At 28.7% G+C, this 500,622-nt stretch overlaps 7 protein-coding genes across 12 annotated transcripts; 4 read left to right on the top strand and 3 right to left on the bottom strand.

Moving 5' to 3' along the window:
* Positions 1-27,524: 27,524 nt before the first annotated feature.
* Positions 27,525-63,506, bottom strand: LOC126740391 (uncharacterized). Of its 4 annotated transcripts, none has more exons than XM_050446381.1 (10): positions 63,138-63,506; positions 58,137-58,199; positions 57,952-58,080; positions 57,703-57,888; positions 57,478-57,649; positions 57,333-57,365; positions 45,122-45,289; positions 41,024-41,297; positions 34,821-35,120; positions 27,525-28,192 (listed from the first exon to the last, which is right to left on the bottom strand). In XM_050446381.1, the coding sequence occupies exons 1-10, from the start codon at positions 63,306-63,308 to the stop codon at positions 28,141-28,143; spliced, it is 1,548 nt and encodes a 515-aa protein (XP_050302338.1). In that variant the 5' UTR covers positions 63,309-63,506; the 3' UTR covers positions 27,525-28,140. The 4 variants fall into 4 exon arrangements, with proteins under 4 accessions (XP_050302338.1, XP_050302339.1, XP_050302340.1 ...); XM_050446382.1 differs by having other exon boundaries at positions 41,024-41,279; positions 63,138-63,505; XM_050446383.1 differs by lacking the exon at positions 57,333-57,365 and having other exon boundaries at positions 63,138-63,505.
* Positions 63,507-65,386: 1,880 nt separating this feature from the next.
* Positions 65,387-70,736, top strand: LOC126740505 (uncharacterized). The gene is made up of 4 exons (XM_050446568.1): positions 65,387-65,663; positions 65,714-65,898; positions 65,955-66,065; positions 70,534-70,736. Exons 1-4 carry the CDS (start codon positions 65,547-65,549, stop codon positions 70,673-70,675), a joined length of 555 nt encoding a protein of 184 aa, XP_050302525.1. The 5' UTR covers positions 65,387-65,546; the 3' UTR covers positions 70,676-70,736.
* Positions 70,737-79,770: 9,034 nt separating this feature from the next.
* Positions 79,771-454,833, bottom strand: LOC126740436 (TWiK family of potassium channels protein 7). Of its 3 annotated transcripts, none has more exons than XM_050446457.1 (12): positions 454,536-454,833; positions 378,411-378,465; positions 151,699-151,995; positions 151,403-151,639; positions 151,128-151,338; positions 146,924-147,075; positions 88,620-88,685; positions 88,358-88,563; positions 88,047-88,297; positions 87,800-87,994; positions 84,291-84,475; positions 79,771-80,472 (listed from the first exon to the last, which is right to left on the bottom strand). In XM_050446457.1, the coding sequence occupies exons 3-11, from the start codon at positions 151,727-151,729 to the stop codon at positions 84,382-84,384; spliced, it is 1,443 nt and encodes a 480-aa protein (XP_050302414.1). In that variant the 5' UTR covers positions 151,730-151,995; positions 378,411-378,465; positions 454,536-454,833; the 3' UTR covers positions 79,771-80,472; positions 84,291-84,381. The 3 variants fall into 3 exon arrangements, with proteins under 3 accessions (XP_050302414.1, XP_050302416.1, XP_050302415.1); XM_050446459.1 differs by having other exon boundaries at positions 88,388-88,563; XM_050446458.1 differs by lacking the exons at positions 378,411-378,465; positions 454,536-454,833 and adding an exon at positions 191,798-192,004.
* Positions 339,944-375,438, top strand: LOC126740165 (uncharacterized). Its single transcript, XM_050446093.1, has 15 exons — positions 339,944-340,070; positions 344,489-344,635; positions 344,852-345,070; positions 349,048-349,312; positions 349,368-349,938; positions 349,993-350,219; positions 350,273-350,478; positions 352,504-352,688; positions 366,805-367,039; positions 367,135-367,353; positions 372,423-372,687; positions 372,745-373,315; positions 373,372-373,598; positions 373,657-373,862; positions 375,225-375,438. Exons 1-15 carry the CDS (start codon positions 340,019-340,021, stop codon positions 375,410-375,412), a joined length of 3,783 nt encoding a protein of 1,260 aa, XP_050302050.1. The 5' UTR covers positions 339,944-340,018; the 3' UTR covers positions 375,413-375,438.
* Positions 454,834-476,208: 21,375 nt separating the features above from the next.
* Positions 476,209-476,823, bottom strand: LOC126740406 (uncharacterized). The gene has a single exon (XM_050446420.1). The coding sequence runs from the start codon at positions 476,758-476,760 to the stop codon at positions 476,266-476,268; it is 495 nt and encodes a 164-aa protein (XP_050302377.1). The 5' UTR covers positions 476,761-476,823; the 3' UTR covers positions 476,209-476,265.
* Positions 476,824-480,475: 3,652 nt separating this feature from the next.
* LOC126740413 (uncharacterized) lies at positions 480,476-481,074 on the top strand. Its single transcript, XM_050446426.1, has one exon. The coding sequence runs from the start codon at positions 480,528-480,530 to the stop codon at positions 481,023-481,025; it is 498 nt and encodes a 165-aa protein (XP_050302383.1). The 5' UTR covers positions 480,476-480,527; the 3' UTR covers positions 481,026-481,074.
* An 11,880-nt stretch (positions 481,075-492,954) lies between these two features.
* On the top strand, positions 492,955-494,355 carry LOC126740308 (uncharacterized). The gene is made up of 2 exons (XM_050446271.1): positions 492,955-493,443; positions 493,881-494,355. Exons 1-2 carry the CDS (start codon positions 493,025-493,027, stop codon positions 494,002-494,004), a joined length of 543 nt encoding a protein of 180 aa, XP_050302228.1. The 5' UTR covers positions 492,955-493,024; the 3' UTR covers positions 494,005-494,355.
* The last annotated feature ends 6,267 nt before the right edge of the window (positions 494,356-500,622 follow it).

Raw genomic sequence — 500,622 nt, 5'->3', positions numbered from 1 at the left:
ATAAAACTAGAAAAATACATACCAAATTTATCACACCACCCACTGTCACGGTCAGCTGCTAACTGAAAGCATAAAATGTCAAAGCAAGTAGTGGCAACCTAAATTTTGTATTTACCGATAGGTACTTAAAAGGATCGTCAGAATTTAAAAGCATTTTTTACATGTAAAGAGGTTTTATGGGCTTTTATAAACATGGGACTTTAAAGTACCGTCAGCTGGTAAATCTTATAAACAATTTGAAGGTCATGGGAGACTAAGGGTTAAATGCCTGGAAGAATTTAGACATTACTTTAAATACTTGAAAAACATAAATTATTAAGTCGTAGTCATATTTCACTTTCTTCCAGATAGCTGAAGGCATTTTTAATTTTCCAGGTACTTAAATTAATTTTTATATTTGTCTAGGCAGTTGACATCCAGGCCTGAACCTCATAATTAACTATTTTGAATGCCTGGAAGAAATCAAAAATTAATTTAAATGTCTGAGAATTATAAATTGTCTTCAGAAGACGTAGTAATTTTTCATTTGCTAACCCCAAACAGTTAAAAGCCCTTTTTTATCCTCCAGGCATTTAAACTAATAATTACATTATTCCAGGCAGTTGATATCCATGCCTGGAAATCGTAATAAATTGCTTAAAATACCTGGAATAACTTAAAAATTATTTTGTGTGCCTGTGTAATTAACCTCATAATTAACTATTTTGAACGCCTGGAAGAAGTCAAAAATTAATTTAAATGCCTAATAAACAGAAATTACCTTCAGAAGACGTAGTAATTTTTGATATGTTCCCGAACATTTAAAAGGACTTTGATATCTTCCAGGCATTTAAATTAATAATTATATTATTCCAGGCGGTTAACATCCATGCCTGAAAATCGCAATAAATTGCCTAAAATACCTGGAATAACTTTAAAATTATTTTAAGTGTCAGAATATTCCAGGCAGTTTTTGAATTCTTCTAGGCATATAACTTAATTGTTATATTCGTCCAGGCATTTGTTATCCATGGAAATCGTAGAAACTGCCTTAAATGCCTGAAAGAATTTAGACATACTTTAAATACTTGAAAAATATAAATTATCGTTATTAAGTCGTAGTCATATTTCACTTTCTGCCAGATAGCTGAAGGCATTTTTAATTTTCCACGCTGATATTAATGCTTGAACCTCATAATTAACTATTTTGAATGCCTGGAAGAAATCAAAAATTAATTTAAATGCCTGATAAACATTAATCATCTTCAGAAGAAGTAGTCATTTTTCATTTGTTCCCAAACAGTTAAAAGCACTTTTTCTTCCTTTCGAGGTCATTTTCCACAACCAGAGGCTTTTTCCAGGCATTTAAACTAATAATTATATTATTTCAGGCAGTTGATATTCATGCCTGAAAATCGCAATAAATTGCCTAAAATACCTGGAATAACTTAAAAATTACTTTAATTGTCTGAAAAATGTAAATTGTCGACAAAGTCATTTGAAGACAGTTTTTCAACTTTCTAGGCATATAAATTAATTGTTTAATAGGGTGCCATTGATTAGAAAAGGGTTCTAATCAATTGAGGCCCTATAGACTGTAAAATTTATAGGTTGCGATGGTTCATGTACCTTTGGACGGTTTTACACCACAGCCTGCTGACTTAGCACGAAAAATATAAAAGTAATTGAATTAAATTAAAAATCTAGTACCGAGTGTTTTTCACCTCGATTCCCCGCGTCAATCTTTTCGGTACTTGCGTGTGACGTATTATTTGGGTATGTACCAAGTTTGCAGTAAAAGTAAAGAATAGCAAGTAAGGAAATATATAGGGAGAGTCGAGGAAATAAGGCAAATCTCAACATTCATTATGTAAAACAAAAAAAATATTAACAGCAAGAAGCGATACTTTGAATGCACTTAAGAATATAACTTATAGAACTAAACTAAATCAAACTAAATATTAAACTAATCAATAAAGTGAAATTGAGGTGACGACAAGAACAGAACATTAATTGTTATATTCGTCCAGGCACTAGAGACCCATGGAAATCGTAGAAATTGCTTTAAATGCCTGGAATAATTTAGACATTACTTTAAATACTTGAAAAACATAAATTATTAAGTCGTAGTTATATTTCACTTTCTTCCAGATAGCTGAAGGAATTTTTAATTTTCCAGGCACTTAAACTAATTTTTATATTCGTCTAGGCAGTTGATATTAATGCCTGAACCTCATAATTAACCATTTTTAATGCCTGGAAGAAGTCAAAAATTAATTTAAATGCCTGATAAACATTAATCATATTCAGAAGACGTAGTCATTTATCATTTGTTCCCAAATTGTTAAAAGCACTTTTTTATCTTTCAGGAATTTAAACTAATAATTATATTATTCCAGGCAGTTGACATCCATGCCTGGAAATCGTAAAAAATTGCTTAAAATACCTGGAATAATTTAAATTAATTTAAGTGTCAGAATATTCCAGGTAGTTTTTTAAAATTCTAGGCATATAAATTAATTGTTATATTCGTCCAGGCACTTGACACCCATGGAAATCGTAAAAAATGGTTTAAATGCCTGTAAGAATTTATATATTACTTTAAATATTTCAAAAACATAAATGATCGTTATTAAGTCGTAGTCGCATTTCACTTTCTTCCAGATAGTTGATCAAGGCATTTTTAATTCTCCAGGCACTTAAACTAATTTTTATATTATTCCAGGCAGTTGACATCCATGACTGGAAAACGTAAGAAATTTCTTAAAATACCTGGATTAACTTAAAAATTACTTTAAATGTCTGAAAAATGTAAATTATTATCAAAATCATTTGAAGACAGTTTTTCAACTTTCTAGGCATATAAATTAATTGTTATATTCGTCCAGGCATTCGACACTCATGGAAATCGTAGAAAATGCCTTAAATGCCTGGAAGAATTTAGACATTACTTTAAATACTTGAAAAACATAAATGTTGCACAGATTTAATATTTAGATCGAAATTCATTAACACATTTTGTCATTCAGGAACAATAGTGGAGAACTGCCTGAAAAGTATGGGAGATGTCGATACTCAATAAAGTATTAACAATATCAAAAGGTGTTAATTTTCACCTTTGTAGTTCCCAAAAATTCTCAATTACCCCAAAAAATAAAATGAGAACTAAAAATAAATAAAAAGTGATGGATTTTTTTTTTTAATTCTCTAACACCACTATATGAACGAGAAAAATTGAAAAAAATATTACAGAACAATGAAAATAGAAAAGAGTTCAACTAAATACTAATAAAGTCATAAAAACGATACTTGGTGAACCACAATAATTATTTGATAAACTTGTTCGATGAAAAATATCGATTTAAACCCCCGCAAAAAAACCACCACCCCCCTCACCCTTGTTTTTAAAAACGCACAAACCAAAAAAAATAAATAAATAAAATCGTTAATTTTTTGGCCGCATTTTATGATATTGTAAAAAAGTTTTATATTAAGGCTCTGTACATAGACTAGTAGCTCATAAAATACACTTTTAAACCATAGGTTAATAATAATATACCGGGTGGACACCCGGTGTTGTTTTTTTTTTTTAATGATACTTTTCGCATATACAGACCGTCGACGGATTCTCGATGATTTTTTTCGTTTATAAAATTTCAAATAGGAGAAATCGCACCACACCCGCTATAGGTCGTTTAGGGTCGGAAATTGATAATTTTAGGGCCAAAACGTACGTACGTTTTTTACCGGTCAATTACAATAAGTAACATCATATTTTTTGTTATTAAATTAATTGTTGAAACGTTCTCGTTTGTTATTATGGTGGATTTTTTTGGCCCTAAAAAACGGTGATTATACGGCCAATTTGCGAATATTTACATAGATGGTAAAAACAAATTGTATCGCATTGTTATAACAAAAATGTTAAGAGATTTTTATTATATTGATTTTTTATAGCAGATTTATTTTTTTGATATATTATATTATTGTGGATTATTGGGCCTGGGCATACGGTCAAACTGTTCTCTCTATTAAATGTTTTATATACAATTCTTACCGTTGTAAATCATGGTGTTAGTGTACCGAATTATATTGATTGGGCAAATATTTTGACAGTTCCCTGATTGCTGCCATTTTTTAAAATCTTGTCATTGAAATGACACTTATTATTTTCCATCAATGGACGAAATTAAGTGCCAAAAAAAAAAACAAAAGCACCACGCATTATTCATTTATTAGCATCGAGAAAAATAAAGTTTGGTTAAGCGTCAAATAATAATTTCCGTCCAATTGCCGATTTATTGCTGCAAAGTCGTAAATTTTTGCTTTTAATGGAGAGTGGCGCACTTAGTTTCGTTCGTGGAAAATCAATGATTCTCTCCCTTTTTTTTGCCACTTTTCCATTTAAAAATAATTGTTTAGAGCGTATGCCCCCAAGGCTCCATAGTAGCCGAAATTATTTTTTAAAAGCGTATATTATATATTTTTGAGTGTGCCACCCCCCCACGGCGCCGCCCAGAAAATACGAGGGGGAGCGAGGGGGTGGTCCGAGCTATTTATTACTAATAATAGATTTATGAGAAAAATTAACCGAGGCGAAACTAAGCATTGTTAAAACATGTGAAAGTGATTTTTCTAGTTGTTGGAAAAGTATATTATATTAAATGAAAAAAAAATAGGTAATCGAGATGGAACACACTAAAGTTTAGTAGAGAATTATTATTACCTGTACCGGTATGGCGTATTTATAAATTTGTAATTAATTATTTAGATGGTTTCCGGGGTTTTTATTTTGGATTGGTAAGGAATGATTTTTTTGACACACAAGGGTTAAAACTCGTTTGACTTTCGGAGGTCGTAGAGGCAAAATTATTTGATATAAAAAAAGTGGTTTTTACTGAACTACAAAGTTTTTTTTTATACTAGAAATAGATGTGAAGGTTCGTTATTTCAATGGAAGCACCTTTGCATATTTTAATTCTACGTAAAATTCCATGAAATTTGATGGGTCACATGCCCTACTTTGGTGCAACAATTCTCAAGATATAAAGGGTTGAAGGACGTTCCTTTTTTATCTTTCAAAGGCCGTAGAGGCAAAACTATTTGATGTAGAGTGAAATGGTTTTCACTTTATCGGTCTAACTTTGAAATATCTTTTTACTGATATAAATTTTAAATAATTTCAAAAAAGGTTTTTTTTCAAATTTAATGACGCCATAGAAAATTACAGATTTCTAAGTGGATTTCGAAATCAATACCATTGATTTTGAATTTCACGATCAATAGAATTGATTGTTGTGAGTATATATTGATTGCGTTATCAACTTTTATCAAGAATTATTTAAACCGTGTCAATTATTCAATACTTTAATATTTTTAATTATTATATTTATTAATTCATTTATTTTAAATCAACGAGCTATGAATGATTTTGATGATGATTTTCGCAAAATCAATTCTAGATTTTTATAAGGATTTCAATTAAAATTATGCTGATGATAATGATCATTTATTTCATTCTTAAGCCTAATTCGTTTATTGAAATCGTGACTATTGTTACCTCAATTTTCATAAATTTTATGTCAATGGTGCAATTAATTGATTTATTATAAAAAATCCCTATATCAGTTTGTTAATCAATTCAATGCTTTTAAGGCATTCAAATCAATAAAAAATTATCTTGTTAATCTCACTTAATTTTATAGAATTTTAAATCTGAATTATGCCCAAATCGTTTTTTGAAATCACTATTCATTACTTTAATATTTTTAACTATTACAAGGAACTATGAATCATTTTGATGATGAATTTCGAAAAATCAATTCTAGGTTTTAATAAGGATTTGAATCAACATTATGCTGATAATAATGATGATGATGATCATTAAAATTTAATTCGTTTACTGAAATCGTGACTATTATTACCTCAATTTTTTATCAAACTTAATGATGCCTTAGAAAATTAATTTCAATAAAATTACAGATTTGTAAGTAATTCTCGAAATCAATACCATTGATTTTTGATTTCACGATCAATAGAATTGATTGTTGTGAGTATATATTGATTGCGTTATCAACTTTTATCAAGAATTATTTAAACCGTGTCAATTATTCAGTACTTTAATATTTTTAATTATTATATTTATTAATTCATTTATTTTAAATCAACGAGCTATGAATGATTTTGATGATGATTTTCGCAAAATCAATTCTAGATTTTTATAAGGATTTCCATCAAAATTATGCTAATGAAAATGATGATCATGATCATTTATGTCATTCTCAAGCTTAATTCGTTTATTGAAATCGTGACTATTATTACCTCAATTTTTTATCAAACTTAATGATGCCTTAGAAAATTAATTTCAATAAAATTACAGATTTGTAAGTAATTCTCGAAATCAATACCATTGATTTTTGATTTCACGATCAATAGAATTGATTGTTGTGAGTATATATTGATTGCGTTATCAACTTTTATCAAGAATTATTTAAACCGTGTCAATTATTCAGTACTTTAATATTTTTAATTATTATATTTATTAATTCATTTATTTTAAATCAACGAGCTATGAATGATTTTGATGATGATTTTCGCAAAATCAATTCTAGATTTTTATAAGGATTTCCATCAAAATTATGCTAATGAAAATGATGATCATGATCATTTATGTCATTCTCAAGCTTAATTCGTTTATTGAAATCGTGACTATTGTTACCTAAATTTTCATCAATTTTATGTCAATGGTGCAATTAATTGATTTATTATAAATAATCCTTATATCGATTATTTAATCAATTCCATGCTTTTAAGACATTCAAATCAATAAAAAATTATCTTGTTAATCTCACTTAATTTTGTAGAAGTTCAAATATGAATTATGCTCAAATCGTTTTTTGAAATCACCAAATATAAATTCATAAGGGTATATTGAAATCACTACAGTGATTTTATTGATTTTACGTCAATGACTCATTAAAATTATTATCATCAATTTCAAGTTTAAATTCCTTATAACTATGAATTGAAATCAAGATAATTGACTAATAGGTTTTACGATTTGGAGTCACTATGGACATTCTCTAATTTGTAGAATCCTAACTATTTGATGTATTTAATTTACTTTGCTAAATCATTACAATAATTTTATTGATTCATAAGATTCATGTCCCTTAACTAAAATTACAGACTTGTAAGTAATCTTCTAGATCAATATATGATTTGAATTTTATTGATTTCAGATCATCAAGACTAGATAGAATCACTATGATGATTCATTAATCAACTTCAGGTTTATATAAGCATTTCTTAATTATTTTATTTACTATGGAATATTATTTGGAGTCACTATGATGATCACAATCACAAGTGATTTTAATGAATATTTACTCACAACTATTTAATTGATTTAATCAATTTAATGGCCACAAGGGCTCCTTTTAATCATTAAAATAATTTTATTGATTCACTCACATTCACGGACCTTCGAAGGAAAAATTTAATCAAAATCAAAGACTTGCAAATAGTTTTCGAAATCATTCACATCAATGACTCACTGGAATTACTATGATGGTTTTTTTTTAAAATCAATTTCAGGTTTATCTAAGGATTTCTCAATTATTTTATTAACTATGAAGTCATGCCTGGAATCATGCAAATTGATTCATTTACTCTGTCATGAGGAGCCTCTATGTTGATCGTCACAATTATGTATTGATTACTACTCTATTGAGTGATTATGATAAATGCAGAATAATTGAGATTAATTTGTAACACTAGCACCAGAAATTTCTACGTCAAATTTCATGAAATTGGTGGAGTCTCTCTGGAGGAATGGTTATCGAGTTAAAACCTGACGAAAATAGCTCCTTTTGTTAATTTTAACGGCTATAGTGTGCGAATAATCATATTTACGACTATAGAGGGATTTTTTAGCTTATTCCAAGTAGTTTTCCATTTTATTCCAGGCACTCGAAGACATTCTTGACCTATTTTAGGCAAGTGAAGTATTCCAGTTCTTCCAGGCATTTGAAGACATTGTTTTATTATTCCAGGCGTTTGAAAAAGCAGATTTTTTACATATTTCAAGTAGTTGAGTATGTCCTTCTGACTGACAAAAATTTCTTTAAAGAGTCACCATTGATTCTCAATTGAACCTTCTGGATCCCCTTCAGTATGTGAAGTTGGGCTGTGTGAATAAGTCTTCAAAGATCAATCTTTCACTTAATTGCTGAATATTCTAAAGTGTGACTTCAACTGGGACCTTATCATAAGGTTCTAAAAACTCGAATTCTAAAATTTCCTTTCTTTGCCCAATTCTTGGATATCATTCATGTTACAAATAAGGTGCGTTAACTGTAGAACTTGGTGTTCACCAAACTACTGAAATATTTACTATTAAACAATTGCGAGCCAAGTCGTGGTTTCCACATTGAGTCGTATCAATCAACAACCTCTCTATTTTGATAAAAATAAAATATTTACACTTACAGCATCTCATACAGCATCCTCCTTATTCTGTATCGTCTACTGGGTTCTTGAGCTTTATTAGCTTATCCTATATACACTGAATTCGTTAATATTTACTGTTGCTTCTCGAATCTTTATCTTGTTGCCCCTGTTTGAAACTGACAAGAGGTTTTCTCTATCATGTTCACTTCTTGAGGTGTAATCCTTGGAAGTTATCATCTCATTGTACCTTTGCTTTCCTAGGAGATATATTTGAGGACAAATGAGGATTGCCTTTGGGCAATAGCTTTTTGCGACTTGTCTAAGGCGTTTGACTGTGTCAGTGTCGTAAGTTTATGGTCTTAAGACAGTGACTCAGATTTTGTTAAAAATGAGGCCCAGTACATTTTGTTTTAACTCACTGATATTGAATCCTAATTCAAATGGGGTGTCTCCTTTAAAGTAACGAAGTTCACATCTACTGTGCAACATACCTATAAACAAAAATCAAGCGGTTTATTAAATATACAATTTTTTTTTGAATGTGACAGGAGACCGTTCAGTCCTCCGTCCGGCCTAATCAATAAACAGTGTTGCCATCTGTAATTTGTATTGTTGTATTCGTTTTTCCGCTGTATATATTCGATGAAATTGTACAAGGTGTGTCAAAAAAACCATTTTTACGTTTACACGAAATAAAAAGGAAGAAAACAAATATTTTTTTTACTTTTACATATAATACGACTGCCAAATAAGTTTTTCTTTTCTTTTTTAAATACTGGAAAAGATGATTTAAAAAAAAAATATAGCGGCCATTTTTAGCGTATCTAAGCAAAATCAACGATGTACTACTACTACTAATACTTATAATAATAATAATAAATAAATAATAATAAAATAAATAATAATAGTTTTAAAAATGTACGGGGTGTTTCAGCTATTGAAGGGCCCCGTATATAGCACAATTTTCATATCAGTCGAATAAAAAAATGAAGAAAAAAAATACAGAATTCATTTCGGTTTTAATGAAGAACTGTAGTCTTTTGTTGTTTTTTTTTTGGCAAATTACGTATGATGATATTAATTAATAATTTTCGACCAGGGTAATATTTTTTATGTAGGTATGTATTGGGTCTTTTTTTTGTTATACAGGGTGATACGTTGCAATTTTATTGGGTGTATTTAAAAAGTGCCAACTAGCAGGCATAATTGATATTTTATATGGAACACACTCTATATCGTTAAATTTTTAGATTCTACTTGAAATTTCATGGGCATGACAAAGTTTGGAAAAATTGTTTATGAGATACAGGCAATTCACAGTTGTCTCTTTCTAGTATTAGAGATTATAGAGAGAAGCAGTTTTTTTATTTTAATAAGTCACTATATTTGTACCAAGGTAAGTTTTCCGTTTTAATAAAAAGAAGAATTTTAAAATAGCTTCAAAAATCTAGCAAAGAATAAAGATAAAAACTACCTTAAATATATAAAACAGAATATATAGCTTCAGATACCTGGACTAAGTTACATAATTATAATATAGATTATATACATACATTTACATAATTATTGAGATACATCGAAAATTACTGCAATGAAAAATAATGAAAATTGCTTCAAATGTCCGACGTCAATTCACTGAAGTAAAATTCAAAAATACTCTAGATATTCGAAATATTAATTGGAAGAAATTAAGTGGGACTCAACTATTTGGAATAAATGTAACTTGGTATGCTTGGCAAAAGTATTTGAAATATCTGGATGAAATCAACCATGATTTTAACGTGGCTTCTAGTGCCTGGAATAATATAAGAAAATTACCTAAAATATCTGAAACAAGGCTTCAAATGCCTGGAATTGAAAATTGTTTTAAATATTTTGAATGCATAAAAATTCTTCAACAAAAATTCAGTGAAATGGCTTCGAAGGCTTGCACTAAATTTAAAATGCATAATGGAAAATAGCTTCAAATGCCTGAAACAAATAAATTAATAAATAAATGAAAAAAAAAAACGTTACTTGACTAAAATAAAATTCAAAATAATAACTTCACATATCCGGAATATAAATTAAAATTGACTTCAAATATTTGGAATAATTGTAAATCGGCTTAATAAATGCCTGAATAGCCTCAAGTATTTTGAATGTAGCTTTAAATGCTTAAAATAAAATAAAAAAATACCTGCAAGAATTATTTTAACTGTGTCCCAGAAATAGCTTCAAATGCCTGGAATAAAAAAATTATTAAATAAATAAAAGTATTAAAAAAAGATATTACTTTAAATACCTACAAAAAAAGGATATTTCAGGAGTTCAACTGATTATATCTAAAATTGCTTCAATAATTTGGCTTCAAATACCTGGAATTAAAATTCACTTTAAATATTTAAAATGCATTAAAATGACTTGAATTCATTGAAATAAAATACAAAAATTATTCGGATAGCGGAAATTTTAATTGAAGGAATTTAAATGGGCTTCAAATACTTTGAAGATATATTTTAAGTGTATTTAAGAAATAGCTTCAAATAATTGAAATAATTATAAATTGGCTTTAAATAGCTGGAATATATAGATTCATATTTGAACAGTACCGTTGCTTTAAATATAATAATTAATAAATGGAATAAACGGCTTCAAATACCTGCAATTAATTTATTGAGCTAGAATAAATGGAAAATAGCTTCAAATGCCTGAGACAAATAAATTAATAAATAAATAAAAAAAGACGTTAATTGACTGAAATAAAACTCAAAATAATAACTCCAGATACCCGGAATATAAATTCAAGTCATTTAAATTGACTTAAAAAATTTGGAATAATTGTAAATTGGCTTTAAATGCCTGAATAGCTTTAAATGCTTAAAATAAAATAAAATTATTTATTTTTGATTTATTTCAACCGTGCCTAAGAAATGGCTTCAAATAACTAAAATAGGTTTCAAATGATTTTAAATAACTGGAGAACGTAGAAAATAGCTTCAAATACCTGGAATAAAAAATTTAATAAATAAACAAAAGTGTATAAGTGATTTGAATGACTTCGATTTTAAAAGACTTTAAATAACCACAATAAAAGAATAATCCAGGAATTTAAATAGATATATCTAAAAATGCTTCAATAATTTGGCTTTAAATACCTGGAAATAAAAATAACTGACTTTAAATATTTGAAATGAATGAAAAATAACTTCAACAAAAGTTCAATAAAATGACCTTAATTCATTGAAATAAAATACAAAAATTATTCAGATAGCGGAAATTTTAATTGAAGGAATTTAAATCGACTTCAAATAACTGAAATAATTATAAATTGGGTTCAAATAGCTGGAATATATAGATTCATTTTTGAACTGTACCGTTGCTTTAAATATAATTAATAAATGGCTTCAAATACCTGCAATAAACTCTTAAAATTAATTTATTGAGCCGGAATAAATGGAAAATAGCTTCAAGTTGTTGGAACAAATAAATTAATAAATAAATAAAAAAAAAGACGTTACTTGACTGAAATAAAATTCAAAATAATAACTCCACATACCCGGAATATAAATTGAAGTCATTGAAATTGACTTAAAATATTTGGAATAATTGTAAATCAGCTTGAAATGCCTGACTAGCCTCAAGTATTTTGAATGTAGCTTTAAATGCTTAAAATAAAATAAAATAATTTATTTTTGGTTTATTTCAACTGTGTCTAAGAAATGGCTTCAAATAACTAAAATGGGTTTCAAATGATTTTAAATAACTAGAGAACGTAGAAAGTAGCTTCAAATGCCTGGAATGAAAAATTTAATAAATAAACAAATGTGTATAATGACTTCGATTTTAAAAGACTTTAAATACCCAAAATAAAAGGATAATCCAGGAATTCAACTCGATACATCTAAAATTGCTTCCATAACTTGACTTTAAATACCTGGAAATAAAAATGACTTTAAATATTTGAAATGCATGAAAAATAACTTCAACAAAAATTTATTAAAATGACCTCAATTTATTGAAATAAAACTCGAAACTTATTCAGATACCTGAAATTTAAATGGACTTTCAATATTTGGAAGATATATTTTAAGTCTATCTAAGGAATGACTTCAAATAACTTAATTAAATATGAGTTGGCTTTAACTAGATAATATAAAAATTAACTCTGAATGCATGAAATAAATAATTAAAAGAGGACTTCAATTGCCTGAAATCAAATAAAAAAATAAACCAGTTACGTCTGAGTTTACTGAAGAAATTTAAAGAGGCTTCAAATACCAGGAATAATTGAATGAAAAATATTAATTAACTGAAATAAAATTCAGGAATTTTTTAGATTTTCCGATTATTAATCGGATGAATTTTAATGGTCTTCAAATATTTGGAATAAGTGTAAATTGGCTTCAAATGTCTAGCAACCTGACCTCAAATAGTTTTAATTTAGCTTTAACTGTATGAAAGAAATAGCTTCAAATAACTGAGATTGAGAGAGCATGGTTTTCAATAAATGAAAAATAGCTTCAAATGCTCGGAATAAAAAAATTAATAAATAAGCAAAAGAGTACATAAGTTGCCTGAATTTAAATTTAAAAAATACTCCAGAAATTTTTAACATGAAAGAATTACTGTAGATAGTGTGGTAAGTGCAGGTATTTAAAATTGCTTCAACCGTTTGCAGTAAATTTAATTTGACTTTAAATGTCTGTCAAAAGAACTTCAAATATCTGGAAGAAACAAACCATGACTTTAACTGTATTAAACGTGGCTTTAAATACTCAAATGCCTGGAATTGAACATTGCTTTAAATATTTAAAATACACGAAAAATAGCTTCAAGAAAAATCCATTAAAATGGCCTTTAAAGAAGGTTTTTTGAACAAATTTTTTTAAATCATTCCTAAACATTTTTGCATATAACTTCCAAGTTATTTAAGGTATTCTCGTAATTCTTTTAATATTAAATATAAAACACTTTACAGATGAATTATATGTAAAAAAAATAATTCTAGATGGAAAATTGGCTTCACTAGAGCAATTTTGGTTTTATGGTAATTTTTTCTAGAATGAAGTAAAAAAATTATCTGGAATACGTGAAACAAGGCTTCAAATGCCTGTAATTAAAAATGAATTTAAATATATCAGACTTGATACAATTAGAATTAATGAAACATGTATTCAAATAAATTTAATCAATGCTTCGAATGCCTGGAATAAATAAATAATTTTTTGACTGAAATAAAATTCAAAAATAGTCCAGTTACGTCGAATTTAATGGAGAAATTTAAATGGGCTTCAAATACGCTTCAACAAAAAATTAATAAAATGGCTTTAGACACCATTGTTCAAATGAAAAAAGCATTAGAGGACAAAGTTGTAGACCTTAAAGAGCTCCAAGTATCAGGTATGAACCATTATTTAAACTGTATTAAACATGGCTTCTAGTGCCTAGAATGAAGTAAAACAATTATCTGAAATACATGAAAAGGCTTCAAATGCCTGTAATTAAAAACGAATTTAAATATATCAGACTTGATACAATTAGAATTAATGAAACATGTCTTTAAATAAATTTAATCAATGCTTCAAATGCCTGGAATAAATACATAATTTTTGACTGAAATAAAATTAAAAAATAGTCCAGCTACGTCGAATTTAATGGAGAAATTTAAATGGGCTTCAAATACGCTTCAACAAAAAAATTAATAAAATGGCTTTAGACATCATCAAGAAACGTTAATCGTATAAAACAAAAATTCAGAAATTCACCAGATTTTCCGACTATTAATCGGAGGAATATAAATGGTCTTCGAATATTTGAAATAAGTGCAAATTGGTCTGGCAAAGTAACCTCAAATATTTGATAATTCACTTAAATAAAATAGCTTTAACTGTATCCAAGAAATGGCTTCAAATAACTGATATTGATAAAACATAACTCTCAATAAATTTAATCCATGGAATATATGGCTTCAAATATCTGAAATAAATTTAAAATTACTTTAAATAACCTGAATACCAGACAGCTTCAAAAGCCTGAAGTAGACAAAAACAAATAAAGCAAAAGAGTAAGTAAATTGCCTGAGTTCAAATTTAAAAAATACTCCAGAAATTTTTAGCATGAAAGAATTACTGTAAATATCTAACTGGAGGAAGTGCAGGTATTTAAAATTACTTCAACCATTTGCAGTAAATTTAATTTGACTTTAAATATCTGTCAAAAGAACTTTAAATATCTGGAAGAAACGAACTATGACTTTAACCGTATTGAACGTGGCTTTTAGTGCTTGAAATGAAGTCAAAAAATTACCTAAAATATATGAAACATGGCTTCAAATGCCTGGAATTGAAAATTGCTTTTAATATTTGGAATACACGAAAAATAGCTTCAATAAAAATTCATCAAAATGGCCTGCAAAAAAAGTTTTTGGAACAAATTTTTTTTTATCATTCCTGAACATTTTCGCATATAATTTCCAAGTTATTTAAGATATTCTCATAATTCTTTTAGTATTAAATATAAAACACTTTACAGATGAATTATGTGTAAAAAAAATAATTCTAGGTAGAAAATTGGCTTTACTAGAGCAATTTTGGTTTCATGGTAATTTTTTCCATTAACTTTTGAGGATCAGTTTAAAACTGTTCTTGTATATGAAAAAAACCTTAGAGGCTAAACTTGTTGATTACTTTATGCTCGACAAGAATTGTTCTACACATTTCTTATGTAGAACGAAACATTTACTAGATATTTGTGTTTCAAGAAAAAATTGCTCTTTATGAGCCTACTTAACAAAAATCCTCCATTTTCTCGCTTATTATTGGTTAAATGAAAAAACCTTAAAGGATAAATTTGTAGATCGTTCCATGCTCTATAGGAACGAATCCAATCACTTTTTATGTAGGATCACCTATTTGCAAAATATTTGGGTGTCAAGAGAAATTGACCCTCATGGGTCTACTTAAGACAAATCATCAAATAGCTCACTCACCATTGTTTAAATAAACAAGTCTTTAGAGAATTAAGTTGTAGACCTTAAATAGCTTCAAGTATCAGGAAGATATAAACCAATATTTAAACTGTATTAAACATGGCTTCTAGTGCCTAGAATGAAGTAAAAAAATTATCTGAAATACGTGAAACAAGGCTTCAAATGCCTGTAATTAAAAATGAATTTAAATATATCAGACTTGCTATAATTGGAATTAATGAAACATGTCTTTAAATAAATTTAATTAATGCTTCTAATGCCTGGAATAAAAAATTTAATAAATAAACAAAATTAGATAAGTGATTTGAATGACTTCAATTTTTAAAGTCATTACTTTAAATACCCACAAAAAAGGATAATCCAGGAATTCAACTGATAATACCTAAAATAGCTTCAATATTTTGGCTTTAAATACTTTTTTAAATTTTCCAAGCTTATCGAACATTTTTTTATTATATCAAGTATTTAAACTGAGGCTTTCTTTTATTCCAGGATTGTGGAGTCGTTTTTCATGTCTTTTAGGTCTTTGAAATAATTTTTTTATTTAATTTCCATGTTTTTAGACTAAAGTTTCCAGATTTAACATGCAATTCTTTATTTATTCCAGGCATTTAAAAGACATTTTTATTTTATTCCAGGTTTTTAGACTGAGTTTTTCTATTGTCCAGATGCTTGCAGTGTTCCGAATATAATCGAGAAATTTTTAAAATCGATTTTATTTTTTTATGAGCTCATTTCTTATCCGCTTTTAAAATAATTTGCTTATTCTAGGAATTTTAAATAAAATATCGTTTTATTCCAGGACTTTGGACATTTTTTCTACGGTTTTTGTGTTTTTTTTTAATTTTTAAAATTTCTGGAATATTTTTTTAATTTTTCAAGTTTATTAAACATTTTTTTATTATATCAAGTATTTTAACTAAGGCTTTCTTCCATTCCAGGATTTTGGCGACATTTTTCACGTTTTAATTTTTTTTTGATTTGAGAAATTTCCATGTTCTTAGACTAAACTTTCCAGACTTAAGATGTGATATTAAAAATGACTTTAAATATTTGAAATGCATAAAAAATAACTTCACCAAAAATTCATTAAAATGACCTCAATTCATTGAAATGAAATTCAAAAATTATTCAGATAGTGAAAATTTTAATTGAAGGAATTTAAATTGGCTTCAAATATTTGCAAGATATATTTTAAGTGTATCTAAGGAATGGCTTCAAATAACTTAATTAAATATGAAAATTAGCTCTGAATGTATGAAATAAATAATTAAAAGAGAACTTCAATTGCCTGAAATCAAATTAAAAAATAATCCAGTTACGTCTGAATTTACTGAAGAAATTTAAAGGGGCTTCAAATATCAGGAATAATTGAATAAAAAAGATACTGATTAACTGAAATGAAATTCAGAAATTCTCCAGATTTTTCTATTATTAAACGAAGGAATATAAATGGTCTTCGAATATTTGAAATAAAAGTAAATTGGCTTCAAATGTCTGGTAACATAACCTAAAATATTTAAAATTTTGCTTTAACTCTATAAAAGAAATAGCTTCAAATAACTGACATTGAGAGAGCATGGTTCTGAAAAAATTTAATCAATGAAAAACAGCTTCAAATGCTCGGAATAAATTTCATTTAATAAATGAGCAAAAGAATACGTAAGTTGCCTGAATTTAAATTTAAAAAATACTCCAGAAATTTTTAACATGAAAGAATTACTGTAAATATTGAACTGGAGAAATTTAAAATGGCTTCAACCGTTTGTAGTAAATTTAATTTGATTTTAAATGTCTGTCAAAAGAACTTCAAATATCTGGAAGAAACGAACCATGACTTCAACCATATTGAGCGTGGCTTTTAGTGCTTGAAATGAAGTAAAAAAATTACCTAAAATATCTGAAAGATGGCTTTAAATGCCTGGAATTGAAAATTGCTTTCAATATTTGGAATACATGAAAAATAGCTTCAATAAAAATCCATTAAAATGGCCTGCAAAAAAGTTTTTGGAACAAATTTTTTTTAATCATTTCTAAACATTTTTGCATATAACTTCCAAGTTATTTAAGGTATTCTCGTAATTCTTTTAATATTAAATATAAAACACTTTACAGATGAATTATGTGTAAAAAAAATAATTCTAGATGGAAAATTGGCTTTACTAGAACAATTTTGGTTTCATGGTAATTTTTTCCAATAAGTTTTGAGGATCAGTTTAAAACTGTTCTTGTATATGAAGAAAAACCTTATAGGGTAAGCTTGTAGATTATTTCATGCTCTACAAGAGTTGTTCTACTCATTTTTTAAGTAGAGCCAAACATTTGGAAGATATTTGGGTGTCAAGAAGAAATTGCTCTTTATGAGTCTACTGAACACAAATCCTCCAATTTCTCGCTTATTATTGGTTAAATGAAAAAAAACTTAAAGAATCAATTTGTAGATCGTTTCATGCTCTATAGGAATGAATCCAATCACTTTTTATGTAGGATCACCTATTTGCAAGATATTTGGGTATCAAGAGAAATTGACCCTCATGGGCCTACTTAAGACAAATCATCAAATAGCTCACTCACCATTGTTTAAATAAACAAATCTTTAGAGGATTAAGTTGTAGACCTTAAAGAGCTCCAAGTATCAGGGAGATATGAACCAATATTTAAACTGTATTAAACATGGCTTCTAGTGCCTAGAATGAAGTGAAACAATTATCTGAAATACATGAAAAGGCTTCAGATGCCTGTAATTAAAAATGAATTTAAATATATCAGACTTGATATAATTGGAATTAATGAAACATGTCTTTAAATAAATTTAATTAATGCTTCTAATGCCTGGAATAAAAAATTTAATAAATAAACAAAATTAGATAAGTGATTTGAATGACTTCAATTTTTAAAGTCATTACTTTAAATACCCACAAAAAAAGGATAATCCAGGAATTCAACTGATAATACCTAAAATAGCTTCAATATTTTGGCTTTAAATACTTTTTTTAATTTTCCAAGTTTATCGAACATTTTTTTTTTATATCAAGTATTTAAACTGAGGCTTCCTTTTATTCCAGGATTGTGGAGTCGTTTTTCACGTCGTTTAGGCCTTTGAAATAATTTTTTTATTTAATTTTAGGTTTTTAGAGTAAATTATTGGCGTTTTAATTTTTTTTTATTTGAGGAATTTCCATGTTTTTAGACTAAGCTTTCCAGATTTAACATGTAATTCTTTATTTATTCCAGGCATTTAAAAGACATTTTTATTTTATTCCAAGGTTTTAGACTAAGTTTTTCTATTGTCCAGATGCTTGCAGTGTTCCGAATATAATCGAAAAATTTTTAAAATCAATTTTATTTTTTTATGAGCTCATTTCTTATCCGATTTTAAAATAATTTGCTTATTCTAGGAATTTTGAATAAAATATCGTTTTATTCCAGGACTTTGAGGACATTTTTTCTACGGTTTTATGTTTTTGTATTTTTTTTTAATTTTTTTAATTTCTGGATTTTTTAAAAAATTTTCCAAGTTTATCGAACAATGTTTTATTATATCAAGTATTTGAAATAAGGCTTCCTTTTATTCCAGGATTTTGGAGCCATTTTTCACGTCTTTTAGGCCTTTGAAATAATTTTTTTATTTAATTTTAGGTTTTTAGAGTAAATTATTGGCGTTTGAATTTTTTTTTATTTGAGAAATTTCCATGTTCTTAGACTAAACTTTCCAGACTTAAGATGTGATATTAAAAATGACTTTAAATATTTGAAATGCATGAAAAATAACTTCACCAAAAATTCATTAAAATGACCTCAATTCATTGAAATGAAATTCAAAAATTATTCAGATAGTGAAAATTTTAATTGAAGGAATTTAAATTGGCTTCAAATATTTGCAAGATATATTTTAAGTGTATTTAAGGAATGGCTTCAAATAACTTAATTAAACATGAAAATTAGCTCTGAATGTATGAAATAAATAATTAAAAGAGAACTTCAATTGCCTGAAATCAAATTAAAAAATAATCCAGTTACGTCTGAATTTACTGAAGAAATTTAAAGGGGCTTCAAATATCAGGAATAATTGAATAAAAAAGATACTGATTAACTGAAATGAAATTCAGAAATTCTCCAGATTTTTCGATTATTAAACGAAGGAATATAAATGGTCTTCGAATATTTGAAATAAGTGTAAATTGGCTTCAAATGTCTGGTAACATAACCTAGTAAATTTAATTTGACTTTAAATGTCTGTCAAAAGAACTTCAAATATCTGGAAGAAACGAACCATGACTTAAACTGTATTGAACATGACCTTCAGTGCTTGAAATGAAGTAAAAAAATTACCTAAAATATCTGAAACATGGCCTCAAATGCCTGGAATTGAAAATTCCTTTAAATATTTGGAATACATGAAAAATTGCTTCAATAAAAATTCATCAAAATGGCCTGCAAAAAAAGTTTTTAGAACAAATTTTTTTTATCATTCCTAAACATTTTCGCACATAACTTCCAAGTTATTTAAGATATTCTCGTAATTCTTTAAGGATGAATCATGTATAAAAAAAATATTTCTTGATCAAAAATTGGCCTTACTAGAGCAATTTCCAATTAAGTAGTAATTAATTTTTAATTAATTATTAATTATTTTCAAGAAATATCAAGAAGATATGAACCATTATTTAAACTATATTAAAAATGGCTTCTAGTGCCTAGAATGAAGTGAAACAATTATCTGAAATACATGAAAAGGCTTCAAATGCCTGTAATTAAAAATTATTTTAAATATATCAGACTTGATATAATTGGAATTAATGAAACATGTTTTTAAATAAATTTAATCAATGTTCGAATGCCTGGAATAAATAAATAATTTTTTGACTGAAATAAAATTAAAAAATAGTCCAGAAACCTGAAATATGTCTTTCAAATGTCCATCAGAACGTATGTAGAATCTAAAAGTGTAGAAATGTACAATAAATAATTTTAAGAGTATTCTTAATAAACCCATTTAATGATGATCACCTTGTATAAAAAAATTGTAATTTGCCAAAAAAAAAAAACAACAAAAATCCTCCTGTAATTCACGACCCCACCACCACCACCACAACCCACGCAATAGTTTTTCTCCCTTATTTTTTCTCTATTCTTTTGTTTTCGAAAAAAACAAAAACCTATAGGATGAAGTTGATAAACTCGTAGAAATTTAGAATAATGACAATATTGTGTTTAAAAAGAGGTAAAAAAAAATCATTATTAGGCCATAATTTTTAGGGTTTTTTGTAGAGCGAGTTCGTTCCGTTTGATGATGAAATGTGTCATTTCGAAGCAAAACGTCGACTTAATGTTCTCGCCTAAACGAGAGGAAAATGAAAAAGCCACCACCCGCACGTTTGGGGTTTTTATAGTTCAGAATCAAAATAAAATAAAAAATTTTGAAAAAAAAAATTGGGCCGTAGACATATATATATATATAAACGAACAACACGTTGTACATTCGTCCGAAAATGATGCAAGAACGTCATTTTTTGTGTTTAATAATATTTTTTGTTTTGTTAAAAGTTTACAGGTTAGGAAAAAAAGTGTTTTAATTAGAAAAATGTATTAACGATAGAAGGACCAATAAACGCGCTAAAAACTATAATAATTGTTTTAACGCGTTTTTGGGCTATTACAAGGGTCTACCTAAATACACCCGAACACCCTTGAAATTGAGACACCTAATAAGGCAGAAAACTTTTATAATTTTGTACCTAGAGTAGACACGTAGATGGGTAGTTAGAGTAGATTTTACATGTTGCGAGAAGTTTTCTCACTAGTTGTCTATAAGAGAGGCCGCTTACTAAAAAAAAAAGCGCTTATTTATGTTTTAAACCATTATAACAACCGGGGGTGTATTTAGGTAAACCGATTAAAATGAAACCAATTGACATGTGAATAAGAAAAATGACTAAAAAAATCTTATGTTACCATTTAAAAACGTGAGCCATGTAGAGTAAAGTACCGTTATAAACTTATAATGTAAAAATACATATTATATACATATTAAGTCATTTAATTGTTGTTTTTTGTACATTTTTGTTACACAGCGTTGTAAAATTTTAGTAAATATAATAAATATTATGTAGTTTATGATTCGTGTTTTTTTTCTACTTCTTTATGCTTTAAAAACAAATATGTACATCGCAATACAGTATATAGGTGACTCCGTCTCTATTTTCTCTAATAATGTGGCATTTTTGACTTCAGATGATTAAATATAATCATTCTACGTTGAGGTATATTTACGTATGTATGTATTGTATTTAGGAGGGACAAACGGCATATTTTTTCGTATTTAAAAAAAAAATTCAAGGTACACTAAAAAAAATGTATAAGAATAAATGCTATAGTTGAAGGAATTTTCCTTATAAAAAAAAGTACAAATAGGGACGGTAATAAATTATTAAAGCAATTTTCATAAAATTATAATTGAAATGTCCTTAAAATTGTGATTTAAAGTGTTGCAATTGTTGCAATGTATCAAGAAAAGTTTGATGCCACATCTTATGAGAAGAAAGTTTAGTATTTGTAATATATTATATTTCTCATTTATCATTATTATTCCGGCTCATTATTATTGGAGAGCCACGAGACAAATTCACTCTCATCATAGTCATCACTGTCTAGAAAAAATATTTTAATGCATATAAAACTTACAAATTGCGTGAAATTCGACTATTTATTTATAAACTGGCGAAAAAAATCAAACTGATAATAGGTTCCTACCTGCTATAAAACTTCCTAGATTCATTAACAGAATCACAATTCACGGATTTGTCTATTTGCTATAAAAAAATCTCTGGACTGTCATGTTTCTGAATGCTAATTGCACAAACCTACAGCTTGAGTTAATGTAAACACAAAGATTTAATTGAAATAAAATATATTAATATATACTATGTTAAACAAAAGCACCTTGTATTATTAGTTCATTCCTTATTATTAGAGCCACTAATTTGATTCGTAGGAACTCTTTTTCCTTGCCAGATCATTTTCCAGATTTTAGATTCGTGCCATTGATCAATTTCTCTTCAGTTGAATTAATGGTCTTGATAAAAAAAATATTATAATTTTTATTTACTTACTTCGAGTTTTTGAATTAGAACTTTCAGTAATACTTTTAGTCTCTGTCTTTCACAATTCCATTAATACCACTAACATAACTGAGGGTGCTGCTATATTGCTCAAGGTCTAAAATTGGAGATTCCTATATAAACATCTTTTTTTACTGATCCCTAACAGAGTGTTTGGCCCATTGGTCCCAACATCAACCATTATAAACTCATAACTTGCATTAACAATAGCCATTAACACGATACTGTGTGTACCCTTGTAATTAAAATATCTGGAACCGGAATTCGCTGGCTTAAAAATGACGACGTGCTTGCAGTCAATTGCGCCGAGGCAATTCCAGAGCTGCCATTTTGATCCAAAGTCATCTGCTATTTTTATCACATTCTTCTTTAGTAGATGGCATCTAAAAAAAATATTAAAACCTTGAACAGCTAAAACGTATTTTGATTTCTTTTTTTTTTCAGGATATTCAGGTGGACGCTGAAAAGATTTCAAACGATGCTTTAAGAAATACTACAATTGACATCACTAACAAACCGAAAAATTTAAAAACAACAAAATATTGAGAAAACAAAGAGCTGCTGTCTCTTGCGTGCGAGTATTTAACAAAAGAAGAGGATCCGATTGCAAAGATCTGGCCAAAAAAATTGGAAAAACTAGATCCGCAACCACGGCTTTTGGTAGAAAAGGCGATTAGTGATGTACTTTTTGAGGCAGAACTCGGTACCCTACGCAGAAACTCTGACAAATTGACCATTGACATTTATTGAAACTCTGTGCAAATAAATGTCAATGGAACTAATGGAAAAAATATAAAATAAAATAAGTTTACACCATCGCGTATCGTTATTGACTAAAATATTTTATAAACAATATTGACTAATACATTTTAGTCAATAACGTTACACGATGGTGAAAACTTATTTTATTTTATATTTTTTTATTTATGTTAGTGTGAGTCAGTGTGTGGTTTTTGTATTTCGATAGGTCTGATGATGCCCTAATTAGGCGAAACGCGTAACCTTTAATAGACGCTGATTTATGAGACTTGGACTTTGAGTTTACTTTTTTCCCTCCTTTGGTCATATACTTAAGTCTCTTTGAGAGTAATGGATGATTATTTTGAATTCCTGTAAAAAGCCATTACCAACGGCCGCTCAGACTTTCGCTTATGACTATGGTTCAGGACCATCTTCTTCTTTAAGCACGACTTTCAGCTACAACGGATATACCACAACGCCTACGCTTTCTCCAACAACGGTTTCATTCCCATTAAATTCCCCGCCCATAGAATCTACACCTACAAATCCACCACAAATAAAAATAAGAAAGGTACAGTCCGAATGCAATAATTATGTAAATGAGCAAGAACATGTAGTTGGCCAACTGCAAAAACAATGTTCGCAGGAAACTATTAATAAATATTTTTCCACGTTTATGGATTAATCTTAATATTCAGTGCATCCCAAAAGTTATGTCTAAATTCATTTAAAATTCAGGGGTGTGTTCGAAAAGAAAAACGCTCGGATCCGTCGATTTTTATTTCAAGATGCGTATTTTTGTACGTGAAGTTTGTATATACAGGGTCGCTCAAAAATAAAATACGACCATCAACTTAATTTTTTCAAATGAAAACACCTTTTTTTATTTCATTTTTAAATTTCGCGTGGAATTCTACGTATGATTCATGCATCATGTCCTAGACCTAAAGTCAACAGAGCAAAATTCCATTCATTCGTGTTTTTTTATTGTTGGCAGATATTGTCAAGTGTGAAGTGTACGAGCAAAGTTGCGGTTTTCACAAGTTAACGGAACGAGAAAAAATAGAAATTCTGTGCATGGTTGGGTTTGGTGATAGAACACGTACTCAAAGAGAAGCTGCTCAATTATTCAATAAAATCCATCCCGATCGTCTTCCGATATGTCAAAAGATGGTGAGTAGAATAGAGGCTAAATTTAGAGAATTCGGTCATGTTAGAGATCTACCGAAATCTGGTCGTCCTGCTCGAGATGAAAATGAACAACTTGACGTTTCGTTTCTTTTGGAAGAAAATCCATGCACTCCTCTGTCGCAGATTGAGGCAAATTTACACATGGCGAAATCTATAGTTCACCGAATAGTTAAAAAGCACAAATATCATCCCTACAAAGTTATTACTGTGCAAGAGTTATTTGATGACGATTTCGATAGGCGAAATGAGTTTTGGGAACGCTTACAAAACATGTGCAATCTAAATAATAATTTAGTAAGTAATATTATTTTTTCCAATGATCCCGAAACGTTCTGTTTAAATGGTAGTGTGAACAGACAAAATTGTCGATATTGGGCAGCAGAAAATCCACATTGGAGGTAAACCCCAGTACCCTCAAAAACTAAATGTGTGGTGTGGAATAGTACGCAGAAGAGTAATATGTCCCTTTTTCTTTGAACAGACTTTAACGGGACAAGTGTATCTCGATTTTCTCCAATTTGAATTAGTTCCAGCATTACTAGCTTTATTTCCAAATCCATTGGACCAAGACTATCCTGACGAAGAACTCATTTTCCAGCAAGATGGCGCTCCTCCGCACTATGCTGCCACTGTGCGTACATTTTTATTTTTGAGCAACCTTGTATATACAAACTTCACGTAAAAAAATGCGCAACTTGAAATAAAAATCGACGGGTCCGAGCGTTTTTTTTTCGACCACACCCCTGAATTTTAAATGAATTTAGACATAACTTTTGGGATGCACTGTATAATGAGTTTATTAATCTTAATAATACATTTTATATGTTTTGCTCGGTGAGCAAAACATATCATTTCTTGTAGATTTTTTTGCCGCTGAATCCAAATTAGGCCTTAACAGTGCGCCAACATCTTAGGATTTGGAGACATATTAATCTTAAAGTGCCAAAAACATGGTTTTCGAGTATATTTGAGGTTATGTTATGATAACAGCAAACTTATATGCTTAATGATGCGCTAAATAGTAGTCAGGGAAAGATTTTGCTGTTCTCATAACATAACCTCAAATATCTCAAAAACCGTATTTTTAGCACTTTAAGGTTAGAATATATCAAAATCCTGACGTGCTGGCGCAATTCTGAGGTTGGATTTTTATTCAGCGACAAAACATCTACACGAAATGAGCTGTTTCATACAGAGTTTCAATTAAAAAAATATATGTAACTTCAACAAAAAAATAGTCTCACTTACTTTTATATATCCTTTAAGCGCCTCAGATATTGCATTGCAAGTCTCCATGACAATTTCACTTATAGTAGTGGGAGAAATTACAGCAGAATATTTTAAATGCTCGAATGATCTTCCATTTGCCAAAAAACGCAAAGTTACTGCTAATCTTTCATTTGCTGATATAGGATTCCTCATGTTTGCTCGTTGTTTCATAATATAAGGCTTAACCAAGTCCAAAAGTTCCTTGTAGACTACACTTGTCATTCGGAAATAATTTTTGTAATCCTCGGCGTCTGTGTCTTTAATAAAATTTAATAAATTCGGATGGGTATATTTTTCGTTTTATTTTTAAAAATTAATTTTTCGGTTTTTGTTAAGGTGGCCTTATGGATTCTGTTTAATATTTTTCGTTTGAATCCTTTAAATTTTATTCTTATAACCTACATTTTTTCATTGTATATCAGCGTTAATATTAAAAATTAGTTTCTTCTTATACAAATGCTAGAGGAAACAATAAGTATTTGTTATTGAATATAAAAATATTACAATTATATTTTTTTTGCATAATTATGCATGATTATAATGATTTTTGTCCATATTATCCAATCTAATAACGCTGTTTTTACACTAAATATTTATATATAAAAATATATACGTTATTAAATTAAATATTGAATATATATATTTCCTACTAAACATTATTTTTCAACAACACAACCCCTACCCCCCCACCCACCCCAAAAATTTGGCCAGTAAGAAATTCTTTTGAAAAATCAACATTTTTCGTCCAGAATATTCAATCTAATAGCACTAGTTTTTGTATTAAATATTTATTACAAAAATAGTGCTATTAAATTAAAATTAAATAAAAAACAAACTGTTTTATAAGATTAGATTAATTATGAAACCAGCTGATCTTCATGCGTATTATATTGGAAAACAATGATTTTTAAAAACAATTTCTTACTGGTAAGTTGTGTGGGGTGGGTGGGGGGCTAAGGATCGGCTTAATGAAAAATCTTTTTTCTTGCAGAAAATATTTGCCTGAGAAAAAAGTGCTTTTTAAAAAAATTAAAGATGATAAATAAATCTATAGTTTTTGTATCTATACTTTTCTCAAATAACCTTAAGGTTTTCGAGTAAAACTTAATAAAACCCTATTTTATTTCTTGAAAGCAAGGCAATGGAGTAGCTGTGCCATTTTTTATCGCAAATAAATGAAAATTAAATTTTTTCAAGATAAGTCATTAAGTTTTGAAAAAAAACCTATTATTTTTTTTTGCTCTAGGTAACATTTCATTATCTAGGTTCAAAATTACAATTGAAATGAAAACTATTAGTAAAATATTTATACTAAAATATTTCCTAAAACACAATCGGGATGGTATTTCTAACAACTGATATTCTCAAAACCATTGATTTTTACGTCAAAATAGGTTGGAACTTTTGTACTTGTACCACTAGTTTAGCCGCAGTTAAATCGTTTTTAGGACATATTGTAGACAAGTCCTAAATAAATAAGCTTTGCACATCAATGCACTTAGATCTGTCTTCAAATAGTTAAACTTGACAACGTCTAGTTAGATTTATTATGCCCTTTTTGAGTCGCATTCTTCCATGTGCGACTCAATTTGACCGTATTTTTAAACTATAAAAAAGATCTCTTCTTTAATCGCTGAACCTATGTCTTAGGATTCCCTGTCAAGAATTCTTTAAAAAATGTAAAATTTTATTCTTCTTCCTTTGTTCATATTTGAATCCTTAATGCTTAACATGTACCAGAAATTCCCGAAAAGCCTCTCTGATTTTCAACAATAAATTAATAAATAATAAAACGCAGTTAATTCTTATTATTCCTTTTATTAATAATAACAATAGGTGTGCCCCGCATATTTGAACAGCGCGGCAATTTTAAAACAACACTCTTGAGGCCAAAAATCCCATTTTGAGCATAAGTATAATAATTAAAATTCTTAAGTACAATATTAAATTCGATAAAATAGTAGTATGATAAAGTAGCAAATTTATTGTGCTTATAAGGCACCTAATAATTTAAAGGCACCAACTACAATATTAGGACCATAAAAAAAACTTAACCTTAAGTAACCGTGTTCTCTATAAGGGCTTAGACAATTTTAGTATATATATATATACAGTAATAATTAATTGAGTCTTAAAAAATAAGTTTAAAAGTGCAATCTGGCGTTTTTAAATTGTATAGAGGAAATAAGTTAATTATTTACAAATAATAAGATTGTCAAGGCTTGTAGAAAAGCCTTATGGTAAAAAAAAAATGTTCGGAGCACCAAAATCCCACTTCTGAGATCTGTTTGTATCAATTTATGGCTTATATCAAAGCATTTTCGTTACGTGCTTTTCTCAAACGATATTTTGGCGTAATTAAGTATTATTCCCAGTTAAAAAAAAAAAATAATAAATAAAAAAAAACTTGTGTTACTACTACGTTTGGTTCTGATGGTACTGCGGTCGGCCTGCCAGTTCTAACAAATATCTGAAAACAAAAAAAAATAATTTAGTACCAAAAAAACAAGTAATGAGTAGTTAATGGGTCAAGATCTCTAATTTTTAGAATCAAGGATATCCTGAAGATGCAACATGATGGTGTCCTTGGCTCTTAATCTTTGTTTATAACCTCAATGATTTAATAATGGCAATAAACGTTTTATTATTAGAATACCACCAAAAATAATACAAAATATTTGGTAAATAAGTGTAAACAGGAAAGTGGTATTAATGCTTATGGTGACAAAGTCTAACTTGAGTAACTATTTGGTATTTTGCATTTAACCATCACAGAGCACCACTTTTTCCAGACCTCCTTAGAAAGAAGAAAAATAGCAAGAAGAAGAAGGAGAAAAAAAGAAACATTTGACTCAACTGCCTGGAAGAAATCAATAATTTCTTCTAGGCTTTTGAGGTCATTGAAGAAGAAGAAGAATAGAAGAAACGTTTAACTGAATTGAATGTAAGCAATCAATTATTTCTTCCAAATATTCGACGTCTTTAAAAAGAAGAAGAGAAGAAACGTTTGACTCAACTTCCTGTAAGCAATTAACAATTTCTTCCTCGCCTCCTTAGAAAGAAGAAAAATAGTAAGAAGAAGAAGAAGGAGAAAAAAAGGAAACATTTGACTCAACTGCCTGGAAGAAATCAATAATTCCTTCTAGGCTTTTGACGTCTTTGAAGAAGAAGAATAGAAAAAACGTTTAACTGAATTAATTGTAAGCAATCAATTATTTCTTCCGGACCTCCTTAGAAAGAAAAAAAAATAGTAAGAAGAAGAAGAAGGAGAAAAAAAGGAAACATTTGACTCAACTGCCTGGAAGAAATCAATAATTTCTTATAGGCATTTGACGTCTTTGAAAAAGAAGAAGAAGAAACTGGATTGAATGTAAGCAATCAATTAGTTCTTCCAGGTATTTGACGTTGTTAAAAAATAATTTGCTATTCAGGGGAATAATTTATTAATATTTCAACATAGAGCAGTGCAAGCCCAATAAAAAAGAGAATTTATAGAATAATCTCTTTATTATTTAGTTTCAGAGTTTCTTTGTTTTCCTCCAATAACTCCTCTTTACTGGCACGTATTTCTTATTTGATCTCTTCCTTATTTTGTTGTGATGCTTTTGAATCGTTTGAAAGTTCCACAATTCCAGATTCGTTATATTTTTATTCATATTACATCGAACACCTACGCCTGGTATATAGATGTACCGCAGTATTTGCGTGTAAATTGAAAGGCTTTGGAAATTTCTTAGTGATGTGAGACCTTTGGCCACGTATAAGGACTTTTTCAGTACAATTTTAATATAAAATGACAAATTATAAAAAATATTATTAGAATTCTGTACTATTTTAAAAGTTTGTACTAGGAACGCAATTCCTCCAATTATCGTCATACAATTTGCATTTAAATTGAAATAGGCTATTTTGACTTCATAAGAAAAAAGGGAGAATTGATAAAATACAATCTTAAATGCCTGTACTATAAAAATTGGTTTATTGAAATTTCTGAACCTCAAATGGTACATTCGACTCAAAATTATGTCATAAACGCCTGGACTACATGTCTTGACCGTTCAGATAATTTGGCAACTCCCAATATTACTATATTTTCAATTATCTGCTCTTAAATAATTTACCATATAATTGATTTTATGCGTTAATACACAATTAGTTGACTTCCACAGTATTTAATAATTATTATGAATCATTTTGACCAGATAAAGTTATTCTTAAACAACATAATCATAAATTTATCACGTTTTCTTAAATATTGTGACCTTCTGAATTATAGTTTTTACATCTTATTACATTGGAGATATTTTTCTAAATTGCAAACTTCTAATTAAAAATCACTAGGATAAAGAAAGTAATAGTTGATCAACCTCACTCAAATTTAAGGAATATGTCTATACCTTTAATTTTTTTATGCAAAAACCGTGCGTCTAGTAAAAAAACACATGAGGTTAAATTTAGTAGGAATTTGAAAATAATTTTTTTAAACAAGAAAGGCCATTTGTTTTTACAAAAGCCGAAAGTACTCGTATATATATATACGCCACTACTGGATATAAACATTTTTAAGGTGTATTGATAAATGGCTGTGAACTTTTACTAAAGTATATTCATTGAGCAGCGGCCACTGAGATAAACAAATGCACGCACGATGCCAACGCGTGATCAACGGGACATCCTCAGGTGGCCAGGGCCGTACTCCGCAGGGAGGCATATTTGAATTTAAATTAAAATATTAATTTAATTGAAAATGAAAACCGTAAATCAAATTTAATTATTTTAGTACTTGGTAATTAGCTAAATTTTTTATATGATTTTGAAATTAATGTATATTTTTTTTTTAATTCAGAATTAAGTAATAATTTTTTTTTAATTAAGATTTTTTTTCAAAGGGTAACTATAATAGTTTCGGTCATCCTTTAAATTTATTAGAAAAACCATCTATCCTACATGTTTGAGAAAGTGACTAAACAGGGTCTACACAAACATTAAAATCATATTTCAGGTGATTTTAATGTTTGTATAGACCCTGTTTAGTCACTTTCTCATGCATCTTAATATGCTCTTTTTATCTATTTTTAGTAATTTTAACCTTTGACCTTGCCAGAAGCACTTTGGCTTTTTATGTATTGTAATGAAAACCCTCTTTGTATATCCCTGATGATGGACATCTTATATGTCCGAAACATGTAAGATAGATGGTTTTTCTAATAAATTTAGTGGAGGATGACCGAAACTATTTTAGTTACCCTTTGACATATTAACTCCACTACAAGTACGGACTACTTCTTCAACTTCAAGATTTTTTGTTTTTCGAGGAATTTGCTGGCCTTAAAGCCTTGAAAAACGATTGCAAGGCCAGCATTCAGCCACATCTTAAGAATTAAGTTAAGAGAATATTTTTGTGATATGAAAAATATGTTATAATTTTTTTAATTACCTAGGCAGTTTTTAATGACTAAAAACAAATTTCAGGAGACTGGTTGACTAAGAGTAATGAAGTTATAGCATATACTAAAAAAGGTGGCACTTATGAAGTATTGAGTAAAATCATAAAATAATAGTTTTAATCATAAATAAAGGTGAATTTTATATATGAATTTTTGCATAATTACATATTTTTTTACAATAGGTATTTATGCAATAAATATGTAAAGAAAGACTTTTTTTACAATCGCAAATGATAATTGACGCATAAACCGTCGAATGCGACAATCACATGAGTAAGCTAACGATCACATAAGCAAGGTAAAGCACTTTGTGGCAAAGCACAAGTGGCAACTATGCACCGTAAAGTTTTACTGTAATATAACTTGAGTACTATTTTATGTTGCCCATTTTCACATGAAAAACTAGTCCATGTCACTTTCGCTAGATAAGAAACTGCTATCTCCCAATGGTATTACCAGTCTCTCAACTGCTTCATCCATAATGTTATCTAATTGCCACATATTTTGTTCGACTTTTTTTATGTGTTCGATACATTTTTTTCAATTTTCGGAAGTAGCATCTGAACATCTGCAAACTTTTATGTCGTATTTTTTTCTGCAACATATCCCTTAATATTGGCCCAGATAAGTTCTATTGGGTTTAATTCACAGTGGTATGGCGGAAGTCGAAGAACTGTCTTGTGATGCGTCTTGGCCATTTCATCAACAATACTCTTATTACTGTTGACGAGTTTTAAAAGTTGGGCTTTTATCATATTGTCATTATATTCAATGTTTTTTTGTTGAAGCCAATCCTGAATATCAGCTTTTTTTGAAGCTGTCATTGGCACTTTTTCCATCTTTCGTGAATGGTAAGAGGCATTATTTATTTAACACAATAACTACACTGTCTTCAAGCTTGGAAAGTATTCCCTCAAACCATTTTTCAAAGGAAGGACCATCCATTTTCTCATGATAGTCGCCACTTTTTTTTGACTGAAATGCCCATGCCCAAAGGAACAAACCCGTCCTTACTACCAATATGACAGATGATTAGCATTTGTCCCTTTCCTAAAAAAAATTATTTACCAGTCTGAGTATCTATGTATAAAAAATATGCTAAGTATAACAAATGTGTCATTAAAGAACAACAAAAAAATGAAACAAAAAAGTATTGAAATATTTTCATAAATTAAATTGAAATTAATTTAACCTATTTTGTAACTAAAAATATTAAATTGACACTTGAAGTGATGCGACAGATATATTATTATTGAAGTAAATCTAAAAAGTCTTCTTTAAATATACAGGGTGTCATAACAAAAACGCAACGTCGGCTTTTTGGAACCCTTTTTTTAAAATAAGTGCTCGGAGAAGTTGTTTTTTTTTTATCTGCGGAAAAACATTCTTTTTCAGTTCCACCCAGTGTTCCAGAAGACCAAGGTTTCGTTTTGTTTGTAGTACTCTGTACAAATTTAAATTTACGCATACTCAAATAGCGAAGAGTAAATAACCCTATTCGAAAAGAAATCTAAATCTAACGTGGCGTTTTAATTAATGTCTTTTAATAAAAAAATATTTATCACAATTACATTATTTTACCTGAGGGATGTTTTAACCCTGTAGATAGTCCTTTGAGAACTGCTTGACGCGAGGAAGTAATGGATTTATCCATCCAAACTTTCTTTCTTTCTTGCCGGAATGTTTTAATTTTAGTTAAGTATTCCCTACTCCAACACTTCAATATTTTTATTTTTATTTTTACTTTCAATATTTTGTAAAAAAGTATTTTTTTTACACACTTTTCCTATTGTTGGAAGTTCATTCATGAAAAAAAAACTCAAGAACTTTTCTACGAATAATGTTCTTTTCGATATATCGAGCAACATATCAAACGTGGTCGTTCGGTTTGCGAACACCACCAGTTTTCTTATATTCGGCCACTATCCGCCGAACACTTCTACTTCCAACTCCTGTCCGACTTGCGACATTATTGGCAATATCACCTAAAGCCATTGTAGGATGTTCCAATATTTCCATTTTGTATGTGTTCAAAATTAATTCTTTTATTGCTTTATCAAAATGTCCTTTTTTCACTCTTCAACAACCAACGACATCAAACATAATAAAACAACAACGATCACAAAATAACAAATTAACTAAAAACGCCTTCAATAACAATCAATAAACACCCGTTGCTATATCAAAATAAACTGGGAAATGCAACCCGACTCTGTAAAAAAGCGACATCAAAAGGCCCGGATGTCACATGGGCCATCTGACCAATAGCAAGTGGAGCACGTATTTTGACGACGCTGATCACGCGAACGGGCTTGTTTGGGTGCTTGGCCGCTGCTCGATGAATGTAGTATAGTAACAATTTTTTTAAAAAATATCTATCTATCTACAGAAATATTAATATTATCGAAGAAAACTTTTTTTTAGTCATTTAGGACTTATTTAAAAGGAGACATGCTGACAGTAATGACAGCATAAGTGTCAAATGCTCTCATTTAAAGGACAGGGCGTTAATGCCTGCCGAATGTCGATGAGTCGACACTTTTTTGATAAAACTTTCAAGAAAAATCATTTATTTTTATTATCAATAACGGGAATTCACGTTAATGGCATTAAATGTGCATCTTGTATCAGCATTTCGAAAGAAAATTAATACAAAATTCATAGAAATACAAAGTTGGCACGGTTACGGACATGGCACTTTCACCAAAGTGTCAAGAAAAATAGGAAGCTTTGTTTATTACTCGGGCTTCTAATTTAATAGTGCTGAAGTATTTAGGTTTATTCTCACTGAAAATCTTAACATCCTTAAAACTGTTTACAAACTTGTTAAGATTTTCTTGTTCTGATCAATTTGAAACTGTCTGTGCGAACATCAAAATAATACGGGTTGAGTAGAGTCCAACTTAAAAGAAGAAGAATAACCTCACTTTTATATGCCAGTGGGAAATGGGAAAATAAATAACATAAACAAATTTACAATACAACCTTAAAACAGGTGTAATTATTAACAGACTTTAAAATTCTGTAATTGTTTGCCACTTTAGGGCTTACTCTAAAATGGTCGAGAAATCCTATTCTATTAAATTGGGCCACAGTTTCATCTAAATAGTTTTCATTTTTGGGCCTTATTCTAAGCCTGAAGCAAGAGAGCCTAAGACACTCATTGACTTAATGTGTATTTTTAGACTATTCCAACGATTTAAATTAAAATTTCAAAACGTATATCAGGAATTATACAAAATGACAAAACACAAACAATAATTTAGAGGTTATAATCATATTCAGAAGATCTGTGTTAATTGCTTGGGTATACCAATTTTCTGACACTTTTCTTAAAGTAAATCGAAAAACAAGTCTGATTATCAGATGACGATTAGAAATTTGTGCAAGAACATTAAACTTTTGATTTGAAACCGATCAAAGGTTTCTGTCTAAATCCATTTTACTCTATTGAGTTCGAACTGATATACAACATTATCCGATAATAAGAAGAAAACATTTGAAAAAGTGAGACGTGTTTATGAAAAAAGTTATTATCAGGTTTAGGGCTAAGGACCGACAGAATCATAGAGATATTAGAAGAAATTATCGTAATATCCGAATGATGAGCCTCTTGAGGGCTCCAATAAAATAAATAAAAAATTTCCGTACCTATCAGGATGGTCGAGCCAATCGGCCGCGCTCAACTTCAAAGTTCTCTGCTTCTCCGCCTCCTTCACCTCCCACTTTTTCACCTCCAACTGTCTCTCGCGTTGCACCTGATCCCCGCAGCCCCACACCTCGATCGTCTCGATGTAATACGGAATTTTCTTCCATTCCATTTTCTCGAAACCGCCGTCGACGGTGATAATGGGATCCCTGGGATCCGAACCCGCCCTAAGTCCTTGCGGATAACCCCTGATCATCGTGTTTAAGTAGAGCAGTTTCGAGCCTTTTTCTAACAGTTGGAATCTGTATATGAACTTTTTTGTATTAAATCGTTTAAAATTGACGTAATAGATAAACATTATGCTAGATTACAATAAGTTTTTATATTATTCTCATATATATTTTTTAGAGACATAATGTAGCGGGGTTCGTTACGCACTTAACGTAAGTCCACCTTCTAACTTTTGACGTCGCAGGGTCGCTATTTCTTGGTACAGTTATAGGAGAAAAGTTGACAAAAATGCCTCGGGCGCCACTCTAAGTAATTAAAGGAAGAGTCCCCTCTAGCCTCTCTCTCCTACCTGCCTAACTGTCTACTTTTTATGAAATCTTATTGCTATTAATCTTTATTAATAAAAATGCAATAACAGATTTGATTGCTTAAAATAAACGAATAAATGTTTCTTTAAAATCTAACATTCTATGATTTAGCACAGGCAGTTATTTGGAAAAATGTATCTGGGAAAACTTAATAGAAATAGAGTTTTCCGTCATGAAAACGGTACGGATTTATAGGCTATGATCTTATATGGTAAACAAATTTAGTTTCAGCTTTCAAACCAGGTATTTCTAGGTGAAAACGGGGGGACAAATCTAGGTCACATGAATACAGGAAAACCAAACCATGATTTATATTATATATTGCAAAACAAGGCATGTCCCTTCATTTAACAGGGCTTTGCAAGGTAGGTAAACCTTAAACCTTGCATAAAAGGATATGTAAATATTGCAACAGCATAAATGGGAAATTCATGAAAATAACTGGAAAACCTGAAGCATAGTGATGAGAAACCTCTGAGTTTTAGGCCTTTGTAGTTCTTTACTGTTCTAAGAACGACCAGAGCTAAAAACAATAAAGGTCAGGGACTACAACATAGTCAATGGAGAACTAGGTATAACCTTAGAACATTGAATGCCTAGAATAAGCATAGCTGCAAACCATAAGCGAGGTTGTTTGAGTTCACCATCTCTCAGACAATGATGTCAAATCGACTTTCCAATTTTTCATACAATATATATTTTTCTTAATACACTGAATATTTTTTTAATGTGTTGTATTTTGTAACAAGTTAAAAATAAACTCTTTAAAAGTTTCCTACAAACAACCTACTTATAGTCCGGGCCGCGAATTTACAATTCCTTTACCATTACAGTCACGAAGGTGACTGAATTCGAGTAGTTTTTGTTTGCAGAATATTAGTTACATTTTCTAATCTATTACGGTGCAGAAGTTGACCATACTAGAATAGAATTTGTAAGTTTATTTTGTGCGCCATTGTCTTTACAAAGTCTAACCCGTCTAAATTAAAAAAAAAAATCTGCTGTTAAACGGTTTATATCAGTCAGTCAGTTAGTCACTCCGTTGGTTGTATTCGTTGTCATGCCACGTCGGCGTCGTGTCGTTAAGTTAGGTTATGACAGTGTAGTTACCTTAATGTAACATATTTGTAGTGCTTCAAAATGATTAAAACAATATTGAGTGGTATTGTGGATAGTGAAATTCACTATCTTGAATTAGAAGAGAAAAATCAAGATCAATTTTTGACTAAATTCCAGCGCAGGTTAACAAAAGGGACAAATTATCAGGAAAAATGTGATAACTTCATTAAAGACTTTTCTCGTAACACAAACACTAATTGGATAGTAAGCAAAGTGTTTAATAACTGTGTTCGTTATGAATTTTGCAAACTATATGAGTGCCATCTAGCCAAAAAGAATAAACGTGTAATTAAGGAAAAAGGAAGTACAAGAAATTATGGGTGCTCGGCAAGAATAAATATGTAATTTCTAAAAACGACCGAAGTTATTTTAAGAAGATCTACATTCTACATCTACAACATTCTCATCGAATTCAGGGTGCTCAAGCATTTAGTTTATTGCGATGTGATGAAGATACAAAAGCAACTTTTCGTGCTTATTTTGAGTCTGGACTGACAGCTTCTGCAGCTAAAACTTATCATGAATTATCTTTATCTGAAAATTGTGATGGTGATATTCATGTGCTTCTAGCGAATGCACAAGTTAACCCAACTGACAAACAAGCAACCTACTTTAATCAACAATAGAGGTCTGAAAAATTCGGAGGAAGGGGTGATGAAAGTGTTACTGAAAGAATTAAGAATAAAGTTGAAGAGTTACAAAAACAGGATATCCAGTTATGTGTTAACGAGAATCCATTTCTTGTTGTTCTGATAATGCCAGTTATGAAAAGAGCTTTTAAAGCGGGCCATGCAGATGAGATGGTCTTCATTGACACACATGGTTCTTGCGATCAAAGTAGCACCTCTGTAACTTTTATTTTTGCAGCAACAAAAATAGGAGCATTGCCAATATTATAGCTGTTATTCTTCATAAAAATAAATTAGAAAATGATTATTTACATGGTCTAAAAATTGCAAAGCAATACTTAGAAGCCACATGTGATAAACTATTTGAGCCACAAATTATTATGACCGACGATGACTCCGCAGAACGAAATGCATTGAAAATAATATTTCCAAAGGCTCGTTTCAGTTATTAAATAACCAAACTCTAAACAAGTACAATAATGCCAAAGCTCATTTAGAACTCATTTGGGGCCGTCGAGAAGAATGGTGTTTACCGTTTCGTAGTGACGTTTCGCATAGGGGCAATAATACAAATAATTATTGTGAAGCTTCCATCAGCATTTTCAAGGACATTATATTGCAAAGATTTAAAGTATTTAACATGTGTGCACTTATTGATTTTATCACAGGAATTTTTGAGAACTATCACAAAAATAGACTTCTAAAATTTGAGGACGACATTTAACTCTAGCTTATAATAAGTTTTTTCGACGCTTAAAAGATATCGAAGAAGTAACACAGAGCAATAATTTAACTTACCGTGTTACATCGAAAAGTAACTCTTACGAAGTGAATATTGAAACTGAGTGTTGTGATTGTTATTTTGGCCAAGGAGGACAATATTGCAAGCATTTATGTGCGATAGAAGAAAAATATGGACTTTCTTTAAAAAAATCGTTGTTGTTGACTAAAATTGTTCGGCAAGATTTTGCTAAAATTGCCTTAGGAGTATTCATTCAATTTTTACGATGATATTGATGATGTAAACTATGATAACTGCCATCCCGAAGAAAGTAATGAAACGTGTTACCCAGAAACGTGTTACATCATTCTGAAACTAACATTTCGTTTGATTTGCCAATTACCGAAACACTCAATCAAGAATGCAACGAAACTATTGATAGAATGCAAGCCGAATTTATAAGACTTTCGGATATATTAAAAAAAGATCAATGTCCTTCGAATATCACAGTGCTAAAAAAATTTGTGACAATATTGGAGAAAATGCAGACTTCGTCACAAATAGTATCTATGTTTTCTCACACAACTTGATTTTCCAGGAACCGAAAAATTCGAGTACAACCTACAGCTATAGCTCGAAGAAAGGAAAGGGGACTAAAAGGTCAGAATCGCATACAGTCTGGAAGACCAGGCACTCTGGAAAAAAAGAAGAAGAAGAAGAAACCTCACAACATTAGTCTAAGCATAGAAAAGAACGAGTCTAGTGCAAAAAACACTAACTTAACTCTATTCAATAATTTAGTAAGTAATATTAGTAAATACTCATGTTACAGAAATTTTTTAGTTCTTAGGTTCTTAATAACATTAGTTCTTATGTCTTTAAGTGTGAGACAATTTTCTTGAATTACCCCATTTGATAAGCATTTCTATAATGATTTGAAATATAAATATTATACTTTAATCAAAAGTTTTTTTAACTGTACATTATTATAAGTTATGTATTTGCCTAAATGTTGAAAATTTTAAGGAGAATCCAAAAATCAAATAAAATTTAAATTTCTATTTACCGAAAACGTCAAACAAAAAAGTTAAACGGGGGGGTACATTTATAACCGGACGCAAACATTGTGTACATAAAAGTCCAATAAATTAATTTATGTGCGTACTTGATTAGTTTTACATACATGACTGAAACAGTGTAGACATTTACTCAATATGTAATCAAAAATTTCGCTTACAAATCATACACCAATACAATTAATTTCTGTACCCGTAGTGGAATAGAATATGTAACTAATATTCTGCAAACAAAAACTACCCGAATTCAGTCACCCTGGTGACTAATGGTAAAGGAATTGTAAATTCGCGTCCGGGCCCGCTGTTATTTAATCGATATAATGCCCGTATCTCCTGAAATTCCCAAGGAATTTTAATAATTTTGTGTCCAGATATTAATAATTAATAAGTAAAAAATATTGAATTGTTAGATGCTAACAAATAGAAAAGGCTATAAGGAAAAGTTTAATAAATATCCTTTAGCAGTTTTAGCCGTTTATAACATCTCAAAACTCAAGAATTTTTAATAAAAGATCTTTCGTTTGTAAAGGTTTGCAACCATCTCAAATCTGTTGACTACTAACGTTTAAAATATGATTTAAAAGTATTTATAGTCTGTATATATTACCTGACCCCATTTTTGCATGTTACAAAGCGTTAAAAGATAGGTACCTATACAAAAGGATTAAAAGTATTTATTTAGTATTTAATCTCTTTCAAAATAAAGGCATTTAATCCGTGAAAATTAAATTCATAAATATTATAAGTACCTGCGCCTATGAACTACCACGAAATGTAGCCAAACAGAACGGAATTCCCCAGTTTATTGCTCTATACACTTCTGAAATAGAGTATAGATATTTATCATATATTATAGAAAAAAATTTATTCAAATCCGTTGGAAGTTAACTTTTTAATTAATTTTCACATAAAAACCTTAGTTTGTCGAGGTTTATAACCACTATAAACCGATTTCGTTATCCATTGTTAATAATTAGATAAGAGAAAAATTATACTAGATAAATAATTACTAAAACTCTAAATAAATACTAAATAACGGTGGGCGCGGACTATAAACATGTTGCTGGATATTGACCGGACACTACCTTCGTTTTTGCACACATTATTTTTGCGGCATTTTAGGTTCGTATAAGCAAAAAAATTGATAGGTTATAGTGATATACTTAATTACATATTTGCATTAATATTTTTCTAAAAGAAGTGAAGCGAAAAACCCTAATTTTGGTATCGAATACTCAATAGATACTTCACAAATAGACACGGTGGTCTTTTGAAATATTATAACCTAGAAGGATCACACCATTGACATCTAATTCGCCTGTGAAAGAAAAGGTTTGAATTTTTTTTTTCCCCAATATGTGACCCACTTCGGTATTATTTTTCAGCAAAAAAGGAGTTTTTAGTTTTAATAGTAATTAAATATAAATAATAATAATTTTAATACTAGTACTGTACGAATGGCGCACCGCAAAAGAAAACAACGAGCGCAGTTGCCAAATTCCTTTATCGCGAGAATATTTCTGGGCGAAATTTACAGCGTTGCCTTTCTGTGTGGAAATTTAGCGATTTAAAGAATCCAAATTTAAAATATTAATTATGATTAGTCATAAGTGCAAATAATATTGGTTATTAAACGAATTTCACTCGTTCTTTGGCTTTATAATAAAGAATGTAATTCAGTTTCTGCTAATTATTATATCACTTTATTCTTTTTTGTTAAAATTGACTAAGCACTGGCAACATGGAATACTAAGCATGTTTATCAACAAAATATCCCCTATCTAGTGTATTAAATGTTCGAAGGGTATAACCTATAAGAAATCGAACTTTGCTCTTTATGTATGTCTGCCATTACCCTCATGACTCACTCAGGTAAAGCTTAAAACGCACCTTTTTATTATGAAAATTGTAAATTTAAGAGGTTGAAAGTCAACCGAGCAAAACTATCTATAAGTTTTCCTATAAACTACTGCCTGGGCTAACCCTTATATTACTATAAAATAAAGAGAAAAATCTTCCAACTGTACAATAATTCCTTACTGCCTTTCTACTGAGACTTACTTGGGTAGTAACTGAAAAACGGCCGCCCCCTCGCCGCCCCAATAATGATGCGACTCCTTCCACTCGCAGGGCGAACACACGCAAAACTTCTGGTTGTTTTCCACGCGGAATATCACGATGGTCGGTCCTTTGTAGCCGAGGACGTGGTGCAAAAACCGGTTGGCACCGAGCCCCTGCTCGTCCGAATCGTACAACAGGGTCCAGTGGGACGGGATCGAACACGCGATTTTCGATAGGAACGTCATGCTCGCCAGTCCTATAGAAAACTTTCTATCTGCATTTTGAGAAAATTTGATCAGATAAGCAAAAGCCGACGTAAAGAACAACATTGTGCACACACACATGCATTTGATTGAATGGCGATTATCACAGCCTTCTTAACTTTACAAGCCATGAAGTAAGAAATAATTGCAACGTCGCGTATGGTGCTTTTCTTTTTGAGGTTATGTTAGATGTTGTTTAGTTTCCAAATAAAAATAAAGCTGATGCTTCATAATTATTTATAAAGGTTTAAAATTGTTACTTTTAATTAAAATATCAATCAAGGTAAGTGGTCGGGCTAGTAATTGTCAAATGTTTGTATAAGTACATAATTATTGTTTATTGTTCGATAAAATAATGTCCAAATTTTGTTTTAGATGCCTAGAACTTGCTGCATCTCCCGATGTAAATCTAAATATAGAAGCACACTAAAAAACGAAAAAGTAGCAACGACATTCTCATTTCCCAAAGATAGGGCTATCCGAAAATTATGGATACAAGCAATACATAGGGAAAACTTTATATTAACCAAAAACACAGTAGTCTGTGAAAAGCATTTTGACCAAAATGAAATTCAGAGGTTTGAAAGCTATAAAGATAAAGAGGGCATAGTTCAAGAATTTAAGTTAAAAAGACCAAGATTAAAGGAGAATGCTGTTCCACATTTATTTAAGACGCTGCCTAAATACTTCAGTAAGCTTGCTGCCATCCCACGAAAAAATCCTGATGAAAGAAGAGCCAATTTAATTAATAATCAAAACATGGAAGTGGAAGAGTTCCTGCAGAGTGATCTTATTTTAAATTTTGATGATTTTGTAAGATGTATTGACTCAAAACTTGTGCTTAAAAGTGGAGCCTTAAGATATTGCCAAATAAGGTTTATTTCTATTTATTAAACATTGACACTCAGTGCTATATTCCTGAAGAAAATATTCAAATTACCTGTAGTATAAGTATTGATCAAGGTTTAGTGGTAAGTGTTTTTGTTAAAAACTCTGAAATATCCTATCACGATTTAAATTGGATTTTACCAGGAAGTGGTAAACTGTCTAGGTGGTCTCAAATTGAAAATTTGTTAGCTCGTTACGGTTATACCTTGAACATGTTAACAAACAATAAGTATTTTATAGAAAAGGCTCACAAAAATATCCAGTGTCTATTAAAACAACTGGATGAAAATTGTATTTATAAAACTACATTAGAATTAATTTCAAACCAGCTTTTATTGATTGATACCAAAAGAAAAAGATATAATATGTCTACTATGCTGTTTTCTCTTCTAGTTTTTTGTCAGTCTTCCTCGACATATGAAAAACTTCATGAATTTCTCATTTTGCCTTCAGCACGACATCTTCAGCAAGTAACAGCCGATCTAAATGTAACTCCAGAAAATGACATTAAAAAAAACCTTTATCTTACACATATTTTTTCCAATCTAAATGAACGAGAAAAAATTGTTTGCATTCTTATTGATGAAATATATCTCAAAAGTGGTTTCACATACAAATCAAAGAGAATAATTGGTTATGCTGAAAATAATGCTAGTCAGGTTGCTAAAACAATTCAGACATTTATGATTTCCTCTCCTTTTGCTAACATGAAAGAAGTTGTGCGATTAATTCCTGTGAGTAATATGACAGGTGAACAACTACTTGAAAGTACACTTGAAGTTGTTAGGCATGTCCAAAAAATGTTTTTTAAACAGTAAATCAAAAAATGTTTGAAAAAAATCTTTATTGACAACCCCCAAATTGAAAATGAAAAAATATTTTTTTCATATGATTTTGTTCATATTTTTAAGAACATTTATTATAATTGGTTGAATCAACATTTATCTATCCAGATTTTGAGAACCATGAAATAAAAAAAAATGCTTCCTTTCAGGAAATTAGAGTGTTTTATAATTCAGAGTTGAGCCAGGTAACTAAAAAAGCCTATCGGTTAAGTGACAAAACATTGTATCCAAATAACATAGAAAGGCAAAATGTTTTATTGGCAGAAAATATATTTCATGATTCTACCATTGCTGCCTTGAAAACAGATGTATCATGTATTGAGACTGCAGGTTTCCTTCAAATAATAAAAAATTGGTGGAACATTGTAAATGTAAAGAATAGCAATAAAGGGGTCATAAAACGAAATGATTTTTGCACTCCCATTTTTTCTCAAAATGATTTTAAAGTTATTTTTTTAGAAAAATTTATTCTTTGGCTTGAAGCATGGCATAATGATAAAAGTAACGTAAGTCTTACTAATGACACATATAATGCCCTAAAGCAAAGTACATAAAATCTTATTATGTTGTCAAATATTCTTTTAGTAAATTTGAATTAAAGTATATATTGCCTGGAAAATTTCAAACTGACAATCTGGAAAAAAGATTTGGTAGGTACTGAAATTTATCTGGTTGTAATTATAATGTATCCTATTGTCAAATTTTAGAATCAGAAAAGAAAGTAAGACTTCAAAATTTGTTTAAAACCTGCGATGAAAATAATTGTAATTTAAATAATCTAAAATGTGATCTAAAAGAAATGAGTGATGATGACAATAATTTTCAAATATTAGATGAAATTAATGACTTCATGTGGATTTTAAAAACCGATTACTTAAAAATGTATTCAACTTTTGATGATTCAGTGAGAGAATACATTTGTGGATATGTAGCCCGATCAGTGTTAAAAAATATCAAGTGTGTTGATTGTCAAAATTTGGTTGTATTAGAAATAGGTAAACAAACTGAAGACATTTATTTTACTTCTTTACAAAGAGGTGGTCTCTGTGTTGCGACTGACGAAACTAAATTTATTTACTTTCACATTTGTGCTTTGTTTGAATACATTAAGAATAACAGAAATCTAGAGGTTCAGTTTTTGAAAGCAAAAAACCATCAAAAAATACTATCAAACTTAGCTTTAGCCTCATTAGAATATGACAATTTTAAAGTAGACCTTATGCAAATATGTAAATGTGGGACAGCTAGTAGAAAGATATATCTATTTTCATCTTTAATAATCAGTAATATTTTGTTGAATAACTATACTAAGCTAAAAAATAATGAATGTCATAAAGCGAAATTTGATACAAGTAAAAAAAGAAAAATTACTACTTTACGTTAACAAAAGTAATTTTAGGAATACCTACCTATTAATATTGTATTTATATTGATTGGATAAGGGTAAATAAACCTTTTTTTATAAGTTTTTTCCTCTACAGACACCCATAGTTCTGACAAAATGAAAATTTATATAAATTTGTTAAAGTTTGTATGAGCTAATTTGTTATGTTTAATAAATCCTGGTTGTATGTTATCTCATTCTATAATACGGAAAATAAATAAAAAGTATTATTATTTATAATTTTTGGTTTATTTTAATCCTAAAAACATAAATATAACTATTATAATTATTAGAAGAAATTAAATTAGTCATCCACAGAATTAGCACCACTTAATTGACACATTACAGTGTTGCCTTTTTAACTTCACGGCTTGTAAAGTTAAGAAGGCTGTGCGATTATTGATCAGATTATATGGGAATCAATTTTATAGTTTTAACATTTTTCGGTTATCAGTTATAGAACTGTGAATAGAAATGATTTCAATTACACTTGGCGGCTTACATGGTGCGTTCATCAAAACATCAAGATCAAGGATTAAGTACTCTTGTGTAAATACAGGTCAATTTTTTCTGACTAAAAATAAGGATGTTGCTAATTATAAGAAATAGATGAAAAACGACCTTTAATCTACTAAATCTAATCAAATAATCGCCATCCTGTACATTAAAAAATAACCTGATAAGTGCATAAATATACAAGAGGAAAAAAACAGTTTACCTGTACCGCTACTGCTTGGAGAATTCGCTTTTTGGGGTCTAGAGTATAAAGCGGGTAAAGCTCCCGCTAGCAGCCACGACATGCTCATCGTCAACAAATGCGGATTGTGGTTCTTGGTTTGGCCAAACGGGCCTTGTTGCTCCAGTACTGGGGTGGTCAATTCCAAACCTAAATGTTAAGATTGTTTTCAAAAATAAATTATGTTAGTTTATGTGATTTGATCGTGTCAGTAATAGGATGGTTAGTTGTGTTTGATGACTTTGAGACATTTTTACAACATACAGGTTTCGAAACAAATTAGAAGAAAAATGTGATAGTTAGGAAATTATTCGATTATTGCACAGAAGATAGGATTTGCTTGTAAGGGTACTGTCAAAGTTTACAGAATAGAATACAAGTTGGGTCACTCCGGTCGGCCGTCAAAATCCACCCCGCAGTTCCCCGTTTGCCCGGTGCACCAGCTCTGGTGCACATTTATTTATCGATGTATACCGAGCGCGTCAAGCTCATTTCAGTTTTACTCACGTTTCGGTGTATAGGGTGGAGTTAAAAGAAATTGTTGTGGATTTTATTGATTGTGTGGAGAATAAAATGTCTAATCGAAATATTTGTTCATTGGTGGTTGTGAAAGTCGAATGATAGATCAGATATCGTTTTTTAGGTGCCCTAAAGATAAAGGAAGGTATGTACCAAATATAGATTCTATTAAATAAGTTTTAATTATCTTTATATTACTTTAACTCAACCTTCTATTTAATCCTTTACAAGGGATTAATATTAGTAAATGAATACTGTAAATATAATAATTATTTATTTAACCACCCAACTAACATTTAAAATAACTCGTATAAAAAAAATAATAAAAAATATAATATATTATGCAGTCTTTAAATGAAACAAAAATTGTAGGTGTCAAGCTTGGAAAAATGCCCTAGGATTTATAGGATCCCATAGATACGCGGATAATACTCCAACTCAATGTTATAACCGTATTAGAATTTGTATGTTTTTTTTTTATAAATTTAAACCTAATCAAATTATTTTTTATTAATTTTAAATTAAAATAATATAAGACATATTGTAGACGATGCACATTTTCCTAAAGCCAGTGTTGATGCCATTGTTCAGACAGAACCCTTCGAAGTAAATGAGCCAAAGCAGCCGTAACTAAAAGGTAAGATATTTATTTAAATCAAAATACCTATAATATACTAATAGGTATAAATAGTCATTATGTTTTTGTAACATACCAAAATAAAAATATTGCGCCTTAAAAATCCATCGTAGATTTGATTATAAACGGCATAAATTAGTTAAGTTTTTCATATAAATTGAATGCATAATATTGAATATATAATCTAAATTAGCAAAATTAGTTGCAGGAACCCAAACGCCAGTAAAACTTTTAGCAGATACGCCAAGAAATGTTTTACTTAAGGAGACAGTAAAAACACCAGAAAAAACTATTACTACCCACACTTGCAAAAGAAGCCTTTTAACAGAAATTACCATGGATGACGTTCTGAAATTTTTGGAATCAAATTTTTCTGAAGAACCATGCAATCTGTTAAAAACTCAAATATTATTGCTGAATAAGGACTCAAAAGGACGCAGGTATACCAACGAATTTAAACAGTTTGCTCTAAGTGTGTTTTTTCTGGGTCCGAAAGCCTACAAAAAAATTTCCACAGTTTATCCTCTCAAAATCTACATTAAACCGTTTTACGCAACAATGGGTAATTAATCCAGGTTTTAGCGAGTTTGTTTTTAAAGTATTTGAATGTAGAGTAAAATTGTTGCAGGATAAAGGAAGAGACTGTATTGTATGCATGGACGAAATATCTTTAAAATCTCACCCTTTTTATGATATTTCTAAAGACAAAATTGTAGGGTTTGGTTCAGGGTCATATAAAGTTGCAGGAAGTGCATTAACGATAATGGCAAAGGGAATCGCTAACAATTGGAAACAACCCATTGCCTATTTTTTTATAATACATCTGCACCTGTTAATCATTTAAAAGATATTTTATTTGAAACTGTCCGAAGGATACGCAAAACCGGTTTAAATATTTTTGGGGTTGTATCAGATCAGGGTACTAATTTTCAAAAATTAGCTAAAAATTCTTTAAAAGTGACAATAGATAATCCCACATTCTTTGTTGACGATGCAAATTTAAAACTAGTTTATTTCATGTTCCCCACTTACTCAAGTCCACAAGAAATAATTTTTTTCAACACATTCTTAGTTTAAATGAAGAAGAAACAAATAAAAAACATTTAGAAATGATGTATAATATCAAAGATAATACTACTACGGGAAAATAAACCATACAATGTTAAAATTTTGATACCCTCGATGGACTTTGGCTCCCGCGAGCCGATGTCCATCGAGAGAGCGTTAAACAGCGTTGCCGCGACACATGTTCGTCGAATGTAATTCTTGCCCGTGCGTCGCCGTCGCCCTATCATCGCATATCGGTGCCCTACTATGCGTGTACCATAACTACTTCGATGAATAGAATTTTATTGTTTTTCTTGCTTTGGTTTTATGGGGTTACTGCTTTTTGGGTTTATTTTTTAAAAATTGGTATTCCATAGTGTTTTAAAGTAAGCAAGTATACGATGTCAGGCAAGGTATGCCAATACTTTAATTGTAGAGCAAATAGGAGACGAGATAAAGTAAAGTTATTTACATTTCCCTATAAAAACTCTGAATTATGTGAACGTTGGATTATCAACTCTGGTAAGTAAAAAAAACAAACATTTTTACCACATAGGTAGATTTTAACTTTTTTTAAATTGATAAATATAAATACATATTTATAAGAGAAACAAAACCAGATTTATATACACATACCTATAATTTTTATCTAGAAAACCTAGGTACCTACAAAAATAAAATTATCTTTAAAAGTCAACGCTTTAAATGTAGGAATTAAGGCATCCTAGAATATGTATGTACATAAGTATACCGGGTGTCTTAGGAAAGTGGTTTACCCCTATAACTTTTTTAATTTTTAAGTAAAAAAATTAAATTTGATAAGTGGGAGTAGCGGCCAAATTGGGATTGGCTGAAGTATTCAGTTGTTTTCTGTCACTTCCGGTTTAACCGGAAATGGCCCTAACTTTATTATTTTAAATAGGACCCCCCCCCCCCCAATTTTTTTGACATATTTGAAGACGGTTATTTTATAATTTAGTATTCTATCAAGCATAAGCAATATTGTTTTATTCCTTAGGAAACTCCAAACTTTTGGGCTTAACTCCAGATGTCCTGAAGACAAAACTTTTATGTGAGAAACATTTTTCCGACGATGATTACAGAACTGAGAAAAAGCACTGTTTGAAATTGAACGCTGTTCCCAAAAAGTATTTTGACCAAAATGAAGATCAAAGCAATTTAAAGGTTCAAACTCCCTCCAAGACCTATTCTATGAAAAAGCGCACCATTCCTTTTGAAAGTCCGATAGCTTCGAAAAAGCGCGCCTTTAATGAGGAGCTGGAACATCAAAATTCACAATTACTCGAAGAAATCATGGACCTTCCATTTGGACAAATGACTCCACGAAAAGCTAAATTAAAAAAGCGTATTTGCATGCAAAATTCAAAGCTTGTTAGGTATAAAAAAAAATTATGAATTTAAAACAAAAAATTAAAAATAATAACAACGTAATGCTCCGAATAATGCCTTTATTGACGTTTTTGTCAAATTTTGCCAGAACATTTGTTCTAATGCAATTAAAAAGAGGACTTAAAAATACTTGGAACCTTAAAGAAAAGCAATTAGCTATATCCTTTTATTATAAATCTCCAACAGCCTATCTATTTTTACGCAAAAAAGGCGTTATATTGCCCTCGGTTGCCACCATTCGAAGATGGATAGGTAGAAATTTGTTTAAAACGGGTCTGGATGAAGGCATAAAAAACCATTTAAAAGTTAAATGTCAGACAATGACTGATAATGAAAAAAAAATGCATTTTGGCATTCGATGAAATAAGTATAAAAGAACTAGTGGAATATAATAAGAAACTGGATTTAATAGAAGGCTTTGTGGACTTGGGTCCTTTAGGCAGAACTGCAAGAACATCCACTCATGCAGTTGTTTTTTCTATCCGGGGTTTATTTAAAAACTGGAAGATTCCAGTTTCCTATTATTTTTCACATGGTTCTATTAGCCAGCAACAGCTTAAAAAACTTATTATCAGCAATTTGGAAAACTTAATTGATATTGGTTTTGTACCTAGGGCCTTAGTTTGTGACCAGGGAAGTAACAACCGTGGCGCATATAAACTTCTGGGAATCACAAATGAGATACTATATTTTAAACTTAACAATACCCAAATTTTTGGATTTTTCGACACTCCACATTTATTTAAAAGTATAAGAAATAATTTTTTGACAGGCGTATTTAAACAAGACGACAAAATAATTAACTTTGATGTTGTTAAAAGGACATTTGAAATCGATAAATCTTCAGGTTCTGCTAGGGCTCTTACAAAGATAACCGAAAAACACATTAATCCCAACTCTTTCGAAAAAATGTCATGCAAATTGGCACTCCAATTATTTTCTAAAACGATGGCAGCTGCTATTAAAACATGCGTTGAAAATAAACAAATTAATAATTGCAAAGAGGGATCCGACACTGCAGATTTTATTTTGACTTTAAATAATTTATTCGATGCATTAAACTCTAAAAGACTATATGACAAAAACCCTTTTAATTGTGGTCTTTGTAATAAAAATATTCATATAATCGAGATTCTGAATAAAGCAAAGGATATATTTACGGTACTAAAAAAATTAACAAAAAAATTCGATGTAAAAACACAAACTTTTAAATTTAAAGAATCTAGACCCCTCTGTTTCAATGGACTTATTCAAACCATAAATGGCATTTTAAACTTATTTGAAGAAGAAAAAAAACATAACAATACATTTATTTTAACAAACAGACTTAACCAAGATTTTCTAGAAAACTTTTTTTCGGTAGTCAGGCAGCGGGGGGGTTGGAATTCAAATCCATCTGCTAAATCTTTTAGGCTTTCATTTCGTATTCAAACCATTACCGATTTAATCAAACCGTCAGAGTCTTCAAATTGTGAAGAAGATTTAGACCAACAATTATTACTGTTGCCTTCATCTAATACGCAATGTGAAGATACTAACTTATCAGACTCAAATTTGGACCATTCAAATAGTATTAATACAGATCATAATAATTCTGACATTGCCGAATCCCCACTGCCTTCTTCAAGATCACAGAGTTTATTTAGCGATGAAGTTAATCCAATGGGTTCATTGGAAGAGTGTGCCATTACTTATTATGCCGGGTATCTTGTTAAGAGAGTTGGTGATAAGTTTAATTGTAAAAAGTGCTTGACAGCCTTTCAAAAGTCCACTGAGTTTGTTTCAGAATTGTCGGATTCCAGACAACTTTTTTTATTGAATAAAAATGTTGGCGGGAAAAATGCAATATCTTTGATAGTGCCCTCTGATGAAATTACTAAATTAGTTCAAAGCTCATTTTTAGCATTTAAGCAACATTTCGAAACTTTTAAATCCGCAGAATTCGTATGTCAAAAAATTAAAGAGAAACTACTGATTTTAAACAATAACTGGTTGGGCAATAAAGATGATCCATGTTATAAACACAAGACATTTCTAATTGAACATTTAGTTATCACAAACATTTTTAAATTTTGCAAGTGGTACAAATGTCCACAAAAAACACACACTCAAAAACTTAAAAACTTAGAGAATAAATAAGTATCATGTGACTAAAATCTTAGATATCAATACAGTTTTGCAAATAGTTTTTGTAATTTTTTTTTGTCGTTAAAAATTAATAACTTTAGAAGAGGTCCCGACGGCGACGTCCAGACACCTTTTGGGCTAGTAATTCGTATTTTCTTAGACTTTTTAGAAATGTCCACCGAGGCATCTAGTTTTGAGTATTTTCATAAAACCATTTAATATCTTTCTAAAAGCATAGAAACATAAAAACTCTAGAAACGTTTTATTAGCATTATTATTAGTTTTTAATTTTATTATTAAGTTAGTAATCTTTTTTTTTAATCATCTTTTTTTTTTTGTACAAATATTTACTTTTTTGTATTAACTTATAACTTGTATTAACTTGTAACATGTTTATTTTTTATGGTTAAACTAGTGTCCTATAAAAGTGCAGTTAAGTTGTTAAATAAAAATTCAAGTAGGTTTTGCACAGGAGTATTCATCATTAAAAGGGTATATATTACATTCGTATCAACAATATTTCATTTAATCAGATAAAATAACTTACCTGCCTATAAATTTAGCCGTTAGTTTTACTTAATAAAAATTATAAAATTCATACCTCCATTAGAAAATAATATATGACACTTTTTTTGTTAAATATTTATAGGTAACTACTAAGCCTATACATTTATATTAACATTTAACAACAATTTTTATATACAAAATATTAAAATTTATGTATGTTTATACTATTTTTTTTTTGTAAAATCTTTCTATCAATCCTACCTCATAAGTAAAAATCCGAGTGTTACTATTTTGTTTGATTACATTTTAAACCTAAAATTAATTATTTCGTAAGTTACCTATTTGTAAGTATTGGCAACGTTGCGCACAGCTAAGTGGCTCGTTTCGCTCTCGCGGCGGATTCTGCGAGGGTTACCGTCTTATTACATTCGCAGTTAAGCGAGCATTGATATCTGCGGACCGATTCACAATGCCTCATTTAAATGAACTATCTTTTCGTAGTAGTATTATCTTTGATAATATTGACAAAAAGAAGCAGTTCAAAATGGCCCATAAATTAACAAACGACCACATTTATCCTAATAAATTTCAAAAAATGAAAGTAAAGTTAGCTTCGTAAGTATTTAGCCGCTCTGTAGCGGTATCTATACATACTTATATTGAATTTAACGCCTTGCCAAAAGAAGCAACTATAACAGCCAATTTTATATTTAAAATGAATTATCTATTTGATTTATTAAACTCCAACAACTTACAAGATTTTCAAGCGTTCATGGGAACTGAAAAACAAAAAACGTTATTGCAAGATATGGAACTTTTTAAAAACTTAAAAGTAAGAGGTTTTGAATGAAAAAAAATATGACAAATTGGACAAAATTTATTTCTGGGTGGCGGCTTACAATAAGATCAATTTTAATTCTTTGGGAAATGTTACAAAAAAAAAGGTTATAGATATTTATTTACACGTAATCTCAATCAAGATTGCCTCGAGCACTTCTTTGGTGAAATTAGAAATTGTTGTGGAAATTCAAAGAATCCTACTCCTACTCAATTCTGTTGATTCTTTAAAAAGGTTTTTGCGTTAGGATATTTAGATAATGTCGAAACAGCTAATTGTATAATAGATGATGGCGCTAAAGCCCTATTAAATTTAAATCCTGATTTTATTAAGAGTTGCTATAATATATGCAATTATTCTCCCACTAAATATATTCCTCTTCGAGTTTTTACCAACGATTATGTAAATTTAAAAAGCGCAAAAGGAAATGCTTTAGTATATGTAGCTGGATATTTATTTAAAAAATATCTCTCACGTCACTCTTGTGATATATGCAATAATTTCAAAAATCGAGTCAAATGCCCTGTTTAATGAAGAGTTATTTTATTGTAAATTAAAAGCATATGAAAATAATACCTTATTTGGTAGTCCAACCATACCTCCAAAAGACATTGTTGAGTACATAATAAAATTATAAAGTATTTTTGTCGCTGAATTTAATAAATTATCAGCGCAAGAAGCAATTGGCTATAATCTTAAAAAACTATTTTCTAACATTACCTTTAAGCATCCCTGTAATGAATTTTCCATTGACTATTTTTTAAGTTTATACATAAGGATGCGTATTTATTATACATATCTATATCAATACTATATCAATAAAATGGTCAGCCTCTCCGTCCATTTATAATGTACCCACTTTTTTTTTTTAAACTTTAACCAGTCTTTGTAATTATTATCTTTGTTTCATTTACAATAATAACCTATATACCTAGTTTTATATCCTACAATCCCAAATATGTTCATGACCAAATAGGTACAAACAGGTAACAAATTGATGCAAATAGGTACTCGTGCATTGATATTAGTACTAATTTCAACGGATAAGTACATAAAGTAGCATCAAATTCATTAAATAATCAAGAACAAACCCTTTCTTGCAACATTCCATTTAACAACAATTTTTTTTTAACATTACTGACTCCAGTTGAAATTGAAAAATAAGAATAGTCCAGGTTGTGGTAACTACAGATAAGATTGTATACCGGATGGTGCGTCGCCGAGCGGAAAATAGGAAAACCCATGTAAATTTTAAAGGGGTCAATTATTGGCTTCCCTGTACAATTTATAGAAAAAATGTAAGATAACTTTTTGAAGAGACCAATCTGGCAAACCCTTGTGCAAAGTTTTAAAAAATTTTAATAAGCGAATCTGAATTATTCAATTAATTGTAATTGCAAAATTAGCAAATTTTCGGTTCAGGTAAAACCAAACGGGCACCAGTAAAATGAATATTGTCACTGACGTGAGGAAAAGTGTCAAAAAATCAGTGACAGTCGATATTTGAAAACAAGTATGAATTATTCAATCGACGAAAAAACAGCCATAATTAAGTAGCGTTATGCGGGAAACAGTTTTAGAGCAGTATCTGAAATGTTTTCAGTTTATTTCCCCACCAAGCCCATTCCATTCATTTCAACTATTAAACGTATTGTCAATAAGTTCGAGTCCAAAGGTACCGTAATAAATAATTGTAAATGTTCAACTCAGGATATCGAAAATAGAGCCGAAGAAAGAGAGAAGAGAGATCTTAATATTCTACTGAGTGTGTAGGAAAACAAGATGGTTAGTACGAGGGTTCTCGGGCAAGAGGTAAATAAACATCATACAACGGTATTGGACACTTTATAAAAAAACACAAATATTATTCATATAAATTCGAAAAACATCAAGAGCTGCAGGCAGGAGATGAAGAGCGAAGAATGGCATTTTGTTTTGAAATGCTGGAAAGAGCAAATAATGATAGGAATTTTTTAAGAAATATTTGTTTTACCGATGAATGTACATTTACCCTCAACAATGAAGCAAATGTTCAGAATTGCAGGTATTGGAGCCAAGAAAATGAACATCGCTTTGTTTATACTCAACATTACACAATATCCCCAAAAAACAAATGTATTCGTGGGAATTATCGGACACCATATCATTGGGCCCTTTTTTGTAACAGCTGAAACCTATTTAGTCTTATTTCAAAATCAAATTGGACCCGCCTTGGAAGAAGTTGTTCAGGAAGATCAAATGATCTGGTACCAAATGGATGGTTGCCCGGCCCATAATGCCCGTATGGTTAGAGCGGGTACAAAATAGGTTTCTAAAATATCTAGGATTTAAGACCAATATGCCAATATACAACCATAATTATACCATTATACGAGCCAAATTAAAATTTTTAACTCTTGAATACAGAAGAAATATCACAGATCTTTTTACGCTTTATAAAATAGTAAATTGTCACATCGATTTACATTATCTTCTATCTCACATTAATATACGGATACCAAGGCAAAATGCAAGAAACCGAGACTTGTTTGCAGCTGATTTTTATCGAAGCAACGTAGGACAGAACTCTCCACTTTCTAGAATTCAAAAAGTTTTTAATTTTTACAACAATTTTCTGAATTCGGATATTTTTGGAACGCCGATAGGATCCTACAAACGCCAATTAAAAACCTATTTTTTAAAAAGGATAGAATAATTTTATTTTTGTTTATTTAATTCAGAACTTGTAACAGTTTACGCTCTATTTAATCTCATTAGTGTATTCATCTAAATTTCCCTTTTCTTTTTGATTGTATCTACACACGTAACATGTAAATTTAAGACAATGTTTGGTAAACCTATCATAAGTTTGTTATATATACACAGTGGATGCTTTTTTGGTACTTGTGTACTGTTCGCAACCTGAACTTGTAATAAATAAATAAATAAATAAATAAATAAATAGAGAGTGCTTGGAAAATGCTTTTAACGGATACTTTGGCCAGCCAGGTCACCTGATCTTTCACCGAATAACTTCTTTTTTTAATGTCATTCATAAAAGTGTAAAATTTGAGAATCTAAACCAATTAAAAAAACGCTATTTCGTTGGAATGTAATTAAATTTCCCAATATCAACTTAGTAACGTTAGAAATGAATTTTATGATCGGTTAGGATATTGTTTAGCTGTTAATGGGGGGTTGTTTGAACATTTGATTAATTGATGTTTTTATGTATTCTCTATTATTTTTAAAAAAGTTATTGTATTTTATTTTATTTTTCTACACTTAGTAAAATATTAAGAGTTCTGTTCTCTCTTTTTTTGGTTCTATTTTCGATCTTCTGAGTTGAAAGAAACATTGACAATTATTTATTGCAATGTCTTTGGACTCGAATTTACTAACAATAGGTTTAATGGTTGAAATGGACCAGATAGGCTTGATGGGAAAATAAATTGAAAATATTTCAGATACTGCTATTGGTTTAATTAAATTCTAAGTATGATAAAATTGTTATTAGTTTAACTTCATCGTTATATTAAATAAAAATGTAGATAAAAAAGTGATGTTAACGTGTCTTACTTTGAATGTATGGTTGTGAGATTCATAAAACGAAAAAAAAAATTCTTGTACTCGGCTGTACGTCAGATTTGACAAAGCCTTTTAACAAATTGTTTGCTGGTGGCTGGTGTCTGGTTTTACCTGAACCAAAAATTTGATAATTTTGCAATTACATTTAATTGAATAATTCAAGATTCGCTTATTAAAATTTTTTGAAACTTTGCACGAGGGTTTGCCAGATTGGTCTCTTCAAAAACTTATCTTACATTTTTTCTGTAAAATGTACAGGGAAGCCAATAATTGACCCCCTTAAAATTTAAATGGGATTTCCTATGTTCCGCTCGGCGACGCACCACCCGGTATAAGATTCTTATGTAAGAATGTTGTATTCCGCAGTTTTTCTATCAAAAAATTCTAGAAGCATCTCCATCATGAATATATATTTAGATTCGTCCAGGACCTTTGATAGCATAAACCATTAAATTATACTTGACAAATTAAAGAGGTACGGGATACGTCCTACATAGTCAATTGGCATTAAAAAGCAACAATTTCAAAGAATGTAAGGGAGTACTTTTTAGAGGTAAGTTTGTCCTATTTTTATTTTTTTATGTAAGTAACTTAAACGACTGAAACCCACTAGTTACTGTCAAGCTAAAGCAGCAACTCTCTCAGAACTCCTTGACATCTGTCAGGTGCTTATAAACAATGACAAAACCAATTTCGTCCTGTTCTTTATACCAAATGAAAAAACTCTTCTTTAGTGAATATTTGCAGAAGGGTCGATACAGCGTGTTACTCCTTGAAGGTTGTTTATTTTGCAAGCATTTACTCGATGCTCAGGAATAGTAGTATAATATTCTAAGGGCAGAAGTATTAATGCAAACTAAGCATTTGTTACTCAAAAAGAGTTATATGGGACCATGTTCAATCTTAGAAAACATACACCCAGAGGATTCCTAGGAAGATTAATTATTTTTTAATAAGATTCCTGATGAATTGAAATTAGAACTCCATTTTAAAGCATGATTTTGAACCGTATTATACAGTTCAAGACTTTTATATCATAAATTGTAGTGTGTGTTTTGAAAAGTTTCTTAATACTCATTGTTTTATTGCATGTCTTATTTAAAGTAGTCTATTCATTTTTTTAACTTTGATTAGTGAATGTTATTAGTTGTAATGGTTCTAAACAAGCTTTACTTTCTTCACAATTTTTTAAAATTCTAAGTCAGGACAAAAAACTGTTTTTTATATTTCTTTTGCAACTCTTAATTATAGTTAACAATATTTTGTTGGTGATATGACGTTTGACTTTACTTTGACAAATAGTAACAAATTCACCACTAACCCTAATATTTGTTCATTGCTGGAAAGAATGGAAAAACAAAAGCTCCTTTTACATTATATATAACAAACTAAGAAGTTCTACAAAAAAAAACCAACTCTTCGAGATTTACTATACAAATGTCCCATGTAAAGCAAGACAAATCTTAAAGCAAAACAAAGAATAATTAGGCTGTTTTAACGGTAACAAAAAGCGAAAGATTTTTATAACTTGAATGTGTTACCTGTGGGTGTTGTTGGCATTGTAAGCCCAACGCCTAGAAACAAAGACAAACTTACTACTCCTTACAAATTTGTTTTTTTTTTTTTTGTAAATGTGCCTTAATATAAACTTCTGTAGAAACTAAAATAATTTAAAAGAAATCTTACCAGTAGACTCAGCAGGTTCATTTTGGTCAATGTGCCTCCAAGCGGTCGCTATGGCATGCACGGCATATCTGTGTAAAGGTAACAGTAACCTCGACACATTATCTGCTAGCCAATGGGACACGTACTGCGAGGACAGACTCTGTTTTTGGTAGAAACAACCTTCGACGACAGCCTGAAATTATTGTTTTATACCGTGCCCCTTGGCAATCACCACATAATATATACTTTTAAAGTTTTATTGATGGACAAGCACATCTGGGGTCCACCCGAATAATGGTCCATGCTAACATGGTAGGCACACATAAGCAAGGAAGTGAAAGCGTCCGGGGTTATTATGTACGAGTCCTTCACTTCATCGAAAGTCGACCACATTTTTACCCATGTGTCTAAAATCACTCCATCATCTAGAATCTATTTAATGAGGTATATTGTATGATTATCATATAGATTTATGATTGATTATGGTATACTTACAGCTAAATATTTATCGCACTGTTGCTTAAAGCTCGCGGGTATAATGAAGTCATTTTTCGAGTTTGACTGATTATAAAAGTATCTGTACAGTTTGTCCGCTAGTATGGGATATCTTGGGAATAAGTATTTCTATAAAAGAAGCCATAAGAGTTATATGGGAATGGTATATAAACGAGCCAGCTTACATAAAATACATTGTAAGTTATTCCGTTTATATGGTCTTCAGCTTGGGCTTTGTCACTCAGAATCTGCAAAAGAAAACAAATAGAAGTTTTAAAATTACTTTTTTATTGTCAAAAATAAAGCCAGTCTCACTAGCAGTAACTAAAATAAAACTATAATAGCTGAATAAAATAAAGCTGATTAGAACTCAAAGATTATACAAGACAAATTGATTCTAATTATTGAACCACATTACACAACACACTAGAATAAGATTAACTTGAAATATACCTAATTACTTGCTACTTAGGGGTATGAAAAGTCCAGGTATTCAGACAATGAATAAGGTTCTATTTCTACAATACACTGAAAAGTTTTCTTTTTAATGTTTGTTGGGGTTTTATTGATTGTGGAAACTTATTATAGAATTTAACACATACATATACAGGGGCCATGTTCTATTAAAGAAATTATATGTGATGGAATATTTATTTATTTATTTATTTAATAGACGGGATCAACCCCATTACAAAAAAAAATATTACAAAGTTCAATAGTTACACCTAACCATAACTTAAAATAGCAATATGTTTTTACAGGCAAACCAACATAAAATCAACAGAAGAGTTTGCACAATCTCTCTAATTTGATTCCTAAAACTAGACAAGCCAATGCCCACAACTTCAATATCCTCATGGTTGAAAATATTTAAGGTTCTTTCGATAGGGGAGTGAGTGGCATAGTTGGTACTGTGAAAAGGCAAAGCAAATAGTCGGTTTCTGCTCAAAAGTCTCGAGGGGACATTGAAGCTAATTCTACCGAGAAGGTCGGGGTATACAATCAGACCATTAAGAAACTTAAATACAAAGGTTAAATCACCACGAATACGTCTTTCTCTCAATGTTGTCATAGCCAGCACTTCCCGTGCATCATCATAAACATGATCGTTCGGTATTTCCAAATTTAATTTAAATAGACAAAATCTTAAAAACTTATTCTGAATCCTTTCAAGGGCCAGACGGCTGTTCATGTAATAGGGGGACCATATCATTGAGCCATACTCCAATAAAGAAACCACCAAAGACATGTACACTCTCTTACAGGTCTCGACTGATAGCTCTCTACAGTTACGCAGAACAAAACCCAGAACCCTGGAGAACCTAACCACTATATTATTTATGAGTATATTAAAATTTAAATGATCGTCAAAATAAATGCCAAGATCCTTGATTGTATCAGAATACTGAACAGGGCTTACCTCTATATTGTATGATGTTACAACTTTTTTACTTCTTTTGTGAAAACTAATATAATTACATTTCTTTATGTTTAAGAATAAGATATTGTTGACACACCAATCATTTAGCCTATTCAGGTCATTCTGTAACAAAATTTGGTCTTTGGGAGTCTGGATTACTCTATAAAATTTCAGGTCATCTGCAAACAATAAAAAGGCACTATTTTACAAAACATGTAGCTATATCATTAATGAAAATGTGAGCAATGTCCACCCTGAGGTACACCAGAACATACATTGATATTGCTGGATCTAGCACTACCCAATCTAACCTGCTGAGTCTAGCCTGACAAGAAGCTTGTGAACCAGGTAACTATATGATTGGAGAACCCAAACACTCTAAGTTTCTCCTGCAAGATTCTGTGATCGACTCTATCAAAAGCCTTGGAGAAGTCTGTATAAATCACATCCATCTGACATTCCCTCTCCAAGGCATCCAACAGATCCTGCTGATAGATCAACAAGTTAGTGATAGTAGATCTGCCCGAACTAAACCCATGATACTGATTGAGCAACAGCTCCTTGCAATAGAAATAAATTTGGTCGTAGATAAGACTGTCCAACAGTTTTGGAATCGTCGACTGGATGCAAACGTCCCTATAGTTGCCTATTTGGTCATTATCACCTGATTTAAATATTGGTACCACAAAACTATGCTTCCATAATGACGGAAAGAGTGCTGAGCCAAGGGATTTCTGAAAAAGGAAGAATGGAGGGCGAGAAACAGTACAGACACATTTTTGTAAAAAATAGTTTGGTATCCCATCAGGACCAGGACAGTTGGGGATTAGGAATTGTCATATTTTCTCCCACCTGTTGACCCATATAATAATTGTTATTTTTATTTATATTATGTATTGTAGACAGTTGAAAAAAACTGGACAAAACCCTCCGCTATCTGTTCACAACCAGAAAATTCATTATGACCATAATACATTGAATTTGGAATTTTATTTACTGCCTTCCTACTGTTAAGGTGATACCAAAAGCTTCTAGGGTCAGTACACAGTAATTGTTCTAAATTTGAAATATAATCACGGTAGCAAATACTCGTTAAAGTTTTGCACCTCACCCTGAGATTAGAAAAAGTGACATAATCAAATTGATCACGAGTACTGATGTAATTCTTGAGAGCAATCTTCTTCTGTGTAACTAGATATTTATTTCACCCAAGAACCACTCAAGAAAATCAGATGTCTTATATCTTTTGAGAGGAACAAAAAGGGCTATTGCCATGTTTAAAAAGTGATAGAATTGAGAGACAACTATGTTAATATCAGTCATGTTCAGTATTTCCAGACAAGTAATTAATAATATATTTAAAGTGCTTGATCTTATATTATGATCATAAGGGTTTTTATAGAAAAATAAAACATTCAAATATATATGAACCTGGAAATGTTATTCAGACTTTTAAATTTCCCCCAGATCTAATGCAACTGAGTTACAAATTTTGCACATTGAGATTTGAAAGTTTTAAAAGACCCAATCATTCATTTGTGTACTGCTATACATGTCATTTATCAAATAAGAAGGCAGTATATTATTTTTTAATTTAAAAATAAAACAAAGCATATGCTTGATGTACATTCATTACACATCTCTAGTTGTGCTTTCTTCCGAGGCAAAATTAATCATTTCATTTGATTGATATTCTATTACCAAGCTATCTTTTTAGTAAAGTTCAAGAAATAATATATTTGTCAACTTGTTACATGTTCAAAAAAATTCAACAGGTCATATTTACGCTGACGACACCCAGATAATTTTTTCCTTTGATCCTATTATTCCTGAATATGCCAATCTTTGTTTAAATAAAGACTCAAAAATTGCTGCATGACCAATCCTTAACACATTGCTTGCAGCTAAATCTGAAGTACTCTGTCGCTATATTATTATTTACTAAATACACTTTAAGACCAAAAAACCTTCTTAATCGCATTCACTTGTACATCAATAATGAACCAGTTTAATTTCAAAACATGAGTAGGAATCTCAGTTGCATGGATAATGACTTGAAATTTAACACCATGTAACAAAAAAGGTTATTCAATGCTCACATTCCTTTATTCCCTGAGATCTGTGTTGGAATATAGAAACAAGAAAGATGCTCTGCGAGTCTCTGATTCTTTCACATCTGAATTTCTGTGATACTGTTTATGGTCCTTGTAATAAAATTATTTAATGCTCTTCCCTCTGAAATAAAATACTTACCTCTAAACAGTTTTAAAACAAAAATCAAAAAAGTTTTATTAGTGAATGCTTTTTATTCATTAGAGGAGTTTTTAAACCACATATTTTAAGGTGATTTTACTGTGTTTTTATAACATCATTTATTGTTTTAGTTATAGTCGAATTTTAATTTAATGTTCTTAGTGTTAGTACTGTTAAGTAGTCTGTTTTGACTTTACCTATGTATTTTTTGACTTGTGTAAAATTTATATTATTGGCATCAATAAAAATTATGATTATGATTGTCTTGATCATAGAGGCAAGTGCAAAAACTTCAAAGTGCATGTGTAACAAACAAATTAAAGGACTTGCCCTAGCTGAATATGTCTCAAAGAAGAGAGTTAAATTACACTAAATGTCCTCCCTACCTAATAGACAGAGTTAAGCGCAGGGCTGTTACTCATGCAGTCAATATAAGACTTCGAAATCCTCTTGACAACCCATGGCATCGCAAAGAAAGTGTTAAATAGAGCTCTTTCTATAATATGGCGACATGTGTGAATAAATATATACAGGACCTCTCACCATCTATAAATGCTTTTTGAAATAATACTGCTTTCTCTTAATATTGAATTGTTAAGCCCATTTGTAGACCTAGTGCTTATAGTGTTATTAGGTTTAGTTCTTACTGTTATACAAATTTTATTATCTATGCCTGAACTTGTGTTACATCCTAGATCAACAGAAATTTGCCTTGTAATCAATGCACCTATTTTCTCTGACAGTTATATCAATATTTTCTTGAGGATCAATAAATGTTTTTATTATATCTAGCTTTGGGTGACAATGGTCAAATTTTGAGCGGACAGACATACTGGTTGAATAATTGCACATTTATTATCAGTTTATGGATAGTGAAAGTTTTTTATTCTATTGGTTCTCTATTTTGCTGAAGCAGTAACCTAAAAGACCCTCTGGTATATATAATACCTCTAAAATATCTTCGGATTATGATGTATAGAATTACACAAACATCTTTCTCTAGTTAAGGAGTTGATTAGTTTAAAAAATCTGTAATGCACATTAATTTGTAGAATAGCAAAGGGAGATGGTACACAATGACTTATTATTTAAAAATAGAACTAAAATATACAACTTTTGAAAATATCCAACTGTTGTAATGTTTCCGCTACAATTCAAATAAACATAAGAAAATTAATGAAGAATAATTTGCAAATAGTGTCTACACTGATATAATTTTATTCCTATAGATTCCAAAGTTTAAATACCTAAATAAAGTAACAAGAAAACAGGGTCATCTTATGAAAAGTGTAATCTATTCAAGGGAAGATCGAAACCTGTTTAGAATTAATGACTTTTTTTAGCCTGAAGGGGAATTCCTTGCCTTCCCATCTTAAAATTATGATCATTAATGAAGAAATAATTCAATTTTCTCCTCTACGAATCAAGTTCATCAATATTCCAGGCAATGTTTTTTAAAAAAAATTTTTGGAGGAATTAAAGTGATAAGATAAAAAAAATAAAAGTACGTCACCTTAGCGAGTCGTTCGATGGGCAGCATTTGGTCAAAAGGTTTCTCGTTGGTTTTCTCGGGCTTGTCCTGGATGTCCGCTCCCGAACTGGTCCTGGGAATGCTCTTCCTGGAACCGTTATGGGAGGAATTGGGGCTGACGTCCCTCGATTTGTGACTGTGATGATTCCCCATATTACGGATATAATATGTATACGCCACTCACATGCGAAATTTTATTGCATGAGCTGGAATCGCCTAAATAATGTAAATATTTAATTGTAAATTAAATATTCAATGCCAAACTCGCTCGAGTCGTAGACGGACGCGACAGCTGATAGATATTTATTTAACTGAAAAGTAGTTATGATGTTATTTTTTGTTTGGATTAGGGGGTTGACAGTGACAGTTGACACTGGTTTGACAAGTGATGACAAACAACAATTGGCGCCCTCTGTGAAGGATAATTGGAACCTCTATATGAATGCGACGCCATCTCTAGGATAAAAACGATTTTTTTATCTGGAAATGTAGGCTTAGTAATGTAACAAAATGATTTCAAATGAATTAAAGCTATAAATCAGACTTACATTTAAATTATTAGTAAGTAGGTAATATTTGGTAATTATTCCTGGAGGGTTTATATTGAAATTTTGCATTTTTCACCCTTCTAAAGGGAGATCAGTTCGTGATTTAAAATAGCCAAATATGGAAACTGTTTTGAAGGTTAAAGCGTTTCTACATTAATTAGATTAATTTTGCTTCATTATCAACATCAGAATTAGGGTGTTTTCGAGCAGAAAAGGGTTGTAAAGTCATTTTTCTGGTTTGTCTACTACAAAAAAACACTTACAGATTATTTGTTATCCATTGGACGTGGACACACTTATTTCATAGAAATTTAGCATCTAATCCCCATAATTTAATGAACTTTTAGGTGTGATTTTGGGGTTATTACATAGATGTATATTTCTACCAAATTTCAACATCTCCATAGAAGATAACTGTAACAGATGGTAGCGTCATCTCTAAGCAAAAGAATTAATTTATGATATTTCAAAAGAATGCTGTAATACATCGCCATCTTTAAATGATTAACGGGTTTTTTAAGAAGAAAACTGTAATTATACTGACGCGCCATCTCTAATGAAACGATCGAATTTTATACTTTTTGTAAGCCATATGTAGGATCCTATATGAATTACATTAAATTTACTAAAGAGAAACTTGTTTAAGAAACGAGAGTTTAATAAATTCCATGAAAATTTAGATGAATAATTAAGATTCACTCGTGGCACCGTCTTCGGATGATTTACTAGACAAAAATTATACTGCGACGCCATCTCTACACCAAACATGGATTTCTAGACAATCTTCAAGAAGAAATCTGTAGAAGGATATTAATGACGCTGCGATAGATAGTTGGTGCCCTCTATGAATACTATTTCAAACGTTTTATTAATTTACATAACGTACAATATAATATTTACAGACATATAATATTTACAGACCAAGATAGAAACACTGATAAGCTTACAAGAAGCAAACTGTCATAAAACTTAAAAGCCATCCTTAATTAAAAGTTAGCGCACTATCATGACGTGACATGACATCGTGACGTTTTTTTTTACTAATAGATGGCGCTATAATCGTATTAAGATCACTGAAACCGTATTGGCTTCTGGGTTATGAAATATTGTTGGGAATTTGACTGTGAATTGACTGTGAATTTTATATAGCAATTTGAAATAAAATAATTTAAAAGAAAACGGCAAAACCTTAGGTACTTGTTAATGTCAATTCATTCATTCAATTGTTCAATGTCAAATAGTGGTCACCAATATATTAACCTAGAAAATTAGACTTACAAATTACAGTCATCTGTACACAACACACAAAACTTCCCAGCCTCTACTATCTACTATATCACTATATCTTCGGACCACGCTACAGAAGAAAACTGTAATCAGGCCTTAAAAACCAGACCTTTATCTCTTAACTATTAACGTTGATGGAATATTTTATTGAATATACTCAAATATTCAATCAACACTATTAATTAGTATATCATTTGTATTAAGATTCATATTACAGTTTCCTTTTTTTGTAAAGTGGTCCTGTCGCAATAGATCTATGAGAATTGGACAGATGGCGCGCACAGAATAAATAAGGTCATAAGATGGTATGAGGATATGAATTATTGTTATCTTAGAGGAGGATAGCAATATAAGAAAAAAAATCTTTTTAGTAATAAGATTCCTTTATAACGGAAGTCATGGTTTTGAAGTGTTACTATTCGAACAATGTAAACTAGGCCACCATAATGTATTTAACGTTACTTTGGTCGTTTGTTTACTTACGAATTAGCGAACTATTATTGGCTTGACTATTTTAGATAAATTGTCACTCCAAATAAACGCTTACTTTTGTAAAATGTTTTTTATCGCCATAACGCTTTGCCTAATAACATTTATCCCAACAATTTACTGTGATGGTTACTACGACGTCACCAATTGGAAGTATCACTTCCCAACTGGATCTGGAATGGGGGTAAGTACACTTAAAAGTACTTAAATCATTAATAATTTGCTTGATTGTAGATTTACGCTGCGTTAGCTTTGCCCGTTCCAGATTCTGGATATATAGATTTGTTTTGTGCGGTATTTTTCGAGGCTTTTTATAGTTTGCCTGATAATACCACGGAATTGCAATTTCCTCCCTTGGTAAGCGACCGGATGTTCGGAAGGAAATCCTTGTACGAGTCCATAGAAGCTAAATTGGTCTCGTAAGAATATCTCAGTAATAATAATAGTTATATTAAGTAATTTTTTATTTTTTTAGAAAGGGTCATATGGGCAGAAGTTGTCTCTTGAAAGCCATTTGTGAAGTTGCCTCGTATACGGTACTTCATGCCAATGGTCTTGTTGGCGATTTAGTGCATTTAATATTCACGTAAGTCATAATAAGACACAATTAGAAGAATAATAAGTTAATTTACTAGTTTAATGTACATACCATTAGATGAGCGCGAGTTATGTTTATGGTTTATATTAAACGTGATGGAATTAAAGTGAAATAAGCTGGATTTATATTTCATTCATTATTTATAAGGCAGCTGAGGCTCCATCTCTAAGCAAAAGAAGGAACTGTTGAACATGTTTAAGAAAGAATACTGTAATAAGAATGTGGCGCCATTTCTCGGTGAATGATGTAATTTTCAAGCTGTGTTACAAAGAACACTGTAACTAAATTAACGCGCCATCTCTAAGAAACTGATGAAACTTCTATCTATGATTCAGTAGAAAACTGTAATTAAACTAACGCGCCATCTCTAAGAGATCAATAGATTTTCGTATCTTTAATCGCACTTAGACAATATTCCGATAGATGGCGGAATATATGGATTACGTTAAGATCATTGGAAGAACTTTTTTATACGAGTTAGTGTGCGATAGGAAACGGGTGGCGTGAATTACATAAAATAAATTTCATTTAAATATTACTTACTTATTTCTGGGTATCATGCTTGAGAGAACCATGATGTGTTACAATACGCTTTGCTCCCAACTAACTCGGAAAAATATAATTAATATTGAATGATCTTCAATGAGACCTTCTTATTTTATTATTTTAAAACTTAATTTGGCAAAAATGTGTTAAAAATCAATAATTATTTCCTAAATAAACCCCAAATACCAAATTTTATTCAAATCGGGCAAGTAATAAAAAAGTTAAAAAAAAATTCCAGATAAAATAATAATACATATTAAATCCCGATTAGATTTTTTTTTTATCATTAGGACCCACTGTGTTGTAATTTTTGTCTAGCAAAATGCCTTGTATAGACCACTGTGTCGCATGAATATTATAATAATACGTGGTAAATTCTAAAACTTTACCAAACTATCACGGCTAAAAGAAGACGATTTGGTAAAAGAGATGCCCATATTCAGATTCTCCAGAGTCTCCTGAAGAATTCCATACCAATTTCAGAAAGTTCTGAGCTATTTTAACCATTTTATCAATGAAATTAAGAAGCAAGTCCGCGCCGATTCATTCACGTGGACGCCATGTTGTCAAAACCGCGGCATTAAAATCGCGCGTAGACGTCAAAATCGACCATATTCAGACGATGTTTTAGGGTATAAAAAAAGGTTTTTACCTTATGATTTGTAGATGAAAAAATAGCATAAAGCCTTAGGAACAGATTAACATCAATTCTGGACCGATTCCAATTGGTTTTAGCAGTTAAATTTCGACTATAAAAAGGGTCTTTTTTCGCCGTTTTCGTTGCCATGGAGACGCGACCATAAATATGCTTGTTGACACAGAACTTGTCTCTATACTTCTACATTGGGTGCTGGACCGCTAACTATATTGTACCATGCGCTGGCTCCCGTGGTGTCGACGGTATGACTGGTTGATTGGAACGGCTTTTTTTGGGGGGTTTTTCTTAAATAACAGCGCGTTGCGAAAAAACAGTAAGATTTAAAGAAAAACGGCTTTTAGTGGATTATAGCCAGATAGTTTCCGGTTGTTTCAGAGAAAAAATGGTTTTCGTAGGTGTCATAGGTATGCCAGTATTAGGCGTCAAAGTTAAAAAAGGTGTAGAGCAAAAACTGCTCTACGTAGAAGGTTGTAGACTATGTCGAAAAATAGGTTTTAAAAAGTTCTTAAAACGCTGAAAGTTTGAAATCTCTAGAAGCCGCCAATAAAGGGTTATTAAGAAAAATTGAAAAAATCGGTCAAAAAAGGCTCAAAAAGGGGTTCATATTTGTTAATACAGCTCACCCTGTATAACTGCTAGCGACATGGGTAATACTTCTATTTAATCCTAAGGGATTAAGCTTTTAAATAGTGTAAACAAAAAAAATTTAAAAATTTTTTTTGTAGTAGAAATTTCTCTAAAAATTCACTATTTTTTTTCGGAAAAAAAAAATTACGTTTAAGCTCGTTTATCTCGGAAGCAGTTTGTTTTTGAACAAAATAGTTTTAACAAAAAAGATAGCTACATTCACGTAGAAAACCGCCGTTTTATCCGCATCATCATGAAGGTCGCCGTTAAGGCCCCACAACCGTTTAAGTCCGCGAGGTACCGCGCAAAAAGTTCAAATTTCATTCACAGAAAAATCCCACTTCTGAAGGGTTTTTAATTGAGTTGCTTTTTATAAAGTCCTTTAACGTCAATGAGTTTCAGAAAATTCGGCTCAGTCATGTGGCGAAAAAAATATATTTATTCCATAATATTTTACAGTTTACGCCTATTGGTCATATCTTAAATATGGAAACTAAGTAATTCCGGATACAAAGAATAAATAAGTTTATGTCATAGAAACTATTTAGGATTAGGATTTTGTTAAATTTTATTTGATATTGAGTAAAATTACCTGGTTTTTCTATTATACCAAAAAAACTGTGGAACGAATGACATTTCCTAAGTTGGTGACACTGTTTTAAGGTTAGTTTTCTTATTTAATATTCACACTATCCATTTTCATCTTACCATCATCCCACTTTTTGACACTCTTGACATTGACATACGTCAATTTTTCGCTTAGCTAGTTTTCTTGAGTATGACGTATATGTGTTTTAAAATTATTTGTTGTAAAAAAGAAATTAAAACTCTAAATTTCTGCACAATTCACATTAAGAAGACTATGAATAGACTGGCCATCTCTGGGAGACAGTTGGAGCTTAACGCCATACAGTAAATTACAATTTATAGCTAGGGTGCCATCTTTAAGCCAAATATAGAAGCTCTGAATATGTTTAAGGAAGAAAACTGTAATAGATGGTTGCGTCATCTCTAAGCAATAGAATCTGGCAATTTAGAAGAAAACTATAATTAGACTAACGCGCCATCTCTAAGAGAGCAATGTTAATTAAATCGTGTTCCGAACCTTCCAATTAATAATTCGCTCATTGCAGGCTTCTGAAGTCATTTTGTATATTTTTCATTAATTCCAAATCACTTTAGCCCCTTAATTTTTAACTATTTCCCAAATTTGTGTATTTCAAAGAAAATTATGCATCTGGCAACGTTGTATGACTTTCATCAAGGCATTGACAGATCGTCAATAATTGCAAGTATTCATACTTCTTGAAACTGCGACGTTGCCATATGATTTTTTATTTTAAACTCTTCTTTCTTTAATAATTAAATTAAGTGTTAATTATAGAAAACGGAAGAATACTTATGAAACAAAAGTAAGAAATTCCTTACCTTTTCTAATGAAAGCGTTCACGTTACTACACCGTGTATTTCCCAAAAATTATCGAAGATTACTTGCAGCTTGGCAACCTTGTATGACATACGTCACAAACTACGAATTGACGTATCATTGTCGGGATGGAAACCAACTGTCATATTTGAATGGCGCTTGAATGGCGACGTTGTCACATGCCTGAATTTTATCATGGCGGCCATCTTGGAACTAAAATGATTTAAACACCATGGTGACAGTAATGGCAGTCGTAAAATACAATGTCTCAGTAAATGATTTTAACTATAAAGAAGCGATTCATCAGTCTTACGGATTATAGACTTCTTGATTCCTTTTGTTGCCTACGTGATCTTGAAAGTAGAATGAAAATACGGTGTCATTTTGACAGTAATGACAGCTGACAGGTGAGGCAGTTAGAATGAGACATGGCGCTAAGACTGAATATGCTTAGACTTGGATTTTGTATTCAATTACGTAAAGTCATTCTTTATCCTTCAAACAATAATCCTTTTTTTGAATCAATTGAATCCTTTTTTTTTGTCATAAGTGTAGATGCCTTCTATAGCTATCAATGGCCGCCATCTTGAAAATAAGGTAATATAAATAACTGCAGATTTTGACATTAATGACAGATAACAGCTGATTTGAATTATTTACGAAAAATCTTTTTTTAAGTCGATCTCAAGAACTTTTCTTGTAAAGAGTGTCGATTTCTTGATTCCCATTTATATTAAATAAACGAATATAAACAACGCAAAAATTATGACAGATAACAGTTGAAGTTACCGAACTGTCTTTTGACATTAATGGCAGTTGGCCAAATTGCGTTGTTGCCAAACGAACGAATAAAATTACAAGATAATACAGTGGGGCAAAATTGTAAAAAAAAATTCTTAATTTTTTTCAACGCATACTAGGATACGACCAATCGGCAGACAGCCACTGTAGAGTCGTAGACGTAACAGTAAAAGTTGTATGACCGATCTGCAAGAAATAAGAGTTAATATTTCCATTAATCGGATCCTTCGCTAGAAAATGTCGGTATTCACGTTCCATTTACCCGATTCTTCTCAATTTCATCTAAACTAACGTTATCTAAATGAATCAAACGTAATTACAGAATTAATAAATTTATAATAAAATATTATGCTAGAATTCTGCTTTATGTAAATTAAACTACACATTTTTTGTTGCAGACCATCTTCGACCAAGAACGAGGACGAAACTTACATAAAACCCTTCATAGAGGCCGAAGAAACCGGTTGGAATACCAAAAATTGTGAAAAATACCATTGTCAGATCAGCATGTTAGATTTAATAAGTTCAATAAAATATTAATCATATTTGTTTTATCTTTATTTATATATGTTTATGTAATAAATATAGGCTTATTAATGAGTGTATTTGTTTTATTGAGTTTTAATTCTTCTTGCGTTTTAATAAAAGAAAAAAACTGTATCGTCGCTCTATTTTTGTCCGATACTGTATATGAAACCAAAGAATATATTAAATAAGATACAAATACAAAGATAATAAGGTGTGTGCCAAGGTATGTCAATACAAAATCTCAAAGATAATTCTACACAAAAATCGCCAGTATCCTACATACAACTAATCTTTATTCTGAATTTAATGTTTTAAACCTAAGAGGATTATTTGTAAGTACAAATTTTTATTTTTATAAAAAAATAAAACATATTTTTACTGAGCTTGATCATCATTATAGCACTCGTTCTAAAAAAATAATAAAATACAATAATATTTTCTTAACAAATCCCATTTGCAAAGAAATATTAATATTAATTAGAATTTTACCGTAAAATTTAAAAACAAAAATTGAGGGAAAACATAACCAGAAAAATGTGAATATTGAACTAACATGAAATTATAATAGTTTTAAATAGTAACTGATAAAGTAATTTAAAGTGCATTTGTTAAATTTAATAGTTAATTAGGACAAATGTTTTTAATTTTTAAGTGAAAACCTTTAAGGAAACTAAAAGTCTAACATAATTAAATATAAGTTTAATTAATTTCCATGTTAAATCTTTTAACATTTCAATATTAGAAAAAAAAAATTCCATTGAAAATCCATAAAAATGCAAAAAACATTATTAATACTTTTGTTGACTACCTTATATATAAATTTAATAAGTAATACATAAAATTTAATTAATTAAAACACGTCGGAAATTTGGAAAAAATAATTATAATAAAAATGTCGAAGAATCTTAACTGATAAACATGCTTCTCATGTTATGCATAACTTAATTGGACATGAAGAGAATTCCTTTATAATAATATTTTTTTAAGTGAAAATCTTGAAAATCTTGGGATTTTAAGTAAAAAAAAAAATAATCAGAAACTTCATATGTACTTAATTTTTTTTTAATGTCAGCAGATCTAATAATTAAATAAATTAATTATTGGTAACTTAATAATTAATTAAATCATCAAAAGTATATGTCCTAAGCAAGAGATTTATTTGTAAAATAATACATACGTTTGTGTACAACTTTATGCATAACTTAATTGGATGCGAATAACATTTACTTATCATAATTATTTTAATCAAAACAAATTAAAACTTTAACAGATGACATAAATTTAAAATAAGGAACATTGAATAATTTTTATAAAATCTATATTTTATTGAATCACCTATTTCATTTATTTATTTAATTCAAAAGTTATAATTGATTAATTAATGCGCAAGAATAATCTCAATTAATGAACATTTTAGAAGGTCGGGATAAAATATTATGTTAAGTTTAAGAGCCTTAAGCAATCAATATAACTAAAAAATATTCTAAATTCTTGAATTTTGACAATCTTTGGAGTCTTCTGAATCTTCTGAATCTTCTAAATGTTCTAAATCTTATGGATTTTTTCGATCTTCTCGATCTTCTGCTTCTTATGAATCTTAAATAAATTTGACTCTGCTCCATATAGTAGAATAATAACATATTTATTTCTTTACAAAGGAAACAGAAACTTTTTCTTTTGTCTTTGTATCAATGTAGAAATTGAACTAAATGAATGAAAAATTTTAAACACAGGCCTAATTTGTGGTCTAGTAAAATTTTTCGTTTCATTCTAATGGATTCATTATCTTATTAAGATAATATGAAAAATAACTTGAATCACTTTAATTATTGTTAAAATATCTATAGTTAGTACTATGAATTATATTATAACTTTTAAGTTAAGATATACAAATAAAAAAACTCACGAATATAAATTTGCTAAGCAAGGATTTAAAAAATAAAATTTATTTTAGAAAGATGCTGTGGTGTACTTTTTTTTTTTAGAAAAATATTTATGATAAACTTCTTACGGATGCCCCAGTGATAAAATTATTTTTTTTGTACGTTGAAAAATGCCCTCCGATGCATAAAACGTATCTACAAATAAAAAAAAATCTACAATGATATCAAGTTATTTTTTAAATGTTTAAATGTTGTTTTTTAAGTTTTAACACCCTGAAGATGTTTAAAATATACATTCACTAAATATGATTTCTAATATTATTTTATTGAGGTAGTCCATTTTATTCTGCCGTAAATAAGATTCTGCTGCCATGACATGACGCAGTAAAGGTACGCAAATTTAAATCCGAATTTTGAGGTGTGACGCAGCTAGTATTAATTTTAAAAAAATCATCCCTTAAAAAATAATATTTTTTCACTCCTAGCAACGGTGTTTTTTACCCTCCAATTTTCAAATATACTGAATTTGGTCTTGCAGTGGCGTATATTTTTTTTCAGTAAAAATATTCAATAGAAGACCTATAGAGACGACACTGGCAGAAAAAATATTTTTTTTTGCACATCAAAAAATGCGTCTTGATGCACAGAATACGCGTATCAAATTTCATAATAATGTCTACAATATTGTTTAAGTTATTTTTAAAAAACTATAGATTTTTTTTTCATCTATAACTTTCTGGGGATTTTTTCTCCCAGGCGATTGTTCTCTGCGATTATTAATTATACCCTTAGCCCCCCACCCACCCCACACACTTTACCAGTAAGAAATTGTTTATAAAAATCATTGTTTTCCAAAATAATACGCATGAATAACAGCTGGTTTCGTCGTTAATATCCGATCTAATAACACAGTTTTTTTATTTTAATTTAATATAATTATATATATGTATATTAATAAATATTTAATATGAAAACAGTGCTATTAGATTGGATATTATGGACAACAAACAGTGTTTTTTTAAAAGAATTTTTTACTGGGCAAACGTTTAGGGTGGGTGGGGGGTTAAGGGTAGTTTTGATGAAAATCAATGTTTTTGCAGAAAATTCATATGCAATATTCATTTTAATAACACTATTTATCTAAATTTAATATAACTTTTTCTCTCTTGTAAATATTCATTCTATGATATACCTTTATTCTACAGTTTAATAAACATACCAAAATTTACTAAAAAATCGTTGAATAAATATATATTTAACGATAATAATATATGATGTGTTGCTTGGGTATATCAAAAATATTTCATTTGAACTTTTGGACCTTGAATAACAAAATCGCCTCTAACTCAATAACTTTTTGAGGGAAAACAATGGTTTTTATATCAAATTATTTAGCAAGAAAAAATCTTTCTTTAAATAAAATTCTCTCACTAATATTCCAACTGTTTCCTATAAAAACCTTAACTCATAACCACGGTTTTATCCGTTTCACGATTTCATCCTCACAGGATCTTTTATTAATTAAAAAAAAATTAAAACATTCTAATTGACTCCTAAAAACTGTGCAACGCACAATATACTACTTACATGAAATTGAAAAAAAATGTTTCCTCTTAAGAATACTCTCAAATAAGAATCCTATAAACTATAGGTACTAAATAAATCAACATCAATTAAAATCATTATTTATTTCTTAATACAAATTGTTAACATTTCCTTGAGACCATCCATCTTAAAACTATTAAAACAAACAAACAATCCAACCATTATTTACCAGACAAAAGTTATCGTTACTTAAATTGGTTCCGTAAGGACATAGAGTTAATTTTATATATTAATTAGAAACTATTCTTTTTATTTATTTAAAAAGAATAGTTTTTAACTGTGCCAAGTACTTATTACAATATTGTCTAAATAGTACTAAAAAAATGGCTTTTTAGTGTTTTATACAGAAGGTTACAAACTCGTGACAAAATATACAGAAAACACGTAAGGAATGTTGTTAGAATATCTCAATCAAGGGATGCTTTACATATTTTATTCGTATGCTTAATATTTGATTCGTTTGTGGTTTTACAATATTTTGTTATTTGCTTAGGAGGTTGAATATTAGTCAAATTAAATCATGAATCAATAATTTTTATTCTATTCAAAGCTATGTCCAGTACAACATTTAAGAATAAAAATATTTACATACCTATAGGATTCGACAAAAGTAATGGTAATTTAGTGGTGTCCTTGTTCTTGACCCCAAGGGCATTATTGAAAGTCATTTGAAAGTCAACTTTTGCTTTTTAAACGAAAATGGAGCGAAATGTTTTACATTCAGATACGCATTTAATCTAGGGGTCGATTCAAGGTCGTTTCAAGATCAAACGGTTTTGCGCAACTAGAAATGGCAATTTTTATTTTGTAACCTTAGAATGGTCAAATGAGGAGATCGTGGAACATACTATGGGATTATTGTTGTAATAACAACAATATGTGCTACATATTGTTGTTGTCATTTGACATTTGTCATTTGTCGTGGTGTAACTGTTTAGCTTTCTTACGTGCCCAAGTCGTTAATTTAGTATTGTATCGTTTCTGTAGTTGTTATTGTTATTGTTGCTGTTAATTGAGTTTTTATATTGTTTTTGTGACTTTCCTTATTTTCGTATCATTATCGCCACAATGGCTGCATACACTACCGAAGAATACGCCGATATTGTCTTTGCTTATGGAAGAGCCAATGGTAATATGCGAGAAGCACAAAAAATTTATGAGGAGCAATACTCCAATAGGCGTGTGCCCCATCACAACACTTTTGCTAACACTTTTCGTCGATTAAGGGAAACAGGCAATCTAAATTTTTAAGAACCGAGGATCAATCGCAGGCAGTATGATGTTGCTGTAGATGAAAACGTAATTCGCGCATTCGATGAGAATCCCACCACTAGTACAAGGAAAGTAGCTACAGATCTGAACATTTCTACATGGAAAGCATGGTCTGTTGTCACGGCAGAAGGAAGGCATCCTTTCCATTACACCCCAGTGCAAGGTAATTTCATACTACATCAACAACTTAATTCCGCAATTTTTACTGGCATCGTGATACTCTATTCTAGGTCTTCTACAAGCCGACTATGAGCAACGGGTACAATTTTGCCGCTTTTTGCTTCACGCAGACGTTGAAAATGGACACTTTTTAAAAAACATCTTATGGATAGATAAATCAACATTTACACGTGCGGGGATATTTAACCAACATAATTTACATTATTGGGAAAACAAAAACGTAAATCCGCATTTGACCAGAGCCAAGTCTTTCCAAACAAGACTCAGTGTTAATGTTTGGGCATCAGGTGTGATTGGGAGACACCTCATCGGTCCACACTACTTGTCGAGAAACCTCAACGGGGACAATTACTTACATTTTTTACGAAATGATCTCCCACAATTATTGGCTGATATACCCATATTTAATGAAGATAATCGTCTTCCAGAATGACGGGTGTCCTGCACACTATCGGGTCGCCGTTAGAGAATTTCTGGACAATACTTTTCCCAATTCGTGGATCGGAAGAGCAGGTCCCATCGCATGGCCTCCACGGTCCCCTGATTTAATCCCTCTCGATTTTAACGTATGGGGACGTGCGAAAGAACTCGTGTACGAGGTGGAAATTGACAATCTAGATCACTTAATTCAAAGAATCAATGCCGCTTTTCTAACCGTCAGAGAAGAGATGCGACTTTGCCTTACGACAGTAGAAATGCGACGGCGATGTAGGGCATGTATGTATAAGAGCCAGGGGAGCGCAGTTTCAACAAAATTGTTAATTTTGAAATAAATATAGTAGACTCGCGTTATACTGAACACACTGTCTAGTGAACTATTCTAAATAGTGAACAGACATTTTTTCCTTAATGTATTCTGTCAAGTGAACAAATTGATTCTCGAAATAGTGAATCGCGATAGTTTTATTATGTAAACAAACAAGTTAAGACAGGAAAAAAATATTAAACGGTTTGTTTCTTTTCGGGCAAGTAGGTCGCGTCACGCCGCCAGAATAATTATGGTAAAAATTAGAAAGCATTTTAACCCTACGCGATAAAGCCAAAATATTAGAAGAATTAAAGAAAGGTGTCCGAGTGACCGTTTTGTCTAGACAATATGGTGTTGCTAAATCCACTATAAGCAGGATTCGTCACAGAAGGATAAAGATTTTGAAACGAGTCAACAGTACTTTCACAGGACCTGGAAAAGCGAAAACTTTGAGACAATCAGAGTGTCCTAGAATGGAAAAAGCTGCTTTATATAAGTGGTTTTTAAAAACAAGGGAGAGAAATTTTCCGGTAATGATCCAAGAGAAGGCCAAGTTACTTCACAGTCAATACAAGGAATCTCCTTCTTTTAATGCGAGCAGTGGTTGGATGCAAAAGTATAAAAAACGTTTTGGAATACGCTTCCTAACGATTTCAGAAGAAAAAGTATCGTCAGAACCCGAGCTTGTTGATCCTTTTAAAAGAACTTTACGCCTAAAAATAAAGGAGCTTCAGCTAACAAAAGAACAGATTTACAATACCGATGAAACTGGTTTGTATTGGAAACTTCTGCCCGGAAAGACATATGTAGCTCGCGAAGAAAAAACTGCCCCAGGTAGGAAAACCGAGAAACAAAGAGTGACTTATCCAGCATGCACAAACGCGGCAGGTACTCACAAAGTTAAACCATTAATTATTGGGAAAGCAAAAAATCCACGTTCGGTTTCACCAAATGTTTATTCCTGAGGTAAGTTTTGTCATAGGAAGACGTTTTAAATTTTACCATCTTTGTATCTCGAGAATTAGAAAAAATGGTTTCAGTCCTTTTGGACTACGATTTTTACAAATTTACGCCCTTTTTTTTATTCCTTTTAAGAATTTAAACTGCACATTATTCTAGCATTTGTTCTTGTCTTAGGTTACAGAATTCCTACAGAGAGCCAAAACCTTCCAGTTAAAGCCATGCTCTTGTTGGACAACGCAGCAAGCCATCCACCTGCAGAACAGCTAAGAAGCGATGAATGATGGTTCCATTTTCACTGTTTATATGCCACCTAACTTTACTCCGCTAATCCAGCCAATGGACCAAAACGCTATTCGTCTGACAAAACTATTTTATCGAAAAAATCCAGGAACTAACCAGGATATCGGAGATGCTCTAAAACATATTTCGTTAAAGGACGTCATTCTAAATTTGGCTTTGCCGTGGAGAAATTCAAGGCCTAAAGTTATAGAAAAATGCTGGCATAATTTACTTTCACCATTAGCCGACGAAGTTGACGCTGAGGAAGATAACATCCCCTTAAGTGTTTTACGGAGCCGAATAAGAAATGAAGACATTGACACAGTTCAGAAATCATTACTTTATTGCAGACTTTTAATCCAGAAGTTCATATTCAACCTATTGATGTAGACGATTGGAATAAAGATAACTTACCTGACACAAAAGAAACTAATGACCAAAGTGAGAGTGATGGAAACGATCAAGATGATGGAGTACAAGAAGAAATGGTAGTAAATAAGGAACGAGTGACAACAAATTCGGTAATAAAGTCGATTAACAACATCCTTCAATGGGCCGAAGAAAATGAAGATAAAGTAGAATATTCTAGTATACTCGTTTTACAAAACTTAAGGAATACGATGGTGCAAACAGGACTAAAAACAAAAAAGCACACAAAAACTACTTCATTTTTTGAAAAAATAGATTAGATTGCCGTTTTTTTATTTTATTTTAATTACATATGTAATATTTTTTCTGTTTCGCATTAATAAAGTTAGTTTTCTAAAGACAAACGTTGCTTTAATACGTATATTACAGTAAACAAATCGATATAGTGAACTTGATGTGCATTAATTAGTTCACTATATCGCGAGTCTACTGTACATATAATTTAAAAATTTTTTTTTTACTTTATTGTCCTTTAAAGTCATGAATTGTGGCAAGTTAGTCAGCTTTCTGTTACACATCGTATTAACTGGAGATGTTTTTAAAACTACCTGAACATCTTGATAGATTTTAGTTTTTTTTGCGTCAAGTTAAAGTTACTTTTCATAACTTTTTTTGCTACTTGTATTAACTTTTTGAGCTCAAAACGAATTATTTCGGTATTATTTGTACTTGATATTGATTTTTTTAGATTCAGGATACATTACAGACTAAATACAAATGTAAAAAAAATGGGAAAAATATGCTGAAAAAAGATGTTGGATGTGTGAATTTTTTTGAAAATCCTGAAAATAACACAACATCAATGATATAAAAAAACCTGAGACTTTTAAAACACAAGTTTATTAAAAAAATATCTTCTATCTGAGCCTATCTATATGCCCACTAAGTTTGGCTAACCCTCCGCCAAACACCCTGTATATTTATTAAGTATATTAGTGCTACAAGGCTATTATGTAATATTGTTAATAAAGAAAATAATCAAACATAATTAATAATTTTTTTCTTGTCGATAAACAAACAAATAAATAATTAAAAGAAAACCTTTAAGTCAAGTAATTAATAATTTGAGATTTAAAAAATTATTTAAATAATTTTTTTTAAATTTTCATAATAAAAACAAAATTGATTTTTTTTTATTAGTATAATATTAAAAACAATATTTCGAAATAAATGCATAATCGTTTTTTCTTTAATAACTTTATTTGGTATTTTGCTATAAATATAAATTAAAAAAAAACTGCAAATCGTAGCATTTATGTTGAAACTTTAAATACAATTTAAAGAATATTAAAAAAATAAACAAAATGGTCATCCCCTGTTTAGCCATTTGTATTAATTTTTTAAAATAAATAAATAAACTATTGATAATTTTTTTTTAAATTGAATATATAAAAAAATAGTTTTTAGAATTTCAACATTTTTTTCAAATGTCGTTATGAAACTCCCAATTAAAAAAATTAAAAAACCAATTAAAGGAAAAACAAACAAGTTTTTTTTTTAAAATGAATTAAAAAAAAAAAACACACAACTTCATATTCAAATTAAAAAATTAATTAAAAATTGATTTCCTGTAATACTTTAGTAATTTTTGGCTCAAATATAATTTTTTTTCTAGCTAAAAAAAAAAAAAATAAAATAAAAAAAAACCCTTTAAATCGTAATTAATAAACAAAATTAAAAATCCATGCTAAACCGTCAGTCCAAACCAAATTTTATTTTGAAAATGCCCCATATAAGTAAACACCTGGTCAATATAACAAAAAAATCTATAATTTATAAAAACCTTATAAATTTATTAAAATTATTATTTTTTCCTTAAAATTACTAAAAACAAGGTCGGCTAAAGTTATACCTGTCACGAATTTATAACGTCCCACATTATAAAACCGCCATTTCACTTAAAGACCAAATTTTTACATTTCTACATACGAGTATTTATTTACAAATATTCACACTATAAATCATAGGTTAAATTTTTTAGAATTTTTAAATAGTATTTACACCTAAACCTGCCAAAATTTATGATTTAATGTTTGGAAAATTCAAATTAACCAAATATAAGTTGATATGTCCGAAAACAAACCGTGAAACCTAAGAAATGTATACTTTTTACACAACCCTGTATAGTATAGAAATAAGTGGTAACCTTATTATTTAGCTAATACGGTATCTTTATATAACAAATATATAATTTAATCGCAAAAAATTGGTCCTAAATATAAAAAACATTTTTTTCCTCAACAAACATTAATTATTTATAACCTAAAATCACACTAAAACTATAAGATTTTAGTTATTTATTTTTTTTTACATTTCGGTATTTTCTTCGCAATTTTCCTCGTTTTCCGGTTCTTCCGGTAGAGTGTAGACTCCGGTCATTAGGACGCTACCTTCCACTACTTCGGGCATTTTCGTACCTACTGTTACGGCCACTAGTTCATGTCCCATATCTAGAGATATATACAGGGTGATCACTTTAAAAAATATAAATATAGTATTATATTATATAAATATAGCGCTTCGTGATAGGGTGAGTATGGTGATTTTTTTTGAATTTACTAAACTTGATTTATATATAATTTTAAAGCATTTTCTCGGTCAAATCCGAATAAGACCGAATTGACTTATGGTTTTCCGTATCTAATTTTGAAATTAGAAAATAATAGAAACCGATTTACTTATGTTCTTTTAAATCCGATTTATAAAGGAGTATTTATTATATTGATTATTTTAATGTCAATTGTTCTTGATGTAAATTTTGTTTCTAAATTTTCAAACTTGAAGCAGGTATATCATGAAGGCCAATTAATTTGTGGTTTTCCTTATTTGATTAACGAGGGTTTTATGTACAATAATAATTATCTTTATGTAAAATGCGCTTGATACAAATAATCGAATTTAAACCTGAATTTTGGCAAAGGGTCCTTTTTGAACACGCCATATCCTAAAACAAAAAGGCCAATTTACTTTTGGCTTTCTTTATATGACAAGGATTTCGTGTACAATAATAATTATTTTCATGTAAATTGAACTTGATTTAAATATTTTATAAATTCTCAAACTTGAATTCAAATTTTTTTTTAGACTTTCTTAACTTATATCTTAATACAAAAAGACCAATTTACCTATGGTTCTTATATTTAATATTGTTAATTTTCATATAAATTGAACTTGAATTAATTTTCTTTAATGTATATTAACTATTAAAAAAAATCTTATTTCAAAAGCAAAAAGACCAATTAACTTACGGTCTTCTATGTCAGATTTATTAAAGGTTTACATTTTTTTTCAGACATTCTTAGATTCAAACTATAATTTAAGAAAAAATGTGTTTGAAAAATCATATCTAAAAAGAACCAATTGACTTATGATCTTCCTTATGTGATATACAAAAGTTTCATCTATTTTAAGGTAAATTGAACTTAATTTAAGATTTTTATGGATGTTCATACTTTCATACTATCGGGTAAATTGTACTTGATGTACTTTTCCGAGCTTTAACTCGAATTTTTTCAGAATTTTCGTCTAAAATACGTAATATCTTAAAACGGTAAAGACCAATTTACTATTAGTTTTCTGTATCTAATTAACAAAAGTTCCATGTACAATAACAACTATTTTCATGTGAAGTGAATATGATTTTAATTCCTGTGCATAAATCATATCTCCAAAGAATTAAGACCAAATGACTTACGTTCTTTTTTTGCAATATGCAAGGATTTCTATTTAATTTTCTGGATTTTTCTCAAAACTTCCTGCTAAAAAACGTCATATCTTAAGACAAAAGACCAATTTACTGATGGTTTTTTTTATCTGATTAATATTAATGATTAATATGTACAATAATATTAATTTCCATATAAATTGAACTCGATTTAATTTTTTTTAATGTTCAACCTGTGAAAAAATTATATCTCAAAGACATCAAGACCAATTAACTTACGTCCTTCTTTACTTGGTTTATTAAAGATTTACGAGAAATGTTAAATTTGCACATTTTTTTAAAATTTGCTTGAAAAAAATCAGATCTCCAAAGAATTAAGACCAATTGACTTACGTTCTTTTTTTTTGCGATATGCACGGATTTCGTCGATAATAAAAATGAAATAAAAATTTTAGGTAAATTAAACTTGAATTAAGATTTTTATGAACTTTCAAACTTGAACTTCACATATAGAATATATTTAAGTAAACTGCACTTGATGTAAATTTTTCAGAGATGCTCCAGCTTAAACCTGAATTTTTAGCAGAATTTCCTTCTAAAAAACGTTATATCGTAAGACAAAAAGACCAGTTTACTGATGGCTTTCTTTATCTGATCAACAATGGTTTCATGTACAATAATATTAATTTTCAAATAAATTGAACTCGATTTAATTTTTTTTAATGTTCAACCTTTTTTTAATTCCCGTGAAAAAATTATATCTCAAAGACAAAAAGGCCAATTAACTTACGTCCTTCTTTATTGATATTCAAGAGTTTTTTTAGAAATTTTAAATTTGCACAATTTTTTTGAATTTGCTTGAAAAAAAAACAGATCTCCAAAGAATTAAGACCAATTGACTTACGTTCTTTTTTTTGCGAAGGATTTCGTTGATGATAATAATTAAATAAAAGTTTTAGGTAAATTAAACTTGAATTAGGATTTTTATGAACTTTCAAACTTGAACTTCACATATAGAATATCCTCAAGTAAACTGCACTTGATGTAATTTCCTTCTAAAAAATGTCATATCTTAAGACAAAAAGACTTTTATCTGATTAACAAGGGTTTCATGTACGATAATATTAATTTTCATATAAATTGAACTTGATTTACGAGTTTTTTCACAAAATTCTAATCCGCAGTATTTTTTTAAATTTGCTTGAAAAGAAGCATCAAAAGAAATAAGACCAATTGACTTACGCTCTTCTTTTTGTGGTGTACAAGAGCCTTATCTACAATAACGACTGTTTCTAGATACATTAATTGATTTCAAATTTTTATAAATTTTCAAACTTGAACTTGACCCAAAATATCCTCAAGTAAATTGCACTTGATGTAAGTTCTTTAAAAATGTTGAAGCTTAAATCTGATTCTTTGTCAAATTTTTCTTCTAAAAAGGTTATATCTTAAAACAAGAGGTCCAATTTACTCTTGTCTTTCCTTATCTTATAAACGATAAAAGTTTAATGTACGTTTTTTAATTTCTGTCAAAAAAAAACATATTTCAAAGGCAAATGGACCAATTAACTTGTGTTCTGCTTTACCTGAGCACCTTTTATATCCGATTGAACTTGATTTAAAATTAGTATATATTTAGATTTTTCCTCAATGTCCTATGAACATGCTTACTTAAACAAAAAAGAACAATTGACTTATGGTTTTCTTACCTGATTTATAAATGGTTTCATCTACAATAATAATTATTTCTATGTAAATTGGACTTGATTTAAATTTTTTACAGATTTTCAAATATGAACATTAATTTTTTTTTAGCCTTTTGCACGATGAATATAAATGTCTAAAGCAAGTAAGACTAATTAACTTTTACTGCTTTTTATATCTGACTCCTAAAGGTATGTATTTTATGTAAATTGATCTTGATTTAAAATGTTCGGATAATCTCATATTCTTGCCACTTTCCCACTAAAATAATTATATTTCAAAACAAAGTAGACCAATTAACTTACGGTGTTCTTTACCCAATTAATAGTGTTTCATATATAACAATAACCGTTTTCACGTAAATTTACCATGATTTAATTTTCTTATAAATTTTAAAAATTGACCTAGACAGAGAATATTCTCAAGTAAATTGCACTTGATGTAAATTTTTTAGAATGGCTTAATGAACTTGAATTTTTTTCTTACTTAACCAAATAGACCAATTAACTTACGATTTTTTTTTATTTGCTTAATAATGGTTACATCTGTTTTAATAATAATTTCCAAGTAAATTCATCTTGATTTAAAATTTTTCTGAATTTTCCAACGTGAATTGTATTTTTTTTACAATTTTCTATAAAGAAAAGAAATTTCCAAAGCAAGTAGGACTAATTTACTTATGACTTTTCATATCTATTTATAAAATTGATTGCTTTCATGTAAATTGAACCCGTTCATTTTCCATTTTCCTTGTCCTACCAAAACAATCATATTTTAAAACCAAATAGACCAATTAACTTACGGTTTTCTTTATTTGATTAACAAGACATTTTCCTACAACAACGAATAATTTCTTATCAATTAAACCTAATTTTGTTAATTAACTAATTAAATAATTACCCAGCATCGATGTGGGAGTCCCAGAGCTAAGCAAAGTCTCCTCGGTAAGATTCCTGTTGTAAAACGCGGAATTCTTTTGAGGATTGAATTGTCATGAGGCCAAATTGTAGGGATCGTTGATGTTCAAATCGTCCGAGTAACTCACCGAAGTCAACTTTGGGGTCGTTTTTTCTTTGTGCCTTAACCTACAACCATCATTCATTAAATTAAACACTCGAAATGCGATCGCTTTCTATTAAATAATTGCACAATAGCCTGAATAAGATAGTTTACGTCTTGAATTAGCATATAAGCCACGAATTCTCTGGACCATAATGGAATCCTTTGTCCAAGGAATTGCCATTAAATTTTCAGAATTACATTGTAAATTCTCCGTCTCGATTGTTACATAAAGTGGGCTATTTTCAGATTATGTAAATTACGTATTTTATTACGTTTCAAGCGGATTTTAGTTTAATTTAAAAAAAAAATGGTAAAAATAATTTTTATTGTAAAAAAGTTTTCGATACGGATCCTGAAAGTCTGCTTTGATGCATTTTGAACTTGTATTTGCTTACTCACATTGATGCCTTAATATCTCAGCTAATACTAATCTAACAATGTTAAAGGTTATATTCAAAATTGTAGTATGTAATGAGGTGAACAAAAATGGTATCAATGATATTTTTTGTGAGACTGACAGTTTTCGAGATATAGCTCCTGGAAATTGGCTTCGACGCTTTTTAGACTTGGAACTGCTTACTCAATTTTATGCCTTAATATCTCAGTTAATATTAATCTAACAATGTTAAGGGTTATATATAAAATTATAGTTTGTAATGAGATGAACAAAAATGGTTAGAATGATTTTTTTTGTGAGAATGACAGTTTTCGAAATACAGCTCCTGGAAGTTGGCTTCGACGCATTTTAGGCTTGGAACTGCTTACTCACTTTTATGCCTTAATATCTCAGTTAATACTAATCTTACAATGTTAAGAGTTATATTTAAAATTGTAGCTTGTAATGAGGTGAACAAAAATGGTAAGAATGATTTTTTTTGTGAGAATGACGGTTTTCGAGATATAGCTCCTGGAAGTTCGCTTCGACGCATTTTAGATTTGGAACTGCTCATTTACACATCTGCCTTAATATCTCCGTTAATATTAATCTAATAATGTTAAGGGTTATATCCGGAATTGTTTGTAATGAGATGAACAAAAATGGTAAGAATTATTTTTTTGAAACTCACAGTTTTCAAGATACAGCTACTAGAATTTCGCTTCGACGCTTTTTAGACTTGTAACTGCTTACTCACTTTTATGCCTTAATATCTCAGTTAATATTGATCTAATAATGTTAAGGATTATTTCCAAAATGGTTTGTAATGAGATGAACAAAAATGGTATTTATGATATTTTTTGTGAGATGGACAGTTTTCGAGATATAGCTCCTGGAAGTTTGCTTCGACGCTTTTTAGGCTTGGAACTGCTTACTCACTTTTATGCCTTAATATCTCAGTTAATATTTATCTAACAATATTAAGGGTTATATTCAAAATTGTAGTTTGTAATGAGATACACAAAAATGGTAAGAATAATTTTTTTTGTGAGAGTGACGGTTTTCGAGATACGGCTCCTGGAAGTTCGCTTCGACGCTTTTTAGACTTGGAACTGCTTACTCACTTTTATGCCTTAATATCTCAGTTAATATTGATCTAATAATGTTAAGGATTATTTCCAAAATGGTTTGTAATGAGATGAACAAAAATGGTATTTATGATATTTTTTGTGAGATTGACTGTTTTCGAGATACAGCTCCTAGAAGTTTGTTTCGACGCATTTTACACTTGGAACTGCTTACTCACTTTTATGGCTTAATATCTCAGTTAATACTAATCTAACAATATTAAGGGTAATATTCAAAACTGTAGTTTGTAGTGAGATGAACAAAAATGGTAAGAATAATTTTTTTTGTGAGAATAGCGGTTTTCGAGATACAGCTCCTGGAAGCCTGCTTTGATGCATTTTAGACTTGGAACTGCTTACTCACTTTTATGGCTTAATATCTCAGTAAATATTGATCTAACAATATTAAGGGTAATATTCAAAATTGTAGTTCGTAATGAGATAAACAAAAATAGTAAGAATGATTTTTTTGTGAGAATTACAGTTTTCGAGATACAGCTCCTGGAAGTCTCCTTTGATGCATTTTGAACTTTTTACTTACATTTATGCCTTAGTACCTCAGGTAATACTGATCTAATGATATTAAGGGTTTTGTCCAAAATTGTAATTTTTAATAAAAGGAACAAAAATGCCAAGAATGATTTTTCTGTGAGTATCATGTTCTTCGTGTAATGAAAATGTCCTCACTAGTTTTTGAGATTGCATTTTGAATTGAGTAATAATTTTAAAAATCACATGTGATTCTTAGACCCTACTGCTGGAAATTGCCAATATATCATTAATTTTTAGTAAAATTGAGCTAAACTATAAGCAATAATGGTAATTCATATTCTTCTAAATATCATGCTTTTAGTATACTGGAAATATCCCCACTAGTTTTTGAGATATGGCATTTTGAATTGAGTAATCATCTTAGAGATCCCACGTCACTTTTACTGCTGCGAAAAATGCCAATATTTCATCAATTTTTAGTAAAATTGATTTTAAACATTAACAATAATTATTGTAGTTCACATTCTTTTGAATATCATGCTAACGCGTCGACATTGAGTGCCCAAAAGTAAAAAGTTCGGAACGAATAGTTCGGGATACTTCGGGACGCCGCCCATTGATCACATGACCGGCATCTGATTGGTTAGGAGTGGTACGTGTGCCAAAACTCCTCCGACTTGCCGGTTTTTATATAAAAACGATCCGCTGAGGAGTCTATATGATCCTCTTTACTAAAGATTATATTCAAAAATGTAGTTTTTAATTAGAAGAACAAACATGTTACAGCTCCTGGAAGTTAGCTTTAATGCATTAATTAAAGAGGCGGTAAATAATTCTATTTGTATTTGTTCCACACGTGGTAGCATCATTTATTTTCGACACTGACGTAAAAAACATTAATCGTTTCTTCCAGGCAGTTGGTCCTGTCCACTGTCTCCATGTATGTTTTTCTTTCAACTAGTTAAAGTGAATACTGTATTTAACTGCGTGCAAAAAGGAGAGAGAGAGAAATATTCGACAGAAACCATTCCATCTATTTAACAGCCTGAAGGAAGTGGAAAGTAATAGTTGATGTGAGTCACTTTCGCATCAGAATTAGTAATCCAGGCAGATTTACCTCAACTGATTGTAATTACAAGTAAAATAATAAATGAAGAATTCCAGGCAGTTGAACCTATGCCCTGGAATTCCCCAATATATCCTGTAATTATAAGGAATGTATGTACAATCCTGTTTTTTTTTTCAATTCAAGGCAATTGCGACTGAGCCGTTTGACTGCCTGGAGTTACCAATAAAATATTATGCATCCTGTTTACATTATATGTAGTGCAGTATATATTGAATTATCTTACCTATGTACAATTTCATCATGTACAACATTGAATGACATCGCGGTCAGTGCCATTCCAGACATAATATAAATCGAGCAAAACCAGAGGGTGGTACTGGAATCGTAGTCCGGGAACGGATCCGAACCCGGAACGATGTTACCGAACCCGATGGTGGTCAGGCTCATAAAACAAAAATAGAAACCGTCCAGAAGTGGCCTAAAATCGAGCATTTCTTAATCAATATAACGTTTACTAAGAAATCTTTTACCAATCTTCCAGTTTGTACAACACAAACGTCCCCAAACAAATATAAATGAACATCATGACCAAACAGAGCAGAATGGGAGCGAGGATGCTCCATCCATGAATGGAACTCTTCGACTCGTTATCGGTACCGCTCAAACTGTCCATTTCCTTAACAGTCCCGTCTCTACATGGCGAATGGATGTTGTTGCTGTAGCTCGAGTTCGAACGCACGTAAAACGGCTCCTGTAGACCCAATTGCTGTTGAAGTTCCAACTATTGATGGTTATTCATTTATGAAACAAAAGTCGTCATTTAAAACAGTCGCGGACTTACACTCGCGTTCGTAGAGGTAATGTTATTTACCTGTTGTCTCTTTCTTTTCAAGCGTCTCTCTTTTTCCGCCATTCTTTTCTCGTCGTAGCAGCAGTAGCCGCAGTTGGAGCAGAGGCAACAGCAGAGAGCTCTGGAAAAGACTCCTCTGGCTACTTTGCTCAATATTGAGCCGACGCTGGAGAGGTAGAGCAGGGTCAATGGGATACCTGGAGGTAAAAAAGTGTGTTTTAGGTAAGTGAATGGGTAAGGGGGTTCTAGTTACCCAGCATGGCGTAGCCCATGGTCACGGCTTTTCCTAGGGAAGTTTTGGGTGCGATGCTGCCATAACCTGGAACAAATCAATACGTTTTAAAGTAATCGATTTTATCTTAAAATATAAGTGAGCAATTGACTTATGAATTTATTTAATTAAGACATATTAAAGGCATATATGAATCTTTGACCTAGAATTTAAATTTAATTTACATTATAGAATCAAATACATTGAAATTGATTAAAGAAATTGATAAAGTTGCTGTCATCTTTGGATAATTAAATATAGTTCAGCATAACAAAGGCTAATTAACTTGTGGTCTTCTCTAACCATAGAAATGACCAATTAATTTCTGGCCTTCTATATTTAAATATTAAGATGTTGCTCTACAAAATACGCCAATTTTAAGTTAGGGTCTCGCCACATTTAATGAAGTCTATACGTGTTTCGCTCTAGCTAGAGCATCATCAGGCCTCATATCAAAAATATCAGTCTAAACGGAAATTAAATTTAAATAAAAACACTTCTCAGGAACATTCTGGATCATTATGAAATTGCACTTTTCTTACGTATTTATGAACTTTACAAACGAGAGAAATAATTTCATAGCGATCGTCAAAGTCTCATAAGACTCAGATTGGTTTAAATGCCCAAAAGGGGGTAAAAAGTCCACTTTTTCACTTTCTACCGCATCTCACCTCTCAGGAACATTTTGGATCATTATGAAATTGCACTTTTCTTACGTATTTATGAACTTTACAAACGGGAGAAATAATTTCATAGTGATCGTCAAAGGCTCATAAGACTCAGATTGGTTTAAATGCCCAAAAGGGGGTAAAAAGTCCACTTTTTCACTTTCTACCGCATCTCACTTCTCAGGAACATTCTTGATCATAATGAAATTGCAATTTTCTTACCTATTTAGGAACTTTACAAACGGGAGAAATAATTTTATAGTGATCGTCAAAGTCTCATAAGACTCAGATTGGTTTAAATGCCCAAAAGGGGGTAAAAAGTCCACTTTTTCAATTTCTACCGCATCTCACCTCTCAGAAACATTCTGGATCATTATGAAATTGCACTTTTCTTACGTATTTATGAACTGTACAAACGGGAGTAATAATTTCATAGCGATCGTCAAAGTCTCATAAGACTCGGATTGGTTTAAATGCCCAAAAGGGGGTAAAAAGTCCACTTTTTCACTTTCTACCGCATCTCACCTTTTAGGAACATTTTGGATCATTATGAAATTGCACTTTTCTTACGTATTTATGAACTTTACAAACGGGAGAAATAATTTCATAGTGATCGTCAAAGGCTCATAAGACTCAGATTGGTTTAAATGCCCAAAAGGGGGTAAAAAGTCCACTTTTTCACTTTCTACCGCATCTCACTTCTCAGGAACATTCTTGATCATAATGAAATTGCAATTTTCTTACCTATTTAGGAACTTTACAAACGGGAGAAATAATTTTATAGTGATCGTCAAAGTCTCATAAGACTCAGATTGGTTTAAATGCCCAAAAGGGGGTAAAAAGTCCACTTTTTCACTTTCTACCGCATCTCACCTCTCAGGAACATTTTGGATCATTATGAAATTGCACTTTTCTTACGTATTTATGAACTTTACAAACAGGAGAAATAATTTCATAGCGATCGTCAAAGTCTCATAAGACTCAGATTGGTTTAAATGCCCAAAAGGGGGTAAAAAGTCCACTTTTTCACTTTCTACCGCATCTCACCTCTCAGGAACATTTTGGATCATTATGAAATTGCACTTTTCTTACGTATTTATGAACTTTACAAACGGGAGAAATAATTTCATAGCGATCGTCAAAGTCTCATAAGACTCAGATTGGTTTAAATGCCCAAAAGGGGGTAAAAAGTCCACTTTTTCACTTTCTACCGCATCTCACCTCTCAGGAACATTTTGGATCATTATGAAATTGCACTTTTCTTACGTATTTATGAACTTTACAAACAGGAGAAATAATTTCATAGCGATCGTCAAAGTCTCATAAGACTCAGATTGGTTTAAATGCCCAAAAGGGGGTAAAAAGTCCACCTTTTCACTTTCTACCGCATCTCACCTCTCAGGAACATTTTGGATCATTATGAAATTGCACTTTTCTTACGTATTTATGAACTTTACAAACGGGAGAAATAATTTCATAGCGATCGTCAAAGTCTCATAAGTCTCAGATTGGTTTAAATGCCCAAAAGGGGGTAAAAAGTCCACTTTTTCACTTTCTACCGCATCTCACCTCTCAGGAACATTTTGGATCATTATGAAATTGCACTTTTCTTACGTATTTATGAACTTTACAAACGGGAGAAATAATTTCATAGCGATCGTCAAAGTCTCATAAGACTCAGATTGGTTTAAATGCCCAAAAGGGGGTAAAAAGTCCACTTTTTCACCTTCTACCGCATCTCATCTGAAACATGGCCAATTTACTTCTGGCATTCTATATTTGATAAGCAAGATATTGATCTAAAAAGCACGTCGTTTTTAAGAAACTCGACTTGATTTCATTTTTTTATTATAAGTTATCTAAGAAATTTCTCTTGATTTCTTTTTTTGTGAAATTTCGGGAAAATTCGACTTGATTAAATGAATTGTGTTTATGAACTATCAATCTTAAAATCTTGAAATAATTACTGTTAAAAAAATGTAAAATTGACCAATTAGCTTCTGGCCTTCTGTATTTGATTAACAAGAAATTGATTAAATTTTCTTGAGTTATTTAAGCAATTCGACTTGATTTAAAATTTATAGAATTTTTAAACTTATATATACTTCTTAAAATATTAGTTCTTGTTAAAAAAAATTAATAATTGACCAATTAACTTCTGGATTTCTCCATTTTATTACCAAGAAGTCAAACTTCAAGCCAGGCCATTTTTAGGTAATTCAACTTGATTTAATTTTTTGAAAATTTTCTAGGGTTTTTATTGTTTCAAAAAAATAACATGACCAATTAGCTCCTGGTCGTCTGGTGGTCTCTGTAAAGAGATCATAAAAATAACTAATTGACTCTTGACCTTATTTATTTGATTAATAAGAAGATGATCTGCAAATCAGGCTATTACTAGGAAATTCGACTTGATTTAAGTTTCTTATGAATTATTTAAGAAACTACTTGATTTATTTTTTCTAATCAATTTTCTACAAATATTGATTTAATTAAAAATTTGTAAAGTTTTCATTACAAAAAAAAATAAAAACATGACCAATTAACTGTTGGTTTGCTTTTTTTAAATAAATTTCCAGGAATTTGGACAGAATTTTAAATTTATGGAATTTTTGAATATAAATTTGAATTCTTAAAATATTAATTTTTGTTAAAAAAAAAAAAATAATTGACCAATTAACTTCTGGATTTCTCCATTTTAATAACAAGAAGTCAAACGTCAAGCTAGGCCACTTCTAGGTAATTCAACTTGATTTAATTTTTTTGAAAATTTTCTAAAAAATTCCACTTGATTTAAATTTATAATTAACTTTAAAACCTGAATTTTTGACAAATTTGTTGTGTCTAGAGCAAGCATAAAAATGACCAATTAACTTGTGACCTTCTGCATTTGATTAACATTAATTTACAAATCACGCCATGAAATTTAAATTGATTTTATGTTTTTATGAATTGTTCAACAAACTCGACATGATTTAAACTTTCAGATTTTATTGGTTCCAAAAAAAAATTAAAAAGGTGTCCAATTAACTCTTGGTCTTCTTTTTTTTTTAATGAATTTTCTAGGAATTTTGACTTGATTTAAAATTTATGGAATTTTTGAACATAAATTATTTAATATTAAAAAACACACGCCATTTATATTTAAATTCGACTTGATTTAAAATTTTTAAGAATCTTCAAACTCTCAAAAATTCTTGAAATATTTATTGTATCTAAAAAATAATATAAGTAATAGCCATAAAAGACCAATTAACTTCTGGACTTTTATATTTTTGTAACAAAATATTAATCTAAAAAATACGAGATTTCGACGAGGAAATTCGACATGATTTAAATTTTATCGAATTTAATGCATTTTAGAAATTTATTATGTCTCAAAAAAATTGATATGACCGATTAACCTTTGATCTTCTCCATTTGATTAGCTAGAAGTTGATCTACAAACAAAGAAATTCGACTTGATTGAAATTTTTATGAATTTTTAAACTTGAAATCATTGTCTCAAAACAAAGTTGAACAATAATAAAAAAATAATCAAATAATAAAAATAATTAACTAACTCTTGGCTCTACTGAGGTATAAACCAAGCCATTTCTAAAAAATTCCACTTGATTTAAATTTTTCATAAAAATTACCAATTAACTTCTGACCTTCTCCATCTGAGTAACAAGAATTTGGATTAAAACCAAGTCATTTCTACGACAATCAACTTGGTTTAATTTTTTTATATTTTTTTTTTAGAAAATTCCACTTGATGTGAAATATTCAAAAACTCTTGACGTATTTATTGTCTGAAAAAACATAATAAAAATGACCAATTACCTTTTGGGCTTCCTCATTTAATTAAAAAGAAATGGAACTAAAAGAAAACTAAGAAATTGCATTTAAGATTTTAATGAATTTTCAATTGCCTCTAAAAACATTACAAAACTGACCAATTCATTTCTGGTCTTCTACACCTGATTAGCAAGAAGTTGATCTACAAGATACGCCGTTTCTGGCACATTCGACTTGATTTAAATTTTTATGAATTTTAACTTAAATCCTTTAAATATTTATTATAACTCTAAGAAAAATAAAAAAAATCCCCAAATAACCTTTGGTCTTCTACATTTGATTAAAAAGAAGTTGATCTACAAAATATGCAATTTCTTATACATTTTATTTAATTGTAGGACCAATTTACCGATCGCCCTCATCAAAACCTTATTTGACATAATTTTTTCAATAAATAATTATAATTATAATTATAAAATGTAAACGAAATTAAACCGCATAAACCAATAATTGACAACGGACAAATCCGGCTCTGATTTAGTTTCAAACCGATTCTCCGCATTCGTAATCAGGCCCTTTAATTATCACATAATCAAAACGCGAATTTAATTACGATCTGAAAATCTAATTAAAATATCAATAATTTAAGTGCGCGACTGTTTATGTTTATAAACAATCGGCCGGCATTCGATTACCGAATGTTCCATTTCAATCTGTCATACAAACATAAATTATTGTTTCGGGGCAATAACGTTATTGGTCGCCTTAATTGCCCGACAGATTGTTTATAGATATTAAATCGGTCAAATGGCACATTTGATGTCCGTATCCCCGTCATCTTAAACCACCCCCCCCGTGACAGATTAGATACACCTGATTCAACAACAGACAGCGAGGAATGTTTACACAATCTGGAGATTGTTATTGGTGTAGATGGGGTTATCTCTAGGGGGTTTTATAATTTTTAAGTTAATATCTGCCTTGTTTGCATCATTTGCATCACGAAAACACCGGGTTATGACGAGAAATCAGCATCTTAGATCTAAGGGAATATTTTTAAAATATTCCTTTCCCCAAGATCCCTTCACTATGCCCCAAAATAAACAATTTTACGAAAGAAAAACATAAAATCCGAAAGGAAAATCAATAATCGAACCTTTCCCTTGTTATTTCACTGTTAATTCCGGTATTACTCAAAATCATCCGATGCCGCAGCGCCCGACTACTCCTTCGTCGCTTTGACAAAGTGGCTGTCAGGTTGAAAAACGAGGGGCGGGAGGGAGGACCAAACCGGGACTCTAATCCACATAACCTGTCTGTAAAACGGGCTAAAATCCAGGCAGTTCCAGGTTTTGTCGTAGGGCTTTTTGCCAGGTTGTCCGTATTACCCGTTATTAGGGGACTCCCGGGTTCGGGAATGGGTTTTAAGGCGTATAGCGGAAATGCTTAGCGCTAAATTAGTAGAAGGATTGTGTTTTAGTTAATACCCGGATAAAATAGTTGTATATTATTTAGTTTTATTTTATTTGAGTTATAATTCTTTTTGATTATGAAGGTTGTCTCGTATTTTTTCAGACATATTATATTATTTATTTAATTCCAGGCATTTGACGTTATGTTGACGTAACTTTCCAACTATTTTCCAATATGTTTTTATTTTATTTCAAATATTTGAAGTAATTTAAAAAAATCGCTTAGCAAGAACAATTATTTTTAATTCCAGGCATTTCAAATCTCTTTTAAAAACCTGTAAGGTAATTTTAGTTTTATATTGTCAACAGTTTTTGTATCTCTCATTTTTTCCACTGTTGCACTAGTTGAACGTGGTGAAGAATCTCTTTGAGGTTGATGTAAATTTGGTTGTTTCATTGGAGTTTTTTGTTGAATTTTAACTATTTTAGCAATGGGGGAAGATGGCAATGATAAGGTATTTTGGTTTTTGATTTTGGCATTTTTACAACGCAATCTCAGTTTTTTCCAAACATAAAATAACTCCTTAGCAGATTCTTCACCTTTCCACTTTCCTGTGGCAGCTAAAGCTTCCCTAAATTCATTAGCTCACTTGATGCTAATTTCTATTTTTTCAAGTCAAAGGAAGACTCAATTATTTTCTTTCTATACCAGATATATGAATGTCCCATTATATTTTAGTTATTTCGTATCAATTTCCAATAATTCCACAATTTTGTAATATTAAAAAAAAAATATTCGAAAAATTCCAAATAACTTTTCATGTATTACAGGCATTTGAAATGTCTCTTAAAACTCGTAAACTAAATTAATTTTTTTAGTTTGTTTATTCAATTTATTTCAGTCATTTGCAACTATTTAATCCAATTAATTCCAGATACTTAAACTAAATATTCGTGTCAAAAAAATTATATTTGTTTATGCCAAATGTGCATTTCCAAGTATTTATAATAATAGTTATTTATGTTACAAAAAATTAAAAAAAAAATTTCCAGATGTCAGATCAGTTTCCATAATTTCCAATATTTTGAAATTTTCGGAATTTTAAACCCTATTGTAGATATTCCAAAAAATGTTTCACGCATTCTAGGCATTTAAAATGTCTTTTATAGCCTTTAAAGTAATTTTAACTTTAGGTTGTCCTCATTTCTTCTATTTCTCATTTTTTCAATTTGTAAATTAATAAAGGCTTTAAATACCTTAAATATACTAAGGATTACTGCAAAACTCTTAAATACAGGCTTATAAAACCGAGAATTCAAGGCCCTGGAATAAAAAAAAAAATATTTAAATTATATATTTAAACAAAATTTAAATAGTGCCTGGAATAATTTAATTTTTAAATTAAAACTTTAAATTCTTTGATTAAAATGAGATTATGGATAATGTAAAATATACAAAAAAACGTGAAATAAAAATCACTAAAGAGAATTTAAAAAAGGATTAGGTATTTAAAATAATTTATTTTATAGTAACGTAAAAAATTTTATAGTAACGTTTTAAAGTATTTTATAGTTAACTCTAGGTTGTTCTCAATTTTAATTTTTTTTAAGTTATTTTAATCAATTAAACCTATTTTCTATTTATTTATTTCAGGCATTCAAATAAATTTTTAATGTTAAAAATAAACTTAATTTTTTTCCATTTTATTCAGATAAATGAAGAGCTTTAGAACATTATTTTTTAAACCTTATTCCAGGCATTCTAAGTAACGTTTCATGTTTTCCAATCATTTGAAATTTGTAGAATAAATTAAATTTCTTTCTAATTTTTTTCCAAATCACTTCAATAGTAATTTGCAATTTTTATTTTCACTCAAAGTTTTAGTTCGGTTCAGTTTAATTCTAAAAGTTTAAAAAATATAATAATCTTAGTTTTTAGAATATTTTTTGTTTACTTTATTCCACGAATTTCAAATGACGCTTCATTTATTTCTGGGATTTGAAATTTCTTTTGTAGACTTTTTTATTTTAATTTAATTTTTTTCCAAGTTATCTGCAGCTATTTTCCATTTATTTCCAGGCTTTTAAATTAATTATTCATGTCAAAAAAATTCAATTCAAATGGACATTTCATTGTGGTACAGTCATTTTAAATCAGAATTTATAAAATATTTTTTTTTCAACCTTATTCCATTCGTTTAAGATTTCTTCCATGTCAAAAGAAGACTTTAAAATCAATTTTCTTTTTATTCCAAACGTATAAATGTTCCATTTTATCCCATAAGTTTTGGACTATTTTTTTAAATATTTTATTCCAGGAATTAGATATTTAGAATATTGTTTCATACTTACAGGCATTTGGAATTTCTTTTAAGGCTTGTAAAGTAAATTATTTATTTAGTATGTTTTAAATTCTCATTTTTCCAATTAATTTCAGTCATTTGCAACTATTTATTCCAATTAATTCCAGGCATTTAAACTAAATATTCATGTCAAAAAAAATTTATATTTTTTTAGGCCAAATGTGTAAATGCTCCATTTTATTCCAATAATTTTAATTAATTTTAGAATTTTTAAATATTTTTTTTTAACTTTATTCGAGGAATTCCAAATAAAATTTCAATTTAAAATTTCTTCTGCAGCTTTTCGAGTAATTTTTATTCATTTTTAATTTTTGCAAATTATTTCAGTCATTTGCAACTATTTATTTCAATTAACTTCAGGCATTTAAACTAAATATTCATGTCAAAAAAATAAATATATTTTTTAATGCCAAATGTGTAAATGCTCCATTTTATTCCATTCATTTTAATTAATTTTGGAATTTTATATAATATTTTTTTTAACTTTATTCGAGGAATTCCAAATAAGGTTTCATATATTCATATTTCGATTTAAAATTTCTTTTGCTGCTCGTCGAGTAACTTTTATTCATTTTTAATTTTTGCAAATGATTTCAGTCACTTGAAGTTCATTCCCAGATATTTATAATTATTATTTATGTCACAAAAAATAAACATTTTTTTCTAATTTCAGATGGAAGGTCTGTTTCTTTTAATTCCAGAATTTTGGATATCTGGAATTTTTGAACTCTATTTCAGATACTCCAAAAAATGTTTTACGCATTCCAGGCTTTCAAAATTTCTTTTATACCTTGTAAAGGAATTTTAACTTTAGGTTGTCCTCATTTCATTTTTTTTTTCAATTTTTACAATTTCTAAATTAAGAATAGCTTTAAATACCTTGAATAAACTAAGAATTACTGCAAAACTTTTCAATACAGGTTTATAAAATCCCCTGGAATAAAAAAAAATATTTAAATTATATATATAAACAAAATTTAAATAGTGTGCTTCAAATTCTTTGATTAAAATGAGATTATGGATAATGTGAAATATACACAAAAACGTGAAACAAACATTTAAAAAACTGTTTCACGTACTCCAGGCATTCAAAATAATGTCTTTAATAGCCTATAAAGTAATTTTAACTTTAGGTTGTTCTCAATTTTCATTTTTTTCAAGTTATTTTAATCAATTAAACCTATTTTCTATTTATTTATTTCAGGCATTCAAAATAATTTCTAATGTTAAAAATAAACTTAATTTTTTTTCCATTTTATTCAGATAAATCAAAGGCTTTAGAACATTATTTTTTAAACCTTATTCTAGGCATTCTAAATAACGTTTCATGTTTTCCAATTATTTAAAATTTGTAAAATAAATTAAATTTATTTCTAATTTTTTCCAAATTATTTCAATAGTAATTTGCAATTTTTTAATACTATATATTGATTTTCACTTAAAGTTTCAGCAGAATTTTTCTATTTCAGAACATCAGTTTTCTGTAAATCCAAAATTTAGGAAGTTTTAAAAAAAATATTCCAGGTATTCCAAGCATTTCATATTTTTTTTTGAAGCTTATAGATTATAATAATTTTAGATTTCAAAATATTTTTAGTTTAGTTTATTCCACGAATTTAAAATAATGCTTCATCCATTTCTGGGATTTGAAATTTTTTTTGTAGACTAATTTTAACTTATTTTAAATTTTTTCTAAGTTATTTGCAGCTATTTTCCATTTATTTCCAGGCATTTAAAATAATTATTCATTTTAAATGTATAAACATTTCTTTGTGAAACAGACATTTTAAATCAGAATGTTTAAAATATTTTTTTTAACCTTATTCCATTCGTTTAAGATTTCTTCCATGTCAAAAGAAGACTTTAAAATCAATTTCCTTTTTATTCCAAACGTATAAATATTTCATTTTATCCCATGAGTCTTGGAATATTATTTTAAATATTTTATTCCAGGAATTAGAAATAATGTTTCAGACTTACAGGCATTTTAAATTTCTTTTTGAAGTTAGAGTAGAATATATTGTATATAATTTATTTTTAGTTTTGTCGAAATTATTTTAGTCATTAAGAGCTATTTCCTATTTATTTCAGGAATTCAAAATATTCCTTCACAAATTCCAAGCATCTCGAATTTATTTTGAAGCTTGTAAAGTAATTTTAATTTATTTTACCTTTTTACCAAATTATTTCAAAGTTGAAGAAGTAGTCCATACTTGCAGTGGAGTTAATAAGTCAAATTGTCAAATTAATTAATTATCAATTTATTTCAGTTATTTGAAATGATTTTCTATTTATTCCAGGCATTCTAAATATTGTTTTATTTATATAAAACATTTCAAGTTTAAGGAAGGTTCTTAAGTTTTTTTCTAGTCCAGATGTATGAACAATATTTAATAACGGAGTTTAGGAAATAAATAATTCAAAATAATTTTTTATTTAAAAAAAATCCTTTTTTTTTGTGTGAAAGTTCCATTTTATTCCACGCACTTTGAATCTCTATCCTTTAATTCTAGAAAATTATTTTTAAATTATAGGTTACGCATTCCAAATATTATTGTAGTAATTATTGTACCTAAAGAAATTATTAATTATTCCACACTGTATTAATATTTCTGAATTACTTTTAATTATATTTCAGGGATTTCAAATTATTTTCCAGGAATATTATGCCATTAAGTGACTTTTAATTTAATTAGGATTATTGAGAAGCTCTTTTTCAGACTACCAGTTAATTCCAAATAATTCGATTAATTTTCTATTTATTTCAGATTTTTCATTTAAAAATTTTGTTCCAGTTAATTTTCGATTTTACACATTCCAATAACGTTCCAGCAAGGACCTATTAAAAATATCGTCACATACAGGAATAATTAATTATTTTAAAAAGGATACTTGAGATTAAATATCTTTAATACGAATATTCCACGGAACATATTTAAAAAAAATCAGCACACTAAATGAAATTTTCCATTAAAAATAAAAAACCCAAAGAGGAATAACGTCGATAAGTCATTCTGAAGCGAGACCGTAGTCGAATCAATTTTGCATAATTCGATGACCCTCCGATGAATTTTCTGCTGAATGGTGTTTCTGATTTTTTCCGGATTTACGTTCCTCGTGCTATTGAACGGTCGATTTTAAATATTTCCGAGTGGTCCTCGGAATTTACTGCAGCCAGTTCACAGAAACGAACTGATTTTATATTGGATTTAATGAAATCCATTGAAACGGGTGATTAACAGTTACCGTTGAAATATTAGGAGTTCTTTAATACACTCTGTTTGTTTCACTAACGTTTTTAGAACATACTGTATAATTTAAAACAAGCTCAATGGAAGAATTAAATTAATATTACGATTATATCAATTGAAATAATTATTATACAGATTGATGAGGAACATGAATTTTTAAATTATACAACAAATCTTCAAGCAAAAATAACCGTTAAATGGAAAAATCCCTTTGGCTATATATAGAGCCCTATTTTATATTTTATAACGTGTCTGGCATACATATGGGGGACAACAACATAAATAATAACCTGAAGGTGAATTTAATATTTTCAGATATTTTTCATTAAACGTATTGATCCGGTCTTTATTTGAATATTTATTCTATAACTTAGAAACCTCATGCAATGTGCGTATTATGATGAAATAAATTATAATTGGATTAGGAAAAAGCATTTAAAAAATACTATTGACTCGATAAGTATCAAACAGGTAAAATCTTAAAGGAAATATGTTTTATATATCATACAAAACCCAACATATTTAAATTTATACATACGTTTTAGTATTAATAAATAATAGCCAAAAATTTATTCAGGGATCATAGTAAACACCCTTATAACACATACAACAAAGTGTGACGCAGGGCGTTGCAATATATATCCTAGGACAGCACATACATTAAATTTATCCCCTACCAGGTATAATGCATGGATACCATTAAAATGATAATTTACTTTGACGGCTTTTACTCGATTAACAAATATTAATTATTATTATTATGTGGAAATTCGAGTTTAGCTGTGCCGTATACTGCGCGGAATAAATAAATCAGGAGCATAACGTTTGGAAGGGGCACATTTATTCCGGACTTAATATGCCGACGATTCGTGTGTAAATGTTGATGCGATTAATTCAGATCAGATCGGATGACGTATTAAAGTCATTTAAGAAAGGGAGCTTTGATATGTTGTACTTTGAAGCCAATATTTGATTAATATGAAAATAATGCTTTTCATTTCGCTCTATTTCCTCTTACACACTTCTTGTGACAATATTTGAAATGGAAAAAAGAGGACAAATTTGAAGACTTCATTTTTTTTTAGTATCTTTGGGTATATTAGTACAACTGAATATAAATTTATTAATTTTTTTTTGGACTTTCTATAAGACTCAAATCTCTTTTTTTTAAGTTAAAATACTCGATTATTTTCACCAAAAAATGTTTCTTTGTTTTAAATTGGAACAATTAAACAAGCATCATGATACCATCAATTTATATCACGAAAACACTGGGTTATAACAGGATTCGAGCAAAACAAAGGGAATGAGAGCACTTTGAAAATTCGGAAATAGTCATTTTTCGACCTCGGTTTTGAGGGCAAAAATGGGTCTCAAAAATGCGATATCTCAACTAGTCTAAGAGCTATGCCCTTGCGCATAGTCTCGTTCGATTCTGATGGATGAAACTAAGTCAAAACCGTCGGAATTTTTCCGATAGTGCCCGTAGTACCCGAGATATAGACCTTCAAAATTTGGGATTTTTCATTTTTCGTGTATACCCCCCCAGTATAAATTTTTTCACCAAAAATTTTTTTTCGAATTTGAACTAACTATACCAGCGGCTTGCTCGCTCGCATTAGCTACATCACGAAAATACTGGGTTGTAATAGGATTCGAGCAGAACTAAGGGAATGAGAGCACTTTAAAAATTCGGAAAAAGTCATTTTTTGACCTCGTTTTTGAGCCCAAAAATGAGCACTAAAAACGCAATATCTTGGTTAATATATGAAGTACGACCTTGCCGGTACTCTTGTTGCATTTAGAAAAATGAAGCCAAAATTAAACCGTTGAAATTTTCTTGATAGTACTCATAGAAGCAAAGATATCGACAAAAATCGAATTAGGAAAAACTCAATTTTTCGACCTCGTTTTTGAGCCCAAAAATGGGCACTAAAAACGCGATATCCCGGTTAATATGAGAAGTACGACCTTGCCGGTACTATTGTTGCATTCGAAAAAACAAAACTAAGATACAACCGTTAAAACTTTCTCGATAGTACCCATAGAAGCAGAGATATCGACAAAAATCGAATTCGGAAAAACTCACTTTTTCGACCTCGTTTTTGAGCCTAAAAATGTGCACTAAAAACGCGATGTCTCGGTTAATATGAGAAGTACGACCTTGTTGGTACTCTCGTTGTATTCAGATGACTGGAAGTAAGATATAACCGTTTAAATTTTTTTGAAAGTACCCATAGAAGCAGATATATCGACAAAAATCGAATTCGGAAAAATTCAATTTTCCGACCTCGTTTTTGAGCCTAAAAATGGACTCTAAAAATACGATATCTTAGCGAATATGAGAGCTACCCAAAAACAGCAACTTTAACATGTGTCTACTACAAATAACTTACATATAATCCTGGAATAAAAATTAAAAAATTGCTTCACATTTCAGGAATTCATCAATGATTAAAAAGCATGTAATACATAAGAAGCGGCTTTAAGGAATCAGAAAAAAGTTATTCCTTATATATCTCAGGATTTTTATTTCATTTTAATTTAACTTTAATTATTTATTAATTTTAATATTATTAAAATATTATTGTGAATGTTGGGATTTAGCGAGAATCTTGCCAACGCTAATCCATGTACAGAGTGTCCCAAATTCAAGGGAAACCGTTAAGAGTTACGGGGTCGGTTAAATCGAGGCAAAATTGCGCAATTTAAAGCCTTATAAAATGACGTTTAAAAAATTTTAAAATTTCGAATATTTCCGGAAATATCTAAAAAAAAAACTGAAATTTGTCAAAATCGTTTTTACCTTCTACCGCCTTTATTTAAAAAGATATCGGAAAACTAAAAACAATTTTTCATTGCCATTTTCTATGCTCTACAATATGACGATCATCGATCGATCGTCGATCATTGGATTTTCTCATTTTTAAAAAGTCCTTATAATACGTATAAATACGCGCAGACAAACTACAAACTTCTTGGAACTAAGTCAAGTAGCTCAAGGAATATTTTGAAGATAGGGTTTTAGTAGTTGATAAAGTTGTATAGATTAAAGAGATGAATTCGTAGAAGAATAGGAAGTAGAAAAAATCACTTAATTAGTGTTTGAAGCTAAAGTACTTAACACAGGGAAGCATTTTTAATTGAATCTCCCGTGCAGAAATGAGAGAAAATATCAATGTTGTTATTTTAGTCATAGATCTATGTCAAGGCATTAGTAATTGATCAAATGAATAAACTGATCAATTTATAGAAGTAGAAGAAAAAATTAAAATTAAAAATTAATTCAAACAGTAATAGTCATTATGACAGTATAAAGGATTATCTAAAAGGAGTTGCTTTATTTTTGATTTGAACTGGTTTATATCGTTAATTGTTTTTATGCAGTTTGGTAATTTATTAAACGCTTTAGACGCTACGAAAATCGCACTCTTTTCAAATAGAGCCGTATTATGGTGCAAAATGTTGAGATCTTGGTGATATCTTGTAGGCATACCCATATTTTTTGCAAATACCAAAAGTTTATAAAAGTATAACGAATATACTGTCATTATACGGTGTTTTTTAGACAATAGTGCAGCATGGTCTAAAACCCATCTCCATCTAGCGTTCTGATCATGCTTTATTGTAGGACAAGTAAACGCTCCAGCTCAGAAGAAGCCCCCCAGTTGATGATACTATAGGAAAGTGGGCATACTATAGGACTTTGAACGTGGACATGAATAAAGAGTCGAACAACATCCGCGCTTACTATACGTGTTAGGTTACTTACAACAAAGCACGACGTTGCCAAGCTTTTCGCTATGTGATCGATGTGGGTGTCCCAAGTTACCCTGCTATCGATATGTAAACCTAGAAATTTAGTGAAGTTTTCATTTTTTATTGATTGGCTATCAGTTTTTACGAGGGCACTTTGAGGGTTTTTAATAGTTGAACGGTTATTTTTAAAGTGCATAAGAACAGACTTCTCGGCGTTTAATAGTAAACCATTTTGCTTGCTCCAGTTTGAGAAGTTCATAGAAATCTCATTGCAGCTTGCAACTGCATCGATGTATGTCTGGTTGCGGACTATGATTGAGGTGTCATCTGCAAATTGACAAATATGCGAATCCTGGTTATTTATGTTATTAGAAAGATCGTTACAAAATATAACAAAAAGAAGTGGGGACAGAATTTCCCCCTGAGGAACTCCAGATTTAACTTTAAGTGTTGAGTACTTAAAAGGATGGTTTTCTATTTCATTTAGTTTGTTAGTGATTTTAACGTATTGTTTTCTGTCAGAAATATAAGAAATTAGCCAGTCTAAAGGTGGTCCATAAATGCCGTAGGCTTCCAGATTTTGTTTTAGTATTTCTCCATCGAACGCTTTGCTTAAGTCGTAGAATATTCCAAAGGTTTCCAGACTTTAACTTGGTAACATAGTTGAGTCACAGATTTACAAAATACTGAAAATTCAGATTTACAGAATACAGAATATTCTGTAAATCTGTGGTTGAGTATAAAGCATGGGATTTCGTCGCTACCAGCTGATCGTTTTTTTGTAACTTTATGAATAATGTTAAAAATTTCTGTGTCAGTGACCGGTACAAAAAAAAAATTACGGTTCGAATATTTGGGACCTTGTTCGCTTACATCGTGCTTCAGGTTGTTTGTTATTTTGGCAATAGAGGATAGGAAATACTTATTGAATTCTTCACATATTAATTAATTTTTATATGCGGCCGTGCCATCGGGAGTATTTATGTTTATATCAGCTGGTTTAAAATAACAGTTTTTATTTATATTGCGGTTTATTATGGACCAAGCCTTTTTGCTAATGTTTGCAGACTTTTGTAAAAGTTGATTGTTGTAATGTTGTTGATTGTTCCGAGATACTTTTTTTGTATTGTTTTTCTAAAGTTTTATATTGAGATTTAATGTTGGGATCCCCAGTGACGTTTGAGAGCCAATGCAAATGTTTTACTTGTTTTGAAATATTTACAATTTTATCGGTTACCCACTGACATTTATGTTTATTTTTAGTGCTATTGTTTAATTTTTTTTCAGGAAAGGATATGTTAAAATGGTGGGTAAAAGTAGACATTTTTAAATTTTGTGTTTAAGTTAGGCTCAAAAAAAAACGTTCACCCAGTGCTCTGTTAATAAAGAGTCATGGAATTTTTTTTTGTTGGTTTCATTGTAAGTTCGCCCTACGACAGCACTTACCTCTGTGGCCTGCCTCTGAGCTGCAACGTCCACCAAGACAGCCTTATGATCAGAAAATTCACAGTCTTCCGTGACAGTATCTCACCGTAGTTAGTATAGATGTTAATCTGATGAATTCGTAGAAGATGAAGAAGAAAAAAAAAGAAGAAGAAGAAGAAAATCATGACTTGATCAATATTTCAGCTTGAAATTCTCAATAGTAAAAGGCACATTTACTTAAAACTCTTATGCAGAAATGAGAAAATAACAATGCAGCTATTTTTTATATTATTTATTCATTTTATTAAGCTTAATCGGCTAATGTCTAAATTTAAAAAATCAAAATATTAGATTAGGAAAGGATATATTTACACTGAATTGGTTTTAAAAAGAAACTATATCAAATACAGAGTATTTTATTTGGAAATCCCATTGATATATCTTTCTCTCTTGCACTCATAGAGTATGAAGTGAGATACTAGAAGGAGTAATCGGACATGCATGCAAGTGCGATACCTCATTTTAAAGGCAATTAAAAATACTTTTTAAAAATGAGAAAATGGCGCCCATAAAAAAAAAAAAGTTGATGATGATCGAAAAAAAAACGAAACGTCCGATAAATTTTTTGTTTGTGTCCTGTTGTAGGACATAAAAAGTGGCAATGAAAAACTGTTTTTAGTTTTCCGACGACTCTTTAAATAAAGTCGGTAAAAAGGTAAAAACGATTTTGACAAATTTCGGTTTTTTTTTTGGTTAACTCCGAAAGTATCCGCAATTTTAAAATTTTTTCAACGTCATTTTATTAAGCTCTAAATTACGCAACTTTGCCTCCATTTAACCGACCCTGTAACTCTTACGGTTTCCGAGATTCCAATGGTCACCCTCGAATTTAGGACACCCTGTACAGACCGACTATAGATATATATTGTGCAACAGTATATATTGTATAATACAGAGGCAGAATTTATAGCAAAAAAAAACTATAGTAGCTTCTCGCAACTGGGTAGGTCAGAGGATTGGCAGCGCGTTTTGTCTACTGCAAGCCAGAAGAAAATCTTAATAAATGTTTTCCGATAAAAACCTTAAAAACGAAAACAAAAAAAAAATTGGATTACCAAGGGTCTTAAGGTGTCTGCTAGAAATCTTAGATCAATGCACTAAATTCGGAAATTTTATATAAATAACATTGCTTTTATTAATTATTTTAACAAATATAGAGCACTGTACAGACTAACAATTAAGACTGCAAAGCAAAAATACTTTAAAAGTCGCTTAGGTAATTCAAATAATGTTCAGGGGGAGGCTTCGAAGATAGTAAATGAACTAAGAGGTAAACGGGGCAATATTGTAAAGGTAAATATTGAACCTGATAGGCTGAATAACTTCTACTGTACCATAGGTAGTAACATAGCAAGTCAAATTCAGGGTTTTTCCAACTATGAACAATTTTTTGAGTATAGGGCTGGACCAGATTTTTTCTTCTTTTTATCAACTGATCTAGTTTAGCTTAAGTCTACTCTAAAGGAGATAAAGAAAAAAAATACATCTGGCTATGATGAACTTAATGTACGATTATTTTTCAATTTACCTGATTTGGCACTGGAGATACTTGTATCTGCAATTAATCATTCTTTCAATAATGGCCAATTTCCCAATTGTCTTAAATAAGCCTTTGTTTAAGGGGGGAGCTTCAGAATCACCCTCTTCTTACAGACCAATAGCATTGCTTTCCACCCTCTCAAAAATCATCGAGAAATTGGTTAAAAAGCGACTTATGTCATATTTAGCTGAAAAGCAAATTACAAGATTGGAGCAATTTGGGTTTCAAAGTGCCAAGGGAACATCAGATGCAATCTTTTCATTCTTTGAGTCCTTATATTTGAGCTTGAACGGTGGTGATATTGCTGCAGCAGTGTTTTGTGACTTGACCAAAGCATTTGACTGTGTTAGTCACGAAATACTGCTGTGGAAGCTTGAGCGGTATGGATTCAGAGGTCTGGCTCTTCAGTGGTTTGAGAGGAGTATTTCTGAAGAATGGGGATGTTGTTGGTTTTACCGGTATAGGTAAACCATGTTCATGAAAGCAGAATGCCTTTAGGACCATAGCACGCTAAATAACCTTTTTACATGTTTGTGTATATGTTTTGCTTTTTTACAGCTTTGTCAACAAATTTACTTTTATGACGAGGCAATTTATTTATAATGGTTTAAAAGTCAATTTTTATGTATTTCTTTAGATCCTAAAAGATCTCATAGTTAGCTACAATATTTATATCTTAATTCATATTTTTAAATGACCCTTGAATCGTTTTCTCAAAATATTTTGAAATCAATTGAAATATTCAAGGAATCAATCTGCATCTCAATTTTTTCTCAACAGAAAAATTAAAAATCAATTCAAATATTAGGTACAAAGTGAATAATTGAATTGAGTGAATTTTAGAACTAAAAATATATTAAACTCTTTCAAAGTTTTTACAGGGGTGTTCACATTGCATATTTCTACATACAGGAATGGATTTGTACATAAATGTGCTTGTTTATGATGACGAAAATGTTTACAATAGTTGGTGGCATCGTTTTATACTGCCAACAAAAATATCTAACCAAAAAAAAAAAAACGATTTTATTCCCCAAACGGTTTCGTCGTAAGTTTATGGCACAATAAAAATAAACAGCAAAAAAGGAAACGTTCCGGATAATCGTAGCGGGGAAAAACCTCTCGAGAGCAGAGCAATGATTTACAATTTCCATCCGAGGTTCTCCACTCTGCCACAGGAATTGTTATTTGTTCTCGTTTTTGCGTTAATTAGACAGTTATTGTCAGCGAAATAAAGGCAATCAGCTGCCAATTACGTTAGTAATGTTAACGAGATAATTACTAGGAGAGCCCGATGTGACATCCGGTTTAACGGTTTAAAATTTGGCAATGGGGTGGTTTTAGTGTTCGCCGTCACATGCGGATTATTTGATAAAGTTTTCGGTTTATATGGAAAACTTTTTGGGTTATTAACAGAGAATTTTTTTATTTTTTTAAGGGCCAAATTTTTGATCAACTCTCTAAATCAGTATTTTTGGATGAAACAAGTATGCATAAGCTTAAAATGATTTGCACTCTTTAGTATAAAAAAAATCAACTTAAAACTATTCTAGATCCAGCATTACTGGAGATGAATTTTGGGATTTTCAAAAAATAGATCCTATCCTACATATTTATAACTCGTGCATTTTACAATTTTTTTTTCTACAACTAATTAGTTCTAATAGAAATTCTATTAGAATATCTATTAGAAACTAAATGAATACGTCAGCTAATCCCAATTTAGGCGCTACACCCAAGTACCGAATTTCATTTTTTTAAGTTAAAAATTAAATTAGGGGCGAACCACTTTCCTAAGACGCCCGGTATAATTTTCTGGACTAACTGTGCCCAGCACAAAATATAAAAAAAAAAAACAAAACGATTTTTATGTCTCTTTCCTTTTTCTTAGCTTCATTTAAAACTGAAATTATTGCCGAATGAACTGGAAATTCGAATGAGAGACTTTAAAAATTGTTGAAATTTTTACCTTCAACTTAGCCACGTTGATAAACTAGAGATATTCATTGGGTACTTCAATGAAGCGGGTTCTTGTCACTTTCTATATCTTCCTGTGAAACACCATTTATTGGTTTTCCTGTTTTTTAAAATGATTTCTCATCTCAAGGTCAAGAAGATGCCTGATTTCTAACCCCACACACGAGGTTGATCATCCTTTTAAAAAATATTCAATTTACAAGAATAAAAACAGCATTTCTCAGTTACCCACAAATGTCTTTTTCAAATAAACTTCCCATTAATTCTCACTTGCCCACTCGAAAATAGAAAGTGAGGAGGGTGGTGCAATAACGCTTCGCCGACGTAAGTAAATTCAAATTTTGATAAATCATCCCCGCGTCGCGTCGGTCCTTTTCCGAAGCGCTAAGGGATAAGTTAGGCGTTCAATTAGTCTGGTAAGGGGCGTTTTATTAGGTGTCGTGCGAACGGTAACACGAAGTCATAAATCCGGTCTCGTGGGGGGGTAGCGAATCGAAAATGGTGGTGGTGACGACGCATTCACCACTTTTCACCAGTTTAAACTTTAGTCGGTTTTTAAAGCGGCCACTCGAGATGGTTTTCGAAAATGAAATTTTTTTTAAAAATAATTAGCATATAAAGAAAAATATTTGTAGGTTAGAATATCCTAGAGAGAGATGCTGCATTATCAAATATTGACTGTCGCAACAACGAATTGGTATCGTTGTTTGCGATTAAATCTCCTGTGAGACAACGTCCGGGGCCAAATATGAATTGTTGATTTCGTAACGTCATTAATATTAAACAAAGGGTCGTAATTAAGGGCGGCTCCAACAATAAATCCGTGGACAGGACACAACCCTGGGGGGAAATAAAACAACCGCGTTCTGTATGTCATAAATAGTATAAGTGAGATATTGAAAATTAATTTATTAGTATAATATTTAATTCCTGTCTTTTATTTATTATTATTATTATCATTTAAATTTTACAGCTCCTAAGTTGTTTGCTAGTTACTTAACCTATATACAATATTCCTGATTAAGACCCAATATGGTAAGATATTTATTAAGTACTGTTTTTTCAAGGAGATCAATTTGAGTTTATTATATTTACGATAATAGTTTAATTTATTTCATCGTATCTTTTTGTCAGCTTCATTCAGGACGTTCTATGGATTATAAATTAAATGTTTTAAATGATTTCAAAAAAAGTACAAATTTTATAATTTAAATGCATACTTCATGCTTACATGAACTGTACTCAAAATTTATTAAATTTTGAGATAATAATAATAAATTCAATAGGATCAGTTCATGCCTACCTCAACTAGAAATGGGTTGAATGATAAATTATTTCTGAAAATCGATTATTTTTCTATATAAATTCCAAAATGCGTAATTTTTTTTTCATTAAATTATTGAATTTTCAACCCATTCCTAGTCCAAGAATTTATGAATTGACTATATTTTTGATATGTAAATTTAAAAATTGTAATTAATTAAAATAATTAATGTTCAACGCATTCCTAGAGCAGGTAAGCAAGAATTAATTATTAAAAGCTTATTAATTAATTAATTAGAGGCTTAAAATTAATAAAGTCAGTATTAATTCATGATTACCTTGGCTAGGAATAGATTGAACGGTAAGTAATTATTTAAAATTGAGTACTGTCCATATAATTATTTTAATTGAAATATTTAATTTTCGACCCACTTTTGGTTCAGGAAGTATGTTTGTAATTATTTCTTTGATTATTTGCTTTTTTTTTGTGGTCATTTACAGTTTTATTCGTTGTAATACTTTTTCAAAATCCTCTCAATTACGTAGAATTAAAATACGTCAAAAATGGAAATTGCAAATTATTTTAGTAATCAAAAGTTAATAAAATCCGGTTAATTTAACTAAAATAAGATAAAAAATGGAAAATTTCTATCGACATTTTGAATTTGATAGAAAATGAAGTAAAAATGGAACATTGAAATTCTTAATAAAAAAAAGATTTTTAAAATTAATAATTTAATTATATTTGTCATGTTTTCTTGTTATTTGCAATTATCTTAATTAACTTTCAAATTTTCAATCAGATTTTTTTAATGCTTAATTATTTTAATAAACTTAGAATTACTTTGTGTTAATCTTGATTTTTCGGATTATTAATGAATAAATTTTTAGTTTTCTGATTTTTTTTAGTTAATATATTATTTTAATTTATTAGTAATTTAATTTTTAAGTTAAACAAAAATATTGTTTTAAAATTTCACTGTCATTGTTTTACTTAAATAATTCGATTTTTAATCACCTAACTTTTGTTTCAAGTTCCAGAATTAATTCAATAATTTTTATTTTTCTTAATATTCAAATATTACATTTTAATTATTAAAATTTTTCGGTTTTTTGATTAACACATTTTCTAGAAATATAAATTAAAATTTTAAAATCTGTTTTTTTTTAATTCAAATATTAATTTAATTTTAATTTTTTTGCTGGTTTTTCTTTTAATTTCTGAATTTTTGATAACTCCAATTTTTAAATTTTTGGTTTTAAAAATAAATATTGTTTCAGTATTTTAGCCTTTTTATTTCTTCAATTATTCAATATAAAATTTTATATTTTTTTTATGTTGTGTTCGTAATTTGGCCTAGTTATATAACTTCTAAGTATTTAGTTTGCTTAGATATTTTATACTTTTATTATCTAAGTTTTGTTTTCAATGTTTATTTGCATATCTTATTTTTATTTTTTTATATTTTAGTATTTTTTTAAAATTAATTTAAAATTTAAAAAAAAAAATAAGAATGAACTCTTATGCGTTGAAAATCGATTTTTTTTTTTAAATATAAAACTGATTAAATTTTAAGATATTAATATTAAACTCAGTCAAGATGTGCTTGCCCACCTAAGAATGGGTTGAATGATAAATCATTTTTTCAAAATCGATTATTTTTCTATATAAATCTCAAAATGTGTATTTTTTTTTAATTAATTTATTGAATTGTCAACCCATTCCTAGACCAGATAAGCAAGAATTAATTATTAAAGGCTGTCAGTATTAATTCATGATTACCTTGACTAGGAATAGTTTGAACGGTAAAAAATTAATAAGTACTGTTTATATAATTTACAAAATTTGTATTTTTTATTAAATTAAAATATTCAATTCTTAACCCATTTTTGGTTCAGAAAAGTATGAGTAAAATCTGATTATATGTTTGATTAAAATCGCAGTTTTTCGATTAAATGTCAATAAACTCATCACAAATTTAAGATGTCAATGACAATTTTCTGTTTATTTTAGTTTTTTTTTATAATTTTTTATTTTGTAATGATTTCTTTGATTATTTTTTTGGTGGTCATTTACAATTTTAATTGTTGTAATACTTTTTTAAAATCCGCTCAATTATGCAGAATGAAAACACGTCAAAAATGGAAATTGCAAAAAAGTTTTAGTAATTAAAAGTTAATAAAATTCAGTTAAATTAAATTTTTTTTTACAAAACATTTATTTACAAAAAATTAAATAAACCAAATAAACAATTCTTTTGATCTAATTACATCTTTAATAAAAATCAACTTAAATGAAATTCAGAAATTGGAACAAAAAACTCTTTACAAAAAAGTAATAAAATAATAAAAAAAAGGTTTTTAATGTATTTCGAATTATTTCCGGATTACAATTATTAATTAAATTATATTTGTGCTAAAAATTTATTTATTTTTTATTTATTTTTTTATTTGTTAATCAATGGATAAATTTTAAATTTTACATTTTTTTATATAATAATAAATAATATATGGATTATCCTAATTTCTTATTCTTATAATTTGCTGAATATTTTTTTGATTATATATTTTTTAATATTTTTTATTCTACGAACCTAAAATGATTAGTTTTTAAGATACAGGGTGTTTGAGTTATATTTTTTTTTCGTTTTTAATAAATTTTTCAAATACGGTTTAAAATATTGAACTGAATTTTGGCACAGGATATTATGGCATAAAAACACATATTTTAGATGTTCACCTACTTTTTTTTAGCAACCAGTGGCGTAGCTATGATGAACTTTTAATACAATTTTACAAAAAAAATACTACGCCATTGACTTACGAAAAAAAATATGATTTTATCTTAATTTTCAATTAATTATTAACAAAAAAATTTCTAATGACTTTTGCTGTAAATCTTACCGTTTGGGTGTAATCGTTAATTAAAAAACCGTCTTTTATGCATAAAATGCATCTTTAAAAATTATGGAAATGAATCATGTTAGCTTTGCTCGTTGCCAGAAATTGTTTTTTGTTGTTTTAAACATGATGACACTTGCGTTAGTGATTATTCTTGACAGTTTGTTTTTAGTACCTTTTGGATCTTAAAACATGAATTGTACTTGTTAAAAAATGGTAGATTATTCTAATTTGGAAATGACGCAAATGCATTTGCTTTATCAAAGCAAATTAGCAAAGCTGTATCTTAAAAACTAAGCATTTTAGGACCCATGTTTATATGCATTTTTCGACTTAAAATCGGTCCAGGAATGTCCTTTTTGAATTATGACATACCTTTAAGTAACACCCTGTATATTCTACAATATTCTCGTTGGCAAATTTTAATTAAATAATTCGGTTTTCAATTATTTAATTTTTTCTTGCATTTCCAGAATTAATCCAATAATTTTGATCGTATATATAATTTCGAATACTATATTTTAAATATTTTTATTTATTTCAATTTCTCAATTTGGCGCATTTTCTAAAAACAATTAAAATATTAAAATATGTTTTTATTTAATTCAATATTTTATTTTAAATAATAATAAGATTTTTAGTAATTATCTCTTAGTTTTTTTTTCATATTTCTGAATTTTTAAATTTTTGATTAAAAAAAAATCATTTTAGTATATTATCCTTATTAAATTATTCACTTAGAATTTATTTAATTTTTTAATTTTGTGTTCGTAATCTGGCTCAGTTATATACATGTTATCTATTGAGAGTATTAAGATTTTTTTTTAAACATAATATTTTATATTTTAATATTTTTTCAAAATCCTTAGAACATTAAAAGGTTTTCAAGTCAAAATCAAAAATTAAAACGGTAAAAATGAACTTTGATGGAGCTAAATCATAATAAAATTTAATTAATTTAACTACTAATTATACTATAAATTCATTTAATTGAGAGCTCAAGAATTTCAAAATAATACAAACACCAAAAATGACAAATTTTTACAAATAAAATTGAGAAAATCTGAACAAACAAAAAAAACAAATGAACAAATAAGTTGCTTAAAAAAACATAAAAACAGAAATATTTAAATAACTTATAATAACCCTTAAATAACAAAAGAAACACTAAATAAACATTTTCCACCTTAAAAAAATGGGTTTCTTGCTCTCCATATTTCAATATATGTAACAGCCAAACCTACCAGACATTGCAATTTTGGACCTTTTAATCACAGTGGCAATGTAAACTCCTAAAGGATTATTTTTCGCTTAAAATCCATTTTCTTCAAAACTATTTAAGATATTTCAATTAAATCAATACCGGTGCATTGAGTAGATATTTTTCTACAAATTTTATTTTAGGTTCATAGAAATTCATTCAAAATTTTCCAAGTTATTCAGCTTTTTGTTTATTGACTCAGGACAAAGTTGATTGTTCACTAAAAATCAGTTATCTTCAAAACTACACAAGATATTTAAATGAAATCTACAAATTTCCTACAAATTTCATTTTATTTTATAGAAATCTATCCAAAATTTTTCAAGATATCTAGTTAAAGAGTGATATGGATCTATAAAATCCTCTCAAAAATCCATAATTTCATGAAATTTATGCACGACTTGGGAAAATAAACCGTATTAAATAAATCACTTAAATTAGGTGATAAAGGGAATAACGGCCATCCCCCCCGATCCATCGATACCCGCCGATCGCAAACGAAGATAAACCGCGGGTTCATTTAGATCATTTTATGGACATTTTACGGTCGTAACATCATTTTCCCATAATGATATTTCCTATTTAGGCCCTCGAAATGTGTTTTGAATTATTATAAAACAACCGTGGGACTAATCTGTTCCCGCTTCATTTTATTATACGCAGTAGGGGTTAATGGAAGTCACGCGATCGCTTATCTAAACAATTCTCCCTATAGCCGAAAATTATAATAAACAAGCTTATCCCGAAAATATCATCCAGGTAATTAATGAGAACGAAAATTGGCTCTTTTAAGGGATAAACGCGGCCGGTTTATTATTTATTACTTACCTGACACAAATACGAAAAGGGAAACGTAAATAACGGCCGTTGTGAGGTTGTATTAGTGGCCCTAAAGCGGATGAATATTTACCAAAAGGGTAAATAAACTTTGGCTTTTGTGTGTTTTTTAAAAGGGGAAATATGGGGTCCGTGTGTTAAGCCCGAACGGATAACATACGACCCATTTTAATGGTCGCTTTTAAATATGCATGATGTTGTTTAGGGAAATCTTGTGATTGTCTTTAATATGGGTAAAAATTCATTAGTTTAACAAAGTTCGGCCTTATATGAAGATATTGAGTGGCTTGAATGAATTTTTGAAGGTTGTTGCATTTTGGCCTTCTCATAGTGAAAATTATTAAAGATCCGTCTTCCCAGACCACACTTCAAGGAACACTGATCTTCCGTAGAAATATTCATAATTTAAACCTTAGGTTTCCTAACAGTTCAAAGATCTTTTTCATATAACGCAGCAGTAGTATACAATAAATTACCTATAAATATTATGTTCATTTGCCAATTAATGTCTTTAAGGCTAAATTTAAGAAATATTTGCTAACGTTTGTTAGTAAGCTTGTTGTTTCTTTTGCTCCCATTCTGAGAAAAAACGTTCGTGCAGGTTTGTATACAAGGAAAAATATATATATTTTTTTTAATATGCTTTAGATGCTTATTTATTTTTCATTCATAAGTACTATATGTATTTATTGACAGGTCTCAATTAAGGTGTACTGATTGGTTCAGTAGATTAGCTAGACTGCGTCTTCGATGCGTATTTTTATTTTTCAGCTCTATTTGAATAAGTATGTTCTAATAATAGATATTTATTATTATTATATAGGCAAACAAATCTGAAAAATTCAATAATTTTTCCTGTTTTAAAACATAGATCGCCAAATAAACAAAAACAGAGTCACGGCCTCATAAGCAAATTTTATTGGCTACACGTGTTTCACCCTGTATAGGTAGGGCATCATCAGGCCTACACATACACTGTAAAACTTAAAATGATTCATTGTGAATCATTGGCATTGTTTTCTTAATTTTTCATAAGTAAAAATTAATGCATAACTTAAATGGGTACTAATTACATTTTTTTAAAAATCACGTTTTTAAATTAATTTAAGTGTAAATGTTAGAATTGTTTGCCAAACTTTAAATTCAAATTATTGATTTGGTTTAAGATTTGACGATCTATAAACAAAAACACACTCAGGGTCACATAAGCAAATCTGTTACACTTCTATATTAAAAACTCCAATTTCTCAACTCCTATAATAGGGATTTTGCTTTTTTTGCCACAAGAACCTAGGCAAGCTTCCAAAAAATCATAGAAGCTAGTTCCTATCTTATTTTGACTATTAGGAACCGATGTATTTATCGTTCCATAAGTGAGAAATAATTTAATTCTTACAGGCACTCCTGTACTAAAAATTCCAATTTCCAGACTCCTATTAAAAGAATTTTGCTATTTTTTCAGAAAAGCCTAAAAGAGCATTCAAAGATTCCCAAAAACCAAAAACTATTATTTACTGTTCCATAAGTAATAAATGATCGTGATCTTACAGGTACTCCTATATTAAATATTCCAATTTCTCAACTTCTATAATTGGGATTTTGCTTTTTTTGCCACAAGAACCTAGGCAAGCTTCCAAAAAATCATAGAAGCTAGTTACTTTTTTATTTTGACTATTAGGAACCGATATATTTACTGTTCTTTAAGTAATAAATCATTGTGATCTTACAGGCACTCCTATTTTAAAAATTCCAATTTTTCAACTCCTATAATTGGGATTTTGCTTTTTTTACCACAAGAACCTAAGCAAGGTTCCAAAAAATCATAGAAGCTAGTTACTTTTTTATTTTGACTATTAGGAACCGATATATTTACTGTTCTTTAAGTAATAAATCATTGTGATCTTACAGGTACTCCTATTTTAAAAATTCCAATTTCTCAACTCCTATAATAGGGATTTTGCTTTTTTTGCCACAAGAACCTAGGCAAGCTTCCAAAAAATCATAGAAGCTAGTTACTTTTTTATTTTCACTATTAGGAACCTATATATTTACTGTTCTTTAAGTAATAAATCATTGTGATCTTACAGGCACTCCTATTTTAAAAATTCCAATTTCTCAACTCCTATAATAGGGATTTTGCTTTTTTTGCCACAAGAACCTAAGCAAGCTTCCAAAAAATCATAGAAGCTAATTACTATCTTATTTTGACTATTAGAAAACGATGTATTGGTTGTTCCATAAGTGAGAAATTATATTATTCTTACAGGCACTCCTGTACTAAAAATTTCAATTTTCAGACTCCTATTAAAAGGATTTTGCTATTTTTTCAGAAAAGCCTAAAAGGGCATTCAAATATTCCCAAAAACCAAAGACTATTATTTACTGTTTCATAAGTAATAAATGAATGTGATTTTACATGCATTCCTATATTAAAAATTCCAATTTTTCAACTCCTATAATAGGGATTTTGCTTTTTTTGCCACAAGAACCTAGGCAAGCTTCCAAAAAATCATAGAAGCTAGTTACTTTTTTATTTTGACTATTAGGAACCGATATATTTACTGTTCTTTAAGTAATAAATCATTGTGATCTTACAGGCACTCCTATTTTAAAAATTCCAATTTCTCAACTCCTATAATAGGGATTTTGCTTTTTTGCCACAAGAACCTAGGCAAGCTTCCAAAAAATCATAGAAGCTAGTTACTTTTTTATTTTCACTATTAGGAACCTATATATTTACTGTTCTTTAAGTAATAAATCATTGTGATCTTACAGGCACTCCTATTTTAAAAATTCCAATTTCTCAACTCCTATAATAGGGATTTTGCTTTTTTTGCCACAAGAACCTAAGCAAGCTTCCAAAAAATCATAGAAGCTAATTACTATCTTATTTTGACTATTAGAAAACGATGTATTGGTTGTTCCATAAGTGAGAAATTATATTATTCTTACAGGCACTCCTGTACTAAAAATTTCAATTTTCAGACTCCTATTAAAAGGATTTTGCTATTTTTTCAGAAAAGCCTAAAAGGGCATTCAAATATTCCCAAAAACCAAAAACTATTATTTACTGTTTCATAAGTAATAAATGAATGTGATTTTACATGCATTCCTATATTAAAAATTCCAATTTTTCAACTCCTATAATAGGGATTTTGCTTTTTTTGCCACAAGAACCTAGGCAAGCTTCCAAAAAATCATAGAAGCTAGTTACTTTTTTATTTTGACTATTAGGAACCGATATATTTACTGTTCTTTAAGTAATAAATCATTGTGATCTTACAGGCACTCCTATTTTAAAAATTCCAATTTCTCAACTCCTATAATAGGGATTTTGCTTTTTTGCCACAAGAACCTAGGCAAGCTTCCAAAAAATCATAGAAGCTAGTTACTTTTTTATTTTCACTATTAGGAACCTATATATTTACTGTTCTTTAAGTAATAAATCATTGTGATCTTACAGGCACTCCTATTTTAAAAATTCCAATTTCTCAACTCCTATAATAGGGATTTTGCTTTTTTTGCCACAAGAACCTAAGCAAGCTTCCAAAAAATCATAGAAGCTAATTACTATCTTATTTTGACTATTAGAAAACGATGTATTGGTTGTTCCATAAGTGAGAAATTATATTATTCTTACAGGCACTCCTGTACTAAAAATTTCAATTTTCAGACTCCTATTAAAAGGATTTTGCTATTTTTTCAGAAAAGCCTAAAAGGGCATTCAAATATTCCCAAAAACCAAAGACTATTATTTACTGTTTCATAAGTAATAAATGAATGTGATTTTACATGCATTCCTATATTAAAAATTCCAATTTTTCAACTCCTATAATAGGGATTTTGCTTTTTTTGCCACAAGAACCTAGGCAAGTTTCCAAAAAATCATAGAAGCTAGTTACTTTTTTATTTTGACTATTAGGAACCGATATATTTACTGTTCTTTAAGTAATAAATCATTGTGATCTTACAGGCACTCCTATTTTAAAAATTCCAATTTTTCAACTCCTATAATAGGGATTTTGCTTTTTTTGCCACAAGCACCTCGGCAAGCTTCCAAAGAATTATAAAAGCTAATTACTATCTTAGTTTGACTATTAGGAATCGATGTATTTATCGCTCCATAAGTGAGAAATAATGTTATTCTTACAGGCACTCCTGTACTAAAAATTCCAATTTCCAGACTCCTATTAAAAGAATTTTGCTATTTTTTCAGAAAAGCCTAAAAGAGCATTCAAAGATTCCCAAAAACCAAAAACTATTATTTACTGTTCCATAAGTAATAAATGATCGTGATCTTACAGGTACTCCTATATTAAATATTCCAATTTCTCAACTTCTATAATTGGGATTTTGCTTTTTTTGCCACAAGAACCTAGGCAAGCTTCCAAAAAATCATAGAAGCTAGTTACTTTTTTATTTTGACTATTAGGAACCGATATATTTACTGTTCTTTAAGTAATAAATCATTGTGATCTTACAGGCACTCCTATTTTAAAAATTCCAATTTTTCAACTCCTATAATTGGGATTTTGCTTTTTTTACCACAAGAACCTAAGCAAGGTTCCAAAAAATCATAGAAGCTAGTTACTTTTTTATTTTGACTATTAGGAACCGATATATTTACTGTTCTTTAAGTAATAAATCATTGTGATCTTACAGGTACTCCTATTTTAAAAATTCCAATTTCTCAACTCCTATAATAGGGATTTTGCTTTTTTTGCCACAAGAACCTAGGCAAGCTTCCAAAAAATCATAGAAGCTAGTTACTTTTTTATTTTCACTATTAGGAACCTATATATTTACTGTTCTTTAAGTAATAAATCATTGTGATCTTACAGGTACTCCTATTTTAAAAATTCCAATTTCTCAACTCCTATAATAGGGATTTTGCTTTTTTTGCCACAAGAACCTAGGCAAGCTTCCAAAAAATCATAGAAGCTAGTTACTTTTTTATTTTCACTATTAGGAACCTATATATTTACTGTTCTTTAAGTAATAAATCATTGTGATCTTACAGGCACTCCTATTTTAAAAATTCCAATTTCTCAACTCCTATAATAGGGATTTTGCTTTTTTTGCCACAAGAACCTAAGCAAGCTTCCAAAAAATCATAGAAGCTAATTACTATCTTATTTTGACTATTAGAAAACGATGTATTGGTTGTTCCATAAGTGAGAAATTATATTATTCTTACAGGCACTCCTGTACTAAAAATTTCAATTTTCAGACTCCTATTAAAAGGATTTTGCTATTTTTTCAGAAAAGCCTAAAAGGGCATTCAAATATTCCCAAAAACCAAAGACTATTATTTACTGTTTCATAAGTAATAAATGAATGTGATTTTACATGCATTCCTATATTAAAAATTCCAATTTTTCAACTCCTATAATAGGGATTTTGCTTTTTTTGCCACAAGAACCTAGGCAAGTTTCCAAAAAATCATAGAAGCTAGTTACTTTTTTATTTTGACTATTAGGAACCGATATATTTACTGTTCTTTAAGTAATAAATCATTGTGATCTTACAGGCACTCCTATTTTAAAAATTCCAATTTTTCAACTCCTATAATAGGGATTTTGCTTTTTTTGCCACAAGCACCTCGGCAAGCTTCCAAAGAATTATAAAAGCTAATTACTATCTTAGTTTGACTATTAGGAATCGATGTATTTATCGCTCCATAAGTGAGAAATAATGTTATTCTTACAGGCACTCCTGTACTAAAAATTCCAATTTCCAGACTCCTATTAAAAGAATTTTGCTATTTTTTCAGAAAAGCTTAAAAGAGCATTCAAAGATTCCCAAAAACCAAAAACTATTATTTACTGTTCCATAAGTAATAAATGATCGTGATCTTACAGGTACTCCTATTTTAAAAATGCCAATTTCTCAACTCCTATAATAGAGATTTTGCTTTTTTTTTGCCACAAGAACCTAGGCAAGCTTCCAAAAAATCATAGAAGCTAGTTACTTTTTTATTTTGACTATTAGGAACCGATATATTTACTGTTCTTTAAGTAATAAATCATTGTGATCTTACAGGCACTCCTATTTTAAAAATTCCAATTTTTCAACTCCTATAATTGGGATTTTGCTTTTTTTACCACAAGAACCTAAGCAAGGTTCCAAAAAATCATAGAAGCTAGTTACTTTTTTATTTTGACTATTAGGAACCGATATATTTACTGTTCTTTAAGTAATAAATCATTGTGATCTTACAGGCACTCCTATTTTAAAAATTCCAATTTTTCAACTCCTATAATTGGGATTTTGCTTTTTTTACCACAAGAACCTAAGCAAGGTTCCAAAAAATCATAGAAGCTAGTTACTTTTTTATTTTGACTATTAGGAACCGATATATTTACTGTTCTTTAAGTAATAAATCATTGTGATCTTACAGGCACTCCTATTTTAAAAATTCCAATTTTTCAACTCCTATAATTGGGATTTTGCTTTTTTTACCACAAGAACCTAAGCAAGGTTCCAAAAAATCATAGAAGCTAGTTACTTTTTTAGTTTGACTATTAGGAACCGATATATTTACTGTTCTTTAAGTAATAAATCATTGTGATCTTACAGGCACTCCTATTTTAAAAATTCCAATTTTTCAACTCCTATAATTGGGATTTTGCTTTTTTTACCACAAGAACCTAAGCAAGGTTCCAAAAAATCATAGAAGCTAGTTACTTTTTTATTTTCACTATTAGGAACCGATATATTTACTGTTCTTTAAGTAATAAATCATTGTGATCTTACAGGTACTCCTATTTTAAAAATTCCAATTTCTCAACTCCTATAATAGGGATTTTGCTTTTTTTGCCACAAGAACCTAGGCAAGCTTCCAAAAAATCATAGAAGCTAGTTACTTTTTTATTTTCACTATTAGGAACCTATATATTTACTGTTCTTTAAGTAATAAATCATTGTGATCTTACAGGCACTCCTATTTTAAAAATTGCAATTTCTCAACTCCTATAATAGGGATTTTGCTTTTTTTGCCACAAGAACCTAAGCAAGCTTCCAAAAAATCATAGAAGCTAATTACTATCTTATTTTGACTATTAGAAAACGATGTATTGGTTGTTCCATAAGTGAGAAATTATATTATTCTTACAGGCACTCCTGTACTAAAAATTTCAATTTTCAGACTCCTATTAAAAGGATTTTGCTATTTTTTCAGAAAAGCCTAAAAGGGCATTCAAATATTCCCAAAAACCAAAAACTATTATTTACTGTTTCATAAGTAATAAATGAATGTGATTTTACATGCATTCCTATATTAAAAATTCCAATTTTTCAACTCCTATAATAGCGATTTTGCTTTTTTTGCCACAAGAACCTAGGCAAGTTTCCAAAAAATCATAGAAGCTAGTTACTTTTTTATTTTGACTATTAGGAACCGATATATTTACTGTTCTTTAAGTAATAAATCATTGTGATCTTACAGGCACTCCTATTTTAAAAATTCCAATTTTTCAACTCCTATAATTGGGATTTTGCTTTTTTTACCACAAGAACCTAAGCAAGGTTCCAAAAAATCATAGAAGCTAGTTACTTTTTTATTTTGACTATTAGGAACCGATATATTTACTGTTCTTTAAGTAATAAATCATTGTGATCTTACAGGCACTCCTATTTTAAAAATTCCAATTTTTCAACTCCTATAATAGGGATTTTGCTTTTTTTGCCACAAGCACCTCGGCAAGCTTCCAAAGAATTATAAAAGCTAATTACTATCTTAGTTTGACTATTAGGAATCGATGTATTTATCGCTCCATAAGTGAGAAATAATGTTATTCTTACAGGCACTCCTGTACTAAAAATTCCAATTTCCAGACTCCTATTAAAAGAATTTTGCTATTTTTTCAGAAAAGCTTAAAAGAGCATTCAAAGATTCCCAAAAACCAAAAACTATTATTTACTGTTCCATAAGTAATAAATGATCGTGATCTTACAGGTACTCCTATTTTAAAAATGCCAATTTCTCAACTCCTATAATAGAGATTTTGCTTTTTTTTTGCCACAAGAACCTAGGCAAGCTTCCAAAAAATCATAAAAGCTAATTACTTTCTTATTTTGACTATTAGGAAACGAAATATTCGCTGTTTCTTAAGTGAGAAATTATTTTGTTCCTACAAGTATTCTACTACTAAAATTGCAATTTTCGTCTCCTATTAAAAGTACTAAAGTCCTACTAAAGAACCTCAAAAGATTTCCAAAATCTAAGAATTGCCTATTAGGAAACACGGTGTCTAAAACTTTTGACTCTTAGGAACTCCGATCAATTGATCGGATCCATGAATCCACTTAGAAAATTAATTAAAGAATTGAACAAGCCAGAGCCTTATTTGACAAAATGAGAAATGTATTATGCAGTACAAATTTTAACTTAATAACTTAAAGTCTATATATTACTAGATATTGCTAGACTAGACTCCTGGACGTTAAAAAAGAATATTAGTGATTGACTGGAAACATGTGGTCATACAGAATGATCTAAAGGATAAAGTGGGTGGACACATAAAAAAAGGGAATTAAAATATTTAACGTCATAAAGATAAGGAAGCTACAATATCAGGGCCACGTGATTAAATTGTTACAGGAAAAGATCCTGGAAAAAAGAAGCAAATAAAGAAGACCCAAATGATAATGATACTCACGTTCTAATTTAAAATTAAACTTTTTCAATACGATTTTCCAGTATGGTGGCTAAAATGGAAAAATCGCGATATTTCAACTACCAACCAAGTAAACATATACGAGAGTCTTACATGTAATTCACGCCGCGTGACTTTCCTTTATGTCGACGCGGAATCGCTTTATACACGAGAAACAATTTGTGAAAATCACCCGAAAAGGGAAAATTGGAATTTTCCCGGACGCGACGTTGCTCTGATGGATATTTCGCTGGAGGATGGTTTTTTTTGCGCCGTTGTCGTTACACCAATTGAGTCGGCCTTGTTTTATTTATTTTGACTTTTTTTGCTTTAAGGATTTTCATAGCAATTTTGCATCATTTCCTTCTTTTATTAGTCAAAGAAGGGTTAAAGAAAATGCTGATACGAAATAGTGCTTTGCTTTGTTTAAGTTTAGTTTTAATGCCCCTTTTTAGATATTTTAATAATACTAATAATAATAAACGTCTTTTATTTAACAAACAAATAATTTTCAGTTGTGAGTATCATACATAGATTTCTATGTTTATTATACGTTTCTATTTCGATTTTTTTTTAACTTTCAAAGATATGTTTTTTTTTAATTTAGTTTTGTTGACTAATATTTATTTTTTCTAATTTTCAAATTAAAAAAAAATTAAAAAAACCCTTAATTATTGGAACGAATTTTTTAGTTTTAAAATTTTTTATTAATCAATTTACAATGATACAATGATATGTGTCGTTGGTAATAATATCGAACAAATGCAGCAAGATATCAATAATGACTTGAGTAGAGTGTTTTTATGGCTGTGTAAAAATAGTCTTAGCATTAATGTTTTAAAATCTAAATTCTGTGTGTATGGCAAAAAACATAAATTTGATCAATGTGGAAAATTTTAATATTAATATAAATGGCGTTAAATTACAGTATGAGCAACATATGAAATATCTTGGAACAGTATTAGATCCTCAATTGAACTTCTGTGTTCATTGTAATTATATATTGAGAAAATTTTCAAAAAAGGTGAGAATTAAATAATATTTTTCGGGTATAATTAGACACATAAAGAAAGAAAAACACGATTTTTAGCCGATTCAAACCCTAATAAGAAAATGAAACCATGGTATATAAAATAGGTGAAAAATCAAACTCCCATTTATATATCCTTCTCTTAATTTGAAAATTACAAGAAAGTAGCAATTAAATGATGTTTTTCGTTTATAACCAGACACACTACGGGACAAAAAACACTATTTACACCCAATGATAAATAATTTTTTAAATTTTCCCTACATTAAATGCAATTAAATTATTTAGAAATGTTCTCTTTTTTTTTAATATACATAATATTTCATAAAATTTTATATATAAAACGTACAAGTCTAGTTTGCATGACAAGACCCCATCTCGCCGGAGTTGTACCAAATAACTTCAAAAGTTACGAGACTCCCGCTAAGACTAAACCAGGTAAAAAACTTCATGTTGTTTAATATAACGGGCTGTCATATACTCTACAGGCAAAAGAGAGCGAGAAAGAAAGAAGTCTATGTACGTATAAAAAGAGATATTTTTCTGGAGTAAACGTTTTAAATATGCAAGTGGGTGTACGCTATATAACATGTTAAACTTTATTATTCTCTGAGTTTACGATTCATTTCATACGATATATTAAAACGATCGATAAATGCGAAAAATAAGGTCCAAAGAAGAGTTCGGAATAAGAAAAATTGAAAATTAAAAACCGTTCAGAATTGATTCGGTAAAACATCGCCAGGACGAAGGGAAATGGAGAAAATATTCATGGAGAGGAGGATAAGTCATTCTGGTAGCGTTGCTGGAATTAGATTTAAATCAATTTTTCATAATTTCCTATCACGATTTTATTTTTTACATTAATGCCATTTGTCAGTTAATATTGTTAATTTTATATTGGTGAGCAAGATTTATTCAGTCATTTTTTCCGCGTTATAAATGCGCGAGTTATTGTTGAATATTTAATTATTTTTTGCATTTTATTTTAAATCTTAGGTAAATTGAACTTATTCTTTTGGAGAAATCTTCTGTAATTTTAATTGTTGATATTTTTTAATTTTGTGTAAAAATATTCAGTGGGTTTTGAAAAATTATTAAAACAGTTGAAGATGTCAATGAATTCAAAATCCCAGATATTCAAGGAGATAATTATAAAAGCAAGAATTTTAGTGAAAATTCAAAAGCAAACTAAGATAATGACAAATTTAATTAAATAATTATTTTGCTTTTGAATTTTCATTTAAATTTTTGTTTTTATAATTATCTCCTTGAATATCTGGGCTTTTGGGTTCACGGAAAAAACAAAATTCAACGAGAAAAAGGTGAATCGTATTTAGGTCGGGTAAAAACCAATAATAAATGGACTTATCAGAAGCCGAAAGAACCTAGGAAGATGAAGAAAAGGTGTGAATGTCAAAATAGAAAAGGGGGTTTATTGAAATGTAATTTAGTGACTGAAAGCATAAGAAAAAAATTATTTTTGGAAACAATTTACATGGAGTGAAAAGAAAGTGTACATAAATACAACAGTAACAGCTCAAGGAACAAAGCGACATCGCAATAGAAAAGAAACGGAAAAATCTAAGACCTAGAAGTAGTGAAAAACTTGGATTTCAACTATCTGGAAAAAAATAAATAAATGCTATGGAATCTATTTAATTGTACTTGCATAAAACTACTTATCGCCTTATATAAATAATCTTTGACCTGGATTTGATGTTTATTTTATTTCATAAAATATTTAATATTAATAATTTTTATTTTTTTTTATCGAGGTTTTTGCTAATTACTAGCGTGCAATTAATTAAATTCTATTGAAAAATTAAGTCAAAATCAATGAAATTTTTGTTAGGATTTAAGGATTCTGCCAAGAAAATTGACTTAAAAATCACTTTAAAAATTATAACAAATCATTTAAATAGAATAATCCAAAAGAATCCCTTATCTATTTATAATTGATTAAATAATCACCAATAAAATTATGAATAATGATCATTTTTAAATCAATAAATGAACTATTATGATTCAGATAAGACCAATTACGTGTAATCTTAAGTTATAAATTGGCACATTTAGATCAGTTTTAAATTTAAATGAATTTTTTACTTAAATTTAAGGCGTTTTCTAAAGAATAATTTCGTGAATCATTTTTGTAGACTGTGAACATTTCTGAGCTAATTTTCTTAGAAAATAGTTATCAAATTTAAGAAGTTTGGATCAAATAAAAATCGTTAATTATTCTTGGATAAGTTATAAATCACATAATTATACTTTTCTGGATAATAATAACAGTTTTTCTGATAATAGCATTTTAATATATTCCAAAATTACGCAAAACTTTTGGAAAGAAGTAAGATACTTGAACCGAATCTTTTTAATTTCATTTTCATCATAAACAATTCAAAAAAAAATTTTCAAAATCATTTCCGTTCCATATTAACCTTTATAGGTCCTAACAAATAATAAAAACGGGCATGCATAGAGAATAAAGGGCAATAAAAGTATATACGAAATTGATTTCCATTTTAAATGAAGCGCTGGTGCAGCAGCAGCAGCAGCAGCGGCAGCAGCGATTTAACTGCCTGGGGATGAATATTTTTCCCATTTTCCGTGGCATGATACTCCATTTGAAAATCCCTTTGAAAGCATTAACTTCTAAGCTACATCTTTCTTTCGACATAAATTCCAGATTACTTTTGTCGTTTGTCTCTTCCAGCCGTTCATCAGATAGTTGTGCCAGAAGGCGCCGTGGAATATATGCAAATATTCCTGGCGTTCCTTTATTTTTTTTCTATTAATTTGAAATTTCTTAATAAGAGTTTTATTTTTTGCTAATTTATTTAAGTAACTCGGCTCTGTATTATTTATCCTGAAACCCTTTGACAGTTCCTTTTGTTTGTTAAAAGTAAATAAAAGGGCCGAATAGGGTGGGTAGATAGGGAGCCGTTTTCCAGACTTATTTTTGTATGCACGAGTAAACAGCTTCAAAAGCCATTTGCCTAAACTTTATGTACAATGTCGAGGTCGGGTCATTTTACCATGCGAAGAAGAGCAGTTCAGTTACTTTATACCGAAACTTTTGGTGAATAAAGATCTTGAGACTTTTTGCCTCTTATGGACTAGAAATTTATTGAACAAGTTCACAATTAATAGGAGAACCAGATAGCGAAGGAAGTAGATGCAAACCAACATGGTTAATTGAGCATTAAACTGTAATAATTTATATTCAATTTTTAATGAAATATAACAATTATGCTCATACACAGGGTGGTCCAGTTCAAACGTCATTAATTTTAATACGTGATTTGAGAGTTGAAAAAGAAATTCAAGACTTTCATTATGAAATTTGTTTCAAAAATGTTTAATAATAAAGATACAGGGTGTTAAAGTTAATTATTTGTTTATTTATCATAACTTTTTTAAACTACTAGCTAATTTTAATTAAATTTCGCATTAACATTCTTAACTTTAACACCCTGTATCTTTGTTACTAAACATTTCTGAGCAAAATTTTTTAATGAAAGTCAATTTCTTTTTAAATTCTCTATCACGTATTAAAATTAATGACGTTTAAACTGGACCACCCTGTATAGTTTTGAGTTTTTTAATTATTGCTTTGATTATTTGCATTTTCATTTTTTCCAAAATCAACTCGCAATTCCAAAAAATTAATGATTCAAAAATAGAAATTTTTATGCAATCAAACGTGTCTGAAATTTAGTTAATTTAACTAAAATTTGATAAAAAATTCAAAAATTTCAATAAACAGAATAGTCAAAAATAAAAAAGCGACAAAATCTAAAATAATTATATAATTAATTGACTAAAAGTAGCCTAGATGAAGGTTTAAGACCAAGAAATCAAGAAGTTCCTTTTTTGAAAAAGTGCCAGAGTTTAGACGTTTATTTACGTCTTTTTCAAGGCTGTAATTACGAAACAGAACAAACCTCTAGTTTTTGTTTAAGCATCCTACTAAATATTAATTTTAAGACATCGAAATTATAGACATACATTGTTTTTTTTTTAATTCTAAAAAATTAATATTTCTTTTTTACTTAATATATAGGCAATAAAAAATGGACAAAAATAATAAATAAATAAAATAGAATACAACATTAAAGTCACAATATCTATAAAACTGATATAACCACAACACAATATTACTTATTCATGATAAATTTTCTCAAGAGCCCTCTGAATTGATTCAAAGTAATACAATTTTTGATGTTAGCAGGCAAGTTGTTAAATAGAATTAAACCTTTGTATAGAACTGAATTATGCATTTGGGTTGTGTTACATCTGTCGACTAGTATGTCGACACGGTTCTATACGATTTCTTCTATTATAGTCATGTATATCTCCAAAAACTCTTAATTTATTACAAATATAATCGGGGAGCATCTGATGTTTTAATTTAAAAATAAACAAATAGACGTTATACAAAATTCTTTGACGTACAGACAACATATCTAGGACACCCAACATAGAGACAACAGGCGTGTAACGATTACAATTTAGAATCAGTCTCGTGGCCCTATTTTGAATTCTTTCCAGTTGGTAAATTCTATACTGTGGCAAGTTAAACAATAATGTTGAACAGGACTGTAAATGAGGAAGAGCAATGGCGTTGTAAAGTTTCAATTCGATGTACATTGACAATTTTTTTCCAATTCTTGTGATAAATTCAACTTTTATTGAAAATTTTCTCATTACATAATCTGCATGAGCATGGAAATTCAGATTGGCATCGAAAATTGTTCCCAAATATTTAATTTCTTTGGCATACAAAATATTATCCCCATTCACAGAAATCTGTATATTGCCCATATCTATAGAACTTAATCTAGATCTCTTGTCAAATATACAAAACTTGGATTTACTTGCATTTAAACTTGGTTTATTTCTACAAAGCCAGATGAACACGTTATTGAGTTCAACGTTCATGACCTGTTGCAGTTGATGAATGTCTTTACCCACCACATATAACATTGTATCGTCCGCAAACAACACCACATTACACTACCTCCATCATATTGTTGACATACAATTAAAAAAAAGGGGGCCCAAGACCGTTCCCTGCGGCACACCATCCTCTACATTAACACTTTCAGATGAACTATTTTAGTACATGACTCGCTGAACTGTACCACTTAGATAAGATTGAAACCACCATTAATACATTATGTTTAAGGCCTAACCGTTCTAATTTCCTAATTAACATTTCTCTACTCAAGGTTTCAAACGCTCTCTTAAAATCCAAAAACATAGCAAGTACTAGATTATCAGAGTCATGGGCCCTGAGAAAATTATCAACTTAATTAATAATGACAGACTCACATGAATGATTCTCACGGAACCCTGATTGGTTAGGTACAACTATTTTATTTATATTACAATGTTCGAGTAGCTGTTCCTTAACACATACTTCAAGGAGCTTCTCATGAATAGGTACGGTGTTAATTGGCCGAAATTCATTACACAATTTAGTGTTTTGCACTTTTGGAACAGGAATAACAGTAGAAAGTTTCCAGGCTTGCGGAAAAAACCCCAGTACTTAAGGATGTATTGATAATATTCAAAAGACGATCACCCACAACATAAGCAACATCGCAAAGAACCTGCTTAGAGATGCCATTCTCCCCACCACCAACGTTTTTTAGATTTTTAAGTATTTCCTTCATTTTAGTCATAGAAACTTTATTAAATTGTGTCAAGGTATTCTGGACTGTAGGTGATTCAATGAAATATGTTTGACCATTTGCTGCTGGTGGAATATCTGCAAGAATAAGATCAATACTATTCACGAAATAATTATTAGATCTATGTGCAATATCATCCTCCTGTGTAATGATTTCATTTTCAAACTTTATTTCATTAGGTATGTTTTGGTTTTTTTCTGGCAAAAACGTTTTCAGATTTTTCCAGAGTTCTTTTTGATTATTTTTATTTAGATCTATGGTATTCGCAAAAAATCTGTCCTTTTCTACTCTCATCTTGCTTACTATGTTATTTCTTATAGCCTTATATTCATTCCAAATGTTGTCGTTATTTTCTATGGCAGCCCTTTTATATAATCGATCCCTTTCCTGCATTTGCTCCCTTATATCTTGAGTTATCCCTTTTTTATCGGCATATTTCTGTTTTTGCATAATTTTAATCCTTGGGCACATACTATCAAGAATTGTTGAGTTGAGTATTAGCTAGTAAGTCAACATCTGAACCATTTCTTTTCCAGTTGCATGTAAGCAGTTCTTCCTGAAGTTTATTGCATTTGTAGGTTTTAAAAGACCTAGTATAACTTACTATATCCATTGGCTATTCCTTCGATTGATCCGTAGAAACTGATATAATATGAATGGTCACTAATTTTAGCAGTTTGATCGACTTTATGCGAAAGAGATTTGTCATTTGAACTTAAATAATCAGAGTCTGACTTCTTTGGACTATTCTAGTTGGAGTCTTAATTATTTGACTAAACCCCTAAAAAAAACAATTTATGTCTATAATTTTGAGGTTTTAAACTAAATATGCAGTTACGTGCTTACAAAAAAAAACTAAAGGTTTGTTCTATGTCGTAATTGCAGCCTTGAAGAAGACGTAAATAAACGTCGAAACGTCGGCACCTTTTCAAAAAAGGAACTTCTTCATTTCTTGGGCCTAAACCTGCGAACTCCATCTACGATATATAATTAATAATAACTTGTGGGTTTTAATTTTTAATACATTGTGAATTATTTCGGAATTAAGGATGACATTGCATCATTAAAGGGGATCAAAGTACCAACACCTGTTTTAACTAATGGAAAGCCAGGTACATCCTATGCCAGTGCCTTAAATAACAGCAAGGTTTTGGTTGTAAAACAAAAAGAGGCAGAAAAAAATGTAAATTAAGTGAAGGAGGACATTAGAAGCAAGGTGAACCCAACGGATATAGGGGCGGGATTGTCATTAGGCAAAGCCACCGAGAACGGTGGGATTATAGTCAATTGTGGTAACGAAAAGGACCTTATCAGTATTAGGACTGAAATACAGTAGAAAATGGGCGACAAGTACACTGTAGATGTGCCAAAAAATCTGAAAAGGCGAATTAAAGTGGTCGGAATAAATGAAAGTGAACATTCTTTAGGCGATGAAGAAATAGTGTCCAAAATCGAAAAACAGAATAATCTTTAGAGGCGTCCTGATACAAAAATTAAAGTACTACGAAGAACAACAGTGGTAAATAAAAAGTTTAACTTAATCCTGGAAGTTGACCCAATTAACTATGGACTTTTCATTGAAAGGGAAAAAATGAATATTGGATGGAATCGTTGCGTGGTGTTTAATGACTACAATATTAAGAGGTGTTTTAAGTGCTGTCGGTATGGACATATCGCCAAAGGGTGCCAACAAAGTAATGTATGTGGTAAATGTAGTGGCAATCATGACGTAAAGGAATGTAACGCTGAAAGGGTTAAGGCTCTTATTTTCCACTAGTAACATGTCTACTTTTTAGGTAAGCTCCTTGGTCTTTGCCACCAAAAACTGCAATAATACGATTCTGGAAATATTTTTAAAGAAAAAATTATTTTATTTCACTAAAAGCAAATATCTTCTTTTTAAAACTAAGTCTTTTTCAGGCAGTTCTGCCATGAGTATCATTATTATTTTTGCTTTAATAATATATTCCAATTCCTGATATTTGTCTTTATATCCAAAGTTTAAAAAAAAATTCTTGAGAAAAATTAAAAGAAAAATACGATTTTTACTTCTTAATAACCAATACTCCTGGCCTAAAATAAGTGAAAAATATATATTTCCACTGTCTGGAAAAAGTAAATTACTTCAAAAGACTTGTTTTTTTTCCAGGATTCTGGAGATATTTTCAAGGAAAAAATTATTTTATTTTATTAAAAACAAATATTTTCTTTATAAAATTATATAAGTTTTCTAGATCTACTAAGATACTTGACATTTTTAAATTTTATTTTCATTTTCATCATTAAAAAATCAAGAAAAAAATTTGAATTTTTTTTTCTTTTATAATATAATTAGTTTTTTAATTTTTTTCAGTCTAAAATATTTTTGACCGACTAAAAAATGAAATTTTTTCCATGAAGAATTTTTAGATATTTGATAAAAATTTGATCAAATTTCTTCCAGGGTATTGAAATGTATGTTTCTTTGTACATTTTCCAAGCATTTCTGCCATGAGTATTATCATTAATTTTGCTTCAAAACTATATTCAAATTCCTGAAATTTTTCTTCTAATCCAAAATTTAAACAAAAAATTCTTCCAGGCAGTTAAAATCCCACTTTTTTACCTCTTTCAGTATACTACTTCAGTGGAAAATCTTACGTTTTCCAATGAAAATAATAGTTTTTAAATGTGTTTTAAAAAGTTGATTAAAACCTCCTAATATAACTCAATAAAAACCTGATAAAATCCAAAAATTTAGAGAGCACCTAAGCAAAAAAAGTAATAAATTTAAAAATAAACCGTGACTTGCCGATATTTTTCCAGAACCGCGCGCGGGCTCAAGTTCCGGTTTCCGGGTGGAAGAGGTCCTTCAAGGCACTCAAGAAAACCCGCTTTTAACACTTTCCAAACTATAAGAGCCTTATTTTTCGACAAAAACTTTAAGCTCCCGCTGAAACGGAGATATAATGGGCAAAGTTTTACCCCGTATTACGCAAACGGTTAAGATATATTAAGTTGCAAACGGATTTTTTCAAAAAAAAAAATTAGCAAAAAAAAAAACATCGGTTTTTATCAATATTCTTGTAGTTTAAAGATTTTAAGCAGAAGAGAGAGATATTATATTGAGTAGCCCCTGTACATATTTTCAAACGTCCAATTTTTTGAAATAAACAATTTTTTTAAGGCAGTTGAAAGAGTTGAGTTCAGAGGCAGTTTTTCTAGGAATATTGCTATATGTAGCCCTCGAAATTGAAATAACCTTTTTTTTTCTAGTCGTTTTGAAGATTCTATAAGAGGCGAACAATATATACTTTTAAAATCTTCCAAACTAAACTTTCCTTACATCCTAAAAATACAAAATCGTTTCATGAAAGTTCAAAGTCAGAGCTAAATGGAGTAAAACCAAGCTTTCATCCTCCGAAGATACCTTTGCAACTCAAGGACTCACTATCATAGCTATATTTAGGGTAAGTTTTCCTGCATTTCAAGATTTAATTGATCATACTACAGTACATCGATACATTAATTCGACTGTAGGTTCTAAAGTCTTTAAACTTAAAGTGATTTGTAGGACTTCTTTACAGTAATATCTATCATCCAAAGTAATTAATTAATCATTGGATTGCCACTTATTCGACCGCAGTTCTAATACTTGAAAAATATAAATAGGAGAATGTAGGATAATAACTAGGGGTTTATAGGACCGTCGTTTTCTTAAGCGCGTTCTCGTTCAGCTATCATTGGATTATTGCCGCTTCGATTATAATTATGTAGCACCAATATTATATAAAGCTGATAAATTTTTCTTTTTTATTTATTTTATAAATGCGAAATTGGGGAGAAATTCTTGTATAAATGTTGGAAAGTTTATGTTTGATTTTTTTTTAAATTTTTTAAGTAAATCAGACTACCGACATATCTAGCTGGCTGAAAATAAGAAAAAATATTCCAGGCTATTAAAGTTTCTAGAGAAATTTAAAAATTAACCTGCTCAGTTGCCTGGTATAAAGACTAAAGTCGTCTATGCAGTCAAAATTATTTTTCCTTTAAAATTTTTGAGAAAATCAGATCATTGACGTATTTGGATACGTCAATGGAATTTGGATACTGTCTGGAAAAAAGAAAAATTATTTCTTTGGCTATAATCCAGGATTTTAAAATTGCCTGTGTCCCTTAAAATCGAAAAATTTAGTTCCTGATTTTAAAAAAAAATAGGAGAACGTACTAAAATAACTAGAGGTCCATAGAATTAACCACTTGATACGGATTTCCTTCATTTAAAGACACCACTGGATTATTGCTGCTTATTCGACTGTAGTTCTGACTGTAGTCTTACGACAGACAAATATTGGTGGACTAACGTTATATTACGTTCTAAATTACCAAATTCGACTGTAAGTTCTAAAGTCTTTAAACCAAAAATATACTAAGTGATTTGTGGGACTTCTTTACAGCAACATCTACCATCCAAAGTAATTAATTAATCATTGGATTGCCACTTATTCGACCGCAGTTCTAATACTTGAAAAATATAAATAGGAGAATGTAGGATAATAACTAGGGGTTTATAGGACCGTCGTTTTCTTAAGCGCATTCTCGTTCAGCTATCATTGGATTATTGCCGCTTCGATTATAATTATGTAGCACCAATATTATATAAAGCTGATAAATTTTTCTTTTTTATTTATTTTATAAATGCGAAATTGGGGAGAAATTCTTGTATAAATGTTGGAAAATTTATGTTTGATTTTTTTTTTAAATTTTTTAAGTAAATCAGACTACCGACATGTCTAGCTGGCTGAAAATAAGAAAACATATTCCAGGCTATTAAAGTTTCTAGAGAAATTTAAAAATTAACCTGCTCAGTTGCCTGGTATAAAGACTAAAGTCGTCTATGCAGTCAAAATTATTTTTCCTTTAAAATTTTTGAGAAAATCAGATCATTGACGTATTTGGATACGTCAATGGAATTTGGATACTGTCTGGAAAAAAGAAAAATAATTTCTTTGGCTATAATCCAGGATTTTGAAATTACTTGTGTCCCTAAAAATCTAAAAATGTAGTTCTTAATTAAAAAAAAATAGGAGAACGTACTAAAATAATTAGAGGTCCATAGAATCTAACCACTTGATATGGATTTCTTTCATTTAAAGACACCACTGGATTGTTGCTGCTTATTCGACTGTAGTCTTACGACAGACAAATATTGGTGGACTAACGTTATATTACGTCCTAAATTACCAAATTCGACTGTGGGTTCTAAAGTCTTTAAACCAAAAATATACAAAGTGATTTGTGGGACTTCTTTACAGTAACATCTACCATCTAAAGTAATTATATAAATCATTGGATAGCCACTTATTCGACCGCAATTTTAATACATAAAAAATATAAATAGGAGAATGTAGGAAAATAACTAGAGGCTTATACGACCTTCGTTTTATTAAAAGCGTTCTCGTTCAGCTATCATTGGATTATTGCTGCTTATTCGATCATAGTTATGTAGCATTAATATTCGTATAAAAACTGTAAGCTGGTTGGTTTTTGGGTATGTTGGTGAGTAAAACATTTTTTTCTTAATCATCCAAAGCAGATCCCTACAGTACAACTCCTTAACTCAGAAACCACCTATATATCAGACGATTCTGAGCCGAAAAAAATACACTGATATAACTATGTTATACCCTTAAATCTATAGCAATAATGCTTAAAAACCATGGTTGACAAAGTCAAATACCTTCGACAATTCACAAAAGACTTCCAAGGATATTAAGGGATTCCTCATATTCTCATCTTTTTAACCGGACATATTCTTGGACTTAAAAAAGGGATAAGAGGAAGATTTTTTGATGAAACTAAATTATTCTTCTACTATCTAACCTGGAAATGTTGTTCTGCTAAAACTGCTATATTTTCTTATCCAGATTTTTAAAAGTAAATATTTTTATTCAAACCTTCAATATCTGAGTTCAGTGGCATCAGAAGCAAATTTCCATATTTATTTTTTCGCCATATTGATAGCTACGAGGTTGCTACCTACTTAAGAGGAGGGATATATTATATTGAGCAGTCCCTGTACACATTTTCAAAAGTCTAAAACACCAGCATTTTGAAATAAATCATTTATTCCAGGCAGTTGAAATTAAGGATTTCAAGCAAGTTTGTATGAGTTAAACAATATTGAAGATTTACAAATTTGCATTTATTTAAAAGTCTAAATTTTTCCAGGCAGGAGTGCCAGGAATGTTTTTCAATAATATGAAATAATTAATTATTATCAGTTTTTAAAATTCAGGAAAAAGCTGAAGAAGAGGATATTTTCCTTTCCAGATTTTTAGAAATTGATAATTTCGTCCAGGCACTTGACATTCAATGTGTCGAATAAGATGCAGAAAGAAACTCCTGTATGTCTTACCTTTCTCATCATTTTTTAGGTAAGAGGGCATTTCTTTTTATCAATAGGAGTAAAGGGTATAACCATAATGATTAGTCCCTGTACATATTTTTAAATGTTCAGGTTTTTTTAGGTAACTTTTACCTGAAAATTGATGAATTTTCTTATATACCCAATATTGTCATTCCAGGATCTTAATGATATTAAGAGAAATATATGGACTTCAAGTGCCTGGAATAATAATTCAATTAACTCGAATTTAGACCAATATAAGATACATGTACAAGGACTGATCAATTTAGTATAATATCCTTCACTCCTGGGATTGAAGTGGCTTACCTCTTCTAATAATATTAAATTATATATTAAACTGGATCCTCTCTCTTTTTACTTAATAAACCACTAAGATTCCTATATTAGGCTGGATATTATTAAAAAAAACACCCAATTACAACATAAAAATAAATAACAATTTTCCAAAAGCTTGTAAAACTTTTCCACATAAAGTTGAGCACCATTTTAAAAGTACATATAAGTTCCTTTTTCCGGAGGGCTGTTTCCACAGCGAGGGGGGAGGAAAACCACATGGAAAATCCGCCTATTAGATGGCGAAAAGATGAAATTTTCCTCGGGCTATATTTTCACTTTGATGAAGTTAATGCTGAAAAAAAGAGAACGAGGGACTTTTTTGTGGACCTAAGATTATTCGATTTCAAATCGGGATCGTTCGGTTTATAACTGTAGTAAAGTTGATACATTTTTTTTTGTTTAGTTTATAAGTGCCAAATTGGGGAGAAAGTCTTGTATAAATGTTGTTAGACAATTTACGTGTCTAGCTACTTGGGAAAAAGCAAAAATCTTCCAGGCTATTAGAGTTTCTAGGGAAATTTGAAAATAAATCTGCTCAGTTGCTTGGTATAAAGACTAAAATCGTCTATGCAGTCAAAATTATTTTTCCTTTAAAATTTCTGCGAAAATCAAATAATTGACGTATCCAACTGTCTGGAAGAAAGAAAAATTTCTTCTTCGGCAATAATCCAGGTTTTTGAAATTGCCTGTATCCCTTAAAATCGAAAAATGTAGTTCTTGATTAAAAAAAATAGGAGAACGTACTAAAATAACTAGAGGTCCATAGAATCTAACCGCTTGATATAGATTTCTTTCATTTAAAGACACCACTGGATTGTTGCTGCTTATTCGACTATAGACCAACGATAACTTATCAAAATATTGGTGGACCAACGTTATATTACGTCCTAAATTACCAAATTCGACTGTGGGTTCTAAAGCCTTTAAACCAAAAATGTACTAAGTGGTTTGTGGGACTTTTTTACAGTAATATCTACCATCCAAAGTAATTAATTAATCATTGGATTGCCACTTATTCGACCGCAGTTCTAATACTTAAAAAATATAAATAGGAGAATGTAGCAAAGTAACTAGGGGTTTATAGGACCGTCGTTTTATTAAGAGCGTTCTCGTTCAGCTATCATTGGATTATTGCTGCTTATTCCATCATAGTTATGTAGCATTAATATTCGTATAAAAACTGTAAGCTGGTTGGTTTTTGGGTATGTTGGTGAGTAAAACAATTTCTTCTTGATCATCCAAAGCAGATCCCTACAGTACAACTCCTTAACTCAGAAACCACCTAAATATCAGACGTTTCTGAGCCCAAAAAAATACACTGATATAACTATGTTATACCCTTAAATCTATAGCAATAATGCTTAGAAACCATGGTTGACAAAGTCAAATACCTTCGACAATTCACAAAAGACTTCCAAGGATATTAAGGGATTCTTCATATTCTCATCTTTTTAACCGGACATATTCTTGGACTTAAAAAAGGGATAAGAGGAAGATTTTTTGATGAAACTAAATTATTCTTCTACTATCTAACCTGGAAATGTTGTTCTGCTAAAACTGCTATATTTTCTTATCCAGATTTTTAAAAGTAAATATTTTTATTCAAACCTTCAATATCTGAGTTCAGTGGCATCAGAAGCAAATTTCCATATTTATTTTTTCGCCATATTGATAGCTACGAGGTTGCTACCTACTTAAGAGGAGGGATATATTATATTGAGCAGTCCCTGTACACATTTTTAAAAGTCTAAAAAACCAGCATTTTGAAATAAATCATTTATGCCAGGCAGTTGAAATTAAGGATTTCAGGCAGGTTTGTATGAGTTAAACAATATTGAAGATTTTGAAATTTTCATGTATTTAAAAGTTGACATTTTTCCAGGCAGGAGTGCCAGGAAGGTTTTTCAATAATATTAAATAATTTATTATTTTCAGTTTTTAAAAATCAGAAAAAAGCTGAAGAAGAGGATATTTTCCTTTCCAGATTTTTGGAAATTGATAATTTCGCTCAGGCACTTGACCTTCAATGTGTCCAATAAGATGCACAAAGAAACTCCTGTATGTCTTTCTTTTCTTACAATTTTCAAGGTTAGAGGGCATTTCTTTTCATTAATAGGAGTAAAGGATATAACCATAATGATTAGCCCCTGTACAAATTTCTAAATGTTCAGGTTCCTTTTAAGTAGCTTTTACCTGGAAATTGGTGAATTTTCTTATAAACTTAATATTGTTTTAGGATCTTAATAATATTAAGAGGAATATATGGACTTCAAGTGCCTGGAAGAATAATTCAATTAAAAACTTCGAATTTAGACTAATATAAGACACATGTACAAGGACTGATCAATATAATATATCTTTCACTCCTGGGATTGAAGTGCCTTAACTCTTCTAATAATATTACATTATATATTAAACTGGATGCTCTCTCTCTCTCTCTTAACTTAATAAACCACTAAGATTCCTATATTAGGCTGGATATTATTAAAAAAAACACCCAATTACAACATAAAAATAAATAACAATTTTCCAAAAGCTTGTAAAACTTTTCCACATAAAGTTGAGCACCATTTTAAAAGTACATATAAGTTCCTTTTTCTGGAGGGCTGTTTCCACAGCGAGGGGGGAGGAAAACCACACGGAAAATCCGCCTATTAGATGGCGAAAAGATGAAATTTTCCTCGGGCTATATTTTCACTTTGATGAAGTTAATGTTGAAAAAAAAAGAGCGAGGGTTTTTTTTGTGGACCTAAGATTATTCGATTTCAAATCGGGACCGTTCGGGTTATTACTGTAGTAAAGTTAATAAATTATTCTTTTTTTGTTTAGTTTATAAGTGCCAAATTGGGGAGAAAGCCTTGTATAAATGTTGTCAGACAATTTACGTGTCTAGCTACTTGGGAAAAAGCAAAAATCTTCCAGGCTCTTAGAGTTTCTAGGGAAATTTGAAAAAAAATCTGCTCAGTTGCCTGGTATAAAGACTAAAATCATCTATGCAGTCAAAATTATTTTTCCTTTAAAATTTCTGCGAAAATCAAATAATTGACGTATCCAACTGTGTGGAAGAAAGAAAAATTTCTTCTTTGGCAATAATCCAGGTTTTTGAAATTGTCTGTATCCCTTAAAATCGAAAAATTTAGTTCTTGATTAAAAAAAATAGGAGAACGTACTAAAATAACTAGAGGTCCATAGAATCTAATCGCTTGATATAGATTTCTTTCATTTAAAGACACCACTGGATTGTTGCTGCTTATTCGACTATAGACCAACGATAACTTATCAAAATATTGGTGGACCAACGTTATATTACGTCCTAAATTACCAAATTCGACTGTGGGTTCTAAAGTCTTTAAACCAAAAATATACTAAGTGATTTGTGAGACTTCTTTACAGTAACATCTACCATCCAAAGTAATTAATTAATCATTGGATTTCCACTTATTCGACCGCAGTTCTAATACTTAAAAAATATAAATAGGAGAATGTAGGAAAGTAACTAGGGGTTTATAAGACCGTCGTTTTCTTAAGACCGTTCTTTTTCTGCTATCATTGGATTATTGCCGCTTATTCGATCATAATTATTTAGGACTAATATTATATAAAATTGACAAATTTTTCTTTTTTATTTATTTTATAAATGCCAAATTGGGGAGAAAGCCTTGTATAAATATTGTTAGACAATTTACGTGTCTAGCTACTTGGGAAAAAGCAAAAATCTTCCAGGCTATTAGAGTTTCTAGGGAAATTTGAAAATAAATCTACTCAGTTGCCTGGTATAAAGACTAAAATCGTCTATGCAGTCAAAATTATTTTTCCTTTAAAATTTCTGCGAAAATAAAATAATTGACGTATCCAACTGTCTGAAAGAAAGAAAAATTTCTTCTTTGGTAATAATCCAGGTTTTTGAAATTGTCTGTATCCCTTAAAATCGAAAAATTTAGTTCTTGATTAAAAAAAATAGGAGAACGTACTAAAATAACTAGAGGTCCATAGAATCTAATCGCTTGATATAGATTTCTTTCATTTAAAGACACCACTGGATTGTTGCTGCTTATTCGACTATAGACCAACGATAACTTATCAAAATATTGGTGGACCAACGTTATATTACGTCCTAAATTACCAAATTCGACTGTGGGTTCTAAAGTCTTTAAACGAAAAATGTACTAAGTGATTTGTGGGACTTATTTACAGTAACATCTCCAAAGTAATTAATTAATCATTGGATTGCCACTTATTCGACCGCAGTTCTAATACTTAAAAAATATAAATAGGAGAATGTAGCAAAGTAACTAGGGGTTTATAGGACCGTCGTTTTCTTAAGACCGTTCTTTTTCTGCTATCATTGGATTATTGCCGCTTATTCGATCATAATTATTTAGGACTAATATTATATAAAATTGACAAATTTTTCTTTTTTATTTATTTTATAAATGCCAAATTGGGGAGAAATTCTTGTATAAATTTGGGAAAATTTACGTTTTTTTTTTCTTTAAATTTTTTGCAGAAATCAGACTACTGACGTGTTAAGCTGGCTGGAAATAAGAAAAAATCTTCCAGGCTATTAGAGTTTCTAGGGAAATTTGAAAATAAACCTGCTCAGTTACCTGGTATAAAAATTTAAGTCGTCTAACAGGTAAAAACTAGTTTTCCTTTAAAATTTCTGAGAAAATCAGATAATTGTAATATCCAATTGTCTGAAAAAAGGAATTTTTTTTTTAACTATAATCCAGGTTTTTGAAATTGCCTGTGTCCCTTAACATCGAAAAATATAGTTCTTGATTTAAAAAAAATAGGAGAACGTACTAAAATAACTAGAGGTGCATAGAATTTAACCGCTTTATATTATTCTGTCCCATTGACAGTCAGAAAAGTCAGATACCACTGAACTTTTGCTGCTTATTGGAATGTTCTTCCGATATGTCCGTATAAAGTATAATATCTCAATTTCCAGCATAATTTAGCAACAATCGCTTCTTCCTTTTCATCAATCTGCAGACAATCAGCACAAAATCAACCAAATGCTAGTAAACCTTCTTATTATGCTGATTCAATAGAATCTACAAGAAACATTAATTTAACAAAACGAGACGGATGTGCTACGTTCCAGAATTAATCATAAAATTCTTTTCTCGAACCTCAACTAAAGCAATTTGTTTAACAAACCAGCACTTTCAGGGAAAAACAAATATAGATCGGGGAGGCCTCCACCCTCATTTCCTGTCGAAAATTTGCATCGAAACGGTCCCGGGGGAAGGGGGGAGGGGGGGGAAGGGCCCTCAGCCTCCCGCTAAAGTGCTAAATTTTGTTCCGTACAAGTATCCATTCAAATTCCGGACGATAAAAAACAAAAACACTCGTCTGAAGGGCCTCCCTACGTCACTGAAATATTGTTCTTTGTATTCGGCCGCTTCGTCGAGGGTTTTTTTTCCTCCTTTTTTTTTTTGAGAGAAACCCTTTAAAAAATGTTAGGAACGGTTTTTCTCGAGTACACTACAACGGACACTTTTAGGACTCCTTTAGTGGGAGGAAGCCGGTGTACTCGACAATGGGGAATTTTTTTTTAATTTCTGTGTTTATTGGTAATAAAAAATTCAACTGCCTGGAATAAATAATTTATTTATAAAAAAATTATTGATTTGAAAGATTGTACAAATATATTATTAAGCAAAGAAGGGCGCTTAAGTAGCAAGCACGTTTTTTCCAGTATTAGACGTTATTAAATTGTAAGTTGTGAATTTTGTAGTATAATAATTGAGGCCTTAAGTTATGTAATATTATTTAGATATAGGTTTACAAAATTACAAAAAAAAAAACAATTTCAAAATCTGAAACTAGCAGGGCAATTTATAAGCATAAATTGCCCTGTAGGAAATCTAAGATGAAAATGGCACTGGCTTTGGAGTTGGTGTCTTAGAGATTTGACGAGTTTGGAGCTTATGTTGTCACCCTAAACTCGATCTGGATACGAGAGATTTCCTTCGTTTTCATCTTAACCTCAATTTCATTTTTTGATAATTCACGCGTACCTATCGGAAGAACAGTCAAATAAGCAGCAACAATTTCCATAAGCCCCTAGTTATTTTAGTATATTATACTGTTTCATTTTTTTTTTTGCTTTAAAGTGTAATATTTCTAGGATAAGTGTAAACCTATGTACAGGCAGCTAAAAAAAATAAGTTTTTTGACTTATATTGTATACCCCAATATATCCAAAAACCAACCGATTATTTTTACATAATTGCGGTCCAATAAGCAGTAATATTTTAATGAAAACGACGGACTTACAAGCCTCTAGTTATTTTAATACATTCTCCTATTTATATTTTATAGGCATCAGAAAAGCCATCGATTAAGTAACAATCTAATGATTTATTACCTTAGATAGTCAATAATACTATAAAGAAGTTGACAGTCCGATAAAACTCTAGTTATCCTGGTACCTTTTTGCTTTAAAGACTTCTGAACCTACAGTCGAATTTGGTAATTTAGAACGTAATATAACATTGGTTCACCGATATTTTGGTAAATTATCGTTGGCCTGTTGTAAGACGGCAATAACAAGTTCTTTAAATTAAGTTGTATGCCAACGTTGGAAGGATATTCTTAAATTAAAATATTTTTCAACGAATATGATTGCTCAGCATGGATCAGATGGAGGTGCAAATGGATTCTATAGCTGATGAAAGACAAAATACGATAAAAATATGATTAGAACTACAGTCGAATAAACAGCAACAATTCAATGGTGTCTTCAAATGAAAAAAACTCATATAAAGCAGATAAATTCTATGAACATCTAGTTATTTTAGTACATTCTCCTATTTCTCTTAATTTTTTCTTTTAAATCAAGAAGTGCACTTATCAATTTAAATAGAGATACCGGCAATTTTAAAAAGATGGATTATGGCCAAGGAACAATTTTTTTACAGATACGTCAATCACCTAATTTCCTCAGAAACTTTAAAGAAAATAGAAATGGATTCTATAGCCGATAAAAAACAAAATACCATAAAAATATGATTAGAAGAATTAGAACTACAGTCGAATAAGCAGCAATAATTCAATGGTGTCTTAAAATAAAAGAAACCCATATAAAGCGGTTAAATTCTATGAACCTCTAGTTATTTTAGTACATTCTCCTATTTCTCTTAATTTTTTTTTCAAATCAAGAACTGCATTTATCAATTTCAAGAGTTACCGACAATTTTAAAAAGCTGGATTATGTCTGGACACGTCAATCATTTAATTTCTTCAGAAACTTTAAATAAGAAATAACTTTGACTGCCTGGACGAATTTGATCGTTATTTGAAGCAACTGAACAGGTTTACTTGCAAATTTCTATAGAAATTTAAAGTAATTAATAATTCAGACTTCCTGGAAGAATTTTCTCTTTTTCTGAACAACTAAGGCTCAAATGGGACCTCTGTGGAACACCAGACAATGCGCGAGTCTCATGTAACTCATAACCAAACTTTGACAAACTGCGTTCGATCACTTAGGTTTCAGATTTCCTATAGTTTTTAAGAAGTCTTACGTATCTAAAAGTAAGTCAGGTAATGAGAGTTAAGTATATTATGAATTAAAAAATATATAGGGGTTTATAAGGAAATATATAGAGGTTTCTAGAAAAATATATAGGAGTACCTGGAAAAAAAAAACAGGAGAGTTTCTTTGAGGTTTCCTGATGTTTGTGAGTGCCAAGAAGTCGACGTAATTTTTATATTATTTAAAAAAAAATTGATTTCAAAAATTTCTAGTTTTTGCATATTTTACTAGAGAGTCGTTTACTTCCAGGTATTTGATGCCCTTAATTGCGTTTTTCCAGGCAGTTAAAGTGATTATCCACCTTATAAATTCATCTTAACTGCTTGGGAAAATCTAGTACTGTCTATAATAAAACGACGATTTTTATCTGAAATTAACGACTTTTAGTTAATTCGGAGAAGAAGAAAAATTATTATAGAAGCCTGGAAAATTTTTAAATGACTAAGGAGGTATTAGAAAATAATATTTTGAAAGTAATAAAGCATTTATATTAATTGATTTTTTTCATAAACTTTAAATAAAAAATAACTCCGAATACCTGGAAGAATTTTCTCTTTTCTTCAGGCAATTGGATACGTCAGTCAGTAAGTTGAATGAATAATTTATCAACTTTATTAAATTAATATACAGGGTGTCCCGGTTCATGTGGGAAATCTCTCGAATTCAGGTAGAACATCGAAAAATAATACCGAACGTTCTTATAAAAAAAATTCCTACAGGCTTTCTTTACGAAGATACAGCCTCCTAAAGGACGCAGTTAAAGTGATTATTAAACCGTTTAAAAAAAAGCTTAAAACTCACTTTAACTGGAAAAAATCAATAAAAATCTAGAATTGCCTATAAGTCGTCGATTTTTATCTGAAATTAAAGATTTTTAATTAATTCGAAGAAGGGGAAAAATTATTTTAAAAGCCTGGAAAACTATGGAAATATTGAAAAAATATATTTTGAAAGTAATAAAAAATTTATTTTTCCAATAAACTTTAAGTAAAAAATAACTCCGAATACTTGGAAGAATTTTTCTTTTCTTCAAGCAACTGGATACGTCAGTCAGTAAGTGGAAAGAATAATTTATCAACTTTATTAAATTAATATATATTATAGAGCTAAAGATAGAGCATTCAGCTAGGGTTGAATATAATTTAAACTAGATTAAACGAATAAGAAAAAAAATTGAAAGAGAAGAGAATGAATTAAGCTACTTTAAAAGTTAAAGGGTAGTTTATTTGGCCAAATGAAGTACAGGATAAATTGAGTACATTGATCGGTCATTATTATTATTTTAAATTTTAATATAAATAATTATTTAATTAATTGTTGCCGCTTTTAATAACCTATTAATTTTTTTTTAATCCTACGAAAAGGCGAAACCTAACCCTACTTATTTTTTTTTAATTGAACAATGGAAAGTTCTTTCAAAAAAGGACTTTACTAGACTTTAGAGCAGTATTTTTCTATTTAAAACAAATTGACTTTAACTTTAAAAAACTGTTAATAGGTATGAAAATTAATTTTCCTGGCACAAGGACCTAAAAGCATTTTTCACTTTAAATAACTTTAATAAAAAATATATAGGGGTTTCTAAGAAAATATATAGAGGTTTCTAGAAAAATATATAGGAGTACCTGGAAAAAAACAGGAGAGTTTCTTTGATCGTGATGTTTATGGGTGCCAAAAATTCGACGTAATTTTTATATTATTTAAAAAAAATTGATGAAATTATTGAATAGTTATATTTTAAAAGTAATAAAAAATTTATATTAATTGATTTTTTCCCATAAACTTTAAATAAGTAAGTTCTTTAAAAAAAGGAAATTGACGCTGTACTTTTCTATTGGAAATAAATTGTCTTTAACTTTAAAAAAACTCTTTATAGGTATGAAAATTAATTCTCTCGGCACAAGTACCTAAAAGCATTTTTCCCTTTAAATACCTCAAATTTGAATACATTTTTAAAACATGAAAAAATTGTATAAGAGTTAATCAATAGAATTAACTGCTTCACTCTCGTTCAAATGGGACGTCCTCATTAAAATTTGCCCCCCGCTATATAAATGTTATAATATGCCTAAATTACACATTTTTTTCTATAGTAAGGGTACTTACCTATGGTAGTCAAAACTGACAAAGAATAGAGAAAAGCCTTGGCGAAAGTCCACTCGAAGTGCTCGCCGTGTCTCCCTCTATCTTTTGAGATGGTCAATGGTTGTTGATGGGCCAACTCCTCCTCCATGGACTTTAGAAGTTCGTTTTGAAACCTGTTATATTGCAAGAAAAAATTACTTAAAAAAACTCTCTACGAGAACTACTCGATTTCAACTAGAGAAAAAAAATTAATGTCTCTTTTCAGGAAAAAAAAAAATTACTTCATGGAGTCCATATATAACTCCCTAAAAGTAAAATCTATGAACTTTAACTGTCTGGAAGAAAATAATTGAAAGATCTGAAAAAACGAAATTGTTTTGTCCACTTCCAGGAATGAAATAGAAATTATCCAGCTATAACTGGATAAAAGAAATAGCACACCACGATATAGACCGCTTGGAAATGAACTTGAAAGATGCAAATTAGAGAATTATCTTAATAGTTTGCTTCTGCTATGATATTGATAGTTTTACTGTTCAAGATAGTTCAAAAAATGCTTCAGGCCGTTGAGATTCAACGTGTACAAGATCCAATGATTATTGTCAATGTCTCTGGAAAATACTAAATGCTTAAATTCCTAAAATATAGAGTCTCTTCCAGGCAGTTGAGATTCAAGCTTTCAACGTTTTCATTTCTGGTTGTTAAGGTATCTTTTTCCAGGTATTTTATATTCTGAACCTTCAAATTGCCTTGAGAGTTTGAAGGAGAAAAACCACTGTATGTGAAGTAGAAAAATTGGATTTTTATTTTCTTAAGAATATTTACTTAAAAAAAGTCTTGTCCAGTTGGAAATATGCAGAACCATCACACCTTGCAGCTTCAGCTGGTCTTCTTATATGATACTCAAATTTTCATTATTTTTTTAAAAGTTTTTGGCTTAAAACTTTTAAATAATGCCCTATATAAGAAATAGTGTATTCATTCCTTTTTTTAAACCACTAATATTTTCAATGCTGTAAACCTAATATCTAATAAATTATTGAGATTTCCTGAGGTGTTCTTCCACTATAATCAAAGAAATCATCCAAATGTGTACAAGAAATCATGAGATATTTGGATTTTTCTTACAGGAGTGCCTGTACTATAAATCAACTTTCAGTTCTTACAAATAGGTGCATAACTTTAGTTCAAATGCTCAATATGAAGTGATTTTTGATTATTGGAGTTCCTTGAATTATTCTTCAACTATAATCAAAGAAATTATTCAAATATGTATAACAAATCACAAGATATTTGGATTTTCTTTACAGGAGTGCCTGTGCTCTAAAACACCATTTATCTCTTACAAATTAGTGCATAACTCCACTTTTATTGCTCAAAATGATGTGATTATTGATTATTAAGATTCCTTGAAGCAAATCATGGGATATTTGGATTTTTCTTACAGGAGTGCATGTACTATAAATCAACTTTCAGTTCTTACAAATAGGTGCATAATTTTAGTCCAAGTGTTCAATATGATGTGATTTTTGATTATTGCAGTTCCCTGAAGTATTCTCTAATTATAGCTAAGGAAATCCTTAAAATATGTACAGCAAATCATGGGATATTTGGATTTTTCTTACAGGAGTGCCTGTGCTATAAATCAACTTTCAGTTTTTACAAATAGGTGCATAACTTTGGTTCAAATGCTCAATATGAAGTGATTTTTGATTATTGGAGTTCCTTGAATTATTCTTCAACTATAGTCAAAGAAATTATTCAAATATGTGTAACAAGTCACGAGATATTTGGATTTCTCTTACAGGAGTGCCTGTGCTCTAAAACACCATTTATCTCTTACATATTAGTGCATAACTCCACTTTTATTGCTCAAAATGACGTGATTATTGATTGTTAAGATTCCTTGAAGTATTCTTAAATTGTAATCAAGGAAATCCTTAAAAAATGTACAGCAAATCATGGGATATTTGGACTTTTCTTACAGGAGTGCCTGTACTATAAATCAACTTTCAGTTCTTACAAATAGGTGCATAACTTTAGTCCAAGTGCTCAATATGATGTTATTTTTGATTATCGGAGGTCCTTGAATTATTCTTCAACTATAATCAAAGAAACTATTCAAATATGTAAAACAAATCATGAGATATTTAGATTTATCTTACAGGAGCGCCTGTGCTCTAAAACATTATTTACCTCTTACAAATGAGTGCATAACTCCACTTCATTATTCAAAAATGATGTGATTATTGATTATTAGGCATTCTTGAAATATTCTTAAATTATAATCAAAGAAATCCTTAAAATATATACAGCAAATCACGGGATATTTAGATTTCTCTTACAGGAATACCTGTACTATAAAACAATATTAAGCTCTTACAAATTAGTGCACAATTCCACTCCAATTGCCTAAAATTATGTGATTCTTGATTATAGACATTCCTTGAAGTATTCTTCAACTATAATCAAGAAAATATTCAAAATATGTAAAGCAAACCATGGGATATTTGGATTTTCCTTATAAAAGTACCTATTCCATAAATCATCTTTAAACTCTGACTAATTAGTGCGTAACTTTACTCTAAATGCATGGTACAAAAATTAACGTCCCTCCAATAGATGTAGAAGTGAAGTATAGCGGGTTAAGCTATCTGTACTTTAATCTTTACTTACTTAAGCTTTTTTTTAGCCTCCTATCTATAGGAGGGACGTTAATTTTTGTACCATGCATTTCAACGAGGGATTCTTTGAGCACATCCTGAATACATACAGAAGGGATACCTTTGATACACTGAAGAACTGGATGAATATTAATAAAAAGCTAGCAGCAATTAAAAATCGCAGGATATTCCTTTTACAATGTAAAACTAAGCAGCCTTGAAGAAGACGTAAATAAACGTCGAAACGTCGGCTAATTTCAGATCTTGAGGTTTGATTTCTGTCTTTAACCCGCTATACTTCACTTCTACATTTACTCTAAATGCTTAAATTGAAGCGATTCTTAAATGCTAAAGATCCTTGAAGTATTTTTTACTAGAATCAAGAACATCGTGAAAAAATGTACAGCAAATCATGGGATATTTAGATTTCTCTTACAGGAGTGCCTGTGCTCTAAAACATTATTTACCTCTTATAAATGAGTGCATAACTCCACTTTATTATTCAAAAATGATGTGATTATTGATTATTAGGTATCGTTGAAATATTCTTAAATTATAATCAAAGAAATCCTTAAAATATGTACAGCAAAACATGGGATATTTGGATTTTTCTTACAGGAGTGCCTGTGCTATAAATCAATTTTCAGTTCTTACAAATTGGTGCATAACTATAGTCCAAATGCTCAATATGATGTGATTTTTGGTTACTGGAGTTCCTTGAAGCATTCTTCAACTATAATCATCCAAACATGTATATTAAATCATGAGATATTTGGATTTTTATTACAGGAGTGCCTGTACTATAAAACATTATTTGTCTTTTACAAATGAGTGTACATAGTATTCTTTAAGTACAATCAAGAAAATCGTCAAAATATATACAGCAAATCATGAAAAGTTTGGTTTTTTCTTACAGGAGTGCCTGTGCTATGGAACAATATTAATCTCGTACAAATTAGTGCATAGCTCCACTCTAATTGTTCAAAATGACGTGATTCTGGATTATTGGCATTCCTTGAAGTTTTTGTTAACCATTTTTACCCTATAATACAGGTAATGCGGATGATGTATTATCAGGAAAAAATTTCGGCACTATGTTATTTTATTCATCTTATGTTTTCTTACAGTATTCTTCTCTGCACCCTTTACTTTGGGAAATTCGAGTAATAAATCACCAACAGTCCTCATAATTCTTTAGATATAAGATTTCTAAAATTAGCCATTTTGAAAGAAATACATACATAGGGATAATATTCAATTAATAAGTTAAATTATAGGAATTTTTTCTAAAACCTTCAAGATTTTTAAGACCTGGAAAAACCTTTTTTATTTTTTCCAGAATATCATGGATATAACCAAGGAAAAATCATATTTAACTTCATGGGAAGCAGAAATTATCCACGGGTGCCTGGAAGAACGTTCAATATTTTCTATATTCTTCTAAGTCATTTTATTTTGATCATAGCACTAGATTTCTAAGCTAGGGAAGAAAAGATCCATGCTCCTGTTAGTTATTATACCAAATACCTGTATTATATAAAAAAATACAATTTTTCCATTACCTATTAATTTCTTGTGCAGCCAATATAGTCCAATTCTCCTTATACAAAATATTCAACCCTTCGGTAATAATCCACAAATTCTCCACGGTCTTCGTCCTCGCCATATCATTCCTCGTCTTCAGTTCTACAGTTTGGTTCAAGTATTTCTTACCATTGCTAGGTGTCGCTAGGGACGTTGTAGCTAGAATTTGGTGCTGATAGTTATTTCCTCCTTGAATTAAAAAAAATATTAATAAAATAAATTTCGCAGCACAAATAGATGAATGGAGGAGCACCTTCTATGGACAAAAATATAACAGACCCGATAAGGGTATATCCAAACAACAAGACACATATTCCTAAGTTGGTAGCTAGACCGGCAAAAAATACTCTGCTTCTCTTCTTGGTTTTCTTGCCTAAACAGTTGCAAGACGTTTGGGTGGTAGTCGGGGATGGTTTCGACGTTTTCTCCCTCCTCAGTGAGTTCGTGTTGGACTTCGACACTGTCGGGTATGGATCGTAATGAAAATGACCTGGAACAAAACCAGCTCCAGTTATCCTGGAAATCTCTTAGCTAAGACGCTTCGTTTACCTGAATCTTTTTCCATTTTATCCCGAGTCATTCGATGCTTAGTCCCAGTCCAATAATTTCTTTTATCATGTCGCCTCGCTTCTTATTAAGTTATTTCCTCGCGACTACTTTTCGTGGCTTCATAATATCCGATTTTTTCCCCTCAAAGCCTCGAAATGGAATTTAAAAGGTTTTCTTTGTCGTCTGCCCTCGCGGTGATTTGAATTAATTAATTTCCCGCTTTCCCTGCTGAACGTTATTTGGATTTATGAGTGGCGAAAGGTGGCAATGAATAAAGGCATCTCGGGTGGCGAAAACCTGGAACAATTAGGGAAAATTAATTGGGAGTAATTTGTTTGCTTCTTTTATTTTGTTCAATGCTCATATTTATATCTTCATCTCAGTCTAAGGGATCATAAATAATGATAATGAAAAGACGTTGTTTGCTTCACGTTTGATTAACTATATCCCAAGAAATTTCTAGGAAATCTAAATATTAATTATGTGTTAAGTTACGTGCCTGGAATACACAAAAAATTACGCTCCTGAATTGGAAAATGGTTGCAGGTGTCTTTATAATGTACAGGCATCTGTAAAATAAAATTCGATGCACAAGAAACTGTACTAAATAGTTTAAGGAGCAGTACACTACAATAAAAAACAGCTTTTAACATAACTATTTCATCATAATGACGTTTGACAATTATAACAAGTGACAGCAGTGAAATGACATCTGACAGTTACCGATAATGTGTTAAAATCTTCTTAGTATTTATGAAAATTTTAACTGTCAGTTGTCATACTTTTGAAATGTCAAAATAATCATCCATTAAAGGCTGTCACTTGTCATAATTGTCAAACATGGTAATAATGATCGGTGAGATGGTGTGGTTGTGAGCTGTTCGAAAGTTGTTTTTCAACTGTCTCTAATTCAAAAACTACTTGATTAAAGTATAACATGCAAAGCATATAATTTCTTAGAATTTTACGTAGAATCTAAAAGTAAAATAATATATAGGGTGTTCCGTTTAAAAAAACTACATATTTCGTCATAACCTTTTTTTGGCGCACCCTGTATATGTAAAATTATTTTTAGCTTGTAGATTTTGATCAACCCTATAACCGTGCCGTATAGGTTTTTTTCCATCCTGTATAGTTTAGGCGCTGTTTTAGCCGTACGCCTTGCTAATACACCCTGTATTTCAGGATTTTTTTCAAAAAAATTGTAATAATTTAAAAAGTGGCCTTTAATGCTGAAGTTTAAAAAAATGTCTATTTCAAGGAACCAACTATCTATATCTCAGTAACCAAGCTGGAGAATTGAAAATTAGAGCACGAATTTTTCGAATAAAATAGTTGGACACTTATCTTAAGATTGTTTTTTTAATTTGATAATGAAGAAATTGGTTTTTAATGTTGAAATTAAAGAAAAAATATTCCAAGGAACCAACTATTTATATCTCAATAATTAAAAGAGCTACAGACTTGAAAATTCGAACACTAATTCTTTGAAAAAAATAATTGAACACCTGTTTCAACGCTTTTCTCAAAAAAAAAAATTAAAAATGGAGAAATTGGGTTTCAATCAAAAAATGTTCAAAAATGTATTTCCAAAGAACCAACTGTTTATATCTCAGTGATTTAGATAGCTAGAAATTTGAAAAGTCGAACACTAATTTTTTGAATAAAATGGCCGAACATCTGCTTCAAGATTTTGCTCAAACAAAATAGAGAAATTGGGTTCCAATTATAAAATTAAAAAAAAATATTTTCAAGGAACCAACTGTCTGTATCTCAATAATTAAGAGAGTCAGAGACTTGAAACTTAAAATACTAATTCTTGGAATAAAATAATTGAACACCTATTTCAACATTTAGTTCAAAAAAATTTAAAATATAGAGAAACTGGGTTCCAATTATAAAATTAAAAAAAAATATTTCCAGGGAATCAACTGTCTGTATCTCAGTAATTAAGAGAGCCAGAGACTTGAAAATTGGAACATTAAGTCTCTAAATAAAATAATTGAACACGTGTTTCAACATTTTGCTCAAAAAAAATTTAAAATGGAGAAATTGGGTTCCAATTATAAAATAAAAAAAAAATATTTTCAAGGAACCAACTGTCTGTATCTCAATAATTAAGAGAGTCAGAGACTTGAAAATTGGAACACTAATTCTTGGAATAAAATAATTGAACACCTATTTCAACATTTAGTTCAAAAAAATTAAAAATAATTTAAAATATAGAGAAACTGGGTTCCAATTATAAAATTAAAAAAAATATATTTCCTAGGAACCAACTGTCTGTATCTTAATAATTAAGAGAGCCAGAGACTTGAAAATTGGAACGCTAAGTCTCTAAATAAAATAATTGAACACCTGTTTCAACATTTTGCTCAAAAAAAATTTAAAATGGAGAAATTGGGTTCCAATTATAAAATTAAAAAAAATATATTTCCAAGGAACCAACTGTCTGTATCTTAGTAATTAAGAGAGCCAGAGACTTGAAAATTGGAACATTAAGTCTCTAAATAAAATAATTGAACACCTGTTTCAACATTTTGCTCAAAAAAAATTTAAAATGGAGAAATTGGGTTCCAATTATAAAATAAAAAAAAATATTTTCAAGGAACCAACTGTCTGTATCTCAATAATTAAGAGAGTCAGAGACTTGAAAATTGGAACACTAATTCTTGGAATAAAATAATTGAACACCTATTTCAACATTTAGTTCAAAAAAATTAAAAATAATTTAAAATATAGAGAAACTGGGTTCCAATTATAAAATTAAAAAAAATATATTTCCTAGGAACCAACTGTCTGTATCTTAATAATTAAGAGAGCCAGAGACTTGAAAATTGGAACGCTAAGTCTCTAAATAAAATAATTGAACACCTGTTTCAACATTTTGCTCAAAAAAAATTTAAAATGGAGAAATTGGGTTCCAATTATAAAATTAAAAAAACTATATTTCCAAGGAACCAACTGTCTGTATCTTAGTAATTAAGAGAGCCAGAGACTTGAAAATTGGAACATTAAGTCTCTAAATAAAATAATTGAACACCTGTTTCAACATTTAGTTCAAAAAAATTAAAAATAATTTAAAATATAGAGAAACTGGGTTCCAATTATAAAATTAAAAAAAAATATATTTCCAAGAAACCAACTGTCTGTATCCCAGTAATTAAGAGAGCTAGAGACTTAAAAATTGGAACACTAATTCTATAAATAAAATAATTGAACACCTGTTTCAACATTTTTCTCAGCAAAAATTTAATATGGAGAAATTGGGTTCCAATTAAAAAAATTAAAAAAATGTATTTCCACAGAACCACTGTTTATATCTCAGTGATTTAGGGAGCTAGAGACTTGAAAATTCGAACACTAATTCTTTGAATAAAATAATTGAACACCTGTTTCCACGTTTTGTCAAAAAAATTTTAAAATGGAAAAATTGGATTCTAATTATTAAATAAATAAAATATATATATTTCTAAGGAACCAACTGTCTGTATCTCAATAATTAAGAGAGCTAGAGACTTGAAAATTGGAATAAATTGGCATCAATGTTAAAAAAAAAAGAAAAATTATTTATTTTTTTCTTAATAAAATTTTAAATTGAACCGATTAATAATATGACACTATGCTAAATAAAATATTATGATGTTAATCATTAATGGCCTAAAAACCTACCCTGATAAAGACGCTTTGCAGCCGAAACGCTATTAAATAATTAAATGGCATGTCCACAAAAATGTAATAAGAGAAAACTGTTATTTAAGTACAGGCAATTGTAAATTAAATTTTGTTGCATAGGAAACTATACTAAACACTTGAATGTATAGAAAACTAGTTAGAGTTACAGAAAATTACTGTAATACAGAAGCAACTGATTTAGTCTCTCTGTCCAATAATTGAGTGCACTTAACTGCCTGGAATAAATAAAAATTACTTTCCAGGTGATTAAAGTGATTTTTTAGTTATTCCAGAAATTCTGAAAATTTATTTTATCAATTTTTTTAAAAGTCAACTGAAATTTTGGATGGAATTTAAAAGTCTTTCCTGGAAAAAGTCAAATTTTCCTCATTCATTATATTCAAAAACGACTGAAGCAGGAAATTCTGGAAACAGAAACAAGGTTAAATAGTTTGATATAACAGTTTGGTTAAAAAAAATAATTCGTATCGTCCAGGCAATTGAAGCTTTTTGTAACTGCTTCTAAGAAAGCCTTGGTTTCGAAAAACTGATAGCAACAATGACATTTCCATGTATAAAAATTGCCTATAAATGCTCATGTATAAAGTAAATAAAAAAGACCAGCAGAAGACTTCTTAAGCCTCGTCCAAACAGTCTGATTAGGTTTAGTCAGATAAAGTTTTCTACTCTTTTTTTTAGTCTAATTGAGTAAAATCACCTAAAAGAAACAAAAAATTAATGCAACTAGGACTTGCAAAAAAATCATTTAAATTGTTCGAAAATTTTCAATCAAAAAAGTTCATTATATCGTACATTTATTAACCAAAAAATACACGTAACATATGCCATTAAACCTCACTTGAGCAAATAGCTACAGAAAGCTGTAAAATGGAAACATTTAGCACTAGAACCATTAACACAGTTAAACTTTTTTAGACAGAGGTCACATAAATAACAGATTTTTCCCCAAAATTCTATCCCGAAAAATGTAAATAAGTGTCAGACCTAATGCCGGCATAATCTAATTATATAAAAAGGATTTCACGGATGAAGAATAGTCTGAGAGGAACCCCGGTGCTACGCTCCAGTATTAAAGTTGTCGATCTGCTTTAATTTAAAGCGGCAGCGCGAGGGTTAAGTGCTTTATGTTAATACCGTCAGTTTTCAGCCAGATGAACGATTAAGCTGTGTGCACTGGAATATTATATCAAATTATTCGGAAAAACGTTTACATAACGGGTTACGAACGTCTTTTGCCAACTTCCGGTTTAACCCTGAAAATGATTTTCTTTAAGTCCTCTTCTCAATATACATCGACGTTTACTGGACTGTTTGACAACTAACCTGAGGAATACCAGTCATTTGGCAAGCTTATTGAGCTTGTAACCAGAACATTGAACCGCAATGTTGTCGATCCAATCTCAAGGAAATTTTATTTTTTTTATTTAAGATTTATTTGTACACTTTTCAAGATAGCCATACAAATTATTTTTCTATTATCCTTGGACATAACGTACGTTATTTGTCATATGTCATTGGAAAAACATACCTAGTTAAGTTTGGACCACACACTAATTTTTACGCTTGTCACTTGTCAACGATGGCTTGCATACAGCACCCTAAGCCCGCAGTGTTGCTAATTTATTAGTAAAGGAACCCGTGGACTTCACACTATCGCTTGTCAAGTTCAGTGAGTTTGTAAATAGCATATTGAACCGCTGTTGCCGATGCAGATTTCAGGCAAGAGATATAACATTTGTTTTTACACTTTCTAAGATGAATATGACAAGGGATTTAGCAACTGTTTTTGTGATGTTATCAATGACAAAAATGGAGATGGTCACTGGAAAAAAATAACAAAGACGTTTTGCACAATTTACACTGGTTTAATATTCACCAAATTATTAAAAAACTTTATTTTATTCTAAAAACAACATTTTTAAAAAAGTTTCGTGATAAAACATTTTTTACAGATGGTAGCAATTTTTGTGCAAAAATACCCTGAACTCCCTCAAAAAATTTCAAAATGTACCCAAACTTCCATCAGATTATTAAGAAAACTTACAAAAACATCAAGAATTGTCTAAAATTGCTTAAACTTCATTTTAATATAGAAACAATATTGCAGGTAAATTTTATAAATAGGGAATTTTTCACAGAGATTCCAAGGTGATGGTAACAATTTTGGTTGGTTTCAATTATTTTGGAGCTACCTATTACTCACTCAAAAATTGTCTATATTTGCACACAAATTGTTAAGAAACCTTTATTTTATTACAAAAATAATATATCAACTAAATTTACTTAATATGATATTTTTTACAGGCTCTCAAATATGATGGTAACAATTTTTCAATTTTTTTGGACCTTAAAGGCAAAAATACCCATAACTCCCTCAAAAATTGTCTAAAATTGCTTAAGCATCCACTAAATAATTTGGAAAGCTTCACTGTATAAAACAAATAACATATTAACTTAACTTTCTTAATAGTTTTTTTTTTACATAGTCAAAGTTAATAGTAACAATTTTTGAATTTTTTGGAACTCAAGTACAAGGACGTCCATATCTCCATGAAAAATGGTCCAAAATTATTTAAAATTACTCCAAATCATTAGGAGAACTGTTTGTTTGTTCTCAAGTTAACATCTTAAAATAAATTTCTTAATAGGAAATTTTTATATGAAATCAAAATGATGGTAACAATTTTTTTGGATCTTATGGACCAAAATACCCATAACTCCCTCAAAAATTGTCTAAAATTGCTCAAACATCCACTAAATTATTTAAAAAACTTTACTGTATGAAAAAACAATATATCAACTTAATTTTCCTAATAATTTTTTTTTACAGAGAGTCGAAGGCAATGTTAACAATTTTTCAATTTTTTGGAACTCAAGAACAAGGACGTCCATATCTCCGTGAAAAATGGTCCAAAATTATTTAAAAACTTTCCAAATCATTAAGAGAACTGTTTGTTTGTTCTCAAGGTAACACCTTGGAATAGGTTTCTTAATAGGAAATTTTTATATGAAATCAAAATGATGGTAACAATTTTTCAATTTTTTCGGACCTTATGGACAAAAATACCCATAACTCCCTCAAAAATTGTCTAAAATTGCTCAAACGTCAACAAAGTTATTTGAAAAACTTCACTCTATGAAAAAAATAATAAATCACCTTAATTTTTTTAATATTTTTTTTTACAGAGAGTCGAAGGCAATGTTAACAATTTTTCAATTTTTTGGAACTCAAGAACAAGGACGTCCATATATTCGTGAAAAATGGTCCAAAACTTTTCAAAATTACTCTTAAATTATTAAGAGAACTGTATTTTGGTCTCAAGATAACATTTTAGAATAAGTTTCTTATTAAAAAATTTTAATAGGAAATCAAAAATGATGATAACAATTTTTCATTTTTTTTGGACCTTATGGACAAAAATACCCATAACTCCCTCAAAAATTGTCTAAAATTGCTCAAACGTCCACCAAATTATTTGAAAAACTTAACTGTATGAAAAAAAAATATATCAACTTAATTTTCCGTAACTCCATGTAGGCCTTATTATCCTCGTGACAAATTAATGTTTTTATTAACATATTATTAAACTTCTAAACTATTCTCGTTTTATTTTCAGTGATTTTTAACAACATGCCTCCTAAAAGGGCACCTTGGTGCGAGGAGGATTTTATGAGGCTGCGGTAAGGTTTAATATTCCCAGAAGAACCATTAGAAATCATGTTCAGAATGGAATCCTAATAAAAAGACTAGGTCGTAAATCTATTTTAAAAGAAGAACAAGAAGCTGATCTCGTTAAAAGAATAATAAGATTTAGTGAAATAGGTCTACCTGTGACTCCACGCATCCTTCGTCGATTGGTATTCAGATTCTGCGAAAATAATAAAATTGCTCATCAATTTGTTACAACTTCAAAACTTGCTGGTAAAGACTGGCTAAAGGCTTTTATGAAGAGAAATCCTGTAATTTCTAAAAGAAAAGCACAGTTTATGAATCCAGCTAGGGCTCAAAAACTTAATAAATTTATAGTTGATGATCATTTTTCAAAAATAAGGAAAATGTATGATGATCTTGATATAATTAATCACCCTAAAAGACTTCATAATATGGATGAAAAAGGATGCCGCTTGACTATTTATCACCAGCCAATCGTTTTAGCTAAGAAAGGGGTAAAACGTGTTCACTTTCAATCGTCAGAACATGCAGAGAATGTGACAATTGCAGGATGTGTCAATGCCCTTGGAATACCAATACCTCCTATGATTATTTTTTTAAGGAAAGAGGCTAAAGCCAGAATTACATGATAATTTGTCACCAGGAACTCTAGTGGAAAAATCAAGTAAAGGCTACATGACTAACGAACTGTTTAAAGAATTCCTCAAGCACTTAGCCCGATACAAAAGTCCAGGAAGGTGCCTCTTAGTTTTTGATGGTGCAGCTTGTCATCTTGATTTGTCAATTGTTGATGTTGGAGACTCACTTGATCTAGATCTCTACTGTTTGCCATCGAATACAACACATGAGCTTCAACCCCTCGACAAATCTGTATATCGTTCATTTAAGCATCATTGGGATAATGAGGTATTATTATTCTTGGATCAGAATCCTAACAAAAAGCTGACCAAATCACGTTTTAACATCATACTTTCAAATGTTTGGTCTAAATGCATGACACATAGTAATATTATAAACGGTTTTAAGGCTACTGGTCTGTTTCCATTAAATCCCGAGGCAATTCCAGAAACAGCATTTGCTCCTTCAATTCTCTCAGACGTACCGGCACCGGATGATACCAACAAAGAAAATAGGCGTCCGCCTGAATCTCCTCAACCTGGTTCGTCTGGAATGGCATCCAACAAGTCTGGCAAATTTTCCTATTCCAATGTTTACTCTTCTGACTCGGATTCGACTTATAACCATATCCCTCTTGCTGAATTAAAGAGATGAACAACAAAAGTCACTTCTTTTAATGAGCTTTTGCCCACACCAGTAAAAACTAATTAAAAACCTAAAAAAAATCGAAAAAAGCTCTAAACTACAAAGGAACTCCAGTCACTAGAGATCTTTTTACCGAGGAGAACAAAAGTCGTGCCAAATTGAATAAAGATATTGAAAGCTCCAGGGAAAAGTTAAGTACCGAATGGTATTGCCATGGATGTGAGGAAGACAGGCAGACCGATATAAGGCAGTGCAGCAAATGTCTTAAATGGTACCATGAGGAATGTGTTGGCTTAACAGTCAATGACATGGATGATTTTCAGTATCCCGATGGCTGCTAAACTTCGCCCAATAACGAGTTGTGCCATTTTTATGTATAGGCTTTATTAAACCTCCATCGGCCTTATTGGATAATCGGCCTTATTATAAAATAAGGCCGATTTGCGTTATTTTTCTTAATATTTATTTTTTGTTTTCTAGTTTTTTTAGAGATTATTTTGTTAAAATTAATATAACCTTATAAGCACTTTGGTGTATTAAACTAAATATTAACATTACAGTCTTTCACTTTATTCAATTTTTTTCTTAGCTAGGCCTTATTCCTCTCAAGTACCTTAACATCTTAGAATAAGTTTCTTAATAGGAAATTTTTATATGAAATCAAAAATTATGGTAACAATTTTTCATTTTATTTTTGACCTTATGGACAAACATACCCATAACTCCCTCAAAAATTGTCTAAAATTGCTCAAACATCCACTAAATTATTTAAAAAACTTTACTGTATGAAAAAACAATATATCAACTTAATTTTTTTAATAATTTTTTTTTTAGAGAGAGTCAAAGTTAATGGTCACTATTTATTAATTTTTTGGAACTCAAGTACAAGGACGTCCATATATCCATGAAAAATGGTCCAAAATTATTTAAAATTACTCCAAGTCGTTAGGAGAACTATTTATTTGTTCTTAAGAATATTTTAGAATGAGTTTCGTAATAAGACATTTTTACAGGAAATTAAAAATGATGGTAACAATTTTTCAATTTTTTTGGACCTTATATACAAAATGACCCACAACTTCCTCAAAAGTTGTCTAAAATTGCTCAAACGCCCACTAAGTTATTTGAAAAACTTCACTCTATGAAAAAAATAATAAATCAACCTAATTTTCCTAATAATTTTTTTTTTACAGAGAGTCAAAGGTAATAGTAACAATTTTTCAATTTTTTAGAACTCAAGTACAAGGACGTCCATATATTCGTGAAAAATGGTCCAAAACTATTCAAAATTACTCCAAATTATTAAGAGAACTGTATTTTGGTCTCAAGATAACATTTTAGAATAAGTTTCTTATTAAGAAATTTTAATAGGAAATCAAAAATGATGATAACAATTTTTCATTTTTTTTGGACCTTATGGACAAAAATACCCATAACTCCCTCAAAAATTGTCTAAAATTGCTCAAACATCCACCAAATTATTTGAAAAACTTAACTATATGAAAAAAATAATATATCAACTTAATTTTCTTAATAGATTTTTTTACATAGAGTCAAAGTTAATAGTAACAATTTTTCAATTTTTTGGACCTTATGGACAAAAACACCCATAACTCCCTCAAAAATTGTCTAAAATTGCTCAAACATCCACTAAATTATTTGAAAAACTTCACTGTATGAAAAAAAAACAATATAGCAATTAAATTTTCCTAATAATTTTTTTTTACAAAGAGTCAAAGTTAATGATAATAATTTTTCAATTTTTTGGAACTCAAGTACAAGGACGTCCATATCTCCGCGAAAAATGGTCCAAAATTGCTCAAAATTACTACAAATTATTAGAAAAACTGTTTGTTTGTTCTCAAGATAACAATTTAGAATAAGTTTTTTAATAAGAAATTTTTATAGGTATTCAAAAATGATGGTAACAATTTTTCAATTTTATTAAACTTTACGTACAACTCTTTAATTTTCTTTGATTTTATTGATGTAGTTCTCATAGTATTAGGTGCTTGAGGATTTACACTAGCCCTAATTAAAAATCCCAATATTAAATCAATAATATAATAATACAGATTATTCCTCGGAATTAGGTAAATTTTTACTGCATGGAATAACGGACAAAAGCTAAAAACAATTTTAAATTCGAAAGTAATAGAGGCATTCTGCCACTGGCCTCGGCACCAAAGCAAATATTCGAGAAATCCAGTAATCATATTTGAAATATTAAACCCGTAGTAAAGAAGTGCCGAATTCAATGACAGAATGGCAAGTGTTGATACGCAAACATTTCTTTCCATATTCCCAAAATCCAATGGGTCATTTTGCTTATTCTAATTTCCTCTTTGTAATTTTTACTATTTTTAAAATCATGTATCATGTATCGAAACGATATATCAGTGAAAACACTCAACAAATAATGGACCACACACTTATCAAGTTTTCACTATCACTTATCAAGTTCAGTGAGCTTGTAAACAGCATATTGAACCGCAATGTTTTCGCTACAATCCCAAGGAACGAAGAATTTTATTTTTTTATATTACATTTATTTTATACTTCACAAAATGGCAGAATGGTTTTAGTAATTTTTTGAAAATGTTTTCAAGGTTTGCCATCATCTGTCAACTTGTCATATGCCATTAGATAAAAAAAACTAGTTAAGTTCGGACCACATACTATTTTGCCACCTGTTAATTGTCAAAAGTTTCGAGGGCTTGTAGGCAGCACACTGAACTGTATAATATTTTTTTAAAGAAAAAGCACAATCTAATTTGCATGCAGTACGGTTATAAGAATGAAGAGCAATTAAAGGTATCGTAAAACGAAACGACCAAAAAAAAAATGCACTTTACTAATTAGGGTTCGTTTTACGTTCGGAGCGGCCATTGTTCCTTGCAATTTAAATTTTAATAAAACCCGAGGGCGTTTTTCATTATACTAGTCGAATAAGAAGCGAAATGTCGTTAGAAAAATTCGCCTCTGCAATTTGAGTTTTTAAAATCAAATTGTTACGGTGATTCGTATGCGTGTGTCGATTTAAGAAGAAAAATGTTTAGGCGGATCATAAATAAAGTAAAACGAGCGGTGAGCATTATAAAGATATTTATTTTTATTTCCGAAACCTGGCGGAGAGTTAAAGAGCCTCGTTACGTGCGAAAAAGTCATAAAAAGTCAGTGTTTCCGAGGATACCGAAGCGTTTTCAGCAGGTTTATGGGAGTTTGTTCTGGGGTTTCTTATGAAAGAAACATCCCGCTATTGCTGACTGTTTTTTTCAACTTTTGACCCCCTAAAGAATATATCTCGGTTCAATATTTCAATATAATCCAGCAATTTCCAATAAATGCACAACATTAAACCGATATTAAATAAATTTCCCGATAATAATTTGAATTTGCGCAATAACAACAGTTTATGACCTACAATAAAGTTTATCTTATATATCGCATTTATCGATTAAATATTATATTATAAATTGGATTCGGAGAGCTTGGTCAATTTTAATTTAATTCGTCGATAATTTTAAATTTTGAAAAGTTTCAGTGCAACAAAATGAGGTTTTAATCACATGATGTATTTTGGTGCAATAGCTTTTTAAATATATGCATTTGAACCTAATTCATTTTTAAACGCTTATTATTCAAAAACCGTTTTGGTAAAGTATGACAAGTTAACCCATAACTTTCAGGTAGAATCTGAAAATGAGAAAATATTTTTATAATAAATTATTTTTTATACTAAAATTATTAATTTAAAATAGAAAACTGCAGACCATTTTCTTCTACGTTAAGTAGTTTTGGCCCTATATCCTCCCAAAGTTAAGAAAGAAATAATTTTCAAATAAGTCAAAATTTTCGACAAATAACAGATAACAAAAATTTAAAATTGTAATAAAACGTAAACGTTATTTAAAAATTAAATAATTAATTATTCCAGGCAGTTGAGGCATGACGTTCTTTCAAGTGCGTGATACTTAAAAAAAAAATTACAATTCGACTACTTGTAAAAAAGATTTAACCTAAACTTAAATATAAATTATAAATAAATAGTTGATGCTTAATTTTGAATAAAATACCTGAAATTAAAAAAAAATATCTACAAGTCATACATACTGTAATACCTGGAATTGTAGAATAATATTAACTTAAACGTTAACAAAAATTAATTAGTTAACTATTCCTGGCAATTGATGCATGACTGTAATTAAAGTGCCTGAAATAAAATAAAAACTAGAGCTTAATTGCTTGGAATCGTAGAGTATTTTCACTATTTAATTATTTAATAAATTAATTATTCCAGGCAGTTGAGGCATCATTTTTAATTAAAGTGACTAAAATTAGGAAAAAAATTGTAGTCTTTAGCTGCATGAAATTGTTTAATAATTTAACTTAAATGTTAATTAAAAAATAATTAGTTCATTATTCCAGGTAGTTAACCTATGATTTTAATAAAAATGCCTGAAATAAAAAAAGTTACTGCCCAATTGCCTGGAATCGTAGAATAACTTCACTATTTAATTATTAAATAAATTAATTATTCCAAGCAGTTGAGGCATAATTTTAATTAAAGTGACTAAAATTAGAAAAAAAATTGTAGGCTTCAACTGCATGGAATTATTTAATAATTTAACTTAAACGTTAATTAAAAATTAATTAGTTCATTATTCCAGGGAGTTAATGTATAACTTTAATAAAAGTGCCTGAAATTAAAAGAAAACTACTGCCCGATTGTTTGGAATCGTAGAGTAATTTCACTATTTAATTATTTAATAAATTAATTATTCCAGGCAGTTGAGGCATAATTTCAATTAAAGTGAGTATAATTTAAAAAATATTCTAGGTTTTAACTGCATGGAATTGTTAAATAATTTAACTTAAACGTTAATTAAAAATTAACTAGTTCATTATTCCAGGCAGTTAACTTATGATTTTAATTAAATTACCTGAAATTAAAAAAAACTACAGCTTAAATGCCTGCAATTGTAGAGTAATTTCACTATTTAATTATTTAATAAATTAATTATTCCAGGCAGTTGAGGCATGATTTTAATTAAAGCTGTTATGGTATATATAATATTCCGGCAAGACTAACCGGTTTATAGGGACTATTTCTAGGGAGTTGAGTTTGTTCGACAGTCTTGATTTAAAAGTTCTAAACAACAAGAACAACTCCCTAGATCTGATAGGTTCCAGAAACCCTGTTAAATTTAAATGATGGAAAAAAAAAGAACCTATTCTTTACCATACAGAGAACCTAAGCTTCGTAGGTTCTCTGTATGGTCAGTTGTCTCAGTTACACTCACTCACTCAGTAGTAAAACACATTAATTCAATTTAAATAGGGTGTTTATTAAAGTTAAGATCTTGCTTCATCAGAGACAATGAGTTAAGGTTGTAAGGCAATTGTAATTATGGTGGGTGTCTCAGTCAGCAGTCTCGTACTTAGAAACATTTTTAAATGTTTTAACCAAATGAATAAAAGTTAGGATTCTCCAGATCCCGTCTAAAGCGTAATTAATCCTGTAACAAAGTGACTAAAATCAAAAAAAATTGTAGTATCCAACTGCATTAAATTGTTAAATAATTTAACTTAAACGTTAATTAAAAATTAATTAATTTATTATTCCAGGCAGTTGATGCATGACTTTATTTAAAGTGCCTGAAATTAATAAAAAATCTACAACTCGATTAATTGTAAAATAGTTTTAACCTAAACTTAAATGTCAATTATAAATAAATTAATTATTGCAGATAGTTGAGGCTTAATTTTGAATAAGGTACCTGAAATTAAAAAAAATACTTACAGCTCATCGGCTTGAAATTGTGCAATAATATTAACTTAGGCGTGAATTAAAAATTAATTAATTAATTATTCCAGGCAGTTGATGCATGATTTTAATTAAAATGTCTGAAGTTAAAAAAAAAAATGCAGCCAAATTGCCTGGAATCGAAGAGTATTTTCACTATTTAATTATTTAATAAATTACTTATTCCAGGCAGTTGAGGCATGATTTTAATTTAAGTGAGTAAAATTAGAAAAAAAAATGTAGGCTTCAACTGCATGGAATTGTTTAATAATTTAACTTAAACGTTAATTGAAAATGGATTAGTTTATTATTTTAGGGCGTTGACGTATTATTTTAATAAAAATGCCTGAAATTAAAAGAAAAACTACAGCCCAATTGCCTAGAATCATAGAGTAATTTTACTATTTAATTGTTTAATAAATTAAGTATTCCAGGCAGTTGAGGCATAATTTTAATTAAGTGACTAAAATTAAAAAAAAATTGTAGGCTTCAACTGCATGAAATTGTTTATTAATTTAACTTAAACGTTAATTAAAAATTAATTAGTTCATTATACCAGGTAGTTAAATTATGATTAAAAAAAAATGCCTGAAATAAAAAAAAAACTACTGCCCAATTGCCTGGAATCGTAAAATAACTTCACTATTTAATTATTTAATAAGTTAATTATTGCAGGCAGTTGAGGCATGATCTTAATTAAAGTGCCTGAAATTAAAAAAAACTGCAGCCGAATTGCCTGGAATCGTAGAATAACTTCACTATTTAATTATTTAATAAGTTAATTATTCCAGGCAGTTGAGGCATGATTTTAATTAAAGTGACTAAAATTTAAAAACTATTCTAGGTTTCTACTGCAGGGAGTTGTTTAATAGTTCAACTTAAGCGTTAATTTAAATTATTTCTTACATCAATTAGTTGATTATTAAATTTTTAATTAAAATATCTAAAATTAAAAAAAAATACTGCTTGGAATTGTAATTTAATTTGAACTTAAGCATCATTTTTAAATTAATTAATTAACCCTTGTAGAAAGTTGAGACATAAGTTTAATTAAAGTGGTTGCAATTTTAAAAATATTTACAGTTCAACGGTCCGATACAGAAAAATAATTTTAACTTTAACGTGAATTTTAAATTAATTAATTAACTACTTTAGGCAGTTCTGAAATAATTTTAAATATAAGGCCTGAAATTTGAAAAATATTTATTGATCAACTGCCTAGAATAGTCAAACTAATTTTAACAATATAAGTGCAATTTAAACGTCAAATGTAAATTAATTAATTACCATTTCTAGCCATATGAGGTATAATTTCAATTCAAATATATAAAATTATAAATTAATTGTAATTCAAATATCAATTATATATTCTTTAAATAATTATTTCCAATATTTAAATTTTAATTATTTAATTACGTTCAAATGAAAATTGTTTTACAATTCCAGGCAATTGAGCCATTTTAATTAAAATTACGTCTCGACTCTCTAGAATAATTAGTTAATTTTCACAGTAATTTACATTAATTAAAAAAATAATTTAAATATAAAATAGATTTTTTTAATTCCAGGCAGTCGAAGCATTTTCATTAAAATTACATCTTGACTGCATGGACTAATTACATAAACAAGTAATAACGTTTAAATTAAAATTTTTATTAATTTTATGCAGTTGAAGCACTTTAACTAAGATTACGTTTTGACTGCCTCGACTAATTAATTAATTAATAACGTTTTAATTAAAATTGTTTCACAATTCTGAAAAATCGAGTTATTTTAATTGAAATTACGTCTCGACTGCCTGGACTAATTAGTTGAATAAAGTTCTAAGTCCATTTAAGTTCATGCAATTTCACGTGAATGTTAAATTAAATGTTAATAAAATATAATATCAGCCAAAATTATTTCACTCAATTAACCAAATTATTCTAAAAACAAAAATAAAAAAAAATTAAATACAACCAATCAAATTAATTATTTCTAATCCAATTCATATGAACAATAGCACATTATTAAGTCGACGATTTTCCATTACGTTGCCATTTAATAAAGTCCGGCCCGGTTTTAATAATTAATGATAATTATCATTATTTATTCGCCAATTGTTAATACAACTTAATAAATAATGCAAATAAAATAAAGCCCACATCGAGTTAACAGTAAAATATTATAATGGTTTATTGTAATGTGTTTTTTAGTTGTGTATATTCGGTAATAAATAAATAATATATATTATTGTTTTGTTGCCGTGGACCCGTCCGTGATAAACCTTATCTGAAATGTTATTTTTTTAAATGAATTATTCATTCCGAGAGTATTTAATTAATCAATTAAATTAAATAAATCGGTGCACCGTTATGAGTTAAAAAGGGGCAAAACAACAGAGGTTCTCGGAAAAGTTTCCGGGATTAGTTCTATTGTTGTATCACGAATATAATTAAAAAGTTGCCGTGCTTAAATGGCATTTTTTTTCTCTCTCTCTCTCGTTCTATTAATGAAAAAGTTCGCTTTGTCGGTTTGTTTAATTTCCACTCCGGAGTTTCACCGAAGAAATTAAAAAATGAAGAAAAAATTTTAGAACTTTTAATAAATTTCTTTGATTGCAAGGCAAGTCGGAATTTCAGGAATTATATTGATGATTTTCCGACATGTATAGAAATATTAAGGTTAGAGGTCAATTTAATTTTTTCCCTTCTCACTTCTGTAAGACAATAATAGATAGAAGAGTGAGATATAAAAAAATGCTTTAAATAATAAAAAATCAGGTGGAAGCCTTAAGTGCAAATCAATGTCTGCAGTCGAATGAATTTTTAACGAACCATCCGTTAGTTCCACCTGTTCATTGCAAAGAATACTAGGAATTTAGGATTTTATTTAACCGACACAAGGCTTAATTGAATTTGTTTAATATTTATATTTCCTTAATATCTCTTGGTCCTATAGCATATCTCGCTCATTTCCAATTTAATAGAAAATTCCCCGTATAATTGAATAAGCGCCGTAGTAGCCCTGGACTAAATAAGATAATCCTGGTGCTATGTAGTCGAGATTATCGAAAATAATGACCCTCCCCCCTCGAACACCAAACTTAAAACCTCGAGCTTTAATGGTGAATCCGCTCGAAATAAAATTAATGCATTTAATGTAATATTCGGGAACTATCGGGCAATAATGAATAATGGGACCCAATAAATTTAATCCTCGGTACGTAAACATACATTTTGAATGAAATATTTCCAGTATCTGGCACATATTTTAATAATATTATTATAGTTCTGTCGGATGCTGTTGAATTATTAATATTATGCCCCACACTAAAATTCAACATGAATTTCATTTTTTTTTTGGATAAAAGTTTTATATAGCTTGAACGGTTGCCATAGGGTTTCTTTCTAGAAAAGCACTCTGTTATGAGAACCCTAAAACCCAATGTGATAGAAATAGGAATGAGTTCTAAATGATTTTGAGGACAAAATTTAGCATCTAACTGTTCTGTAGTCATAGCTTCAGGTTTAAGCCATTACTTTTAAATGTCCCTAATGTTAAAAATATAATTTAAAAATGCCAGCTTTAAGTTCCTCCCTCGTGATATCAGGTTTATTATTTTAAATAAAATACCCAGTAAAATAATTTATTTTCTGGTCCGCTATCGCGTTGTCATTATTTTTGTATAAGGTATTCCTATAGAAATTAATTATTTTCTTTATTTTTTGACCAAAACATAGCGCCAAATAAATTTTTGTTACTACGGCACTGGAACGCGCAGAAAATTAAAATTATTAACGTAATTCACGGAAGTATTGTATATTATACATTATAATTTCTTCTATCAATTTCTTGTAAATTAGGGTACATTTTGTTGAAATTTCGGTATGTTCTTGCTAAAATGTTATCACATTGTCCATGAATAATAAATAGATTCATCAAAGCTTCCATTTTAATGAATTTTTAGGTCACTATTAAAAAAAACACACCCAAGCGTATTTACTATTAATCAACTAAATGTAACTGTCAAACATCAATAGCATAGCATATAGAAAAATTTATTTAACTTTAACGTCAATAATAAATTAACTAATTAACAACTTCAGGCAGTTGTTCATTAAAGTGATTGAAATGTGAAAAAGATTTATAGATCAACTGATGAAGCTGAGTGCGACTAAAGTGGACTTTTTACCCTCTTTTGGGCATATAAACCATTCTGAGTCTTATGAGTCTCTGACGATCACTATGAAATTATTTCTCCCGTTTGTAAAGTTCATAAATACGTAAGAAAATGGCAATTTTATAATGATCCAGAATGTTCCTGAGAGGTGAGATGCGGTAGAAAGTGAAAAAGTGGACTTTTTATCCACTTTTGAGCATATAAACCAATCTGAGTCTTATGAGTCTTTGACGATCACTATGAAATTATTTCTCCCGTTTGTAAAGTTCATAAATACATAAAAAAATAGCAATTTCATAATGATCCAGAATGTTCCTAAGAGGTGAGATGCGGTAGAAAGTGAAAAAGTGGGCTTTTTGCCCCCTTTTAGGCATATAAACCATTCTGAGTCTCATGAGTCTTTGACGATCACTATGAAATTATTTCTCCCGTTTGTAAAGTTCATAAATACGTAAGAAAAGTGCTATTTCATAATGATCCAGAATGTTTCTGAGAGGTGAGATGCAGTAGAAAGTGAAAAAGTGGACTTTTTACCCCCTTTTGGGCATATAAACCAATCTGAGTCTTATGAGTCTTTGACGATCACTATGAAGTTATTTCTCCCATTTGTAAAGTTCATTAATACATAAGAAAAGTGCAATTTCATAATGATCCAGAATGATCCTAAGAGGTGAGATGCAGTAGAAAGTGAAAAAGTGGACTTTTTACCCCCTTTTGAGCATATAAACCAATCTGAGTCTTATGAGTCTTTGACGATTACTATGACATTATTTTTTCGGTTTGTAAAGTTCATAAATACGTAAGAAAACAGTAATTTTATAATTATCCAGAATGTTCCTGAGAGATGAGATGCGGTAGAAAGTGAAAAAGTGGACTTTTTACCCACTTTTGGGCATATAAACCATTCTGAGTCTCATGAGTCCTTGACAATCGGTATGAAATTATTTCTCCCGTTTGTAAAGTTCATAAATACGTAAGAAAAGTGCAATTTTATAATGATCCAGAATGATCCTAAGAGGTGTGATGCGGTAGAAAGTGAAAAAGTGGACTTTTTACCCACTTTTGGGCATATAAACCATTCTGAGTCTCATGAGTCTTTGACGATTACTATGAAATTATTTCTCCCGTTTGTAAAGTTCATAAATACATAAGAAAAGAGCAATTTCATAATGATCCAGAATGTTCCTGACAGGTGAGATGCGGTAGAAAGTGAAAAAGTGGACTTTTTACCCCCTTTTGGGCATATAAACCAATGTGAGTCTTATGAGTCTTTGACGATCATTATGAAATTATTTCTCCCGTTTGTAAAGTTCATAAATACGTAAGAAAAGTGCTATTTCATAATGATCCAGAATGATCCTAAGAGGTGAGATGCGGTAGAAAGTGAAAAAGTGGACTTTTTACCCACTTTTGGGCATATAAACTAATCTGAGTCTTATGAGTCTTTGACCATTACTATGAAATTATTTCTCCCATTTGTAAAGTTCATAAATACGTAAGAAAACAGCAATTTTATAATGATCCAGAATGTACTTTTTACCCACTTTTGGGCATATAAACCATTCTGAGTCTCATGATCTTTGACTGTTTTTCTGTTTCTTTACTTGTTTTTTTGTTGTCTTTGCTATTTGGTTTGCCTAAGTATAAAGTGGACCGACTGGAAATAATGCAAAACCGAGCCATAAGATTAGTATTGAAATTTGATCGTTATACTGTTTACCTGTTTCGTTTATATTATCTGTAAAACAAAGAATTATGTTTAATATGTACTTGTTTATCTTTAAAATATAGAAACGTCTACTATTCGAATATATTTGTCAAAAATTAAGAGTATTCGCAGATATACATGAATACAACACAAGAAATCGTACAGATTGATAGATGTCGAACCAGTCAAATACTCAATACTGTTTTAAATAAGGGCTTAATTGAGTTTAGTAAGCTACCCAATGACGTCAAAAGTTGTGATAATTTGAACCAGTTCAAGCGGCATCTGAGAGGATTTGTTTTAAATAAATGTTGTGAAATTTATTTTATTCTTCGACAGTTTTGTTGTAATCTCTTGTAGCCGTTCTATATGTAAAATTTTAACTTTCATTATTTACCATTTTATATTAGCAATTAATTTTAATTTTAATCTTGGAATTGTATTTACTACCATTTTATATCTAGGTTAGTAGTTACCACTTTTTAATGTTTAGTTTTTCGTGCTTCTCAATGTTTTTGTATTTTTTTCTTCTTGCAACCTTATACATTTTGTATACTTTTTTTAATACCAGTTTTTTGTATATAGCCATTATGCTAAATAAACGATATTATTATTATTAATAGTGCAAAAACCAGTGACTCCGTTAGAAAAGACGATCCAGTAATAGCCCTAGTGCCCCCTAAACCCAGCAGCAAGGGATACGCGATGAAACTCCATTTATCTCAAATCATTTGTTCCGAAACTAACATTAACCTCCATCGGAATTCGGGGGAAGACGTTCACGGGCATTGAGTGCGGTCTTTTGTCCCACGGAATCGCTCAAATAGTTCAGAAAATTACATCTGTAAAAGTCTATAGGGAGACTTTAGGGGGCCTACTTAACTTCGAGTTTATTGAGAAACAACGCTTTCGGTTTATTGAGGTTTTTATTGCTTTAAAAGATAGAAAAAGTGAGGCATTGCTTTGAGACACCCGCACACACACAGAACTTTACCCTCTCGTCTTTTATTGATCCTTTTGAGAAATATATTCTTGGTAAATTGTCGGAAAAGAAACGGTTATAAATTTCCCCCTTTTTTTTCTTTACTTGCCTTAAATTAGATTTTCTTCTTCGGCTTTCAGATTTTTCGTAACGGAAACACCCGCGAGACTTTTTCCCAGAAACGAAGAAGAGAAAAAAAACGAATTGAAGGGGCTTTATTTTGAAAGTGCCCTCGCCGCATTTTAATTTACCTTTTTTGAGCAGTAACAAAGTGCCAGAACAACAGTTTCTTTTTCAATTTATAGCTTAACTGGAAGCTCATTGTGCTGTCTATAAGCCTAATAAACAGTATATTCATAATTTGTGCGATTACAGGTATATAAATCGAATCCTGTTCTGAAGTTTGAAAATGCAAACATATTTGGTAACTATGTGATTAATTGTTGCATTAATTGTTCACTCCAAAGTATACTTACAATACCTCACTTACCTTATAAGGACTGTGTTAGCAGCGGTCGAATAAGCAGCAACAAGTTAATGGTCAAATCAGGTCCAACTTTGTAATTTTTTCCTAATAAAACCAATGGCTTTCATTTTATCGTGTTTATAAAAATTAAAACCTTCTGAAGCATGTAATGCCAATAAAAAAACCGTAAGTACCATAACTTTCTAAAATAAGACTCTTCAAACGTCAAAGTTTAACCCTGAAAATGTGCTTAATTAAGCCTACATTAGTCATTAATGCAAAAAAAAATTGTAGGACCCTCTAGGTATTTTTCCACAAGCTCCTAGTAATTTTTTTTGCATTGGAGTTTTACGAAATTTGACTGAAGGATCGCAGTCGAATAAGCAGCAACCAGTTAATGGTCAAACCAGGTCTAACTTTGCAATTTTTTCCCAAGAAAAACAGTAACTTTCAAATGTTAATTACTAGTTTTCTTGGGAAAAACTTACAACTTACATTAGTGAAAATTTAACCCTAAAAAACTTGAAAATGCGCTTAATTAAGCCGACGAGTTTCGTTATAATTTTGTGCGTTACTCAGCCAAACATCTGTCAATAATGGAAAAAAAATTGTTGTAGGGTCCTCTAGTTATTTTTTTACATGCTCCTAGTAATTTTTTCTGCATTGGAATTTTTTCAAAATTTGCCTTGAAAGGATAACATTCGAATACCCTTTGTAATTTTTTTCTAAGAAAATCAATTACCAAATGATTTGTAGCCAACGGTCTAACGAACTGAAAGGTTCAATTTCTTTAACTACCTGCAAGAAATGTTGTACGTTTTCTTTCCAGGCAGTTGATAAAAGAAAAATAATTGAAGAAATTAAATCTTTTAGCTCATTAGACTATTAGTTATAAATGTTCTTATTACTTATTTTAATAGAAGCCCCTATATCTAACTGTTGTAGAAACCTCTAGCTATTTTTGCATTGGAAATTATTAATTACGATAGAAAATCTTAGGGATGGCGGTCGAATATGCAGCAACAAGTCAATGGTCAAATTTTTTCCAAATTTGCAATTTTTTGCCAAGAACACCAGTAACTTTTAAAAATTAGTTTTATCGTCCCTATAAGGATTAAGATCTTCTGAATCATCTGAAGCTAATAAATAAATTGTGAGTCTTCCAGTTTCTGATATGATGTGTTTCTTAGTATTACCATAAACCTCTAGTTAGTTTAGTCCATACCCCTATTTATTTTTTAATTAGACTATAAAATCATTTGGTATCTTACAAACTCCTACTTATTTTACTAGGAACCCCTATATATTTTAATATGAGAAATATTATCAGTACAAAGACTGCGCTAGTAAGCAATAATATTGGCAAAAATTGTTCTAGGATCCTCTAGTTATTTTTTTACATGCTCCTAGTATTTTTTTTGCATTGGAGTTTTACGAAATTTGACTTAAGGATAGCGGTCGAATAAGCAGCAAAGTTAGTGGTCAAACCAGGTTCAACTTTGCAATTTTATCCCAACAAATCCCGTAACTTTCAAATATTAGTTTTATCGTTCGTATAAAGGTCAATACTGATTAATTCTGAATTATAAAATGCTAATAAAAATTTGTACGTGTCTTAGTTTCTAAAATATAACATCCATACATGTAAATATGAAAAATTCCAAATTTTGAAATCCAATTTCTCAGATCTCAGAGAACTATGAATTCATCTTTATAATTTTAAATGGTTTTTTCATAATTTGGTCATTCTGAATTTATTGAGAGCATCTGCAATATTGTAGCTCTCATATTTACCGAGATATCATTGAAAAAAATCATTGAAAATTGCATTACATATTTGCCTTTTCCAGACAAAGATCAGGTTTTAGAGATAATTTTTATCCTAACTTTATAATAAATTTAAAGCATAATTTTGTGAAATATACCTAAATAACTTCCTTTAAAATGTGGTAAAGAATTTCTTCAGAAAAAGGGAAATTTCTTGAAAACTAGTAAAAAATTTGCTAAGGTATCATGCATACCTCTAATCACAAAATAGGGAATTCCAATCGAGTATGATTTTTAATGGAAAAATAACTAGAGGGTCCTAAAACAGTTTTTTGCATTATTGCTGCCCATTTGACCGGTATGATTTCTTATAAGGTACCAAAGGGTTTTATTGTTCAGTTAAAAATATCAATAAATATATTACACACATAATTTATATTAATTTACAGAAATATCCGTTGCGGAATGCTAGAGCGAATTACAGCCACGTAAACACGTCAGTACCTATAACCGAAGTTTTGCGTATAAATTCAATTATTTAATGCATCGTTGTACTAGAGTTAAATAAGTTAAACTGAATATTATTATAAGTGATTATTATAGACATTTTAAAAATTGCTTATTATATGACAATATGCATGTAAAATTAAAATACAAATATAGGCACATAAAACCCTTTATCTGCTTTCGGTGTTCAGGGCCATTTTGTCGCAGTTATTTATCGCCGATGGAAAAATATACAGTTTTTCCCTATTATATTTTTTAATGAATAGGAAGCGTAAAAACGTATAAAACGGGCCATTTGGCATGCGAAATGTCCCCCGTCGCAGTATTATTTTATCATCGAAAACGATGTGACACACTCGTTTATCGTTTTACCGGTTAAAGCGTTTTTTAATAATAATTTCGTCTTGTTTTTCGCTCGCCCTATACATGACGTATAATACAACGTTTTAAAAGAGAATCGAATGTCATTTAGGCGAAATTTATGCGGATACTTTGCGAAAAGTCGTAAATCACGACGACGTATATTTCATAAAAAGACCGACACAATATTTCGCGAAGGCAATGAAAAAGAAATGAAATATCGTACGTGCGTGTCAGTGCAATGATGAGGTTTTTTTCTTACAGATTTTTAACTGACTTTTTCTGGATTTTAAGAAATTCCTGGATATGTCAATATAAGTTCTATAGTTGTGCCAAATAAGTGGCAGCGAAGTGTAAATTTCACCACACAGGAGAGGCATATAAATCTCGCCCGAACAGACAATAATAATACTAGATAAAGCGTCCATAATATAAATTAATGGTGCTTTTAAGCTGGAAAGTTCTAAAAAGATATAAATTTATCTCTAGCACGTTAAAGATAGCTGGCACTAATGAACGCAGAGGATACTCAAGGCTTTAGTACTCGAAAAGTAATTTTAAAGTTATTTTGAAAGTTTATACTGCATTATACTATCGGGGATGCTCTTAAGTGAATTTAGTTCGCTCCAGTCAATGTCGGGTAATTTATAATTTACGTTGAAAGTCGCTCCTTAGTGATTTTTTTTTAAGTTATATTAATCGATTGTAAAATTGCAATCGGCAGAATCGAAAGAAAGGATTGAACCTCGATTTGCACAGGTCACTTCTTGCAAACAGCACACTAAACCGTATTGTTGTCACATCTTTTTAAGATTTAAAATTGTCACTACAGATAGGTTAGTAGCTCCTCATCTTGATCGGACAAGTCTGATTTTCTTAAATATCTAAGTATATATTAAGTATATATAATTATAACCTGTAAGAATAGTTTTAAAACATTTTTTTTTTAATTTATATTTTTTGAAATATCGTAAAATTTTTAGGTTGGCTTTTGAGGTTGACCCAATTTTGGACTAATGAATAGGTTTTCATTAAATATCTGAGTAAGCATGGGTTTTATCAAAAAATGTATATAAAGAAAACTTTTCTAAAATATTTTAACTTTTTTTCCGGAAATTTGTATTTTTTCGAAGTATCCTAAAATTTGTTGGTTGCTCCTCATCTTCTAATGACAAGTCGGATTTCCTTAAATATTCTTATTAGTATGAGTCGCATAAAAAAAGACTTATCAAATAATCCAAGTTTCCAAAATCCAATAAAAAAAAAGAAATTATTGTCTGTGAAAAATGGAACAAATATTTAAAGGCGTTATAACTTGACCGATGCAAATATACCTTTAAGACAGAAAAACGGTTAATGATGGACAGCACTTTAATTTAAATAAATTCATTAACTGCGACTTTGAAATATGTTGGTTTCCGTGTTAATTTATTAAATATACTAATAAATAACTGCTTAAACTCTAACTCTAATTTTTTTTTGTTCGTTATTTGCCTCTTCTAGATAGTGGATATCTGGTTAGAAAAAGGGACTTAAATTGCCTGAAAGAAATAATTAATGCATTTGAGGCAATGTATGCTCCTCTAACACAATGTGTTATAAACAGTACTAAAATAAACAAGAAATTGCACATATTCAAATAATTATTTTATTAATTATTAATTTTATATAATAATGCATCAGAAAAAGACGGACTTATATTAATAACAATGTGTCAGACAAAGAATGATTTATTTAATAAACACGCTCAGTCGTACCGAACTAATAATTCTCGGCGAATCCTTAAACGGGGGTCCGAGCCGATTTGAAATATCTGAAATATGCCCGACGAGTTCGCCATTTCTTAGTAAACATTTTAAATTATTTCAAATTGCACCGACGACGCGACGGTAGGAGGTTTCATCAGTTCTATGATGGCCCGGAATGTGTTGGCGTGATTTATTTACTTTTATCAGTAGTAACTTTATAAATGCGCATCTTAAAGGCAGGTTTGTTTTATTTGGGTGTAATTTAATGTAACATTCAACTGACCATAGTGTAACGCACTTGTATGGAAAAAGTCAGTCGCTATGAAACCTTAAGCTGTAAAAGCATTTTTTTTTCTAGATAAAATTGTATTTCAACTATAAACTTTTACATCTTTATCAATTCATATGAACACACTGTTCTTGTAAATTATATTGTTGCACTCTTGTATAATTTAATACAAACCACTCCTTCAAACCAATTAAAGAACATTTCCATAAACAACTAGAACTAATTAACCCTCGTATCTCAGCTCGCTTTTAACAACCCTTTTGGCAAATGTGGTTAGCCACAACAGAACTCAATTATTACGAGTAAAATGACTTCCGACTTCCTTTTTTCTTTCTACCTTGACTGTTTTAAAATATCGTCAATACAAATTGGAATGTACATTTTTAAACATATTGGCCACAAGGGAAAAAGGTAAGTGGAGTGGCTCCTTTCTTACTTTTAATCTCTTTACTTACATACGGTTCCCGGGAAATGGGAAATTAACGGTGTCGTAAAATTAAATTGCAAAAACGACCCTTGGGAGGGAAATTCAGCCCTAAGTGCACTCTACTAATTACGGTTTTTATTGAAGTTGATTGTTACAATGTTCCGGAGGGGGCTCTTGTCGGCTTAAAATTTTAATAAATTTTTTATATTGGACTTTTTTAAATTGCCTTCGGAAATTTGTGTTTTTTTGAAAAAATATTTTTTTTATAGTAGTGGGAGGTTAAAATCAATGATTTTTTAATAGAAAATAGCAAGAAAATGTTCGTTTTATTAAAAAAATTGGTTGCAGAGAGATATGAACATTTTGTCTCTATGATATCGAATTCTTCAGAAAAAAAAAGTGCTGAAATTCCAAGGCAAATTTTTTTATTTTCAAGTTTTTTCTGAATAAATGCTGAAATAGGTATCCAATGATTTTATGAGAAGAATCTATGATCCAATTTTCAAGTCTCTATCTCTTTTGGTTGCAGTGATATGAACATTTTGTCTCTATGATATCGAATTCTTCAGAAAAAAAAAGTGCTGAAATTCCAAGGCAAATTTTTTTATTTTCAATTTTTTTCTGAATAAATACTGAAATAGATATCTAATGATTTTATAAGAAGAATCTATGATCCAATTTTCGAGTCTCTATCTTTTTTGGTTACAGAGATATGAGCATTTTGTCTCTATGAAATCGAATTCTTCTGAAAAAAAAAGTGCTGAAATTCCAAGGCAATTTTTTTTATTTTCAATTTTTTTCTATAAAAATGCTGAAATAGGTATCTAATGATTTTATAAGAAGAATCTATGATCCAATTTTAAAGTCTCTGTCTCACTTGGTTACAGAGATATGAGCATTTTGTCTCTAAGGTATAGAATTACTCAGGAAAAAAAGTCCTAAAATTCCAAGGCAAATTTTTTTCTTTCACATTTTTTTTTGAAGAAATGCTAAAATAGGTATCCAATGATTTTATGAGAAGAATCTATGATCCAATTTTCAAGCCTCTATTTCTTTTAGTTGCGAAGATATGAGCAGTTTGTCTCTAAGGCATTAAATTCCTCAGAAAAAAAAAGTCTTGAAGTTCCAAGGCAAATTTTTTTATTTTTAATTTAAAAAAAAAAATGCTTCAATAGGTGTCCAATGATTTTATGGGAAGAATCTATGATCCAATTTTCAAGTCTAAATCTCTTTTGGTTACAGAGATATGAGCATTTTGTCTCTATGATATCGAATTCTTCAGAAAAAAAAAGTCCTGAAATTCCAAGGCAAATTTTTTTATTTTCAATTTTTTTCTGAAAAAATGCTGAAATAGGTATCCAATGATTTTATGAGAAGAATTTATGAATTAAATTTCAAGTCTCTATCTCTTTTGGTTGCAGTGATATGAACATTTTGTTTCTATGATATCGAATTCTTCAGAAAAAAAAAGTGCTGAAATTCCAAGGCAAATTTTTTTATATTCAATTTTTTTCTGAAAAAATGCTGAAATAGATATCCAATTATTTTATGAGAAGAATCTATGATCTACTTTTCAAGTCTCTATCTCTCTTGGTTCCAGAGATATGAGCATTTTGTCTCTAAGGTATCGAATTCCTCAGGAAAAAAAGTCCTGAAATTCCAAGGCAATTTTTTTTATTTATAATTTTTTTCTGAAAAAATGCTGAATTACGTCTCTAATGATTTTATGAGAAGAATTTATAATAACATTTTCAAGTCTCTATCTCTCTTGGTTGCAGAGATATGAGCATTTTATCTCTAAGGTATCGAATTCCTCAGGAAAAAAAGTCCTGAAATTCCAAGGCAATTTTTTTTATTTATAATTTTTTTCTGAAAAAATGCTGAATTACGTCTTCAATGATTTTATGAGAAGAATTTATAATAATATTTTCAAGTCTCTATCTCTCTTGGTTGCAGAGATATGGACTGCTAACTTGTGGAATTAATTCTTTAATAATATTCTTTTTGGATAATGTGTCTATTTCTATTTAATTTTCTAAAATGTCGAATAATAAATCTCCAAGTTAATTTTTCACGCAAAAAGGTAGTGGATTAAGTGTATCGGACTTCGAAGTGATCAGAGATCTCTTGTTTTAAGGATTCTGTGTCTTGAGGTAATATACTCGCGTTCATAATTTAATATATTTATATATTCATAATTTAAAGACTTCATATTATTGAATTTATTCATATTTATTATTTATTCATATTATTTAAATAATGAAATGTAAGAAATTATTTTGAGGAAAATGACTTATATCAATTACCCACTTCATTAAATTAAAATCAAATATACAAGAGAACGTTTTTCCTTGTTTTAAGGAATTATTTTTATGTGTGCATTTGATTATGATTCAGATTTGAAAATAGCATATGAAGACATAAAAAATTCAATTTTTTAAACTTAGACACGCTCTATTCGTTACTAAAGATGATGATACGACCCTTGGCACCCGTCTGGTCTTATACAATCCCGAAAAACAACTGTTCGGGCGTGTCCCGAATCTCCTTAGAAGCGATAATTTCAACTTAAAGTCATCGTTACCGTCCTCGTAATTGTGTACCGAAGGAGCGCTTACGTCCCTGTTTATCTCTATGACTCTCGGCTATACATAGTTGGGACTAAAACATCTTTATATTATAAAAGGCGACCACTACTTCCTTTGGGAATTTATAATGGCGTATTGTATATGGTGGGCGCTTTCAAAAATTCGGTGAAGTTTAGGTTGGCGATAAGCGAGTTTTATGGAGGGGTATTTAGGTTTTGTGTAGCAAAAAGGGTTTTATTAGAAGTGTAATCAGTTACTATCTAATTAATTTTTATTGATTATATGACATTTTACTGACATTTCGACCACACTATGTCTTCAAAAGAATTCACAATTTCAAATGAATTTAAACTACGATAAAGGCAATAAAGACACGGTAAAAAAGGAAGAGAAACAGAGAAGGCAAAAATTACGAGTGTTTTAAATTTTTGAGAAAAAAAAACAGTAACTAAACCACATTTAAATGACATCAATTTTCTGGCGTTCAAAAGAACGAAGAGTCCAAGTTTTAGCACCGTATAAAATAATAGGGAAGATGAGAGCTTTAACAAATCTCATTTACTTTGTGCTTCTTTCTCGCAGTGTCTATTGCTGGTTATCGTAGAGCCTAAGTAGATGAAACAGTCTACTAGATCATTAATTTAGAAGGTCAATCAATTGTAAAATGTTAAATATATCGACTATCAGTATTTTCGTTTTTATTGCGAATTTGTTGCTTATAAAGTTCTACCATTTCTTCTTGTGTCGCTGCTATCAGATGATAATATCACGTCAGTAAATCTGCAGTTGTTGATTTTTTTCAGTTTCTCATTACCGTATACCATTTATGTTAAAAAGGGCGTTTTATAACATTATTCAACTGCCTGGAATAAAAATATTGATTTAATAATTCTATGCAGACAAAATTCAGATTGTCTAACAAATAAATCAAATAGATACATACATACATACATACATAGATATAATATATAAATCAAAGCAGTATTTCATTTTACAACTGCCTGGAATAAAATTATTGATTTATTAGTAAAAGGATAATAATAGTTGAGAATTATACGTCAACTGCTCTAAATTGTTTCAAGAACTTATTATTAAACGTTACTATATCAGATATCAAATAAACAGGTGTTCCAATATTTTTTAGGATGGTCCAAAGTTTAATCCAGCTGACACAATCAAACGCCTTTTGGCAATCAATGAAACATATTGTCCTAAGTACAAAGCCTGCGTATTCTTGGGCTATTTAACGGTCTAAATAGACTTTCAGTCTGGTTATTAAAATGTTTAAAAGGACTCTGTTGGCGGGAAACATTATTATTCTCTGGTGGATTCAAAAGTAGTAGGAGAAAAAAGTAATTTATTATTTGGAAAAACGAGTTGCTACCTTCCAAGTCAAGTGGCAGTATCATAGTGAGATCAGTTTTACAAACTACAAAAAATAGATTTAAGAAAAACACATTTCAAACTTTACAGGTAATAGTATGTTGACTTTACAGAAAATAGGAAATGATGTATTTATATATCGAATGATGTATAAAAAGCCTGAGTAAAATAAAGAAAAAGTAACAGTGAATATGTTTGTCTATCTAGGCTACGAATATTATCATGAATTCCATTTACAAGACTAAATTTAATAGATTTACTAGGCTTGTCTTTGCAATATATTACAAATTAAGATTTAAGGCAGAAAAGAGAGTATAATGGACTTTCGACCCCTTTTTCGGCATGGAATACTATCTGAGACCTAGGAATCATTGTCAATCATAATAAATTGATTGTACACGTTTGTAGTTGGTTCAACTATATACGAAAAATGACATTTCAAAATTATTCCAAACAAATTAAAGAGGTGAGATGCGGTAGAATGCTAAATAATGGACTTTTGACCCTCTTTTTGACATGAAAACTTATATGAGACCCAGGCATCATTGACGATCGTAATGAATTGTTAGTTTACGTCTGTGATTAGTTCAACTTTACACAAAAAGTGACATTTCATAATGATTCAAGGCATATTTGAGAGGTGAGATGCGGTAGTAAGTCAAATAATGGACTTAAGACCCTTTTTTTGGCATGAAAACCTATATGAGACCCAGGCATTGTTGACGATCATAATGAATTTATGGTTTACGTCTATGATCGGTTTAATTATATATGAAAAGTAGCATTTCAAAATTATTGGAAGCATATTAGAGAGATGAGATGCGGTCGAATGACAAATAATGGAGTTTTGACCCACTTTTCGACATAAAAACCTATCTGAAACCCAGAAATCATTGACAATCGCAATAAATTGATGGTTTACGTTTGTAGTTGATTTAACTACATATAAAGAGTGATATTTCAAAATTATTCCAATTATATAAAAGAGGTGAGATGCGGTAGAATGCAAAATAATGCACTTTAGACCCCCTTTTTGACATGAAAACCTATTTGAGACCCAGGCATCGTTGACGATCGTAATGAATTGTTACTATACGTCTGTAATCGGTTCAACTACATACAAAAAATAACATTTCAAAATGATTCAAAGTATATTAGAGAGGTGGGATGCGGTAGAAAGTCAAAAAATGGACTTTAGACCCCTTTTTTGGTACAAAAAACTATCTGAGACCCAGGAATCATTGTCAATCGCAACAAATTGATGGTTCACGTTTGTATTTGATTGAACTATATACAAAAAGTGACATTTCAAAATTATTCCAAACATATTAAAGAGGTGAGATGTGGTAGAATGCCAAATAATGGACTTTAGACCTCCTTTTTGACACGAAAACCTATTTGAGACCCATGTATCGTTGACGATCGTAATAAATTATTACTTTACGTCTGTGATCATGTTAACTACATACAAAAAGTGACATTTCAAAATGATTTAAAGCATATTAGAGAAATGTGATGTGGTAGAAAGCCAAATAATGTACTTTAGACCCCTTTTTCGGCATAAAAACCTATCTGAGACCCAGGAATCATTGTCAATCGTAATAAATTGATAATTCACATTTGTAGTTGGTTTAACTACATATAAAAAGTGAAATTTTAAAATTATTTTACTCATATGAAAGAGGTGAGATGCGGTAGAATGCCAAATAATAATCTTTAGACCCCTTTTTTGGCATGAAAAACTATCCATGAATCATTGACAATTGTCATTGACATCATTTATTACTTCAGTAGAATGGATTTTAATTACCATTCATAATATAAAATATATAAAAGGTAATACCGTTTCTTTTTTTTTCTGTACTCGATTTTTTTTTTTATAATTGTAGAACAGTTAGTTATCCTTAGAATTTAATTTTTTTATGAGCTTTTCATTTGAGACTTTTTTACTCGCAATTTATTTTTTTATTTATAAATATTTTTGTTTTCTTTGCTCATAGCTTGGTTCAGTGGAGTAGTTATTAAAAAGTAGACTGCGCGAAGTACTCTATTATATATATTTTATACCTTTTTTATTGGTATAAGTAATGCAATAAAAGTCATATTTATTAATATTAAAAAATAATTCAATAAGAGGAACGATAACAATAAACGACAACCACGAATAACAATAAATATCAGCATTGATTAAGGGGAAAAATATAACCAGGAATAATTTTCAAGAAGCAGAATGTTAAAAGTAATGGCGGTAATCATTTTGGTTTTTTTGCGTTACCATGGTTATCCACGGCTGTAGTTTTTATTACTTTACTGTAATAAATAATAATTTACTATAATACTATACTATATATTTTAGCGAAACCATTAGCTCACATTTAAAATTTATCCATTCAAACAGGTTCGTTTCTGTGTTGTTGGAAGATCGCGCGAGTTATTCCAGTTTTTAAAAAGGGCGACAAGTCCCATATCAATTCTATGCAATTTTTCTAAGCTTTTTGAAATTTGTATACACAAACAATTACACGCACAAGTAAGTACACTAATATCGCCCGATCAATATGGTTTTATGGATCTTCTATCACTAATTTATGTTGTCTTTCCGAATAGATATGTCAAGCCCTAAACAACAGAAATCAAGTGGATGTTACTGTACATAGATTTTCAGAAGGCATTATTTTCTTCGTACCTTCTAGACCGAATTCAGTTTGTTGAAATCGGCGGTTTTCGCTCCAATCTGGTGTCCCACAGGGTGCAAACTTGGGACCTCTTCTTTTTTGTTGTTTATCAATGACCTTGCACTGACTATTTTATGTCTTAAATTGCTTTTTGCAGAGGATTTAAAAATTTATAGAAAAATAGAAACCATATCTGATTGCCAACTGCTTCAATTTGAACTAAATAATATATATATGACTGGTGTCGGAATAACAGACTTTTTCTTAATGTGTCAAAGGGTTTTCAGGTAACTCTTTGTAGAAACAAAAATTTTATTCAGCACAATTATGAAATACAAAATTTTCCTTTGACTAGGTGTCTTAAAATGAAAGATTTGGGTGTTACTTTTGACCAAAATTTTAACTTTAAAAATCATATCCATAATACAGTTATAGCAGCATCCAGATCTCTGGGTTTTATAATTAGAAATTGTCGCAATTTTGATGAAGTTGGGGGGGTGCAGTTCTTATATTGCTCATTTGTTCGCTCCAAGCTTGAGTACGCTTTAATTATATGGCATCCAGTATATCAGGTGGAGATTGATAAAATTGAGTCAATTCAGCGTAGATTTTTAAAATATTTAATGTACAAGACCGATGGTGTTTATCCAGCAAGAGGAACATGTCAAGGTATAATGCTTGCACGTTTTAACATGAAAACTTTAGCCGACCGCCGTGTGGTAGCGGCCGTGGTCTTTTTATATCAGTTAGTTAATTATAAAATCGACTGTAGCTCATTGTTAAATCAAATTTACTTTGTTGTTCCCAGATTAAACTCTAGAAACTCTCGAACATTTCAGTGTAATAGAGCAATAAATAACATTTTTGAAGGTCGCCGATTTATTATATATTTTATTTATTTTATTTTATTTTATATTATTCTTTTTATATTTTATTACAATTGCCTTTTGAAATAAAACTGAAAAATTAAAAAAATCGACGTAAAATCCCGGTTGTCTTATCCCTATACATAGGCTCTTATGGAATCTAATTTTTCCCTTTATATTATGGCACTCGTATAAATCGTGGAAGATTTTGTCATAAAGCTTTTTTATTAGTTTTTGAATGGTCTTTAACTAGAAAAAAGAAATTTTGAATTCGGAGCATATTTTGGAAAAATGGTCATTTTGGCCCCGGATTTTGTTCGAAAATCGAAAAATGCAGAGAAATAGGTTTTCCGTTCATTTTAGAGTCAAATTGGTAATAATCTTTTTTAAAGATACTCTGAAGTAGTATAGGTTAGAAAAATAAAAAATTGAAATTTTTCCATAGGACTCTTGATAATTCGATATTTATGTTTAATAGTTTTTTCTAATTTTCTCCGTTTGTATAATAGCTAGAACCGATTCGTTTTGACAGGCGAATACCTCTTAATATAGCGAAAAACTCTTATTTAATACAAGAAGTTGTCAGATTTATAGTTTATTTATAAAAAAATAAAAACCATTTTTTCGCAATTTTTCATGGCTATACCCCTTTCGATTTTCGACCAAAAAAAAAATTTTTTCTTGGGTTTTTTTAGTGAAAATTGCCAGTTTAGGGCTAAATCTAAAATTTGTTAATAATTATTTTAAGAAAAAGAAATGATACCGTGGGAAAAAAACAGTTTTAAACTTATTTAATACTGATTATTGTCAATGATATTCAGTGCAGCGGCTTTTTTCGCGAGAATCCAATTGACGAAATTATTGGTAAACTTAACAAAACCTAATTTTTATATAGAAAATTTACCCTAATCAATATATTCTCAATTTCCGCCCGAAATTTTATAATGTTTAGAAATTCTTAACTTTTGACCCAAATTCAACTAAAAAAAAAAAATAAAACAATATTTTGGTCCCAAACCGAAATTCCCAATCGAACAGCGGGGGTAATTAAAAGGCAGTTTCGTCGACTATTTGTCCCCCCCCGAACTATTAATTAAATGCGGAAGTTCGGAAGGCAAATCAGCTCGTCAAAGTTCCCTCGTTTATGAAAATCCACGGCCATTATCGAGTCCAGATTTTAATTAGCAACGGAATTTCGCCCTCCCTCTTTATGTCGATTAAATGTTTTGATAATTTTCACAAAAGTTTATTTGAATACTGGGTATGTTATTACTTAAAAGCAATCGGGACGTAATATGTTTCTAGAAATATAATTATTCTAGAAACTTTTACGACTTGTGCAGTTTTATTGTGGCCGTAAAAGGACAATACTAAAAGTTTCATTTTTGGGGCACAAAAAGGAGGAAATTAGAAGTTTTTTATTGAATTTTCTCGAAACAAAAATTCCTTTCTTTACAGGATTGGTATGAAAACATTGATTGATTTCGGGGTCGAAAACTAGCAAACTATCGACGAGACTGTACCTGAGTATCCTAAGAAAAACAACAAATTACCCGACTTCACTAATATATCCCAAAGTTTCCGATATTAGCGAGATAGAAAACTGCAATATTGATCCCCAGGGGCATAACGCCATCATCATCCAGTAATGACGTGACTTGGCTTTGAGATGTTCCCGGCACACTATCGCCAAAGTCGTAGAGACAGAATAAATACGAAGCGTAAGAGGCCTCTCGGGACACAATTACGGCAAAAGGAAACGATATTTGGACTCTGAGATCTGGAAGAGAATAATTATTGAGGAGGAAAGAATTATTTTTAAAATTGATGGCACGTCTTTGGAGTACTAGAAATAATATATTGAATTTAAACCAAAAAAATATCTTTAATGAGAATTTGAGTTATGACAAATCAGGGTTATTGTAGCCGTGCACATTTATGTCAGAATAAACCACTTAGCTCTGCACTGGTATTTGAATCGCACCTTTTATTCTATATAATAACTTTAACGGTATATACGCGGTGAACAGGTGCGGCTTCTTTTTAGAGCAACTATGCGCTGTTCCATTATTTAACACCTGAAGCATCTGGTAGTTTATATGTTTCTTATTTACTTGCATAAGCTGCTGGGAGTACGCTTTGGCGATTTATAGGACGAAAGACTGTACCAGTGGACCTTTACCCATGCTCAGTCCTGAGGAGGCAGGATTTTTCGTCGCAGTTGGCAACTCTGTGCTTGATCATCTAATTTTTTTGAGACAATTGTGGCATTTGACATTCACGATTGATCATTTGACACTGAACCATTGAACCTATTGTACTGTATGAAATCCTCGCTTTTTTCCTTTTGGGCAAAATTTAATTTACCCTTGAAAGGACATTTGGCAACATTGACTTTTGACAAATGACAGTTGACAATATGATGTTTTTAAGTCTCTGTAAACATAACTGACACTTACCATCATTTTAGTTTTTAATAATTTTTGATGAAATGTCAGAAACTGCTTGGCTTTACGTCAATATATGTTATCCCTTATGACATTTGACGTTTTTAAATCACATGACATGACAGTTGATGTTGTTGTTTGCGAATATTTCAACGTTGTCATATTTTATTGCATATAAAATATTTTATGATATGTTATGCTTGTAAATAATATAAGAAATCTGAGAAAAATTATGGTGGGTCATATTTATTTTAAATAAAGGTAAAAGTCCCGGCTGTTGGCAACAATGGTTTTAATCACGTTTCTTGACAGATGACAGTTGTGATATTTACTATTATGACACACATGATATATGCCGTGGTTAACTGTTTGCAAAGGCTCACTTGATTATTCTGAGGTTAGAACTTTTTAGGTACTTCCTCTCTCTCTTTTTTTAATCAAGCCGAAAATCAGGCAAAAAAAATTCCCAGCAATTATCAACGTTGGATTTGGTCATTGTATAGGTTTCTGATAAGTGACAACTATAATAGGCTTATTAATTTTCGACAAATGACAGTTGGCAACGCTGATAGTTAGATAACAGTTGTGACATTTGCTATTTATGATTAAAACAAGTCGTGGTTTACTGTTTGCAAAGGCATCTCACTCTCTATCTTCCTCTCTTTGAATCAGGCCTAAAATCAGTAAAAAGGCGGTTAGCACCACTGGATTTTATCATCGAATAAGTTTCTAAGAGATGAAAATCGTCATTGTTTTATTTAGTTTCGACAGATAGATCACATGACAGTTGGCATCACTGATTTTCAGTCACATCTTTTGATAGGTGACAGTTGTGACATTTGCTAGACACGACACATGATACAAGCCGTAGTTTCAGTCCTACTACTTGCTAGCCATAGTTATCAGTACTAAACTGTTGTTAGACTCAATGCTTCTTTTTGAGTTCTATTCTATTAAGAGCTATATTATTAAAACAGTAAAAAATTTGCGACAACCAAAAATCTGAGTAAGCCGTTAATTTAGTTAATCGGAATAATCGACTATCATGTTAGTAGGATCATATGTAGGACCAAGAATCTAACGTCACTATCGGATTCTCCTGATAAAAAATGCTGAAAACGAATATCGTGTCGAAGAAAATATTCCGTTATATAAATAACCGTTAATAGTACTAATAATTTAATTAATTATATTGTTATTATTTTTTTTAGGTGGCATCTCTTACCTCAATATGAAAAATAAATTAATTTCTCATTGCCCTTGACATGTTTTTATAAAATTTGAAATACTGTTGTCAAGGAAAAATCGTTCAAAAATTATGTACACTGTTTAAATTTTGAATGAAATACTACTAATCATAAACCATAGTTCAAGTTATAATACGGTATGACGTACAGCAAAGAATAAAATAAATTTTGTCCTATTTTTTTGATAAACTAAACCGTTGTATTGCGGGTCGATGTATCGAGTGTTGCCTACCCACTTAAAGCATTTGCATTGTTAAAACCGGCCAGTGGGCCAGAGTTTTTATTTTAAAAGGCAAAAATCATTTTAATTTAATTTTATTTTTCACTATATATGTGTAATTACTAATAGATACCAAGAGACAAACCAAACAAACCAACTAAACTGCATAAATTGATCAAGTTTACACCGGATTTTTACCAAATGTCGAATTATAAAGACAATTTTATAGATCGACTAATTTCTTCTGATAAAATATAATTTTACGTTTAATAGATCAGCAGGTGATAAATTGAGAGCTTCACGACGATTGTTAACAATAATTCTAAACTTTTCAAACTAAATATTTGTTTTTTTAATTATTTTTTGGAAGCGCCTTTTTTTTGTAAATTGACAAGGAAAAATATAAAAAAATCTTTTTAGGGTTATAACTTATATTGTCGGCATAACCTGTTAAATTTAAAATTTGAAATATTACGTTTTGAAATTCATTTATTACACACATTTAAAAAGAATGCAATTTAATTAATTAGTCAATAAGTGTTTGACTGAATTTATAATTTTTTTTAATATAATATGGCCCACAATGTTAAGGCTAGAACATTCCAGGTCTTAGAGATAAGTAGTTATAAGAATTTATTATTTCTATTTTCTCTATTTTTTCCTAATAACTTCTATGCAATTTAGTTACAATTTAAAAGAAAATCATCATCTCCAATTAAGTTATGCACTATAATTTGTCAATTCACAAATTGTGTAATTTACCTGATGTTTTAATTGTTGATTAATTTTTACTTTGTTAGAGCTCGCTGTTTTTCCTTCTCTGATTAAACTTTTTTTATTGTCTGCATCATTTTAAAAACATAATTTTTTGCTTAATTTTTATAAAATAAGCGACCATTTTATTAAGGTCTTCCAAATTATTTGCGTTAGATATGGGTAATATTGCCTAACAAATTATAAATTATAAAGAATTCCGGGTTTTTCTCAAAAACTAATCATTTTTGAAGGAAATTTTAAAAACATAAAGTGTACTTTTAGGCTTTTTTTGCCTATTAAATCTCCTTCGTATCTGCAATAGGAGAAAAGTTACAGTCAATGTTAAGTTGATTTAATTTGATAACTATTTCATATTTTACATAGAACCACACCCTATAGTTTTATATTCTTTATAAAATTCTAACAAATTTGAAATCATTTCTCAGATACAAGCAGTTGAATATCACTTGTTTTCTGATATATTCATAAAATATTTTAAAGTAAAGTGATGTCTGTTTCTTTATTTTACGTTCATGTAAACTCCTTATATTTTTAATATGATTTTTGCCTAATATTGACTTTATTTTAATATAGGAAATTATTAACCAGTTCAACTAGTGTGACTGCAAAAAAAAAACAGATGATTTTCGGGAATTTATTAAAAGAAGAGTTTTGCTATAAATGTTTTAAAATTTTGTGAGTAAACTGACATTTAATTACAGTATGATTATACATTTTTCCGGATGAAAAATTTCTTTGCTACTTGACAAACCAGAAAATATATAAAAAATTATCAATTTGCTTAAGTTTCTTCAATTTTCTCACAAAAAAATCACCTAAAAGTATGAAAATTTATGAAACCATCGGAAATATTAAATAATCTTATAAAATTTCCTCAAAAGCCCAGAAAAATGGAAAAAATATATAAATTGGGTTTTCTTTTGATTGCTTGGAAACATTGAGATCAACTGTATAATGTTATAAAAGAATACTTTATTATTCTTCAACACTTCATGACAATTCTAATGATTGAGATTACAATTTTATTTATAAATATATTTACCTATATACCTCTCTCTCGAAATTAATTATTTAAATACCGAACGAAACATTTCATATTATTACACATATGGAAAATCGTTTTGTGCACATCTATGTCATCCGGGAATAAATGTCAAATTATAGCCGTCGATAAAAATGAAATGCGACGGGATTTTTCCGGCAGTCAGATCTCGCGAGCGCATCAAAAATTACACGATTTGACGATTTGTGTCGATACATTTTTCGGGAGGGAACTTACATTTTCTAAATTGCGTTAAAAATTGATATATAGGACGTTATTATCTAATTTAAGCTATAAAATTTATTAAGTTCAATCGATTATGCAAGTCCCCCCATTAACTCTCTGTATTTAATCCTTGTCGAATTAGTTGTGTGAGGGCCTTTAATGGCCAGGCTGATCTCAATTAATTGATAAAAGGCATCAGATATGAGATAACACAACGTTCGGGCAATAACTATTAGACCTAAAGCATGTAATTAATATAAATCGGTAATTTGTGATTTAAGTTTTTATTGACACTATATATTGAGTAATATATCGAGGATAAAAGGTATAAAATTGGTCACGGATTTTAGACTTAGAGACTTACTTTTATTGCATGTTTGATTACCTAGGAAATATTATTAATTTACAGGAAATCACAAGGAAAAACACATTACCTTGAGGTATATATTTAAAATAAAAATGGATACAGAAGAAAGACAAAAACTGCATTTCTAGCAAAGGGCCTTGTAAAACAAAATAAGTTGACAACTAATTCAACTGTTCATAACTAAGACACTATTTGTTGTGCTTTTTCTCTTTTTTTTGCAATTATACATTATATAAATTTTTCTATCATGCCTTAAATGAGCTCCCGCAATAGCTCTAAATAAATTTCCTATACAAAGGAAATTCAGCTCTTATACTGTATAATAAATTCCTTTCCAATGCACCTGAGAACTATTCCTATTTCCTATTTTACCCATGATTTACGAAAACAGCAATGGGCCATTATGGAAGCAGTCAAATATAATTTACGTCCCTTTTGAATCAATCTTGCATCCATACATTCACCGGATGATTTCTATATTTATATGCAAAATGACTTAAATGCACTAAATTTGTGTCGAACCTTTGAGCAGTAACCTCTGCTCGGTATAAATTTCCCTAAGGCAAACACCAGTAAATTAAATTAAATAACCGATTATAGCAAACCCATTCGCGTTATCTACAAGAGAGAGCCCTTAGGGCTATAGAGCGATTACATGTAATACAACTCATAGAAGCATAAACAGAAGCCATCGCGGTTATCTCTACTTAAAACTTCGGTTTTTCCTTTTCGCAGGAAAATCCTTATATATAAAGTTTAATGAAACTATCGAGCGAAAACTTTAAATTTTATCTTGACCGGGATAAAACGAAAATAAAACGACACAAGAAATCGGAAAAACCCGTGCAGGAAGGAAACTTTAAAACATGTGTTTCACTTGGAAAGTTTTTTAATTAGAACGATAGAGGAAAGTTTCGGTGTCAACGGTGTGTACTCAAAAAGTTTACCCGCCTAGTAACACCTAAGAGTATAGGGAATTATAACAAAAAGTTGATCATATCCATTTAAATTATGCCCGTTTATTAATTAACTAGGTCTAATTAAAATGTTCTTTGTAATGATGTTATTGGTGGGCAATTAAAATTGGGTTAATATTATGTTTGTACTGTTCTCGTTACGGTTAATTGGGCAAATGTTTTCGATATTAATTGAAAATAGGGTATGATGGGGAGGCTATAATAAAGTAGTTTTTATTTAATATTACAGTGTTTAGAAAATGTTTAAACAAATAAGCAATGCATATTCAAATAATAACGTAGAGCATTTTCTTTTACATTAAATATTAAAAAATACGTAGAGTGCCTTTTTTTCTGACTTGATCGTGGCTTTTAGAAAATAAATTCTGTTTAAATCAATCATTTTTTTTAATACAATATAAATATTTTTAAGAAATTCATGGATTATACAATTCTTACAAACCTAAGAGGATATAGATATAATAATATAGATTTTAATAATATTGGTGGTAAGCAATCAATCAGAGTGCAAAAAATTTTTTTCTAATTTAATAATTTTTTATGAAAAGTACGAGTGCGAATTTCTCCTGGATCTGCCTGGAAAAATGTTAAATATTGGTTTAACGTCATGATTTTTTTTTCATAAATACTGAAACTGCATATAAATTCCTTATAAAATGATGCAACAAATATTGTCAAAATGCTGAGAAAATTCTTTAAAAAACATCTTTATTGAAAAAGTTTATCGAAACTACATTGAACTGCCTAGAAGAATTAATCCCTTTTTTTGTCAATTAATTGTCAAAAAGTATTGCTTGAAAAAATTGAAAAAAATTCCCGAGCAGTAGTTTTATCCTGTAACAATCTGGTAAAATTGCAAAGAATAATCTTAATTTAATGGAAAAATTATGAATTGCCTGGAAAAAATTGATCCCTTGAAAATTTGCCTGGAAAAACATTCATTTCATTCATTTCACTTTTCATTGCCTAAAAACGTATACAAAATAATTTTCTCTCCTTTATTTAAAACTCGAACGCGAAAATAATTCACAATGAAAATAAACGGCGAATTATAGCCTGCTAACAAAGGGCCCAAAGTTATATCGTAGCCATAAAAGCCACTTCGGTAATACACCTTAAACGTTATTTTGTTGTCTGGTGTTTTTCAGGCTGGGTAACAAACAAAGTCGTTTTGTTACGTAAAATCACCCTCGGTCCCATAAACTACGAATTTTCTTTAATGTACGACCGTAATCCTGGCCGTATAAAGTCGAGGGCGAAAGTTATTTATAATTTCTCTTTTGTTTTTTAGGTCGTCGTCGTTAATTACGAGGGAGGCGAGAGGGTTTTTTTGAGATATTAACGAGATTTTTTTTAAAGTGTTTTTTTTTTTAAAATACTGAAAACAGAGGTAAATTTTATTCAACACTCTTTAAGTAAACTCTCTCTGTACAAAACCAAGAATTGAAAATATAAACTCGGGGTTAAACGTATCAAAAGCTTTGCAGTAACCCAGCATGACAAGGATTAATTAGAACGAAAACCTGATTAATTTAAGCGAATAATAAAATTATTTGTTTAAAATAATATAACCTATAGAACTTAGAGGCAGAGTAAAAATCGTCGAATCTCTTGAATTTTTTGACCTTGGCAATGGAATATTAGCAAGTTTCAATCCAGGTGGAAAATCACTTGCTTATATTCATCAAATTATCCTATGTGTAATATATGGTATAAGAAAGAAACTATAAAATAAAACAAGCTCTAAATTTAGGTTAATACAATCGATTGCTTTTTTACGCAAAATTTAGTGATTTCTGTGTTATTTCATTATTACAAAAAAAAACTAATGTAGGGATATTACGCTCAAATTCTATTATTGATGTTCAATTTCTAAGCTAGTTATAATATAATCAATTATTAATATTTTTTATTTAAATATTATAAGTTATCCAAGGTGCATACGATTTTTTTTTAAAAACACATAATTTAAATGTTCGAATATATTATATAAAATAAAAAAATCTACCTCATAATTAATAGCTTAAATTATCCAAAATAGTTCAATTGATCTAGCGCAAATCATTTTAAAATAACTATTAATATTTTATATATACATATTCATCACGAAAACTAAAATTAAACATAGATGATTTTTCACCTTTTTTAAATCAAAAAACGTTTTTAAAAATCGAAATAATTTCATCGATATCAGCTAATTTAATTTTTGGTCCAAAAAAAATGGCATGTTTAAAAATTTAATAATTTTTTTAGACATGGCACTCATTTTCAGCTGATTTATAAGTACCATTAACGGGTTTTCCCAACATTAAAATAGTTTTTTTTTCAATTGAGTTTATCCCTTTTTGATGTGGTACTGATTTTCAGCTTATTGTTCCTATAGTTTTCCGAAAATTATTTTTTTTTAATCAGAATAATTATATCTACATAGTACTATAAAAACATGTTTTAAATACTGTAAAATGCTACATTTTGCAGATGACCTGAAAATAAACATCGAGACCCTGGATAAATGCATTAAAATCCAAGACCTCTCGCGATTGGAGCATTATTGCCAGATAAATCGACTCTTTCATTATTCCGCGAAGTGTTTTTGTATTTCTTTTATTAACAATATGTGTCAAATAAAATAATGTGGACCTATTCTAAAATCAGAGATTTCGAAGTAGACTTTTAATGGATCAAATAAAATTGCTGGTAATATAAAAATAAATTCAATGGATTTTAAAAACTTTGGGTCAAATATCTCTTTGTATAATGCCTTTGTTGTTATCCAAGTACAACGCAACTTTCTAAAATACCTGGGATCTAAAACAAATACACCAATAATTATTTCACAATACGATCAAAATTTAAATGTTTAACTCTTAAAAATAAAAAATGTCACCGATATCTTTAAGCTTTCTAAAACAATTAATTTCCTATATGTTATTAATAAGCGGATACCAAGACAAAATGCAAGGACCATAGACTTATTTGCAGCTGATTTTCATTGTACCAACATGGGACAGAACTCTCTAATTTGTAGATTTCAAAATATAATTTATTATCATAACAATTTTTTGAAATCGGGTATTTTTAATACGCCAATAGGACCTCATAAATGCCAAGTAAAAAACTACTTTTTGAAAAAATGAAATAATTTTATCTTTGTTTATTCAGCTCCAATCTTGTATTATATCATAGTTATATCATATTCGCATAGTTTCCTATATTACGTTTTTTTTCAGTAAATTTTTCATAAGTTTATTATATTATGCATAGTAGATGCTTTTTTAGTACTTGTGTATTGTATGCAATATGAATTTGTATAAATAAATAAATAGGTCCTCGTTTTAAGCTTATTTTGTCCAGCTAAATCAATAAGCAATTTGATATTATACAAACAAAATAGGAAATAGTCATAATAAATCCAAAACCATCTCGAACATCATTAAAGAAACAAAACATGATCATCCTAGTAATTCGAAATGTAATGTAACTCCCGATAAATTTAACAATTTTTGTGTGAATATAGCTGACTCAATTACAAATACACTGCAAAAATCTAATGATCCTGTACAATTGACAGCAAAATATGTACATAACAATTCAACAGTATTTCTCTCACCTGTTACCGAAATAGAGGTCATTGATAGTTCTGCTCAAGACATCTTTGGTTTGAGCAATAAAATATTGAAACAACTTGCAAATGGTTTGGCCCTACCACTATCTCTAATAATAAACAAACTTAAAATAAGTAAAGTTGTTCCTATATTTAAAAAGGGTAATATGGATGATCCAGGAAATCATCGACACATATCAATAATACCGATTTTATCCAAGCCCATTGGGCTCTGTCTAAACCAACGTCTCATATCTTTTTTTTGATAAACATAATTTACTTTCACCAGCACAGTTTGGCTTTCGAAAAGGAAGATCCACTGCTGATGTACTCAGAGTAATGGTAGACTACCTGGTTGATGCATTTGAGGGAGGCAAGACAGTGGGTGCAATTCGCATAATATTTTATTGAGCAGGTTGGATTTTTATAGTATCCGGGGTATTTGCCTGGAACTTATCCAGTCCTACCTTTGTGAGCGTCAGCAGATGGTGACTTGTGGAGGAAGAACTTCCTCCATACTTCCAATAACAACAGGGGTGCCTCAGGGATCTATCTTGGGTCCTCTTCTGTTTTTACTTTATGTAAATGAATTACCCGCCCACTTCTCAGAGGCGATATCTGTACAATATGCGGATGACACAACTCTTCTCAGTCGGCATTCAGATCTGATTTCCCTACAGAATGGAACTAGTGCAACTCTTCACAAGTTAAAAGTATGGTTTGCTGACAATAATCTATGCTTGAATCTAAATAAAGCAGAGGTGGTTAATTGCTCTTTAAGGGAAAGACATCAGAGAATAGACGCGATCAAACTTCTGGGTGTTTATCTAGATAATAAATTATCATGGAAGAGCCATATAATAGATCTGGCAATAAAACTCTCGTCGGTTCTTTTTCTGTTGCGCAGAATTTGTCAATTGCCGCCTCCAGTAGTATGTAGAACGGCGTATATGGGACTTTTTCATTCAAAGTTATAAGTTATTTTGGGGTAACTCGGCTGACTGGCAGAGAGCATTTAAGTTGCAAAAATCGGCACTCAGAATTCTAGAAAACAAAAAACCAATAGCTAGTTGCAGACCTTTATTCAAAAATTTAAAAATCATGACAATGCCTGGCCTATACATTCACCAATGTCTAATGTTTGCTAGAACACACTCTTTTAGATTTAGCACAGTAAATAGTAGGCACTTATATGACACCAGACATGGGGGAAATCTCTTACTTCCACAACACCGGCTTAGTCTGGCCCATAAGGGCTATATGACTAATGCCATAAAACTTTTTAATGCAATACCCGAAACCACAAAACAACTACATTTAAATAGATTTAAGCAAGTAACGAAAAACCTGATCTTGGAGATCTGTCCATACTCATTGGACGAATTCTACAATAGTCTTTAACCTAGTCTATCAAATTTATCGAATATTGTACTTTCATACCTGTATAACAAATGTTTCATACATACTTGTGAGCGTTTCTGATGCGAACCAAAATTGTATTTTGTTTTATATTGTGAACAAAATGTAATGTTTTTTTTTGTTTGCTATGTTATGTAGGCAAAACTCTGATAGATTAATGTCTCCCTTTATGCACTGTATTATATTGGCGTTTGACAGTCTATACTTTTTGGCGATGCTAAGCTGTTGGATGTATATGAGTAAATAAAGAAGTATTATTATTATGTCCTTAAAATTTTCTTGAGAAATTATTAGTTTTTGAGGAACACCCGGAATTAAGATCCGACAGTTACAATTCTGATTTTCTTGAAATAAAATTAATTGTTGCTCTTTTATTACAGATATGAAGATAGTTTAAGTAGTGTTAGATGGAAAAAACCTAACAGTACATTTTGTTCTTAAAATTTCCTTGAGAAATAATTAGGTTTTAAGAAACACCCGGAATTACGATTCGACAGTTGCAGTTCTGATTGTCTCGTAACAAAATTTAGTGTAACTTTTTTTCTGTTGCTGATATGAAGGTGATTTAAGTAGTATTAGTTACAAAAGGACTAAGAGTATACTTTATGTGTGAGAAATTTCTAAAATTTGGACGAAACGGTTGCAGTTCTAACTGTTTCTTAAATGAAAGTAGAAGGTTGTCTATAGGAATAGTCAGATATCATAAAGATTTTGCATTTGTTTAATTATTTTCCATATCGAAACTTATTTGTTCTAGGCATTGTTTATGTAAGAGTCATAGATTTTTTTTCACTTTCTTCACGTAGAACTATACGTAGTTTAAAGAATGTCCCATTTAAAAAAAAGGTAAATTTCAATTATAGTGACGACTATTTATAACTGATTCTATTCTTTCTTTATAACTAACTGGAAGTCAGCTTTTGTACAAAATCTTCTTAAAGAGTAATAGTAACGATTTGAAGAAAAAATTGTTATATTCCCACAAAAGGGTTGAGGGCGAAACATCTTTCCTTGTTCCATCTGAAATTTCAAAAGGACCAAACCGAAACTTTGAAGTCGCGAAAGTTAAAATAGCGTTTGACGGTGGCGGCAGCAGCGACTTTGTGCGCTTTAATTATTTTAGCAGTAAGTTTCGGCAGTAAAAAGCAACAAAAGCTTAAACATGCTGGTGGCTCGCTGTTTTATTACCATTTCGTAGACAAAGAGCAAACGTTGGTTAAGTAAATTATGCGGCCATTATTCAGCTGGAAATTTTAATTAGATGTGTGACGTACCACTTGCGAGCGTGCATACCTGAGGGTTTTATGAGGCATTTAATCGTTATTAAAACATGAAAAGTACTCAAATTACCACTAATCTAAAGGGAACTACACAAAGTCTCGGTCTCAAAAGTATTTATTAATTCTAACAGTAGGTTACACGTGTTTCGCTCATATTAAGAGCATCATTAGACCCTTAAAATCGAAAATTGAAAATCGATTTTTAAGGTTTGATGATGCTCTTAATATAAGCGAAACACATGTTAGAATTAATAAATACTTTTGAGACCGACACATTGTGTGGTTCCCTTTAGATTATTGAATGTAGGTCTCTTTGAGAAAATGGACGACTTCCTTCCAGTTTTACCACTAACCACCAATTTTTTTTTTTAGCGAAACACGTTCTGTTGAGAGTAAAAAAAATTAAGAGTTTTGATTCTGGTAAGTGGTAAAACTGTCTCGTAATTTGAGCATCACACCAAAGTTTCCAACCATAGGACTATGAGAAGTAGTAGTTTTTGAATATGCACAATTTTGAGAGGCATATCACTCAAATGCCTCGAAGTGAATAAAAAGTACTTTGAGAATTAGGCCAGGCACTTTATTTCCTGGAATTATTTTTTGGACATTTAGATTAAAATAGCAATGCTGTTAAATTACTCCGATTGTCTTTAAATGGCTGAAAGGTCATTAAACTTTAAAGTATTTAAATAATGACTAGGTCCTAGAATACCACTTTAAAATCTCTCATGGATATCTTGTATTAACAACAAAGTCCTAGAAAAAATACCTGGAAGTCATGAAGATACTCAGTTGATTGTAATATATGTTTTTTTTTAAATTTAATATTTATATATTTAATTATTGTTATTTGATTTATAACAATACTTAAACTGTTTCCTTAGGTTTTTCTGCACGCAGCTTTTCTAATCAATAGACAATATATATTAGAATTTAAATTTGTTTGATATAAAAAATTAAAAAGGGTAACCTAAAAAATTTGCTATAGTCATAACCTATATAAACTAATCACTAACCTAATTTTACAACAATAAATAATTACATAAACCAAAACCATATTATGTGTATCATAAGAAAAATAAAATTCTAATTATTGATTATAGAACCTTTGGTTAGGAGAAAAATAATACAACTCACGCGCTAGATCCAATAATCAGTCCCTAATAATAAAAAAAAAGAACAAAATTACTCATTAATTATGAAGCTTCTAATAATGTCTCCTCCTTTTTAACCTAGTTCGATTACTTTTTAATGCTTTGAAGGGTAATTAAACTAGGACAATTTAATATTCCAGACACCCATTTTTCTGAAACAACATTTTAAAATTACTCTTGGATGTCTAGAATTATAACAGCAATATTTTTAACTTAGTGTAATTTTGGTAAAATGCCTGGAAAGGATTATGCGCACTTAAAGAATTTTTTCCAAGCACTTAATCTGACTGAAATGCCTGAAAATGACTTAGAGTATTGAAATAATTATTCCAGGTAGTCAAATTCCTGAAATAATTTGTCGAAATTATTCTTGTATGTCTAGAATTAATACAGCAAAATCCTTAATTTATTTCAATTTCCTTCAAACACCTGAAACGAGTTGCGCGCACTTAAATGATTTTTCTGGACACTTAATTTAAATGAAATACCTAAAGAAGACTCAAGAGTATTTAAATAAATATTCAAGGCACTTTAAGTCATAATAATATTCTGAAATTACTCTTGGATATTTAGAATTAAAATGGTAAAGTCCTTAATTCCAGTTACTCAAGATCCTACAAAAATATTCTCTTATGACTCTTGAAAGTCCAGAATTAAAATGTCTTAGTCTAATTTCCTTTAAATACCTGAAAAAAATTGAACCTACTCAAAGAACTTTTCCAGGTGCTTAATCTATGTGAAATGCCTGGAAAAAACTTAAAAGTATTTAAATAATTATTCCAGGTACTCAAAGTCCTAAAATAGCATTATGAATGCACTTTTAAATGTCTAAAAGTAAAATAATAAAATCCTTAACTTAGTCCAAATTTCTTTAAATGTCTGGAGGAAGTTAGGAGTACTTAAAGGATTTTTACAGGCGTTTAATCTGGTTGAAATGCTTAGAAAAGACTTCAGAGTATTCAGATAATGATTCCAGTTACTTAAGATCCTAAAAAAATATTCTCTTATGACTCTTGAAAGTTCAGAATTAAAATGTCTTTGTCTAATTTCCTTTAAATGCCTAAAAAAAATTGGACCTACTTAAAGAATTTTTCCAAACGCCAGGCAAAATGCCTGGAAAAGACTTAAGAGTATTTAAATAAATATTCCAGGTACTCAAGGTCCTAAAATAAAATTCTGAATATACTTTTGGATGTCTGAACGTAAAATATCAAAATCCTTAACTTAGTCCAAATTCCTTCAAATATCTGGAGGAGGTTATAAGTCCTTAAGGGATTTTTTCAGGCACTTAATCTAGTTGAAATGCTCAAGGAACTTTGTGTGTTCAAATAATTATTCCAGGTACTCAATGTCTTAGAAAATCATTCTGTAATGACTTTTGAAAGTCCAGAATTAAAATGGCAAAGTTCTCAACTTCAAGTCCAATTTTCTTTAAATGCCTGAAAAAAGTTAGGTGTACCTAAAGTATTTTCCAAGACGCTTATTCTGTTTGAAATGCGTAGAAAAGGCTAATTAAATAATTATTCCAGGCACTCCAAGTCATATAATAACATTCTGAAATTACTCTTGGATATCTAGCATTAAAGTTAAGTTAAGTTAGTCTAATTTCCTTTAAATGTCTGGAAGGAGTTACGCGTATTTAAAGGAATTTTTTAGGTACTAAAACTGAAATTACAAAGTCCTTAATTGAGTCTTCAATTTTCTTTAAGTGCCTGGAAGGGGTTACATGCGATTAAAGAATTTTTATAGGCCTTAATCTGATTGGAAAGTCTGGCAATAATGTAAAATTATTCAAATAGGTCTTTAAATTAGTTAAAGTCTTGGAATAACATTATAAAATTATTCTTGGTTATTTAGTATTAAGACTAAGTCCTTAAAAAAATTACCAAATTTTTAAAGGCAGTTAAAATAGTGAAAACTTCATTATAATATATTTTTCAATGTGAAAAATTGATAAAATATAACATACATTTCCTACAATTGACGCAGTTTTAACATTATTCCACGCCCTCAAGAAGAATAATTTTGAAGTCAAATTAAATGAAATTGAATTTATTAAAAAGCAGTTTAATTACTTTTTCCAAACTTTTTGCAGACTACTACTTATAAAAATTCTCCAGTTAATCCCTACAATGCTTTCCAGTTCCTGGAATAAAAATTAACTAATTTCTCAAGGCAGTAGGCAGTGGAATTCAGACTACTTTATAAAACATTCTGCAGGTTTTTCAAATGATTGAGAAAATATTATAAACATATATTACCTGCCTGGAATTATAATAGAATTAAATTTCTCTAAGGAGTTGACTTAATTTTTTAAAAAAAATTTTAAGTTTTCATTATACTGGATAAGAAAAATGCTTAATTCATCCAGGCGGTTAATTAATTGTGACAAAATGGATAAAATATTAAATTAATTGCTTACTAAGTGTCTAAAAGGAAAAATCCACTCTATACCTTAAAAATTGTAGAAATATGCTATGACTTTAAGGGTCTAAAAAATGTCATTCTTATAGTAATTGAGTTCGATTTCGGAATATTTCTGGGCTGCCCTGACTTAAGTACTTAAAGAAAAAAAATCTATTTTTCTCTAATTTTCTCACTTTAAATCTGACAATTTAAAAAACCAACGAGACTGATCATTCTCCATAATATTCCAAAGAAAATTTTCTACTAATATTGTTTAATGTCTTGATTGGTCCAAGGAAAATGTTCAGAAATATTGACCTAAGTAAACTCTGGTATTAAAGTCCTTAAAAAAATTACCAAATTTTTAAAGGCAGTTAAAATTTTTTTTTTTTATTTCTTAAAGCTTCTTTATATTACATTTTTCAATGTAAAAAGTTGATAAAATGTTACATACATTTCCTACAATTGACGTAGTTTTAACATTATGTCACGCCCTCAAGCAGAATAATTTTGAAGTCAAATTGAATGAAATTGAATTCATTAAAAAGCAGTTTAATTACAATTTCCAAACTTTTTGCAGACTACTACTCATAAAAATTCTCTAGCTAATCCCTACATACTACCTAATTATACAATGCTTTCCAGTTCCTGGAATAAAAATTTACTAATTTCTCAAGGCAGTGGTATTCAGGCTACTTTATAAAACATACCTCAGATTTTTTTAAATTGTTTAAAAAGGTTTGATATATATTAGCTGCCTGGAATTATACAAGAATTAAATTCCTCTAAGCAGTTGTCCTAATTTTTTTTTTTAATTCAAGGTTTCATTATACTGGATAAGAAAAATGATAAATTTGTCCAGGCGGTTAATATATTGTGACAAAATGAATCAAATATTACATCATTTGCCTATAACGCCATCTCTGAAAGAAAAAATGCTTTCTGGGTTACTTTGTAAGAATGCTTCTAGTGAATTTAAAAATTGTAAAAAAATGTAAGTTTTTCACTATTTGAGTTAGATATCGGAATATTTCTAGGCTGTCCTATCTCAAGTACTTGGAAAAAAAATCTGTTTTCCTCTAATTTTCTTACTTTAGATCTGAAAATTGAAGAAATCAATAATTTCTCAGTAAAAAGCATAATATTCGAAAGAAATTTTTCTTGTTCATTAATATCCTGATTATTCCAAGAAATACGTTCAGATATATTGACCTATATATACAATGGTATCTGAAGGCAATGTATGGTGAATTAGATAATATCTAATTTATAAAATTTAAAAGATTCTCATACAGTAAAGGCGAAAATTTTTTGGTAAACTGGCAAAGCCTTGGAAAATTAAGAAAAAAAATTAACACAGTGGAAATAAATAAAAAATCCCAGGAAATCAAGGTTTAAAATCCCGGTATTTCTCGTTTACTATCAAAAAATGTTTTAATCAAATAAGAATTTTGATGTCATCAAAACAGAGCTTTGGAAATTAATAAACGTTTTTGACTTTTGAAATATGTGACTTTTATTTTAGGTTGGTACTATATCAACTAAAACACAGCATATTGAAGTATAAATAAGAGAATAGACTACAAAAAGAAAAATTTCATCACGAAAATTACGTTGTGTAAAAGGTGTACATTTACCTCTATTCACTCAAACGAAAAACAAATCACCCTCTCGAGAAAATATTATCGTATCCTTTGGCGCGGTTTCGTCGCAACGATCCGTTTGTGTTTACAAGATAACAATATTGACATCTCGGAAAGCCGAGTGACGCAAACGGGAAAATTACCTTTTTGTTGTCACAGCTAAATTTCCACTTGAATATGGGAAATTTTTAAAGGAATTCATCTGTATCAAAAATATCATGCGGGTCGATTTCAATAACCTATTGTGTATCAAATAACTCAACATTTAACGAAAGTGTATATTTAATTTATTATCCAAGTCAGCATAGAATTCCGAAAAAAGCATTTAGGCATTAGAGTTAATTCATATAAATATTTTATCTAGTTTCGGATAGCCTGGAGAAAAATTTACAAGGCAGTCTAAGAAAATGTCAAAAAAACTATTTTAATTGCCTGGGAGAATTTAATTTTTAGTTTAAATATATGGGCATTCTAAATTTTTTGTATTATATTCAGTTTTACGGAAAAATTGAGCTTTTTAACAGTGAATTCAGGCCTGCATAGGAAGGTTCATGTCAATGTACAAGACATAATAGCTAGCAAGCATTTCGTTAAAGTCTTGCAGGGGTTTTCGATTATTTTTTAATGGATGTATGCAAGGTAAAAATTTAGGGTTAACTTGTTTTGTTAAAACTCTATGGATAGTGCAGGGTGGTATAAAATTGAATATACATCAGTGTTTAATTTTCATGAAAGGAGAGATTTTCAATTTTTACAAGTAATTAAGGTAGAAAAAGGGGTCACTTTGCTGGGTTTCTTGAGGCAATAATGAAATTAAAAAAAAGAGTAAGGATACGTAAAAAATTACCAATAGGAGTAAAGAATTTATGTTATTAATAACGAAAATGTGCATAACTTAAATGGATACGATGCTCATTTTACTTTGTAGCAATAGGAATCACTATGTAGACTATTTATGTCAGGATTTATATATTTTTCGGTAATCTGAAGAAGGTTTTTTAAAGTAGTCTGGACAAATAAAAGAAATATTCGTTCAACTGCCTGTAATAATAGAACTTATTTCTTTTCAGGCCTTTTATAGGTATTTTAGCCTCTAAATGCTATATCTTGATAACCTGGAGAAAGTTCTATCAGGTTAAATAAAATAAAATTGAAGAATTCAGCTGCCTGAAAGCATTTAATTTTTTTTTTCCAGAAACTTTTATAATAATTTATACAATTAATAAAATAAAAAAAAAACCAGTCTAGACATTTTTCAAGTATTTATGTCATGGAGAGCAATGGATATCTTTGTACCAAACAACCCTGGAAAACTTTGGTTTAATTTGACTCAACTGCCTGGAAGAATGATTTTTTTTTTAATTGCTGAGAGGAATTTTTGTTTTTTTACGCATTTAGAGACATTTTTGACGGACATTGGCTTACTGCAATGGCTTCCCAATTTATATTAATATATTCAGAAAAATTTAAGCTTTTAAACACTCTAATAAGGAATTTTCATGTCAGTATCCAAGATATAATGGCAAACAAACATTCCATTTTAACAACAAAGTATATGTCAATGTTAGCAAAAATATGCATAACTTAAATGGATACGATCTTTATTTCACTTTGTATGAATAAGAATTAATATGTATACTATTTATGTCGTGATTTATATATTTTTTGGTAACCTAAAGACGGTGCTTTAAGGTACTCTTGAATAAAAAAATTAATTAAAAATAACTTAAAAGAAATATAAGAAATTAAAATTAGGCCTTAACTGCCAGGAATAATGAATAAATTTTTAATTAGCATTTATATTAAAAGTTAGTTTACAATTTCAGGCATTTTAATTAAATTAACTAACTTATTTAATGTTCAAGTTAAAAATTTAGTTTAGAATTGCAGGTAGTTGCTCGAAGAGTTTTATAGTTTTAAGCATTTTCATTAAAATTATGCTTCAACTGTCTGAAATAATTATTGAATTTATTAACGGCAGTTGAGGCATTATAATTAAAATTAAAAAAAAACTCAACAGCCTGGAATATTTATTTAAATTTTAATTAACGTTTAACTTAAAATTTATTTTACAATTCCAGCCAGTTGCATATAAATGTTTTATATTTCATGCATTTTTAATATAATTATGCCTCAACTGCCTAAAATAATTAATCAATTTTGTAACCATATTAATGTTAAAAACTCTTTTAAATTTTCGGTAGTGGGGCATTTTAATTAAGATTAGGCTTTTATTTAATTAATTATTTAACTGCGTTAACGTTAAAATTCTTGAACACTTCCAGGCAGTAGAGGCATTTTAATTATGATTAAGCCTCAACTCCGTGGAATAATTAAATAATTAGTTTTTAATTGATATTTAAATTAACATTTATTTTACGATTCCTGGTAGTTGAGGCCTTTTAATTAAAATTACACCTTAATTGCCTAGAATAAATAATTTACTAAGAAACTTAATAATTAATTAACTATTAGTTAATTAACTAACTAACATGAAAGAGTTGCTTTAAATGGCTATAAGAAAAACATGAAACACGAAAAACAGGCCTAAAATAAAATAAAAATATAATTTTCTATGTCTGTGGGATCTTTAAAAATACAAAATTAGGTGAAATATTCAAGAAAAAAAAAATAAAAACTACCTAGAACACTATGGATAAACTAATTATAAAAAAATCTACATTTTACTTTAAATACCTGAAAAATCGATATTAAGGCTCAACTGCCTGGAATAATTAATTAATTTTTATTAAACATTTAAGTTATAATTCTTCTAAAATTCCAGGTGGTCGAGGCATTTTAATTAGGCTTTAACCTCAACTGCCTGGAATATTTAATTAATTAGTTTTTAATTGATTTTTAAGTTAAAATTTATTTTACGAGTCTAGGCAGTTAAGGCATTTTAGTGTTAATCCTTAAAGAAATATTTAATCACATTGGATGCCTGAAAAAGAATTAATAATTAATTAGGCAAAATAAGAATTCCGTTTTTCTTGAAGATGTAAAAAATTATTTTAAATGCCTAAAAAAAATTAGGAACTAGCTGACAACTGAGTAGATATTCAAAACACCTGGAGACTATGAAAAAACTACTTGACATAAAATAAAAAGTTTAATTTAATTGCCTAATAAATTTAAAAGATTTAGTCTCATCTGCCTGAAATAGCTAATTAATATTTAAGTTAAAATTTATCTTTTAGGTAGATTTTTTAATCTCAACCATTCCAATTAAAATTATATCTCAACTGCCTGGAATAATTTATTAATTTATTTGTGGCATTAAAATTAAAATTCCAGGCAGTTAAGGCATTTTAATTATGATTAGGTCTCAACTCCGTAGAATAAATATTTAATTAGTTTTAAATTAAAATTTAAATTAAAATACATTTTACGATTCCTGGTAGTTAAGGCCTCTTAATTAATTAACTAAATTTTAATTAAATACGTAGAAGACGTTTAAATTTTACAGAAAGTGTAAATAATTATTTAGGCCAAAAAAAATATTCTAATGCATGAAAGAGTTAAAAAATTACTTTAAATGCCTAAAAGAAAAACATGAAGCATAAGAAACAGACCTAAAATAAAATAAAAATATAAATTTCTATGTCTGTGAGATCCTTAAAAATACAAAATTAGATCAAATATTAAAATAAAATTAAAAACAACCTAGAAAACTATGAAAAAACTAATGATAAAAAAATCTAAATTTTACTCTAAATGCCTAAAAAATTGACATTAAGGCTCAACTGCCTGGAATATTAATTAATTTTTATTAAACATTTTAGGTGGTTGAGGAATTTTAATTAAGTTTAAAAATCCACTGCCTAGAATATTTATTTTTTTTATTTAACTAATTTTTAAATAAATACACGGAAAACGTTGAAATTTTACACAATCTAGAAAACTATGGAAAAACAAATTATAGAAAAAACATAAATTTTACTTAAAATGCCTGAAAAATGTAAAAAACCAACATTAAGGCTCAAGTGCCTCGAAAAATTAATTAATTTATTATCGGTATTAAAGTTACCACTCTAAAATACTTGCAGGTAGTCCAGGCATTTTAATTATGATTAAGCCTCAACTGCGTGGAATAAATAATTAAATACTCTTTAATTGAAATTTTTAATTAAAATTTATTTTATGATTCTTGGTAGTTGAGGCCTGCTTATTAAAATTGCGTCTCAATTGCCTAGAATAGTTGATTAACTGATTTTTAATTAAATACGTAGAAGATGTTGAAATTTTACAGAAAGTATGAAAAAATTAAAAATTATTAATTAGGCCAAAACAAAATTATTCAAATGTTTCATGCATTAGAAATTATTTTAAATGCCTAAAAGAAAAACATGAAACACGAAAAATAGGCCTAAAATAAAATAAAAATATAATTTTTTATGTCTGTGACCCTTTAAAATACAAAATCAGAAATGGAAAAGCTAATTATGAAAAAATTAAAATTTTACCTTAAATGCCTAAAAAACGTGAAAAATCGACATTAAGTAGTATTAAGGGTCAACTGCCTAAAATAATTAATAAATTTTTATTAAACAGTTAAGTTAAAATTCATTTTATATTTTCAGGCAGTTGAGGCATTTTAATTAATTAACTAAATTTTAATTCACGTGCAGGTTAAAATTTATTTTGCAACTTTAGGCAAGTGCTCGAAGATTTTATATTCTATAGTTTATTGAATATTCCTTGACCATATACGGTTGAAAAATATACCAAAACCAAAATATTAACTAAAAAGTCGGTGAATCAATATATATTTGATGCAATTTTTTCCCATGTAGCTAGATAAAGTAAATTTTAATTTTATCCCAAAAATTCAATGCACATTTTTCTAAAGATCTAATTTTGTCATAGTTTCCAGGGCATATTGAATAATTTTTTATTTTAAAATTAATAACCTATTCCAGACATAAAAGCAAAATATATTTCAGTATTACTAGAGTAACAAAAAGTCCCAATAAAATAGCAGAACAAAGAGACAATAACAATTTAAAAAAAAAACAGGTTAAATAATAAATATACCTCGCTCGAGAGGCAATATCGGTTACATAATTCACTTTTAATGGCTCATTTTTCGTATTGATTATACAAACAATTTTCCCGGGTATTAATAAAACTCTCTGAGGGAGTGTAAAAACCACCTCGAAAAAGTAGGAAAATTTAGAACTGCAGTTCCATTTAACATTAACTTAAAATTAAATTAATTAGATGAGTTTCCTGGAGTTAAACGGAAGTTAATTGTTGCCTCTATAATTGGTCACGGAGTGCATATTTTGTTGTCCATTTCCTTTTCACAGAAACTTCTTAAACAGCTTAATTAGTATTAAAAGTTAGTTACAGCCTGGGGTAGAAGAAGATGAATTAAATACCTTACATTTAAAGAAAGTTCTAATTATCAGCCTCCTGTTTTAATAAATAAAGTAATAAGCCTCCCTTCCGCCCTGTTTAAGGCAAATCAAATTCACTTAACGCAAACAGGCTGTTGGATAAATTAACAGTGAACCAACTAACAGAATCCAATTATATCCGAACTGGTCAGGGAAGTCTCTTTAGACCCGGCAGCTTCTAGGTTATATCATCGTTTAATCAATTTGAAATTGATTGAACGTTGCTAGACTGGCGGTTAACTGGACAAGGGAGAAATGACGAGATATTTGTATTATAGAGCCTCATCTGGAATGTCTATTTATTGTTTACAGATTATAAAGTAGATTGGGTCAAGGATTATAGCGAGAATAAACTGGATTAGTCGTTTAATTATTTATTGGGTTGCTTTAGGACCTTAGTGCCAGGAATTTTAATTAAATTTTGAATAAAATATTGGGTTTAGGTAAGGTTAAGTATGTCTGGGTCCGGATTTTTTTGTGACATATTAAATTTTCCTTACTTTTAATTAATTTGCTTGAAGACATTGCATTTCTGGAATTAAAAGAAAAATTAGCTGGAAAATTTTAAGCGTCTCAAAAATATTTTTAATGTCTAAAATACCTAATGAAGTTATATCAAATACTTGGAAAACATTATTGAAATGTTCTTAGGAATATATATGAAATATCTGTAATAATTTAATAAATTGCATTAAATGGGAAGCAAATTAAAAAAGTTGCATGCAAGGAAATTAAAAAAAAAATTGAAAAAATCAAAGATCTAAGCTTATATTGAAATCTTTAAAAATAATACAAACCATATCAAATAATCGGAATAAAATAAACAAATAATTGAATTTCCTAAGGAGTCCATTTTATTCCAGGCACGTTTTGCACTTGTTTTCACCCAATAAATGTATTTTTTGTATTTTATATTTTTTTTAGGGCATTTTATGTAATTTTTTTGGATTTTCCAGAAACTGGATGTAATAGATATTCCATTTTTTTTTTTAAATAATTGCCTGAAAATTACAGTAGTTGTGCCATTTCTTATGACAAATTAGTGAAAATTCATTTTTTTTTTAAGGTAAGTCATTAAGTTTAAAAAAAATTTTTTTTGGTTTTATAGAACTTATCATTATTCAGGTTTAAAAATACAGTTTTTAAAATAAAACTATTGGTATCAACCGTAGATAATTAAGGTATATTTTTTTAAACTGTAGAATATACGTATATCATATACGATTCTGTTGGCATTTTAAAAAATTAACAAGGGATTTGCATAGATAGTATTTACACAGGATCACTACACCTCAAATGTGTGATAAAATGACCCCGATATCACATAAATACCAACGTGTGGGATACGATATACATTTCATACACGTATATATCTTATAGTGTAGTAATGGAATATTATACATAAAGAAATCTAGAAGAAAATAAGAAATGCATTAACGTGTATGAAACAATTATTATACCAAATAAGGCATACAAATAAAAAAAACTTAAAATTACAAATTTGCTCAAAACTAAACAAGGATTTAAAAAATCAAATTTATTTTTTAAAAAAAGGATGTGTACTTTTTTTTATTAAATAAAATTTACGATAAAACCCTTATGAACGTTATTGGAAATTTTTTTTTGTACGTCAAAAAATGCCCCCCTGATGCATTAATAACATGTGAAAATTTAAAAAAAAAATATTTATATTAGCAGTAAAGTTATTAAACAAAAATTCGTTCCATTAAACGAGAAACAGACTTTCTAGATGCATTTTGTCCATTTTTTGTAATTTTGGCAAATAAGCAAAAACTGCTACGTGTCTGGCAAAAAATTTATCAAAAATATGATATACCCGAAAAATTTATCAAAAATTATGCAAATGATGTACTTATATGCAGACAATCTGGTATTGATTATATCCTAAAAAACTTTGAAAAACTGTAGGACATACTGCATTTAGTTTCTCAACCTTGCATTTTGTTTCTCTATACAAAGCGGCATGAATAAGTATAGCAAGTATATGAAAAAAACGTAAGTAGGTTTATAAGATCAGTATTTTATTTTTGATATACAAAATATTTTTAAATGTCATAGAGGTCTCCGTCGTCATCATTATTGCAATCACATAGCATGTCACCTTCTTCGCTAGCATTATCACCATCAGTTTCATCTTGGTTCACTTGATTCTCATTTTGTTCATGGTTATTAAAAAGAATAGGTTGCAACCATGTTGTCTCATTCAAGATCATTAATCCAATTTGCCCCTGATATTTCCATCAAAAGTTTTGAGAGGCTCTGGAGTTTTTTTGTTTTAAGATCATTTTGAAGCATTACAACAGGTAGCTGTAAAGTCGAAAGCTTTTTTCCGCATTTTAATACCGTTTGAAATTGCTTGGATGGATCGTCATTTCAGTAGAACAACTCGGTCATAAGCAAAATATTGCTGTTGTTGTGTGATCTCTTAATAATAATCCGTTTGGCCGCACTGATTTTCTTTAAAGAGGTTAACGCAGTTTTTATATCGTAAACAACCTAGTCCTTACCAGGTTGTCTCTCTTCTTGGAGTACATCTCATGATATTTTGTAGGTGTTTTTATTGTACTGCCCGAAAACACGATCCGCTGGCAAATACGAATGGCCGCGTACCGGAAAGGTAAGAACCACAGGTTGTAATATTTTGCGGGGCATCTCTGTACAGCCATAGCATAAGCATATGCATCACGTGTGCATTTTTATTCTGCCCGGCACACCCATCTGCGAATAGTCTTATCTGTTTTATATCGGGCTCAAATTCTGCTTTATTAAGAAAATCCCATAAAGCAGAGCTTGTCTCAGTTGCTTGATGTTCCATCCAGGTGTAGAAAACTGGTTTTTTAATATCAACGTCGGTAACACAAAAACAGTAAAAAGACAAATGCATCTTGAATGGGCACTTTCAGTAAGACTTGAACCTGCTGAAGGTCAAAACAGTAAGATACACTCTGTGCTGGCTTTTTATTCATTAGATTGAAAAATTGTTTGGCCCGTAGTTTATGTGAACGTAGAGAAGTTTTTAATTTGCTTATTTCAGTTTTGTATTTGCAAATGCTAATAGATATGTGGGTCCTAACGCAAAAACCACATACGTCGGTGGCAGGGCTCCCAAATGCAATATTAAAATGCTTATTAAAGATTCTGCTGAAATACTTTTAATTTACTTTTGAATTTTCAACTGCTTCCTCATTGTACAGATTCCATAAAGCAGTAATATTATTTTCGGATGAAAGATAAATGCGACGAGATTTGGCACGTCCGTAATGACTTTCATGTCCTTTCAAACTGGCTATAAATTTTTTACAGCTTCAAATATACATTACATTTTTAAAAGAGCGTTTATCTCACCCACGCTTCTCAACAATACCAGTACCAGATTGCATTTTCCGAGCAATAGTATTCACGCGTCTCTGACTAACACTAAATATTTCTAAAAATAATTTCTGGCAAATGTATATTTTTTCTCATTTTTCCAAACCTACAATAAAAAATATTACATACATCTAAGATTACAAATAAAATTTAAATACAAAATAAAAAATTACAATTTTTTTTAAAACTTACATAATGATATCTTGTAGCAAAATTGTGGGATTTTCCTCCTGCTTTTCGGTTACGACTTCTATCTGGTTTTCCAACATCCATAAAATGTCCCAATTTATTATCCTGGACATTTTTTTTTGTCGTTTTGAAATTCATATTTCTGATTGTCCTTATGTCGCCTTGGGATTGTTTATGGCAAAAAAAATCCTTACGTTTTGGATGTGTACAGGAAAAATCGACAAGATGTTCCAAATTAGGATAATGATCTGAGTACCTTTAAAAAAAATCTAATATTAAAATATTAACGATAAGAACTTATAGGATAGGTAATATTAGGTACCTAAACAATAGCATAATACAAACATAACCTTAAAATTATTAAAACGTATCTGACATTACTTTTACGCTCTTTAGACGTAAGATTTTTTTTCCTTTTTCTACTACCACGATCCGTATGAAAATATGATCCCCTGTCACAGGGAAATCCATTATTTTAAATTTATTCCGTAAAAAACAAAGAACTTGAAAGTACTCAAAATAAACACTTTTAACCGCAACAAGTGTAACTACAAACAAATGGCAATAAGTCCACGGTGCAAGGACAAACTTCTGTTAGTTTGTCTTTTGGTAATGGACATAAGTATACCATATAGAAAGTCCAAGGTATTTTTATTATTTAATTTGCATGGGACAAAGTCTTTAAATAACATACAATATTCCGTACTTGTAATAAACTGTCTCGTTAAACGTGAATAAAACACAAAAATAATATTAAATTCTTCAACGTATATCATGCGGACATTTAACCCGATATTTATAGAAGAAATTTAACCAAAAACGAACATCTGGTGTAAACCAAAAATAAACGTTTATTTAACCATCGTATAATGTTGGGTGAATATGTTTACTTACCTAAAAAATATTTAGAATATTCTCATACCTTGGAATATAGTGAAAATATCGTTCTTTTATCTGGATTTATTTCACGAAATTTCTAACGAAAATGAAGGCGACCACTAAAAATGACCAAAAAAATTTCATTTTTCAATTTTATTTTCGCCAAAAATTAACCTTAAAAAATCCATTATCTAAAAACTTACAACACTTAAGCAGGAGAGTCTCATTATATCAAAAGAGGCAATAGTTTACGAGAAATTGGCCTTTAAAATGTGGATTTTTTGTCAGTATTGAAATAACTAAATCAGATCATAAAGAGCAAAATTCTAATTTTAATTAATTAAAGTATTAATAATTATTAAACTAAACTCAAGTTATAATTTCTTATAGCACAAAGCATATGTCACGAATTTCCAACAAAGTATGGGCCTTTTCAAATACTCCGACGAACTAATGCTATACGAATTTCCATATTTAATTAATAGTTTAGCTAAGCAATTTATGCGAGAACTTGCCTACTAATTAATAGTGGAATGAATGCGAATAAGCTGAATAAAATTTAAAATTCATTCAATCGAACAAATGATGTCATACATAAACTATTATTGTATCGAATAAAGTTGAAGTGGGTCGTTTTCTGCTTGTAAATAAATTGGGAAAATAAATCAGGTCATAAAAGGGTTGGAACTTTAGAAACTGAAACAGTGTAGACATTTATATTATTTGCGAGTGTTTTATTATTCAAAATATTTAAAACAATAAGAATATTCATGGAGTATTTTAAAAATCCCTCTACGTGCTCTAATATTCTCCTTAAAAAGACTTTCAATTAAATGTATGCAATAATGTACTATTTATATTTAATGTATTTCCTAGTTTAACCGGGAGCTTTACTCCGGTAATAATCTGGGTTATAAAACCGAAGACAATGTCTCACTAGGCGATGGAAATCGCTGTTTGTGTGCATAAATAAAATTGGGGAAATAAAACGGCACTAAAACCCCCAATAACCTCCGGAGAAAACTAAAATTTAGGATCGTGTAAGACATAAACTAAACATTCGTGGATATTTTATATATGGGAGTAAGAAAATTGCCCTTTTTTATATTATGATGTCAATTGAAGTTATTTTTTACCGTACACAATGGCAATTAGGTTTGTTTCGGATCGTACGTATGGTTTTTGTTTGTTTGTTGGTTTAGACAAACGAAAGCCGTAATTTAACTGTAATTTCGGAAATTAAAAATCTGTAGTGTAATTTGCTGTAAAATCGCTTTTTGAAGCTCGTTTGTTTAGTAAAAAAATTTTTTTTTTGAGTGCGACAAAGGGCTAAAAGTTGGTAATTAAAAAAACCAAATAAAGTTATGATGCACAATGGATTTTTTGTTTATTGTTGCATTTTTTAATGAACATTGTTAAATTTAAATAAAAAAGGGAAAATAAACTTATTTTTTTTCACGACACACCATGTGCAAAAAAAAATTGATATTTCTCTACATTTTTAAAATTATGTTTTTCATGAAGAAAATCATAATTTCTTCCTTAAAAAAATCTATTAAAAATAAATACGTTCGCAGCTGTCTAAACCGAAAACGTTCCCAATAATAACCCGAATTTTTACTACGTATCATTTGATTTTCTACACAAATGAATTTTCCATTACATTGGACAATATAAATTTATGCCCTATCGATAACGGACCGTCGTTAATGCCGTGTTATTAAAACAGACAATTGAAAATTGTCCAGGATATAATAGACGTTTCATTTTATGTATTTCAGTTAAAGGGTAATTTTGGCGGATTTCGCTGTTTGTTCGGATTTTGCCGCTTTAGTGTTTACCGTTAAAATTAATAAAATGTTCGATTTTGGGTTTATTAAAGAATGGCGCATTATTAGCCAGTAAAACCTAAAACACACATTAAAAAAAATCATTCTTCCACGAAGTCCAATTTGACCAAAATATTTCGGAGTTGATTTCTTTAAAGGTTTTCATTGCTTTCCATAACATAAATACTCGAAAAATGTCTGGACTATTAAAAAATTAAATGATTCCAGGCAGTTGAATTTTTCATTCATTTACCAAAAAATTGTCAAAATTTTATATTTATAGGCTAAAATACCCTTAAAAGGCCTGTAAAAAAATTAATTAAATTCTTACAGGCAATTGAATGATTGTTTTTCTTTTTATTTGTCGAGATTACTTTAAGAAACCTTCCTCAGGTTACGAGAAAATACATAAATCATGACAAGTATTTTTTTTATAGTCTCCAAGTGTTTTTTAGTCAATGAAAATATTTAAGAATTTCTATATGATTTTTATGTCTTTCATGCATTAGATATAGTTTTCCATATTTAAAAAAAAACATGCTTAAATTAAAAAACCTATATAGTTTATATAGTTATAGTTTTCTATATTTAAAAAAAAAAAATGCTTAAATTAAAAAACTCTTTGAGTAACTACCTGAAATTCTAAACTAAATTTTTAACTTGAGCTTAAAATAAGTTAGTTAAATGCTCGAGTTTATTTTATCCATATTTTCCTATTGATTAATATAACGATCATAAACGACTGAATATTAAGAGTTATTTCAAGGACCAGTAATTTCAAATCAATAAAATTACTATAATTCAGTCCTAATTATTATAAGGCATCATTAACAAAAAAATGGATAAAAACTTACAATACGTCTTAAGAAATGAAGAATAGAATATTTATTTAATTAAAAATTAAATTATAATTCCAGGCAGTTGAGTTTTTCTTTAATCTTAATTATAATGCCTCGACTGCCGTTAATTAATTCTTTAATTTATCAAGATAATTTTAACTAAAATGCTTAAAACTAAGACACTCTTCGAGCAATTACCTGAAATTCTAAACTAACTTTTAACATAAACGTTAATTAAAAACTTATTAATTATTCTAGGCAGTTGATGCATAATTTTATTTAAATTGATTAAAATCTAAAACATTTAAAAGCAACTGCCTAGAATTGGAAAATAAATTTTAACTTAAAGGTTAATTAAAAATTAAATAATAATTCTAGGCAGTTGATTTTTTCTTTAATCTTAATTATAATGCCTCGACTGCCGTTAATAAATTCATTAATATATTCGAGACAGTTAAAGTATAATTTTAATTAAAATGCTTAAAATTAAAAAACTCTTCGAGCAACTACCTGAAATTCTAAACTAATTTTTAACATAAGCGTTAATTAAAAATTTATTAATTATTCTAGGCAGTTGAAGCATAATTTTATTTAAAATATATAAAATATAAAACATTTACAAGCAACAGCCTCGAACTCTAAAATAAATTTTAACTTAAAAGCTAATTAAAAATTAAATAACTATTCCAGGCAGTTGAGTTTTTCTTTATTCTTAATTATAATACCTCGACTGTTGTTAATTAATTCTTTAATTTTTCCAGGCAGTTAAAGCTCTTCGAGCAACTACCTGAAATTCTAAACTAAATTTTTAACTTAAGCTTTAAGTAAGTTAGTTAATTTAATTAAAATGCCTGAAATGTCAGAAATTGTAAACTAACTTTTAAAAAACCTTAATTAAAAACTTATTAATTATTTTAGGCAGTTGATGCATAATTTTATTTAAAATATATCAAATATAAAACATTTACAAGCAACTGCCTCGAACTGTAAAATAATGTTATCTTAAAAGTTAATTAAAAATTAAATAAATACTCCAGGCAGTTGAGTTTTTCTTTAATTTTAATTATAATTCCTCGACTGCCGTTAATTAATTCTGTAATTTTTCCAGTAAATTTTAACTAAAATGCTTAAAATTAAAAAACTCTTCGAGCAACTACCTGAAATTCTAAACTAACTTTTAACCGAATTTTTACTACGTATCATTTGATTTTCTACACAAATGAATTTTCCATTACATTGGATAATATAAATTTATGCCCTATCGATAACGGACCCGTCGTTAATGCCGTGTTATTAAAACAGACAATTGAAAATTGTCCAGGATATAATAGACGTTTCATTTTATGTATTTCAGTTAAAGGGTAATTTTGGCGGATTTCGCTGTTTGTTCGGATTTTGCCGCTTTAGTGTTTACCGTTAAAATTAATAAAATGCTCGATTTTGGGTTTATTAAAGAATGGCGCATTATTAGCCAGTAAAACCTAACACACATTAAAAAAAAGCATTCTTCCACGAAGTCCAATTTGACCAAAATATTTCGGAGTTGATTTCTTTAAAGGTTTTCATTGCTTTCCATAACATAAATACTCGAAAAATGTCTGGACCATTAAAAAATTAAATGATTCCAGGCAGTTGAATTTTTCATTCATTTACCAAAAAATTGTCAAAATTTTATATTTATAGGCTAAAATACCCTTAAAAGGCCTGTAAAAAAATTAATTAAATTCTTACAGGTAATTGAATGATTGTTTTTCTTTTTATTTGTCGAGATTACTTTAAGAAACCTTCCTCAGGTTACGAGAAAATACATAAATCATGACAAGTATTTTTTTTATAGTCTCCAAGTGTTTTTTAGTCAATGAAAATATTTAAGAATTTCTATATGATTTTTACGTCTTTCATGCATTAGATATAGTTTTCCATATTTAAAAAAAAAAAAAAATCCTAGGACAGGTTACTGTTAAAATGCTATCCACTTTTCTTTCACTAATAAGGTCTTATCATTTTCTATCTCTAATAATAAAAACTTAAATTCCATCACTTTTAATTTGATTTACATTGCACCAATCCGACAGAAATAGAAACCGGAGATAATCTCACACCTATATGCCGCAAGAGAAGCCACATACACATTCTCCTGGGAAATTTTTTAAATTAAATTAAAACCATTTCAGGACAATACAGAATTGACGTACCCCTAAGCTTACTTAAGGTTTTCTAACTTTTAACGAGACCTAAGTATTATTTAATTTACAGAAATTTACTGTAGCTTGAAAACAACGTTTTTTTTCCTCATTAAACGACCCAAAAAATTAAGTCTGAGTCACAGGCAACCTTCAAAACTTTGAAATTTATTTTTTTATAATGTAACAGGGCTTAGGCGAATGTCATTTAAAAGTTTAACCCCCGCTTATTATAGAAGGATAAAAAATTTCATTTGGGGTATTTTTTGTAAAGGAGGCTTAGGGTATTTTTTCCTATAATAGAAGCTTTTATAGGCTAATTAATGAAAAAGGAAAAAAGGACTTTTTGCCTGACAGTTTTTTTTTTTAGGGGGTATATCTTGAAAAATCGCTTCTGACTGGAAGGGGCCTTTGTTATATTGTAATTCAATTTAAGGGTTCGAGTTTCACTTTTTGATGGCATCGTATAATAAAGAGAAAGTAGGGCGGGAGCGAAAAAAGTTAATAATGAACGAAAAAGGCAAATTGTTTTATCGCAAAGGGATTTTTAAGCTAATATAGTCGATTTAGAGATTTAAAAAATCTCTAAAAAAATTGGAATAAAAGATATAAGTTTTTTACCAACGGTTTAATTTAATATTGGAGGTACAGGATAATATTTAAAATATACTTAAAATTAAAGAAAAAAAATTGGCTGGAATTGCTATCCTATGTATGACAAGTACAATAAGTACTCGTTATATACTATAGTGCTAATAAAGGGTGGTACTTTAAATATTTAAAAAAAAGCTGTCTGTAATTGATTATAGAAAATTATCAAATATTTAAATAATTTTTGTTATCTCATAACTAATTAATCATCTTAATGATTTTAAAGGATAATAAATAAAAAACTGTTATGATTCGGATTAATTTATTTATGTGCAATAAATTAAAAAAAAAATTCATAAATGCTATAATCGAGTATTTAAATAAATCGTCTATTATCAATTGAGTTCTGTTTATCTTACAAAAATCAGTGATAAAAAATTATAATTTGATTATAATAGGTTTTAACCAACTATATGATAACTAATTAATTACAAGATGTTGATATTGATTCAAGATTCTGCTAATAAAATCAATAAATTAAATGCTCAAATTTATTTTATCCTCATTTCCTTATTGATTAATATAACGATCATAAAGGACTGCATATTAAAAGTTATTTCAAGGACCAGTAATTTCAAATCAATAACATTACTATAATTCAGTCCTAATTATTATAAGGCATCATTAACAAAAAAATTGATAAAAACTTACAACACTTCTTAAGAAATGAAAAATGGAATATAAATATAAATATTCCAGGCAGTTGAGTTTTTCTTTATTCTTAATTATAACGCCTCGACTGCCGTTAATTAATTTTTTAATTTTTTCAGATAATTTTAACTAAAATGCTTAAAATTAAGACACTCTTCGAGCAACTACCTGAAATTCTAAACTCACTTTTAACATAAACGTTAATTAAAAACTTATTAATTATTCTAGGCAGTTGAGGCATAATTTTATTTAAAAGGCTTAAAATCTAAAACATTTAAAAGCAACTGCCTGGAATTGGAAAATACATTTTAACTATGAGGTTAAATAAAAATTAAATAATAATTCCAGGCAGTTGAGTTTTTCTTTAATCTTAATTATAATGCCTTAACTGCCGTTAATAAATTAATTATTATATTCTAGACAGTTAAAGCATAATTTTAATTAAAGTGCTTAAAATATAAAACATTTACAAGCAACAGCCTCGAACTGTAAAATAAATCTTAACTTAAAAGTTAATTAAAAATTAAATAAATATTTCAGAGAGGTTAATTAACTTAGAGGGTTGCATATTCCAGGCAGTTGAATTTTTCTTTAATCTTAATTATAATGCCTCGACTGCCGTTAATTAATTCTTTAATTTCTCCATACAGTTTTCCAGCATAATTTTAATTACAATGCTTAAAATTATAAAACTCTTCGAGCAACTACTTGAAATTCTAAACTTAATTTTTAACTTGAGCTTTAAATAAATTAGTTAATTTAATTAAAATGCCTGAACTGTCAGAAATTCTAAACTAACTTTTAATATAAACGTTAATTAAAAATTGATTAATTATTCTAGGCAGTTAAGGGATATATTTATTTAAAATGCTTAAAATTTAAAACATTTAAAAGCAACTGCCTGGAATTGGAAAATAAATTTTAACTTAAAAGTTAATTAAAAATTAAATAAATATTCCAGGCAGTGGATTTTTTTTTAAAAATCTTAATTATAATGCCTCGACTGCCGTTAATTAATTCTTTAATTTTTCCAGACAGTTAAAGCATAATTTTAATGAAAATGCTTCAAATTATAAAACTCTTCGAGCAACTGCCTGAAATTCTAAACTAAATTTTTAACTTGAGCTTTAAGTAAGTTAGTTAATTTAATTGAAATTCCTAAACTGTCTGAAATTGTAAACTAACTTTTAAAAAACGTTAATTAAAAACTTATTAATTATTTTAGGCAGTTGATGCATAATTTTATTTAAAATATGTAAAATATAAAACATTTACAAGCAACTGCCTCGAACTGTAAAATAAATTTTAACTTAAAAGTTAATTAAAAATTAAATAAATATTCCAGGTAGTTGAGTTTTTCTTTATTCTTAATTATAATGCCTCGACTGCCATTAATTAATTCTTTAATTTTTCTAGTAAATTTTAACTAAAATGCTTAAAATTAAAAAACTCTTCGAGCAACTACCTGAAATTCTAAACTAACTTTTAACATAAACGTTAATTAAAAACTTATTAATTATTCTAGGCAGTTGATGCATAATTTTATTTAAAATTATTATAATTTTATTTAAGATTAAAATCTAAAACATTTAAAAGCAACTGCCTGGAATTGGAAAATAAATTTTAACTATGAGGTTAATTAAAAATTAAATAATAATTCCAGGCAGTTGAGTTTTTCTTTAATCTTAATTATAATGCCTTAACTGCCATTAATAAATTAATTAATATATTCTAGACAGCTAAAGCATAATTTATTTAAAATGCTTAAAATATAAAACATTTACAAGCAACAGCCTCGAACTGTAAAATAAATCTTAACTTAAAAGTTAATTAAAAATTAAATAAATATTTCAGAGAGGTTAATTAACTTAGAGGGTAATTAAAAATTAAATAAATATTCCAGGCAGTTGAATTTTTCTTTAATCTTAATTATAATGCCTCGACTGCCGTTAATTAATTCTTTAATTTTTCCATACAGTTTTCCAGCATAATTTTAATTATAATGCTTAAAATTATAAAACTCTTCGAGCAACTACTTGAAATTCTAAACTAAATTTTTAACTTGAGCTTTAAATAAATTAGTTAATTTAATTAAAATGCCTGAACTGTCAGAAATTCTAAACTAACTTTTAATATAGACGTTAATTAAAAATTAAATAAATATTCCAGGCAGTTGATTTTTTTTAAAATCTTAATTATAATGCCTCGACTGCCGTTAATTAATTCTTTAATTTTTCCAGACAGTTAAAGCATTATTTTAATGAAAATGCTTCAAATTATAAAACTCTTCGAGCATTTACCTGAAATTCTAAACTAAATTTTTAACTTGAGCATTAAATAAGTTAGTTAATTTAATTAAAATGCCTGAACTGTCAGAAATTGTAAACTAACTTTTAATATAAACGTTAATTAAAAATTTATGAATTATTCTAGACAGTTGATGCCTAATTTTATTTAAAATATATAAAATATAAAACATTTACAAGCAACTGCCTCGAACTGTAAAATAAATTTTAACTTAAAAGTTAATTAAAAATTAAATAAATATTCCAGGCAGTTGATTTTTTTTTTAAATCTTAATTATAATGCCTTGACTGCCGTTAATTAATTCTTTAATTTCCATACAGTTTTCCAGCATAATTTTAATTATAATGCTTAAAATTATAAAACTCTTTGATCAACTACTTGAAATTCTAAACTAAATTTTTAACTTGAGCTTTAAATAAGTTAGTTAATTTAATTAAAATGCCTGAACTGTCAGAAATTCTAAACTAACTTTTAATATAAACGTTAAATAAAAATTGATTAATTATTCTAGGCAGTTAAGGGATATATTTATTTAAAATGCTTAAAATTTAAAACATTTAAAAGCAATTGCCTGGAATTGGAAAATAAATTTTAACTTAAAAGTTAATTAAAAATTAAATAAATATTCCAGGCAGTTGATTTTTTTTTTAATCTTAATTATAATGCATTGACTGCCGTTAATTAATTCTTTAATTTTTCCAGACAGTTAAAGCATAACTTTAATCAAAATGCTTCAAATTATAAAACTCTTCGAGCAACTACCTGAAAATCTAAACTAAATTTTTAACTTGAGCTTTAAATAAGTTAGTTAATTTAATTAAAATGCCTGAACTGTCAGAAATTGTAAACTAACTTTTAATATAAACGTTAATTAAAAATTGATTAATTATTCTGGGCATTATAAAAAATTGACAAAAACTTACTGTACCCCTTAAGAAATGAAAAATGGGTATGCAAAAAAAGTTATAATTTTATTCCTTAATTTTAACAAAGGCACATTAAATATTTAACTAGCAATTTACAGTTAAAATAATATTTTAAATTACCTTTTTGGCACGAACCTCCCTTTATTATAATGTTGGGTAATAAAGGGCCATTAAACAGAACTTCCTTTTTTACTTCACCCATTTTACCTAATTTACTTTTAAATAAGAGGGACGTTTGTTATTTCAAGGGAGCTATGACGAATTATAAAAAACATAAATTTGCGTTATTTTTTAATACTAATTTTGCGAATATACTCCTATACAGAAAGCCAAACAAAGCTACTAACCAGATTAATTTAATCTTACATTAACCAATTTATCATCCCGTCACCTCGTATCAGGATCGAGAAATATAATGTATAAAGCATAATGCTGCCCTTATCCCTTTTATGCTTTTTCCTTGTTTTTTAGTAGTGTGATATTTCATTCAGCAATTGATATAAAACATGCTTCGAATTAAAAAAAAAAGCTTTTTTGCACAAATTTATTTATATCCCGTTTTTTGTATTTTGTATTAAATGTATCAGTGGCCTTAGAAAATAATTTAATAATAAATTTAAATTTTGTAATTTTGAAATCAACATGAAATTCTATTAGTGGATTATATGCCATAACGTTGCTTATTAACACTATTAAAAATTTATGCCAACTAATTGAAACTATACAGGGTGTTCGAAAAATAGACGGAGATATTTCAATGGGTGATTCCTTGTTAAAAAATATGAGAAAAAGTTTCTATAAACATGGATCCGGAAATGCACAGTTTTCAAGATACAGGGTGATAAATTTTTTTTAAATATTAATTGTTTATCAATATTTCTAGAAGAACTGACAAAATCCTTCTTTAAGTTTTAATTTTAATATTGCAATTTGTTTATTTATATTATATGTTAATCCAGCTTTATTGTATTATTACTATATCGTAGTTTGTTAATTTTTTTGTTTTTTTACAGCTTTGTCAACAAGGTTTCTTACGACAATAAAACTTATATTGATTGATTGATTGATTTGTGTTTAAAATGATAGTCCTCATTGATTTTCTTGAGTAGAAAAGGTGGATCTGTATCATGCCATAGCAAAGTGGTGTCATCAGCGAAAGAGGTACACTGCCCATGTCTTAATATCAAAAATAGGTCATTGACATAAAAATGAAAAATAATTAGACCTAAAACAGATCCTCGTGGTAGCCCTGCTGAAATTTCACATTGATCAGATATAGAACCAACAACGTGTTGATGTAAACGAAATCCGTTTGAGTAAAGTATCGCATATGATACATCAAATTTTAGGAAGTTCTATATAGAATCTATTAATGTATTTAAGTATGAATGAACTAACCCAGATGGACCCCACAAGATAAAATCCCCTGATGATGGACATATTATATATCCGAAACATGTCATATTAATAATATTTTATAAATAAATTTAGTGGAGGATAACGAAGTATCTTTAGTTACCCGTTGTTTTGACTTGAATTCAAGTTTTACACTACTTCAAGAAACTGAAATTGTAACACAAATACAAGTTCCATCCGAACCCCAAAATCGCTACCCCTTGTGGTCCTTTGCACACTTTTAAAAATCTCCCCCAGGGGGAAAACCGTGACGATTTTGTTTTCCACTCCCTTACCACGCGGGTTTTTGTCGAACACCCTTCGGCCATCTGATAAACAATTCATGAACAAATCCGTGTCAATGCCGAGTGTCAACATTGACGGAGGTCTTGTTCCGCGGGCACAAAAAGGGGTCGGGGTGCACTTCAATACAACGGACGCGCCCTTATTGAAAGCTCAGGAGAAATTCATTAGACGAAGAAAGATGAGTTAATGGCCTATCTGATGGCTGAGGGCGTTTACAGGGATTTCGCTTTATTTATATATTCATATTGAACGGTATGAATATTTTAAAGGTTGTTAATGAAAATTGGGGTTTTTGTTTTAATATCTTTATCACAGTCTAAGAAATAGGCAAGGATAGAATTTTTTTTTCTAGTTTAGGGAAACATTTGAAAAAACTAAATTTTCACACGATTTAATCCTTAATATACCAATAAACCTTATAACATGAAAAACCTTGACCATATACGGTGGATAAATATACCAATAGTTTAATTTAAATACTGTTTTTAGTACCGAAAAAAAACTGAAATTTTTTGAAAAAAAATGGTTTAGAAGGATTTTGCTTTACCCATATATTTATATAATAAGTTTATCCCTAGGGGTAAAGTACATAATTTGAACATAAGAAATAAAGGATTCTTCACCATGCCTACATTTAAATCTACTTTTTACAAAAAATCTTTTCTGTTTAATGCTATTGAATTATACATAATAATAATAATAATATATCTAATGAGTTTAAACTTTTAAATGTAAATAAATTTAAATATAAATTCAGGGAACATCTATTTCAAAAACAACCGTAGGAGGGCATGCCATCATGTACATTGTACATACAGTCCCTTAGCCTTAGATTTTATATGAACAAACAAGATTCTTATTATTTTATAAAATTTATTGTTTAATCATATTTGATTTTGAATGGGGTCCTGCATCTATTACCTTATATATTCTTTATATATTCATAATATTAAATTTAAATACGTATTACTTTGTTGATCTCTCCCGGCAAGACTCTATAAGCCTCATTATTGTTATGTTTAACCTATAAGTATTATATTATAGTTTTATGAAAAAGAATCTTAATTTATTATTGTTAGTTTATGTAATTAAAAGAAACCATATGCTATTTTTTCTTTTTGTGGTTAAGTTAGAGTAGTTTATTGTTATTATTATTATTATTATTATATTGAACGGTATGAATATTTTAAAGGTTGTTAATGAAAATTGGGCTTTTTATTTTAATATCCTTATCACAGTCTAAGAAATAGACAATAATAGAAATAAAAAAAAATTCTAGTTTAGGGAACCATTTAAAAGAAACGCAGTTTCCAGACGATCCAATCCTTAATATACTAATAAACCTTATAATATGAATATATCTTAACTATATACGACAAAATAACTCCGCAATATAATAAGTAAATAGCAAAGGTACGTTAATAAAAATTTTAATTAATTGTGAGCCTTTTAACAGCGATCAAATTGTTCATATTATGTCCATATAATATGTCCGACCTAATCTTATAAGAATTTTTTTTCTATATAATGAGAATCTTGGTATAGACATAATTAGATACCTCTCTCTGGATAGATAAAATAAAAATAATTAGCTTCTAATTTAAGTGAAAATATAATGATACTTATATTATATTCGATTTATTAAATAGTATTTTGTCAACTAGATATAAAGGTCTAAGTCGATGAGTTTCCTTTAGATAGTTCAAGGGACAGATAGAGAAATAACTTATATGTCAATAATGTATTCTTTTAAAATTATCAAATTTTATTTACTATAACCACTTTTTAGGGATAATTGATTTCTCTCGTTTGTTATTATTTTAGTTATTTATTATTTTTGTTCCAGGTAAACGGCAAACCTAAGTAACTGGTTAGTTTCCAAAAAGTTAGTCAAAAAACGATGCGATTCACGATAAATATACCAATAGTTTTAATTTAAAAACTGTTTTTAGAACCAAAAAAATGATTTTTTTTAAACTTAATGACATATTTTAAAAAAACTGATTTCTCACTTATTTGCAATAAAAAAAAGCACAACTACTGGAATTTTCATAGCCATATGCCATGTTTTCGAAAAATAAAATAGAGTTGTTTCACGTTTTCCTCGAAAACCTTAAGATTATATGAAAAAAGTATAGACACAAAAATTATACATTTTTTTATTGTTTATAATTTACTAGAAAATCATTTTTTTCGCGGGCAATTACTTATTGCAAAAAAAAACGTTTTTCATTAACCCTACCTTTGCCCCCCCCACCCACCCCACACAGCTTACCAGTAAGAAATTATTTTAAAAATCAGTGTTTTCCAAAATAATACACATGAATAACAGCTTGTTTATTTAAATTTGATATAATTATATATATGTATACTAATAAATATTTAATAAAAAAGCAGTGCTATTAGATTGGATATTATGGACGAAAAACGATGATTTTTCAAAAGAATTTCTTACTGCTCAATTGTTTGGGGTGGGTGGGGGGTTAAGGGTTATGTTAATAAAAAACAATATTTTTATATAAAATATATATTTAATATATAATTTAATACCAATGTTCATTTAAATTTAATATAATTTTATATATAAATATTTAGTATAAAAGCAGTGCTATTAGATTGGATATTATGGACGAAAAACGATGATTTTTCAAAAGAATTTCTTACTGCTCAATTGTTTGGGGTGGGTGTGGGGGTTAAGGGTTATGTTAATAAAAAACAACATTTTTATATAAAATATATATTTAATATATAATTTAATACCACTGTTCATTTAAATTTAATATAATTTTATATATAAATATTTAGTATAAAAGCAGTGTTATTAGATTGGATAATATGAACAAAAAACAGTGATTTTTCAAAAGAATTTCAGCAAATATTTGAGGCGTAGTAATCGAGTTTAAAAAACAGACATATAAATCTTGTGTACATTTTTTTAAATGCCAAAATTTATTTCTTTATGTAGAAAAAATCCTATATGCTTCTGATGAATTTGGTAAAAAAAAAATTTAAGATACTAATGGTTAAATCAATTTATATTCGTATTCCTGAGGTCAAAATAGGACTTTTTTTTCCTATAAACATGGGTCCTAAAATGCACCCCCTTCAAGCTACAGCCATCGCAAGAAGTGTGGAAAAAATAGATTTTTTAAAACTGTGTCTACAGTTTTGCATCAAGTTTAACGAAATTTGGAATACCCCCGTTATTTTAGGCGGTCTATTTACTCTTTATCTTAGAAAAGGCGAAAAACTAATTTTAAGCGGTAAACTGAGGGGGTGCACACTTTTGACGGTCAAAATTTTATGTGTACATACATTTTTTTAAAAATTAAGCTACATTAAAAAATAGACCATACAAAAATTTAAATTTTTGGTCTCTTGCATTTTTTTCATACAACTATTAGCTTTTGAGAAAATCGCCGGTGAATAAAAGGATAGCAATATCGACTTTACTATTGATTTCTTTTTTTTTTGCTTATTTACAGAGTTGGGTCTATACCGTTAGTAAAGTCGAAGCTATATTATGTAAGGAATATTTAAGGCATTAATTAATTATGCCATATTAATTAGACTTATATTAATATATGTCTATATTAATTAGGCTGGGCGATTCAAGATGGCCGTCAATTGTACATACCGGGAGCAGACAAAAAGTTGGAATAAATTGACTTTACTATTAATATATTTTTTTTTGCTTATTTACAGAGTTGTTAGTAAATTGAAAATTTAAGTCGAAGCCGAATTATATAAGGCATTAATTAATTATGTCTTATTAATTATGTTATATTAATTAGACTGGGCGATTCAAGATGGCCACCGATTGTACATAACGAGGGTTTTGCCTTGTGAAATCGTCAAAGATTTTATTGTTTTGTAAATCATTAAAAAGATAAGAGGGGCTTTGATGACTAGATTTATACAACAGAATTTCCCCGTAGGTACTAACTAAGTTTGTTCACATTGGAAGAGAAAATTTCCTTATACCGTATGTGTACTAAAGTTTCTACAGTTTTTACTTCATTCTTGACTTGTTTCTGGATTACTTTTACGAAATGTATAACCAACAACTATTTGCTATCCATGTAATATTCATATGTTCAATCTAAGAATATTAATTTCTGATCCATACACTAAATAATCCACCATGAATGTGAGCTGGAAAAGATGGTCTTCCACCAATTTCCTTTAAAAAGGGCAGTTTCTTTACATTAAGGCCTGTTTTTATTATTGCGAACTTATTATGCTGGTTAATGGAATAAAATAAAGAAAGTTTTATGCTACCAATTTCGAAAAGTGAGGACAACAAACAACTGTAATATTATAAAAATAATCTTTATTTAGCATAAAAAACTACATACAATAAGCTCCTCAAAAATTATTAAAAATAAAAAAACGTATAATAATAAATATATTTTTTATACAACTAATACAATAATATATTTTCGTCACTATGTACATAAAAAATTAAATAATTTAAGTTATTATAAAATGTACAGCTGAAAAAAAAAGGTAATACATGTATTCCAGGTGAAGTTGTGGCCTAATTTAATTTGGACTATAGTTAAAATAGATCAATAAGTATTCTTTAGATGATTTCATGAAGGATTTATTTGTTAGCTCCTTGCAGGAGCAATTATTAGATCAACAATTTGGTTTCATTGCTAGAGGCTCTGCTAAATTGTATGTCTTTTTTCTGATTGATTGCCTGACTAAGCCTTTGGTTCTTCAGACTTCTCCAAAGCTTTTGATATGGTAAATCATGGGTTGAAAGGCATTGTCGAGGTTGTCAATGTATTTCACATAAGATTCATGTACTGTTTGGTGTTCCACAAAAGTCTCACTTAGGGCAGACCATTTTCTCTTTCTTCAGAGTATTTCAGTACCATTTTCTCTTTCAGAGAGTTATATCCACATATTGCCTCAAGCTTAAATTAGATTTAGTAAGCTTTAATATTAGGTGCTCTAAGAATGGTATGGACTTAAATGCTAGGAAATATAATTGTTATATGAGGTGTTCTTGAAATTTTTACAATATTGCTTCTCTCTGTTTTCTATATAATTCACTGGTACGTTGAATACAGTTCTTGTGTCCTTCAATTTATTTTTAGCAAAAACTATTATGTTAGACAATTAGAATTCTGATGGAGTGAACTGCTTTTGGACTTGACCAATCTTCATGTGAAGCATAAATTATTTCTAAACTTTCGTGTATCATATCGAGAACAAAATATAGAGCTATGGTTAGTAAAAACATATTTTGTGATTTGAGTGTCACACCAAAGGGTCCAACCATAAAACAGGTTCAACTCGTAAAACCCAAGCAATTTTCAGCCCATTTTTCCCCAATAAAATAATCTTTAGGCGCTCCATTAAACCCCAACGTTTGTCTCATCACCTCTTAAATGTTTACCGGCATAACGTCATAGGAATTGATGTCTTCCACGACCTCTAATAATAATTAAACGGTTTTAGTGCCCTTTTAGTATTCCACACTGTTCTCTTCGTTCTTAATTAAACCAAAATCATAAACTTCTGCCGGCGGTTTTACCGGTGCCCATAAACCTCCGACGGGATAACGCGTTGCGGTTCCTCGGGGTTTCCTCACATATATTATCCAACAAATTATTATGTCTTTATATGGAGTGTTTTAATATAGATAGTTATAGCATATTTAATTTCTATGCCATACAAACTACATTAACAAATATCATATCCAATTAAGTTATGCATCCTAATGCTCTATTAATTCAGTTAAACCCTAAAATAAATGACACTGAACAAAGCTACCGATGGCAAAATAACGTCTGCGTAACATGTATTTTGACAAGATAAATTACCCACTGTCCATCGAATGTGGATTTCATATTGCTTTTTATTTGTTATTGGGTTTTTCCTATCAGCTTGACCATATGTTTCAGATGTGACCCATATATTTTCGCTCGTATCAGTTTCGACATTGGATATTTTATACCACGTTTTGTAATATTTCAAAATCAATTTATGGCATTGAAACAATTCGCTTTTATTATTACAAATTTCTTTGAAATCCAACGAAAAAAGCTTACTAAAGCATAGTTTCCTCCTTTTTTCATCAAAGTAAGAAAATAAGGAAACGTAAATCATATCCCATTAAGTTATGCATTTTTTTTTAAATATGCGTTGCTAAAATTCCGGTCTAAACCTAAAAAAAATTTTCGCAATTTCCACTTTCAATGTGGAAACGTTACTTCGCGGTTTAGGCCTCGAGATAAGTATATAGGCATTCCCGTTTAATTAATCTTGGCAGACAAAGTTCCGAGGGTCTTTCGACTCAAAGAGATATGAAAATTAATTTTGTGAGAGGGCGGCAGATACAAAAGACCCTTCCGACGACGTTCAAAACATTTTTCGCTGAAATTGATGAATTTTGCAGTGTGTGCTAGTATCGCGATAAAATTTTACTAAAAAAAGACGTCGAGGTCTTAATATTGAATTTGTTTGGTTTTAAGTTATTGACTAGAGAAGCCCTTTTTAAAGAAATGATAATGCAATTGGTAGATTTAGGATGGGAGGTACCAAATCAATTCCTTGTATAGATTATCATGATATATTAATTGATCAGGGACTAATTATAATATTAATGTCGCAGATTTTTCTTGAATTTAATTGGACTGTACATCATTAGTTAAATTTTTTTATTAATATCTATGTTAAATTATTCAATATATCCAACTGTCTAAAAAAAAATATTGTTTTCCTGGAAGCTAATTTAGAGTCTTTTTCTCTCTCTATCAGGTAATCAAATGCATTTTCATCTTTGTTCAATGATTGGCTGCACTCAACTATCTGGAAAGAACAAAAATATTCTTCCAGGAAGTTGACTTAGAATGTCTCACTCTCGTTTTCTTTCTCTGTTTATCCAATGATTGAATACATTAGAGGGCATAGAAGAAATACAATTTGCTTGCCAAGCAGTGGATTCAAAGTCTCTTTCTCTCTTTGTCGCATAATCAAAGGTATCTTTATCTTTGTTCAATAATTGGGTGTACTCAATTGTCTAGAAGGAATAAAAATATTCTCCCATGCAGTTGATTACGAGTGTCTCACTCTCGTTTCCTTTCTTTCTTTGTTTAATGATTGAAAGCATTCTACTACCTGAAATAAATACAATTTATATAGCAAGTAGTTGATTCAAATTCTCTTTCTCTCTCTATTAGGTAATCAAATGCATTTTCATCATTATCTGTCCAATAATTGAATGTGCTTCTTTTATGCAATTGATTTACAGTGTCTTACTTTCGTTTCCTTTCTCTCTCTATCCAATGAATGAATACGTTCAAGTGCCTGGAAGAAATAAAATTTGTCTCCTTATCAGTTGATTTAGAGTCTCTTTCTCTCTTTGTCACATAATCAAATGTATCTACATCTCTGTCCAATAATTGAGTGTACTCAATTGTCTAGAAGGAATAAAAATATTTTCACATGCAGTTGATTATGAGTGTCTCACTCTCATTTCCTTTCTCTCTCTGTTTAATGATTGAGTACATTCTACTGCCTGAAAAAAATACAATTTATATCCCAAGTAGTTGATTAAAATTCTCTTTCTCTCTCTCTATTAGGTAATCAAATGCATTTTCTTCATTATCTGTCTAATAATTAAATATACTTCTTCCATGCAGTTGATTTAGAGTGTCTCACTCTGTTTTCTTTCTCTCTCTATCCAATAATTAAATACATTCAAGTGCCTGGAAGGAATAAAATTTGTCTCCCAATCAGTTGATTTAGAATCTCTTTCTCTCTTTGTCACATAATCGAATGTATCTTCATCTCTGTCCAATAATTGAGTGTACTTAATTGTCTAGAAGGAATAAAAATATTCTCCCGTGCAGTTGATTATGAGTGTCTCACTCTCGTTTTCTTTCTCTCTCTGTTTAATGATTTAATACATTCTACTGCCTGAAAAAAATACAATTTATATCCCGAGTAGTTGATTAAAATTCTCTTTCTCTCTCTCTATTAGGTAATCAAATGCATTTTCTTCATTATCTGTCTAATAATTGAATATACTTCTTCCATGCAGTTGATTTAGAGTGTCTTACTCTCATTTCCTTTCTCTCTCTATCCAATGATTAAATACATTCAAGTGCCTGGAAGGAATAAAATTTGTCTCCCAATCAGTTGATTTAGAATCTCTTTCTCTCTTTGTCACATAATCGAATGTATCTTCATCTCTGTCCAATAATTGAGTGTACTTAATTGTCTAGAAGGAATAAAAATATTCTCCCGTGCAGTTGATTATGAGTGTCTCACTCTCGTTTTCTTTCTCTCTCTGTTTAATGATTTAATACATTCTACTGCCTGAAAAAAATACAATTTATATCCCGAGTAGTTGATTAAAATTCTCTTTCTCTCTCTCTATTAGGTAATCAAATGCATTTTCTTCATTATCTGTCTAATAATTGAATATACTTCTTCCATGCAGTTGATTTAGAGTGTCTTACTCTCATTTCCTTTCTCTCTCTATCCAATGATTGAATACGTTCAAGTGCCTGGAAGGAATAAAATTTGTCTCCCAATCAGTTGATTTAGAATCTCTTTCTCTCTTTGTCACATAATCGAATGTATCTTCATCTCTGTCCAATAATTGAGTGTACTTAATTGTCTAGAAGGAATAAAAATATTCTCCCGTGCAGTTGATTATGAGTGTCTCACTCTCGTTTTCTTTCTCTCTCTGTTTAATGATTTAATACATTCTACTGCCTGAAAAAAATACAATTTATATCCCGAGTAGTTGATTAAAATTCTCTTTCTCTCTCTCTATTAGGTAATCAAATGCATTTTCTTCATTATCTGTCTAATAATTGAATATACTTCTTCCATGCAGTTGATTTAGAGTGTCTTACTCTCATTTCCTTTCTCTCTCTATCCAATGATTGAATACGTTCAAGTGCCTGGAAGGAATAAAATTTGTCTCCTAATCACTTGATTTAGAGTCTTTCTCTCTTTGTCACATAATCGAATGTATTTCGATCTCTGTCTAATAATTAATTAAATGTACTTCTTGCAGCTGATTAAGGGTGTCTTAATTTCGTTTCCTTTCTCTCCCTATCCAATGATTGAATACGTTCAAGTGCCTGGAAGGAATAAAATTTGTCTCCCAATCAGTTGATTAAGAATCTCTTCCTCTCTTTATCACATAATTGAATGTATTTTCATCTCTGTTCAATAATTGGGTATACTCAATTGTCTGGAAGGAATAAAAATATTTTTCCAAGCAGTTGATTACTACTGTCTTTCTTTGTCCAATGATTGAGTGCACTCAACTGCCTGGAAGGAATAAAAATATTCTCTCATGCAGTTGACTTAGAGTGCCTCATTTTCGCGTCCTTTCTCTCTCGGTTAGATAATCAAATGATTTTTTATTTTTGTCCAATGATTGAGTGCATTTAACTGCCTGGAAGTAGTAAGGTATTTATCAGTCTTAGACTTAATAAAAATAAGAATATTCCATGCATAAGTAATAAAATACTGATGAGGAATATTTTACACTTTCTTAATTTTTTTTTAATTGATCACTACAAAATAATTATTAATTTTAATAATTAATTTTTTATGCACATAAGATTATCGTGTGTTTCTGCGTATTGACTTCTTCAAAACAAGGCAACCTGACAAGGAATAGGAAAATTTAGCTAAAAGGGATCACGAACAGAGTGCTAATAAGTCTTTTATGGTGTTTATGTGTAGCAGGAACGGATTTACAAAAGAAACTCTTCAACATATTTTAAAGTTGTTTCTATTAATGATAATTAAATTCATATTTACCAGTAAAACTTAATAATATTAATTAAGGTACCAGTAGATAAAGTTAGAAGGAAGTAAATCAATTTCTCATTCCTTATACTCTTGGTCATAATTCTACAGTTTTGACTTTTGTGATAAATCAAATAATAAGAATGATTTAAATTATTTTACTAATATAAGCATAAATGTAAGATTAAAACTTTCCCGGAATAATGCTCGACAAACCAAACGGTCTATGCCTCAAGGGCCTAGCCAGAATTAACGTTAAATAAACGTTAACTTAAACAATACTCTGAGGTGATATTCTACTTAGTTATGTAAATTACTACTAGCGAGCGAACTAGCTAGATGCTACGCTCATCTACCCGGCAGCCCTTTTCTTATAATTAGAAATTGAATTTATTACTTTCGAATGAGGTTATTATAATTAAGAGACTTAATAATAATAAGGCAAAGTCCGAGGGACGTTCTCGTTTAAAACTCTCCTTGTTACAGTTAAATGTGCTTATAATGTTTTCCGCACAAAAGCAGCTTACCCGTAAACACCTGGTAATTATATCGTGAAACTTTTTGCTGTTAAGTTTAAGAGAAACTTTGGTTGTTAACGGACGGATAATTAAATTGAAAGTTAGGCAAATTAGCTGTTGAGAATCTCCTTAAAGCAAATCATCGTTAATTTCAAAAGTGGGAAACTTTCAGCATTATTTGTTAAAAATAGGCATAACTTAATTGGATATTAGCGAGGCTTCTTTATTTTACTTCTGAAGGAATTTCCTATATATTGACATTGTTGTTTTAATAAGGTTTAGGTGTGACGTCCACACATTTGTGTTTCACTCTATAATGAAAACGGACAGAAAATGTTGAAATTTAATCCAGCAGGGTTAAAGCGATTTGAACATGCATAACTTACTGGAGCGTAAATACGAGCGTTTTATATGGATTTTTTCCATGTGTGTTGAGTGACTTTCTCGCATTTAAACAGGTTAAATAGAATTTTTTACCGTTATATGAACTTTTGCATTAAATACCTTTTTAGTTTTAGGGGGGTTAAACCGATTAAAAATTCCCTACGTGGGTTAATCGGGGGAGATTTTTTTTTTGGCATTGTAATAATCGCTCGGAAGTAGAAATATTTTTAAAACCCTTAACGACTCCTCGTTATTTTTTACAACTTTTACAATGTTGCCGCGGTTGTAAACTTTTATAGTTTTCAATTCGGCTATTGAGTGTTTCCACGCTGAACTGCAGTTGCAGTTTCCGGTTTTTCTTTCAATTCGTTTTTTAACGTTTATTGTAACGTACGTGTTAAAAATAAAAGTACACCGAGTTATTTTTATTTATTTTTGAATATTTTAAGAAAATTTACAACCGGCAACATTGGTTTTCCTCTGGTTTCATCCACTCAGAATCAAAGATAAATTAAGCTTCGTCTATTGATGCAAAGAGACGTAGTATAAAATGCCCTGTTAGCACATTAATATAAATTCATTGAAACAATATGGTCTATTAATTTGGCAACGTTTGATTTTAAGTTTACGTGTCATATGCCACACAAGGTAATTTCATGTTGCCAGACTAAGACAAATTTACTTGTGATGTCTGTTCTTAATTTTTAATGCTGCCGTAATAAGTAGTGGGAGTCTTAAATTCGTTAAGCTGTTTGTACTGACATTTAGCGGTAAATTGACACTCAATTTTTGGCATTTAATGATGTAAATTAATGATAGCTACTCCAGGCTTTTTTAGGATTTTATCAAAAAGATTATTCAAGAAATTATTCAAAATTATTTTTAAATTTTTTGTAGTTTCTCGTAGGGAAACTTATACCACAGTCTAAATTTGAAAACTCTTGCTTAATTAATTTTTTTGGAAAGACTAGAAAACCTTCTAATTTAATTATTTTAATGACTGTAACAGGGTACGTGGACAAACCAGGGCATAATATCGAGAAACCTTTTGAAGTTTCATTGGAAAAACTCGAATCACCATACAGACCAAATTAATTTTTTTAATAATAATAATATAGACCCTCTAAACAAACCTGGTCATAACTCAAAAACTAGTCAAAAATATTTTTATTTTTTTAAATATTCTTGTAGGGAATACTTCACCGTACACCACTGTCCAAGTTTAGAAACTCTAGTTCATTCTGTTTCATTGCAAAAACTAGAAGACTTCTTTAAATCATCATAGTGGCTAAATTAATTTTTTAATTTAATAACAATTTAATAAATTTTAATAAGAATAACGTAGGTGACAAACCTAGCCTTCACTCAAAAATTAGTCAAAAATAATTAACATTTTCTTTAATATTCCTAAAGGGAAAACTTCAGCACACATCACTGTCCAAGTTTGAAAACTCTAGTTCAGCTAGTTTCATCACAACAGGAAGACCAAAAGATTTAAGATCACCATACTGTCTACATTAATTTTTTTAATAACAATAATGGAGGCTATCTAGACAAACCTGGCCCTAACTCAAAAACTAGTCCAAAAATTGTAATTTTAAAATTGTAATGAGCGCACACCACTGTCCAAGTTTGGAATTTCTAGCTTAGCTAGTTTTATTGGAAAATTTAGGAGATTTTTGAAAATCACTATACTGACTAATTAAATATTATTAATGACAATAATGTAGGCTTTCTAGACTATAGGAAATTCTTTTCAAAAATCACCGTTTTTCCCCATGCTCGTTTTTTTTTTGTATTTTCCCTAAATTTAAGATTGGGACTTAGGACGGTTTAGCTTTCAGTGGTGTTCAAAATATCATTATTACGCACATTCAAAGGTTCGAAAAAAATACTTCCCTTACTTAGATGCTATTCAGAAAGTATTTAGAGACGTATTGGCTTGATGCCTTTTATTCTTTAAAAAATTCAACTCAGTTTCTTTCTCTGTTATTGAAAAACTAGGGGACTTTTAAAAATCACTATACTAGATAATTAAATTTTTTTAATGACTATAACGCAGACTTTTTAGAAAAACTTGATCATAACTCAAAAACTTGTCAAAAATATTTCGAAATTTCTTATTGTTCTTATAGAGGATATTTGAGCGCATACCACTGTCTAGGTTTGAAAACTCTAGCTTAGCTAGTTTCATTGTAAAGACTAGGAAACTTAGACATAGACCGTTTGGTTTATCGGCATTATTCCGGAAAAGTTTTAGTCTTAGATTCATGCTTATATTAGTAAAATAATTTAAGGATTTTTCTATGATCATTTTATTATTTGATTTATCACAAAAGTCAAAACTGTAGAATTATGACTAAGAATAGGATATAAGGAATAAGAAATTGATTTACGTTCTTCTAACTTTATCTACTGGTACCTTATTAATTGTTTTTAATTTTTACTGGTAAATAGGATTTTAATTATCATTAATAGAAACAAGTTTAAAATATGTTGAAGAGTTTCTTTTGTAAATCCGTCCCTGATAAACATAAACACCATAAAAGACTTATTAGCACCCTGTTCATGATCCATTTTAGTTAAATTTTCCTATTCCTTATCAGGTTGCCTTGGTCTGAAGAAGTCACTATGCAGAAACACACGATAATTTTCTAGTTTTCCCTATGCATGTTTTTTTTGTATTTTCCCTGAATTTTCATACAAGATTTGGACTTGAATAATATTATTACGCAAATTCAAGGGCTCGAAAAATACTTTCCTCACTCAGATGCTACTCAGAAAAGGTATAGACACGTATTAACTTGATGCCTTTTATTCTTAAAAAATTCAACTCTGTTGCTGTCTCTATTATAGAAATATCGTGATTAAATCAATTTTTTTGTTCTTTTATTTTTGATTGCTTGTGTCTTATGTATAAAAGAAAGTGAAGAGAAAAGAGATGTCTAAAGTTTAAAATTAAAAACATTTTTGCAGGTATTAAGTCATTGAAATGACTGGCTTTAACTCCCTGGAAAATGTTTTATTTATACTTTCATCCAGGCAGTTGCAATATTGCTTCCAGAGGTAGTTTTAATTAAAAAATTAAATTCGTCATTTTCCATTCAATTTTTCCAGGTAGTAATTATTCAACTGCCATCAACTGCCTATGAAAAGTTTTAATTATTTACGTCCAGGCAGTTGAATATCTGTTGTGAGAGGCAGTTTCATATCAGAAATGGGACTCTACTAAAAAAATTATTAATAATGGATAATGGGTATATAAGAACTTTTCCAATAAGACAGGGTGTCCCAAAAAAGAGTGTCAAGCGAGCGCCCAGAGATAGAGCAACCCTAGGGGAATCCAAATCACCCCCATGTATATCATCCGATTTTTTTTAGTTTAGAAGTTATTACATTTTTTGTGATTTTTTAGCATTATTCGACTTTTATGCTTATTTCTGCTATATTCATAGTAAATAGGTAAAGCGAATTCCTGTTTTTTATTTTATTATTTAGATAAAAGTTGACTCTGACAAGAACAAAGATAATTTGATCCAGAAATTAAAATATTGCTTACAAACATTTTAATTCTAATCTATTTAAATTTTTTAACAGAAAATCTCCATGAGCTGTTAGAAGATGTGGATTTGGAGACAAGGAGAGACATGTTTTTTTCCTCAGAGAATATCTGAATAGGCGATTTAGACACAAGGGGATCGGTCGAGGTCGACCAATTCAGTAGCCCCCCAGGTCACCGGACTTAAACCCAATTGATTTTTTTGTTTGGTGTTACTACAAGGAGGTCGTGTACGCTCAAGAGTCAAGAAACTTAGAAGAACTAAGAATAAAGATTAATGAAGCAAAACAAACCGTAAAAAATAACAGATTAGCATTTAGACAGTTAAAAGATAATTTTTTTCGCCGATGCCGTATTTGTATTGAACAACAAGGTCGTCATTTTGAAAACTTTATGTGATAATTAAAGATAAATTGATTAAAACACTTTTTGCTTTATTTCATATTTATTAGTAAATCTTTTTTTGTTTTCCTTTTAACTGTTATAAAGATGCGATAAGGGTAGCCCAATGAATTTTTTATAGTGAAAAGCTGATAGACCGATAAGGTTTCCTAAATAATTATTTAAAAAAAAAAAGCTGTAATTGTTAAAACTCCTTTAACTTTGTTGAACTTTTTTACTTTTGTTTTTTAAGTCACAATTTATTTATTTTTGTAAGCAATATTTTAATTTCTGGATCAAATTATCTTTGTTCTTGTCAGAGTCAACTTTTATCTAAATAATAAAATAAAAATCAGGCATTCGCTTTACCTATTTAATATGAATATAGCAGAAATAAGCATAAAAGTCGAATAATACTAGAAAATCACAAAAAATGTAATAACTCCTAAACTAAAAAAAATCGGATATCATATACATGAGGGTGATTCGGATTCCCCTAGGGTTGCTCAATCTCTGGGCATTCGCTTGACACTCTTTTTTAGGACACCCTGTATAATCAATTTATAGAATAAAATTTCTAGCTCAGCAATTTTATTGCAAAAACTAGGAGACCTTTTAGCTAAATTTTCCTATTTCTTGTCAAGTTGTTTTGGTCTGAAGAAGTGAATATGCAGAAACACGCGATAATTTCCTAGTTTATCCTATGCATGTTTTTTTGTATTTTTCCTAAATTTCATATAAGATTGGGACTTAAAACGGTTTAGCCTTCAGCGATGCCCAAAATATCGTTATTACGCACATTCAAGGGCTTGAAAAAAATACTTCTCTTACTCAGATGCTATTTAAAGATTGTTCAGACACGTATTAACTTGATTCCTTTTATTCTTAAAAAATTTAACTCAGTTGCTCTCTCTGTTATTGAAATATCGTGAACAAATTAATTTTTTTGTACGCTAATGTCTTATGTATAAAACAAAGTGAAGAGAATGAAGTGTCTATAGTTCCTTGCCAAAAATTAAAAACGTTTTTCCAGGCATTAAGTCATTGAAATCACTGGCTTCAATTCCCTGGAAGATGTTTTATTTATATTTTCGTCCAGGCAGTTGAAATGTTGCATAAAATATTATTTTTGTTGCATGTAATATTATTATTTATTGCATGAAATATTTTCCATTTAGTTTTTCCAGATAATAATTATGGCAATCAACTGCCTGTAAGAAGTTTTAATTATTTACGTCTAGGCAGTTGAATACCTGTTTTTAGAGGCAATTGCATTCCAAAAATGGGAGTCTTCTTAAAAAATCATTCTCTATATTCTTCTCTATTATCTTCTATATTCTCTAATTTATAGCTCAGCTAACTTCATTGGAAAAACTAGGAGACTTTTGAAAATCATTATATTGGATAATTAAATTTTTTAAATGACTAGAACGCAGACTTTCTAGAAAAACTTGATCATAACTCAAAAACTTGTCGAAAATATTTTGGAATTTTTTTACGGTTCTTGTAGAGGATACTTGAGCGCACACCACTGTCTAGGTTTGAAAACTCTAGCTCAGCTAGTTTCGTTGTAAAGACTAGGCAACTTTATAAGTTATTTATTTTACCGACGGTAACATAAAATGTCTGGACAACGTTGGTTTTAATTCAAAAACTAGATAAATTTTTTTAAACATTTTTATAGTTTCTTCAAATATAAACTTAGGCGCACGTCACTGTCCAAGTTTGGAATTTCTAGCTCAGCTAGTTTCATTGGACAATTTAGGAGATTTTTGAAAATTACTATACTGACTAATTAATTTTTTTAATGACAATAATGTAGACTTTCTAGACTATATGTGATTAAATTTGCTGTTTCTATACTAAATATTTATGTATAAGATTATATCAAATTTAAAAAAAATAGTGTTATTAAATTAAATATTAACTTTATATTTTCTGCAAAAACATTGTTTTTTATTAAAACAACCCTTGCCCCCCCCACCCACCCCAAACATTTTCCTAATAAGAAATTATTTTGAAAAATCACCGTTTTTCCTTTATAATATCCAATCTCATAGCACTGTTTTTGTATTAAATATTTATTAATATACATATATACATAATTATATAAAATTTAAATACAATCTGTTTTATTAGATTAGATAATAATGATGAAACCAGCTAAACCATTCATGTTTATTACTTTGGAAAACAATGATTTTTTAAAACAATTTCTTACTGGTAAGTTGTGTGGAGGTGGGTGGCGGGGCAAGGGTAGGGTTAATGAAAAACGATTTTTTTTGCAAAAAAACTGAGAAAAAATGCTTTTTAACAAAGTTATGCGTGATAAAGAATTCTATAATTTTTGCATCTATACTGTTCTATCAAACAACTATTTATCACAATTATGTAACAAACAACTTACTTATGGTAGCAACATACCAATTAATTAATTTTTTAGAACCCAGTGTTCTATTGAGAATCTGTCTCTATAATCTAAGATAAGACTAAGCACAAATTGTTTCTTTATTAGGTGATCGTCTTATCCACTATTTCTATCATTAAAATCATAAAAATTTAGAGCATCCTCCTTAGTTAAATCTAGCTCACTTGCCAGGACCTAGTGAGTTCTTTAACTCTATACAAGAAACTATTAAAACATTAGGAGGACTTGAGAATTTCAAATCCTATTTATAAATTAATTCTGATTTATCTGAGAAACAAGTATGACAAGCAGTAGATACTGAAAAGCTATTCTGAAGATCAGATTTAGGTGAGCTAGAATTTCCAAAATTAAACAAGTTTTATTTTGAGAATCTGATGTTTTTAAATGTTGTGTTAAGGTTGTATTACTATCAACTTTGACCTAATGAACCATATTTGATATTCCTGTTTTTCTATTCATTCTTCGGTTCTTCCAGTCGCTCCATTTATGTTTCATATCCCTATTTTTTATAAATACACTTATCCCGAACCAATTAAAAGAATAAATTCCCCACAGTTCAAGGCGTAACGATGACGATGGGGAGATTTCGAAGGACGATATCGAGGTTAATCCAATTACAATTAGTCGCGGCGGGTAATGAGCGACGCCGACGACGCCGCCGCCGACGTCCTCCGGTGCGACGCGCACCGACGCCTAACGAACACCCATTCAAACACGCCTCGGACACACGCTTTACAATTTTGTTTAATTTAACACGGAACCGATACTAATTGATCCGCTTTTTGGCCCTTTGAGTCGCTCCAACCCCCTCCCCGATCCACTTTTGTTTAAGTTTGTCAACCGAAGAAGGGATTTCCTTTAGGAATTCTCAACTCTCCGATCGGATTTAAGTAGTGTTTGAGACAGACGAAGTGGGGTTGCAAAGGGAGGAAAAGGGTGAAGGTGCTAAGTGCCTGTGAGGTTTTAGGTAATTAAAAGCCTTTGTCATTTATTGATTCTTGAGGATCACATTGCTGAAGGTTAAAGTATGAAGGGAAATTATTAATACGAATTTCTGGACTAATCGCAAGTTATTGAGAACCTCATCAATAGATAGATATAAGTAAAGTTTTTGTCTTATAAGTCTAAAAGTTCTTAAGATATTTTAAAATAGTCTTCGGCATTCGCTGGACCAATGTTTGACCTTTAGTTTAAGGTATAAAACGTCTTTCTAAGTTAAGAATTCTCGGACTTATCCTAAGTCATCGAGACACATCTCCATAGACCCCAGTGTCTCTTAACTGATATGGGCAGACATTTTGCCTTATAAGTTCGAAAGTTTTTAAGATATTTTAAAATGGTGTTTGGCATTCGCTGGACTAATGTTCCGTCTTGAATTTAATGTATAAAGCATTTTTCTAAATAAAAAAATCCTGGATTTATCCTAAGTGATTTAGACACACTTTCATGGAGCCTAAAGTCTCTTAACTAATATGGGCCAACATTTTGCTGTATAAGTTCGATAAGTTTATAAGATATTTTAAAATTGTAATTGGCATTCGCTGGACTAATATTTTACCTTTAATTTAGGTACAAAGCATTTTTCTAAGTAAAAAATTCCTGAATTTATCCTAAGCCATTCAGACACACCTTTATGGAGTCTAATGTCTGTTAGCATATATGGTCTGACATTTTGCCGTATAAGTTCGGAAATTCTTAAGACATTTTAAAATAGTGTTCAGCATTCGCTGGACCAATGTTCCATTTTCAATTTAAGGTATAAAGCGTTTCCTTAACCAAAAAATTCCTGGATTTATCCTAAGTCATCGAGACACATCTTCATGGAGCCTGAAGTCTCTTAACTGATATATGCCAACATTTTGCTGCATAAATTCGAAAGTTTTTAAGATATTTTAAAATAGTGATCGGCATTCGCTGGACTAATATTCCACCTTCAATTCAAGATACAAAGCGTTTTCCTAAGTAAAAAATTCCTGGATTTATCATGAGTCATCGAGACACATCTTCATGGAGCCTAAAGTCTATTAACTGATATGGGCCGATATTTTGCCGTATAAGTTCAAAAGTTTTTAAGATATTTTAAAATAGTGTTCAGCATTCGCTGGACCAATATTCTATTTTCAATTTAAGGTACAAAGCGTTTCCTTAAGTAAAAAATTCATGGACTTATCCTAAGTCATCGAGACACATCTTCATGGAGCTTGAAGTCTCTTAACTGATAAAGGCCGATATTTTGCCGTATAAGTTCGAAAATTTTTAAGATATTTTAAAATAGTGTTCGGCATTCGCTGGACTAAGGTTCCACTTTTAATTTAAGGTACAAAGCGTTTTCCTGAGTAAAAAATTCCTGGACTTAACATAAGTCATCGAGAGACACTTTCATGGAGCCTAAAGTCTCTTAACAGATATGGGCCGACATTTTGCCATATAAGTTCAAAGGTTTCTAAGAGATTTTAGAATAGTGTTCGGCATTCGCTGGTCTAACGTTCCACCTTCAATTTAAGGTACAAAGCGTTTTCCTAATTAAAAAATTCCTGGATTTATCTTAAGTCATCGAGACACACCTTTATGGAGCCTAAAGTCTCCTATCTGATATGAGCCGACATTTTGCAGTATAAGTTCGAAAGCTTTTAAGATATTTTAAAATAGTGTTCTGCATTCGCTGGACTAAAGTTCCACCTTTAATTTAAGGTACAAAGCGTTTTCCTGAGTAAAAAATTCCTGGACTTAACCTAAGTCATCGAGAGACACTTTCATGGAGCCTAAAGTCTCTTAACAGATATGGGCCGACTTTTTGCCATATAAGTTCAAAGGTTTCTAAGAGATTTTAGAATATTGTTCGGCATTCGCTGGTCTAACGTTCCACCTTCAATTTAAGGTACAAAGCGTTTTCCTAAGTAAAAAATTCCTGGATCTATCCTAAGTCATCGGGAGACACCTTCATGGAGCCTAAAGTCTCTTAACTGACATGGGCAAACATTTTGCCGTATAAGTTCAAAAGTTTTTAAGATATTTTAAAATAGTGTTCGGCATTCGCTGGACTAATGTTTCGCCTTCGATTTAAGGTACAAAGCGTTTTCCTAAGTAATAAATTCCTGAATTTATCCTAAGCCATTGCGACACACCTTCATGGAGCCTAATGTCTCTTAACTGATATGGGCCGACATATTGCAGTATAAGTTTGGAAGTTCTTAAGACACCTTAAAATAGTTTCGGCATTCGCAGGACTAATGTTCTGCCTTTAATTTAAGGTACAAAGCATTTTCCTAAGTAAAAAATTCATAAATTTATCCTAAGTCATCGAGACACACCTTCATAGAGCCTAAAGTCTCTTAACTGATATTGTCCGACATTTTGCCGTATAAGTTCGAAAGTTTTTAAGATATTTTAAAATAGTGATCGGCATTCGCTGGACCATCGTTCGACCTCTAATTTAAGGTACGAAACATTTTCCTAGTTATAAAATTCCTGGACTTATCCTTAGTCATCGACACACCTTCATGGACCCTAATGTCTCTTATTTAGCAAGGGCAGACATTATGCCTTATAAATCCGAAAGTTATTTAGATATTTTAAAATAGTTTTCGGTATTTGCTGGACCAATATTTTGCCTACAATTTAAGTTAAGAATCCCTAGACTTATCGTTCAACAATAAAGCAAAAAAAAAAGAAGCCTGTTAATAAATCGACATTTATAGGTTTCATTTTTTATTGCTTAAAAATAACTTTTTTAATTTAACATGCCACTACGCATCGTGTTAACTTAGGTTGACCCTACTTAACTCTGTGTTTTAGTATTTTCTTTGTCGCACTTAAAAGTCGCTTTTTATTGACCCACTACCTACTTATATTTTTTTGTATGTTACCTATGTTGCTTTAAATATTTGTCAATATATAATATATAAGATAGACATTTTTGAATAAATTATATAGAGTTTGTGAAGTTGTGTCTTTTTATTCTTAGATTATATTTAATTTTTTTTTGCTCGCTTACTATGTCGAAGTGTGTATAAACATTTAGATACTTAAATGAAAGATTTGATCAATTTAACATTATTTAAAAACTCTTGATCGCTATCCCTCTGTATAATGAATATAGGGATATCATTTGATATTGTAAATTAGTCCGTCATTAATTAAATCATTTTCTTTCTTTTCCTATTATAATTTAGCACACCCTTAAATGTACAAGGTGGTATACGCTTTTGGAAATTTGAATTTTCAGGTCAGTTAGTCTATGACAATATTCTAAAATTTGATTTAAAATCATTCACACCCAAAATGGTAAAAAAATTAAATAAACCTTATCGACATGGCATTAATTTTTTTTTAACAACTTTTTTGCAAGTAACTAATTGGTCAAATTCAACACCAACTATTATCTCAAAAATCACCAAAAAAATTAATAAATTCCAAAAACCCAGTACTAAAAAGTGTCACAAATTATCGTAATAAAATAATCACTTAACCAATCCCTTTTATTATTCACGAAAGACCTAAAGCCTCTTCTCGAGAACTTCTCAATCCAAAAGCCCGTCTCGCCCAAAAATTCAAATATTATTTCCCATTGTACGTGACCGGGATTTTTTACCCAACAAAAAGCCGTAAAGCCAGACGAGAGCAATTCCGCCAAGGCAGAAAGGAGGTAAAAGTACATAAAATGTTAACTTTATTATCGCCATTTATTTCGCTAAATTATCCCTAACCTACTGGTATTTATAATTAAACCTCCCCCCCCCCCCAGTATAATTTAACCATAACCATTGAATATTTCGGCAAACGCAGCGGCACCTTTTATAGTCAATTTAACCGGCACAATAATGGCTCCCGCCTTTTCAAAATCAATCTTGCAGGTCGACGTGCTTTATACCTTACTACCAAACCTAAAAGCATTTTGATTGGCAGATCATGAATTCACAATTGAACAATGCTTGTAATATATTATTCCGTTCTATATAGATGTATATAGGACGTCCTAGCCTTACTTAATTTACAATGAGGTCTAAGGAGGTTCATGGAATATCTTGTGTGCCATTCAGTCTAAAAATTTAATTCACATATGCCCTTCAAAATGACAATTCCATCATCGTATAACCCCCTCGAGAGTTTCCCACGCGATTTTTATTTGTTTTCCGCCAATTACGTAGCCGACAAAAGAGAAAACATGCCGCAATTTCGAGGGTAGTTAATCATCATCGTATATACTACGGTTCTAAATTACTTCTCTAGGACACTTGACACTTATTATCCGACAATGGAAAATGTACAGAAGCGCAATCTGAGAGAAAAGGGGGCCGATGCCGGAATATGATTTATAGTTGCCGAGTGGTGGTAGTTGGGGGCGGTTTGTCAATCATGGAACAGTACAAACTGTCGGGAACAAAGAGGCTTAAAAGCTACGGTTAAGTCCGTTACATTCTGGGTTCAAGTGTTTTAGATGCATAACTTAAATGGATATGATTGTTACTTGTGTTATAACTAAATGTGTGCCTGATGCATGTGTTTTGATTGAAAGCTGTAAGAGTTGGATAGGTTTGGTCACCTTGTTTCAGCATTTTTTTGAAAATATACGTGAAAATTAGTGTAATTCAGGTGTATAAACTATAAGTTTTTTCCAGGCAAAACTTTTTTTATTTCTTCTCTATGCTAGATAAATCATATTTTAAACATAACATTTATACGTTCTTATTACAAATTTTATAAAACGATTCACATTTAATGAAATTTTTTAAGAACTTTGTAATTTTTTAATATGCACGTATCTTGAAAGAGCACCTTGAATTCTTCATTTTTATTTTTTTTTTAACAAACATAAATTTATCTTTATAATACCGGTTTCTAAATAATCTTATAAAATTTTATTTCACCCAAAAGTATTTTTTCTTTAAAAACTGAAAAATATCCAAACTCTAATTTATTTCCTTAAATAGGATAAATCAGTTATACTCCCAAATTAAGTGTTTTTTTGATGCACAACTGTCACGGTTATGATTGCTAATTTTTTACATCATAAGTATTTATATATATTATAATATATATAATAATATTTTAAGGCTTATGACAGGACAAACGAGGATGCTTTAAAGGATTGCCAATATATACATTTTTTAAATTATTCGATTTATCTAAAAAATATTTTTTTTCTCAAAACTTTGAATTTTACTTATATCATTAAAAAATTAGAACTAGAACATATTTTAGCTTTGAATTATATTTTTTTTTAATAAATTTTCCTAAATACCTGTTTTTTTTTGTAAATTTAAGCAAAACAATCCCAAGCAACACATCATATATTATTATAGTTTAATAATGTTGTATATTAATTCAATTATTTTTTAGTAAATTTTTGATGTATTTATGAACCGTATATGGTCAAGGAATATTTATGAAGCTGAAGAATATACGTATATCATATACGATTCTGTATACAAAATGGAGAAAATTATGATATTCAAAAAAATTGCCTCGACATTTACGAGATCTAGTTTTTAAACTTGACTACTACACTTTAAATGATTGATGAAATTCTTCTGAAAAATTACTGTTATTCATTCATAGTATCAAATTAAATAACGCTGTTTTTATACTAAATATTTATATATAATATTATATCAAATTTAAGTAAACAGTGTTAATAAATTAAATATTAAATATATATTTTCTGCAAAAATATTATTTTTCATTAACAAAACCCTTGCCCCCCCCCCACCCACCCCAAGCATTTGACCAGTAAGAAATTATTTTGAAAAATCACCGTTTTTCGTCTATAATGTCCAATAATAGCACTGTTTTTGTGTTACATATTTATTAATAAACATATATAATTATATCAAATTTGAACAAATAAACTGTGTTATTAGTTAAAATATTTTCAACGAAACCAACTGGTATTCATGCGTATTATTTTGGAAAACAAAGTGTTTTGAAAAAAATAATTTTTGTCACCTTGTTTCAGCATTTTTTTAAATATACGTAAAAAATTACTGTTTTCCAGGTATATAAACAATTTTTTTTTTTGGCATTTATATGGACCTTTTTTATTGCTCCTCTGTATATCTATCTATATATATTTTTTTTAAATTCAATTCATATATTCTTATGATAGTTTTTATTAAAAGATTCATATTTAATCAAATTATATTTTTAATATTTACGTATCTTAAAAGAGCACCTTGAATTCTTCATTTTTAATTTTTTTTAACAACGTATATTGATCTTCATAGTACTTCTTTCTAAACAGTCTAATAAAATACTATTACATTTAAAAGCCTTTTTTTAAGAAATTAGAAAACATCCAAACTCTAATTTTCTTTCATAAAAACGATAGATCAGTTATATTTCAAAATTAAGTGTTTTTTTGATGCATAACTGTTGGAGATATGATTGCTACTAATTTTTAACGTCATAAGTATATATATTATTATATCATATATAAATACATAATAAATAAAGAAATTTTAAAATATTAATCGATCTATATAAAAAATTATTTTTTTCTCAAAATTTTGAATTCTATTAATTTCACTGAACAATTTATATTGATAATTTATTTTACCTTCGACTTATATATTTTTTTAATGACTTTTCTCAAATACCTGTTTTTGGTCATATATTATTATAGTTAAATATATATTAATTCAATGATTTTTTAGTAAATTTTTTGTGTATTTATCAACCGTATATGGTCAAAGTATATTTATTAATCATATACGATTCTGTTTAAAAAATAAAGAAATATATGATATTCAAAAAAATTGACTCGAGATTTACGAGATCTAGTTTTTAAATTCGAATACTACACTTTAAATATTTGATGAAATTCTTTTGAAAAATTACTGTTTTTCGTTTATATTATCAAATTTAATAACGCTGTTTTATACTAAATATTTATATATAAAATTTTATCAAATTTAAATAAACAGTGATATTAAATTAAATATTAAATATGTATTTTCTAGCAAAAATATTATTTTTCATTAATACAACCCTTGCCCCCCACCCGCCCCAAACATTTGACCAGTTAGAAATTATTTTGAAAAATCACCGTTTTTCGTCTATAATGTCCAATCTAATAGCACTGTTTTTGTATTAAATATTTATTTATAAACATAAATATTTATATCAAATTTAAACAAACAAACTGTGTTATTAGTTAAGATATTTACAACGAAACCAGCTGGTATTCATGCGTATTATTTTGAAAAATAAATATTTTAGAAAAAAAATTCTCACTGGTAAGTTGTGTGGGGTGGGTGGGGGGGGTACGGGTAGATTGAATAAAAAATGTTTTTTTTTGTGAAAAATAATTGCTTGAGAAAAAAAATGCTTTTTAAGAAAATTATAGATGATAAAAAAATATATAGATTTTGTATCTATACTTTTCTCACAAAATAACCTTAAGGTTTTCGAGTAAAACGTGAAAAACCCCTATTTTATTTCTTGAAAATAAGGCGTATCACTATGAAAATTACAGGAGATAATGCTATATCATATACAAAAAAATTTAGAAAAAAATAGGAAATGCATTAACGTGTATGAAACAATAATTATACCAAAATGAGATATACAAATAAAAAAAACTGAAAAATACAAATGTGCTCAAAACTAAACAACATAAAATTTATTTTAAAAAATGCAGTGGTGCACAGTATATTTTTACAAAAAAAAAGTAAGTAAAATTCAGTTTATACCAATTTTTCCAATTAATGAACACATAGAAAAATTGAATTTTAAATTATCAAAAAAACTTAGCGTAAACACACCCGACCCCCCTAAATAATCATATTTTCATGCATAACTAAAATGGATACGATCATCACTTCCATATTTAACATAGAACCTCAATTAAATTTTGTTCTAAAAAAAAAATTGGACTTTCAAGCTGCGTTTCTTTGAGTTTGCACGTACCTAAGATTAAAGCTGCCCCACTAATCAGAAACATTAACTCTAAACCTAAGTGAAGTGCAGCCATATGCATGCAAACGTAGGGCCAAAGCACAGATTTACTTCTAGCTTGGGTCCTATTCAACCGACTCGAATAAAGTTAAACTTGCATATGAAGTTGGACAGTTAAATTAAAATTAAATTGCCTCGGTTTATGGGCTGCATATTATTGAATAACTAAAACTATTTCTAATAAATGTTACTTAAACTACTTATTAAAAGTACAGGTTCATTGATGAAAGCTTTTACTTACTTAATAATTTTTTTATATGATTGCGTTATTGCTTTATAACATCCTAAAACCGTCATCATTGTATAAAATACATAATAGTAATAATATATCAACTGTAAAATGATGCAATTAATATCATCTGGGGTGTAGATTTACGTGAAATTATGCTCGTATCAAAACAATCGAAACTAAATTGTTCTCACCAATAAATTTCACACCTGAAGTGTGATAGGTAATTTTCAAATAAAAAACTAGTCCCGCGGCCAGTTTCCCTTCCTGCAGCGATTCGAATTCCACCTATCGAAAAAATAGCAATTTTCATCCGAAAATTGCCAGATAATTTGGGCTTTATTCCGATTTCGAATAATCAACGGTCGTCGGATTTAGTTCCGGCCGAACATGGTCGCCGTTCATTTCCATATTTGAAAAAATCGCCCTCGACTACCCTTTCCCGCCCTCTTTCGCCCTCCCCGCCGCAATTCCGATTAAATCAAACGGTTTGTTATTTGATTTATTTTTACGGGTTTTTTTTTAAATATTCTGCTGCTTGTTGTATTTAGTAGATAAACAGGCACGTGTGGTTCGTTACAACAATGAAAAAAAAAACAATATTTGAAATTCGCTTCGTTTATTTAGATGTTTAAACAAATGTGTGTTTAATTTCCATTGTTTATTACGTGCGAAATGTGGCATTTTATTATTATTTATAAATTAAATTTTGAAAAAAATTGTTTTGGAATTTTAAATATGTCCATTATAGCCTCTTTTTTTTTAAATGCTAAAACAGCCGGATAATGAATTCAATTTTGTATACATATTTCTACGTCTCTATGCTGCATGTTTATTGATTTTGTAATTTTTCCGGGAAGCCTAAATATCACAATTACCAAGGAAAAGCCCAGTGAAAATTTAAACCAAAATAAATAAAAATATTTCAAAGGTACAAAGTACAAAAATAAAAATTAATAATAAATTGCAGAAGAAGGTAGATTTAGGACCTCAAATAAAACTGATTTTATTTTAGAAGAAACGTCTACGTTTCGGTCTTATTTAGGTCATCTTCACGGCTGGAAATGATACGCCACAGTTTACGATTTATTAAACAAATAATTGAATAAATAAAAAACACTATAAAACAGGCAGTTTTATTTTATAATATTCATATCATATTTATATAGATTTTAATTTACAAAAAAAGTAGGAAAAAGCATGATTGGTTCAGGTCCTTAATGTCAAAGCTTTATTTGTCAACATTTAAAGGTGCAATTAAAGTCCATTATTATCTCTCAAGATTATCTTAGAATTTTTTAATGTACATAGTTCAACACATTATATATTGTTATAGTGTAATATATATTTATTTAATGATTTTTATAGTAAAAAATTAGCTTAGATATTAACGGCGAAAGCAGCTGGTGGTCATGCATATTATTTTGGACAACAATGATTTTTGAAAACAATTTCTTACTGGTAAGGTGTGTAGGGTGGGTGGGGGGTGTAAGGGTTGAGTTAATGAAAAACGGTTTTTTTGCTTAAAAAAATTGCCCGGGAAAAATGTTTTTTAAATAAAAAATAGGAGAGAAAAAATCTATAGTAGTTTTTGTATCTATACTTCCATATATTTTATTAAAAATTATTATTTTAGTGTCTATAATACTTTAATATAATGACTATAATAATTTTGTGTCTATAATACTGGAAATTCACTTTATTAATTTAGTTGTTCAAATCAACTTTTTAGGGTTATCTCAAAGTTTAAAATACACTTTAAAAGCTTTATAATTGTTTGGGAAATAAATAGATTTTTCCCTCTAAGTTAAAGAATACATTTAATTCTTAAAAGGAATATTTCCAAATCCCGGAATCATTTATTATTGCCCATCCCAAAAGCCTGGAAGAGAAGCTTTTCCTTTTTTTAATAATTCTGGAAAAACAAGTTTTTCTCTATAAGGAATGTGAGGCGTTGCCAAGTTTGTGTTTTTTTCCAAAATATTTTACTTTTTTAGTCATATTTTATAAACAAAAATAGAAATTTGAGTTGTTTACCTGTAAGTTTCCAAGATTGAAATATTAATCCTTCATTTTGTGTAATATAAAAAACGCCAACATTTCAGCAATTATTATTTTTAAATAAGCCATTTTTTTCATCAAACATTGTCCTATTGCATAAAGAAAACTATAATATAATAAAATTATTGCCACATATCTTTAAAAAAATACAAACTTTCGAGTTTTTAGACAAAAACCGTATATACTCCTTAATCCAGTTACAGTTTCCGTTTCCAGCCAGATTTCGTCGATTGTACTATCTTAAGCTCAGGTTTCTCAGACCATAAAGCAGTGTTAACAGAGTTTTCCATAACTAAATCTAAAAGTAAAAATGTTTCACGCAAATTAAGCCGTATTTTCTCGGATAAATTTTTTATACATTTTAGGCACCTTTATCAATCAACTGACTGGAATATTCTCTCTGACGACGTTAATTCAGAATACTCTAGATTTGTAAAAACGCTATCTAGTCTTGCTCACAAATTCTTTCCTTTGAGACCTCTTAAAAAGAAGCAACATAACCCCTGGTCTACCCAAGGCTTGCGTACATCTGCTAAGAACATGCGCTTATTATCTCATCTTAAGAAATTTTCAGACAGCGTTTTTTTTCATGAATACTTAAGACTTTACAAAAAGATTTATCAGAGAACTGTAAAAGCTGCCAAGGATATTTACTATAATAGGAGACTGGCTAAATCTAAAAATGTGGCTAAGGAAACATGGTCGATTGTTAATGCTTTGAGAAATAAGCCTTCTTTGTCGAATACTATCTCCACTTCATCTGAGAACCTTAATGATTATTTTGTAAATGTGGCAAATAATTTAATGAGTACCATAACTCCTTCCCATGATCCACTTTCATATCTTCCCATTGCAAATGAGAATTTCCACAGTTTTTTCTTTACGCCCGTAGTGTTACCAGAGCTTTGCAGTTCAATTAAGGAAATCAAAAACAAAGGCTCTTCTGGAATTGATGGACTTACTCTCAAAATGTTTTCAAATCTGCCCGAATGTACATTATGTCATCTTATTACATAATATATAAGTCAAATATAAGTCAAACATTTCATTAATTACCCATCAGTATAATACAAGAAATCGTCAACAGAATTCCTCACAAACCACTAGAGCTAGGAAGACAATAGGGCAACATTGTTTTACTTATCTTCTTGCCAGATGTTATAATTTTTTACCAGTAGAAATGAGAGGTGTTATTCTAGGTAGCAACTCATTGGGATTGGTTAAAAGTAGGATCAAAAAATGTATTATCCTTCAAAATAGACAGCTTATGGATGGTTTGGTAAATATTAGAAATTAACATGTCCACTTATATGGCCCTTTAATTTTAATCTTGATCTGTGTCTTGCTTTGGTACAGTACGGCAATAACAGTTTTTCAAAGGACTACAAAATACAGTAGGTCTTTAGTTTGGTAATCCTGTTATAAAAATGTTTTGTTGAATTGTTTGAGTTTTTCATTAATTTTTATGCGTTGCAAATAGCATTGCAATTGCAATAGATTCATAGTTTAGAGATTGTTTGTTTTGTTTTGCAATTTAGGTTTATAATAAGGCGAAAAAAAATACCAGCAAATATTCGCACAGCATACTAGCTCCTGAGGGCTGGGGGTATTATGTATTTATTGCCGATGTTTATTAAATTTACTTGTATTTCTTTTGTTATATTGCATTTGAAAATAAGCATTATTATTACTCTAATTAATCAGTCTTTTCAAAAAGGTGTTTTTCCTAACTGCCTTAAGTTGGCGATAATAATTCCACTACATAAAGGAGGAGACAAAGATCAGTCTTCCAACTATCACCCTATCGCTCTTCTTCCCACACTTTCAAAAATTATTGAAAGATTGTTTAAAAAAAGACTTCTATCATTTTTGCTAAAATATAAAATACTTACTTCCCATCAATTTGGATTTTTAAATAAATGAATAAATGATGCTATGTTTTCTCTTTTTAATAATGTATACTCTAGCCTAAACAACAAACACCCTACAGCAACAATTTTCTGTGATTTTTCTAAAGCCTTTGATTATGCTAATCATGACATCTTATTAAAAAAGTTGCAATATTACGGATTCAGAGGAGCGCCTTTTAAATGGTTTAAGTCGTATCTCAGTAACAGAAGTCAAGCTATGAGAATTGATTCGACTAGGTCTTCTTGCAAGCCAATACAAAGTGGAATGCCCCAAGGTTCCGTACTTGGCCCACTTTTATTTCTTATCTTCATCAATGACATTGCTAATCTAAATATTAACGGTAAAGTCTGGCTGATGATACTAGTTTTACCTGGACTAATCCGGATATTTCTACACTTCATAGAACCGTATCAAGTGATTTAGCTACTATCAAATCATGGTGCGACTCTAATCTCCTTTGTCTCAAAATTTTCAAAACTAAAATGTTATCCTAAATGTACCTTGCAATCTTTTGTACTTGGTAACGCAACAATTGACGAAGTTGATTCTGTTGACAACTGTTGACAACTCGTCAAAATGGGACACACATATTGACTCTTCATCAAGAAAATTAAGTTCCGCTTGTTTTGCGTTAAGATCAATTTCTAAGGAGCTTAACCTGTCTACTTCTAGAACAGTTTATTTTGCCCTTTTTGATTCGCACCTTCGATATGCTCTTCCATTCTGGGGTACATGTAGTGCAACTCAATTTGACCGTATTTTTAGACTACAAAAGAGAGCTTTACGTTATACACTGAGACTTAAATACAGAAGTCATTGCCAGCATTTCTTCAAAAAATTTCAAATATTCTTCCATCACTCTTCCAACTTTATTCATATTTGAGTCCGTTTGTCTAATACGCAAACACCGTTCAGCATCTGATAGGCCTTCCCATAGGTATCCACTTGGAAACACGGAACATGATCTATACCTGCCTACCCCACATTCAGAGTTGGTCAAAAGTTCTATATTATATAATGCAAAAAAATGCACAATCATCTGCCATTGGAAATTAAATCCATCACATCGTTTTTTGCATTTCGTAAAGTATTAAAAGCATTCTTACTGATGGAGAGAGCTTTTTACACAGTTAAAGATTTTTTTTTTTGAAATTTCGCACAAGCTGATTATGTATTTTTACTCTCTGTACACGTTTAGGTATACTGTTTTGTGTAGCTATTTTAGGATTTTTTATAATTTTTTATTTTTTTTTAAAAATTTTAAATTTTTTTTATCATAGAGAAATTTTTTAATGATTTTTTTTTTGTTTTGACATTGTATACATTAAATTGTATATATATTTTTAACTACTTACAATTTTAAATTGTATTAATCTGTATATAATGTAGATATTCTATTCTATTTATTTATTTATTTATTTTTAATTGTGTTTTGTTTGTATTTTTGTGTCTTTTTTGCTTTACAGCTTTGTCTACAAATTGTAACAATTTCTTGACAATAAAGCATTGATTGATTGGTTATAAGGAACTTATTCTAGGCTCTTGGGTTCCTTAGCGTAGAATATAAGCATCTTGAAAGTCTGTGTCTCAAGAAATTCCTTTCTTTATCTAATAAAAACTATAAAAATAATATCAAACCCCTAAATGATTCTCTAATATCGCAAATTTAAACTTCACTCAACTCAACAATAGTCTTCACCCGTAACTAGTGGCAAACTGTACTACAACTAAATTACGAACGTCATATATAAAACGTAACGATAAATCACATTTATCTTTACCAGACTTCGGATTGAAGTTTAAACTTCACACGAAATCTCTCAAAAGCAGCTAAAAAGTCGAATTTACAATATATATATATGTGTATATGTGTGAGAGAGAACACCGATGTAATTTTTCCTTTACGTTGACGTGAAAGATGACGTATATGCTTCTCTGGTAATAAGTTTTCAAGAGAAGTTTGCAATACTTTGTTTTTTGTTTTTGTTTTATATCCTTCATTCACACGACCGTTTACCGTTAAGTTTTTGAGCCAACTTATGAAGTTTTTCGTTGATATTTTATGAAATAGGAGGGACTTTTGGTGTGAACTTTTTATGCATCGATCATAAGACGTGTAAGATAGTAGTTTTTTAGTACTTTGGACAAATAGTTTCAAAATTATAAGCACTTGAAAAATGTCTCTATTTTCGAAATTTTTGACTAAATTACAGGATAGTGTCACTGAATTAATTGCAGAACGTCAGCAAAGAATCCCCTAAAATTTAAAAATGATGATTTGTAGATAGTTGAAGTTTGTGGACAGATTTGTGTATTAATTTTTTAATTGATAATTAGTTCCGCATTTCTCAAAAGATTGGGAGAATGTTTTTTGGAGAAAATTACCTTTTTCTTGGAAAATTTTCGAAATGTCCATAAACAAAAAACTATGAGGGGTAAATGCTTTCAAATTATTATATAATAAATTTTTTTAATTAGATTGATTTTACCATATTTCTAAGCATTAGGGTATTTAGAAAAAAAAAAATATTTTTAAAACTTTTTTTTATAAAAACACATATATTACCTATATTTAAAAAAAAACCATACAAGAAAGAGACCCATTTAAAAGAAAACCCTTTTATATATAAGGAAGAACAAGGTTCTTTAAAAAAATTTGGTATTGCTCCAAAAGACAAACTCGAAGAAAAAAATTTACAAAAAATATAAGTGAATTATATTTTTAATAAAATTAAATAAAATTATAAGTGATAATTAGAAATATATAAAGTCGCATATTGTTTCGTTCAAGAAGAGGCAAAGCCACTATAGCTTAAGGGATAATAAAAATAGGTCATGTCTTCCGGAAGATTTTGACATTCAAAAGATGTACAGAAACAAAAAGCATGTTATCAGTCCTATAGAAATATATGTTGCAATTATTTTAATATTGGATTTGGATATCCTAGATTCTATACTTGCAGTCAGTGCGATCAGCTTTCCGTTAAAATGAAAGCTACTGAGAATTAATGCCGAAAAAGAACTTCACTTGCGGAAATGCAAATTGTGTATACAGATTTGCAAAATTTAATTAATTTAATAACAATTTTAAAATAAAAAAATACTAAAGAAAATTTGTCACAGAGCATAAAAAGTGCATTAATGAAAGTAAAGTAATTAAATAAAAAAAAAATTAAAAATCCTGTGGAGCATTTTTAATACAGAAATTAACAAGAATAATTTTTTACAAGATTAAAACCCCAAACGATGATTTAATTGAAGATCTGATAGTCATAGCAAATAGTTTTCTTAGACATTACTAGATAGCAATGTATTTTTATGAATTAATTTTTTTTTATATGAATAATAAAAGACCATATGTTGTCATTATTAATCATTAATAAACTCTAACGTCCTTAGTGTGAAGAAGAGAGAAACAAAAAAAATTGCTGTACATATTCGAGATTTAAATACAATAATTACGTTGGTAATCTTTAAATTTAGAAAAAAAATATGCAAGTTTGGCACCGAATTAATTTCCTTTATAGAGAAAAACTGAAATTCCTTTTTTTTATTGTATATTTAATATTTAAAATAGATAAAAAATTATTCCAGGCTTTTGGGATGTGCCCACATTTACATATGTATATTATACTTAGAAATACCCTCACTCGAACCTTTCAGGTATATCAATTTAAAAGGATGCACACTTGGGATATTTAGAACATTTGTTTAATTTTATATTATCTTAAAAATTTACATTTTAAGAAGGTCTTACTGAAATATTCTTTAAGTATTCTTTAATGGTAATTTTTTTTTTTGAGAAATTTGTACATTTATTAAGAGATATTGATAATATATTTTTTAAAAATGCCTTTAATTTAATTAGGTTTCTAATTAAAAGTACCTAGTTAAAAAATTGAGTGCCTGGAATATATTATTTACTATTTTAAATTATACAAATGTATAGTAGGTTTAAAAGCTCTTGATATATATATTGTGTATATAAACATTTTTTTAATGTAATTTAGGATAAAAAAACCTTGTTAAAGTCGCTCTGTTTTATTTTCAATTTTTTTTTCTAAAATAATGAAAATTTAAATTTAATTAAGTTTCTAAGTACCTAATTAAAAAAATCGAGTGCCTGGAATATATTTTTTACTATTTTAAATCACGCACATGTATAGTAGGTTTAAAAGCCCTTGATATATACGTGCTTTCATTTCAAAACAATCAACCCTTAATAACTTTCTAAAAAAAAAAAAAAAAAAAAAAAAAAAAAACACGTTAAATTAGATATACAGGGGGATGTCCTGAAGTTCTGTCATTGACCTCCCCTCACCTCCAGCTAACCTCACTTTAATACGTCAATTGGGAACCTCCATCGTGTGATACATCATAATGAAAAAATGAAAATGTCTAGAAATAATGAACATTTTATTTACGCCACGAAATGCCTATAAATTATTGTCAATTCTATCGATTATTTTGAGAATTCACTACCCCAATCACTGTGTATTTTAAATAGGCCGAATTTGAGGCTTAATGTAATTATTGTCTACGAAAAAATTACCATTTAATTAATTAATTTCTAGTTAATTAAAATGTAGGCAGGAAGTAATAAAAAAATTAATTTTTAAATAAGATCCAATCAAATCAACTATTCCATTAATAGATCATACAGTTTATGTTTGCACAATCAATTTTTAAGCCTAAAAATATTTTTTTCGAAAATTTCTTGTCATTCTCTTTTATTATAAGGTGTTCAAGACCCGTTCGTTTCTGCTCTGCTGAATCACCAGGTTAATTTTTATAAATGATATTACGAACACCTAGAGGAACGCTTTCACCCACAACTTTTATATATTTTTGTTAAAATTTCTTGGATTTTAGGAAGGATCCACTACTTAAGTGTTTTATTTAGCTTATATTTATATATAGTGGTTTATTTTAATGAATTTTTAAAGCAAAAAGTCACGTTTAGGATAATTTTCGGACATTATTCAAATACATTGTAAATGTAAAGAAACTTAAATGCAAAAAAAATTATTTAGTAATCGCGGTATAATAGGCAAAATAGTGGACAAGGATGTAATATATTGTATGTATTTTACTCAGTTTGCCTCAAACCTCATTTTTTCATGCTTACTTGTAAGGTTTTGTTGTTAATCTTAGGGAAAGTCTATTCGCCAAAAACCATTAATGAATATTTTTATTGCTATTACAGGATCAGAAGCAGAGTTAGGTTTTAAATGTTAAACATTTGTAAGATCATTAATGTATATGATGAATAGAGTATCAATGACAGAACCTTCTATTTATAAGTTTAATATAACAATCTGTTCTTTCTGACATTTTGACTGCATCTTGAAAGTATGACTCCATTAATCTAACACCATGAACATTCAGATAGTATAGTTTTAATTCTTGGATAAGGATCTGTTAATTTGTCAGTTAGTTAATCAGGGTGTTTCTATTTTTCAGCAGTTCCTTACGGTTTTTTTATATATTTAATAGAAAATTCGCAGTCCTAGCTTAAACCCTTTAAAGACATTAAATGCCTTTTTTTTTAACAAATCTTCTCGCTTTCATTATTTACTCCTATTTATTTTTGTGTCCGTTCGCTATGTGTGTGAGATTAATGAAAATGGTTTAAAAGAAGAAGTTTTAAATAATTTACAAGTTTTTCCTTATTTGACGATACAGCTAAGAAATTAGTCTGACTTGTGTTTACCGTATTTTCAGGATTAAACATAATTTCGTGTCCGATATTTTTAGATCTGCGCTGATGTTCAGTATATTTAGTGTCTAGAGGATCACTAGAATATCCATCAAATAATATTATACATCTATTTTTACCCTCACATGTATAATGGTACTTAACGTATTTGACATATTGGTCCTTGTACAATACATTCGAATCCCAGAGAAGTTTTCTTAGTAAAAATCCACCGTCAATAACAAAGTTTTTTTGCCCCTCTGGAAATTTAGTAATTGGATTGGCTTTGCTGTCAAAATAGGAAATTAGTAAAGATTTGGTATTTTTCCTCATAGAAACCTCGTCAAAAATACTGCTAGGCTAATGAGAGAGTTCATACTATAATTTTTAGATATAATTGCAGCTCAAGCCGTAATGATCTAATATTTAAAGGCCCATAAGTTCTTTGTTTTTAAGGCGATTTTGAAAAACAAAAAGCGGTTTTGTAGCTATTCTTAATGGCAATAAATTTCCTTCCTTATAAAATTTTTAAATAGTTTATAATTTTTGAGATATTTTCAAAGAAATAAAAAAAAAAACGATTTTTTAGTTTAAAGTCCGATTGGGCAAGTACGACCCATGCGATTTAGTGCGATTTTTAAGGAAACATTGTCGACCATCTAAAGAGGTATCTTGAAAGTTTCAGCTTGTCCTAAATTTGTTCCGGGTTACCCCATGTAAACAAACAGTTAATTAATCAGGGTGTTTCTATTTTTCAGCAGTTCCTTACGGTTTTTTTATATATTTAATAGAAAATTCGCAGTCCTAGCTTAAACCCTTTAAAGACATTAAATGCCTTTTTTTTTAACAAATCTTCTCGCTTTCATTATTTACTCCTATTTATTTTTGTGTCCGTTCGCTATGTGTGTGAGATTAATGAAAATGGTTTAAAAGGGCTTCGGATTTTGCCCTTGGGACGCCCGGCCCATTAGGAGGGACTTTTTAATTAACGAATCCTTTTACGGGCGAGAATGTTTGGCGAAACTTTTGTTTTTGTCTCTTTGAATTTTCTACACAAAACGACGACAATGCGACGTAAACATTAAGTGTACCAAAGGTCGAACCCCATGAAATTCGACATTATTTAGTAATTAAGTCACTAATCTTGGCGAATTAAATAATTAATTAGTTTAAGTGCAAAAGGGACCCTCTGATAAATAAATAGTGGTCATTAATTGTACTTTTTTTTTCCAAAATTTTAAATGTAAAATGGCCATTTTACTATAACACAAGATATTTATTTTCTAATAAGAGGCAAATTTATTGATTTATTACAGGCACTCCTGGACTAAAAATTCCAACTTTTTGACTTTTAGTAAATGGATCTTAGCCATTCCTTCAGCAAATGCTAAAATGGTCTTCAAATTAGCCAATAAATTAATTATTTTTAAATTATAATTATTATAGCCCAAGATATTCTTTTTCCAATAAGAGATAAATTAATTTATTTATTACAGGCACTCCTGGACTAAAAATTCCAACTTTTTGACTTCTAGTAAATGGATTTTAGTCATTCCTTCAACAAATGCTAAAATGATCCTCAAAGTAGCCAATAAATTAATTATTCTTAAATTATAATTTTTATAGCACAAAATATTCAATTTTCCAATAAAACACAAATTAATTTATTTATTACAGACACTCCTGGACTAAAAATGCCAACTTCTTGACTTCTAGTAAATGAATTTTAGTCATTCCTTCAACAAGTACTAAAATGCTCTTTAAAGTAGCCAATAAATTAATTATTCTTAAATTTTAGTTACTATAACACAAGATATTCACTTTCCAATAATAGACAAATTAATTTATTAATTACAGACACTCCTGGACTAAAAATGCCAACTTCTTGACTTCTAGTAAATGGATTTTAGTCATTCCTTCAACAAATGCTAAAATGGTCTTCAAATTAGTCAATAAATTAATTATTCTTAAATTATATTTATTATAGCACAAGATACATCTGATTTTAATTGTTTAACTAAAATGCCAGCTTCAGCAAATAGAAGTTTTAAATAATTTACAAGTTTTTCCTTATTTGACGATGCAGCTAAGAAATTAGTCTGACTTGTGTTTACCGTATTTTCAGGATTAAACATAATTTCGTGTCCGATATTTTTAGATCTGCGCTGATGTTCAGTATATTTAGTGTCTAGAGGATCACTAGAATATCCATCAAATAATATTATACATCTATTTTTACCCTCACATGTATAATGGTACTTAACGTATTTGACATATTGGTCCTTGTACAATACATTCGAATCCCAGATAACTTTTCTTAGTAAAAATCCACCGTCAATAACAAAGATCTTCTGCCCCTCTGGAAATTTAGTAATTAGATTGGCTTTGCTGTCAAAATAGGAAATTAGTGAAGATTTGGTATTTTTCCTCATAGAAACCTCGTCAAAAATACTGCTAGGATAATGGGAGAGTTCATACTATAATTTTTAGATATAATTGCAGCTCAAGCCGTAATGACCTAATATTTAAAGGCCCATAAGTTCTTTGTTTTTAAGGCGATTTTGAAAAACAAAAAGCGGTTTTGTAGCTATTCTAAATGGCAATAAATTTCCTTTCTTATAAAATTTTTAAATAGTTTATCATTTTTGAGATATTTTCAAAGAAATAAATAAAAATACGATTTTTTAGTTTAAAGTCCGATTGGGCGAGTACGACCCATGCGATTTAGTGCGATTTTTAAGGAATAAATTGATTATTCTTAAATTATAATTTTTATAGCCCAAAATATTCCGTTTCAAATAAGAGACAAATTAATTTATTTGTTACAGGCATTCCTGGACTAAAAATTCCAACTTCTTGACTTCTAGTAAATGGATTTTAGTAATTTCTTTAAAAAATGCTAAAATGGTCTTCAAAGTAGCCAATAAATTAATTATTTTTATATTTTATTTACTATAACTCAAAATATTCACTTTCCAATAGGAGACAAATTAATTTATTTATTACAGGCACTCCTAAATTAAAAATTCTAACTTTTACATTTCTGGTAAATGGATTTTAGTCATTCCTTCAATAAATGCTAAAATAGTCTTTAAAGTAGCTAATAAATGAATTATTCTTAAATTTTAATTACTATAACACAAGATATTCATTTTCCAATAAGAGAAAAATTAATTTATTTATTACAGGCACTCCTGGAATAAAAATTCCAACTTCTTGGCATCTAGTAAATGAATTTTAGTCATTCCTTCAGAAAATCTTAAGATAGTCTTTAAAGTAGCCAATAAATTAATTATTCTTAAATTTTTATTACTATTGCACAAGAAATTCACTTTCAAATAAGAGACAAATTAATTTATTTATTACAGGCACTCCTGGACTAAAAATTCCAACTTCTTGACTTCTAGTAAATGGATTTTAGTCATTCCTTCAACAAATGCTAAAATGGTCCTCAAAGTAACCAATAAATTAATTATTCTTAAATTATAATTTTTATAGCACAAAATATTCACTTTCCAATAAAACACAAATTAATTTATTTATTACAGACACTCCTGGACTAAAAATGCCAACTTCTTGACTTCTAGTAAATGAATTTTAGTCATTCCTTCAACAAGTACTAAAATGCTCTTTAAAGTAGCCAATAAATTAATTATTTTTAAATTTTAGTCACTATAATACAAGATATTTACTTTCCAATAATAGACAAATTAATTTATTAATTACAGACACTCCTGGACTAAAAATGCCAACTTCTTGACTTCTAGTAAATGGATTTTAGTCATTCCTTCAACAAATGCTAAAATGGTCTTCAAATTAGTCAATAAATTAATTATTCTTAAATTATATTTATTATAGCACAAGATACATCTGATTTTAATTGTTTAACTAAAATGCCAGCTTCAGCAAATAAAGAAGAAGTTTTAAATAATTTACAAGTTTTTCCTTATTTGACGATACAGCTAAGAAATTAGTCTGACTTGTGTTTACCGTATTTTCAGGATTAAACATAATTTCGTGTCCGATATTTTTAGATCTGCGCTGATGTTCAGTATATTTAGTGTCTAGAGGATCACTAGAATATCCATCAAATAATATTATACATCTATTTTTACCCTCACATGTATAATGGTACTTAACGTATTTGACATATTGGTCCTTGTACAATACATTCGAATCCCAGAGAAGTTTTCTTAGTAAAAATCCACCGTCAATAACAAAGTTTTTTTGCCCCTCTGGAAATTTAGTAATTGGATTGGCTTTGCTGTCAAAATAGGAAATTAGTAAAGATTTGGTATTTTTCCTCATAGAAACCTCGTCAAAAATACTGCTAGGCTAATGAGAGAGTTCATACTATAATTTTTAGATATAATTGCAGCTCAAGCCGTAATGATCTAATATTTAAAGGCCCATAAGTTCTTTGTTTTTAAGGCGATTTTGAAAAACAAAAAGCGGTTTTGTAGCTATTCTTAATGGCAATAAATTTCCTTCCTTATAAAATTTTTAAATAGTTTATAATTTTTGAGATATTTTCAAAGAAATAAAAAAAAAAACGATTTTTTAGTTTAAAGTCCGATTGGGCAAGTACGACCCATGCGATTTAGTGCGATTTTTAAGGAAACATTGTCGACCATCTAAAGAGGTATCTTGAAAGTTTCAGCTTGTCCTAAATTTGTTCCGGGTTACCCCATGTAAACAAACACCTTAGTTTTACTGGCCTAAATAGGAGACAAATTATTTGATTTATTACAGGCACTCCTGGACTAAAAATTTCAACTTCTTGACATCTAGTAAATGGATTTAAGTTATTCCTTCAGAAAATGCTAAAATGGTCTTTAAAGTAGCCAATAAAGTAATTATTCTTAAATTATAATTATTATAGCACAAGATATTCACTTTCCAATAAGAGACAAATTAATTTATTTATCACAGGCACTCCTGGACTAAAAATTCCAACTTCTTGACTTCTAGTATATGGATATTATTCGTTTCTTCAACAAGTGCTAAAATACTCTTCAAAGTAGCCAATAAATTAATTATTTTTATATTTTAATTACTCTAACTCAAAATATTCACTTTCCAATAAGAGACAAATTAATTTATTTATTACAGGCACTCCTGGACTAAAAATTCCAACTTCTTGACTTCTAGTAAATGGATTTTATTCGATTCTTCAACAAGTGCTAAAATACTCTTCAAAGTAGCCAATAAATTAATTATTTTTATATTTTAATTACTACAACTTAAAATATTCACTTTCCAATAAGAGACAAATTAATTTATTTATGACAGGCACTCCTGGACTAAAAATTCCAACTTCTTGACTTCTAGTAAACGGATTTTAGTCATTCCTTCAACAAATACTAAAATGCTCTTCAAAGTAGCCAATAAATTAATTATTCTTAAATTTTAATTACTATTGCACAAAATATTCACTTTCAAATAAGAGACAAATTAATTTATTAATTACAGGCACTCCTGGACTAAAAATTCCAACTTCTTAACTTCTAGTAAATGGATTTTATTCAATTCTTCAACAAATGCTAAAATACTCTTCAAAGTAGCCAATAAATTAATTATTTTTATATTTTAATTACTACAACTCAAAATATTCACTTTCCAATAAGAGACAAATTAATTTATTTATTACAGGCACTCCTGGACTAAAAATTCCAACTTCTTGACTTCTAGTAAATGGATTTTATTCGATTCTTTAACAAGTGCTAAAATACTCTTCAAAGTAGCCAATAAATTAATTATTTTTAAATTTTAATTACTATAACTAAAAATATTCAGTTTTTAATAAGAGACAAATTAATTTATTTATTACAGGCACTCCTGGAATAAAAATTCCAACTTCTTGACTTCTAGTAAACGGATTTTAGTCATTCCTTCAACAAATACTAAAATGCTCTTTAAAGTAGCCAATAAATTAAATATTCTTAAATTTTAATTACTATTGCACAAAATATTCACTTTCAAATAAGAGACAAATTAATTTATTAATTACAGGCACTCCTGGACTAAAAATTCCAACTTCTTAACTTCTAGTAAATGGATTTTATTCGTTTTTTTAACAAGTGCTAAAATACTCTTCAAGGTAGCTAATAAATTAATTATTTTTATATTTTAATTACTATAACTTAAAATATTCGCTTTCCAATAAGAGACAAATTAATTTATTTATAACAGGCACTCCTGGACTAAAACTTCCAATTCCGTAGTAATTTCTTCAGCAGAAACTAAAACAGTTTTTAGAGCAGCATACAAATAAATAATTACCAAAGTTTGACTACTATAATATAATAGCTTAATATTTCTTAAATAAATCACAAAATTCACATATTTCAAACCTAAAACAGAAAAATACCATAATAATAAATTCAGTTACGATTATTACATAATATTTACTGAAAATCGGGACTATAAATTTGAATATAAACTTAAAAGAGTAAGTTAAAATAAATACTTATAGGTGTGGTTAAATAAAAATGTTGATTGCAAAAGAACTCGCCGAATACGTAACTCTAAGGGCATGGTTTTTGGGTTATATAAATAAATACGCCCAGTATATTTTTGAAAAAATTGAAAAAAAAAACCCATAAAATTCCACATTATTTATTAATTAAGTCACTAATTTGCGCGAAATAAAAAATGAATTAGTTTAAGTGCAAAAGGGGCCCGTCCTCTGACAAATAAATAATGGTCGAGTGTCATGCAAATTCCTCCGGCCTTTTTCGGGACCATTAATTGTACGTGTTTTTTTTTCCAAAATTTTAAAATGTAAAATGGCCATTTTTTGTGCCGGTGGATTTGAAATTATTTTAATGTTCGCGAAACGTTGGGAGAGTTACGCTTTTGCGCTTTTTTAGGGTGCACGGTTAGAACTGATTTATTATTAAAATGGTTTATGGTTATTGTCTTTATTGTTAGCAAGGTAATTCACATGATTTAATATAAAATTGCAAGAAAATTATTATATATATATCATATAGCCTTTAAAGCTTCTCAAAGACTATATTGCTATTGCCTTTTTTTAATGTAATTTAATTAATTTCAATAGGAATTAATAACGTTGTATTAAAGTTTGTTCAAAGTAAAATAAAATGGTATATTTTAAATAGCCTTAACGTGTATTTTTGAAATTATATACTGATTACACGGCTGTAAAGTCTGGAATAGGAAAGCGTCTTTCATTTATATTAATTCTAGAAAGAGATAATTTTTTCCTATAAGTGATACTAAGGAGGTGTGCCAAATTTGTATTTTCTCCAAGTTTAATTAAGACTAAACAAACTTTAACATACATATTATTCAGAATAATAAAAAGATATATTCCAGGCATTTCAGAATATTAATCCAAGAAGTATTAATCCCTAGGATAATTGTGTTAAGATTTTATCATGTATTAATTAAATTTTCTACTTTTTATTGGTGTTTTTAAGTATTAGACTTACAATTTGACTCATGCAAATACATATTGTATAATAGTCCCTCAGAATCCTCAATAGTTATTTACGTAAGAAATTTTTAATTTTCTTCCACAATTGAGCAATACAACTTTTGGAATTGCCTAAGTTATATTAAACTAGAGAATATTTAATTAATTAGAAATATTATTTTTATGACAGGCGTAAAACTGAAATTTTAATAATTAATGTACACATCTATTGAGGTAGAGAGTTTTTAAAGAATCGGCAGCATTAACATTGATTTTTATACTTTCTGGTTGCAATGCATTTTTCCCAAAGAATAGAGATATTGCGGCAAATGACAGTCATGTGAATTTTTGCAGTAGTACCAACCATTTCAAGAGGCCTTAAATTTTCTTAGATAATTTAGAAAAATTATTTGAAAATCAATAGTTTTTCCAGAAAAAAATTCTAAAGTTTCAAGTATCGCGTACACTTCCCTTCCACTTCAATAGGTCGAGTTTTCTTTTGTTATGAAGTTTTATTTACGAAAGGAGCCTAAAGAACTTTCAAAAATCGAAAAGGCTTGGATTATCCAAGAAGCTTTAAAAAAATTGAAATTTTTTTGTCAACTTTAAAAATTGTCAACCATATTTTGAAAATTATTAGTCGTACATCTTTTCCAGTGGTACTAACCTATTTAGAAGGTCCCAAACATCCTAGAAACGTTGAATTTATCTATTTCAGATCCTAATAAAATTTCTTCAAGAATTTGCTAGAAACTCAAGCTTCAAAAAGTCGAAAACTGTTAAGAAAATTGAAATTTTAAAGTAAAAATTAATTTTCAATGTTAAAGGGCCATATATTAAAAAATTATTGTCGTACAACTTTTCTAGTTATCTCAAATGACTTAAAATGTCCCAAATATTATCTCTCCTATACCTGTTTCCTCAAAAAATTTAACTTCCTCAGATTTTAATGATAATTTATCAAGAGTCATTGAACATTTAGAAATCAAAAAACTTTAAAAAAATTAAGATTTTTTCATACTTTCGTGGCCATTTTTTGAAAACAAAAACATTTTTGTAATATCCCTAAAATATTTTCGAAAAAACGTTGATTTCTAGTGAATGAATTTTAATATTTTTTTTTTCAATAAAGACTTACATAAAATTTAGAGGAGTCCATAAATCAATCATTGTTTTAGTATTAATAACTGTTACTTAAGATATTTACTTGCGAATAAAAGCTGAATTATATTATTTTTTAGAGACACTCCTGGACTAATAATTCCAATTTCTTGACTTCTAGTTAATGGATTTCAGTCATTTCTTCAACAAAGGCTAAAATAGTCTTCAGAGTAGTCCATAAATTAATTGTTGGTAAATTTTAATTACTATGACACACGATGTTTATTTGCCAATAAGACAGAAATTAATTTTTTATAGGCACTCCTGGGCTAAAAATTACAATTTATTGACTTCTTGTTAATACATTTTGAGTTATTTTTTCATGCAAAATATTGAGGTGTTTATGTTAATCAAAATCTAAAAGTGGTATAATCACGTCGAATATTTAGCTAAAAAAATTCTATATTACAGGAACATTTATAAATTTAAATGAATTTATATATATCATTGACAGAATCCATTTTACACTATGGAATTTTAGTCTAGGGAGTTTTTTTTTCAAAGAGTATACAAAAAACCAAAATTATTCCCTATTAACCATCTATTCAGTGAAGAAACAAGCAATATAACAGCACACATTCATTCTCATGACTTTTGTAAGATAGAAAAAAATTTAATTAAAAAGACATATTTAAAATATAATAAAATAATAATATATAACATAATAAAATAAAATATAAATCAACATATTTAAAACATATTTAATTGAATTATTAAAATGTAATTAAATATGTTTTACTAAAAGAATCTTTATAGTAGTCTATAAATTTATAATTTTATTTATTTAACTACTAGAACTCAAGAAATTTATTTGCCCATAAGAGACAAATTAATTTATTTCTTACAGGCACTCCTGGACTAAACATTAAAATTTCTTGAATTCTAGTAAATGGATTTTAGCTATTTCTTCAACAAAGGCTAAAATAGTCTTCAGAGTAGTCCATAAAATAATTATTGGTAAATTTTAAATACTTTAACGAAAGATATTCAATTTCCAATTAAAGCCAGATTAATTTATTTCTTAGAGGCACTCCTGGACTAAAGATTCCGATTTCTTGATTTCTAGTAAATAAATTTTAGTCAGTACATCAACAGAGGCTAAAATAGTCTTCAGAATAGCTAATAAATTAATTATTCTTTAATTTTAATAACTATAACACAATATATTCATTTGTTAATAAGAGACAAATTAATTTATTTATTACAGGCACTCCTGGACTAAAAATTTTAACTTCTTGACTGCTAGTAAATGGATTTTAGTAATTTCTTCAACAAATGCTAAAATGGTCTTTAGAGTAACTAACAAATTAATTATTATAAATTTTAATTACTTCAACATAATATATTCACCTTCCAATAAGAGACAAATTAATTTATTTATTAAAGGCACTCCTGGACTAAAAATTCTAACTTCTTGACTTCTAGTAAATGGATTTTAGTCATTCCTTCAACAAATGCTAAAATAGCCTTCCTCAGATTTTATGATATTTTACCAAGAATCATTGAACCTTTAGAAATCAAAAAACTTTAAATCTAACAAGAATATTGAGGAAAATTAAGATTTTTTCATAATTTCATGGCCATTTTTTGGAAAATATTTTAGAGGTATTAAAAAAAAGATTCTCTAGAAAAAAATATCTAAAATCAGGTAATTTTTGAACGTAACCTGGCCTTCTAACCTCTATAAGTAGGCAGTTAAATTTTCCCAGAAAATCCGATTTACTATAAAAAAATAATAGGTCCTAACGAAAGTTCTCCAGAACGCTAAAATTTAAAAACTATTAAGAAAATTAATTTGTTGCCAATTTTGAAAGATCATATCTCAAAAAATATCAGTCGTACGAGCTTTTTAGTAGCACTAAACGTTTAAGGAGACCTTGTATATACTATAAATCTTGGAAACGTAATTTGAAAACTATTAGATTTTTCAGCCTAAAAACTGATACTGGAACGTTATTAATTTCCTTTGGAAAAATCTGGGCTACTCAGGACGTTTTAAATGCCCTTGGGGAGGCTTCAAATATCTGGAATGGGTCTTAAACTTGTCCTCCCGACTCTAGTAGTGACGAAAATTATCCTGGTTTGTCATATTTTAAAAAAATTATGTATACTATTTAAATTTAGGAAGAAATTATATTTCTATTTCAAGGCACAACATTCATCAAGTTATACATTATAGTTTCTTAACAATAATTAACTATGCAATTTATTTAATTCTCTTACCTTGAAATTTACTATTCTTGCCTAAGCATAATTTTATTATGGCTCTTTAAGGTATTTACGTCTGAATTAAATTTTAACTTATTTTTCACAAGTCGATTTTTGAATAATTTTAAATTGATTTTAATAAATTTGTTGATTGGAGAACTTACCTAATGATCTAGCATCAAAACCAAAATTTGTTATTAATATATTCATGTTCATTGGTTTAATTTGAAGAAAAAATTTGTGGCTTTTAAATTGTGCATAACTTTATTGGATATGAATGCCATTATTTTAAAGTCGATAGAAACTGTTCTTATACAGCGTATATTTTTTTCTAATAGTAATTTGGCTTGTTGGCTAAATATTTTTCTTATAAAACCTGAGGAAATCAATAAATATTTTTTCAAATCGTGCGTAACTTAAATGTCGATGACTGCTATGCTTATATAATCAATTACTACTATAATATACACATTTTTTCAAACAGTTTGTAATTTTTGTAGCCAGATAAAATGAAAAAAACATGTTACCTCAATCCTAAGGTAATAATCTCAACCAAACCGATTTAAAGTAGGATCAGCGCTAACCTTTACTTAGATAATATTTCGCACTTAGGATAAGAGGATTAAAGCAACCTGTACTGTACGCTTGAGGTTCCTAATCGCATTAATGCTTCATCCGCCGTATGCTCCTTTAACGTTTGATTATTTCACGTAAATCTTGTTGCAATATATCCTGTAAAAACCCATAACAAAATGACATAGAAAATGAAATGTTTCGCCTCGCGGTATAACAATAGACAAAACCCAAGAAATTGAAAACTCGTATATTTCAACATCATTGACGGAAAATAGCAATTTTCTCCGAAAGCTTACACGAAGGATACGCCCGGCAAACAATTCCCTTTGGTATTGTATTTGCTGACATGATTTTCACATAAACGAGATTAAAGGGTGCAACTGCAGATTTCGGTTTCATCCCGGAGCAGCTTTGCGGTTTTAGTTTATCAGATATCAGACGGAGGGGGTTGCTTTTAAATTGACCGAGAGCAAAGGTAGTGCTGGTTTTTTTCCTTTTTTTGTTTATTTCTCTTTCATATTTCTTGTCTTTTAAAGGTTTTTTTGCTCTTTTGAGATGAGTTTTAATTTAATTTATATAGGAGTTACTCAATGGCAAAGATTCTCGGTATCTTAGATCCAAGTGCTTTTTGGAATAGCAAAATTAGGCAAGGAAGGACCTGGTTATTCACATTTTCAGGCAATATAATCCATATCTGATTCAAGTAGTTTAGAAGACTATAATAAAATGGTTGCTTGTTGTATTATATAGGGAACAAAATTAGACAAAAAGTACAAAAAAGGAATCCCTTGCGAAAAAGAATATGAGGAAATTTATTTTCGAGCATGAAAATGGTTTCGTTGTCAGATTATAATGCATAACTTAATTGCATTATTGGATATAACATCGCTATATGACTATTAAAATATTATAAACAGTTCAGGCCAGAAAAAAGGCAGACAGTATTTTTTAGGTACAAAGTTAGTCTTATTACTATTTATCCTTTAGACCTGGAACATTTTGGTCTTAACATATACCCATTAAAAAATTGTAACTTTAGTAACGCTTATTGACTAATTAGTTATAAATATATTTTTTTAAATCCAAATCGAATTATTTAAAAATATTTCGATTTTAAATCTAATAGTTTATCATGCCGACAATTAATTTTTAGTATGCTTATTACTACCAAAAAAAAAATTATTAAAAAAGCAATGTCAAGTTTCTATACCAAGGATCTTAGAAAACGTACAAAAAAACACAGCAATAAATAATCCAAGAATTATAGGTTAAAAAAATAATATAAAACTAAAACGTTTTTTTATACTTTTGTCCTTAAATGAAAGCTCTGGTCCACTGGCTGGACGCTCTGGTTTTAACAATGCAAATGATCTAAGTGAGTAGGCAACACCTGATACATCAACCCCCAGTACAGTGCTTTGGTATATAGCAATAATAGGACAGAATTAAATGAACGCTGTAGATCCTAGACTTTACTAACCTGAACTATGTTTTGTGCTTCGGAATATGATTATGAGAAAAATACGCTCCTCATAAAAAAAAAATCTAATATACTACTAAAAAAATTAGAAACTATTTAGAAAAAGGACTTTAAAATAGTGACAGAGGAATCCATTAAAATTATGCACAATTTAAATATAATTTAAAAAAAAATATATTAAATATGTAAAAAATTTCGGTTTTGATCTTCGGTAATCTAGGCATATCTGTAATTGCACAAGATCGTTTACGTGAATGAAGAACAAGTACTGATCCCTGTCGTAATCTATATTTATAATAAAATACATCACTATTAAACTTAACTGCCTGCACTCAATCTGGTAGCTAATAAAACCACTCGAAGACACTGTCTCTAAACTTATAGAGCTCTAATTTTGTCAGCAGCACTTTGTGAAATGCCTTTGACAAGTCGTAGAACACTGCTGCCGCACCCTCACTAGTATTCAGACGGTCATATATTATAAAATATAAAAAGTTAAAAAAGTTTGACAGTCATATAAGCTGACAAATACTCTAAAGAAACTTCTAAAATATAAAATGTTACGATCGGAGCAATTAAAGTACAGTTATTAAGCAATTTACCAAAGAGTACTGGTTCCTGAAGTAAAAACTATACATGACTTAAAAAAACTTGCATAAAAAAGTGTCTGTTTTATAGATTTTCATAACTCTTTCAACAAAATTTGAAAATTACTCTACAAAATCTTCTAAAATAAAAATTATTACAATTTGAGCACTAAAAATAAAGTTATTAAATAATTTGCTAACAAAAACTAGACATGACTTGCTGAAGAATCTGTGTTAACCCCATTCAAGGTCTAGAAATCACCAATTTTAAAGACTTAAGAGCCATTCTGTAATTTTATTATTATTATTATTATTTTTAAGAGGAATTTTTTATCATAGTTTTGGATTTCTGAAGATTTATTTACGTGTAGAAACATTACTTTAAAGTAAATATTTGTATTGTAAGCGCATTGTGACTGAGCCACTTTTTTGTAAATTTTTTAATCAATTTTTTACTTTTATTTCAAATATTTGTATGAATTTATTCAAATATTTTAAAAATAATTATATACAAAAAAACTCCATTTATTGTGGAACAAATTTATGTATATACGTTTTTATGCCTCAAAAACTTTTTGAGTTAAAGACGATTTTGTCATCACTAAATTGCAAGATTATAAAACCAAATTGTAACTGCATGGTTTTTGTTCTTTAACAAACATTTTTGATAATAACTTGGAAACCACTGGAAATATTTTCAAAATTTTTTCATGATAAAATAGTAACATTCCCAAGGATTTGGTTGAGAATACAAATGTCACTTTGGATTAAATATTAAGATTGTGAGGATATTTTTGACTGGGGCACTTTTTTGTGCTTACTTTTTAACCAATTTCTCACTTTTGTTGCAAATATTTCTAAAAAGTAATTGAACTATTTTCAAAATATTAAACAACAAAATAGTTCATTTATTAGCAAAAAATTTCGTGTATAAACATTTTCTTTACCCCAAAAAATCTTTGAGTTAGAGACGATTTTGTTAGTCAAGGTCCAAAGGCCACTAAATATGAAATTTTAAAATCAAATTACAATTTCATGATTTTAATTCTTTAACGGACATTTTTAATTCATAATAATTTAGGAAAATTTCTGGAAGGATGAATTTAAGAGTAAGAATGTATTAACTGTCCTTAAAACGTTATTTAAGGTTCCAAAGTGCTTACTTGAAAGATATTGAGTAATGAGAGCTTAACTAAGCAGCAAACTTGCACTATTTGTTTACAAATACCTAATCTAAAGTAAAGTGCATCCTATTTCATCAAAAAATTACGAAGGTATCAAGTTTCCACTTAATTGGTGCGAGATAGAGGGTGTTCTAAAATGATTTATAATTTTCCAAGATTCTCTTGCTCTATTGAACTTTGCCATTAAAACGAGTTTCCTTATGTAGTGAAGAAAGCTCATTTTAGAGGTTGCTAAATTCAAAGATTTTGAATTTATTCCCTATCCAATGATTCAACTTATTTTCAATTCAACCATTAAAGATCCTTGCATGCGTCAATAATACCTTTGACAGTTTCTAAAATTTTATTGACATCTTCAGATTTTATAAGAAAATTACGCTTGCCCTGTAAATAATCCAAATCATTATTGGTTACTTATAAAACAGTGGCAGTTGTATCCACTTAAATTATGCACAACTCTAAATAAATCACAAGACTTTGCCTTAAGATTTACTCAATAAAAATTGAAATGTTACTCTTGATATTAGTTAATCTTTTGCCTAAGTCTTCATTAACGTAGTAATTTTCTCAGGCTTTATAGAAATAAGTTTATAAGGCGCTCGTCCTACTAATCCCAACTACTATTGGAAAAACTAGAAGCTATTTAAAAAGTGCTGTTTTCAGTACTTTTAAAACAATGGTAGTGGTATCCATTTAAGTTATGCATAATTTAAATATAGTCAAAAAATTTGGGTCGTAAAATTAAAGCAATAAAAATGCATCTGTCAATAAGAAATTTTGGTTTTCATGCTTAGATCAAAATTTCGATAGATTCATTGTAATACTCACGCCAATAAATTTACTGTAATATAATTAATAAATAAACGAACCACCAAAAAAAAAATAAGCTTATACACTAACACGAATATAATTACCGTTAACACTCGCTTATTATTAAAAATAATCCAAAATAAAATGGAATTAAAAGGTGCGCGTATGGCCCTATTAATAAATTAATAGAATTTACTACGGGCCAACGTTGTTAATAGCCCCCCCGTTCGTATTGCCTGAATAATTTAAACGAATTAAATTTCACGGGCCAATTTATCACAAATACATTTAAATGCAGAGTAAAATGGCTGAAATGTTGAACACCAAGCAGCGGTCATACCGAAAATTATTTAAACGAAAATGCTAAATCGTAAATTTTGGATATGCGGCAACCAAGAATATTGTTAAAGGAGGAAAGATGTTCTAGTGTTTATTTAAATCTATCATATTATGGTGATGTTTTTTATTGTAAATTATAAACTATTGTTTAAGAGGTAGACTCAAAGTAATATAAGAAAATTCCGCGGGAGTCTTAAAGCAATATTTTTCAACGAAAGTCGTTTTCCATAGAAAATTCGTAGGGGGGTGAAACATTCCTTTGCCACATATGTGGACGAACGAAAGCCGATCGCAGTTCTAGGCAAATTGGATTTTGGAAAGAATTATTCAGCCCTCCGATTCCAAATAAAAATTTAATTCTGGTCTTTTTCCTTCGACGACATCGATCGGATTTTTTTTTTTCTCGTAGGCAATATAAGGGCGGGCAATCGAGAGAACGATTTTGGGGTTTTCGATGCTTTTTCATCGTAAGATATTCCGATTTGCTTTAAAGCTTCTTATGTCTTGAAATTGGGTTTTTTTCCCGAGGTTTTATTGCGTTTAATTATATTTAAATTTCATCTCAAGGCGAAGTTTGGTTGAGGTTGTTTTGAAGATCAAAAATTATAATGAAAAAAAATACGAGAGCAATTGAGAGAGACACGGGTTGAAAATTGTTGAAAGCAAAATTAGAGATTGTAGGAACATAATCAATACTATTGAAAAATAGAGAGTAGAATAAAATATTTGGATCAAAATACTATTTAGAAAATTAAACGATTATATATAAAATAGGTGCAAAAATCAATCATTCATTACCTCAATTTGAAAATTAGAGGAAAGTGTGAATGAAATGATTTTTTTTTCGGTATAATTGGACACATTACAATTAAATTAAATTTATTTATCTTATTTTTTTTTTGGTTGGTTTTATTTATTAATTAAATTGCAGTAAAATTATTGGTGTAAGTATGCCAATAAATCTATCAAAATTTTCATCTAAGCATGAAAACCAATAGATGCATCTCTATTGCTTTAATTTTAGACCCCAAACTAAAGCTTCAAACTAATATATTTTTATTGAGTAAATTTTAGGCAAAGTCTTGTGATTTATTTAAAGTTGTGCATAATTTAAATGGATACGACTGCCATTGTTTTATAAGTAATCAAAGCTGTACCTTTTTAAACAGTTGACAATTTTTCCAAAAATGATTTTTAATATTTACAGGGCAAGCTTAACTTTCTTATCAAGCTTTTTTTATAAAACCTAAAGATGTCAATAAATTTTTAGAAACTTGTTATTGTGCTATATCTCCTTATCTTAATTTAAAAAAAGGAATAATTAGACACATTACGGGGGAAAAACACTATTTTTAGTGGATCCAAACACTATTGAAAAAAGAAAGGATGATATAGGAAATAGGTGAAAAAATTTAATTTTCATTTATATGTCCTGATCCCAATTTCAAAATTAGAGGACAGTATGAATGAAATTATGTTTTTTGAATATAATTAGTTACATTGATGAATGTTTGACATACACGGTACATCAATTAACCGGTAAATTTTTTTATCAATTTTCGTAAACATGTTCTAACTAAGAGTGAAAACCTTAATCAAATACCTGGAAGACTTTTTCAATTATCCAGGTTAGGACCATACTCAACAGTGTCTTAATATAAAGTAGTATTTAATTCTCTAAATTCCAACCTTCCTAAAGTGTAAAATGCCTCATAAATCTGGGTGTAACTCTTGAGCTATAAAAATTCTTTATAAATGATATTATTTATTAAGATATTTTCTATTTGCGAGTAAAAAACTTCGTCAAATACCTAAAATAGATTTAATATTATCCAGGGTAGAACCTACCTTAGCAATGTCTTATATCAAAAGAGCCAAAATATAGTTCTGATAAATTGGGGAAAATTCTTGAGTTACAAGATTCTTCATATATAAAATTGCTCTAATTAAAAGCGTTAGTTAACTTCATTCAAATGGCTGGAATATTGAAAAAAAGGCATTCGATGAATATCTCAGATAGAGGTGGTGTTATAAATAAAAATTAATTACTATTTTCGGGTAGCATACCTATTTTTGTTCGTTCCCAATAAATTAGGCAAAAAAATTATTTATTTCTTCCAGTTGACGAATTATTTAAATAAGCAAAAAATGTCCCTCTAAATCCTCCTTATCAGACGTAACAATTTAAAAGTAACTAACAAGCACGCAATCCCGCTTAGCATCCTTTATATAATAATTTACAAACACTAATGAGGAGCATTTCTGTCGCTAAAATAGAGTTACTTCAAAAAGGGGACTTTCGCAGGCAATTCTGCATAATAATACAGACGTTTTCTTGCAGTTTGCATAAAATTAAACGTTACTGCATTCTTGACGAGCGCTCTATTTGCTAATGAGCCTTGAAAAAATTCAAGGAAATTTGTACAACAAGTTTCGTAGGGCGGGGGGAGTTTTTCATTTCGAGCACGTAGGTACTTCGTACGTACGTCTAGGACTGCGTGCCAAGAAATTGTTACCTTTCATTTATTTTAACTTTCTTATATAAAAGAACGTGCCTCAAAGGCACTTAAATTATGCATTATAACATGCAATTTATTTTTGCGCTCGTATTATATAAGACGTGCATCTACGAAATAACGTCATGGTAAACTCGGGCTGTCCACGACCGAATTCGGATTGGAATTACTCGAATTCAATTCGGTACATGTGCGGAATAAATTTTAAAGTGACTGCGGAAAATTTTCCAATTCGAAATGGGGAAGTTGGGGGCGAGTTTAGCGGTCGGTAAACAGATTTCAGTAAGAGAACTTTGACTTTGTGTACCACACATGCACATTTCGCTTGCGTGGCTCTTTTATGTCTATGAATAAAACTTAAGGAAATTAAAAAAAAAGAGAGTTCTCGGTTAAAGCATGTTAATACTCGAGTAAATAAGTGTGTGCAAATTAGTTCTTTATTTTGTTTTATAATTAATTAAAAATACAGTAATTTTTAATCCTAAACCTAGTGAAGACTCTCCAATCTAACAATAAATTTACACCTTTATTTATAACACTTTAAAAACTGGAGAGCCTCTGTATTTAGTAAATAATTTTAAAAATCATCTTCATATGTATAACATTAGACTTATACATTTATTTATAGAGTCCCACAGCATAGAAACACAAATTTTTAAAGATCTTTGGAATAAATTGCCTGAGAATGTTAAGCAATTTTCAATAAAATATTCAAATTTATCTCCTTAAAAAAAACGGCAATGGAATGCTTTATTTAAATTGAAATAATTTGAAATAAATACAATTAGGGTGTTGAAAACCATGAAAATAGCTGTATATATTTTTATAGAGCTTTGGTATCCGCTCGCCTCCATTTGAATTTTTTTTTTACAAGTAGCATTTGTTACATGTCACGTGTGCCTTTGCACTTCTTGCAAGTCGACCTACCTCCCTCTGGTATTTCTTTTACTGCTAAAACAAAAAAATAAAATTGTATTAAGAAAAGTACGTATATTGGCCAAGTTAATCATTGTTTTTATCTATTATTCTTATTTAAAAAAGGGCCTAACGGTTTCATAATCGAGGCATGGTCCTATTTATCATAATGGTTTATTCATTGTAAATTGATAATTATATGTTTGTAATTTTATTGATAAATAAATTTATTTTGAATTTCAATTTTAGTTTTATATCTATATGGACAATACTAAAATGTATTTAATTTTACAAGCTTAATTGTTTATCATTTAGGTTTTGCTACCTTTTGAGGTTTATATTATCAGACTTAGATAATTAATATTTTAATATATGTGTTTACTTAAAAATTATTAGTCTGCAAATATTTATTGTTTAATTGTTTATTTATTTTTATTTTTTTGTTTCTTTATTGTATGTTCCTTACTCTTTAAATATAGTCTTATAATTTAACTCCATTATCCGAGATTAGTGTTTTTGTAAAATTTTAGTTGGATAAATAAATAAAAATAAAAGTTTATATATTATTATCATGGCTAGAGTTTCATTTATGCATAACTTAAACGAACATGATTCACTCTTTGTTTGTAATCGGTAAATTAAAAGGTGTACAAGTCTCAAAATTAAGTTTTTTTTAATAATCGTTGGTTTTTGTAATGTGTTAACGTATTTTCCAAATGCACAATTAATTAGGTTTTTTTAAATCGTTGCCGTAACCTCACAAAATTTTTTTGATGAACTCTTAGTTATTTTAGCATATTCCCTTTATTATATTAAATTGGGGAATTGAGGACTATTTATGGTCTAAAATAATGACAACACCGCTTCAAACTGTTTTATGCCTTGGAATAAACTATTCTATTAAGATCATATGCCTTGTAAGAAATCAGCTATTGACTAATTTTTTTGAAGGTAATTCAAAAATAAGGGTTGACAATGAATAATATTTAATATAAATAAGTTTAAAATACAATAATTTACTTAAGGTATAATAGATTTTTTATATACCTAGGAGCTGAGGTTTATTCTATTAATCTCTGAGCTCGTTTCTTCTTTTCAATACCGCACCTAACTTTGTTATGAATATTAAAATTAAAAAACGATAAAAACAACAAGAAGACCTTCTTTTTAAAAAATACCTAATTTGAACCAACGTTTCGGTAGTTATAGCTATTACCGTTATCAAGGTAATTAAAGTAAATTTAAATTAAATTAAAAATATAAACAAAATATACTTCAGCAAATCTTCTGCTATATATAATACCTTCAAAACTCCCTCCTAAATCGACAACACATTAAATTATAGTTCTAATAATAGTTTGACAAACTGTTTTGAAAGATAACAAAAAGTTCAAAGTTTACTTCTATAAAATTAAAAGGGTGTGATCTTAATGTAAATTTATGATAGAAAATACATGAATATCATATATTTTAAATTATTAATTAATTTTGAGAATACCCTGTTCTACCTCTCTTTTTAGCAAAGGAATCCATGTATTATTAAAATCAACCGAACAAGTAGCTAAGCATTTATCTTCATTTAACATTATAAATGCACGTTCCAAATTACGTAAACTAAAAATTTTAAAATTGGTTCCTTTGCTAAAATTGAGGAAGCATTCCAGTTTATACTTATTACATACACTCTATAACAATATATTTTATTTATCATAATTAAGTTATTCATTCTTACGATTTATTTTATCAGATTATAAAAGAATGTTGATCATAGCCATTTAAGTTATGCATGAAAATCAATATTTAAAGAGACCCTTTGCACAAGCATTTAGCGAACAAAAAAATAATAAATAGGAAGAGGAAGCAAGCTTCAGAGACTTAAAAACAAATCAAATTCAACTGAAATCAACCTCACACCTTAATTTAAAATACAAATTACTTTTTAAGCTCTCAAAGGGCCCACTCTATAAAAAGAGTTATTTTTAGCTCAAATTATAAATAATGACTCGAAGTATTTTTTTTTTGTTTGTAATAAAAATGAAAGAATACTTACGTTGATTACAACTAGGGAACTGACGACTGCATAGAAACCAATTTAACGAACCTTTTTAATCTGAACGAATCGATTTTCGATCAATCTTTCGCGTCTAGTGCCGTTAGCGGAGAGTATATCTTAATCTGCTTTTGCTGATTGGATCGCGATAGGGAGTCGCGTTCGATTCCGAATCCCTCGTTTAAGGATTTTTGTTTATGTGACTAAAAAACGCAATTTTTAATTGTATATTCAGTACGAATAGTAGTACGTATAATATAATTGGTATGAAGAAGGGAAAATCTTGAATCGTTATTTTATTAGGTCTTCGGATTTATTTTATTATGTTTTTTTTTCAATTACAAAGCATATGATCATCTTATAGCATGAAACAGTTTAAAGCGGTGTTGTCATTATTTTGTACAATGCATAATAGACTAATTATTTTATTTTTTACAGGCAGTCCCGGACTAAAAAAGTCTTTAGAGTAATTCACTAATCAATAATTGAGAAGCGATCAAATTAAAGCAGAAAAATCAACTTTCTTAAAAAAATTAATTAATTATGGATTTACATGTTATTTTGCTAGATAAATCCAATGGTAAACTCATATTTAAGCAAAACCCGTTAAATCTGGTTTAAAATCGACCTGAAAGTTGAGGAAATCAAGAACAAAAAAGATAAATGCACAAAATACGTTATTTATATTTTTCTTTTTATAGTATTAAGAAAATTAAGAATAAACGTGTAATAATGATTAGATTTTTATTGTACTTCTTTACAAACTAATGTAATTTAAAAAACCTTCATACTTTTTTACCATACTAAAATGCACATCACATTTTACACACTTTTAGTTTTAGACCTGATGATACTCTAATAGAGCAAAACACGTCTCGTCGATAATAAACGTTTGCGAGACCGTCACTTGGTTGTTTTTCTTCGTTTGTTTATGTTGTAGCTGGTCCCTTTGAGAAAATGGATGAAGCCTTTTTGTTTTGGAACATTTTTTTTTATATGAATAAATATAATATTATAGGGGTTAAAAAAATGCGAATAAAATCATATGAACTTAAATTAAATCAAGTATATCGAACGGTATCATTACTTATAGATTCGAGTTTATATTTATTTTAAATACGTGGATAAGTCTACTTTCTTCTTCTTTTCAATTTTTGAGATATTATGCTCACATACACTAGTTTTTTTTGACTAATTTATTAAAAAACTAGGGATTCGTTGAAAATTAAATTTGTTTTAAGACTTTCCGATGTGCTTTTATTGATTCTCCTTAAAAGTTTTAATAAATAAAAAATTCTCGTCGGTTTATCGAAAGAAGAAGCGAAAAGCCTCAATAAATCGCAACATTCAATAAAATTTATTTGGAAATAACAGACGCCCGGGGGCCAAGGAAACATCCTTTCTAATAAACTACGGGACTCGCTTTATTGATTAGCTAACAAAAGAGCCGATTTTACAGCTTTTCTCCCGTTTCTCCATTGCCGATATCCCGATCCCGAGTTTATTTGCTATCTATTTCGTTAGACAATGTATTTGTTTAAGTTGTAAGTTGTAGAGGAGCGTTTTAATGCGTTATGGTTATTATGGGGTATTTGACAAATTTAAGCCCGTATTGTGGCCAGTGCATGATAACCCCTATTTATCCCCAAAGGGGTTCGCTATCTAACCCTATATTTCCCGCATTATTATTGAAACGTGATAGACACTTAACCTCGCGGTCATTGTCACAGATAACAGATTTATGCCTTGTAGGCCCTTTGTAATTGTGCATTTCAGGTTTATATTAATTTAAATAATTCGTCTATATAATTTTTACGATTTAAGTACCTCATTCAGTTTATTCTGGATTTGCAATTCTCCGAAAAAGATGATTAGACTGTTTGAATTTGCCCTAATTAAACCAGAAATTTCCGATTTTTAATGTAAACTTTTTGCTTGTGTAGTCAAATGGAAATATTTGAGAAAAAAAAATATGTAAGAAAGAAAGGACATAGAAGTGTTATTATTACTGCTTATAGTCTATATGACAAATTATTATTTATAGTAAAATTTTGTAACGTCTTTTGATTATGATTTATTGTTTAAATAATATCTTCATAAAATTCCTTTTTTTTAAATAAATATTTTTGTAAAACATGATCCTACCAACACAGTCCTTCGAGAAATTTCCACATAACCAACCCATAATGTACCACTGAATTAACCAATGCTAAGTATACCATCTTAAGAGTTAGTTTATAAAGCCTATAGATATATTTTAGGATTTTTTTTTAAATATACGAGGTGTTTTTATTTATATAACCCAAAAACCATCCCTTAGAGTTACGTATCCAGCGTGTTTTTTTTCCAATCAAGATTTTAATTTAACAACACTTTTAAGTATTTAATCTAACTTACTTTTTAAGTTTATTTTACAAATTTACAGTCCCGATTTTTACTACAGTTTTCTGTAATAATTGTAATTGAATTTAATATTAGGATATTTTTCTGTTTTAAGTTTCAAATATGTGAATTTTGTGGTTAAGTTAAGAAATATTAAGCAACTATAATATAGCGGTCAAAATTTACTAATCATTGTTTTGTAAACTGCTCTAAAAAACTATATTAGTTTTTTGCTGCAGAAATTACTAATTAATTGGAATTTTTAGTCCAGGAGTGCCTGTAATAAATAAATTAATTTGCTTCCTATTGGAAAGTGAATATATTGTGTTAAAGTAATTAAAATTTAAGAATAATTAATTTATTGGCTACTTTGAAGACTATTTTAGCACTTGTTGAAGGAATGACTAAAATCCATTTACTAGAAGTCAAGAAGTTGGAATTTTTATTCCAGGTGTGCCTGTAATAAATAAATTAATTTGTCTCTTATTGGAAAGTGAATATCTTGTGTTATAATAATTAAAATTTAAGAATAACTAATCTATTGGCTACTTTGAAGACCGTTTTAGCATTTGTTAAAGGAATGACTAAAATCCATTTACTAAAAGTCAAGAAGTTGGAATTTTTAGTCCAGGAGTGCCTGTAATAAATAAATTAATTTGCCTTTTATTAGAAAGTGAATATATTGTGTTATAGTAATTAAAATTTAAGAATAACTAATTTATTAGCTAGTTTGAAGATCGTTTTAGCATTTGTTGAAGGAATGACTAAAATCCATTTACTAGAAGTCAAGAAGTTGGAATTTGTAGTCCAGGAGTGCCTGTAATAAATAAATTAATTTGCCTCTTATTGGAAAGTGAATATATTGTGTTATAGTAATTAAAATTTAAGAATAACTAATTTATTGGCTACCTTGAAGACCATTTTAGCATTTGTTGAAGGAATGACTAAAATCCATTTACTAGAAGTCAAGAAGTTGGAATTTTTATTCCACGTGTGCCTGTAATAAATAAAATAATTTGCCTCTTATTGGAATGTGAATATCTTGTGTTGTAATAATTAAAATTTAAGAATAATTAATTTATTGGCTACTTTGAGACTATTTTAGCATTTGTTGGAGGAACGACTAAAATTCATTTACTAAAAGTCAAGAAGTTGGAATTTTTATTCCAGGAGTGCCTGTAATAAATAAATTAATTTGTCTCTTTTTGGAAAGTGAATATCTTGTGTTATAATAATTAAAATTTAAGAATAACTAATTTATTGTCTACTTTGAAGACCATTTTAGCATTTGTTGAAGGAACGACTAAAATCCATTTATTAAAAATCAAGAAGTTGGAATTTTTAATTTAGGAGTGCCTGTAATAAATAAATTAATTTGTCTCTTATCGGAAAGTAAATATCTTGTATTATAGTAACTAAAATTTGAGAATAACTAATTTATTAGCTACTTTGAAGACCGTTTTAGCATTTCTTGAAGAAATTGCTAAAATTCATTTACTAGAAGTCAAGAAGTTGGAATTTTTATTCCAGGTGTGCCTGTAATAAATAAATTAATTTGTCTTTTATTGGAAAGTAAATATCTTGATATGTAGTAGTAATTAACCAACTATTGTAAAAACATTAAAAAACCCATAAAAATGTTAATAGTTTACCAAAAATTTTTTTCAAATTTGACCAATTTCAAACATCAATTTAAAGCAGAGTTTTTCCCAAAAAATCCAACTATCTCAGATCTTGATGCCACTTTTTCAAATTGTTGCTGAGAATTCAAAAAATCATCGACAATCGAAACCACTAAGTCTAAAGTCCAAACAAGACCCTAGAATGTACCAGTCCTAGAAAAACGTAATTCTGAGTTGTCTGGGAAACAAATTAAAAAAAAAAGTCCAATATTCATTCCTATAATACCGAAAAATTATTTTTCGGTATTCCATTAAAACCGAAAAAGGGTAAATACCCCCAAAAACGAACCCCACATGCCCCTTTTCAATTTTATTTTCCGTTCGAATATCCCGTTAGCATTTTGTTTTACAAATACCGTAATGACTAATCCGACCCTTTTTCTTTTAAATATATCGCCGGCGAGTAGGCCCTTAACCGAACCTTTATTACGTTCCAGCGATATTGCAACCCTTTTGTATCTGAGACCTAATTAAAACTGGCTTATTGGTTCCGAGAGATAAATATGTTGCTGCTTTTGACGGTTTCTAGAATTTATTGTGTTGCTTTCACGTTCGGGATTTTATATTAAAAAACTATTCTTTTTTTGATAATCGGGGCATTTAATGGTTAGTTTTAATATTAAAATACTGCAGAACAAATGGTTTAAGTACGGTGACCTCTGTTCAGTATATGTCTAAAGATACTTAGGAAAAAAGTGAAAGTTTACCAAAAAAATCAGCTAAAAAACTATCTAAATTCATGTACTTTTTACCTTCAAATAGATTCTCAAAAACTCGATATTAATTTTAAAAAAATATGAAAATATTTCCAGTGACTCTCAAAATGTCCATAAATAAAAGTCTGATTGAAACGTATTCTTTTAGGTCCTACAACTTTGACCTTAATTACCTAAATATTTAATATATAACGACGTTTTTGGCCTTAAATTAATCTTTAGGAAAAACTTATAATTTTAGTTAATTAAAGAGCCCAATGATATTAAAAAAAACGTCTATATAAGATATTTATAATAATATATATTACTTAGTATTAAAACAAATGTTCAAGTGTCGACCTATGAAAGAAAAATCAAATATTTAATAATTTTTAAATATTGTAAGAGAAAATATTATTGAATATAAACTAAGAGAAATATAATAATAAAACCAATGTACCAATGAACTTTCTATAATTTTGACCTAGAGATAAATATTCTATAATTAGTCCAAGAGATATTCAAAGGGAAAACCTCCTAATTAATAACTGTGGTACAATATTTTATTTAAAAAGTAGAGGAGGATGATCTGTGAATGTATTTTAGTAATTTCCTTAGCAAATAGTAAAATAGTCCTTAGATTAGTTCATAAATTACTCTTTGTTAAATTTTGAGTACTATTACCCAATATATTTACTTGCCAATAAGAAACAAATTAATTTATTTCTTACAGGCACACGTGGATTAAGAATTCTAATTCGTTGACTTCTAGTGAATGGATTTTAATATTTTTTTTTTCAATAAAGACTAACATAATATTTAGGTAGTCCACAAATTAATGATTGTTTAATAATAATAACTGTTACTCAAGATTATACAAACAGTTATCTGGAGATCAAAAGACTTAACATGTGGGAGCTCAAGAGATCCTCTAATTTACTCTAATTGAAAGGCCAATTTACTTGACTATAATTCTCTTTCCAGATGAAGACTTCGGGAGTTTCAGGGATAAGTTAAGGCTCTATTTCAGGCACTCCAAGAGACCCCAAGAGCCTGCAAAAGGTCGTGGAATAGCCCAGATATACATGGGGATATAGCGGAATTAGGTATTTAGAATTTTATAAATAAATTTCAAAGAACGAGCATCTAAATGATTTTCTATATTGAGCCATCGAATTATTTGAACCTTACAGGAAAGACAGTTTTTGCCTGCGAATGCCAAATATTAGTCAAACACAAGAGTTTTCGAGCATTTACAGTGTACCCTTATTATTATTACAGTAATTAGACTACGAAGGCACCAACAAATTACATAAAAGCTTTCGAATATCTTTACTCAAATTTATTAACATCCTTAGGCTTTATAAGAAAAAGTTTATATGAAAAATACTCTCGTTAAACTAAACAATCTAAGATAATAAAATAGTGGCAGTGGTATCCATTTAAGTTATGCACAATTTAAGTATATTTACAAAATCCTTTTTTTCCTGAAATAAAATATAAAAAAAATATTTGTTAGTTAGGAATTTTGGTTTTGACTCTTTAATTCGTTATTGATTTCGTCAGTTCTATGCTGTCTGCCAGATATCTGACTATCTGCCCGATTTAATACATTTTCTTACACTAAATATTAATTTTATTTTAACCATTTTAAAAAACATTCATTTGTAAAATTTCTATGAATATATCAAACAGTTTTTTAATATCAATTATACAAATCCCTTATATGCACACAAGCAGCACTTTTATTACACAGCAAAAGTACAAACTGACATACAAGCAGGAATAAGTAAACATTTTCCCCGGTAAGCAAACAGTGCTTTTGTAGTTCGAAGGACCGTCAGCGGGTCACATCGAAATTACGTTTATTTTTCGTCAGAAATCAGCATAATGGCGGCCCGTTGTGGTTTCGAAGCAAAGCCATGTGCACGTTATATTGCAAAATAATGCAAAACTCAGTTTTCCCCGGATGTTTACGTCACATGGGGATGGACTATTACAGCATTTATATATGGCGACTAGTACAGAAAATTTCACTATTTTGGATTTATTTATTTATAGTTATTTATTTATAGTTTATTTATAGTTTTTTCATGTCGTAAACTATAGACAAAAATAAGTATATATTAGGCGGATAATTGAGCTTCAGTCTTTGAGTTTGAAAGCTCGATAATCTGCTTATGTTTCGATAAAATTATTGACAACTTAAGGCTTTTTACATAGTCTAATAAGTCTACAGAGATATCAATTATTATCTGAAAGAAATAAGTTTATTCTTCCAGGCAGTTGAGGTTCAGAAACAGAGTTACTGTTTAATTAAAATATGACTTTTCTAGGCTATTACAGTTTTTGCTATGCCTTACTATGTATTAAAACAAGTCCAGGTTTTATCTTATTCCCTTTTCCCTTATTTTCTCTGTTATGTTCTTAAAATGTGACCGAACAAATTTTGCGTTGGTGTCGCTTTTAAAACGTTGTGTTTCCCTGGTTCTCCTGATGCCCTTTAGCCATTTAGGTATTACAGGCTAATGGATATAATGCTCTTGCCTACTTTATTTTATAAAGCGCAAAGTGCAAGATTTCATAAGGGTTTTTAGCGGTTAAGCTCTGAAGTTGTTAAATGCATTTAAACAATTATGTTTTTTTATTTCAAAAATACTTCAAATATATGCATAACTTAATTTTATACCATAGTAGTTTCACTACTACAGCCAAAAAAACACTGGTTATCCTTACAAGTGTATTACACTGATGCATAATTAAACTGAACATTATTAAAAAAAGAAAGGAAATTTTATTTGTAACAAGGATGCCTTTCTCATTGATTTTCCTGTAACAAGTAGATCCTGTTTTTCCAAAAAGACATACTGGCTAAAATTCAGACAAATCCAGGAAAAAAAAGGGGAAAAATCGTAATCTCGCCATTATTTTTCAGCTGAATCTGTCAGGTGGTCATTTCTCCCATTTGACGTAATACCCAATCGAGCTTTCTGAACCGGCGATCTGGAATGGACTTTCCTTAAGTAAGTCCCAATTATTTTAAGGTAAAAAAGAACTCGTTGCTGACATATTTATTTTCTTATCCGGACAAGATGCATTTATTAGGCACTATATTAAATTTTAAATGACTCTGTTTTATAACGTTTGATGTAGAAAAAATCATTTAATTTTCCGACTAACAAAATTACACTCGAACCGCATTTTTCTTGCGGTCCGCGTGGAATTAATTGCCACTTTACTGTTGACGTCCTTTTTTCGTTATGCCGGGGTGAAAATTGCCAGAGATTTTCTGTAATAGAGTTTTCGGTTGGAGATTAGCCAGGTTTAAGTCTGGGCACGTTATTTTTAGTTTACAAGGGTTTAAAAAAAAAATTAAAGTTCCTATGATTATATATAGGTTTTTTTTGTATCCATAATTTAAACAAATTTGATGCGATATAGTATAAAATTAGTCTTTTTTATCCATGCACTTAGATCTAAATGTGGCTAAAATAGACTAATTTTTAAGAAAAATAAATTGTTTTTTAATTTTTTTTAAATTGTGCATAACTTAATTGAATACGATTGTCACTTTCTTAATAGTTTTTTGATTTGGGGCAAAATACAATAAGATCTCAATATTATTTATTTTTTTTTAATTTAACATGTATATAGCACAAGAAATTGTTGAGCTTTTAAGGTAACTGAAATAAACTAATTATAATAATAATAGTTTTTAGGTCACTTTATTACAGATTAATATAAAAAATTTCTGGTATTTGAAGTCAACTTCTAGTTAATTTCAATTATTTTATCATATTTTTTATATCTTTCGTTCTTTGGAGGTATAATTTTGAAATTTATTAAATATTATTAAATATATATATAGTTCTTGTGCATAAAGATATAACTTACATTATTTATTGACTATAAAAAGGTATCGAAGTTGTATCAAATGAAAGAAAATTCAATTCTCGTATGAGTTTGGAAATGTTTAGTTTATAAGTAAATAGGGAAAAACTCAACCAACCAATACATACTCCTAGTTCTTTTGCATATAAATATAATTTGCTTCATTTCTGGTTATAATGCATATCAAAATACAGGAAACTGAATTATTTTTAAGAATATTGAATAATTTTTAAGTAAATTCGATATGGTGTGCTATTGTTTTAAAAATGCATAAAAATAAATTAATTTTTTAAAAGTTATGCGTAACTAATTTAAAATAGCTTCCACTTTCTTAATAATTTTAATTTTAATTTTGTATTCTTTTAATTAATTTGGTTTTATTGGTTGACTTTTTAAATATTATTTGGTATTTATGTTTTTATTGATGGGCACAGAAAGATTTAATAATTTAATTAATAATAAATATTTAAAAAGTCAACCAATAAAACCAAATTAATTAAAAGAATACAAAATTAAAATTAAAATTATTAAGAAAGTGGAAGTTATTTTCAATTATGTTATGCATAACTTTAAAAAAATTAATTTATTTTTAGGCATTTTTAAAACAATAACACACCATATCGAATTTACTTAAAAACTATGCAATATTCTTAAAAATAATTTAGTTTCCTGTAATTTGATATGCATTATAACTAGAAATGAAGCAAATTATATTTATATGCAAAAGAACTAGGGGTATGTATTGGTTGATTGAGTTTTTTCTTATTTACTCATAAACTAAACAATTCCAGACTCATACAAAAACTTTGAAAATAGAATTGAATTTTCTTTCATTTGATACCTTTTTATAATTAATAAATAATGTAAGTTATATCTTTATGCACAAGAACTATATATATATTTATTAATATTTAACAAATTTCAAAATTATACCTCCAATGACTGAAAGATATAAAAAAATATGATACAACACTTGAAATTATTTGGTATTTATGTTTTTATTGATGGGCACAGAAAGATTTAATAATTTAATTAATAATACATAGCATAACTAAACTAAGAAATTGCAGATCTCACAAATTGAATTATTACAAAAAAAAAATTAAAAAGACATTTAATACTGAACTCGTCAAAATCTAAATTACCTGTAGCTACGACCTAAGTCCGGGAACAAACTGTTATTATTATTCTTTATTTTTATTTACGTTTTATTATTACGTTATTATTATGTATAGATGTAATAAGTTATCACGTACAAGTACTATACCTACTACTTCTGTGATTATTGTTTATTTACTGGTAAATTGAAATTAATCATTTTGTAACATTTGTTTTCATTATTGTAAATAAACTGATTTATTTATTTATTATTATTATTTGTTATAAAGGTCATAGTTTCAAGTAGAAAAGTCCTTAAACTTTTGCAACAATTAGTTCAACACAATCTTCATTTTCTTATGACTTAAAAATCATGCATAACTTCAAGGGATGCAATTGACCTTTCCCTATAATCCAGATATATTAATATTCTTATCGCATTTATAAGAAGAGAAGAAATGTATTGTTATTGCATAATTCAACTGACTTTTTAAATAATATTTATATTTTTGATTTTACTAAACAAAATAAAATTAACTATATAAAGCTCCTGATTTAATGTAAAAAAAAAGTTGTTATTAAAGATGTGCCTAAATTTATTTACCACATTTTAAATTTTCCTAATATTAAAAAATGTATAATTGCATAACTCCAAAGAATACGACCGACGTTTCTTATAATTTCCATATTTCAATATTTTGTCATACTTTAAAAAAAAAAAAGTTTCCGTTGATGTCATGCATAACTCAGTTCAACATGACTACCATTTTCTGATTTATTTTTATTAAGTTTATGTACATAATTAAATTAAGCATATGTGGCATTTTTTTAACATTCATATTGCTGCTGGTTTTCTGATTTTCCTTGTCACATATTTCTATTTTCGACAAAATCCAGTAAGATCCTTACTAAAATCTGAAGCTGGAAAACTAATCTAGTCTTGTAATTATAAGCAATTGCAATACATCCCAATTTTGGGGAATGGAAATCAGTTTACCAGTTAAACAGTTAAACCAGCTTTATGAAAATCAATGAATACCAAACAGTCAATCGCTTTTTCCACTAAGATCCTCATTATTAAAAGATGATCCGCGTGCTTTTAAGTCTCTCTTGTTCATTTGGCAGATATTTATCTAATTTATTGATCACTGTGTTTGTGATGAGGCAATAATTTTATAATAACCAAGTATATTTAATCCAAACTCTTCTCCTCCAATACTGACTACCCTGCCTCTAAACAGTTCCTTTATTATGGCATTTTAGTTCAACCCTCTAATCCCAATTAAACCCAAGTTGAAAGTTCCATTTCGCGGTTTATATCACCCCAAATTTGGATATTCGCTTTATAGTAACGTGTTGCGGCTCGTTTTACGCTCTATCTATAGAGCACTAAAATGGTTCTACACCGAAGCAAATAACCCGTGACCTTCACTTTCCTTATTTGTGCTACAGTACGGGTTAATGGTTAGGTTTAATTTGCGATTTTGCTGATCTACGTGAAAGTTTTCGGTGAATTACGTTTAGCTTAAATAAACAAGAAATTCGGCAGTGGGGAAATAAATATTGATGGGTCGGAGGAAATTGGAGGCGAGTTTTAGCGTATAGATTTCGAAATGTTAGTGCAAAAATTGTGATAATTTATTTATAGTAATAGCGACTTAATTGGCCTTTAATATTTGTTTGATATTTTGTTCATATAAATAAAGTAAATTACTTCTTTTAATTGACTCTTGTTTTATGCAAAAACAACAACTTGATTTTATATGTAAGCATTAGGTTAAAGAAATTTTAATTTTTTTACAGGAACTTGAAGAAAAGTTTAAAATTATAATTCCTGTAAAAAGATATAAAAATATTACTTTTTATTAAAAAAATTAAATTCTATTTGTTTTGATTTAATTGAAGTATTTCTGATTTGTACCTGTTTTAGTCAATTCAAACAATACATACTGAACTTTTTAATACGCAATTAAAGGAAACATTAGGAAAAACACATCATTTAATTCCAGGCACTTGAAAATATTATTTTGACACACTTTAAATGTAAATTTTGATTTTCTTACAGGCAGTTGAAATAATTTAGAAAACCAAAACAATTTAATGTAAACATGAAAAAAAAGTATCATGTATTTTTATTAATTAATGATTTTTATGATCTGAATACATAAAAAATTCCATGTTACAGGAAGAAACCCTAAATATAATTAATTCGAAATAAAACAAAAAATCTCTTAACAAAATCCGCACATTAAAGTGACAATCGTGTTGAATTAAATTATGCACAACGTTAAGAAAATTAATTTCCTGTTTAATTCATTATTTTAAATTTAAAGGAAATGATACTCATATCTATTTAAGTTATGCATATATTTTCGAAGTTACACGAGATAATCAATATCATCTTAAGAATAGAAATGTTATAAATAACTGAAATCTGACTTGCAAGAAAATGACAACTATATCCGCTTAAATTATGCACAAAGTTAAATAAGGATTACATTAAAATTTATATAAGAGTTGAAAAAAAAAAACAATTTTTTTAAAACGTGTTTTTTTATATAAAACTTATATCGTGTGACTAAAGGTTAATATTAAAAGTTTTGACTGTTATTTCTTGAATGTGTTGACTTCCTGATGGAATTACCTTTTTTTCAAAGAACAAAATCAGAATATAGGTAATTGAACAAAAATTGTAATTTTTTTTTTAATTTCTATAAAAAACATTAATTTAATTTTTTTGCCTTGGCAGTTGAACAAATACAAATTCTTTTTTTTTTAATGTATGTATGTAGTTGAAATATGTATAAAAACTTATGTAGTTGTTTTTTTATATTTTTTAATACATAATTGAAGCCATTGGAAAAAAAAGGCAGCTAAAGTAAATGCCTTGACTCCCTAAAATTTACAGGTAGTTGAAATGCCTTAAAATAATTAAACAGTTTCATTAGTTTAAATAAAATGATGACTTTTGTTGCTTGACTATTTAAAAAATTACTTGGTATTCGACATACAAGAGAACACATCTACACATCTACAATACATCTTAAAACGTGCTGATAAAATACAACGAATTTTATTGGATTTTAAGGAAATTACCATGGGATCCATTTAAATTATGCATATATACTTGATAAATCAATAAGAAAATAAAGATTGTTTTCTTGTTAATTGAGCAATTGTAAGTATAAATAAATTTTTATTTTAAATATTTAAAAAAATTAATAAAAAGTCTAATATCAAAGTTAATAAGAAAGTGACGATCGTGTTGAATTAAGTAATGCACAACTTTAAAAAATTAATTCAATAACGTGCTTCATCAATTTTATGAGTAAAACCTATTTTATTCAATTGTGAGGAAGAGGTGAATGCTGATAAATGCTTCCTTTGACGTCGAGGTATTGGTTGGGAATTATAGTGAGGTTTTTGGACTTAGACTTAGTTACTTCTTTTAATTGACTCTTGTTTTATGCAAAAATAACAAATTGATTCTATATGTAAGCATTAGGTTAAAGAAATTTTAATTTTTTTTATAGGAACTTGAAGAAAAGTTTATAATTTTAATTCCTGCAATATGATTAAAGCAGTTTTTAATTTTTTTGTTAAAGATATAAGAATATTACTTTTTTACTTGCCAATTTTTACTAAATAATTAAATTCTATTTGTTTTAATTTAATTGAACTATTTCTGATTTGTACCTGTTTTAGTCAATTCAAACAATACATACTGAACTTTTTAATACGCAATTAAAGGAAACATTAGGAAAAATACATCATTTAATTCCAGGCACTTGAAAATATTATTTTGACACACTTTAAATGTAAATTTTGATTTTCTTACAGGCAGTTGAAATAATTTAGAAAACCAAAACAATTTAATGTAAACATGAAAAAAAAGTATCATGTATTTTTATTAATTAATGATTTTTATGATCTGAATACATAAAAAATTCCATGTCATAGGAAGAAACCCTAAATATAATTAATTCGAAATAAAACAAAAAATCTCTTAACAAAATCCGCACATTAAAGTGACAATCGTGTTGAATTAAATTATGCACAACGTTAAGAAAATTAATTTCCTGTTTAATTCATTATTTTAAATTTAAAGGAAATGATACTCATATCTATTTAAGTTATGCATATATTTTCGAAGTTACACGAGATAATCAATATCATCTTAAGAATAGAAATGTTATAAATAACTGAAATCTGACTTGCAAGAAAATTGCAACTATATCCACTTAAATTATGCACAAAGTTAAATGAGGATTACATTGAAATTTATATAAGAGTTGAAAAAAAACAATTTTTTTTAGAACGTGTTTTTTTACATAAAACTTATATCGTGTCACTGAAGGTTAATATTAAGAGTTTCGATTGTTATTTTTTGAATGTTTTGACTTCCTGATGGAATTACCTTTTTTTCAAAGAACAAAATCAGAATATAGGTAATTGAACAAAAATTATAATTTTTTTTTTAATTTCTAAAAAAAATATTAATTTAATTTTTTTGCCTTGGCAGTTGAACAAACACAAATTCTTTTTTTTTAATGTATGTATGTAGTTGAAATATGTATAAAAATGTATGTAGTTGTTTTTTTATATTTTTTAATACATAATTGAAGCCATTGGAAAAAAAAGACAGCTAAAGTAAATGCCTTGACTCCCTAAAATTTACAGGTAGTTGAAATGCCTTAAAATAATTAAACAGTTTCATTAGTTTAAATAAAATCATGACTTTTGTTGCTTGACTATTTAAAAAAATACTTGGTATTCGACATACAAGAAAACACATCTACAAATCTACAATACACCTTAAAACGTGCTGATAAAATACAACGAATTTTATTGGATTTTAAGGAAATGACTATGGGATCCATTTAAATTATGCATATATACTTGATAAATCAATGAGAAAATAAAAATTGTTTTCTTGTTAATTGAGCAATTGCAAGTATAAATAAATTTTTATTTTAAATATTTAAAAAAATTAATAAAAAGTCTAATATCAAAATTCATAAGAAAGTGACGATCGTGTTGAATTAAGCTATGCACAACTTTAAAAAATCAATTCAATAACGTGCTTTCTTCATTTTATGAGTAAGACTTATTTTATTCAATTGTGAAGAAGTAGCTTTCATATCGGCTGATCAAGAATGATAGTGCCATAAATGAATATTGAAACCTAGGAAAAAGAAATAGGGTTTTGTTAAAAATTATCATACGGATATTTTTTATAATAGCTTATACTTATATCCTGCGAATAACTGAAAAAAAAATTATAAAATGTAAACAAGAAAAACATCATTACAAACCCAAACAGCTATACTCTAGCTAATTAAAACGACAGGGCCAAATTAGCCGAGCTTAAATAACTAACGACTAATTACGAACCGCTTTTAAAAAGCTCAAATGCCTGATTATACGGCATTAGGGCAGGCTTAAGCTGATTGCAGCTTATACTTTCCTTAGCAGAACAAAAGTTCTTTTATTATAATTAGCACTAAATTGGTAATTAAGGCCGTGCATAAAATACTTAAAATAAAATTATATATTCTTAAACTTGATAGAGTTGTAGTTGTTGGTTGGTAGCTAGCAGTGGTGGTAGCAAGTTATCAAACAACATAGTTAACTCTTGAAGGGTTAGAGTTTGGTAAACTTAGTAGTGTATTAATATAACTTTCCATCATCCCCCATAAAGTTCGTAACATGGGGCATCTTTAGTTCAATTAGGCAACTAGCTTGCAGGCGATAATAAATACTGTTGGGAGTATTAAATGTGCCTTACGTTTAAGTTACAACAGCTGGTAAACTTCGACTGATTGGTATTAATTAATATTGTTGGTGCTAAATTTAATTAAATTACAGTGATGAAAATATGTTTTATTTATGAACTATTACTCATTAATATACGTAACAATCTGAACCAGTTTAAACCAACATATGTCCCTAGGAATATTACCCTAATCCAATCGAAGTATACACAAGCAAACCCCGCTTACAGACTTTCCAGAAATCCTCTTATCCCTCCAAGTCGAAAGTGTCACCGAGGCAAAAGATTAGACCCCGATCCTATTTTGAATAGGTTTGACTTCAGATTATTACCTTAGAATTGAGGGTCTTATCGTGTTTTGGCAGGGCGACCCCGTCACAAATAAAAATACCATAAAAATATCGAAACGTGCTGATAAAATGGAATAAAGCGAACTTTATTGGATTTTAAGGAAACGACAATCGGATCCATTTAAGTTATGCATATATACGTGTGAAAATAAAGGGAACTATTTAAATCTTTTAGATATCGATAACATTTAAGAATTAATGAACTGGTAGTGCTCTAAATTATTCCAAGATCAGCAATGATCATCATAAAATAAGAACCATGGTTAATCTTAATACTAAGCTAAAATAAAGGAATATTCTCAGAAAAATGAAATAAGTTAGAGACTCAAAAACCTTAAAAAAAATTGGAAAGCTATTTTGGAAAGAATGGGGGAAAACTTAAGAAGAAGTTTAAAAAGAAGGTATCGAGAAAATTGAGGATAAAAAGCACATAGAACCAGCCGAGTATTAAAATCTATAATGAATGCAATAAGAGTAAAAAGGAAAAAATATGTCTATTAATAAAGAAGGAGAAAAAAGAATAGTAAAAGAATAATATAAAATAAGGTACTATGTGAGGAGATGTATTGATGTCAACTTTGTGCATACTGTTTAATGAATACAAGCAAAGAGATATAACAAATTTAAAGGATCAGTGCCAGGATAGTATGAGGACCCAATTTCAAAGATCATAAAGATACCGAACCTTATTTTCTCAAAAGACGCTCCCAAGCTTATCTTTCGCCGTTTACTAAATTATGCAACTAACCGTATAAATAGTTTAACGTAGAATGCAAACATAAGAGATAGATAAAAATTCAATATTAATAAATTTACCTGATAATAGGATAAAAAGTGTTGTAGGCGTTAGCGTAGAAAATTGATTGTTGACCCATTAAAGCGAAAGAACGAATATAAGAGAAGCAAATAGTTAATATATAACGGCACTCATAGCCATTTAAGTTATGCATGTTCAGTTAATAAAATTATGGGTCTTGATTTAGCTTGAAGCTTAAGGAATTAATTTTTTGCTCTTCTTTTAAAATACCAAAAATTAACAAAACGTATTAAAGTTAGTGTCGAAAATTAATTTTTGACCCATTAAAGCGAAAAACGAATATAGACGAAGCTTTTCAAATACTCAATATATAACGGCAAACCATAGCCATTTATGTTATGCATGTTTAATTATTAAAATAATTGGTCTTGATTTAGCTTGAAGCTTAAGAAATTTATTTTTTGCTCTTTTGTTAAAATACCGAAAATTCACAAAGCGTATTAAGAAGTCCTTTTAACAAGCTGATAAATCCCAAAAAGAAAGTTGCCCCAAACAACAAGCTAATTGCAATACCCAAACGCTTCATCGGGGTAATGCAAACAAAGTTCTACTGTTGTTAACTACGAGATTATTAAATGCAACTCGACCAAACGGAGTAAAAGTCATTCTCGCTATATTTTAAAGTTCTAGTTTTTGGGTGTGTTTAATTTACGTTTAGGCTAAATAATTAGGTAATTTACATGCCCCTTTAATAAACATTTCTTTGATATTTATTAGTGTTTGAGTACATTTTTGGTTACAGAATCGATTATCAGTAGTTATAAATACACTCAAAAATTTTGAAAAGGACCAATTTGCGTTTGACAGAATTAAGAGCACTCACGCGAGAAAGTGAGAGTGCTTTTACTTTTTGTTGGTTTTGCTTCTGTTTTTCTACTTTTTGCTTCAAACTCTAGTTTTTTGTCACTTCTCTTTTTTTTTCCAAAATGTTGATAGGGCTAGTTGGGTCTTGGGCAGACTGTTTTTTTTTTGGATTCTTTGAAGCTACGATCTTGGGAACAGAAGAAAGATCTTCTAAAATCTTTAAAGGCACAATCTGATATACAAGCGACAGGCACTGCAGAATGATTATCCAATGTCTTAAGAGGGGAAGAGTTTGAACTTGTCATTGCTACATTGGGTGTTAATGTGGATTGAGGAGGACCAGATTCTGAGCGTTCACTTGGTAAATGTGGAGAAGGTATTTCATTTTCCTCGGCAGAAAGGAAAGCATGATCTGGGATAGCAGATGGTTTCAAGGGGCAAATTCCTGTAGCACGAAATCCTGATATTCCAATCTCAGTTGTTGCTGCACGTGTCCAAGAATCAGCAAGAAGTTTCCCAAAATGTCTGCGTTCAATACGTTTGCCTGGATTTGCCCTTATACATTCATCACATGCACGTTTAAAGTAACTTTTCAGTGGCTTAAAAAAAGAGCGATCAAGTTCATATGAGAACCATAACTATCTAAAATCAGGAGACACTGTCCAGCTGGCTTCCTGGGTATGGAGTGATTTGTTAGCCTCTTCACAAATATAAGCAGACTCTTTGCTCATTTTAATTATGGCTGCGGGCGGCATATTTTCTTTCCAAACTTGTTGCTTGTTCACCCCCTTGAAAATACAATATGATGGTAAAAATGAACCTTCTGCATTACAGCAAGCCACAAGAGTTATAGTTTCTTCTCTTTCTTGACCTTTAATAACATGAATATCTTTACTTCTTTTTGCAGCGATAACTTTTCCAGGATCATTGTTAGGCTGCAAGCCACTTTCATTCATATTAAAAATATTAAAAAAATTATTTAGCAAATCATTATCTGTTAATATTTTTGATAATAATTGAAAATAATTATTAACCTCTTCTTTATTGAGCTCTTGCTAAAGAGACGCTTTTCTTATAGAAATGCTCTTATTTCGATTTAAAAAAAGTTTCAAGCAAACCATATGGGCTTGTGTATTGAACCTACTTTTGATACCCAATGATTTTGCTAAATTGTAGGCTAAAATTCTAACAGTTGTTCTTGTTGATGCAAATCCAGAATTTTGTAGTTTATGCTCACAAAGTTTTTTTTTAACATCCTCCCCAAAAGTGATTTTCCACCCATTCCACCCTTCTTAAAATCATTTTTGTGCATTCTAAATCTTAGCGTTCTTTCAGGAATATTATTTTCTCTTGCAGCCTGTCTTATTAAAACGTTTCTGACTCAGCTTCTACAGCTTCTACAGCTTTTTGCAGTTCTTCTTCTGTCCATTTGCCCCTTGAACTTTTTCTAAGGCCGTAAAATGTGTATAAATATGTTTTTGGTTATTTACGAACTTTGGTTAAAATACAATATTTTTTAACATGTTCTGAAACTTCGTGGTACTTACCAATTAGAAAAATTATTCTGCACCTTTATTTTAATGCCTTTTTATATGAAAAAACAGCACCAACATGGCGTGCACAACTAATAAATTGGGTATGGTTACACCGTAATTTTGGCTCTGCGTCATCTGTCCCAGCGCGTCATCTCTCCCGACTCATATCCAAAAAACATCATTTACATCCCACTTTCTTCTAATTTTTAGATTGAGATAGGGATATATATGAGACTTCGATTTTTCCATCTATTTTATATATAATCGTTTAATTTTTTGCATAGTGTTTGGATCGGCTAAAAATAGTGTTTTTCTCCCCTAATATGTCTAATTATACTCGAAAAACATCATTTCATTTATACTTTCTTTTAATTTTAAAATTGAGATAAAGATATATAAATGAGAATTCGATTTATCCACTAAGTCATTTTTTTGTTCATGTTTTATATCCAGTTAAATTGTTACTTACAGTTTTAACGTAGTTAAAGTGATTTTTTCCAGAGAGTTAAATACATTAATTTTCTATAAATATAGAAGGAAAAATATATTGAGTTGCACGAAATAAATAACAAATGAGTTTTTGACATTTTAAGGTAATTAAATTAATATTTTATTTGTGTCAAGAAGTTAAAAACGTGTTTAATTGCCTAGAAAAATACTCCATAATTTTCTAATCTAACTAAATAAATAAATTAAAGAAAAAACGCATTTTATTCTTTTACAAGTTTATGTGCGTAAACAAACATTATATTTACAGGAATTCTGTTTATATAATAAACAAAAATATGTTCTGTTTTCTTATAGGTGTAAACAATTAATTTCTGCGAGTATATTAAACGCTTATCGATACTCCATTATTTTTGGAATTATTTTTTAATTCCATATTTTATCGACCGCTAAGTAGTTTTTTTTTCCTTAAAACTTTAATAATTCGCTAATAAATAATTGTTTTGAAAAAAAAAAGTTTCTTTACAAAATTTAAATTATTTAATTAATTTCAACCATCACCACCTTAGATGGTCCTTTTCAAAATTTATCAATGTATTTATAACTACTGATAATCGATTCTGAAACCAAAAATGTACTGAAACACTAATAAATATCAAAAGGAATGTTTATTCCAAGGACATGTAAATTACCTAAGTTTATTTATTAATTAGCTTGTTGTTTGGGGAAACTTTCCTTTTGGGATTTATCAGCTTGTTAAAAGGATTTTTTTAATACGTTTTGGTAATTTTCGGTGTTTTAGCAGAAGAGCAAAAAATTAATTCCTTAAGCTTTAAGCTTAATCAAGACCTATAATTTTATTAACTGAACATGCATAACTTAAATGGCTATGGGTGCCGTTATATATTAACTATTTGCCTCTCTTATATTCGTTCTTTTGCTTTAATGGGTCAACAATCAATTTTCTACGCTAACGCCTACAACACTTTTTATCCCTATTATCAGGTAAATTTATTAATATTAAATTTTTATCTAACCCTTATATTAAACCTTAAACTATTTATACGGTTAGTTGCATAATTTATTAAGCAGCAAAAGATAATTTTGAGAGCGTCTTTTGAGAAAATAAGGTCCGGTATCTTTATGATCGTTGAATGTGGGTCCTGATATCTCTTTTTCAAAATCCTTTTGTGCATTACTGATATACATTTCTTCAAAGTACCCCCTTTTTGAGTTTTTTTTTGGAAAGAATTTGTTTTAAAATGCAATCTAATTTGATGAAGCTATTATGATAATTTATATTTATTGGAGGTTTATAAAAGGAGGTTTTTAGTTGATTTGATAGTCAGAGGTACATTTGTTTCATAAGCAGTGAATTATTTGTCTAACAAATATTTTTCTTGTAGTATTTATAGCTTCTGATTTATGGTTATTTTTTGAGTAATAATATAAAACACCACTTTCCAGCAAGTTTAGTAAAAATCTAATGTTTTATATAAATTTTAGTTACAGAGAACTTATTTATGTCCTAAAATCCAATATATTTTTTCCTTTGTAAAATATATTCTGTTTTCTTATAAACAACTAATTTCTGCGATGTTATTTAACGTTTATCGATCCTCCATTATTTTCAAAATTCATTTTTATTTCCAGATTTTTGAGGTTTATCGACCGCTAAATAGTAAAATATTGCTTAGTATTTTTGTGCCTTTAATAATTTGCTAATAAATAATTGTTTGAAAAAAAAAATTATTTAATTAATTTCAACCGCCACTACCTTAGGTAGTTGAAAGTCAGTCGTCATCATCAGATAATGATGATGATTTTTCAATTAATGACTCCACCCATGACGAGATTTTTGATGAGAATGAATGTGCTGCTTGCTTAGAAAAGTACGTCCAAACAACCACTGTACACTGGACAAAATGTGTTAAATGTGAGAGATGGGTTCATGCTTTTTCCTGCACTGTTACTTTTTTTTATTTTATTTAAACTACCTATATTTAATGTAAGCTTAATACTTACATTTTGCTTACACATTTTTCACTATTTTTTTTAATTATGTATAAAGCTCATAAACAATAACACCTATATACTACAATAGGATGGGTGAGATTGCCAAATACATAATAAGGAACAGGAAAACCTGATTTATTGAATCCAAATAATACATTTTTTACATATAAACTTAAACATTTAAATGTGGTTTTTATTTACTGTCTCCCAATGTTAGAACTATAAACTTTATCACGCAACAAAAAAAGGTGCGTCATCTGTCCTAACTCTACCCTAGACATATTACGAGAGAAAAACACTATTTTTAGCCGATCCAAACATTATTAAGAAAACGAACCGATGATAAAGAAAATAGGTGGAAAAATCGATGTCTTATTTATATATCCCTATCTCAATCTAAAAATTAGAAGAAAATGGGATTGAAATGATATTTTTGGGGTATAATTAGACACATTACGGGAAAAAAACACTAGAAAACACTAAAAAGTTAAAAGAGCATGGAAATAAAAATGGTTTTTCAAATTAATTATTTATATTTTCCGAGTATTTCCAGAAATACTTAAAAAGATATTAAAGAGATATTAAAAAGTAATTTTTAATTTTCTTTCTAAAATTCTTCATTTAAAATATTATTTTTAATTCTTTTTACATAAAACTAGTATATTGAGCAAAAAACCACATTACGTATTCTGCAAAGAAATAACATATAAAAAATTGAATATCAAGATCAATGTTTATTAAACATACCTCCTAAATTTAATATCTTAACAAAATTATCAAATACGTAAAGACAAAATTACATTTTAACTACGTTGTTAAAAATATTAGTAACAGAGGAATTTACCTTAATTGTGGACTTAATAAACATAACAGATCAGTTTTTATTCGAGTTTAACGAATTAAATACCTCTACCTAAAAGGTCCTTAAAATGTATTTAACTTATTAATATTTTCTATGCGTTGATTTTCCACAATTCTTTCGACACATTTCTATTTTCTTAGGTGGGATTTTTCCATAAAATCTCCTCACACTTTTGCAACTGAGGTGCTCGCTTACCCAGTTAACATTAAGGCTCTAAGTTGCTTTCCATGCATTCACAGTAGGTTCGTTTAAATATCTTAATAAATAGGTTGCAGACTAAAAGTCTACAAGATACATTATTCATCACTATTTTTTTATTACGGTCTACTTAGAGGTCCACTTCCGATCCTGTTGCACTGCCTTTAGTCTTCAGATCTAGTCTCTCTTAAATATCAAAAAAACTCTATTAATACGGTAGTTATTTTACATTAAGTTAGGTCTTTAATAGTGTAAAATATCTCATCTCTTATGTCAATATCAAAAACTAATGGCCATGAACTTATCATTTACGGGTCTAAAAATTAGGAATAAGACCGTTAATAAAAAAAACAAACAAAAATAATTTTACAAGAAAAAACTCTCGAATCAGAGATAAATGAGGTCGCCAAATACATTTTTGGTTTCCGAATAGATTATCAGTAGTTATAAATACATTGATAAATTTTGAAAAGGACCATCTAAGGTGGTGGTGGTTTAATTTAATAATTTAATTTTCCAAACAGATATTTATTAGCGAGTATTGATAAGCATTTAATATACTCGCAGAAGTTAATTGTTTACACCTATGAGAAAATAGAATATATTATTGTTTATTATATAAACAGAATCAATGTAAATATAATGTTTGTGTACGCATATAAACTTCATTATAAGTTAATTAAATTAAAAAATCATTAATTATTTTTTCTAGGCAATTAAGCACGTTTTTTTTTCAAGAAATTAACTTCCTGGAATAAATAAAATATTAATTTAATTACCTTAAAATGTCAAAAACTCATTTGGTATTTATTTCATGCAATTAAATATATTTTTTCTTCTATATTTTTAGAAAATTATTGAATTTAACTCTCTGGAAAAAAATTACTTTAACTACGTTAAAATTGTAAGAATTTAAAGATATTTTCGAATTAAACATCAACTGCCTAAAATAGGCAAAAGTGAATTTAACTGGGCATAAAACAAGTACAAAAAAATTACTTAGTGGATAAATCAAATTCTCATTTATACATCTTTATCTCAATTTTAAAATGAAAAGAAAGTATATGTTTGCGACTTTGCTTTTTTTTTATATCATAAACAAAATGTGTTTTTGAAACATTTATAAATAATGGACTGTTTAAAAATGCTTATCTACCAGCACGTGCGTTTTTGTTTATTAAGCATCTTCTTTGTACCAATACTGATACTGCTGCCGTTTAGAGACGTGATTACATTAAAACAAGCTTTTTTTAAATTCATTCGCATTTTACATTTTAGACCTGTAACTTCACTCCATAATTTTTTTAGTTTTTAATAAATAGTTCTTAGAAAAATTTGGAGTGTTATTGTGTTTGCCTTCTTTTTAAGAAGAAGAGGTTTAAAGTGAAGTGTAATACATAAAATACCACCCCGGTATTATTCAGTATAAATAATGATGTTTGGAAAACACTATTTCCAGCCGATCCAAACACTATTGAGAAAATTAAACGATGATATATAAAATAGATGGAAAAATCAAGTTTCATTTATATATTCTTATCTCAATCTGGAAATTCGAAGAGCATGGAAATAAAAATGGTTTTTCAAATTAGTTATTTATGCTTGCCGAGTATTTCCAGAAATACTTATATGTTCTAGATATTAAAAAGTAATTTTTATTTTTCTTTCTAAAATTCGTCATTTGAAATATTGTTTTTAATTCTTTTTACATAAAACTAGTATTTGAAGTTCTATATTGAGCAAAAAACCACATTACGTATTCTGCAAAGAAATAACATATAAAAAACCGAATATCAAGATCAATGTTTATTAAACATAACTCCTGAATTTAATATCTTAACAAAATTATCAAATACGTAAAGACAAAAATACATTTTAACTACGTTGTTTTAAAAATATTAATAACAGAGGAATTTACCTTAATTATGGGCTTAATAAACATCAGTTTTTGTTCGCGTTTTAACAATTAAATACTTTTACCTATAAGGTCCTTGCTAAAATTCATTTCATTTGTTATTGTTTTCTATGCGTTGAATTTCCACAATCCTTTCGACACATTTCTATTTTCTTAAGTAAGATTTTCCCATAAAATAATTCAATTTAAGAGTGGTAACTCTTATGTCAAACTAACGGCCATGAACTTATCATTTACGGGTCTAAAAATTCGAATTAAAAAAAATGTAAGCCGATATGAGTAAGACCATTAATAAAAAAACGAACAAAAATCCTCTTACACGAAAAAACGCCCGAATCAAAGATAAATGAGGTCGCCAAATAAACAGCAAAAAAAAAAAGATAAATTTGAGCGAGACCTCTTTCGAAAACAGGCATAGCTGATGTGCATTAAACTAGAAAATCCTTCGTAGTTTCGCCCATAAAATAAAAAAGAACCTCCCGCCTGGCCCGGATTAAAAATGTTCCGTGGAGACAGCCATTACGCGGTTAACTGCTCTAAACATTCATTTATTATGTCGTCGTTCTAGTAAGTTAATTTTTTGTTTTGAAATTTATTTTAAAAGGGCATTATATAATATTGAGCCTAAGGTCTGTCCGGAACACGTAATTTCATCCACAATATAGAATAAATATATTCGAGAGGCGAGAGATGTCTGGAAATCGGTCGCGATTGCGATTTCGATTTTCAAACGTCTTTTCACTCGCTTCTTCGCATTTCACCATACATTTCGTTCCAGTCACTTAGCTTATTTGATTGAACGTGTTTGCCATATTTATTTAGGGTTAAATTTAAAATGTCACTTCAATTCGATATACGCATGAAATAAATTTATTATTTGTCAACGTCATTTAAAATAAAAATACGTACATATAATGTTCATTTAAGTTATGCATTGTTTGTGTTTTTATTTTCATAAAATTAATAATTTAGTTTAGTAGAGTCATAATATATCCCAAAAAATAGGGTAATAGGTACAAGAAAAATAAATATCCCTTAAATATAAAAAAAAACCATATTCTTTTACTTAGATGTGGGTCTGACAGACCGTAAGTGGCTTGGGCTTTTATCGAATCCCTTTTTATTTAAACTATTTTTTTCCTAAACCTGAACATTTCATTTTCAATAAAATTACCATCCACTTTATTAAAAATTAAATGGCTCCCTTTCCATGCCTCTCTACCTTCATTTTCCGCATTTTCATCCTTTATTGTCTCTCCCCTTTTTGTTTGTAAAATATGGTGCATATTTATAAAAAAGGAAAATACATATATGAAACTGACTGTTTCCCTTTTAATAATTCAAAGCACATGATGAAATATCTCGTATATATTCCAAGAAAATAATAAAAAAATATTATTGTGATTACTTTATAAGAGGGAGGAAATTTATTGCCATATTTTAGGCGTGGAAAACGTTTTTATTTTTTGTTAAAATTTATACATTTTTGGTCATTTATCGTTTCGGTTTTTCTCATTTAACATGGAAATGCGCTTTATTTTAACGAGAAATAAATAAAAAATTATCATATCCGTTTAAGTTATGCATCTTAATTAAATAACCTTTTTCTATCATATAAAAGACTGATATGAGAATAAAATATAAAAATTCCAACATTTCCAGTTTATTACTATAATGCCCCTTGAGCTATATCTCCTTTTATTTATTACAAAAAAGAGAACAATATTTAATTATTTTCTTTAACGATTTGTCAAAATGAAGTGAGAAATAGTAAACTATATGCACTTAAGTTATGCATCCAAAATTGCGAAAAGTTATGCGTCTATTATCTGTAAATTGCTCTCTTTTTAGGTGCAAATTGATTATATTTCCTCCTTTTTATATATATAAACATATGAGAAAAAAACTATTGCTATTTTTCTTTTATAAAGAAGAACGTTTACGTGGAAATTTATCTCCGGCAACCGAGCTAGAAGAAAACCACTTTTTCAGAAAACGTGGAAAAATGCCGCTCGATTTGTTATAATATTCCGCTTTCATTTTGCCGAAATATAATACGACATTTATATAAAAAATTAGAAGCTGTTAGTGGGAAATTGGCCTTTAAGTATAACATCGTATCTGAAAAGAAGCATCAATTTTTTCCAGGGAATTGGTTGATAGACACTTTAATTGCCTGAAATAGTCAATTGTGTTCTAAGAAACTAAAACAACTTTTCCAGGCATTTTACAAGCAATTAAAGTTATTTTTTTGGCACTTACAGAGAATTGAGGCTTCTACTTTTTCCATGGACTACCTGCCATAATCGCTTGAGTTCCACGTAGTCAAAGTCTATTTTTTTGGCATTTGAGGCTATTTTGATGTAATTTAAATATTTTTTTTCACTGTCTAGGTAGTTGAAATTATCGAGAGCCATTTTCTGGCACTTCCAGGCAGTTAAAAGCATCAACTACTTTTGGTGAGTAGCCTGGCAAAAGATTTAACTATTTAAAATAGTTACTTGAGTTCTAAGGAGTCAAAGCAACTTTTCTAGACATTTTAGGTAATTTTGAAGTAATTGAAGTAATTTTTTGGTACGTCCAGGCAGTTGAAACTGTTAGGAGTCATTTTCTTACATTACACTTTTAGGTAATTGAAGCATTAAATTCTTCCAGGAATGACTAGGAATAAGCTATAACTGCCTGAAATAGTCACTTGAATTTCAAGTAGGCAAAATCTATTTTTTTAGGAATATGAGGCAATTTTGAAGTAATCGAAGTAATTTTCTAGACTGTCCAGTCAGTTGAAACTATTGGAAGTCATTTTCTGGTACCTGCACGTAGATACAAGCATAAATTTCCTTCAGAGAATTGCCTGAAAGAAGCTTTATCTTCTTGGAATTGGCACTTAAGTTCTAAGTAGTCAAAGCAACTTTTTTCGACATTTAAGGCAATTTTGAAGTAATTAAAGTTATTTTTTGGTACGTCCAGACAGTTGAAATTGTTGGGAGTCATTTTTTGGTACTTCCAGGCAATTGAAGCATTAAATTCTTTCAGAAATTACTAATTCAAATAATTTTTTTGACTGTCCAGGCAGTTCAAATTATCGAGAACCATTTTCTGGCACTTCCAGGCAGTCAAAAGCATCAACTACTTTTGGTGAGTAGCCTGGAAAAAGCTTTAACTATTTGAAATAGTCACTTGAGTTCTAAGGAGTCAAAGCAACTTTTCCAGATATTTTAGTCAATTTTCAATAATTGAAGTCATTTTATGATACGTCTAGGCAGTTGAAATTGTTGGGAGTCATTTTCTGGCACTTTCAGGCAATTAAAGCATTAAAGTCTTCCAGGAATGACTAGGAATAAGCTTCAACTGCCTGGAATAGTCACTAGAGTTCCAAATAGTCAGAATCAAGTTTTCCAGGCATTTGAGACAATTTTGAAGTAATTGAAGTAATTTTTTTGACTGTACAGGTAGTTGATGTTTTTGAAAGCCATTTTCTGACACTTCCACGCAGTTAAAAGCATCAATTACTTTTGGAGAGTAGCCCGGAAAATTCTTTAACTACCTGGAATAGTCACTTGAATATTAAGAAGTCAAAGCCACTTTTCCAGATAATTAAGTCAATTTTCAAGTAATTGAAGTCATTTTTTGGTCCATCCAGGTAGTTGAAATTATTGAGAGTAATTTTCTGGCACTTAAACGCAGTCAAAAGCATCAACTACTTTTGGACAATAGTCTGGAAGAAGCTTTAATTACCTGGAATAGTTACTTGAGTTCTAAATAGTTAGAGCAACTTTTTCAGATATTTCAGTGAATTTTTAAGGAATTGAAGTAATTTTTTATTATGTCCAGGCGGCTGAAATTGCTAGAGGTCGTTTTCTGGCACTTCAAATTTTTCCAGGAACTACTAGGAATAAGCTTTAATTGCCTGAAATAGTCACTTGAATTCCAAGTAGTCAGAATCAACTTTTTCAGGCATCTGAGGCAATTCTGAAGTAATTTGCTTGACTATCCGGTCAATTGAAATTATTAAAAATTGTGTTGTAATGGTGCTTTTTATTATTTGTTATTTATTATTTGTTATCTTACGATAAGATTTACTTGCTTAATTTTAGCTGTACCGTTCTATATGTGCTTTTGTTTTGTTTTGACAAATCTCGTTTTTAACAATTCCTCGACCTGATGATGCGATGATATTGTAATCGCGAAACCGGTCGTCATAATAAAAGGAATTTCTGGTGAAATAAGACCTTTAATTTCTACTGTGTTTGCTAGCAAATACCTATGAAAATACATCCCAGAACATGGACACCATTCTCCAAACTATTAAAAGTCATTTTCTGAAATTTCCACAAAGCTAAAAGCATATATTTTTTCCAAGGAATTGCCTGGAAGAAGCATCAACTGCCTGGAAGAGCCACTTGAGTTCTAAGTAGTTTAAGCAACTTTTGCAAGCCTTAAAGGTTAGTTTTGAAATAACTAAAGCCAATCATTTTGATCTATCCAGGTAGCATTTTCGGCACTTCTAGATAGCTAAAGCGTCAATTTCTTTTAGGGAATTAACTGGAAGAGGCTCCAACTGCCTGGAATAGTCACTTGAATTTTCAAGTCAACTTTCTAGGACATTTTAAAATATTTGAAGTCATTTTTTGATACGTCCAGATAACCGAATACAATAATTTCTTCCAGGGAATATCCTATAAAAAGTTTCATTTGTCTGAATCATATCCATTTAAATTCTAGTAAAATATCTACTGCAAAGCTTACAGGACTATTTGGTCAAAGTTCCGGCAATAAATCCAGCCGAATGATATATACCCCCAACTTGGTAAGCGCTGAATTAATTATATAAATTTTGATAAAGTTCGTAATAAGGGGATTGGGAGGAACATATCTTAGTTATTCCTCTATTTTGGAAAGCGGTTAAAGTATAGGGAGTGATTTGTTAAAGAGTCGGAAGGGAAATTGTTCTTGCTAAGCAGTTTTTGGCAGTAATATCTGGATGAGTTCGGTAGTTTCGGTGGGAATTAATTAAAAGCGGTTTGTATTTAATTGTTATACTTTGGAAAGTTGAATGAGTTAAGGTAAATGAACATTTCTGAAGTGTGTGGGTAAGTTTAATTAATTTCTGTGTATATTTGTTTTTTTAATTATTTTATATTAAATATGTCTTTATTATATTAGAAAAAGCATGCCAGAAAAGTGTAATGCTTAGAAGATCCATATGTAAATGCTAAAGTGAGATTTTGTAATAATACAAGCAAACGGATCTTAAAATAATTTAAAAATTTATGCATAACTTAAATGGATACGATGCCTACTTCATCTAAAGAATCCGTGAATAGCTAATGTTCAATACTTTTAAATACCTTGCTATTAAAAATTAATTTAATTTATAAATCCGTTAAAATTTAACTTTAAATGGATACGATGTCTATTTAATTTGAAAAATGCATGATTTAATTAAAACATGTGTAAATCATTAATATTTTGTACTTTATTAAAAATTTTAGTATAAAAATTAATTTAATTTAAAAAAAAAGGACATTAGTGTTAACAAACAAAATTATAGATAGACATTATTCGTATCCAGGAAGATAGGGTGTAAAAGTTTATTTTAAAATAATTAAAAAATTAATAGTGGAAGGTGGTAGCAACAAAAAAATAAACAAAAATGACAATTTTTTACATAATACCAAATTTTTAATTTAAGCTATTTGTAAACCTAAGGTAGATATGCCTTTAAGCCAAAAAATGTAAAACTCGGTATATCCCTATTTAAAATTAAAAACGCTTAAACTACTAAGCTCCGTTTTAAATTTACATTTTTTAATAAAGCACCAACTTTGTCGGAATATACATTTTATTTAACATTTTTATTGAAAAAAGAGGAAATTGCATTTTTCTTTAAATTAGTATTTATTTGCGTACATATTTTTAAATTAAAAATCAATTTATTTTGGATTTTTGAAAAATTAAACGAAAATATAATTTTGTTTTGAATCCTTCTAAAGAGATACAATTATTTTTTTTAATTAAAGAAAAACAGGAAAAAATCTTCTGAAAACCTTTAACTAAATCATAATTAATTAATAAATGATCAAAAAAGCAAAATTTCTAAAGTGTGTAGGTAAGTTTAATTAATTTCTGTGTATATTTCTTTTTTTAATTATTTTATATTAAATATGTCTTTATTGTATTAGAAAAATCATGCTACAAAAGTGTAATGCTTAAAAGATCCAGATCGTCATGTAAATGCTAAAGTGAGATTTTTGTTATAATATAAGCAAATGAATTTTATAATAATTAAAAATGAAGGCATAACTTAAGTGAATCATTAATATTTTGCACTTTTAAAAGTCTAAGTAATAAAAATTAAATTCTAAAGATCTGTTAAAATTAACTTAAAATTAGAAATTTATGCATAACTTAAATGGATACGATACCTGCTTTAACTAAAAATTGCATAAATCGTTAATATTTTGTATTTTTAGGAATCTAGATTAAATAAAAATCAAAATAGATTATCCATATATATCTTGTATAATAAATTAAAAATAAGTAAAAGAAAATGTCATTATATTTTTTGAGAAGCAGTTCATGATTTCTGTAAAGCAAATTAAAAGAAAAATTAAAAAATTATTTTTTTTTTGGATTTTTGAAAAATGAAACGAAAAAATCTTGTTTTGAATCCTTCTAAAGGAATACAATTATTTTTATAAATAGAGGAAAAACAGGAAAAATTCTTCTGAAAACCAATATTAAAAAAAAAATCCCATAAATTAAAATTCTTTAATAAATCCATAATTAATTAATTATTGATCAAAAAAGCAAAATTTAATTTTTAATCATTAAAACCTACGAATCATTTACTATTTAAAAAAATAGTAATTAAATCATTTACGAATCCTAGTAATAATAAAATAAAATATAATTAATAAAATAAGCAATTATTTTTTCAATAAAACCTCTATTATACTTTAACCATGTACAGTTAAACCTTTTGTTTTTAAAAATAGAAAAACACTACTATACTCTTCTAAAAATTAACTCTAATTAAAAAAAAATCATTTTTCATTTTAAACAAAACATTTTGAATATCACTAAGGGGGTAAACCCACCCACCTAACATAATAAAACCCGCGTAAAAATTCAACGGACGTCCCCGAAAAATAAAACAAATCGAGTGCAGTAATGAGCGAACGCACGACGATATGAATTTCAACACACACGACGCCACCACAACGAGGAAAAATCCCGGGAAAATGATTTTCCTTGGGAACGGCGTCGCGACGCCTAAAGTGGATCCCCGTGAATAATCGACGCCATAGAAAGGTGATGGGAAAATTCAGTTTTAACACGCCGAGAAGGTGCTTCGGATAATCGGGAAAATAAAGAAGAGAATAAAAAGGAAATTGTTCCTTTCTTCATAGTATTATTTATAAATTTATGCGTATTATAGAAATTTCTGAATTTTTAATTTAATGACAAGATTTCTCCCAATTATTCATGATTACGTGGATCACCTCTTGGTGCTTGTCTAAATTGTCTTTTAAGAAAAAAAGTATAATTTAAGCCGAAGCTGTTCATATCAATAACCTAATAAATATATGCATAATTTAAATGGATACTATACCTGATTTGCTACAATATAAGTAAAAAAATAAATTACTTTAGACTTTTAAAGTAAATACTTGCATACTTCAGATACTTGAATTAGTTTCTAAATTATTCCAGGAATTTTATATGGTATGTATGTATTTTTATCAATCTTTTTATTATTCCAGGCATTTGCAGCAAATTTTAATTTATGCCTGATATTCAAAGCATTTTTTTTTTTAACTTTGAAAAACTTCTTGCAATTTCGCATTTACTTTCTTAAAATATTACAGATACTTTGGGTAAATTTTATTTTATTTCAGTTATTTAAATTCATTTTAGTTTCTTTCAGATACTTTTTATTTCATAGGTTTATTTTTGGGCTTTAAATTCTAAATATTCAAAAATGAATGCATAATTTAAATGGATACAATGACTATTTAATACAATTTTTATAACCTTTTGCTTGTACCCTTTTTACTTCTATTCAATAAAATTTATAGAGCGTAATCTAACGGAACATAATATAAACTCTATATAATGGACAAAACATAGAAAAACCTTAATAAAAAATAAGGAACAAAACAATATTTTTTCTACATGTAAGTATAATATGACAGTTATAACTATAGAATATTTATTTTAATTTGTTTTTGTTTTATTAATTCAATATTATTAAGATCTTAAACTGAATTCAGGTAATATGGTTCTTTGCCCTTCCGAATTTATCTATCTAGTCTAAAAATGGTTTAAATTAGAAATTGATGCATAACTTAAAAGGATACGATACCTGTTTTGCTAAAATAATCGATTGGTAATTTTTTTAGAAGCTTCTTAAAAACAATGAGTTAAAATAAAGTTAAAAAACTAAAAGAAATTATAAATATAAGCAAAAAATATACATTAAATAACAGGTACTTTACGTAAAATTTTTTAGGCAGACAAAACTATTATTTATATTTCCATGAAACAACATTAATTTTTTCGTATGTTTTTACAAATTTTAATTACAATCTTGCTAACAAAATACACCTTTAAGATATATAAAATATCTCTTATACAACAGACAAAAATGCATAATTTAAATGGAGACAAGACCCACTTTGCTATAATAATTTAGTTGTAATTTCTTTACAAGATACCTGAAAATTATGCATTAATGACCTAAATTATTGAGTTGAATAATTATATAATTGAATTCCTTATTCAATAAAATAAAAATAGTAAAAGAAATATAAGTATAAAATAATAGGCAGTTTACGCAGGCAGATAAAATTATTATTCATATTTCCATGTATCAGAAAATAAAATTAGCTCTAATTAGCTCTACTGCCTGTAAGTGACCAAATATTTATCTAAATTTGAATCCAACTGATAAGTCCAGGTTTTTGAAACACTTTAAGTAAAATAAATAAATTAAATTTGCCAGTTAATTCAATTCACTTACTTCCAGGACTTAATTTTTTAATTTTCTTTCAGGCACTTGCAACTCTATATCAAACCTTTTGTGCTCGTTTTATTTTGAAAAAATTACTAAATTTTGTAAAGTTATAATATTTTTATCCAACTGGAAATTTTTTAACTAAAAATTTTATAATTTTTCTTCTTTTAGCCAAAATGCGACTTTTCTATAATTTACGAAAAGAATAAATAAAATTAGGCTAAACATTTTCGCATAAATTCGGGTAGACACGGATTTATAGAAAATTCTTAAATTAAATACATAAAACTATATAAAATGAAGTGGCGTTTTTGTTTGATAATTAAGAATTTTAGCATTTATTTTAAAAAAATCTTGGACATACATAAATGTAAAAAACAAATTTTTAAAAAGCCAATTAATTGCACCAACGTCAAAGAAACTCCAACAGAAACAACATTACCAATTCTACATACTCCTAGATATTTATATATTAAAATATAGAATGCATAACTTAAATGAATACGATGCTTATTTTACTAATTGAAATAAAACAATGAGTTTTAGAATATTTTTTACAGGGAGATTTTTAAATACAGGGAAAGTCATAATGCCCTACTAAATTCTACACATTTTTTTAGTCCAGTTAATCCAGATTTCAAATTATTTTTTTATTCCAGACCATTGAGGCCTTTTTTTAAATTTTACTTCAAAAACTTTAAATTTTCTCATAGGTTCCTTTGATAATGAATTTTCTTTTAATGTATTTTAATTTGATTTTAAGGATTTTTTCAAGGCATTTGCAGCTAATCTTAGTTTATGCCTGAATTTTTTATGCCTGCAATTTTTTTTTTGTTTATTGGGAATCTTAAGTACTTTCAAACCTAGTGTCTCTAATTACTTCAAATACTCAGAGTTATTTTTTATTTTATTCCAAGTATTTAAAAGTTTTCCGGGGTTTTAAGGTAATTTCTTGTGCGAGGAATAAAATATATCCAAGAATTCATATAAAAAAATAATACATAGCTTAATAGGATATGATTTCTGCTTCACATAAAAACTGAATTTTTTAACCCCTTTGGTTTAATAACTTTTAATTACAATTTTTTGAGGCTTTAAAATCTCAATGTTCAAAAATTGATGCATAATTTAAATGGACATCAATGTAATTTTTTTTTATATTCTTAAAACACGTTAATTTTTAGGTTTATTCAATGAAAAAAAACAAAACCATAAAAGCACTTAGATAATATGCAAGAAAGCATGAATTTCTAGTCGCGTCCGGTTGTAAAAATTCATTTAACTACTTCTCGCTAGTTTTCGAAAGTCGTTAAAGCGCAAATGACGTTAGCCAAGAGAAGATTAACGGCAGTAATTTCTTTTACGTGCCGTCAACTCGATTTCGCGAGGAGTCTCAAGGCAACTTCCCTCCTAAAGTAATAAAAATCCTCAAGACACACTTAAAAGATCTTTTTTTTTTTTAAATTGATATTTACATAAAAGCAGACAATGTAAACCCTACGAAAAAACAACATGGGAAAGGGGGATTAAGTGGCGAGATTAAAACACGATAGAAAAATAAAATTTATATAAAAAAAAAACATAAAGCCCTAAACAGAAAATAAAATACCCCGCTCGGGCATTCGAGTAAACACGCCGTTGTCTGTTTTATTTTAAAATATTATTTTGGAGGGTTTTCGCTACGTAATTTCAGAAGGGATTAAATGAAGAGATTAGAAAAGAGTTACGAATTACCCGAAGGTGTTTGGGGGGGATTTTCGGAGAACATGGCAGTACAAAACGGTTTATTTATACTTGGGATTGGGATGAGATTATGATGTTAAGTTCTACAAAATTGTTTTGAAAAATTAAGATTCATGTTTATGGATAAAGAGTTTATATTATGTTCTATTAGAGTACACTCTATAGATTCTAATATAACTAAGAAGATATAAAAGTTTAATAAAACAGTCATCGTATCCATTTAAATTATGCATCATTTTTTATATTGTCGAATTTAAAACTAAAAAAAATAATTAGGAATTATTAAATCAAAAATGCAGTTTTTTTTTCATTTACATAAAGTAGGAATATTATTAAAATAAGTTTATAATTTTGTTATATGAGTCTTTGGATACATTTTACATACATTGATCGCCTGCGGTAAAAGAGAGAAATTTCTTAATAACTCACGGCTTATTTAAAACTTACTATACGTGTCTGAATAAAAATTAAAGTGGATTTAAATAATTAAAATAAAATAGAAAATAACCTGAAGAATATTTTAAGGAATCAAATTAAAAAATACAAGAAGTATCTTAATAATCCAAAAGAAATATAATTTGATTCAAATACCAAGCATAAAATTGGCCTGGAAGAAATTCTTGATATCAAATTGAAATAAATATAGCTTAGTCAATTAAAGGACCTTCTTGGAATAAAACTAAAAAATAGTTTCATAAACTTGAAATATAAAAAAATCACTATAAATACCCAATAAATATTGAAAATAAATTAAAATAACTGGAATATGTAAAAATTTACTTTAACTGTCGAAAATTATTCACTGTATAAAGGTAAAGAACTCAAGTTATATTAAAAACATTAATTGAAATATAGTTAACCATAGAGTTAATTTCTCTAACTAAAGTGGGCACCAGATCCATTAAAATTATGCACTACATACTTTGTTATATAAATATCTAGGAGTATGTAGGAGGAAAAATAAAAATGTTGCTTCTGTTTTAGTTTCTTTGAGCTTGGTGTAATTCCTTGACTTTTGCAAAGTTTTCAAGGGTTTGTGCACATCCAGTTTTCTAATTAAAAGTTTAAGTTTCTAATTAATCATTTTTAATTTGGAATTTAATTAGTTCACATATGTATGCCTTAGATTTTTTCCAAATAAATTTAAATTATTAAGGTCACTATAATATTATTATTATTATTATATTAATATTATTAACAATAAGGTCATTATATTTTTTAGATAGTTTCAGGTAATCGATTTATTAGTTTTCTATAAATTCGTAGCTACTTCAATATATGTTAAAATTATTTCTTCTTGGTCACTTGTCCAAATAATGCCAGTTAGAAAATACACATTTTTTAGTTAACAATTTCCAGTTGAACAAAAATGTTAATTCATGTTTGTTTTAACCAAAAAAACCAGTACCTAAGGTTTAACTATTCGATAAGGTAGTTGTTCAAAAATGTTCATTATTTCATTACAAACTTCCAAAATCTTTGAATTTAAAATTAGTAATTTTAACACGAAAATTAAATGAGACTTAGAAAATAGGAAGAACCAATTTAAATAGAAAAATACAAATCCCTTGACCAAGGATATACTCATATTTCAATTAATAGGAAAGACTGGGAAATTTTGGAATTGGAAAGTTTTGCTTAGATTAATTTATACTTTATGCAATATCTAGAGTGCACTCTTTTCTCAATATAAAACTGTTATGCTCTCTTTTTATGCTATTTGATATTTAGTAAACATTTATTGTCTAGACTTTGGACCTGGATAGCTTGAAAATTTTTTCTAGGTCACTTTTTACGTTAAACAATATTTAGAGGACATTATTTTCTTAATATAAATCTGTTAGTTTCATATTTTTATCTTCAGTAGTTTTTGAGATATTTGACTTTTAGTGACAGTATGCTCGACTTTCTTCTTTTGGGCTGATATCTGCACTTTAAACTGCAAATAACTTAAAAAGTTATGCCTTGATAATTTTTTAAACTATTTATTATTTATAAAGCACTCTTTTTATAATCCAGAGATATTATTTTTACGTGACAATGTTAAAATTATGAAGATTTTGGGTTCTTTCTGATATAAATCCCTTGCCAATGACATACTACTATTTCAGTCAATAGGAAAAACAATGTTTTGTCGCAAATTGGAAAATTTTGCCTGAATTAATTTTTACTTTATGCAATAACTAAAGCGCACAATTTTTCCAATAAAAAACTATTGGTTTTATATCTTTATCTTGAGTACTTTTTCTGATATTTCATTTTTAGTAAACATTTATTGTCTAGACTTTAGACCTGGATAGCTTGGAAATTTTTTCTGGGTCACTTTTCACGTTTAACAATCTTTAGAGAATCTTATTTTCCTAATATAAGTCTGTAATTTTATATTTTTATCTTCAGTAGTTATTAAGATATTTGACTTTTAGTAACAGTATGATCGACTTTATTTAGGTGGATATCTGCATTTAAAACTGCCTAATTTAAAAAGTTATGCCTCGACAATTTTCAAAAATAATTATTATTTATAGAGCACTCTTTTTATCATCCAAAGATATTACTTCTATTGTGTCAATGTCAAAATCATGAAGACTTTGGGGTTCTTATTAGTACTATTAAAATACTGCTATTTCAATTAATTTGTGGGGCATATATGGCGAGTCTAATTTTAGTGAAGTTCAAATGTTGCAATATAAAATTTAAAAATATTTGATTTTAATTGGCTTACTAGTTCCAATCTGATTAATTCAGAAATAAATTTAAATAGACTAAGGAAACTCTTAGAAAAAGAATAACGCAAACTGCTTTATAAAATTGCTAATAATTTATAAAAATCTTACATAAACAACAAAATCAGTAAATGATGTTTATGAGGTTTCTATAGGAATGAAAATAGGTTTAAAAAATCCAGTTAAAAAATTTAGTAAATTATCTCTCTAAAAAATTTAATTAACTATAGCGGTTTTGTTCAGTTATTGTCAATCAGATTCAATTTACTTCCTTCTGTACATAAAAGCATATTTACTTACTATATCTAGACATATGTACTAGTGCAGAAACCCGTATATGCCTTCAGCATACAAAACGTTACCCGAACACAAACAAATAAACTTTTATTCCTCGGGTATCTGCGTTCCACTTAAGCCCGCTTTAATGCAGTTCCTGGTTTCAGCCAGGATCGCCCATTATTCCCGTTATCAGCGTATCAATATGGACCGTCCATAAATCTGGCCGTTCGGACGTTTAACGGCCTCTGAGATTATAGGTAAATTACTGTGTCAATGTTCGGGACTATGGCTAACAAAATGTGTTTAGTTGCCATGTATATAACCCCCGGCATATGTAATATCCCATACTATAATTATTTTGGATGATTACCGTATGTTAATTATGTATATTGGAGGCTGTAATTAATTTGGTGGATCGAGGGAGGTCGTTTAGATTTTCGGGTGGAGAGAATCCGGAAATGACATAAAAAAAATTTAGAAAATGTATATATATGTATATTAATAAATATTTAATATAAAAACAGTGTTATTAGATTGAATTTTATAGACGAAAAACGGTGATTTTTCAAAAGAATTTCTTACTGGGAAAATGTTTGGGGTGGGTGGGGGGCTAAGGGTTGTATTGATGAAAAACAATATCCTTGCAGAAAATAAATATTCAATGTTTAATTTAATAGCATTGTTTATTTAAATTTGTTATATTTTATATTTATAAATATTTAGTATAGAAACAGCGTTAGTACATTGGATAATATGGATGAAAAGTAGTGATTTTTCAGAAGAATTTAATCAAATATTTGAGGTTCAGTAATCGAGTTTAAAAATTAGGTATGTAAATTCCGTATTATTCTCTCCTCTGTAAACAGAATTGTATTTGATATACGTATATTCTATAGTTTAATAAATATACCTTGACCAAATAAATCTTAATTTATTGATAATAATATATGATGTTTTACTTGGAAATAAAAGACAAATTATTTTGTTTCTTACAGGCACTCCTGGACTAAGAATTTTATTATCTTGATCTTTTGTCGATGGATTATAGTGATTTTTTCAAGAAAGACTTTGGACTAGTCTAGTTTTATTTTAATTAATAATAAACAGGGTATCAAAATGTTTCTATAGACTTATTTTAAGGAGGTTATCTACCTATTAAAATTAAAAAGGTTCAGTCAAAATTACGTTAAAATTTATAGTATGAAACAAATATAGTAGTATGACATAAAACAAGAACTTCTCTGGTCCATGTGTATCATGTTGAAAAACAGGGATTTTGCAGAAAAATTTTTTACTGGTAAGCTGTGTGGGGTGGGTGGGGGGTGTAAGGGTAGTCTAGATGAAAAACGTTTTTACTGCATAAAATTATTAGAACCCCTAAAGAAAAACTTTAATTTATTAAATAATTTAGTGTTTCAGGTTACTAAAAATTAACTGTAATTTATATTAATCTTTATTTTTAATCACTTATACACAGCATGGAAAGCTTGGTATAGTTTTTATCAAATCGATCTTTTTGAATGGTATTTTTTTGAATTTTTTCGTAAATTACAAAGTATTTTCTCTAAGGCAATAATTTTTTGCAAGAAAAATGTTTTTTATTAAGCCCACCCTTAGCCCCCCACCCACCCCACACACTTACAAGTAAGAAATTATTTTTAAAAATTATTATTTTCCAAAATAATACGCATGAATGACAGCTGGGTTAGTTGTTAATATCTAATGTAATAACACAGTTTAGAACTATGCTGAAAGTATAGAACCAAATATTTGAAGAAAAAGATTAAAAAAATTCATTAAAGTAAGGAAGTTGAAAGAAATGAAATGAAAGAAGTTAAATGAAAAAATGGAGACCTACAATAACCGAAGTAAACTAAAAAATAAATAAAATTTTTGTCCCATTTTAAAACAAAGGTCAATTATATCTGACTCAAATATGGAAGAACATTGTAGAAAAATAAATTTGTCAAATGTTAATAAGCCAAATTATGTTTAAAAAATCGATTTTTAAAATAACTTAAAATAAAAAAAATTCCAACTAATCTGAAAAGATATTAATTGCTAGGGTAAGAAAATCATAGAAAAATCCAAGATGTCTAAGCAACTACATACATTGTATCTAGGTTAAGAAATATGAAGAAAAATTAATAAAAGGAATTTGGTTATCCCACTTTCCTCTAGGAAAACAGTACAAAAGTAAGAAAATCTAAGAGAACCTTTGAATTATGAATACGAAAAAACAATTTAAATTATGCAATGATTTTAGTAATATTGATTTAAGTAATCGAGGAAAATAGTTCAAAAAAGCCCAGAAAGTTTACGAAAATTATAGAAGTCCAAAAAAAGTGCAGAAAAGGTCAAGGAGGGTTAAATAATAAAAAAAAAACACAAATGAATTAAAATTTGAAAAAATAGAAAAAGGCCTTAATGAGGTACAAGTAAATATTTGCCCTATTTTAAGTCATGTTAACCAATTTTAATTTCAAATATTATGGAATACATGAGCATTTTAGGATAATTACTGTACTCTATGTTATTGTCATTTATTTTATTTTTTTGTATTTTTTTCCTTTCAGAATATAAATTAAACTTTGGCTAGTTTTTTAATTTTTGGTTTTCCAGAAAATCTATCCAAGCTTTTTTCAAATTCGCAAACAAACATGCATTCCTGGTCTAAATTTGATTTTATTGCGTGAAATTAATGCATAACATTAATGGATACAATGCCTTATTTTATTAAAAAGTTTTGTTATTTTTCTAAATTCTCTAATTTTATTTATAAATTATTACAAGAATTGTAAAATATCCAAGATTTACACAAAAAAATGCATAACTTAAATGGATGCAATTGAACTTAATTTGCAATCAAAATTAATTCGTAATTAGAATTAAAGAATTTTTTTACAAACTGGTTGGAGGTAATAAATTAATGATATGAAATTAGTGTATCATTTAAAACCTAAAATTAAAATATAAGTACAAGTACAAAAATTAAATGGAATGTACCTAAATTACTAAAATAGCCAAAGAACTAAAAAACATATAAAATCATGTATGATTCCCCAAAGAAAATTGTTGTATTTTTTAAGGTCTTTTCTCACAGGAAAACAAATTCAGAAATAAAGAATATTCAAAATCGAAAAAAGCAGGAAATATTTAAGAGAAATAAAAAAATTGATCTGATTATGGAAATTGTAATTAATATAAAAACTATTAAAATAAATTAACGAGACAAAACAAAAGCAGTGAAAATGGATTCAAAAAAAAATTAAATCATCCAAAAGTTTGTAGTAAATCTTGTGGTAAAGTATAAAAAGTATACAAGAAACTTAGATTTTCCAATAATTAAATTTCGACGTATTTTAGCATCTATAAATAATTTTACTACAGTAATAACTTAAACGACTCTAAATAGTAATGAAACAAACTCCAAGTCACAGGTCTCAAATTTATTAAATTAGTCAGAGGATAACACGTGCTTCGCCCATACTAGGCACCATCAGATCCACTTATGTATTCACTAAAAAAAAATAAAAAGAGGGAGAGAACGACACTACATGACACAATCAAGGGTAGAAAAAGTTCAAATTAGTAAAATCGGACGGAGACTAGTTATTACATATTAAAATTATATAAACAAACAAAAAAGAAAAAAAAACGACTTTAATTTCAAATCAAGTAATCATAGGTCCACAAAAAGTCCCTCTTTTTTAATATTAACTTTGTCGAAGTAAAAATATATTTTAAAGAAAATTTTTTCATCTTATATTAGGTGAATTTTTCGTTTAATTACCCCATTCCCTTTTTGCCTATACGCCCTTTTAAAATAGTGTTCAACTTTATGTAGAAACAGTATATAATCCTTTAAAAAATGTTTAACTTATTTGCATGTTACATTTAGGTGTTTTTTTTTAAGTAACATCTATATAGACTAATACATGTAGGAATCCTAATGCCTTATATAGTTGGGGTAAAATGTGATTTAAAACGCATTAAACTACCAAGGGAAAAAATTGATTGTGGTGCTGATCAAATTTTGATTGTGTGAAGGTTGACATTAATGTGAGCAATGTAGATTTTAAATATTTAGTTCTATATGTTAAAAACAGGAAATTATAGAAAATTTAGAATATAGAAGACAAGGATTTAGTGAAAGAGCATCACTAGAAGTTGAACTCATGAATGCATGATTTTGGGAATAGAGTCGATTGTTATTACTACTCTTATTATTATTAAAAAATAAAATAAATTCGTGAAATAAAATGAAAATTTATATTAAAGACTTGGAATATAAAGAATCAACATTGCCAATGCCTGTAAAGCATAAAACATTGCCCAAAAAACTGTAAAAAGCTTTGAAATTTCTGAACAAATATGAAAAACCAATAAGAAAAAATTACACGAATAATAAAATGGAATGCCTGGAATGAAGTGAAAAAATATTGAATATGAAAAACATGATTTCAAAGATGTGTTAAAAATGATGGATATAAAAAACTACGTAAAATATTTGCAATAAAATTAAAAATTACATCAAAAACCTGGAATATGACAAAATATTACCCCAATGCCTGGAAAATGTCTAATTCTGATGAAAAATTGCATAAAATTCGTAAACTCACTTTGTAGAAATAATTTATAAAAAATTTTACTAAAAATTTTTTTTAATCATGTTAATCCAAATCAATAAAAAAAAATTCACAGAATATTTGGTAAATAATTAAATATGGTTAATAAACAGGCATTTATTAACCATAAATCCATGAATAATATATAAATTCACTTAGTTTTACTATTACTGCTATTAAAGCAAAAAATTTGACCAATACTTCAGGAAAATAAAATAAAATAATATAAATCAGATAAACGCTCGAACAGTCATCGTTACAAATTAACGAAACGATTGGTAAGCATTATTTCGTTAAATGAAATAAATTTCCAAACGGACGCACTATATATAAATTAAAAAAAAATTAAATAATTTTCAATAGCACTCTCCCCCGAAAACAAATTCGAAGCGTAATTATAAAATTCAAAAGGCAGATATATCCATCAAAATATAAAATAGAAACGTACGTACGTTTTTAATTTAATTTAAAATTTCCGTTTCGAAAAATATTCGGAGCGTAAACGCAACGCGAAAAGAAGAGTATAAAAAAAAATACCGTGCAAAACGCCACGCGTTTGATTGATCGAAATATATTGGGAGAGCGGTATTAATATCGCAGAGAGGAAAAAAAAACCCTGAAATAATGACCTGTCAAGTTATGCTATTGACGTCGATTTGACACGAATAATCATCCGAAAATAAAGGGATCCGCCCGCGAGGGATTAACGAAATTGATTATTGCGGTGATCCATCTTCAACCATGTCCGGAATAATTATTATTATTTTAAAATGAATTAATTATTAGATTGAACGTTAAAATGATTGTTTCGTATAAATCTTAATGCAATACTTTGGTTTTGGAAATTGTGAGGGAATTATGAGCGATAAAAATTAATCAAGTTTCGCCCAAGAGTTCCACGAAGTCTTTTTATACTTTTTTACTATCCTACTTTCTTATTATCCTTTTTTGTTTTTTTTTATAATTAATTTTTTTAATATTTACATGTGAAAGTTTCCAAGAAAGTAAACCTAATTTTTTCATATAAATACCTTAAAAAATCGATATGCAAATACTAGATCATAGTGGCAACAAGTAGGAAAAAAAAATTTATTCCTTGTCTTAATTTTCTCATGTATTTTTTTCAATTTTTTTAAATATTACAAATAAATCAAAATTTATATATCAAATTAATTATTAATTTATATAAATATTTTCAAATAGCTGCTTATACTGTTATAAAAGTTAATTGTGTTATTAAATAATTCAATTATTAAAATCATACTTAGTTTAGTAGGTTTAGTATCAATATTGCAGTAAATAAAAATCGGTGTATCCTAGATTACGATCAATTGTTATTCGTTTTTTTTTTTACTTGTGATATGACTTCTTTACATTTTGTTGAAAGAAATGCGTCTAATAAAGTTTATCTATCCCATTTTTTATTTTATTCCGCCTTTTTAAGAGCATTTTTTAATAAATAGCCCAGGTATTTAAAATAATATTTATTTCTCGGTTTATTTAAAATTATAACTGTCTAGAATATTAAAAATATTATTCCGAGAGTGTACAATAAAATTAAAAATTATTTGTATTGCAAAAAATATTTAAAAAATGTCCTTAAAAGCGTGGGAGAAAATACAAAATTATTTAATATTCCAGGCGTTTGAAATAATTTTTATTCTTCAATTTATTTAAATTTCATGAATATCGAAGATATTAAAATAAAACGTGGATCATTGTTTAAAATTAAATAATTTTTGATTTTTTTCTACGACTTTAAAGGCATTTTCTTCATAGTTTCAAGAAACTTTATTTTAAATGCCTGGAATAATTTAAAATAAACTCCAAAACCATGAAATAAAATCAAAAATTAATTTCAGGCTTGGAAACCTATAATAAAATTAAAAAAGCGTGGAATAAAATAAAAAACTATTTGACCACTCTGGACTATTAAAATAACTATTGTTTAACATGAATATTTTTTAAATTTTAGGCCACACTTTTAAAGGAATTTTTGTAATATTCTAGGGATCTAAATTAATTTTTATTATTTAGTTAATTCAAATTTTACATGCCCGAAATATTTAAAAAAATGACTCCAAAGTCGTGGAATAAAATCAATTATTTAAAATTTGCATAAATTGAAGAATAAAAATTATTTAAAATGCTTACAACATTTAAAAAAAAGCCCCAAAGGCATAAAATAAAACCCAGGCATTTAAAATTATTTTTAATCTTCAGTTTATTCAAATTTCATTTTCATGTTGAGAATATTTAAAAAAAATTACTTTAAAAGCGTGAATCATTAATTAAAATTTAAAAAATTTCGATTATATTTCATTTATGTTTTTTTTTTATTGAATGTAGCTTTTTTGCTAAATAAAGATATTATAATTCAATGACTTTGGAGACATTTCCTTAATAATTCAGGCATTTAAAATTTGAATAAATTGAAGAATAAAAATGATATTATTATGAACTAATAAAATAATTATTGAGAATTAGATATATTTTTTTAATTTTAGACCAGGCTTTTGAATGCATTTTTTTAATATTCTAAGCACTTAAATTAATTTTTATTGTTCAGTTTATCGAAATTTCACACGCCTTAAATATTTTAAAAAATTACTTCAAAAGCGTGGAATAATATCAATAATAATTTGATATTTCGGGAATATTAAAATAATCACTGATTCAAATAAAATAATTTTCGATTTTATTCTACGATTTTGGTGCATTTTCTTAATAATTTAGGCATTTAAAAATTGAATAAATTGAAGAACAAAAAATATTTTAAATGCCTAGAATATTTTTAAAAAAAGCTTTAAAGCTATGAACTAAAATCTCGGTATTAAAAATTATTTTTATTTTTCAGTATTCAAACTTCAGATGTGAAGAATATTTGAAAAAATACTCTAAAAGCATGAATCATTAATTAAAATGAAATAATTTTCGATTATATTCAGCGATTTTGGAGACATTTCCTTAATAATTCAGACATTTGAAATTTGAATAAATTCAAGAGTAAAAATGATTTCAAATGCCTGAAATATTTGAAAAAATTTCCAAAAATCAAATTTTAGGCTTGGAAACTTTTAAAAAAAATCAAAAAGCGTAGACTAAAATAAAAAATTATTTGACAACTATGGAGTTTTAAAATAATTATTGATTAACATAAATATTTTTATAATTTTAGCCAATACTTTTGAATGCATTTTTTTAATAATTCAAAAATGTGAATTAATTTTTATTGTTTAGTTTATTCAAATTTCACATGCCTAAAATATGTTAAAAATGACTCTAAAAGCAAAGAATTTTTATATAGACTGTGCTAAAAGCACGGAATAAATTTATCTGGAACTTCTGGAGTATTAAAATATTTAATTTTAATACTCCTATTATACTACTATACTATAATTATTATACTATAAGTTTTATTTTTTTTTACGACTTTAAAGGCATTTTGTTAATAATTTAGGCATTTCAATATACTAAATTATACTATACTACATTTGAATATACTAAAAAATAAAAATTAATTCAACTTCCTGAAATATTTTTAAAAGATGCATAAAAGCACGAAATAAAATCAAAAAATATTTGAGGCTTATAAATTTATAATAAAATCAAAAAGCGCGGAATAAAATAAAAATTTATTTGACAACTATGAATTATTAAAATAATTGTTGATTAACATGAATATTTTTTAAATTTTAGGCCACATTTTTTTTAATATCCCAGGCACTTGAACTAATTTTTCTTATTCTCTTGTTTCTTGTTTTGTTGTTAAAATATTTAAAAAAAATTACTTTAAAAGCATTAAATAAAACTAGTAATTATTTAAAATTTCAGGAGTATTAAAATAATCATTAATTAAAATGATTTTATTCTACGATTTAGAATTAATTTTTTTAATAATGAATTTTGTATTTTGAAAATACTCAGGCATAAAAGTTATTTCAAATGCTTTGTATATTATGAACATGCTTCGTGGAATAAAATCAAAATTTATTTGAAATTTGTGGAATACTAAAATAACCATTAATGGATGATGTGAAATAATTTTTGATTTTAATTTTTTAATATTCCAGGCGTTTAAAATAATTTTTATTTTTCGGTTTATTCAAATTCAAATGCCTGGAATATTTAAAGAGCTTTTTAATTTTTCTTAACCTGTTCAGAAATTAATTTTTTATATATAATTCACGATTTCATTAACAGTTAAAATTTCTATAATAAATCAAATCTAAATTAATTATAATTAAACATAACTTACTCTTGTATTACATAATTGATTTTCTAAATGCTCAAATAAATATATTTACACGAATAGGCAAACTATATTGAAAATGACTTTCAAAAAATATTTCGTTTAATATACGTATGATGACAAAGCTTCTCTTGTTGCAAAGAAATCAAAAAATTGTCACATGTGAAAGATCAGTTTTAAGTAGGTAAAAGTATGGAGAAAAATAATGGTAAAACTGATTTTTTCTGTATTTTAAGGTGTTTTAAAAATATAACGCTTTGCCCATCTCTATTTATTTATGTCTCAATTTGACCTAAATATCAGTCAAACTTCGATCCTCTCTACATATTTATAAACATTAACGACTTCTTATTCTTTTTTTTTCAATATACTAAAAGGCATGGAATCAATAGTTATAGAAGCAAAGAACATGTATGTTATCCTATAAATCCGTGGTCTACTTCCTTGTATTGTGCTATTAAAAAGTCAAGAATAAAATAACAAATTTTTAGTAAGTCTTAAAACTGTGAAGAATTTTCTAAATTCTGATAGTTTTTGAACCATTCAAGTTTAAATAAAATAATTTTTCCGAATGACAAACTTCAAACCCTATAACCGACACTGGATACGAGTAATTAACCGATCCAGTTAATCCAGACAGCGCAACTACTACGAAATGATTAAAGCGCGTCACAGTGGGTGCACGCCCCCGATTAGTATTCTGGAAACGGAATAACATAGTTGTAGCGCTGGTAGTAGAGACACGAAATTTAGTGTGGAACAAAGGTAAAACCGCGCGATGCAAAAGTGACGTCAGATATTTCTAGGTGCAATTTCACGCCTGATTTCGTTGCAGAAAACCGGGTAATTTTCGATGTAATGGGGTTGTTAACCCAGGTGGTGCCCGCTCGACTTCCTAAGTGATTTATCTGCTACGTTATTACTATCTTTCGTAATAAATTTCACAACTAGTCTTGTATTGTTGTACTTTCTAGTAGGGGATCAGATTGTTTGGTAAAGGTCTAGTTTAGCAACTTTTCTTACTCTTAGATTTATAGGAATAGGCATAAATTGTAGGTAATTTTATAGGAGGAACTATCGGTAAATTTTTATAAGACATATTGAGTAAAAGTCGTCCTTAGTAAGTAGCGTAGATGGAGTTTTCTTCCAGGCAGTTCATGTCTCTAAAGAGGCAGAGGAAGAATTATGGGTTAAAGTAACTCAACTGCTTTTAAAAGCAAAATTATTAATTTCTTCCAGGCAATCAAACTCATTAAAAAGAAGGAATAAATAACTCAATTGTCTGGAAAACAAACCTTAACCAATAATTTCATCCAGGTAGTTTGAGTCGTTAAAGAGGAAGAAGAAGAATTATGAGCTGAAGTAACTCAACTGCCTGTAAAAAAAAATTCAATAATTTCGTCCAGGCAATTAAAGACATTAAATGGAAAGATTAGTTTCGTCCTAGCTGAACATCATCAGGCCTAACAGATTACAAAAAGCCTAAAACTATAAATAGGCAACAACTTCAACTGCCTGGAAAAACGAAATATAGAATCATAACAGATACACCTACAGCTAACAACAAAGCGAAATTGATATAGGCAGGATAAGATAAAATGAGGTAATTATTTAGGAAGATGTAGCAATGGTCCTAAATAAAGGAATAAATAAAGAAAAAAGTAAATAAAGGAAGTGATGGAGTTCTTAATTTCTGGCTAGAAAAATTAACAAAAATTCTCGACGAAGTAACGAAGGCGCACAAAGGGTGGCAAGCAAAACCTATCCAGAGTTGCTAACCAAAGGAAAGGCATCTATGCTCCTCAACAGCAAAAATCCAGCCAATAATAATGAAAATAATAATAATAATGAAATTTGACCTTAAAAAAGGTCCAGATTAGTCCAGAAACCACCATTAAATCACTGGACTGGGGTATTGATAAATGACATAATCCAACAAAAGAAAATGAAGAATATACGTCAAAGAGAATACTGCAGAAGAATTAGACCTATCCTAAAAACCCAGCTAAACGTAAACAAAAAAATGTCAGCCATTACATCACTTGCTATACCCGTTATTTAACACAGTTTTAGTATATTGGATACAATCTGAAATTAGAAAACTTGATAGACAAACAAGAAAATTAGTCAAGCTAGGGCTAACATGAGTTTATTGTTAAAATAAATTTTAAGTAAAATGAATATTTTTCTAATTTTAGGCCACGCTTTTGAACTACAAATGTATAAAATATTTTAAAAAATCTCCAAAAATCAAAAATTATTTCAAAATTGGAAACTTAAAAGCGTGGAATAAAATAAAAAATTATTTGAATATTTATTAAAATAGTTATTGAAAAATATGAATATTTTTTAAATTTAAGGCCACGCTTTCGAACGCATTTTTTTTTTATATTCTAAGCACTTGAAATAATTTTTATTGATTAGCTTAGTCAAATTTCAAATGCGTTAAATATTTTAAAAAAGTGACTAAAAGCGTGGAATAAAATTAATAAATATTTGGAAATTCTGGAATAATAGAATAATCATTAATTAAAATGAAATATTTTTTAATATATTTCAATGACTTTGAAGGCATTTTCTTCATAATTCAGGCATTTCAAATTTGAATAAAGTGAAGCATAAAAATTATTTTAAATGCCTGGAATATTTTTAAAAAATCTCCAAAACCATGAAATAAAATTAAAAATTATTTCAGGCTTCAAAACCTATATTAAAATTAAAAAAACGTGGAATAAAATAAAATATAATTTGACAACTATGGACTATTAAAATAATTATTGATAAATATGAATATTTTTTAATTTCAAGCCAGACTTTTAAACGATTTTTGTTAAATAGTTTAGGAATCTGAAATAATTTTTATTATTTAGGTTGTTCAAATTTCACATGCCGGAAATATTTTGAAAACTTACTCCAAAGTCGTGGAATAAAATCAATTATTATTTGAAATTTATATAAATTGAAAAATAAAAATTATTTTAAATGCCTGGAATATTTTAAAAAAAGCCTTCAAGGCATGAAATAAAATCCAGGTATTTAAAATTATTTTTATTCTTCAGTTTATTTAAATATCACGAATGTCAAGAAAATTTTAGAAAAAAAAACTTCAAAAACTTGAATCATTAACTGTAACTAAATAATTTTTGATTTTTTTCTACGACCTTGAAGGCATTTTCTTCATAATTCAGGCAATTGAAATTTGAATAAATTGAAGAATGAAAATTATTTCAAATGCCTGAAATATTTTAGAAAATCTCCAAAACCATAAAATAAAATTAAAAATTAAATTCAGGCTTGGAAACCTATAATAAAATCAAAAACGCGTGGAAATAAATAAAAAACTATTTGACAACTATGGATATTTTTTAATTTTAGAACACACTTTCAAAAGAATTTTTTAAATATTCCAGGAATCTAAATTATTGTTAAGTTTATTCAAATTTCACGTGCTTGAAATATTTTAAAAAATTGCTTCAAAGTCATGGAATAAAATCAATAATTATTTGAAATTTATATAAATTGAAAAATAAAAATTATTTCAAATACCTGGAATATTTTTAAAAAAATCCTTAAAGGCATGATAAAAATCCAGGTATATAAAATTATTTTTATTCTTCAGTTTATTTAAAAATCACGAATGTCGAGAAAAATTTAAAAAAATACTCTAAAAACGTGAATCATTAATTAAAATTAAACAACTTTTGATTTTTTTCTACGACTTTGAAGACATTTTCTTCATAATTCAGGTATTTGAAATTTCAATAAATTGAAGAATGAAAATTATTTCAAATGCCTAAAATATTTAAAAAAACACTCCAATACCATAAAATAAAATCAAAAATTAATTTCAGGCTTGGAAACCTATATTAAAATCAAAAAAGCGTGGAATAAAATAAAAAACTATTTGACAACTATGGATATTTTTTAATTTTAGGACACACTTTCAAAAGAACTTTTTTAATATTCCAGGAATCTGAATTAATTTTTATTATTAAGTTTATTCAAATTTCACGTGCCTGAAATATTTTAAAAAATTGCTTGAAAGTCATGGAATAAAATCAATAATTATTTAAAATTTATATAAATTGAATAATAATAATTATTTTAAATGCCTGGAATATTTAAAAAAAAGCCCCCAAGGCATAAAATAAAATCCAGGCATTTGAAATTATTTTTATTCTTCAGTTCATTAAAATTTCACATGTCGAGAATATTTTAAAAAAATACTCCAAAAGCGTGAATCATTAATTAATAATCATTTTCGATTATATTCAACGATTTTAAAGACATTTTCTTAATAATTCAGGAATTTGAAATTGGAATAAATCTAGGAATAAAAATGATTTCAAATGCCTGAATAATTTGAAAAAATTTACAAAAATCGAAAATTATTTCAGGCTTGGAAACCTATATTAAAATAAAAAAAATAATAAAATCCAATAAGCATAAAATAAAAAATTATTTAACAATTATGAACTATTAAAATAAAAATTCATAATTATGAATATTTTTAAAATTTTAGATCACGCTTTTGACGGCATTTTTTTATATTCCAGGCACTTAAAATAATTTTTATTATTTAGTTTATAAGAATTTCACATGCCTCAAATATTTTAAAAAATGACCCCTAAAGCATGGAATGAAATAAATAATTATTTGAAATTTCGGGAGTATTAAAGTAATCATTGATTCACATAAAATAATTTTCGATTTTATTTTACGATTTTGGTGAAGTTTTCTTAATAATTTAGGCATATGAAAATTGATTAAATTTTGAAATATAAATTATTTCAAATGCTTGAAATATAAGAAAAAAATCTCTAAAAGTGTGGAATAAAATCAAAAGTTATTTGACAGGAATGAACTTTTAAAAATAATTATTTATTAACATAAATATTTTCTTAATATTAAGCCACGCTTTTGAACGCATTTTTTTTGTAGTCCAGAAATCTGAATTAATTTTTATTGTTAAGTTTATTTAAATTTTACATGCCTAAAATATTTTTAAAAAAGACTCCAAAAGCGTGGAATAAAATCGAAAAATATTTGAAATTTGTAGATTACTAAAATAATCATTGATTATATATTGTAAAATAATTTTTGATTTTATTCCACGCTTTTGTATTCCATGCTTTTGGGGCAATTTTTTTAATATTCCAGGCATTTTAATTCATTGTTAGTCTTCGGAATCTTCAAATTCCTTCAAAGGAGTATAATTATATTTTTTATTATTCCAGGAATCTGTATTAGGTTTGATTATTTAAGGTATTCAAACTTCACATGCCTCGAATATTTAAAAAAAAGCCCCAAAGGCATAAAATAGAATCCAGGTATATATATTCAACGATTTTGCAGACATTTTCTTAATAATTCAAAAATTTGAAATTTAAATAAATTGAATATAAATGATTTCAAATACCTAAAATATTTGAAAAAATTTACAAAAATCTAAAATTATTTCAGGTTTGAAAACCTATATTAAAATAAAAAAAATAATAAAATTCAATAAGCATAAAATAAAAAATTATTTAACAATTATGAACTATTAAAATAAAAATTCATAATTATGAATATTTTTAAAATTTTAGACCACGCTTTTGACAGCCTTTTTTTAATATTCCAGGCACTTAAAATAATTTTTTTTGTTTAGTTTATTGGAATTTCACATGCCCTAAATATTTTAAAAAATTACCCTAAAAGCATGGAATGAAATAAATAATTATTTGAAATTTCGGGAGTATTAAAATAATCATTGATTCACATAAAATAATTTTCGATTTTATTTTACGATTTTGGTGATGTTTTCTTAATAATTTAGACATTTGAAAACTGAATAAATTGAAAAATATAAATTATTTCAAATGTCCGAAATATTTGAAAAATCTCCAAAAATCTAAAATTATTTCAGGCTCAGAAACTTAAAATAATATTCGAAAAGCGTGGAATAAAATAAAAAATAATTTGACAGCTATGCACTATTAAAATAATTATTGTATAACATTAATATTCTTTTAATCTTAGACCACGCTTTTGAACGCATTTTTTTAATATTCCAGGAATTTAATTGAATTTTGATTGTTTATTCAAATTTTAGATACCTAAAATATTTAAAAAAAATGACTCCAAAAGCGTGAAATTAAATAAAAAAATATTTGAAATTTGTAGAATATTAAAATAATCATTGATTATATATTGTAAAATAATTTTTGATTTTATTCCACGCTTTTGTATTCCATGCTTTTGGGGCAATTTTTTTAATATTCCAGGAATTTGTATTAAGTTTTATTATTTAAGTTATTCAAACTTCACATGCCTGAAATATTTTAAAAAATTACTCCAAAGTCGTGGAATAAAATCAATAATTACGTAAAATTTATATAAATTGAAGAATAAAAATTGTTTCAAATGCCTGGAATATTTAAAAAAAAAGCCCCAAAAGCATAAAATAGAATCCAGGTATATATATTCAACGCTTTTGGAGACATTTTCTTAATAATTCAAACATTTGAAATTTAAATAAATTGAAGAATAAAAATGATTTCAAATACCTGAAATATTTGAAAAAATTTACAAAAATCTAAAATTATTTTAGGCTTGGAAAACTATATTAAAATTAAAAAAAAATACAATAAGCATAAAATAAAAAATTATTTAACAATTATGAAGTATTAAAATAATTACTGATAATTATAAATATTTTTTTAAATTTCAGACCACGCTTTTGACGGCATTATTTTCATATTCCAGGAACTTAAAATAATTTTTATTGTTTAGTTTATAGGAATTTCACATGCCTTAAATATTTCAAAAAATTACTTCAAAGCGTGGAATGAAATCAATAATTATTTTAAATTTGTAAAATAATTAAATAATCATTTTTGATTTTATTCCACGCTTTTGTATTCCATGCTTTTGGGACAATTTTTTTAATATTCCAGGAAATAATTGATTCAAATTCGAATGCCTGGAATATTTAAATAGGTTTTTATTTTTATTGACCTGTTAAGAATTTAATTTTATATATGGTTCATGATTTTCTTGACAGTCAAAGCTTCCATAATAAATCAAACTTAAAATAATTGTAATTAAAAATAACCTACCTTTCTATTACATAATTGACTTTCTAAATGATCAAATAAATATATTTACACGAATAGGCAAACTATATTAAAAATGACTTTCGAAAAATATTTCGTTTAATATACGTATGATGACAAAGCTACCCTTGTTGCAATAAAATAAAAAAAAGATACAAAGAGTTGGTCAATTTTTTGTATCTCTAGACTTTTTAAAGTAATTTTTTACATAGTCCAGGGATCATGGAATGGGGCATAGATGAGATGTCATCATTCATCATTTTCTACTTCATTCCACATGCTTGAAGTATAAAGAATGTTTTCCATTTTTCATTTTCTCTCAATTTAATCAAAAATTAGAATACAAATATGCAGATGATACTATCTTCTCCAAAAAACAAATTTTTTAGTAGAATCAAGAGTTTTCACATGTTGAGTTTTATAATTCGCGCGTGGGCTTGGCATAGCGCAAATAATTCAATTATCCTAATTTCCATCTATTTAAAAAGAAGGCATACGCAGAATTGTAAATAAGATATTGAGAATAGGATTTTTATGTGATGCTAACCATTTAATATGCCAAGCATGTGGAGAAATTTAACAATTTACTTCAGGTATGTCGAGTTACTTTTCACATTTAAGATTTTCTTTCCACGCATTTGAAATAAAACATTTGCATTAGAAAAAACTTGGCTGAAGAAACAAAAAAAATACGACAAATGTTTAAATTTGTATGTTGCACCCTTAGTCTTCACTTTCTGTGAATGTAATGAAAATGTTATCCTATGCAAGAATAGGTTTCCCATTTTATTCCAGATACTTAAACTCATTTCCTCTCTGTGCCAGGTATATGGAGAAATATGATGTTTTATTCCAGGTATGTTTTGAAAATATTAAAAGATCTTCTTGGAGTCATTTTTCAGTTTCTTCCAGGCATTTCAAAGTATTCTGTCGTAATAGTGAACATCATTATTGGTATAGTTTTTACAAATTAAATTTCTATATATTACAGTAATTTTCTATGTTATACCAGACAATTTAAAGTATATGTTCAATTTAATTAAAATCTTATTTAAAGAATTTTAGATAATAGGTTTCAATATTTTTTTTGATATCGCACTATAAATAACCAGTATAATTACCAGGCTAATTTAATTATCTTTTTTTAATCTGGTGTAATAACTTAATTTTTATGTTTTATGTGTAGATTGCACATTTATTTTATTGATACCATTTACCCAAAATAAAAAAAATGCAATATTTGGATTTAGTAAGATAATCTTTAACAAGAATTTTTAGAAACATATTTGGTTCTAACAATTGGTCGGATTAACAGCTTTATGGAAATTTTTTAATTTAGTGAATAATAACTTGGCATATAGATAATAAATGTCTGAGAAGATTAAAGAGAAGTTATCGTCTATTATGTGTGATTTATGCTATGTTTGTTCAAATATTATATGTTTGTTACATATATTGTTCTGTTGCTATTAGTATATATGCAACCGACAAAAAAGCTTATTTACAGTAAACAGCTTTGAAAAAGACGTAAATAAACTTCGACACCTTAAAAAAAGGTTAAAAAAAAAGTTTTTAATTTCTGGATTCTAAACCTGCTCACTCCATTTACGCTTTAATAGGACTTGAGACATTAACGTTACTAAGTTTTATCATACTAATGTCAAAAGAAATAAATAAAGACACTCTTCTGCTCTATCGCCCTATTGGACAAAAAGTGCTTACTTTGGTCAAAGCACAACTATATCCAGGTAGTTTATAAAAATTTGTTTCTTCTGCATATCAGCGACTGGACGCAAATAAGTGAAGATATTTGTTACGTTCAGTCTACTGCAACTGTGTACATTCATTATGCCAAAACATACGTGGCAATTTTTTTTTAATGGTTTTGTGTCGACCTCATTTAGCCAAAAGTTCCAAGCGGAACCGCGGTATTCATGTTGTATAATGGCTCTTATCTCACAGCCACCTATACACCTGTGTCCTAAACAAATTAGAAAAACTCATTGGTTCACTAAATTATTTCACTAACTCTAAAATTAAATTGAAAATCCCTTAAAAATTGTCCCATGCTAATTAACGTCAGGTCCAATTTTTTAATTAAAAAAATCCCCCAGATTCAGATTTTTCTTTATTTATTTTTTTTATTGCCCGAGCCATATTGAATATTTCCTGTCCGACACATTTGTCCAACGAGAGTCTTTTAATAAAAAAAAAGCTTATTTGCTCTCCCTTGGATGTCTGGGGAGACTTTAATATCTGTCTAACTCACTTGGAGGATATCCGGTATTATACTGCTTTCGTACATTATTAAAAAGCAACAGTCCAAATGGAGTTTTCTGCTTTGTATTTTACACTTATCGTTCTAAAAGAGTATAATAATTTTTTGGGTGTTATGGTTTCCTACATATCTTTCTATTCCTTATATTATTTTATGCCCATATTTAAAATGTCACAATATTTTTTACTGGTGGTTCCAGTGGGCTCCACAAATTACTTAGAATTTGCTTAAGCCTAAAATGCTAATTATAAAAGCCTTCAACCATCAAATAACCACTTAATATATTGTGTGATAAAATGTATGCATTTTTAGTATTTTATCCTAATATTTGCTACATATGATTAAAATTATCTCTAGCCTTGCACTTTTTTTAATATTAATAAATCCCCGATGTTTTCGAGCGAAAAGAAATTTGAAAACCAAATACGCTTAGAAATTCAGTACGCGTAATCAGTATCGAAAAGGTACTATAATAACCAGTTTTGTTTAGTTGTAGTCATTTTATTTGTGAAGCATTTGGTGTTTAAGCATGTATTTTAAGTTGTTTTTTGTTTTGTGTTTTTTTAATGAGGCTTGTGATGGTGAGTTTTTAAGGTGGTTTAAGCATGAAAACTTTAAATTGACAAACAAATCTAATTTAAAGTGTTACAAGTGTTGAATAAATAGCATTTAGAATATACATATTTGTCATAGTATATAAGTATTGAAGTGGTTTTGTCTTAATGACATAGTTAAATGATATCTTTGTAAAAAATTCTACGGTATTGAAATAACTATACCAGCAGCTTACTTATAGGGGAATTTGATCAGAAGTAAGGGAATAAGAGCACTTAAAAAATAATGATGTTTAAGGACAATAGTTTTTTTTTCCAAAAAATTCCACAAAATGTTCACAAATCTAAAACTAGTCCAAATATAATTTTGAAAATTTGCATACATATTCCCTGAATAATTTCATTTAACACCTGTTTCAGCGTTTTCTTAAAAATATACATGAGGCAGAGAAAAAAAAATAATGTTTAAAAAAAATATTTTTTTCTTTTTTAAATTCCAGAAAAAGCCGATAACTCAAAAACTAGCTCAAATACAAATTTGAAAATTTGCACACATATTCTCTAAATAATTCCATTTGACACCTATTTCAGCGTTTTCTTGAAAATGTACATAAGGCGGTGAGAAAAAATAATAAATAAAAAAAAATAATTTTTTTTCTAAAAAATTCCACAAAATGTCCATAATTCCAAAACTAGTCCAAACACAGTTTTGAAAATTTGCATACATATTCTCTGAATAATTTGATTTGACACCTATTTCAGCATTTTCTTGAAAATGTACATAAGGCAGTGGGAAAAAATAATATTGAAAAAAAATAATTTTTTTTTTTAAATTCCACAAAATGTCCATAATTCCAAAACTAGTGCAAACACAGTTTTGAAAATTTGCATACATGATCTTTGAATAATTTCATTTGACACCTAATTCAGCGTTTTCTTGCAAATAGACATAAGGCGGTGAGAAAAAATAACATTGAAAAAAAAAAATTTTTTTTTCTAAAAAATTCCACAAAATGTCCATAATTCCAAAACTAGTCCAAACACAGTTTTGAAAATTTGCACAAATATTCTCCGAGTAATTTCATTTGACACCTGTTTTAGCGTTTTCTTGCAAATAGACATAAAGCGGTGAGAAAAAATAATATTGAAAAAAAAAATTTTTTTTTCTAAAAAATATTTTGTCAAAAAAAAAATTTCCAAAAAATTCCACCAAATGTCCATAACTCAAAAACTAGATCAAATACAAACTTGAAAATTTCCACACATGTTCTTTGAAGTATTTCATTAGATACCTATTTCAGCGATTTCTTAAAAATGTACATAAGGCGAAGAAAAAAAAAATTGTTTAAAAAATTTTTAATTTTTTTCCAAAAAATTCTACAAAATGTCCAAAAATCCAAAATTAGTTTAGATACAATATTGAAAATTTGCATACATGTTCTTTATATAATTTTATTAGACACCTATTTCGGAAATTTTCTAAAAAATATTCATGAGGTGGAGAAAAAAAGTAATAATTAAAAAAAAATAATTTTTTCCCAAAAATTCCATAAAACGTCCATAACTCAAAAACTAGTTTAAATACAATTTTGACAATTTGCATAAATATTCTCCGAACAATTTTATTTGACACCTATTTTAGCGTTTTCTTGAAAATATACATAAGGCGGAGAGAAAAAATAATGTTTAAAAAATATAATTTTTTTTTCTAAAAAAATCCACACAATGTCCAAAATTCCAAAATTAGTTCATACACAGTTTTGAAAATTTGCATACGTATTCTCTGAATAATTTAATTTGACACCTATTTCGGCGTTTTTTAAAAATATACTTGATGTGGAGAAAAAAAACTCTATAAAAAAAAAAATTTTTTTTCCTAAAATTCTACAAAAAGCCCATAACTCAAAAACTAACCCAAATACAATTTTGAAAATTTGCATACATATTCTCTGAATAATTTTGTTTGAATATTTTGGCATTTTCTTGAAAATATACAGTGCCGGCCAAAAGTAGAGAAACTTTTAATATTTTTATTTTTTTCTTATTAAAACTATTTCGAAGTAATTGTAAATAATGTTTATGGTTATATCTAGTAGTGACGAAAATAATTAGAAAAAAAAATTGAAAACAAATAATTTATTACAAAATATGAAAACAAAATGTATTTTCTCTAAGGACAGAAATGGAGAAACTTTTTATTTTTATGACATAATTATGTTATAATACAAAATGTGGATAAAAGCACACTAATACTTTGTGGCATAACCGTTATTCTTCACAACTTCACTACACCGTCTTGGCATAGATAGATTCAAGAAGATTGTGTATAATATCTCCGGAAATTTCACCCCATGCTTCTTTTAGGACTTGGAATAATTCATTCATCGTCTTTATTTCGGAACTTATTCGGATTTTTTTGTCGAACTTTTTTGTCTAGGTGCTCCCACAAGTTCTCGATGGGATTTAAATCTGGACTTTGAGCTGGCCACTTCAGAACTTGAATTTGTTGAGAGGTTAGGAAATTTTTAACAATCTTAGAAGTGTGCTTGGGGTCGTTATCATGCTGGAATTTCCAAATTAACGACAAATTATCCTCGGCGTAGGGAAGCATATTATTCCTTAAGATGTTTAGATAATATTGGCTATTCATGATCCTATTCTCACGAGTGGACCAACGCCATGCCCGGAAAAACATCCCCACACCAACACATTACCGCCTCCATGTTTGATTGTGGGAATAGTGTACTTTGGGTTGAATTTTTCATTCTCGGGACGTCTAACCCATCTCATATCATCTGACCATAAAATGTTTTTCCATTGATTTTAGGTCCAATGTAAGTGTTCTTTTGCGAATCTTAAACAAATTTGTCTATTTTTCGTTGAAATGAAAGGTTTTTTTACCGGTCTCCTGGCTTTTAAATTGGCGTGACATAAACGTCTTCGAATAGATCGAACTGAATGGGAAATGCTGGGATATGCCTTTTTTATATCTTCGGCGGAGAAAAATTGATTTCTTATAGAACATCGTCTAATTAGCTTGTCAGTTGCAGATGTTGTTTTTTTGGGTCTACCTGGCTTAGAGATGCTGGCAGTAGTGCCTCTAGTTTGCCACAATTTGATTTGTTTAAAAAAGACACTTTTATGAAGATCAAGTTCTCTAGCGATTGTTACTTCTTTCACTACTACATTGTGCTTCTCAATTATAAGTTTTTTTATCTGTTCAGATAAATTTATACCTCGAGGCATTTTAATACTAAATAGGCATCTTCACAATCGAAAACGAACTGCTTCAAACGAGACCTATTTAATTTAAAATATTTAATACAAAAAGTTTCTCTATTTATGTCCTCAAGTAAAAAAAAACATTGTTTACTATTTACATTCCTGTGATAAATATTCAAACTGTTTTGGTATGAATTTATGGCTTAGTCTAAGATAAATATTTTTAATACATGGTGTCACAAAAATTTTTGAATAGATTATTAAATTAGAAAATAAATTAAAAGTTTCTCTACTTTTGGCCGGCACTGTATATTCTCTGAATAATTTTATTTGACACCTATTTCGGCGTTTTCTAGAAAATATGCATGAGTCAGAGAAAAAAAATAATGTTTAAAAAAAAATATTTTTTTTTCAAAAAATTCCACAAAAAGCCCATAACTCAAAAATTAACCCACATTCAATTTTGAAAATATTTATACATATTCTCTGAATAATTTCACTTGACACCTATTTCGGCATTTTTTTCAAAATATACGTGAGGCGGAGAAAAAAATAAGGTTTAAAAAAATATTTTTTTTTTCAAAAAATTCCACAAAAAGGCCCTAACTCAAAAACTAGTCCAAATACAACTATGAAAATTTGCATACATATTCTCTGCGTAATTTCATTTGACACCTATTTCAGCATTTTCTTAAAAATATACATGGTAAGGAGATAACAAATAATGTTTAAAAAAAAATTTTTTTAAGGGAATAAGAGCATAAGACAATCCAGAAAAAAATCATTTTTTATCCTCGGCTTCAAACTCAAACAAAATTATATAAAATTATATTAAATATATAAAACCAAAAAAAAATATTTTTTAATTTTTTATTCTAACTAGTTGAACGAAAAAACTCACTAAAACGATATAAGTAACCATAAAAAAACAAATCTTGTTAATTTTTTTTAACAATAAAACGCTTTAATACCTTTTTAGTAAATTGTAGCTTTTTTGTGATTATTATAATCTTACTTGTTAGTAAACATTAAAACGCGATCATAAAAGCTGCCATTAACAATTTTTAGATAAGCAATCCGGTATCATTTGAACAACCACTTTTTAATAATATAACTGAATGTATTTAAAAAGATTAAATTATTTTAATATTACTTAGACGTTAGAAGGCATTTGCACGAAAGTTTAAAAATGTCACTCCTATTTTTCTTAATCTCTGTTTTAGCTTTGAGAGATGTAGGATCCAGTAAAGTAGATTTCAGGAAAATTATTTACTACGATAAACTAGTAACAGAATATTCCCAGATTGCTGACTCTTTTCAGTATCCTAGCGATGCCAGGGAGTACTTGCCAGAAAATGACACAATTCACGGTAAGTACTATACAAATTTTACTTAAAAAACTATTTCAAAGTATACTGCAACATTTTCTGGAGAGCTCTATACACGTTTGGCAAATGACCTTATTAAGTGCGGTAAAAAACAATACTAATAGACGATTCTGTCTTTTTTATTTTAACTTAAATTTAAGTTATTGCATTAATTACCGCACCTTTGTTGTCCAGACCTGAATGCTATTTTCCCTTTAGATTTTGGTACCTATGACTTCATAATAATCGGATCTGGATCGACTGGATCGGTGCTGGCAGGTCGCCTATCCGAAGTGCGAAGATTCAAAGTTCTTTTATTGGAAGCCGGTGGATTTGCCAACGATTTCGTGAGGATGCCTGGAAATGCCGGAGCGGTTGTCCTTTTAAATGAATTTAATTGGGGTTATCGGTCGGTACCGCAGAAATATGCTTGTCAAGGTTAGTGGTAAGGCTTTGGTCAAACTTGGGTATTAGTCATGAGTTTAATTAAAATTCGTTCAAATTTTAGAATAAGCATATTAATACATAAGGTTTTTTGATATCCTAAATTGCCTGGAAATATTTTAAAAAATTTTATTTGTTTAGCTATTTTAAGTATATTTCCAAAAGGAATTAAATATTTTGATACGAATCTTTAATATTATGTTTATATAGAATATTCTTGTTTTTGTTTCATAAAAATATCCCTGCAATTTTTTGAGATTTCGGACTTTATAGTGCGTTGTCACATTTAGGTCCTCTGCTATTCAAAGTTGTCATTATATCAAAGATTATTTGTCGGACTATGTTGAACTTAAAAGCGCATTGTTATAAAATATTCTGCAGCATATTTTACCGTTTGTCTCATAAGAATATTCTTATTAGTTTTTGAGATTTTGGATTTTAAAGTACGTGGTCACCTTTAGATAAGGCATTCTGTCCACTACTGAACAATTGCCAATATTTTCAAAACTATTAGTCAAACTTATTTAAGCCCAAAATAAAATTCATAGGGAATATTATATTAAAGATTCCTGTTTTTATTTTATAAGAATATTCCCGTAAGTTTTTGAGATTTCGGACTTTAAAGTGAGTAATCACTTTAAAATCCAACGTCCTTTGCTATAGCCATTATTTCCAAAATTCTTTGTCGGACTATCTTGGACTCAAAAGAACATTGAGATAGAATATTCTGCAGAGTATTTTGCCGTTAATTTCATAACCACACTTTTATTGGTGTTTGAGATTTTGAATTTTTTGTAGACAATATTCGTATTCGTAGGCAATATTTGTTACTTACATAAAAATAAAAATTCGTATCAAAGCATGAAAGAAAAAACACTTCAGATATGTGGAAGTGCCTGGATTAGTCCAAAATCTTAATAATATTTAAAAAAAAAATTCTTAAATCCTGGAAAATGCCTGGAGCAAATGTTAAAAGCTCCAGTAGGATTTAGAAAGAGGCTCCATAAAAAATCGATCTAAGAACTTATAAAAAATAAAATATTATACAAAATTTCTCAAAAAATCACTACACTAGACAAAGAAAACAAGAAACGGAAAGGAAATAAATTTAAAAAACGAAAAATACAATGCCTGGAATAAAACGACAAAACAAATACTCCGAATACCTAAAATGGGTTAAAAGTATTTTTTTAAACTGGAAAATTGTATTTTTTTCTAATATCTAGAAGGTTTTAAAAAATTTATCTTAAATGCCTGGAATAAAATTGAAACATTTAGAAAATTGTTCGAAAAATCTGAAAAAATTGGAAAAAAATGGCTCCTTGGAAGACAAATATTATTTACCTTCAATGCCTGGAATAAAATCTTATTTAAAACTTACTTAAACCTAAGAGAATGTTCGTAGGTTCTAAGTTAATAAGTTCTTGAGATTTAGGACTTTAAAGTGAGGCTTACTTTTAGAACAGACATTCTTAGCTATAGCCACACAAAAAAGTCATTATGTCCAAAACCGTTTGTCGGACTACTTTGTACTCAAAAGAGCATCGGAATAAAATATTCTGCAGAATATTCTGCTATTTGTTTCATAGGAATATTGTCATTAGTTTTTGAAATTTTGGATTTTGAAGTACGTGGTCACCTTTGGATAAGGCATTCTGTCCACTATTAAAAAATTGCCAATATTTTCAAAACTATTAGTCAAACTTATTTAAGCCTAAAATAAAATTCATAGGGAATATTATATTGAAGATTCCTGTTTTTATTTTATAAAAATATTCCCGTAAGTCTTTGAGATTTTGGACTTTAAAGTGAGTAGTCACTTTTAGATCCAACGTCCTTTGCTATAGCCATTATTTTTAAAATTCTTTGTCGGACTATCTTGGACTCAAAAGAACTTTGATAAAGAATATTCTGCAGAGTATTTTGCCGTTCTTTTCATAACCACACTTTTATTAGTGTTTGAGATTTTGAATTTCAAACTATATGGCTACCTTGATAAGACGTTGTACTTAAGCTCCACTATTCAAAAATTGCCAATATTTTTAAAACTATTAGTCAAACCCATTTGAACCTAAGATAATATTCGTACAGAATATTCTTAAGAATATTTTTGTTTTTGTTTTATAAGAATATTCCTGTAAGTTGTTGAGATTTTGGTTTTTATACACAGTGGTCACCTGCAAATAGGATATTCTTCTTAGGCACCATAAAATCAAAAATTACTTGACATTTCTTACTTACATAAATGTAAAAATTCGTATCAAAGCCTAGAAAAAAAACCACTTGAGATATATGGAAGTGCCTGGAATATGCTTGGTCCAAAATCTTGGAATAATATATTTTTTTTTAATTCTAAAATCCTGGGAAAATCATGACTGTAAATGGAACCCGGAAGGAACTTAAATTCACTTCAAATGCCTCAGTTAGAAAGAGGACCCATAGAAAATGGTTCTAAAAACTTGTAAAAAATTAAATTTTAAATATTTCCAAAAAATTCACTGCACTAGACTGAAACACATGAAAAATGGTTTTAAAATTCGCGGAACATATGCAAAAATAAGCTGAAATGCCTGGAAAATATTTAAAAAAGTTATTCGTGATATCTGAAAAATGGAAAGGAAATTAATTTAAGAAACACAAAAAATACAATGCCTGGAATAAAAGAACAAAACAAATATTCCAAATGCCTGAAATGGGTTAAAAGTATTTTTTAAAACTAAGAAAATATAATTTTTTTGTAATATTTGAAACGTTTTAAAAAATTAATTTTAAATGCCTGGAATAAAATAGAAACATTTAGAAAACTTTTCGAAAAATCTGAAAAAATGGAAAAAAATTGCTCCTTGGAAGACAAATATTATTTCCTTTTAATGCCTGGAATAAAATCTTATTTAAAACTTACTTAAACCTAAGATAATATTCGTAGCGAATATTCTTGTTTTCGTTCTATAAGAATATTCCTGTAAGTTCTCGAAATTTAGGACTTTAAAGTAAGGCTTACTTTTAGAACAGACATTCCACACAAAAATGTCTTTATGTCCAAAACCGTTTGTCGGACTACTTTGTACTCAAAAGAACATTGGTATAAAATATTCTATAGAATATTCTGCTATTTATTTCATACGAATATTGTCATTAGTTTTTGAGATTTTAGATTTTTATCGCAGTGGTCACCTGCAAATAAGATATTCTTCTTAAGCACCGTGCAATCAAGCGTTAATTGACATTTCTGGAATAAATTCAAAAATTTGTACTAAAGCTTAGAAAGATTTATGGAAGTGCTTTAGAAAAGCCTATGAAGTATGGTTAGTCCAAAAATTATGGATTAATCTTCGTTTCTAAAAACCTGGAAAAATTTTTATAAAAAATCCCTAAAAAAATCAGTTTACAGTAAACTGAAAAATGGTTTCAAAATGCCCGTAAGACATGAATAAATAACCTGAATTGCCTGGAAAATAATTAAAAAATTTATTCGAAAAATCTGGAAATCAGGAAAAAAAATTTTGATTAATTTTTGAAAAAGTGAAAAAATACAATGCCTGGAATAAGACTACAAAAAAATACCCCGAATGCCTTATACACATAAAACCGAGAAAACAAAATTTTGTTTTTTAATATTTGGAAGGTTTTTAAAAATGTATTTCAAAAACCTGGAACCCCGAATATCCGAAAAAATTATCGTAAAATTCTGGAAAAGACAAACAATATTTACTTTTAATGCCTGGAATAAAATACAAAATTACTATAACTGCAACTATTGCAATATAGTAATTAATAAATATATAATAAGATTCACAAGAAAAATACATTTTCCAATATCACAAATTCACAATTCTTATGCCTGGAAAATGTCTTATTTACCGAATATTCCGCATCTTAACTATCCAGAAAAAAAAACTTATTCGTATCCTCCTTTTTCCACACCTACTCCATAATTTGCAAAAAAATAATCTAATAAACCTGCTTTTTAGGCATGTTGGATAAAGTCTGTGCATACCCCAGAGGCAAAGGCATAGGAGGAACCTCACTAATAAACGGCTTGGTTTACTCCAGAGGAACCGCATCCAGTTACGACAATTGGGCAGCCAACGGCAACCCTGGATGGTCTTATAAGGACGTACTGCCTTACTTTCTTAAAATGGAAAACTTCTTTAAAAATATCCAGGATGTACAAGTGGATTATGAATACCATGGAAAGGGTGGACCTGTTCATTTCGAATACTATCCTACTAACAGGTAAAATATATCAATCAACATGGAAAAGTACATAATATTACTATTAATGTATTAGATATACAACAAAGCTCTTTGTGAATGCCCTCCAAGAATTCGGGTATCCCTCCATAGATTACAACGGAAGAAACACCTTTGGAGCATCAATTTCGCAAGCCGCAGTACATAAAGGTCAGCGCTGGGATGCTGGACGTGCTTACGTAGAACCAGCTTTACACAGATCCAACTTGATCGTCTCCATCCACAGTTATGTCACAAAAATCCTTATTAATCCATCTACTAAAACTGCTGAAGCAGTCCAGTTTACCAAACATGGAAAACTCTATGAAGCAAGGGCTTCCAAAGAAGTGATATTGTCAGCTGGTGCTGTTGCTTCTCCCCATATTTTGCAACTAAGTGGAGTGGGTCCAAGGGAACATTTGGAGAAAGTGGGTATTCCAGTGATCCAGGATTTGGATGTAGGAATATTGAATGATCAGCCGGGGATGTTTGGGATGTACTTTTTGACTAATTACTCAGATCCCAGTGTGGTGAAGAGCCAGGTAGAGAAGATTTCTGAGTATCTTAGAGGGTTTGGAGCATATACTTCGACTGGGAGTGAAGGGGTGTTTTTTTCTGCCTTAGAAGAAGTAGGTCTGTTATACGGAAAAGTGTAATGAAAGTAAGCTTCTGGTAATTTTTAGGGTAGTGTGCAGCCAGATTTAGAAATCGAAATGACGTACCTTTCCGGGGATTATTATAAAACTACTTTCAATTATGACAATGAGACTTGGAATGCCATTTGGAATAACAGTGACGACGAGGCAAGCAGATCGTTTACCCTTCAGACTATTTTACTGTTTCCTGATTCTAAGGGTAGTATTAAGGTGAAGAGCAACGACCCTTTTAATTATCCCTTGATTGACGTAAAGTATGTCTTACTAAGGGTTATATTTTTTGTGGGTTTTATTAAGTTTTTTTCAGTACACTCGCCGAGGAAAAGGACGTGGAAAAATTATATCAAGGGATACAGTTGACGTTAAAATTAATCGAAGCGAAGGCATTTAAAGAGGTCGGGGCTAGATTTATAGATCGACCCCTGTCTGCTTGTTCTCACCATCAATATAAGTCGAAAGCGTATTGGTATTGCTATATTAGGCATCTTACTATTCCTGATAATCATCAACAAGGTGAGTAATAAATGAGTTAGATCTCAAAACTACAGGAGCTATGGCTTTTAATATATACAAATTAGTTTAGATACAATAGGCGTTAAAAAAAAAAAAAAAGAGTAGGTACAACTTCCTGGAGAGTCTTATTAAATTAAGAAAGGACAGTATATATAATAGGCATTAGAATTATAATGAAAAAATACATGTTTTTCTCACAATTACGTGCCAAAGTTTAGACAAAGACATTTATGTGAAACTTTCTTTTCTGAAAACGAACTTACTACAGTTGCAGTATAAAAATACCAGGATATGAAGAAAAGACATGTAGGAATTACAGCGGTCTGAAAATTCCTAATTTTGGCTTTTTTTGACCCCAAGATTGATTTTCAAACATGCCATCTTAGAAATTAAAATTCTTATGATTAGTCTCATTTGATTCAAAAAGAGAAAAAGAAGCATAAAAGGGCTTTATAAGGGGCAAGAATCAGCAAGTAAATAAAGAAAGACAAACCCCTAGTTTCCTTATAATTATCTTCCAAAATTTGGATTTTTTTTATTATTTTCCTTAAATGATGCAATCATTTTACAGATTGGTCTGGTTCAATAGGTAAGAGTCTAAATATATTTCAATTGACCGATGTTTCGCTAAATATATTGGCTTCTTCAGGGAATAAGTGATTCTGTCATAAGGTTCAGTAAGATTTTTTTAAATAAAAAATAAATACATTTCCAGTCAAATGCCTGGAAAAATCAAAATCTCTTATTTTAAATGCCTGGAACAATATGCTTATTTAAGGGTCTGGTACAGGCAGAATTTTTGAAAATATAAAGGAGGGATGTAGTTGCTCAACTATCATGCATAAATGATGATATATTGAGTGGCACATATAACAATTTGAAAATTAAGGTAAAATAAAAATCCTGCGGTCTCCCTCGACTTATTTATTAAACATTAAGTGATTTAAAATTCACATGTTTCTGACACAGTGGTGTCCATCATCACGGGGTAAAAGGTTTAAAATTGGTATCAGATATACCAGGGTGCTCCAGGGTTTGATTTCATATCAAATAAACCCTATATTTATTATTATTGTTTTTTTTATTTTATTTTATTTTGTTTATTTACATTTTGTTATTGACGACGTTTAAATAAACAAAATTATAAAAAAAAATTAAATGAAAAAAAAAATACCTTAACCTACGACTCCACTGCAAGTATGGACTATTTCTTCGCTAATTTGAAGACTGTTTAAATGTTCCTAGACTTTACGAAGGCCTCTGACATACTAACGTACTTTCTTGGTTTTAATGGTAATAAAATCCTTTTTATCCAAGAAAAAGTAGGCTCCATGTCCGACTTATTAGATCTTATTTAAGGGGTACCCCGAGGCAGTATTCTTAGACTTATTCTTCAACATTAAGTCTTTGGAAATATTCAATAATTATTTATACGCCAATGACACCATCGGAGCCAATTAAATCAGCTTCTATACATTTTTATAGTAAAAATGTCAGAAATCAGATACTGCAGGTTCTTGATAATAAACTTGACCTTAATTCTTTGATAGCACTTGATCTGGTTGTAAGATGGACGTAAGTTAGTTTACAGAAAAAGGGAGCTACATATGAATGTGGGAACATACAGGAACCTTTACAGAATTACATCCAACCTCGGTCTCACAGAACAGGAATTTATGAATTTACGACAAATTATTGAAAAAAGATTATGAGTACATCACAAAAGTTTTTGACACAGGACAATAGAGTATCCTGAGTGAGATAGGTATCCTGAAACATCTTATATATATCATAAAAGCCCTTTACAACAAGAATTAAGTACACTTACAAATAGAAGGGAAATCCATAAACGGAAAATGGATTATTTGAAAAAAAAAGGATCAAACTTACGATACGCGAATGACACGATGGCTCTGGTACAAAACAAGTAGGAAATATTTCAAATACCCAAAAATCAAAATTTGCCTAATTGGACCTTTAAATATGCAATAAAACTAAAAAACTTAATTTTTTTTGCTATTTTAGGAACAAACCGGATGGGTCCAGATCCTTCAAAGGGTGCCGTAGTCGATTCCAACTGCCGGGTATATGGAATTAAAAAATTAAGGGTTGCAGACGCTAGCATTTTTCCCTCATACGTGGTAAACCACCCGAATGGCCCATGTATGATGTTAGGAGAAAAATTAAGCGATATGATCAAACGCGAATATTAATGAGAATAAAATTCGTCTTAAAAGAAATTTTTTGTTTTATTTCTTAAATAGATAAGTAAATCGGAGGTTGCGTTTGCAAGACGCTGAAAATCTGAATTCTCGTTCATTTAATAAGTTAAAAGAAAACTAGCCTAACAAGGCTATAGTAGCGAAACAAATATTTAACTTGATTTCTTAAATTTGTATCAATTTAACTATGAGATCCATGAATTTCTAGATAGTGTTCTTAGATTCACAAGGAATGAAATATCTTTAGCAACAATTGTTCAAATTATGAAAAAAAATAAGTATTCCAGAGATTTTCCTTGCATTTTCCTCTTATTTGTGACTGATGCTGACCTGCTAAAACGTAAATAAATTTGGTTCAAAATTGAATTTTTAATTTCATTTCTAACATAATTATTGCACTTCAAATAAATCGGCAATTGCATCTGCAAGGAGCTGAAAATCAAATTTATTCATTTAATAACTTAAGGCGCAAACTAGGCTAACGAGTTTTGCGACTATAAGGGCAAATATTGAAGAAAACTGTAAATTTTAACGGAGAAAGGAGCAGGACGTAGTTCTTATAACGTTATTTATTTTTTTTGTTCGATTTCTATTGATCGATTTTGGGGTCGAGTAATAAAGTGTAAAAGGAACATTATGATTTATAGAAAAAGGAACCTAGGCAAATAAATGGACTTAATTATATGGATTTAACGCTGTGTGTTAATAATATGTTGATCCCATAAAAAAATAGTCCAAGGGTGTTAAATCTAAAGTTCTTGCAGGCCAATCAATTAATCTGATTCCTTTTTGATCTTTCTAAAGAGTTTCAGGAATTTTTTTATTCAATAAGTTTACAGTTTTTTTAAAAAATTCAAGATTTTCTTCCAGGCATTTATTGATTTTCCCAGTATAAGTTAAGGCGTTTTCTATATGTCAAAGGCTCTTGGACCAATTTTTCATTTTTTTTTAAAAGTCAGTTTTTATATGTTTCAGACTTTTGACCCCTGGAATTATCTTCCAGGCATTGGAATTAATTTTTTTGAATTTTTTCCATGTGATAGAAACTTTAAGGAATAAAGAATATTTTCTCATTTTGGTCTTATAGCTTTATTCTTTTTTTTTCAAAGAATTTAATTCTTAAATCAGATTTTATAACAAACCGAAGTTAAAATCAAACAACATTCATCAGAATCAAGAAAAAATTATTTTTTTTCATAAAAATATTTTTTTGAAATTTATCGCCATTTCCAGGCAGTTGAAGCATCAACAGAAAATTGCCTGGAATATTTTCCAATTGCCTCGAATAGTTACTTGAATTTTAAATACTTGAGGCAACTTTTCTAGGTATTTAGGCCAGTTTGAACTAGTTTCAATAATTTTTTAGTGATAGGGCCAGGAAGTTGATACTATCGGGAGTAATTTTCCGGCACTTTCAGGCAATTGATGCATCAGCTCTTTCCAGGAAATTGCCTGATAGAAGTTTCAATTGCCTGGAATAATCACTTGAGTTCCAACTAGTTAAGTTACCTTTTTCAGGCATTTAAGGCAATTTTAAAATAATTAAAATCAATTTATTTTTATGAAAATGTTTTTTTTTTAAATCTATCTATTTAAGGCAATTTTAAAGAAATTTAAATAGTTTTTTGGCAGGTCCAGGCAGTTGTTACTATCAAGAGTCATTTTCCAGTACCTCCAGGCTGTTGATGCATTAAGTTCTTACAGGACATTTCCTAGAAGCAGTTTTAATTACCTCAAATAGTCACTTAAACTTTAAATATGAAGTAACTTTATTCCATTTTGAAGTAACTTAAATTATTTTTGGTATGTCTTGGTAGTTAATACTATCAGGGGTTATTTTTTGGTACTTCCAGGCAATTGAAGCATCAGTTTTTTGCAAGGAGTTGCCTGGAAAAAGTTTTAACTGCCTAGAATAGTCACTTATATTCTAAGTAGTTAAAACAACTTTTCAAGATATTTTAAGCAATTTTAAAGTAATTTAAATCATTTTTTGGTACGCCCAGGCAGTTGATACTATCGGCAGTTAGTTTCCAGTACTTTCAGGCATTTAAAGCATCATCAATTTTTTGGAAGGCATTGTCCGGAAGATGTTTCAACTACCTGGATTAGTCACTTGAATTCTAAGTAGTTATAGCAATTATCCTAGGAATTTGAGGCGATTTTTGAATTAATTTAAATCACGTTTTTATACGTCCAGGCTGTTGCTGCTATCGGGACTCATTTTCCGGAACTTCCAGGCAGTTGAAGCATTAATTTCTTACAGAAAATTGCGTAAAAGAAGTTTTAATTGCCGGGAATAGTCACTTAAAATCAAAATAGTTAAGATAACTTTTCTAGGCATTTGAGACTATTTTAAACTGGTTTCAATCATTTTTTAGTGATAAGTTCAGAAAGTTGATACTATCAGGAGTCAGTTTCCGGTAATTCCAGGTAGTTTAGGCATCAATTTTTTAAAGGAGAATTGCGTGGCAAACCTTTAAACTACCTGGAATAACCACTTAAATTTTCAGTAGTTATAACAATTATCTTAGGAATTTGAGGCAATTTTTGAATTAATTTAAATCATGTTTTGTTTAATTTAACTCATTTTCCGAAACTTCCAGGCAGTTGAAGCATTAATTTCTTACAGGAGATTGCGTGGACGAAGTTTCAACTGCCTGGAATAGTCACTTGAGTTCCAACTAGTTAAGTTAACTTTTCCAGGCATTTAGGGCAATTTTAAAATAATGAAAAATCATTTTTTTTTTGTGAAAATGTTTTTTTTTAATCTATCGCCATTTTCAGGTAGTTGAAGCATCAACAGGAAATTGCCTGGAAGATGTTTCAATTGCCTGGAATAGTCACTTTAATTCTAAATAGCTGAGGCAACTTTTCTAGGAATTTAAGGCGATTTTAAATCATTTTTTTGTTTGTCCAGGCAGTTGATACTATCGGCATTAATTTTTTAGTATTTCCCGGCACTCAAAGCATTAATTTCTTGACATTGAGATGACAAGACATTGCATGGAAGATGTTTTAACTGCTTAGAATAGTCATTTGAATTCTAAGTAGTTATAGCAATTATCCTAGAAATTTAAGGCAATTGAAGCATCAGTTTTTTGCAAGGAGTTGCCTGGAAAAAGTTTCAACTGCCTGGAATAGTCACTTATATTCTAAGTAGTTAAAACAACTTTTCAAGATATTTTAAGCAATTTTAAAGTAATTTAAATCATTTTTTGGTACGCCCAGGCAGTTGATACTATCGGCAGTTAGTTTCCAGTACTTTCAGGCATTTAAAGCATCATCAATTTTTTGGAAGGCATTGTCTGGAAGATGTTTCAACTGCCTGGAATAGTCACTTGAATTCTAAGTAGTTATAGCAATTATCCTAGGAATTTGAGGCAATTTTTGAATTAATTTAAATCATGTTTTTATACGTCCAGGCTGTTGATACTATCGGAACTCATTTTCCGGAACTTCCAGGCAGTTTAAGCATTAATTTCTTACAGAAAATTGCGTAAAAGAAGTTTTAATTGCCGGGAATAGTCACTTAAATTCAAAATAGTTAAGGTAACTTTTCTAGGCATTTGAGACTATTTTAAAGTAGTTTCAATCATTTTTTAGTGATAGGTTCAGAAATTTGATACTAGCAGAAGTCAGTTTCCGGTAGTTTAGGCATCAATTTTTTTAAGGAAAATTGCGTGGAAAACATTTAAACTACCTGGAATAACCACTTGAGTTCCAACTAATTAAGTTAACTTTTCCAGGCATTAAAGGCAATTTTTAAATAATTAAAATCAATTTTTTTTATGAAAATGTTTTTTTTTTATCTATCGCCATTTTCAGGTAGTTGAAGCATCAATAGGAAATTGCCTGGAAGATGTTTCAATTACCTGGAATAGTCACTTGAATTCTAAGTAATTAATATAACTTTTCTAGGCATTTAAGGCAATTTTAAAGTAATTTAAATCATTTTTTGGTACGCTTAGGCAGTTGATACTATCGGCATTAATTTTCCAGTATTTCCAGGCACTTAAAGCATCAATTTCTTGCAAGAAATCGTATGGAAGATATCTCAACTGCCTGGAATAGTCACTTAAATTTAAAATAGTTGTGGCAAGTTTTCTAGGCATTTGAGGCTATTTTAAAATAGTTTCAATCATTTTTTAGTGATAGGGTCCTGACCCTAACTATCAGGAGTCTCTTTTCGGTATTTCCAGGCAATTGATGCATGAGTTTCTTCGAGGAAATTGCCTGACAGAAGTTTCAACTGCCTGGAATAACCACTTGAGTTCTAACTAGTTAAGTTAACTTTTCCAGGCATTTAAGGCAATTTTTAAATAATTAAAATCAATTTTTTTATGAAAATGTTTTTTTTTCTATCGCCATTTTCAGGTAGTTGAAGCATCAACAGGAAATTACCTGGAAGTTGTTTCAATCGCCTGGAATAGTCACTTAAATTCAAAATAGTTGAGGCAACTTTTCTAGGCATCTAAGGCAATTTTAAAGTAATTTAAATATTTTTTTGTTACGTCCAGGCAGTTGATACTATCGGCAGTCATTTTCCAGTATATCAAGGCACTTAAAGCCTCATCAATTTCTTGCAAGATATTGTATGAAAGATGTTTCAACTGCCTAGAATAGTCACTAAAATTCTAAGTAGTTATAGCAATTATCCTAGGAATTTGAGGCAATTTTTAAAATAATTTAAATCATGTTTTGATACGTTCAGGCTATTGAGACTATCAGGAATCAGTTTTTGATACTTTCAAGCAGTTGAAGCATTAATTTCTTACAGGAAATTGCGTGGAAGAAGTTTTAACTGCCGGGAATAGTCACTTAAATTCAAAATAGTTAAGGTAATTTTTCTAGACATTTAAGGCCATTTTAAAGTAGTTTCAATCATTTTTTAGTGATAGAATCATGAAGTTGATACTATCGGGAGTCATTTTTCGGCACTTCCAGGCAATTGATGTATCAGTTTTTTCCAGGGAACTGCCTGACAAAAGTTTCAACTACCTGAAATAGTCACTTAAAATCCAACTAGTTATGTTAACTTTTTCAGGCATAAAAGGATATTTTAAAATAATTAAAATCAATTTTTTTATGAAAATATATTCTTTTTAATCTATGGCCATTTTCAGGTAGCTGAAGGATCAACAGAAAATTGCCTGTAATATATTCCAATTGCCTGGAATAGTTACTTGAATACTAAATAGTTGAGGCAACTTTTCTAGGCATTTAAGGCAATTTTAAAGTAATTTAAATCATTTTTTGGTACGTCCAGGCAGTTGACACTATCGGCAGTCATGTTCCAGTACTTCCAGGCACTTAAAGCATTATCAATATCTTGCAAGAATGTTTGAATTTTGAAGATGTTTCAACTGCCTGGAATAGTCACTTGCATTCTAAGTAGTTAAGGTAAATTTTCTAGGCATTAAGGCAATTTTAAAGTAATTTAAATCATTTTTTATGGTACGTCCATGCAGTTGATACTATCGGCAGTAATTTTCCAGTACTTCCGGGCACTTAAAGCATCAATTTTTTGTACGAAATTGTATGGAGGAGATCTAAACTGCCTAGAATAGTCACTTAAATTCAAAATAGTTAAGGCAACTTTTCTAGGCATTCGAGGCTATTTTAAAGTAGTTTCAATCATTTTTTAGTGATAGGGTCAGGACGTTGATACTATCAGGAGTCTTTTTTCGGTATTTCCAGGCCATTGATGCATGAGTTTCTTCGAGGCAATAATTGACAAAAGTTTCAACTGCCTGGAATAATCACTTGAGTTCCAATTAGTTAAGTTAATTTTTTCAGGCATTTGAGGCAATTTTGAAATAATTAAAATCAATTTTTTTTATGAAAGTGTTTATTTTTTTTAATCTATTGCCATTTTCAGGTAGTTGAAGCATCTGCAGGAAATTGCCTGGAATAGGCATTTGAATTCCAAATAGTTGAGGCAACTTTTCTAGGCTATTTTAAATTAATTTAAATCATTTTTTGGTACGTCCAGACAGTTGATAAAATCGGCAGTCATTTTCCAGTACCTCCAGGCACTTAAGGCATCAATTTCTTGCAAGAAATTGTATTGAAGATGTTTCAACTGCCTAGAATAGTCACTTGAATTCTAAGTAGTCACAGCAATTATCTTAGGAATTTCAGGCAATTTTTGAATTAATTTAAATCATGTTTTGATACGTCCAGGCTATAGATACTACCAGGAAAGATTTTCCGGAACTTCCAGGTAATTAAAGCATTAATTTCTAACAGGAAATTGCGTGGCAACTTTTTTAGGTATTTAAGGCCATTTTAAAGTAGTTTCAATCATTTTTTAGTGATAGGATCATGAAGTTGATACTATCGGGAGTCATTTTCAGGCATTTCCAGGCAATTGATGCATCAGTTGTTTCCAAGGAATTGCCTGAAAGAAGTTTCTGCCTGGAATAGTCAGTTGCCATTTTAGGCAATTTTAAAATAATTAAGGTAATTTTTTAATCTGTTTTTTACTAATTAAGTTTCTAATAAATCCGAACAAATCCGGCTTATATTGTTATCTATACAGTCCCTTTTTTGGAAGTAAGATTGGATTTCAAGTTAAAAATAAGTTAAAATATCCCTTGAATATTTAACAGCTTTCATTTTTTTCCCAAAAAATTCAAAGATAACACGCATCTTCAAGCATTTACAGGAATTTCAGAAAAAAAAATTACGCTTTTCACCTCACTTTGATTATCTATTTTTTGGTGCTGACGTCAATATTTTATTAACATATAATCTAGGCTCTATTATTCTCACGAGTGTATTAAAAAAAAACAATATAACCCTTATCAGCTAGTAAAAGAATGCAGACATCTATTATTTTAATTCACGATATCATCAAATATGATCCTGCTATTTGTTTATACGTACATACACACGTGTGTGATAGAAATGTCTGGTATGCCTGATCACCGCTTGCTATTATCTGAACTTAAGGTTAATCGATTCATCTCGTATTAAACATATAGAGATTATTCGAATTTAAATTGTCAAGAGTTCTTGCAAAACCGTGATAGGATATATTTAATATGTAATAACTAATCTCAGTCCCATTTTAAAATTTTTAATTTCTACCCTTAACGTATGATGTAGAGTTGTTTTTCTGTTTTTCTCATTTTATTGGTAAAAAAACAAGTAGATCTGATGATGCCTAGCACAGACCAAACACCTGTAATCCCGTTATTAAAAAATATAACCCTAATCAACTAGTATACCAAGCCATATGTATTAATTGACATTGCCATTAAATTTGATCCTACTGTTTATTTAAATGCACACATTTTGGATAAGTCTAGTGATATACCTTATTACTGCTTGGTGTTATCTAGATTGGACTTGCACTGGAAATTTTGAAGGACAATAAACAAATATTATTGTCTGATATCTCATGGAATTAATATACGTATAGGGGTTTTATTTTTAATAACTTAACTGATCTCTTAAACACCCATGTGTCGTTAATCATTAGGATTAACTAAATGTTAAGATTTAACAAAATATAAAAACGATATTATATTATGTTAATAAAAAAGGACCAAACGTCCTTAATTTGATTAGTTTCAATTGTTAAAAGTCAAACTTAAGATATGATGTATGGTGTAAATGAGGTAGCTTATGTAATAGTATACAAAGCGTTACGAGTGGTTGTTAATTATTATGCTTAAGTGAAATTGGGTGATTTAAGCAACGATTTTTTTTGGCATTGAATAGTAGGGAATTCACTTACAAGAAATTCCTGATGGAAACTAGATTTACTATTAACTTTAAGTATGGCAATACTGTCAAATATTTTGAAAACTTTCTATTAAAAAAAAAAAGAATAAAATAGTGAAAATCCATTGGTGCCAAATTGCGTAAACACCCTCAATAAAAGTATACTCAGTAAAAGGCATTTTTTCCAAATTTTTCGAAAATTTAGACGAATTATTCCTATGTGCTGTAGAGTTTTTCAAATTCAAAATACAAATATTTTTAACCTAAAATGTCAAAATTCGATAATATTCAGGTTTTGGATTAACTAATTACAATATTAAATTATTTAAGCTGTTTAGATTCATATTTTAAATATTTTCCTAAAATTGAAGTATTTTAATTTTTCTCTTTAAATTTTGATTTTTTAAAAATTGTTTTATAGTATAATAAATTTGAAAATTTCTCTCCCCTCTACCAGAACTTATAAAGAAAATCTGAGAATCTCAATAGAGATTTTAAAATTCAATAATTTTCAGTTTAAAAAAAAACTGATTTTGTTTTGACTCCAGACAAAAAATTGTTGAATGTATTTTTTTGATTATTTTACGAATTTTCGGATATATGTTTGAGTTAAATTTTTTGAAGTTTTGCAAATTTCCGGTGAAATTTTAATATTTAAAAAAAAAAATTTCGGACTTTCTGCATTCTTTAAAATTTTCCAAATATCAATTTACAAAACTTCATTCATTTTCCAATTTAATTCATTTCATTTTTTTTCCAAATTTAAATTACTTCTAAGGTTAATTCTATTTCTACGAAGCAAATTTTGAACACAGTAAATTTTAAATTTTCGAAGTTCTACAACTTTATTATTTCAGGAAATTAATGTAGCAATGCTTTAAAAAAATGGTTTCAAGTGTCTTCGTAATTTCCAAATTATTCATTTAGAAATTCAAGGTTCAGTATTAATAAATTCCAATTTTTTTCTTAAATTAAATATAATCTTATATGATTTGAAAATAATTGATATTTGATATACTACTCTGAAGGTTTTTTAGTACTTTTTGAAAAACGGATTACTCTAAAGGCTTTTTAGTCTTTTTTGGAAAAAATAACTTAAATCTATTTACTAAAAGTCAAGAATCTGATATTTTTATTCCAGGAATGCCTGTAACTAATAGAATAATTTGATTTTTATTGGGACGTTAATATCTTAAGTTCTAGTAGTCAAAATTTTGCAATTATTGATTTATAGGCTACTCTGAAGGCTTTTTACTCTTTTCTGAAAAAACTACTAAATAATTCCAGGAGTGCCTGTAAGTAATAAAATAATATATCTCTTATTGACACTCCAATATCTTAAGTTTTAGTGATTAAATTTTTGCAGTTATTGATTTATGAAGTACTCTGAAGGCTCTTTAGTTTTTTCTAAAAAAATTACTAAACTCCATTCACTAAAAGTAAAAAAGTAGAATTTTTATTCCAGGAATGCCTGTAAGTAATAAAATAATTTACCTCTTATTAGTACCCCAATATCCTGGGTTCTAGTAGTTAAAATTTTGCAATTATTGACTCATAGACTACTCTAAAGCCTTTTTAGTCTTTTCTGAAAAAATTATTAAAATCTGTTCTCTACAAATCAAAAAAGTGAAATTTTAATTCCAGGAGTGCCTGTAAGTAATATCTTAAGTTTTAGTGGTCAAATTTTTGCAGTTATTGATTTATGAACTACTATTAGGGCTCTTTAGTTTTTTTTTTAATTACTAAACTCCATTGACTAAAAGTCAAAAAAGTAGAATTTTTATTCCAGTAATGCCTGTAACTAATAAATTAATTTATTTCTTATTGGCACGGTAATATCTTAAGTTCTAGTAGTCAAAATTTTACAATTATTGATTCATAAACTGTAGGTTTCTTAGTCTTTTCTAAAAAAAATACTAAAATCTTTTTTCAACAAGTCAAGAAAGTGGAATTTTAATTCCAAGAGTGCCTGTAAGAAATAAAATAATTTACCTCTTATTGGCACCCCAATATCTTAAGTTCCAGTAGTCAGAATTTTTCAATTATTGATTTATAAAATAAACTGAGAGCTTTTTTGTCTTTTCTGGCAAAATTACTAAAATTTGTTCTTTAAGAATCAGGAAAGTGGAATTTTTATTCAAGAAGTGCATGTAATTAACTAAATAATTTATCTCTTATTGACCCATCAATATCCTAAGTTCTAGTAATCAAAATTTTGCCATTATTGATTTATGGACTACTCTCACAATTTTATAATCATTTCGAAAGTGATTTTTTATTAGCACGCCAATATTTTGAGTTGTTGTAAAATTTTAGCAATTATTCATTTATCGACTTCTTTAAAGGCTTTTTAGTCTTTTTTGAAGACATGACTAAAACCTATTTTTTAAGAGTCAGTAAAGAGGTGACGAAAGTGAAATGTTTATTCAAGGAAGGCTTGTAAGAAAAAAATAACAATTTGTCACTTTTTATTAACTTGCCAATATATTTAGTAGTCAAAATTTTTCTAATAATAATTTTCAAACTACTCTAAGCAGTTTTATAATAATTTCTAAAGAAGTGATTTAAAATCGTTGACGAGAGTTTAAAAAATTTGAATTTTTATTGCAGGACTGCCGGTAAGAGACGAAATAATTTGTTTCTTGTTAGCACGACAATATCTCAAGTTTAAGCAGTTAAAATCTTGCAATTATTGATTTGTAGACTACTCCGAAGTCCTTGTTAGTATGTTCTAAAGAAATTATTAAAATTCATTCACTTAAAGCCAAAAAAATAGGCCACCATTTATGGTCAACTTACACGTAACTGCTTTTACTCTCGTTATATTGGCTACAGTTGTAAATAACCTTTTTAATTATTTATTTTGTGGAATTATTTAATTTTTGCCTTGTATTAGTTTCACCTCACTTATTAGAATTCTATTTAAGTTAGAAGTATGATTTTTTAAAGATGTTTTTAGTTAGATGGAGTAGCAGTGTTGTGCTTGATTTTTGGTCATAACTTGAGAATCACTGAAAATATTTTCATAGTTTTTTCACGGAAAATAGAAGGGTTCCTGAGGATAAATCCAAGGTTAGAAACGTCAATTTGAATTAAATATTTCGATAGTAAAGGCATTTTTGGTTAGGGCAATTTTAATGTTTCTAATATTTTCTTTTAAAATATTTCTATAAATTCTTGAGGATAAGTTACAACCTCATTCAGAACAGAAGTTTTAAATAAAAAGGGCATTTTTAATTTGGCCATTTTTTTTGCTATTTTTTTAACAATTTATTATTTTTATTGCAAATATTCTACAACATTTTTAAAAGAATTACACATAAAAAAGTCCAATTATTTTTGAACAATTCTATATAAACGTTATTTGTAGTTCAACAACTTTTTGAGTTAGAGGCGATTTTTTCATCCAATGTCCACCAAATTTGAAGAGTTTAAAACCAAATTATAATTTTATTACTTGATGTACATTTTTGATTGTAACTTGAGAACCACTGGAAATATTTTCATAATTTTTTCATAAAAAATAGTGGAATTCTTGGGAATGAGTTTGAGCGTGAAAACGTCACTTAAAATTTAAGTTTTAAATAGAGAGCGAATTTTTTGTTAGACCACTTTTTTTTGCTAATTTTTTTACCAATTTCTCATTTTTATTGCAAATATTTATATGAAAAGATTAGAATATTTTTAAAAAAATTACACATGCAAAAGTCCAATCATTTTGGAAAAATCTTATATATAAAAGTTTTTTGTGCCTCAAAAACTTTTTGAGTTAGAGGCGATTTGGTCATCCAAGGTCCAAGAGTTATCAAATTTGAAGAATTTAAAACGGAATTGTAATTTTACGATTATTTTAACGGACATTTTAGGTCATAACTTGAGAACCGCTGCAAATATTTTAACAATTTTTCTCACGATAAAACAACGAAATCCCTGAGGATGATTTAAGGGTAGAAACTTTCCTCTGAATTAAAAAAATTTGACAGTTAGAAGATATTTATTGTGACCACTTTTTTTGCAATTTCTTTACCAATTCCTAACTGTTATTGCAAACATTTTTATAAAATAATTGGAATACATAGAGGCATTTATTTTTAAATAAATTCAGATACAAATATCTTAAGTACCTCAAAACACTTTCTAAGTCAAAGGCAGTTTGGTCATTCAAGGTCCAAAGACCACCAAATTTCGTTTAGGGCCACATTTTAGTTGGATCAAAATGAAACTGTAACGTAATTTGAATTTTTTTTGTTAACCTTGCGATACTACCTATAAAAATAAAATAAATTTATTGATAGAATTGATAAAAACTATTTTTAAAATATTATTTAAGGTGCCAAATTCACCTATCCAATAAAAACATAAAACTATTAGGTCACAAAGGCATTTTCTCTAAAATTATACAATAACCTTTAAATAAGAATTAAATTTTAAAAATCAAACTTCATTTAACTAATTATGCTCCCCAGTATTTTTTTTTAATAAATTATTATATTTATATTAGTTTTATCATCGTCATGAATAATAAATAAAATTATTAAATAATTTCATTGACACTCTGAAGAAGAATTGAAGAAAAAAAACAATCCTCACCAAAATACCCAAATTTACTGAAAAATTCCAATCTTGTTTGTGCTTATGGAGAACATTTGCCGATTATAATCTCACCTTATGAATCAATAATTGTGAAATTTTGACTACTAAAACTTAGGATATTACCGTGCCCATAGGAGACAAATTATTTTATTACTTACAGACATTCCTGGAATAAAAATTCTAATTTTTTTACTTTTAGTATGAATTTTAGTGATTTTTTTAGAAAAAATTTAAGAGCCTTCAAAATAGTTCATAAATCAATAATTGCAAACATTTGACCACTGGAACTTAAGATATTGGGGTGCCAATAGGAGATAAATTATTTTGTTACTTACAGGCACTCCTGGAATTAAAATTCCACTTTTTTGACTTGTGGAAAACAGATTTTAATAATTTTTTCAGAAAGGACTAACAAGCCATCAGAGTAGTCTATGAATTAATAATTGTAAAATTTTGACAACTAGAACTTAAGAAATTAACGTGCCAATAGGAGACAAATTATTTTATTTCTTATAGGCATTCCTGGAATAAAAATTCAACTTTTTTTACTTTTAGTCAATGGAGTTTAGTAATTTAAAAAAAAACTAAAGAGCCTTCAGAGTACTTCATAAATCAATAACTGCAAAAATTTGACTACTGAAACTTAAGATATTGGGGTGCCAATAAGAGATAAATTATTTTATTACTTACAGGCACTCCTGGAATTAAAATTCCACTTTTTTGACTTTTAGTGAATGGAGTTTAGTAATTTAAAAAAAAAAACTAAAGAGCCTTCAGAGTACTTCATAAATCAATAATTGCAAAAATTCGACTACTGGAACTTAAGATATTGGGGTGCCAATAAGAGATAAATTATTTTATTACTTACAGGCACTCCTGGAATTTAAATTCCACTTTTTTGACTTGTAGAGAACAGATTTTAATAATTTTTTCAGAAAGGACTAACAAGCCTTCAGAGTAGTCTATGATTCAATAATTGTAAAATTTTGACTACTAGAACTAGACTTTTAGTGAATGGAGTTTAGTAATTTAAAAAAAAAAAACTAAAGAGCCTTCAGAGTACTTCATAAATCAATAATTGCAAATATTTGACCACTGAAACTTAAGATATTGGGGTGCCAATAGGAGATAAATTATTTTATTACTTACAGGCATTCCTGGAATAAAAATATCACATTCTTGACTTTTGGTGAATAGATTTAAGTTATTTTTTCCAAAAAAGACTTAAAAGCCTTTAGAGTAATCCTTTTTTCAGAAAGGACTAAAAAAACCTTTAGAGCAGTATATCAAATATCAATTATTTTCAAACCATATAAGATTATATTTACTTTAAGAAAAAATTAGGAATTTATTAATAGTGAACCTTGAAATTAAGGTGCCAAATTCACCTATCTAAGAAAGACATTAAACTAGTAGGTCAAAAAGCATTTTCTCCAAAATAATACAATAAGCTTCAAATAAGAATTAAATTTTAAAAATCACAACCTCATTTAACTAATTATGCTTCAAAGTATTTATACTTATTAATATTAATAAATAAAATTATTAAATAATTGCATTGATACTGTGGATGGAAAAAACCAATCGTCACCAAAATTCCCAAATTAATTGAAAAATTCCAATCTTGTTTATGCTTATAGAACATTTGCCGATTATAATCTCACCTATTAGCGAAATTCCAGACACGTGTAAAAAATTTTCAACAATAACACTACATTTTTTTTAGCCCGGATATAAAAAGATACAAATCTTATCTTAGTCTTGTGTATTATTATTAAAGAGGAAAAAAAAGTATAAAAACGACATTAGAGAACACCTAAGCATAGTCGCAAGAATGTCCCTATTATATCTTATTTTATCTGTCTTGGCTTTAAGGGACGTAGCCTCCCAAAGCGTTGACGTAGACCAAATTACTTATTATGATAATTTGGTCACAAAATATACCGACATTGCTGACTCTTTTCAGTATCCCACCGATGCCAGGGAGTATTTGCCCGAAAATGACACAGTTTATGGTAAGTGTTAAAAATTAATTGAAACTATTGTAAAGTATTGGATGGTTGAGTTAAAAAGGGACAGATATTAAAGATGTAATTAATTTTCCCTTTAGATTTTGGTACCTATGACTTCATAATAATCGGATCTGGATCGACTGGATCGGTGCTGGCAGGCCGTCTATCGGAAGTGCGGAGATTCAAAGTTCTTTTATTGGAAGCCGGCGGATTTGCCAACGATTTCGTGAGGATGCCTGGAAATGCCGGAGCGGTTACCCTTTTGACTGAATTTAATTGGGGTTACCGGTCGGTACCGCAGAAATACGCTTGTCAAGGTAAAGTTTTAGTTCAATTAGTCCTAAGTTTAATTTAAATTAGTTCAAATTTAAAGCAAAATAATAGTTTAGGCATTCAAAGGGGTGTGATATGAAAGATAGAAGAGTTTTTCACATTACTTCAGGCAATAAGATATATATTTTTTATGTGCCTCTAAAAAGATCCAGATTTTTTAGAAATATGGCTTAGGTGATTAATTCTGAACTAATTGGGCTTAATTAGAATAGGATAGGTTCTTTCAGGAAATTTAAAAAAAAATCTTTAGTTTTTAGGCTGTAAATTTATTTAAGGTTTCAGGATAATTCCTTATATACCAGGGATTGCAAAATAATTTTTTCCCAAGATTCTAACTTTGATAATTTCGACATAATTTTGAAAAATCTGTACTATCTATTTTATTCCATCAGTTTAAAACATATTTTACTATTTATTTATATGTCGTCCAGGCATTCGTTTCTTATATGTTCCAGGCCTTTAGAGTTGTCATCTGAATTCAGACCATTTTTCATGCTATAGCAGGCATTTAAGTAATTTTTTTAAGTATTCCAAGCATATCTACAAATGCTCCTTGTACTCCAGACATTTTTTGTTCTATTCCAGGCATTTGTGGGCAATTTCTTAAATTGCAGAACTTTGGAATAATGCTTCTTCCCTCTGTTCTAAATCTAATAGTTTTAGACGCTGAGTTTTATATATGGGATTCGATACAGGTCGCGATGATTATTTGAATTTTATGAAATTTAACGGGTCGATTAGAGTTCACGTAAACTTGAACTGTATAGTTTTTGGTTATTGTTGGCACATGGGTTGTATTTTTTTTTACGTCAAAATTTAAAGCCCCACTGACTGTTAACGGTATATTCGCGAAAATACTGACATACAGAAAATATATGCATCTCATCGAGAATTAAAATTTTTATTAGTTTTATCTAAAAAATTGATTTTTTTTTGGGAGGAAAATTTTAAAAAAAAAACCTAAAAAATTTATTTTTTTTAGTTTTATTGGTGTAAAATTTTTATAGTACAAAATTTAAGAAAAATATTTTAACTAATTAGGTTTAATTAGTATAGGGTAGGTTCTTTCAGGAAATTTAAAAAAAAACTTTAGTTTTTAGGCTGCGAAATTTTTTTATGGTTTTAGGATAATTCCTTATATACCAGGGATTGCAAAATCATTTTTTCCCAAGATTCTAACTTTGATAATTTTGACATAATTTTGAAAAATCTATACAGTCTATTCTATTCTATCAGTCTATTCCAGACATTTTAAAACATATTTTACTATTTATTTATATGTCGTCCAGGCATTCGTTTCTTATATGTTCCAGGTCTTTAGAGTTGTCATATTAATCCAGGCCATTTTTAATGCCATACCAGGCATTTAAGTAAAGTATTCCAAGCATATCTATAAGTGCTCCTTGTACTCCAGACATTTTTTGTTCTATTCCAGGATTTGTGGGCACTTTCTTAAATTGCAGAACTTTGGAATAATGCTTCTTCCCTCTGTTCTAAATCTAATAGTATTAGATGCTGATTTTTATATACGGGATTCAATACAGGTCGCAATGATTGTTTGAATTTTATGAAATTTAAGGGGTCGATTAGAGTTCACGTAAACTTGAACTGTATAGTTTTTGGTTATTGTTGGAACATGGGTTGTATTTTTTAACGTCGAAATTTAAAGCCCCACTGACGGTTAACGGTATATTCGCGAAAATACTTACATACAGAAAATATGTGCATCTCATCGAGAATTACAATTTTTATTAGTTTTATCTAAAAAATTGATTTTTTTTGGGAGGAAAATTAAAAAAAAAAAACCTAAAAAATTTATTTTTTTTAGTTTTATTGGTGTAAAATTTTTATAGTACAAAATTTAAGAAAAAAATGTTTAGACTAAATAAATCTGCGTTTTTTTCCAAATAAAACTACGCATCAACCTTAATACTGTCATTTATACAGAGTGAGTCATGTTGATTTGAAAATACCAATTTTTCTATTTTCTATACAAATTTTAATAAATTTTACTGATATAATTTAAAACCAGAGGTTTTTTGAACGATTTTTTTAGTCTTAATAAAAAGAATATTTTCCCATATTAACCATTCTCATAAGTAAAATACTTTTTGAGTTGAGATTCTTCGAACATTTTGAAATTTAATTGTTCGTATCCTGTATGTCATAGATGTGCCAAAACCGATAAAGTTAATGCGTCATTGAGTTTGCTACAGTATACTTAAGCGCAATTTTTTCACTATTTTTACAAGTATCTTAAAAATATTTATTTTCAAAAAGGTACCAATAGCTAAAAGTTATGGAAATTAATAATGATAATAATTATAGCATTTTTCTAATTGAAATTTAAGCATTTTTGCAAGAAATATTTATTTTCTTCCAGATAGTACAGGTTTAGAATATGGCTCTTTTTGGTCAATGTTTAAAGCTTTAGGTAAAGTTTCTTGGAAAAAGTTAAAGAAATTAGGCAGTTCTAAATAAAATGCCTAAAAATATAAAATTCCTTCTAAATACGTCGTCTAAGCACTCTATTGTACTTAATTTTTCTATATAGGAATTCTGATAATTAAAAAAAAATTCCAGGCAGTTATGCCTAGAATTTATATTCCTTCCTCAACATAGATAATATTCTTCAAAAACCTGAATTCTGAATTATGTAAAAATTTATAAAACACTGAATTTAGTAAAATTATTATTACTATTCTAAAAATAAAAATCACCTGATTACCCAAAAAAAAAAAATTTTGTTTCCAGGCAATTATACCTAAAATTGGTTTTCCATATAAATAGTTAAGGTTCTTTAATATCTTGAATTATATAAAAATAAATAAAAAGTAATAATTTTGCCTCTAAAGTGTTTTTATTCAAGGCATTATTCCAAAAAAAAATTATATAAAATAAATACCTCAAAAGAAACTAAAAATATTTTTTTCCAGGCCAATATGCCTAAAATTTGCTCTTTATAAAGGTAATTTAAATTTTGCCTAAATTTTTTTATTATTCCAGGCACAATTAAAAAACAAAAAAATCACCTAATTACCTGAAGCAAAAATGTTAGTTTCCAGGCAATTATAGGCAAATATATAAAAAATTACATAAAATAATTACGTGAAAAAAAAACTAAAAATATTTTTTTTCCAGGCCAATATGCCTAAAATTTGCTCTCTATAAAGATTATTCAGATTTTGCCTAAAATTTTTTATTATTTCAGGCACAATTAAAAAACAAAAAAATCACCTAATTACCTGAAAAAAAAATTTTGTTTTCAGGCAATTATACCAGCAATTATAGGCAAATATATAAAAAATTACATAAAATAATTACGTGAAAAAAAAAAATAAAAAACATTTTTTTTCTAGGCCATTATACCTGAATTTTGCTCTTTGTAAAGGTAATTTAGATTTTGCCTAAAATTTTTTATTATTTCAGGCACAATTAAAAAACAAAAAAATCACCTAATTACCTGAAAAAAAAATTTTAGTTTCCAGGCAATTATACCAGCAATTATAGGCAAATATATAAAAAATTACATAAAATAATTACGTGAAAAAAAAAATTAAAAATATTTTTTTCTAGGCCATTATGCCTAAAGTTTGCTCTTTATAAAGGTAATTCAGATTTTGCCTAAATTTTTTTATTATTTCAGGCACAATTAAAAAACAAAAAAGTCACCTAATTACCTGAAAAAAAAAATTAGTTTCCAGGCAATTATACCAGCAATTATAGGCAAATAAATAAAAAATTACATAAAATAATTACGTGAAAAAAAAAATTAAAAATATTTTTTTCGAGGCCATTATGCCTAAAATTTGCACTTTGTAAAGGTAATTAAGATTTTGCCTAAATTTTTTTATTATTTCAGGCACAATTAAAAAACAAAAAAATCACCTAATTACCTGAAAAAAATTTTTTATTTTCCAGGCAATTATACCAGCAATTATAGGCAAATATATACAAAATTACATAAAATAATTACGTGAAAAAAAAAACTAAAAATATTTTTTTATAGGCCATTATGTCTAAAGTTTGCTCCTTATAAAGGTAATTTAGATTTTTCCTAAATTCTTTTATTTTTCCAGGCACAATTTAAAAAACAAAGAATTGCCTAATTAGTTGCAAAAAGAAAGGCAAAAAATGTAATTTTTTGGCAGAAATTTCAATTGCAAAAGTCATGTTTTCGAGGCAATTGTGTCTGATATTTGATTTTCGTAAACATTGTTAAGCCTCTTATTTTATCCTAAATTGCCTTGCAATATATAATAGTTTTGCCTGGATTTTTTTTTTATTTTAGACATTATTCTAATAAATAAACATGACTTTATAAACAAGAAAAAGAACAATAAATAGTTTCTTCCAAGCAAATATACCTTGAAAAAAAAATATTTTTTTTTGGGGATATTCAAGTGATATCCTGAATTGCCTGGAATATTTTCTTATTTTGACACTATTCCAAAAAAGTACCTGGAAAAAAAGATAAATAAATATTTCCAGGCCTAAAATTTGTTTTTCTTAAGAGAGAACTTTAATATCTTGAATTTTGCCTAAGAAAGTTTCATATTTTGGGCACAATTTAAAAAACAAGAAATTCACTAATTATCTGACAAACAAACTTAGAAAATTATTTTTTTGACAAAAGTTTTAATTGATAAATTAATTTTTCTAGCTATTTATTTTCTATAAATTAGGGTTCTTTAATGTTCTAAATTAACTAAAAAAAAATACTATTTTTTTTTGGAAATTCTTCCTATTTTAAGTATTTTTCCAAAAGACAATAAATATCCTTGTACATCTTTTTGATAAACTTCTAACAGATAAAATAGTATTTTCGAGACAATTGTGCCTAAAATATTTTTTCCTTAAAAGCAGTTAGGATTCCTTAGTATCCTAAATATTCTAGCAAATGTTCTGCCTGAAATATTTTTGAATTTACAAAAAGTTTTCCAAACCCTATCTGCATACAAAAAAAAACTCCATGTCAATTAAACTGATATCCTCCCTTTTCCAAATGTTCCATAGTCTTCAAAAATCGAATTCAATAAACTCTCCTTTTCAGGAATGTTTGACAAAGTTTGTGCATACCATAGAGGTAAAGGCATAGGAGGATCCTCACTAATCAACGGATTGGTTTACTCCAGAGGGACCGCCGCCAGTTACGACAATTGGGCAGCCAACGGTAGCCCTGGATGGTCTTATAGGGACGTACTGCCTTACTTCCGAAAAATGGAAAACTTCTTCAGAAACATCCGGGACGTTCAGGTGGACTATGAATACCATGGAAGACGTGGACCTGTTAATGTAGAATACTATCCCACTCACAGGTAAAATATAACAAAAAAAGTGTACAATATAATTATTAATTCATATATATATATTAGATATACTACAGAGCTCTTTGTGCAAGGCGCCCAAGAACTCGGGCATCCCTCCATAGATTACAATGGAAGAAGTCCCTTTGGAGCATCGATTGTACAAGCGGCAGTACATAAGGGTCAACGTTGGGACGCTGGACGTGCTTACGTGGAACCGGCTTTACGTAGACGCAACTTGTTCGTCTCCACTCATAGTTACGTGACAAAAATCCTTATTAACTCAATTACTAAAACGGCTGAAGGGGTTCAGTTCACCAAAAATGGAAAAATCTATGAAGCAAAAGCTTCCAAGGAAGTGATATTGTCAGCTGGTGCCATTGCTTCCCCACAGATTTTGCAACTAAGTGGAGTGGGTCCAAAGGATCATTTGGAGAAGGTCGGAATTCCAGTGATCCAGGATTTGCAAGTGGGAACTTTAAATGAACAGCCAGGAATGTTTGGGATGTACTTTATGACCAATTACTCGGATCCCAGTGTGGCGAAGAGCCAGAGAGAGAAAGTTGCTGAGTATGTTAGAGGTTTTGGAGCGTATACTTCTACTGGGAGTGAAGGGGTGTTCTTTTCTGGCTTAGAAGAAGTATGTTAATTATAAAAAAATTGTTACAAAAATAATAAGTTTATGGTAATTTTTAGAGAGTTCAGCAGCCAGATTTGGAACTAGAAATGACATATTTAACAGGAGATTATTATAAAACCACTTTTAATTATGATAACGAGACTTGGAATGCCATTTGGAATAACACTGACGACGATGGAAGCAGATCGTTTACACTTCAGACCATTTTACTGTTTCCTGAATCCCTGGGTACTATTAGGGTGAAGAGCAACGACCCTTTTGAATATCCTTTGATAGACGTAAAGTAGGTGTTATTAAAGATTGGGTTTCGACGTCTTAAATTAAAATGCAAAATTTTTTAGTACACTTGCCGTAGAAAAGGACGTGGAAAATTTGTATCAAGGAATACAGTTGGCGTTAAAATTGGTCGAAACAAAACCGTTTAAAGATGTTGATACTAAATTCATAGATCGACCCTTGCCTGCGTGTTCTCAATATGAATACAAGTCAAAGGATTATTGGTATTGCTATATTAGGCATCTTACTATTCCTGATAACCATCAACAAGGTAAGAGTATATTTAGGTTTTGAATTACTGAAAGATAGAAAATGGTAAGATCTATAGTTTTCTGGGTAGACTTAATGGATTTAGAGGGGTGAGAACAGGAGGAACTATACTCAACCATTTTTCTCAGATAAAAATCACAGAATATTTAAAAGTAATTAGTAAATTAGCTTGAAATGCCTGTAAGAAAAAAATTAACTTTAACCAACTGTCCTAGGCACCCTGAAGCATAGATAAAAAAAACAGTAAACTGGAAGAATATTAATTCTGTGGTTTTCTAGCATACTCTGAAGTCTAGAAAATCTTAGGGTCTAAAAGAATGTTGCGCAGCATTTTATTATTCGACAGTGATATCCTGGATAAAAATTGCATGATCACAATGGACCATTTTTCTTAGATAAAACTCAAAAAATGACTGAGAGTAATGAAAGTTACTTCAACTGCCTGGAAGAAAAAGTAAATTTCTTAGTCTTGATCAGAAGTCTAGAGATCGTGTAAAATTATGTAAAAAAATGTTGCGCAACATTTCAATATTTCACAGTCATTCTGAAGTCAGACAGCATTTGGATTTCTTCGATTTTATTCTCGAGAATACAGTTCTAAATTTGCTGTTAATTATATACAAAATTTAGGGACATATTTGTGTTTATTTTATTTTATTCAATTAATTAACCAGATAGAAGATAAATATGAAGAAGAGCTTTTACTATCTCCACAATCATCTTTCACAGTTTCGAATTTGTCAAATGTTTTCATCAGGTTCCAATAGATTTTCAATTTTTCACCTCTTCCAGGATATTAGGCTAAAGGGGGTCTAAAGATATTAAGTCTGGAAAAAATTAAAATCTCTGATTTTGAATTTAAAAGCCCGGAAAACTATGCTCATTTAATCACTGAAAAATGCAAATTTTTTTGAAATATTTCTATTTTATAGCATACTTATACGGGTTCTAATAACGTGAGTTTATTAGGCTGCAATGAAAAACATGGAAATATTAATTGCCTGGAAACACAAAATAATGACAAATATGCCTGAAAAATATTGTATACAAAAAAATGCAGTTAGAAATTTTTCGGTAATTTTGTTGGCCAAAATCGAGTACAATTTTAGGATCACTACTTTAATCAGAATACTATCAAGTTATTAGAGTAATATTAGAAAATCTATAGGATTACAGGACTTCATTCACAATTTCTTACCCCCCGATCTCAAAAACTATGAGGGTTAAACACTTTCTACAGAGCTAACAATAATCGATAAAATACAGACAAATGAACCCCTAGTTTCCCTACAACCAAAATTCCTCAATTTTAATTAAAACTGGAAAATTACAAAAAATGTAAACACCATTTTCTTCATTTTAGGAACAAACCGTATGGGTCCAGACCCTTCGAAAGGTGACGTAGTCGATTCCAGATGCCGGGTGTATGGTATTAAAAAATTAAGGGTCGCAGACGCTAGCATCTTTCCCTCATTCGTGGCAAACCACCCTAATGCCCCATGTATGATGCTGGGAGAAAAATTAAGCGATATGATTAAGCGTGAATATTAATTTAAATAAATTTAGTTTAGTGTTAATTTTGTTGTTTTATTTCTTAAATAGATAAGTAAATCGAGAAATGAATCTACAAGGAACTGAAAATCTATTAATTTGTATATTTAATAAGTTAAAGGGAAGTTTGGTTAACAAGCATATAGCAACGATTAGGAGTCGCATATAGTAGCAACGATTTTCTTGGTACATTATGGGCTTTGGTATATTTAAACCAACCATATATGGTCCAGGTATATTTATTAAACTGTAGAATATACGTATATCATATACGAATTGATACGGGACTTACATATCTAGTCATTTAACTCGGTTACTACACCTCAAATATTCGATGAAATTCATCTTAATAAACACTGTTTTTTGTCCATGTTATGCAGTCTAATAACGCTGTTTGTATAATAAATAATTATATATAAAATTATATCAAATTTAAATAAACAGTGTTGTTAAATTAGATATTGAATATATGTTTTCTGCAAATACATTGTTTTTCATTAAGGGTTATACCTACCCCCCCACCCACCCCAAACACTTATCCAGTAAGAAATTCTTTGGGAAAATCACCGTTTTTCGTCCATAATATCCAATCTAATAGCACTGTTCTTGTATTAAATATTTATTTATATAAATATGTATAATTATATCAAATTTGAGTAGACAAACTGTGTTATTAGATTGGATATTAATGATGAAAACAGCTGTTATTCATGCGTAGTATTTTGGAAAACAATGATTTTTATAAACAATTTTTAACTGGTAACCTCTGTGGGGTGGGTGGGGGGTTAAGGATAGGGTTAATGAAAAACATGTTTTTCGCAAAAAATAATTGCCTAAAAAAATGCTTTTTAGAGAATTATAAGTGATAAAAAATCAATTTTTTTTGTATCTATACTTTTCTCACATAACTTTAACGGTTTCAAGTAAAACGTGAAAAAAACCCTATTTTTGATTTTTCGAAAGCAAGATGTATCTCTATAAAAATTGCAGTAAATGTGCCATATTTTATTGCAAATAAGTAAAAATTCAGTTTTTTTAAGATTATTCTCAAACAATTAATTTTTTTTCTAGGCAAATTTTAATTATTCTGGTCCAAAAATACAGTTTTTAAATTAAAACTATTGGCATATTTATCAACCGCCTATGGTCAAAGTATATTTATTAAGCTAGAGAATATACGTACATCATATACAATTCTGTTTACACAACGGAGAAAATTTCGGTATTGAAAAAAATTGACAAGGGATTTACACTCGATCACTATCCCTCAAATATGCGTTGATGATATCTCATTCAGTTCCTTTAATTTGTACTAATTCAACTAAACAATCTAAGACTTTCGAAATAGTCTCATTAGATTCAGAAGAATTAGAATATGCAATAACCATTAAAATTCTGAAGAAACAATCTGTGTTTTTCTCATAATCGCATTTTTTGTGTATCAATTTTCCCTTATTTGTAGTAAACCAATATATGATTATGACATAATAAAGCGTAAATATATTTAATTCAGAATCAAATTTTTCATTTCATTTCTATAACAATTGTTACGCCTCATGTAAATCGAGAATTGCATCTGCAAGGAACTGAAAATCTAATTTATTCATTTAATAAGTTAAATTGAAACTGGGCTAACGAGGTTTCCTACTATAAGGGCAAATATTGGCACAAGAAAATTTTAAATTTTAATGAAGAAGGAACGTATTTCTTGTACTGTTATTTTATTTTTATGATAATATAATGAATAAATTGTTTATTTTTTTGAATGGGATTCTTTGCATAACAAGGGTGTCAGCACCCCTCGGAAATCCCTTGTTTTAGAATTTATTTTCGTGTTTTTCCTTCAAAGAGGTTTCTCGGGATAAAAGGGTATAAATATTTAGGAATAAAATTTTATTTGTTTCTATGAAATGAAAATAAATCCGACTTGTTATCTTATTTATGAAATGTAAAGCCTTTTTTGGGGGGTATTGTAAGATATTTGGTTTGTATGATAATTGGATTGTTCAAAATTCAATTGATATAATATGGTATTTATGAAAAGGACATTTTTAAAATTAAGTCACAAGAATTTTCAATTCGCTTATAAAGTACTTTTAGAGTATTTACTGATCTACCATGATACACTAATTCTTTAAAATAGTCTTATAGATAAAAATCGCAAGGCGTTAAATCTGAAGAGCAAGGAGGTCATGAAATTGGTGTTCGGAATATTCGGAAATTCATTATTTAGGTGTTCATGAACTCCTCGTCTAAAATGTGGTTCAGTTCAAGTGATCCTCCATTCTTCTAGAATCCCAATTAAGTCCAATATTGACATTGAATTAACATTTCTAGTATCAAGATGAAATTAAATGATGTAAAGATTTTTAGAATTTTTTTATAAAAAAAATTATTGCAGTCAAACTGCGCATGACAAAGCAGCCATAGCTCGTATACTAGGTAGCCTAAGGCGGTCTTAAAAATAAAATAAAAAGAATGGCATTCTATTAAAAAAAAAATGCTGCTTATATCGCCCTACTTTTTTGAAGCACCCTGTATACTTCAAAATATTTTCCAGATATGCGGTCAGATATCAGGTCCCAACATTTTTTTAAGAGGTTAGAAATTTTAAACCTTATTTTTTTAGGCTTTATGGAAGATGACGCACTGTTGCAGGACCCTGTATAACGGATTAAATATTTAGAAAAAAAACTTGAATATTTAATACCTTCCAATATTTTAACTGAGTATTTTATTATCGGTTTTTTATGGCAGTTTTTTCACGAATATTCCAAACAGATAAAGTAAAATTGATGTAATAGGGTCTGGAAGAACTAAGAATTTAGTGCTGCCTCGAATATTGAAGTATTTTTTACTCCCATAAATGAATATTATCTTCCAGGCATTTAAAATGCAAGGCAATTTTGCTAGGAATATTCTCAGTTTACATTGGGTTTATTTTTTTTTAATCTTTTATTTAATCTAATACTCAAGAATAAAAGAAAAAATATCTTACCTTTTCCTATCAGTAAAATTCTTGCCGCAAGTATTCTTAAAAATTCTTCAGTAACCTGAAAAAAAAAGAAAAATAGTTTAAATAATGTATCTTCCATTTTCCAGTAGAAATATATATTTTTTTAAACTTCCCTAATTTCATGGCCAATATTTTTTAATTTATTGTCAATTAAATGTCAATTTAATCATTTAGGTTTATCTTTTATTGACCCAAATTTTGTCAGTTTTCTGGTAAGGTTTTGAGTTCTGAGATCAGATAAATAAAAGTCCAGTTTAACTTAAAATGGTTTATTCCATCTATGTTTATATTTATTTTTATGACTCGGTTCAGAAATGTGAAAATAGTCCTGAGGAAGCAAATATATTTTACGAAACGTCGGTCATTTTAAATTAAACTGGATTCTTATTTCTCTGATCCTGAAATCCAAAACCTTACTAGACATTTAACCATTTAATTAAAATTTTTTTATTTGAGAACTTTTTTTTTCTTAATATTGTGTACTTTGATATAAAAAATTTCTTTTTTATAACATTACATTTTATTTATTTTAATTTTACTCAATTGACACTTTTATCAATTCTCATTCTTCGTTCTGCTAAAACTTATAATCGTCTGTTTTTTATTTTTCTTATTAATGTCTTTATTATTTTAATTATTTTTAAATAAATTTCCCTTTTTTTCTATTAAAATTTAGGTTTTTCTTCTCCAGGCAGGTTTTTTAGTTTTTTGTTTACATTTCAATAAATTAAAATATATTCTCTTCAATAAGGTGTTTGACAACTTAAAACAATAATAATAATAATAATGTTTCTTTATTTAGCATCATGCTACAAAAAATTACAAAGAAAGAAAATTTTTAGAATATAACTAAAAATAAAAAGGAAAATTTAAATGGCATATAGTAAACTAACAAATAGGTATTATAGGTATAAGTATAAATTATACCAACAAATGACAACAGATAATTTAAAAAATATATATATAAAACTTAAAACTATCATAAATTTGAAACAATAAAATTTAAGACCTTAACTAAGATAAAAAAAAAAAAAAAATATGTAAATATAAAGAATTTAAAACCTAATCTAGAGCCTAAAAAATTTAAAATTTAAAAATATAAAACCTTAAACTATATTAAAAGAGTAAAGATAAAATAATAAAACACAAAGCAATACAACCAAAATAAAACATTTATACCTTATACCTATACAATATAATATAATTTAATTTAATTTCTTGGGATGGAATATATATATCTTTTTAATGTTTTTCTAAATGTGACTAGGCTTTCACTGTTCTTTAAATGTATTGGCAATTCGTTAAAATATTTGAGGCCTTTATGGAGAATGGTATTTGTCATTCTGTCTGAAGTATGTCTCCCCATTAGTACAAAATCCCCTCGCTGTCTGGTAGCATAGTTATGCAAATCACTAAATATTGTGATTTTTTCGCAAATATATTCTGGTAGCAATTTATTTTTTAATTTAAAAACAAACATACATGTATTAAACAATATTTTTTGTTTTACTGCCAAAAAGAATTACTGCCAATTAAGAACGTAATTCTATCTAGGAAAATCTGTTTTCAATAGAATTTCTGGAAACTTAAAATTCATTTCATGTAAGATTTTTAAGCCGTCTTATCTGGGAATATTCCCTAAATATCCTTTATTTTTTAATGTTAAAAAAGTACTAATTTTTGTCGGAAATATTCTCAGATTCCTAAAAAAAGAATTTTTAAATGACTCTAATACCTTGAAATAAATGTTTTCGTCCAGGAACTTGAAGTTCTTATGCATCTTCCAGTTGGTTTATTTTTTTAATATCCTGGATAAAACAAAGTCATACCAAAAATATTTTTGTATACAAATATAATTTGTTAAGTTTCTTCTTACAATTGAAATATGAGTTTTTAATATTAAAAAGAAGAACTTATGAAAAAATATATTTTTCCAGGCAGGTTTTTTAGATTATTGTTTACATTTCAATAAATTAAAATATATTCTCTTCAATAAGGTGTTTGACATCTTTAAACAATTAGGAACGTAATTCTGTCCAGGATATCCTGTTTTCAATGGAATTTCTGGAAAATTAAAATTCATCTCACGTATATATTCATTTCAGAATATCCATTTATAGGAGTAAAAAATACTTATTTTAATAATTTTCCAGGCAGTACTAAATTCTTAGTTCTTCCAGACCCTATTGCAGCCATTTTACTTTCTACTATTCGTGAAAAAACTGCCTTAAAAAACCCATATTAAAATATCCAGGTAAAATATTGAAGTTTTTTTTCTGAATATTTAATCCATTATATAATAAAATATATTTGAAATCTTTGGAATGTAGGAATATTACGAATAAAAAATTAAAAAACTTACATTTTTAATATCTATATAAAATATTCATTTAAAAGCTCAAATTAAAAACCAAGACTAGAAGCTAAAAATCAAAATTTTCTGAAGAAAACGTATTTTTTTTCTCAAAGATATTTTGACCTTAAGATCAGTTATATTAATAAAAATAAGAAAAAAATCCAATAAATAAATATACAGGGTGTTTTTAAGGCGCTTTCTACACGATGGAACTGAACCACATTTTAGACCAGGAGTTCATGAACACCTAAATAATGAATTTCCGAATATTCTGACCCATGTTATGGCCTTGCTGCTCGCCAGATTTAAGGCCTTGCAATTTTTATCTATAGGACTATTTTAAAGAGTTGGTGTATTATGACAGATCAGTAAATACTCTAAAAATACTTCACAAAGGAATTGAAACTTGTTGTAACTTAATTTTAAGAACCTTCTTTTCATAAATACCATATATTAATTGAATTTTGAACAATCCTATTATCAGACAAACCAAATATCTTACAATACCCCCCAAAAAATAAAAAAAGGCTTTACATTTCATAAATAAGATAACAAGCCGGATTTATTTTTTATTTTATAGAAACAAATAAAATTTTATTCCTAAATATTTATACCCTTTTTTCCCGAGTAACCTCTCTGAACAAAAAACACGAAAATAAATTTTAAAAGAAAACGAAAAACAAGGGATTTTTCAGGGGTGCTGACACCCTTGTTGTGCAAAGAATCCCATTTAAAAAAACAAACAATTCATTCATTATATTATTACAAAAATAACATTACAAGAAGTACGTTCCTTCATCATTAAAATTTAAAATTTTCTTGTGCCAATATTTGCCCTTATAGTAATTCTGTCTAGGAAAACCTGTTTTCAATAGAGTTTCTGGAAAATTAAAATTCATTTCAGGTAAGACTTTTAGGCAGTTTTATCTGGGAATATTCCTTAAATATCCCTAAATTTTAATGTTAAAAAAAAATGAATTTATGCCAGAAAGATTCCTAAAAAAAATTGAAATGTCTGAAATAAGTATTCTTGTCCAAGAACTTGAAATTCCTATGCATCTTCCACATCGGACATTTTCTCAATGTCCTGGAAAAAAACAGTTATACTATAAATAATTTTTTATCCAGATTTTTAATTTGTTATATTACTTGTTACAATTGAAATATGAGTTTTTAGTATTAAAAAAAAAGATCCACAGAGAACTTGAGAAAAAATATATTTTTTATTAGGCAGTATTGCCAAAAATGTTCTGAGTTTCCAGAACAATAAATACATAAATATATAAATATAATTTTAGCTCTTCTAAATTCTGGAAAAGACAAAAATTTACAGCCTCTGGAGTCAGAACAGTTTTCTTCCAGGAAGTTCAAGATATTTTAAAATTGTCTTATTAAAATATTGTTGATTTTCCCCCCTAATAAATATATAATTTTTTTCAGGCAATTTTATTTTTTCTAATTTTCCAGAGTGTATTTTAGATTTCAATTAATTAAATCATATTTTCTTCAATTTACAAAAAACGTAATCCGTCTAAGAGATTTTGTATCTTTAGGAGCATCTAATACATTGTTCTAGGCAGAATCGCTACGAATATTTACACTCAGGAATATTTTATTATCTTACTCTCTCTACTTAAATCTATAATGATACCGTTCGATATACTTAATTTAATTCAAGTCTAATAAGTTTTAAATAAAATAATTTACTTGAGATCAGATTTTCTTTTATATACCTAGTTTCTTCTTTTCAATATCCTACCTAACTTTGTTATGATAATTAAATTTAAAAAACATAAAAGCAATGAGAAGACCTACTTTTTTTTTTAAAATACCTAATTTGAACCAATTCATTTAAATTTATATTTTCTTTAATTTTAATTAGTTTTTCAATTTCTATCTTTGTCCTTATTCTAAATTCATCTTGTTGATCCCTTGGAGTAATTGGGACCTTAAGAAAGAACAAGTTTTTCTGTATATTATTCTTATTATTTGTGTTTAAAAGTTCTTGATTTATATTTTCATTATAAAGTAGATTTATTATATTTATGTGAATTATTTAAATAATTATTATTTAAACAAAAGCATATACGATTGAAATGATTTTGATTAACTAAATTAAATAAGTTATTTTTTGTATTTCATTATTTAAATTACTTTTATTATATCTATGAAATTAAATAATTTCTCTTTATAACGCTTTACTTGCTCTTTCTAAGATTTTATGTGTTTTATTATTTTTGTTTGATGTGTGTAATCTTAAACATTTTATTAATAGAGCTATATCTTTAATATCCATTTTAATACTCTGGAACAAATGGTACTGGTACTTCTATGTCGAGGCCAAAGAATAATGTATCTCAGACAACATGGTTTCTGGTTTTCAAACCACTAGTTAGATAAAATTAATACACTGTGCATAACTTAATGAGATATAACACCCATTTTGTTTTTCAAGATATTCCAAAAACTTGCAAGATGCATGAATAATTTTCAAATTATTGAAATTATGCAAAGAGTTGATCATTTAATTTAATCATTTAAATTAACATTTTATTTCGTAGACTCGAAATATGAAAAATATTTGCAAAATATAAATATTTTCCTTGCAGATTATTGCTTGGTACAGCCAATTTTGTCAGAAATGTTAAAAAATTTTAAATAATAAGCCACTAATTATAAATAAGTCAATTTCTTATATAAATTGATAACAAAACATTCCATTAATTCCGACAATAAACTAATAAAGGAAATTGTATATAGAAACAAGAAATAACAAATGATAGCAATATAGTTTTTAATTTTATTTTTAATATTCTCGAACAAATATAATTGTTGGTACTCCTATGTTGAGGTATTCTATGTAAGTATTCTAATAGTTCTATGTAATAAAATTAATACACTGTGCATAACTTAATAAGATATAACACCCATTTTGTTTTTCAAGATATTCCAAAAACTTGCAAGATGCATAAATAAATTTCAAATTATTGAAATTATGCAAAGAGTTGTCTTCTCTGGGTTTTTCTATTTTTCGATTTTTTTTGGGTGCAAATAAACAATTTAAGTATGGAATTTCCTTTCATTCAATTCTTTTACCTTTCATATCGATGTTTTTTTCGCTGTTTTTCTTAGGTGCTGAAAAACATTAAATACGTGGATTTCAATTGCCTGGAATAATTAACTTTTTTCCTCACAGGCAATTTTTTTTCCAGTTTTTCTTGGGTGTTAATCTTGAGTACTTCAAGATGTGAATTTCAATTGCCTTGAAAATAGGGTTTTTTTCCTATTAAGTTCATGATTTTCTATGCACTGATGATTTTCTATGACTCGAAATATGAAAAATATTTGCAAAATATAAATATTTTCCTTGCAGATTCTTGCTTGGTACAGTCAATTTCGTCAGAAATGTTAATAAATTTTAAATAATAAGCCACTAATTATAAACAACTCAATTTCTTATATAAATTGAAAACAAAACATTCCATTAATTCCGACAATAAACTAATAAAGGCAATTGTATATAGAAACAAGAAATAACAAATGATAGCAATATAGTCTTTAATTTTATTTTTAATATTTTCGAACAAATATAATTGTTGGTACTCCTATGTTGAGGTATTCTATGTAAGTATTCTAATAGTTCTATGTAATAAAATTAATACACTGTGCATAACTTAATAAGATATAACACCCATTTTGTTTTTCAAGATATTCCAAAAACTTGCAAGATGCATAAATAAATTTCAAATTATTGAAATTATGCAAAGAGTTGTCTTCTCTGGGTTTTTCTATTTTTCGATTTTTTTTGGGTGCAAATAAACAATTTAAGTATGGAATTTCCTTTCATTCAATTCTTTTACCTTTCATATCGATGTTTTTTTCGCTGTTTTTCTTAGGTGCTGAAAAACATTAAATACGTGGATTTCAATTGCCTGGAATAATTAACTTTTTTCCTCACAGGCAATTTTTTTTCCAGTTTTTCTTGGGTGTTAATCTTGAGTACTTCAAGATGTGAATTTCAATTGCCTTGAAAATAGGGTTTTTTTCCTATTAAGTTCATGATTTTCTATGCACTGATGATTTTCTATGACTCGAAATATGCAAAACATAAATATTTTTCTCGCAGATTCTTGCTTGGTACAGCCAATTTCGTCAGAAATGTTAATAAATTTTAAATAATAAGCCACTAATTATAAACAAGTCAATTTCTTATATAAATTGAAAACAAAACATTCCATTAATTCCGACAATAAACTAATAAAGGCAATTGTATATAGAAACAAGAAATAACAAATGATAGCAATTATTCAACCCTCTGATCTGGAATTTCGAGGGGCAGCTTAAAAACAATTAATTTCCTTTTGTCGGACAGATAAAGATCGAGTAATTTCCGAAGAAAAATATCAATCGATAGCACCTGTTTATAACCAAATAAATCCTTTCACACACACATTAATACAAATTAAAAAATTCTTGTTGCAATGGAGGGTTTTTTATGTGTGCGCTGTTTTTTTTTTGCACTAATGAAAAATCGCTGACCTAAAATAGCGGACGGTTATTAAAATTTTCCGCTCTCATCGTCCGATTTTTATCTGTCAGTGAGAAAGTAAAATTAATTATTTTGAGCAATAGCCGACCGTCCGATCATTTTAGAGTTCAGCCCAACGGGCATCAAGGTAGAATATTGCGATCATTTATAATTTTCGTATTTTACGGTGCTGCTTTTTGAGTAATTGATTCTTATAGTTTTTCGACTTTAACTGCTTATTAGAGTGCAATAATATAGGACTTTTGTTTACTTTATTTCACTTTTTAGGACTATTTTAGATCATACTGTAAACCATTATGAAAAAATAAGAACTAATAGTTTGAAATATTTTTTAATTTGTATATATGTTTCTTCTCACATTATTTAATTTTTTTCTCAAGAGGTTAAGGTAATGGTCTTATTTTTTCAGGTAAACCCTTTAGAAATTGATTTTTGATGATAAATTTTTCTAATCAATTGAAATCTGAGTTTTTGCATTCTTTCCAGGCAGTTGTACTAAAAAAAAGTCTAATTTCAAGACCAGGCATTTATTTATTTATTAAATTTAAAAAAATTATATTCTTTTCCAGGCACTTCTACCATTAATAAATTTTTGTTTTAATGAAAGAGTAAAACTTATTATTTTCAGTAGAATTAGGAAAAAAATTAAGAACAATAATTACTATTAAAGAATTCAGAACACATGATCCTCTTAGGTCTCCAATATAAATAGTTTTTTTCTGAGTAGTTTAAATTTAAATTGCTTATAATTCCAGGCACTTCTGCCAGTCAGAAATTTTTCGAAGAATTTTTTTTTGTTAAATATACTGATATTAGTAGTTTGTTATTTTTTTAAAAATTACCTAAATTAATTTAAAGTATGTTTAAACTTTTTCAAATTTATAGGTTAGCTGATTTTTGAGTTATAGGCATTTTGTGAATTTTTTGTTAAGAAAATCTTTTAAAATGAGATTTTTATTGAAAATGAGTAATAAAAAATTTATATTTTGGATTTAAACAAAAAAGGTTAAAGTAAGCATAAAATCAACTTAAAATAATTTGTATAGTTTTTTTAAATATAAAATGGTTAATTTGTGGCTAAAGGAATTATGTTGTGAGTTTCTTACTTTAACTAGTAATTTTTACTATATGTATATTTGACATTTATTTTTTTTAGTACCATTCTATAATTATCATAAAAAAAAATTCAATAAATTTTTAAACATAAAAGTCATTACAATTTAAACATTTGCTTGCCTGGCTCCTTCACCAATTTTAAAACGTTATTCTTTATAGTTCTCTTGATGCTCTGCAATAAGTCTTTAGTTTTCTTAAAGAAGTAAATTATGTATTTTTTATGTATTAAGAAATGTAACGTTATTTTGACTCTTTCAAATCTTAAATATCTCTTAAACCATTGATGATTATAAATGATTTATTTTTTTTTTGCAGTGGTACTTAGTGCTAAGGCATACTTACAGGTAGAAAAAAGAACTATTTTGATATCTCTAAAAGTGTAGAAGCTATGAGGCCTCAAAAATGCTCCTACCTGGCTCCTTCACCAATTTTAAAATAAACGTCTCTGTAACTCTACTTTATCAAGTTTAAAAATTCTACGGTATCCTTTTAAGTAAACCATATTATTTTTAATGATAATTTCAGTTGAACAATTTATTAATTTCTTATAAGTATGCGCTTTAAAAACTCTGAAACCACTTGTTACATTTTTAGTATTAATCCGCTATTTCTTAAGCTTATTACATACTTATTTGCAGAAATAAGTTATTTCAGTAACTTCAAGAACTTGAACGCTATTATTTTCCAAAAATACATTTATCTGGCTCCTTCACCAACGCAATAAAAAAAAATTCTATCTTATTTGATTTTTTTTGATCAAACGCAATATTTGATTTCGTATTTGAAAATATATTAATATTTCTTATAGGATATGCTAGTATTAAGAGTAAAGGCGCCAGTGATACCAAATATTTACCTATATTTATTGTTTATATTAGTCACGAGTATTAATAATAAAAACACTATTGATATTTATAGTCATGTCGTATTTACTAGTAGCAAAAAAAATATATATCTCTGAAAATATGCAAATTGGGACATTTAAAAAATTTTTTTGTCCGGCTCCTTCACCAATGTTGTACTATAAACCCCACCAACTTTTCTATTATTCTAAACATTCTTATATTCTTTAATTCATCTATCCAGAGCAAATCATGTAATTAAAAAATAATAATTTGGTTGTTTTAAGCCTAAATATCACTTAAGCGATTTTTGTTGTTTTTTCAGTGTCATTTAGCGCATTTTAGTATTTACTAGCAGCAAAAAAAACCTTTTTTAAATTGGTAAAAATATATGAACTAAAACGCTTTAAAAATTCACTTATCTAGCTCCTTCACCAATGTAACAAATATTTCTATTAACTACTGTAATAAATTGTAATTTTTGGTTTGATACATTTTTATATTATCTGATATCATAAAAACTATAAAGCTTCAAAAATTTGCTTCCCTGGCTCCTTCGCCAATTTTAAAATATAAACCCCGATAACTCTCTTATTTATCCTTGATATTTTTTCGGCATTATTTAGAGTAAATTATATATTTTAAAGGAATAAGTGACTAGTTAGAAAAAAAATAATTTGACTTTTCAAACTCTAAATATCTCCTAAACCATTTTAAAAATTGATGTTACCTTTACAGTCATTTCGTGTTTACCGGTAGTAAAAAGAATAATTTTTATATCATTAAAAAAGTGGAAATTAGAATGGGTCAAAAAATTGCTTTTCTGGCTCCTTCACCAATTTTACTTTATAAACTAGGAAAATTTTCTTCAGAGTCCTGCAGAGTAAATTATGTTTTTAAAAGTAAAATGTGATGTAGTTAAAAAATAATTTACTCTTTTAAATCTTAAATCATTTGAACAATTTTTTACTATTATTAGAGCATTGTTTAACATAATTTCGTACTTACTAGTAGCAAAAAAAATTTTTTTTTACTTTGAAAACATGGAAACCATAACACTTTAAAAATTTACTTGCCTGGTTCCTTCACCAATTCTAAACTATAAGTAACCGAAACTCACAAGCTACCTAAACGATTCTCCTCAAAAATTCCTTCGTTATCCTTTTAAGTAAATTTATACGTAAATTTAAATAATTTAACGTTTTTTCACAATACTATATCACCTAAATATTTTATTATTTTTTTTTAAATATGTTCCGTTCAAAAACTCTTTTTTAATTCTTAGCATTTACTTACTATTTTTCAAACTCATTACGCACTTATTTAAGATTACTTTAATATCTCCAAGGACTTGAAAGCAGTCACAATATTTAAAAAATACATTTGTCTGGCACATTCACCTATAAAAAAAATATTTCTACGTTATTTACTTAAGTCCAACAAGAACCATTTTTATTTCTCTAAAAGCATGGAAACTATTACGTGTCAAAGAATTTCTTGTCTGGCTCCTTCATCAATTTTACGGTATAATTCTTGATATTATTCTTATTAATTTAAAACCTTTCTTCAGCATTCTGCAGAGTAAATTATGTTTTTAAAAGTAAAAACCGCTGTAGGTAAAAAAATATATATTTTTTTAAATCCTAAATATATCCTTAATCATTTAATTAATTTGTATTATTTTTACAGCATAATTTAGCGCTATTTTGTATTTACTAAAGCAAAAAAAAATTTTTTGTACCTTTGAAACTAAGGAAACTGTAAGGCTTCAAAAAATTTACTTGTCTAGCTCATTCACCAGTTTTAAAATATCGTCGTAACTTTCAAGCTACTTATTTGACTGTAAAGATTCCTTCGGTATCCTATTAAGGGTCTTTAGTACATTAACATTAATTCACAATACGATATCAATTTAATGTTTTATTAATTCTTTTTATATATACCTTCTGATCATAAACCCTGTTAACACTTATCTTATTTTTAGGAATTACACACGGTTTTTACAAATTTATTAAAAAAAAAATACTTTAGTATCTCCAAAGACTGGAAAGTTGCAAAAATACATTTGTCTGGTTCCTTCACCAATAAAAAAGTTATTTCTATGTTATTTATTCGTGTTTATTTTGTTGATTAACGAGAAAAAATATTTAAGTTTTCTTAAGGATTGCTAATAAAAAGAAGAAGATTCATTCATACGAAACAGAAGAAACTTCATTAATTTAAAATTCTATGGTTCATCACAGTCACAAGTACTAATAAAAATATCATGATTTAGCGCCATCTCGTATTTACCAGTGTAAAAAAAATTTCTTGCATCTTAAGAAAAATAGAAACCATAGCGCTTTAAAAATTTATTTGTCTGGTTCCTTCGCCAATTTGAAAACATGAGTCTTTGTAACTCCTTAGCTACGTAATTAAATTCGCTTATTCTTTTGGTATCTTCTTGAGTAAATTATGCTTTTTCACAACACAATTTCAGTTTGATATTTTATTGATTTTTTAAGTCTTAAGCCACTTATGTAATTTTTACCATTCAATCATGACTTCTTAGCCTAATTTCGCATCTATTTACAAATAAAATGCTTCTCTAAGTATAATAACTTCTGATAAATCTTGAAAGCTATAAAATATAAGAATTATACTTATCTAGCTCCTTCACCATTGTTAAAAAATATTTTAATACATGATACAATGCTACAAAATATTTATTTATTTCTACAATTCATTGCAGCCACAAGCCTTAAATTATTGTAATTAAACTAAGGCAAACCCAAACAGAATTACACTTCTTGGCAATAAAGCTTATGGGTTGCCATCGATTAATCATTTGTCTCGATTTACATAAATAGCAATTCCGTATACCTTGCGAGAGATAGATAGGAGGATTACAAATTGGCCCACCCGGTGAAAACGCCAACTCCCAAAGGCTTTGCCGAGAGTTAATAGAATTAGGTTAAAATCGATGTGGGGGAGACGAACTTCTCCCGGTGATGGATCGGGTGTCGAAAAACCCCACTATGATTTATTTAATTTTTTTTTAATATTATGATCAGTGAGTCTCTCTATCTCGGTCTAAAGCAACAAATGGGAATCTATCGGGAGTCTCCTAATTTTATTTGTAAAGGCACCATTTAACCTCAACGGTATATTTATTTTCTTCTCCTTTTCAATGGAGGAAGGCAATTCGACGAGAGGAAGGCTAACAGACGTGACTCCTGAATTCTGAAGGGCGAGAACAGGAAAAACAGTCGTATAGGTTAAACATGCTTTTGCAAGGGATTTAAAGGGATGTGACGGCACGTTTTTGCTGTTTTGAATATTTTATAAGAAGGTCCGTGTTATACATGTATATTTAGGGATATTAGAAAAATCGTCAATTTTAAATTAATATGTAAAATTAACAACGACAAGAAATTATATTCGAAAATTCCCTTTAAATTTTTGGAAGAAAATAAAAATTCAGTGTTATGGATAGAAAAGGCTAAAATAAGGTAAAAATATATTTAGGGATTTCAAAATAAATACTCCTTATTTTCTGCAATGATTCTTATCTAATCCAAATTTTTAAATTTAAAAGCAGACTGTATCAATAAGATAGATACAGTCTTCGAAGATAGATAGAATAGATTTGTCTTTTCCTATTGGAAAAAAATAGTAGTATTAATGAACTTTATTTAATTTGCATACAGATGCCATATTATCTCCACTAGTAGTATTTAAATATAGGATCTGGTGTGCAAAAATTAATATAAAAAAATATGTTTTCCAGAGTCAAAAAATGAAAAACTACTTTATCGGCATAACAAAAACAAAACCCTTTAACAAGACTTGCTGCTGGTAGATTTCTACTAATATACTTAAGACTTAAATGCATAATTAAGATGTACACGATTGACATTTGGAACCTTTTACGTCCACAAATAATTGACATGGGGTTTGTAGAAAATTCGTGATCCTAATCAGTGTATATATTAGAGGCTTTCATACACAAATTTAAAATAAAGTTGAAACACCTCGTATCCAAAACGCATTAAAGTTTTTGCTGTAACTGTGCATATCTGTTATCTGAAAATGATATTGAAATTGGAATTCCTTGAAGTATGAAAAGTCAAAATACCCAATAATTAAATTAAATTCAATTGCCTTCAGTTTTCAATAATTTAAAACCTCACTAGAAATTTAATTTATCAAAAATGTAAATTGAATAGTATATCGTATGCTATATATGTGATACCGGGGTCATTTTATCACAATTTGAGGTGTAGTGATCGAACTTAAAGCCTAGATATGTAAATCCCTTGTAATTTTTTTAAATGCCAAAATCTACTCTCATTTGTAAAAAGATCATCTCATTTATGATATACGTATATTCTCACCCATCATTTTCTTAAAAAGATTTTTTTTTGAAACAATTATTTTCTGCAAAAAAACCTGAAAAAAATGTTTTTAATAATCTTTGTTTTCCAAAATAATACGCATAAATAAGAGCTGGTTTTGTTGCTTATATACAATCTAATAAACATAGTTTGTTTATTTAAATTTGATATTATTATATATTAATAAATATTTAATACAAAAACATTGCTATAAGCTTGTATATTATAAATAAAAAGCAGTGATTTTTCAAAAGAGTTTCTCACTGAACAAATGTTTGGGGTGGGTGGGGGGGGTATGGGTTGTGTTGATGAAAAGCAATGTTTTTGCAGAAAATATTTATTTAATATTTAATTTAATAATACTGCTTATTTAAATTTGACATAATTTCAAGTATAAATATTTAGTATAAAAACAAAGTTATTAGATTGGATATTATGGACGAAAAACAGTGATTTTTCAGAAGAATTTCATCATATTTGAATTGTGGTAATGGAGTTTAAAAACTAGATTTGTAAATTCTATGTCATTTTTTTTAATGCCAAAATCGTCTCCCTTTTTTTAATAGAATAGTATATGACATACGTATATTCTACAGTTTACTAAAGATACCTTATCCGGTTAATAATTATACCAAAACCAAAAATTTTCTAAGAGATCGTTAAATAAATACATATAATAACATATGATTTAATGAGATGATCCTATATGTTATTTTTTAAAAACCTATTTACATATTATATAAAATATGATTATAAATAAAATTTTAATTATCTAAAAAAGTACAAGAAATGCAAGTAAGAATATAAAAAACCTGCCACAAAAAATATTTATTTTAATTAAGGCTTAATTCAGTTGGAGCCTATGCATAATTTTAATGGACATGACTAACGTTTGGGATTTTATAATTTTACTTTTCAATAAATTAATATATTAATAAAATCTTTGGAAATATAGATTTTGTAGAAAACTGGTTACCTCGATCAGTCTATATAATTAGTATTAGTTTATTTGTGAATACATTTATAACTAAAATTCACTTTCCTTTTTAATGTCCAATAATTTAAAATCTCATTAATTAAAATGTAACTGAATAATTAAAATTTAAAGAATTGAATATTTTTACATTCCAGGAAGTTTAAGAAATTTTGTCTCATCTTTATTCATGTGTTATCTGGAAAAATCTTAGATTTCTAAGTCTTTGAAATAAATATTTTCGCCTAGGCACTTTAATCAAAAATAACTCAATTTTTTCTTATAGTAATTTTTCCTGTTATCCTAGAACACCCAAAAAAAATATATTGTAACTTCCAGGATTGAATAAATATTTTTTCTTGAATTAGTTTTAAAATATTTCCAAGTAGTTTTTCCAGGATTATTTTTAAGTTCAATAGGAAATTTTATTCAGTTGGGTTTTTAATATATAGGAATAAACAAAAAATTTAATTGTTTTTAAGAGATTCTAGATTGTAAACTAATTTTTCCAAGATATCAAAATTCAAAAATAGCTTTTAAGCAGTTTTGCTAGGAAATACTCCATATTCTGTGCTTAGTATTTTCTTTCAGGCAGTTGAATCTAAATTTTGAATACTTCTACGCAATTATTCCAGAACACTTTTTATGTTTACCAAAATTTACTAAATTAAACACCCCCTTAGAGGAACTAATTTGTTTAAAAACTTACTACTTGCCTTATATATAAAATATAATCATAAATAACAACAAATGAAGTTGATTGAAATAATTTACCAAAATACAATACATTTGAAGTTTATGGGAAATTCATTATCCTCATCAGTCTATACAGGGTGTCTACTATAAAAACCGCCAAACTTTAAGAGGTGATTATACAAGTCATTTGCAACAAAAAAGTCGTATAACATTTTTTCGAAAAGTTGTTAGTTCTTCTGGTATTTAACATTTTTTGACTTTATCAAATTTCTTTGTTTTTTTTATATAAACAACAATATCTCCGTTTATCTTACAACCACATAAAATTTAGATATACCATCTGAAAGAAAATTAAATTTGCTATAAGATGAGTATATTTAAGTTTTTGAGTAATTTTGTATACCGGGTGTTATCAGAAGTTAAATGTAACATTTGGGAAATGTGCAAGATTAGTGGTATCTTCTTCGTTATCGTTTTATCTAAAATTTGGTAAATAGGGATGTTTTTTTTTCAGAACAAACTACTGAATTTAATATGCTTTCCAATGATATACTTACTTTTGTGATAGCTATTTGTTTTCACAGCAATATCATGGGCAAAAGAAAGAAAACCACAAAAATTTAAAATCTTCAAATTAACGTTTTCCTGCGCCTGTGCATATCTTTTAACAGAAAATTCAATTTAAATTAGAATTCCTTTGAAGCAGGTAAAGCTAAAATACCCAAATATTAAATAAAATTCAATTTCCATGAATAATTTAAGACCTCATTAAAAATATAATTTGCGGTGTTGCGACAGTGTCAGCCAATAAAAAAAGCTAATTGAACTTAAATAGGAAAAAAATTATAAGGATTAGAGACATGCCGAATTCAGACGTGTATACAGTGTCGATTAAATTTAATTATTTAAAAAAAAAAAAATATTTTAATTATCTAAAAATACAATAAATGCACGTGAGAAATTAAAAACCCTGCAGAAAAATTCATTTATATTCATTTTAATTAAGGCTTAATCCAGTTAAAGCCCATGCATAATTTTAATGAACATGACTAACATTTTGACCCATATAAGTCTATACGGAGATTTTAAAATTTTACTCTTCAATAAATAATCAAATCTTTAGAATTACAGATTTTGTAGAAAATTCCTTACCTTGATCGGTTTATATAATAATTGTTTTTTTATACACATTTATTAACAAAAAATCATCATATATCGTTTCAAGTTCATTTGACAGATTTTCATAATATAATAACTAACTTTTTTGATAAAACCAATTGTCTCTAGAGTTCGATTAATCGAAATTAAGCCAAATTACATAAATCTTATATGCAACAACTAAATTATCAACCCAGCAATATAACGTTACGTTCCCCAATAGGGAATTCGAACCGCTCCGCCCTTTTAATCTCGTAACATTTTAATATTTGAAATTCCGCACTGCGATTGCAAAATTCCATTAATTCCGATTCTGTGAGAAATATTTCTTATCTCCCTTATACTCCATTAAATCCCCAAAGGTTCGAGAATAAACTGCTTTTTCTCGGGGAATTTCTTGCTGATGAACATGTTTCTAATTATATATACAAAAACACTTTATAATGTGATGCTTAAGCATAATTTAAATGTACAGGACTAACGCTTATTTATTATTTAAAATAAGCACGTTAAGCAAGTAACTTTCCGAGTAATATTAAGTTCAAAGTTGAGCCTAAAAGTAATTAAATAAAACAGCACACGTTTAACCTTAACATACTTTAAGACATAACACACTCCCCTTTTCACCGTTAATTAACTAGCTTTACTTTGTAAGTATGAACAGGTGAAACTTTGTAAACACCCTTTGCTTTATGTAAAAACTTTTGAAATTAGGATAAGAACATTTTGGGTGCCACTTTACCTATTTTTTTTATGAAAGCCATTAAATTTATGTGAAAAGTTTCTTGTGTCGTAGCTCCAGTTGATTCAATTTGTTAACAATGCAACTACATACTGTTCTAATTCAATTTATAACACGGTTCTATATATCATCAGGAAAATTAGTAAAAGTTTCGCCTGCATGTGTGAAATAGGTGAGCAAATTTCAGGAATAACTAATCCGAAATTGTTTAAGTTAAATTGCGTGCTCCCTGTTAATTTGAGAAACTATCTAATGTGTTTTTAATTGAATTGGTGTTGATTGCATGCTGAGAATTTATTGTATTGTTGTAATTTGTTGTGTTAATTAATGAGGAAGGTTATTTGTTAGTAAAAATTTAAAAATGTACTTATTTGATAAGAAAAATCCAGGAGCTAAAATCGGGAGGACGAGATGGCCATCGTTGGGGCTGATATCCAATATCAAAGATTTTAATTAAGTATTTATATTTTATGTTTTTATGACGTGTGTTTTTGTTTGTTCTTTTGTATGTTTTTTTTTTAATTTCACTGGCTTTGTCTACAAAATATCTAAAATTTTTGTTTCCAATAAAGCAAATAATTTTTACTATTATTTTATTTTTGAAAGATCCACTACTCTAGGACCAAATAAGCAGGAAACAGAGAGGGTCAATTAAAGACACCATCCTAAAATAATTATTTTTTCACAAAATTTTATTACCTATTTCTACGTTTTTTCTTATTACTTTATGGATATTTTTGAAAATGTCGATCTTAGGTCATCAAAACGTAAAGGGTTTGAATATTTTGTACTGTTACTATTTGTGACTCTTTAAATTTTCTTCTTGATATTTTCATTTAAATGTTCTTAAAAAAATATTTTTTTAAATAATTAAAAAGAAACACACCGTTCCTTCATTATTAATGGATATTCTAAAGATTTCTTAAGGAATTTTCTTATCCAGTAAAAGTTATTTAACTTTTTTGTTCAAAATTATCATCCTTAGGGAAGTGTAGGAATTATTTGTTAAATTTCTCTTTAATTTTAAATATAATATAAATGCAATAAGTATATTCTAGGAAAATATTTTTGAATGTTTCAATGGTTTTGAGTTTCAGCAGTATAATGTAACATTCTTCATATTAACAAATAATATTTTTCTTTTTTAAATATTGATTTATTAGCTTCTGGCTGATCAGGTATTTTTAACCAATAAAACAATGCTTACTAGTAACCAGTTTTTATATCCCTAAAAATTAGAGAGGATCTCTATACTTTTTTTTACATTATTTACTATATCCTTTGGACAAATCTGTCCGTATCTCAAAAAATGGTCAAAAATTTTTTAATATAATTGAGTGTTTACTAGTATAATTTTTTTTATATTTTTAATATTAAAAAAAAGTCCCTGAAAGAAAGAGCGAATTTTACCAATAAAAATAGACAAATATTGTCCAGGGAAAAATTTATGTAGTCAGAATATTCCTTGTACATTTACATTTTTCCCACATATTTTTGAAATCTTAAGGAATTTCTCCTTAATTGAAAATTTAAGAACATTCCAAATATTATAAAAAATATAATATAATAAATAAATACACATATATATAAGGAATATAAAAAAACACATATTCCATGAGATGTTTATTAAAATATTTTAAATAAAAATTTTTGGTATACATGCATAACAACATAAATGCTGTTTTGAAGCTAAATATTTAGATATAAAATTATATCAAAACAATCCTTACTATTTAGTAAAATATGACGATAAAATATAAATAAAATATTAATAAAAATAATAAAAGGCATTTTTATCTTAGACAACAATTTAGTGCAAAAAAACCGTTTTTCATTAAACATACCTTTACCCCCCCACCCACCCCAAACATTTTTCCAGTAAGAACTCCTTTTGAAAAATCACAGTTTTTCGTCCATAATACTTAATCTAATAACATTGTTTTACTATTAAATATTTATTAATATACATATATATATAATTATATCAAATTTAAATAAACAAACTGTGTTAATATATTAGATATTAATAATGAAACCAGCTGTTATTCATGCGTATTTTGGAAAACAATGATTTTTGAAAACAATTTCTTACTGGTAAGTTGTGTGGGGTGGGTGGGAGGGTAAGGGCAGGTTTATTGAAAAACGGGTTTTTGTTTGCAGAAAATAATCGTCTGAGACAAAAATGCTTTATAAGAAAATTATAGGTGAGAATATACGTATATACTGTTTAAAAATGGGTGAAGATTTCAGCATTAAAAAAATTGACAAGGGATTTACATCACTACACCTCAAATATGTGATGAAATGACCCCGATATCACATATATGCAACTGTGTAGAATGCGATATTCTTTTCATAAATGTATATATCTTATAGTGTAATAATAGAATCTAAAACACAAAGAAATCTAGAAAAAAATAGGAAATACATTGAGGTGTATGAATCAATAATTATACCAAAAAAAAACTTCTTGTAATTTTTTAAAAGGGTAATTTAGGGTTATTAAACATTTCTTTACATAATATAAATAAATTCAATAATTTTATCAAGAAAACCAAATTATTTAAAATTTTTTTCAGGTTGTCAAACGTGAAACCAAAGACACCTCAGCTGCCTGATTTAATTAAATATGACAAAATATAGATAAAATGGTTAATATTATTTTGAATTTTTCATTCATGGATTTTTTTGTCTTATATGAATAATTTGCTTCATTATTAAAAAAAAAATTGTAAAATTTGTAGCAAAATTAAAAAAATATTATAAAAGAACAAAAAAAAATCACAAAACAGATTGCACATAAAAACATAATAAATTAATAAATATTATAAATTGAGAATATTGTTATAATAATTTAAGGTTTTAAGGACAGAATATTTTGAAGAAAAACATAATTTTTTGTTTCACTAAATATCTACATTATCATTGACCAATTCCAACTTTGCCATTTTTAGAACATTTATACATCATCTGCAGATTGGTAATAAATATTGACATTTTCGTACCCAATTTCTTCAATTAAACTGAACTTCCATCAATTGTAATATATGTATTAGCATAAATCCTATATACTGTATATAAATTCGTATAGGGAACCATAAACATTACATCTAGCTGCCAATTAATCCTGCCTTTATACCATATAAAAACTGGCCGTAAAACACAAAAAAAAACATATTTCCCCGTCTGCTGGGGACGCACTTTCCCTTTTAGTCCCTTTTCATTATTAAAATCTACTTTTAACGCTAAGCCAAGGTCCCGATTATTTGTCTTTTTGTTTATTTTTTTTCCAGTCGGGGTTTTCGAAGCGGTCCTTTCGAAGAATTTTCATAAGTACATTTTAATTGGAAATTTAAAAATTAATTAGGGCTTTCAGTCGGTTTTTTTTATTCAACCAAATAAACTCTAAATTCACTTTACGCCGTTAAGAATTTATAACAAAGGAAGTACTATCGAATGACAAAACTCAAAATTCAAAACCGTTCCTCCCCAAGTTTTAATTGAACTCATGCCGAAATAGAACGTCAACTTTACGGAATTAAATTGGATTTCGATCGGTGTGCCAATTACGTCTTTAAATTAAGTTGCTTTCGTTACTTTGAATGTTAAAACGAAGAAAAATTTATGGTGAAATGGTCGCAAAAAGGATGTCTGAGCCAAGAGAGATCGAATGTTCATTGACCTGTATAATAAATCAATATGCAGATATTTTAAAAAGATAAGTGGTTTAAAATTTACCTCTAGAGCGTTGATTATCAAATTTATGCAATATTAATCAACCAATTGCCTAGAATTATTTTTTCGAGGAAATTGAGAATTTTGAAATAAGTGAAAAATAATCACAATGCCTGGTTACTAAGAAATCCAAAAATAAAAAATAAATGATTGGAATTAATTCAAATTTTTCCTTATAGTTTAGAAAAATTCAGTACAATCATAATTTCTATTAAAAACAGATTTATTTTTCAGGTAATTTATGACTCTTAAAGAGGCCTTAATATTGCTTAAAATTTATTAAGATATGTATATCTTGTATTTTTTGTAAATGTTGAAATAAATTTAAAATATTACCCAATCAATTACCTAAAATAATTTTTCTTTTTTAGGCAACTTGACAAAGCCTGGGCAATTAAAAAAAATTAACTACCTACAATTAATATTTGTTTTTTTAAGAAAAAGGCAGTAAAAAATTAAATTTCTTTAACATTCCAGGAAAATTAAGAAAATTGACTTAATCAACTGCCTGAAATTAATTTTATTTTCCAGACAACTAGGACTAATGTTTGAAAAAAAATATTTGTTATATATTTTATAAAAATCTAGAAGAATTAGCTAACCAACTACCTTAATGTGTTTCTCTTTTTCATGGAGTTTAAGGCTTTAGGAAACCTGAACAGTTAAAAAAATTGCCTAGAATTGCCTAAAACATTATTTCTAAAAGTTCCAGAAAAACTACATATAAGCAACTGCTTTAAATTTTTTATTTCCAGGCAGTTCTAACTTCTTGGAAATGTATGAGTAGCTAAAAACCAATCAATTGCCTTTAAGTATATTTGTTTTTCAATTTTTGTTTATAGAGAAGCGTTAAAAAAATCAAATGCATAAAAATATTTTTCTTTTTCTTCAGGCAAAAAATTACCCAATTAACTGCCTAAAATAAATCTTTCTTTTATTCAGAAAATTTAGCTGCTTAAGTACCTCAGCTTATTTTTTAGTTATCCAAGTTCTTAAAAATTTTAGTTAGCAAAAAAATCAACTACCTAAAAATAATTTTTATATTCTTATAGGGAGTAAAAAAATAAAATTTGAAGGAAAAACAGTATAAATCTGAGCAGTTCAAAAAGTTTTATTTTTTCTTTTTTTATAGGCTGTAAATTTTTTTTCATTCCAGAGAAATCCAGAGAAATTACCCATCAACTACCTTCAACTATTTTTCTTTTTCAGGCAATTTAAATCCCTCAGAAAACTAGGAGAGACCTGGAAAAAAGTCAACTGCCTAAAATTTATTTTTACAAATTACGTTACTGCCTTAGATTATTTTTCGTTTATAGATAAATACAGAGTTTAAAAAAAGTCTGGTAATTATAAAAAAATAAACTGCTTGTAACTATTCTTTTGCTTTTCCAGGCATTCCAGAATCCAAGTCAACTGCCTAAAATAAATTTTGCAAATTTATGCAATAGTAATCAACCAATTGCCTGGAATTATTTTTTCGAAAAAATCGGGAATTTTGGAACAAGTGAAAAATAATTCCCAATGCCTGGTTACTATTGCAAAAAAATCCAAAAATAAAAAAAATAGACGGTTAGAATTAATTTATATTTTTCCTTAAACTTCAGAAGATTTAGATGATTCTTTTTAATTTTAAAATTAATTTAAATATTACCCAATTAACTACCTAAAATGATTTTTCTTTTTAATGCAATTTGAAAAAGCCTAGGCAATTAAAAAAAATTAACTACCTACAATAGATATTTGTTTTTTTAAAAAAAAAGGCGGTAAAAAATTGAATTTATTTAACAATCCAGGAACTTAAGAAAATTGACTTAATAAACTGCCAGAAATTATTTTTATTTTCCAGGTAACTGAAACTAATGTTTTTTGCGAAAATACATTTTTTTTTAATAAATTTTATATAAATCTATAAAAATTAGCTAATCAACTACCTTATTGTGTTTCTCTTTTTCATTCAGTTGAAAGTTTTCGGAAAACCTGGGCAGTTGAAAAAAAATAAATTACCTAGAATTGCCTAAAATTTATTTCTGAAAATTAACTGCCTAAAATTGATCTTTCTTTTATTCAGAGAATTTAGAAAATTTAGCTGCTTAAGTATCTCAGTTAATTTTTTAGTTTTCCAGGTTCTTAGAATCCTTATTCAGGGAAAAATCAACCACCTTTTAAAACTTTGTACACATATTCTTTGGACAATTTCATTGGACACCTATTCTAGCGTTTTTCAAAATTTGTACAAGATTTTGAGAAAAAAATATTTTTATAAAAAAAAATTATTTTTCATTCTAAAAATTCGACAAAATGTGCATAACTCAAAAATTTGAACAGCTATAATTTTGAAAATTTGCACACATATTCTTCGGATAATTTTATTTGATATTTATTTCAACGTTTTTCAGAGTTTGCACAAGATTTTGAGAAAAAAATATTTAAAAAAAAAAATAATTTTTTATTCTAATAATTCGACAAAATGGGCATAACTCAAAAATTTGACCAGCTTTAGTTTTAAAACTTTGTATACATATTCTCTGGACAATTTCAGTGGACACTTATTTTAGTGTTTCTAAAAATTTGTACAAGATTTTGAGAAAAAAATATTTTTATAAGAAAAAATAATTTTTTATTTTAAAAATTCGACAAAATGTGCATAACTCAAAAATTTGATCAGCTTTAGTTTTGAAACTTTGTACACATATTCTCTGGACAATTTTATTGGACACTTATTTTAGTTTTTTTAAAAATTTGTACAAGATTTTGAGAAAAACATAATTTTATAAAAAAAAATAATTTTTTATTCTAAAAATTCGACAAAATATGCATAACTCAAAAATTTGATCAGCTTTAGTTTTGAAACTTTGTACACATATTCTCTGGATAATTTCATTGGATACCTATTTTAGTGTTTTTAAAAATTTGTACAAGATTTTGAGAAAAACATATTTTTATAAAAAAAAAAACAATTTTTTATTCTAAAAATTCGACAAAATGTGCATAACTCAAAAATTTGAGCAGCTTTAGTTTTAAAAATTTGTACACATATTCTTTGGACAATTTTATTAGACACCTATTTCAGTGTTTTTAAAAATTTGTACAAGATTTTGAGAAAAACATATTTTTATAATAAAAAAACAATTTTTTATTCTAAAAATTCGACAAAATATGCATAACTCAAAAATTTGAGCAGCTTTAGTTTTGAAACTTTGCACACATATTCTCTGGACAATTTTATTGGACACTTATTTTAGTGTTTTTAAAAATTTGTACAAGATTTTGAGAAAAACATATTTTTATAAAAAAAGATAATTTTTTATTCTAAAATTTCGACAAAATGTGCATAACTTAAAAATTTGATTAGCTTTAGTTTTGAAACTTTGTACACATATTCTTTGGACAATTTTATTAGGCACCTATTTTAGTGTTTTTAAAAATTTGTACAAGATTTTGAGAAAAACATATTTTTATAATAAAAAACAAATTTTTATTCTAAAAATTCGACAATATGTGCATAACTCAAAAATTTGATCAGTTTTAGTTTTGAAACTTTGTACACATATTCTCTGGACAATTTCATTAGACACCTATTTCAGTGTTTTTAAAAATGTGTACAAGATTTTGAGAAAAAAATATTTTTTATATAAAAAAAAATTTTTATTCTAAAAATTCGACAAAATGTGCATAACTCAAAAATTTGATCAGCTATAGTTTTGAAGGTTTGTACACATATTCTTTGGATAATTTTATTGAACAGCTATTTTAGCGTTTTTCAAAATTTGTACAAGATTTTAAGAAAAAAATATTTTTATAAAAAAAAATTATTTTTTATTCTAAAAATTCGACAAAATGTGCATAACTCAAAAATTTGAACAGCTATAGTTTTGAAACATTGTACACATATTCTTTGGATAATTTCATTGGACACCTATTTTAGCGTTTTTCAAAATTTGTACAAGATTTTGAGAAAAAAATATTTTGATAAAAAAAATAATTTTTTATTCTAAAAATTCGACAAAATGTGCATAACTCAATATTTTGAACAGCTATAGTTTTGAAAATTTGTACACATATTCTTTGGACAAAAAAATTTTTTATATTGTTTCAGGAGGTAAAAAAATTAAATTTTTGGGGAAAAACAGTAAGAATCTGAGCAGTCCAAAAAGTCTAAAATTCTTTTTTTTTCTAGATAGTTAAACATTTTTTTTATTTCAGAGAAATCCAGGGAAATTACTTATTAACTACCTTCAACTATTTTTATTTTCCAGGCAGTTTAAATCTCTCAGAAAACTAAGACAGAGCTGAAAAAAAGTCAGTTAACTTAGAATTAGTTTTTCTTTTCCTACACGTGCTTGAACTTTTTTTTAATTCCAGAATAAGTACACAACTGCCTTAAATAATTTTTCTTTTTTAGATAAATACAGAGTTTAAAAAAGGCTGGGTAATTATAAAAAAATCAGTTGTCTAAGAATAATTTTGCTTTTCTATCAGGTTTCTTAAGAATTCCAGAGAAATTTAGAAAAATAAGCCGATCAACTGCCTGGAATTATTTTTTTTAATTCCTGAGTAATCCAAAATGTTGATTTTTCCATATATTTTAAGAAGTTTTTGTAGAAGCAATTAAAAAACAATGCCTAGTTATTTTCTAGGTGACTGTATCTTGCTATTTTTCTTCAGAAATTAAAAAAAAAAAACGAAAAATAAGTCTGCTTATAATTTCTGTTTTCAAGAACCATAAACATTTATTCGCTTAAAAAATTAATAAAAATCCTCTATTAAAATGAAAAAAAGACAAGTCATAAGGTTTACCCACCGTCAATATAAATAACCCCAAAGGTTTAACAGCCAAAGTAACCGAGAAAAATCCCGGAAAAATACTCTCCAATAAAGAACCTCAATCTCCCCTTGAGGGATCGCAGGCCGTCTTTTTTCTCTATACGGTCTTTTGGTGGCATCTGCTTTTAACGTCACACGATTTTTTCTCATATTGGCTAAATCTTTTGCTGACCCCGAACGGGGCCGCACGCACTTAAGGCGAACTTTACGGAAAAGTTAACCCATCAATCTTGCACACGAATTTTATGTAGGACATTTTTCAAATAATTAGGAAAATGCATTGAGTATATTTAATAAGAAAAACGTAAGCAGTTGTTATGTTACTAGTGTGGAAAGTCAAGGATTTATTCAACTAAAACATGATTTATGCATAACTTAAATGGATACAGCTCTCGTTTATTTATCAATAAAGTTAATCCGGAAAAAGTTTTTTTTAGGACAGAGGGGATTTATCTGGTGCTCATGAAGTGGCACCAAAACATTCTCACTTTGTAATTTATCGAGTTTAACCCGTGAAACTTTTGGGCAATAAAATGAAAAGATGCGACATCCGGGACGAGAAATGAGGGTCAAACTTTCCAAAAACTAAAAGGATAATATAAAAAAAATTCCCTTGCTTTAACTTTTAAAACTCTCTTATATTTATTATTCATTAACACCTAAATTGTTTAATTAATTTACTGGTCAAAAAACGAAAATACCCTCGTCCATCTTCCCTATATAAATTTCCACATATCGAACCTGCAAGAGTTCGAAACTCCCTGATAAACGAAAAGTTACACAATCCCGTTTGTTTCGACTAACTTTCCATGGTTTTGTGGCTAAAAGTTTTGTCAAATTGATTCTGGTGAAAACTTATCTTGTTAGAAATTTTAGGTTCAGTCAGAGATTTTGGGGAGGCAATTAGTTGTCGGACATATTTTGAACTTTATTAGTTGAAACCGGCATCATTTTGTTGCTAATTTGAATTGTTTAAAAGGAAGCTCCAGTTTAAAGTGTTTGTAATAATATAAAGGGAATACAATAAAAAATGTACGTTTAAATTATGTAGTAATTTTTTTTGGTAAAATTAGGCAAAATCTTGATACTTTGCTAAAAAATAGTGTTCCTTATGAAAAAAACGAAAATTTTGTAGTAGATTTTTTGTAAGAAACGTGGGTTTTAGGGAAAAATGTCCGAAACAAAAAATAACTATCTAAAATTTTAATTCCAGGACTATCTCTGTAAAATCAAATGCGCAGAAGATAGAAGGCTTTAAAATTACCTAAAATTATTTTTTCCAAAATTTCGTCCTGAAACAATTTGTTCTCACTCTTTTAAACATTTTCAAAGTTTAGTACTGAAAAAAGCCTACAAAACGGATCCACTATCCAGATAGAGCGTCTTTTTTCCAAAAATCACATTATATCGATATGAATGGCACGTAATAATTAACTGAAGCTATTTTATTTCAACGTTAATTCACGTACATAACGTTAATATACGTGAATGCAGCATGTAATTTATTATTATTTTTTTATTATTCCCCCCCCCCTTGGATGATTCTAGTTAACTTAAAAATTTTCTGGATTCTATTTCTTACAAAATCTACTCAAATTAAAAAAAAAATTTAAGAAGTTCACAAAAAAAGTTTTAAATATAATTGTCTACTTATTGTGTACTACTAATTGTGTATATCAATAATTGCACGAGATTGTGGGCACCAAGGACACTAAAGGTTCCTGTCACGTTTTTATATGTTTTTGCTCTAATTCCGTTTTTTTTGTTGCATTAAAGCGGAATATTTTATTCCAATAAACTTAAGCAGAAACATGTGCTTCTGTTTTTTTTTTCATATGAGCCACTGTCTATATTTGATAAAGTGCAAATTATTTACTTTTACTTTTTAATAATAATGTATTAGTTTGGACAAAGCCCATCCTTGGTAAATCTGAGCCTAACCGAGAAAGTTCTTGAGCTACAAAAGTTGTTTGTATATAAAATTGCTCCATAGAAAACACCTGAACTTTAGGTGAAAATCCTATTTAAATGTCTGTAATAGTTTTTGAGCTATTATGCATTAAGTTTACACTTTTGTGAAAAAAACCTTATCAAACAAAACTTGCTCTAACTCAATCAGTTTTTTTACCTAAAATAATCTTTTGTATATGAAAACAATCCTTAAAAATGCCATTATACTCTCCTTAAAAAACATGAAAATCCCTCGAAAGGTTTTTGAGTTAAGCTCAAAAGTGGTATGTCAAATCTTATTCTTAGCCTGGGCAAGGTCCGTCCTTGGTAAATCTGAGCCTAACTCAGAAAGTTTTTGAGCTATAAAAGTTTTTTGTATATGAAATTGTTTAGTAGGAAACGCGTCAATTTCAAGTAAAAAACTTACTTAAATACCTGAAATACTTTTTGAGTTATCTTGCCTTAAAATTACGTCTTTATGGAAAAAATCTTTTCAACCAAAGTTTGCTCTAACTCAATAAATTTTTCACTTAAAATAATATTTTATATATAAAAATAATTCGCAAAAGTGCCCTTATCCTCTGCTGAAAGAATCATGAAAATCCCTCAAAAGGTTCTTAAGTTATGCTCAAATGTCAAATCTCGTTCTTAGTCTGGGCACGGTCTTTGGTATATCTGAGCCTAACTCAGAAAGTTCTTAAGGTATAAAAGTTGTTTGTATATGAAATTGCTCAACAGAAAACGCCTGAACTTCAGGTGAAAATCCCATTCAAATGCCTGTAACAATTTTGGAATTATTGTACATTGAAATTACACTATTGTGAAAAAATTATGAAAATCCCTCAAAGGGTTCTTGAGTTATGCTCAAAAGTGATATGTTAAATCTCATTCTTAGTCTGGGCACTCTGAGCCTAGAGTCTAGCCTCTGAGCCTCCTTGGTAAATCTGAGCCTAACTCAGAAAGTTCTTGAGCTACAAAAGTTGTTTGTATATGAAATTACTCAATAGAAAACGCCTGAACTTTAGGTGAAAATCCCATTCAAATGCATGCAATAATTTTTAAGTTATTGTGCTTTGAAAATACACTTTTGTGAAAAAAACCTTTTCAAACAAAAATTGCTCTAACTCAATAATTATTTTACCCAAAATAATCTTTTTTCTATAAAAATAATCCTTGAAAGCGCCTCTAAATTCCTTTAAAAGAATCATGAAAATCCCTCAAAAGGTTCTTAAGTTATGCTCAAAAGTGGTATGTTCAATCTTATTCTTAGCCTGGGCAAGGTCCATCCTTCATAAATCTGAGCCTAACTCAGAAACTATAAAAACAAAAACTATAGAAAGAATGTATAAAAGTTCGGAAGGATAAATTTAGTGATTTTAAATGAGGATGAACAGTTTTTGTTACGCTTACTGTACGTCCTAGATATTAAAAAAATAATAAAGCAAGTTGTATAACTTAGTCTGTATAAGTCTTTCATTTAAAATGTAAAAAATAAAGTTGGTGATCTTGACGCCCATTATTTTGTGTTTTATTGCATGTACATTGACTCGCATGGGTATTAATTGTAGACAATCATCTTTTACATTTTTTGAGTAGTTTTCCTAAGAAATGGAATCCAAAACATTTTTGAGTACACCAAAAATCGCCCAAGAAGGCGGGAATAACATAAATTTTTTTAATAAATTACATGCTCCGGGAATGTCAATAGACTCAGTAAATTATTACGTGCCATTCATATAAATATAATGCGATTTTGATTTTATACGTTGAAAATGTTTGAAACAGTGAAAAAAAATTAGTTCAGGACGAAATTTTGGAAAAAGTGACTTTGGCGCTCTCTATCTTCTGCGCCATAGATTTTGCAAAAAGTATCCTAAATTTAAAATTGTAAGCAATTTAGTTTTAAACATTTTTTGTTTCAGACACTTTTCCCTAAAACCCACGGTTTTTACAAAAAATTGATTACAAAGAAATTTCCAGTTTTCCAAAAAAGTAGCACTAAATTTTGGCAAAGTATCGATATTTCGCCGATTTTTACCGAAAATTATACTTTTCAGATGACAGATTGACTGTACTAATAAAAAACTTAGTTTTGGAAATTTTTAATTTTTAAATAGATCAAATTAAGTGAAGTACTTGAAATAAAGAACTCAACATGCACTGAACCTGGCCAAACCGTTTTTTATCTATAGTTTTTCTCTGTACGTTATCTTATGCCATTTTTTCTTGTTCATATTAGAGAAAATCTATTTTCTGTATTTATAGCTGTTTCGTTAATTTTCTTATGCTTATGATTATACTCATCATGGTATTCTTGCAAATGTTGCATTTCTTATACATTTAGCTTGTCTGTCTTGGTTGTTGTATTTTCTTCTTTCTTTCAACATTAGTAGTATTTTGCGTATTAATATTAGCCTAAAGATGAACAAGTAAGTCGAGATTCCTTGGAAAAACCCAAAAGTAAAAAAAATTTGAGTAACTCGAAAGAAATTGTACTATTCTTTATAAATATTTAACTGGACAAATATAAATCGAGAGAAAAAACGGGAAATTTCTAGGGAAATCTTGAGGATAATCTCTAAGAACCCACAGGAAACCTAACAAAGAAAATTTTAGCTATGTCTTAAATAAAACAAAAAACTTTTTTGAAAATTACTCTAAAAGCCTTGACGAAATAAAAAATGACCCTAAATATGCCTAAATAATGCCTATACAAAAAAAAAATAAAAATCAAACAAACTACTCATAAAAAAATATTTACACAAAGATCCGATTAGGTCGCAGTGAAGACCCGGAATGGTTTTTAAATAACATTCTCACCCTCAAGCGTAACAAACCGAATAGGATCCCAACAAATCTAATTCTACATCCCTCTGCGAAACATTAGAGGGCCCTAATTCAACAACCGAAGTAGGGTTCGCCATTATTTTATTGTACTTCGCTATTTCTGTGTAAAGAGGTAGATGTAATGTGTGTTTAAACTAGTTGTTTTGTATAGAGTATATTTATGTTTATTTCCCGTGTTTAGAACAGTAGTAAAGCCGTACATTAGTCACGTTTTGCTTTAAGCATATGTACATGTATTAAAAAGTTTATTATTGAGCTTAATAACAATTATAATGGAGGCTATATGTAATGCGTTCAAACGTGAAGATCAATCATTGTCACCGTTTTTGCTCGGGTATAATAATTAATGGCCAATTTAAAACTTTCATCAGTTAAAATGGAGTAATAATGTGGATGAAACGGCTTCCCGTAAATCGAAGCGATTTACTGGTGGCAGTTTGTGCAAAGAAGCGATTTAGGCTAATGAAGTGCTATTTAGGATTAATATTTGTTAACTGGGAGTTAGTTAAATCAAGCATTTATATCGTAAGTTTTAAGCAGCTTACTATAGGATAGTTTATTGTTCTTCCTTATAATTAGTTAGTGATTTTTCTTTTAGTTTTTTTTTTGTATCACTATTTTCTTTCTATAAAGCTTTATCGAAAAAAAGCTCTGTTTTTATAAAAGATATTTTTTTCAATTTTTTTGGTTGAATAGGAAAAGTCACGCTCATAAACATAAAAATATTTTTTTTTAGTTTAGGAAAATTGACAACAAAAGTTATGGAAATTTTAAAATAAATTAATTTTTTTTATTATTAATATTTTGACAAATTTTAAACAAAAAATTTCCTTTTTTTAGCAGTAAGGAAAATAACAGTTAGAAATATTGACTTTTCGCGGTGAAATAGACATTTCTAAATCCCTGGATATATAACAAATACCAATTAAAATAAAAAAAATTTTTCACTTTTTTCCTATAATACTCTTACGGAAGAAAGTCTTTGTTTTTATAAAAGAAGAGGGAGAAAATTTCAAAGTTTTCTTCCTCTTTCTTAATTTTCGAAGTCGAAAAAGAAAAGCCAAGGTACGTCCATGAGCATAAAAATATTTTTTTAAATCTAAAAAAATTAGCCATAACAAAAATTGTGAAAATTTAAAAAAAAAAACATTTTTTTTAGCATCGAAAACCACCGACAACAATATTACATTTTTGTTTAAAAATAGGCATTTTAAAATCCCTAGACATAACAAATACTTAAAAAGCTTTAAAAAAATTCAAGTTAGAGCCTGGAAGAAAAGCAAACATATCGTGGAATAAAAAATAAATTTTCTAAAAACAATTTAAAATCTTTTCCTCGGCGATAATGATTTAGAAATTTATAGAGTTATCGTAGGACCATTATGTTGTGCATATCTAATCTTATATTATCCATAAACGACGTAAATAAGGAAGGGTGTTGGGCTCAATCACACTCATGAAAATCACACAAATTACTTGTTCATTTGATGATCTGCCTTTTCTAGAGACTTACTTGGTCGTCAGAAAGAATTTGGCAATATAGACTTATTAAGCTCTAGCAGCATTATTTTCTGATTCAGTTAAACGCTTTTGACAGGTCACAGAATACTGCTGCAGAAGACATTCACTTATTCAGAGAATGAAGTAGATTCCTCATATAATAAAAGTCACCATCTGCAGTACTTTTTCTAATTTTATATCATAAACAGGTAGAAGAGAACATAATTATGAGTATATGGGCATTACAGTAACTTGTATTGGTAGTTATTTTAATTTTAAAATACACAATCTGTTTTTCAATTAAAAAAAAACAAAAAAATATTTTTTGTTCACTTTTGTCATCGAGAAAAACCGAAAATTTTTCTTCGCATTATGGGCATTTCTATATCCCTGGAAACTTAACAAATACCCAATAATAATAATAGAAATTGAATTTTTACACTCTTTTTTCTATATCAGAATTTAAATGAAATCTTTATTTTTTTATCAAGAAAGAGCGAATTTTTTTCTAATGTTCTCCGATTTTTTTTTTAATTTGTCAATTTTCTAGATTGAATAAGAAAAAGCAAAGACTAAGAAAACTATCACTAATTAAAATAACGAGATTTTGTTAAATACCTGGACACATAACAAATGAACATAAGATTTGAAAAAATATAAAATACCCTTGAGAGCAAGTAGGAAAAAGAAATATATTTTTAAATAAAAAATTACTTCTTTACGAGTATTTTTAAATGCCGGTAATAAATAAGAGCATTAAGCAAAATGCCTAAAAAATGTGAGTATTTCATTAGACTATTTGAAACATAATTCTGCACCAGGAGTGGAGAGGATACCAACAAGAGCCATAAAATTAATAACTATAAAAAAAAAATAACTATTTGCATTCCGTGCATGAAAAGAATGAAATTTTTAACATAATTACAATTTTTAAAATTCAAATAGGAACCCTAGGCAAAATTTACTGTAAATAATGCATAACTTAAATACACCTCATACCCCCATTTTTATTTCAAAAACCAACTCTAGCGAACCTGACTCTACCGACTCTAAGAAACTTTAAAATGGCAACTTAATATTTCATACGTCATTATGCACAAATTTTTAATATATATATATATATATATATATATACATCCAGGGCTGCGCACTTTATTTTAAACCCTCGACTCCTTTACAAGACGAAGTTTCCAAATACGGTAAAGTTACAAAAGTTAAACGCCAAAAGTTCGCGCCGAGAAGTGGGTATCAGAGGAATAAAATATATTAGGCTGCCTGAGAGAGATCTTCTTGACGCATTCGTGTAATGCTTTCGAGCATGAATCCTTTACGACACTTAATGTCAAAATCGTTATTTATGGACGAGACGAACTATTTTGTATGTTAATTTATTTGATATAGGACTCAGTGGGAAATTAAATCTGTTTAAATATATTTGTTTTGGCGTATTCATTAGCTAGTTCTTACTGTTCACTAAATTAAGAATTATTTCTAAATTCGCATAGAAGTTAATTAAAATTGATGTGCTTTACATGCATAACTTAATTGGACATGAAATCGAGGACAATTTTTCGTAATAAAATAGCATTGATGAGTTGCACAATCGTACTTTCAATATACTTAATTGACTAGTAATTTCCTCCTGTTTGTAACATGCCCATATTATTATCCTGTCGAGTAATTCGGCAAGGAAGTAGCAAACCGTCAAGTTGTGTCGGACTTTGGCGTTATCAAAAGCATTCTCTACTATTGGTCTTGAATTTCGGAAGTGCAGTTTGGTCCGTCTTCCGTCAAACTTCCCAAAGTGCAATTAAACGACTTCATTTGACGTAATTGGGTTCTAATTTAATTAATGAATGTCGTGTGTGCTTACTAAATATTTACTGGATCAAGAGGAAGGGTGTTTGATGGAATAAAAATATCTCAATATGGTTCAAGTTGACTTAGCGATATACTTCGATGAAGCAAATGAGTTTTTATGTATCACTAAAGTAAATTACATCATTTTTAATTGACCAAGAGGATAGTTTAGAAAAAGGAACATAGAAAAATTTAATTTTATATCACCAATAATTTCTAAGGTATTATTAGAATTATACTAATAAAGGTACAAATTTATTATTATTAGATAAACTTTAAATACATTTTTCACTTAAAATATTGTTTTTTATATAAAAATGATTCCTGAAAATGCCTTTTTATTTTCCTGGAAAAATCATGAAAATCCCTCAAAAGGTTTTTGAGTTATGCTCAAAAGTGATATGTCAAATCTCATTCTTAGTCTGGGCACGGTCCGTCCTTGGTAAATCTGAGCCTAACTCAGAAAGTTCTTAAGCTCCAAATATTGTTTGCATATAAAATTGTTTAGTAGAAAACACCTGAATGTTAGGTGAAAATCCCATTCAAACGCCTGTAATAGTTTTCGAGCTATTGTGCGTTAAAGCTACAGTTTTGAGAAAAAAACCTTTTTAAACAAAAATTGCTCTAACTAAATCAATATTTTACCTTAAATAATCTCTTTTATATAAAAATAATCCTCAAAAGCGCCTCTAAACTCTTTTAAAAGAATCATAAAAATCCCTTAAAAAGTTTTTGAGTTACGCTCAAAAGTGGTAGTTCAAATCTAATTTTTTTTCTCAGCAGGTCAGTAAATGCCTGAAATAAAATTAAAAATAGCTTTAAATGCCTGGAATAACTAAAAAAGAAAATTGTTAATTTGTCCGTCGAATTAGTTTAAATTAAAATTATAAAAAAATTTAATAAAAAACAGAAAATTGTCAAGAAATTGGGACATTTATTTTAATTTTTAAGAAAAATTCCACATAACAATAAAAAAAGATTTTTGAAAAATGCACATAAACTTTTCAGTCATGTTTAAATCTTTTATAATGTAGTATTTCGCAGAAATCTTTCGATAAAAAAAATTACAATTTTTAAAATTTCTACTAAAAAATTCCTAAAATTATTACTATTATTATTAATAATAATTTTCTTAACTTTTAATTAAATTTTCGCATTTTTTGCAAATAACCCTCAATAAAAATTTAAATTTTTATCTATACTAACATATTATTTTAACCTGAACTCTAGCCATATCTCATTTAATATTATAATTTATTTTTACTATAATAACATTATTTTATTATATTATATAAAAGTTTTATTTTTATATTTTTAAACAATTTGTAGAATTAAGATTTTATATTTTGTAACAGTTTTTTATTGTTTTATGTTCACTTATAATATGTATTGAGTTTAAATGATTAATTTGTGTATAAAATCTCTATGCCATTCTGCCATTCAATTTAGCACCTTGTCCTTTTTACGCTTTGAACACGTTAAAGTTCCCGAATCAAAATTCGCTACTAAAAAACTCATTTCCTGATTAAAAATTCCCGATCAAAAAATTCCTAAACAATCTTATATTAAATAATTAATTAACTTTGATAATGTGTTGGGTGAATTATACCTTATAGTGAAGTTTTTTCGCTGTTAATTTAAATTTAGAACAAAATTTTCAATAGAGCAGGAAAACAATTGGTGCCGAATTCCATGGCAATTCAAGTGCGACATCGTCATTTAATAGTTATAAAGTCATTTTAAGTTAATTAATGGCATTCGAAGCCATTAAATGGCCTTTAAAGTATTTTGCCTAATTTTCATATGATTGGTTTGAGCCCGATTTGCCATTCTGTCATTTAATTCGGCACCTCATCCTTTCTACGACTTGAAATTTTCGGTAACAAGTTTAAGATCCTGGTAAGAGAATTCACAATTTTTGTATCAAAAGTCTTCCTTGTCGAGAAGTTAGGAAAATATAATTTTTTTCTTTTTTGTCATTTCCACAAATGACAATCTCCTATATTATTAAAGTAATTTGTCTTCATCTCTGCATGTTCTAGTTAGTTAACAAAAAAAAATAAAAAAAGAGAAAAACCAAATAAAAATTATATATTATTCAATTTTGTAATATTTGGGATACTCTTAGGGATTTTCAAGTAATTTCTGAAAAAACAACTAAAATCAATACACTAAAAATGAAGAAACTGTTATTTTTCTCACCGAAGTGCCTGAAAGAAATAAAAATAATTTGTGTCATATTTGCAACTGGATATCTTGACTTAAAGTAGCTTAAACGTTGTAATTATTGATATCTGCAATAGCTTAAAGGTTTTTCAAGATAATATAAAAAAATGATTAAAATCCATGAACTAAAAATCAAGATATTGACATATTTCTCACTGAAGTGCCTGGAAAACCTAAAATAATAATTTGTGTCTTATTGACAACTGAACATCTTGATTTCAAGTGGATAAAATGTTGTCATTATTAATATCTGGAATGTTTTTGGGACCCTCCGGGTATTTTATGAAAAAATTATTAATTAAAAGAGACTTTTTTCCAGAAAGAATTCTAGATAACAAATTCTCATTAATGATTCATCTTTTCAGCCTGAACTATTATAAGGAATGATAATAATAACTATTTTTTTATAGCTTATCAAAATCAAACTCTTACAACAGCCTTTTTTATTTAAATCCATAACGTTTCCTTAATTATTGTGCCTGGCCCACGTTCAATTAAAAACTTTTTTCACCCAACCCCCTCTATTTAGTGGAAAAACTCTTGGAAGAAGAAAGTCGTCTATAAGGCGTTCTCAAACTTTGGCTTATTTCCGTTCCGTTTTCTTAAAATGCACTGGGAATTTATTGTTCCCGCTTATTAAGAAAAAGAGTTGAAAGCTACGAGAGAAATACCGCACCGTTGGGAAATTTAAGGAATATTTTGAGCCCAAAAGAACAAAACCGTCGCGGTTTTGTTCCACTACTAACTCCCGACGCGGTTTTCTGCGTCAAACAATAATAATTTGATGTTAAATTGTTGTCGATGGCGTTTTAAATGACCGCACTACTGGTTTTGGCTTATTAATTCGTTTTCACGTATTTAACACATTATTGATTATAAAGTGACATCCTAGCAAATATTGATGAGTATTGAAGTTAATATAGGGATCTAATTTTTTATAATTTTTGATGCTATAAACCTCCTTTTAATATAAATCAAACTACATTAGATTAAGAGAAAATGGTTATCGAGTAATGCAAGTTAATTTTTGATAAATTTTGACTTTCTAGATCTAATAGTAGTGGAATTTTTGAATTAAACTTGAGACCCTACATAGTATCGAGTTTCCACCAGTTCCAGCTTGTCCAGCATAAACTAAACAAAACAAAAACACCGAAAAGGGGGTTTTTCTCTCATTTGTATCAGTTAACAGACGTGGGGGACAAGCGTAAATTAAACCGTGTGCCCGCAACCGCAATTCGACGTCGGGACCACAAAGAAAATTAATATTGAACAAGTTTGCCTGCGGGACCGAAATTGCGAACGCAACATTTAACGGGAAACATAACAGGTACAAATGGAGGCTTTTTCCATCCCTCCACCGCCCTACGGGCTACGCTTTACGTGGATATCTGGATAACAGAGGATGCGGTGCATTTGACAGGGGGGCTTTTTCACTCAATTTCACTTCTATTTGACTAGAAATATCGCTTGTTAATGCAAATATTCGGGTGTATGTATAGTAAGTTTGTTAACCACACTTCTGGTTCCTCCTCAACAATTTTCAAAAATAATACTTAATATTTTTTGGCTGTATTGAGGTAAAAGCAGGGAGCAGCTAAAAATGATCAATTATTATAGTTAATATCAAAAAACACCTTGTACATGTTTAATGACATTTGCTTAAAGGTGCTTTATCAAAGGAGCAAGTTGACGATTGTTGGTTTTCTACAAAAATGCAGGTATGCACATAGAAAAGTTAATTAAATATTTAGGGTCAAGGCCTAAATTTTTGCTATCTAGATCAATTAAAATACCATTGATGGTTTTTCCGAAAAATTAGGCAGGGACATATAAATTAGTAAATAATTTGTTTGATTATATAATAGCAGTATTAATTTTGGAATATTTCAGAAATATTAATAAAATAGGAAAATGAAGAATAAATGATAAGGATTTTAAATGGGAATGGCTGGAATAGGATGCTAAGTTATCCAAATATGTTGGATTAATTTAAGCCCATATATGTAAGTTTCAATCCAGAATAGATCCAAATGTCTAAAAGTGCTGAGATGAGGAATTTTTAAAAAAAAATTCAGATAATCCTGGTATTACTACAATAATCACTATATAAAATGAAATATCTTAAGTTTTTGGTTATAAAAACTTTCATTATAACTGAAACTAGGATTTAGAAATAGGTATAAATTACTATAACATATGCAAGAATAATCTAGATTACAGATAATTTACATGACGCCCTCTTAGAGTAGGTATACATGTCCTGAATAAATTCAAGCGCCTGTAAAAACATAAGTACTTACTCCAAAAATTTAAGAAAATTAATTTAAAGTGTCTAGTAAAAAAAGGGTAAATTCTTGCTTAAAAAAATGAATTCAGGAAAATCTGAATAAAAATTAAAAGCATCGACTACCTAAAACACACAAAATTAAACAGTCCCTCCCTATGCTTCATATTAGGGAATTAATCAAGGAGTGACATCAACTGATAATCAATAGACTAAACGTCAATTGTCATTCTAAATCGGAATAAAAGTAGTAAGTAAGTATAGCATAATTTAGATCTTTTCTAGTTTTGACCTTTTTTTACAGTTCAAATAATACACTGCTACCAAGTAAACTATTAAAAATAAAAAAAATATGCATAACTTAATTGTACATGAAAAGCCACTCATTTGCCTAATGCATATTTAAGTTATAAACAATCAATCGGTATCGAACCGAAACAGTTTCGGTAATTATTTAAAATCCAGTTGATTCTGGTGCCGTATTGGTATTAAAAGCTTTCGCTGGTAATTTAAATTTCCCCCGTTGTATCTGTCATTCCCCGCCAAACTTTTGAAAGGCAATTAAACTGGTTCGTTTGTGCTTATTTGCCTAATTGGGTTACTGTTTGAGGATATGACGTACGGAGAATACGTGATATTTTATTAAGGATTAGGTATCATTAAGGTGACATGTCATTATAGTTTTTAGATGGAAAAAAGTCATGAAAAAGGTGTTAAGATGCGAGGTATCTTATTTTTTGGGTCTTTAAGTATTGTTCACATGTATGACAAGGGAGAAATTTGCAGTGTTGAAATTTACTCAGGTTGTATCTCAATGTTTCTAGTACAAAAGCAACTTATATTTTTTAAATTTAATATATAAAGTAGGTTTGCGAGTTAAAAAAATTACAATTACAAGTAAAAATTCATTATTTAGGGTTATAAAAGCCCTGGGTTCGAGTTTTAAATTATGATAGTTAATAATATATAAAGAATATGTGACTGGAGGTACTAAATGTATTTAAAAAATATTTAATTATAATTTAATACCTTAAGAGGACTTAGTGAGTTAAATTAATTAAACACTGGAAAAACATGTAAAATTTTTCAGCTGCTCAGAATAACTGGAAAATGATATCGGATATCTGAAGAACATGCTATAAAAAATAACACTTAAAGGAATATAAAATTACTCTGAGTAGTCTGGACAAAATGGAAAATAATTTTAGCCTAATAGTATATTTTAACTGTCTTAAAAGATGCTCTAAAGTGCATGGAATAACTAGAACAACACTTACAACAATTACTCTGGAAAATAGAATTGTCAAGAAAAATACTATATTAAAAATGTCCAAAATATATAATTTAATTGAGTTGAATTTATTTAATGCCTAAGTGAAAAATTAATTTATAGAAAGGTAAATTACCTGTTATATAGCTACTTAAAACAAAACTCTTTACAGCCCAAAAAAATTATTAACTGGAAAAAAAGGAATTTTTAACCAGCTTAGAATAACTGAAAAATTTTTCAGTTATTGGATAAATGTTATAAGTCAAAAACTTAAAAAAATTAAAATAGGCTTCAACAATCTATAAGAAAAAAGAAATTTCTGTAAATGGTTGATAAAAAAATGGAAAATAATTTTGGCTTAAAAATTGCTCATGGAATTAAAAAAAGGTACATGGAATAATTAGAAAACGACTCTCGATAATTGGCAATCTTAAAAATAGACTATGACACATAAGAAAAAATGTTTTAAACTAAGGAGAAATAATAAAAAACAGCTTCTGTCTGTATAAAAATCAGAATGTATGAATACTCCAAGGTACTAAAAAAATTTATAACAAAAAAAAAAAGAAAAAACTACATTTATTTAGGAAATAAGCTTCAATATCCTGTAAGAAAACAATAAAAAATGCTCTAAACTGGATAAAATGCCTTAAAAAATAGACTTTAATTGCTTGTAAAAAATTGATAAATATTCTAAAGTGCCAGAAAAAATACAAAATTAATGACGTCCATAATATTCAAGTTAAATTCCAAAATAAGTGAGTTGAATTAATTTAGAGCAATTCTCAACTCTCTTTTAATATCTAAAAAAATATTCTAGTTGGCTTAAAAAAAATTTAAATTGATGTTTGGAAAAGGCATCAGCTGCCTGAAAAAAAAAATATAGAAAACTGTAAAAAATATCGAGTATATGAAAGAAATGCTATAAGATTAACTGAAAACTGCTTAAAAAATTGGCTTTAAATGCCTGTAAAAAAAAAAAAAGAAAATTACTTCGGACAGCCTAGAATAAATAAAGAACATCTTTAGATTTTATTAGGATTTTATAAGAAAACGTGGTAAAAGTGTCATAAAATAACTGGAAAACGACTCTGGCAATCTGGAAATTAGGCTTTAACTTCCTATAGGAAAAAAATGCTTTAACCTGAACAGAATAAATAAAAACGGACTCTAATTAATTGAAGTCTTTAATTGACTGCAAAAAAAACGAAAAAATACCCTGAGTAACGAACAAAAATATATAATTAAAAAAAATTGCATTTATTTGGAGCTGTCACGAAAAAATTAAATTAAATGACAAATTACACAATGTAATTCAGAAAATTAGTGAGTTGAATTAATTTAATATTTACGTAAAAAATTAATTTAATGAAAGTCCAAAAAGTGCTCTAAACCGGATAGAATTCCCAAAAAAAATAGTTTTCAACTGCCTACAAAAATGGAAAAATTTAAATGTGATTGACTCAAAAATCATGTAAAAATTAATTAATTGAATCCAATAAGAAGTTGATAAATGCCTTTAAAAATTCCTCAATTATTATCATATTTGACAAAAATACATATAGCAGATGTTTCAAAGCTGTTATTCAACTATTATAAAAAATTAGTAAAAATTCAGTGGCTTAGCCTAAAATAAATAAAAAACAGCTGCCTGAAATTAGCATTAGCTATTTGAAAAAAAAAGGATCCAAAATTTTGACCTAATCTGACCCATCTGGAAAAAATACAATAAGACAACTGCTTATGAAAATTATAAATTCACTACAACTATCTGTAAGAAAGAGAAAATTGCTTAATTGTGTCCAAATTCAAAATTTTTATAAAAATTTATTAACTGAATTTAATAGAAAGTTGACAAATACTTCAAACTGTCAGAAAAATTAAAAATACATAACATCCATATTATTCAAGTTAAATTCCAAAATAAGTGAGTTGAATTAATTCAGAGCAATTTATAAAAAAGTAATTTAACTGTCTCTTTTAATACCTTAGAAAATACTCGAAAATTTGGCTTAAAAAAATGTAAAATTGATGTTTGGAAAAGGTATCAGCTATCTAAAAAGAGAAATATAGAAAACTTCTTAGAATAATTAGCAAATAATATCGAGTAGATAAAATAAATGCTTTTATACTTAACTGCTTAAGAACTTGCCTTCAAATGCCTGTAAAAAAAAAAGAAAATTATTTTAACAGCCTACAAAAAATAGAGAACAACTTTAAATTTTATTAAGATTTAGAAGAACACATAGTATAAATTTCATAAAATAACTGGAAAACGACTCTGGCAATATAGAAAACAGGCTTTACCTTCCTATAGGAAAAAATGCTTTAACCTGAACAGAATAAATGAAAACCGAGTCTAATTAATTGAAAAGTTACCTTCCACTACTACCACCGTTACTACCATTTATTTGGAACGTTAAAAAAATTAGGCTCAATCAAATTACAGAGCGCCCAAGATTAAAGCGCCGAAAATTAGTGAGTTGAATTAATTTAGCATTTACGTAAAAAATTAATTTAATGAAATTGCAAAAAATGCTCTTAACTGGAGAAAATGCCTAGAAAAATTATATTCAACTGCCTACAAAATTTAAATGTGATTAATTCAAAATTCATGTAAAAATTAATTAACCGAGTCCAGTAAAAAGTTGATAAATGCCTTTAAAAATTCCTCAATTAATATCATATTTGACAAAAATACGTATAGGAGATGTATGATCAAAGCTCTTATTTAACTATTTAAAAATTAAATAAAAAATCTGTGATTTGGACTAAAACAAATGAAAACAGCTGCCTGAAATTAGCGTTATCTATTTGGAAAAAAAGACCCAAAATTTTAACTTAATTAGAATAACTGGAATATGATATCGGGTATCTGGAAAAAATACTATAAGAAATAAGACACAACTGCTTATAAAAATTATTAATTCACTTCAACTATCTGTAAGAAAAAGAAAATGGTTTATTTTGGAAAAAAGAGAAAATAAGTTGGCAATCTAGATATATTTTAACTCCCTTAGAAAAAACAGAATTGCTCTTAATTTCATAATTCATTTTGGTTTTCTTGAAAATAGACTTCTTATCCTCTTATACGTCTTTGGTTTAGGGAAAAATGGACAATTTAGCTTCTAAAATTAGTGAGTTTAATTAATCCAAAATTTATGTAAAAATTGATTAATTGAATTCAATAGAAAGTGGAAAAAATCCTTTAAAAATTCCCTATTTCAAATTATAATTGACAAAAATACATATAGACGATATTTCAACTAATTAATTCTTACATTAGATTACCATAAATTTCTCCAGGGTGAAGTACCATTATGCAAAGCAAAATAATAGACGAAGGGTCCTGTTTACTTCACAATCTTTATTTCAAGAGTCCCGACGCGTTTCGGTTGTTAAACCATTTTCAAGGGAAAACTATGTAAGTAAAATATAAAAGGTTGTTATTAAACTAATAAATTAATTATAAATTAACTAATAATAAAGATTGCTTAAAAAATGTTTTGTTGTTATCTAGTAAATTTAGCATTAAAAACACTTATGAACTAATTGACGATCTTAAAACAATTTCTTTACCAAACAATTATCTTCTTGTATCCTTTGACATAGTTAATCTTCTTCCCAGCATACCCAGAAACGAACTAATAGCTATAATAGAAAATGGCTTATATAAACATCAAAATCTAACACTCAGAACTAAAACGGGAATTATACATTTGTTGCGTGCGTGCCTTAATTTAGATTTCTTAGGTTTAATGATAGATATTATAGAATGTTGAATGGTTTACTAATGGGTTCTGGTTTGTCTCCCCTACTGGCTGATATCTTTATGTCAGATTTTGAAAAAAAACTATTTAACACAATACAACAGCAAGATTTTAATATGGAGACGGTTTGTGGATGATATTTTTTTAAATTTGGACAGGTTCCAAAGCGCAATTGCAGAAATTTCACGTTTTTCTCAACTCTTTAAATCCGAAAATTCAATTTGCGGTCGAAATAGAGTGCAATAATAAATTAAATTTTTTAGATCTAACTATTAATAGGATAAGTAAGAGCTTACAATACTCCATATATAGAAAACCAACACAAATCGACAATATCATTCCTGCAAAATCAAACCATTTCTTTGGACGCATTAATTTTAACGCATTAATTTGACTTTTAAAAAGACTCTTTACGATCCCTCTTTCACCTTTGGAATTCTTAGAGAAACAGAACACTATCTATCAGATTGCAATTAACAATGGATACAAAAAGTTTTTAATAGATAATTTGATTAGGAAAAAGTTCAATAAAATATTATTTCAGTCCCTCTCTAGTGAGCCCCTTGATCAAACCATCCATCCTTACCAACCTCCGAAATGTGTACAAATTTCCTTTATTGGTCCGATTTCTTTAAGAATAGGTAATTTACTTAAGTCCTTAGACAACAAAATAAAAATTGTGTATAAGTCCTTGCAAAATATAAGAAATCTTTGTTCAAATTTAAAAGACTTTGTAAGCCTATTAGAAGGCAGTGGCGTTTACCTCTTACCATACGACTCTTATCCAGCTTAAGAATTAAAGAACATTTAAATTCTCAGAAGTCGCCTTATGATAAAAGATCTGCCTTTGGATTGCACCTAAGAGAAACAGGTCATTCATTTAATACAGACGACAATTTCAAAGTTTTTCACAATCTAAATAAAAGCAAAAAATTCAAAATATTAGAAAATCTAGAAATAGCAAAACTAGAAATAAATACATAAGTTAATCCGTTATTTTTTGTAAATATGATGTGATGACATGTTTTTAAATTGATGTATTGTCATGTTATGTGTGTGCCGCTTTTTGACCTTTTTATGGACATTTTGTAATAATATCATGTAAGTTGTACTATATTTTTAAATAATTTATTAGTTTAATAGCAACCTTTTATATTCTACTTACATAGTTTTTCCTTGACAATGCTTTAACAACAGAAACGCGTCGGGATTCTTGAAATAAAGATTGTGAAGTAAACTGGACCCTTCGTCTATTATTTTGCTTTGCATAATTCTTACATTATCCAAAATGTATGTAAAACTGGATAAAATAACTGGTCAATGATTTTGGTTATTAATTGTAAATAATGGATATATTAAGAGGTCGTTCAATTTAAATAATTTATTGGTTTACATTTCTCACAATATAGATTATACTTAATTTATTTTGTATTCACTTACTCTTATTATTGGTAATGCATGGCATCTTGTTTCAATATTTATTTTATTGATTAAAAAAAACGTGCTAAGAGAATCACTCCTAAGAACCCACAAAATCTCTGAATAAATACCCCTGTTTCAACTAAACCATAAAAAAAACTAAAATCGATGATAAAACGATATTTCCAACGTTAACCCCCAATAGCCGTATCCAGAAAAATAACTAATTACAGACCGTCGTCTACCACACGTAACACGACCGTAACATTAAAAACCGTAAGTTTTAACGTCACATGCACCATCGGATATTACGAAAACCGAAAAAAAAGCACCCAAAGTTCCCAGCAATATGGCGATAGTGGTGGCCGACGACGTATACGACGAGTTTCCTTTTTGCTTCCTTTCCGGTTATTCTCGGTCACTCATATTTCGTCATTCTTGCTGCTCCACTTCGACCTTTTTGTGTAAATTGCTTAGAACAAAAAAATGAGCGAGCCATATCCAAAAAAGTTATGCCTTAAACACAGCGTCTTATGTCTTAGCTTTAATCCAGAAATAACTCCTCATCCATAAAAAAAGACCCAATAAGCTTGTATTAGGTAAAGCGGAAAATAATTGAACTGGAAGTAACTAAATGATAAATTAGCTCGACTGATCAGCAGCAGGGATTTTATTGGCTTATCTTTACACACCAAATAATAGAAAGAAACATATTACGGGATTTATAGCAAAAAGATGAATTTTGTTGGAATAGTCTTTCAAATTAGCGGAAATTTATCATTTATCTATTAGGAATAACCAATAAAAATACTTCAAAGCAAACACATTTCTGAAATCGGGCAGTTGCAGAAATACGTTATATATAAAATTCAAATCTCCACACATAAAACGCTATTTATGGCATGTTAAGTTAGTTCTCAAGCAGCAAACAGCTTTTCCTAGTAACGTTCAGACGCAAATAAACCTACAATGGCTGTAGCGTAAGTTCTGAAAAGTCGTTGGAAATGTGCGGAATATATTCATCTATTGAGATTTGGTATGAATTTTAAAAGGAGAATTGCGGATTTAGAGTTGGAAGATGTAAATAAAAATTTTCTATATAAAATGTAAGTAATTCAAGTTCAATGTTAGTCCTTACATAATAAAATGTAAGTCATAGCTATTAAAGTTATGCTTAAAATTGTCTGAGAAATAGTGAATTTGATACACGGCGTTTAAAAATTAGGGTTCTAAGAAACTTTTTTTTTTGTTTATCTATTGTTATTTTTTTAAGCCCCTCTTATACAGTAATTTAGAAAAAAATGTTTACACCTTTTCTATATGCATTATTAATATTCCATAAATAAAAAAATGTTTGAGCAGCACTGATTTACACCTTAACAATTAATAATAATAGATCGGTTTAATATAAGCCAAAAAGAGACAGATTATAGCGAATTCCAGTAACCGTCAAAACTTTGATAGACTTATATTCAATATTTCTTTATACAAAAGTATTTTAATATTAAGATGTTAGCTTAGTCCAGGCACTCCTGTAATTTTTCATCTTTTAGTGTATGAATTTTATTGTTTTTTTTGATTTTCATACTGGAAATGTTGAAACCCAAAAAACTGACCAACTTTTATTTTGAAAATTTATACAGATAATCTATGAATAATTTCGTGAGACACCTATTTCAGCGTTTTTCCAAGTACGTACAAGAATTTAAGAAAAAAAATATTTCTTAAAAATTTTGATTTTTTTAAAATTTTATTCGACAGAAGGTTCATAACTGAAAAAATTGACCGAATATAATTTTGAAAATTTGTACACATATTCCATGGATAATTTCCTTGGATACCTATTTTAGCGTTTTTCGAAATATGTGCAAAAATTTAAGAAAAAAAATATTTCTTAAAAATTTTGATTTTTTTAAAATTTTATTCGACAGAAAGTTCATAACTCAAAAAATTGACCGAATTTAATTTTGAAAATTTGTACACATATTTCATGGATAATTTCGTTGGATACCTGTTTCAGCGTTTTTCGAAATACGTACAAGAATTTAGGAAAAAAAAAATTCTTAAAAATTTTGATTTTTTTAAAATTTTATTCGACAGAAAGTTCATAACTCAAATAATTTACCGAATATAATTTTGAAAATTTGTACACATATTTCATGGATAATTTCGTTGAATACCTATTTTAGCGTTTTTCCAAATACGTGCAAAAATTTAAGAAAAAAAATATTTCTTAAAAATTTTGATTTTTTTAAAATTTTATTCGACAGAAAGTTCAGAACTCAAAAAATTGACCGAATATAATTTTGAAAATTTGTACACATATTCCATGGATAATTTCGTTGAATAACTATTTTAGCGTTTTTCGAAATACGTGCAAAAATTTAAGAAAAAAAATATTTCTTAAAAATTTTGATTTTTTTTAAATTTTATTCGACAGAAATTTCATAACTCAAAAAATTAACCGAATATAATTTTGAAAATTTGTACACATATTCCACGGATAATTTTGTTGGATATCTATTTCACCGTTTTTCCAAATACGTACAAGAATTTAAGAAAAAAAATATTTTTTGAAAATATTGATTTTTTTCAAAATTTTATTCGACACAAACATCATAACTCAAAAAATTGACCGAATATAATTTTGAAAATTTGTACACATATTCCATGGATAATTTCGTTGGACACCTATTTTAGCGTTTTTCGAAATACGTGCAAGAATTTAAGAAAAAAAATATTTCTTAAAAATTTTGATTTTTTTCAAAATTTTATTCGACAGAAAGTTCATTACTCAAAAAATTGACCGGAAATAATTTTGAAAATTTGTACACATATTCCAAGGATAATTTCCTTGGATATCTATTTTAGCGTTTTTCGAAATACGTGCAAAAATTTAAGAGAAAAAATATTTCTTAAAAATTTTGATTTTTTTAAATTTTATTCGACAGAAATTTCATAACTCAAAAAATTAACCGAATATAATTTTGAAAATTTGTACACATATTCCATGAATAATTTCGTTAGATACCTATTTGAGCGTTTTTCCAAATACGTACAAGAATTTGAGAAAAAAAATATTTTTTTAAAATATTGATTTTTTTTTAATTTTATTCGACAGAAAGTTCAGAACTCGAAAAATTGACCGAATATGATTTTAAAAATTTGTACACATATTCCACGGATAATTTTGTTGGATACCTATTTCACCGTTTTTCCAAATACGTACAAGAATTTAGGAAAAAAAATATTTTTTGAAAATATTGATTTTTTTTTCTATTTATTCGACACAAAAATCATAACTCAAAAAATTGACCGAATATAATTTTGAAAATTTGTACACATATTCCATGGATAATTTCGTTGGATATCTATTTTAGCGTTTTTCCAAATACGTGCAAAAATTTAAGAAAAAAAATATTTCTTAAAAATTTTGATTTTTTTTTAATTTTGTTCGACAGAAAGTTCATAACTCAAAAAATTTACCGAATATAATATTGAAAATTTGTACACATATTCCAAGAATAATTTTGTTGGATACCTATTTTAGCGTTTTTCGAAATACAAGCAAAAATGTAAGAAAAAAAATATTTCTCAAAAATTTTGATTTTTTTTAAATTTTATTCGACAGAAAGTTCATAACTCAAAAAGTTGACCGAATATAATTTTGAAAATTTGTACACATATTCCACGGACAATTTCGTTGGATACCTATTTTAGCGTTTTTCCAAATACGTGCAAAAATTTAAGAAAAAAAATATTTCTTTAAAATTTTGATTTTTTTTAATTTTGTTCGACGGAAAGTTCATAACTCAAAAAGTTGACCGAATATAATTTTGAAAAATTGTACACATATTCCATGGATAATTTCGTTGAATAACTATTTTAGCGTTTTTCGAAATACGTGCAAAAATTTAAGAAAAAAAATATTTCTTAAAAATTTTGATTTTTTTTAAATTTTATTCGACAGAAATTTCATAACTCAAAAAATTAACCGAATATAATTTTGAAAATTTGTACACATATTCCATGGATAATTTCGTTAGATACCTATTTGAGCGTTTTTCCAAATACGTACAAAAATTTAAGAAAAAAAATATTTCTTAAAAATTTTGATTTTTTTAAAATTTTATTCGACAGAAAGTTCAGAACTCAAAAAATTGACCGAATATAATTTTGAAAATTTGTACACATATTTCATGGATAATTTTGTTATATACCTATTTCAGCGTTTTTCCAAATTCGTACCAAAATTTGAGAAAAGAAATATTTTTTGAAAATATTGATTTTTTTTTATACACACAACTCTACAAACCAAAAATAACCACGCTATTCTAAGCCCGAAAATCATCACTATCATGTATGCCCCATAATTTAGCCAATAACAGTACTTTATATATAAATTATTATATTAAAAAAAATTTTTTTGTCACATCATATCTACTTAAGTTATGCATACCAAACAAATAATTCTATTATAAATATTAGTAAAGGAAAACAAAAAAAGAACGTTTAATATTTATTTACAAAAAATCTCAATTAGGGTTGTGTTATATTTTTTTAATTAATTAATTTATTTTAGCCTAATTTCAGTTTTTGTTTGAATATTAGAGTTTTTTACTGAAATTATATATCCAAATTATATTTTGTTAAGTTATACATGAAATAGTGAGGACATTATTTTGGTTTAAATTAACACACTCTGTGTCTTTTAGTATAAAACCAGTAAAATAATTTTTAAATTTATACTAAAAGAAATTAATAAATACCGATTCTATTTCTTTAATTTATTTCTCTCATATCCATTTAAGTTATGCATAAAAAGTAAAGAGTTCTTCAAATAATATTAGTAATCAAAAATTAGTAGCAGCGTATATAATATTTCATGACTTACTTATGTATCAACCTAATATTTACCTTTTGTTTAAATACTAAATTTTTTTTCTAAACTTTTAAAAATTTTTAAAAATAAGTCTATTAAAGTTATGTTACTTATACATCCAAGACCTTTTAATATGCTACAGTACATTCTTAAGTAATTAAAAAAAAATATTCTGAAAGTTTACAAGAAGCAAACTTCTTAATCCAAAATTTATTCTTTTGTCATTTTAATTTTAACGTTAATGTTAATATATTTTTATTTTTTTTTTTCCTTTTTATTAATTTGTATACTTCTTATTAAATTGTTAATTCCGATGCATAAATTAAGTGTTTTAATAGTTATGTAGAGGATTTTGCACGTCTAAAGCTCACCCGAATTTTTATTGCTATAACAAAAAGCATCTCATATCCATTTAAGTTATGCATAAAAAAGTAACCACTAGTTCCTGAAATTAATTATATATTTTTTAATAGTGGGGATACTCAACTACTACATAAAAACGTACCATATAAATAAAAAAATATCCCTAAATGTATTACCTGATAAAAAAGGACAGTAACGAGGCACTTTCGGTTTAAAAAACATTATATGTGTACCGCTCGTAAACCGTTTCCATTTTCTTTGCATTTTTAAAACCCAATCCGGGAAAACTCGATTTCGGCGGGCTATGAATAGCGTAAAACGAATAAAATTACGGCGGCGAAGTTTAGGAAATTGTTCTTTTCGATACTGGATTTAGAGGTTGCGACAAAACGCAAGAATTTCAATACGCTAGAGACAATTTAAATTTAAAAAAAAAATAAATAAAACTAATATTGCGTCATTAAATAGTCGGAATGCCCCGTGGAGAGCCCGTTTGGGGATTTAGCCGCAAATCCCTTGCTATTAATTAGTCAATACCGGTGTAATAGCGTGGCACAACTAAACTAATAATTATTAATTATTATCTAATATGAGATTGATTAATCGATTCTCAATTTGTAGGGCAAATCAGTTTAGTCGTAATTAATTGTGCTAGCTGATTAAACACCACCACAAGTACGATATAGTTACTGGTAGAAATAAAAAGGCGAAAATAAACAAAAAAGTTGTTTTACTTCAATAAATAATCGCAGTAAAAGAAACGCTAAGCGCTGTGAGAAAGCTCGCAGCGGCAGCATTATTTTCGCAATCGTGGCAGACTGTCTAGTTTATTCTCCGTTTTGCCGTTTTGATAAATCCTACTCCCGCCGTACTTGTAACTTAATTGAAAATTGTGGTAGCTTTGTTTAAGGGCCGCCCCAGTTCGCCTTTAGAATTTAGTTACTAATGCCCTTCGGTCGGGGATTTTATTCGTATCGGTTGGCCCTCCTGGGGGATCTCACTCGCCTGTTTTAACGCTCCGAGAGAGCTGCAATACCCTCTACCGAATTCCTTCCTACTAATTTGTTAACTAATATCGATCCGAAATACTATCGGTGAATTGAATTAGATTAACGGAAAAAAGGATTATATGTTTAATTTGAAAGAAAAAACGGGTTTCAGCAAGTTAGGGTTAAGGTCAGTATTATTTGAACAAGAAGAAAAAGAAGATATTCTTTATAGAACTGAATACGTCGAGATTTTGGCTGCTGGACCTATATCATGGACGCACTTTAAGAATAAGCAAAGAATTATTATAAAATGAGTGTATACTTAATTGGATAAGCCACAATAGGAAAAAATTGTTTAAGAATGATACCGAAGGTATTATACAGTGCTTTCATTTTAAAACGATTCACCCTTAATAACTTTCTTGACAGAACTTCAGTAAATGCATAATTAAACGTCCCCCTGTATATATAATTTGACGTGTTTTTTTTTTTTTTTTTTTTTTTTAAGAAAGTTACTAAGGGTGGATTGTTTTGAAATTAAAGCACTGTATGTATTCTTGTTGGAAATCTCTATGAGTTGATTAACCACGGATATGTATACACCGTTTCATGAGTTGATGTGAGGAATTTATTAATTTTCAACTATTATGAATCTAGGAACAAAATTTGAGATTATGTAAAAAGTCTAATAAATTGTTTCTAGGTAGCAGTCCAATAAGCAGCAATACTTTTAAATTCTTTGCATTGAGCTTAGGAGGATCTTCGGTAAATTGGGGCAAATGGTTGCTTTCGAATATTTCTGTAAAAAAATTCTAATATTTAAAAAAGGCTCTTTAGACCTGCAGCATCAATATCTTTCTTACTAAAACACAATTATTACCTTTGATTTTGATAGCTTTATATTTGTAAAACTTTTGACTTAATTTCATCTTTCTCTTTAAGCGTGTCTTTGTTCAACACATTTTCTTATGCAAATAATTTTAGGACCTTTAATTACGAAGGAGGCTTAGGAGCTTTTATTTATGAAAGAAGTCTTATTATATATTTTTTTTTTATATTTTTTATTTAATACTCAAAAGTGGAACAAATTGTTCTGAGGTAGTGGTCGAATAAGCAGCAACAAAAATTTTTATTAATTTTTTTTTTAACATAGTGACATTTAAAAAGTTCTAATATTGGTACATGGAATTCAATTCAATTTTGGAATTATTTCACTTTATTTGACCTAGACTAAATAAAAATATCTGCGTACTTTAAAGTCCAACATCTCGAAAAGTAGCTGGAATATTCTTATAAAATAAATAGCCGGATATTCACAGGAATATTTTCTACAAATATTGTTATGGCTCTAAAGCAGCCTAATTAAAATATAAAGTGCTATTTGCCTTTTTCAGTAGTGATACCTAAAGGTAGTATAATAAAATAATAAATTATCTCATGTCTGGAAACCTTAACTAGAAAAAAAGTTTTAAATTTCTATAGAAACTGAAATAAAGTGTTTTTTAAGAATTAATAGCTTGGTATAAATAATTTTAAGACAAACATTAATTTTCAGGATAAATATTGAAGTTAATAAGTAATTCATTAAATACTGAATTCCCTCAGGAAGGTTACATATAAAGCAAAACCTGGACACTCACTACCTGAAAGACCTACAAATATTTTTTCAATTTATTTTCCAATAATTTTAAATTACTTCCAGACATTTAAATTTCTATCGACAACCCTTTGCCTTATAAAAAATTATTTCAATTTCTATCGAGATAAAATATCCACCGGACCAAAAATCAAATAAATATTTCATCGGTAAAAATGTGCTGCCAAAGCCAAAAATACGAAAAAATCGATCCCAAAAAAACCCGGGGGAAATTCGTTTGTTACGATATGCCTTTTGACCGTATCTGTGACATGTTTGACACGCTTTCTCCATTCAATATTGGTCGTTTTATCCGCTCGTATAAACTACGTCAATATAAAACATCAAAATAATTGTTTCAAGCACTTTTGAAGCTCATTGGTCAGAGGCATCCATTTAATTTTCTTATTAAATGACTTTTACTTGGAGCAAAGAAATATATGAAACTCCTATAGGAACATAAATAAATTATTTTGTTTAATAGAATATGGGTGCACTCGAGAGAGCGTATTACTTCAAACTAGTGAAACTCACATAGACGTTGCTAATTATTAATCGCGTACGATCTTATTACATTACGTGAATATTCTAACTGCTTAATATTAATAATCCTGCTTAGTAAAGGGATTCGGTTATGTTATAATTAATGAAACAGGGGTTTTAGTGAAATCCCTAGTTCAAGAATTCTTATAGAAAAAAAATCATTTCTGTTATTTTACTTCAGACTTTTGCTGTCAGATTTTAGCACTTCTTTAAGTTTAACAAAGATTGACTGTATTCTAGAAATTTAATAAAGTAACCTATAATGGGCATCACCGCTTAGTATATTTTTAAAGAATTGTTGTATAAAGTGATATTTACTATAATTGTATTACTTAAAACGACCAAAGGCTGATTCAACTTTACTCATGGGAAGTCTAGAGCTGTAAACTTAGAAACTATAATTTATAAAGGCCTTTCACATAATTCCTAATAAAAGCGGTCTTAGGGATTAAGATAACATTTGCCTATTTTAATGATATCATAGGAATAAGTGCGTTATAAGTATTCCAGGATCTTACGATAATTTTCTTAAATTTTCCAGGCTTATCGAGTAAATGTTTATATGTTCTAGGCATTTGTTATTATTTTTTTATTTTATTAAAAGTCTTTTGAGTTGTTAATTATGACTTCGTTACTTTAAATTTTTTCCAGAAACTCAATGTCGTTTTCTAGAAATTTTATAAATTTCTCTTTTAGTTCTAGACGTTCAAAGATAATTTATAAATATCAGGATATTTCCATTCCTTAATAACCGTAACTCTTAAAATAAAAAAAAATATACCCACAATATCGACATCATCTTACAGTCATGTTTTCCAGACTGTATTTTTTATGTTTTATTGACATGGAATACATTTTTATTTTATTCCAGGGATTCAGTGACACTTCTTTTACCTTTTATATAATTTTTAATGTTTTCAGGCCTGTGAAATATTCATAAATTTCTAAAAAAAAAAAATATTTCCAGTGGCGTGAAATGTCTAAAAGTTACGAAAATCAACTCGAAAGTGTGGATTAAAATAATAAGAATTACACCAAATTCCTAAATCATGAAATATAATTTAAAATTGGAATTGAGGTCGAATTAGTGGAATAATGTAAAAAATTATTTCAACTTTCTAAAAAAACAAAGAAATTTATTTCTAATGCCTTAAAGTCATAAATAATTTTCTGAAATTTCTGAAATTAAAAAACCCCAACTAAATGGAATAAAACTAAAAAAAAAGAAACAATATGATTCAATACTTAAACAGACTCAATAAATGTAGCAGTCCACCTAAAATTTAATGAAAATTTCAAGGAATTCTTCGCTCAACCAGCAAGTAACGAAAATATAAAGTTTGTCTACTTCTCCTTAATTTTCCGTGCATTCAAGTCAATATTTACAAGTTACTCAACTCTTAAACTGAAAGGAGCTTTTAGTAAGTGTACCTTAAAACTGCCAAACTTAGCACTTAAAGCACTAAACTCGACCGCTTCGAAATGGGAAACTTTGGTATAGACTAGCGCATTTTACTGCTTGCAAAAAAAACAACAGAATAATTTACAAGTTTCTAGTTGGACACCTTTTAAATTTTTAAGTTTAATTTATAATTTTATTTATATTGTTAAGCTTTTATAGTCCGGGAACATAAAAATAAGCAACAATACTTTCATTTAAAGAACGTAACAAAAGAAGTTTTATTTCGGCTATTTTAACGTTAGTGTTTTTTTTTCAATGAAATTCGATTTAGAAAAACGATAAACGACAAGCGGTGTTTTGTTCGGTAGCAGCAGTATTACGACAGCACTATCGGTAAAGTGCAGAAAATTGTTCCGAGGATCTTCGGCTTATCCTCTTTTAAATACGTTTATACGATTTTCTTTCTTATGCATACAAATGAGCGTAGAGAAAACAAAGAAAGACAGTGATTGTGAAAAAATTGTTTTTTGAACAAAGTTCACATTACTCTAAATTATTTGAGAACATCTCTTGGTCTGTTCATGAATATTATGCCTCTGCTCCGACATAAAATTCATATTTGGAGAAAGATAGTGATGATTGCCATTCTGCACTGCATTCTGGCACTTTCCAATATAGACTGATTTGCCAAAGGCCTTTGACATGCTGGATCATTAAAAAGCTTAGGTTTTATAACAGTTTTTCTAACCCAAAATACTAAACCAAACCAAGGGATGCATTTTCAAAAAATGACGAAGTTGTACTGAATTTCTGGAATATGGTTCCAGGTTTTGTTCGTGAAGAGTGCAAAATAGAAAAATTTTTAGTGTGAAAATCACTTTTCATTAAAAAAATATATTTCTTATGCACTATTTGGCTTGCCTAGGATTGATACTATTCATAAGTCAAAAGTGGTAAGTTGTGGGTAAAATAGAACAATCTTTAAAGCAATTTAGTCACAAAAGTATGGAAAGTCTATACAGTTTCTTATTTTTTTCTTACTTTTAAAATTGTAAATAAATAGGTTTTTTATTATTTTTTTAAATATAAAAAAAAGCAATTATTAGGATCCTGTTCCTTACTTTAGACTTATGCTGCTCTAAGAAAAAAAAAACTTTATTCCTAAAAACACTTTTTTACCGTCATATTAGAGTAAATTTAAATACGTTTTACATCTTAAGATGCCTCAACTGCCTGGAATTGAATAACAATTTTCACTTTCTTGTCATTGGTATATTAATTAATTATTCTAGGCAGTTAAGGCGTAACTTTAATTAAAATGCTTTAAATATGAAATATCTTAACAATGTAATCTGCCTGGAATTGTACAACAATTTCAATTTAAATGTCGATTGAAAATTAATTAATTAATTAAATATTTCAGGCGGCTCAGGCTTAATTTTAATTAAGATGCCTTAACTGCCTGAAATTGAAAAACAATTTTCACTTTATTGTCATTAGTATATTAATTAATTATTCTAGGCAGTTAAGGCGTAACTTTAATTAAAATCCTTTAAATATGAAATATCTTAACAATGTAATCTGCCTGGAATTTTATAACAATTTTAATTTAAATGTCGATTGAAAATTAATTAATTAATTATTCTAGGCAGTTAAGGCGTAACTTTAATTAAAATCCTTTAAATGTGAAATATCTTAACAATGTAATCTGCCCTGAATTGTAAAATGAATTTAAATATAAACGTCAATTAAATAATTAATGATTCCAGGCAGATGACATTTAATCACAATTAGAATCTCTTACCTGCCTGAAATTGTATAACAATTTCAATTTAAATGTCGATTGAAAATTAATTAATTAATTAAATATTTCAGGCGGCTCAGGCTTAATTTTAATCAAGATGCCTTAACTGCCTGGAATTGAGAAACAATTTTAACTTTATTGTCATTAGTAAATTAATTAATTATTCTAGGCAGATAAAATGCTTGAAATGGAAAAAATCTAAAAAACGTAATCTGCCATGGATAATAAAATAAATTTCAATTTACGTTAATTAAAAATTAATTAATTTATGATTCCAAGCAGTTGAGATTTAATCACTATTAAAATTGCTCAACTGCCTGGAATTGTAAAACAATTTCAATTTACCTTTAAATAATAAAATAAACACCTAAAATTGTTTTTTTTTCCCGGAGGGTTAAGCTGCTATTAGGTTACAAATAGGGTTTTATTGATGCTCTTAGGGATAAATTCTAGAATTTCTGGGGTCCATTTTCTTGCTCAAATAACAGAGAAACCTTTTATACTGAGAACTTCTTAGTATAACATTTTAGGCAAAAAACATTCCTTAATACATTTAAAATATCAGAAAATGTATTTAAGGAACCAAGGTCGTTGGATAAAAATCGTTTTATAAACTTGAATGTTTTTAGCTAGCGGAGCTTTCATTATCCAACTTTCTTTTGAATGATTTTCGAGTTCAATCACATTATTCCATCACTGCTACATACTCTCGAACTATTCTATAAAAATCACAATATCACAACAAATATCACTAATGATTTCCTCATGACATGAAGTAATTTTTTATTTACGAAAATGTCAATGCATCAAAGTTCTCTCTTTACTATTATTATTGCCATGGTTTAAATTTAATCCCAGATGAATTTCAAATGACTTTTTAAATATTAAGAGACATTTTGTACAGCATACCAGTATTTTCCGCAATTCCTGCAGCTACCTACTCCATGACGGTAAAATATTAACCGGTTTTCTCTCATGCAACGTGCCAAAAATATAAGCTTTAAAATCCACTACCGAAAAATGCATTTTAGAGTGTATAATGGCTTATATATATATATGTATATATATATATTTAATACGCTTGCAATGTACTTAGGCTTTAAATAAATAATGGGTGTATCTCGAATAAGTGGATTTTTTTGTGTTCCCCCATCATATATTTTTAAAGTAAATTTAAGGGAATAATTTATGGGACATTTAACGGTTGATGGATATTTTAAGCTATAAAAACTTATGGTATTTAGTTCTAATTTATATTTATAGAAAGGAAATATTTAAGGTAAAAAATATAAACTTAAATATAATAAATTCAATTGAGAAAAAAAAGGATAATTAAATGTGATCAATTTATCTTAAATTTGAGACATTCTATACATATTGTGCTAATTATGAATTTTTCTTATATGTTTCTTACTGTTCGTCATTAAAAAAAATATGCTTAACGTAAATGGATATGAACGACATTTTTTTTAAATTTATTTATATGATTTTAAGACATTTTTATAATTTAAATTTAGAGCATAAGAGGAAGAAGCATGAATAAATGGAAGAATTTAAGGTGATAATTCAAATCTTATTGTAATACTGTATTTGGCTAAGAATTTACATAAAGTTTATGTGAAGCGAATGCGGTTTAAGGTTATTTTATAAAAATTTACATATTTCACCCTAAATTAGTATATTTACGTACATAAAAGAAACTTTATATTTAAAGGACAAATATAAGTCAAGTGGAACTCTACAATTAGTCTCAATAGTCTCAAATCTCTACAATAGTCTCCAATAATCGACCTGGTTTTTGAAAAACATAGTATTTCCGAACAAATTATTCTTGGTTCGCACTTAATGAATACTTCTAGTTAAATTAGTTTTAACAATCTAAAGTAATAAATTTACCGGAAAATTATGTTTATAATTTAAAGCCTATTACGAACGATTAAAAGAAACTGCTTTATTCACGCTTCTAAAATCTCCGTTTTCCCATAAATACACCGAAATAGGCGAAAACAAACTTTAGGAGAGAAAATTGCTGAATTCTGAGGAAATTTTGCTAAAACCCAGCGATTTTCAGTTCCGGGCAAACTTTCTGCAATAAAGTGCCGAAAAAATAACTAGGGGTTCGTATTTAAAGGAAATGGTGCCAAAGAAAAAGTTGGATAAAAAAAGCAAAATAAATTAATGATGAATTTGCCAATTAAGATGTCGAAACAAACTAGAAAAAAAATTAATAATAATTCTTCGCTTAATTTTTAACATTAAGCGAATTGCCATTACTTTCATTACTTTCTTTAGACACTAGGCCTTTGTATCTTGTAATAACTAACTACCTGTAATAATAAGATAATGTTTTTCTTAGGCAGTTTAAGAAAAAAAAATGTTCCTTAAATATCAGGCACTGAAACATATATTGTTCTTCAATTGCCTAGAATTATATAATAATGTTTGTCTTCCAGGCAATTGAATAATGAAAACTGGGCACTTCAAAATGTTTTGTTTCCCAACTGCTTAACTGCTTTTCTTGCAGGCAGTTTATAAACGATATTTATGTTTTCATAATGTTCATAACAAAATATTGTTTTTCTTTCAAGTAATTGAAGAAACAAATATGTTCCTTAAATATCAGACATTTAAACATATAATATTTCTCAACTGCCTGAAATTATGCAACGATGTTTCTTTTCAAGGTTGTTGAAGAATGATATTATGTTCCATAGAAATTAGGCATCTCAATATACTTTTTGTTTCTCAATTGTCTGTAATAATAAAATAATGTTTTTCTTCTAGGCATTTGAAGAGAAAAATATGCTTCTTAGATATCAGGCACTACATATTTTGTTCTTCTAGAATTAAATAATAACGTATATCTTTCAGGCAGTTCAAGATTAAAATCATATTTTTATTATGTTCCATAGAAACTAGGCACTTTAACATATGTTATTTCTTTAGATTTTAGGCACTTATATCTATTTTATTTATTAATGACCTGTAATTATGAAATACTGTTTTTCTTCCACGTAGTTAAAGAAGAATGTGTTCAATTATGTTCCATAAAGTTTAAGGACTATTCAACATATTTTCTTTGTCAGCTGCCTGAAATAATTAAACAATGTTTTTCTTTCTGACAGTTAAAAAAAAATTGTTTCAATATGATACTTACATATAAGGTAATTAAATCTTTTTGTTTCTATCAACTGTATAGAATAAATAAATAGATGTTTTTCAGGTCGTTTTATATAAATTATTTCTAGATTAGATTTAAGTGTTTGAATCCCCTGTGAGCTACTGTTTGAGCTGCCAATTCACTAAGCAGCAAATTTGCGTGTGTTGCTGCTTATTCGACCGGTACCTCGGAAAAATTTGTTTTACTTTTGCCTCTTAAAATGAGAAGAAGAACAGTTAATAGAAAATCTCAATAAAAACACATTTTTTTTAATTAAATAAAAAAGATAAGATATTCGTAATTGTTAAAGAACGATTCGGCACGTCATTAAACAGCAAATTGCTCCCAATTTACCGAAGATTCACGTAACCTCAATACGAAATCAAAAAAATTGAAAAGTGTTGCTGCTTATTCAACCGCTACCCAGGGACACCTTATTTCACTTCTTATCTTATTTCAACTTTTGCTCCCAAATTCATTATAAGTCCTAAAAAATCATTAAATTCCTCGCATCAACCCGTGAAACGGTAGGAAAATAAATGTTGACCCGATAAAGTGAACTTGAATTCCTTTCTAGCAGAAAAACCGTAGAGAAGTAACCGTAAGGGTGACATGCTGAGACATTTCCACCGCGGATTTTTTTTAGTAAGGTTAAGTGTTTTTATAAAAAAGTACACTTTTAAGGAAAATATTTATTAATTAGAATTTTTTAGCTGAAATGAATGTCAAATTATATAGAACGTAAGTTTTGCTGCTTATTCAACCGCTACTAAGGATCATTTGTACTTGAAAAAAAGTGTTTCTCAGGTATATTTTATAAGAAATATCTATTAATCATTCATACATTTAAATAGGATTTAAATTCATGCGTGATAATATGGATTAAAATAAAATTGTTAGTGATACTATCCAGAAACCTAATCCCAAGTTTTTTTTAGCAAAACTTAAACAAAACCTGATTGCTTTCCATTTACATAACCCTCAGACACTTATCGATCTTCAAACATATTAAACTCACTTTGGTAAATAATATTCGCACCACACGTGTGTTCTCTCAAATAAATTGTTTTAGGGTAGCAATTTATATCCATAAGGTAGCAAGTCACTATAGGATATTTTTAGTCATTAATATTAAATAGAAATTTTTTTACTAAAAAACACCTTTTTCTTTAATTAAGAAAAAAATTACTAAAACTCACTTACAATGAAACTGCATGGCTCGAAAACGACTCTTTTCTAACTTTAAAGCATAAAATTAAATGCCACGTTAAAATTTAAAATTTTAAACGTGAGTATCATCTCGGTGTAAATGGGTCAGGGTGGTTTCTTTTAATGAGTCAAGTTAAAATTAAAGTAAAATGGTAATGGTTCGTTCTTTTAAATAAATATTTTGGTACTAGTAGATTTAGTAAAAGAATTATATAACTTTGAGATTTTTTTGAGGTATTTAAAGGCATTAAGGCTTACTAAAGCCGCATTTTGACTTCAAAGAAAGTGTATTTTTTTAGAAAAGTAATTACTAATTTTTCTGAGTAATTAAAAGAACCCAAGAACTGTTACTTTTACCATATATCATTTCAGGCTTGATTCACTCCTTTTGTGAAAAAGACGCTTTTTTAGTAAAATGATAATGGTCTATTAGATGCATATAAATATTTAGAATTACATAAACTATTGTATTTTAGCTAATTTGTTCCCTTTGAATCAAAAATTGGGTTTAATGTGGCTTGACTTTTTTATTCAAGGCGCTTGGACTAATCAGTTATTGTCGCTCTCTCGCTCTAGCGCATGCCGCTGCTCAGATCAGAATTGACAGTTGGCCTTGTAACGCCTTATAGTCCGAGCGTATTTGATATATTTTTCAACAAAAATACTTGACTATTATTGCATTGAAAGTCACAATTCTATTTTTTCATGATAGTAGATGGTGCCACGCTTGAACAAATAAATCACGTGTATTTAATTCAAAAATTGTTTATTTTTTACTTTAAACGTGCTTTGATTGAGAAACGGATCACTTAAGGAGTTGATTTGGTGGAACTTTAAAAACTTACCTAAATATTAAATTTTCATATTTTTGAAAGCCACCTGAAACATCTTTAGATTAAAAAAATACAGTATTTTTCAGAAATATAACTAATTTTTTATTTAAAGAGGCATCTGAGACGTAAGTGCATTAAAATCTTTTCCCTCCTTCTACTCTTCTTTTCCTCTCTTCTCCCCCCATCTTGAATTGCCACAGATAAAAGTGTCACAAGATTATTTACTTATTAAGATACGATGAATCACGTGACGTGAATAAGCGCGAGGCTATTTTTGTCTATTACAAGCCCCATTCGAATTATTTCATTTTGTGACCAGATTATTGATAAAAGAGCCTCTTAGTTTCATGTTACTTAAATTAATTACTTTAACTGTTCCAATAAGTGCGAAATAAGAAACAAGTTGTAGTGCCCAGAAGAAACTAAAAAATTGTAAATTTTTAAATGAAGAACCAAAAATGCCAACATTTTGTTTTTCCTTGATATATTGGGCCGCCATCTTGGATCGCCACGTCATATCGTAGAAGTAACTTTGTTTTGACAGAACTGTCACGTGATTATTTGTGAATAGACGTGAATAATAGCATCGCTTAAATCCCCAGGTAAATAAGTTTAAAAGAATTATTACTAAAAATTCTTTTAAGCTAATTAAACCTTCCTCTTTTAGCACCGTTAAATAAGAAAACATGTTCTTGTTAATTGCACCTCAAATAAATTAAATTAATTATGCATATGTAATAATTTTCTATAGTATGGCATCGGGAAGTGAGCCGCTCAATAAAACTTAATGAAATTTCCCAAATGTCTTAGACTAATTGCATTTCAGATTGTTGCCCTTAATTAAATGCATTTGTAACAATCAATCACGCAAGTTCCCTATGGGAAAGTTCATTAATTACAATGGAAATAAATAAGGTTGAATTAGTTAAATTGAGGTTTTCCATGTCATTCCTGATTATCGTCAAATTCAGGGAATCATCAAACCTAGTTTTAAAATTGTCGCTTTTGTTCATACAAAACTTACCGGAAAAGCTATAATTTCTTAATGGCATATTCTACGAGTAAAGGAAAATAAAATGAAACTACAGTGGTAGGTAAGTACGGAAAATTGTTCTTTCGATATCGGATCCGAGGACGGCTTTTATAAAGCGGCTTTGCGACCCTTCGAAACAATGACGAACTTCGAATCAATTTCGTTTTAAGCTGTTTAAGTTCAGTGCATGTAATGTTGACCCTAAAAGCATTCCAGGAAAGTCTTTTTATTTTTTTTAATCGGATTTCCACTAGTCAAGATGAACATTTTTTATTTCTGGTTGTAGAAAAGGCAATTTGAGGTAAATTAAAAGCAGTCTTTTAGCCATTCATAGATTTTTTTATTTTAATTTTGCTGAATTAATCGATGATAAGAGAAAGTCCGTCTGGCCTATTTATATCTAAAACATGCCGTTTTACCAGGTTATGTTGCACCATTTGGAAACATTCTGGACCTACCATAAACTTTTCTAGATTTTTTCCTGAGGAACAGCTTTTTAGATGAAATTCTTTTTATCAAAATAAACAAACTGCTGTCTAGATAAATACTTCAAAACGTTATAATTTTATTGAAGCGAAAACGAGGTTCATCGGTATTTGTCTAAGTGCCCCTCGAGGCAATTCGAAACTTTTGCTGTTTCCCTACTTAAAATTAATAATTTTTAATTACGTTAAGATTTTTGTTGATATAAAAATTATCCAACAAAAATCTTATAAATTTTACATTCCATTTAATTCACTATCCATTTAAGGGGCGTTTTTAGTACATTTTTTTTGATAGAGCTGAGTAAAGATATAATAATTAAAATTTTAATTTAATTTTTTCCAGGCAGTTAAACTTACTTTATCTTCACTTTCCTGTGATAAATAAAATTAATTTTTCCTATTTAAGAATCGGAAAAAATACAAAATATTATTCTAGGAAATTAAAGAGAATGTAAGTTCAACTGCCTCCTTCCAGGTAGTTAAAACTAAAAATATGTTTAAGTGTCTGGAAATGACCTATTCCAGGTAATGTTGGCAATTGACAATTTAAGATTTTTTCCAGAAGTAAATTTTATTAGTTTTAAAATAGTTCGATCTATCTATAGTTCTACCTAGTTTTTTAAATTAATGCTTTCAAGAAAGGCAAAAATGCTTTATGTTTGACTGTCTGTTAAACAAGAAAATTTAAAAAACTTGTATAAAAAATAGTTAATGCACAATAAGCAAGTCATATCCAATTAAATTATGCATAAAATAGTGAACATTTCATTTCTTCTTTATCCCATATTAAACCGAAAAAATCTCAAGCGGTTCTATTGAAAACTCTGCAAAGAGAAGCTGCATAAGAGCAAATTAATCAATTCTACAACATAATTTTAATGTATAATAAACAAATCCAAGGTATCCAAGTGAAATCCAAGTTAAACAAACCTTTAGGAAGGTAATTTAGTATAATATATTAATAAAACGTTATACTTGCATCATCATAAAATTCCTTCAATTTGTACAATTTAATTTTTGAATTTTTTGAATAATATCTATTTATGAAAATGAATAAACAGCTGTCTAGATAAATACTTAAAAACGTTTTAATTTTATTGAAGTGTAAACAAGGTTTATCGGTATTTGTCTAAGTACCCCTCGAGGCAATTCGAAACTTGTGCTATTTTCCTACTTAAAATTAATAATTTTTAATTACGTTAAGTTTTTTGTTGACATGAAAATTATTCAAAAAAAACTTATAAAACTTTACATTCAATTTAATTCATTTTCCATTTAAAGGGCGTTTTTAGTACATTTTTTTTGATAGAGCTGAGTTAAGATATAATGATTAAAATTTTAATTTAATTTTTTCCAGGCAGTTAAACTTACGCTATCTTTACTTTCCTGTGATAAATACAATTAATTTTTCCTCTTTGGAAATCGGAAAAAAAAATCCAAAATATTGTTCCCGGAAATTAAAGATAAAGTAAGTTTAACTGCCTCCTTCCAGGTAGTTAATAATAAAAATATATTTAAGTGCCTGGAAAAAACCTATGCCAGGCACTGTTGGCAGTTAATAATTTAAAATTTTTTCCAGACAGTTAAAATAAATTTAATTATTTTTAAAATAGTTCAATCTATCTATATTTCTACCTAAATTTTTGCAAAACTCCCTTTAAGAAAGGCAAAATTGCTTTGGGTGCCTGGAAAAAACATAATTTTACATATTTCAAGCAGGTGATAAAAAAACTGTCTTAAAAACAAGAAAATAATAAAATTTAAATTTGTATAAAAAATATTTAATACGCAATAAGCAAATCATATCCAATTAAATTATGCATAAAATAGTGAACATTTCCTTCCTCTTTTTTCCCACATTAAACCGATGTAAAAATCTCAAACTCTTGGAAATCTCTCTGCAGAGAGAAGCTGCATAAGAGCAAATTAATCAATTCTACAACATAATTTTAATTTAATCGATCTTGACTATTAATTAATTAACAAATCCAAGTTATCCAAGTTAAACAAACGTTTAGGTAGGTAATTTAGTATAATATATTAATAAAATCTTGTACTATTTGAAAAGTTGTACTAAAAACACCTTGTGCATGACCAGAGGTCTCGCTCCATACAATTCCTTCAATTTGTACAATTTTTGCAGAATTAAAACAGTTTAGAGATCTCTTTGTGATGCAAATTTAACACGCATAATTTTTTTTTAGTACAAATTTTAAATAGTACAACTATCTTTGAATACTTTGTACTATTTCTTATCCAACAGCTTACGAGTGTCTTCTGGCTACACATAAGGCCACGCATCACTAAGAAATTTCTAAACTGCTTCAGTTTCAATGCGAAGATTGTACAACTTAAAATACTCGCTATACATTCTTCGCGTTCTAAATTTTGTGTGTGAAATTTGCCACAATAAGTAGAAATGTACAGTTAATGACTGGCAATATTCAAATTATGAAAATTTATTCATATTAGGTGCATATTTCAAAATATTAAATGCTTGAGGTTTATCGGGCTACTCCGTAAGACGGGAAGCAGAACAAGTATTGAGGGTATCTCTCGACACGTGTTTCTGCTTTTTTTTGGCTTCTTCAAGGCAGAGAAACCAGAGAAGGACTCGGGTTAAGGTTGTATCACACAAGTACCTTATTCTTCCTTAGTTGCTCCAAAACCGGACTACTCTAATTATACAAATTGGTTTTTTAATCCTGATCGTAATTCCATATGTTTTTTTTAATTAATTTTTTCTTGTTTAGTTCTTTGGTTGCCCTGCTCTGATAAAGCTATAAAGTAGAAACACCGCAGAAAATAAAGCTATTCTTTTGATATTTAATAATAAGCTTAGAAGCCAAAGAATTAAAAGCCGTCGATGCTATTTTGCCGATTTAAAGTAGTTCAGCGTCATTCAAATAAATCGACGATGATGATATTGAAATTAATATATTGGTCAGCAACACAGGTTTCTTTGCAAAAAAAATTAGAAAATGATTAAGCATCCAGAAACAAGAAAATATGAAGAAAATCCAGAAAACAAGGTTGATCTTACGATTAAAATGAAATTTAGAGCTATGCTGCAAGCTTTTAATAGTTGCATCAAATATAATGTCAAAGAGATTTTTTCCGATATTGATGCCTATCCAAAAAGTCATTTAATTCCCTATAGACAAGCGTAATATCACAATAGAGACGTTATAAATAATTGTATAATTAGAGCCTTTAAAGAATATCCAGAATGCTTCTTACCTGAGTCACAAATTCTTTTCGAATCATGTGATCAGTGTACACATTTTCTGTTTCAGTTAAAAGGTGTTATCTCTCTCAGGTACAAACTTATGTGTTATATCATGACTGCTCCAGTAATGTTGGTTTCCTGCAAACAATCCCTTAACAAAGTGAAACTAATCACTTAAATACGTTATTGCTGCTTTAGTCTTCAAACAATAAAGTAAATGAAATTGACATGTATTTCTTTGTGCTTAATTCTTTTTTGGATTTATTGCGTTTTGTACAAAACAAATATTTCATATTGTTTACAAGGTTAATAAAATCTGAAATTTTAGTGAAAAACTTATTTTATTAAGAAAATTACAAAGAAATCAAATATGTAAACCGACATCTTCTTCTAAGCAGTCACAGGTAGCTCCAGCATTATCGTGTTGTTCTTCCTCTATTTCATTTCCACTAGTTTCCAAAATACTTTTGTACCATTTCAGTTCATCTTCTTGCTCCCATTCTTGAGCACCAAACTTTTGAACCAATAAATGTTTTAAAGATTTTTTCTTTTTTTTCGTTTAGAGGTCTTGTAAGTACAAGTAGTTCCATTTGTAGCTGAGAGTCCTTTTTACCTTTTTTAAGCAGAGTTTTTGGAACTTCAGAAGTACTTTCATATCTAAAGTTTGCGAAAAGGGTTATGGAGATGGGTGAAGCTTGATTCTTTCGCAACACGGCCCTCTTCATGTCGGATATGTATCGGCAGATAAGAAACTATGTCCTCTTACCGGAAAGGTAATATTTATTTCTTTTAAACTCTCGGGTGATTGTTTTTTTAAAAAGTAATAAAGGGCATGGGCATGTTTGTTTTGCCCTCTACATCCGTCACAGAAAAGGCGAAGTTTCTGTATATTTAGGAGGTCCAGGTAATTCAGATGGGTCAAAAGTGCAGATGATACCTCAACAGCCCCCCTACCGGCCATATTTTCGGTCCATGTATAAAACGTGGGTTTTCTTGCATTCATATCCATAATAACTTACTTGCTGGGCGTAAAAGGTATCGTTTATTGGTGTACGTGGGAGTGGCTGAACTTGTTGCATAATATCAAAACAAAACGTTAAAGAATCTGGTGGAGATTCTCTGGCTAACTCATAAAATGCTTTAGCTCTTTTGTTGTGAATCCAATGTTCAAGTATTAGGTCAGATTTTTTTAAGGGTCCTTTTAAAGTTTAATTTTGTGTTTTAAACGGTTACATAATGCACAGATATCTGTGGTCGGCGATGAAAGCCCAATATTGAATTTTGTTCTGAATAAAACACTGAACATAGTTAGGCTGCAACGATCTTTAACATCTGTGCATTTTGTATTATATAATTTATGTAATTTTGCAATACTTAGGTTTGCAGGCAAATATATTCTCTTTGATTTTGTTCTGGAGTATTGACTTTCACATCCCTTTAAAATCCCATTAAATTAATTTATTTTGGTTTTTTTCTCACGCGATACTAAAATGGATTTAATGCATTTTGCTTAATTCCCCGATTTCACTAAAGCTGTTTCTAATGGATTTAAATCATTTTGATGAAACTGGACTGTCAGGATAATAGGTTGTCTAAAATACAGGAAATTTAAATTTTCACCTGAAAAATGTTAAAAAATGGATTTAATGCGTTTTGGATAGTTGCTCCTCAAATATAATCATTTCGTACTTTTATACTCCTCTCCACACTACATGATATACAATGTGGCCCAAATTGGGTTTACATGTATGGGTATCTTGGAAACTAGGAGAGATAGAAAACTGGTTAAATAGGGAAAGTTGTAGGGCATTTAAATACTAGTTAAGTGCCGCTTTTAGAACGATTTAATTTTTTCCCAATTTTGAAATATTTGGAAAAAATAAAAAAATTGCATTTTTAAAAAAGGGCTGTATTTTTTTTATTTCGGCGTATTTTTACATTTTTAAGGACAACGCATACCTGCATTTATTTTTTGTTTCGACGTTTCGGTTCTGAGATTCCGTCCTCAACTTCTGTTTTGTAATGGCGGCCATTTTGTTCTTTGCTTAATTAAAAAGACCTGTTTTTTCCTTTCAAAATAATGTATAATATACTTTATGAAAATATCTGAAAAACTGAAGCTCCTTCGTGGGCTAAGTTTGAAGAAAGTGGCGGGTAAACTGTTCATCCTGTTCCAGCACCTTTTCTTACAATTCGTCTTAAAATTAAAAGGGTTAGAGAAGGTGGTATGTTTACGTCAAAAAATTAAATAGTTTAAATAAAACTATTCAAAACGACGGCCATTTTTTTAAAAACATTTTTCACATTTCTTTTAGACACTTCTAGTTACCTTTCGCAGGGTGTTTCTATTTATATTACTTAAGACATTCCAAACCCTGTCCTCTAGTTTTTCGAGAGGCGTAGGAGGTTCAAACTCGTAAACTTCATTTTTAACATATCCCCAAATTAGAAATTTAAAAATTTGAACAAAACTTCTAAATACAAACGAAAGCAACTAGATACGACAAACTATTTAACACTAACAAGAACAAAACAATAACAAGATAAGAACTACTAAACAAATAAAATCAAATAAATAATATTTTGCAGAATTGTCAGTACATGATGCTAAATTATTAAACAATATTAATTGTTTATACGATAAATGGCCTGTTCAAGTCATGATCAACTTTGCGAAAAATGAACTTTGTCATTTTTTGACATAAGAATGAAATATTTGCATAAAGTGTTATACATAATTTTTAAGGAAAAAACAAGATTTTAATTTAGTAAAGAAACTATATGTTTACAGATTTTAAAAATACGTTGAAACAAAAAAAATACAGGCCATTTTCAAAAATGCAACTTTTTGATTTTTTTTAAATATTTGAAAATCGGAAAAAGATAAAATCGTTCTAAAAGCGGCAATAAATTGGCAACTAAATGCCTTACAACTTTCCAAGATACCCGTACATATACACCCAATTTGGGCCACACTGTATAGTATTTGTTGATAATAGAAAATGTAAACTTAAGTAAAAGAAAAATAATATTTTCTCCTATAAGAGAGATTTCATCCTCCCCATAAAGATCCACGTCCCAATCAATTTATAATTTTGTAATATTATCCTTAAGCCCCGAACTCTTTTCGAATCCTATCAGAGTCGATTGATTTCTATTCACATTCGGTCGGGCTAAATCCTAATTGATCTCCGAAGACTAGGAGACGTTCGTTTGGTTTGTAATTGTGCGCCTGGTTCGCTCCATCAAATGGGATTTACCGTTATCGAGGAAATTAAATGCCAGTTTGGACCAGTCATTTGACCGTAAAAAAATGATTCGCTATAAAAGTAATTATTTTCATTTTTCTTGCAAAGAACAAACCGGAACTTATCGAGGTAAATGTCGACTTTTAGAGTTTTATTTAGCCATCTGTGAGTATCCAATGAAGTTAATATTAGGGTGTTTGTAACTCCTTAGAGACTATTTGAACATGGTCGTGCTAACTGTGTTCTGGAGTAAACAAGTTTAATTATTAGAATGTGAATAAGAAAGAGCCAATAAACGATTGGAAAAGAGAAGCAAATAATGTAGAAATAGAATGAAGCAACTTTTAGAAAAATAAATAGGTTTTCTTTAATGGGATTTTTAATTATGAGTATGTACCTAAAATCGAATTTCGTTATCTCAAAAATCGTTAATTTAAAATTAGGGCGATTATTTCTCGGCAAAGTTTCCCGCGTGAAACTTTTTATGCGAAACAGAATATATACAGCCAATTTCCGGTGCATTGGAGAACAAGGAAAGCGAGCCTTTATCGCTTTCGAAAATTTATTTGAGACGGTGTGACTCTTCGTATAATATTACTTCGATTTAATTGAGTAGGTCAATTGCTCAAAAAAACTCCGGGAATTTGTTCTTTTATTCTCACAGGCAATTTGAATATTTTGTGAGCCTTTCCTAGTATTTTTTTACAAACTTTAAATTCATTGGGTTGCATTGGTTTTTGATCGAAGTTCTTTGACTACGCTTTGGCTTTTATGCGATTCTGTATTTTCTTTTAGCTAGCTTTAATGAATTTTAATTTTTAGTTTGAATTTTCTTCAATTTCCATGTTTTTCTTATTGTGTCTTACACTTTTATATGTTCGTTCATTTCTCTTTCATTTTTATTGTTAAGGGTTTCTTTGGATTTTTTAGGCTTTGCAATATTATTTCTTTGGTTCATTCGCATATATTTGGTAAATCCTTTGAACTTAAAGGTAAAATTTCTTATTTTGTTTATTAGTTTTTTCTTTAATTTTTATTTTAAATTATTTTCGGTAATTTCTTTAATTTTTGGGTTTATTATAATATCGTTATTGACAATAGAAGTCACTAACGATACACGATGGTGTAAATGTATTTTATTTTATATTTTTTTATTTATGTTAGTGTGAGTCAGTGTGTTTTTGTATTTCGATAGGTCTGATGATGCCCTAATGCGGCGAAACGCGTAACCTTTAATAGACCCTGATTTATGAGACTTGGACTTGAGTTTACTTTTTTCCCTCCTTTGGTCGATTAAATCACTGTTTTTTATAGTGTCAATATATATCAATTCAATAATATCAAAAATATCAATTAAATATTTAAGAGCAATTGAGCTACTAAACTCCGGGAATTTGTCCTTTTATTCTCACAGGCAATTTGAATATTTTGTGAGCCTTTCCTAGTATTTTTTTATAAACTTTAAATTCATTGGGTTGCATTGGTTTTTAATCGAAGTTAATTTTGTAATCGAAGTTAACTTTGACTACGTTTTGGCTCTGATCGTTGATTGAAAGAGTTCGGAACTATTTTCAGACTCTTTCAGTCAACGCTTTGATTCTGTATTTTCTTTTAGCTAGCTTTATTAAATTTTAATTTCTAGTTTGAATTTTCCTTAATTTTCATGTTTTTTTTTCTGTGTTATACACTTTAATATGTCCGTGCATTTCTCTTTTATTTTTATAATTAAGGGTTTCCTTGGATTCTCGAGGCCTTGCAATATTGTTCCTTTAGTTCCTTCGGATATATTTGGTAAATCCCTTGAGCTTAAAAGGTAAAATTTCTTATTTTGTTTATTAGTTATTTTTTTTGCTTTTTATTTTTATTTTTTTTCGCCTATTCCTTAAATTTTTTAACCTATTTAAGTAAATTGAATTTATTACTAATGTTTGAGTGAGTATAAGCATTTACAAAGATTCCTCGCTAAAACATAGCTGACCCTCCATTAAACATTCTGGTGTCTCTGAAGCGTACATTGGACATATCTTTCATTTAGTCTTTAATAAACTCTTAGTCTATCCGAGTTATAAGGACAATCTGACCAAAGAAGTCTTTCCCAGTCTTCATAAGCCTAAACGATGATGTGTTGTTTATTCGCAATTTCAAATAAAATTCAACTAAGCAAGGACGAATAATATCAGCTAAAATTCAGAGCCTATCTGTTTCCTGTAGCTGTATCTGTAGCAACATTTCTATCACAAACCACTGTCTTGTCATTTTAACATTATTATATTATATCTAAGTTTAATTTTTATATTTCAGACCTAGTGTAGATTTTCTGCTTGCAACAATTTTATTGGCACTAAATATTCCTTCTTTATTTATCATAATTCTTATATTTTTTTTTCTTTATAAATGGTATTAAGTAATTTAGTTGTAACACCATAATTACACTGTATAAGCTTCTCTAATTACTCCCCTTCCTCTTGGGTAAAATATTTCCATTCCCTGTAAATGTAAAATCGCTTTTTACGTGTAAAATGACAAACGGTAAGTCATCAGTTGGCCGCGTCTAGACGACTAGAAAACCAGGTGCATTTTACTGCGAAATTACAGGGAACTGCAAATATCGTCAGCGGAACTACTAGACACATTTTATTAGTAATTTATTATCTTCATAAATTAACGTCTGGTCTTTCTCGTTGTTATCTTGCTTGCCGGTACCCCCCCCCCCGAGGGGGTGACAGAAAGTATTTTATGCGGCGAGGGAACACCGAAAAAAAGTCCATTTGTTTTAGTTTTTTGCTTTAATAATTCCATTTTCTTTTCGTGCTCTTTTGTTTTTTTTTCTTCTGGTTTTTGCTTTTTTGTTTTCGGTGGGAAATTAATCTTGACGTGAGTATAGTGGGACAAAAAGGTTATATATATGATAGCTTGCCTGCCTTTATAATATATAACCGACGTTTTTATGATTATTAAACAGTTTAAGGAAGTAAGGATTATTGTCTTTTAAAAATAGGGAGTTTGATTTAATATCATCGGATTTTAGGAGGAGCAATTATTTTTTTGTGTCTATTTCTGATTTAAAACAAAATTTCAGTTGAAGAAGAAGCAAAATAATTGTCCTTTTACGTAAAAATCGAATTTAATTTAGATTAAAATTAATATAGAAAGTCAAAGTTAGACAGATTTTTTCACTCAGAATTTAAATGATGCAAAATTTCTGTTGGGCGCCAACTTGTCAATTTTCAAATAATTTCGAATTTGGTTTTTCCCATTAAATTAAGAGAATTAATAAAAATCGAATATTAAAATATATTTTCTTTTTTCTAATTTATGTTAATTTTATAGAAATGTTTACCTTTTTTATATTTCACATTTAAAATATTTCATTTGTTTATTTTTTCTTGATGCATGACTTATAGAGTGAAAATGCAAAATCTCCAGAAAAGCAAAGAAAGTTTTAAAAAAACCATAATACTCCCAAGAAAATATGAAAATTCATGCATAAGAATTTATATTATGCAAGTTTTTGATAGACGAGAAAAGACACTTTCAGGTAACTAGAATTATAACTTTTGATTACCTTTATTTTTACTTAAAAGTTTCTTTAGACTGTTCGTCAGATTTCATTGAAAAAAACATGGAAATCCATGCATCATTAAAGTTTTTGAAAATTATATTATAAATACTAATAATTAAAGTTTAAGGAAATCTGGAAAATTTAGAAATAATAACTCAACAATATGGTAATAAATAATTAAAAATTAAGGAAGCATTAATTTATTTTTGCAAAACCCTAAATAAATTAAAAGAAGAATAAGGGGGTAAAAAGTCCACTTTTTCAGTTTCTACCGCATCTCACCTCTCAGGAACATTCTGGATCATTATGAAGTTGCACTTTTCTTACGTATTTATGAATTTTACAAATGGGAGAAATAATTTCATAGTGATCGTCAAAGACTCATAAGACTCAGATTGGTTTAAATGCCCAAAAGGGGGTAAAAAGTCCACTTTTTCACTTTCTACCGCATCTCACCTCTTAGGAACATTTTGGATCATTATGAAATTGCACTTTTCTTATGTATTTTTGAATTTTACAAACGGGAGAAATAATTTCATAGTGATCGTCAAAGACTCATAAGACTCAAATTGGTTTAAATGCCCAAAAGGGGGTAAAAAGTCCACTTTTTCACTTTCTACCGCATCTCACCTCTCAGGCACATTTTGGATCATTATGAAATTGCACTTTTCTTACGTATTTATGAATTTTATAAACGGGAGTTAAAATGCCAATGAAACATAAAATTTTTATGAAATTCAAGGTTTTAATAAATATTATTGAATATACCGAAAATTCAAGAATAATTAGAAAAAAGAGAGTTTCAATCATAAATCATAACATATTCACATAATCATTATCATATAACATTCACGAAACCTTAGAAAATTATTAAAATTAAAAAAAAATAAATATGTGGATTTTTTTTAAATAACAAAAGCTTTAAATGTGAAGAAAATCTTAGAGAATCCTAAAAAAAGCAAAAAATAATATAAAGAAAATATTAACAAAGAAATTCAGCTTTAATTCAAATGTAAATTCAATCAAGAGAAATATAATTAAATTTAAATCATCTTAAAGAGAAGTATGAAAAATAATGAAGAAGTAATTAATTTTATATGAACTAAGAAGAAGAGCTTAAAAAAATATACGGAAATTCAACAAAATTTAAGAATTTTTAATTAAATTCAGTAAAAATATATGAAAGAAATTATTATAAAATTTTAATTTTTAATTGATGGATGATTGAAAAATAATTAAACTATTTTTACTCCAATTTTTTCATTTTTTAGGACTCGTAGTCTTTTTATTACTTATTAAATATACACTTAATATATTTGAATATTGTGTTTATTTTTCTTTTCAATGTATGTCTTATTTTTAAATTAATTTTTAGATATTAATCGTATTATTCCGTCCGATTGCTTACAATTTATTATTTTTTTTAATAGTTTTTGAATATTCGATATATTTCAGGGTAATAATTTTTTTATGCTTTTTAAATTAAAAAGAGAGATAGTTCAGGGAATAGATCAAAGAAAACCAGTAAAATATTGAATTAAGTATTGAAAAAAATACGAAAAATTTCTATAAAACGCATAAGACTTTTTAAAAAAAATAAGGATATTATAAGTACCAATAAAGTTTAAAATAATCTAAAGAATTTATAAAAAATAACCCAAGAAAGTCGTAAATAACTTACAATTTTCAAATAACTAAGAAAACTCAAAAAAAAATTACTACTAAAGAAAAACTCAAAGAAAGAATATAATAAATTTCCCTAAAAACTTGGACAATGGTGCAAATTTTTTATAAACCAACGTAAAGTGGAATAAAAGGTTGGAAAAAAATACAAATAACCAAGAAAATTAAATTCCCAGAAATTAGGTGCCTAAAAATTAAGAAAAATTTAATTAGAGCTTGCTTCGGTAATCCTAAAAAAATAAGTAAATGTTTTTAAATATATTTTTTTTAATAGTAATTTTGAAAATGTAAAGAAAAAATAATAAAGTAAGGAAAAAATAATAAAGAAAGCTGATAAAAATTAGAAATATTAAAGTTGTAGTAAGTATTATCAAAACTAAGGGAAATCAAGAAAATTAGAAAAAGTCGGGAAGAAAATTATTTATTCTAAAATCAAGAGAACTTTAAGAAAATTGTAAAAATCAGGGATAAGAAAAATAGTAAAATTGCAATTAAAAATGTCGGTCAAGAATATTAAGGAACAAAGTCAAAGGAGTTATGTAAGAAAAAAAAAACATCAGCAAAATGTGTAAAGAATCAATAATCATTGCTGAAGTTTAGGAGTTAAAAGGCGTGAATATTATTGAACCTTGCACTTTATGGGAAAACTCTAGAAACCTTAAAGAAAAACAGGAAAAATATTAAACAAGTATTAAATTTAAAATAAAAAACGCAAAGAAAATAGAAAATTTTCAAAGAACATAGAATAACCTTTAAATAGGTATAAGAATATAATATGTTTAAGGAGTAAAATAACGTTTACTCTCTAGCGTAAACTCGAGAAAATTGAAGTAAAGCTTGGGAAAATCATAGAAAAACCAGTGAAGTTCAATAAAAATATATTCAAGAATTTAATTTTAACTTTAAATTTTATATTAGTTAATGATTTAAACCTATAAAATAAATTAAAAAGTATAATATAACTTTACATAAAAGCCTTTTTAGGCAACTTAGGATAATAGGAATCATTTAAGGTTCTATAGATGGTTCCTTATATAGTCAGTTTCCAGAGTGAGCATATTATTACATTATTTTATAATAATAATATTGGTAATAATAATAGTAATTATAATAAATAAATTTATATCAGTATCAAACAAAGCTAAATAGGTGAAATCTAGCCATAGACTACTCTACTTAACCTAAGGTACAAACAAAATATATAAATACGTAAACTGACGTTTACTGATGTAAAAAAAAAGAAAAATAATAATAAAAATAATTAAAAAATAAAAAGAAACACCACTAGTTTACTCGTATATTTAATTGCTTGTTGAAATAAAATGCTGTAGACTTTTTTAAAGATCCACTTTCTGTCAAATGCTTTATAATTGCAGGATCTTGTTGTAAATAATGACGGCATTGTATGAAAAGCTACGTCTGAAATATGTTAAATAATACCGAGGAATGAAGATTAGTCTACCTAAAAATCTCTCGTTGACATTATGTACTTTATCACTACGTATGTACCAATTTGTTAAGCAAATAGTCAATTAGTAAAATTACCTTACCACTTAGAACGACAATAAATAACAGTTCCAAATTCCCTTTGAAAAACGTTAATATTATCACTTAAAAACACTTGTTTTTTTCAAATCAAAAGTTATGTCACTCAATTTCCTTAATCCTCCGGAAGTCTACACTACACAAAAACACTGAAAAAATCTCTCTAAGTAACTGTAGATCTCTTTAAAAACCCCACAAAAAAAATTATTCTCACCAAAAATTCCCGTTTCCGGAAAAACTGTCCGGAAAATCGTGTCCGTAAAAAACAACCGGGAGGAAAATCGGAAAAGTCGCACGCGTGTACGTCGCAACGTCGGAAAATCTACTCGCTTACTTCAGCTGGAGGGCGTGATAGAGGGGAAAAACGGTGGGGATGGAACCTTGGAGCCCGTGGTGGGGACTCTCTACATTCTGATCGATTTCCTTACTGCTCTATGGAAACTGTGTGTTTTCGAATCAAGACTCTGCTTCTGAGCGGGGTTTCTTTTGAATATGGTTGGAAAATTGCAAAAGAAAATTTTGAAAATTTTATATCGATTCGTTAGTAAACCGATAAATGTATAGAAAATTAACAGATTTTTATTTGTTTATTTATTGCTGATCATACAAAGGATACAACAGGTAAAAAAACCCAAAATTACATCCACAATTTGGACCAATACTAATCTAAATTCAAATAAACGTCTAGAAATTTTTTCACTTTAAATCACTCTATTGACAGAAGCATGCAATTAACTAAATCAACTAACCCAACTTAATTAGAAAAAAAAGTAATTTTATAAAGTAAAATCCTTATGGAACGATGATAAATAATTTAAAAAATCCCTGGATATCCCAGAAGAAAAATATGACATATTAAAAAATTATGTCTTACTGAAATTCTTATAGACAGCATCAACATCAGTCGGGCAATCTATAATAATAAGCAAATATTCGGTGTATTGATTATTTGCCTGATTAAACCTGAAAAATATCATTTTATTCCCACTTTCTTCTCATTTTTAGTTTGAGACTTAGATTTTTCTACCTATTTTCTATATCATTGTTCCATTTTCCAAAAAGTATTTATACCCGTATCATTATACTCGTGCTTGAGCCCTAGAATAGACCCGACCTTCGAAATTTGGGTTTTTTATTTTTCGGGTATACCTCCCGTATCGAATTTATTCATCAAAAATTGTCCAATTAAAACAATTAATTTTAAATCGCTAAAAAGCACCCGGCACGGCGCCTTCGTCAATTTATTTAATTTGTACTAAAGATGGTTCGAGGGCTTAAGGTATCTTAAGTTTATTTATTAATAATGTTGATAACTTCATAAGTTATTTTAGTATTAAATGCGCGTTTAAGAGGCGTTTTTAGTGTGTAATAAAGTGAATTCAGATTTGATTAATTTTTTATCTGTTAATGTAAAGTAAGTTGATTTAATTACAGGGATAGTAAAGGTCAACTTAACTGAAAATCGCATCTAAATTATAGGCAAAGGCTTAAAATATGAGTAATTTTACTTAACTTTTAATAAATTTTCCAAAATAAGAAAAACAAACAAATTATATTCACATTTATGTATTTTAATCGTACCTGAAATTATGCACATAACCCAACTCAATTGTTCTTAAAACCGCACTTATAGGAAAATAGGGTCTTTAGTTTAGACCATTAGATGTGAGGAAACGTTCCTATATGATTTTACTATAATGAATAAATCTTTTTACAGTAATATAATAGTATTATACACCATATTTTGGTCCAAATTTAAAAATTTATAAAAAATTCAAATCAACGGTAATTGACTTGAAACTTCTTGAGGTTATAAAGAAATACATTGTTTATCCACGCAAGATGATCGTAAGTAAATTGGTCTAGTATTTTTTAAGTTATGATTTTTTTTAAAAAATAGTCCAAAAATTATTGCAATCTAATTTTAAAAATTAATAAAAAATTAAAATTAAGACCAATTTACTTAAAACTTTTTGTAGTTATAAAGAGAAATATTGCTTATCGATACGAGAACGTTATAAGCTAAGGGGTTTAATATCTACTAAGTTATGATTTTTTTTCACAAAAAGGTTTACAAATTATTTTAGTTCAAATTTAAAAATTCAAATAAAGGGCAGTTTACTTCAAACTTCCTCAAATTATTAAGAGATTTATTGCTAATTGATAAAAAATAGTTACAAGTTAATTGGTTAAATATTTTTTAAATTATAATTTTATTTCCAAAAATTATGTTGGTTCAAATTAAAAATTTATAAAAAATTCAAATCAAAGATGATTTACTTAAAACATCTTGTAGTTATTAAGAAATATATTGCTTACCCACTAAAGATGGTCGTAAGTAAATAGGTCTAATATATTTTAAGTAATGATTTTTTTTCTTCAAATAGTCCAAAAATTATTAGTCTAATTTTAAAAATTCATGAAAATTTGAAATAAAGGGCAGTTTACTGCAAACTTCCTCAAATCATTAAGAGATTTATTATTAATTGATAAAAAAATGTTACAAGTTAATTGGTTAAATATTTTTTAAATTATGATTTTTTTTCCTAAAAGAAGTCCAAAAATTATTTTGGTTCAAATTTAAAAATTTATAAAAAATTCAAATCAAAGATGATTTACTTAAAACATCTTGTAGTTATTAAGAAATATATTGCTTATCTACTAAAGATGGTCGTAAGTAAATAGGTCTAATATATTTTAAGTAATGATTTTTTTTCTTAAAATAGTCCAAAAATTATTAGTCTAATTTTAAAAATTCATGAAAATTTGAAATAAAGGGCAGTTTACTGCAAACTTCCTCAAATCATTAAGAGATTTATTATTAATTGATAAAAAAATGTTACAAGTTAATTGGTTAAATATTTTTTAAATTATGATTTTTTTTCCTAAAAGAAGTCGAAAAATTATTTCGGTTCAAATTTAAAAATTTTAAAAAAATTCAAATCAAGGATAATTTACTTAAAACTTTTTGTAATTATAACAGGATCTATTGGAAATATATTAATAATAATTATAACCTAACCTGGGGTTTTTGGGTTTAGAGGTATAAGAAACGTACTTTCTATATAAAAATATTCTTTTATTCGAGCATAAGCAAGGGGTTAAAATTTTAATGAAATATTAGCTTTTTTTATTATCAATATTTGTTGCCGGAATTTTTTACTACAGATGCCTGGAGAAATTATAAGAAATCTAAATATTGTGACTTCTAGAAAATATGGTTTGGTTCTAAAGGTATAAAAAGTATATATATTTTTTTTTAATTAATTAAGGCTTGGAACTACTGTTAGTTAGAGGATAGAATTTAAAAAAAAAATCTTTTTTTTATTATTAGCATTGATTGCCTAGAAATAAGAATTCTTTTTTTATATACATTTACATTTTACATTTTTTATATACATTTGGTCAAATATCTGATATGCCTGAAAAAGTTGATGATTTTTAATTTTTAATTACAATTATCTGTAAGAATGAATACGAAATTTAGAATTTGATAAATTTTGTTTTAAATATTTGGAAATTACAGAAAACTATGTAATTAATCTTTTTCTTTATTCTAAAAAAAATTTTCATTTTATAATAATTCTTCGCTTATTTTTTAAGACATAGAAAAGCCAAAATCTCGACTTTTTTGTCGATTTTTCGTACATATGGCCAGGTTTTTAATATCCTCGGGATCAATTTACTCTAGAGATATAAATATGAAAATTCGACTTGATTTCCACCTATTTTATATGTCATCGTTTCATTTTCCTAATAGTGTTTATATTAGCTAAAAATAGTGTTTTTCTCTTATAATGTATCTAATTATACCCAAAAAACATAATTTAATTCCCACTTACTTGTAATTTGCAAATTGAGATAAGGATGTATAAATGAGAATTTGATTTTTCCACCTATTTTCTAGATCGGCTGAAAAACTGTCTCTAGGAAAAATGTTAATTTTCCAGTCACTTGTGCTCCTAAAAAGTACCGTTCTAGTAAACAAATTACCCGTTTATAAATTCTACTTAGGGTTCTTTTTTAATAATTAAAAAACATTAAAATAAATTTATCTTGAGCCCAAAAACCAGGCTAGTTTTAATTTTCAGTATAATTTTTAACTTTTAAAAGCAAAATGTTAAGTTTGTAAACGAACGTTTCTAATTTAAAAGGGCTCTAATACTGCCCAGTCTCAAAAAATAAAATTTACTTAACATGGAATTTTATTAAGCCGCTTGACTGGCACCTAATATACTATTCCGCGCCATATTTCCCTGAAATCACAACACGACAGCGGCATAATATTAACTTAAGCTTTCGGCTTATTTTAGAGAAAGCAGAGAGTGTCCGGTCAGTGCATTTTGCACGGATTGCAACTTTTTCCTTTCGTTTGTTGAGTGTTTTTTTTTCATTTTTAGGAAAAATAGAATTACCAGTATGTCCCCAGCAGTTGGTATTAAAACTGTAGTATTTTTAATTAAAGATATACAGACCTAAAAGAAATTAGTAATTCACACCCTAAAATACTTATTTGAGGTAATAAAATTTCAATGTCAAGGAGATTCACTGGTAAATCACTCCTCATAGCAGGCAGTGAAAACACTAGTGATTCAAGTGATTATTACAGAATAACTTTTCAGTAATAAGTGAATTATTTTTTAGTCGTGTAATATTTGATTGGCACATAAAGCAACTGTGACAAGAATTTTAAAAACTTGTGGGATAAATATAATTATTTAATACGCAACATAGTTTCTTATAGTCTGTCTAAATGCGGGTGTTTTCCAGACTTTCGGAATCAACCAAATGTGATTTTCTTATCTAAATATGGTCAGTGTATAAAAATTCAATGATCGTAAAGAAAATGAAAATTAATATTCATATTTTCTTCGGTATGCTTTTTTAGAGGAAAAGCACAGAAATTAAAGAGCTTTTTAATAATGTATTATAAAACTAGATGTACCTATTGAAAATAATGATTTTTTAGCAGGTACATATTTCTATGATGCTCAAAAATTATGTGATAAGTTTATAGACATAAGAAAATGACATGAGAACATGAAAAGTCAAGTCAAAAAATTTTAAAGTATTTTGGAAAATAAATAATCAATAATTAAGGTAATACAATTTAGAAATATTTTAATAATGAGTCTTCTGAGATTTACGCAAAAATTAATAACAAGGATGTCATAAGAAAACCTAATAAAAAAATAAAAGGAAAAATTATCAAAAAAAGACTGTTACAATTATTTTAAATATGAGAATAAAAAAAGTAAAACAAATCTAATAAAACCCCAAAAAATCTTAAGAAAAATGGCCTTGGACTGTCTTAAATCTATAGAAAACTATTGTTCTATAGGGATGCATGCTTAAATATAAACCCAAAATTACTCTACGTATTCTCCAAATTGAAAACTAGACTCGATGTCTGGTATATTTTACATTTGTGTATATACATATTTGTACGTACGTGCAGGGCTCTTTTTCAATATTCAGAAACTCTTTTATGCTGCCACAAATTGCATTTACATAAATGCAAAAGGGAAATACGAGTTGTTCCTTTTTTAATATAAAAAAATATGTTTAATCTCAATATTGGAAAAAAAAAACTCCGGATGAAACTTTCGAATATGAAAACGGTAGAAAACTCGGTTCAAAGGAGAGTAATATGGCACTTTTCCAAAGTGGTATGTCTTTCCAAAAAAAAAAGACGTAATAGGAAAATGGGCGGAATGAAAGAAACTAAAAAGTACAAAGGAACGGCGCGTTTGAAATTTGCTAAGCAAACACTTTTGTAAAAAAGCGCAACTTTGGGAAACTGGATTTTTGTTCTTAGAACTCGTGGGTACAAGAGGGGATTTAATTTTTAATAAAATAGCGCCAGACTAATTGAAAAACTTTGGGATTAGATTTTTTAATATGTTTTTTTTTCATTCTGTTAAACCCGGTTTTCTCCTTAAAATGTCCGCACGACTTTCTAATAGATGCGATTTAAATTCTTGGATTTTACTTGCTAAAAATTCATTAATTTCTTGTACTTCATATCATAGGTATTTTTTCAAGCTTCCAATTTAAAAATTATCGTTTTTTTTTTGTTTTAATATTAAGGTTTGTTGATTGATATTTCTAAATTTTTTATACTTGGGCCTCAAAACTATTTAATTTTTTTATCTCTCCTGGATTTATTAAATTGAATTGTTTAATTTAGTTATTACATTGATTTTGTTCTATCAACTCTCTTTTCAGAGTTTCAAAAATATTTTTTAATTTATTCCAGGTATTTGTAAATTTTTGTCTGTTGAAATAAAAAGAACATAAAAGGAAATATATGTGAATTCTTTAATGCATTCAATGATGAATAAACTAACAATTTTTTTTTTAAAAGCATTTAGTTCTATGTATTTTTTTTTAATTTTTAAATAAGCCAATTCAAAGGAACTAAGATCGTTCTATTAAATTAAGGAAAAGCTCAAAACTCAAAAACTTAAAAAAGTCATTTCCAGAAAATTAAAAACGTTGATAAGCATAAGAAAACCCTGTGAAAATTAAGTAAATTTACAAAAATTGCAGTTAACCTATAATAAGAAGATAACGTAACAAATAAGAATAAGAATATAGCGTAACAAAATCTAGACGAATTAAAGAAAACTATAATTATAAATTTAAGAAAATCAATAGAAATTGAGTTCTAAAACAGTCAAAATATTAAAAAAATATAAAACAAGGAAGCTAAAAAAACAAAAAAATTCATGCGTAAAAATACTAAGACAAATGAGAAAATTTATAAAAAATTAAAAAAAGTGAAATCAAAACACACATAAAATAAGAAAATCGCATGAAATGTTATAATTTTAAGAAAATCATATACCCTTATTTATGCTCACGTCCTTTAACATTGTTAAAAGATTAAATAAATCCGTGAATATTCTGTAAAAGCTAAGGATAGTAGTTCAACACAATAAAAACAAAAAAATATTGATAGAAACTGCAAAAAGCAACAATCAAATAAAGAAGAATAAATAATATCCATAATAAATTAAATAATACAAACCTATATAATATAATTTGCAAATTATTGAAAAAAAATAAAGGTATCTAAGAAAACTCTTCAGGTGATCCAAAAAAAAATTAATAAGCTTAGGAGAAAAATAAGTAAATGTGAGAAATGACTAATGAATAAAATATCTTTAGATTTTTTTTGCTTTTTTGCATAAAAACTCATAATTTTTAAATGTCTTTAAGGTTTCAAACGAGTTTCAGCCTTTATTTGATAAACCTAATACAAAGATGTCACAGGATTTATAGTGCGCGTCACTGCATCAACATAGGCTTACCTAAACTATTACTAAACTATAAAAATAATGAAGCAAGAATTGTTAAAAAATGTTCATAAATTCAATTAATTCTGAATATTTAAATACTATTTTAACACTAAATTAAATTAATTAATATGCAAGTAAAGAGGATTTTCTATGAAAACTTTCTATAATTAATTTGAAAATTTACAACATTTTAATAGATTTTATATGGCTTAGTAGTTTATGATAGGCTCTTATTATCATATACACTATACTACCTTAAAAGTGGGATGTATTATATTTGACAATACTAAGATTATAAGTAAACCGTCTCTGCACACTCGAGTTAATTCTCTAATTTCATTTATGTCAGTTTCAAGACATTTATAATTACGTTGCCTTTCATGGATTTTTTTAATAAATTTACTACATTCGTCACATTTCAAGAGAGGTCAAACGTACATCGCTCGCTGTCTTGTAACTCGTCCATATATCAAAAGCTCCAGCTTTGTTCAAGATTAGTGCGTTTACGTCGATCAGTTAAAACGTGATTATTGATGGGCGCTGAAAGCGATTTCTCTTCGCATATCGGGTTTGAAATGCATGCACGTTGTTTTTGGATATAACTCTTGAGCATTTAGAAGTTTATTCCAACCTATTTTTGGATCTAGGACGATTTTAAATTGCGTTCATTAGTTGACTTTATATATTGAAATATTGAATTTTTTATTTGTAAAAAAAAGCTAGTACAATTAAACAGAAATTTCTTAAAAGTACCTTAATATTTACCGAACTATTAACAATAATTTACAGAAATAACATAGAGGGATTTCAACATAAATCTATACGACATCGATCAAATTAAATTATTTTTTAATTGTAACATTTTTTATGATTGTAAAGGATTTTGGATAATTTGAAAAATCTGCGAAAAGAAAACTTTAATTTTAAAAAAGGTTGAATTTTATGCATAATTTAAATGGACATGAAATTGAAATAAATTAATGTTTTAAGAAAACCTTTGAAAACATGAAATAAGTGCAAACAATCATTATATTGAAAAGTCTATATAAGAATTACATGAATTTAAACCAAAAATTATTTCCAAAACGTATTCGTGTTCTTTTGCTATTGATATTTATCATTTGAGAATTTAAATTGGAATTTCTTAAAAATAGAAAAGCTAAACTAGCCAATAATTAAATAGAATTCAATTTCCTTTAGCTTTCTTTGATTTAAATCCTCATTAAAACGAGCGTTTGAGGTAAAAATTATATTCTTTATCAAATTATAGCTCAATATATAAGAAACAGCGATTTTTTTTTACTCTTAGTAATGATTTTAATATTCCATGAATTGAAGAAGTTTTGCAGAAATCAAATCAAAATAAGGAAAATGAACAACAAATTTATAATGCAATATTTATGATAATTAAGTATATAGCCTGCTAAATAAATTCATTATTGATTATATAAAAACCCTTTAAAAATTCTATTAAGACCAGGTTTTTTCCTTTCATTTATGGTACCTTTACAAGAACGGTTGGTTTTCAACAATGTATATTTATAAATAAAAGTGATAAAAAAAATAAAAATTATGTAAACAAATCTTTTTTTAATAAATTTGCAAAATATTTTAAATGTATTAAGATGAATACAGATGCTATAAGGTGAAAACAAAAAAAAAAGAGTAAAATTTTTTTAATTTGTAGGTTATAGGTCCTAATAGCAAAGACATTTCAGGAACTTGCTTATTATTCACATAGATTTTCCAAGAACTAGTGCCTATAAAATATATATTCCTGGAAAAAAAAATTTCAAAATTCGTTAACAATTTCAAAATAAAACAAAAATTAAAATATAAGTAAAAATATATAATAAGTAATTCTTAATTATTTTTAAAGAATTAAGTACTTTCCTTAATATATAGTTCCAATTTAGAATGACAGACTTTTCTATAAGCGTTGGTTAATTTTAAAAAAAATTGTTTATTTTCCTTTAAACTATGTGTTTGCATTATTTATTTGCAATTAAATTTAAAATAGAAATCTAGAACTTTATTGTTAAAATAATTTAAAAGTTATATTATAAAATTTCAAGAGGTACGTTTTATATAAACATAAAAATAAATAACTTTATTTAATTTTTACTGCTTGACTTAATTATTAAAAAAATTAATAAGTATTGTAAACATATAATTATTATCTTAAAACATGACTCCAATAGTTTTTAAAACATAAGAGATGATTTACATCTACTGGAAACCATGCAAATTACTTACGTCAAATGCCTGAAATACATTTAATATTCAAAAAAAAATATTTTCTTGGAAATTTAAAGTTATTATAAATTAATTCAAAACGTGAATGTGAAAAATTATTTATGAAACAAATAAAATAATTCGAACGGAATCTTTATTTCAGGTTGTTAATATTAGGTCAATTGACTAGAGGGTGTAAAAATTGATTTTTAAAATCTCTCTTAAAATGCCGAAAAGGTATAATCTCAAAAAAAAATACTGAAAATATTTAAAAAAATCTGGAACATACAGGAAATCGCTCGTAAAAAATTGTTGCCTCAAAATATTAAAGTTAGAAAAGTTTTTTTGACCCTAACATATTTTCCCGTTTCTGTTCCTGACGTAAATAATTAAAAATCAAAAATGATTTCTTTTATTTTCATTTAAATTTCCAGCAAGGAGATTTTTCAGCAAGTAGAATTAAAATACTCACGAAATTCATGTCCCAAAAAAGTTTCTTTTGCCGCAAATAAGTAACCATTCGAAACATTGTTAGGGTGAAACTTTATCCCCCTCAGAACGAGAAAAACATTATAACGCCTGTTAAGCTGTTAAAAGTCCCAAAAAAAACTCCATTTTGAACAAGGAAAATTTATTAAATCCAGAGAGTCTTTGTGGTCTTCTTATAAAAGGATTTCCTTATTAGGAATGCAGGAAACTATAATACGCTTTAGGTCCAAAAGGGATCCATTCTGCGGCAAGACAATAACCAAATAGTTGTCAAGGAAGAGACGGGGGTGTATGGTGAAGGGGTGCAAGGGTGACGTCACAGCCAGACCACAAAGGGTTTTTGACAGGTGGTTTCCTGGCTTTACAGTAATAACCCTCTCGCTCTAAAATCTCCTGTGCTCCTGAAGGGAAATTTATTCAGAAATTCTTGATCTTTAATTATATTAGGACTCGGTACGCTTAAGATCCTCAATTAATACAAATTGAAGCTAAAAAAGAATTAATTCAGAACAGAAAATGTTGGCAACTGTGCGTAAATGTGGAAAATATTAGTAAAAAAAACCGCAGTATTAAAAGACGAGTGTCTGTCAATAATCGTATTATAAACAATAAACAAGTCTTGATGGCTTTGTTGCAAGGTAATTGCCAGCCCGATTTGTGTGAGATTCTAATGATATAGATAGTATACTATTTATAAAAAAAAGGAAATACAGACCGATTAGTTTTCTTAGTGTAGTTACAAAAATCTTCAAAAATATAATATAATTTATAATTAAAATAATAATATTAAAACATGTATGTATTTTAATGATCACAGGTAATTTATGGATTTCTATTAAGCCTCTATACAGGCCATAGTTGAGCAACTGATTTGTGTTACATCTGTTTGTCCGTTTGAAATCTGTACGATTTTTAGTATAATTATGTACATCTTCAAAAACTCTTAATTCATCACAAATGTAGTTAGGGAAAAGATGTTGTTAATTACAAAAATAAACAATTAAATACTAAACATAATTTTTTAATTGACAGAAACTTAGATTTCATAGGAGTATAACGATTACATTTTAAAATCAGCCCTGTCATAGCTCTGCTTCAATTTTGACAGAATTGGCAGAAAATTCATCAAAATTGGCAGAATTGCAAATGTGGGAACACAATGGCATTATACAGGGTGTTTGGCGGAGGGTTAGCCAAACTTGGTGGGTATATAGATAGGCTCAGATAGAAGATATTTTCTTAATAAACTTGTGTTCTAAAAGTCTCGGGTTTTTTTATATCATTGATTTTGGTTATTTTCAGGATTTTCAAAAAATTATGCCTTTTGACATCTTTAAATTTTTTCAGCATATTTTTTTTTTACATTTGTATTTAGTCTGTAATGTATCCTGAATCTAAAAAAAATCAATGTCAAGTACAAATAATACCGAAATAATTCGTTTTGAGCTCAAAAAGTTAATACAAGTAGCAAAAAAAGGTATGAAAGGTAACTTTAACTTGACGCAAAAAAAAAACTAAAATCTATCAAGATGTTCAGGTAGTTTCAAAAACATCTCCAGTTAATACTCTTTACAATGATATACGATGTGTAACACAAAGCCGACTTACTTGCCACAATTCATGACTTTAAAGGAAAATAAAGTAAAAAAAAATATTTTTTAAATTTGATGTATTTATTTCAAAATTACAAATTTTGTTGAAAAATGCCCCTGGCTCTTATACATGCCCTACATCGCCGTCGCATTTCTACTGTCGTAAGGCGAAGTCGCATCTCTTTTCTGATAGGTTGAAAAGCGGCATCGATTCTTTGAATGGTCAAATGAGGAGATCGTGGATGACCATAATCCATAATAGACATGGATTATGGTCGAAAACCAATCGTTCTTGCAAAGGTACCATACATGTCTGGTCGACTGGATAGAATTTTTAAAGGATTTTTACATAACTAATAATAAATTTATTTAGCAGGCTATATACTTAATTATGATATTATTTGCATTATAAATTTGTAATTTATTCCTCTCATTTTGTTTTGACTTCTGCAAAAATTCTTTAATTCATGGAATATTAAATTCATGACTAAGAGTAAAAAAAAATCGCCGTTTCTTGTTATATATTGAGCTATAATTTGATAAAGAATATAGTTTCTATTAATGTTTCATACATTGTAATAATACCTTAAATGCTTATTTTAATGAGAAGTTAAATTAAAGAAAACTAAAGGAAATTGAATTCTATTTAATTATTGACTAGGTTAGCTTTTCTATTTTTAAGAAATTCCAATTTAAATTCTCAGATAATAAATATGACCAAAAGCAGAAGAACATGAATACGTTTTGGAAATAATTTTTGGTGTAAATTTATGTAATTCTTATATAGACTTTTCAATATAATTATTTTTTGTACATATTTCATGTTTCCAAAGGTTTTCTTAAAATATTAATTTATTTAAATTTCATGACCATTTAAATTATGCATAAAATTCAACCGTTTTTAAAATTAAAGCTTTCTTTTCGCAGATTTTTTAAATTGTTTAATTCAATTGCCTGTATTATTTTAGATAATTAAAACTTCATTCACTATCCTTTACAATCATATTTTATATCTTAGATGAGTAAGAGTCTTGAAAATATAAAAATATCTCATAGATTAAGGAGCAATATGAAAAATCCTTAAATCCACCTCTAATGGGATCCCAATCATCCATATTTCAAAGTTACTTAAGGAAACTTTTACTTCGTCAAAAAAATTCAAAACTCTAGCTTCTGAATTTCCTACTAACTTCAAATCAAACCATTTTATAATAGGATAACTTTCAAACATTCTATATATTAAAACTGATAATCAGCACTATAAAAATAAATTTCAGCAGAACAGCGTCGGCTGTAAATATAATTTTCAATTAGCTATATCGATATTATTCAAGTGAACCAGCGTTTCCGGCACCCGGGTGGTCTGAAAGAAGGAGCGAAATAAGAATAGAGTCGGGGCGCGATAAATTCGCCAAAGTTAATTCCGAAATTGTAAAAATCCCGCCTTCCTTGATTGGCTGGGGATCTCAGATAAGAAAAGCCGGGGAAAATTTTAGAGTTATGCGGTTCGCGGGCTCGTTTACTGCTCGCTAGTCGAGCGAACGCATTAGACCGGATGAAGATGCAATTTTGATTTTTCTCTTATTACATTTTTTATCGTTTTTCCCTTTACTTAAAACCGTTCAGTAAATGTACGAGGTCAATTATAATAATTAAGGTCATCTGCTTTAAGCATATTAAAAAATTGCACCAATTTGTTTAGGTTATACTAGTTATTATATAGACTTATCAGGGCAACGAATTTTCAATAATTTTCATTCTTTCAAAGATTTTCTTGAAATATTAATTTGTCTAAATAAATGAATCAGGTCAATTACATGGCATTTTAATAAAATTTTCCAAAAATCCTTTAAATTTCTAAAGTGTGCATTAAATTTCTTCCAACAAGACTTACAGCCTTGTTTTAGGGTATGAACCTTAACGGCATTCTAACTGACTTTCATCGATTTGAACCCCATTAAAATGCTAATTTTATTATAATGCGTTACCTAAACTTACAATAATAACACGAACGTTTCACGTCACCTCTTAATGCATAATCCGGAGCGATTATACGAAAATCACTTCGCCAAATAAGACCGTGGATCTAAATATATTTGACTATCAAATCGTAACTTATTGAAGTTAGATGCCATCTGTCCCCGAGAGTTAATATTCCGGAATGGCTTTAATATTACAGACGGAGGTTAAAATTGGGTTGCAAGACGTCGGGAAAGCGTATTTAATTTATTCCCGACTTTGTAATTCGGTCGGTTTAAGTTAATGTAAAAATTATTCACTATTTTTACTACGAGAATGTTTATTAACTAATGGAAAAAAGCAAATAAATAAAGAAGCTCTGCCCTAGCAAAGATGATTAAATTCTCTTTGCGATTCGCCTCTCGGAGAATCTAATCTACTATTTAGATATTTCTTACCGCGGTTTTCCGAGTTTCCGAGTCTACAGTCTACGGTTCTTGTTAAAGATTAAGAAACATAATTGGTCCTAAATTAAAATAAAGGATTTATTCCATAACGAGTATGGACTTTGGGATTTTAGTCACTTAATGAGATGTGCTTTGTGACTGCTTGAGTTAATTAAATTTTTAGCATTTTCGATAAATTGCATTTTTTAATAAACTCTTATCAGGAACCCTTTAAATTTTTAGTACATTTGTGCGCAATGTGTTTTTTTTCTAATTTTCTTTAGTGCTAATTTAGTTTTATTTACTTGATCTTCTAATATTTTGCTAATCATCTTAAGGAAATATTTATATTTTTTATGGAAATTATCTTGGATTTCATGAATATTTTTTATATTTTCCTATTTCTATTTCTAATTTACTAGTTTTTGATAAAACTGAACTGCTCGCTTGATAATTTAGTTGTGGAATATAAAATTTAAAAATTTAAATAATAAAAAAATCCAATTTTTAATATATGTTATAACAACAGTTTAATATATTTCAATCTTGTCAAATGAACCACAAAAAATAGATTATGTTTGACCATCGACATAGAAAAAAATATTTTTTGTATTTTGATCGCTTATATGAGGTTGCAAATTAATGCAAACTTAAGAAAATTCAATTTCATGATGGATATTTCAGTTTTTCTTGCATCAAAAAATTCCAATTTAAATTAAGTTTTCAAATAATACCAGGAGAATGTGATAACGTTTTCGGTCTAAATTTCAAAAATCAAATATCCTAATTATTATATAGACCGATTAAGGCAATGAATTCTTCACAAACTGCATGCTTTCGAAAGTTTTAATGCGGAAGGTTTTCGAAAATTTTTCTGTTGACTTGAAAGAGTTAAAATATTAATCGTATCCATTTAAATTATGCAATAAATTGCAATTAAGTTTAAAAGCATTTAAAATTAAATTTATATTTTAGTGTCTTTCTCTAATAAATTAAGAAATGATTATTATAATAATTTTTTTCATATTTAAATTTTTCAAAATCATGGATAGAAGTATTTTACGCATTTTAAGTAAATTTTACGATCTTAAAATTAATTCTTATTCGAAGCTTTTAAAGACATTTATACATAAAATTGTTCTATGATTTGGACGTTTTCCGAACCTTCGTAGTAGTTTTCAAGATCTTCCAGAAAATAATAATAATAATTTGGCAGAATTTATAGTAAAAAATAATAACATGATCTATTTTTTTGACTCAATTAATAGAGTTTAAGTTTTATATTGAATTGTTGTTAAACTAAACTTGTGGTGTTTGTTTTGTATTTTGTGTGATTTAACCTGCGTGTATGCTTTCTCTTTTTCGGTATCACTTTTTTTTTGGCACTGGTTAAACCAACTGGCCAGCTTCTCTCTTAATGATGAAATAGGAAAAAACAAATAAACAAAAAAAATCAGTTCAAATTTAAAACGAGGTATCACTTATAAATTGATTTTAATTGAACAGTTTTAATGCGTGGAATATTGTAAAAATATAACAGGTTAAAAATCACTATCTTGCTCTATGTCAATTCTTATTGTAAGTGTATTATAAAATTTTGAATTTTTTATCACGTTGATTAACCAGTATAGCAATTATATGGAGAAAATTCAAATGTTCCGGAAAACGAGGCGGTTAAGATAGAAATTTTCTTTAAATGTTCATACCCCCCGCGAAAGCACTAAAAACTAAGCGACGCCCTTAATTTCTCTTTCCCAAGTATTAAAAGATAAAACGGGAATTATAAATTTAGTGTAAATCTTACGATAAAAGCGTCCCGGCCAATTTAAATTTGCAAGATCCGAGTACTTTATTTCCAGGTCTGTTCACTTATTTATTAAGTATTTGAGACTAATTTTATATATCACCAGATTTGCTATTATTATTATTTTACTATAGAAATTTAGTGTGTCGATCTCTTTATATCACAAGTTGTTGTCTCTTTTCCACATTAAACAAAGTGTAAATTATTTTTTTATTTTGCAACATAAAACTGACGGTGCAATTTAAGAAACCGGAAAATGTAATAAAGTGGCAAAGGTGAAGACTGTTAAAGTCTTAAAGTGCATACGGTGCCAAGTTTATGGGTCTAATTGTACTGACCGTCAAATATTAATTTTATTATTAAGCCGCTTCTAGTTTATTACGTTGCTCCGCTCCTAATACTCTATTACAAGCCCTGAGTGAGAAATATCTTTGTTTATTGAAAAATGCCCTATTTAAATTGAAATTTGAAAAATCAAGTAATTTTGATTTTTGGTGCAAAGTAAGGCTGATTGGAAGCCTGTAGTTTGTGTGTTAAACGCGATAGAAGCTTTGTATGATTTATGATTAATTCACACTATAAATGAAAAATGCAATGGATACTAAATTATTTTTTTATTATATTGAATAACTTTTATATTCCTTGAATTTAATGGTTTTTATTGTTTTAAAAAATAAAATTAACACATTTAGTAAATTCACCAGAAAAATACAACGTGAAAGGTGTCACAATATCCGGGTTAAAGTTACCTATTTTCCGACAAAGCTTCCAAAAGTAAATCCTCCATAAGTTCTTCTTAAGGGGTATAAAGGTTGATTTAACAGAAAATCTTCCCTAATACTACATCCATTCTCATTTATTTCACTTACTGCGAAGTTAACTATAGGGGCTGCCCGGAAAATTGGTGTTCGTTTGCAGTTTTAGGCCAGATTTTTAAAAATAATTTAGGATCTTTTTTTACCTCTTATTTATAGTTTTGGTGTGGTTATAACGGAATTGAAAAGTGCTAAAACTCAAGAGAAATTCAAGAAAATTTCTTAAAAATTGACACAAACATCGCGTCTCGATAAATTTAGAGCAAGATGTTCAAAATAAGGCTGTAATAACTACTTTAATTATTATTAAAAGAAAAACTACTAAAAAACCTTAAAGAAGTTACACTTAAGAAAAATGGCCTTGGACTATTTTATATCCACAAAAGACCATTGTTCTAATTCAAATTTTAACCTGAATTATTAATTTTTATGGGAAGTAGGGTGATACTTTTTCTCATTATATTGCTTGACACTTATTAAATAATAAGGTATTGAACATTAAAACTATACGTTCGAGAGCAATATTAATTTTATTAACTAGGGTAGCTACATTTTTGCCCTTAATTATTGCTATTAAATCAATCATTATTATAAAAACATCCCTTGAGTTAAGTATCAAATAAAATGGTACTCAAGGGGGAGCTTTGTGACAAACTTGTTGTTAACACTGGACCAATGGTCCATTATTACTCTTACAATACAATAGTCGGTCTGTAAAGAGTTTATAAATTACATTGCACATCTGACCAGATACTTCCAGGTTTTCTTACTAACTAAATTCTTAACTTCTTGCTAACTTATTATACCTTTCATGGATGTTTATTTTTCCTACATGGGAAATCTGGAGCTTCAGAGCTACTTCAAAAAATCAATATTCATCCTCCACTAAGAAGAACTAGAGCCACTGATAGCCTTTATTACCCAATCTACCGTACTAACTATGGTCTTAATAATTTCCTCACTAAAACAATGAGATTAGCAAACCAACATCATAATATTGACCCTTTTGAAACTTGCGTCAGGGTTTAGTAAGCTTAAGTTAGATATTATTAATTATTATTACTTAATGATTTTCTGTATATTACATACTATGTATTTTTATTATGAATTTAAAAGTTTATCAGAATTGTAATTGGGCTTTGCCCGTTTATAAAAAAATAAATAAATATTGTCATATATGCCCGTTCTCTTACTAGAAACCTGTCTATTTATTTGAAAATTTCAGGTCATCAAGTTCTTTTATTGGGTCCTTATTTGGTTTCAAAATATTAACAATAATAATTTTTTTTAGGTTGTCAGTATTTCTCCTTTTCTATTTTATTGTAAATATTTAGAAGAATTTGTTTAGCTTTAAAGGGTAAAAATTTAAACAAATAAATAGATGTAGCAGAGAGCGGAGAGCTCTTAGGAACAACAGAAGAAGAAAAAGATAAAAAGGAATGAAAGAAGAGAAGAGAGAAAGAAGCAACGTAAAATTTTTAATGCTTATCCTTTTATTGTTATTTAGGTTCCCTAGGTGTCTGGATTTCTGTAATCAGTCAATATAGAGAATTGAAAAATAGCAATATCAAAATGACAAACTAGGTATATAATAAAAATATTAATCATTTCAATAAATGCCACAAAACTAAATATAGAAGTCAGGAAAACACTTATGGCTATAATCCAGGAGTGCCAGTAATAAAGAAATTAATAATTTCCATCAATTTACCTGTGCACTTAAGTTATGATTATAGTCCAGGTGTGCATGTACTAAAAGAAAACCCTTGACGAAAAATTATTAGAGATACATACTCATCTTATAGTCCAGGCGTCCTAGTTCTAAAAAATAAATAATTTATCAATTTAGCTTTCATTAATTAAACAAAATTAGGCACTTAAACAATTAGACATGTTTTTGTTTATAGTCCTGTGGAATTAAACACTTGGATCTTAAGAACCAATAAGCCGATATAAGTTATTCTACGCTTTGTTCAAAACAGAAGAAATTGACGTTAATTCAATGGAATTAAAGTCTACATTCCAGGAACTTATATAATTGAATTTGAAAAAAAGAAAAGATAGTGTCCCGGAACTAAAAAATAAATAATTTAGCTTTCATTAATTGAACAAAATTAGACAATTATTAAACACGTTTTTGTTTATAGTCCTTTGAAATTAAACGCTTGGATTGTAAGCACAAATAAGCCTAGGAGGTTAAAAATTTGAATATAAGTTATTCTGCGCTTTGTCTCAAGAAAAGCCATCCAAGAACGCTTGGATCTCCAAATCGACAATGTTGTTATTCCTTGTGTGACTCATGCGAAAAGTTTAAGTTTGGGTATTGACAGAGATTTGCTGTTCCAGGATCACATTACTTAAAAGTTAAAAAATGCATATTTAACGCTTCGCCTTATTCACTCTAGTCGACATCTGCAAAAGGACATAAAAATTGTATTATGCGATTCTGTAGTGCTAAGCCACTTTAACCATTATGATGTTGTTTACATGTCCTGATATTCAAAAAGTTTAAAATTCTTGTTTACGTCTAATTTATGAAATCCATAGGCATGAACATATTACACCGTTTTTACGCAAAGCAAAGTGGCTAAATATGTACATACAATCGTAAAAAGTTGTTTTAAAATTCTTAAAACTAAAACACCTGATTATTATTTATTTAAGAAGCTTGAATTTAGGGTAGACGTGCGCGGTCGTCCTCTCCGTTTTAATCATAGAGTTTCTGTTGCTAGGTATCGTAAAGAAATCTTTAAAAGATCTTTTTCACATAATGCTGCCAACGCTATAAGTTTATTACCGCAAACGTTACATGGTTCTTTCTTAGTCACTTTAAAAAAAAAACTTTAAAAACCTTTAAATCCGTAAACAAATAGGCCACTAGCTAAAGTTGGTAAGTGATCTTGACTTCTTTTTTATGACTTCAAATGATCATGACCTTACTTCTTAATCCTTACTTTAGTTTTTTTTTCTTCTTTTTTTTTCTTAATTATCTTACATTAATTATAAAAATTTAGAATGTCCTATGTACTGTTGCCCAATTTTAAGGATTTGTTATTGATTATAAATTGTAATAACGAGCAGTACCTATACTTATATATTTTCCTATTAGAATGATTTGTTGTATTCTGGAATTTTAGGCACTTAAAATTTAGTATTATAAAATTTAAGTTAAGTTAGGTCAGAAAGTAAGAGCTTACATGCTAAATATTAGTATAATATTTTTTCCAGTTAAACTCTTTTGTTATTGGGCGTCGGAAGAGCCTTTTAGGACACTTAAATTTTTTCTTTAATTATAGATACGTTATCTTAGGCAAATTTGTAAAAATGCATAATTGGTCCTAATAAACACATTTATTATTATAAAAAATTTTCAAATCTAAATTACTTTTATAAAGAGCAAACTTTAAGCATAATGGCCTAGAATAGAATATTTTTAATTTTTTTCTCACGTAACTCTTTTATGTATTTTTTTTTTTGAAATAATGCCTGCAATAAAAACACTTCACAGGCAAATATATTACTTTTTATTTGTTTTTATATAATTCAAAATATTAAAAAACCCTAATTATCGATATGGAAAACCAATTATAGGTATAATTGCCTGGAAACAAAAATTTGTTTTTCAGGTTATTAGGTGATTTTTTTTTAGAACAGTGCCCAATGTTACAACTAAAATCAGTATTTTTTTTATATATTCTTACACAATTCAGGTTATTAAAGAATATTATCTATGTTTAAGAAGGAAAATAAATTCTTGGCATAACTGCCTGGAAATATGAAAATTCTTATATAGAAAAATTATTTTAGGTACAATTGCTTAAAACAAAAATAAAAATAAGTACAATAGAGTGCTTAGAAGACATATCTAGAGGGTAGCATATTTGAACTATTTCCAATTTCTTGAATTATTTCCAAGAAACTTTACCTATAGCTTTAAACATTGAAGAAAAATGCAATATTTTAAACCTGTACTGTATGGAAGAAAATAAATATTTTTGAGGTACTTGTAAAAATAGTGGAAAAATTAGGCTATAGGAATATATTTTCCCTATTAAGACCTAAAAATCATTCAAAAAGCCTTATAACCAAAGTGACGCCAGTTAAATTTATTAAAGTTTATAAAAAAAAATTGAAAAATCGGTGTTTTCAAATCAACATTACTCATTCTGTATAAATGATAGCAATAAGGTTGATGCGTAGTTTTATTTGTAAATAAACGCAGATTTATTTAATTTAAACAATTTTTCCTTAATTTTGGTACTATAAAAATTTTACACCAATAAAACTGAAAAAAATTATTTTTTTAGTTTTTTTTTTAAATTTTTCTCCCAAATTTTTTTAGATAAAACCTTAATAAAAATTGTAATTCTCAATGAGATCCTCATATTTCGCGAATATACCGTTAACCGTCAGTGGGACTAGCATATCACAAATTTCGACGTTAAAAAAAATAAAACCCATGTGCCGATAATAACCAAAAACTATGCAGTTCAAGTTTTCGTGAACTCTAATCGACCCATCAAATTTCATAAAATTCAAATATTAATATTATAATATTCATTCAAAAAAAAAAAAAAAAAAAGATACATGTAATCAGAAAAATTGAGATAGAGAAAAAAATATATGAAGAAAATGAAAAGAGAAAAGGAAGATAGATGGGTATGAACACTAGTAATTTTTTTCACGATATTTCCCAAAATGAGCGATTAACGCGATAATTTTCTCAAGATAAATTTCGGCGTAACGTTGCGGCATGTAAAACAGATTAATCACGCTCATTTAACCACCTGTGGTTTTCCCCCGCGGGCAATTAATACGCGGAAGTTAAATCGTAAATTGATTTTTGGCGAACACGAGTTTGTTCCTGAAGAATGTCTTACTTGTGGGATTAATTGCAAAGTGTGAGGAAAATGAAGGAAATTTTAAGTAGGTTAGAGAAGTAACAAAAATAGGTTTATGTGAAAAAAACCGGAAAGAATATTATTTTTTATATTTAAGGAAAAATGAATGAGGAAAAGTTAATCAACTACAGAAAAAATTTAATTTCACTTTTATTTTCATTATAAAAATATAAAATAATTTACGTACACCTTAAAATCTAACCTTTCCACCTAAAAACACCCCATAGTCTTCCCTGCTGGGGCCTGGACCTCCCGAAACTCTATCGTACCTTCCAGAAATCCCCACTTCGGCATCTTTCCTTTGTATAAAGTTCCATCCCCCAGTGGCACCCACCTTGGTACCACCATGCCTGACATGGTTGGCTGACACCCCCAAATTTAACCCCGTAGGTTTATTAAGGTAGTCCAGAGCTCCACCATGGGCATCAGGACTTAGACCATGCCCTTTTACGTTTTTAACGACATACCCTTGCCCATCTAGACGATGGTTTTGGTTGTCCAGAATCGTACCTTTGTGTCCTAGGAAGAGGTTGCCTTTGGAGTCTAGTCGGTAGTCGGTTTGTTGCCTTCTCACTCTGCTTAATGGTACTAGATGGTACTGCTCTCCATCCTCGTCTTCTACTAGTGGGTATGGTAGTGAGAAAGCTGCTGCCATAAGTGCAAAGAAAATAAAGAATTTGTACATTTTGTTGCGTTATAATTGTACTAAATCTTGTGAGATACTGAATATCATTTGGAGCAAAGCAGGCTCTTATATACTATATCGAGTTAAGAAATAAAAGCAGAAGTATATGGTCGTCTATATCAGCATGAAAAAGGGGAAATACCGCAATATAATGCGGCGGATCGCTTATTTGTGTTGAGATGTATGTTAATGAATCATTTTATCTTGGAATAGGGGGTTTTACGTTCTATTGTTAATTTTTTTTTTTGGATATACATTGAAACAGTAATGATGACTGACCTTATTTATTATCATGAAAAATGCATTATAAGCCCTTGCTAGAACTGCACAAATTACTCATCAAAAAACCATAAAGTCAAAGTAATCAATAGAGCTCCTAAATCGAGTGATTTCGATGCTATGCGGCCGTCAAAACGGTTTTCTGGCCTTTTACTGTTAAATATCGATTTCTTTTCAATGCATCGCAATCAGCGATTTATGTCTCGGATCTCTCGTGTTGGTTTACCGTCTAATTTTAAAATGACCGACGTAACGATTGTCAAAAATACCGAATGCGGGTTTGGTAGAAGAAAAATTCAAAATTTAAAGCGAGTGGGTGCCTAAAGTTGATTTTGGTAAAAAAATAGGTCTGAATTTGTTAGGGGACAAATACATGCTTAAAAGGAACGATGCACTTTTTATGAAAGACACTGTTTTCTAAAAAAAGTGGCTCCTTGTTATCAAGTTTGTTATAGAGAGGTCTTAAAATGGACATTCTGGATCCAGCAATAGGATGTTTTTAAATTTTCTGATATATTTTCAGGCAGTTTACAACAGTACTATCTCATCTCATTAAGATCACTTTTTTGGAAAAACTAACAAAGAGACTATCTGTACGTATACCATTTTAAAAATTAAAATAAACTTTATAATAAATATAAGTACGTCACTGACTTTTTTTTTTCTAGAAAACGAATGTAAAATTAAAGAAAAATGTGAAAAATGAGGAATAAGTCCATCGCGTATATTGTGTTGTGAGAAAAATGAATTGGCTTCCAGGACACTTTTTAATATAAATAATTTTAAAAAAACCTTTTAAGCTCCATATTTTATAAGCAATTACTTTGAAATTATATTTCTTTTCTGTAGTTTATGACTTTATGTTTATGATTTTTTAACATTTTAAAGACTAATTAAATCTAAAAATTGGCCTGATTTTTAATTTTTTTTTCTCAACCCCATGTATACTTTGCAGAAAACGCTGAAATAGGTGTCTAATGAAATTATGCAAGGAATACGTATGCAATTTTTGAAATTTGTATTTCGTCTAGTTTTTGAGTTATGAAGATTTTGTGGAACTTTTTGGAAAAAAAAATATTATTTTTAAATATAATTTTTTTTCTTAATCCCATCTACATTTTTTAAAAAACGCTGAAATAAGTGTTTAATAAAATTACTAATTGATGATAATGTATGCAAATGTTCAAAATTGTATTGGGTCTAGTTTTTGAGTTAAAGGAATTTTGTGGAATTTTTTGGAAAAAAAATTATTTTTTCAAACATTCTTTTTTCATAACCCCATGTAGATTTTTCAAAAAATGCTGAAATAGGTGTCTAATAAAATTGTTCAAGGAATATGCCTGCAAATTTTCAAAGTTGTATTTACTTTAGTTTTTGAGTTATGGGCATTTTGTTGAAAAAAAAAATCATGTATTAGATGATTGCGTGTTAAATAATACGATGCATTAGTACCTCGTTTAACATGCTTATTTCTTAATCTAGGAGTGTGAGAGTGAATAAAATTAATTAAATGGCTTACGTAAAACTTTGTCTCCTTTAAAGAGATTTGCCATTCGTATCGAACTCCCACGTGAACCTTGAGTTTTGTATCAATATAAGTCATATATTATTTGCCTTTAATATCGACATTAAAGATTCTCGAGGCGTGTAAGTTTTGGAAAACTTACACATTTGAATTAATGTAATTTTATTTATGTGCCTTGTTTAACTCAATATAATATATTGTATTTGCAAAATGCTTGAGTTTGGTTATGGTGCTCATAACTTTGATCATATACTGGCTGGCTTACTATAAGGGAGAGGTACCAGTTATATATTTTGTGTTAGGTCTTTAAATAAGCCACACAAACTTTTTGATTTTATAAGATAAAATAGGGTCCATATTCCTGAGTTATCTGCTAATAATCTACATTCTTGTTGCATAAATTTAGGACCGGCAGGTGTCTATTGAACTTGAACTTCACTACCACTGTCATTTTCTTTATTGCTCTTTAGAACGTCCATTTTTAGGTTAAGTCTTTTGATATATTTTCGTGTTCACTATTGGTTGATTGTTAAGAAGTAAATAGAATGTCTTTTAAAAAATTGCGTTATATCTTCTATGTTGTTTTGGTACTATGCTGCAGTGAAACGCGTTCTTCTTTTAGATACCTACAAGTATGGAAAAGAACAAATTTCTCAATAAAAGAAAAACATATACCTACCATGATGACAAATTTTAATTACTTTTTTTAATACCCAATTTTAGAAACGTATTTATTTTTACATATTTTATATAAAAATAAATAAGTTTTTACGTTTACATACATATATGCCTTATATTACTTATAGCTCCATCATATTTACAAATATCACTTATTCTATTATACATAAAATAGCATAATTTTGTCTATTTGGCGGTTTCTTTTGTTTTCTATCTACCCCAGTTTTCTATCAATTATCCAAATTTTCAGATTTTCTCTCGGTCTTTATCATTTTAATCTTAATTCTAGTCTCGTTCCATTTCTGCTATTTTCAGGTTAGTTCTTATTGTAAGTAAATTTTCATATTTTGGACTTTAGAGTATAAATTTTATATTTGTCGTTTTTGTTATTTTAATATTTTTCATTCTCTTATTTATAATATTTAAAACTTGACATACATACATTCACATTCTATTTTAAAAAGACTTATATATTTTATTTTTTGTATTATGTATTCTTAGCTGCTTACTAAATAAATACACAATTATAAAACCCTTTCTAGGCCCGAATATGCACAAACTATTAAAATGAATTTTTATTTCCTATTTATGTCAATGATTTTCTTTAGTCCATTGTCAATAGATGCTAAAGCTCTACCACCCAATAGGGAACTAGTGGAATTAGTTGTATACTATTATCCTAAGATGGATGTATTACAAAGGGTCTATTCTGGATAAATTCATGATTTTAATAAAGCAAACTTCGGAAAAATCATCAACTCGTTTCAAAAAACACCCCAGAAACGTTTATGTGATCGTTTGAGATTTATGAAAAGGTTTGCGTCTAGAACTGACTAATTTACATAAGGCAAATAACATTCTAAAGCGATGCAAGGAGATGCCAAAATTGGATCGATTTTTCGGGGTAATTTTTTGGCATATAAACTAGCATAAACGATCTCTATAAAATTATGTTGGTAATTTGTATATACATTCTATTATTTAGAAACAAAGCCGCTATCTGTACATTTTCTTTAAACAAAAAAAATCAAATTAATTAGCCTCATTTTGTTTCTCCAAAACAAAGTAAAACCCCCTATTCCGAGATAAAACAACTCATAACATACATCTGAAGCAATTTACGAACACTACGATATGATCGCTGCGTTACATTATATTCCGGTACTTCCCTTTTTTTGTGTGATATGAGCGTCTCTAGAAAAATCCCTATATGGTATATAAGAGCCTATTTTAGTTCAAATAATTCAGTACAACACCAGATTTAGCACAATCATAATACAACAAAATGTATAAACTACTAATTTCATTTGCACTAGTGGCAGCGGCTTTCTCGCTCCCATACCCACTAGTAGAAGACGAAGATGGCGAGCAGTACCATTTAGTGCCATTAAGCAGAGTGAGAAGGCAACAACAAACGGACTACCGACTAGACTCCAAGGGCAATCTCTTCCTAGGGCACAAAGGTACGATCCTGGACAACGACAATCATCGTCTTAATGGAGAAGGGTATTTGGTTAAAAACGTGAAAGGGCATGGTCTAAGTCCCGATGCCCATGGTGGTGCCCTGGACTACCTCAACAAACCCACAGGACTAACTGCGGGGTTGTCGGCTGACCATATGAGGCATATGGGTACCAAGGTGGGTGCCACTGCGGGATGGAACTTCATTCAAACGAAAGATGCCCAAGTGGGGATTTCTGGAAGGTACGATCGAATATCGGGAGGTCCAGGACCTAGCAGGCAAGACTACGGAGTGTTTTTGGGGGGACGACTTGATTTTTAGATAGTTGCTTTAGTTTGTTACTTTATTAATTATAGAACTACGCTTTTAATATGATTTATTTATTTTACCACATTTAGTTTATATATTTTTTTAATTATTGTATAATATATCAGATATCATATGATAGCTGATAAAACATAAATATTTTAAAAAGTTTTATATCTTGTTTTTGAGTATTCGCTTCAGAACTGTGCGGTTTCAGTGCATTTAATTTATGTGTATTTTAGCGCAATCAAGACAGGAATTTGTCAAAGGTGTATTCTCTAAAGGTAGACAATACAAAGATCATAAATGTCCTTCATCAATTTGTACAATAGCGTGCTTGCCATTGAATAAATTCCGAATGTCTACACCTGACTGTATATTCCTAGGGGTTCAAAAATGTACGTACAGTGGATTTGCTTTTAAAAATTTACTATTTCATGAGTATTAGCTTTAGGACTTCACAATTTTAATCCCTGTGTATTTTACCGTACTTAAGACAGAAGTTTGCCAAGCTAGATGAAACATGAATGTCCTTTATCATGTTTTACAGAAACCTGCTGATGCTGATGCTCCTTGTCAAGTGAATTTAAAATATCTACACTTGACTTGCCAAACATTTTTTAATGTCTGCAAAATGTAGCATGAGTTGGGTTTAACAAATTTATAATTTCTTGAGCATTGTTTTCAGAACTGGACAGTTCCACTGCTGTATATATTATCAACCATAATTTTCCTTCATATTTTTTTATAGAAATCGGCTCTTTGTCAATTGAGTTTAAGAAAGTGGTAGACAATGGTAATGTCGAAACAGGTAGTCGGACTGATATTGTCTTTGTTTTGGTACAACACGACGTTTCGCTAGATAAGTAAAATATATCTCAGACCGTTATTTTTGTCAGTTTACACTTGATAACGGTCGGAGACATATTTTACTTATCGACCGAAAACAAAGACAATGTCAGTCCGACTACCTGTTTCTAATTGAGTTTAAATTATCAATACTTAGCTGTAGCCTCTTAAAGTCTGCAAAATATAGAGTGAGTGGGCTCCTATGTCTTACTTTCTTATAGTATTAGAATTACTAAGTAATTAAGGATGTGATTGTTGGAGTTGGACTGAGAGTGAGAAATGAGAGAGGAATAAGTTTAATAGAATTGAGGCCAAAAAAAAAAATCAAAGTTGTGTACATCTTTCTTAAAATACTTCCTAGAAGACCTTCACTTGAAGCTAATAACAACGATACAATCCCGAGGAATCAAGTCGATATTGTGATGATAAACATCACAATATCGACTCTTGTAAGTCGTAATCGCTGTTACTAGCTCTTACTAAACTTGGACTAAAGAAAATATGCAAGAATCAAAAGAGGTTCTAAACAAAAAACTCAAAACTATATCCGAAAACAGCAACAACGAAATAGAAATAGAAGACCTGTGGAATAAAGTAAAAATGCTTATAATCTCCCTTGACAGAAGTAGGATAGTAAGTAAACGACAATTATTTTGAATGCTGGCTACACATGTAGCTTCAAAGTTGAGTATGATTCTAGAAATTAATGATTTCTTAATTATTAATTTTATATTTTTTATCAGTTTAACGCAGCGCACTCAAGACAGAAACTTGTCACTAGTAGATGTAGACAATGATCAAACATGAATGTCCTTGTTATATTTTAATGAAACTTGCTAGTAATGATCCTCGTCAAATGAATTTAAAATATATACACTTGGCTGTGAACTCCTTTAGTCAGCAAAAATTGCGATGTTGCCATTAAAGAGTTAAAAAAAGGCTCAAAAAGGGGTTCATATTTGTTAATACAGCTCACCCTGTATAATACCTAGTGACATGAATAATACCTCTATTTAATCCTAAAGGATCAAGCTTTCAAACGGTGTAAACAGAAAAAAAATAAAAAAATTTTTCAGAAGTAGAAAAAATTTAATTCTCGAAAAATTTACTTTTTTTTTTGAAAAAAAAAGTTTGAGCTCGTTTATCTCGGAACCAGTTGGTTTTCGAAAAAAATTATTTCTACAAAAAAGAAAGCTACGTTTACGTAGAAAGGGGCTGTTTTATCCGCATTATCGGAAACGTTACCGTTTAGGCCCCACAACCGTTTAAGTCGGCGAGGTACCGCGCAAAAAGTTCAAAATTCATTCACAGAAAACTCCGACTTCTAAAGGGTTTATCTTAAAAAGTGCCCTTTGGCAGCAGGTTTCTAGTGATGCTCGATACATGAATTTAAAATATTTACGGCTGGCTGTAGATTCCTCGGAATTTATTATTTCTTGATTATTAGCTTCAGAACTTCACAGTCTAAATCCATTCATTGTATGGGTATTTCAACGCACTTAAGGCAAGAACTTGACAATGGTGTATATTCTAAAAGTTTATCATGGTCAAGCATATTCCTCGTCAAATGAATTATTTAGGACATTGACACTTGAGTCCTATAGTCTGGAAAAGTTGATAGAAAATTTCAAAGGTCTGCAAAATGTGGCACAGGTTGGGTTTTTGAGTATTATCTTCAGAACTGCACAGTTCTAATAGTATATACTCATTATCCAGACAATAATTAACCATGAAGTTTCTTCATCATTTTTTACACAACCTGCTATCAATTAAAATTAAATTTCCACGCTTAGCCGTAGGCTCCTAAAGTCTGCAAATCTATTCTGGCTAAACAGTACATTACATTTTATTGTAATGTCAGTCAGTATGAAACAAATATTTACGATGAATTAATTGCTGATACCTTGACGATGGCGCCAGATGTCCCGAAACCCGTTGCCCTATTGAGAAGTTAGTGAAGTTTTAGTGGAGACAGGTCTCAAGTGACTTAATTACTATGTTTATAAGGGAAATTAAACCACTTTAGAAATAATTTAGTTTGTTTAGAAGAAAGGGACTCTACCTTAATATTAAACAGCTGTTTGCCATTGCCAACCTAAGAAATTAAAAGAAAAAAATTGGTTTAACTGACTAGTTGAAAAAACGACTAGTTAAAATATCTATTTATTTATTTCTTAAAAGTATTTGTATTGGTAGCACTGAAAGTTAAATCGGTTGAGTGGTGACAGGTGTTTACACGATCAATTAAAGCGGTTCACAAGTGTTTATACATGCGAATTATCTTAAGCCAATTTTCACTAAGCCACTTTAAGGTGCTCATATTAAATTGGTAATAGAATGATACATATAGAAGCGAAATACATATGACGTTTCCAACTTATATGGATTCCATTGAGAACAAAATTCATCTCTTGATATCTGCTGTTGGCATGTGCTGGTTTAATACAAACTGAAAATAGTTGGACGTTTTACTATCAAGTTTTCATTTTACTAATCAAAGCACAAGAATTAATGATACACTTTATTTTGGAATTTATGGAAGAAACAAGACAACACATTAACAGGGATAATGCAAAAGACAAGGAACCACACGAAAGGATCCTAAGAGCAATTAAAGGAGCTAATAGTGGCAACACCTGTAGATGTAAAATTTTTTTTTGACTATTAGTTTTAGAACTGCATAGTTCCACTATATTTAATGTCAATACTGTAGATGCATACAATATTCAAGCATGAACGTTCTACATAATTTTTATCTACTTGGCTGTGGACTCATAAAGTCTGCAAAATGTAGAGTGGAATGGCTTTTATGTAGTTTGGAAGTCACTGAGTAATTTTTTAAAAGAACGACAAAATTTTGATATTATCAAAGGCTCTATAAAAATCCCAATATTTTAATAAATCCTTTAACGATTTTGATTTTAAAGTGATTGAATAGTGTTTCAATGGATTGGAAATTACTTGGTGCTGTCCAGGTTTTAACAAAAATCTAAATTTTGTAAAAGTTGATGCATTAATCCCAAATAAACTGTAAATCAAGAAATGCAAGATAATAGGTTAAGAAAATAAAAAATGAATAACCTCTAGTAATTTTTGAAGGCCTTTTAATGATAAATCCAATAGTACTACAAAAAAATGGCATATTCCTCATAAAATTATTACAGATACAACAACCTTTTGACCTTAAAGTCACCTTCACCTCCTACTTCGATGAAAAAACCCCCGAGGCATCAAAATCATTAAGAAACACTTAACCCTGCCCTCCCCCCAATATAATTGACTTTCATAATTAACAACCATCAGATATTCGGTCCCGATCCTAATTAACTACGAGGAGATACAGGCGTTTTGTTGTCAGTTTAATTACAAAAATAAGAAACTGGCGAGGCATAATGGGATCCTGCTGCTGGAGCAGGATTAGAAACGGCGGGCTGAGATGAGAGACGCGTCTCCTATAAGATAAGCTTTTAGTGTCGCCTACTACTTCTTGTTTATATCAAGAGGGTTTGGTATTTTTTTTTAAACCTGTTTTTTGAGGTTAAACGAAGGTTTTATTTTAAGGAAACCGGAATTTGTTCGATGCATTATGGTCAATTGCAATGTTGTTTGTCCCTGTTTATCCCTATGAAATGAAGAAGTTGAGTAAACGTAAGTAACGTCTCATATTTGGAAAAGAGCTTCTGCTCATCATATTCTAAGGAGATTTTATAGTCAGTTACTTTTATAACATTTTCCTAATAATTTTCGTTTTATTCTATAGAAACTTTACTACTAATTATGAATATTATGACCTCCAATAAATTTAAAAATAAGTGTTCTTGTTGAAAAATACAGGTATGGTCCTTCGAGACTTCAAAAATTGTTCGATATTTATAAAATAATTTCGATAATAGATTCATTTGGACCTTCATAAGTATTAAGCCCAGAATATTTTTAATAAAAATGGTACAAAATAAGTTTTTCGATCAGAGCAACCTTTCACGAGATATGGACCCTTAAAGTTGCAAAACATAATTTTTCACGAGAATTCCCGCAAAAAATACGTGTTAAATTTACTTGTAGCTCTGAAGATTTTTCATAAAAACTATGAGAATAAGTTTTTCTGTCAGAGCAACCGTTCACGAGATATGGACCCTCAAAGTTGAAGACCATAATTTCTTTACGAGAATTATTTTAAGAATTCCCTCAGCTATTATGGCAAATAACTCAAAAACTATACCGTTTATGAAGAAATATGTATTAAGCTTACAAGATTCTTTATAAGAATAATAAGAATAAATTTTTCTGTCAGAGCAACCGTTCACGAGATATGGACCCTCAAAGTTGAAGACCATAATTTCTTTACGAGAATTATTTCAAGAATTCCCTCAGCTATTATGGCAAATAACTCAAAAACATTACCGTTTATGAAAAAATATGTATTAAGCTTTCTTGTAGCCCAGAAGATTCCTTATAAGAATAATAAGAATAAGTTTTTCTGTCAGAGCAACCGTTCACGAGATATAAACCGTCAAAGTTTGACTTGATTACGCCTCAATTACTTCTATCAAACTTCCGTAAAGTATTTTTTAATAAAGGTTCCTAAATAGAAATATTTACAAAATTCTGGAATATATAAACCATGATCTTGACTACGTCGAAGAAGTGACTTTAAATAGCAGGTCTGTAAATATCTGGAATAACATCAAAAATGACTTCAAATGCTTGGAATAACTAGAAAAAGAAATCTGAAATAAAATTTGCAACGTTTTCAAATGCCTGAAATAAAATGAAAAATGGCTTTCAATAAATAGAATCAAGAGGAAAATGTTATTTCAAGTGCTTGGAAGATATAAGTCATGATTTTGATTGCGTTGCAAAAGAGGCTTAAAATAGCAGGTCAGTAAAAGCCTGGAATAAAATCGAAAATAGCTTCAAATATCTAGAATCAATAAAAAAATTATTTCAAATTTTTTTAAATAAGACTGGAAACGTTTTGAAATGCTTAAAATACATAAAAAAGAAAATTTCAAGTGCCTGGAAGGTATAATTCATGATTTTGATCATGTTTAACAAATGACTTCAAGTAGCAGGCCAGCAAATGCCTAAAATAAACTTGTAGATAGCTTCAAATGCCTGGAATAACTAGGAAAATTATTTTAAAAATCTAAAATAGAACTGAAACTGTTTTGAAATGCCTGGAATAGATAAAAGAGTTATTTCAAGTATCTGAAAGAAATAAATCATGATTTTGACTACGTTAAATAAATGGTTTTTTAGTAGCGGGCCAGTAAATGCCTGGAATAACTAAGAAAATGATTTTAAAAATCTTAAATAGAATTGAAATAGTTTTGAAATGCTTGGAATAGATAATAGAGTTATTTCAAGTATCTGAAAGATATAAATTATGATTTTGACTACGTTAAATAAATGGCTATAAGTAGCAGGCCAGTACATGCCTGGAATAATATCAAAATTGATTTCTAATGCCTGGAATAAATAGGAAAATTATTTTAAAGATGTAAAAAAAAATTGGAAACGTTTTTAAATGCCTGGAATATCAAAAATAATTATTTGAAGTACCTGGAAGAAATAAACCATAATTTTGAATAAATTTAAAAATAAATTTAAAAATGGCTTAAAATTCCTGGAATATCTTGAACAATTACCACAATTATTGCAAATAAATGAGACTGATATATAACAGAAAAATTTGATTTATTCTCATAGAATGAATAAGTAAAATAATTCAAGAATCTAAAATGAAATTGGAAAAGTTTCCAAATGCCTGGAATGGATGACAAAAATATTTTAAGTGCCTGGAAAACAAATGTCATTTGTCATTTAATGTTGGAACAGTTCAAGAAAGAGGCATTTGACTGAAAAAATATATTTTTTTTAGGCAGTTAAAGAATTATTAGCCAAAAAAGTCTTCAGTAACCTAAAAAAATAATTATTTCAGTCTTATAATTTTTTTTCTTTTTTTTATTTAATCAAATAAAACAGGAAAAACAATATTCTAGGCAATTGAAGTCTAGCAGTTTTTATAGGCAGTCAAAGGATAAATGGTCAAAAATGACTTTCATTGCCTAGAAAAAATGTTTTTAGGCAACCAAAGTAGGTCTGTGTTTTTGTTTTTAAGCTGTTAATTAATTAATAGGTTGACCTTAACTGCCTTGAATGCCTGGAAAAAAATATGTCAGTTGTCATTTTTTTCTGGAATAATTCAAAATGGAGGCATTTGACCTAAAAAACATGTTTTAGGCAGTTTAAGAGAGACAGTCAAAACATAATTGGTTTTTACAGCCTGGAAAAAAGTCCAAAAATAATATTTATAGTAGATACTTTTCTTATTATTATCGTTTTCATTCCATAAGGATATTTTAATTAGATTTTAATACTTTAGACTCATTAGAAGGGAGTTTTGACCTTAAAGAATATTTACTTTTTTAAGTACTTATGTTTTAATTTTTTAGGGATATATAGTCAAAACATGAGAGAGTTTAACGACGATTTAAGTAGTCAATGAGACAAGTTATGTATTATATTTCTATGACTTAAAACTTTCTGGAATGCACTTTTTTTTTAAATAAATTACCAAGAGAAACTCCCAACCTAATATTTTACAGGGGTCGTTGCAAAAACATTTCCCTCCCCCAAATTGTCCCTTAAAAATAACACTTTTATCAAATTTAAGCCCGTGACGAAATTACTACGCCCTAAAAGGGCCCTTAAACGAGGTCAAAACAGACAAAAAAAAAGCCGAAAATTACATTAGCATGCACGAACTTGTTATTAGATTTTAACTTTCCTAATTTTAGCTACATATTCGCAAGTGGAGTCTTGCAAAGATTTCGCTTTGGGAATTTTTTGTTGCTAACCATATTAAATTAAAATATTCTTTGGCAGCGGCGAAAGATCAAAGGGGAGAGAAGATAATAGCATTTTCCTGTAACCGGCACAAAAGGCGTCGCTACGTCAAGCAGCATCCCCTTGAATTTTGATTTCATAAAGCCTACTAGAATTAAAAAAGATTTTTAAAGGATTTTCGATTTGCCATGAAACGTGGAGGTTCTTAGGTTGGAATTAATTATTTTTTTCTTTTTCTCGTAGGGTTTCGAGCCTTATGATAGTGTCCAAAAGTTGATTAGGTAATTACTTGACTCAATATCTTAAAAACTTGAAGGGCTGCTAAGGAATATTAATTCGAAGATGTTAATGTTGTTAAAGATACTCGAATATTCGAGTTATCAAAATCCCAAAAATTAGAAGATTTTTATGAAATAAATAGCGAAGTATTTTGAAAGATGTTTTATATAAATGTTGTTTTAAGTCTACATTAGCCGAAACTATTTAAAAGTATTGAAAAATGTATTTAATAGTGTCCAGGGATCATGTTTCATTTTTAAGCTAACCACTCCCTTCAAAGTCCTTAATCTCGAAAACTAGTTGGAATATCTTTATTAAATAAAAAGAGTACTATTTACAAAAGCATTTACTACAAATCTAGTTTAAGGTTCAAGTTAATCCAAATAACAGTTTTGAAGATATCCAACATTTTATGCATTCAGGACCATGTTTTATCTAACCACTCCCTTTAAAGTCGAAAATGTCAAAAACTAATTAGAATATAGCGAAATAATAGTTTATACTTGTAGTGGAGTCGTATATAAGGAAAATGAACATCTTACAGGCTCTCTTCACCTATTTAATAAACACTATTTAGTTTTTATAATCTCCCACATGTTTCGGACACAGCAATATTCATCATCAGGGAATAAAACATTTAAAATTATTATAAGTGTTACACACCAGTTTGAGTCCATATCAAAAAACCCTTTATTTATTATTACTTTTTTTTAATTTCTAACAAAAAAAAATATTAGTACCAATCCAGGAGGTTCTAAATATTTGAAAAGTATTGAATAATATTAGTTTTCCCGGAAAAGAATTTCAAAGTTGACCATTGAACTGCCTAAAATAAAACATGATTTTATCGTATGTTACACATTAATGCGTTCACGCACTCAAGACCCTCGTTTACCACAAGAAGTTCGTTCCAATGCTCTCCTGTAATAATTAAATAATTTTTTAAATTCCCGGAATTAAATGAGAAATTTTCCTTCTTATTTCTATGCCGGTCACGCAAACGAAGATCTTCAGTGCACAAATCAATGTCTATGGAGCTCCTTTTATGATATGTCTGTTGCACGTTAATACCTACACGTAATATCCTCGTATGCCACACTGGTATAGCGACAGGTACATTTGCAAAAATGAAGGATAACTCAACAGGGATGCAGTGTAATAAAAAGAGAAGAAAAAACGTGAAACAAAGGAAAAATCCGTTGCGAAATGATGCTGATTTCTTCGAAGGCCCGGAATATTTAAATAATTCCCTAAATTATCCTCCCTATATCATTTTCCTTGCAACATAACTATTCCAGGCAGTTTATGTCTAAAAGAGTACAACTGCCTGGAAGAAAAACTAATTTTTGTTTATTCCAGGCAGTTGAAGACCAATAAACAGCTCAACTACCTGATAAAGAATGTCACTGTTAGGGTTCCTCTTAAACTGCCTAGAGTAAAACATGATCTATTCCAGGCAGTTGAGAATAAAAATTTATTTAGAAGAGAAGATGAGAATTTATTTGGATTTTTCTTCAACTGCCTGGACTAAATCGTGGACATATTTTTTTACAATTGCCTGGAAGTAAACACGATTTTTATCTATTCCAGGTAGTTGACAGCTTAACTTTTAACGACTAAGGAAAATTTATTAATTAATTTTTTATTAAATAATTAATTTTATTTATAGCATCAATCACTTTTGCTAGCAGAATTGGTTTATCAGGCCTGGTGACCCAGATACATGTCACACCGGCTATAGAATCTTATGGGGGTTGCCGTGTTTGGGTTTTGAAGGTGTGTACCGTACTTGGGTCACGACAATTATGTTATATTAAGGGAGAATAAAATGTATGGCCTGGTAAACAAAAAAAAATACACAGAGAAGTCACAAGAAGTCCGTTCCAATGCTCTTCTGCTATAATTAATAATTTTTTAAATTTTCGGAATTAATTAGGAAATTATACTTCTTATATAGCACCATAATATACCGGTCGAGCAAACGAAGATCTTGAGTGAACAAATCAATGTCTATGGTACTCGCTTGATGATATGTCCATGCGTACACTCAAGGTCCTCGTTTGCCACACCGGTATAACGATGGGTACGTTTGCAAGAATGGAGGGTAACTTGAGAGGGACACAGTGTAATAGAAAGGACGGAAAATGGGTGAAAGAAAAAAAAAATCCGTTGCAAAATAATGCTGATTTCTTCGAAAGCCTGGAATATTTAAATAATTTTCTAAATTATCCTCCCTCCTATACCACTGTCTCACTGCCTTTGGTGCTCATTTGGCACAAATGTCTATGGTGCTCTTTTTTTTTGTCTGTTGCATGTTAATGCCTACACGTAATATCCTCGTTTGGCACACCGGTATAGCGATGGATACGTTTGAAGAAACGGAGAGTAACTCGATAGGGATACAGTGTAATAAAAAGAGAAGAAAAAACGTAAAAGGAAGGAAAAGTCCGTTGCAAAATGATGCTGATTTCTTAGAAAGCCCGGAATATTTAAATAATTCCCTAAATTATCATCCGTATATCATTGTCCTTGCAACATAACTATTCCAGGCAGTTTATGGCTAAAAGAGTACAACTGTCTGGAAGAAAACATAATTTTTGTTTATTCCATGCAGTTGAGAATAAAAAGATGTCCATTGTTTTCTAGAATATAGAATTTATTTGGATTTTTCTTCAACTGCCTGGACTAAGTCGTAGAAATATTTTTTTATAATTGCCTGGAAGTAAACACGATTTTTATCTATTCCAGGTAGTAATTAATTAATTTAATTTTTTATTAAATAAGTAATTTGATTTATAGCATCAATCACTTTTGCTAGCAGAATTGGTTTTTCAGGCCTGGTGACCCAGATACATGTCACACCGGCTATAGAATCTTATGGGGGAGTAACATGCTTAATCTGATACAAAAACAGAAAATGGTGATTGCCATGTTTGGGTTTTTAAGGTGTGTATCGTACTTGGGTCACGGCAATTATGTTATATTAAGGGAGAATAAAATTTATGGCCTGGTATGCAAAAAAAGATACACGGGTAAGAGAAAAGTTTGTAAAAATACAAAATTGGCCTTTTTTTTACCGATTTTTATGAGGTATAGCTCATGTTTAATTATTTTTAATTTCAAACAAAAAATGTATCTATAAAAATTTTTATAAACTCAGTATTTTTAAAGTAAAATCATTTTTTGGAAGAAGAGGCTCTATTGGAAATTTCAAAGTGTGACCCCTTTTTGTCAATGTAATTCTTATAAAAAAAAGCTTAAAAACTTGTTAGGAGTCTGCGCTCAAGCTTATTTTATAAATATTATCGAAAAATTTAAAAAAAATTATGACTAGTTTTTGAGATATAAAAACGTTTCAATCAAGTAAAAAAAAGTCAGAACCGGCCATTATTTCCTTAGTTTCTTTCCGACCTTTGTAATTAAATCTCCTATTAAAAGGACGTAATGTACAATGCAATAATTTGGAGTTTTATTGATTTCTTCATAAAATTCCTCGATTTTCTCGTAGTATGTGATTGGGGCGATTTTAAAATACCTTTAATAATTACCAAAACTTTTCATTATATTTCCAAAGCATGTTGTTATTTAAATGACTGGCCCTCTTTTAGGGGCAAATTGAGGAAAATAATTTATCAATTACCCTTGCAAAATTAGTCAGATTTGAACCGTGAACTAATTAAAAAAATAACTGAAAATCCTTGTTTAAAATCATAATTTTACCGCAATTTTAAAAGACCGCAAAAGAACCAAAATTTCATTGTTGCTTTAACGTAACAATAATCATTGTGCTCATGAAATATAAATAATTATTCAACTCATTGTTATCGCTTATAAACTATTAATAATCCGCGTATTGTGAAATATGCACGTAAAGATATAAAAGCATTGACGGTTGCTTTATTGCACGGTACTTCCCCTTTTCAGATGCCTATAGAAAAGTCCCTATAGTATTTTTTTTAAAATCAAACACTGTATAAAAGCCTTAAATAGTTCCACTTAATATTCAGTACCATACTTGACTTAAAACACACATAAAAATGTATAAATTATTAGTTCTATTTGCACTAATAGCAACAACCTTCTCGCTGCCATATCCACTAGCAGAAGACGAAGATGGAGAGCAGTACCATCTAGTACCATTAAACAGAGTGAGAAGACAACAACAAACCAACTACCGTTTAGATTCCAAAGGCAATCTCTTTCTGGGGCACAAAGGTACGATCCTAGACAACCAAAACCATCGCCTGGACGGGCAAGGGTATGTCGTTAAGAATGTCAAAGGGCATGGTCTAAGTCCCGATGCCGGTGGTGGAGCACTAAACTACCTCAATAAACCCTCAAACTTAAATCTGGGTGTCTCGGCTGACCATGTAAGGCATGGTGGTACCAATGTTGGTGCTACCGCTGGTTGGAACTTCATTCAACAGAAAAATGCCGAAGTGGGCTTATCTGGAAGGTACGATAGAACATTTGGGGGTCCAGGACCTAGTAGGCAAGACTACGGAGTGTTTTTAGGGGGGAAAATTAGATTTTAGAGATTGATGTTTTTTTGTATTAAAATTTTTAAAAAATATCCTTTTTTCTATTGGTTCCATTGATTGATTGTTAAGCAAAACGCCTGATTTATCTATAATATTACCTAATTTAATCATATGAGGATAAAAACCTGTCTACTCCAAGCAGTTGAACCTGAAAGAGGTTCTAATTTATTTTCCTAAATTTGTATGGTTTTGCTATAAACTGAAATATGGCCGTCCCACTTCTACTTTTAAGATAAATAAAACCCAATAAAATTTCAAACCTATTTGCCTTCACAATTTTATGTAAATACGCCTTGACACAAAATTCAACTATACGGTGTACACAATAGATGGAAAGTTTCTTTATTTATAGGATGCTTGGATTTATCGCCAGTTTGGATACGAAGGACTTTTCTAACAAGGTAAAATATTGCTTAGTCCGTGGACCCCGTCTTATCCTTCCAGAGGATAAATCGTATGCCATTAATATTGTATGAGGACAAAAATATAGAAAATGGTAAATACAATAAGCTTTTGAGTACGTATAAGGTAATATGGATTTGGTTCGACTTTCAAAAAATTAAATGTGAACATTTAGTAATAGGCGACAGATTATTGAAATTTATAAGGTAAAAGTTAAGATATTTATATTTTTCTTATTGGAATGCATTTGTCTCTTCTTTGTCAAGAGAAGAGACACATAAAATAGCAAAATAAATTAAATCCATAAAATATAAATACACCTTAATTAAACACTCTAAAGAATTCAATTTTTTCACCTGAAATAGTGTTTGGATCGGCTGGAAATAGTGTTTTTGTTTCGTAATGTGTCCATTTATACCCGAAAAACATAATTTTATTTCGATCCCCTTATAATTTGTAGACTGAGATAAGGATATATAAATGAGAATGTGATTTTTCCTCCTATTTTATATGTCATTGATTCATTTTCGAAATAGTGTTTGCATCGGCCGAAATGAGTGTTTTTGTCTAATTATACCCGAAAATAAAGAGAGACTTATAGCACTATCATGTTCGCAGCGCCAATTATAAATACATATACACCAATGTTTAATTAAGGTGTATTTATATTTTATATATAAACACTTTAAAGAATTCGATTTTTTCACCTATTTCTTATATCATCGTTTTATTTTCTAAATAGTGTTTGGATCGGCTGGAAATAGTGTTTTTGTTTCGTAGTGTGTCCATTTATACCCGAAAAACATCATTTTATTTCCATCCCCTTCTAATTTGTAGACTGAGGTAAGGATATATTGGCTTTAGTAGCATGGTGTTTGGTTACGTCTTATGTGATGCTTTGATCAAGGTTTATAATATGTATGTATTGCTTTTTGTACGTTTCGCTTAGTTTTCTGCGGGCAACAGTGTTAGTATATAATATTTTTCAATTGTATATTTGTTTTTGAATTCTTTTTTTTTGTTTTCGGAGTCAGACTTGATCTTTCTTTTAATTGTTTTTGGCTCCCTTTTGTAAATCAATGACAAAATTAATATTATATATATTTATGTATCGGATTATTTTATATGATTTACAAAATAACAAATTGTTAATATTATATTTTTTCTACCTATTTTATATATCATTGATTCATTTTCTAAATAGTATTTGCATCGGCATCGGCCGAAATTAGTGTTTTTGTCCCCTAATGTGTCTAATTATACCCAAAAAACATCATTTTATTCCTATCCCCTTCTAGTTTTTAGACTGAGATAAGGATCCCTGTCGGCAAATTATATTGCAGAAATATTGCAGGAATATTACATCTGCAATATTGCGCCTTGCAGCAATGTTTTAATGTCCGCTTTTTTCATTGTATCGCAACATTGCTGAAATATTATAGCAATATTTCATGGGGTATGTTACTGTAATATTGCATTAATGTATGTGCGGTATTGTAGTAATACTCACGTAATATTACTTATATCTTTCATTTATATTGCTGCTATATTTTATAATAATTTTATTTTGAATTTGCCATATTGATAAAATATAACAAAATTAAAATTCCAATCTTATTAATAATAATATTGATGAAAGGTAATGAATAAGTTAAAGGAAATATTATATATTGGGATAAAGTCATTCATTATAAGAGAGTAAAATATACAGGAATGCATGTAAAGAAGATAAAAATTTTGTATTTGGCAAAGAATTGAAGTTTAACGTAATTTATACGAACTTGGCAGTCTTAAATCTTCTGATCTTGGTATCGAGGTATGTAAAAAAAATTAAGAAATACATGTATAAACCTGCGAAAATGTACAATGTAAAATTTTAAAACTGCCTTACAGTGATACAACTTACGTCACTTTTTCCATTCTTCACACAGTGAGCATGAATTAAGTTCTATGAGTTTAGCAATAAAGTTTGTAAATTGTGTAATAAAAGTAATTGCGTTTTTTGTTGAATATATATATATATATATATATTTATACATCTGGATAATTGTATAAATTGTACTATCTCTATATTTTGATTAATAGTATTATATTTCATTGAAACCCACTTAATAAACATTTGTTTGCAAAATGTAGCAGATACCTGTGAAATTAATCAGCTATTTAATTAATCATTAAATATCTTACATAATAGCAATATGGCTGCAATATTACACATCGAATTTCAATGATATATATCGCATTTGTGACTAAATGACTAAATGGTTAAGTACAAAAATCAAAATAATTGGAATATATAAGAATATACTTTAAAAAAACAAGTTTCTAATGCTAAATTTCTACATTAGCCTTATAAACCTATAAATACAAAATTTGGTTATAAAGTATTTTTGACTGTACTAAGTGACATGTTAAAAACGTCCAATGAACGCCAATACAAATTAAACAAACAAACTTTTTGTTATTCTACATGATGGAGAGTTCTGACCATGATTTGTTTTCCTGAATGGAATAAAAAATAATTCGCTCGATCTGATGTTGACTTGAGGAATGTTGAATTTAAAAAGTGACAAAATAGGAGGAGTGTTCAGCTGACTGAATTCATATTACTTTATATAAAAACGAAACATCAGTTATCAAACGTCTGTCGAGAAGTGAAATCACGTCAAAATGCTCTCGAATTGAATTGTCATCTTGATATGAACCGAAGCGGGTTTTAAAAGAAAGAAATCTTAAAAATTTGTTTTGGATGTTCTCCAATCGGTCAATGTAAATTCCATACCTAGGGTTCCAAATAATGCTTCCAAAGTTCAATTTGCCAAGAATAAAAGTATTAAATAATCATTTAATAGCTCGAGAACTAGAAAACATTTCACACTTACGAAAAATATCCAACAATCTAGAAGATTATGTTACTATTAGATCAATATAAATGTCAAACATCAGTTTAGAGTCCAATATAATTCCCAAATCGCGTACGTAGTTCACTTTAGGTAAGCAAATATTAAATTTGTATTGATAATTTATTTTATTTTTATTTCTTGAATTTTTATTTATTGCAGATGAAATATTAAAAAATAAATTGAAATGAAATATTACTGGAATTTTATATAAACAATATTACAGAAATAGTGTGCTTGCAATACAGACGCAACACTACACTAGCATTTCACTGATATATTGCATTTTCAACAATAATAAAATATTGCAACAATATTACAATTACTACATATGTGAATAATTAACTTTGAAATGTATGTGCAATATTGCATTTGCTATGGTATTTGTATAATATTGTAGCAATAAACGTGTAATATTATATTTATTATATTTTAATGCAATGTTACTGTAATGTTGTAACAATATTGCATAAATAATATATCAAAAGAATTATTGCTGCAATATAACATGCCGACAGGGATCTATAAATTCGATTTTTCCACCTATTTTCTATATCATCATTTCATTTTCTAAATAGTGTTTGGATCGGCTGAAAATAGTGTTTTTTCTCTCGTAATGTGTCTAGTTATAGTCGAAAAATAAATTCACAGCATAATAATGGAGCCAAGATATTGCGTATAGTCTCGTTAAATTCAAAACGACAAAACTAACCAAAATCCATAGGAGTTGTAATGAAAGAGTCACATAAAATAAAACACTAAAAATACGTACGTACTTTCTGTAAACTTAAATATTTTTCACCAGCATTCTAAGACTATTCATATTAAAGTTGACAACACTTTTAAGAAAATTAAAAAGTCTCGAGCGAACAAGCATTCTCTCAAAGCCATTTTTAAAACAGTACTACACTCTCGAACTTTCTTTTGTCAGTTAGGAACTTTGAAAATTTAAAATTAGCGATTTGATCATTTGCAAGTCTCGCGGCTAATGAAACGCGCGGAAAGCGACAAAGTTTCCGTCGCGATTCGGTATGCGCAAGTGCCTTTTTGGAATTAACTTTGCAATTTGCGGATTGATTGGATTACTTTATCTAATTACAGTTCGGCTTGTTTGGGAAATTTCATTATTTTCCTTTTTTACTTGCAACACGGAATTTAAAATAAGAACCCGACTTATAGCCGTACGTATTCCAAATATAAATCCGGCATATTTCCACGTTAAAATTCTCCATTATTTTTAGTGGAGCCCTAAAAGCGTGTAACTCACAAAAAGGAAAATATTACTACAGGAACATTTTTCCCATTTTCATTTTCTTTACTGTGTTCAGCTCGGTACTGCGTGCTGCTGCTACGGTGTTTATCTTTTCAGATAAAATATCGCTGAAGGTGCCAGCAGGGACTTTTTAAAACAATCTTTTTATTTATTTAACTCGGTGTTCTAGGGACGTTTTTTTCTTTTTATTTAATATACCATTCATTTCGTACGTATATTTCTATGTTGCTTTAATGAAGAAAAAGTTTCATCAAATAATTCCGGAAATTTTATACTCGCCCGCTGCATGATATGCTGTATCAAGAGAGTTTTTGGGAAAAGTTTTTGTTTGGCTTTATATAATATGTGAAAGTTTGGTTATATTCGGATACGGTCAGTGTAGCTAAACAATTTTAATCAAATGTTTTAACTTTGTTATGTGGCTTTACTGGTTAGTAAAAAAAATATTATTGTGTGTGTCACCGTACAAAAGAACTGATTAAACGTAAAATTTTAGTGTTCGGTATGTTAGTTTTGAGGACTTTTTTTAATTTAATAAGAGTGTTTTTTTTGTTATTCTATTCAACACTTTATTTCTTGTTCTGAGTCCTAATTTTCGTCTAACATAAACCCCATATACTTGAATTGTGTCACTTATTTAATATTCTTCTTATTTATCTGAATTATGACTTATCCCTTACGCTACCCGATGTCACAATTGTGACTTCATTATTTACTAGTGTTCAGGATTAAAAAATATTTAATCTGGGTGGAGAACCGTACGACATGATTGTGAATAGTGCATTTTATAGGTGTGCACGCGCAAATCCTTTATTTTGTTGAGAGTGCATTCTTGTCATAACCTGAAAAGTTTCAGATTATTTTCAATAATGGCTTGTGCAGGTAAGTTATTATTTATTTATAGAATTTAGAGATTAAAAATATCTTTAAAATTGTTGATTCCAAGAATGGTTTTGTTATGTATATCACATTATGAGCCACGAATGTTAACGTGGTTTGGTTTTAATTAAGTTGGATACAATTAATTCTTTGTTGCAGGAAGAAGTAAGGAAATTATTGATTTGGACCATCTAAGGGATGACGAGGAGGCATTGTTCCAACTTCTAGACGAAGTTGGGTCGTATTTAGAGTCCGAGGATGAAGAAGATGAGTTTAAAATTTACGAAAAGATCCCAATTGTAGCACCAAATGAAGCTGATAGTTTTTCAGATTCAGAAGATGATTTACCCCTCATACATTTCCAGACTCTCCAATGGAAGCATGGAAACTTTGGAAGCAAGGATTTTCATGTAAAAAAGGACTATACTCCATCCATCGTAAAAACTCCAAACGAATATTTTGCTAAATATTTGGATGATGATTTTTTTGAGTCAGCCGCAAATTTCACTTCCCAGTATTTCTTGCAACAAAATGCAAAAGAAATCAACTTTATCTCTCAAGAAATAAAGAAATTTTTCGGAATGAATGTATTTATCTTCCAAGGATACATATGTATTGGAATGGAAAATATAAGTTCCCATTAATTGATGAGGTCATGACCCGACAAAGGTTTCACATGATATGTGTAAATTTACATGTCGTTGACAATCTTAGCGTATCAGAAGAGGAACAAAAAAAGAATAGATTGTGGAGAATACAGCCGATAATTGATTTGGTTCGCAATAGATGTAAAGCCAAGGGATTGTTATAGTCAAAACTTGCCGGTACTAAGAAGCGTGTATTGGAGGAAACATAATGCCAAGAAAATATAGAGGAAGAGACTAGCGTTGAAGGAAATGAAATAAAAAAGAGAAGAATGCCTTCCAGTTTGCCCTGTGCAGACAAACGCTTTGATGGTTTTGAACACTGGCCAAACAATGAAGAAATGAAGAACCCAGTTAAATGCAGGTTAGAAGGGTGCAAAAGTCGGTCCAGAATGCGTTGCCCAAAATGTAATGTTTTTCTTTGTTTAACCAAAGATAAAAACTGTTTTATTTCATTCCATACAAAGTAATAAATTTTTTGTCCCACAATTCTGCTTTTCTAATGATGGCTCCCTAGACACACAATTGTGTACTCCCTAAATCCCTCCCTTAACCCTTTCGAATATTGTTTTAAATAATTTTCCGTACCTTTTGACCCAACTTTATCGGCGTAAAATAAATATAATACCCAAACTCAATTTTTTTTATCTCGGTACTGTAAGGGTTAAAGAATATCAGTTTTTTTCAGAACTAATATTGTAATTGGTTCATTTTACGTGATTCAGTATTTGCCTCTTCATGATTATTACAGTATCATCGATATGTATCCAATTTACTACCCATAAGGTTATCTAAAACCTATTTAAAAAACACCCTTTTCATTTAAAGATTGATGATTATAGAGATTGCTTATTAATTAAATGTAATTGCTATCTAAACCCGCTATATTAGAAGGGCAAGTTTTACATTATCAAAGTGTTTTACACAATCAATGAAGCGCTTGAAAATATTGTTTCTTTGGTCCTGACAATTGTGTACTAAGCTTGTTTCCATTTT

Source organism: Anthonomus grandis, chromosome 9 (genome assembly GCF_022605725.1).
Source record: "Anthonomus grandis grandis chromosome 9, icAntGran1.3, whole genome shotgun sequence".
In the NCBI taxonomy this organism is placed as follows: domain Eukaryota; kingdom Metazoa; phylum Arthropoda; class Insecta; order Coleoptera; family Curculionidae; genus Anthonomus; species Anthonomus grandis.
The sequence above is the reverse complement of the archived record's forward strand: the minus strand, read 5'-3'. Positions and strand labels throughout refer to the sequence as shown.

Coding starts and splice junctions, on each gene's coding strand:
- LOC126740391 (XM_050446381.1), bottom strand. CDS start 63,308: ATGGGGAATCATCACAGTCACAAATCGAGGGACGTCAGCCCCAATTCC. Junction 57,889..57,951: donor AGTGCGATAAATATTTAGCT/GTAAGTATACCA, acceptor CTCATTAAATAG/ATTCTAGATGATGGAGTGAT. Junction 45,290..57,332: donor AATGCCAACAACACCCACAG/GTAACACATTCA, acceptor CTTAACATTTAG/GTTTGGAATTGACCACCCCA.
- LOC126740505 (XM_050446568.1), top strand. CDS start 65,547: ATGTTTTTTATCGCCATAACGCTTTGCCTAATAACATTTATCCCAACA. Junction 65,664..65,713: donor CAACTGGATCTGGAATGGGG/GTAAGTACACTT, acceptor GCTTGATTGTAG/ATTTACGCTGCGTTAGCTTT. Junction 65,899..65,954: donor ATAGAAGCTAAATTGGTCTC/GTAAGAATATCT, acceptor TTATTTTTTTAG/AAAGGGTCATATGGGCAGAA.
- LOC126740436 (XM_050446457.1), bottom strand. CDS start 151,729: ATGACTCGGGATAAAATGGAAAAAGATTCAG. Junction 151,339..151,402: donor TATATTTTTGTCCATAGAAG/GTGCTCCTCCAT, acceptor TTTTAATTCAAG/GAGGAAATAACTATCAGCAC. Junction 147,076..151,127: donor GCTGCACAAGAAATTAATAG/GTAATGGAAAAA, acceptor GCAATATAACAG/GTTTCAAAACGAACTTCTAA.
- LOC126740165 (XM_050446093.1), top strand. CDS start 340,019: ATGTATTTTAAGTTGTTTTTTGTTTTGTGTTTTTTTAATGAGGCTTGT. Junction 352,689..366,804: donor ATATGATCAAACGCGAATAT/TAATGAGAATAA, acceptor TTATTATTAAAG/AGGAAAAAAAAGTATAAAAA. Junction 373,863..375,224: donor TCCTGATAACCATCAACAAG/GTAAGAGTATAT, acceptor TCTTCATTTTAG/GAACAAACCGTATGGGTCCA.
- LOC126740406 (XM_050446420.1), bottom strand. CDS start 476,760: ATGTACAAATTCTTTATTTTCTTTGCACTTATGGCAGCAGCTTTCTCA.
- LOC126740413 (XM_050446426.1), top strand. CDS start 480,528: ATGTATAAACTACTAATTTCATTTGCACTAGTGGCAGCGGCTTTCTCG.
- LOC126740308 (XM_050446271.1), top strand. CDS start 493,025: ATGTATAAATTATTAGTTCTATTTGCACTAATAGCAACAACCTTCTCG. Junction 493,444..493,880: donor GAAGTGGGCTTATCTGGAAG/GTACGATAGAAC, acceptor CTTTATTTATAG/GATGCTTGGATTTATCGCCA.